The sequence below is a fragment of the Hakea prostrata genome, chromosome 6 (genome assembly GCF_041222555.1).
Source record: "Hakea prostrata isolate BN-2017 chromosome 6, UWA_Hpros_2, whole genome shotgun sequence".
NCBI lineage: Eukaryota > Viridiplantae > Streptophyta > Magnoliopsida > Proteales > Proteaceae > Hakea > Hakea prostrata.
The window spans coordinates 38583947-39062301 of NC_142605.1; the positions used below are offsets into that span (position 1 = coordinate 38583947).

A 478355-nucleotide genomic window follows, 5' to 3' on the forward strand; every position below is an offset into this window, starting at 1 on the left:
GGTATTGGTTTAGAAGGGTTTAAAAAAAAATGAAATTGGTTCGAATCAGTATGGGTTCAGCAGGGTCTGATAGAAGTTAGAAGTGTATTTTTGATGGGTTGGTTGGGTTTGAGATGAAACCGGGTCGGGTGATTGGTTTAATCGTTGTTGTAGCTTTGCTGCAGCTTTGCTATAGCAACGAACACAGAATGTAAGTTTCAACAGAGAATAGAATGTGTTAACAGAACATGCAAGACCCGTAGCTGAGGGTCAAAACTTTGTAGTAGCATTGTGGCCACATTGCTACTACAAAGATAATGAAATTTGCTGGATATTGAAACATGCTCTGTTCAGCAGTTGGATTTAATGATAAATTTGGAAAAACACCCAATCACTCTCTTTTTGTTCCCCACACTCCCTGCACATCAAAATATACATGTTAGCAAATTATCTATCATTCATTTTATTTATTTATTTTTATTTATTTATTTTTTTTTTTTAACAATAATGAACTAATAGCACACAATTAAACTAAAAATAATGAAATCTAAGTGACCTCCCTTCTTTTTAAGCCTCTTGAAGGTTGATTGAAGATTTGTCCCGCTCCAATGGTGCTCCCCAATAATGCTTGATTCTCTGCCCATTGACTAGAAATTTCCTGTTAGAGATGCCATCTTGCAACTCCACTGCTCCATGTGGAAATACTGTCATTATTGTAAAAGGACCCGACCATCTTGATTTCAGCTTTCCTGGAAATAATTTGAGTCTGGAGTTGAACAGCAGAACTTGCTGACCTGGTTCAAATACCCTCTCGCAAGATTTTCTTGTCATGCCATTTCTTCACTTTCTCCTTGTAGAGTTTGGCATTTTCATATGCTTGGAGCCTGAATTCATCAAGTTGATGGAGTTGTAGCATTCTCTTCTCACCAGCCAAAGTAGAGTCAAAATTGAATTTCTTAATTGCCCAGTATGCCTTATGCTCTAGTTCCAATGGTAGATGGCAAGCCTTTCCAAACACAAGTTGATATGGTGACATTCCAAAAGGTGTTTTGTAGGCAGTCCGGTAGGCCCAAAGGGAGTCATCTAACCTTATGGACCAATCCTTCCTTGTTGGGCATACTTGTTTTCTCCAAAATCAACTTGATTTGTCTATTAGAAACTTCAGCTTGTCCATTTGTTTGGGGGTGATAGCTTGAGGCAACTTTGTGACGAACTCCATATTTAAACAATAGAGCTCCAAGATATTTGTTGCAAAAATGTGAACCTTCATCACTGATTATGGCTCTTGGAGTACCAAATCTAGTGAAGATATTCTTTCTCATGAAGTCAATAACCACCTTTGCATCATTAGTTGAACAAGCAGCAGCCTCCACCCACTTGGATACATAGTCCACTCGCTACTAAAATGTAAAGATTGCCATATGAAGGAATAAAAGGCCCCATGAAATCAATTCCCCAAACATCAAACAATTCTACTTCCAAGATATTGGTTAAGGGCATTTCATTCCTTTTTGAGATGTTTCCCACTCTTTGACATCTATCACATTTTTGAATGAATTGATAGGCATCCTTGAACATACTTGGCCAATAAAACCCCGATTGCAAGACCTTTGCTGCTGTCCTATCTCCTTGATAATGTCCACCATATGGGGAGTCATGGCATTGCCTCAACACATCCTCTACTTCTACCTCGGGGATACAACGCCTCAATATTTGATCTGCACATAGCTTAAATAAGAATGGTTCATCCCGGAAATACCTTTTAACCTCATGTAAAAATTTCTTCCTTTGTTGAGTGGGCATCATAGGGGGTAGAAGTCCGCTGGCTAAATAATTAGCAAAATCAGCATACCAAGGTGTTGAGAGGGAAACAGCAAAGAGTTGTTCATCAGGGAAGACTTCTTTAATTTCAAATTCAGCTGCTTGGTTTGGATTTTCCAACCTAGACAGATGGTCACCACTTGATTCTCAGTCCCCTTCCTATCTTTTATCTCCAAATTGAACTCTTGAAGCAATAAGATCCATCTAATCAGCCTTGGTTTAGCATCCTTCTTGTGTATCAAATATTTGATGGCTGAATGATCTGTGAACACAATGACCTTTGCCCCCACTAGATAAGCTCTAAATTTGTCAAATGCAAACACAACCGCCAAGAGCTCTTTTTCGGTGACAGTGTAATTCAGGTTGTGCTCCGATAGGGTCCGACTAGCATAATAGATTGAATGGAATACCTTATTCTTACGCTGTCCCAAAACTGCTCCTACAGCCCAATCACTAGCATCACACATGACCTCAAAGGGAATAGACCAATCCGGTGCCACAATGATGGGTGTAGAGATCAGTTGCTTCTTCAACTCTAAAAATGCTTTGTCATACATGCTTCACTAAAGCTGAACCGACTTTCTTTTTCAAGCGAGGCTACACAATGGTTTAGATATTTGTGAAAAATCTTTTATGAACCTTCTATAAAACCCAGCATGTCCAAGAAAGCTTCTAATCCCTTTCACACTTGATGGTGGTGGTAATTTTTCTATAATGGCAACCTTGGCTTTATCCACTTCTAGACCCCTGTTTGGAAACCTTGTGTCCAAGAACAATCCCTTCTCTAACCATAAAATGGCATTTTTCCCAGTTGAGGACTAAATTGGTTTCTTCACATCTCTGTAGAACTTTTGCCAAGTGAGTGAGACATTCATCATAAGTTTCTCCAAAAACCGAAAAATCATCCATAAACACCTCTACAAATTGTTCCACCATATCAGTGAAAATGGCCATCATACATCTTTGGAAAGTGGTGGGGCATTACAAAGACCAAAAGGCATTCTTCTAAAGGCAAAGGTACCATATGGGCAAGTGAAAGTGGTCTTATGTTGATCTTCAGGAGCAATGGCTATTTGATTGTACCCTGAGTATCCATCTAAGAAGCAATAATACTCTTTTCCAGCCAATCTATCAAGCATTTGATCAATGAATGGTAGAGGGAAATGATCTTTCCTTGTAGCCTTGTTAAGCTTCCTATAGTCCATACATATTCTCCACCCACTCACTATTCTTGTAGGTATCAACTCCTTATTATCATTCTCCACAACTGTCATTCCTCCTTTCTTGGGGACACATTGTCTCTGGACTCACCCACTTGTCCGTCTCGAAATTGGATACACCACCCCAAACATCTAACCATTTAATGATTTCCTTTTTGACCACTTCCTTCATAATTGGATTCAGCCTCCTTTGATGCTCCACAGAATTATTACAGCAGTCTTCCAAAGCAGAATTTTGTGCATGCAAATTGATGGGCTGATTCCCTTGATATCCGATATGGTCCATCCTAATGCTTTGCTGTATTTCTTCAGCACTTTAATTAACATATCTTCTTGCTCTGCTGTTAGCACTGCTGAAATGATAACTGGAAGTGTCTTTCCTTCACCCAAATAGGCATACCTAAGGTGTCCTGGAAGAGGCTTCAATTCTAACACAGGAGGCTCTTCAATTGATGGCTTAGGAGATTGAGTTGCATGCTCAGATAATACAAGAGGATCAAATCCATTCTTTCTTAATGTCTCAGCTGGTCTTGCATCTAACCATTTAATGTAGCTACCGCTTCATCACCCACTTGTGAAATTTCAGATGTTAATGAAAGCTCTAATGGATCTTTACTACCCTTTGTCTCAACTTCTTCTAAAACCAGCTCCTCTATGATATCTACCATTGAGCATTGCTCTATCTCATCTGGAGATTTCATTGCCTGGAGAACATTGAAAGTGACTTGCTCTCCATTTACCCTCATAGTTAATTCTCCTTTATGCACATCAATCAAAGTCTTTCCAGTGGCCAAGAAGGGTCTTCCAAGAATGATGGGCACATCTCTATCAGCTTCAAAATCAAGAACAATGAAATCAGCAGGGAAGATGAACTTATCAACTCTTACCAAGACATCTTCAATTTTTCCTTCAGGATGAGCTAAGGATCTATCGGCCCACCTGAAGTGTTACCGTAGTTGGCCTTGCTTCTCCCACACCAAGCTTCTTGAAGATTGACATTGGCATAAGGTTAATGCTAGCTCCAAGGTCACAAAGGGCTCTCCCAATATAATTTTCTCCAATAGCACAAGGAATGGTGAAACTCCCAGGATCCTTTAATTTTTGAGGAAGCTTGTTCAGCAAGAAGGCACTACTCTCTTGTGTCATGGCTACTGTTTCAAACTCTCCAAATCTTTTTTTTTTAGAAAGGATGTCTTTCATGAATTTCACATAATTTGGCATTTGTTCAAGTGCTTCTACCAATGGTATATTGATGTGGAGCTCCTTCAAAACATCCAAGAATTTCTTGAACTGATGGTTTTGTTGCTGCCTTTGAAATCTTTGAGGAAAGGGGGGTGGTTTATAAGGCACTTTTTCTGGAGAACCCTGTTGCAATGGAGCTGTAGCTGGTGGTTCAACACTTTGGTGTTCAAAATCAGATTGGTCTTTTTGAACAGCCACTGGATCTTCCTTTTCCCTTTCTTCTTGGACAGGATTAGTTTCCTTCGGTTGATTGGACTTAACATGAGGTGGCTCTATATATTTCCCACTCCGTAATGAAATAACCTTGCAATGCTCTTTGCCTTCCCGCCTAGGATTTTCAGTATCACTTGGCAGTGATCCTTGAGGTCTGTTGCTTAAAGCATTAGCTAGCTGCCCAACTTGATTCTCCAAATTTCTCAATGAAGTCGCTTGGCTCTGAATAATTGCATCATTCTTTGCCATGTATTCTTTCAATAGGAGCTCAATTGATGAAGAAGGTTCTATAGGCTGAATCTTCACTTGCTGTTGAGCACTTGGAAGTTGGTAAGGTCTAGTTGGGGTAGATGATGGGCCTACATTCTGTCCTTGACCATTCCAAGAGAAGTTAGGGTGCTGCCTCCAACCAGGATTATAAGTGTTGGAATATGGGTTATTAGCTTTGCTGAAATTACCAACATAGTAGGCTGATTCTGGGTTAGATGGACAACTATCAAAGACATGCTCCCCACCACAATATGTACAAGAGACTGCTAGATTTTGTTGTGGTTGTACAGTTGCAGCCAAGTTTACAGATTTTAACACACTAGTGAGAGATGAAACTTGTGCAGTTAAGGCTGTCACTGCATCCAACTCATAAATTCCAGCCACCCTCTTACTTGCAGCAGTTCTTTCAGCTGGCCATTGGTAGTTGTTGTTGGCCATCCTTTCCAAAATTTCATAAGCCTCATTGTAAGACTTTGCCAATATAGCCCCATTGGCTGATGCATCAACTATGGATCGAGTTTGTCCACTTAAACCATTGTAGAAAGTCTCCATCTGAATCCAATGAGGAATGCCATGATGAGGACATTTACGCAAGAGCTCCTTAAACCTCTCCCATGCCTCATATAAAGACTCACTATCCAACTGTTGAAAACCAGTTATGTCATTTCCCGAGCTTGGCATTCTTTGTTGGAGGGAAGTACTTCATCAAGAACTTCTCTACCAAGTCATTCCATGTAGCTACTGATTGGGGAGGTAAGGAGTTCAACCACGCTCTTGCTCTATCCCGCAATGAATAAGGGAATAGCTTCAATCTCAAAGCCTCTTCAGTTGCTCCAGGTATCTTGAAAGAGTCACTTACTTCCATGAAGAGTCTAAGATGGAGATGAGGATCTTCTGTTGAAAGCCCACTGAATTGTCCCACAGTTTGAAGCATTTGGAACATCACCGGCTTAAGTTCAAAATGTAAGGCTTGAATATCTGGCCGTATTATGCTTGGATTCAGCTCATGCAACATGGGGACAGCGTATGCTCTGATGGCTCTATCTCTATCATCACCCTCAGCTGCCATATTAGTCTCATTATTATTCAATCCATTTCTCACTGCTTCAGCCATTGTTGGAACTGCTGCTAGGCCTCGTTGCTCCCTTCTTCTAGCTCGAAATGTCCTTTCTATTTCGATGTCAAAGGGTGCCAACTCTTGATCAGGCAGCGTGTTCATACAAGGGTAAAAACACCTGAGAATAAAAGGAAACTAATATCAAAGTAAAGAAATTTCAGTAGATAAAACAAAAACTTACTTCTACACTAATTATCAAAGACAAAATTCCCCGGCAACGGCACCAAAAACTTGTTGCTTGTATCTCAAGATATCACGCAAGTATACGTATCGCAATCAAGTAATAAATGATAAGTACAGTATCGATCCCACGGAGAATTATATCCTTAACTTTCAATGTAAAAATAAAATTGATTTAAATGAAATTAACAAGGTTGATTGGTGTTTGTCTAACTAATTAACCAATTGACAGGTAAAGAAAACTAAGGAACTAAAATGTAGATTTGAGCAATGGAAGAAACTTAATGAGTGACAAGTGTGTTAGGAATCAAGTTTCCCTTCCCTGAATTTTAAAACACAAATACTAAAGCAATACTACAACCCCAAGATAAATCAAGAACTTGGAATGAATGGCAATATGGTATTTTCCAATACACATAAGCTAGCATCCTAAATCAACATCAGCATATTCCTATGAAGAATTGACTTAAGAATGCAATTTAAACCCAATCCAATCAATGGTAATGTGAGGTAATTGGGTATTCCTACCCAACCTACTAATTAACACAACCTAATTAAAGATGATGCTAACTCACACAATTCAACAAACACCTAGACTTCATTAATTTTCCAATTAATGAAATCATAACATTCATTCAAGAAAGATCATTCAAGAACTGAAATTAGTCAATATAACATGCTGAATTCATTAACAATAAAGTGGATTGCAATAAAACTAAAGAACACATGATTAATTACATATCAAAATTCAGGTTTAGGTACTATTATCATCCCAACACAGCTAAGATTTAGCCCATAACAGAATTTGAATGCATAAAATCAAGTATAGTTGACATGAGACTAGAAAATAAGAAGATAGAGTTATATAAACAAGAATAAACTAAGGCTTCAATGCTTCCACATGAGCTCCAGCTTTCTTCTTCAGCAAATCAGCAACTCCAGCAGCTCCTTGCTTCCACAAGAGCTACAGCATTCGTTCTCTACCTCCTTCCTCTCAGCCAAGTCTATTTTTTCACCCCTTGGTCGAATGTCCCCCTCTTCTCCTCCTTGCCTCTCTTCTCTTTCTTCCATAAATGTCTTCAATCATTAGGTTAGATTCTGGCCATAGGATTAGAACCTTCCTCCTGAGATCAAGGGCTGAAAACCATCATGTATTTACAAGAATTTAGTCCACTTAAGTTAGCCCTTTTTGGTCAATTCCATTTGAATTGGATCTGAGAATATTCTGCTCCGTTGTTGTAGCAATGCAGCAACAACTCTACAACAAAGTTAGAGGACATGTTCTTCTATTATGAATCTTCACCTACATGTTCAAGAGAAAGAGAAACAGTCAAATTCATCCATAAAAAGAAGGGAAATTCATGCAATGTGACAAAAATGAACTAAACAAAATGCAACATGTTGAGACTAAATAAAACAACACCTAATGAATACTATCACTAAAACAAAGACAAAATACTCCTAAATCAAGCCATCTCAAGTATAAAAGTTATAAATCTTAACTCTATTTCATGGGGTTAGGGGTGGGGGGGGGGGGGGGGGGGGGGGGGGGGGCAATGGGGGGGAAAGGGAAGGAAGGAACCCCCCCCAAAGGGGGGGGGGGGAAAAAGAGAAGCCCCCCCCCCCCCCGGGGGGGGGGGGCCCCCCCTTTTTTGGTGGGGGGGGGGGGGGGGGGGGGGGGGGGGGGGGGGGGGGGGGGGCCGCCCCCCCCCGGGGGGGGGGGGGGGGGGGGGGGGGGCCCCCCCCCCTCCCCCCCCTGTGTGGGGGGGGGGGGGGGGGGGGGGGGGGGGCCCCCTTTCCCTAAAAAAAAAAAAAAAAAAAAACTTCGTTTAGGTTTTTTTCCCCCCCCCCCCCCCCTCTCTGGTTTTTTTCTTTTTTTTTTGTGGTCGGGGGGGTTTGGGGGCGTTTGGGGAACCAACTCAGACTATGCCTTCTCTTATCCCTATTGGTCATCCACATATAATAGACAGAAAGTTCTCATGGGTTGGTTACTGGTCTTGAGCACCCATGAACCCAAGTCTATTATATGCAACCCTATCAATGAATGGCCCTCACAATGTGGTTGTGTTCTCTCATGAGTTGTGTCACATCCCCCCAGCTAGTACCCTAACCACGACACTTGGAGGTGTAATCCACAAGTCCCATAGTCAAGTTTAGGGAAAACACATATCCACATTACACAATAACACAATCATGAGCGAGGAATAATCAATGTTCAACTTTATTAAGAAATCAATCAAGAAGTAACCTTGAAACATAATCAGAATATAATCAGAGTGCGGAATAAAATGATACCAATCAAAAGATCAACCATAGAGTATAGTGGAAATAACTCCATAGATCATAAGGCGGAAGAGTAGATCAAACTCTAAAGTAGCTCTAAAGTATTACAAATTGAAATAAAATATAGAAGAATAAATGATAAAACTATTCTAAATCTTCCATGGGCTCTTCTTCTTCTTTGCATGGGGTTTATGCTCCTACAACTTTGGATCAACATCTAATTCACGATCCCACCTGTAAATGAGATGATGTCTGCTACTATCAATAAGAGCCATCAGTGTGGTCCACACCGATGTAATGGTCGTACCACTGGTCAGTATATTCTCCTATGACCCATAGCTGTACCATATCAGGAAGGGTCCTCCGTACTGGTGCACAGAATCTCTTCAAAACATGCAAGGTCATCTAAAAACATATCCTCGGAAGGGTGAGCTCAAAAGAACTTAGCAAGCAGTTCAATCACAGTAAACAACTACAAGAAGTTTAAAGCAAACACGATGCAATGATATGAGACAATGAATGCAAATATGCTTTTAACTCTAAGTATGATGGTCTTTATTGGCAAATATGCATTAAGATAAAACACCATACTCCTCTGGGTAGGTCTCAAATCACTCTCCCTCATGGCTATGATGCACGTCTTTTGAATTCTCTTTTGGTAGTTGGGGTCCTTTTTGGACATTCCATGGCTGGGGTTTAGGGCAACACTATTGCTCACCATCATATGTCTGAGTACTGGCGCATGTCAACGTTATACCTAGCCCAATGCAAGTCATCTACTGAGTCACATATACTCAGAGTCGAATACCTCCCTTCGGTGCACTAGACAGTCCGTTCAGGTATGATAGCCTCCCTTCTGTGCCTAGGTAGTCCGTTCTGGTATCTCCCTCCCTAGAGTCACCGTCTCCCTCTCGGATACGTAGACTCTCAAACCTATTGGTCATTCACATATAATAAACGGAAAGCTCTCATGTCTTCTCACATATTGGTTATCGGTCTTGAGCGCCCATGAGCCCAGGTTTATTATGTGCAACCCTACCAATGAATGACCCCTATAGTGTGAATTATGTCCTCTCATGGCTCTGATGCACATCTTTTGAGAAATCACCATTGCTGCCACGGGTCACTGTTTTAATTCCCCTTCTGATAACTGATAGGGTTTCTCTAGCCAAACTCATCTAGACATGCCCTAGTTATGTCAACCAGTAATCAGGGAAAACGCCAAGGGGCACCATAGGAAAGTGTCCCATACCACCTTCACTGATGTCCAACGACAGAAATGCCAAAAGGGCATTCCCCGTTCCCTTTTGGCATCACATCATGATTTCATAGATATCACAGTCCAACTCACAATCACATCATTCATATTTCATAACAATTTGTAAATCATGTCATGAATAACCTATTATAATTACAAAAGTATGACAATATAAAAAAAGTATAACTACAGTAGCTAACACGCCATATAAGTCCTAACATATCAAAGCATGTATTCGTGCATATTGTGAGTGAACGTACTCACCTTATAGTCAACTTCGCAAACTCCAAATAAGAGATCAAAGAGCAAGTCCAAAATCAGCAAAATAACCCTAAACACACATGTAGAGAGTATAAGGAACAAACTCTCATGATCGGAGACGAAACGGAGCAAAGTTGTTGTTAGGCACACCTTTGGTCAATTGGCTTGGTCGATTGAATTGACCAAGGGGATTGACCAAAGCTACTGTGTAGGGACAATAACTTCCAACTTTGGCCAGAAACTCTTCGAAAGACATCGGAACACTCTTAAATTAATAGGAAAAATTATAAAATAACATATGGAGACTATCTATGATGATCTAAACATCAAACAAGGCATTTGGAATAGAAATCTAATAAATCACCTAATAGGCTTGACCTGCGGATTCTCATAGAAAGGCTAGAATGAATAGGGATTTATTCAAAAGATAGGAAAACAGTAGTTCATGCATAGAAAACAACCTAGACAGGTCTAACATAGTTTATAATCAAATAACTACACCAGGAGTAAATCATGGTCTCATGCTAGATCAAAACAATGAAATCACACCGTATTGTCTACGAAAAGAGTATAGTGAATAGGAATTCACTCTAAGACTATGAGAATTTGAGACTAGGCCATTACAGTATTGTAATACCTTTCTCATAATCAAAACAAATAGAAGATATAGTCGAGAGAATAAATCAATGAAGTATAGGATTGAATACTAACATTTTAAAAGAAGAATCAATGGAGGAACTTCTCTTAGGTGATTGGAATCAACCTTGGGCTTGAAGAGGAGGCTCTAGGGTTCTTCTCACGTTCTCCAAAAGTTAAGAGGCAAGGTGGTTAGGTTTAGTCCGAAGTTACATACAAATAGAGCTTCAAAACCTAAAACTTCCAAAAATAAACAATTCTTTCTGAGGCATGCTTTGGTCGATTGCCTTGGTTGATTGGATCGACCAAGGTAGGGCCTTAAGTCAAAATTGATGAATTTGGTTCCCAAAAGCCAAATTCACCACTTAGGTCCCCAACCAACTTAAGGAAAAGTCTTACCTGATTTCATAGGACCTTCTAAAGGTGTCAACACTGTACTCAAGGTCCATCTTCCAAGTCCATCATCATTTAGGTTACATCTTCTCTCAAAATCATAAAGGTTTCCAAAATGGGATCTTCACTATTAATCTTCATTGGGTTCTAGGTTAGAGCCAATGGGTTCAACAGAGGGGGTCCACAACTGTCTTCTACCTTGACTTTGGGTCTTCGGACCTACAACATAGATTTTCGAATTAGAGTTGGTGCTGGATTTCACAGGTTGGTTACTGGTCTTGAGCGCCCACCACCCCACATTGCTGCCACACATCACTTGACATCAATACCCACGTCGAGAGGGTGTGATATGACGGGGTTCCTAACCAAACTCCAATAGACTTCCTAGTCATGGCATCCAGTAATCATGAAAAGTGCCGAGGAGCATCATAGGATTGTGTCCCATACCACCTCCACTGATGTCCCAATACAGAAACACCCAAATAGGTATTCGCCAATTCACAATCACAACTCACATTCACGTAGCAAGAAGGTTCAATCACATCCTCAATGCATAAATCAATCTAAGTCCATAAAGTCACTTATTGAATCCATATATCAAGAGCATCATTAATCACTTATATACTATAATTTCAGAGTCATAATCATCATTCCTAAACCCTAATAAGAACATGTAAACATATTAGCAAGTTTCATAACAATCAAGAAAGTAACAATGGTTATGTGCAAGTGAATGTCCTCACCTTACTATTGATTTGCAACCTTGTAAAATAAGTCAAAGAGTAAGTTCATGCTTCCCAAAAAGTCCTATTAACATGTTGGTTTAAAGTTAGAAATAACCCTAAAGATATACATTGAAAAGAGAAACAAATGACTAACATTGCAGGGTGTGGTTGGTCTGGCTGGTTGCCTGGGGCAACCAGGGAAATCGACTAGGGTAGGGGTTGGTTGCTCGGGTGGGTCGCCCGAGGCAACTAGGGCATTCAACCACCCTATGAGTGCGGACATCATCTACTCAATTTGACAGAAGGCTTTCTGAAAGGGTTCTAAACTACTTAGAAAAATACGTAGAAAATTTTGAAATCATACTAGAACATGATCTATCATTTTAGACATTAAACAAAGCAAAAATAATGAAAACCTAATGAATCCTATATTAGGTCTTCTCTGAAATTGATCCGAAAGATTCATAGATGAGCTAGAATGAATGGGGATTCACTATAGAGTAAAGAGGGTAGAAGAAGAAGGTTGATACAACAACTAGAAGCCTTCAACTATGTAGGAGGAATCAATGATAGAAGAGAACTAGAACGAAGAAGATGAATACTAACCTGAAGAAAGCAAAATGTCGTTCAGAAACCTTGATGGATGATCTCCACATTGTCTTTCACCTTGAGGAGTGTTTTCTGATGAGTTTTGATGGCTTTAGATCATAATGAACATTTTAGAACAAAAACACATTAAATAGGGCTTCAAAAATCAAAATTTCAAAATTGCTCTTTTCTCCCAGAACTAGGCTGGTCGCCCCAGGCGACCAGGGCAGGCAACCAGCTCCTGGAACTTTTGTTCCAAGAGTAAAGCCAAGGCCTTGAATGTCTAAGCTCTGCCCTAGTTTCTATTTGATGCTATATAAGAATCATACCTGATTTTTCAGGACCTTCTACATGTGTCATCATAGTATACTTGATCCATCTGCCAAGTTTGTCAACGTTTGAGTTAGATCTCCTTCCAAACTTTGATAGAACTCCCAACTCAACATCATCTCCATCTAATTCCATTGGTTTGGAATCCAATTCAATGGTCTCGATCAGGATGGTCCGTAGTTGCCTTCTTCTCACACTTCGGATTTTTGGACCTACAATATGAATTTTCAGGTTAGGATTTTGGGGGATTTCATAGTATCCTCAGCATACAAAACTTTATGCACAGAGAGAGAGAGAGAGAGAGAGAGAGAGAGAGAGAGAGAGAGAGAGAGAGAGAGAGAGAGAGAGAGAGAGAGAGAGAGAGAGAGAGAGAGAGAGAGAGAGAGAGAGAGAGAGAGAGAGAGAGAGAGAGAGGCACACAAAACTTTCATAAGAGCTCCAACTTGTGATAAAATTAAAAAATATGGTTACATTGCCGGCATTTTCCAGCTCCAGTTAGGTTATGTGTATTCTAAATTGATTAGTTGGAACATATTTGTTATCAATTGTTAACAATTTGCATATTAGGGTTGCTGTCTGTTAACATTGTTAGATTTAACCAATGTTTAGTTGCTTTGAATCTTTCCAAATTATTTCAAAATGTATTCATAGGCTTTAGATTTAATTCTTGACATATTTAGGTGGATTTACCTCTTGTTTTGTTCGGTCTTTCATGATTTGAATCGGTTAGGTTTTGATTCAAGGCTTAGATGTTATTCTTGGTTGTGTTTCTTTACTCGGTTATTATTGTGATTTTTTTTCTTTACCTTAAATGTGAATTGATCATGTGTATCTGGTTTTTCATATTAAAGCTCTATCAATTTTGGTATTATTTTACCTTTGTTTCTTAGATTGTTCAAGGTTTCTCTTATTATGGTATACATGTGTGGAGCTGGTTCTCCCAGTTCAGTTCTTGTCATTTCTTGTCAATAAATTGATGTAATGTGACATCTAGTTATCTATCTAGTAGGTGTATATTTGATTCACGTTTCTACAGCTTTATTGAATAATCTCAGTTTGCAATCTTGTTCGGTCAGGTTGGGTTTAACACTGTAATTAACAAATGATTTTTTAGTCATCATATTTTGTTAGCGAAGTGTATTTTTGAGAGTGGCTATTATTGCTTACATCTTGTTTTGATTCAAATATATTCTTTGGATGCAATTTGAATATGTCACATTGAGATTTTACATATTGTTAACAATTTACGCTTTATGTTAATAAGTTGTTAACTATATGATTATTATTATTTAAATTTGAATTTGTTTCCTATGATCGTTAGGATTTATCTATTTTTTTTTTACTAGATTGAGTTTTTCTCTTTCAGTTAATAATTATGTGCTTGTTTAGACCAAATTATTGAATGATTGTATGATGTGTTTTTACTCTAGGTTTAGCTTATGTTGTTGAGGCAATATACATGTTTCCTTTCAGTTTGGTTCGGTTAGACTGGCTTTGGCACTGTTAACACAATGATTTCATTATTTATATTATTAGCAATGTTATATTACTTTGATAATTTTTTTGTTAACAATTGTACATTATTTTACTGATTTAAATTGTTTGTGCAATCCTGGTATTAGGTTGCTTAAGTTATTTAAGAATCAGAGTTATTTATGTACTTTTGAGCACTATTGTTGCTAACTTTGTGCCATATTTATTTTATCTAATACTTTGGATTAATCTGATATAACACTATAGAATTAATTTGTTATGTTATCAACATGTTAAGATTTGTACTATTATTTTTTTATATAATGTACATGGTGTTTTGAATTCAAGTTTCTTTTATATAAGAGTTATCTTCTGTTGGTGATTTGGAAATTGTAAATTGCTTAGGCTATGGTGGACACTGGTTCTACCATTGTTGGGAGCTAAAAAGTGATATCATTTTGTTTATTTGCAAAAAATATTACATATTTTGTCTAGTATGATATTTGTGAGTTATTGATGTTATTTTGGTCAACATTCTTGAGACTAGTACTATCACTTGATTGATGTACTTGTTGTTTTGAACTCATATCTGTTTTGTCTTGAATAAACCTTGTATTTTATAGTATTTAGTTTATGAATTATTACTGTTAGTGAACTGTTTCATACTTGTATTGTTGCCTTTGTGCCATACTTGATGTTTTAAATTCAGACTTTATCATATCAAAATTTTTTGGGTGTTTTGATAGCTTGTTTAGACCCAAGTGGAGACTTTTGAGAGATTTGTGCTGTTTGGAGAGGATTGTTCTCCTAGTGTGTTAACCCCTTGCCCTAGTGTGATTGTAGGCACATCAAGATAGAGCTTGAGATTACATACCTGTTTCAACTGCAACTCAAAGAAAAACAGACTATCATCTGCAAATTGTAAGTGAGATTCGAGGAGCTCTACCTGTAACTCGAGTTCCACTTACAAGATCTTGACTCTCCACTTGATGAACAATGAAATCAAGCCTTGCAAACACAAAATAAATAATGCAGGTGAGAGGGGATCCCCTTGCCGAATGCCTCGTGAAGGATGAATAGCATGACTAATCGACCCATTAATCAGCAAATTATAAGACGCAGATGTAATTGTTTGCATAACCCAGGCCATCCACCTCTCAGAGAAGCCAGCTTCAACAAGATAGCCTCCACCAAAAACCACTCAATTCTATATCTTCCTCATATCAAGTTTTAAGTGCAATAAACTACTGCTTACCCTTCTTTTTCTTTCTAATATAATGAAACAACTCTCGAACCATATAAACATTATCAGAGATAAAACGAGAGGTAATGAAGGCGGACTAGAATAGAGTCGCAATGTCATCTAAAAAACAATTGAAGCATCGTAGCCATAATCTTAAACAGCAGCTTATCAACTAACGCCCCCTAAAGAAATAGGTCTACATTGATCAGCAGACTACCGTGCATCAGTTTTTGGCTCGTCTAACAACTCAACTCCCTTAAAATTACGACCCTGTGATTACACAGCACAAGACCCTGTATCACAGCAGTAAAAATGGAAACAATTGAGGGGTTGCTGTCCCACTAGAGGTCAAATGTTCTCCATGCAACTACCTGAAAAATAAATTTCTTATCAAGTCAACATCTAGCATCAAAAGCCCAAAAAATTAAAAATCAGCCGCAATAAAAGGATTCAATCCCCACTCAATCTGTAATATGCTTCCAAGACAAAATTTGGAGAGCTTTAGCATGGTATAAAATAGCTTAACATTTGCATCGCATATTTTGTCATTATAATCTCTTTATGTAAAAGCTGAAATTACAAACTGAATGGCAAAATTTTTACAATTAGATCTCAGTTTCAATGCTGCATGACATCCATAAACTGCGAGCAGAGCCAGCCTAATAGAGAGGGCTGACTGCTACTGATAGAGATCATCAATCAAGATTTTCCTCGTTCTCAATTCATAATTCTGTCATTCATAATCACAATAGCAGATTACCCCAACCACATTGCTCACAGAGAATTCTCTGGATAATGTTTAAAATTACAACTAGTATCAGACTCCATCAAGGGACACATTATAAAGGGCAGCTGCTGCTCCAGGGATCCCGCCACTGCAAGCTACAGCTAAATAACCTAAGAGCTGCTCCAAGGGGAAGAAACAGGAAAAAACATAACATGAGAAAATTTTTTTGGACACTCCATTTAAGGAGGATATTTTAACAAAGCAAATTATAGCAGCAGCAACAACAACAAAAATCAAATTTAAAACTGCAATAAGATATTTTTCAGGCCTTCTGGATCTTATAGGCCTCCCAAAAAAGTTCAAGATCTTCATCAACACATGCAGATGCAACAGCCCCCACTGAAGCCAGGTAACTCAATTTTACAGTGAAGCATGGGGTGGGATCCAAACATTAAAAAAGAAAAAAAGAAGGAAAAAAACCGTCCATCAACCAGCATGAAAACTAAGATAAGTAAATAAGTGTTGGTGAGAGAACTAATTAGAAACATTGCTACCAGATAAGATAACAACCATTGCCCCTTTGCTTGAACTAGAGCAAGAGGTTAACAACTCTTTTCAACAAACAAATTTAATTTTTTTTTTGTTGGGTAGTGTTGGATTCTACTAGGAGTTCAATTAGAGTTTGTATAGCAGTTAAATTAGAGTTTGTATTCATGTAGAATTTTATTCCTTGTAATAGTGTACTTTCCACTTAATTATAAATAGAGGGCTTGAGATCATTGATCCATAAGCCATTCCACAACAATCACAACATGGCATCAGAGCCTAAGTTCGATTGATCTTCTTCAATTGTTTTTTCCTTCTGCAAAACTCATCGCAGAATTTTCGCAGATTTTCTCTTTCTTCTGCTACCGTACAACCCATCGCAGTTGCAGAATTTTCTGCAACCCGATTGATCTTCTTCAAATCTTTTTTCCTTCTGCAAAACCCATCGCAGATTTTCTTTCTTCTACTACCGTAAAACCCATTGCAGTTGAAGAATTTTCTGCAATCATCACATGAATTTCCTACAACCGTAAAACCATCGTAGAGTTCTCTTTCTTCTACAACAATTGCAGAATTTTTTTCTACAACCATCGCAGGAATTTTCTGCAACCATCGCAGAAATTCAAATTCCTCTTTTTTTCTGCAACTATCAGAGAAATTCAAATTCGAAAATTTTCTGCACCTATCGATTCTTCAGTTTAGGACAGAAATCTGCCACTGCAAGAACAAGAAAAAGGAGGGAAAGAAGAAGAGAAGAGGAACCTTGCTGCTACCACCACTACTACCGCCACTGCTATTGTCATGAACCCTGCTGCTACAGCCGCTACTATCGTCGCTGCTACTGGTGCTGCTATCATCGTTGCTTCCTGTGCCATCAAGAGAAGAACTGAAGAAAGAAAGCAAACAATGATTTTTTTCCCTAAATCTAAAACCGATGCTTGAGGGGTTTAATTGGTAAATTTACATTCTTCAAGGGACTTAATCGTAATTTTACAGTTTTTAGGGACTTATTTGCAAATTTACTAAGTATAGGGGCTTATGTACAATTGTAGCATATTTTTAGGGACATTATTGTAATTTTGCAATTTTCAGGGGCTTATTTGTAATTTTTCTTTAAAAAAAAAAGAAGAAAATAAAGAGGGGGGGGTAATTTATAACCTTTTTTAGGTGGTTTGGCTGTTACATTTTGCGACATTTCAGTTACTTTGAAGGGGTGAAGAATGAAGAATTGCAGACAATTTTGTCAACATGGCAACCACCGATGGTACTACTGCTCCCACTGGATCCGAACATTATCCCACTCTTTATCCTCTTTCGGTAAGATTTGATGGCACAAAATTATTTGATCTGGTCTCAATCTGCTTACCTAATTATTGCTGGAAGAGGACTAGTTGGACACATTATTGGCACCACTATCATACCTACTATCGTAGGTGTTTTACAGGATAAATGGATATCAAATGACTCTCTTATTATGTCATTCCTTTTGAATTCCATGCATCCAAATATTGCCCAAGGTTACCTATTACTTGATACTGCAGCCCAAATCTAGAAGGCTACTACTGAAACCTATGGACAGTTGGGGAATGATGCACATGTTTATGAGTTACGGAAGAAGCTTCATGAGACAACCCAAAAGGAACTGACTGTGGCCCAATATTATGCTGAGTTGCGTTCTCTTTGGCAGGAGTTGGGATCATTATGGGGATTATCACCCCACTAATCCAGATGATGTGACTACTTATAGGAAGCACATTGATAAGATTTGGGTATATGACTTCTTAGCAGGTTTGAATATAGAGTATGATCAGATCAGAATGCAAGTATTAAGTCGTTCTCCCTTTCCTACACTAGAACAGTCTTATGCACTTATTCAGTGTGAGGAAAGCCGGCGGTTAACCATGCTTCATGCTCCTATTGTGGAGAAATCAGCCTTACAGTCTGTTCGCACTAAATCTGATCCGACTAAGGAGATTGTCAAGTGTGAGAACTGTCACAAACCATATCATACCAAGGCCAATTGTTGGAAACTCCATGCGAAGCCTGCTGATTTAGAGCAAAAAAGAGCACAAAAAAGAGGAAAACCGAAAGCTCATATTTCTGAGACAGTTTCCACAACACCCTCTGTAGATGTTGGTCTTTCACAGGAGTTAGCTACTCCGCAACGTATTCTGCAATCTTCTACTGCCAATACAGCCTCTACCACTGCTTCCTCTATTAACCAAACCAACTCCTACCTTGCTACTTCGGGTAAAACTTTTATAAGCTTCCAAGTTTCTTCAGTTTCTACTCGGATTATTGATACAGGAGCCACAGATCATATGACAGGTTTATCCTCTTTTTTCTTACAATATTCTCTAACTTCTGGAATGGATAAAGTTCGAATTGTTGATAGCTTCTATTCTTCCATTGCTGGAAAAATGACCATTCAACATTCTCCATCCCTTTGTTTGTCTAAAGTTTTACATGTTCCCTCTTTCTCTACTAACTTGCTCTCTATCAGTAGTCTTACACATGACTTGAATTGTACAGTGACATTTTTCCCATCTTCTTACGTGTCGTCCAGGATCTGGTCACGGGGAAGGAGATTGGACGTGGTAAATTAGACAATGGACTTTATTTGCTAGAGCCAATTGAAGGATCTACTTCTGCTCTGACTACATCTTCTAATCATGGTAATATCAGACCTTCATCAGTGGCACCGTAGGCTAGGTCACCCCCTGTAGGAACTCTTAAGAAAATATTTCCTAATTTAGTTTCTTCTTGTAATGAGGATGATTTTTTTTGTGAAGCTTGCATTTTTACGAAGCAGACTCGTTCTACTTATTTACCTTTTCTTCATAATAGAAAAACTATTCCTTTTATGTTAATTCATACTGATGTGTGGGGTCCCTACCGATGTGTGTCTATTATTGTCTATAGGTACTTTGTTACTTTTATTGATTATCACACTCGTTCTACATGGATTTATCTTTTAAAACAAAAAAAAATGAGGTTTTCTGATGTTTTCGTGATTTTCATAATATGATTAAAATTCAATTCAATGCCACTGTGAAGATCCTTCGCAGTGACGATGGCACAGAGTATATTGATGGTGAATTTCAGAGATATCTCTCTTAGAGATAACCCGTTCTATTATGATTGCTATGAATGTACTTGACCAATATTAGAGTGATGCTATACTCATTGCTTCTTACCTTATGAATAGGATGCCCATTAGGATACTTGGTTTTAAATGTCCTAATGAGATTCTTTATGGAGCCTCTTCTTTTGTTATTTCCCCAAAGGTTTTTGGATGCATGTGTTATGCCAGAATCACAGCCCACCAGAGTAAGCTGGCTCCCGCGGCCTACACTGCATATTTTTGGGATATTCTACTACTCAGAAAGGGTACAAATGTTATCATTCTCCTTCCAAGAAAACCATTGTATCCATAGATGTAATTTTTAATGAGTATTGCCCTTACTATACACCTCTCTAGGGGGAGAGTCCTAGAGGAGAAGTGTTCTTTCCGACTCTAGATCTTCCTATCACACACCAACACAACTTAAGAGTCCCAGAAGAGTTTCCTGACCATGGGGAGACTTCGGCCAGGATAACTGAGGACTCTAATCCTCCCCCTTCGTTTTCTGAACCATGTGAAGAACCTAGCCAGGGGGAGACCACTCCTGTGAGACACACTATTGGGGTCTTTCAAAACCAAATTGACCAAAATAAGGAGGTGCATACTTATTAGAGGAAGAATTACAACCGATTAAAGCAGGTGGAAAAAGGTGATACGTTACCACTTCAGTCTCCTGCTTCAGAATCAGATTCTACTGCTCCCCTTAAAGTATATTCTTCTGATCATCCTATTGCTGTTAGAAAAGGGGTTAGATCTTGTATTCAACATCCCATAGCTAAATATGTTTCTTATAACTCTTTGTCTGACTCCTACAGTGCTTTTATATCCTCTCTATCATCTGTATCTGTTCCTAAAAGTTGACAGGAAGCCTATACTGATAAAAGATGGAAGACAGCTATGGTAGAGGAAATGCAGGCAATGAAGAAAAATGACACTTGGGAGCCGACTACACTTCCTCCAGGAAAAAAATTAGTGGGCTGCAAATGAGTATTTGTGGTTAAACAAATTATGGATGGATCAGTCAACAAGTTGAAAGCTAGACTAGTTGCAAAGGGGTTTACCCAGACTTATGGGATTGATTATTAGGAGACCTTTTCCCCTGCTGCGAAACTAAACGCTGTCAGAGTTCTGTTGTCTATAGCTGTGAACAAAGACTGGAACTTGGACCAATTAGATGTAAAGAATGCCTTCTTACATGGGGAGTTAACAGAAGAAGTCTATATGGAAATCCCACATGGTTTCTCCGATGACAATACTGCAGGGAAAGTTTGTCGATTGAAGAGGCCAATTTATGGGTTAAAACAGTCTCCTAGATGCTGGTTTGGACGCCTCCTGAAGGCAATGACTTCTATTGGGTACAAGTAAAGCAATGCTGATCATACTCTATTTTTCAAGAAGCCAGGTACTAACATCACACTTCTCATTGTCTATGTTGACGATATTGTCATCACAGGGAATGATGGTGAAGAAATTCAAAAGTTGAAGGACTTTCTGGCAGAGAGTTTGAAATTAAAGATCTAGGGAAGTTACAGTATTTCTTAGGGATTGAGGTGGCTCGATCAAAGAAAGGTATATTCCTATCCCAAGGAAAGTATGTCCTAGATCTATTATCAGAAGTGGGAATGTTGGGGTGTAAAGCAGTTGATACCCCTATTGAAGCTAAAGCTTAACTTAAAGAAAAAGAGGAAGAACCAGTGGACAAAGGAAGATATCGAAGGCTGGTAGGGAAGCTTATTTATTTGTCCCAAACCAGGCCATACATCGCTTATGCTGTGGGGATAGTGAACCAGTTCATGCATGATCCATATTTAGCTCATATGAAGGCTTTTACCAGAATACTACAGTATTTGAAGGGAACTCCTGAAAAAGGAATACTTTTGTCACCCACTGATAATATAAAAGTAAAAGCATATATTGATGCAGATTGGGCTGGATCTCCAAACAGGAAGTCAATTTTAGGTTACTGTACCTTTGTTGGAGGTAATCTAGTTACTTGGAGAAGTAAGAAACAGAATGTGGTAGCTTTATCTAGTACCGAAGCTAAATATAGAGCTATGGTTCGTGGAGTTTGTGAGCTACTACGGTTGAAAGGCTTGCTGCAGGATATTGAAGTCCAAGTTCCAAACCTTATGATGTTATATTGTGACAACAAGGTCGCTATTAGTATTGTTAATAATCCGGTGCAACATGATCGAACTAAGCAAATTGAAATTGATAGGTTTTTTGTCAAAGGAAAGTTGGAACAAGGGCTTATCTGCATGCCTTTTGTAAGACTTGGAGACCAAGTAGCAGAAGTTTTCACTAAGGGTTTGAAAGAAAGAGATTTCCTTCCTATTGTAGGCAAGTTGGGCATGACTAATATCTATGCCTCAACTTGAGGGGGAGTGTTGAATTCTACTACGAGTTCAATTAGAGTTTGTATAGGAGTTAAATTAGAGTTTGTATTCGAGTTAAATTAAAGTTTGTATTCATGTAGAATTCTATTCCTTGTAATAGTGGACTTTCCACTTAATTATAAATAGAGGGCCTAAGATCATTGATCCATAAGTCATTCCACAACAATCACAACAGGTAGTTTATGTACAAATATGTTCATGCAGCCAAATATGCAATTGCAACACAAAAGATGATCACAGATTGGAGCAACAAGAATAGGGTCGCAAGTAAATAATCAAAATTAGAAAATTACATGTGAGAAAACTAAATATCTAACTCACTGCAGGTGCAAGATGCAAGATTATAACAAAAGAATGGGCACACCAAACGAAGTACAAGCCAAAGGAAGGAGTTATCTTAGGTCTGCCCCTAATTCTCATAGTTCCTTCAATTTGGATTATATCACTTCTCTGTACAGGGGCATTATAGGCCTCCATTGAACATGGGCGTGCCACCTCAAACAACTTTCTCGTAGTTTATCACTTATGGGAGCAACTCCCATACCAACTCTAATATAATAATTTCTTATCTTATCCTTTTTAGTTTTGCCACTCATCCATCTTAACATCCTCATTGTAGGCCTCAAGATTAATTGCTTTATCAAGTCAAACATCAAGCATAAAAAGCCCAAAATCTCAAAAACAGCTGTAGTCAAATCCCACTACAATTTTTATGTAAAAGCTGAAATTACAACCCCTATAGAATAATTTCTACCACTGAATCTCAGTTTAAGTGCTGCATAATATCTGTGGAACAGGGAACAGTACCTGATGGAGACGACTGGCTGGTAGTGAAGGAGATCATCAACCAAGGTCCTCCATCAATCCATGATATTGCAGTAGCGGATTACCCCAACTACATTGCTTACAGACAATTCTCTGGAATATCTGTCTACATTACACTCATAGCAGAACCCATTAAAAGAAAAGGATTAGAAACGGCAAGCAGCTGCTAGTCCTGGGATCCCCAGGGCAAGCTACAACTGAACAAACTAAGAGCTGCTGCAAGGAGAAAGAGATGAAACATTATATAAGAAAAATGACCCAGAAACTTCATTTCAGGAGATATCTTAATAAAGCAAGTAAATTATAGCAAACAACACCAAAAGTAAAAAAGAATAATAGCGGTAATCAGATTTAATTACAATAACATATTTTTGGCAATTCTGGATCTTATAGGCCGCCTGTAAAATTAACAAGATCTTCAGCAACACGCTCAGATACCAACAACAACTTAAGCAAGGTAGATCATTTTTACCAAAGAAGGATGGGGTGGGATCTGGGAAGAAACAACATACCCTTTGTCTCATCAACCTGCACCTAAACTATGATAGACAAACCAGATAAGTGAGAGAACTATTTAGAAAGATATCTGCCAGATAAGGGAACAACCAATACCCCTTTGCTTGAATTAAAGCAAGAGATCCACCGCTCTCCTTTCAGTCAGGTTTTAATAGGACAAGTGCATGTGAGTTCATCCAACCTTAAGTCATTAACAAATCATGCTATGTACACCAAATATGCAGTTGCAATTCAAAATAATGACAAAATCAAGGTAAAGAAAAGGTATTCAGTAATCAGCATTGGGATATTACATAGAAAAGAAAACTAAATATGCCACAGGTTCAAAGCACGTACAAGATGCAAGTTTATCTTTCATAACAAAAGAATGGTCTAATGGAAGGCTTAGAAAACTAACAAGCAGAAATCAATTCATCCAAGAAAGAGGCAAAAGAAAAGCAGAAATCAAACATTCACCAAAATACAAACATCACAAGCGATAGAAATAAATTATTTTACTTTTGTAGGGACTTTGTGTCTCGTCAGGCCCTATAGTAGGCCTCCAAATAACATACAAGAAGTTTGATGATTAGAAATATCTCCAAGTAATAAGCAACTTACACAGCAGAACTAAATTCCATATAAAATAAGCTAAATGTATCTATATATTAGAAGCTGTTCCTACAGACAGCAAAACACTTTCGTCCCCATTTGAGGTCCCATAGCAAGTCCTCTTCTCTATGTTTGCCCATGGAGAACATTTGAAAGGTTAAAAAGAGAGAGAAAAACGAGGAAAGAGGGGGGGGGGGGGGGGGGGGAAGGTGAGTTGTCGGTAGGGATAAGAAAAAGAACTCCGGAATGTCTCAATCATTTAGCTCATATCCATGCCTTCTCCAATTTGACCGCAGATTGGGGAGACTGCCGAGAAAGACCTCTCGAAAGGAGAAGGATGAAGCTGAGCATCACGCCTGCGCTTAGAAGCACAGCCATCAAGTGAGGAGTTCTCCACTTCAATCTTCCTCCGGGCTCCCCTCACCGCCTGCTGCTCCGTTGAAGTTAGAGGGAAAACGTGGCCGCTCACTCTGCAAAGAGAGCTATGATTATCGTACAGAATTCTTTGGTTACAGTTTTTGTCACAGATGTGCGTGATACCGGTTAACTTGCAGCGATACATATTTCCGCAGATATGCTCATTCTCACATCTCCAGTCACATTTATGGAAAGGGGTTGCCCCGTCACGGCCAAGAATACTCGACAGGAAAATAACATTGGTAGGCCCGGCAACCATGGATTGACCATATACCTCCATCGCTAGCTTCCTGAAGCCGATGCGTTACGTCTGTTTAGAATCCTATGCACCCCAAGGCTTCGACCCCTTTGTTCTGCAGATCTCAACAAAAGGACAAGAGGAAGCTAGTTAATAACGTTATTATTGGCCTTCAAAAATATAACCTGATACACCAGAAAACAGAAACTCGATTTCTCTAGGGAGTTTTCCATTTAAGTCGTAGATCTATTATCAGCCTTTCCGTACTTAGCCAAGAAAATATGAATTCCATCGATATCCTTCACTAGCTAGCTAAAGAGGCTTATCTTCTACAGAATTCAGAAACAGTTGTAAGCACTAGGTTAACCTGAATGCAGAAAAAACGAGCTGATCCACTCTAAATCCATCCTCCTCCAAACAACAAAACAAAAGTTTTATGTTCGTCGAATCTCTCGGCGTATTGGATTTTCTCGTTCAATTTGTTGTGTGGGTGGGGGAAGAAGTTTACAGATGAAGACAATAAGTTACGCGGCACAAAAATCACTGAGATACAGACTAATATTTGTTTGAAAATTAAAAATTAAAAATTAAAAATTAAAAAGAGCGAATAGGGGGAAACTAACTTTTCTTGCTAGAGCGACAAAACCAGCTTCCGATAACCCACGAGGAAAATCGAATGATAATTCCGTCTGTCGTTTCGTCGATCCTCAACGGGACTAGATCGCTGTGAGCCTTCAACAAACAAAAATGGAAGGAAGCGTGTATAAACGGAAAAGACGACTTGTGTTTATGCTTATTTATAGAGACACGAAACTCGCAAACGGTGGGGCTAAAAGTAGCGAAATGCAAGTGAAATTACGGTAAGATGAGGCTGATTTCGATAGGGTAACAACTAACAAGCAGCATACGAATGATATCAGGGGCATTGGCCTTTCGGAAAAGGTTTAGAAAAGAAAAAAAAATCGCGATGAACCGGTGCAGATGGGGTCTCTCGGTCTTATCTTCGGGTTTGCGACTGGGACATCAACATTTCCAGAATCGAGGGGTCAGACGACGAACTTTTTTTTTTTTTTTGGTATTATCAGACGATGAACATCTTTCGTTTCCGCATCCCCGTTTTTCGTATTTTCATTATTGGTATCTTTTGAAGAGTAATATTCGGAGAGCGCAGAAGACTTGGCACCGACCTAGCGAACGCCCAAATTTGGGTATACACAACTGTTCCTGCGGTACACCTTATTTTTGGGAAGTTGAGGTTGGGCCAGCTTGTGCGCACCTTGATTACATCCTCATGGGGAGACGTTGTCTGCAAGGGTCGAGAGAACCCACGACTTATCCATTGAGAAATATGGATTTCTACCACTTTGATGTGTCTCAGTTATTATTCAGATGTCGACTAAGCCGCTTTTAGTTCCTGAGACGATGAGTCTTGCAAGAAAGGTTAGACACAAATCGATTTGTATGCCGGGCAGCCGCATCCGATTGCTAAGTCAAATAGTGAACAGACTAAGATCCCATGCAAGAGCTACACATGGGTTATGTTCAGAATGTATTGGGTGCTTACCTGAGGGGTGAGTCTTTGTTTAAATAGTGTTTGTGTTACCTTTTCCGAATTGGGCAGGTTTCCCGGCGAGAGCCGTTATTTCTCCCTGGACTAGGCTTCCTTGTCGTCTGTGCCGCTTAATCATCCTCGTAGTTGACCTTCTATCTAGGGCGTTGTTGCCATACAGGTCCAGCGTAAATGCGCTCTTCTTTGGGTAGTTGGTAAATATCCCAACTAAGTGTCTAGTTTAGCCCCACTTGGGTGCGGAGCTGGTCGGGTATAAAACCTCACGTATCACACTCTACCTACCCTGCATTTGCAGTACATCTCATTTGAATCATGTGACAAGAGACTTGGTTCCAAATGCCACGACACCCTCCCGGCCGTGGGGGTGTCTAAACTTGTGTTGGTTATCTTAAGTGGCAAACTTAGAACTAAATTACGTTTAGTTTACAACTAACATAATCAGTTAGTTTCCAGATCCCCTTGGACGCCTACCATTGCTGCCACCTTTGCCATAAATCACCTAGTGATCCATGAGCCTTAGAGTGGGGGGAGGGAAGCAACATTTAACGGGAAGAAGTCTAGGCCTCTTTAATGTCTCTAGGTTTTTCCATTTTGGTTTTTGAAGATTTCTCAAGTGTTGCCAATTAATTTCTTCTTCTTTGGAAATGTTATATCTTTTTATCTTCTCGTTCTCGATGCTTTTCTATGCTATTATATATGTAGATCTTTATTGACACGCAAAATAGTATGTCTATGTTTTTAATCTTTGCTTAAAATCTTTGCTTAAAAGGGAGAACGCAACGCATCATAGTGTAGCTTGCCTTGTCGTTCTATTCACTTTCTTGTACCGTTTTACTAGTTAGATGAAATTGTATGTCACTATCCTCTGCAACACCGAATGCCTCTAAATCAAGAAACTCATAAAAGGAGTGTTTTTTTGCCTCAACCTCCAAACAGCTACGGGACTTCTTGGACACTGCCGATGGTGGATGACTTCTGGCAGGGGGAAAGTGGGGGCGGTGGTGGCTGGCATGGGGGTGTGTATTGGTTTTGGCGGTGGTGGGTTAGTTCAAGCAAAGGGTAAGAAAAAGACCTAAGGATTGGGTATTGGGGTGAGATATAAGGTTCAACAATTTTAAGTTGGGAGGGTATTTTCATTTCGGGATTTGACTAAGTACAAACTGAAGCTGTTAGTTGTTGGCTAGAAATAGTTTAAGCTACTTAAGGGGCCAACACGGGTTTTAGCCCAACACGGGTGTGGTATTTTTGTTTCATATAAAATAGCAAAAAAAAGAGAAGATAAATATCATGTGATGAATCCCCTTGGGGCCAGGGTGAACGCTTGTACCATGACAGATCGCACTTAAGAGGCTGCCACTAAGTAGGAGAATTCAATTAATTGATGGAAAAACAATTAATGTACTTAGTGGCAGCCTCTTAAGTGCAAGATCTTATATGATCATGGGAAAATGTAATTAAGTAGGACAAAGTAGGAGGTTTCAATCAATGAAACTACGAAAAAGAATACCATTATGAAGTTTGGGTGTTAGTTTTCTACAAATAGATTTATTCAGTCGTGGAAAGATAGGCACGATGGCCTTCATCTTATATGATTTCTAACCTTGGCTGTGGATGTCATAGCCGTTGTTTTCACAGAAATGAGTGAAAAAGTAATTTTTGGATTTCATCACTATCGAGCCCAGAATATGGAGATACAAGCGTGTTAAGATTGTGCTTTCCAAGGAGAACCTTTCAAACATCTTTAATATCATGTGGGGTGAAATCAATTTGGAAATGATGGATTAATTGAATAAACAAATGCAAAGTACAGAATGTCTGCAGAACACTGGAGTCTACAAATGCTTACTGTATTACCCAAAAAAAAATAATAATAATAAAAATAATAATAATAAAAAAATACAAATGCTTACTTCCTGAGACTGATCATAGATCTCAAGTCTACTAGCTTTGAGATTGAAATAGCGATACACAAACCATTTCTCTCTAGCAACCTAAAGCCAAAAAATTGCATGAGAGAAAATGAGCGCCAGTTGGATACGTTGCTGCGGACTAAGGTGAGACAGGCAGTGCTATATACCACCACTACTGTCTCAATAAGGTCAAACGAGACTCCTCCGGGGTAACTGGCCCAATTGCAATTGCTTTTGGGTGCAACTGTAAAACCCAGCGAGGATGTGACAGCAACGGTAGCTACAAAGAGTAGGTTTGTGAGTATATATTTTAAACATCAATTCTGATATGCTATTACTTTGCTTTGGTCTGAACAACCTCCAATTAAGAAGCCAAGACTGCATTAATCAAGATGGAATGAAGTTAGTAGAAGCACACAGAAACATGCATTAAATAATCATCTAAATAAGAAGTGCACTGTGCCCTGGGAAAAATACAACAATAATCCAAAATTGGAACCAGACCACGTTAACCTTCTTTGACTTTGCTGGAAATACGATAGAACCCAACTCTCTAGTGCTAAAGCAGTATGCATTGTCTCTTCAAGTAGCGGTTGCTATGCAACACATGCTCCTCAACTTTAACTGAGTACCCATATGTTTGAAACGGGGAATACCTCCATGTTGGATTCAATAAATATTGTGGAAAGGGGTTAGGTATGATGAGGAGAACAGGTGGAATCGTGGGCTAGTGCGATGTTTTCAATTGGTGTGTTCCGTGACGGGAGGGTATGTTGGTTGCAAATAAGGATACTTATTTTGGTAGAGTTCTTAAGAGGTCCTTTGTTTCCAAAAGGTGCAAGTTGCATTGAAGGAGGTTATGTCCCTTTGGGAGAAGGGCATTTTGGGCAAATGAAAGATCGTCCATAACTGATATAAGTTTTACTTTTATACGATATGATATGACTATGACAGTATGATTAGAGATAAAACTTTCGAGAAGGAAGTAAAGGCTAAATAGAGACTTACTAGAAGGTGGGGTTGAAAAATTTTGAGAAAATTACATGATTAGCCACTTTTAGGTTTTCTTTTACAAAAATAACCACTCAATGTTTCACTTAACAAAATTGGTTAAAACTAAATTTGGGTTTACAAAACTAGTCAAAATATTAATTTTTCATTCCTTTAACATTTTAAACCCTAAAATTAACCACATTAAAAAGGGAAAATCACTATTTTGTTCAAAAGGAAAAAATCACTAATTTTTCATTCCCTTTGGACATTTTACTCCTATATTGGTATGATTAATTTTAGAGGTAAAAATGTCCAAAGAAAAATCACTATTTTGACTAGTTTTGTAAATCCAAACTTAGTTTTAGCTAGTTTTGTTAAGTGAAACTTTGAGTGGTTACTTTTGTAAATGAAAACTTAAAACTAGCTAATCAAGTAATTTTCCCCAAAATTTTCCTTTTTTCTTTTTAGTTAAAAAGAGGTTTTAAGAACCAATGAATCCAAGTTTTTGAAATTTCAAATCTTGTTTCTAATATAAAATAAAAATTAAGAAAAACGAAAGTCTTGTTTCTACATTAAAAAAGAAAAGACAAGAAAAGACTAACCTATTTCTTTGACACATAAACACGTGGTGGTAGGGTGGTAAGCTCCATACTTCTCAGTGGAGAAGTCATGGGTTTGACCTTTTGCAGACGACAAAGCTCCTTCTAAGGATGTAATCGAGGTGCGCGCAAGCTGGCCCAAATAAACATAATAAAAAAAAAATTAAAAAAAGAGGTTAAAAGTTCAAATCTCCTTCGAGCAAGAATAAAGCCTTGTATATACGAAAAGTTATATTCCTTGTCCTATCAAAAAAAGAGCAACAATGGAAGTGCAAGAAACCGACCCAAGTGAGCCGCGCTTCCAGGAAAAGGAAAAAAGAAACTCATATACCTAGATGTAAATATTTTCTTTTTTTTTTGGTCCCACTAAAAAAAAAGGCCAACAAGGATGCTGCCAAAGAACCCTAATATGTGCTACCTCTAAGGCCCTAGAGCTACCATAGTTCTTCGATTCACACTTTACTTTGTGTCCCTTTTTTATTTTTTATTTTTTATGTGTGTGTGTTTGTGGAAGTCCCTATCACAGGAGTTACCTGATACGGAAGATTTCTACCTGATCGGGTCTGACCCGGATGGGGCTTCACATGCTAGTTAATCGGGAAATATGCCGATCATCCATGACCGAAAGCGTAACATACGCCACATATATAGCAATCATCCTTGATATAGAAGGTCAACTCAGCAGCTGATTGAATGGGACCAACGACAAGGAAGCTTGATCCTAGGAGAAACAATAGCCCTTGTTGGTCTAACTTACCAAATACATAAAAGGTAACACTTACAATATAAAAGCATAGACATACCCCTCCGGTAAGCAAACCAATACACTCTAAGTATAATCTTGTGTAGCTTTTGCACGAGACCTCACTCTGTTCATTATCCTGACTTTGCCATCGGAGGCGGCTGCCCGGCACACAAGCCGGCCCGCATCTAACCTTTCTTGTAGGACTCATCCTCCCAGATACGAGAGGAGGCTCAGTCGGATCCAGAAGTATAATTGATCCGCATCATTACCCAACCAAACTCAAAACAAGCTACAACTACACCGTCTCGCAATCCTAGATAGGAATTACAAGGGGTGGAAATTGTAAAGGATGTGAACCTCAACTACACCTAACCCTGCTTCCCAACCAAAATATTGCCCCTTTTTTCCTTACCTTCAGCCATCTTGGTGACCTGGCACTGTGTGGTCTCTTTTTTAATTTTTTATTTTAAAAAAAGGAATGCAGTAGCAACGCCCTTACGCCCCTGCTAGACAATTTTCGGACTTTTGAATTCGACCTATGCTGGCATTAGCCCTGTGAACTACTAGCTCAAGCACTGACCCCGTCAGGATAACCCCACCGGAAGCATAACATAATTCACAAAAACCAATAGTGACCCCATACCCAGGTTGAAGAACACACAACTACCCAATGTGAGAAATAAAAGAGCAAAGATGATTCGAACCTGAGACAAAAACTACCAAACCACTTGGGAGTGAACCTTGGACCACTAGACCATCACCTCCAGTGGTGGCACTGTGTGGTCACATCACTTGAAAGCAAGTCTACTTATTAAGTAGAACCCTAACCCCGCTAAACGAAAACCCCAACTTCTGCCGTTTGAGGCGGAGAGACTTGCCTTTGTAGTCTCTTAGCCTCCGTTTCTACCTCTTTTACTCCTCTCCTCCTCTTTCCGCTTTCTTCACCTCCCTCATCTGCTTGGAATTTATTTTTTTCTCTTTTGTCTTCCCCGCATTTGGTTCGAACAACAGATCTGGTGTTCTTCCTATCGATCTCTCTCATCGCCTCATCTTCTTGTCTTCACTCTTACCTTTTCTCTCCATCTTTTCGTTTTCTCTTTCCTCTCCATCTCTCCCATCTCTTCGTCGCCCACTTCTCTATTCTCCATTTTTTTGTTAAAGTAAACAAAAAAATCTGGTTGCAGCGAGCTTTGGTGCATACCGCAAAACAACTTCAGCTCTGGAAGTATAAGTTTCTTCTATGGCGAGCTCTGCAGGTACACCTCTACGATAGTGACGGATGGCAGGTCAAAACCTTCTCCGCAATGTTGGTGCTACCAACGCGATAACAAAAATTCCGCCCTTGGGGCATGTTTTATCTCCGAACTTGTGGCGTGTTTTGTCTCCGCCCTTGTGGCGTGTCCGTTTCCGCCCTTGTGGCGTGTCTCCCCCTATGTGGATGTTGGTGCTTAACTGTTGTTGTATTTGGTACAGCTTTCGTTCTAAAGGTTTATTTGGCTTGACCCATCCTTTAGCCTGGATGACCCTGTCTATTGCATGTACGACAATTTAGTCAATTTCCGCTTCTTGGTTCGGTCCGAACCTTGTGTTTTAATGCATATTTCTGTTGTAATTTTCCTTTCTTTTGTGCATCTGTATTTTTTTTTTAATGAATGAAGTGTTTACCTTCTTACCCCCAAAAAAAAAAAAAAACAGAGTCTAATTATTTAAACCCCCTTGATAATTTCTTCTACGTTTTATTATCGTTTCATTTTGCGCAACTGTACCACTTAAAAGTTTTAGTTTGCCATCGGGAACCAAGTTGCCTAGCTTTTTTGATTTTGGTAAATGTGTTTCATACTTTCAAAACTCAGAAAAAGTCAACAGATGGTAGACCGAGGATTGATTTGGGACTCCAAAGGTTGATAAACACAAGAAAATGGGCTGGATAAATTTCCCAGTTCAGCCATCACTAGTGGCTCGAACAGGGAGGCTGTCACCATCCTATGAACCATCAAGCCACAGGTGAACTGCCCAACTTCCATGTCATATAGGATCGACAACCCTACCGCACATTTTCATCACTGATGCGTGTCTACGTCTACACTCAGCAGAACGAAACCGAAGTGGGGTAATTAGATGTATATGCAGAAACAAAGCATGCCTTAGTTCATGGAAACCCAAGAATGTTCACGTGAATGTCTACATCACCTATAAAGTTTCAACATCACTTAATCTCAATTTCAATCTCATATTACCGTTTCGAACTACAATCTCTTCTTTGGATGGCTCAACTTTTAACACCATCGCATTCTTGCACAGGGAAGGAACACGTACCATTGCACCAACCTTTGGAACTTCAATCTTCTTGTTTGCCACATATTCTGGTTAAAAAATAATAATAAAAAAAAAAAAAATCCAGCTCCTTCGTCAGCGAGGAGAAATATGCCATGGGTAAGGTCATAAACTAAGAGTGCACAACCGAGCATAGGTTTACTCATTGATGAATTAGATTAAAAAATTCTCAACAGTGATAAAGCAATGGCCTCCATGTGTCTGGTGGAAAGGAAAGTTGCAGAACCCCCCACATATACAGGAAAGTACCTGATAGAGACTGCTTCTTGTATTCAACAGAGTCTGCACCAGCATCAGCTTGAAGATGTTGATCATAATCAGCTTTTGCGGGATGGGATTCAGTGACTAATTTTAGTTGACTTCTAATTACTGTAGCCTTCTTGAAATGCTGTACTGAAGACATGCAATGCTCTTGCAACTTGTTATAAAGGACCGAGCGTGCGACAGTTGCAGCCTCTGAAATTTCTTGCATCTTCCGCTGTTTCTGAGAAATGCCATGTTCCATGATCTTCCTTTCAGCCGCCAGTAGATCCGCATTAAGTTTTCTTGAAAAACTTGGGTTAAAAGAAGCACAAAACACCGTTAATTACTGCTTTAAAAAATTGAATACTGAGTAGCAGGAAAAAACAGGGTAGGGAAACTGCCAAATAAGAAATAGAACTCTTCACATCTTCATAGAAGACTCGTCTCAAAACATAATGTAAACTCCATTATACTCTAAATAAACTTATGAAGAGTGAGGAGCAAAATTTTTTCACCATATTGTTTGGAAAGGATGCAAACATCTGACATATGCACTGTGGTCTCCATGAACGACAGTGACATTAGCTTTGAAGCACCAGCCTTACAGTGCAGCAGTACATAGAGTATTTAGCGAGGCCAATTTTGGCCTTACAAATAATGCCTCCATTCCTCTGTTAGTCAAATGACCTAACTGCCTTGATGAAGGTTTTAATGATCACAACAAGCACATATAACGAAGACCTAATAATCTATTCTTGTGATTAAAGAAAGAACAAATAGAATACAAGAAGATACACTTGAGCAGTGAGCATATGTTGCACTGAAGCAGTCCAAGTGGCACATAAAGACCAAAATTAAGGGACTCAGGATATGAGGACCTAGATTGGACTTATCTACATGCAAGTACACTCCAAGGACTCAAGAATGAAGAAAAGACAAGCTTGAAGATCATGCATCTAAAATAGGAAAGTGGCAAAACGTAAAAGCATGCAATTTTCAAGTCTGAATATTAATAAAACAAATCACATGAGCAAAAGGGTCTACTAGGTCAGTCCTAGGGGGTATAAAGGGAATTTAAAATTATTTTTGGAAAGCCCTAGAAAAGTCTTTGAACTGAAGCGCGTTCAACTGTGAGCCAAAATGGGCTACTCAACCGTCACTGTCCTAAAGACCTCACAGTATCAATTGTAGTAGCTTCTTGGTAAAAAGTCGACCCACGGTCAATGAAATGGTGGATTGTGAATCGAATGCCACGCCAGTTGGCTTACAACTACTATTTTTAAATGGCTACACTGAAAAAGTCGACCATGAGAGTGCATAGGTGATGTAAACCCAGATTTAGGGTTAAGGGTATTTTGGGAATTTTCCTAAATCTAAGGACTGCCCAGAAATTCCAGCAGACTGGAAGGCTGATTCAGGGTGTTTAGGGTAGCCTATAGCTCTGAAGAACCCTGCTGTAACAGTAATTCAGGTCTGAACTTCAATTAAAATTCAAAATTAGGGTCTGGAGGGAATTTCGCGTAGGAAAGGGAAACTGTCTTGCTATTCTGCTGTTTCAGAACTGGTTTTCATGCAATTGTGCAACTTGATTGGTGTCACCGATCTAGACTGTAGGATATGATGAGAATTTTAAACAGATTCAGATTTCAGAATTTTATTACCGGCATAAGTTTTTGAAGAAAGAAGAGGATAAGCAGAATTCTTTCTAGACCAAAGAAACTAGGCTTAATTGCGGAAAAAAACAATAGAACTAAAAGCTATGGGCTAGGTGCGATCCTAGGGGAAGGGGTAAAGGAAGCTCGAGGGGCTGAGAAGAGAGGTTAACAGGGGGGGGGGGGTGTGCTGCTATTGCAGGGAATAAGGGGCTGGGAGGGGCCTACTGATGCAGGGGAAGGGGTGGGGCTTTACTGGAACAGAAGGGGAAGGAAGAGGGAGAGGGTGCGACGGAGTGTGGAGGTCCTTATGGCACTGCACAATGCAGGGCAGGGTGGGGAAGGGTTTTTGTGAGAGGAAGGAAGAGGGGAATGGGGCTGGGGGTGTTACTTGTAGGTAACTTCTGAAGATGGTTAATGGTTACTGTGAATCTGGAATAGCTGCTGGTTGTGAATGAAGAACTCCTTGAAATTCGCTGTGGACCTCCCAAACATGGTAGAAGATCTCGCTCTCGAGAGAGATCTCGCCACCTTGAAAAAGAGAGATCTCGATCATCTCGGTCGAGATATACAACTTTTTGGCGTCAACTCGGTGGCCCATCTCGGTGGGTTTTAGGGTCCCAATTGGGTTGAAACTTGGTATTTAGCTTATTTAAGGTCTTTTGAACATGTTGGTGGCCTTGTATTTGTTAGAAACAACCCTATGCATGATTTCTAAGTCTACCCATAGTGTGAAACCGAAATGTAGTAGGATTAGGGAATGCAATGTTATATAGCATGTAATATAGAACCTTTAAGGCATATAAATGAAAAGCAAGTATATCAAATGCATCAACTAACTTAAATGTTATAAAATTCCATCCATATGAGTATCAGTGTATCACAATCTCAATTTTCAAGAATAAAATAATTATACAACCATTAGAAGTTCTATATAAGTCATTAAATCATAAATTCATAAGACAAGTAGAGAATGATTGATCTTCCTTGTTGTAGATGTGCTAAGAGTAGTTACAAGTGAAAATTCAGCCAAAATCCACAAAAAAAGGTAAAAATTGAGAGTTCCAGCGAGATCCAGGGCGAGATATGGTGAGATATGGCGAGATCTCGAGCGAGATATCCCAACTCGCTGCTCTCGCCCTCCATCTCGTCTCGCCAAGCTAAAAAAACGAGATATCTCGCGAGATCTCCCACCATGCTCCCAAAGAGAACCACGATCCTGTGTTCCACAACACTCAAAACTTTATTTGGCTCAATCTGTTTGATCCCTTCTTTTGGATCAAAGATTGTGGGCTAATCCAAAACTGAAGATTTACAGAGAATACTCAGCTATTTATAGCCTTCATACTCAAACTCAACTAAGACTTGGAGACCAACTTAAGAACCACCTTATCTATGAGTCCTCTTTAGGAAAAGACGCCTAACCAAAGTAACTCACAACCAGCAATAAAGACAAAACTTAATCAAAAGCAAACTCCTAAAAGATAAGAAACCTCTTTGTTAAAGAGCCTTTATTTTATCCACAACTCACTCTCACTCCAACACAACTCAAACTAAGAAATTATTATGGATTGGGACTCTTTCATAACTAACAAAATACTAAACCAAATAAAAAAAAATTAGATCCATAATCCTTGGATCGAGGGGGTTCCAACCATATCCATCTTGAGCGCCATTGCGCCAGAAGGGCTGAAAAAATGACCAAAATACCCCTGAAGTATTTGGCCAGCTCTGGATTGGGCCCTTTGGGCCTAAGTTTTGGGCCCAATTATGGAGGAGGGGGTCAACCTTGGTCACATCAATAGGTCGATTGTGAGTTCAAAAATGTCTTTTTTTTATCCGTGAGGACCCATTCAAACCCAATCATTTGGCTATAAATAGGGGTCTTAATGACTCTCAGAAGCACACATTTCAAAGCTATTATTATTCTCATAATTGTGCTTTAGCTCTAGCCATTTGGTGTCCCTAAATCCAAAATTCGTTTGGAGGCTCATCCTCTTTATCAAGAAGGCTGAGGTGTTGATCTTAAGGTTGAAATATTGGAGTTTGGAGACCAATCAAGTACATACATTCTACATCCATACAAAGGGTTTGTGCCCCACCCTAGAGGTGTTTATTGTTTATATTTGTTTAATTCTTCATTTGTAATTGGGTACTCTTGCCCTGAATCAAGGATTGTTGTAAGAGGTGCTCTTGCCTAGACAAAGATTTTATAAATGTGTTGTGTCCCCACCCACTGTACTGAAAGGGACATACTAGTAGGGCATTCCTTTGCTTCTTATTGTCATTCTCAATTTAGTATGGTGTATCAGATCCTCATTTGTCATGAAGATGCTCTCCTACCCTGCACACAATACATGCTCTCAGCGGCTCCATATGATTCGTATGATGGTGGATCAATGAGTACTAGTGCTACTACGTCACGGTTTGGTGACCCATATCCTAGGATGGGTTAGTTCAAAATGTTGATAATGTGACATACATGTCTATGGTGTTAGATTATGTTAGATTTTTCGTGAAATCTATGACAAGGGATTCATATGTGCCACAATCAGAGGACAATGCACATCAACTTCGTTATACTTACAATGGGATTGAGTGAAGTCGACATAGTAGCTTCTAAGTCTATACTCTACAGAAATTTCTTTGGTTTTCTATCCCCAAGGAACCAAATTTGCTATTTAAGCTCTAACACTTGCGCAATTTGCACGAGTTGTATTTGATATTGACTAGTGATGATGTATATGCCTATGTTTTAACTATGTGTTATGCATATTTTAATGCATATCCAGAAGACCATTTGTTTCTACTGCTGATCAACTGGGTGATGTCTCTACCAAACTTTGGTTTGAACCTGCAGAAAGTGCATTGCAATTCGGGCATTGGTGCCTTGAATACATCAGCTTGAGGAAGAGCATTAACACTACGATAAGGTACTGTGAGGTACAGTCCGCCACAATAGATGGACGTGCCCTGATCATGGCTGGTTACTTTGGTTAAGTGTTGGTTTAGTTCTTTCCTAGTTAGAAAAAATCAAAAAAATAGTGTAGCTATATGTAGATAGACAAATAAGATTCTCACATCAGATAATGCTGAGCTTCATGAATATGCTCTTCAAAATCTTTCTTATGCCTCTCCATATCAATAATGACCTGCATTCAGTGAAATCATGTCTTAGTACTTCAGGTATTAATTAAAGCACTAACGACTATGCTAATTAACGAACTATTGATAACTCTATGAAATAGAATTAAGATTGGTAACTTTATACTTGAGATGGCTTTATTTAAGAGCATTTTGTCTTTGTTTTAGTGATAGTATTCATTAGATGTTGTCTTATTTAGTCTTAACATGTTGAATCTTGTTTAGCTCATTATTGTCACCTTTACATGAATTTCTCTTCAGATTTGTGGATGAATTTGACTGATTCTCTTTCTCTTGAAAAATGTAGGTAAAGAGCCATAATAGGAGAAGAAGCTTTCCTCTAACTTTGTTGTAGAGTTGCTGCAGTATTGCTACAGCAACGGAGCAGAATATTCTCAGATCCAATTCAAATGGAAATGACCAAAAATGGCTAACTTAAGTGGACAATATTCTTGTAAATACATGATGGTTCTCAGCCGTTGATATTAAAGGAAAATGTTCTAATCCTACAAGCCAATTTTAACCTAGCACTTTTGGGGGAAAATAAGGGTACAAAGGAGGCAAAAACGTGGAAGGCAAAGGAGAAGAGGAAAAGAGGAGAAAAGAGGAGACTCGGCTAAGGCAAGGAGAGGTAGAGAACGAATGCTGGAGCTCTTGTGAAAGCAAGGAGCTGCTGGAGTTGCTGATTTGCTGGAGAAGAAGGCTGGAGCTCGTGTGGAAGCATTGAAGCTTTAGTTTCTTCTTGTTTATATAACTCTATCTTCTTACTTTCTATTCTCATGTCAACTATACTTGGTTTTATGCATTTGAATTCTGTTATGGGCTAAATCTTTGCTGTGTTGGGATGATAGTAGTACCTAAACCTGAATTTTGATATGTAACTAATCATGTGTTCTTTAGTTTTATTGCAATCCACTTTATTGTTAATGAATTCAGCATATTATATTGACTAATTTCAGTTCTTGAATGATCTTTCTTGAATGAATGTTATGATTTCATTAATTGGAAAATTAATGGAGTCTAGGTGTTTGTTGAATTGTGTGAGTTAGCATAATCTTTAATTAGGTTGTGTTAATTAGTAGGTTGGGTAGGAATACCCAATTACCTCACATTACCATTGATTGGATTGGGTTTAAATTGCATTCTTAATTCAATTCTTCATAGGAATATGCAGATGTTGATTTAGGATGCTAGCTTATGTGTATTGGAAAATACCATATTGCCATTCATTCCAAGTTCTTGAATTATCTCGGGGTTGTAGTATTGCTTTAGTATTTGCATTATAAAATTCAGGGGAAGGGAAACTTGATTCCTAACACACTGGTCACTCACTAAGTTTCTTCCATTGCTTAATCTACATTTTAGTTCCTTAGTTTTCTTTACCTATCATTTGGTTATTTAGTTAGTCAATCACCAATCAACCTTGTTAATTTCATTTAAATCAATTTTACTTTTACATTGAAAGTTAAGGATATAATTCTCCGTGGGATCAATACTCTACTTATCATTTATTACTTGATTGCGATACGTATACTTGCGTAATATCTTGAGATACAAGCAACAACTATCCAACTTATATTTGTTAGAACCCCAGAGCTCTGTAACCAAACAAGCTGTTGAGAAGAAGAAACAGAGAGAGAAGGGAGAAAGCAGTGTCGCAAGCAAAAGTCTGCGAGTGGAGGTTTTCTCTTAATCGCAGGCCCTTCTATTTATATCTAAAATAAAGTAATATGACAATTATGCCCCTATCAATAATATAGCAGACTTACAATACAAATCCAAAAGAATTAAGTCTATTAACCACCTAAAACACAAGGACCAAAAAGCCCAAGCTACAGGTGCTAGGACTAAAAACTCCTAGCTATCACAGAGTCAGACACTCCCCCTCAAGTGGAGCATACAAGTCACGCATGCTCAGCTTGGTGCAGTTAATGTGAAAGCTAGGAGCAAACAGCCCCTTGGTAAAAATGTCTGCCAACTGACTAGAAAAAGGACACAAGGGGAGTGACGATTAACTTCTTCATCAATACATCTTGGACGAGGTGGCAATCCACCTCTATATGTTTGCTTGGCTCATGGAACACAAGATTACTTGCAATATAAGTAGCGGATTGATTGTTGCAGAACATCTTCATTAGAGAGGCTATAGAAAAACCCAACTCTAGAAGTAATGATCTAAGCTGCATAAGTTTGGCAGCAGTATGGGCCATAACTTTGTATTCAGCTTTGGCACTGGAGCTCACAATGGGACTTTTTTTTTTTTTTTTTTTACTCAGCCATGTGACTAGGTTACCCCTGACAAAAGTATAATATCTATTAGTAAACCACTACTCACAATGAAGGTCCTACCCAACCTGCATCAGAAAAAGCTACCAAATCCATTTGTCTGTTGGGGCGATAAATCAAGCCCTAGCTTGGAGAACCCTTAAGATATCGAAGCACATGAATAACAACATCCTAGTGAGCCTCATTAATAGATTGCATGATAAGTGATAACTCTATGAAATAGAGTTAAGCTTGGTAATTTTATACTTGAGAATGCTTGATTTAAGAGTATTTTATCTTTGCTTTAGTGTTAGTAGTCAGTAGACGTTGTTTTAGTGAGTCTTAACATGTTGCATCTTGTAAAGGTCATTATTGTCACTCTTGCATGAATTTTTCTTCAGATTAATGGATGAATATCATTAACCCTCTCTCTCTTGGCAATGTAGGTGAAGATCCATAATAGAAGAAGAACTTGTCCTCTAATTTTGCTGTAAGGATTGTTGCAGCATTACGGAGCAGAATATTCCCAGAATTAATTCATGTGGAAATGACCAGAAGGAGCTAACTTAAGGGGACGTTATTCTTGCAAATACACGATTGTTCTCAGCCCTGGATCTCAGGAGGAATGTTCTAATCCTACGGCCAGGTTCTACCCTAATGATTGAATGCATTTATAGAAGAAGGGAGAGAGGGCTGCGTGAGAAGAGGAGGAGAGGAGAGATCAGAATACGATAGAAGAGGAGGAGAGGAGAGATAAGAATACGAGAGAAGAGGAGAGGCAGAACAGAATACGATAGAAAGAGAGCTGAACTTGTGCTGGAGGAAGAGAGAGCGGCTGGAGAAAGAGAATTGTGAAGAGAAGGTTGGAGTTCGTGTGGAAGCATTGCAGCTCCTAGTTTCTTTTCAGTTTTATAACTCTATCTTCTTATACTCTAGTTGAATGATGATTATATATATATTTCTGTGTATTTGATTTCTGCTATGGGCTAAATTCGTGCTGTGTTGGGATGATAATATTACCTAAACCTGAATTTTGAGATGTAACTATCAAGTGTTCTTTAGTTTTACTGCAATACAATTTAGTGTCAATGAATTCAGCATGTTACATATTGATTAATTTCATTTCTTGATTGATCTTTCATGAATGATTGCTATGATTTTAGTTAACTGGAAAGTTAATTGAATCTAGATGCTTGCTGAATGGTGTGAGTTAGCTTAATCTTTAATTAGATTTAGTTAATTAGTAGGTTGGGTAGGAATACTCACTTACCTTACATTGCCATGATTGGGATTGGGTATAAATTGCATTCGTATTTCATTTCTTCATAGGAATATGCAGATTTTGAATTAGGGTGCTAATGCATGTGTATTGGAAAATACCATTATGCCATTTCATTCCAGGTTCTTGATATATTTTGGTTTGTAGTATTACTATAGTATTTGCATTATAAATTCAGGGGAAGGGAAATTGATTCCCAACACTCGTTTCACTCATTAAGTTCCTTCTATTGCTCATTCTCCATTTCGGTTCTTTAGTTTAATTACCTGTCATTTGGTTATTTAGTTCGTTAATCACAAATCAATCTTGTTAATTTTGTTTAAATCAGTTTTACTTTTACATTGAAAGTTAAAGATAAAATTCTCCGAGGGATCGATACTTTACTTATTATTTACTACTTGATTGCGACACGTGCACTTGCGTAGCATCTTAAGACACAAACAACAATAAGATCCCTCAATTTGCATGTGAAATTCAATAATAAAACAGAGGAATGAACAAGAAGATCTGGTTTTAACGGGGCCAGTCACCCCCTACACCTCATGGTGCCCTTAGCTAGAGGCTACCCCAACACTAATATCAAATGCCCCGTCCCTCTCCTATCAATTCCTCCCTATCTAAAATCCCCTCAATCACCCCTAACCCCCTCTCTTTCACCCCCGTGGTTACCTCTCAGGGTCCTATCATTCCCGCCCCCTTAAATTTCACCTTGTCCTCGAGGTGTAGGAGAATCCCCAATCTCCAAACTGAACAACTGACTTCCTTTTAAAAAAAAATAAAAAATGAAACCCCAGAATCTACAGATCATCTACCAAAAATGGACAGATTAGAAGCAGTGCCAACCACATCAATAGCACTAGGGAACCATTCCTGGATTGCAGCGACGAAACGGCAGATCAGATGATGCCATACTGTTGGCAGCTAAAAGTTGAAGACCCACTGATACACAAAAAAAGCCTTTATTGCAAAGCAAGTATAACCTCTTTGGACTTTACAAACTGCCGGAATACAACCGGAAACCATGGTGAAGTTGTCGTCGCCATTTAGAGCACGTTTTGTTGTCGCCGTCGATTGTGGGTTTACAACCATTGTCATTGAGCTCCGCAGGTGGCCTTGGTATGCGGATCTAGTTTGCCGTTCGCCATCGAGCATGGACTGACCCTAATCTAGAACCTCGGCAGGGAGAGAAAACCCTTTGCACCTGCGTTTGATGAGTGATTTGGGCCTCTGCTTTCGGCACAGCCTAGTGCGTGGGTTTGGTTGAAGGAACAAAGGAAGGAGATGGATGAATAATGTTTCCCCAGAATTGCCCTTGCTTCTTTCTTTGTCAATTGGTTGTATACTTGCTAGGCCACTATTGACAAAATAAAAGACAAACCTTCCAGGCTGGGCCTAAAAATAGAACCCACAACGGGATCATGATTTAATTCTTGGGTAAATCCATGAGACAAGTGAGTGGGCTGTTGGGGGCATGCTATAAGTGTGCCAATTAAGGCCCATTTTGCTGGGTTATTTCCCTGGGCTAACTGCCCCAACCGAACTAGTCCCATCGGTCCAACCGCCGCTCGAACCACCTTCTTCTTCCTCACGTCTCCTGCAATGCATACCTTAATTGTCGCAGAAAACTTCGTTGCCGGACCTGGAAAAATTGATTGAGCTCTTCCTAAAATCTCGCCGCCAATCGGGATGTAACTGACTCCTTTTGGATGGAACAATGGCGGAAACCATACACGGATTGGCCTCATGCTGCCGCCGAGTAATCCTCCTTCACTTTCGCCCTACACTATGGTGGTGTTGCTGGAGGTCGCACTGCCCAACCAAACTCTCTTTGAATTGGTGAAATTTCCTTGATTTGAGACTCAAATTAAGAGCAATCCAACATCAAACTGGTGATTGACAGAACCTGCGAGATTTTCGCAACAAGGAATCTCTTCGACTGCTTGCGCAAAATGAACGAACTAAGTAGAGATTCTTTTACTTGTCTCTGGATCCACCAACAAAATCCCTCCACCTATATTTGCCTCTTCTCCTTCTCATCGATCACCATTGCAACCCTCTTTCTGGAACCCCCATTTACATCCATCAGATCTAACTCGTTGGCTTTTTCTTCACCGAAATCCATTTTCAGAGCTTCTTTGAAGCATGACCAATTGAATTCTAACCAGTTTCTCCAGTAAGCCTAATCTAGAGCATCCCCTTCTAGGTGTTGGAGTGCCACTTGCAACCATTGCTCCTCAATCTGGTTTTCTAAGCAGGAACAGCAAGACTTCTGCTGACCATTGCTCCCCTTCTCCTTCACCAGAAAATGAAGACAGTGCCCTATTGCCTCCCTGGGATTATCGCTGCTCTGGTACTAGTTTATAAGATCCCTCAAATTGAATGTGAAATTCAATAACAAAACAAAGGAATGAACAAGAAGGTCCGGTTTTAATGCTGCCAGTCACCCCCTACACCTTGCGGTGCCCTCTGTCAGAGGCTGCCCCAACGCTAATATCAAATGCCCCATCCCTCTCCTATCATTGCATAAATTGACTTAGAACTCCAATAGCAAAGGTGATATCAGATCTCATAACAATGATAAAAATCAAGTTCCCAATTAGGCTCATGTAACGATGGACATCATCTAATAACTCACCATCATCAACTCTGAACTTCTTGTTAGGATTGAATGGGATGTCCAATGGTTTCAAAACAAGCATTCTAGTGTTATCAAAAAGGTCCAACACATAATTGCGTTGGGATATGCTAGACCTTTTCTTGGTGTGAATCACCTCAATCACAAGATAATACTGAAGATCCCTTAGGTCCTTGGTTTGGAAATGTGTTTGTAGTTTAGGCTTCACCTTCTCAATGCCAACCTTGTCATTTCTTGAGATAATTATATCGTCCACAATACAACCACAAAGACAACCTCATTACCTTAACGGCAGACAAATATAGAGTGATTTGAGCAACACTGATGGAATCCATAGGTGGTGACAATAGTACTGAACTACTCAAACCATGTCCTCAATGATTGTTTGAGTGCCATATATAGCTTTATGGCTTAATACAATTTTGAAGGCTTGGAGTCGTGGGAAGAGAGTAATTTCTGAAATTCCAGCATTGTTCTTGGTGATCACCTTCTTCAACTCAAGTGCAACAGCAGCCTCCTGACCATTAAGTGCATCCCAGCCCGTCTTCCATTTAGAGTTGGCTTGGCTACTCAGAAAGAGTCATCTGGACCATTTAGTACTGTGGTCCACAAAATTTTGTTACATTGGGATTTTATTTCATTCTAAGTGTAGATTAGGAAAGTACTATATTTCAACATTAAGATTTTATTTTATTGTAAGGGTAGTTTAGGAAAGTTCTTTACTTCAGTTGGGATATTTGGGATATTTCCTTTTATTTCATAAGGTTATTTTGGGAAAGTCCTTTATATTTTAATAACCAAGCACAAAACATCAATGGATGAAAATTCAGAAACAAAAATCGAGACTTGAAAGTGACGCAGCCTTCTGAGAAGCCAGTGACAGCCTTCTCTTCCTCCTCTTCGGTGAGTCTTCTTCTACTCCTTTGGTTCAGTTTCTTGTCTAGAAAATTCCCCCATTCCATCCTCTATCTAGATTTATTTATTTTTTCCTCAGAAAAAAGCCTTCTTACCTCTCCAGTAATTTTTTCTTTTCTTCTCTCCTGTGCTTCCTTTTCTCCCAAATACCTCACGACGGCCCCTGTTTCAGCAGAAAGTTTCTTCCCTCTTGTTTCTTGATTTATCTTCTTCTCCAACCCTTATGGCCGCCTCCGTTTTCTGCTGAAAAGTTTTCTTTCCTCTTCTCCGTATCCTTATGGTGGGCTCTATTCTTTCTGTTTATAGTTTCTTTCCCCTTCTTTCTTATTTCTCTCTTCTTCTCCTTATCCCTACGGCAGTACCCTCTCTGCCAGAATTTTGCTTCATTCTTCCATCCCTTAACAGCTAGTTCTATTGCTGAAGTTACTTTCTTAGAATGCTAGTTTATTTATTCTCTATTCTTTAAATCCTCTTCGATGCTTGGTTAGATGTTAGTCTAGGTTTAACATTGGGATTAACCATTGTTTATGTACGTCATTTCTATACTGAATGAAAGATTGATCATTATGATTTTGCCTCGATTCCTGTCTAGACTCTGCACTGAGATCCAGTTACACACCCTCATGGTGCGTGATGTTTCCAAGCCTTTATGGTAGCCTTGGAGGTTGAGAAAGCCTTGAAACTCTCCTTCCAAAGGAGGAACACCTGAATAGGGGATGCAAGCTGCAAGAGGCCTCAATCTTCCACAAGCACCCCAAAACCACCTAGTAACCTACCCAAGCCACTTGACAATAAGGGTAAGGCTATCTTGGGATCTAGTCCAGTGAGGTAACTCAAGTGTCAAGGTATGAGACACATTGTGAGAGAGTGCCCCAATTGAAATCTTTAGATGGCGGATCATGAGGATTGTGGACATAATGATGATGAAAATGACCAGTATGAGGATTATTGTCCCTAGGAGGATATCTCTGATGAGGAGGTTCATGGAGAGGTCACTATCTCTAGATTAGGATTAATGAGACATATAGCCCCACATTCCACATCCGACGACGAGCTTGAGGCTACTGACATTTCTTGCTCGAGTGTAGTGCGTTGCATGATATCGCAACCTAAGGGCAGAGGAGAAGACTAGCAGCAGATTAATATTTTCATCACCTACACTTGCCACGAGGGAAAGAATTGTGTACTTGCCACTGACAGTGGGAGTTGTATGAAAGTTGTGGCAGAACATACTGTGTTCCACATGGGGATTAAACCTGAGGCTCACCCAAAGCCTTACAAGGTTGCCTGGGTCTATTGGTCCACCATTCCTGTTGGTTGAGATGTTTAGTCCCCCTACACTTTGCAAGGTATGAGGATAGAGTTTGGTGTGACGTCTTAGACATGGGTGTCGCCCACATCATTTTAGGGAGACCTTGGATCTATGATTTAGATGTCACTAATTATGGCAGATCCAACAGATGTGTGTTTGAGTTAGATAACTCTAGACCAAAACACTCAAAACAAAATCAAATTACTACAAGACCACAACCCTAGGATTGGAATCTTGCTACACACTTTATCTTTTAAGCACAGGCTAATTAGATAACTTAAGACTCAAACTATAGCTCTTTAACAAACCAAACTTGACTCAAAATGGAAACTAAAAATACAGTCAAACTCGCAGACTAGAGATGGAAGTGATTCCAACTCTCAAAAAGGGCGCAAGATGCCTAAAATAACCCTCAAAAGGGGTTCAGCCAGATTAGGGTGGTTTCTTGGAACCATCTTGGGGCCCAACTTAGAGTTTCCGCCAGCAGGTCTTTGTGTTCACATCAACCAGTTCCTAATATAGGATGGAAGTGTCATCGGCAAAATTGATAGATGAGGGATGGTTAGATGCAGAAAATGAAGTAAACAATGATGACTTACTGTTATACGAGTGGAACAACAACAACAACAACAACAACAACAACAACAACAACAACAACAAGCCTTGTCCCAACTAAATGGGGTCGGCTACATGGATTTTTGCCCTCCAATCAGTTTTGTTAGAGGCCATGCTAGATACAAGGCCTAAGCTATACATATCCTTTCTCACCACTTCTCCTAAAGTTATCTTAGGTCTACCCTTAGCTCTTCTAATTCCTTCAATATGGATTATATCACTTCTCCGTACAGGAGCATTTATAGGTCTCCGTTGAACGTGGCCGTGCCACCTCAAATGACTTTCTCTAAGTTTATCACTTATGGGAGCAACTCCCAGACCAACTCTAATATGATCGTTTCTTATCTTATCCATCCTAGTTTTGCCACTCATACATCTTAGCATCCTCATTTTTGCTACACTGAGTTTATCTATATGATTCTTTTTAACATCCCAACACTCTGCACCGTATATCATAGCTGGTCGAACAACGGTCCTATAAAATTTTCCTTTAAGCTTTAATGGAATAAGCCAATCACATAAGACCCTGGACGCACCTCTCCACTTCATCCACCCTATTTTAATTCTTTGGGAAACCTCATTTTCTAAATCACCTCTTTTACTTATGATTGAACCTAGGTACCTAAAACAATCACTTTGAGGAATCTCTTTATCGTCAAGTATCACCACCTCATCATCTGCCCGATCATGACTAAAGTTACAACCTAAATATTTTGTCTTTGATCTACTAAGTTTAAAGCCTTTTGATTCTAATTTGGTATTAATCCCCACTTGGTTCTCATCAATCAACACAATATCATCCGCAAAAAGCATACACCAGGGGACCTCATCTTGAATGTCTTTGGTTAATTCATCCATTACCATTGCAAATAGATATGTGCTTAAAGTTGACCCTTGATGTAGCCCAACTGTTATCGGGAATTCATTACTTTGTCCCCCCACTGTTCTAACACTAGTCACCGAACCATCATACATATCCTTAACTATATCTATATATTTACTGTTATACGAGTGGAAGTGCCAGAATAAAAGATCCAAGGTGATGATGTGGAAGCCCCATGGGAAGTGGAAGTAGATGCCTCAAGGCTTTCGAAGTGGAGCATAAGCTGGCTCACATCATCAGGTAGACTTTTGGGTTGATCTCTTGAAGAGATAATGGCTTAGGTAGGACGAATCGCATTAGAAGCACCATCAAACACCACATGACTGGCTAATTGCCCATTCTAGTTTACCATGCTTAGCCCAATAAGTATCCAGCAAATGTCCAGATTTACTACAGAAAGTACACTAGCGGGAAGCATGATCTGTAGGCTGACCAACAGAACCACTAGATAGACGACCTCCCACTGACCATGACCATGACCATGGCCATGGGAAGACGTAAAGGCAGAAGTTCTGCCCCTAGAAGAGCTGATGAAGTGGAAGCACTGGAAGAAAAAATGGTCGGAGATGAGCAAAGACTTCACTCAGACTGGGCACACTTTCTGCAGCTAATAAATGCCCTTGTATCTGCTTAAGTTCAGGAACCAGTCGGTGAGAAATTTTGAGACAAAATTCATCGTGTTGTGTTTTAGGTATCTCAAGGTCTGTATTAATGTTCAACACTTGCATCATTCCTTTAAACGAACTATTATAGTCTTGTAGAGATTTCCAGGTTTGCTGGAACCAGAAAATTTTTTCATAGAGTTTGTAGATACAACTCATATTTTTATCCTGGGAATGTCTCCTTCAAACCATCCCATATTCCCTTAGCAGTTGAATAAAATATAATATTAGCCACAATACTGTAGCATAACAAATCATAATTTGCATTATCTTTAGAATAACTATCATAATCCTTGTCCTTCGTAGAGAGTGCTGAAGTCTCAATAATGGATAATTTTCCTTACGCCAGTATTTAAGCACAGACAGCTAGTGCCCACAAAAGATAATTGGAACTACCCTGAAGTTTAATTTTGGCAATCTGAATGTTCAGATGTTCCAAAGAAGGGGTAGGGGTATTTGCTGCAGAGGCAGCAGTGGTCTCAGTGGCCACAATGATAAATTCAACAAACGCCAACTAAAACCAAGTCAAAAGAGCAAGACTACAGTAGGGCAGCAACCAAACCCCAAAAAAACCCTAAATATCAAAAGAAAAATTAAAATGTTGGAGTCGATTCTGATAATTAGGCTATTAGTAATATTCCAAGGATGCGTAGCACTCAAAACTATTACTGGAGTCATCAAGGATACAATATGGCACCTAAAATAGATTCACAACAAGAAGTCATACCAAAGCAGGGGCAGCAGCAGTTCAGAGTACCATAAAACAGCAAAACATGTCCATTGATAGCTTATATTGAATAATTAAGAGAAGAGCAGTCTGGATTTTAACAATAAGAAGATTGAACCTTCAACCAAATCCCCCCCCCAAAAAAAAAAAAAAAAAAACTGCGCACGACACCATCACAGGAAGAGAGTTGGATCAGAGATAACAATCTTGTTATCAACTTGATCCTTGGTTAATAATAACATCAATTTAAGTCCTGAGTTGCTGAAGAAGGAACCAATATTAGATACTTGCAGCAGAAGGTGGCTGCACAACCAGAAGAGAGATTTCCAAGTCTTTTAACCAGCAGAGAGGATTTGGGAACAACTTGTGCTAGTTAAAGTGGCTCTGATGCCATGTTAGAACCCAATATTTCTGTAACTAAACAAGCTGTTGAGAAGAAAGAAGAAACTGAGAGAGAAGAACGGAGAAAGTAGGGTCGCAAGGAAGAAGAGGCCTGTGATTAGAGGTTAACTTTTCTCCTAATTGCAGCCCTGCCCCTATCAATAATTAGGCTGAGCTACAATACAAATCCAAAAGAATAAACCCTGCTAACTGCCTAAACCACAAGGACTAAAAAAGCCCATGCAACTGCCACTAGGACTAAGAGTCCTAGCTATTGCAGGGTCTGTATTAATGTAAATGACCAGGTATGTGTGGTAGTTACAAATTGCAAACAGGTCAAATCATGTAGCTTGCAACATAACATAAATAATGATAATCAGTTTTCTATAAAACATAATTTCCCTCACATAATCTATTCCCAAATAAATAAGTGTCCATTTGATGACTGATTGTAGAAAGCATCGGGAAGTGGAGATAAAAGACGAATTTTTGTTCATCCCATACAACAACAATAACAACAACAACAACAACAAGTCTTAACCCAACTACTTGGCGTCAATGTCATGAATCGTTACCTTCGGGTCCATACTAGATACAAGGCCTAAGCCATGTATATCCTTTCTCACCACTTCTCCAAAGTGTCATCCCATACGATAGAGTAAAACATATAAATAGACAGCAAATAACCAAACATTTCATTATTATAGACCCAACCAAATTAAGAGGACTGTAGGATGGGCTCCCTTACATTTATGGTAAAAAAAAGATTGAGTCCTCTATAGGAGAACTAGTAGCATACATATGTAGACCAAATACATAAAAACTTTTAAGGAAAAGAAAAGCATATGTACAGGTATCAATAGCATAGTAAGATTCATGTCTATGAGCTGATGATTGTTACCCCATTGATTTTTTCACTAGATGTTCCATACAGTTCACGAGCACTATCTATAACTGCTTTTGGTAGTCCTAATCTTTCAGAAACATCGATTGCATTTGAGCGCCCTGTATTTAAGAAAGTAAGACAGAGTAATATGAAAAAATGACAGAAATACAACCACTACTAGCTTAGACAAAAGAAGACAAGTGATACACTTAGCAGCAACTAAGTGTGGAAAGCTGAGATCTTATGTGCTATTGCCTACCCTCCCCAAGCATTAGACCTTCCAAAGCCAATGGAATTTGAAAGGTCAAATGTTGAATAATCATATGCAATTAACTTGTCGAACATGTCCAATACTTTTGAAATATAGACAAAGTCAAAATGATGAGGCAACAAGTGAAGCTTGGAGCTAACATCAAAGTACATGTCTTTACATATCAAGTTGAAGGATGAAGCTGGATTCTGATCCATATTTAGGAAACTGTAGCACCAAACAAAAGCTTGCCTGCAGTCAAGGTTCAAACTTCAAAGTATCATGTATCATCATATCTGTTGTAATGTGATCTTTGGGGGCATTTAGGGTATATTTGTAATTGAGTTTTTTTTTTACTGGTGGCTTGTCTTAAGTGGGGGTGAAACTGAAGGCACCTCCCTTAATTGCAAATATTACTGGTTACTCAACACTTAACAAAGTGAGTCACCACTCTATAAAGTAATTCATATTGTTAACTTCAAATGACCAAAATACCCTTATGTAAGGTGTTATGAGTTATGACCATACTACCCACCCATACCCAACCCTTAAGCAGAAGAAGGCTTCTTCCTACCCCTTGCTGGAAATCACCCAGCACCAACGCCCCCACCTTCCCCCTGCTCAAAATTACCTACCAACCACCAGTGGTTTCCCGATGTAACCTGGCTGAAATCCTCTTTTGAATATTTCCGATGCCAACATTGGCGTCTACAGCTACAGCTGGGGAATCTTCGTCATAATTGGAAGGGTTTGCGGCACTGATGGAACTACTGTTGTTACGACCTAATTTGTTCATTGAATTCCAGACTCCTGTTTTGGTAAACTTTTGAAAATTTTCTTTCTTGCATTTGCTAAATCAAATCAAGGGGTTTTCTGCTGCCCGTTTTGAGAATGTGTTTCGGAAAAAAACCTTTCCTTAGAGGTTTGTGAAGGTTTCAAGTAAAGCAACTGCTCATTGTCTTTAAGGTTTCACTTATTCTCTATCTTTTGTGTTTATATTTTATCTTACTTCCTCTGCCAAGCTTTACTCTTTGGAAGCCATGAACGCCATTTTCTAACTTTACTCCACCACTTATGGGTTTAAAGAAAACAGTGAATTTAAAGAGAGCTTCTCTCCTTATAGGATTAGAGGCGTGAGTGTTTCTATGCTTAGTGGAAATCAATGGATTTGAAGGCAAAGGACCTTATGGAGCATTTTTATGGGCTTCATCGATTGAATCCATAAGAAAATCCAGAATCCAGACTCCTAAGGTGGATCGATGAAAGAAACAAATTTCGTCACTGCGCAAGACTCACGATCTTTGCTCCCCATCCCTTCTGCTTTAAATAGTTAGGGTTTCAGTCTCTTGTTTCTTGTCTGTATTTGCAGTGATGAAAAGGAGAGTAGTTCAGCATGCAGTTGGTTCCTGGAAAGGGCTGGTGATGGTGATTTCCGGTAGGGAAAGGTGGGGACGCCATAGGATCTCAATAGGAATTTGCATTTGAGATCTTAAGCATGGGTTAGTTGCAACATAGGAATCTGGTTCTCAACTACAAGGATGATGTCGCAAGAGAGGCGATTTTTTTCTTGTAAGCTTGGATAAATACCTCTTTGATCAGCCAAAATCGATGCTGAGCTAGAAGCAGAGGTTCAAGATTATCAAAGGTGTTGCTTTGGGTTTGCTATAGCTGCACTAAGTCAGAAAATTGTAAAGATTTCAGAAAATTCTTGAATGAAGGGGCTGCCATTGATCGGAATTTGGGGGTGGGGATGGTAATTTTCAGAGAGAGAGAGAGAGAGAGAGAGAATGGCTTGTAATGGTGGATGGTGGGTGATTTCCAGTAGGGGATGGTGGTGGGTTATTTTTGGCAGGGGTAAGGTGGCGGGGGTCAGTGGTTTCCTACAATGAGCAGGTAGAACAGGGGTGAATGCGGAATCCTAAGGGTTGGGTATCGGAGGGTAGTTCGGTCATGACACCCTACATTAGGGTATTTGGTTATTTGAAGTAAAAAATTTGAATTACTTAATAGAGTGGTGACTCACTCTTTTATGTGTGGGTAAACATTAATAAAAGAGTGAGCCTCCAGTAATATTTGCACTTAACGGAGGTGCCTTCAGCTTCACCCCCGTTCAAGGGAGCCACCAACAAAAAACTCTTTGTAATTTTATTTTGTCCTGGTGGTCTACTAGTAGTTATTCACTTTCTCTTGTTCTAAATGAAACATGACAGTGCTTCTTAGAGACATAAATCATTATCATCCAAAAGTCCCCCACTCATCATTGTATCAGAGCGGGAACCATTCTTAGGAATCTTGCCTAGACCTAAAACCTGGCCTCTGCCACCTATTAGCTTTCACCGATCAGGCTCTCACCTCCTCCTCTTCATCTATGACCTTTTTTCATTTTTTCATTTCCCTCTCTATCCCTGAACCCCTAAGGGTTCTTCCTTTCCTCATTGTGTTCATATATCTCCCCAAATAATGATTTTACAGACCTTCATGAAAAGTTAGACTTTTGTTAGGGTTTGAGAGCGATTCTTTTAGTGTTTTACGGTAGATCAACTTTTTCATGGTTTTGAGACTTGCATAGACTTTTTCAAGGCTCTGTTTCCTCTTCTGACCTTTTATTGGTCCAAATTCTTTTGTTTCTTCAATCTCTTCAAGCCTCTCTCCTAGATTTCCAACCTTATTCAATTTGAAAGCATGATAATGAAGATAGTACCATGATTGATATATTGGAATAAGTCACGTGTCACGATCATCACAACGAGTTCTCCGTATTCCCAGCTAGATTCTTCATATTAAATGGGAGCAACTATCTACTGTGATATTGCCGTTGTTATGTCCCGATTAATTCTAGTGCTCTCATCTGATATATTATAGGTACAATTACAGATCTAAGGCTGCTGTCCCCTTGGAGAAGTGATTTTTTGAGATTGAAAATCTTATTTTGCTGAAATTTTATCCGCAAACAAATAGATTCTAAAGACAACAGGATCGTGGACCATTTGGAGCAGACAGATGGCCACCAGACTTCCAACAAATAGGTAATAACACCATAATGTCCCACTTAGTCACATTTTAAAAGACATTTAAATAATTCCTTAATTCTAGAGCACAATAATTGATTTTAATAAAGACGACTTTTGATTACCTCGGAGAATGTTGACCATACAATCTAACTTAAAGCAATGGTGATTGTTAGCAGGTAAATACAATTAAGAATCAAGAGAATAAAGACCACCCAACAACATGATATGACATTCGCTCTATTCTCTAATCATCCTATCTTTACTGGTGTGTAATCTTCTTTATTCCAAAATCTACCATCCACGTTATGGAGTCCCTTTTTGTTGTTTTCCTTTGGAAAGGCCAGGAAGCCTCCCACTTCCTTCCCCTGTAAGTTGGTCGACCATATGTTGCCCTACCTTTGAAGGAGGCTTCGGTATTCATAGGATCCGTGATGTGAACATGGCTTGTCTTCTCGAGCTAATTTGTAAAATCACCTCCAAGCATGACTCCATTTGGGTTCACTGGGTCTACTCCTATCTGGCTCCGCTCGACTCCTTTTGGACCGTCCGTATGCGCTCCAACCCTTCTTGGGTCTGGAGAAAGCTTCTCCTCCTGAGACCTAGGGCCCTAACCGCTATCTCTTCTGGCTTCGCCATCTCCTTTCGGCTAGACCCGTGGCATCCGATGGGTATTCTCTTCACCTTGTCAGGTCCTCGTACTGTTTATGATACTGGCATTTCTAAATCTACCCTTGTGTCTGCCTTCATCCTTAATGGCTCTTGGCCCCCGCCCCTACCCCAATCTCACACAGGTTTGGAATCCCTCCCCCCCTCTCTCCACCTCCCCCACTAACACCACTATTTGGCTCCCTTCCCCCTCTAAAACCTTCTCCTCTTCTTCCACCTAGAACCTTTTCCGTGCCCCTTGGCCTCCATTAGCTTGGTTCAAAGGTCATATCCCCCACCACTCTGTAACCGTTTGGAGAACCCTCCACCTTGCCCTTCCTACCCAATCCTTTCTCATTAGCCGGCACATCCCAGCTAACCCCAATTGTATCCTTTGTTGGAATGGTTCAAAGGACATCGAGCACCTTTTCTTTTCATGCCTTTTCACTAGTTCCCTCTAGAGAAAAGCCCTTGATACCATTTAGCCCTGATTAAGACGTTCTCTTGGTTTTGCTTGAGATTAGCCCTGGGTGATGAGAAACTTCTCTGGTGCCTCCCTTTGTGACCGTATAGGTAGGCTAGGCTTCAGTGCCGTTGTCCACTGTTAAAGTATACATAAATTTGGAAGTTTACTGTTCACGTTACTGTTCACGTAAACAGTGTTTTTACTATTCACGTGAACAGTAAAAACAACTTTTACTATTCACGTGAACAGTATTTTGTTGTTGTTTTGATTATATTTTCTATTTCTAATATGAGAATCTTGCTACATAAGTTTTGGGAGTTTTTTAGAAAGCATAGTTTATATTTTGGTGGTAGTTTCTATTTTCAGAATTTTCTATTTTAGGAGTTAAGGAAGTTACTAAAGCTGTAATATTTTGTTTCCTTCTTCTAGAGGACAATTACTTGTCTCTCAAGTTGTATTATATTTATTAGAAGCTATAAATAAAAGTGCTCTATGATTCTAGACTCTTTAGCTAAGAATCACAGGTCTTTTCTACTAGTTCTTCATCTCTCTTCTCTTCTTCTTCTTCTCTCTTTTCTTTGTTCAAGTTCAACTGCTACTTTGATTGTTTAAAGCTTGTTTTTTTTCTAACATGGCATCAGAGCTTTATTGAATCAAAATAGTGTTGTTTTCAATATTCTCTTCTGAAATTCTTGTTTTCTTTTCTGTTTCCTTGGTGTGCAGCCACCTAATGCTGTATATTATGGATTGTTAGATCAGATATTCATGTGAATTGATCTTCTCTACCTATTACCTTACTCTTACACGTTCCAGAACTTGGATACCTTTGTTACCTCTCTCTTTTTTTTCTCCTATTCTGTCCTAAGGTTGGAGAAATTTTTTTTTCTGCTCATTCTACTTCAAGTTTTGGAAAACTGATTTGAGTGCTATCTACCTCAGTTTAATGTCTTCACTTACACGTGACTCAATCATGAGTACAGCTGAATCAAAAGGATCTCAAGGAGATCATGTAAACGTTCAAATTACATCTATCAAGCTCAAAGGTAGTTCTAATTACTTGTTGTGGTCACAAGCGGTTCGGGTGTACATACTTGCAAAAGGTAAGCTTAAGTTCATTGAGGATGAACCTCCTGTTGAGACTGACAAATCCTATTTTAGTTGGATCCAAGATGATGCAATCATCAAAATTTGGATGTGGAATAGTATGGCACCTGATATTGCAGCGAATGTTATGTTCCATAAGACTGCAAAGGGAATATAGGATGATTTGCAAGAGACTTATTCCCAAGCTAAAAATATGACTCGGATTTTTAGTATTTATGAAAAGCTATTTCAATTTCAGCAAGCTAATAAGTCTCTGCAGGATTATTACAACTCCTTTAAAGCCATGATGGAGGAGTTGAATGTCTTTCAACCTCTCACCACTGATATAGAGAAGCTAAAGGCCCAATGGAATGAATTTTTTGTGTCTAAGTTTCTTGCAGGATTGAACCCTGAACTGAAATCTGTCAAAGGACATCTTCTTGCTGGTGAGCATGTCCCTAATCTTAGTGAAGCATATTCTAGACTTCAACGTATTGCTTTGCCTGAAGGGAGTTCTCCAAACAAAAGTTCTAAAGGAGAAAATTCAGCCTTCACTACCTCTTATGGAAGGGGACGTGGTCGTGGTTCAGGGGGAGTTAGTAGGTCTTTTGGAGGTCGTGGTGTTCAACTGTCTGATAAGACATCTCGACTTTGTACTCATTGCGGTAAAACAGGGCACTTAGTGGAAGCTTGTTGGGCCAAACATGGAAACCAGAGTGGGCCAAGCACCTTGCCAATCATGCCGTTTCTGATGGTGGTACTCATACTGTAGCAAATAACGATAGTGGTTCTGGATCTTCTTCAGGGGACTTGTCTAAGACTCTAAGAGATGATGTAAGCCGAATCCTTCGCCGATTGCAAAATATTGAAACTGGCGCTTCCACATCCACTAGTACTTCTGCTGCCACACTTTCTCATGCAGGTAACACAACACTTCTCACTTCTACTCCCACCCCTTGGATCATTGATTCAGGGGCCTCTTCCCATATGACTGGTAAGTCATCACTTTTTAGCTCTTTTTTTAAATCTACCACTAAAAATTCTGTTGTCATAGCTAATGGGACTTCCACACCTATTCTAGGCTCTGGAAGTGTTTCTCCTACACCTTCTCTTACTTTATCATCCGTACTTCATGTTGCTAACTTTCCTTTTAACTTATTATATGTTAGTCAATTAACTAAAGCACTAAACTGCTCTGTGACTTTTACTCCCACTTATTGTGTTTTCCAGGACCTTCACACGAGGAAGACGATTGGTGGAGGGTGTGAAAGGAACGGACTCTACTATCTGGATTATGCTACCCCTATTGCTGCTCTTTCTGATGATTGTGTAGATGCTCTCCAGTGGCACTGTCGTTTAGGCCATCTGTCTTTACCTAGATTAAAAATTTTATTTCCTTCTTTTAAATCAGTGTCTAGATTAAATTGTGAAGCGTGTGAGTTAGGGAAGCATCATCGTGCCACCTATCCTCCATGCTCTATCTCTCGTAGTGAGTCCTTATTTTCTCTTGTTCATTCCGATATTTGGGGCCCTTGTAGAATTAGTAAGAGGCATGGTTTTCGATATTTTGTTAATTTTGTGGACGATTTCTCCCGTTTTACATGGTTGTATCTTTTACAGGATCAGACAGAGTTCTTAACTACATTTAAAAGTTTTATTCATGAAATTCGGACTCAATTTTCTCTTCCTATTAAAATTTTTCGGTCTGATAATGCTTTAGAATATGTGCAACATGATATATCTAACTTGTGTGATTCCCTTGGAATGATTCATCAAACCAGTTGTTCATTCACTCCCCAACAAAATGGAGTGGCTGAAAGCAAAAATCTTCACCTCTTGGAGGTTGCACGCGCTATTTTGATTCAGAATAATGTTCCAAAGAGTTACTGGTGTGATGCAATTTTGACTACTGGTCATTTAATTAACCGCATGCCTATGCCTTTGCTTTCTGAAAAATCTCCCTTTTCAATTGTTTTACCCAATAGAGAACCATTTTCAGTTCCACCCAAAATTTTTGGTTGTGTGTTTTGTTCACATACCACATCCTTTGGATAAACTTTCCCCCCGTTCTATTTAGTGTATTTTTCTTGGGTACTCATGCACTCAAAAAGGTTTTCGTTGTTATGATCCGGTTCTTCGCAAACAATTTACAAGTGCGGATGTGACCTTTTTTGAAGACACTCCTTATTATCTAAGTCAATCTGTGTCTATTGAAAATGTTTTGGATGATACTCCTCTTATTCCCTCTTTAGTTCCTTCCACTAGCAATGTTCCTCTACAGGTTTATCAGCGAAGACATAAGTTGCCAGAACATATTGTGGATAGTAGAGTTCCTCCTAACAATATTAGCGGCTCTCCTTTAGTGGAGCCTGAAGCTGGCCCTACGGATGTTCCTTCTTCATCCTCTCCACCGGCGGATTCTTCTAGTGGAGATCCCACTCTGCCTTCAGATGACTTACCAATTGCTTTAAGGAAAGGTACTCGTACTTGCACTTTACACTCTAACATTGTTTATCCTGTTTCCAATTTTGTTTCTACCTCTCATCTCCCTCCTAGCTTTTGTTGCCTTGCTTTGTCTATGTTTGCCGTTCATATTCCAACCCATCATACCGAAGCTCTTAAAATTCCTGGCTGGAAAGCCGCTATGGATGTGGAAATGGATGCTTTACATTCTCGTCATACATGGTCTTTAGTCAACTTACCTCCTGGGAAAGACGTGGTCCGCTGTCGATGGGTGTATACAATTAAGTACCATTCTGATGGTACGGTTGAAAGGCTTAAGGCCCGCTTGGTGGCTAAGGGCTATACACAAACATATGGTGTAGATTATTTTGAGACTTTTTCTCCTGTGGCAAGACTTAATTCTGTCCGTGTCTTGATATCTTTGGCTGTGAATTATGATTGGACTCTTTTTCAGCTTGACATAAAAAATGCATTCTTATATGGTGATCTTCATGAAGAAGTTTACATGGAGCAACCTCCAGGGTATGTTGCTCGTGGGGGAGGACAATGTTCGTGTTTGCAGGAGCTTCATAAAGCGATTTATGGACTCAAACAGTCTCCACGGGCTTGGTTTGAGAAATTTAGCAAGACTGTGGAATCTTTTGGTTTTGTACAGTGTTATTCTGATCACTCTATGTTTGTTAGACGGCAGGGTGATTGTGTTATCATTATGGCAGTTTATGTTGATGATATTGTCCTTTCAGGCAATGATGTTGATGCAATCCATACAGTTAAGGCACACTTACAAAAATCTTTCCAAACCAAAGATTTAGGTGATCTACAATATTTCTTGGGGATTGAAGTGATCCGCAGTAAAAAAGGAGTAAGTTTGTCACAAAGAAAGTATGTGTTAGATCTTTTGACTGAGACTGGCATGCTTGCTTCTAAACCTAGTGACATTCCCATGGATCCTCAGTTGAAGTTAGGACGTGATGATGGTGACTTGTTAGATGATGTCCATCGTTACAGGAGTCATATTGGGAAACTTATTTATCTTACTGTTACTCGTCCTGATATTTCTTATTCTGTTGGTGTGTTGAGTCAATTTATGCAGTCTCCTAGGAAGGCTCATTGGGATGCAGTGATGAGAGTGCTTCGGTACCTCAAGAGTGCGCCCGGAAAAGGGCTCATCTATCGACCAAATCGGAGTATGGACTTGGTTGCCTTTTCTGATGCAGATTGGGCTGGATCCGTCATTGATCGCCGGTCAACCACAGGTTATTGTACTTTTCTTGGTGGAAATCTTGTGACTTGGAAGAGTAAGAAATAGTCCACCATTGCTCGATTTAGTGCTGAAGCTGAGTATAGGGCTATAGCCCACACCGTTGCTGAATTGATGTGGCTTCGTTCATTGTTAGAGGAAATAGGATTTCTAGTTTCTGCCCCTATGAAAATGTTTTGTGATAATCAGGCAGCCACTTACATTGCTAGTAATTCAGTGTTCCATGAGAGAATGAAGCATATACTGGTAGATTGTCATTTTGTGCGTGATGCAGTGAAGAAGAAGCTTATAGCAACTCCTTTTGTGAGCTCTACTGACCAACTAGCTGATTTGTTCACCAAAGCTCTGTTCGGACCAAGTTTTCGGTCTATCTCATTGCAAGTCGGGCATGGGAGATTTGTATGCTCCAGCTTGAGGGGGAGTGTTAAAGTATACGTAAATTTGGAAGTTTACTGTTCACGTTACCGTTCACGTGGACAGTAAAAACAGCTTTTACTATTCACGTGAACAGTATTTTGTTGTTGTTTTGATTATATTTTCTATTTCTAATGTGGGAATCTTGCTACATAAGTTTTGGGAGTTTTTTAGAAAGCATAGTTTATATTTTGGTGGTAGTTTCTATTTTCAGAACTTTCTATTTTAGGAGTTAGGAAGTTACTAAAGCTGTAATATTTTGTTTCCTTCTTCTAGAGGACAATTACTTGTCTCTCAAGTTGTATTAGATTCATTAGAAGCTATAAATAAAAGTGCTCTGTGATTCTAGACTCTTTAGCTAAGAATCACAGGTCTTTTCTACTAGTTCTTCATCTCTCTTCTCTTCTTCTTCTTCTCGCTTTTCTTTGTTCAAGTTCAACTGCTATTTTGATTGTTTAAAGCTTGTTTTCTAACATCCACCATCTTTGGTGGGAGAGCAATCTTAGGCGATGGACTTCCAAATCCCCATCTCTAGAAGTGATTTGGAAGGCCATCCATTTTGATGTTTCAGCTAGGATTTCTTCTCTCCCCCACCCCTCGGTTGTTGATTCCCCAAGGAACGGGCTTATTGTTGTTTCTTAGGGTCTTAGTTCTTCTTTTCTCCCTTCCCCCCTGAAGGTTGTTCCCATTATTCTTTCCTTTGTCTTTAATATAATTATTTCTTCATCCAAAAAAAATTTCTCTTTACATACGTCTTAACCATTTAAGGAGCAATTCAAATTCAAAATCGTTCCGAAAGGGAAGATAAGGTCCTGAACCTAAGCGAGTATTAACATGGAAGATGATTCCACCAACAATGTCACTATCTTAGAGGTAATTTTATGTTTACATCCTATGATTCTATATTGCTAGAGAGGAAGAAAAAAAAAACTAACAATCCAGGAATATCCTATTAAGAACACATCCATTAAATTAAACAAAAAAGCAATAAGCTTTGCCCAAATAATTGTCGTCACATACATAAACCATGTACCATTACTACACACTATCGAGGGTTATTTATTAAAAAATGGCATCAACACAGTATTGACCACACAATCCCTCCCTTCCCATTTATGTAAAGAATGCCTTCATATATTAACAAATACAGTTCAATTGCCATAGATTTCAAGATTCAATCTGCAATCAGTTATGCAGCTGAAATTTATTTTATTTACAGATACAATCATCTGAAGAATAAAACGCCAGTCCAGACACCTTACATTGCATGCCAATAGAATTACAAAGTTATATGTGCATGCATGTGTATGGCTGGGCTTCTTCTTTTTTTTTTTTTTTTTTTTTTTTTGGGGGGGGGGGGGGGGTAGAGAGAGAGAAAGAGAACCTGGCACACCCCAGAGTATCTTATAAGTTGGCTTTAGATTGACTTCATCAAATTCCACACTCGCATTCTCAAAAGCTTCATTACTGCAAAATGTTGTTGAAACTTGATGACATCAATTGAACAGATGGAGGAAACAGCAGTTTAGCCTTCATATCTAAAAATGACATAATCCAATTATACCTATCTGTTGAGCAATATAATAGCCAATGGAACTGACAGTTACTTTCTGGGATGAATAATGCAGGAACCATCATTAACATTGTCAAATGGACGAATCCATCAGTAACACCAAAATATTTATACCTGTATTTGAGAGTTTTGAGTTCAGCATGATGGGTTGTTGCTACTGTCAATAAAGCCCCAGAATATGCAAAAGATTCCAGAAGTGAAATTCCCAGTGCAGCTCCTTCCAGGGGGTTAGTCCCAGCACCAACCTAAAATGCACCAATGGATATGATGTAGCTCAACCACACAAGTAGAAAAGATCCCTCAATAAAAAAATTCTCAAAGAACTTGAGTAAAAAAGGGGGAGGGGGAATGACCATCCTGCCTTTCTTAGCCCAAGTTGGATTCTGATCAACAAATGATGAGATATGCATAAATCATAAAAAGCCAAAAGTGTAGGCCCAGGGTTTGGTCCAAAGCTGAAGAATAATACAGATACAAATTCACATTAGCCTCGGGCCCTACTATTAAGTCCACGACAATAAGCAGATTGCTGGCCATTTAAATGAGTAGAACACCTAAATTTACTTCCCCATAAAATTTGCTAACAAAATTTAATTTCCTCTACATTTAAGGCATTGATTTTGAGAAACCTGAAACAGTTTCAAGAAGTTTACCCGGATTTTGGATTAGATCTTGATGCTATCATGTATTTACTTCAAGAACTCACGGCTTTTGTTTTTAAGCAAGTTAGGTTGTTGCTGATTGTAAATTCTGCTTCGAGTCTCTGGTGATTCTACATTGCATCTGCACCTATTTGCCCTACTGGTGCTCACAAACTGCTATTTCCTACTGCTGATGTTGCATTCCAGACTTGCTTGGTACTTTATAATGGAGGGGAGAGAAGGAGAAGAAGAAGGGGAAAAGCCTGAGGATCTATATAATGTTGATGGGTTGCTATGGGTAGGATGTCAAGATAAGGTATCTCAATTGGGGTTCTGGCCCTTCTGGGTGCTCAAATGAACTGAAGAATTAATGGAGTGTCTGTAAGATTAGGCAATACAAGGCTGTTTTCAAAATGAAACAAATTAGGCAAGAAGTTTTAACAGGATGGACTTCCAGCTTTGAAGGGACAACCATAAATAGGGTTTGAGTGGTCTGATTGACCAGAAACTTGGATCAAACCTAGAGGATTATGTATAGGGATGAGTCCTCCAAGTTCTAGGCAAATTTGACAGTTAGATTAATGTAGGTCTAACTTCGAAATTTGTATTTCTTGGAGAATCCAAAAATTCAAGAAAGGGGTAAAAACTTGGACTTAGTATGTTAAATTGATGTGCACTGTTAATAGGATGAAGGGGACGATGTGTTTAGGCCGTGCGATGGATTTAGGTGGATTCAAATGGTGTATATGGGCTGTAGGTGAAACCCTATGAATGGAGTCACCGAAAACAAAACTAGAAATAAAAGCGAAAGAAAAGATGGTCGGAGATAGTTAATTAAATATGACTAAACAGGTTTCAGGTTTAGTACAAGTATATGACTCACCTAGAACTCTCTCGGATACCACGAACCAAGACAACTGATTTAACTCGCTAGCACAGTTTCCCACAATGGAGTAGATCACAAAAGCAGCAATTTAATTCCATAGTCAAATAGGTGATCTCCTCCTTTATTCCTTTCTCCAAATGCATGGCAAAAAGAAGTTTAGGACCTTCCTTAGTTGCACAAGCTGCCGGGATCATACATGGCACGGTTTCCTCCATGATGCTCACCATGCTAATGAAGGGCATTTATATGGCCTTAACTCGCCTAAGGAACTCCACACCCAATACCACTTGAAAATTGCCCATGTGCACCACTGCGACTCCTCGAGCAACACCATTGTGGGGTGAGCTTGTGAGTTAATAGCCTTGTGCCATCCTCCTCCTTTGGACATTGTTACTCGAAGTCCCTTTGCCTCCTCTGTCGCAACAAAATTGTTGGTAGCACCCATGTCAACTATGACTTGAGTCAACATGCCATTGACACACGCTTCCACGTACATCAAACTCTTTTGTGAGGTAGGGACCTTTGACCTCCACTACTTTTGGCCTTAAAGGCACCTAGTTGTTATAGGGACCCCATGTGCACCTCGTCACACCTTCTCTTCGAGCAATGCATTGAGAGCCTTCTTCTTTGGGCAATCCCTAGCCCAATGTGGACCATCACAAAGGAAGCAAGTGTCCTTGGGTGTGAACATGTTCTTCTTGTCCTGTTGAGGCTTGCCTTCCTTACTTGAAGAGGCCTTGCTCATGCCTTCCTTGGAGTGATTGGTCTTGGATCATTTTTCCCTGATAAGCACATTTATGTGTGAAATCTTAGGGAATAAAGCATGCATTTTACAAACTTAAGAGCAGATTTCTAGAACCTAGATATTCAAAAAGGGCTAGATTTTATAGTCTTCCACCTAAGTGTAGGATCTTCTAGATAATGGGTTAAGCTTAGAAAACTAGGAATTTTTCTAGACGAGACAATGTAGGCCTCACAAGTTAGGCTTGTGGGCCTACCATGTTGAGCTAGCGGGCCAATATTTGGGTAGGTTGTGACAACTAGCACAGGATTAAGAGATGGTGAAGTGAACGCGAATTTGCTCCTTGGTCAAAACCCTAAGTGGGGTCCCATAAAATGCCGCTAAGAAACCTCCCTAGGCTGGCCAAATCCTCTCGGAGGGGTATTTTGGGCATTTTCAGCCATATTTAGTTGTTGGAATTTAATTCCAGTTTAATTCTCGAGTCTTATTTGGTTAAGAAGTCTTGATTTGAGTTAGTAGTTGAGTCCTTAGTTCTTTTAAACTCAAGCACGTGTCAATTAGAGTTTCAATTAAATAGAATTTAGCATGCGCTTTTCAGAGTTTTAAGTTATTTAAACTTTTATTTCAGCATGTGTCCATTAAGGACCCCTAGATCTCTTAATTTTCAGTTCAATGGTTGTGATTATTGTGGTGGGATCCTAATTTATGAAGCAACCTCATGTAGTGTCGAGTTCTTTTAGTAGGCCATAAATTAAGGCCTACTCTTTATTTGTAAGTGAAGTCTGATTATATGAATAAGAAAATTGAGTTTGGAGGACCATGGGAGGGGGCCACGGCAGATTTAGAGAAAAGCTTTCGTTTTCAATGATCAGCAACCTTGACTAGCATTCTTCTTCAATAACTCCAGCAACATCTTCAAACTCCAGCAGCCATTAACAGCCAAAAGCAGCCCTAAACAATGCAGCATCCAAGAGCCCCTCCCTAAGCTGCGATCCAAGAACTCTCCCCCTACTTCCCTCTTTCTTATGCAAGCTTCCCCAACCCCTCCCACATCCCTGCAGCAGCCAAGAAACCCTCCCCCATTGCTGTCTCAGTTGGACAGAAACATCCCTAGCCCCTCTATGACTCCTAGGTCCCTTCCCCAACCCCTGCAATACCCCTAGGCAGCAACCCCACCCTTCCCTACACCATGCAGCACCCCTTCCCCGTCTCTTTCTTCTTCAGCCTCTCTCTCTCTCTGTCTCTTATTCCTTGCAGCAGAACAGAAAAGAAAACAATCAGGAAAACAGAAAATGAAAGAAAGAAAAAAGAAGAAAAAAGAAAAGAAGAAAGACAGAAAGGAAAGAAAAGAAGATTTGAAAAGATTGCCTAAGGTTCAAGGTTCTTTTTCCAAGATCTCTAATAACTAACCATCTTGATCCAAATTATATCATTCTTCTTTTTCCATCAACCCTAGGATAAATTTTAGTTTCCCAAGTTTTTTTCATAAGGAATTTGATAAAACACTAACTTACCCCCTATCACCTGTTCAGTTTTGTTAAACCAAATCTTGCCCAACCCCGACCCATTTAGATCCCAATTTTATCTCCTTGTTCATCCCACAATATTTTCTTTTCCACCTAGTTTCGATCATTACTTTGCTGGAAGATTCTGCACGAACCCTTAATATTAGGGAAACTATTTTAGAATCCCTAACCCTAGAATAGGGTATACATCAGCTGGTCCCTCTAGAGCTACAGGAGCTAAACCATCTGCGCTAGGTGGCTTTTTTGGCATGTTCAGGTCATAGAGTTAGAGAGATACTCCTCCATCAGTAGTGCCTCCATGACAAGATCCCATATTACAGCAACATCTAGATGTGTTTAGGAAGAAGAGGGCAAAGCAGCCCAAGATCAGAGAAGCACGGAAGACTATGAAGGGTAAAGCCAAAGCAGCAGTTGCCAAGTGGATGCTCTTCAGCACCATTCCAGCCAAAACAGAAAGGGGCCATGACTATTAGACGATGATTGACAAAACCGTAAAGGCTGGTCCAGGTTACCAAGGCCCCACCCCTATAAGATAATGAATGTGTATCTTCCACAGTAGAAGGAGCTTGAGGACTGCATTGCACGTATGAGGTCTTTCTGGGAGAGTTATGGGTCACCATAATGTGTATGGATGGACCAGTACAATGAGAAACTCCATCATCAACTATATGGTATACTATGACTGGAGGACAGTCTTCCCAAGATCTGTAGATGCATCAAGGCAAGTAAAAGATCACAAGCACATTTATGGGCTCCTCCTGAAAGTGGTGGAAGAGGTGGGGTTGAGGAATGCTGTGTAGATTGGGAGAGACAATGGTAGCAACTTCAAAAAGGCTGGGGAGATGATGATACATTCCAGCAGTTACAACCTGTTTTGGTTTCTGTGTGTGGCCCACTGCATCATTTAAAGCCAAAGGTCATCGGTAAAATCAAGATTGGTCAGGGCATAATGGAGATGGCAAGACAAGTGACTAACTTCATCTATAACCACAGCTACACTTTGAAAATCTTGAGGGAGAGATGCAGTGGTGACCTAGTGCTACCAGTATCACTAGATTCGCCACAAACTATAGATGAAGTTCATAAGGCTCTACGGAGAAGTGAGGGCAAGAAATATGTGCTGAGATCCATGTTTTCATCTAAGGATTGGTTTCAGTGGAGTGGGTCCAACACTTAAAGCAGCTGCATGGCATAAAAAATCATTTTACCAGATGACTTCTGGAGACAGTTGGGCATGTGGTGAAGCTCATATACTGCATTATAAAGGTCCCATGTGTGGCGGGCTCCGTTGAAGCAATGAGGGATGCTTTGTATACAACAAATCCAAGAGGCGATTGGACTTTCCTAAAGATCATCGATGAGAAATGGACTGCATATCTTATGCATCCATTACATAAGGCGGGTAACTAATTGTTATTTATGCAATTTGTTAGTAATAGCAATTTGATCATAAATTCATAAGCTTGGTAATAGTGATTTGATCATAAATTCATAAGCAATATCTAATTGTTAGATTTTAAATTGTGCAGCTTACTATCTTAACCCCAAATACCAATATAGCAAACGTTGGGGGTCAGATACAAAGACTATTAAAGTGGTGAAGACTGTGGTGGTGAAATTGGAATAGAACCCAATGCTGTAGCCCATTAGTAACATTGAGGTGAGATAGTTAGGACATAGAAGTTCCATTTAAATTTTGAAATAAGTAAGTAATCTCAATAACTCCTAGTAGTTAACCATTATTACGAATGATTGTAGATCAAGACTGTTGAAGTATATACACTTGGGCTATTTAATGTTCACGACACTATTCACGTGAACAGTAAAAAATCTGTTTTTACTGTTCAAGGTATTGTTCACGTGAACAGTAAAATCTGTGCTACTGTTCACGTGAACAGTATATGCGAGTGATGCTGCCGTACTTTCTATTTCTGATGTAGGAGTCTTGCTACATAAGTTTGGGAGTTTTTAGAAAGCATAGTTTCTATTTTGGTGTTAGTTTCTATTTTCAGAACTTTCTATTTTAGGAGCTAGGAAGTTACTAAAGCTGTAATTTTTTGTTTCCTTTTTCTAGAGGACAATTAATTGTCTCTCAATTTGTATTAGATTCATTAGAAGCTATAAATAAAAGGGCAATGTGATTCTAGACTTTTAAGCAAGAATCATGAGCTTCTTCTACTAGTTCTTCATCTCTCTTCTCTTCTTCTTCTTCTTCTTCTTCTTCTTCTTCTTCTTCTTCTCTCTTTTCTTTGTTCAAGTTCAGCTGTTGTTTTGATTATTTAATGCTTGTTTTCTAACATGGCATTAGAGCAAGTTTAATAAACCTAGGGACTGTTTTCTCTCTCTTGGCTGCCCAGTTTTTTTTCCTTTTTCTTATCTAGGGTAGCCCCAACCTTCGCTGCAGTAATTGTGAATGATTGTCCTTCTTTGACTTTTGAAGCACCAAGTATCTATGTATTAATACTACAAAGAGGCCCCAAGCTTTCTGGGGATATGTCTACCTATTTGATTCAACTGAGGCTGCTACTACCCTTTTTTTGTGTGCAAATCTGAAGTTCAATCTGCACTATACTGATGTCTTGGGATTCCTCTTGATTCTTGCAAAGATATGCCCATAATTCGGATTGCAAGACCTAAGTATTGTCTTCCATTGTTTGTGCTATAAGTTTAGTTGCACGTCGTATACTAGTACCCCTGTTTCATTGAATTTCTCTCTTCTGAAAAATTCTGCTGCTACCTTCTTGCTTTACTACTTCTTCCGTTTATTTCAGAATCAAGTTTAGCCTTCTTTTTATCTAATACTTCTACAAAGACCTAGAGGACTATTTTTCCTTCATATCGAGATCTGTTAGAGTTTCAAATCTAGTAGAAGTTTGCTGCTATGGTCCGAGATCTGATATTATCCGCTACTGCAGCAACTGTTATTGCACTTCTTCCTAGTGGATTGCTGCAACGACTACTGCAATTTTGAGATTCCAAGCTGGTTCAATATATTTTTTTTCCTGATAATTTGCTCCTGCCTAAGGGTTAGCGGTGGTCCAAAATTTTTTTTCCCCCTTGGTGCACAAGACTTTGTCCTATGAGACGATTTTCTGCTACTTGATCAACTTTATTGGTGAATAATACACTGCTCTGTGACTGCTACTTTTCCTTCTTGGGTTTCTTTTGTGTTCATCCTTTAAGATGCTTGTCACTAATCATCATTAATTGTCCACGTGTAATGCTACACGTGAGGGGGAGAATGGTACCTTATTCTATATCTACTTAAGATGTGCTGATGGATATTATTTGTGAAGATCTTTGCCCTCAACTTATGGCATTCTACAACAATATCATTACCTATCTTTACCTATATTGCCCTTTTACCTACCTATCTACTTGATTTGTAGTAACCCATATTACCTTACCTACTTGGTCTGCAGTAACCTATACTGTCTTTTACCTTGCCTACTTGGTCCGCAATAACCCATATTGTCTTTTACCTTACCTACTTGATCCGTAGTAACCCATACTGTATTTTACCTACCTACTTGGTCCGTAGTAACACATACTACCTTACCTACTTGGACCGCAGTAACCCATACTGTCTTTTACCTTACCTACTTGATCCACAAGAACCCATACTGTCTTTTACCTTACTTGGTTCGCAGTAACCTATACTGTCTTTTACTTTACCTACTTGGTTCACAGTTAACTCGTACTGTCCTTTACCTACCTACTTGGTCTATAGTATCCCATACTACCTTATCAACTTGGTCCACAATAATCAATATTGTCTTTTACCTACCCATACTTTGCCTATTACTTGCCTTCTTGTGAAGCATTTATATGGACATTGGAGTTGTGATTTTGAAGATTTAGTATGGATATTTCTCCCTACTACCAGCATTATGTGGATGGTGTCTTTGATCCTGCTATACTTATGGACATTGGAGTTGCAATTTCGAAGATTTAGTGTGGATACTTCTCCCTACTACCGGCATTATATGGATAATGTCTTTGATCCTGCTATACTTATGGACTTTGTCTGGCTTCAACATCGTCGATTGTTCTCAAAATTGGATGGTTCTATTGACATGAAGAATTAAAGTTTTTTTTAAGTTGGTGTTGATTATCTCCTGGGTGAAGTTTTCTCAATGTTTATCGACATCTGCCATTGCTACACGATTCAAGATTGGTGCTACTTTTCAAGTTTATTCTTATTGTGCAAGCTGAAGTTTTCTTTGTGTACACTCCAGCTTGAGGGGGAGTGTTGAAGTATATACACTTGGGCTATTTAATGTTCACGACACTATTCACGTGAACAGTAAAAAATCTGTTTTTACTGTTCACGTGAACAGTAAAATCTGTGTTACTGTTCACGGAACAGTATATGCTAGTGATGCTACTGTACTTTCTATTTCTGATGTAGGAGTCTTGCTACATAAGTTTGGGAGTTTTTAGAAAGCATAGTTTCTATTTTGGTGTTAGTTTCTATTTTCAGAACTTTCTATTTTAGGAGCTAGGAAGTTACTAAAGCTGTAATTTTTTGTTTCCTTTTTCTAGAGGACAATTAATTGTCTCTCAATTTGTATTAGATTCATTAGAAGCTATAAATAAAAGGGCAATGTGATTCTAGACTTTTAAGCAAGAATCATGAGCCTCTTCTACTAGTTCTTCATATCTCTTCTCTTCTTCTTCTTCTTCTTCTGTCTTTTCTTTGTTCAAGTTCAGCTGTTGTTTTGATTATTTAATGCTTGTTTTCTAACAAAGACCTTTAAGGATGCATTTGGGTCCTTTGGTACAAAAGTTGTGGTGCAGGGACGGGCACATGGTGGTCCTGGCCAGATCAATAACTCCTAACCAATATTACATTTTACAAATCATTAGATTATCTATTAAGCAAGGACTTACTGTTTTTGTTATAATGCAGCTGAGTGGTGGGTTTTATATGGCCGGAGTGCAGAGAATCTCTTGCCTCAGGAGGGTGGCGATCATAGTCCTCATGCTCATGTAGACTTGCTCTGCCTCTAAATGTGAAAAGAACTAGAGCACCTTTTCCTTGATCCATTTGAAGAGGCGGAACAGATTGGGTTCCTAATGCCTCAATGACCTTACCTTCGTGTACTATAACATGAGGTTGAGGCTCCACAACATATGCATGGGTGTAAAGGGTATTGGGTAGAGGGATATCATCAATCTCGTCGATGTCTTTCAAGTGGAGTTAGATGATGAAGACCATATTGTTGATTAGGTCAGGGACATGGTTGGACCAGCTTGCAGGGAGAATTGACCCACTTATTGCTTAGGAGGCCGACATTGATATTGATGAGTTTATGGCTGACGAGGGTTAAGTACATGATCCAAAGGTAGTTGGTGCTCTTTTCGAGGGATCAACTGGTGAAGGTAGTATTGTAGATGAGCATGGGTCCATGGGCCAGGGCAACAATGATGGGACTGTGCCTCCTAGCTATGGTTAGGATCCAGCCAAAACCCAACCTCCTAGTTAGGTTGGAACTAGAAGTAAGGATGATGGTGGGGATTCCTACTACAGGAGCTGCGACTGCTGGAGCTAAGACTAGCAATGCAGAGCGCTACAAGCACTTATGGTGGTGGTGATGATGGTGGACTTTTAGAGCATTATGTGGTACTATTACTAGAGACATTGAGTCCCATCAGATTCACCAAGGAGGTACAATGCACACATTTCACCAAGGATCCACACCATGGTGGCAGACCTTCTCATAGAAGTCGGCCCTCCTCATCCACTTGGACTAAGGGTTACTCTGGAGGGCCCCGTGGCAAATTCCACCCATTGGGGCAGACCGATGCAAACATTGACATCAACTTGGACTAAGGGTTACTCTGGACGACATTATACCATCTGTATGAGAGCTATGGTGGTGGTGGAGAATCGGTTGGCAGTACATCCTAGAGTTCACCTTATGATGGTGACCCATATCCTAGGATTGGTTAACTACGTTATGTTGATGATGCCACATATAAGGAGGTGGTGTCTAATCATGCTCAATTCTTCTCAACTTCAACATCTCAGGATGACTATGTGGTACAAAGTGACCGTCGGGTATGACGGACACACAATGGTGGGATGGAGCCAAGCTGACACAACAACTTTTATTAGACTAGGTCGCATTCTTCCTATGATACCTCTCTTGCATAATATCCATATTTACATTTGTGAAAATGCATGTTCCAAACTTCCAAGATTGCTGCATACAACTGGGCATGTGATCACCACTTTGTGTTAGGTTTTAGTCAAAAGCAACAATCCCATTGTGTTTATTGGCTTCAAATTAGGTTGCATGGCGAAAATCACGCCCAAAAAACACTTAAAACCCCCCCGAAACATACTGTCCAAACATGGAAAAAAGTTGCACCATGTTTCGCAATCTTAGTATCTCGGGTTTCTCGAGAGTCGAGACACCGAGACAAAATGAGATTTTGAATTGTAAGCAGCACTACCAACGTCAACCAGTTAATTCATTAGAATCTAACATAACTACTTAGAACAAAAGTAGGTTATAATGTGAGTTATGAGACAAACCAGAAATTAAAGTTGTCCTACAGGGCCAAGATCAAGAATAATGCAAGATAAACCTTGTCTTAGCCATGGAATGAGGTCTCACCAAGATAGCCAAGATATCTTGGTTTTTTGGAAGTTTGAGATGAGACAAAGGACGAGTTACAAAAACAGCATTGACTCAAGATCATGGTATTGTCTTGGCAATACTTTGGTATCATCTCAGTATTTTGCACCAATTGTATCCTTTCTACTACTAAACTATGAGTAGACTAGGTCCTATTAGTATGCCAGAGCCTACCAACCTCGGATCTGAAGTCAAACTCCTATTTGGACTTTGAAATTTCACAGTTTAATAGTGCCATTGTGTTTAAGTTGCCCAAGATAGGCTGTATATCAAGCTTCTTGGCCAAACTAGGTAAGAAAACTGAAAACCCATCAAAATCTGGCTTCGAGTTCCCCTGAGAAAATGCGTCAAACCAGCTGAAATCTTGGTCCCACTTGGTTTTCTGCTTAGTAAAATCACGCCTAAAACTAAGACATCGAAACATAGTCCAAGATAAATGGGATTTGCTACATCATTCCTGTCTAACCATTCCCATCTGTTTAAAGCCCATCAACAGTCAAGACCAATGGAGCTACCATGAAATAACAGAACTCCATAGGAAATGAAAAAACATATTAAGAAAACCTAAGATGATGCCATCATGCCTCTGCTAATTCAACGAACCTCTACAGAGACTCAATTAAGACTTAAACAAGGCTTAAATTTCCAAGCAGGCCATCATTACAATTTTGACATCTCTATAGTAGAAGAGGAAAACTAGCACAATTGTCCCAAGAGGCCTAGTTTGGATTGACAACTTAGTGGTGTCGCCTAAACTCTTCACCAGATCGACCACCTTGGTTTGCCTAGGTGCCATAACAACTATGGAAACTAGTGAAGCCAAAAAATTAACAAATCTCTCCATGATCTTGGTCATATCTCATATATCTAGGTAATATCTTGGATATCTCACAATATCTGGTTTACCTTGGTCATACCTTGGATATATCTCGGATGAATCCTGGAAAGATCTTGAATATCTGAGTGAGATCTTTGTATATCAAGGAATTCCATTGTATTTTTATGCTTCCCACTCAAATCTGGCTTTGATTTCAGTGAAAGAAAAATCATCAAAGCTTGCTTATTTGAGGCAGTGAGTCGGGGCCTCGAGATCAAGATCTTGATCCATGCCCTGATCTCGTGAGAAATGTTACTTATCAACATTTTAAATTGCAGCAAACTGTGAGTTCTGACCTCCAAAAACTTTTCAAGAAAGATTGATAACTGTTTTAAGACTCCTGATGGTATGCACCACTCATAGTTGAGGTGGCTAAATGTTAAAACACATTTTACATATCTGACCTTCATAAACAATGCTATGCAGTAGGATGTCTGATTGGATTCTCCCAAGTCACACCATTCAAAAAGGCAAATAAAATGAAGAAAAAATTAAACAGACGAAGGAGAACATGACTGAGGATCACAAGGTTTTCTTAAAATTTTGTAAAGAATGACACCAAGATTGTATCCATAAAATAGCTCTTCAGCGGAGTTTATAAACCATAATCTCAGTCATGTGATACAAAGACAGATAAAAAAAAGAAAAAAAAAAAGGGAAGAAATACTTGCTTCGTCTAATAGAACCAATGAGTTACTTGTTGACTCTGTTTGAATTGCCTGCAATCATGATAAAGAGCTAATTAGGGGGCAAAAATTGATGGATACTGCAATATCAGAGATCTTTTTGATAATTCAAAGGTTGAGAAACCAAGAGATATTCGTGCTGGTGATATTCTTCAGCAGGCGGCTAATCACTCCACAGAGGCTTGATGCAAATGTACAAAATTTTTTAACATATTTTCGATCTGACCAAGAACGTAATGAAAATTTTAATTAAGTAATTATGATATTTGGGTGGGATACATGTAATAGATCACTCATATCGACTGCAATTTTACTTCCTTACGTGACAAGTTCACTATTTCAGTCAATATATGGACATTTGTTAAACATCTGAAATCGTCCAACCCACCATATATTATGGAAAAAATTATTGAGAATATCAAGAGGTCGGTATTTGGAGCAATGGTGAAGTTGCCCCATCATGGCCTAGCTGATTCAGTTTGAGCCAGGAAATAGCTTCTCCATAAAATGGGGATAAGCTGCATATGTATAACATATTGACCCTCTGCAGATCCCGGATTGGCAGAACCTCATGCACAAGGTACCTGCTTCTAGAGACAACAACAACAACAACAACAATAAGCCTTTTCCCAACTAAATGGGGTCGGCTACATGGATTCTTGCCCTCCAATCGGTTCTGTTCAAGGCCATGCTAGATACAAGGCCTAAGCTATACATATCCTTTCTCACCACTTCTCCTAAGGTTATCTTAGGTCTACCCCTAGCTCTTCTAGTTCCTTCAATATGGATTATATCACTTCTCCGAACAGGAGCATTTATAGGTCTCCGTTGAACGTGGCCGTGCCACCTCAAACGACTTTCTCTAAGCTTATCACTTATGGGAGCAACTCCCAGACCAACTCTAATATGATCGTTTCTTATCTTATCCATCCTAGTTTTGCCAGTCATCCATCTTAGCATCCTCATTTCTGCTACACTGAGTTTATCTATATGATTCTTTTTAACAGCCCAACACTCTGCACCGTACATCATAGCTGGTCGAACAATGGTCCTATAAAATTTTCCTTTAAGCTTTAATGGAATACGCCGATCACATAAGACCCCGGATGCACCTCTCCACTTCATCCACCCTATTTTAATTCTTTGGGAAACCTCATCTTCTAAATCACCTCTTTTACTTATGATTGAACCTAGGTACCTAAAACAATCACTCTGGGGAATCTCTTTATCGTCAAGTATCACCACTTCATCATCTGCCCGATCATGACTAAAGTTACAAACTAGATATTCTGTCTTCGATCTACTAAGTTTAAAGCCTTTTGATTCCAAAGCTACTCTCCATGATTCTAATTTGGTATTAATCCCCACTTGGGTCTCATCAATCAACACAATATCATCCGCAAAAAGCATACACCAGGGGACCTCATCTTGAATGTCTTTGGTTAATTCATCCATTACCAGTGCAAATAGATATGGGCTTAAAGTTGACCCTTGATGTAGCCCAACTGTTATCGGGAATTCATTACTTTGTCCCCCCACTGTTCTAACACTAGTCACCGAACCATCATACATATCCTTAACTATATCTACATATTTACTTGCAACACTTCTTTTCTCTAGTACTTGCCAAATTAACGCTCTAGGGACTCTATCATAAGCTTTTTCTAGGTCAATAAATACCATATGAAGGTCTTTCCTACATTCTCTATACCTTCTAGAGAATATCATATAATACAAAAATACTTCTGTGACAAGTACAAGTCAGAGAAACCAAAAATGCAAAGGGAGGAGGAAGAAGAGGAAGAGACGAAGAGAGAGTCAAAGAAGAGGAGGTGGTAGCATGGTTGTCAAAGCAACCAAAGCAGCGGCTGGGTAACTGCCTAGGCGATTAGGTGACAAAGCAGTGCCAAGGTGGCAATACGGCGACCAAAGCAGTTGGGGCAAATTTTTCAATACAACTACTTTTAAACTAATAAATTTCTATTATGAGCTAAACAAACATTCACAATCAAAATTATGAAAGATTATCCCAACTAAGTTCATCTCATCAAGCATCATAACATATGACTATGAGCATAATCATAATTATTAATGGATCGTATTATTCCGAGTAATTCTCCATCCAATGATTCCCAAATCAGTAATAAATAACAATTATATTCGTATATGGTTTTGTGAAATTATTTGACCGAACTGTTTTTTACCCAACATTTTATTAAGTAAACAAATAACTCTCGAATCCAAAATCAGAATTTGATATGTCCATTTTTTTACCACACCCCCCCCCCAAAAAAAAAAAAGAAGATAAATTAATAGATCACATTATTCCAATTTTCAAATCATTCATCATTTAATGATTTATTAACTCTTGAATCCGAAATGAATAATTATTAAATTCATATAAGGCTTTGTAGGATAAAATTTGATGTTGAAAAAAAAATTATGTGCAAAATGTCACAGGTATCTTTGGTTGTCATAGTGTCAATTCGACTAATCCCTCATGGATAATTGACTCTGGCTCTTCATCTTTGTTTTATTCTTATTCTTTTGTTCCCTTGACTCAAGTTGTTCAAACCGCTAATGGGTCTCTTTCTCCTATCTTTGGAAACGGATCTATTAAATATTCACCTTCCCTTGCATTATCTTCTGGTTCGCATGTTCCCAAATTTTCTGCTAATCTTTTGTCCATTAGTAGCCTTGTTCATGATATGAACTGCAAAATAACATTTTTCCTTCTCACAAAGTGTCTCAGGATCCAGAAACGGTGCATACAGATGGCAGTGGTTGACAGCAAAGGGGGCTCAATTTACTGGACGGGTCTTTCTATGGCTTTCGGCTCTGCTTCTCCTACATGTTTTACTCTATTACAGTAGCATCCTCGTTTAGGCCACCTTCCCTAACCTATAATATCTAGGTGATGAAACCCCAATTCTAAGGTTAGGCATAATTCGGTAAATTCCCCAAATTCTTAAGGCTGCCCCGGATTTCCAGCAAAAGGGGAACGATGTTTAGGGTTTTTAGGGGACTCTTGAGGTTCTAAAACTCTGCTGTTGGTGGGGATTCAGATCTGCATTTAAGAACTTAGGGTTTTTGGAAGTTAAAATTCTGCAGAATTTCTTAGTGAAGAAGAGAAGAAGACAAAGTGCAGAATTCTTCATGGGGAAGAGAGGAAAGGGAAACTGTAGGGCAGGGGGAGGTGGGGGATGGACTAATGGGGTTGTGGGAAGGTTAGGGAGGTACAGGAGAAGTCTTGGAGGCTTATGAGTGCTGCTGTACAGGTGCAGCAGCAGGTCAGGGGCTGAGGAACAGTGCCAAGGTCAGGGGAGGGGCTGGGGTAAGGGTGTGATGACCTCAGGGAGGTGGGAAACGGGTGGGCAGCTTCTATACTTATACACTAACAAAGCTCGCTGGAACAGCTGTTTGAATGCTTGAAGTAGAAGATAAAGAATTAGAATTGCAGAATCAATAACCCAAACCTAGCCGTAGGTTACCCCAAGGGATCCCACGACTTATCTCAAGTCTTTCTTCAAATCATAATTTTATTCATCAATCAAAACTGACAATTACAATGCAAGAAGAGGCTATTTATAGACTAAGGTTGGGAATCCGAAATAGATAAGGTTCCCAATGCTTGCCCGAAACACTTATAGAATCAAATTACCACAAGGCCTCAACCCTCAGATTGGAATCTTGTTAAGACACTGAACTAAACAACTTCCAAATGAACACAAACTCTAAAAAGAAAAGAACCCCTTTCAAAAAGGAATCAAATCTTATCCGTGGAACAAAATTCGGTCAAAATTTTGCATTTTTGGACGGTCAAAACGAAAAACTAGTGGACTGATAAAAAGTCCCATGTTATGGTCGATACTGTCAAAATATCAACCTTGGGTCGAAACTTGCTTGAGCCGGTTGGACCAATTGGGGAAATTTCGACAATTTCAATCGAAACTTGAAACTTGGATTAAATAGTAAATCGAACAGGCTGAACCAGCCGGTTCACTTTTATAAAAAGTAATCTCTTTCGATCGAATCTTTAGGAAACCAGAGTCTTGATAGTGAAAAGCGGGCAGCAACAAGGGGTTTTGACTCCATTTTTCGATCTGTTTTTCATGGTTTTGGATCATTTTGACCACTTTTGAGCACTCCTTTGTTGATTTCGGCCCTTAGTGGATTATTTCACTGTTTACAAGCTTTGTTGCAAGGTTACCTAAGTTCCCCTATTTTTTTAATTTTTTTTTCATTTCTTTAATGGTCACATGGTGTTGGAATGTTTTGAATTTTTTTTCCATGGTCTCTAGTAGGTAGATTAAAAGGTGGTTGTTGTTGGATTTGATCTTTGTAATGTTCTACTATGTTTTTATTTTTCTGATTTTAAAAAATACCTAAAAAAGTACATTTGTTTATTTGCTTATGTTCAAAGCATATTGGATTGAGTTGAAATTATTATGGGTTGTCTCTAATAAGTAGATTTACATATGTAATTGATTGAATCTGATTTTTGAAGTGTTTTACAATGTTTTCTGATTTTTCTAGTATATAATAATTATTATAAAAAATATGTTAATTATAAAGATTTATTTTTAATTAGGAACAAAAATTTCAAAATGTTTATGAATACCTTAGTTTACATATGTAATTGATTGAATCTGATTTTTGGAGTGTTTTACTATGTTTTCTGATTTTTCTTGTATTTAATAATTATTATAGAAAATTATTTTAGTTATAAAAAATTATTTTTAATTAGGAACAAAATTTTCAAAATGTTTATGAATACCTTAGTTTACATTTTACAAGTAATGTGTGTTAGTGTTGGGTTTCTATTTTAACGGTGATTATTATGTAAGTGCGTATCAGACACAAACTTTTGAGTTAGAGACTCATAAACACGACGTCAGACATAGCTTAACAGCATGGTAGGCCTCTAACAGATGATAGGAAGAAGTCAGAGTGTAAATATTGTTTAAAAAAGATTGGATCAAGTGGGGCCACTAGACTTAAGATCCATCTAGTGGGAGGGGACCTCAAAGTGGTTGGATGCCCCAATGTCCCTTATGCAGTTAAAGTGGCAATCGCAAAATATGTGACAGAAGCGCAAGAGAAGAGGGCACAGAAGAAAGCAAAAAGGGATGAGCTCCAGATAGCATGGTTAGAGGAGGTGGGATAGCAAAATGTGGATTCAGATGAAGCATTATCCCTAGAGGCAAAGATGGAGAGAGTACTCAGGATGAGTAGGGGATCTCCTAGTTTCGATGAGATCATAAGGACATAGAGGGCCATGGGTGCAGGGTCATCTAGAGATCCGGATTTTGAGAGGGCAAGTGGAGGCAGCTCTAGTATGAGGAGGAGCTGGAGTGTTAGAGAGTCAGCTCCATAACCACGGGCCACATGACCAAGACCTAGTGCCACATCTACTGCTTCTAGACCCATTGCAATAGATCCTGATGTGCAGATACTACGCATTGATCTTGACTTGTTTGCGAGGCCATAGACAAAACAAAAGAAATTAAAGCATATGTGGAGTAATGTGAAGGAGAAGGTGGGGATGACCTTTTCTAAGTGGACATTATATCACAGTGTTCCTGCAAATACTGCACAGGGGCCTTATTATAAGGCGATTGTGGATGAGATCAGTGGTGTTGGACAAGGGGTGGTTGGGCCAACCCCATATGAGATACATAATGTATATCTCCATATCATAAGGAAGACTTGAAGACCTACATTGATGGTCTTAAGCCGACGTGTAGGCACTATGGGGTGACAATTATGTGTGATGGTTGGACTTGTCCCACCAGACAGTCTATCATCAATCTTATACTGAATTGTGATGCGAGGACGGTGTTCCTCAAGTCTATTGATGCATCTGGTTACAAGAAGGATGCAAAATACATATATGGGTTGCTGAAGAGTGTGGTAAAAGAGGTTGGAGTCGAGCACGTGGTGTAGATTGTGACTGATAATGGCTCAAATTTCAAGAAGGCTGGGACAAAGTTGATGAGAATCCTAGGTATAGGCTCTTTTGGACTACTTGTGCAGCACATTGTAATAATTTGATGCTGAAAGAAATGGGGCAAATCAAATTAGTGAAGAACGTTGTTCAGCGGGCTCGACATGTGACCACATTCGTATATAATCATGGATATACATTGGATAGGTTGAGGAGGATATGTGGTGGTGACTTGGTGAGGCCTTGGGTCACAAGATTTGCTACAAATTGAATTGCCTTAAAGAGTTTTAAGAAGAAGAAAACCCAACTACGTGTGATGTTCGCATCTGAAGAGTGGTTCAGTTGGTCCCAGATAGATCCACTAGCAGGGAGAGCAACACGGGCTACCATATCCAATGATACCTTCTAAGGAAATCTAAAAGTTGTTGTGAAGCTTCTAGACCCTGTGGTGACAGTCTTGAAGTTGGTAGATCAACAAAGAAAACCAACTTTACCACACATATGGGCTGTAGTGGAGATGATGAAGGAGATGGTTAGGAAAGTATATCCTAAAAGCAATAAGAAATTCCTTGAAATCATCCAGGAGAGGTGGGAGAGGCAAGTGAAACATCCATTGCATTTGGTTGGTGAGTTGAAAGTTACTAAAATTTTCAAGTTATTACTTAATAGTTAATACTTATTATGTTGTTGTGTAGTTTCTTACCATCTCATTTGTTGGTTTGTTTGATAGCCTATTATTTGAATCCCATCTACCACTACAGTAGAGAAGTAGGGATGAGGGCAGATTTGATCCGGGCAGTCCATCAAGTAGTGGAAAGGTTGGAATCGGATCCGGCAAAACAAGCATTAATTAATAAAGATGTAAGATTGTGAGTTGTGACTTGTGACTTGTGACATGTGAGATGACTAGCAGTCTAGTACTTAAGATAACTAGTTTTTTATACTAATGTTGTAAATTATTTATTATAGTTAAAGGCTTTTAGAGATGCTACTAGTAGTTTCGGTCGCTCAGTGGCTATTTAGGCTTGGGAGAATACCACTCCTTGTTAGTCACTTAGTCTAAGTCTTAGATACTCAATTTGAGTTTTTGACAATTTATTTTTACCGTTATTAATTTGGTTGGTTATGTTTCTTGTAGCTGAGTGATGGCTGCAATCCGGGTTAGATTCAGAGTAGTTGATTAATATTGCAGTTAAAGTGCTCTCCCAAACATCTTTTGCCACCGGCTGCGAGCGTAACTGGAGCACATTCAATTTGATACATTCTAAGAGGCCGAACCGATTGGGGGTGAAGTAGCTAGAGGATCTTGTATATGTTCACCATAATATGAGGTTGAGAGAGAAGCACATTAAGTTAGGTCAGAAGCGAGGTAATGGGGACAAGATTGAGTTGGCTGACATCTTTGCCATTGATGATGGTGAGGAGGACCCCCTATTTGAGTGGCTCCGAGAGCCATTGTTGGATTAGGGGGGAGATTTACCCAACAATCAAATTGCACGAGAGATAGGAGCTAATGTGGATGAGTTCTTGGCCACAGATGGGAGAGTGCACACCGAGCCTAATCGTCCCTTTGTACCACACCCTGACGCATCCAGTGTAAGTGAGGCCAATACTGTGTGGTCAGATGATGATGATGATGTTACTCAACCACCCGCTAGTCAAGCACAGGATGATGATGATGATGATGTTGGACTTGGTAAGGAGATTACAATGGGAGTGATGATGATGATGATGAAGATTGTTAGAAAACAAGCATTAAATAATCAAAACAGCAGCTGAACTTGAACAAAGAAAAGAGAGATGAAGAACTAGTAGAAGAGGCTTATGATTCTTGCTTAAAAGTCTAGAATCACAGAGCCCTTTTATTTATAGCTTCTAATGAATCTAATACAAATTGAGAGACAACTAATTGTCCTCTAGAAAAAGGAAACAAAAAATTACAGCTTTAGTAACTTCCTAGCTCCTAAAATAGAAAGTTCCGAAAATAAAAACTAACACCAAAATAGAAACTATGCTTTCTAAAAACTCCCAAATTTATGTAGCAAGACTCCTACATCAGAAATAGAAAGCACGGTAGCATCACTAGCATATACTGTTCACGTGAACAGTAACACAGATTTTACTGTTCACGTGAACAGTAAAAACATATTTTTTTACTGTTCACGTGAATAGTGTCGTGAATAGTAAATAGCCCAAGTGTATATACTTCAACACTCCCCCTCAAACTGGAGTGTACACAAAAAAAACTTCAGCTTGCACAATAAGAATAAACTTGAAAAGTAGCACCAATCTTGAATCGTGTAGCCATGGTAGAAGATCTCGCTCTCTCGAGAGATCTCGCCACCTTGAAAAAGAGAGATCTCGACCATCTCGGTGAGATCTCGGTTGAGATATACAATTTTTTGGCGTCAACTCGGTGGCCCATCTCGGTGGGTTTTAGGGTCCCAATTGGGTTGAAACTTGGTATTTAACTTATTTAAGGCCTTTTGAACATGTTGGTGGCCTTGGATTTGTCAGAAACAACCCTATGTATGATTTCTAAGTCTACCCATAGTGTGAAACCGAAATGTAGTAGGATTAGGGAATGCAATGTTATACAACATGTAATATAGAACCTTTAAAGCATATAAATGAAAAGCAAGTATATCAAATGCATCAACTAACTTAAATGTTCTCAAAATTCCATCCATATGAGTATCACAATCTCAATTTTCAAGAATAAAATAATTATACAACCATTAGAAGTTCTATATAAGTCATTAAATCATAAATTCATAAGACAAGTAGAGAATGATTGATCTTCCTTGTTGTAGATGTGCTAAGAAGTGTTGTAAGTGAAAATTCAGCCAAAATCTACAAAAAAAAAGGGCAAAAATTGAGACTTCCAGCGAGATATGGCGAGATCTCGAGCGAGATATCTCAACTCGCAAATCTATACCTCCATCTCGTCTCGTAAAGGTGAAAAAACGAGATATCTCGCGAGATCTCGCCGAGATCTCCCTCCATGCGTGTAACAATGACAGATGTCGATAAACACTGAGAAAACTTCACCCAGGAGATAACCAACACCAACTTAAAAAAAAACTTTAATTCTTCATGTCAGTAGAACCATCCAATATTGAGAACAATCGACGATGTTGAAGACGAACAAAGTCCATAAGTATAGCAGGATCAAAGACACTATCCATATAATGCCGGTAGTAGGGAGAAATATCCACACTAGATCTTCAAAATTGTAACTCCAAAGTCCATATAAATGCTTCACAAGAACGCAAGTAGTAGGTAGGCAAAAAACATTATCCACGTAATGCCGGTAGTAGGGAGAAATATCCACGCTAAATCTTCAAAATTGCAACTCCAATGTCCATATAAATGCTTCACAAGAAAGCAAGTAACAGGTAAAGTATGGGTAGGTAAAAGACAATATTGATTATTGTGGACCAAGTTGGTAAGGTAGTATGGGATACTATAGACCAAGTAGGTAGGTAAAGGACAATACGAGTTACTGTGAACCAAGTAGGTAAAGTAAAAGACAGTATAGGTTATTGTGAACCAAATAGGTAAGGTAAAAGACAATATGGGTTATTGCGGACCAAGGTAAGGTAAAAGACAGTATGTGTTACTGCAGACCAAGTAGGTAAGGTAGTATGGGTTATTATGGACCAAGTGGGAAGGTAAAATACAGTATGGGTTACTGCGGATCAAGTAGGTAAGGTAAAAGACAATATGGGTTATTGCGGACCAAGTAGGCAAGGTAAAAGACAGTATAGGTTACTGCAGACCAAGTAGGTAAGGTAGTATAGGTTACTATAAATCAAGTAGGTAGGTAAAAGGGCAATATAGGTAAAGATAGGTAATGATATTGTTGTAGAATGCATAAGTTGAGGGCAAAGATCTTCACAAATAATATCCATCAGCACATCTTGAGTAGATATAGAATAAGGTACCATTCTCCCCCTCACGTGTAGCATTACACGTGGACAATTAATGATGACCAATGACAAGCATCTTAAAGTATGAGCACAAAAGAAACCCAAGAAGGAATAGTAGCAGCCACAGAGCAGTGTATTATTCACCAATAAAGCTGATCAAGTAGCAGAAAATCGTCTCACAGGACAAAGTCTTGTGCACCAAAGGGGAAAAAAAATTCTGGACCACCGCTAACCCTTAGGCAGGAGCAAATAAGATCAGGAAAAAAAATATATTGAACCAGCTTGGAATCTCAAAATTGCAGTAGTCGCTGCAGCAATCCACTCAGAAGAAGTGTAATAACAGTAGTTGCAATAGCAAATAATATAAGATCTCGGACCATAGCAACAAACTTCTGCTAGATTTGAAACTCCAACAGATCTTGATATGAAGGAAAAGTAGTCCTCTAGCTCTTTGTAGAAGTTTTAGATAAAAAGAAGGCTAAACTTGATTTTGAAAGAAACGGAAGCAGTAGTAAAGAAAGACGATAGCAGCAGAATTTTTTTAGAACAGAGAAATTCATTGAAACAGGGTACTAGTATACGACTTGCAACTAAACTTATAACACAAACAATGGAAGACAATACTTAGGTCTTGCAATCCGAATTATGGGCATATCTTTGCAAGAATCAAGAGGAATCCCAAGACATCAGTATAGTGCAGATTGAACTTCAGATTTGCACACAAAAAAAAGGGTAGCAGCAGCCTCAGTTGAATCAAATAGGTAGACATATCCTCAGAAAGCTTAGGGCCTTTTTGTAGTATTAATATATAGATACTTGGTGCTTCAAAAGTTAAAAGAAGAAGGACCACCATGCACAATTACTGCAGCGAAGGTTGGGGTTGCCCTAGATAAGAAAAAGGAAAAAAAAAGAAGAAAAAAACTGGGCAGCCAAGAGAGAGAAAACGGTCCCTAAGTTTATTAAACTTGCTCTGATGCCATGTTAGAAAACAAACATTAAATAATTAGAACAGCAGCTGAACTTGAACAAAGAAAAGAGAGAAGAAGAAGAAGAAAAGAGAGATGAAGAACTAGTAGAAGAGGCTTGTGATTCTTGCTTAAAAGTCTAGAATCACAGAGCCCTTTTATTTATAGCTTCTAATGAATCTAATACAAATTGAGAGACAACTAATTGTCCTCTAGAAAAAGGAAACAAAAAATTACAGCTTTAGTAACTTCCTAGCTCCTAAAATAGAAAGTTCCGAAAATAGAAACTAACACCAAAATAGAAACTATGCTTTCTAAAAACTCCCAAACTTATGTAGCAAGACTCCTACATCAGAAATAGAAAGTTCGGTAGCATCACTAGCATATATTGTTCACGTGAACAGTACCGTGAACAGTAAAAACAGATTTTTTTACTGTTCACGTGAATAGTAAATAGCCCAAGTGTATATACTTCAACAATGACGATGATGTATATACTTCAACAATGACGATGATGGAACTGCTGATTAGGATTCAGCTGATCCACGGGAGAGACCACCACCACCAGAGCCAGCAGTGACCTCGGATGAGAGTCAGGGACAGGGAAGGCCATTAAGGTTCACGGGGGAGACTCAGTTCACCCACGCAACCCAAAATGTCGACTACAGTCTAGGTCGTACTTCCACCTACAGCCAAAAGGGGAAAGGGAAGCAGCAGAGACATGGGTATAAGGATCATGGTGGGAGATCTCGCGAGATCTCGCCGAGATCTCGTGAGATATCTCGCCTTTTTAGAAAGGCGAGACGAGATCTTTGGCGAGATCTGCGAGATTGCAGATCTCACCCATCTCGCGAGATCTCGCCAATATCTCGGCGAGATCTCGCCAACGGTAGGATTTTGGCTGCTTTAGGGGCTTTTTAAAGCCCCTGTCTCGCTCGAGAGAGGCATCTCTCGCCTCTCTCTCTCCTCTATCTCGCTGGAAGCCCATATTTGGCCGGAAAACTTCATTTTTGGCTGGAATTTGGCCGGAATTTGTTGGGGATTCAACATAGCAACATCATCAACAACAAATTGAAGCATATTTGTAGTGATTCAAGCATATTTCAAGGGATCTTCAAGAAATGTAAGATTTTCCCCCAAATTTGATTTTTTTCAAATACAAGGTTCTACAATGATTGTATGAGTGTGACATAAATATATGTTGATGTTCAAGCTTAGATCTACACTTTCATGGAAAAAAATTTAATTTTCTGTTATTCATTTTTTTTTTTGAATTTTCGTATTTAAAAAATATATTATCTAAAAAATTAAAATTAAAGTTTATAAATAAATACTTATGATATGAATGTGATTATTATTTATGTTAAACTACATTTAGAGGGCTACAATCTCATGTATTAATATTTTGATTATCATGCTTATTGTATTTTTTTATTTAAATAATTAAATAAAATAATTATGAAAAATAATATTTTATTAAAAAATTATCTGTTTTTTTTTTTAAATGATGCTTATATTATGTAGTTTATTTTAAAAATACAAACATGTCTTATTGAGCATTGTATATATGTTATCTTAGAACAAAGTGTGTGTTTTGTTGTTTTATAAATTATTTTTACATAAAATAATTATAAAAAATAATATGTTATTAAAAATTTATCTTTTTTTTTTTTTTTAAATGATGCTCATATTATGTAGTTTATTTTAAAAATAATAACATGTTTGTTTGAGCAGTGTATATATGTTATCTTAGAACAAAGTGTGTGTTTTGTTGTTTTATAAATTGTTTTTACATGTTTTTATGTATCTAAAAATTATTCTAACGATTATTTGGGAATATTCATGATTCATGTATGTATTTCAGACTTTCAGTGCTGTACATTTGAATCTTAAATGGCAACTAGTGGGAGTGGCGGCACTGGTAGTGGGACTCAGGACATTGCTTGGCAACATGGGGATCCACTGACTGCTGACAAGAAGAAATCCCGATGCAAGTATTGCCTCAAGACTTTGAATTCTGGTGGTTCAACCAGATTAAAGCAACATTTGGCTGGTGGTTATAAAGATGTTGCCAAGTATCCCAGGGTTCCTTATGAAGTCCAAAAAACAATTGCAGCAACTTTAAGGGGAGGGAAACAAAAAAAGGAAGAGATGGCACAAAAGCAAAGGGAATTTGAGGATATAGTGCTATCTAGACCTACTCTTGATGTTGATGAGGAATCAAGCGATGATGAAGAGAGGAGGAGGGTTATGGGTGTTGAGTCACGAGCCGAATGGAGACAGATGAAGGCTGCAATGGAAGCTAGCAGACAGTCCTTACATGCTAATAGTGTGAGGCAATATGAACAAACAAGGGGAGCAGGTGGTTCGGGGTCAGGGGCATCCATGCCACCTAGACATAGTTTTCGAGGAACCGAGAGGCGAGAGGACCGAAAGGAGGAGGAGGAAGACTACACATTATGATTCCACATTTGACCAAGACCCCTCCCTCTTCAACCAACAAGACATCTATCAAAGAAGCATTCCCTATATGTTTGCTGGAGGTAGAGAAGACAGTAGAGAGGAGGAAGCTAGGTTATCAATCAGCAAATTCATGCTCTATAACAACATTGCACCCAATGTAGCCAAAACACCATACTATCAGGGGATGATCAATGCAGTTGCTAGGGCAGGTGTAGGGGTTAAAGGCCCAACAGCTTGGGAAGTAATGAATAAATATTCACCCAAGGTAAAGCAGGAGGTGGATGAATACATTGAATCATTAAAAGAACAATGGAGTACATATGGTGTTACTGTGATGGCTGATGGATGGACTGGTCCTACTAAACAGTCCATCATTAATTTCATGGTGAGCTGCAATGGAAAGACATCCTTCCTCAAGTCAGTGGATGCCTCAGATAAGATCAAAGATGCTGACTACCTTTACAAGCTTCTTAGGGAGGTGGTACTCGAGGTAGGGCCAAAGAATGTTGTCCAAATTGTCACAGATAATGGTGCAAACTTCAAAAAAGCTGGTGAAATGTTGATGAGGAAGAAGAGCAGCATGATCCACCTCTTTTGGACACCATGTGCTGCTCATTCGATTGACCTTATGTTGAAGGACTTGGGGAAAAGAAAGTCAATCAGTACTGTGATTAAGAGGGCTAGAAGGGTAAGTAATTTTATTTATAACCATGGTTATGTGCTGAAGATGATGAGGAACCACTGTAAGGGTGATCTAGTCAGACCTGGATTGACTAGATTCGCCACCAACTATGTAGCTCTGAAAAGCTTCCAAAAGAAAGTGGTGCTTCGGCACATGTTTGCAAGTGAGGAGTGGTTTGGTTGGCGTGGATCTAGCCATCCTGATGCAGTACTAGCCCAACAAACCATTGCTGATGATTCCTTTTGGAGGCAGCTGAATAGGACACTGGGCATTATAGAGCCTATTGTGTTTGTTTTAAGGATGGTGGATTCGGAGAAGAAGCCCACAATGCCCCACATATATGCTGCCCTCCAGCAAATGAAAGAGTTGGTTAGAGCTGCTGCCCCTAGCACCTTCAAATCCTACGAGAGGATCGTCGATAATAGATGGGAGATGCACTTGATGCATCCTTTGCACTTGGCTGGTGAGTCACTTTTAAGTCTTTAAGTTTTTGTTGTATACTTTAATTTAAATTCTTTATTTGTTATAACTTATAACTTATAATTTATAAACAAGTAAGTTGGTAAACAACCAAATCACTAAGTCACGAACCAAATTTTTTATTTCCACAATGCAAGCTTACTACCTCAACCCAAAGTACCATTACAAGAATGATCTGGGGCTTGATGTAAAGTTGATGACTGCGGTGCAAGAGGTGGTGGAGAAGCTTGTGTCAAATCCCATCATGCAAGGGACAATTAATGGAGAGGTGAGAACTTATTCAATTGTTTCTTCAACTTCTTGCATTAGTGCATTAGCCATTAAGCATATACATAATACAATAATTGAAGAATTGGTGTACGAGATCGGGGAGTTCGGGGATGCCTCGCGGGAGTTTTGGAAAGCCTTCTGCAGTTGCAACTAGGAAAAAAACTGATCCTGGTAAATAGTTCACTACTCTATAAGTCATTAAGTCTATAAGTCTATAGACTATAAGTCTAGAACTTTATAAATGATAACTGATAAGTTATATAAATATAAAGATTTGCTTGCCTAATGCATTCTTATTTTTGGTTATGCAGCTGACTGGTGGTTTCTATATGGAATTAGTGCGCCAAAGCTCGGGGACATAGCAATTAAAGTACTCTCACGAGACTTGCTCATCCTCCGGTTGCGAGAGGAACCGGAGCACCTTCTCGCTCATCCATAGTAAGGTACGGAGCAGTTGGGGAGTAAGAGGCTCGAGAACTTGGTGTATGTGCATTACAACATGAGATTGAGAGTAGGGCACATACAAGATAATATAGATGACGACAATTGTGAACCGATTAAGTTGGTGATATATTCCACGAGCCCCCAGAAGATGAGGAAGATGATGTCATATATCGGTGGGTTAGGGATCGAGGTGGCCCAGTCTTTGGATGGGCCGGAAGGGCAGCTCGATCCTACCATTGCTTGCTCTTTGTGGGCCCGGATCTTGTGGGTGAGTACCTATCTTCGATGAGGGTCGGTGCTTTGTAGCGGCATCGAAGTATCACTGTACCATTTGTGGAGCCACCCGGTCGACTTCAAACAACCGAGGTGACAACTAGTAGTGGGGATTCGGATGATGATGCCGATGATACCACTCATACCGGACAGCCAAGTGGCCCAAATCGGACATCGAGTTCGAGTCATGGAGGCGATCGGGCTGGTCGTGTTCTCCGGTGGAAGTCGGCGTCAACAAAGGGAGTCACCCGACTCACCTTCACCAGGTCCGAGTCATCCGACACATGTGAGCCACGGTTCCCTATCTCTCGGACTTATAGTAGGAGTCGGAAGAGCGAGATCAAAGCAAGGGCGGGGGCAACCGAATGATGATGCGAGCATGCATGATCTTGAATTGAACATGGGAAGCATGAGCCTAGATCGAGTGATTCACAACAGCAGAGCCTGTCATCGGGGTACCAATACGGGGATCACAAAGACCGGGTCGGGATTACGGTGGGTATTCTTCTTATGGAGGTCATACTATTCCTCAAGACCCTTCACCTGGAGAGTATGCATATGGGAGTGAAGGTGGGTTGTTAAATGAGTGGTTTAGAAACCCGTACCCAAATACTCAACAACTATATAAACAACAACAACAATGGCTCTTTCACCCACCCACGATTGACGGTTATCCTGCATCGCTATTCCTCCAGTATTCTGACATGCAAACATATAATGATCATATAAACCGATATGTGACATACTTCAGTGATCAATTGACTTGGGAGTCATATGTGGCCACCGTTTAGAATCAATTGATGCGGAATGTTCAGTGATACTCTTAGTCTTGTAACTTGTAAGTTGTAACTTGTAAGTTTTAAGTTGTAATGTTCTTAATTCTTATGGAGTTATGGTTGTAAAATTTTGAAGACATTTAAGTGTTTAACAATTTATTACTTTGAATCTTTGATAGTTTGAAGTTTGAACTTTGATCACTTGTTGACTTGATTCTTGAATACTTGATGTGTAATGTTATTGTATATTTGTATTTGATACTTGATGGTTGATAAATGATAACTCATTAACTTGAAGTCTTGAATTACTTGATATCTTTACATAATTACATTACATGTTGTCTCTAACTCTCTAAGACTCTAACTCTATATCTATAATCTCTATTCTCTAAGACTCTAACTTTGCATTTCACAGAATTTCGGTTTTACACATAGGGTCGACGTAGGAGACATAGTTAGGGTTATTTTCTCACAAATCTAAGGCCACCAATGTGTTCAAAAGGCCTTAAATAGGCTAAATACCAAGTTTCAGCCCAACCAGAGCCCTAAAATTCACCGAGATGGGCTACCGAGACTATCAGTGCTAGATCTGATCCATCACTGAGCACCACCATTGATAACATCACATTTCATGCAGGAGATTTGGGGTGATTATTTGGTCGATTGTGATGTTTTATAGCTATTTCAGTTTAAAAGTTGATAAAAATGCGTAATAATTGTGCTTACTTTGAGATTGTATCATGATAATTAATTTAAATACAATTTGACATGTACCTACTCTAAATATATCATTTTTTTGTCTGAATTTACAGGGAGCATGAACCTTAGCCAAATTAGAAACAGGTGGAGGCCCAATGAACAAAATTGGTAACAAGATCTGAAAACTTGCAAACAGACTTACCTCAGGTATTTTGGCAAGAACTCTCTCGTCTGAACTCAGATTGAGGTTATTCAAGATGTTCTGGAAAGATGATGAAAAAATCTACGACTTTCTAGTTTTGAGTTTCCCATAATCGGAAAGAATAGGGGCCAGATTAATGGGTAAATGAGCACGAATTGGAAGGAGCCGAAAACAGAAAATGGGAAATGGAATAAAGGATATTTTTGGAGAGAAAGAAGATTTTATTGCCATGTGACGGCACTGCCTTGCGGTTTTTGACCGAATCATACATTAGGGATAACCCTAATTCATAGCCTGCGGTGGAGATAAAAAGGAGGAAACAACCACGGATAGAGTAATTTCTCTCATTTCTTAATTTCTTTTTCCATGTCTCGATTTCTCTTTTATAATTTCTATTTGCTTGCAACCATGTGTGGCTAGAATTCTTGTCTAGGGTAATGATGAAACTAGTTCTGACATATTGATGTAATCTTTGCTATGTTGTGATTAAATACAATTTGTGGTGACTTTTTCATCTACGTTTATTCTTGCATATTGAGCATCACGAGCTTAAATTTCATATTACATGTATGATGGTTGTTCGCTACATGTCATGAGATCTAGTAGATAAATTCTTCTAATAATTCAAAATCACAGCTGTGAGAATTGTTAGACGTGAGGATTCAATAGCATGAGTTATAACATGTTATGAATTATGTGATATGAACGCAAGAAACAGCTAAATTTAGGTAATGGTATCACATAAGTTGCTGGCACCCATATGATACAAAGAGAGTAGTGTAAGTTGCTTCACTATTTAGTCCACTCATATCTGCTCTAGTCACCAAGGAAATTGTGTAGGCACTTGTTAGTTAAAGGAAACATAAATATTGATCACTAGTGGATTCAAAAACCTAGCTCTTATTCTCAATAAATTTTCTAATTTTCTCCAAATTCATTAAACTATCAGTAGTAACAATTCACTCCATCATATTTCTGAACAACAAGTTTCTCATTCTAGCTTAAGTAATTTTAGATTTATCTTGTTAACTCCTTCCTTGTGGATTCAGTCCCTACTAACCCTGCTAGTACTAGTAGAAAAAGTTGTGGTATTTTTTAGGGCATACTGACAGCTCGTCAACCTTCCCTTTGTTCTAACCACAAAAAAGGGGGGAAGGAGGAACAATCGCAGGAACCTACAACTATTGCCTATGCTTCTTCATCTATCGCTTGCAACTATTAACTCCGGCCATCGCCTAAATTTTTTATTGCCTCTGCTCCTTTTTCCCATCGCATCACACAGCAAAGCCATCACCTGCAACCTACAAGCTCTTCTGCGACACTTTCTTCTTCTTTTTCCTCGTCACCATCACCATCACTGCAACCTAAAATCCATCACCAGAACAACCGCATGTTACCTTCTTCTTCTCCTTTTTCCTCACCTTTTTTTCTTCTTCTTCTTCTTCTTCTTTTTTTTATTTTTTTATTTAAATACCATTGCAACTTCAAACACCTCCATCGACCCTTGTTTTCCCTGATGAAAGAACAAAAATTGACTAGAACTAAACCCAACCAAAACCCAACTGACCCAACCTAAACGTAAACCGAACCAATCCAAACAACCCCATTAACCCTATGTCATAAAAAATAAAAAATAAAAAAATTTAAAATAAAATAACCATTTTTGGTAGTGAGTTTTTTTCTCCAACTAAAATTTTTTTATTCCATAGTCTGTGATCTGATTAGTTCTTGTGATGGCTGATCCAATTACCCCTGCCTCTTCCGGTACATTTAGTATTGAGAATCCTCTTGCTTCATTTGTTTCTCGGGACCATGATTTTTTTCCTTTCATTTGACCACTGTTAAGCTTAATGGGACCAAATTACCTTCGCTGGTCACATTCTGTTTCTAGTGCGGTTGATGCTCGTGGTCTGATTTGCCATCTTCATGAAACCTCTATCAAGCCTTCTTCACTTGGTACGAATAGAGAAAAGTTGGAGAAGATGAATGCTTAGTTGTGCGGTTCTTCTAAATTCCATTAAACCCAGTATTGTAGAAAATTATCTTCTTCTACCCGATGCTGCAACGATTTGAAATGTTTTTTTTTTATGAATAATTAATCAATTAAAGGAACAAAGGAACAAGAAAACAAAAACAAGGGAGCCAGGAGCTCACATCAAGAAGAAGGAATGAATTGGGAGTTAAGACCCCAGGTAACAACAATGAGCTTGTTCCTTGGGGAGTCAACTACCGAGGGGAGGGAGAGAGAGGAGATCCTAGAAGAAACATCGAAATATATAGCATTCCACATAGCGTCAATGGAGCAGGATTTGGAATTCCAGCGCCTGAGATTACGTTCCCACCAGAGATGATGAACAGTGGCACCAAACACAAGCTTACCAATCCGATCACAGATAGAGGAGCCTGGGAACTTGCTCAAAATCCAAGACCAGTCACGGGCAAACCCAAAGGAGCGACGGGTGCGGGGCCAAATGTAACTAAGGGCTTTCCTCCAAAGGGCACTAGATAAAGGGCAAGTAAAAAATAGATGCTCAATGTCCTCAGTACCATTCCAGCAAAGGATACATTTTGGGTTAACAGGGATGTGCCGGGAAATAAGGAAAGATTGGGTTGGCAGGGCTAGATTTAGGGCTCTCCAAAGGGTGAGAGAGTGACGGGGAATATGGTCTTTAAACCAAACCAGGGCGGGCCTTGGAGGGGAAGGTGAGGGGGAGCGAACGAGGTTCCAAGCAGAGGACATGGTGAATGTTTTGGTGATGGAGGGGGTCCATATTATAGTATCATGGAGGTGAGGGTAAATAGGGGGGAGAGAATTCCAGACAAGTGTGAGACTATGATGCGGGGTAGGGATCCAAGTGCCACTAGAGATGAATTCCGAGAGAAGGGTAGATTTGGGGATTCGAGACTCATATACAGTGCGGGGAGGAAAGAGCGAGAGGAGAATGCCCATCGGATGCCACGGATCCTGCCAGAAAGAAGTAGAGGATCCAGAAGAGATGTGGGTGGTAATAACAGTTAGAGCACGGGGCCGAAGTAGGAGAAGCTTCCTCCAAGTCCAAGAGGGATTAGGAGGGATGGAGACAGTCCAAAAGGAGTTAGATTTGAGAAGGTAAGAGTGGACCCATTTGACCCAGATAGAGTCATTTTTGGTGACAATTTTCCAGATGAGCTTGAGTAAGGCAGCGGAATTAACTTCTTGGATCCGACGAATTCCAAGACCCCCCTCAGATTTGGGCCAACAAACATTGGACCAACTTATGGGGCGTAGGAATCGAGTAGAATCCTGACCTTTCCAAAGAAAAGCACAGAAGAGAGATTCCATGGCAGACGAGATGGCTTTAGTTATCGGGAAGATGCCACACCAATACAGGTATGAAGATTGGAGTACCGATCGAATGAGTTCTACCCTACCTGCGAAGGAGAGGAATCGGCTTTTCCAAAGCTGGAGACACTTACGGATGTGATCTAACATAGGGGAACAATGATGGCAAGAGAGCCTACCCAAAATGAGAGGGAGCCCTAGATAGGTAACAGGGAAGGATCCAGGCTTGAACCCCGAAAGATTCAGGAGATTGGAGCGAAGAGGCTCAGAAACTCCAGAGAGGAAAAGAGTAGATTTGTCTAGATTGATCCTAAGGCCAGAGATAGACTCGAAGAAAGAAAGGACAGAAGTGATGGAGGAGATGGAGTTGAGGTCGGCTTTAGAGAAAATCATGAGATCATCAGCAAAGGCGAGATGGGTGAGATTGAGGGCTTTACACTTAGGAATGGGGGAGATTAGGAGTTGATCAGTCTTGGCTTGAAGGAGACGGGATAGGACCTCCAAAGCCAGGGAAAAAAGGTAGGGAGAGAGAGGGCAACCTTGCCGAATGCCGACGCTAGAGGGAAAGAAGCCCGCCGGCGAACCATTAGTAATGACTGAAAAGTAAAGGGAGGAGATACAAATTTCGATCCAATGGATGGAGGGAGGGAATCTTATGGCAAATAGAACATCACTAATAAAATCCCAACAGATAGAGTCGAAAGCTTTGTGGAGATCCACTTTGAGAGAGCAGCAGGGGAGTGGGATGCTCTATCGAACCCCCTGACAATCTTTGCACAAAGGAGAATATTATCCGCAATACTACGACCCGAAATGAAAGCAGATTGGTTAGCACTAACCAAGTTAGGCATAACCTTTTTTAGCCAAGTCGCAAGGATTTTGGAGATGAACTTGTAAAGGAGATTACAAAGGGAGATAGGGCGAAAATCAGTAAGAGAAGAGGCCCCAGCCTTTTTGGGGATGAGACAAAGGAAAGTTTGGTTGATGGAAGAGAGCTGAGAGGGATTGAGGAAGAAACTGCGGACGGCTTTGATGAGATCATCCTCAATAATGCTCCAGGCATTTGAGTAAAAACCCATACTAAAATCGTCAGGGCCGGGAGCACGATTAGATTTTTGAGATCGAATGGTATGAATGATCTCATCATGGGAAGGGATAGAAAAGAGAGAGGGGCAAGATTGAGGGCTGACAAATTTATTAATCAGGCCCGGGGGGAGAGGGGGACGCGGCGGGAGAGAAGATCGAGGGGGAGAGAGAAGATTTGAGAAATAGGAGACAACCTCGGCTTTGATGCCCGGAGGGTCGAAGATCCACACTCCGTTGCTAGATAGGGAGAGCAGAAAGGAGTTAAAATTGAAATGCTCTTTAAGGGAGCGGTGAAAGAAAGCGGAATTGGAGTCCCCAAGCTGGAGCCATTTGATCCTGGCTTTTTGGCGAAGGAAACTCTCTTCTAAAGGGACAAGGGAAGAAAGCTTAGAAGAGAGATTCCTCTCATTTTCCGCGAGCATGGGGTTGAGAGGGTCGTTTTGGAGAAAAACTTGAGTTCGCAAGAGATTTGAACGGCAGTCAGAGACCCTGGAGGAAATATTTCCAAAGGTGGAATGGTTCCAGCTACGGAGAGCTTCCTTTGTGTTCCTAAGCCGGCGAGCAAAACTGATAAGGGGAAGGGAATGACAATGAACAGGTTTCTCCCAAGCATCCTTAACAGTGGGCAAGAAAGAAGAGTTGGAGGTCCACATATCAAAGAACTTGAAAGGCTTAGGGCCGAAGGAGGAGAGAGGGAAGATATGGACAAGGCAAGGGGAGTGATCTGAGAGGCAAGGAGGGGAGAAAGAAGCATGGGAATTCGGGAAATAGGAGAGCCAATGGTGATTTACAAGAAAACAATCAAGCTTCGATGCAATCCTGTCCTCACCAATACGAGGTTATGCCAGGAGAGAGAGTGACCTGACCATCTTAGATCAGTGATACAAGAGTCATCGAGACAGGAGTTGAAATCTTCGACCGCACTAGGATTGGGCGGGCGCCCACCCACCCTCTCATGGGAGAAACGAACAATGTTAAAATCCCCTCCCACACCCCAGGGCTGATTTGCATGGGCAGAGGAAAGGATGGAGTCCCAAAGAGGGGCACGATCGACAGCCAGGTTAAAACCATAAACAATGGTGAGATAAAAATCAGAGTTGGCATTAGAAGGGGAAATAGAGAGATGCATGAATTGGGGGAAGCATCGATGAGAGAGACTTTGAGAGAGGAGGGGTTCCAAAGAATCCAAATCCTACCATTAGGCCTTTGAGAATAGTTGGAGAGAAAAGACCAGGAAGGGGCTAAGAAATTGGAAATTCGATGGGAACTCTCAACTTGAACATGAGTCTCAAGGAGGGCACAAAAGTTGGCTTTGGAATCCAATAGAAATTTATTAACTTCACTCTGTTTTGCAATTGCATTCAGGCCTCTAACATTCCATACAATAAAATCTGACATAAGAAACAGGGGGGGCAAACTTAGCAAATAAAATTGGGGTCGGGAAAAGCATTTTGGGTCAGGCTAGGGAACATAGTCTCACACAGCTGAGATTCACCAGGGGAGGGGGTTTCAAAGATGTTTGGGTCAATGGAGGAGTCTGAGTTGGGAGATGAAGGCTCGGTTGAAGGATATGAAGGATTGGTAACAGAAAGCGGGTTGGGAGTATGGTTTGGGATGGCTGGGTGGTTTAAGGATTCAGAACTGTGGGTCCTTGAACTGGAATGGACCGAGGACGTTGGTAGGAGTTGCCCAATAGGCGAAGTGGGCTTAGCTTTAGGGTGCGAAGATCTAATGGATCGAGGCTTACGGTTCAAAGGTCCAAAGTTAAAAGGCGCGATGGGCCTCGGCCCATTAGATGGAAGACTGAGGGTATTAGGGGAAAGGTGGTGAGGTTTTGAAATTGACTCTCGCTGGAAGATGGTGGGCCCCAGTTGGAGAGAAGGCGTGGGTAAAAGCGATACAGAGGGAGAGAGGGGATTTGGGTTTATGGACTTCGACGAGGGTTTACAGAAGGCTCTGGGTGAGGAAGCTTTTGAGGTTAGGTTGCTTAGAGTTGCATCATTTGGGAAAGCCTGTGACGTGAGGTCAATGGAACTAGAACCAGAACCAACTACCTCAACCAATCGGTCTAGGGCTTTGATGGTAGCAGCAACTTCGAAGGTAGGAGCCGACATCTCGGGAGCTTCAGAATCCTTATCCGGAAAGTAACGATCTGGAACTGCAGGCTTTAACGAATGGTCATCGTCAAGAGGGTTGACGAAAACCGAGGAAGGGAGCAGTGAATCAGGTATGTTTGCAGCTTTACTTCTTCTTCTTCTTCTTCTACGGTACATATTTGTTGCCGGAGTTGAGTGTCCGGCAACCGGCGGGAGACTTGTAGCGACGGAAGGAGCAGCAGTAGCAGGAACAGCATCAACAGAATGAGCAGCAGCAGCAGGTACGGCATCGACGGAATGAGCAGCAACAGTAGGAACGGCGATTGATATCTTCTCTAGAGCATCAATTGTATTCATATTTAGAAGGGCTTCGACAGAGAACCTTGGGTCATCAGACGGCAGAGAACAGCCAGGGGCGGTGGACATAGCTTGTTGAATAGGTGCAAAGGAGCACTCGGCTGAGCCATGACCGAAAGAGGAACATAGGTCACAGCGGGAAGGAATCCAGTCATACACAATGATTTGATTATACTTGAGGCCAAGATCATCCGCAATAGTGACATTAGAGGGTAGGTCCTTTGAAGCCGAGAATTCAACACAGATCCTCGCGTAAGAGAGGCGAGACATATTCAGCGTCTTTGCATCAGCATACGAATGGGCTTACCTAGGGCAGAGCCGATTCTACTCAGACAATCGGAGTTCCAAAACTCGAGCGGCAAACCCGGTAAATTGATCCACAGGGGAAGGGAGCTGAAGTCGACCCTGCGAAGCGGGAGAGAAGGGGTCCAGGGTTTGAGGAATACAGGGGTTTTCCCTACAAACCAAGGGGAGCCTTCGAGGGCGCGAGAACGACAGTCAGGGGAGTCAAATTTGAACAAAAAAATGCCAGAGTCAATAAGTCAGATATCCAGTATACCCTGGGCTTTCCATTGTTTGGAGAGTGAAGCTTTCAAGATACCGAAAGGGGGAGGGGGGCCAATAAATTGGCCGATGATAGCAGAGGACCATCACTGAATGCAACCAGCAGTGGATGCAGAGGGGCAATGAGCGACAGGGCTAGGGCCATTTGAAGAGGAAGGGATTAAAGAAAGGTCAAGGTCAGTGCAGTTAGGTTGATGTTGGTGGTTGAAAAGGGAGTTCCAAGGCTTGACGTTGGAGGTGGTGGAATGATGGATAGGGGTAGAGGAGAGGGAAAGAGGGTCATCAGGAATAACATGGGTGGCCATGTGAGGGTTATCAGAGGAAGGAAATGGAGGTTCGCCGGTGGAAGCAGGGGTGGCCATTGTGACTGATCTATCTGCTACTTTATGTGTAGTGAACATGACATCAACATGCTGGATTGTATAGAGTTGCATAGGAAACATACTCCAAAGTTGGTAATGATGCACAATGCTTGGAGATCCGAAGGAAGATTCATCAGTTGCAACAAAAGGGGGCTTACCCTGTGTCAATACTACAACACTCTTCGAGTCTATTATCAGACCCTTGACTTCTACAGCCGTTTTACACAAGCTTAAAGTTTATGACATTTTGGCAGGGCTGATTATTGGGTATGATCATATTCGAGCACATATCCTTTCCCGAGAGCCTTTTTCCATCTCAGGAGCAAGCATATGCTATGGTTAATACGGAGTACAATCAGAAGGCAGCTATGTGGGTATACGCACACATCTTACAAATCTGTTTTGGTGGCTGGTTCAGGTAGCAACAAATATAGTTCCAAATTGACTGTTGCACTAGGACAACATGGGTTTACTTCACCAAAAGAGTGATGTTTTCTCATGTTCCAAATTTTCATAATATGGTTAGCACTATAGTTCGGGGCTATAGTCAAAATCCTACGTACGGATAATGGAACTAAGTACTTGGGTGGTGCATTCCCTTCTTGCCTAGCTGACCATGGCATCATACATCAGACCAGTTGCGTCGACATTCTCCAACTCAAAATGGGGTTGCCGAATGCAAGAATGGACACCTGCTTGAGGTAGCACATTCCCTTATGTTTATTATGCATATGACTCCTTGATGTTGGGGTGATGCGGTTCTTATTGCAGCTTATCTAATTAACCGAATGCCTTCTAAAGTCTTAGACTAGCGCTGCCCTCATGAGATTCATTTCAAGGACAATAGCATTTATAGTAGCACCTAAGGCTTTTGGTTGTGTTGCCTTTGTCCGAAACCACCATGTTCATGGTAAGTTGGATCATCGTGAGTTACGGTGCATTTTTGAGGTTATCCTTCTACACAGAAGGGGTGAAAGCGTTACCATCTTGGTTCTCGTCATTTCTTTGTCTCTACGGATGTTGTGTTCCAGGAACAAGTTCCTTTCTTCTCCAATTATGTGCACTGAGGAAGTAGCCTTAGACTTACACCAAACATCCTATTTCCATTATGTTTTATATCAGTCCTTATCGTAAGAGTTTCAAAGTTTCATTTCCTCTTTGTCTTCTACTCTAGTTCATAACACTTAGTAAGAAGCATTATCTCACTAAAACTGGAAGGAAGCTATAAATAAGGAAATGCGGACTCTAGAAAAAAACAAAAAGTGGGAATCGGTGACTTTGCCTGCAGGAAAGCAGATTATTGGTGCAAATGGGTGGTTATGATCAAGCATGAGGCACAGGGGACTATTGAGAGGCACAAGGCAAGATTGGTGGCCAAAGGCTACACTTAGACTTATGGCATTGACTCCCTGAAGACATTTGCCCCAATTGCCAAGATGAACACAGTTCAGACTGTTATTTCATGTGTAGTAAATAAAAAGTGGAGTCTACAACAATTAGATGCTTCTATGCATGGGGAACTCCAAAAGGAGGTGTATCTGGATGTGCCACCTGAGTATTCCACTGCAGAGACTCATGGAAAAGTGTGCAAGTTGAAGAGGGCATTACATGGGCTCAAGTAATCTCCAAGAGCGTGGTTTGGAAGGTTTAACAAAGCCATGATCTCTAACAGCTAAAAGCATAGCAATGTTGACCACACTTTGTAAATCAAAAGAGATGGTCCGCACACTGCTATACTTCTAGTATATGTAGAGGATATTATCATCATAGGTAGAACCGAGGATGAAATTTCAGCATTAAAGACCATTTAGGGAACTAAGTTTGACATATTCCGCTAGTGGTGTGTCTCTTCTCAGAGGAAGTATAAATTGGATCTTCTCAAGGAAACTGGGATGCCAAGGTGTAAGTCTGTTAAGACTCCTATTGAGCCTAACCTACACTTGAAGGCGAAAGAGGGAGAACCAATTGACAAGACAAGGTATCAAAATTTGGGGAGAAAGTTGATATTTGTCTCATAGCACGCCAAACATCACATTTGCAGTTGGTTTTGTTAGCTACATAATCCCTACTCCTCTTGCTTGGATGTAGCTATCGTATCTTGAGGTACTTGAAGCCCACCCCAGGAAAAGGGATTTTGATTTCAACTTATGGACACTTGAAGATGGAGGCACATACAGATGCAGACTAGGCAGGATGTCCAACTGATAGGAGATCTACTGATGGATATTCTGTGCATGTGGGAGGTAACTTGGTACCTTGGAGAATCAAGAAACAAGTTGTTCTAATAAGGTCCAGTGTCAAGGCCGAGTTTAGGGCAATTACTCTGGGCATTTGTGAGGTACTATGGTTGAAAGGGCCTTATCAAAAGATCGGGTCACATTTGGAGGTTCATATGTAGTTGTACTATGATAGTAAGTCAACAATCAGTATAGCTCACAACCTAGTACAGCAGACCAAGCATGTGGAGATTGACAAACATTTCATCAAAGAAAATATCAAGGTTGGGTTTATTTGTATCACTTTTGTTACTTCAGACAATCAACGGGCTGATGTGCTTACAAAGAGCTTAAGCACCAAGGTGGTTAATGGTATTATTAACAAGTTAGGCATGATAATCATCTATGCTCCAACTTAAGGTGGAGTGTTGTAACTTGTAAGACATAATCATTTGTGGCAGATGCATTTTCTAGATTTACTTTCTATTTTGTGTTTTCCTTATTAAGGGTAGATTTACTAAAATCTTTAGGATCTCTTATTTTTCTTGTAAGATTCCCACATTGGAAGTTTAGCTTGTTTTGTATTTGGCAAGTTTTGAATATAAATAGAGCTCATATTGTATCCTTCAGAAACAATTCACGATTCATTCAGTTCTTTCAACAAGATCATACGTTGTTCATTAAAAAAGAAAAATCTTGTACTACGATACTTTTAGCGTATGTGGCTGACATTGTGACCACAAGAATCGGTGAGGAGGTGACTTCAGCCTTAAAGACCTTTCTGGGAACCGAATTTTAGATCAAGGACATAGGGAAGCTTAGATACTTCTATGACTGGAATTGGCATATTCGGCCAATGGTATTTCCCTCTCACAAAGGAAGTATACTCTAAACCTACTGAAAGAAATTGGAATGTTAAGGTGTAAGCCAACATAGACTCCTGGTGAACCCAACCTACAACTGAAGGCAAAAGAAACAGAACCAGTTGCCAAGAAAGTTATTAGAAGTTGGCGGGAAAATTGATCCATCTGTCTCATACTAAACCAAATATCACATTTGCAATTAGTCTTGTTAGCCACCTATACATAATCCCTACTCCTAAGTCCTAACACTTAGACGTAGCATATTGGATCTTGAGACACTTGAAGGCTACGCTTGGAAAAGGAAACGAGTTTCAGCTCATGGACAAATGTAGATTGGGCAGGGTGTCTAGATGATAGAAGATCTACCTCAGGTTATTGTATGCATGTAGGAGGTAACTTTGGTTGCTTGGAGGAGCAAAAAGCAGGCAATGGTTGCAAGGTCCAATGCAGAAGCTGAATTTAGGGCAATTGCTCAAGGTATTTGTGAGGTGTTGTGGCTTCAAAAGCTTGGGTCAGATTCAAATACACCTATACAACTATGCTCAGATAGCAATCAGTAACCAACATAGCTCACAATCTAGTACAGAATCATAGGACCAAGCATGTGGAGATTGATAGACACATTATCCAAGAAAAGATTGAGGCTGCAATGATTTGTATTACTTTTTGTTAACTTTGAAAATCAAAGGGTTGATTTTCTTACAAAAAACGTGAGTACCAAAGTATTCTGTAATATTATTAGCAAATTGGGCATAATAAACATCTATAAATTGGGCATAATAAACATCTACGCTCCAACTTGAGGGAGAGTATTAAAAAGCAGCATCAATGGTAGTTATTTTATTACAATGGGTAGAATTGTCTCACTAGGTCATTTTCATTGTAATTGTCACAGATTAGAAAGATTTGTTCCAGTTTTGTTAAGTTATTAATATAAATAAAGGCCCTACTATGTCACTCAGACACAAGATTTTCTCAAACCTTAGTACAATGCGCCTAAATGACCTTGTCTTCGTCCACTACAACATAAGATTAAAGCTCCAACACCATATAAACCCAGGTAGAGGGTAACAAGCAGTGGGACACCATCAATCTCACAAATTTCTTCTAAGAGGATGCAAATGACAAGGACCTCCTCATAGATTGGGTGAGGGACAAGGGTGAGCCAGTATTGAACTAGGCTAGAGGGAGGATTGACCCGCATTTTGCTCAATAGGTAGGCACTGATGACAATGAGTGCATGACTAACAAGGGTCAGGTACGTGCCCCATGTGACGATGAGGTTGTGCCTTCCACAAGTGCAAGATCTAGACAAGACCCAACCTCCTAGTCAGACTCAGGTTAGGGATCATGGTTATTAAAGCGACAAAGCGGCCAAAGCGATTGGGACTTCGTCTTGGCAATTAGGCGGCAATAAAGCGACCAAAGCGGTTAAGTCAATATTTTTAATATAACTACTTTTAAACAATTTTTTAATACAAATACTTTTTATAATAAACTAAAGTACTAAACAAACATTCAACAATCACATTAATTCCGCTGCTCTAATCAAGCTCATCTGGAAAATTGTCACCAAACACGACTGTATCTGGGTTAATTGGGTGCACTCCTATCTTCTCAAATCTAACTTGTTCTGGACTATCTCTATCCCCTCTAATCCTTCATGGACCCTGGAGGAAACTTCGCTTCTCCGTCCCAGAGCTCTCCTTGCCATTACCACCCATATCTCTATTGGTTCCACTACTTCTTTTTGGCAAATCCATGGCATCCGATGGGTATCCTCCTCTCGCTTTTACCTCCCACACAGTCTATGAAACCCGCATACCCAAATCTACCCTTCTCTCGGAGTTTATCTCTAGAGGTATCTAGGTTCCATCCCCTCACCATAGTCTCACGCATGTCTGGAACTCCCTCCCCCCCCCCCCATTTTCCCCCATCTCCATGATATTGTTACTTGGACCCCCTCATCTACCAAATCATTCACTCCCTCCTTTGCTTGGAACCTTTTCTGACTCCCCTCCCCTCCCCTCCCCCTCCTTGGCCCACATTGGTCTGGTTTAAAGATCACATTCCCCGTCACTCCCTAACCCTCTGGAGAGCCCTGAACCTAGCCCTTCCTACCCAGACTTTCCTCCTTTCCCGCCATATTCCCGTGAGCCAAAATTGTATCTTATGCTGGAATGGTACTGAGGACATTGAGCATTTGTTCTTTTCTTGCCCTTTATCTAGCGCTCTTTAGAGAAAAGCCCTTAGCTATATTTGGCCCCGGTCCTGCCGCTCATTTGGGTTTGTTCGTGGCTGGTCTTGGATTTTGAGTAAATTTTCAGGTACCTCTATTTGTGATCGGATTGGTAAGCTTGTCTTTGGTGCAATAGTCCACCATTTGTGGTGGGAGCGAAATCTCAGGCGTTGGACCTCCAAATCTTGCTCTATAGACTCTATTTGGAATGCTATTTATTTTGAGGTTTCTTCTAAGATCTCCTTTACTCCCCATCCCTCGGTTGTTGATTCCCCAAGGAACAGGCTCACTGTTGTTTCCTAGGGTCTCAACTCCCAAATCCATCTTGGTTGTTTGATCCGCTTTTGGATCCTTTGTTGTTTGCTTCTTCATCTTTATTTAATTATTTATTCATCCAAAAAAAAAATTTTTAATTCAAGAATCACAATTATGAAAAATTATCCAAAAAAAGAATAAAAACATAACTTCATCTCATCAAGCATCATAAGATTCATAACAATAATTATGTAGATGATAAATTAATAGATCTCATTATTTTGATTTCCAAGTCATTGTTTATTTAATGATTCATTGATTATCAATGTTGAATATGGCTCATGCTTCACATTCTGTTGCCGACAGGCACTTTGGGCCTTGGAGTTCATTTGCAAATTGGGCCTCGATTCCAAAATGGCTCACATATTTAAATTTATATACGGCATCGTAAAATAAATTATGATTTCAAAAAAAGAAAAAATAATATGCACAAATTACAAAATGTAAAAAAAGTTGTTGCTTTAGCATCTAGGCGGCAAAATGGCGCAAAAGGCAGCAAAGCGGTAGTGCCTAAGCAAAAAAGCGGCAAGAAATCAGCCCGTTAGTTAAGCAATCACAATTTAAACGGTTCAAAAACCGCTTTGCAGCCTAGGCGAACACTTTGATAACCATGCTAGGGATGATGATGACAAGGATGATGATGATGATGATTATGGTGGAGTTCTAGAGTGTATGGTGGTTCCCCTACCGGAGACACAGTTGAGCCCCCATGAGATTCACCAGGGAGTCACAGTTCAAGCATGTCACCTAAGATGAGCACCATGGTGGCATACCTCGTCATAAAACCATCTAAAGATTACTCTAGAGGGCTCTGTGGCCAGTTCCACCTACCGCACAAATAGACGCAAATGTGGCTACCTTGGCAAACTTGATAGGATCCATAAGCTCAGATGGCAGTGAGAGTGTGCGGTTTGCACTAAAAGGGTATTATGTGCTTGGAGACAGATATGGATATGAATATGGGGAAGCATATTGTGGAGCATATCGTCGAGCTCATGGTGTCTCATCTGCTGATTCAAGTGGCAGTTGCAACATTTGTGGAGTCCATCTTTAGATATCCATCAAAGCCAGTAGTAACAGTACCAAATTAGTACCACAACCAAAGTCAGAGTATAGTTCTCTAGTACCGAGCACAGGTTATAGAGTTATATCCCTTATGACACATTCCCTAAGATAGGATACCTATTTTATGTGAATGAACCAACCAGTAGAAGGGCAATGTCAGACTTTATGGATAACTATAAGCATGGCATGAGATGACCTGAGTATGTGCAGTATTTAGAGTGCTCCTTAGCTTAAGGGATGGATCCAGCTTGCCGCAGCAGTTATTATCAGGTTAGAGTAGGTCTTATGTGTACTGTGATTGTGAACTTCTTAGTTCTTATATGTATCTTCCTCATCTTTGTAAATTGTAATTCATTCATCTAGTATTATGTTATACTGTTTTAACTGTGTACTGACTATAGAATTCTACACTACACTTCTACTTGTATATTGAATTTTATTTGTATTTTTTGTAGCAATGTAATGAAAATCTTAGAGAATTTTAGTTGTATATTTTGTTGCAAATGTAATGAAAATCTTAGTGTTCTCTTACATAATATCCAAATTTACATTTGTCAAAATTCATTTTCTATAGACTTCCAGTTTCGCCCGCATACAGTCGGGTATGTGCGGATCAAGAACACCACTTTGGGTCAGGTTTTAGGTGAAAATAACACTTATATTTTATTTATTGGTCTCAAAATTAGGTTGGACACCAAAAATCAGGCCAAAAAAACCCCAAAAACCCACCGAAACATGGCATTGAAATAAATAAATAAATAAAAGTTTGTTTCACCCATTACGCCCAAGGGCGAAACGGCAACACAGTTAGAAATTTTGAACCATGGTTACAACACAACATATAAGAAGCACATATCCTACAAATTCACCAAAGATGAAAAATACAAATATGGTTTTTTTTAATGAATAAATAAAATATAGGTTGAAAAACAAAAGTCAATATTTGAGGAGCACTTGGCCAAATTTAATGATAGTCATTAAGTAACAAAAAAAGTCCACATGACTCACACTAATCTGCTTCAAGTGGCTAGAGAAGGTAGATAAACATTGGCGTAAGGACTGTTCATCACCAATATCAGCAAATATGAAGTCAAACCATGGGATGCGAACAGGTTCAGAAGCTAAAACATAAAGACCTGCAATATAAGAAAAAAGAAAGAATGGATCAAGCAACAAGATTATGATTTTTCTCAATGAAAATTTCTACCATTTCTGCTCCTATTTTTTACATTATTGGAGTTAATGGAAAAGGTAACATGCCACCTCATTGAGCAAGCAGGTCATAAGAGTTAGATGTGTGGAATGTAACACTGATGAGGGGTTCGGCCATCCCTACGAGCCCCAGCCCAAGGTACTTCAACTCCAGGAGGCACCATCTCAGGTGCAAGTCCAACCAGCACCGCAGCTGACCTTGCAGTTCAGTCCTAGCCAAGCCCACATCCAGCTGAGGTCTGGCAAGTGGCAAGGCTTCCCCAAGTCTGTGGTCAAATTGTTCAAGTGGATTTTTCTTTGGTTAGTTATTAACTTTGCTTGGATCTGACGCTAGTGAGTGCTAGCACCAGATCGAGAGGTTTCCTCGTGGGAAACAGACTCCTCTTTAAACTCCTATTGGAGTAGGACTTCCCTTTAAGATTCCTACTTTAATAATGTTTTTGTTTTCTTATCTTTTCTGTTTCAGTTTCCTATTCTGTGTCGGACTACTTTCCCAACCAGTCAAGGATTAGTTACTTCTATTCCTACTTGTTTCTGTATTTCTTTTCCTACTCAGAGTAGGACTTAGATTGTAAATATAAATACCCCCTTAAGGGCTGAGGCCTTGAAAGTCTTGCTGTACTCCTAGGAAGAATCTATGAAGCTTTTCATGATCCTAAGCTATAATTATTAGGAATTATTAATCTTTTCATAATCCCAAAATTTTTGGTTATGTCTAATGTTGTACTGCCTTTATTTTCTAGGTGTCGAAAGTTCAAAGGTCAATAAAACGTAATTGCATGTAAACAAAAGCCATTCAGCCTCATCTTGTGGCTGTATGATACAAACCATGGGAAGACATCAGGAAGTGAAGTTTGAGGTCTGAGCCCCCCCCCCCCCCCACAAAAAAAAAAAAAAACACCACAAAGTCTGAAAACATTGAGCTGGTGCAACCACCACCAGGTCTCCCTATCCAACCCTCAGCATCCTAGTGTTTCACCATCCGGGTATCACCTCTTTGACCCATAAAACCAGATAATGGCTTTTTCATCTTCAAATTCCATGCTTCAGACATAAGCCGAGTACTTGAACGTTGTCCTTCATTGTTGGAAGCATGATTGTCAAAGCGTCCGCCTAGGCCCATTTTTGGGTTAAGGCAAATTGGTTTCGCTGCCCTCTATAGCCTAACCTCGCCTTGTCGCCTTGACAACCATGGTTGGAAGAAAGCCTCTACCTCTCTAACAACGTAATCAGCATCTCCAACTTAATCACCTTCATCTCAGCCCCCTCTCACTCTTAGTCTCCCAGCTGTGCCTCTCTATGCATTTCTGGTGAGCAGGAATTGAGCATACTAACATCAGCTCTTGAACAGCCACTACTCTGATGGCAGACCAAAATCACAGGATTGACAAGCTTTTGTTCGAATATTTATGGATTTTTCGAACGATGCACCTCACCCAACCACAATACTGGTTGAAGAGAACGAGAAATTTTCCTCGTAGTACAAGAACCCATGAAAATCTAGGTTTAATGAAGTCTCAAGATGAGATAGTAGGCAATACAAGAATTTTACAATATCTCAGTCAACATCTCTGTATCTCACAAAGATCCAGGTTGTATCTCAATCTCAGTTTGACATAGACTATACCAAGGAAATAAGAAGTCGCTAACTAAATCAGATTTCAACCCCAGCACAAAATCTTGCCTGTTTCTTGCCTCTCGCTTAGCTGTGAAAGAAAATAACCTCCAAGGTGAGCTTCCGTGCCTGTTTTAGCAAATCTCAACTGAAGATTGAAGCTTGGATATTCAAAATTGAGGCTCCAACATGATGGAGGTCAAACATAAAATCTTCGAGCTCAAAGAAACCGCTTTTTTTTTTTTTTTTAATGACACCAAAGAAAAAAATATCAAACAGCTTACAGAAGGGAGTTAAGGAGGTGATTGACCAGGTCCTCCTCTACCTTGAACCTAACATCATCAGAGTAAGAAAGGAAAGTTCTAGTTATATACAACATACTCAGCACTTAGTACAAACTCAAAGAAATTTGAGGTACAGATAGTTGTTACACACTTAAAGTTGACTATGTTTAATCTATATTTTTTCCAAGATTTTAACAATACGAAACCGTCAAACCATCACACAGTATTATAATGACTATTGTGCCTAATGCTTAAATGGTCTATGGTCTCATTATTTAATTCATAATGGTCGATGTTCTTCACTCAGTGTATGCATCCTGCATTCCCAAAACTAAGCCCCCTTGGTTTGGTTCAAAGGCCACATCCCTCGCCACTCTCTCACCCTTACGAGAGCCCTAAACCACAGCCTCCCCACTCATGTTTTCATCATTAGCTGTCAAATCCCTATCAATCCCAACTGCATTCTTTGTTGGAATGGTTCAAAGGGCATTGGACACCTCATCTTTACTTACCCCTTTTTAGCTTTGGATGAAAGCCCTTGCCTGCATTTGGCCTCGTTCGAGGCATTTGTATGGGTTTGCTCGAGATTTGTCTCGGATTTTGAAAACCTATTAAGGGTCGACCATTTGTGATCGAGTTGGTAAACTAGTTTTTTGTGCCGCCATCCACCATTTGTGGTGGGAGCAGAACCTTAAGAGAAGGATTTAAAAATCACATTCGCTTGACATGATTTGGAAGGCCATCTGCTTTCATGTCTCTTCCAGACTGCAGTCTATTCCCCATCCCCTTGTTGTAGATAACCCAAGGAATAGGTTCATTGCTGTTGCTTGGGAACTTTCCTACTCCTGCCAGTCTCCCTTTTGAAGGCAGGTTGCTCCCCCCTTCTTCCATCCCTTCTACATTTTCTCTTCTCTTACATTTTAGTAAAGTTATTTATTCAGCCAAAAAAAAAAAAAATTCTTTTACACCTCTATTTTAATTGTGTTCTAAATATTGTATGGAATTACAGTAGAGCTCACCCACATCATGAGCTACACACCCACAAGCCAAAGTCAAAGTCCCACTTTGGGTTTGGATTTGTATAAACTAATGTTTCAAGTGCATTTAGAAGGCATATAATAAGAAAGATACTTAGATGCCAAGTTCTAGGACCTTAGTTGCCCATACGGCCACCGAAACCCACCACCAAGTCAAGACAGAAACGAGTATGCCAAATAACTGAGATCTCACCAGAATGTGCCATAATATGGTGTAACCAGGGGCAAAACTTTATGCAAATCCCAAGCAATGTGCCTTGAGACCCGCAACAATAATGCGGAATATTGCCCAGGAAAGTTAAAAATACAGAATTGAGATTGACACAGACTTGATAAGTTCAACAACAACAACAATAAGCCTTGTCCCAACTAAATGGGGTCAGCTACATGGATTCTTGCCTTCCAATCAGTTCTGTTTGAGGCCATGCTAGATACTAGGCCTAAGCTATTCATATCCTTTCTCACCACTTCTCTTCAGGTTATCTTAGGTCTACCCCTAGCTCTTCTAGTTCCTTCAATTTGGAATATATCGCTTCTCCGTACAGGGGCATTTATAGGTCTCTGTTGAACGTGGCAATGCCACCTCAAACGACTTTCTCGAAACTTATCACTTATGGGAGCAACTCTCAAACCAACTCTTATAAGATCATTCCTTATCTTATCCATCATAGTTTTGCCACTCATCCATCTTAGCATCCTCATTTCTGCCACATTGAGTTTATCTATATGATTCTTTTTAACAAACCAACACTCTGCACTGTACATCATAGCTGGTCGAACAATGGTCCTATAAAATTTTCCTTTAAGCTTTAATGGAATACGCCGATCACACAAGACCCCGGACGCACCTCTCCACTTCATCCACCCTATTTTAATTCTTTGGGAAACATCATCCTTTAAATCACCTCTTTTACTTATGATTGAACCTAGGTACCTAAAACATTCCCTCTGAGGAATCTCCTTATTATTAAGTATCACCGCCTCATCGTCTACCCGAACATGACTAAAGTTACAAACTAGATATTCTATCTTCGTTCTACTTAGTTTAAAGCCTTTTGATTTCAAATTTGCTCTCCATGATTCTAATTTGGTATTAATCCCCACTTGAGTCTCATCAATCAACACAATATCATCAACAAAAAGCATACACCAAGGGACCTCATCTTGAATGTCTTTGGTTAATTCATCCATTACAAGTGCAAAACGATATGAACTTAAAGTTGATCCTTGATGTAGCCCAACTGTAATTGGGAATTCATTACTTTGTCCCCCCCCCCCCCTGTTCTTACACTTGTCACCGAACCATCATACATATCCTTAACTATCTCTACATATTTATTTGCAACACTTCTTTTCTATAGTACTTGCCAAATTAACGCTCTAAGGACTCTATCAGAAGCTTTTTCTAGGTCAATAAATACCATATGAAGGTCTTTCCTACATTCTTTATACCTTTCCATAAGTCTCCTAATTAGGTAATTAGATATCCTGACATAAACCCAAACTGGTTCTCCGTAATTGTAGTTAAGTAACTCAAACGGGTTTCAATTATTCTCTCCCATAATTTATGGCTCATCAATTTAATGCCCTTATAGTTATTACAGCTTTGAATATCTCCTTTATTTTTGTAAATTGGAAACACGATGCTTCTCCTCCATTCATCTGGCATTTTCCTTGTGCTCATAATCTTATTAAACAACTTAGTCAACCAAACTAGTCCATGGGTTCCTAAGCTCTTCCATACTTCTATTGAGATTTCATCAGGACCTTGTGTCTTGCCGAGTTTCATCCTCCTTAGGGCTTCTTTTACTTCAGACATTGAAATTCTACGTATATAAGTTTGAAAATTGGTGCCTTGGTAAAAAGTGTGATCTTCCGAATAATAAGTGCTTGAAGTATGCTCATTTAGTAGACTAAAGAAATAGATTTCCCATATTTTCTTAATGTCCTCATCACATATTAATACTTTACCATCTCCATTTTTAATACATCTAACACGGTCAAGATCTCTACTCTTCCTATCCCTCATCTTAGCTATCTTATATATAGATTTTCCCCCTTCTTTCGTGCCCAACATAATGTATAACTCTTCATACTTCTTTTCCCTTGCTTTTCATGTAATTTTCTTAGCTTCATATCCAACCTATACCTTTGAAGATCTTCAATATCCTTAGTTTTTTGCCATGTCTTAAAACTAGCTTTCTTATTCCTAATGGCAGCTTGAACCTCACTATCCCACCACCAAGTCTCTCTATAAGAGTGGAGCTTTCCTTTTGATTCACCTAGGACATCTTTAGCCACTTTCTTGATACACATAGTCATCTCATTCCACATCGCATTAGTATCCCCCTTAAAATCCCACTTTCCTTGTTTGACTACTTCATTAACGAAGGATTTCAAGCACTCTCCTTTCAAATTCCACCATCTTATCCTGGGATAATTAACCTTGGACCTTTTATGAGTTTTTGGGGTTAAGCACATATCCAAGACCACAAGTCTATGTTGTGCAGTTAAGCTTTCCCCGGTATCACCTTGCAATCCTTGCACAACAATCTATCAGTACTTCTAGTTAGGAAGAAATCTATTTGGCTCTATGATGTCCACTTTTGCAGGTAATTAAATGCTCATCTCTCTTCTTGAAGTAAGTATTTATAATAGATAGATCAAAAGCAATAGCAAAATCTAAATTGAAATCTCTTACTCATTCCTCTCTCCAAAACCATATCCTCCATGTACACTCTCATAGCCTCTTTAATCTTTTCCAATATGTCCATTTAGATCACCTCCTATGATAATTTTTTCTCCTTGATGAATTCCTTGCATTAATCCATCCATATTTTCCCAAAATTATAGCTTTACCCGGGCTTGGGACCGGCAGCAAAACACTGGCGGAGTAAACGAGCCTATGAATCGTTTCTTTAAATTTCTTTGCGCGTGCTCTTGTAATCACTCAAAACCCTTTTTCTTTTCTTTTTTTTTTTTTTTTTTTTTTTTTTTTGGGGGGGGGTTGGGGTTGGGTTTCTTTGAAGCAATTCACTTTGACCGAATGCTGCCTCTAACCTCTCTTTCATGGTCTTTGGCTGCTCCACTATGAATTGCTCAACCCACTAGTCACCAAAAACGGAATTGTGGACCTATCGTCACTATAAACAATTTTTAGCAACAGACACGGTTAGTACTAAAACACTTGAGAAGAAGAAATGGAAGAAAAATAATTGTAGGGTTGTTCATCTCATATGACTAGAAGAAGGTGGCCCAAATATTGATGCTCTAACACCAATCAATTAAATCCTACATCCTTAGTTTACATCATGCTATTTCACATGTCAAGGAGGAGCTCAAACTCAAACAATGGACTACCAAATCTTGTTCTCTTAACCAAATTTAGAAGGCCACCTTTAACCATGATAGTTCCAAACTCTCTCTTTCCTGCCAACAAGGATTACTAGACTCCCCAAGTAGCAAGCACTTAATTGTTACCTAAGATCTAGATATATCTCTTTGCTTACCTCCTTGGCATATTCCTTAACCTTGGAGCCTTTTTTTCTCCATGTGCCCTCTTTTCACGTTCTTGGGGTTTTAAATGAATTATTTACTCACCGCATAAAAAAAGTCTGAAGTACACTATTCTAGACATAATCTAGTCATAAAAAGTAATCAAATTATATATTTCATGTAAAATAACTTCAATAAAATGGATGACTACTCTAGCCACCCTTGTTACCTCCGATGACCTCTAAAGCCCCACCATTGATGTCTCTTCCTCCCACCCCCTCCAGTAATAACAAAGGAGCTTAAGCCCCCCCCCCCAACCTATCTAGCCTCCCCTTCAACCTCTGATGACCTTTAAAACCCCACCCCCAATGTCCCTTCCTCCCCTCCTTGCCCCACTACTCACAGAACCTAGTAATCACTCCTTGCTCCCACCCCATCGCCTCTCTTGGATCTTTACTCTCAATTTCATTCCACCCCTCTCTGAGCTGTTTGCCCAACTACAACGTATTTGAAGCCACGCCCTCATAGGACAATTGCTTGGAAGCAACCCCCCCCCCCCTTCACCATGGTCAAGAACTCCCACTCCAAGCAATGGAAGATCCAAAGTTTGGATACTAAGCTCCTCAGTAGCATGGTTGTCAAGGCGACAAGGCGACCAAAGCGGTTGGGGCTACGACTAAGTGGTTAGGCGAAAAAGCGGCACCTAGGCAAAAATATAGCAACCAAAGCAGTTGGGTAAAAAAAATTTCAATACAACTACTTCTCAATATAATTACTTTCCATAATAAGTTAAACAAACATTCAATAATTACATTCATCCCAAAAAAAAAAAGCATTCAAGAATTAAAATTACGAAAAATTATCCAAAAAAGAACACAAATGTAAGTTCATCTGATATATGATATTCATATATGGTTTAGTGAAATTATTTGACCAAACTATTTTTAACATAATTTTTTTAAAAGTAAACGAATGATTTTCTTATCGGAATTGATGTCCCTTTTTCCACTTTTTTTACTCAACATGATAAATTAATAAATCACATTATTCCGATTTCCAAGTGATTGTCCATTAATAATTCATTGATTCTCGATTCCGATTTGTATACGACTCTGTAGAATAAATTTTGATTTAAAAAATAAAATCAAGAAAAAAAATGGTATGTATAAAATGTCAAAAAAAGTGATTGCTTTAGCGTCTAGGTAGCAATAAGTCACATAAGGCGACAAAGAGTGCCTAGGTGAAAAAGCGTTCAAAAAACAGCACGTCAGCCAAGCGGCTCAAAATAAGGCAATTGAAAAATCGCCTTGCCACCTAGGTGGCTAAGGACACTTTGACAACCATGCTCAGTACTAGTTTGTTCCTCTTTAAGTAACGTAGCTCCTCAATAGTTTAATTTCTCTTTTAAGTTTTCCTCCATGGCTGCAAAAGAAGCTACTCTTGACAGAGCCTCATGATACGTCGCTAACAAGCCTATTCTTTGTGGCCAATGGGAACCATCCTACATGTTGCAGAAGTCAAACGACAACTCCCTTCCTCTATGGATCCCCCTCCTTGGATGCCTTTGGAGTTCTAGAATAAAGAATGTCTTTGTAGAATCGGCTCGGTGATGTGTACCCTCTCCAATGAAATTCCAACATCATGTGATTAGAGAAGCTTTCCTACGCCAAGATCTATGTTGACTTCTCCGTGACAACTCCGCTCTCCACCTCGGTCTCCATTAAAGTTGAGACTGTGCATGTGTTCATGTAATTGACATACGATTGGCTCCCCCACATTGCTCTCAATGTAAACATTTCGGGCATTTGACGGATTCATATCTAGCAAAATGTCACTGGTGGTAACTCCAGCTACCACTGACCAAACCGCAATCGAGACGGTCCCTGTTCGTTATTGATTAACACATCCTTGAGTAGCGCCATTAACAATTGTACCACCGTCGCACTAGTGACATGCTGCTCCCGAACCTCATCGAGAGGACCAGTAAGGCAAAATTGTGTTGCTAGAACAGATTTGCCCTCCTGGCAGACAATGAAGACCCTTCAAAGTAACTGCTTGAAACCCATCAATGCACCCTACATTGAAACTGCTCTCTCTTTTTGTAAGCTACTTCCAGCGTCCTCTTCATTGTCGGCAATTCACATCAATGCCACCGTCGTTTCTTTGACTTTCAATGTACACACCCATCCCTCCGTTGTCATCTTTGACTTTCACAAAACTACGGTATGTCCCTTTGCTATTTCCCCTCAATCTAATTAACTCCTTTCCCCTTCCAGATATCCTCTTTCTTCCCTGTCTCAATAACAGCAACTAGCGACTAAGCCCTTGCCTTCCCATGCTTCCTCCTCTCTCTTTCCTCTCCCATATTCCTAACCTCCCTCTTGCACTAATTCTCACTCTCCTGTGGGCCTCGGCAGCTCCCCTTTTTACCCACTCCCATTGTCACATCCCCCCAGCCGGTACCCTAACTGGCATACCCGGGTGTGTGATCCACAGCCCTGAAGATCAAGTATCGAGGAAATCATCCTCCCACATATGTAATAACATAATTATGAACAGATAAAATCAAGTATAATATTACAAATAAAAGATCAAATCAGGAAATAAATAGGAGTATAATCAAAGTGCGGAAATGATACCAGATGTAAGCACATCAAAAAGAAGTAGAGTGAGGCAGATCTCACTCCACAGTTGCAGCGGAATGTAGCACGTAAGTCTAAACAGAATTACAACTGTTTCTACATAAAAGTAAGGAAAGAAATCAACTGGACTACGAGTTTTCTATCCTATAGATAACATCTTCAAAGTAATGGACTTCATCAATCCAACAGAGATGTTCCAACTCTACGTTACGTCTAATCGTAGTATGCAACTTGATCGCCCGATGAATCATCATGGTTATCTTCATAGTTGCCAATACCTTGCGTGTAGTACGTTTCATCGGTTTGCGCTTCATCGTACTGTCCTTCATAGTAGCCACTACCTTTAGAATAATCTAACAAAAAGATTGTACAAAAAGGAGTGAGTTCGAATGAACTCAGCAAGGCAAGTTAACTCATAACAACATAAATAACATACAATAGATCATAACAAGATGCAATGCAATATGAAACAGATAATGTATGTATGCATCTAAACTCTATGTATGCTGGTCTCTATTGGCAGACATGCTTTAAGTCATAGCACCGTACTTCTTTGGGAAGGTCTCAGTCACTCGGCTCCGGTTGGTAATGGGTCCGTCATCCCTCTCGGAAAATCCATGGCTGGGGGTTAAGTCACCGCTCTCTCACATCACCATTGGTCTAAGTATTGGCGCATGTCAGGGTTAAGCCTAGCCCAATGCAAGTCATCTACTCAGTTCCAGCCTTCCAGATACGTCCATTCCTCCCCTCTCGGGATCCTTTCCGGTATCCTTCACACTAGAGTCAGCGTATTCCCTCTCGGACTACGGACTCCTCAACCCTATAGATCATCCACATATAGTAAACGTGAAGCTCTCATGTCCTCTCACGGATATAACTCACCGGTCTTGAGCGCCCATGAGCCCAAGTCTATCCATATGCAACCCTACCCATAAATGGCCCCCACAATGTGATTCCTGTCCTCTAACGGGTTGGTTACCGGTCTTGAGCGCCCAAGAATCCGCATTGCTACCACGGATCGTTCGGTCTCAATACCCCTCCGACTAGGTCTGACATAACGGGGACATCCTAGCCAAACACTACTAGACAACCCTAAGTATGACAACCAATGGTTCAAGAAAGTGTCAATGGGCAACCCCGGAAACATCCCATTCTATTTCCGTTGATGTCCAAGGACAGAAGCGTCAAAAGGACACCTCTCAATCCCAAACCATACCTATTCAACCACATTCTCATATCAGTCATAACATACAAAATCAACAACTCGTCATACAGAGAGAATGTAAAAGCATAATCCCATCATTAAACCATATGCAATATAAGCATTTCATATAATCTTGAATAATGAAAAAGAAGACATAAATGAAGTGCTACTGTACTTACAGTAGTACATCAGAAGTATAAAATACAAGAACAGTAAGTAAACTCAGAGTTTCTTAAAGTAGAAACCAAAAAGTACGCAATCTATGTTATTATGAAATAACCGTCCTTACCTTGATTATCGTCGAAGATAATCCAAAGATCAAAGAAAGAGGCTCCAAACTTAGTAAGTAAACCCCTAACAATCATAGATACAACATTAGGAAAGATGCCTACAAGATCAGAGAGCAAACGAATCAAACTGAGAGAAAAACAAAGCTACTGCCTTCGTTGGTCGATTGATTGATCTACTAACCCAGTTCGACCAACGAGTCAGTACGAAGCAAGTACGGGAATTCTAATCCGAAACTCAATCTACAGGGTTCGGAACTTCACGAAACTTGGAGGAAAACTATATGATAATATTCTAACACTAAGGGAGTAAAGATCGGGCACTAATAATGATCAAAAACATTACCTTCAATTAAAATCATGGTTTTCCCCAATTAGGAGAAAAACCCTAGAATTCGATAAAAATAAACTATGGAACTCACAGAAGAGGCAAGGGATGATTTAGATCTCATCCAATAAAAGGTAATCAGAATCAAGTACAAGTATGTTATGAAAATTAGATCTAAATGGTTACGAAATCAGATCCATAAGAAGAACTAGGGTTTCAAATGGATCCTACAAGAATTAGGGTTGAGATCTCCATGCTGATCATAAACCCTAAAGAAAAGAATAAGATTATGGAAGAGATGGTTGCAAGAATGCAGCATTTTCTTCCCAATCTCAATCAAGAACAAGATCGAAGAAAGAATAATTTACAATACAGAAGAGATACTAACCTTAGACTGACAGATCGGAGATGAGAAACTTCAGATCTGGCAGAGGAATCTTCTAAATCACCAAATAGAGTTTCAAAGAGTTTTCTCAAGTTCTCAAAGTGTTTAGGAGGCAGAGGACACTATGAAACACGAAGTGTGTTTAAATAGAGAGTGAAAAACCCTAAAATTAGAGTTTCTCGGATTTAACACACCATTGGTCGATTGATTGGTCTACTGACCCAATCGACCAATCAGGTCAACAAAGTTCAAACAGGGAATTGAAGGATCAAATGGACACTAAACCTCAAGGGCTTTTGCACACACATCAAGTGACATACCTAGTGTGTAGAAATGCCTTCAAACCAAGTCAGATAATACTCCAAGTCCTTCAACTAATCTCATCTTCAAGACAGTGCAGCTTTCTTTCCAAATCTACACAGACTTCTAAGATTGGAACACCAACATCAACATCCATGGGTTCAGAGTCAAAACTCCATATTTCCTACTGGGATGGCTCATAGTTGGCTTCTTCCTTTACTCCGGGTCTTCGGACCTAAAAATAATCGGGTTTCCAGGTCAGGGTTAGGGTTAGGTTAGGGCTGGGTTTCACATCCATGGTACAAAATTCGGTCGAAATTTTGCATTTTGGAAAATGTAAAATGAAACTCATGAGGACCGAAAAAAAGTCCTCAGTTTCGATCTAAACTTGTCAAAACCTCGAAACCAGTCGAAACTTGGTTCAACCCAGTTGGACCAGCTGGTTCATGAGAAAGAAAAAAATCCCAAATTTCGTGGAAACCTGGGAAATTTCATGAAAACTTGGGACTTTTTCCTGTAAATTTTGTAGCTTTCCCAAATTTTCAATCTTTTGGTTTATTTCATATTTTCCCAAATACCACGACAAATACCCCCTCCGTCAGGACTTCCCTATCCAAAGTGTGTATTCCCTCAGGCTGGTTATCTTAAGCATGTTGATGACCAGACTCATAAAGTTACAGCTGTCGATTACCTTGACAACCATAGGCATAAAATGTCATGTGATGTCTATATTCGTTGGTTAGAGGAGAGGATGTTATAGGCATAGTACTACTCAGCTCACACGATCAATCCACTCTTGGCACTCCTCTTAGCGCTAAGTTGTATTTTCCTTTTATTGTCAACTATTTTGAAATTAGAAATTATATATTGAATGTTATGTGCTTAAGTAGTTAAGTTTATAATATACTTTTCGGACAACTCAACATTGATGTTATGTATATTGAATGACATATCTACATTGATTTTTTTAGCAAAATACAACCAATGTGTTCTTTATACTCTAATTAGCTTAAATACAGAATCCCACCCCAGAATACTCTTTAAAACCTGTCGAAACTTGAACGGAAAAGTCCTCGGTTTCCTCGAAATTTCCCAAGTTTTCACCTAAGTTTCCCATTTTCACCCGGTCGAAACTTGAGTTTCCCTCGAATTTTTTACCATGCCCACTCCCACTCTAAGCCTATCCCTCATCTCCCCCCTCTCGACCCACTCTTTTAAAACAACCCAACCCCAAGTCCTCTTTCGGCTCATCCCCTAGCCCAACCCACCCCCTTCCCTCCGAGGCAATCAATCTAAATCTATCCCATCTTAGAGATTAAACCCTAGTTTTCCCTAACCCTACCCATATTAGTTCTTTGTTTGCTAGTTCACTACTAGAGGATGATGAAGCAACCCTAATTTTAGGGATTTAATTTCACATCTCAAAACCCTAGAATTTGGATTACATAGGTTAGTAGATTTAGGCTAGATGTAGTAGCAATCATCTGCAATTGCCACTCAAATTAAATTTCTGGTGAAAGCTTACCAAAATGTACAGTTAGTTGACCAAAATCTACAGTTAGCAAAATCCACAAACTCCATCAAGTTGAGGGTAAATATCTTGTCTCAATCGAGTTTTGGGTCCTCTCATGTATCAAGTTGGTTTGAAATCTGGTATAACTAAGACGTAAGTTTACCAAAATACCTTGCAATTTAGGACTAGATTTTAAATTCACTACCTTGCCTTTTCAAATAGCAAGGTATCCCATAAAATTGGGTGAGTTCTCGATCTATGTGCCCAAGTGGGATTACAATAAGTATGAATTTGGCCATCAGATTATGAAATTTGAACACAGTTTGCATAGATCTCGACAAAATATTTAGTTTGTAACTTTAGTCATGATCGGCCAAATGATGAGGTGGTGATACTTGACAATAAAGAGATTCCTCAGAGTGATTGTTTTAGGTACCTAGGTTCAATCATAAGTAAAAGAAGTGATTTGGAAGATGAGGTTTCCCAATGAATTAAAATAGGGTGGATGAAGTGGAGAGGTGCGTCCGGGGTCTTATGTGATCGGCGTATTCCATTAAAGCTTAAAGGAAAATTTTATAGGACCGTTGTTCGACCAGCTATGATGTATGGTGCAGAGTGTTGGGCTGTTAAAAAGAATCATATAGATAAATTCAGTGTAGCAGAAATGAGGATGCTAAGATGGATGAGTAGCAAAACTAGGATGGATAAGATAATAAACGATCATATTAGAGTTGGGCTGCGAGTTGCTCCCATAAGTGATAAGCTTAAAGAAAGTCGTTTGAGGTGGCACGGCCACGTTCAACGGAGACCTATAAATGCTCCTGTACGGAGAAGTGATATAATCCATATTGAAGGAACTAGAAGAGCTAGGGGTAGACCTAAGATAACCTTAGGAGAAGTGGTGAGAAAGGATATGTATAGCTTAGGCCTTGCATCTAGCATGGCCTCGAACAGAACTGATTGGAGGGCAAGAATCCATGTAGCCGACCCCATTTAGTTGGGACAAGTCTTATTGTTGTTGTTGTTGTTGTTGTTGTTTTTGCATAGATCTCGACATTAAAATAAGGCCCCTTGAGATGATTATTGGACAAATCAAACCAACCCTCCTATTTTTTTTTTTTTTCTTTTTCTTTTTCTTTGGGGAGGTGGGGAGAGGAGGGGAGGGGTCAGGTGGGGCGTTGGGGGAATGGAAGTGGGAAGTGCTGTTACAAGGTATGGGCTTTATGGCAGTGCTAAACTGCTAATCAACAACAAAGTGAAATCCAGTGCATGATCAGCTTGCAAATAGCCTACTACTTGTCAACCCCTAATGGATTAGCAAACAAAATCATAAATATCTTAGGTATCAAAAAGCTCATCCAACCTAATTATTAATTGTGCAATGATGCTGTATGCTCTTTCAAACTGTGGCCCTGGGAATGAATTTTATGTCTATGGTTAACCAATCATGTATTAAATCTCAAAGAAATTTCAGCGAATTTGGTAACTTCAACCACACAGAAACAAGATGGTGGGTCAAAATGAAAATGGACCAATACACGACCGAGATTTCGGAAAATTTTGATATTTGAATCTTGAAATTTTGGAAATTCCAGATAAAAAATTTTCAGGAATTTTAGAATTAAGTGCGACTCCACTCAAAGAGACATGCTGAATAATGTTATTGGATGAAATCTTCTCCTATCTAACCACCAGTTTTACATGCTATGAATGGCATCATATGACTTATCACATTGGATCAAGGGATTTCTTCACAATTCGGTGATTCATATCCTATGTAAGTGTACTCAAAGAACAATGCACATCAGTTCCATCAAACTTTCACAAAGTATTAAACAATTGTATTAAGAGTTTAGGAGAGTACGACGTGATGATGTCTGTGAAAATTATATGATTAATTATTACGAATATTTGACAATATGTAATACTGTTTGATTCACTTCATCACCTGTTTAAAACTTTAAAGTGATTACTGTTTATGCTCTTGAGTTCATAACCCATGTATATATGTGCGATTAAAAGTGAGGATTCAACTGCATACTACCAATCAATGGTGAATACAAAACACCTATCTAGCCATCTAGGTACTATTTTTGCAATATGATCATTTAAATGTACTAATATAGCCTAAAGAAGGGTTTCTATAAGAATACATAGACGTGTGAAAAATACATTCAGATTCGAACATAGACAAGTAAGAAAGAGTGCAAACGCAAGGGAACATCGTAGGTTGTTTTTAACCAAAGCAACCAAGAAAGCAAGGATACGTAGTTGTCGGCCAAAACCTAGGCTGCCCATGAAAAATCAGAACCAAAAAAGTGGCTAAAAGCCACTGGAATATACCACAAATTTCAGCCAAAATCTCAGTATCTCAGCCATCTTGGTAGGGTCGAGATACCGAGACAAGACAAGATCTTGAAATATGCCAGCACCCAGCTCTAAAGAAAAAGTGAGTAAGAAGGTAACAATAACCTGACTTTGCCATCATAGCAGCTAATCCAATTGTCTTTAGACTGATAGTTTTGCCTCCTGTGTTGGGGCCAGTAATAACCAACACTCTAGTTTTATTAGCAATACAAATATCAACTGGAACAGGATCTGCTGCTTCAATTTTACCAACCTGAAAATATGAGAATGAAACACCATAAGAACCTTTAAGAACAGAGAATTAATTAATTTTAAATGTCTACGTAAAGAAGGCATATTGTAATTTCAGAGGGCTCCACTCATATTGCATTTATACAGATGCAAGATGTAAATCTGGTCTGTTTTTTCAAATTCCCGTTCTCCCTTGAAATTTTCTCCTGATTTCCTGGGGAGAAAGGACAAACCCATTGAACTTATGTGACCAATTAAGATATAAAGGAAAAAACATTTGGCATGACATAAAATCAGGTTCTAGAAAGAACAGAAGGATGCAGAAAATTAGAAGGCGCAACTAGTTAGACCAGGGAATTTGCTTACTCCAACTTGAGTAGAATTGACACAAAGTAACAAGACATCTACTCTTAGTCTTAATTTCTACCAAGAACTTACAGAAATAGCATCACTGACATCTGTTCTAGCCTTCAGCAACATTTGTCGATAATCCTGAAGTAATAGAGGGTGATAAGCTTTCAACAAATATACATTCCACTCAACCAGGCGAGGACATGATGAAGTGGTCTTCAAAAGATCAACTTCCAGGTTATTGGCTTCAGAACTGAAAGACCCATTTTTGTCCTTGGTTAAAAATAAATCAGGGCAAGTTCCTCCAAGTGAAAGACCAAATTTTGCTCGAGCAATGACCTACATCTCAACATCATGCAATATCACTGTAACACAACCTTAAAAACAGAGGCACAAAAAATCAGTGTTTATGCATATTTTATACATTCATAGCCATTTGATTCCTTACATCCCCTGCAATCTATGCATGGTGACAAGGTGTTTTATGAGCACAAAGGCAATAATCCACGCCTTAATCTTTAAGCAGTGCCAAGTTGCCACCTTGTACACCATATTGATGCCTTATGGACTGACCAATCACTTTTTTCACTTTTTGTACTTAGATTTCATTGTTCTGAATTTTTCTAAAGTTAGTACCTTATGAGAAGCATGAGATAATTTTAAGATTAAAAGGTCTAACAAAAAAGAGACCAAATCAATCAGTACATGTCAGAAATTAGATTAGAAGAAGGGGGGGGGGGGACATTATTCCATATTCACCAACAAAATCATTAACATTTTGACATTACAGAGGTAAGCATAATTCCTACTTTCATTTTCATATTTATATAAATCATAATCATATGCTATTATGCTATACGGCTGTTGTATTATGATGAAATGAACTTATGCTTTTTTCGATGATGATATTGCATTATTATGACTTTTTAATGCTTGTTTTGCTTATAACTAGAATTCTATAAGTTCAAGTATGTTATTTGTGCCACATAAAATGGTCATATTGAAAAAATGTACACTAAAACTCTTTGTTCACCAAGGCAACGCCTTGCAGTTGCCTAATTGCCATGGCATTTAGGAAGGACTCCAAATGCATTGGTCACCTTGCCGCCTTTTTTTTTGGATGAATAAATAATGATATTAAACAAACAACGAACCGAACTGGGAAGGATTAGGGAGAAGGGAGGATTTAGGAGTTGAGACCCCAGGAGACAACAATGAGCCTGTTACTTGGGGAATCCACAACCGGGGGATGGGGAAATACAAAGAGCCTCACCGATACATCAAAATAAATCACATTCCAAATTAAATCAAGAGAGCGTGATTTAGAAGTCCAACGCCTGAGATTCCGCTCCCACCAAAGATGGTGGATCATGGCGCCAAAGACAAGCTTACCTATCCGGTCACAAATTAAGGAACTTGGGTGGAGGGGATATTAGGAGGGAGGGAATTCCAGACTTGTGTGAGGCAAGGGTGGAGGCAGAGGTCCAAGAACCATTGGTGATGAAATCTGATAAGAGAGGTCTTGGGGACGCGGGTGTCATAGGCAGTGCGGGGGGAAAGAAGAGTGAGGAGAATTCCCATCGGATGCCACGGATCTAGCCAGAATTTCTTGGAGAGGCCCGACGAAATTTGGATTGTAATGGCAGGGAGGGCAAGGGGTCTGAGAAGAAGGAGCTTCCTCCAAATCCAAGAAGGATTGGAAGGGATAGGGACAATCCAGACAGAATCCGATTTGAGGAGATAGGAATAGACCCAATTGACCCAAATGGAATCTTGTTTAGAAACAATTTTCCATACGAGACGAAGAAAAGTAGTAGAATTGACATCTTTGATCCTACGGATTCCTAGGCCCCCCTCAGCCTTAGGCCGACAAACGTTGGACCAACTGATGGGCGGAGGAATCGTGAGGATTCCTGACCTTTTCAGAGAAAAGCACAAAAGATTGACTCCATTGCCGACGAGATAGACTTGGGAAGAGGGAAGATACCGCACCAATAGAGGTAGGAGGATCGGAGGACAAATCAAATCAGCTCAACCCGACCAGCAAAAGAGAGGAGCCGGCTTTTCCAGAGTTGAAGACTCATTCGGATGTAATCCAACATGGGAGAGCAGTGATGGCGGGAAAGCCTACCCGGGATAAGGGGAAGACCAAGATAGACAACAGGGAAGGAACCAGGCTTGAAACCAAAAAGATTTAGGAGATTGGAGCGCAGAGAATCAAAAACTCCAGAGAGGAAGATGGTGGACTTGTCGAGATTGACCTCAAGACCAGAGACGGACTCGAAGAAGCTAAGAGCAGATCCGATAGATAACTATGCTTACCTTAATATAATATCTATGGTTTGAGATCTCAGTCTCAAATTAGATCTCGGCCAGCAAAAAAACCAAGAACTAGCAAGATCTCAGCCGAGATCTGGTAAAAATTCCAAGCTCAACACCAGTGAACTTGAGGGCCCATCTTGGTTTAGTGGCCAGGTTGGGCTGGAATTTGGTACCTATCCTAATTTAGGAATTCTAAAAATGGTGGTGGCCTTAGATTTGTGAGAAACAAGTGTGTATATGAGTTCCACGTTCCAAGTTCAAACTCAACCCTAGCTTTGAAAACAAAATGCTGAAGGAATGAAATACAAATCATTTAATTGATATAAATGAAAACATAAAGGTTTAAAGTCGCATGTTCAATTGTTCACAATTCCACATCACGACATTACGACATTAATGTACTTATAAGTTACACCACAAGAGCACAAGTGTGAAATGAAGTCGATAACTAAGCAGTTCCTCCAACTCCTGCTCCACCAGCACCAGCACCACCTTGACCCGGCTCAGGTCCTGTCGGTCCTCTACATCGTTCAGCCAACTCCATCAAGTTTTCAAGAATAGCATCCCCCACCTCAAGTGGGGCAGTAGGACACATGGTTGTATCCATATAATATCCAACCAAGTGTCTCTTGAACCTTAATACCTAAAGATATTCAATATACATTTACTCCATATGAAGCACCTAATGTAGAACATAGTATTTGGAAGGGAAAAAAATGAATTTAAAGAGAAAAATCATCTTGCTTAATCACTAGATCCTTGTTGGTTACTTGTTGTAGAAGAGCTAGATGGAGTTGATGTAGTGCAGGGGAAGATCCAAGCAGTTTTCAACAAGACATCTGGCCAAAAGTGGAAGAGCAACAGCTGGGAAGAAAAGAGGTTGAGAGGAGGTCAAGATAGTCGAGACCAGCGCGATATCTCATCTCGACTCAACAAGACCAGGGATTTAAATGGAAGACTAGAAACCGAGATCCTGGTCAAACCAATATCTAGCTCCCCAAGATTTTTTTTTTTCTTTATAGAACCTAATCTTGACTCGAGGTCTCACGAATCCTCACGAGATATTTCAAGACCTCAAACCTTGTTTATGATAAATGATGCTACACTATTGTTTTCTTCTTCTTCTTTTCAATTTTTAAAGACACATGTACAGGCTACAAGCTGACTGCAGAACTGATGTTATTTCAATGGATTTGATGCAAATTCAGACACTAATCTACCCACAGGTCAACACACATATGATCAAGGGAAGGCTAGGAAAGAGTGTTACTCAACCACCAAAAGCATTGGAGGAATTTTCGCATTCAAAATTACAGATCAACCTAGATTGGGCAGCAACTAAACAATCAACGAAGAAGAATTGTGCAAGAAAGAGATACATGAAAAAAAAGGAAAGAGAATGATAAAAGCCATCTCATGCATCTCCTTCCCTATTTCCCTCTTTCCTCCCATCCATTATCTCCAATTTCTTGTTCTTCTTTCAATATTTATTTTACTTCTTTTTAAATCTTCTCTCACATTATAGCTACTACTCTAGACACAGTCTCGCTCTATCCTGCTTCCCCATAACATCTCTCACTTTACACATCTCTATTTTATTATTTATTTATTTTTATCTATTTATCTTTCTAAATCTTCTTCCTTATTCACATACTCACATTTCCTTTGAACTAACCATGTTCCTTTTATTTTTATTTTTTTGGTACCTACCTTCTCACTTCTCATTCACACAATCCCTCTTGCAAGCTTGAGAGATTCACCGCCCCAAATGGTTATTTATGTTTTACAATCAATGAGTAACCTACTCTGAGTAGGGAAAGGAATACATGGTCTGAGAAAACAGGAAAAATATTCTAAACTGAATAGGACTTCAAAGTACGAACCAAAACAACTCAAACATCAACTCAACTAGGGATTCTTAGGTGGAAATGGAATAGGAGAGGGAAGAACCAGCCAGATGATCTACAGCCTCAAAGAGGGTATATTGATGGAATTGAGTGCAAGACACCAATCATATAATAAGTCTCCCCAGAATATAATCCCAGAGTCAAATTCAATCCTAGCACAAGAAGGTAGGGTAGAAAAGCATGAGCAGGCATGATGATGACCAAGGTAGCAGAGGCAAATATAGAGGAAGCAGCCTAGGCACTGCTTTGTGGCCTGATCGCCTAGGCGGAGCCCCAGTCGCTTTGGTCGCCTTGCCGCCTTGACAACCTTGCATCGAATAGCTTGTAGTTCTTCAGTAGAGAGCTTAGAGACTCAGTAGAGCAGATCAGCTTCAGTTTTATTGGCCTGAGTCTACCCGCAATTCTTTCCATGACCAGCCTTTCATTTTACTTCAAAGTCTGCAAGCTTCTCCGTGTAATTTCCAACAGTTTGCTTTTACATGCAATGGTTCACCACAATGTCCATACTTGGTATCTTCTTCTGGTGCTTCTGTACTAGTTCCAGTTTGAGTCTTCAGGACTGACCTGCCAGGTGCAGAGGAAGGAACAATAGTTGTACAGCGACAATGTTCTGTGGGTACAAAGGCATATGATTCCTCTAAAGTAGGAAAAGGATCCCAACTGACAATTTGAAGCCAAATGGGGTCATATTCCACATGACTCCAGCTAGGAAATTGTACACTCAAGTTGCATCTACATGTTCACAACAGGCTGCAATATCATCTGCATTGTTGGGCTGAAAGGTATTATAGTGATCAGTCTTTTACCACAATGCGTTAAGACTCGTAATATTAAGAGAGTGATGACTCCCTTCTTTTGCTCATAATCTCGCTCGCGGAGTTCATAGATTTGAGTCATGCTTCCAACTTTACCATAGGTCTTTTGAGCAGCAGTCAAAATACTAGCAGCAGTGTCCATTCGGAGAAAGCATTGATGTAATATGGGCTTCATAAACCGACTTACAAAAGTTGCCACAAGCATGGTTTGAGATCTCGGCAAGATTTCGTTTTTCTCAGAAGGCGAGACAAAACTCTTACGAGATCTCACAATTCTCACAACTCGTGACATCTTGAGTTCTCGCCATGATATCTCGGTTGGACCGAAATCTGGTCCAACCAGACCCTTTTAAGGCCCTTATCTCGAATGAGAGATGTCATTTCTCGACCTCTCTTGCTCTCTCTCGCCAAATCTCATCAAAACTCTATTTTCACTGGATTTCTTGCAGATTTCAGCCGCATCTTTAGTTGCAACTATTCTTAGCACATCTACAACACCAAAGGAAGATCAATCAAGCCCATTTCAAGTAGAACTTCAACAAAGGTGACATTATTTTCCCCCCACAACAGCAATTCATGGGCTCAAGCGCGAACAGCAAAGACCTGAGGCCCAAAGTAATATAAGGGGGAAGGTCGTTGACAACAAAATGTGAAGCATCAGCCATATCCAACACTCCTGTTATGAACTTATAATTTATATTGAACTTTTGATGGTTGTATTATTGTATTCTCGAGAGATGAGAAAGTGATGTTCTATTGCACTCATAGATGGAATTTTGTTGCTATTCAAGTTGTTTGATGTATCTCATCACTGGCATTTCATTTATGTCCTAATAGTTCTATATTTCATGTTTTACAACCTCGCATATTCATTCCTGCATCATTTTGGTTAAAAAAACTTAGGGTCGAGTTAGAACTCATACTTGGGGTGGTTTTCTCACAAATCTAAGGCCATGAGCATCATCAAAAGGCCTAAAATAGGCTAAATACAAACTTTAAGCCTAAACTTACCCTTAAAACCCCGGAGACGGGCCCTCAAGTTCACTCCAGTTGACCGAGAAAAAATACTACATCTCAAAGAGAGATCTCGTCAACTCGAGCGAGATCGCTTTTTTGGCTTAGGGAGATGGATCTCGAGAGCGAGTTCTTGAACCATGGCCACCAGAGTGACGTGCAAGCTATCTATTAATGACTAAAATGGTCATTCTATATCTTCCGGTTTGAACCAGCGGTTGCACGATCCGACTAGGTTCGTTACCTAGCAAGGTTCGACCAAGCGGTTCATGGTAGGACCGACCACAGTGGTAAGCATATTCATCAAATAGGATGAGGAAACCCCACGAAGGTAGACTCCTATTATCCAACAACTGGAGAAGAGAGTTAACTAGGAAAAGGGACTCTTCATGGAGTTACATTCCGAGTACAACTCATATAAGAGTCATATTTCGAATATAAATCTATCAACATACAATATATAAGGACCTCAGGTAAACACTATGAGGTAGGTATTCATACTTTGTGTGATCAATTACTTGAATTCTCCATTGAGTAGTTGAGATCATATTATTGGTACTGACTTGTTTGTCGGAGACGTACCTCGACCCCCCAAGGTCGAGCTCGTATCTTGCAGGTTCGTGACAGGGAAGGACGAGCGAGATTCCGTATCAACAATTGGCGCCGTCTGTGGGAATTGCATCAAAAAGTCATGGTGCGATCAAAAGTGAAGATCGTAAACCAGAAGGAGGTTGATGATGATGCTTCGAAGCGAAATCCTCAACCTGAAAAATCGGTAATTCCCGATCTGGTGGAGATTAATCCCAACCAGGTGGAGAAAAATCCCAATCAAGGGGAGAAAAACCCCGAACACCCGAGTCAAGGAGCATTAGCAAATCAAGTTGAGACACTCCAGAAGGAACATACAAAGCTTCGAGATGAAATATCCTCCTTGAATGAACTAGTCAGGATGGCCATGGGTCATATAATTGCCCCGAATGCAGACCCTAAAAATACTCAGAAAGTATTTGAGGGAAGCAAGAATAACCACCTAGTCATTCCCGATCAAACGCCTCGACCGTCTCTAGAAAACGGACAAAAGTTAAAAGAGAAGGTAGGCGAGAAGTCTCGGGCGTCTAAGAAAGAAATTCCAAATAAAGACCCTCTGATCGACGAAGATAACGATCGAGGAAGTAGCAACAATCCTCTCAAAGTACCAAAAGACAAAAGAGTTGATCCCGGACTGAGCCAGCGAGAAGAGCGCATGAGCAAACAAATCAAAGAGTTAGACGAGAAGCTAAAGAAGTTAAACGATCCAAACAAAGATGAGCTATATGCTTTTCTGAAGGAAGACCTTTCATCCAAGCTATCTCTGAGGCGGAAATACCAAAAAGCTTCAAATGCCCTACTTTCACATTGTTCGACGGATCGCAATGTCCAAAACATCACATCACTCGCTACAACTCGACCATGTCAATCTATAAGCATAATGAGGCAGCCATGTGCCAAAGTTTTGCCGCCTCTTTAACCGGTTCCGCATTGGACTGGTTCTTAGCGCTACCAAGCGGCTCTATTAAGAGTTTCGACCAGCTAGGTCGAGTTTTTGTGCTGCGCTTCCAGGGAGGAGTCGGATTGAAGAAAAGAGAAGATAATTTGTTTGCTATAAAACAAGGTAGAACGGAATCTATCCAAAGTTTCCTTCAAAGATTCAATAATCTTACTATGCAAATTGAAAGCATGGACGAGAAAATTGCCTTTGATGCGTTGTACCAGGGAATTACTCATGACGGATTGCTAGAGCGACTACTCCAAGATATGCCAAAAACATATGCGGAACTGAACGAAAGATGTCATAAACAAGCAGAAATTTCGGAAACCATAGAATCTCGAAAGAGAGAACCAAGAGCCGAAAGAAGGAGCAGTCGAGAACGGGCACCACCGACCAGGATGCTAGGGATAAGCTCGACCAAGAAAGCTCGAGCAGAATCCCCAAAGAAGCAAGAGACCGGTAATCTCCCACTGAATACAAGAATATCTGAAATTTTGATGCAAATCAAAAATCAAGGACTTCTGAAGTGGCCAGATAAAATCCGAGCACCACCGGGAAAACGTGATAAACAAAAGTATTGTGAATATCATAAGGATCACGGTCATTGAATGGACGATTGCAAAAGTCTAAAGATGGAGATAGAAAATTTAATCTCTCGAGGACACTTGAAGAGGTACATCCAACCTAAGCAAGAAGGCCGACCACAGGACAAATCTGCTCCGAAGAGAGAAAGGTCGGACTACAGGGAAGAAAGAAGAAGTCCGGCCAAACGCCGACCTGAGGCGGGCGAAAATCAAGAAAAAAGGAGTCCAGTGTATACTGTGTTTGGTGGCCCGACGGAAGAATCAAACCGGCAGACAAAGAGAAAAGTAAGATATATTGGGAATACCGAAACCAATAAAAATATATCTACTGAGCCAATAACTTTTTCTTCTGAAGACCTACGGGACATCACTATCCCACATGATGATGCCCTAATAGTCAAGGTTCTCCTAGAAGGAACTGAGGTCCATAGAGTCCTAGTGGATACTGGATCCTCAGCAGACATATTAACATTAAAGGCATTCAAAAAGATGAAGTTGAAGGAGAATATGCTCGTTCCATGCGAAACCCAACTTTATGGTTTCACAAGATCGTCTACCCGAGCAGAAGGTACGATCCGATTAGAACTGCGGATCGGAGAACACCCAAGAGACAGAATCGTACAAACCAATTTCATGGTCGTACGAGACTTGTCGACATACAATGCTATTATAGGATGACCAACCCTTTGCGCACTCGAAGCAGTGGTCTCCTCGCTACACATAAAGATGAAATTCCTGACCACAGAGGGAATTGGAGAATGTGTAGCCGACCAGAAAAGTAACCGACAAAGTTACAACAACTACATCAGAAGAAGAGAAGGACAAACTCGACCATGACTATTGAAGTCAAGGCCGACCACGATGAAGAAACTTTACAATGAGCTGAACTAGAGGAAAAGCTAGAAAGAATCCACTTCAATCCCGATCAGAAGGAGCAAGGTACCATGATCGGTTCCGAGCAAGAACCAGATTTCAAATCAGAGCTCACTGAGATTTTAAAGAAAAATTTTGATGTTTTCGCTTGGTCGGCTGAAGACATGCCAAGGATCGACAGGGAGGTGGCTGAGCATAAACTCTGTATTGATCCACATGCAATTCCGATTGTTCAAAAAAGAAGAAATTTCGCCATTGAGAAGCATGAAGCCATTCGAACTAAAGTACAAAAGCTAAAACAGTCTGGCTTCATAAAGCGTACAGACCACCCGCAATGGCTGGCTAATGTAGTGATGGTCAAAAAAGCAAACGGGAAGTGGCGGATGTGTACTGATTACACAGACCTCAACAAAGCCTGCCCGAAGGACCACTATCCACATCCAAGAATCGATCTTCTCATTGATGCAACAGCTGGACATGAAATGCTCAGTTTCATAGATGTATATTCAAGATATAATCAGATCCTTATGCACCCTGAAGATGAAAAGCATACAGCATTCATGACTGACAGGGACAGCTATTACTACAAAGTAATGCCTTTCGGTCTAAAAAATGCGGGAGCAACATACCAAAGGGCGGTAAATAAAATCTTCACACATCAAATTGGCCGAAATATGGAGGTATATGTGGATGACATGCTGGTAAAAAGCATCTCAAAAGAAGATCATTTGACTGACTAGCAGAAGTATTCAAAGTACTCCGAAAATACAAGATGAAGCTCAATCCTGAAAAGTGCGCTTTCGGGGTGTCTTCGGGAAAATTCCTCGGGTTCATGGTATCACAAAGAGGAATCGAAGACAATCCTGAAAAAATCAAAGCAATTTTGGATATGAAAGCACCCAGAACCATCAGAGAAGTCCAATGCCTAACTGGTCGGGTGGCAGCACTGAATAGGTTTATTTCTAGATCGGGGGAGAAATGCCTGCCATTCTTTAAAGTTTTAAAGCATGTAGCAAGTCAAAAAGGAAACATCTGGAATGATGAATGTCAGGGAGCATTTGAAGAGCTAAAAGAAAAACTATCCCGACCACCTTTGCTCGTGAGACCTACCAGCAAGAAGGAGCTACAACTATATTTAGCCGCTTCGACAGTGGCGGTTAGTGCGGTTCTCGTGCAAGAAAAGGGTAATATACAACAACCTGTCTACTATGTCAGTCATGTCCTGAATGATGCCGAGACTCACTACCCGGAAGTGGACAAACAAGCCCTGGCACTGGCTATAGAAACCAGGAAACTCCGTCCATATTTCCAATCTCATCCCATTACAGTGATGACAAATTTACCACTCAAAAAGATCCTTCACCAACCAGACCTGGCAGGAAGAATGGCGACATGGGCGGTGGAATTGAGCGAACATCAAATAGAATTCAAACCCCGACCAAGCATCAAAGCTCAATCCCTGGCAGACTTCATTGTTGAAAAACAAGAAACAAGTCAAGAGGAGGACGGGCAAGGGGTAGAATCAAAGAAAAGATGGACTTTGTTCATGGACGGATCGAGCAATTCGCAAGGAAGCGGAGCAGGCTTATTGATGAAAAGTCCTGGGGGATTTGAAATAAAATATGCCCTTCGCTTCAAGTTTAAAGCATCCAACAATGAGGCTGAATATGAAGCCATGTTAGCAGGACTCGGAATGGCCAAAGCTCTAAGCATTCAACATCTAGAAATTAAAAGTGACTCACAGCTGATTGTGAGTCAGGTGAAGGGAGTTTATGGAGCCAAAGAAAGAAGAATGGAGAAATACCTAAACCTGGTTAACAATTACAAACAGTACTTTAAATAGCTAGAAATAACTCAAGTACCAAGGATTGAAAACAACCAGGCTGATTCATTATCTCGCTTGGCTACGGAAGGAATGGATGTCCAAGCACCGGTGATCTACCTTGAAGAGCTTGATAGCTCTAGCATAAACAAGGTCGACCACATACAAATTTCAACCGAGTTGGGGTGGATGGAGCCGATCATACATCATCTTGAGAATGACCATCTCCCAGAAGACCAAAAAATTGCTCGGGCAGTAAAGCAAAGAGCAGCCAAGTTCACGATCAAGGACGGACTATTATACAAAAGATCCTTCACCCGACCACTTCTAAGATGTTTGGGGCCATTAGAAGCTACAAATATTTTAAGAGAAGTACACGAAGGGACCTGCGGATCTCACGTAGGATCCCGAACACTCTCTAATACAATAATACGCCAAGGATTCTATTGGCCGACCTTAGAAGAAGATGCCAAAAACTTCGTTAAGAAGTGTGACAAGTGCCAGGCACACGCAAAGATCTCCCATATCCCCGCAGTTCCTTTGACATCAACTCTATCCCCAATACCTTTCGCAAGGTGGGGAATAGACTTGGTAGGGAAGTTACCTAAATCGTCAGGAGGGAGAGAATACTTGGAAGTGGCAGTGGACTACTTTACAAAGTGGGTAGAAGCTAAACCCCTTGCAACTATCAATACCGAGCAGATGAAGCGCTTTGTCAAGCATAACATATCGTACAGATATGGAGTTCCAAAAATATTAGTAACCGACCATGGAAAACAATTTGAGAATGCAGCATTCTCAACATTCTGCAAAGAACAAGGGATCGAACACAGATTTTCTTCAGTACCATATCCCCAAAGTAACGGCCAGGTCAAGGTTACCAATAGAACCATGCTCGACAGGCTCAAGAAGAGGCTCGACCAGCTCAAAGGAAGATGGGTAGATGAACTACCTTGTGTATTGTGGTCATACCGAACAACTCCCAGGACGACCACCGGAGAATCCCCATTCCGACTAGCATATGGAGTAGAGGCTAGAGTGCCAGTAGAAATCCAAATTGGATCACTTCGAGAAATAGAATTCAAAGAAGAGGCAAACATCGAAGGAATGCGAACCAATCTGGATCTGATTGACGAAGTAAGGGACAAAGCCCAGTTCCGACTTGAAGAATATCAACGAAGGATAGCGACATATTATAATGCCAAGGTTTGAAATGAACAATACTTACTCGGCGAACTGGTGCTTCGCCGAACAGCTGCTTCAGATCCAACCAATCAAGGGAAATTATCCCCAAATTGGGAAGGACCATACATAATCATACGACAAGTCGCCCCCGGAGCATATCATTTACAAGATCCGGAAACAAGCGATAAGATCCCTCGATCATGGAATTCAAACAATCTCAAGAAATACTATCAATAAGAACAGTACCTGAGAAAGTCGTGAACACGACAAATTTTGTTTTACCTGAGAAAGTCGTGAATACGACAAATTTTGTTTTCTTTTATTATTTCAGTCTTGCTATTTATTTCAGTGTGTAGACAACATGGGAGATTCATAATCCCAAGGATTCGGACTAGTTTTTATATATAAATAAAGACATCCGTACAAATTACTACTCAACTTCAACAAGACGCTAAAAAAAACCTGAAATTCTCAGGCAAAAAAAGACCTGAAATTCTCAGGCAAAAAAAACCTGAAATTCCCAAGCAGAAAAGACCTGAAATTCCCAGGCAAAAAAGACCTGAAATTCTCAGGCAAAAAAGACCTGAAACTCTCAGGCAGAAAAGACCTGAAACTCTCAGGTATAAAAGGCCTGAAACTCTCAGGTATAAAAGGCCTGAAACTCTCAGGCAGAAAAGACCTGAAATTCTCAGGCAGAAAAAGACCTAGGCAAAAAAGACCTGGGATTCCTAGGAAGGCCCTACGAATCTTAAGGCATAAAAGACCTAAGATATTACTTAGGCAGAAAAAGACCTACACTGAATAGGCAGTAAAGCCCTAACATTCCTTAGGCACGAAAACTTCATAATCATACCAAGTTATCATGCCCGAGAGGTAAGGGTTATGAACGAGCAGTTGTTGACGGACAACTACTTAATTCATGACAGAACAAACCTTAGTATATCGAACAGCATGGCTTGAAATGATACAAATGCATGGTATGAACGAACAGATCCTATCATACCGACCAGACAAGAATATGATACCAATAATCATACTTGAGAATAAAAATAACTCATCATCAGTATTGAACAAGAAGACTTGTCCAAAATAAAGAGTATCATTACAAAAAATTCTGTCATTGTTTTAAAGCTAGCATACGTAAAGTGGTCTACATATCAAAAAACCGACCAAAAGAAAAGGGACTACTCGGTCGCTACAGAAGACGAACACAACTGATCAACATTCACATGGTCGGTAGCCACAACTTCTGTGTTGGTTGAGAGACCGGCATCATCTTCCTCCTCAGGGGCCGGTTCCCAATCGGAGTTAAGAAAATCCCGAACATCCACCTTCTTCAGCAAAGAAAAGGCCTTTTTGCCTACCGCCTATGAAGGACGGGGAAGCTTCAACTCATCAAATATTCCAGGATCAACAAACCTTTGCAAAGGCTCAAGGTTGATTTCCGAGAACTTGTCAATTATTTTTGAATAAGCATCCCGCCGACCATACTTGAAACCAGGAGCTGCTACCTTGGCGACAAAGTCCATACATCCTTTCGTACGAACCCACCGACGAATCACATCATGCCTTAACTCTTCGGTAAGGTTCTCGAAGGAAGCAAGTCAAGTTTGAGAAATCTGGTTGGTCAGATCTCTTATGTACTGATCTTTTTCCAACTTCTCTTGCTCGAGCTTCGTAAAAGAGACATCTTTAGCCTCCAAGGATTGCTTAAGCTTTACATTCTCGAGCTCAAGGTCGGCTATTCTCTCCTCGGCATACTTCACCCGAGTATCAGAAACTGCTTTCTCTTCTTTCAAACTTACATTCTCAGCAGCTAGAAGATCGAACCGACCAGTCATATCCTTGATTTTTTCATCAAGATGATGAATGGTTGATTGGTCTCTCCGGGCAGTCTCCAAATTGCCTCGCCAAGCTTGGGTCAAGGCACATACCAATCTGGCAAGAGACAAGGATGATTATAAATCATTAAAGTAAAGAAATATTCGGGAAAGACAGTCTGTTAGAGCTTATACCTAGTCATTATATCTTGAGTCCGATCTGGACCAGCCGTCCGAAGAAATTGTTGATCAGTAGGCAACAAGGCCCCGGGCAACCATGCTTTGGCAACTTCGGCACCATCCACCTTATTATTTAACACATAAGAGCTCAGAGGGGGATCAGGAAGCTGAGTGCTCGGTGATTCTGTGGAAGGTGAAGGAGAGGCGTCCACGCCCGAACCAGCAATAAAAGACATTGACGCCTGTTTCTTGCTCGGCCGTGGAGGTAAGTCAGACACTCCAACTGAACTCTTCGGAGCAGAAGGGGAAAGTGTTTGTTTCTTTTTATCGGATCGCGCACGATCAGGCTTAGTAGGAATTCTGGCCTCCACTTCTTCCATATCTTCCTTAGCTGATCGGGAACAGGCTACTCGGCTAAGCAACATTAAAGCAAAAACGAACAGGTCAATCCCGATCAAAAGAAGATGGATAAGAACACGTACAAAAGTGTATAAATACATAAGAACACAAGTAGGACTCACCGGGCAGGAAACCCCAATGTCTTAACACATTGGGATATTCTGGGCAATAGCCATGAACAACAAACATGTTCCTGTCCCGGGATGGAAGCTGAACAATCCTCTCCCTAGCACGCTCCTCGGCTTCAGTTAAAACAGGATAATCATTTAACCCTTCGATTGGTCCTCGGACCCAGTGTATGGGAAAAGACGGGGCAGAAGGTGGTTTGACGAAGAAATATTTGGGACGCCATCCTCTGGTATTGGACCGAAGAGTACCAGTACCAACGAAATTCCCCGACTAACCACATTGGGAGGCAGTCCGTTTGGACAGATAGAACCACCCATCCTGTTCTTGTTTTTCTGTCATGAAAAAGTGGAGGAAGAGAGGAAGAGTTGCTCGGACACCTACATTTTTACCCTGACAGAAGCCCCAAAAACATATCACATTTCTCCAACTGTTAGGCACAAACATCCCCGGACACATTCGAAAGTGGTTCATTATTTCCCTAAACAAAGGGTGCACGGGAAGACGAAAGCCGCACTTTAGAGCATCCTCATAAAGAGAAAACTCCCCTGGTCGAGGAGAATTGGCCCGTTCAAAAGAGGCCGGAACTCGAAGAATATGGTCGGATGGTATGTCATACTTTTGACGAAGATAAACCAACCTATCTTCGGTCATCAAGTAGGGAAGAAAATCGGGACCATTTGAGTATGGATCATAATCAATATGGTCGGGAGTAAGTTCCTTATTCTTCTCTACAGTATACTCTTCTAAAGTCAAACTATCCTTCCACCTTTGCCTCTCAGCCTTAAAACGAGCCCGAACACTCCTACCTACTACTTCAGGTCGGGATTCTATCTCTATCTCCTCGTTACTAGTAGGTTCACGATCAAATACTGTTTCAAAGTGTCATCGGAACGACCACTAGAGCTATGCCCAAGATTTGCAGGGTGTTCGAACTTGTGGGTAGTAGAAACAGAAACAGAAGGATTTTCCTCTGATTTCCTTTTGGGTTTTGCACCTAAAGAACTTTTCTTCACTATAACCATGGTTTCTCTAAGAATATCATGGAAGTTTAAAGAAGAAAAATGAAAAGGAAACACAGAACAAAGACAAAACACCAGAAAGGAAAATATAAGACTGTACAAAAACCAAACCATGCTTGCAAACAAAATACAGAGATGCAAAAGAGCAAAGATAAGTTAAAGACACTTACTTGCTTGGAAACAAGTGAGGAGATGGAAGAAGATAAGGGAAAAGAGCTTCAAAGAGCTAAAACCCAGCTATCGTATCTCAACAGTTGCAGAGGAGAAGATGACACAGAGAGCAGAAACAGATGCAAATACGAAATGCAACAAAACAGAAACGGGAAGAAGAAGAAGCCTGAGGAGGATGTATATATACAGATTTAGATACTAATCTAAAGGCTGGCAAGCATACATCATCAACGCTAAAAATTCATCATTTCCAAATATCTACATCCAACGGCTACGGCAACGCCTAGGTGGACGGTGGGAGATGAAGAGTCTCTTCATCATAATGACGAGCATTTATTGCGAAGCGACAACAATGACACATGTCAAACACGTACGAGCCTCGAAGGACGTGCATTGATTTACGTGCGCAAAAATGATGGCTAGTCATGAGTGGGACGTTACAGATTTCGATAAAGGGGGTGTTGGTCGGTCCGACCATGCATCCCCTAAATGAGAAAAATATACTCCCTTGAGCCGAACACACAGTTCTCGACCACAATGGACTGGGGGGCTTATGTTAATGACTAAAATGGTCATTCTATATCTTCCGGTCTGAACCAGCGGTTGCACGATCCGACCAGGTTCGTTACCTAGCAAGGTTCGACCAAGCGGTTCATGGTAGGTCCGACCACAGTGGTAAGCATATTCATCAAATAGGATGAGGAAACCCCACGAAGGTAGACTCCTATCATCCAACAACTGGAGAAGAGAGTTAACTAGGAAAAGGGACTCTTCATGGAGTTACATTCCGAGTACAACTCATATTAGAGTCATATTTCGAATATAAATCTATCAACATACACTATATAAGGACCTAGGTAAACACTATGAGGTAGGTATTCATACTTTGTGTGATCAATTACTTGAATTCTCCATTGAGTAGTTGAGATCATATTATTGGTACTGACTTGTTCGTCGGAGACGTACCTCGACCCCCCAAGGTCGAGCTCGTATCTTGCAGGTTCGTGACAGGGAAGGACGAGCGAGATTCCGTATCAACACTATCGATTCCAAGATGGTCCAAGAGTTCTTGGTTTCACAGTAGCATCTGTACTATGTCCTAGAAATCCTCGGCCAGTGATGATAATAAAGGCAGATTTTGACCACATTAGGTAATTTATTGATCCAGGGTTTTAAGTGTGGGACCAAGGGGCTGGTATTTTTCTCAGGATTTTAAGCTGTAGTGAGTTCTGGTGTTGTAGTGATTCTGCTGTAGTCATCTTAAGCTTGGTAACAAACTTACTGAACCAAATTCAGGGATACAAACCAGTGGTATATCGGTAATACAGCAAAAATTACATCCAGATATAGGGTTTACAAACAAGTGTTGTATGGGTAACAATTGGGGCAACAATTACAATGTTAAGGATTTAAAAGAATCTGAACTGTTACTAAATTACAGATCAGAATACAGCCTCAAAAACATATTGTAAAGGGGTATTCCTGCTAGGAATATAGTACAAAAGGGGGGGGAGGAAGAAAGGTTCCAGATCTGCCGCAAGGTTAGGTCTCCAAAGAGCAACATTTCTCTCAAAAATTGAGTAAAAAAGTTCAGGTTCAGGGCAGAATCTGATTAGGAGGTATTTTTTTCTTTTATCAAGTCATGAAGAGCAAAGAAGAAGGGCAGCAGTTTGGTCCATCAAATTCCCTTATTGCTGTCCTCAAAACTAATATATAACCAGGGGCTGCGCCTAGGGTTTAGGATTATTTTTTTTCTTTTCCCCCAGGTAGAAAATAAGGAACTGCAGCTAACCTGGTTTATTCCATGCAATGGTGCCTCTGATCTTCAAAAGAATCTTGGGAAGGTCCAGTAAATTGTGAGGGCCCCGCGCAGACTTGGGGAAACAGCCCACGTGGTAGAAAATAAGGAACTGCAGCTAACCTGGTTTATTCCATGCAATGGTGCCTCTGATCTTCAAAAGAATCTTGGGAAGGTCCAGTAAATTGATGAGGAGATCCAGTCAGTAGCTAACTTGAGGAAACCAGCTGCAAAGACTTGGAGAGAAACAGCCTAGTCGATTAAGGGTTGTAGCAATGAAAGAGGCTTCACTACTTGTAAAGCACTGGGAGTATAAACAGTACCAAGTTTTTAAAGAAAAATTAAAAGAGGTTTCAGTTAAATTATGTAATTTGGAATGACTTTTCATTTTTTAATGGGAATTGATCTATAACAATTTTGTTTTCCATAGAATTTTGGCTCTTGTTGCAAGATGCTCAACTATTTCTTTTTGTTCTTTTTCTTGCATATCATAAATTGTTAGTCCAAACCATTAGTCAACCTGAGTATAGACCATTAGCCTAAACCATTAGTTAGCCCGAACCCAAACCGCACCAAACCGAAACAGGCCCAAAACCGTTATTTTGCTAACGGGCCGTGTTTGGGCTGGGTGTATTTGAGCCCGAAACCGCTCCAAACCGCGTTGACATCCAAAATTCTAGGCAACAAATTAGGGCCCTAACTTAGGTGTTTACCAATATTCCTATTTCTAGTTGATTAATCAATTACCATTCAGTTAAAGAGTGCACTTTGCCTAAGCTTTAACAGAGTTCAAAAGAACTCACCTGCCTAAGCGTTAACTGAGTTCAAATAAACTCACCTCTCTTTGGTCGCACTTACCGTAAATTCTATCACTTAGTTTTTACAAACGACCAGCAATGGTATTCATGCAACAGAAGTTGATGGAAGAATACAATCAAATTCCAGAACTTTTTTGTTCTTCAAAATATGGGAAAGAGAATTTTGCAGAGAACTTCACAATGCTAAGAAATTCATATTCAAAAACTAGAGCAAATTGCTCCGGCACCCCAAAATGGAGGCTTTAAAACACTGACCCCCACTTTATCTTTGAAAAACACCCAGGTCCAATTCCATTAGAATAGTTAGTAGCACAACCATAAAGACCATTATACCCTATTGTATAATGGGGTGAAAAGACTTCATCTAACCTTCCCTATAAGACTTATTCTCCAATACCTCTTCACCTGCTCCCCACTCCCCAAACCTTTCTCTAGTCGTCATCTGCAAGTTCCAGCCACCAGTTCCCTTCTTCTGGTGTTGGATCTTATTGACAACAGCCAAATACAAACATCCCTATCTCTGTAGTGGTGAACAAAATTCCCCTTGAACCCAGGAAGGTCATGATCGAAAGGATTAAAAACTTGCAGTACACTTCACAGGAGCCACAATGGTCAGCCTGAATTCATCATAGCTCTTAATACAAAAACAATATCTCGTAGCTCAAATGAAAACTATTTGGGGAATGCAACAGCTAACCTTATGGGATCAAAGTCATTTAGAGAGTGAAAGAGGTGTGACAGTGACTGGGACTCCAAGTTGCGAATTTAGGACTCGAGGTTCCATCTTCTGCACTTTGAAGAAGAGGAAGACTTGGGACCAGTCTTATGTGAGTCTCTTACTGAGAACTTTCTCCCAGTCTTCATTCACTTCTTTATCGTTTCTGAATTTTCTTTCAAAACCCTAATAAATTACAGTATCTGAATAAGTAAATTCTTCAGGTATCTGACAATCATATTCTTTTTCACAAAGCCAAGAGGAGCTATTACCTCTATTCGTAAAATCCATGGTCACTACATGTTCTTGTAACAGTAAGTTTCAAGTTTTTCAGTCATTGTCTGTTTTGACGCACGATTTCACTTCGGAGAGCTGTTATGGTCAATAAACCTTCAGCTTCAATACTCACCACAGGTTTTCCGACCAAATTAAACAAGTAGGGTTTGCAAATGAGGACAATGGTATGTAAGGTTTATAGATAAAGACGACGAAGACAAAAGGCAAGGTCGAGCTGAGAAAATTGTAGATCTCAGCAAGGTTTCTGTCACGCCGGTGAAGAGTGTCCAATGAAGACGACTGTGTTGCTTTTTTCCCCCATTAGATTTTGATAAGGTGTTGAAAGAAACGATTGTCATGAATGGCTTATTGATCAATGATCTCAAGCCCTCTATTTATAATTAACTGGAAAGTAGACTATTATAAGGAATAGAATTTTACATGAATATAAACTCTAATTTAACTCCTATACAAACTCTAATTGAACTCCTAGTGGAATCCAAGACTCCCCCTCAAGTTGAGGCATAGATATTAGTCATGCCCAACTTGCCTACAATAAGAAGGAAATCTCTTTCTTTCAAACCCTTAGTGAAAACATCTGCTACTTGGTCTCCAGATCTTACAAAAGGCACGCAGATAAGTCCTTGTTCCAACTTTCCTTTGACAAAAAACCTGTCAATTTCGATGTGCTTAGTTCAATCATGTTGCACCGGATTATTAGTAATACTAATAGCAGCCTTGCTGTACAATATAACATCAGAAGGTTTGAAACTTGGACTCCAATATCTTGCAGCAAACCTTTCAACCATAGTAGCTCACAAACTCCACGAACCATAGCTCTATATTCAGCTTCGATACTAGATAAAGCTTCCAGTTTTTTACTTCTCCAAGTAACCAGATTACCTCCAACAAAGGTACAGTAACCTGAAATTGACTTCCTGTCCGGAGATCTACATCAGTATGCTTCTACTTTTAGATTATCAGTGGGAGACAGAAGTATTCCTTTTCCAGGAGTTCCCTTCAAATATTGTAGTATTCTAGTAACAGCCTTCATATGAGCTAAATATGGATCATGCATGAATTGGCTACACTATCCTTATAGCATAAGCGATGTCTGGCCTAGTGTGGGACAAGTAAATAAGCTTCCCTATCAGCCTTCGGTATCTTCCTTTGTCCACTGGTTCTCCCTCTTTTTCTTTAAGTTCAGCTCCAGCTTCAGCTTCAATAGGGGTATCAACAACATTACACCCCAACATTCCCATTTCAGATAATAGATCTAGGACATACTTTCTTTGGGATAGGAATATACCTTTCTTTGTTCGAGCCACCTAAATCCCTAAGAAATACTGTAACTTCCCTAGATCTTTAATTTCAAACTCTCTGCCAATAAAGTCCTTCAACTTTTGAATTTCTTCACCATCATTCCCTGTGATGACAATATCGTCTACATAGACAATGAGAAGTGTGATGTTAGTACCTGATGATAGGTCATTTAATTGCATTAATATTATATCAAATCCTTTATATTTTAATGAGACTAATTGGTTGTTTTATTTGGATATGGACAGATTATAGCATTCGGATATCAAATCTATAAAAAAAATGGTTAGAACCATATTGGCACATTTTTAAATCAAATCAAAGAATCACACCCAAATTAAGATGGAAGATTTGATTATGTCCAAAACTAGAGGTATGATCTTGCCCAAATCAGAAGGATTTTCGTAAAAAGTCTTAATTCAGCAAGCAAATATTTCGTTCTCTATTGCGATCAGACATCTAAGGAAGAAGCTGAATTGGAAAGGGACTAAATTGGAAACCATTGCATTGGCAAAGATGAAGAAAGGAAACAACTGAATTGGGAAGAATTGCATTGCCAAAGCGAACAATGGAAATAACAGATTTGGAAAGAATGCAGAATTGGCAGGAATCCTCTGTAAGAAGGAACGCATTTTCAAAGATTGAAGAACACACTCAAGCTACAACAAGAGGAAGCCACAGTTCTGAGGAAGAATGGCATAATGTTTTCTATTTTCATTTCTTTGTTTTTCTTTTCCATGTCTAGCTAATTCTAGCTTTCGATCAAGATTAATGGAAGTTTGATTTTCACCAATTGTGAGACTTTGGATTATCAATTTTCTTTAATTCTCAGGTATTTATGCGTTTTCTATATTTATTATGTTATTGTATTAATCCTTAGACAAGAGGCCTGTTGTTTTATGATTAATACAATACTCAGTCAATTCTTATATAAATGACAAATAGCATTCTCGAATGGGTAATCAATGCCCTGGAGAGTTTGCTATGAGAATGTATATCCTAGTTTAAATAAACAAGGATTTTCCGGGTTTATTGACTAGGGATTGGGTCTTTCAATTTTTAATGCGATTAATAGACATAACTCAAAGGACAGATCCAAAGGTTATGTTTATTAATTAGGGAATAACTCAAAGGACAGATCCGAAGGTTATCAATAAAGTAGGGAAAGATTGGTTGTTAGAGGACTGATCCTCAATGACCATAACCAATCTACCCGAAATTAAAGTTTTTATTTTTTTAAGTCAATGATCAATTGAGAGAATCAATTCTGAAGTTGAATCTTGATCGAAAGTTTTTATTATTCTAATTTTCTTGTTAACTACTGCATTCGTTTTTTTTATTTAATTTGTTGATTCAAAACTCCCCAATTTTTATCAAAGAATAAATCTTCACCAATCTCTATGGATTCGACCCTACTCACTACTAATACAAATTCAGTTGAGATAAGGATTATCTTTGGTGGATTCGACACCCATCAAATTTTGGCGCCGTTGTCGGGGATTGGTTCTTTTAGATTTATTCCTTTTGCTTTGTTTTATTTTTATTTTTATTTTTATTTTTATTTTTATTTTTATTTTTTTCCTTTATCTCTTGGTTGTTTGTTTTATGCCTCGATCCATTCGTACGGGTGAACTTCAATTTGATCCTGAGATTGAGAAAACAGCCCGTAGATTGAGGAAGGAAACAAAACAACATTTTCAGGGAGTATCATCTTCGTCATCTTCTAGTATTGATTTAATTGGATTATTTGGGGTTGAAAAAGAAATCATGGATGCTAATAATATTAATGAGAGGACCTTAAAATATTAAGCCATGCCAGATTTGAACCAACAACCATTATGCATTGAATATCCAAATATTGAAGTTGCTTTTGAATTAAAATCTGGTTTGATTCATTTACTCCCCACTTTCCGTGGTCTTGCAGGTGAAGATCCTCATAAATATCTCAAGGAGTTCCATGTGGTGTGCTCCACAATGAGGCCACATGGTGTAACCGATGAACAAATCAAGTTACGAGCCTTTCCATTTTCTTTGTCTGAAAAAGCTAAAGATTGGTTATACTATTTACCTTCTGGTTCAATAACCACCTGGATTGAGATGAAAAGGCAGTTTCTTGAAAAGTTTTTTCCTGCCTCGCGGGCTACTACTATAAGGAAAGATATATGTGGGATCCGACAATATCATGGAGAAACTCTTCATGAATATTGGGAAAGATTTAAGCAATTGTGTGCTAGTTGTCCCCAACATCAAATTTCTGACCAACTTCTAATTCAATATTTTTATGAAGGTTTATCTAACATGGATAGCAATATGATTGATGCTGCTAGTGGAGGTGCGTTAGTACATAAAACCCCTACTAAGGCAAGAAATTTAATTTCTAATATGGCTGCCAACACTCAACAATTTGGGACTAGATGGGATGATCCACCAAGAAAAGTTAATGAGGTAAGTGTCTCTTCCATTGACCAACGTTTGGATAATCTAACTTCTCTTGTAGAAAAATTGGTTGTAGGAAATATCCAACAAGTGAAGGCTTGTGGTATTTGCTTCAAAACAAATCATGCCACAGATGCATGCCCAACACTTCAAGATGAGACTCATGACCATGCCAATATTGTTGGAGGATTCCCAGGTCCACCACAAAGAAGATATGATCCATACTCAAACACATACAATTCAGGATGGAAGGATCACCCAAATCTGAGTTATGGGCCTAGAGCTAACAATTTCCAACAACAATATCAGCCTAGGCAGTCTGATCAAGAATATCAACAAGTTCCGAAGCAAGGTAAGTCTCTCAAACAATTAGTTGAATCTCTTGCTGTTAGTTCTCATCAATTCCAACAGGATACAATAGCAAGTATTCAGAACTTGGAGAGTCAAATCAGTCAACTCGCATCTTCAGTAAGTAAGTTTGAGAATCAAGGAAAATTGCCCTCACAAACAATTATCAATCCAAAGCAAAATGTGAGTGCCATGACATTGAGAAGTGGCAAAGAGTTAGAAAGACCCATTGCTTATCATTCAAATTTAAGAGAGGAGACAGAAAAAGAAGTAACACCTCCTGTACAACATGTAAGCCCTAAGGTAACACCCCCTCCTTTTCCAACAAGACTTTCTCAATCAAAAAAACCTGAAGAGGAAAAAGAAATTCTTGAGACATTTCGCAAAGTTGAGGTAAATATTCCTTTAATTGATGCTATCAAACAAATTCCTCGCTATGCGAAATTTCTTAAGGAATTATGTACTAATAAGAGAAAGTTGCAAGGCAATGAGAAAATAAGTGTGGGGGAAAATGTCTCAGCTGTGTTACAAAAGAAATTACCTTCAAAGTGCAAAGATCCAAGTATGTTTGTCATTCCTTGTAAATAGGTAATGTGAAAGTTGAGAAGGCCATGTGTGATTTGGGTGCTTCTATTAATGTTATGCCTTTATCAGTTTATAAATCTTTGAATGTTGGACCTTTAAGGAATATTGGCGTAATAATTCAATTGGCTGATAGATCAAATGTTTATCCTGAAGGAGTGTTAGAAGATGTTTTAGTTCAAGTAAATGGATTAGTTTTTCCTGCAGATTTTTATGTACTTGATATGGAAGAAGACTATTCTCATAATTCAAGTTTGATTTATTGGGGAGACCTTTCTTGAAAACTGCTAGAACTAAAATCGATGTGCATGATGGAACATTAACAATGGAGTTTGATGGCGAGATCATTAAATTTAATATCTATGCTTCCATGAGATATCCTAATGATGTATATGTTGTTTATGCTTTTGATGCCATTGACACTCTAGCTCAAAAAACATTTAATTTTTGTGATGAAGACAAGTTAAAAATTGCACTTAGTAATGGTTTAACTCTTGAAGAAGTGCAGCTTGCAAAAGAAGAGTTTGCAATAGAGGATGAATTGCAAAATACTATTTTTGAATTAGAGTCACTTAGACCTATGAGGGTTGATGTTCCTTTTGCTATTCTTCCTATTTCTAACACAAAACTTTTACCCTCTATTGTGCAGGCCCCCAAGTTGGAACTCAAAACATTGCCAGATCATTTAAAATATGCATTCTTGGGTGATAATAAAAGTCTCCCCGTAATTATTTCAAGTAAGCTGAATGCATTAGAAGAAGAGAGATTGCTTAGAGTGCTTCGGGAATATAAGGAGGCTATGGGATGGACCATAGCGGACATAAAAGGTTTAAGTCCCTCAACATGTATGCACAAAATCCTGCTTGAAGAGAATTGTAAACCTTCTAGGCAACCTCAACGCCGTTTGAACCCACCTATGATGGAGGTAGTGAAAAAGGAAATTTTAAAACTCCTTAATGCATGTATGATCTATTCAATCTCAGATAGCAAATGGTTAAGTCCAGTTCAGGTAGTTCCAAAGAAAACTGACATCACTGTGATTCAAAATGAGAATGGTGAGTTGGTGCCCACCCGAATCCAGAACAGATGGAGAGTTTGTATAGATTATCGTAAATTGAATGCATCAACTAGGAAGGATCATTTTCCTCTCCCATTTATTGATCAAATGCTTGAACGGTTAGCGGGAAAATCTCATTATTGTTGTTTGGATGGCTTTTCAAGTTTTCATCAAGTTCTGGTTGCACCAGAGGATCAAGAGAAAACCACATTTACATTTCCTTTTGGTACTTTTGCTTACCGACGGATGCCATTTGGACTTTGCAATGCGCCTGCTACATTCTAGAGATGTATGGTTAGTATCTTTTCTGAGTATGTTGAGAACATCATAGAAGTGTTTATGGATGATTTTACAGTCTATGGTGATTCTTTTGATATATGTCTAACTAACCCAACAAAAGTGCTGCAGAGATGTATAGAAGCTAATCTTGTTTTGAATTATGAAAAATGTCACTTTATGGTAGATCAATGACTTATTCTTGGACATATCGTTTCTGCAAAAGGTATAGAGGTTGATAAGTCAAAAATTGATATTATAAAATCATTGCCTTATCCTGTAATTGTACGGGAGATTCGTTCTTTTTTGGGGCATGCAGGATTTTATCGTCGCTTTATCAAGAACTTCTCCAAAATCACACAACCTTTGTGCAGACTATTGCAAAAGGATGTAGCATTTGACTTTGATAAAGCGTGCAAGGAAGCTTTTGACATTTTAAAAGACAAGTTGACTTCAGCCCCCATCATCAGATCACCAGATTGGAACCACCCTTTTGAAATCATGTGTGACGCAAGTAACTATGCAATAGGAGCTGTTCTTGGACAAAAATTTGGAAGAGAGTCTCACGTCATTTATTATGCTTCAAGAACTCTTGACAGTGCACAATGCAATTATTCAACAACGGAAAAAGAACTTTTAGCTATTGTATTTGCTTTAGAAAAATTTCATTCTTATTTATTGGGTACTAAAATTGTTATTTACTCTGATCATGCAGCTCTGAAATATTTGTTTTCAAAGAAAGAAGCAAAACCGAGGCTGATCCGTTGGATACTCTTGTTACAAGAATTTGACTTGGACATCCGTGACAAGAAAGGTGCAGAAAATTTAGTTGCCGACCACTTGAGTAGATTGATTTCAAGTGAAGACTCATATCCACTACAAGACAATTTCCCAGATGAGCATCTCTTTTTCCTTAATGAGGTTCCTTGGTATGCAGATATAGTTAACTATTTAGTTACTAAAACTCTACCTAAGGATTTATCTAGAGCTCAAAAAGATAAAATAAAAAGTGATGCCAAATATTATGTGTGGGACGATCCTTACCTTTGGAAGCATTGTTCGGATTTAATTATTCGTAGATGTGTCCATCAACAAGAAATATCATCCATCTTACAATTCTGTCATTCATATGCTTGTGGTGGACATTTTGGTCCAAAAAGAACAGCTCGAAAAGTTCTAGAATGTGGGTTATATTGGCCAAATTTGTTTCATGATGCATATAGGTTTTGTAAATCATGTGAGCGTTGTCAAAAAACTAGGAACTTAGGACATAGAGATCAATTACCCCTTTGTGAAATTTTTGATGTCTGGGGTATAGATTTCATGGGTCCTTTTCCTAATTCTTTTGGTAATTTTTATATAATTCTTGTTGTGGATTATGTCTCTAAATGGGTGGAGGCTAAAGCTACCTGAACTAATGATTCTAAAGTGGTTGTGGATTTTGTCAAGTCACAGATTTTTGTCAGATTTGGCACACCCAAGGCAATGATTAGTGATAGAGGCACTCATTTCTGCAATAAAGTGATTGAAGCATTGTTCCGCAAGTATAATGTCACTCATCGTGTTTCCACTGCATACCATCCACAAACAAGTGAGCAAGCTGAGGTGTCAAACCGAGAAGTCAAGTCCAATCTTGAGAAAACGGTAAATCCAAATCGAAAAGATTGGAATTTAAGACTTAATGATGCATTGTGGGCCTATCGGACAGCCTACAAAACACCTATAAGTATGTCTCCTTACCGTTTAGTGTTTGGGAAAGCTTGTCATCTTCTTGTCGAAATGGAGCATAGGGAATTTTGGGTTGTAAAACAATGCAATATGGAAATGGACAAAGTTGGAGAACAACGAAAGCTTCAGTTACAAGAGTTGGAAGAAATTCGCAACGAAGCCTATGAGAGTTCAAGGATTTACAAAGATAAAACAAAGGCTTTCCATGATCAACAATTGCGAGGTAAGAATTTTACAATTGGTCAAAAAGTTTTGCTCTACCAATCTAGATTGAAATTGTTTCCAGGAAAACTGCGTTCTAGATGGTTAGGACCTTTTGTCGTTACTAATGTCTTCTCTCATGGTGCAGTTGAAATCCAAAGTTTTGAGACTAATAAAAATTTCAAGGTTAATGGTCATCGGTTAAAACCTTTTTATGAAGGGTTTCAAGTGCATAATGTTGAAATTGAGCTTGGTATTCCAGAATACAATGAATGAAAATGCACCAGGTCTAGCCAAAGACATTAAATGAAGGTGCTACTGGGAGGCAACCCAATTTTCTTTACTTTAATTATTTTCTCTTTTTTTTATTGATTTCATTAATTACTTTTTTTTTTTTTATTTATTGTTAGAAATCTTAATTTAATTTTTTTTCTTTTCTGGACAACCAGTTTTTTTTAACTCTTCGCCTTCCGCTTGATTGCTCAGCTTCAGTCCATTGTTCTATATATGAGGGGAGTATTCCTAGATTCTCTTATTTCTATGACAATGGGGACATCGTTAAATTTAAGTGTGGGGGAGGGGATCACATATTTATACTTTTTGTGGGTGAAATTTTCTGAAATTCTTTTTAATAATGTTTCATTTTCTATGAGTTCAATGGAATGCATGACCAATATTTACAGGTTGAATTCAATTTTGATGAATCATGATCAATTAAATTCTTTGAAATCACATGCTAATGAAAGATTGTTTTAATTTCTGATTTAGAGGAAAAGATGCTAAAGATTCATATACACAAACAATTTTTGTGAGATTTTGAGCCTAGGAGCATATATCATTAGTTTTGCTCTGATTTTCTTGATTGAGTGATAATCTTTTATGGTTGGATACTTCTAGAACTTGTTTAGTTTTGCATGCTGAAATCATATAATTGGATTAAATGCATACAAATGACAAGGAAACCTAGGATTTACCACTTTTTAGCTTTCTTTTGATAGCCTATCCTTAATTATTACCTCTAGGAGCCCACTTTGAGCCTTGACCTTTTCTTTTGATAATATACCACTGCATAAACCTCATTAACCTTTTTTGTTCTTTTCATTCTATTGAACCCAAATCGAAGGATGGTTGAGTTACTGATATGAAATATCAATTAATAGTGAGAAGGAAAGGCGAGTACTGTCAAACTTAATGCATCTTTTACTTAAAGTGCATAGAAAAAAAAAAAAAAAAAAGAGAGAGAGAGAAGAAGAAGAAGAAGAATCAGTTGTTTGGGAAATAATATCATTGAGAGAAATACTTTATTTTTTTTCAGTGCATACTGTTTTGCCTTTTTGCTTTATGGCTTCTATAAGTTTTTGAGAACCTAAAAGAAAAAAAAAATGATTATGACATATTATTGTGACTCAACTCATTCCTTTGGTTTCATTTTATCCCATTTTCCTTGTTTTTCCATACCCTACCTAAAGCCTCATTACAACCTATTAAAGACCTTTGGATGTATGTGTTTAATTCAATGCTTAGTGGTGGAGGTGTGATTCCTTTACAAGCATATGGTAATTATCCTTTTATGATTGATTTGAGTGACTTTGTTACCCTTAAACACTGAGTGTATAGAGTGAATTCAAATGAGAGGGTATTGGATCTTGATGCATCTTGAATCTGATGATTTATTGAAACTAGTTCATTCATGTCGATTGATGAAGTTTAGTTGAAATTGTTGAGTCTTAGTTGAAATTCAATCTATTTTTTAAATCTTAGAAGAAAAGAATTTTTAAAATAATGCTTGAGGACAAGCAATGGTTTAAGTGTGGGGGAATTTGATAGGTCATTTAATTGCATTAATATTATATCAAATCCTTTATATTTTAATGAGACTAATTGGTTGTTTTATTTGGATATGGACAGATTATAGCATTCGGATATCAAATCTATAAAAAGAATGGTTAGAACCATATTGGCACATTTTTAAATCAAATCAAAGAATCACACCCAAATTAAGATGGAAGATTTGATTATGTCCAAAGCTAGAGGTTTGATCTTGCCCAAATCAGAAGGATTTTCGTAAAAAATCTTAATTCAGCAAGCAAATATTTCGTTCTCTCTTGCGATCAGACATCTAAGGAAGAAGCTGAATTGAAAAGGGACTATATTGGAAACCATTGCATTGGCAAAGATGAAGAAAGGAACCAACTGAATTGGGAAGAATTGCATTGCTAAAGCGAAAGATGGAAATAACAGATTTGGAAAGAATGCAGAATTGGCAGGAATCCTCTATAAGAAGGAACGCATTTTCAGAGATTGAAGAACACGCTCAAGCTACAACAAGAGAAAGCCACAGTTCTGAGGAAAAACGGCATAATGTTTTCTATTTTCATTTCTTTGTTTTTCTTTTCCATGTTTAGCTAATTCTAGCTTTTGATCAAGATTAATGGAAGTTTGATTTTCACCAATTGTGAGACTTTGGATTATCAATTTTCTTTAATTCTCAGGTATTTATGCGTTTTCTATATTTATTATGTTATTGTATTAATCCTTAGACAAGAGGCCTGTTGTTTTATGATTAATACAATACTCAGTCAATTCTTATATAAGTGACAAATAGCATTCTCGAATGGGTAATCAATGCCCTGGAGAGTTTGCTATGAGAATTTATATCCTAGTTTAAATAAACAAGGCTTTTCCGAGTTTATTGACTAGGGATTGGGTCTTTCAATTTTTAATGCGATTAATAGACATAACTCAAAGGACAGATCCGAAGGTTATGTTTATTAATTAGGGAATAACTCAAAGGACAGATTCGAAGGTTATCAATAAAGTAGGGAAAAATTGGTTGTTAGAGGACTGATCCTCAATGACCATAACCAATCTACCCGAAATTAAAGTTTTTATTTTTTTAAGTCAATGATCAATTGAGAGAATCAATTCTGAAGTTGAATCTTGATCAAAAGTTTTTATTATTCTAATTTTCTTGTTAACTACTGCATTCGTTTATTTTTATTTAATTTGTTGATTCAAAACTCACCAATTTTTATCAAAGAATAAATCTTCACCAATCTCTGTGGATTCGACCCTACTCACTACTAATACAAATTCAGTTGAGATAAGGATTATCTTTGGTGGACTCGACACCCATCACCTGACTTCCTGACAAATAGTGTATGATCAGCATTGCTTTGCTTGTACCCAAAAGAAGTCATTGCCTTCACGAGGCGTCCAAACCAGCATCTAGGAGACTGTTTTAACCCATAAATTGACATCTTCAACCGACAAACTTTCCCCGCAGTATTGACATCGAAGAAACCATGTGGAGTTTCCATATAAACTTCTTCTGCAAACTCCCCATGTAAGAAAGCATTCTTTACGTCTAGTTGGTGCAAGTTTCAGTCTTTCTTCCAGCTACAAACAACTGAACTCTGACAGTGTTTAGTTTCGCAACAAAGGCAAAGGTCTCCTGATAATGAATCCCATAGGTCTAGGTAAACCCCTTTGCAACTAGTCTAGCTTTCAACTTGTTAACTGATCCATCCATATTTTGTTTAACCACAAATACCCATTTGCAGCCCACTGATTTTTTTCCTAGAGGAAGTGCAACCAACTCCCAAGTGTCATTTTTCTTCATTTCCTCTACCATAGTTGCCTTCCATCTTTTATCAACATAGCTTCCTGCCAACTTTTATGAACAGATACAGATGACAAAGAGGATATAAGAGCACGGTAGGAGTTAGACAAAGAGTTATAAGAAACATATTTAGCTATGAGATGTTGAGTACAAGATCTGACCCCTTTTCTAACAGCAATAGGAAGATCAGAAGAAGATAGAATCTGATTCTGGAGCAGGAGACTGAAGTGATAACGTATCACCTTTCTCCACCTGCTTTAGCCGGTTGTTATTCTTCCTCTGATAAGTCTGCACCTCCTTATTCTGGTCAATCAGGTTTTGAAAGACCCCAACAGTGTGTCTCACAGGAGTGGTCTCCCCCTGGCTAGGTTCTTCATATGGTTTTGAAAATAAAGGGGGAGGCGGGGAGGATTAGAGTCCTCAGGTATACTGGCCAAAGTCTCCCCCGGTCCAGGAAACTCTTCTGGGACTCTTAAGTTGTGTTGGTGTGTGATAGGAAGATCTAGAGTCGGAAAGAACACCTCTCCTCTAGGACTCTCCCCCTGGAGAGGTGTATAGTAAGGGCAAGACTCATGAAAAATTACATCCATGGATACAATGGTATTCTTAGAAGGAGGAGAGTAACATTTGTACCCTTTCTGAGTAGCAGAATACCCCAAAAATATGCAGCGTAGGCCGCGAGGAGCCAGTTTACTCTGGTGGGCTGTGATTCGGGCATAACACTTGCATCTAAAAACCTTTAGGGGAATAACAAAAGAAGAGGCTCCCTGAAGAATCTCATTAGCACATTTAAAACCAAGTATCCTACTGGGCACTCTATTCATAAGGTAAGAAGCAGTGAGTATAGCATCACTCCAGTATTTGTCAAGTACATTCATAGCAATCATAATGGAACGGGCTATCTTTAAGAGATGCCGATTCTTCCGTTCGCCAACCCCATTTTGGGCAGCTGTATCAACGCAACTGGTCTGGTGTATTATGCCAGAGTCAGAGAGATATCTCTGAAATTCACCATCAATATACTTTGTGCCATTGTCACTTCGAAGGATCTTCACAGTGGCATTGAACTGAGTTTTAATCATATTATGAAAATCACGAAAACATAGAAAAACCTCATTTTTTGTTTTAGAAGATAAATCCATGTAGAACGAGAATCACAATCAATAAAAGTAACAAAGTACCTATGGCCAGTGATAGACACATGTCGACAGGGACCCCACACATCAGTATAATTAGCATAAAAGGAATATTTTTTCTATTATGAAGAGAAGGCAAATAAGTAGAACTAGTCTGCTTCGCAAAAATGCAGGCTTCACAAAAAAAATCATCCTCAATATAAGAAGAAAATAAATCAGGAAATATTTTCTTAAGAGTTCCTAGAGGGGGGTGACCTAGCCTACGGTGCCACTGATGAAGGTCTGATATTACCGAATAGACCTGATTAGAAGATGTAGTCAGAGCAGAAGTAGATCCTTCAATCGGCTCAAGCAAATAAAGTCCATTGTCAAGTTTACCATGTCCAATCTCCTTCCCCGTGACCAGATCTTAGAAGACAAAATAAGATGGGAAAAATGTCATTGTACAATTCAAGTCATGTGCAAGACTACTGATAGAGAGCAAGTTAGTAGAGAAAGAGGGAATATGTAAAACTTTAGACAAAAAAAGTGATGGAGAATGTTGAATGGTACCCTTTCCAGCAATGGAAGGATAGGAGCTATCAGCATTTCGAACTTTATCTTTTCTAGAAGTTGGAGAATATTGTAAGAAAGAGGAGGATAAACCTGTCATATGATCTGTGGCTCCTGTATCAATGATCCAAGCAGTAGAAACTGAAGAAATTTGAAAACCTGTAAAAGTTTTACCTGAAGTAGCAAGGTAGGAGTTGGTATGGGTAGTAGAGGAAGCAATGGTCGAGGCTGTACCGGCAGAGAAGACTGCAGAATACGTCGCAGACGAACTCCTCTTGTGAAAACCCAATGTCTGCAGAGGGTGTGGTGGATACTGTCTCAGAAAGATTAGCCTTTGGTTTTTCCTTTCTTTGTGCTCGTTTTTGCTCAAAATCAATAGGCTTCCCATGCAATTTCCAACAATTTTCCTTGGTATGATATGGTTTGTGACAGTGCTCACACTTAACAATCTCCTTAGCAGGATCAAATTTAGTGCAAACAGACTGTAAGGCTGATTTCTCCATAATACGAGTATGAAACATGGCTAATCGATGACTTTCCTCACACTGAACAAGATTATAAGACTGTTCTAGTGTAGGAAAGGGAGAACGACTTAAGACTTGCACTCTGATCTGATCGTACTCTACATTCAGACCTGCCACGAAGTCATATACCCGAATCCTATCAATGTGCTTCCTATAAGTAGTACATCATCTGAGTTAGCGGGATGATAATCCCCATAATGATCCAACTCCTGCCAAAGAGATCGCAACGCGGCATAATATTGGGCCACAGTCAGTTCCTTTTGGGTAGCCTCATGAAGCTTCTTTCGTAGCTCATAAACCTGTGCATCATTCTCCAACTGTCCATATGTTTCAGTAGTAGTCTTCAAGATTGGGCTGCAGTATCTAAATATCCACGGGCAATAGTTGAAATCATGGAATTCAAAAGAAATGACATAATAAGAGAATCATTCGAGATCCATTTATCTTGTGAAACGCCTGTGGTAGTAGATTTGATAGTGGTGCCCGTAATGTGTCCAACAAGTCCTCTTCTGGCAATAGTTAGGTAAGTAGATCGGGAACAAATCAAATAATTTGTCCCATCAAAGCTTACTGAAAGAGGATGAAGAGTGGGGTAATGTTCGGAGCCAGTGGGAGCAGGAGTACCATCAATAGTTGTCATGTTGACAAAATTATCTGCAGTTCTTCAGTCTTCAACCTTTTGAAGTAACAGATATGTCGCAGAATGCAATAGCCAAACAACAACCCAAAACAATTCTTAGTAATGATAACACGTGAAAGTATCTCCTCACGTTACCTCCAATTATTGAACCAAAGTACACCAATAAAGTTTCCAAGAAAGACTGGAGGGACACAACCGGTCCGCTTAAATACCAAACTCCTTAGACAAAATTTTCCTAATGCACTTAATCACCCAATATACATTTCCAGGATACCCGAAAAGAAAACAAACACGTGAATAGAAAATTTTGTTTTAAATGACAAATACGTCGCTAACAAATCTGAATTTACAATTAAGTCCCTGAAATTATGCAAATTTACACATAAGTCCCTAAAATTGAGTAAATTTGCAAATAAGTCCCTGAAAACTTATAAATTTTCAATTAGGCCCCTAAAACTATGTGTATTTACACATAAGCCCGACGTTTGTTCCGTGGAAGAGAAGGGAGGAGGAGAAAAACCTGGTTTGATTCAAAGCAGAGCAGCTTCTTCTCTTCTACTTTCCTCTATTTTTCTGGTTCGATTCAAAGCAGGAGCAGCAATAGTTGCAGGTGTTGTTTGTCTTCTTATCTTTCTTCTCTTCTTTTTTCCTTTTCTTCTTGGTTTCCTAAACCCACTGTAGTACAGCGGAACTGAAGAACAGAGAAAAAAATTGAACTACCAGAAGAAAAAAAGAACCGATAGTTGCGACGAGTGCAGCGGAACTGAAGAACAGAAAAAAAGAAAGAAGAGAGAAGAAAAAAATCTCCTAATCGAACTTAGGCTATGATGCCATGTTGAAAGAAACGATTGTGGTGAATGGCTTATTGATCAATGATCTCAAGCCCTCTATTTATAATTAAGTGAAAAGTAGACAATTACAAGGAATAGAATTTTACATGAATACAAACTCTAATTTAACTCCTATACAAACTCTAATTGAACTCCTAGTAGAATCCAACATAAGGATATTTAGGTAATCTAGTATAATTAAAATGGATAGTTTTTTGACAAATTTTTTAAATGAAAATCCAACCTTGGGAGGCCTTTGCTTATGAAGGATAAAGTGGGGTGTCAGTGTTTTAAGACTTCCATTTTGGGGTGTCGAAGCAATTTGCTCATACTAGCTTGAGATCCAATTCCAAGCCAAGGAATCTTTGATCAAGAGATACAATCTAAACACAGACTGAAATCCATAATCATCATTTTATCAAGATGGTCCGGCAAAAATGCCAGGGATACATAGGCTGATTTTTCCAACAGTCCGAGATAATGCCTAAAGGGTTCTGCAAAAACATGCCAACAGATGCAACACAAGGGAGAAAGTAATTTTCAGATTATTACTCTGACCATTTCCTTGATAACTTCCTTCATAAATATAAAGGCACAAAAGATAAGTAGACTTATTACTGCACTGCAAAGAAAAAAGTACAAATTTGACATGATATGAGCTGAATATAGCCTGCAGATAGAAAACCTTGTACACTGTTAGATGATTATCCCCACTGAACTGCTAAAACAGAATGATACCTGAATACAAAAGAACTTATCATAGCATTCGCAAGGCTGGAATAAATCCATTTGAATTGGAAATTTGGAAGAGAAAATTAATTTAAAAAGCATCGACAATGAATGAATTATATGAACTGGTTCTCAAAAAATATTTGACAATACCTGGGACATCGTGTTTCTAACATTCCACACTGAACTAAATTCTAATCATATGAGTACCTTTGGATGCCTCAATGATCAAAATCAAGATCTCTCTCTCTCTCTCTCTCTCTTTGGGGGGAATAAAATATAATTAGTTTTATCACTAAAACCTAGACATTGAACCCTGTGCCCAGGGTCCGAGTATCAGTACTGTAAACCCAATCACCAAACTCGTTATCAACAATGCAACCACTTGACATAACCAGATATAGGAAATGAAGTTAACCATCGTAAGTTAAGCTACAATTCAGAGCTCTTATAAGCAAAAGATTAAAATAGCCCTACCACACTACCAAACCACCAACTTTTACGATTCATGTATTGCAAATGTCCCGTTTACCATCAAACAAAAATGTTAAGTTCATCTTTAAATCATATCATATGACAACTGGGGATGTGTATCAATAGAATCCTGAACCAAATTATTTCTACATTGAGTTTTAAAGTTCCTCCTATACGAGGTACGTCAGACGTCAGTTGTGACAAGGCTATGATGTTGTTGCGTTCCAGGTATGTCAGATATTATATGAAATGAAAAGCCAAGGGAAACCACTTACTGTATATGAGGATGGGGAAAGGCACTTACCACATCCATTAGAATTACACTGTTCAACAAATTATGAATATCAGCAAGCTCTGTTTTCATCTGTGAAGAAAGCAGCAAATGAAACAACAAGAAAAGGGAATGACTAGAGGAATAACAAAGAAAAATAATGGGATGCATCTATCTGAACCTTTTCAGTTAACCTCAAAAGGACTTCCTCCTCAGCCTTCTTCATTAATACCCTTGCTTGTTCCAACTCATCATTTAATGGAATAGCAGATAGTGGCTCAACAAAGCTCCCTACAACTGAACCACTGAAAAAACCAATACACTCCACTTCAGGAGTCAATTAATTAAAAGTTGAACCTCTTAATGTCAGAAAAAGCGAGAGAGAAAAGAGAGAGAAGGGTGACCCTTCTGAAATGTGGCACACACATGATTGGGGGGTGATTGATATCAATGGACCAACTTGAGGGGGAGTGTTGTAATTTGGATATATGGGAAGATTTGTCCCTAGGGTAATATTTGTAATATTCCTATTGGGTATTTCTATTTTACTTCCACTCATCCATTAATATAAATAAAGGTTGGTTGTGTCTCACTAAGTTGGATTCTCCAAATATCGATTGAGACCCACCAAGGTTTGCCCTAAGTATAGTGCAACCCCCTGTTATTCTATAATATACACCTACACCTGAATTTAAGGAACCTATTACACTCAGCCCCAAGAACTCCATTAATTAGGGGTTCAAGTTTCATCCTGGTGGCCCTGACCTACTCTGTCCCACCTTGATCCCAAACATGCCCTAGGCTCAAGATTTTGTCCATGAGGGCAGGTCAGGACCAAAATACTCCGACCATTAATTAGGGCCAAGCCTGGGCCTGGGATTGGTGTTAGACCCACCCGGCCTGTCCCAACCCATACCTAATTTTGACCCTGATCCTAACACTAATTCTATCCCCGACTTTGGCCATGATTTTTGTGGTCAAGGCAACAAGACGGATTTATAAATTGTTTTCTTGTTTTATGGACAAGGAAACAAAATCGAGTATAAGTTGTTTGAAACTTTAGTGCATTTTACTTTCAGTTTGCCTGAGATACCTTCTTTTACTTCTGAATTTTGATATCAAATTTAAAAGCAGTTTAGAAATTTTATTGCCTCTCTTTTTTACTTCTTTCTTTTTTTAAATATATGAAACGATTCAACTTTAACATGTTAGATTATGAGAGTCTTTTGCTTTCGTTATGTGTGCAATTGAGATATTACTGATATCAGATTTAACAAGGGAATAGAAAGTAACCGCAACTTAGAAGTTATTTTATTTCTTTATTTTGTTTTGTATCAAAAGATTTAGATTTAAGTCATTTAACAGAAGGTTAGGTTATGGAAGTTCTATTTTTCTGGTTTACACCTAGTTAAGCTATTGCCAACTTTATTTTTTTTATTTTTTTTTTGCTAAAAGGTCATTTGTATTAATATAACAAAATTACAAATTACAAATTACAATATTTACATCATGTCAGGGAACCATTGTCCCTCATCCCGCAGCAGCAGTGGCACCCAATATACCCAAACTCATCAGAATCCTGTAGAGGACACGGTGCACAGTTGCACGCTCAATAGAAGGAGCACTAGGGGCAAAACCAAAATCTGGAGTTACCTGCTCCTCCCTTCTTAGAGCAACCTAGATCAATGGTGGCCATGGAGAGCCTTTACACTAAACATCTCTCCCTTGCTGTTAATTTGCCAAATAATATGCTGATGGGTTATTCTCCCTATAGTGATAACTCTATGAAATAGATTTAAGATTTATAACTTTTATACTTGAGATGGCTTGATTTAGGAGTATTTTGTCTTTGTTTTAGTGATAGTATTCATTAGGTGTTGTCTTATTTAGTCTTAACATGTTGCATTTTGTTTAGTTCAATTTTGTCACCATTGCATCAATTTCCCTTCTTTTATGGATGAATTTGACTGTTTCTCTTTCTCTTGAACATGTAGGTGAAGATTCATAATAGAAGAACATGTCCTCTAACTTTGTTGTAGAGTTGTTGCTGCATTGCTACAACAACGGAGCAGAATATTCTCAGATCCAATTCAAATGGAATTGACCAAAAAGGGCTAACTTAAGTGGACAAAATTCTTGTAAATACATGATGGTTTTCAGCCCTTGATCTCAGGAGGAAAGTTCTAATCCTATGGCCAGAATCTAACCTAATGATTGAAGACATTTATGGAAGAAAGAGAAAAGAGGCAAGGAGGAGAAAGGAGAGACATTCGACCAAGGTGGAAAAATAGAGACTCGGCTGAGAGGAAGGCGGTAGAGAACGAATGCTGGAGCTCTTGTGGAAGCAAGGAGCTGCTGGAGTTGCTGATTTGCAGGAGAAGAAAGCTGGAGCTCATGTGGAAGCATTGAAGCCTTAGTTTATTCTTGTTTTTATAACTCTATCTTCTTACTTTCTAGTCTCATGTCAACTATACTTGGTTTTATGCATTTGAATTCTGTTATGGGCAAAATCTTAGCTGTGTTGGGATGATAGTAGTACCTAAACCTAGATTTTGATATATAATTAATCATGTGTTCTTTAGTTTTATTGCAATCCACTTTATTGTTAATGAATTCAGTATGTTATATTGACTAATTTCAGTTCTTGAATGATCTTTCTTGAATGAATGTTATGATTTCATTAATTGGAAAATTAATGAAGTCTAGGTGTTTGTTGAATTGTGTGAGTTAGCATCATCTTTAATTAGGTTGTGTTAATTAGTAGGTTGGGTAGGAATACCCAATTACCTCACATTACCATTGATTGGTTTGGGTTTAAATTGCATACTTAATTCAATTCTTCATAGGAATATGCAGATGTTGACTTAGGATGCTAACTTATGTGTATTGGAAAATACCATAGTGCCATTCATTCCAAGTTCTTGATTTATCTTGGGGTTGTAGTATTGCTTTAGTATTTGTGTTATAAAATTCAGGGGAAGGGAAACTTGATTCCTAACACACTTGTCACTCATTAAGTTTCTTCCATTGCTTAATCCATATTTTAGTTCCTTAGTTTTCTTTATCTGTCATTTGGTTATTTAGTTAGTCAATCACCAATCAACCTTGTTAATTTCATTTAAATCAATTTTACTTTTACATTGAAAGTTAAGGATATAATTCTCCGTGGGATCGATTTTGTACTTATCATTTATTACTTGATTGCGATACGTATACTTGCGTAATATCTTGAGATACAAGCAACAAGTTTTTGGCGCAATATATTATTTTCCAGGTCATGCCCTGAAAATATAGTAGAACACCTCTCAATCTTTGTTGTATCCACCATGGGAATTTTTTATTTTGGAGTAGTACCACTAGTGCCTTCGAATCACTTCCAATCCAAACCTTATCAAACTACCATTGCTTCACCCATTCTAAGCCATAGATGAAGGCTTCCATTTTAGCTTCAAAGTTAATACGCACCTCCAAATTAACATGGAACGAACCTGATATGTTAACTGCCTCATCACAAAAAATACCTCCAGCCCCTGCTTGCCTTGGGTTCCCCATAGAGCACCCATCTATGTTCAATTTTACCCATCCTCTGAATGCTAGCTTTAACAATAATAGTTTAGAAGTTAGCATTTTTTCTTTGATTTTTCTTTTCTAATTAATAAGAGTCCGGATATTAGGAAGTTTCATTGTTCAATCCAGAATCTCATTTTCAATTTAGCTAAGACATTTTTTAAATTAGAGTTGCTAGGCTAGGACTACAGACAGGGACAGGACCAATCAAGGACAAGGATAGGGCCAATCAAGGCAAGGGACAAGATCAACTCGTCCCCTCCTCACCTAATCAAGGACAAGAAAGGAACGAGCTTGGCCTATAAGGGTTCAAGGTCAGGGACAAGAATCTTAAGGCCTTGAATCAAGGTCAAGTTGGGAATTGAATTAGCTATAAGCATCCAGGGTTGGGATTGGGTCGGAAAACACCCAACCCTATTGGAGCCCTATCGCAAATTCCTAACATATTAGCAATTGATGCTTAAAAGTGACATATAAACCCCTAATAAGATGTGATCTTACCATTTTACCCCCCCCCCCAATTAAACTCAAGGGGGTCTAAGTGTATATTTTGGAAACATAGAGAAGTGTGTTACATTTAAGACAAGCCTCAATGGGATCACGTGTAATTTACCCTACTTTATTTCATAGAGCTGCCCTAACATCCACATATAGGGATTGCATCTCCTCATGTGTGAGTGGAATACTATCCTTCCTTGCCACAATGGCCACCACTCATAAACTACCTTCTCACTCGACAGTAAAAAATTAGAGAAGAAAGTGAAATCTGGATTACCTAGAGTCCAGGGCGCCCCAGCAGTAGACTGCTACCAAAGGCTGAAATTGTTCTTCCAGGACTCTTCCTACTCTCCCCTTCCCCCATGTTTGAGATGCATAACCGAATTGAGTAATACGCCCAACCATTGTTGTCCACGTGTTCTATTCTTATTCTCTTACTTATTTTGGAGAGCTGCTCTTTATTAGTGAAAATAACTGTAGGGTAGTTACCTAGCAGCAGGCTTGATCCCATGAATGTAGACTCGTGAAATCAGTGGACTAACAGCACCACCACCCCCACCCCCCAAATTAGTTTCACCTTGTCCTCAACGCGGGAAGTAGGAAATTATCGATTCAATTCAGGGTAATCTTACCATGTGTTTTTGCAAGTAGGCAAGTCCCTCCATTTGATCAATACCTCCAAAGTTCCTTGGGGTGAATATCAAAAATCTAGCAACTCATCAGGTGAGGTAAGCTCTTAATCCTTTCCTAGACAAAAGGGTAGAGGTTATGTCGGAGTGTTGCTCCCAATGGCTTTCTTGAGCTAACAGACATGGAAGACTGGATGGATTCTAGTGTTCTTTAGTATTTGGAGTTGATAGACAATTGGCCCTAATCGTTCCACAACTGGGTATGGACCATAGAAGTGTGGGCTGAGCTTCTCATTTGAGCTGTTGACAAGCCTTTTGAAGTGGCAAAAGGCTGCAAATTAAGGAAGATTTCATCCCCAACATTATGTAGAATGTCTCTTTGGTGGTGGTTTGCTGCATTGCACATCTTGTCTTGAGCCACAAGTAAATTCGCCTTCAGTTCATCTAGAACTTGGATGCGCTCCCTCAAATAAGAGTCTACTTCATCTACATTCTTAGGGTGCCAATCCCAACGAATCAAGGATGGAGATTCCCGTCCATATACAACTCGGAAAGGGGTCATCTTAGTGGAAGCATGGTATTTGGTATTGTACCAATGCCCAAGGAAGCCAACTTGTCCACTCTTTGGGCTGTCAGCACAGAAGCAGCACAAGTAGACCTCTAAACACCTGTTAACTACCTCCATCTACCTATCTGTTTGTGAATGGTAAGCACTGCTATACTTATCAGCTCTTTCTAGAGAAAAAGATGTTTAATACATTACTCTAACCGGATAATTTCCGATTCCTGATTTTTCGGTTACCAATTACCAATTTCAGAATCCGATTATCAGCCCTTTTTAGAAGAAAAAAATTGTTAATACTTTACTATAACCAGATAAAAAAATTTCTGGGTATTATCCAATCCAATAAGAAATTATCCAAATCCAGTTGCTTATCAGATGGAAACAGATATTTTTCGGTAAGAAAATTTTCAGATTCACACATCCTAAAACAAATACGAATGCAAACTCAGCAGAGTTGACTATCCATTTACGGGTCTGCTAAATACCTCGTTCATTAAAGCCTAAAAGGTCGCCGGAGCTGTTGTCAATCCTAAGGGCATGATGAGAAACTCATAATGTCCGTTGTGTGTTCTAAAAGTTGTCTTCTCAAATCTCAATGTCCTCTTCTTCCACTCAGATTTTATGGTAACCAGCCTTGATATTAAGTTTGTTAAATACCACTGCAACTCCTAGCTCGTTTAGCAACTCATCAATGGCAGGGAGGGGAAATTTAACAAGGATAGTGATTTCATTCAATACCCGGTAGTCTACACAAAACCTCCAACCCCCATCTTTCTTGTGAACTAGCAACACTGGGCTTGAGAAAGGACTTATGCTCGATCAGATTATTTCCGCTGTTAACATCTCATTTACTAGCCTATCTGCTTCATTTTCTAAGCATGGGGGTAGCAATAAGGCCTAATGTTAGGTAGGTCTTGTCCGTATTAATCTGACGAGATGGTCAACGGTTCATCGCGGTGGCAATCCCTTTGATTTATTGAATAAGTGCTCAAATTCAGTTAACAGTTGTTCGAGTGGCAAGTCAGTAGAGTTTTGCACTTCTAATTCCACAAGTGTCAATGGCTGCAACCAGTACCCTTCTCTAGCATTCTCCATAGTCCTCGTAGTGTGTGACATCCCTCACAGAATACTAACTCGGGTATGTTTATAGCATCAGACCCCAAGAGAGCTAGCGCAGCCATGATGTGGGCTGTGAGCATGGGTCCCACAATTCAAACCATAGACATGGAGGTGGATGGATCATGCGGGCGTGCAGGAAGAGGACTAGAGAAGGAATGAACATCCTGACAGGATGGGAAAGTGAGTAGTCTGATTTCAGGGACTACACCCATAAGGTGATTCACCAAGTAAATTCCACTCCTTTATGGTAGTATCTGATCCGTCACACACACTCAGACTTGTCATAGGGACGTCACGTCCAGCCCACTGATTCCACGTAGCATGATACTACTGTTTTCCACATTAATTCAGTTTAGGAATATTAACCCATATTTTACTAGCCGGGATTTTGCTAGGTATGCTTATTACCCTTAGCATACTCAAATTAAGGCGTCAGGTTTTATACTAGCTCATCTAGTTTACCCAGCATTTTACATGTTTGGTACTAGCATGGATCCTATTGTAGCCCGGATCAAAGGTTTAGGACAAGTAAGTAGTTTTACATGGTCGTCCTAAATACCATGTGTTCCTCTATTAAGTGGGCCAAAATCCTTGTGGTTTTGTTAAGGTCCACAAAAACCATCCATAAGTTTTACATCATTTGGGTGTGAGACAGATGGTAAGGGAACTATATCAAGGGACTTTTCTCCTTGTCTTTTCCTTTCTTCTTTCTTATGACTTCAAATTCTACATCTTTTGGAGGAGGTAAGAGGTATGATGTGTGGCTATGATGGGACCTATGGATTTATGGGCCCATTATAGCTTCTATGTGATTGTAGCATGGTACGGATTTCTCCTATGATTCCTTCTCTGAAATTCTGAAGGAACAGCGATGGTTCTGAAAGTGTTTCCGTTCTACAGCTTCCAGAAGTATTTTGCAGTTGATGCTTTAGTTTGTTGAGAGCTACATCATGTTCTTTAATTTGTTGGCGGAGCTCTAATTTCTCTTGGTGCATTTTGATTTAGGGTCCAAGGCTCCCCAGCAGTAGCCTGCTACCAAATGCCAAAATTGTTCTTCCTTGCCCTCCCTGGTCTCCCCTTCCCCCATATCTAAGTTGCATAACCGAATTGAGTAATCAGCCCAACCATTGCTGTCCAAGTGTCCTATACTTATTCTCTTATTTGTTATTGGAGAGCTGCTCCTTATTAGTGAAAATAACTTCTGGGTATTTACCTAGCAGCAGGAATGATCCCACAAGCATAGACTCGTGAAATCAGTGGCCTATCAGCCACCATAAAATCAGATTTTTAAAACAAAGAACATAAACACCTATGCAGCCAGTGCAACTTGATACCTTAACCGCTTCTATCCCCAATCCCAGCTGGAGTTTTAACCACAGAGCTGACCCCTATAATTGTTAGTAAACACACAATCTGGTTTAGTAATGACTAGGCAGTAGTTAGGGAAAAAGGAAGGGAACACACCCTCGGGGGGCTGAACATATGTAGTCCTATCTCCTCTCATTTTTTGAAAAGACCCCCTTCTCTTCCTCCGATGTCCAGTCATGAGATTGGTGTATTCCACTAACCGAAAGGTGGTTTCATGCCTGATCCTCTCTGTATTTTTTTATTTCTACAGTCTAATTAAAGAGATTACGAGGATACGGAGAACACCAGAAGATAAGAAGATTGCTTATTCAAAATGTTCACCAAATCAATCAAAGCTGCATCTAAGATCAAACATATTCAATGTACCTGGACAACAGTAGCCCCTTAAGATTTGTAAGCTCATCAGCCCCCACATTGATACACCATCTTCCATCAATATTACTCACTTCCTGATTCAATATGGAAAATTGGGAAAACAACCAACAAAAATACTATCAAAAACTACTAAGAAACAAGGTGTCTTACCAAAGATGATGTCTCATCTGATCCATTCCGAATCAAGCTCTCCATTAACTGATTTAGCTGGTTTAAAAAAGACAGCAATTATCAGCATTTAAGAATTGTAAGTATCAGTGTCACTGATAAGCCCCTAATAACTCGGGCGCACAAACGCAAGAATAGAGGGAGAAACGCAGGATCACCTCCACCAGCTACAGAGGATCAATCTCAAAAGACAAAAGGGACAGGTGGCCAACTTCTATTGGACAGCAACCACTACCCTGCTGCTGGCAGAGAAGCAGGGAAGATAATCCATGTGGCAAGAGAGGATTGGAGAGTGGTGTAAGAGGTTAGGAGTGTTCTGTTCTGTAAAGGGGGAAGGCAGGGAACTGGGGATAGGGGGAAAGTTATGGAGTAAGGAGCAAGCAGAGCTTGCTAGGGAGAGAGGGTCTCTCAGGTAAGGTTTTTGATAGGAGTTTGGTATTGTTTTTGTGATTGTTCTGTTTTTCATTTGGTTGTTAGTGAATCATTTAGTAGAGAAGGGTTGGAATCATCAGATATAAGTGTCAGTTCTTTCTTCAATGAAATCAGATATTGTTATGATGCTGTTTACTCATTTTTGGGATTGTATTGCGTTTGTGGAGATTGGTGGTGAGGCCTAAGGGTTTTTATCAGTCAAAAAACAGAATTATACCAAGATGCAGTGATCATAATGGCCTCTATATGTAACCCACCCCTATAATAAAAGAATACTCAGTAAGCTCTTTACAATTAAAAATTCAAACAAAAGAAAATTTTCTTTGCTCCTCGCTATAAAATACAACAAAAAGACAATTCAGCCAAAAAATGAGCCTGCTGCCACTCGAGTTAGTAAGTTTCTGACCACTCTTGACAATGAGGTATGCGGTGGCATAAAATAAGATAGAACAAAGAGATTTTCAATCTAAGGCTCCATTTAGTAGCATTCTGGAAGAGTAACCATTTTCTTGTTCTGAAGGAACAAAAAAAAACACTGGAGGGTCTTTGGTAAGGCCAGTTCATTTTATTGTCTGCCTAGAGTGACCTGGGCACATGCTGCTCATCAGATACCAAAGGAAACAGAACAAAACAAGCAAAAGCTTCTGGCCTTTTTCTCTCCCATAACAAATCACAAGCAACAAAATTCAAACCACTGAACCATCCGTCACAAACATCAGAGAGAGCAGAGACCACACACAGGTGTGATCTCTCTCTTATCAAGCTTTCTTCTTTCCCATTTAGCAGGTCACAGATTGGCATCATGTGCGGAACCCTTCCTTTCATCCTCTACCTCTCCACTCTCTCCCTCACCCCCTCTTTCCTTCTCTCCCTTCTCCCTCTCTGTCTTTGAAATCGTTCATCTCCTGCTCAGTCCCTCACTCTCCTCCTCCTCCAGCAACCTCCCTTCAATGATCCCTTGATTTCTGGCTTTTACAATCTCAATATGATGAGGTTGCAAGTCCACAAATCATCAACTCTCATGGGCCTTAATCCCCTCCTCAAATGGGCATGGATGTAATGGATTAGATTGGTATGAAAGGGTAACAGAACCAGAGAGGTCTATAATCGTCACCAGAAAGTGAAAGAGCAGGAGGAAGAACGGTAAAATCCCTCGTAGATAAAAACCACATTCCACCTAAATCAAATTCAGAGTTTTACTTTCTATCACTATCTTGTGATGTTTTCTCAAGAGACTAGAAAATATAGTAACACTCAGTCATCTTTCATATTTAAAAGACATCACCAGTAATGCCTAGCTCAATGGGACAGCATACAGGTTGTACATGCTTTTAATGCTGCTAGGATTGCTGCCTTAGATTTCAACAATATTAAGAAGTCACCCACGCTATTGCACACTACTCTACTCCTCACAATGAATTTGCAGTAATGCCAGGTGACTGTGTCCAGTTCATCCCGTTGTTTACAAGCAGTAATCCTCCCAACAATGGATTCGTGGGTTCCTTGGGCGGTTTGCCACAATATGCTGAGAGCAACCTGACCGAACCAATCACCACATTGTAGCTGTTTCCAGTGAAAGACTCCCTCAGTTCTCTCAGATTGCCTGATTGCTAAAGCATAGTGCCGGTCTACAATTTCATGATCACTGAGCATCTAGACATTTCATCATATGTTAGAGGACAATATCAGGCACAAAGGCCAGTTTTCCACCTATATGGTCCACTTACTTTTGTTGAGCTTACAAAGGCCAGTTTCCACCTATATGGTCCACATAGTTTTGTAGAGCTTGTGAAGGACAATAATCCTATATGACTCTAAGAAGAGAAAGTTTGGCATTGCCCATCATTACAATATTCAAAACTTTCACCGTGCTCATAACTTCAGTCTAAATTTACAAGTATCCAGCAGGCCTACTCTTTATCTTTGTGAGAAATGGCATTGCACACTCTGGCTAACACTTTATAATCTAGTACCATATTTATGACTTTTCAGTGAGCCAACCAATAGTGAAACAAGATCATCTGACAGAATGAATTCCAAATTTGGGAAGGTTATCACTTATCAGCAGCACAAGAATATATGGTAAATAGGACTCAAACCAAAGCTGATATATTAATGAGAATCTCAGAGAAATATTATGCCACTAGGGGCTGAATTGTGGTGGAGGGCAGGCCTGGCGCAATGGTGGAGTCTCTTGATAAGCATGCATTTACCATTATTTATTTGATTTAATTCCCCATACTTATTTAATTAAAGAGAGCTAATCGAGTATTTTTGTGTATTTTTCAGGAATAAGGTGATTTTGGTTATTATAGATAATATGGAGTAAAGTTGGCAAATATTTTAAATATTGGTGAATTTTAAATCATGGCATTCAATCTTGCTGCCCAAGAAATCATGAAAAGTGAGATCTTAGCCAAATTGAAAACAGGTGGAGGTCTAAGGAACAAAATTGGTAATATATCTGAAAATCGGGTAAACAGACAGACCTTTAGTATTTTGGGCATATCTCTCTCGTATGAGCTTGGATTTCGGTGATTCAAGATGCTATGGAACGATATTCAAAATATCTACAACTTTCCAGCTTTGAGTTTTTCCAAAATCTAAAAGAATAAAGGTCAAATCGACGGGTAAAGAGAAGGGATTCAGTGTGTGCGGGAGACATAAAAGCATGGTGGGAGATCTCGCGAGATATCTCATTTTTTCACCTTGGCGAGACGAGATGGAGGTCGAGATCTGCGAGTTGGGATATCTCGCTCGAGATCTCGCCATATCTCGCCATATCTCGCCATGTCTCGCCATATCTCGCCCTGGATCTCGCTGGAACTCTCAATTTTTGCCTTTTTTTTTGTAGATTTTGGCTGAATTTTCACTTACAACTACTCTTAGCACATCTACAACAAGGAAGATCAATCATTCTCTACTTGTCTTATGAATTTATGATTTAATGACTTATATAAAACTTCTAATGGTTGTATAATTATTTTATTCTTGAAAATTGAGATTGTGATACTCATATGGATGGAATTTTGATAACATTTAAGTTAGTTGATGCATTTGATATACTTGCTTTTCATTTATATGCTTTAAAGGTTCTATATTACATGTTGTATAACATTGCATTCCCTAATCCTACTACATTTCAGTTTCACACTATGGGTAGACTTAGAAATCATACATAGGGTTGTTTCTGACAAATCCAAGGCCACCAACGTGTTCAAAAGGCCTTAAATAAGCTAAACACCAAGTTTCAACCCAATTGGGACCCTAAAACCCACCGAGATGGGCCACCGAGTTGACGCCAAAAAATTGTATATCTCGACCGAGATCTCACCGAGATGGTCGAGATCTCTCTTTTTCAAGGTGGCGAGATCTCGAGAGAGAGAGCGAGATCTTCTACCATGCATAAAAGAGAAGCCAACCACAGAGAAGAGGAAGAAGATGGCGAATGCGGCTCTCATCTCTCTCATTGCTAAAGAAGAAGACCACATCTCTCTCTCTCTCTCCCCCTATGTTTCATCTTTATTTTGCTTATGAACTTTGTGATAATGAGTAGCTAGTTCCTTTTCTTTGGGATGTAAATGAACCATGCTTATTTCATTAATTTGATTATTCTCTCTTCTAGTTGATTGTGTTTGAGTTTGGCCAAAGATGTTCTATAGCTCAGCGAACTAAGCGTGCCAAGCTTCCGCAAAGGACAATAGTCTTGCGAAGATAGGGCATATCTAGGAAGACCATCCCTAATTTGCTTTGAAGTGTAGAGTTATATCGATTAGGGAAAAGCATTGAGGATTCAAAATCCCAAAGATCTTCACATATTCATAGTTAACGTTTTTGCATTAATTAGTAGATTTAATTTAAATTTAGTTTTGTTGAATTCAATCTTAGTGACTTAGCCTTTTAGTTCCCCATAGTTCGACCCCGTACTTTATGCTTGCTAGATTAGTATAAGATTTTATTTTTGATTGGTTAGCGACACAATCATCTCTCCATTGTGCGCTAGAGGTCGCGGGTTCGAATCAGCCTCTCAGCAAAAAGTAGGGGTAAGGCTGCCTAGAAAGTCTCTTCCCCAGACCCCACAATGTGGGAGATTCGGCACTGGGTACGCTCTTTAGGGGCTGAATTGTATGTTGACAACAACAGCAGGCCTGCAAGTCAGAATTGGACCAAGCTGAACTCAAGGTCATAAGGTATATTGATTGGACATCATACTCACACTCTGAAGAGCAGATTTTTCCACTATCGGGTGATGTAACATAGTCAGACAACAACTCTCCTCACATTGAACAACTGCATAGGATTGTTCCAATGTAGGAAAAGGAGAGCGACTCAAAACCCGTACTCGAATCGGATCATACTCCACATTTAAGCCAGCCAAAAAATCATACACTCGAATTTTGTCAACATATTTCCTGTAGACAACCACATCATTAGGATTAGTCAGTTGGTAGTCACCATATTGGTCTAACTCTTGCCAGAGAGAGCGTAAGTCAGCATAGTACTGGGCAACTGTCAGCTCTTTCTGTGTGGTCTCATGAAGTTTCTTTCGTAGCTCATAGATCTACACATCATTCCCTAGTTGGCCATAAGTCTCTTTAGTAGCCTTCCAAATCTGCGATGCTGTATCCAACAATAAATATCCCCTGGCTAGATTCGGATGCATGGAATTCAAGAGAAATGACATGATAAGAAAGTCGTGTGAAATCCACTTATCTTGAAGAATGTCAGCAGTCAAAGGTTTGGTTGTAGTGCCCATAATATGACTGACTAGACCTCTTCCAATAATAGTCAAATAGGTGGAACGAGACCAGATCAAGTAATTGGTTCCATCGAACCTAACAGAGAGTCATGGAAGGCTGGGATAATTTTCATGACTTGTCGGAACTGCAGAAACATCCAGTGTAGTCATATCTTCAGTCCACTCACCAAAAACAAGTTTTATCAAACCCGCTGAAAATTCTGATCAAACCTTCTGAAAATGGCCAGAAAAATTTGCACAAAATATCATGACTTGCTGATCAAATCTTCTGGAGAAAAAACTGATAAAAACTGCTGTTCTACAGGCTGCAAACTGGTTCTGAAATATCCCAGGAAGGTGTAAGAGGTCAAAAAAATTATATTTCTCTAAGCAGTGGTATTTTTCAGATTCAATGTTGCAGGAATTTGCTGATCAATACTGCATAAAGCCTGCTGTTAGAAGAATCTGAAACATCATAGGAGGTGTAAAAACTCCAAAAAAAACTCTGCATTGCAGTAGAGGAGAATAGCAGAAACAAAGGAGAAAAGAGAGTAGGAAGAAGCTGTTTAATGGCAGAAACACAGCCAGAAAGAGAGCAGAGGCGGAAGAAGAAAGAAGAGAAACAAAAAATCGATACAGAGAGAGGCGGAAGAAAAAAAAGAAAAAAGAAGAAAGAGAGAAGCAGACAAAAAATTGACTTTGTTCTTGGTGTTGTAGAACACAAGAGGAAGAAGAAGAAACAAAGGAGAATAAGAGGAGATGGCTATGGCGGAAATAGAAGAAGAAAAAAAAATCTTGGAAGAAAGAAAGAAGGAAAAAAGAACACCTTAGTTTTTTCGATTCTAATTTAACTTGGCTTTGATACCATGTGGAAATAATGGAATCCTTAGGCAATCAATGTGACCCCTAAGCTTCCTATTTATAATAATGTGATATATACAAAGTTACATAATTACCCTCACTAACTAACTGAATAATAATAACGTGAACCACAACTTATAATTAAATCAACCCACAAATAAATTGTAACCAACCAACACCATGCATTGGTCCACAGCTCATAACCCACTTTTATTGTGCTTTAGTTGATAACTATTTCCTTTAAACAGAATAAAATAAAATAAAGAACTCATCATTCTACACTTATTAGTGACCAAAAAATATAGGTTATTAAGCTTGGATTCGTAAAGATATAACCTCCAATCAACAGCATCTACCTGGTAGAATAATCATGAATTTTTGAACTGGCAGAAGGAACTCACCTTCCTTTCAAGCATACGCATTCGATCACGTGCATGCTTAAGGTTTGAGCTCTGAAATAATAGACATGTACTTTTTTAGCATGTAAAATCAGATTATGGCATGTAGGGCCAAGAGGAATCACAAAATATTCTGCATGTTTGCACAAACAAAATATAAACCTAAGAATCAAAAATCACTGACCAACAATTTTCTCTTCAAATAAGAATCAACACCAGACAATGATACTAGAGTGACCATACAACCACACAAGTAAACAAAGAAATAACTAACAGAACTAGTAGTCAGACATGAACAAACCGCAGAATCTTTGACGCAGCCATTTTCATCTATTACTTGCTGTACTGACTTCACCAGCTGTTGATTTATGACCCATCCAGTTATCTACAGGGTCAATTACAGGTGGTGATACCATAAACCCATAAAGGGTAAAGTGGTTTATAACAAAGTACAAGCTCTGGTTTTAAAACAAAAGAATACCACTTCTGAGAGAGGCATGAAACGGTTGTACCAATCTCCATCTTCCTTGAGTGCACAGTTCAGATTACACTGCACCATCTTAGCAAATTGGAGAAGATTAGCAATGGCAGTTGCTTCATTCCCATAGACTGGCAAACCCCCCGAAACATGCCGGATAGCAGATTTCACCTTTGAGATCAATAAATGATTAGTTACCGACATCACATGCAATAAAAATTTGTAAATTCTGAATCATGATATCTACCAAAGCAAATGGATGTATATATGTCACAATTCAACAGGCAGCCTGTTAAAAATAAAAATAAAAAGATATTTTCATACTGATACATGGAAAAATAATGAAGAATGAGTTCATTGATAAAAGTAAGTCAATGGGAAAAGGCACTGAAAACTTTTTCATGTAGCCTTTTTTTTTGGGCTATCACGTAAGCACAAATTAAAAATGCAAAATAAGGTACAAAAAGGAGAGTTTTATAACCATTACCTGTAACCTACAGCACTGTGACCGACATCCTTATGGTATCTATTGTACTTTGTCTGGTCTTGTTCCCGACCTTCCAATATTTCAGATATCCGATGCTCAGAATTTCCTCTTTCCCATACTATTTTATTGTTGCTAGGTAAACATTTGGCCCTAACCTATAATCTGGCCGATTGAACCTAAATCTCTTATCTTGAAAATTCTTTCTCCATGGCGCCTTGTGAAATTCATTTCCAGAAATCTTCTTCCATACATTTGATCGAGGGGCCCTACGTCCCAATGAGCAGCGAGCACTTCTGCTCAGGAGATCTGCCATGTCCTTTGCAGGCATCAGGATTCAGGACAGTAGGACCAGAGATTTTGTTTAGTCCTCATTCGTAATCCCATTCTACAGAGCATGAGAAGCCTCCTTTTCATCTAGATCACGAATATCGATTGACTCCCTGATGTAAGCAACCCCACGCCCGGCCAAACCAGCAAATTGGCCCAAGAACCAAGTCCATTGGCAAAGTGGGCTGGCCAAACCCAACCAGGGTTAGTTTGATCATTTTCTCACTTTTTTTTGGTTACTAATTTAGTCCAGTAGTTTTCTTTATATTTTTGTGAGTCCATATCTCAATTTTTTCTTTAACTGAGTTAGTCTTTGGAGTCTTAGAGATGGAGTCCCAATTGGAATCAATTTTAAAGTGAGATTCCTTTTGGATAATTACTTGATAATTTTTCAAGTTGTTGTTCTTCAAGATTCTTTTTTTTTTTGTGCGTATGGTTGTTATTTTTTGAGTTGTCAAGGGGATCCTAGTCCAAAGGATTCCCAAGTAAAGTCAAATAAGGTTTCCAAGTTTAAGTCTGTCTAAGTCATTCCCTCCAAATGTAAGGCTATTTAAGGCCCCCACCTCTTTGTAAACAGACAAGTTGATTTGAATAAACAAAATCAGAATCTTTAGGGAAATCAAGTCGTGGCTTTCTTGGGAGGGCCACGGCGGTTATTGAAGCTCATCTTCTTTAAATTTCAGCTAGGTTCTTCCATCTCCAACAGAAATTCAACACTCACTGTAGCCTCTCTCCTTCAATCAAGTACAGTCCCTCCCTTCCCCATTCGAGCCCCTCCTCCCCCTACCCCACTCTTCGTCCTTCCATAACAGACCACCCAACCCCCTCCCACACCCTGCAGTATCACCAAGAACCCTCCCCCACCCCTCCCAGACCCTGCGGCAACCCTCCAAAACCCTTTCTCTACCTTCCACCCCTATATTTTTCCCGTTTCTTGATCTTGCAGCAGTTCTGATATTTCAGAACAGAAAAGAAAGAAAGAGAAGAAAATAAAGATCAAGAAAGAAAAAAAGAACCTAAGATCCTAAAGCTAACCAAGATCAACCCAAAACCCTATAACAACCCAAATCTTTTCCTAACCCAGTTTGAGCCTTCGCTAGACGCAAGCTCAGGCTTCCCTTTCCATCCCAGGGTAAGCCTGTGTGTCTTTAACTCACCCCATCTTTCTTTGTTAAAACCCTAATTTTACTTTCTTCCCAATTGCTTTCAGCCCATCTAGGTTTTGTTAACCCTAACCCCCCAACCTTTCAAAATTTGACAATCAGACCCGTCACCCATCCCATCTAGATTTGTTCAAACCTTAAATTCCCAAATATTATCTCATTTTGGTTAAGGTAAGACTCAAACATTGATTCTTTATTATTTGGTTCACAAAGGAAAGGATCCTGGAGAAACCCTAATTTTAGGGAAACATTACACGTCTCAAACCCCTAAAATCCAGGTTACATCAATCCCTAGTGAATCTGGTGGCAAAATCTCTAGGTGACTCCCCTCTTCTCCACCTCAATGCCTACAGGTTCGCTACTGTCTTTTACAACTTAATGCTGCTCTGAGAACAGCTTACAAAGATTTTACATAGTTTCAAATAATTCCGGATGGCCTCTTGCGATAGTCATGCAAACCAAGTCAACGCTGCTCCTTTCAGCGAGACCAAAAACACTCTGCCGAAGGCTGCATCATTCCCTTGGAAGGGATGCCTCCCGTCATATTACACAAGTGTCGATATCTTAATTCCGCTAAGCAATGGTGAGGCCATAATTTCCTCCATGAAAGGATGCCTGCTTGGTATATTTGATCATTCAGATCAGTCCCTCAACCCAGACCTCTTATTTTGTCATTGAGTTCATTGATTTTTTTTCTTGGGGGGCCCAATCTTTCTTCTCCTAAGATCTATTGTTTTGACGATCTCTTGCTTGTTGTTTTCACCATTCCTATGTATTCACGCTTGCATCTTCCAATGACTAGTAACTGAATATTCCCAAGAGTTGGATCTGGAAAATGAATGAATTCCTGTCTCACACCTGTGCGTACTGCTCACTTCTGCTTCCTAATCTTCAAAATTTTACCTAGATCTGATAGCTTGGAGGAATCGCTTCTTGCTGAACTTCTCTCTAAGGAGGAATGATTTGTGTTGCTAAAGTTTGCAGTAACGAAGATAACTGAGCTGCAGTAACCAAAGCATTTGGATTGAATGTGGGAGCAATCACTCTGGGCCAATCTGCTGCTCACAAGTTCTCGTGCAATGAAGGTGGGACATGTTTCTCGAAACATTACGCTCGTCATGTTCTGGGAATCTGCTAGTTTGTCCAGCAAACTGCTTTGCCTTTAATCTGGTTAAAGGTCAAGAAACTGCCTGAGAATTGTTAGTATAATTTGATAGAAATGCAGCTTCCATTATCATCTTCTTCTTGCTTTTTGGTAGAGAGAGGAATTTCAACAGTGTTCCCATAGACGGAACCAAAAGAAGATGCCTTGGATGACTCCTTCAGTTTAGAATTTCTTCTGGATGCCTTTGGAATATAATGTGGGCCTTCATATAGCCTTTGCTTGATCCATAAGCTTTGGTCCAGCCCAGCAATCAGGGTGATCTGGTTCCTACACATTTCTATTCTCAAAGGTTTTGAGGCCATGTCACTGGGATTTAGCACGACTATCATTGAGCTGTCTCACTTACGTATCATACTTATCAACAGGCTTCAAAGAGAATAGGACAGAAGAATGAGAAGAAAGCAGAAAGGGAACTACATAAGAAAGAGGGGGAAGAAGCGTGCGCACGCACACAGCCACATAGGCTCTCAAATTCATTAACTCAATTGATATCTCTAATGTGATATTTTATTCTAATACAAGCTATTTAAAAATAAAAATATAAAAAATCTAACTAAAAAAGGAAATCCAGTGAACTACAAAACAAACTTAAATAAGGAAATAATCTCTTAAATTGATGTTAATTGTTTCTAGGGGTTACATAGGGCCTAGTGTTACTTCCGAATACCCTACAGCCCCTATTTCGATCTAGGGGTATTTTGGTCAGTTTGCAATTTCATGGTTTCCCATGTAAGGGTCCCATCAAATCAATTAATTGTCAGGACCCAAGATCTATTTATATTTTCTTACTTGAATCATATTTTGTGTTTTACCGAAGAGTCCTTGCCCCAGTGTGATTCCCAGTTGTGTCGGAATCCCCTAACAACTTTCTATCAGGACTACATGTCTATTCTCAGAATCCTAATTCGATCTCTCTAGAGTATGTTATGATAGAGCCCTTGTTTAAGTGAAAAGTTTAGTCAAGTCAAAGTCATAATTAGAATTAAAGAGTCAGCTTGAAGTCAGTTAGGTTGATTGAGTCATAGTTTGTTCTTTTAAAGGCTATAAATAAAGCCTCCATTCTCTATAATCACAAGTTGAATTGATCAGTGAAAATGAGAGTTTGGAGGAAACAAGTCAAGGGCTTCCTTGGGAGGTTTGCGGTCACTTTATGAGGTGTTCTTGGACTATTGTCTTTTACTAGGCAAACGAAATGCACACCGAAATTGAGAAGTCCAAACCGTTGGGCGAAATTTCACAAGAAGTTTCAAATATAGCAAGATTTCCGAAGAAATCTAGATCGTAAAAGCAACCTTTCAGTCGAAATTTCACTCATTTACGCTAAATTTTGACCTTCAGTGCTCTGAGTTCTCTCTCATTTCTTGCTCGATTTTGGCACTTTTTTAGTCGATCTTCGACATCTAGCACTTGTTCTTGCATGATTCTTGCCAGCAAACGCATGCATCGCATTGATTCAGCAGTTTTTAACCCAAATCTAAGAATTTTTTTTATCTCAAAGGTAACAATTCTTCTCCAAACTAGATTTTTACAAAAATGTATGACAGAATGTTGTCGGATGGATATGGATTTATTGTTGAACACCATGGGCCAAATCTACGAACTCACAGTATCGGGAAAAAAAAATTTCACAAAGTGGATTATTTATTATTTTCAGGTGTCAAAAAAATTATTTTCCTACATAAAAAAAATGTAAAGATATACATGATAGATGCCTTGTATGGTGATGGAATAAATATATGTTGAATTCCAAGGGCCGATCTACGGTCTCACTGAGTCAAAATACTTTTCCACCCAATAAATAACTATTTTATTTTTTGAAAATTATTCAAATATTTATAAGAAAAATATAATAATTATGAAAATAAGGAAAAAGAGGAAAAGAGGAAAAGGTTTTAAAAAATATAGAAAAACGTGGAATGGTTGTCTATGTGTTTTAGAAGTTTTGTTCATATGGTTTCACCCGTTTTGGTTATTCTTATTCATAGCTACAATATGATTGTAATTTGTTATATATAATTCATTCAGCTATTGTTATGCTATACATTTATATTGTTTTACTACAATTGTACTAACTACTGACTTCTACACTTGTATAGTTGTACTTGACTACTTGCATAGTTGTATATTTTTTTTGGATGAATAAATAATTATATTAAAGAAAGGAAAAGGAACAAGGTCTTAAGCAAAAGACCGAAAAGAAGAACTAAGACCCCAAGCGACAACAATAAGCCTGTTCCTTGGAGTATTATCAACAGGGGTATGGGGAATAGCTAACAGCCTAGAAGAAACATCAAAATATATGGCAATCCAAATCATGTCTATAGAGCGAGATTTGGAGGTTCATCTTCGAAGATTGCGCTCCCACCAAAGTTGATGGATCAAGACACAAAACACTAGCTTACTGATCTGATTGCAGATGGAAGAACCTGAAAATTTTCTCAAAATCCAAGACCAATCTCGACCAAACCCGTAGGAACGCCTTGAACGGGGCCATATGGAGGCAATGCTTTTTCCCCAAATAGATCTGGATAAAGGGCAAGAAAAGAAAAGGTGCTCAAGGTTCTCCAAACCGGACCAACAGAGGATGCAATTGGGGTTAACAGGGATGTGGCGGTCGGTAAGAAAGGATTGGGTGGGGAGGGCGTGATATAGGGCTCTCCAAAGGGTTAGAGATTGACGAAGGATGTGGCCTTTGAACCACACCAAAGGAGGCCAAGGGGGTTTGGGGTTGTGGGATCTAAGAAGGTTCCAGGCCGAAGAGGTGGTGAAGATTTTGAAGGGGGAAGGGAGCCAAATGGTGAGGTTGCAAGAGGGGATGGAGAGAGGAGGGAGAAATTCCCAAACCTGTGTGAGAATGGGCAGGGGGTAGGGATCCAGGATCCATTTGAGATGAAGGCTGACAAGGGGGTGGATTTGGGGATACGAGTGTCACAAACAGTGCAGGGGCCTAAGTGGTTAAAGAGAATGCCCATCGGAAGCCACGGGTCAAGCCAAAAGGAAGTAGAAGAGCCAAAAGAGATAGTGACAAAAATAGTGGAGATGGCGCAGAGCGCAGCAAAAGAAATTTCCTCCAAACCCATGAGGGGTTGGAGGGCATATAAACAGTCTAGAAGGAATCCGACCGTACCCATCTAACCCAAATAGAATCATACTTTGAGACAATTTTCCAGATAAGTTTGAGAAGGTATGTTAAGTTAACATCAGAGATCCGGCAGATTCCCAGGCCATCTTCAGAGGTAGGGAGACAGATGGAAGACCAACTGACCGGGTGGATGAAGCACAAGGCGTTCTGTCCTTTCTAGAGGAAGGTACAAAATAAAGATTCCATCGCATAGATCATGGACTTGGGAATGGAAGATTCCACACTAGTAGAGATAGGTGGACTGGAGCACAAAGCGGATGAGAACCACTCGTCCGGCAAAGGACAGAAGCTTACCCTTCCAAAGCTGCAATTTCTTAAGAATATTGTCGAGCATTGGGAGGCAGTGGTGACAAGTGACCCTGACGGGAATGAGCGGGAGGCCAAGATAGACCACGATAAAGGAGCCAGGCAAGAAACCCGAGAGCTGGAGCAAAGAGGCTCGAAGTTGATCAGGGATACCGGAGGGGAAGATTGTGGACTTGCCGAGATTAACCTGAAGGCCAAAGAGGGATTCAAACTGTGAGAGAGCCGAGAGAATGGAGGAGATGGAAAGGTGGTCTGCTTTAGAGAAAATCATGAGATCGTCTGCAAAAGCAAGATGGGTGAGGTTTAGGGACTTGCACTTGGGAATGGGGGATATGAGGAGCTGGTTGGTTTTGGATTGAAGGATGCGGGAGAGGACTTCCAAGGCTAGAGAGAAGAGGTAAGGAGAGGGGGCAACCTTGGCGGATGCCAACATGGGAATGGAAGAATCCAACTGGGGATCCATTGGCTATGACGAAGAATTGGGAAGAAGAGATACAGGTTTCGATCCAGTGGATGAAAGGGGGAGGGGAACCCATAAAAGAGACGACATCACTAATGAAGTCCCAGCAAATGGAATCAAAAGCTTTATGGAGATCTACCTTAAGGAGCACAGACGGGGAGTAGGCAGATCTATCAAAGCCGTAGACAATCCCAGCGAATACATAGTTGTATATTGAATTGTAGTTGTTGTCCTTTTTCTTGCATTTTAATTAAGATCTTAGTGTTCTCTTGCATCATATGCATATCCAAATTAGTTAAGATTCATGTTCCCAACTTCCAAATTCGCCCGCATACAGTCGAGCATGTGCTGATCAAAAACACCACTTTGAATTAAGTTTTAGCCAAAAATAACTCCTAGTGCGTTTATTAGCCTCAGATTAGGCTACACACCAAAAATCATGCCAGAATGACCCCAAATACCCCCCGAGATGAAGGGTCAAAATTTCGGAATTTCAGTCATCTCGGATACCAGCGAAATTTGGCATTATCCGTCTACCCCCAAGTAAGTACAGCCCCTCCCCACACTTTTCCAGCCCCCTTTTCCCTCTCCCCTAACCCACGCAAGCATTCCCCCTAGCGAAATTTGGCATTATGCTTCTACCTCAAGTAAGTACAGCCCCTCCCATCGCTTTTCCAGCCCCCTTTTCCCTTCCCCTAGCCCATGCAAGCATCCCCCCATCCTTCTCCTTCGTTGCGGCAGCACCTATCACCCTCCCTGTCAAACTCTTAAATTCCCACCCCTAACCACCCCTCTCCCATCTAGTTGGATCACACCCTTCCCCTTACCCTATCCTACCCCTAGATCCTCCATACCTTCCTCCATTAGGTGTCAGAACTTTCTGCAATAAATCTTGAACCACTAGAAACCCTAAACCCTAACTTCACTAAAAACCTAATGACTCCCAAATTCCTCAACCAAACTTCAAACCCTTTAAGGATTGGCATCTCCCACTCTCATTCTACCTTTCTCAATTTCCCTTAACCCTAGTTGAATTTTTAAGATTCCTAACCCAGGTAGGATACTCAATCAAACGCAAACCACCTGGGATTAGGTTTGGAATTATAAAACCTCAACCACAGCCCCTTCGCCTAGCCCAACTGAAACCTCATACCCTCTTTCCTAAGCCCTATTGATGTAACTAGGATCAGCAGGCCAGAGACAGCCCGAAAATTGGGCCCAAAACAGTCTCCAGGCCAAGTGGCAGCCAGGGCTTGCCAAAGGCCCTAAGGGGTGTTTAGATCATTTTTCACACCCCTCCTTGGGGTCTCATAGGTCAAGTTAGTTTCATTGTGGTGTCAGGAGTTAGAATCTAGTTTTAGTTTTTAAGTTGATTATGTCATGGTCAAGTTATTCAAGAGTCTTAGTCTATGTGGGAATCCCAGTTGGAATCAATTATAAAGTAAGATTCTTTTGGATGATTGTTATTTGAAAATTTTACATGTAGATCCCTTCAGTGAAGGCTAAACTTTGTTGGATCCCATTCTTGGGAAAGCTTACGTCTAGGTCTAGAGCCAATTAACACCATGTAAGAGGTGTTTAGTTCATTCATGAAATGACCAAATTACCCCGTCCACCCACTCCCAGCCACCCTGCCGGAAATCACCCACCCAACAAAAAAAAAGCCCTACTGCATTCAGTTGGACGTGATCAACACTTAAGGACTCTGTCAGTTCATTTGTGAACTCCCATTAGTGAAGGGTTGAAGTTCCTATTATTAATTTATTCTCTGCTTAGATATGTTATGCAGCCAATAAGGAAGGCTTGTTTAGTTTTTGATGCTTGTTCTCTTAAAAGAAGGGAACACGAAAAGCCAGAAAAGTTTAGGGATCCAAGTGGATGGATGACGCAACAAATGCCTTTATTACTTGGGGCATTTATAATGTAAATTATGCAATTGAAATTAAGAAGTTTAATTGTTGTATAGAAACCCATGCCTGACAAACTGCGTATTGACAATATTGTTGTCAAACCAGATTGTGGTGTAGATGAACCAATCAAAACCTAACAAGAACTTTAATAAGGCTGGTAACGAGGGAATGTTCAATATCAAGATTCGCCCAAAGTGTCAAAACTGGTATTTGATTGAAATTCATGGTTTTGATATAATCTCAAGTGAAGGTTCCCGATGAGAACACTTATGTCATTGACTCGCCTGCCGCCGCCATAAAGAAGATCATCGAACGCGATTTCTTCCCTGATATTCCAAAGCTCCATTACTCCTTCATTCCACCCCTCATCAACCCTAATCATGTTGGGGTAGGAAGACCGAAGAAAAAGGGGAGAAAAATATTGCCATGAGAAGACAACAAGGAGAAAGAGCTGAGAATAAGGAAGGGTAGTGGTGATTTCCAGCAAGGTGAAGGTGGAGGTGGTGGTGGTGGTTCTTTTTTTTTCTTTTTTAATTTTCGTGATGGGTGATTTCCTGCAGCGCGGGTCCGGTGGTGGGTGATTTCCAGCAGGGTGGCTAGGTGTCGAAGAGTGTGGGAGGCAAGGTGTGGGCATGGGAGGGTGTGGGGGCCAGGTGTGGGCGTGGGAGGGTGCAATTTGGTTATTTAACAAGCGAACTTAACACCTCTCGAATGGTGCTCCGGGCCCAAACGTAAGCTTTCCCACAAAAGGGAACCAATACGATTTTAGCCTTCACTAAAGGGACCTAGACATAAAATTTTCTTGTTATTTTATTTTGGTTATTTCTATAGTCCTTAAGAGAGCCCTTTTTCAAGTTGTTATTTAGTTTCTAAGTTGTAAGGGGATTCCCAATCCAAATTGGATTCCCTAATTAGAGTCCAAGTTTGCTATTTAGAGTTCAAGTCCAAGGGTCTTTCATTCATTGTAAGAGGCTATACAAAGGCCCCCACACCTTGTATGAGAATTTGACAAGATTAATAAAAATTGAAGAGAACTGAAGGAGAATGGGAGTCGTGGGTTCCAAAGAGGCCCCAAGGCGGAGAGTGAGTTTTCTGAAAGTTTTCTTCAATCTTCCTCAACCTCATGAACCTGCGTCAGCCAAGCAACCTTCCCTACAGCAGCAAAGTGAACCAGTGCACTTCCCATCAAGTAACCATAACCCATTCCCTTCCCTAATCCCTGCACAACCCACCCCCACCCCCTCTCTTTCCCTTGCAGCAGCAGCCCTCAACCCTCCCCCCTTCTTCTCTTCCACTCACAAGCTTTCTCCCCCCCCCCCCTAAAAGTCCCCTCTTCTTTCTCCCTTTCTTGATCTTCCAGCAGCACAGTAAGAAAGAAAGAGAAAAAGGGAAAAAGAATAGAAAGAAAGCGTTCAAGAATCAAGAACCCCAAGAAAGATTCAAGAGCCAATCAAGATTGGTACAAGAACCTAAGAATTACCTCCCAAACCCTTCCCAAGGCCCACCACAAACATACCACCCCATTTACCCAACTGCAAGCCACCCCAACCCTCCTTCCCTTATCCCATCCCATATTGAAGTTTGTTTAAAACCCTAAGTTCCCCTAATTCTTCCCATAACCAAAAAACAATTTTCTTAAGTTAACCCAACCTTAGGGATTTTGTTAACCTAAAAAATTCCAATTTTTTTCTCCAAGACCATCCCGTCTTGGGTGTTGTTAAAACCCTAATTTCCCAATCCTATCCCATAACCTATTTTTCTCAATTCCTTTTCCCTGTGGGTTATCAACATTTGAAATAAACTTCTAGGGATTGTTTAGTTGTTAGCTGGTTCAATTTGAGAGGATCCTGAAGATTGGCCCAGAAACTAGGTTACATCAACTAACCTATAATAAAACCCCTGAAACTCAAACCTAAACTAAATTTCAGACCTGTAACTGCAATCACAGCATAGTGTTCAGTCTAAAATCCAAGTTCCTTGAACCTTAGGCCTGGCCAAAACCTTCTAGGCTTAACCCTAACCTTTGCAAACCCTAATTCTTTCAAAAATCCTTCAATTAAATGCACTGGCAGCCCTAGAAGACTGCTAGTTCCCTGAGAGAGGATCCTGGAGTGAGCCCAATTCTAGGATGACGTCCCTAAAAGCTAAACCCTAGAATTTGGTTCACATGAAAGATTCCTACTCCAACTCTTACAAACGTATTCCACCTTCCAAATTGGAATGATATATATAGTGTGCCAGAAATCCTAATATTCTACTAAACCACGAATCGAGCCGGAATCTAATCATCTTGATCTAGGACCCCAATTTTCTTTGGGTTGGTCTAAGGTGGTGGTTCTCCATTGCATATCAAAGTATTTCATTATATGAAAGATAGATCTTAATTGGAGGCTGCTGTGTTTTACTGATCCAAAGCCCTGAACATGTTTGATCCTTTAATTGTTCAGAACTCAACAAGCCTCCTTGGCAAGGTTCAAAAACACACTCTCGACACCCATCTTGCCAGGCCAGAAAAGAGAGATCTTGCTCGAGTTTGCGAGATCTCGCTCAAGATGTGGTATTTTTTTCCCGACCAACTCGAGTGAACTTGAGTGCCCATCTTAGCTCAAAGTTGGTATTTAGCCTATTTTAGACCTTCTGAACGCATTGTGGCCTTAGATTTGTGAGAAAACAACCCTTAGTACTAGTTCTAACTCGACCCTAAGTTTGAAACTGAAATGATGCAGGAATGAATAAGCTAAGTCATATAAATGAAATATAGAACCATTAGGACATACAAATGAAAAGTAAGTGATGAGATACATCAAATAACTTAAATAGCGACAGAATGCCATCCATACGAGTACAATAGAACATCACATTCTCAACTCTTAAGAATACAATAATACAATCATCACAAATTCAATATAAGTCATCAGTTCATAAAAGAAGTGTTAGTACGGCTCATGCTTCACATTTTGTTGCCGACGACCTTCCTCCTGATGCTTATAGGAGCCCAGGAGTGCGGGGCCGCCCGGTGGGGATTGAAGGGGGCAATGCCCCCCCTGCTTGTAGAGGACTTATATTACTTTTTGGGCCTCAAGATTTCCTTTACAGTTTGGGCTTGGGCCCATGATCAGCTGTTGTGGGGGAAAATGTCACCTTGGTTGAAGATTAGGCTTGATTCAGCTTCCTTTGCTATTGTAGATGTGCTAAAAGTAGTTGCAACTGAAGATCCAGCTGAAATCTACAAGAACAAGCGAGAGAGGAAGACAGTCGCAAGAGAAATCAAGAAATGACCTCCCTCATTCAAAATAAGGGTCTTAAAAAGGTTGGGTTGGACCAGATCTCGACCCAACCAAGATATTGTGATAAGGACTCAAGATCTCAAGCAAGATGTGAGAACTCTCAGATCTCAAACCATGCTCCTTGGTAAGCTCCACAGTTTGCTTCTTTACTTTATTTACTCCCACACTGGATAACTTCTAAAGAACATTCACATGCATTGGGGGATCTTCCTAGGTTCAAACCCAGAAGGGAGGGCTGCTAACATGCAGATGTCACCTTAGATACATGCACATCCCAAAACAAAACAAACTGAATCAGGATATAATGAGGCTTACATTGTTAAATCTGCAAATCCAATCATCCAGAGTCCAAACCACATGTTTTACCTAATTTTTCTTTTCTATGTTAAGTTGCTTCATGAACTCCATGTGGGTCATTTTGGTTGGTTTTCATGTAAAGACCTTAATTATGATCAGCCAGTCCTCAGCCATCATTTGGCATGATGGTCGATGATTCATTGAGTTATGAAGTATTGTGCATGGCATAGTCCATTCACGTAGAGCTTTCCTCTTTTCCATTGAAATGACAAGGTGAACATCGATGGAGGAAAAACTATAATAGAACACTACTGCACCACAGCCCCCTCTGCAGGAGGCAGAGTCAATGCACAAAGCATGCATGTCACACAGTTCACAGGTTTCTTATATCGGTCTTCACTGATACAGACCTCTATTACAGAATAGGGGATGAAGAAGAACAGCTGCTTCAAGGGCAACAAACCTCCTAGAATTGAAGAGGTAGAGGGGAAAGATTGTTGTGTTTTTCATTATCTTCCGATGCCTTACCCTTTCACATTTATAGACTAGGACTTCTTCCCAATTATTATAACCATCCCTGACTCTAACAGAGTTCCAAAATGACACTACAATCCAAACACTTTCATACAATTAACCTTCATATAGCCCATACCATAGACCATACTCATAACATTGCATACACCTTAAGAGAACCTTGTCTTCAAGGTTCAGATGCAACTTACAACAATTTCTTGTAGAGAAACCTACCTTTTTAGACTCTCCAGCAATGGTGTTATGAATTAATTGCAATACAAGCCTTCCTACAACCCCAAGCCCCTCCTGGATTTGCATTGAATTCATCCTTACCAGGAGATCTACAGCAGCCCCTGCTGTCAACATAAATGGATGAGCACAGATTGGTTTTAAATTCAGCAATGTAGCCCATGTAATGGTCTCCAGTAGCAGAGTATTTGCACCCAACACAAGAAGCACAATGACATAAGCTCTCTTCCAACTGTGAATGGGGTGCAATACACACAGATCCTTATGCACATGGATTAGATGAGAGATGATAACGAAGTAGCCAATACACTGGTGCTAGTCGTTCCCCTCTTGTCGTGCTTGTGATTTTCTTTAGTCTCAGGATCCATGCAAAAAGTGGCACAATTGCCACACAAAAGAAGACCCTTCTAGGTTGTCACACTTGGGAACCAGAAGTGAAGGCACCCATTGTTTCTTTTAAAGTTGGCTTCTCTGATGCAAAGGTGAACATGGCAGTAGGACCAAGAGTGATATCCATCACCTTCCCATACTTGCTCAAATTTGGCTCAAAGGTAGACCATGGGACACCTGTTGTACAATCGATTACAGCATTCATATGTCTGACACGATGGACACTTAAAGGGTCTTCTAGTCGAGCACCTCTCCTGCTCCTAAGCTCTAAATGGACTCTAAATTCCAAGCCTCACCAGTCACAGTTTCATGTGTGCTCCCAAGATTTGCAAGTCGAACAGCATAGTGACCCACACCACCTGAATGCCCATATATGATGAAGAAAACTTGCAGCAGTACCAAGCGGTGGGAGGCCTCAGTTTCAAGCCTGAGCCGACTCCCTAGAATCTTTGTCTTACCGAGCACCAACATCCATGAGAGGAAACTAGAGTGGGGTCGCTTACAGTTCACCTCCGGCAAAGCTTGCTCCCCCTTGGTTGCCCCGCATCCCCACAAAGGCTGCCGGTGTAGGGTGTGATGCCTCGCATCCTTTTATATTATTACTTTACCATTTTGTTGGAATGTTTCAATCTTTAAGATTATTAAAGGATCATAGTGGTTGGATCATGTGTCAAAAGGGTTGAATTGATGGTTCAACTAAATGGTTCAAGTGTAATTAAATGATAGCTTAAATGGAGCTGGATTCCAATTAATATTTTGGTCAAATCCAACATCACTTGTAGGTCCCATAACGGTGGAATTAGACTGAACTGAAAACAAGGAAATGATCAGCATAATTTTCTGAACTCGGAGGTATTAATATTTGCATCTCTATGTGGGCTCTACGTAAGGAAATATAGTGGGCCCAAAAGCCCACTAAACTATCTAGTTAAATATAGACACATATATGTTATGATATTTATTATATAAAATATAAAAGTTAAGGAGAGGGAGGAGGAGGAAGTGACACCTCCCTCTCCGTCTCACCTAATGTGGTGAATTTTCATGAAGGTAACACAAGGTGTTATATCATATATATAATATATTATGTATTAAGATAAAACGGAGAGAGAATTAAGTTGAGAAGAGCAGTTTCTACGTGCAAAGAGAAGACAGAAGAAGAATTAAGGAGGAGAGAGAAGAGAAAGAACAGAGAGAGAGAAGAGAGAAATTAAGAGAAAGAGGGAGTTAAAAGAGACAGGAAGAGAGAGAGAGTTGACAAGGACAAGAGGAGACAGAGCGCAGAGAGAAGTGGAGAAGAGAAAGAACATAGAGAGGAGAAGTGGAGAGGAGAGAGAGAACGGAGAGAAAAAGACAAAGGGGAGAGGAAAGAGAAAGAGAGGGAAAGCCTGTTTGGTTTCCGCATACTCGGAAATAGTCGATAATCATCCTAAATACAGGAGAAAGGGTGGGGTTTCACTAAGTCAAGATCAAGAGATGTACATGGAACAGGAACAAGTAAGTGATATTAACTAACCTATGTATGTTATAAGTGGGTGATTCCACTTAGTAAATAGGTAGCATTCACATGTTAATATAAAATCTATCTTATTTATTCACTTATGCAATTTATGGAAATGCATGATATATAGCTTAGTGAATAAAACAGAAGAGCATGAAACCAAATGACAGCTTAAGAACTTGATGGAAATGTTTGAATTGAAATACTAATAATATGCTTGAACAGTTAAATTATGAATTTGAAATGATGCTTATGCTTGTCAAATTTAGAATTATCATGTTTTCTTATTTGAATGATTGAATTGTATGAATTGTGTCAAGTCTTATTCAGATAGGGCTAAGTGATGATTGAAATGCAAGAGGTACATTGAAATGGATAGGGTATAGTAATGCAATACTGAAATTGAATATAAAAAGAAATAAATAAATAAAATGTTAATGGCTTCTATAAGTCCTGGTACTTAGTGTACCCAAATGGGATGGCATGAAGCAAGACTGAAAAGTGGAAAGAAAAAGGAGGAAATAATAAGAATAAAGAAATAAATAAAATGCTAATGGCTTCTGCAAGTCATGGTACTTAATATACCCAAATGGGAGGGCATGAAATAAGACTAAAAAGTGGAAAGAAAAGGGAGGAAATAATAAGAGTAAAGAAATAAATAAAATGTTAATGGCTTCTTTAAGTCTTGGTACTTAGTATACCCAAATGGGAGGGCATGAAACAAAACTGAAAAAGTGGAAAGAAAATGGAGGAAATAATAAGAATAAAGAAAGAAATAAAATGTTAATGGCTTCTATAAGTCCTGGTACTTAATGAACCCAAATGGGAGGGCATGAAGCAAGACTGAAAAGTGGAAAGATGGACTAAACCGATGATGGCCTCCTATGGAGAACACCTAGCCTTATGCCAAAAGACTGAAAAGAGAATCTCTTAATGAGAACCTCTAAGACTGAAATTGAGACCGATGCCACTTGTGTGGTTTAGACTAAACGTGTCCTCTCTACGGGTAGCGCTTAGGCTTGGTTTAAAAATGAAAAATAAAAAGGAAAATGAAAAGAAAATTGAAATGCATAATGATATATGACTTTGATGTGATAATGGATGCATGATGAATTGCTCGACTTACTTACATGGTTGTCTATATTGCTTACTAGGCCGCAAAGCGCACTATTGTAAATGTTGACAGGTCCCCAAATACATGACAATGGCAAGGGTGCTACCAACCAACAACGCCTTTAAAGTAGAAGATGGAAAACCTTTTTCTTTTTGTTGCAACTGATGTTTGCTTAACTGGATTGTAAATGTATATATTTCTTTTAAAGTTGTATGTACTTAACTAGATACTTTTGAAAACTCAAATGTAAACATAACAAGACATAGACTGTATACATATGTTTATGAGTCAAACTGTCAAACAGGTTATCTATTTTCCTCCTTGGAAATGTTTAGCTTAGCATTGTTTTTAGTGGCTATAAACAAGTTGATACTGAAAGGAATTGTCACGTGCCCTAGTTGGATGTCTGTAATGTGGGCCCCACCAAGCCTGTGAAAACAGGGGTCATGACATAGGGAGAGACAATTGATTGGCAGCCATAATTCTGGCATCATTCCGGCAATGGCACGAGGTACTTCCTGCCAATGAAGGGCGCCAAGTCCTCACGTCTGCCTCCTGCGCCACTTGGAGCGACAACCTGGTCTTTAAATTAAAATAAGGTGAAAAGAGAGAAGTCTTTTTCCCGTAATGTCCTTGCTTATAACTTTTTAACCTAGGCCCATCGACTTTATGGTTGGCTACTTACATCCTGGCCCACCTGTTGGATTGGGCCCATGAGACAATTTGAAGACCTATTTGTGAGTTTGTAAGGAACAGGCCTAACATGGTCTCCTTGCTGAGTCGGCCTTAGTTGAATGCCTTAAGGCCCTGTGAGCTGGTTCAATACCCTAGGCCATCTTCTAGTTCAGTCCAAGCCAAGGATAACCATCAACCCGAAACCAACAGATCTACCCTTCTCTTCTTCCTTTCTTCTCCTACATTTCTAACTTCTTCACGATAAACCCTAATCGTTGCCGCTATGCCTAAAACATGCCTTACTCCGTTGGGAGATGGTCGAGGGTCACAGTGGAGCATTTCGTGGGTGGGGCACACCACGGAGCCCCATCGCAGCCTCTTCCATTTTTTATGTTGTTGGCCCGCCCCAACTCGCAGTTGCTCCCACTCGCGACCAAGGAGGTTTTGCTACCGCTCACAGCCTTCTCAGCGTGTGATGCCCCCTCCATCGAACTAGCAATAGGTAGCAACTGGCCAAAATCTTGTTGTCAAAGTGACCCTGGCAAGCACACACTTCGGAAGAAATTCTTCAACAAAGAGGTCTTTACGAAGAGGGTCTTCATTTTTGTGAACCAAATACTCAGCGATTTCCTTACTTGCCTTAGGATCATAGAAGAAATTTCAGTCGAAATGCCTGCACTTTTGAAAACTAAAACAAAATTCCAATTACTTCAGAAAAGTCATAAGTTTCGACCGAAATTTCAGAGATTTCAACCATTTCAGAGGTTTCGACTAAAATTTCGACCATTTCAACATTCCAACTTGTTTTTCCTCATTTTTTGTTGATTCTATCCCATTTACACTTGATCTCCACGACTCCTTTACCTTCAAGCACCTCTTTTGCCTCCAAACACCTCCTCCTAAGCCACAACAGCTACAAAAGAAAGTCCGGCAGCAATAAAAAGAGACACATGAACCATACCCAGCAATTCCAAACTTCCCTTTTTTTATTTTTGTTTTGCTTATGCCTTAAATGATCTTGTATTGCCTTGGAATTAATACATGTTTAGCCTAAGACTATGATCTATGATTGTGTTTTGGTAAACTTATTTTTCCATTATTTGCTACCATTTTTTTCATTTTCTAATTTTAATAATTATTTTCTAAATTATGTATTTTGAAGAAGAAAAAAAAACATATGTATATATGATATATGAGATATGAGCTTCAGCTTAATATATGTGAGACTCCATCATTTGACGTAATTGGTCATTTTATTTTGTTGACTTGTTGTATATGTAACCATTATTTCAAACAATTCATACATATTGATGATTGCTTGTATGCAATACAGTTTGTACTTGTCGGAACCAACCATTTGTTATTACTTGAATGATGAATTTTCACTGGTTTTTTTGGCAAATTACTAGTTTTAATGTGCTTATTATGCTTTAAATAGGTAGCAGGCAAGAACTCAGATGAAATAGACGTCACATAAGTCTCGAAACCTAGGTATAAATTTTTTTTAAAAAATCATATGTTTCAACTAAAATTTCAGTCAAAACCTACAAAATTCGCCCTTTTGTTGGGTCGAAATTAGGATTTCGACCGAAATTTGTTCCTTGCTTAGGATCCTCTGGTACAGTAGCCCTGATTTGGTGGTGCTAGAAACCGTGCTGCAAAAGTGGTTGAGCAAGGAAAGAAGCAAAACCAACTTGCGGAATAGCCTCAGGAGTAACTTTAGATTCAATCTCCCATGTCATCTCCACGCGATTCCACCCCAATGTCCAAGTGGGTCTGCCTGCATCCCGATTGGGCACATTTGATGGGAAACGACAGAATAAGAGGGGTCGGTTGGTGACAATGGGCACTGATCAGGGAAGGTTAGAAGGAAATAGGGAGAATGCGTTGATGGAACTATTCCAATCGTTCTTCCATAAACGTTAGCCGACGAGCTACCTCAGAGATGGACCCTTGCTGACTAGAGATGGGCTGTAGAGAGTCCAGGCAGGGAGTGCGCCTCGCTATCGCCTCAATCAAGAGTATGATACTTTGGTAGATTCCTCCAGTTGCAGAGGGAGTTCCGTCATCCATGGACCTCTATTACATTATAGAGGATGAAGAAGAAGAGCTGTTTCAAAGCAAGCAAACCTCCTAGACTTGAAGAGATAGAGGGGAAAACTTTTTGTGTTTTTCATTACCTTCCCTTACCCCTTCACATTTATAGACTAGGACTACTTCCCCATTCTTCCTAACAGACTTCCAAAATGACATTACGATCCATACACTCTCTTACAATTAACTTCATATAGCCCATACCATAGACCATACTCATGACATTCACGTTCACGATGGAATTGATAGATTTTATACTGAGCTTTTGTATTTAGCTAATAACCGTGTAGTTTGCGAATATGTATTAAGGATTAGGGGTAACAGTTCCTTAATCTTAATAGCTTGTAGAAGCCAGGCAACACCTAAGCAAAAGACCAGAGACGACACGCTAAACTATCTACACCACATTTAGACAACTACCCAAAAAATCTGTGGACTAATATCGGCGTATAAGATGCTCACCTTAAGGATATTGATGCCACTGAAGTCCATGATAAGACCCCCATACTTGAGCATTTGGACAGCGGCATTGGTTTCGGCCAAAAGTGTCATGCTGTCTTCGTAACTTTGATTCAGTGACCATAATTGTGCCTGGGATGATGGGAGGGAAGACGAATAAAATCGAACCATCAGAAACCATAAGCACTGCGAGAAAACAAAAACAGCAGCGGCAGCCCGAAATCGATTGAGTGACCTTTGTTGCTTCACGACCCAAGGATGTTCCAGCGAACGATGCAACGGAATCGCATACCTTCTCCCATTCCAGTGCCCGGAGACTGTTGTGCAGAATAGCTGATTTCCGAGCAAGGTCGTTCAAGTTCGAGTCCGACTGGAACTGCCTGATAAAAGCTCGCGTTCTGAAACGAACGGGACGACGTGTAGCTGAGAAGGCATCAGAGAAGACGGCAGTAGAATTGCCCAATTGAGTTGTTGACACTGAAATCATCTTTGATCTTCGGGAAGCGTCTAATGCAATGGGCTCGTCATCTTCTTCGAGGTCAATGATTCGGATGGAGTATAACTCCGTAGCCGGTAGCTGCGTTTGTGTTTGTGTCTGCGTCTTACTCCACCTTCGTCGTTCTTGAAAATATCGTTTGCCCAACCTCTGTAGAGGTTTGGCTCGTGCCCAGGAAGAATAACTCCGGCCGTGCCCAGTGAACACTAGAAGTGAACTTTGGAAAACTTGGCTGAAAAACTGCCACGTGTGATATTCTCAAAGCTAAGGTTGTGTTTGGTTCTGTAATTCCCTGGAATCGGTTTCTAGGGAATCAAGATTCCACTCAAAAAAAAATCATTTGATTGCATAATGATTCCAAATCCGGTGATTTGTGAGAATCGGTTGGTTCATGTTTTAGTGTAAAGTTGGGATTATGTAGAAATTAAACCTGTAAACAGATCGGATTCAGCTCGGATACACCAGTATCCGAATCCGAACCCGATTAGCAAAACCGCTATCCAGAATCCGGCATAAATTTCGAATCCGGAACTTTATTGAATATCTAATAACAATCTGATTCGATAAACTATCCGAATGTTGATTGGTAATTGTCATTTCTTTTTATTTTCGAATTACAATTTCCGGTTACCGATTACCATAATCCGAATCCAATTACAACCATTTTTGTGAAAAATGTTTGATACTTTACTCTAATCGGATAATTTTTTATTTTCGATTATTCGATTATCGGTTTCCGAATCCGAATACCGGTTTCTAAATCCGATCATCATCCATTCTCATAATATATATATATATAATACTTTACCCTATCAATAATTTTTTATATCCGATCCGAAAAGCAATTATCCGAATCTGGTTGCTTAATAGACGGATACGGACATTTTTTAGTAAGAACATTTTTTGATACGGACACCCTTAAACGTGAACTCGAGGTGGTGAGCATCAAACCATAAGTTCCTCCAAACCCTACTCGCATAAGCTTCTCTTCAACATGGTGAACTTGAGGCGGTGAGACCATCAAACCAGAATCTCCTCCAAACCCTATTCGCATAAGCTTCTCTTTAGCATCATGAACTTGAGGCAGTGAGACCATCGAACCAGAAGCTCCTCCAAACCAAATTCGCAAAAGCTTCTCTTCAAACACTAGTGGCTGCAGGTCTTCTAACTCTTAAGACTGATCTCCTCGAACGTTGTGCAAGACAAATTTTCTTATATCACTTTTAGGAAGTACTTTCATCATCATGTTTTTGTCGTCACTAAGGAGCATCCTGTTAGATTCAAAATTAGGAATAAATATGACTTGAGTGTGAACCTTAACCGTAGTAATTTCAAAGTAAAGAAGGCTCCGTAGAGCTAATGAAAAAACATGCTAATTCAATAAATTGATTAAACAAAAGAAGCATTAAAATATAAAAAGCTTAAGGCAAATTGAAATTTCTCGCTTCACGCCCTTATGACTCATAAAAGAATCAGTAAGTCCAACACGAAGGGAAGACGATTTGTGGATCCATGATATTTCATGAAGACGAACCATATATGATATGGTGTATGTAGGATTTTAAAATTATTTGGCTTAGCTACAGAGGGCACGACCAGCCGCTAAATGGACAATTTCTACAAAGAAAGTAACTTGGCCAAAGATATCTCAATTTAAAATTGCATTTTGAATTAAAAATAATTTGGGTTTTAAGTTTTAACTATGGTATTTTGTCTTTTAACAATTATTTTAATTGATAAAAATTTAGAATTTTGACTGCTAGGGTGATTACAGTAATTTAGAGTTTATATTAAAATATGTTTTTAGCCAATGGTAGTCTGGGGCAAGGAACAAACTTTCGGCGAAATTTTGCCAAATTTCGCCCATTTCGGTAAACAGCGAACCGAGAATGATGTCGAAAACGAAATTTTCCAACAATCGCCGAAAAATCGGCGATTTCCGGCGAATTAGCGAAATATAGCGAAAAATACCACCGATGTCACTCGTTTTCATTCAAATCCTCAAGTCAAACTGAAACACTTGCCATATTGCAGAAAAACAGTGATGGAGAGAAAAGGAGTGAGTGATTAAGCAAACAGGCTTGAAGAAGAAAAAAAAAAAAGACGCTATTTCAGACTTCGCAGTTGCCGGAGATGGTGGCCGTCATCATCCAGATGGCTTCAAGCCTTAAATAGTATTACGTGTTCATGTTCTTTGACGCAAAACCCTAACCGTGAGAATCGTCCACGATGCTTGAGGAGCTCTTATCTAAAACCTCCGTCGTTGCAACCCCGCATATGTGAGAAGAAATGAGAGAGAAATGAACCCGAAAGGTGAAAAGTGAAACTCTACAAAGTTCGAATGAATAGTTAAAACTTAAAAAAAAAAGAAGCAGGCATCACGTTGAAGTTTCCTGACCACACACGTGGTTGTGTCATGTGTGTGGTAATTGGTAAAAGAAGGTGACGTGCTAGACAAGCAATTAATGCACATTAAGTTTAAAAAATGGATTGGAAAATATCTCTCACAACACTGTCACACATCACTTTTTTTAAAAGAAAAGGTGGCGTGACATGTGAATAGGTTGGGATTTTCGGCGATATTCGGCGAAATTTCGCTGGATATCGTCGGTTCGCTGGGTAGCGATACCCAGCGAAATCTCGTTCCTTGGTCTGGGGTTTCAGAAAAAATATTTAACAGTAAAAGTTAAATTTAATTGAAAAAATTAGTAGACAATGATGTGTTTGATATATTTGCTAGGTAAGAGGGGAGGTAAGTGATATCATCCAGCTTATACAACAACAACAACAACAATAAGCCTTGTTCCAACTAAATGAGGTCGGCTACATGGATTATTGCCCTCCAATCAGTTCTGTTCGAGGACATGCTAGATACAAGGCCTACGCTATACATATCATTTCTCACCACTTCTCCTAAGGTTATCTTAGATCTACCCCTAGCTCTTCTAGTTCCTTCAATATGGATTATATCACTTCTCCGAATAGGAGCATTTATAGGTCTCTGTTGAATGTGCACGTGCCACCTCAAACGACTTTCTCTAAGCTTATCACTTATGGGAGCAACTCCCAGGCCAACTCTAATATGATCGTTTCTTATCTCATCCATCATAGTCTTGCCACTCATCCATCTTAACATCATCATTTCTGCTACATTGAGTTTATCTATATGATTATTTTTAACAGCCCAACACTCTGCACCGTACATCATAGCTAGTCGAATAACGATTCTATAAAATTTTCCTTTAAGCTTTAATGGAATACGCCGATCACATAAGACCCCGGACTCACCTCTCCACTTCATCCACCCTATTTTAATTATTTGGGAAACCTCATCCTCTAAATCACCTCTTTTACTCATGATTGAACTTAGGTACCTAAAACAATCACTCTGTGGAATCTCTTTATCGTCAAGTATCACCACTTCATCATCTGCCCGATCATGACTAAAGTTACAAACTAGATATTCTGCATTCGATCTACTAAGTTTAAAGCCTTTTGATTCCAAAGCTACTCTCCATGATTATAATTTGGTATTAATTCCCACTTGGGTTTCATCAACTAACACAATATCATCCGCATAAAGCATACACCAGGGGACCTCATCTTGAATGTCTTTGGTTAATTCATCCATTACCAGTGCAAATAGATATGGGTTTAAAGTTGACCCTTGATGTAGCCCAACTGTTATCGGGAATTCATTACTTTGTCCCCCCACTGTTTTAACACTAGTCACTGAACCATCACACATATCCTTAACTATATTTACATATTTATTTGCAACACTTCTTTTCTCTAGTACTTGCCAAATTAACGCTCTAAGGACTCTATCATAAGCTTTTTCTATGTCAATAAATGCCATATGAAGGTCTTTCCTACATTTTCTATACCTTTCCATAAGTCTCCTAATTAAGTAAATAGCTTCCGTTGTAGATCTTCCCGGCATAAACCCAAATTGGTTATTCGTAACTGTAGTTACGTGTCTCAAACGGGTTTCAATTATTCTCTCCCATAATTTCATCGTATGGCTCATCAATTTAATGCCTCTATAGTTATTACAACTTTGAATATCTCATTTATTTTTGTAAATTGGAACCACAACACTTCTCCTCCAATCATCTGGCATTTTCCCTGTGCTCATGTTATCATATAAGGTCGAATCCATGAAAAAAGGTTTGACTAGATTTTTTCCGGTGTCGGCTGCCGACCTGACGCACCAACCCTCCTCCTCTACCCGGGCTTGGGACCGGCAGCAACGCACTGGCGGAGTTGATATCATCCAACTTATAGAGTTTATAAATACTATTTGCTCTGCTAAGAGAGAAGTAAGTGATATTTATTATTTGCTGCTAAGACAGAAGTAAATGATATTTATCTAATATTATTTTAGTAACAATGCCCCTTTCTATATACATAAGAAAATTGGGATGGAATATTACATAGGCGCAACTTCTTTTCACAACCGTCTGATTTATGGCCATATCGTGACCATCGGCAGGAGCTGCTGGCCGCTGCAAATAAAAATCCCCCTCGTTGTCGCCAGCAACTTCTTTAGATGTTTGAGGTCTGATCGTATTGGACGTTCAGGTTAACCATGAGTGCCCAAAGTAAGGAGGAATGTAGAGGATGGGCGGCAAGAGATCCATCTGGAGTTTTATCACCATATACATTCAGCCGCAGGTACGAAAATGGGACACCCAGCTTGTATCTTTGGTGCTTGATAATCCTTGTCTGCAATGTTCTGTTTTTATTCCATTATTTGCGTTGATAACAGGAACTGAATTTTATAAAATCATGGATGCAACTGGGGAATTTTGTGTCCTTCTACATGGTTCTTCGTGCTTTCATCACCTAGTTAGGTGTCTGTGAAAGGAACTCCATGGAAACAATTGATTATGAATTAGATCGAAAGAGCCAAAAGTAACAGAACAGAAGGTCAAGAATCGAAAAATTGGAAAGTAATGAAAGAACCATGGAATTATTGATTATACATCCTGATGGAATACTGTTTAACGGGCCAGCTGCTAAACAAAACGAAAAAAATTCGGACTCTTCTTCATCTAAATCATATAGATATGTACGATATAAGAATCCTAACCTTACTAAGCAAATCCTTCTGGAAATTACAAGTATTTAGTTGAAAAATGAATTGTATTACTAATGGGAAAACTTGAATAGCTAACTGACTAAGCCTAACCTCGCATGCCTATCTTCTACGCATATTTTATGCCGATTACATTGGGAACAGATGGGATACATAACCCACCCGAGGCGGTGTTTTATCACCTCCCGTAGATTTCCAAACTTGCCTTTTTGCTGGTATTGTTGTTTTCCTTGTGGGCATGGAGAATCTTTTGTTCAGTGATGAAGAGCTGGTTCTGTCCAAAACTTGGCATTGAAATTTGAAATTTATGGATCTTATTCAGATTTCTTTGAAAGCAAAATTCCAATAAAAACTATTAAGGCAAGTTTCAGGGATACCCCAAGATAATTAGCCAAAATCACAAATACCTGAAAACTATGCCAAATTGGCAATGATCTCCCAAAATGCCTCTTAAATTTGCACAATAGCACACTCATCTCTAAATTTTGCTAAGTCATGATTAGATTGTTCCATAATTCTTAAATTGCCCTTAATCTTTTGTGACTACATAATGTTGTCTTTAACCTTTTGTGATTTACAGTGTCACCTTTAGTAACATAGAATCATAAACTTAGCCTTCTTTCTTCATCCATGAGTTTGTTATTTCTCCTCCCATTCGTAAGCCATGGTGCAGGCTTCAAAGTGAAATACCTTAGCGTGCTCCTCAATTCAATCATCTTCTCAGAACACTTAATGATTTTTTTTTCAACTGAGAAATAAGAATGTTACTTGGTTAAAATATATTATTGATACTTCGAAACTCGAATTTTGTTTCACTCGACGTAGTAATGAATGAGTGTGTGTTTGTGAGAGAAGGGTGAATCATTGAAATTGATTACTTTTTTTAACCAAAATAAAAAGAAATCGACTTCGTTTGTGCTTTGTCTGGTTATGCTTTGAATCATTTTAAAAGTAACAAAACTACATTGATAGTAGCTGACCCCATTTAGTTGGGGCAAGGCTTATTCTTGTTGTTGTTGTTGTTTTTGTATTTCTGTGATAATCTGCATTATGTCTCAAAATGTCTATATAATATTCCATTTGCTCTTCTTGTACCTACGCAAGTGTCCTCGTGATTTTAGATTCTTGTTTGCCTCATTTTGGGTGTCCAAGATCCATAAAAAATGCATCAATGATATTGTTTCAATTTTACCAGGTTTAATTTCTTGATGTATTGATGTAAATCATTTCCAAGATTTCCCACAGGTCCTATGGTTGATCCCAAAACTTAGGGCCCCTAACTCGATACAGGGCTATTTTGGTAAGTTTCTCAAAAGTTTGACATTAGGTGTTGTCTGGACCTTGGACATATTTTGATTTTATTCTATTTTTTTTATTATTGTTTTGCAAGTTATTTAAGAGTCCTTATTTAGTTGAGATTCCCAATTAGGTTGGGATCCTAGAATTCAAGTCCACCTTAATTTCCTTCAGGACTTCATATCTACTCTTAGCATTTTTCTTATTGGAGTCCTCTAGAGTTAGTTATTGACTTTTCTTGTTTGAATCAAAGTCTTAGTCAAGAGTACTTGAGTTAGTTTTGGACGATCCAGTTGGAGTTCTAGTTGGTTTTCCAACTTAAAGTCTTTATACATTTCTCTATTTGAGGCCATAAATAAAGCCTTCTAGCCATGTAATCTTCCAAGTCGAAATTGATAAATAAAATTTTGTTTTAAAGGCAAAGGTTGTGGTCTTCTTGGGAGGGCCACGGCGAATTTAGGAAGCTTTCTTCTTCAATGTCAACAAGAGTTCTTGAATTCAAGTAAGCCTTCTTCAACCTCTAGCAACAACTCAGTATTCACAGCAACTTCTCACTATTAACCAAGTAAGTACAATCCATCCCCCCCCCCCCCCCCTTTCAGCCACCACCCCTCTCTTCCCTGGCTCACGCAAGACCTCCCCTCCCTGTCCATTGCAGACATCCCAGCCCCTTCCCAAACATTGCAGTAACTATAGGACCCTTCTCTTACAAACCCCAGTTCATCCCCTACCCACCCCTAACCCTTTACCCCTAGTACAACGCTCCTCCCTTCCCTTTCTTCCTTCTTTGACCTGCGGCAGCTTTGGAATTCAAGAAAACCCTATTTGCAAAACTTTCCAACCCAAGAAAGATCAAGATTGCATGAATGAACAAAAAAAAGGGGTGGGGGGAGGGAGAGAGAGAAGAAGAAGAAGAAAAGAAAAGAAAAAATAAAAAGAAGGCAAGATTCCATCAAGAACTTCAAGGAAGAGAAGAGAGATTCAAGAATCATTGAAGAACCGTAGGATCCATGTATCATCGCCCAATTCATCGTCAAACCCATCCAAGACCCAACAGCAAGTTTCCAAATCCTTTCTCCCTTTGCTGCAAGACCCTACCCCCTCCCTCCCCTTGCTGCAAGGCTCTACATGCTCCCCTCCCTTTGCAGCAAGACCCTAAACTTTCCCCTCGTTGGTTTGATTCTTTGGCTAAATTACTAGCTTCTCATTTTGACCCAACCCATCCAGACTACTGTTGACCCCTAATTTTTCCCAATTCCATCCACTGTTGACCCCTAATTTTTCCCAATTCCATCCCCACAAGCCTAATTTTTCCCCAATCCCATCCCACAAAACCCTAGAACTATTACTGTGGGTTACAATTATTGAAGCAAACTTTCCAAGGACTGCCTATTAGGCTGATGGTTCATTGGGGGAGGATCCTGGAGTGAACCCCATTTTTGGGCATTATTTGCATCTTTTGCCTTTCAGATTTTGCTCGAAGTGAAGTAAGTTACTTTTGTTTCACTAGATTCCTGTACCATTTTCCTCCTTCTATTTAATCCCTTTGGCATAATTTTATTATTATTTTTTTTGGGGGGGGGGGGAATGCAATTTTTTTATATATTGGGGATGGGGGGGTATTACATAATATACCATCAAGCAAGATTGAACCCACGACCTCTCCACTAAGACTTGTTGGTTTTACCAACCGACCAACCCTACAATGTTTCTATCAGTCAACTTGAGTTATGTTTCTTGTTCAGCACTTAAGACATTAGCACAATAGGTGTATTTTTCTTACCCCTCTAAAGGTTTGAGGTGTCTATCTGGTGGCAGAGAGTGAACTTTTTAGGACTAATCATGATGGGGTTAATAACTGTGAATGACACACCTTCAATTGAGCTTCAATGGTGTGACCGCTGACCTCAAAAGAGCTTCACTGATGGCGGAGAATCTAAAACAATGAAATGGAAGAGAAGAGCAATGGGAGAGGGATATCGTGGTTTGGTCATTTAGGATGCATTCGTCATTTCAAGAAAGATATGGCTAGTAGGATACATTAGTCATCTTATATCATAAGATATAAAATAGTACAACTAAGGGTATATCTGTCATTTTCTCTAACCAACTAATCATTCTAATGGAAAAGGGACAACTGCCAATTTTTAGCATAGTTGGGGTGTTTGTGCTTTTTGTTGATTATCTTGGGGTGTCCCTGAAATTTAATGATTTTTTTCTTCAATTTTTCGAGCCTAACAGAAGAATTTTTAGATGTCCTTTTTTTGGTAATGCCTTAGATACCCATGGTTGCTCATAATCAATCCTTTATAAGTATCATGTAGCCATCAAAGTAGTTAAATCTGTTGGTCAGCAATGATAGTTTTTTATCCTAGTACCAAGACGATCAATTATGCGTTAGTTTTCATGCAACCCAAAACGTGCTGTAAACCCAGTTTTAGAGTTAGGGTATGAAGTGGAATTTCCCTCAAACTAAGGGCTGCCCAGGATTTCCAGCAAAGAGAACCTACTTCTAGGCTGTGTAGAGAGGGCTTTAGCACCTGAAACCTTGTTGTATCACAATTTCCAGATCTGATTTTTAACGAGGGGCGGAACTTGGGGTTAAGGGTTCGGCTATGGTGGGAAAAAAGGTCTGGAGTTGCTGTCTTGTAGTTTCAGAGCTTCTTCCAAGGGGGTTTTGGAAGGTAGGGAAGGGCCTAATTTGAAATAGGGTTAGGTTTCAGAAGTTGAGGATTAGTTGCAGAAAATTAGGGAAAACTGAAGTTCTTGGGAAACTTTTGGAATCTTTTCCTTTCTTCCTATCCTGTTTCTCTTCTCTCTTCCTTTATTTCTTTTTCTTTTTTTTCTGCTACTGTTGCCACAAGTCAGAGAGAGGAGAGGGGAGAGTGCATTGAAGCGAAGAGAGGGAAGAAGGGGCAGCAGGGTGGGGGGAGGTGGGGGAAGGACCAGGAAGGGTCGTAGGGGCCTGGGCCTTGGGTTTACTGGCTCTCGAGGGTAGGGGCCTAGGGGGCTGCTGTTAGGAGTGCGACAGCAGGAGTTGGGGGATTATGGGCTTGTGCAGGTGGGGGAGGGGCTGCGCAGGGTGGTTTGATCAGTGTAGGTAGGGTAGGAAGGGGATGGGGGTCTATTGTACTTGTAGACTGTTGTACTTCTTGAAGAAGAGGATGAAGGCTTGAAGAAGATGCTGGAATTTGCAGGACAGAAGTTAAAAGCTTGAAGAAACTTGCTGGAATTTGAATGGTGTTGAATATTGAAGAAAGATTTCTAAAATCCCCCGAGGCCCTCTCAATAGGAACCCGGTCCACAAACTCAATCAATTTTCATTCAATAACTAGACTTTTTGGTACTAGGCTCTTATAGCTTATTTATAGCCTACTAATAGACTGTTAAGACTTAGTGGGATTCCTTAACAGACTAGGATCTCACCAAATAATTTGGACTCTTGAATTAGAATCTAAAAAAGAGACATGCTGAAAATAAGACTGAGTTATCTCAAACTCTAACAAGCATATGCCTGAATTCTATTTTAATTAAACTTTGGCATCTGTGCTAAAGTTTAAGATAACCAAGGACTCAATAAACTAACTCAAAACAAGTTCTAATCAAAAGAGAACTCCTAAAAGATAGGAACCCTCTTTGTACAAAAAGTCTTGTCTTATCCACAACTTAACCAATTCAAATTCAAATCAAATGAAGAAGTAAAACCCAAATTAAACTCTTAAGAATAAATCTGGAAATAATTCCAGCAATAAAAGATGGCTGAAAATCCCCTAAATACCCCTACTAGGGGGTTCGGCCAGCTCAAGGGGGCTTCTTGGAGCCGTCTAGTGGGCCCCACTTAGGGTTTGGTCCAAGGGAGGTCACCGTGTTCACATCAAAGCACCATCATCATCTTGTGAATAGCAAGCTGAAAAATTGCATTTGTGATTCCTGACTAATTTATCCGAGAAATTCATACAGGATTGTTGAATATGATGATGTGAAACTGAAAATCACACACTGTGGAATCTGTTATGCTGATGTCATATGGACCAGGAATAAGCACGGAGACTCCAAGTATCCTTTGGTTCCGGGGTATGTGCATCATTATATTATTTATGCTTATAATATCAATATGTTTTATTTAGATCTAATTTCTTGATTTGATTCATGATTCTGCATTTAAAATTTTGGTGAACAGACATGAGATTGTTGGAATTGTTAGTGAGGTTGGTAACAAAGTCCACAGCTTCAAAGTGGGTGACCACGTTGGAGTGGGAACATATGTCAACTCATGCAGAGATTGTGAGTATTGTAATGATGGTCTAGAAGTTCATTGTTCAAAGGGAGCAATTTTCACTTTTGATAGCGTTGACGTGGATGGAACAATCACAAAAGGTGGATATTCCAGTGATATTGTGGTCCATGAAAGGTTAGCTGTTGTATAAATGCTAAACTAAGCATCTTTGTCTATTTGTTATGTTTTCTGGATTTAGCATCGATTTAATTACTTGCATGTTCATACCAACTGTCAAATGGATTACAGTATCTGAGTCCTATTCTTCCATCTTTGCTGAATGAATCAGTAATCTAAATACTCGTGTTCTGCAATGCATTTTCAAATGTGTTTTGAACATGTTTCAAGATTACAAGATCAATATCGCGTGACTCATTTTGGGTTCTACTTGAAATGAAACATAGATCAATTCACCAGGTATATAGAGTTTTGATCAGGATTTCAGCTTTTTGGCCAAAATTTTGGTCAGCTCTGAGTTTTGATTTAAAAGATACAAGCAATGATTATATGATGCAGCACAACCAGAAGCTACTGTTCATGCTACAGTAAAGTGAATAGTAACCTAGGAGAGAATTCTTTGGTGGGCTCTAAGTCCAGCTTGCAAGGAGATAAAATAGGAACTATTTTTCGTGGGATTTTTAGAGAACTTTGGAATTTGTTATTTATTTATTGGGATAATTATGTAATTAGATTTTTAATTTAGGTAGGATATCTAGGATCAATTTTTTAGTTAGTTTTAAATTCCTAAGAGTCCTAGTATGATGAATGTTTTTGCTAGTTTTAAGTTACTATAGTTTTTTTTGGAAGAATAAATAAATATATTAAACAAAAGGAAACAAGAGAACAAGGTCTTTAAGCAGAAGACCGAAAAGATGAACTAAGACCCCAAGAGACAACAATAAGCTTGTTCCTTGGGGTATCATCAACAAGGGGATGGGGCATGGCTAATAGTTTAGAAGATACATCAAAATAGATGGCATTCCAAATCCTGTCTATAGAGCGGGATTTGGAAGTCCATTTCGAAGATGCGCTCCTACCAAAGGTGATGGATCAAGGCACAATACACTAGCTTACCAATCCGATCACAAATGGAAGAACTTGAAAAGTTTCTCAAAATCCAAGACCAATATTGAAAAAATCCATATGATCGCCTCGAGTGGGGCCAAATGGAAGCAAGGGCTATTCCCCAGATAGATTTGGAGAAGGGACAAGAAAAGAAAAGGTGCTCAAGGTTTTGTAAACCGCTCCAACAGAGGATGCATTTGGGGTTAGCGGGGATGTGGTGGTTAATGAGGAAGGATTGGGTGGGAAGGGCATGGTTGAGGGCTTTGCAGAGGGTAAGGGAGTGATGGGGGATAACCCCTTTGAACCAAACCAATGAGGGCCAGGGGGGCTTAGGATTATGGGCTCTGAGAAGGTTCCAAGCTGATGAAGTGGTGAAGGTTTTGGAGGTGGAGGGGAGCCAAATGGTGAGGTCTCTAGTGGAGCTAGAGGGGGGTTTGAGTCTAAGACCCATTTGAGATGAACTTTAACAAGAGGGTGGATTTGGGGATACAAATTCCATAAGCAGTGCGAGGACCAAAGTGGTTATAGAGAATGCCTAATGGATGTCACGAATCAAGCCAGAAGGAAGTAGAGGTGACAGTGGAGATGGAGGTCGAAATAGTTGAGATGGCTCGGGGCACAACAAGAGGATTTTCCTCCAGACCCAAGAAGGGTTGTAGGTTTTGTTGAATTCAATCTTAGTAACTTAGCCTTTTAGTTCCCCATAGTTTGACCCCGTACTTTCTGCTAGTTAGATTAGTTTATGATTTTATTTTTTATTGGTTAGCGACACAATCAAATTTTGGTGCCGTTGCGGAGGAACCGAAGCACTGTTGCTATTATTGATTTCTGTCAATTAGGCATAATTCTTAGAGTAATTTTAGTGTTTTTAATTTCTAAGTTTTTCTTTGATTATTTAACTAATCTCTTTTTCTTTTGTTTTGTAGGTGACTACAAGAGTAGCGATTTGATAATTAGTTTAGGTTGTTATCTTTTATTTCTTAGATATAATTGTATTTAGGACAAACTGAAACATTGTATGTTATTATTTCTTCTGATCTATCACCTAGGCAAAAGGACCAACTTTTACGAGTGCTTTCTGAATTCAAGGCAGCCATTGGCTGGTCCTTACTCCTTAGCTAATCTTAAGGGTATAGACCCTTCTATATGTATGCATAGGATATATATTGTGAGGATGGAGCGAAATCCTATAAGGATCCTTAGCATCATCTGAATCCTAACATGAGAGCGGTAGCGACCAATGAGGTGATTAAGTGGTTAGATGTCGGACTTATCTTCTCAATCTCTGATAATAAAGGAGTTAGTCCTACCCAGGTTGTCCATAAGCAATCTGGCATCAATATGGTTCCAAATGTCAATAATGATCTTGTTCCAACTTGTACCGCTATGGGTTGGGGTGTCTGCCTCAATTACCGAAAGTTAAACAAAGTTACCAAGAATGATCATTTCCCCTTGCCATTTATTGACCAAATTTGGAACTCACAGATTGGACATATATTAGAGGTTACTGGTCAGCGACTGAAGCTTTATGTAGATGGCCTTGCTGATGGCCAACGTATTGAGGAGTTGGACCAAGAAGATTAACCTCAAGACTCTTTATGAGTCTCTCACTGAGTTTGGCTGAAGATTTAAACTTAGCGCTTTATGGGAGGCAACCCATTTGTTTAGATGTTATTTCTTGTTCTTTTCTTTGTTTGTTTTTTAGGTTTTAATATTGTGTGCTCTATCACAATTTCAAGCATAAGGTACACTTTTTCCTTTATTTGCTTCTATTATGTTCTTCTTTTCCTTTATATCTTGCATGTACTGAGGTCACTGCATAATTTAAGTGTGGGGGGCTATCAACTTGAGTAGGACTCGTTGATAGTTGGTAAAGCATTGTCACAAAGATTAAAAGTGCCGAAATTTTTTTCTGGCTTTGGTAAGAATTACGTTTTAATTTCTTGCTTAGATACAAAATGAGAGTTTAAGGGTTTTAGAAATTCCATCTAATGTGATGAGCACCCTCTTGAGAGAATAGTAATGAGTTTTACATTTTAAGACTGAGGTTGAATTAGAAAATAGGAACTCCAGGTAGTCCGAAAGGTCTAACCGGGTCTCGGTGTCATCAACATTGTGCCTCGCATTAAACAGTTGGGGTGTCTTTGGTCCAGTCTTGGCCTGTAGCTTAGTTGGCTTGAGTAAGTAAGTTTGAGAGGTATTCTACACCTAGTCCCTTAAGGCCATTTGGCTTGAGAGCGGCTGACCCAACACTCGTTACATAGGCCATCTAGAAAGCTTAAGAGGCAAGACATTGCACGGACTAGAATTGTGTGCATTAAAGAAATAAGTGAATTAAACAACTCGTCCACTAGGGTAACCTAGGGGTTTAAAGGCTTGTTGCACACGCTAAGTGCAACCGTGATTCCTACGAAAGTGAGTTAGGTTTTTTTTCTTTTTCCCAGTATTGCTTTTATTGTTTCATTTTGCTCGAGGACTAGCAAACACTTAAGTGTGGGGGTATTTAATAAGCATGCATATATCATTATTTATTTTATTTAATTTCCCATACTTAGTTAATTAAAGAGAGTTAATTGAGTAATTTTGTGTCTTTTTCAGGAATAAGGTGATTTTGGTTGTTACAGATAATGTGGAGCAAAGTCGGCAAATATATTAGAAGATCTTACTTAAAATAAAATCATAGGATTCAATCTTGCTACCCAAGAAATCATAAATAGTGAGATCCAACTTAGTTAATGCAAAAAGAGCATGAATCTTAGCCAAATTAAAAACAGGTGGAGGTCCAAGGAACAAGATTGGTAATAAGATCTGAAAATCATGTAAACTGACCCACCTTGAGTATTTTGGGCATATCTCTCTCGTATGAACTCCGATTACGGTGATTCAAGATGCTATGGAAAGATAACGAAAATATCTACAACTTTTGAGTTTTTTCCAGAATCTGAACGAATAAAGGTCGAATGGATGGGTAAAGAGGACGAATTTCATTGTGTGCGGGATACATAAAAGAGAAGCCAACCACAGAGAAGAGAAGGAGATGGCGAACACGGATCTTGGCTCTCATCTCTCTCTCATTGCTCAAGAAGAAGACCACAACTCTCTCTTTAAATTTCATCTTTATTTGTTTTATGAACTTCGTTATAATGAGTAACTAGTTCACTTTCTTTTGGATGTAGATGAACCATTGCTTATTTCATTAATTTGATTGTTCTATATTTTCTAGTTGATTGTGTTTGAGTCTGGCCAAAGACGTTCTATAACTAAGCAAACTAAGCGAGCCAAGCTCCTGCGAAGGACGATAGTCTTGCGAAGATAGGGCATATCTAGGAAAAACCATCCGTTGTTTTGAAGCGTAGAGTTATATCGGTTGGTGAAAAGCATTGGGGATTCGAAATCCCAAAGATCTTCATGTATTTATAGTTAAAGTTTTTGCATTGATTAATAGATTTAATTTAAATTAGGTTCTGTTGAATTAAATTTTAGTAACTTAGCCTTTTAGTTCCCCATAGTTCGACCCCGTACTTTTTGCTAGCTAGATTAGTATAGGATTTTATTTTTGATTAGTTAGCAACACCATCATGCACCAATAGAGGTAGGAGGATTGAAGCACAGAACGGATGAGGACCACTCTCCTGGCAAATGATAAAAGCTTACCCTTCCAGAGGTGCAGCTTCTTACAGATATTATCCAGCATAGGGAGGCAGTGGTGACGAGTGAGTCTACCTGGAATGAAGGGGAGACCAAGATAGGTCACAGGAAAGGATCCGGGTTTGAAGCCCGAGAGGAGGAGAGAGGCTCGGAGATGGTCAGGGACGCCAGAGAGGAATAAGGTGGACTTGTCAAGATTGACCCGAAGACTAGAGAGGGACTCAAACTGCAAGAGGGCTAAGAGGATGGAGGATATTGAGAGATGATTCGCTTTAGAGAAGATCATAAGATTGTCGACAAAAGCAAGATGGGAGAGATTAAAGGACCTGCACTTGGGGATGGGGGAGATGAGGAGCTGATCAGTCTTGGATTGAAGGATGCGGGAAAGAACTTCTAAGGCTAAGGAGAAGAGGTAGGGAGAAAGTAGGCAGCCTTGGCGGATGCCAACGCGTGCAGGGAAAAAACCTGTCGGGGAACCATTGGCGATAATGGAGAATCGGGGAGAGGAGATATAGTTTTTGATTCAGTGGATGAAAGGGAGGGGGAAACCCATAGAAGAGAGGACATCACTAATGAAGCCCCAACGAATTGAATCGAAGGAGAACAATCTCCGCAAAAAGGAGAATGTTGTCCGTGATGCTATGGCCTGAGATAAAAGCTGATTGATTTGGGATCACAAGGGAAGGAAGCGCTTTTTTTAGCCTATTCACTAGGATTTAGAGATGAATTTGTAGACAAGGTTCCAGAGGGAAATGGGGCGAAAATCAGAGAGGGAGGAGGCTCCCTGTTTCTTGGGAATGAGACAAAGGAATGTTTGATTAATGTAGGAGAGCTGAGAGGGGTTAAAGAAGAAGCTACGGATGGCATTGACAAGGTCATTCTCAATGAAATCCCAGGATGCCAGGAAAAAACCCATACTGAAGGCATCAAGGCCAGGGGTTTTATTGGGCTTGTGAGAACAGATGGCAAGGAGGATTTCTTTCGAAGAGGGGATAGCGCAGAGAGAGTAGTAGTTGGAAGGGTCAATGAATTTGTTAATAAGGTTGGGTGGAGGGGGGGGGGGGGGGAGGAAGCGAGGGAGGGGAAAGAAGATTGGAGAAGAAGGAGACAATCTCAGCCTTGTTTTCGTATTGAAGAATGTCTCTTTTATTATTTAAGCACCTGTAATCAGCTTATTGAGGATGGAATAGAAAAATATGAATTGAAGCTTTAGCTTTGTGCATTTGCCCCCTCCCCCCCTCTTTCCTTCTCCTCTTCTCTTCTTCTTCTTATAAGTGTTCTTATCCTTCTTCCCCTTCTTCTTAAGTGTTCTTCTCGTTCTTCCCCTTCTTCTTCTTATGAGTGTTCTTCTCCCTCTTCCCCTTCTTTCAAATCTAATTCTTCTAAGATTTTCCCTTTCCCTCCCTATCTTCTTGATCCTTCTTTCTTCTTTGTTTTGTCCCCCATTCTTATAACAACAATACTTTGGTTGAATTGAGTTCGCCCATTACATGTTTTTCAAGATGTTCCTATGATAAGAGAAGGGTGTTTTTTTTTTTTTGGGGGGGGGGGGGGGGGGGGGGGGGGGAGAATGTGATGTAACCAGCCAGAATCACCTGACGAAGAATCACAAAAGAGCCTAAGGCAGCAACCCTCTTGCAGCATCTCCTAGAAAGGCCAAAATCTATCAAGGGCATTTATTCATTTTACCTACTTATTTTGAGTCCTAGTGAGTTCAGTTGAGTCTTTGAATATTTTAAACGTTCATATCTACTTTTGTTTTGTTATTTGGAGTCTTATTTGTCAAGTTATGATAGAGGCCCATTCTAAGTAGAATTCCTTAAGTTGTTAGCTTGGTTTAATAAGGACTGTGTCAAGTTATGATAGAGGCTCATTCTAAGTAGAATCCCTTAAGTTGTTAGCTTGGTTTAATAAGGACTCCCTAGTTTGTTGAGTCCTAGAAGAGTTTCTTTGTTGTAGTCTATAAATTCAGAGTCTAGGCTTGTAAACAATCATATTGATGATTAATAAAATTCAGAAGAGAGAGTTGCAGCCAGAGAAGTGTGATGGATGTGCTTCAGGGGTTCCAAGCTTGAGGAAAGCCTGCGGCGCCTATTGAGGGTGATTTTCTTCAACTTCTTTCAACCACCGGCGGTAAATCAGCAAGTATAACCCCTACACCTCCCCAACTGCTATTCCCCTTTTCTACCTCATCATTCTTCTACTGTTTTTGTTGAAGTATATGCAAGTCTGGACTATTTTACTATTCACGTGAACAGTAAAAAACTGTGTTACTATTCACGTGAACAGTAAAAACTGCATAGTTTCTATTTCTAATGTAGGAATCTTGCTACATAAGTTTTGGGAGTTTTTAGAAAGCATAGTTTTTATTTTGGTGGTAGCTTCTATTTTCAGAATTTTATATTTTAGGAGCTAGGAAGTTACTAAAGTTGTAATTTTTTGTTTCCTTTTTGTAGAGGACAATTACTTGTCTCTCAAGTTGTATTAGATTCATTAGAAGCTATAAATAAAAGGGCTCTGTGATTCTAGACTCTTAAGCAAGAATCACGAGCCTCTTCTACTAGTTCTTCATCTCTCCTCTTCTTCTTCATCTCTCTTTTCTTTGTTCAAGTTCAGCTGCTGTTTTGATTATTTAATGCTTGTTTTCTAACAATTTTTCCATTTTTCCTTTTTCATTTCCCTTCTATGTTTTGTCCTCTGCTTTCCCTTTTGAGTTTTTTGTTGTTATCAAGTGAGGAAAAGAATCCGGTAATATGATGAGTTATTTTGGGAACACAATATCTCAATCTCAATTTCTGAAACGGATGTTGTTTTCCAAGTTTCTTTGTGTATCGTTAGTTTCTTCCTTTTGAATCTATATACATTTTTTATTATTTTCTATAAATACCATTAATGTGAAACAAACTGTACTGAGTGTATTGTTACAGTCTTCAGAAAAGTGGTTATTGTGTTGACATTATTTATCAAGCTTGTTAAAGATATGCTTCACTTGTGCAAATATTGTTGAACTAATTCTTGCTGCTGAGTTTTCTTTCCCCCCATTTTGACACGAGCTTGCCAGGATAAATGAGTGTTCTTGTTGCTGCTTCAACAGGTACTGCTATAGGATACCTGAAAGCTACCCATTAGCTTCAGCAGCACCCTTACTTTGTGCTGGAATTACAGTGTACACTCCCATGATGCGCCATAAGATGAACCAACCTGGCAAATCTCTTGGTGTGGTTGGCCTTGGCGGCCTTGGGCATATGGCCGTGAAGTTTGGAAAGGCTTTTGGGTTAAATGTAACAGTTTTCAGTACAAGCGTTTCCAAGAAGGAAGAGGCTATGAATCTACTTGGTGCTGACAAATTTGTGGTATCGTCTGATCAAGTGCAAATGGAGGTAATGTTCTTAATGTTTCTGGTTCACTACTTGTTTGAGGTTTCTTGATATAAATCTATTTCATGTCTATTGTTTACTAGGAACAAAAAAAAAAGGTTGAATAAAAAGAGTGAGGATCTTTTTTTTTGGATGAATAAAAAGAGAGAGACAGAGAAAGGGGGAAGGGGTGTGTGGAGATGATTTTTTATTTGCATCTATTCTCAAATAAATGCTAAATCTTTAGAACAGCTACAAGTTGGACATACTTCTTGATTGATGACTAAATTTTTTCTGTTTGGTTGGAAGTGGGGAATGCTTGTGACAATTTCTGCTTGTATTTCCAATAATTATATCTTTCCCCTTACAGGCCTTGGCAAAATCCCTTGACTTCATAGTTGACACCGCTTCGGGGGATCACTCGTTTGATGTCTACTTGTCGCTTTTGAAGACTGCTGGAGTTTTTGTGATAGTGGGCTTTCCAAGTGAGATCAAATTTCATCCTGGAAGCCTTATTCTTGGTAATTCTCTCTTGCGTGCTCCAAAAACGAACTCTTTTAGTATATTGCATATATGTTTGGTTTCAGGTCTCATTTTCCTTGATAATGGAATATGGGCAATTGTTGGCCAATTAACTATCATATACTTGTATCATATACTTGAACATGACTTGGCAGGAATGAGAACTATTTCGGGAAGTGTCACAGGTGGTACAAAACAAACACAGGAAATGATAGATTTTTGTGCTGCCAACAAAATATATCCAGAGATTGAAGTAATTCCAATTCAGTATGCAAATGAAGCAATTGAGAGAGTAATAAAAAGGGATGTGAAGTATCGGTTCGTGATTGATATTGAGAACTCCTTGAAATGAGACCATTTACGGATATAACTTTGGATTGTGGTACGTGTCCCAGTGGCTAGCAAAGCATACAGTGGTGCTTTTCAGTGTATTTTGGCTGCTTAGGGCGACGAGCATAACGATCTGTTAAATAAGGGGTGGGTGTGTATTTGATGATTTGATCATATCATCCAAGGTTGGAGATTACCGTTGTGCATGTAAATTTGAGTCTTCTTAACCTGGGGCAAATAAATGTTAATCGGGTAGGTAGCCCCTGAGCTTAGACTTGTTTCTGTGATGTGGCTATGCATACTCATTGATTGTGCAGGCCAAGAAGATCTGAGTAGCTTTTCATGTTGACTCTCATAATAACCTTTATGTGCAAACCCTAAAGGCCTTACTGGTGCTCCTTTTTTTTCTAATTTTTATATGTATTTTTCTGTTGAGGTCCTCAATTTTGTGGTATATAATCGAAGCGATGTAATTGGTATTCCTCATCAGTTGATCCTGCTTCTGTGATAACAGTCATACATCGATCATGCGTCAGTGTCTTCATTTCATTGGTCTTGTTATTGGCATTTTGCTTCAATGCTGTGTAATAAATGCGCACAGTGAATGTTCCAAATGTAGTCACGTCAACTATTGAAATCGTGGCTGTTGAAGGTCACATGTGCCACTTCAGCTCATTAAGTGAAGCCAAACTGTATTAAGGGTTCGGTTTAACAATTCGTACCCAACCCAGTCTAACTCAACTGGACTGAATACATCCTCTAAAGTTTCAATTTCAAAATCCCAAAACACAGGAAAAACGAATATTTCGTTTGTCTGAGCAGAAACTTCGTCTTCAGACTTCTAAGTTTTGAGTAGGGGTGCTAGTTTAGTCTTGATGGCCCTGACCGTCCTGAGCCCGATTAGGACTTGGATTCTAGATTTTGGCCCTAAGGGTGGTCTAGGGCCAAAATATTCTGGCCCTAACAAGGGCTATGGGTGGGCCTGGGTTTACTATTAGGTTTGCTGGGCTTGTCTCCACCCATCCCTGATTTTTAGCCCTATCCTTGGCCCTGATTTTGACCATAATTTTGTCTTTGATGCTTGATCTCAATGAATTAGGAAAATGGACAAGGATAGGATCAATCAAGGCTAAGCCAAGTATAGAGTCAATCAGGGCTAAGGCCAAGGCTAGGGAAGGGCTAAGTATAGGGCTAATCAAAGCTAGGGTCAGGTACAGAGCCAATCAAGGCTAGGGACAAGGCCAATCAGGGTGAAAATGGGCTTGGCTTAGCCTTGTAGAGCTTAGGGTCATGGACAATAATCTTTGGTCCTGAATTAGGGTCAGGATGAGAATGGGCTTAAATTAGAATATATAGGGTTGGACTTAGCATTGCAAAAGACTGACCCTAGTTCTGAGAAGAAACATATAGAGAGAGAGGGAATCAGACTTGCTGCTTCTAGCGGTAGCGCCAGACTTCATTGCTGAATCGTTACCATAGCGTCAGTGGTCTTTCATGTAACTGGTCTGTGATAAATGGGCCAGATTTCCACTGTAAGGGCTCGTGCTCCGGCCCATTGTCTGCGCTCTTTTTTTTTCATCTCTTTTTTTTTAGGTCAAATCCTCAGTCCTTCTGTAAGTCGTAACAGGGTATGCGGAACTCACTCTTCTTATAAATATGAAAGGATTCATATTAGGGTTTTTTGCTGTCTTGCCCCTAGCGCCCACACCACTATCCCATCCCTTGAGCGAGGAGAAGAGGGAACTTGTGGAAGGTAGAAAATGAAGACAATCCTGTCGTCCGAGACCATGGACATTCCTGAGGGGGTGAGCATCAAGGTGAAGGCTAAGATGATTGAGGTGCAAGGTCCTCGAGGGACCCTCACCAAGAACTTCAAGCATCTCAACTTGGACTTCCAACTCATTAAGGATGAATCAGGCAAGCAGAAGCTGAAAATTGAATCTTGGTTCGGGGAAAGGAAGACTACCGCAGCGATCCGGACGGCCATTAGCCATGTGGAGAACCTCATCAAGGGAGTCACAAAGGGATACCGCTACAAGATGAGGTTCGTATATGCTCACTTCCCGATCAACGCCAGCATCACCAACGGGAACAAGAGTATTGAGATTCGTAACTTCCTCGGTGAGAAGAAGGTATACTTCTCAAGTACTATATTCGTCTATTCATCGTATTTCATCTCAAGCAATTTCCCCCGTCTGGTTGTTACTTATTTGTTTTGGTTCCTGGATGAGTTTCAGATTTTCTTCTCTTTGGTGCTTGTGGTATATACTGAAACCAGTGTCGTGCATAACCAGTTCTGTTTTAAGTCTTTTTTCCTGCCACGAAATTATCTATGAAGCTCAGTTAAGCCTGGACGTTGGTTTCCCCTGATACGTGTTCTATTCCTATTCGTTTCTATCTGAAGGAATTGAATCAGTTTCTTGAATGGTGGGATTTTGTTTTTCTCAGTGTCATTATTGGTCGTTAACGAAATCGGTCCAAACGCGTTTCTTGGAAAAGAATTGTTTCGTGAGTTTACGATTCGACTGCTCAAGTGATGGTCTTGTCTATTTTCATGTCATCATTTTGATAATTGTGAATTAGGAGAAATTGTATATAACTTGGTTACTCTGGAACCGTCAATTGTGTGTTGTTCACCAAGATAACAATCAAATATATAATTAAATGGCTTGAGAGAAGCAAATGCCTTTTGGCCTCTGATTCACCTCCGTCCACCATAGATTACTTTAAACAAATGACCTCAATTTCTATTGCTTGGATAACCAAGTAAGCTACCTTGTTGACTTGATTAAATTGGCACAAGCACTGCCTCAGCCTAAACTAGGCTCAAAGATGAGCAACACGAACTAAACGCTCCAGTGTGTGGCATGCAGGATCCAGATAGTAGGAACCTATTTTAAAGATCAAACCAGCAAAAAAAAAATTTAGTATAATATTAGCAGGCCAAAACTATACAATGTTTGTAAATAGTTCTAAGTTTATTATTTGCTAGATTTGATTAATAAAAAAATTGTTCCTTTGCTTCTTGAAGTGTAATCCAACTGTGAGTCAAATAGGGTGGTCAATTGAAGGTTGTGTGGTTAAGTGTTCTGTGATGAATGTTGCTAGTGCTCTTCGGGGCCATGCCAAGCTGAAACGCATCAGTTTCCACCGATGCAAATAAGTCACCTGAAAGACCTATTTACAGGAAATAAGCCTCTAGTTGTGTTATGCATGTGATGGGCCTTTGATCCAATGGGTCTTCTCTCTAACTGGCCACTTTAATGGACCTGAAATATGGGAAATATGGGAAATATGTAGGAATACAGGGATTCACTTTGTTATTTTAGATAAATTCCTGTTTTCATTTTTTTATTTTGCGAGTAAGTTCATTTTACTTTTACTAGTTAAGAATTAGTTTAGGCTTTTCATTTCAGTATTTTGAGTCGTACTCTTTTTCATATAAGTTTGTAAGGTGCCACAGTCTTCTATACAAATTTAATAAATGAGGTTGAGGGGGAAATAAATAGTTTAGTGGTGGACCAAAGTATGGTAAGAGGCTGTGGTGAAGACTTACCTTATGTGTCCCTCTCCTCACCCTCTCTTTCTCTTTTCTTTGATTTCTCTCTGCTTCTTTTTCTTAAATTTTACTTTTTTTTTGTTCTGTGATTTTCTACACACCTAAGAACTGATCACGGTTGCTGGACTTGAAGTACCCAATCCTCTTGTAGACTGGCTTACATTGGAAAGGGCAGCCAAATTTAAAGGCTGCTCTCACAATTGACTAGAGGGTGGTACATGGGGAGTGCCTAATGATTATTGCACACAGTCAAAAGGCTGTATTCCCCTTCAGATAACTTGCACCATAAAAAGGAGGAAAGAGAGGGGGGGGGGACCGTGGGGGAGGCAGACTAGACAGGTGCAGGTAGCTTTACCATATTACTCATCCTTAGTCATGTGTATACCATTCCCTCTCCTTGCAAGTTAAGAAATGATTGTCTAAACTGTCATCACAGACCTCTTCCAGTTCTTCCTGAGTCTCTACATCCCACAGAAGTGCCCAAAAACCACACTCACAAACATGAAGAAATGTACAAGTGGCAGTGCCTGGTGATCTATAGCTCATGCCATGAGTAGACTTCCCAAAAGCCCAAATTAGATTCACCATAGTTTGAAAGGGTCAAACTATTATCAACTTTGACAGTCAGTGAACTTAGTTAAAATAGTGGTTCTGCCATCATTGTCAGATGAATGCATCAGGGATTATGTTACTGAGTTTTTTCATGTGTTATTCTATAAGCTTGATCTGTTGAATTTCTCGTGAGTACTGTGTTTTCTTGTCTTAGTTATTATTTCAGGGGATTAATGAGGTACTGATACTATATGACTATGAGTATCGCATTCTCTTGTTTCCGTGTTGTTATTCTTTCTGACCAGATGTTTGCCTTAAATGGTGTTTGTTGTGTACACATTTGTCCTTTTAAGGTTTTTTTGTCTTAAAATAGAATGTGGATTTGTTAGGTGCCTTTTTTCCCCCCCTTATCTTTTCTTTTTGAGTGCGGGGTGTTGGTATTCCAAACTAGATGCATTCATAAAATTTCATCTGCTAGCTTTATGAAGACCCATGGTTTTGATCAGTTTCGACAATGGTGTGGGTATTTGTTTCACTTCTATTTTGTTTTGGGGTATCTGTTTTCTTGGAAGATGCTACACGGTAAGTAAATACATGTGGTGGTTAAGGTTCAGCGCAGCTTATGGTTTTGTCTCTTGGATATCTTTTTGATGATGCATTAGGAGGAGCATGATGGGAGGATATTGTTTAATTAACAATGGTTTGGACTGGAAAATCATATTTGGTGGTTGTGGTTTCCTCTCTTATGTGATGTAAATTGTTTGGTTGTACTAGGTGCGGAAGGTGGACATGCTTGAAGGGGTGAGCATTGTTCGCTCTGAGAAAGTGAAAGATGAACTCGTACTGGATGGGAATGATGTAGAACTTGTCTCCCGATCGGCAGCTTTAATAAATCAGGTACTGCATCCCTCTTCTTCTCCGTCTTGCTTAGTGAATCCTCTTGCCTAAGGAATCTTTCTTGTTTTCTGTGCAACAGAAATGCCATGTTAAGAACAAAGATATAAGAAAATTCCTGGATGGTATTTATGTGAGCGAGAAGGGGACAATGGCTGATGAAGAGTGATTTTGGTATTAGGCATACAATGGCTGATGAAGAGTGATATTGGAATAGGCGTATCTCACCTTTTGTTTATTTTGACCTCCATTTTATTTTTTACGCATTCTCTGGTGCTTCTTCTGTTTCCAGGCATTTCTTGGAGACATTTTATTAGAAGTTTGCATTTCTGAATTTATTAGTTTTTTGGTTTTGGAACTGAATGATGATGTGGTTGGAGATTACGATGGTTTATGTTTCTGACCTAGCATTAGAACAGGAATTGAGTTTTTCTACTTTCTGAAGTGCTGTCTCTAACGTGCACTCTATGGTTGTCGCCTGTCCGTGTGTCAGCTTAACAAGTATACCAGTCAAGTGGTCATTCTCCTGCAATTTTGGAAGCTAAAATTTGATTTTCGGAATGGAGGTTGGTAGTAGCGACCACAAAATCAGAAATATTTGCTGAGTTAGACACCCTGCAGCTGTGCCGCACTATTTGAGGGAGCAGCAAAGTCCGCACTCTCTTTTGTGTTCCGTCAATTCTTGGATTTGCGCAAAATTTAAAATATTCAAACCACACTTTGAAAATGTGGACTCTAAATTCCATCTATTTCAAAAAGTCACCATTGAAAATCTTTGTTGCTCAAAATTAAAAAATTTGATAATTATGAAAAATAACTGATCGTGAAATGAGCAATAGGGTTGATAATATTTTTTCGAGATTTTTTTTGGGGGGGGGGGGGAGATGTACTGGTATCTATTGGTTGGGAATTAGGATTTCATTCTATTAAGGGTAATATCAGAAGATCTGAAAAACTTAAGAGGCAAGGTAATTTACGATTTATAAATTATTTAATGATGACTCATTGACTCTAGGGCTTTTTTGGTTATATGAATTCAGAGAATTGAAATATTTGAATTGACAAATAGAAGATTTAAACTTGTTTGGTTGTATGAATTTTTTTGATTCATTAAATTTATGGATTCAGTTTTTTACACTAAAAACGGATTTATGGGTATGAGGTGAAACCAGGGATTTCATATTTACTATAAAAGTGCTAAACATTTAAACCATGACATCATAGATGTTTTTTTCTAATGAATTTACAAATTTCATTCCAAAGATTAGGCTAACTAAATAGTTAATTTTTTTTTTTGTAGAAACTAAATAAGTTAATTTTATGAACCATAACTTCATACATTTGAATTCTTTAGATTTTTTAAATCTTTCGACTCAAGTAACCAAAAAGGCCTTTACAAAGTCCTGAGTATACGTTGTGCCATTGGGCAAGTTAGAGCCAGAATATTTTGGCCTTGAATCAAGGCCAAGGGCAAGCTTGAGATTATCATTTATCTCATTTTGGCATTAATTTTGTTATTGATTTTGGCAATGATTATAACCTTAATTTAATTTTGTCCTTAATCTTGATTTAATTTTGGCCCTTGTTTTATCCCTGATCTTAATATTAATTTTGGCCTTGATCCTAATATTAAGAGTTATACAAACCTTGATCCAAGCCTTGAATATGACCCTAAGTCATTCTAATCCAATGAGTCAATGTAGATTTATATTATTTTTTCTTTTATTTTTGTCTTTTAATAAAAGTAAATGATTTATTATTGTTATTTTTTTGGTAATATGTTATGATAAAAATAGACTATGTCATTTATTACATCTTACATTCCAAATACATTTATGTAAATAATTTGTTGACTTATTTAGAATTTTTATTTCTCTTGCAGTTGTCATTTGGAAAAAGTAAATGATATATATTTTTATTTTTAATATGTTCCAATAAAAACAGACTAAGTCATTTATTATATCCTACATCCTATTAGATACACTAATGTAAATAATTGTTAACTTACTTTGAATTAAAATTCTAATTTAATTTAATTAGGATTTTTAGAATCAAAATTCAAATTAAATTAAGGTACATTTTAAATGATGTAAATTCAATGTCACATATCATTTCCCTTAACCTAGGCATTCTACTATCAAAATTTCAATTAAACTATTCCAGGTGTTTTTTAACTATCATTACACAAAAAAGTTTAATACTGTGTAATTATGTATATTAGCCTTATACTTTAAATAATAATTCAAATTAATTCAAAATTATTTATGCCCGTAGGTGTAATTTTATAAATTGACAATCCTAATAAGTGTCAATTCGCTAGGTACCGTACTGAATTTCAAAACTTAATATCAAAATCGTATCGTACGTTATGAAAACGGTATTTCTTTTAAAACGATACCATATGTTTCAGTATAAAAAAATGTAAGATTTGGTATATGGTATGATATATGAAAAATGCATTCTTTTAATCTTCTAATTTGTAATGCTGCGACAAATTTTTTTTATTTCATTCTACCTTCAGTTAAACTGAAGTTCTAGCCATCAAAATCGTTCCTAATTTGCAGCTTCGTCTCACCTCCATTTGATCCAAGTGTGAACCAATTACCTGGCTGATTTGTTGCAAACAATAATTACTTTGGATGAATTGTTTCGGACATTTAATGATGTTTCTCCCTATTTAAATACTCTGACTCTTATGTAAATGGAGCTAAGTCATTGAGTGTGGATCATCTCCCCTGAAAGGTAGCGCTCTGTACTCCCTCAACGGCCTTACAACCACAAATTATGTAGAGCTCATGAGTAAAAATTAATAAAATATTAAAATATAAACTCCATCACCCTAGTCTAGTGGGTCCCTTGATAATTCGTGGTCAACAGCAGTCAGAATAGCATAGAGACTTCCCGTTGGGAAAGACAATCCGGACTCCTAGGTCATCCTTAACTTGGCTTTACATTGGTAAGCGTAAGCTACACATACTAATTATTTTCACAAAACACCAAAGATGCGCACTTAATGAACCAAAGACAAATAAGATGCCGAACAAAAGTTGTTCAAATTTCTACCAAAAAAAAAAAGAACAAAAGTTGTTCAAATAAGAAGCCAAAGAGAATAATAATAAAAAATATAAAAATCCTCTTGAGAAGAATTCAACAAGAATAAAAAGAACTTCCTTACCATTGCATTAACATTTCCATGGTAATTAAATAAAGGGTAATTTTCATCTAGACCCCTGAGGTTTGGTCCATGTCATTTTTAATCCAAATAAATTGACACTTTGCATCTGCCTCTCCTAAGGTATTCAATAAGATCAATTAAAGACAATTTGTGATTTTTATTACTAAAATACCCTCACATTTATTCTACCGTAAGATTTTAGACACACGAATCATTCCAATCGGATGAACAAAAATCCATATGAAAAATACACATTTCTAAGTCCCCAGTTCTCTTTCATCTCCTTCATCTTCTTCATCTTCGGTCTGGCGTCGTCGACATCTCTTGCTTTTTTCCTCTTCAACTCCAGCAACAGTTCAACTCCATGGAAGTTCATCCAAGCTTCTTAGGTTTCTGAAGATAGCAAGGATTAGCTGCCATCCTACCGGTTAATTTTCTTCTTTTTTAACTTTATTTCGTCTGCTTTGAGATCTTCGGCAGCATAAACTAACTTGATTTTTTTTCTCTGTTCGCGGAACAGTTCAAATTCTCTCAAACAGAACTCTAAATATAGACCAAACCGATTCCAGAGATCGCCAATCAAACACCAACTGATTACAGTCAGCCTAAAAGAGATTGCCAGATCAAATCCTAAAATGAACCGTGTAAGAGAATCCATAAAACACTGAACTAGAACTATGTAAAAACCCTAATAAAAAAAAGTCTGTCAAAATCCAACAAATCTACTCGTGCTGTCAAATGCTTTTAATTTTAGAAAAAGGAAAAGTCGATTACTGTTGGGGTAATTGTATTACAAATTCTATAAAATACAAAAAATGAAACTACAACACAATTGAAAGATGAAGATCTTTAGCAAATCCGGAGAGCTTGAAGTTGCAACCCAACGAACCATCGATCGATGAGGTTAAGTCACACCTTGAGTGTTGTCTTTAAGGTAATTGATGCACCCTACTACCAAGGGTTCTTCGCACCACCACCTCCAAGATAAAGCAACCTCCAACTAGAAGATGAGGTAGTTCTTCTAGTCCCTTCAAGGAGCCAAAAGATAGAGCACAACACTTAGACAACACAATAAATAAATGAACTTTGTAAAACAAATAATGTGAATGAGAAGTGTCTCTATTTGCACATCACATGCAAGGAAAGTTTGGGTTTATATAGGCCCAAACCTCACCTTATATCCCTTAGGATTCTTAAAGCAATGAATTGGAGAATCAATGGCTTGTCCCTCCTCCACTAATGAAAATAAACCAAATTGACCTAACCTCCCCACTACTAGGAGAAGTAACTCTCATATTCACTTCTTTGGAATGAATTGGATTTAATCCATTCAAAGACCTTAACCCCACTCATGGTAATGACCATGAATGGTCAAGAATTTGAAATGAGAAATTCCATCATTCAACTCTCTATAGTCGAAACACATCCTCATACTTCTATCCTTCTTCTTCACGAACAACACCGGAGCTCCTCTAGGAGATACACTAGGTTGGATGAAATCTCTCCCTAGTAACTCTTTTAGTTGGCCTTAAAGTTCTTTCAACTCCATCAGTGCCATCCTGTATGGTGCTTTGGATACAGGTGCAGCTCCGGGTACCAGTTCAATGATAACCTTTAACTCCCTTCCTGGGGTGTTCCAGGTAATTTGCCAGGAAAACATCCTTGAAGTTCTTCACCACTTCAATGTCTTCAATGTCTTCAATGGACTTCACTTCCTTCTTTTCTTATGGAAGCCCGTAGTTTAGCACCCCCACTAGTTCCTTTATCTAGAGTGCCACCACTATAGTCTTCTCCACGATGTTTTCCCACATCACCAGGAACTCGAAAACAAGGCCATCAACGGAATGAAATCGAACTTTCCCCATCAAGACATGAGATGGCTGCTTTGTGAGCTGCCAGCCAATCCATGCCAAATATTACACTAAAATCTTTCATATCCAACTTCACAAGTGCATGAGTCCAATACATCCATCTCTAGTATTTAACCTCAAGCCAACCATCCATTTGAGCTTAAGGCAAACATAAATACCAATTGAAGTGCTTTAAAGGTCCCCCCCAAAAAAAATATTTTATTTATTTATTTTTTTTTTCTTCTACTTCAAGGGGTCTCTGGAATAAGGGGCCAAGGAAAAAGAAACTTCAAAATTTTTTTTACTTAATTAAATTTTTTTTTTTTAAAGGGGACTAGGGGTTTTTGAAATTAGATGCCCCAAAAAAGAATTTCAATTCAAAAATTTTTTTTTTTAAAAGGAGACCGGGAGGGTCAATGAAATCAGGGGCCCAAAAGGAAAAGAAAAGAAATTTTTTTTTTTTAAATCCCGGGCAAGGGGTCGGGCCGGTCGCACGTCAGACTGCCCGTCTGACCGGGGGTTCCCTGTTTCTGGTAAACATTTTGTTTACCAGAGACAAGGGCCACGCAATCCAACCTGACCTTCCACAGAGAGATGGATGGAGAGCACGACACTAGGCTAGTGATTGAGAGCCGGGTGAAGACCACAGACATACGCTTCACCACAGAGGAGCTGGCTCACATCCTAGACGTGCCGTGCCATACATCCACGGCGATAAGAGATGGTTCGAGCCGGGGGCTGAGTCAGACGATGTCATACACTGGGAGGAGAGAGCTCTCGTCTTCTCGAGCATTTGCCCACAGGAGTGCAGCGGGGTAGAGTCAGTGACTGAGCTGTATCCCTCATGCAGGATCATCTCCAGGATCATAGCACGGAACTTGCTGCCTAAGGCAGGTCATCAGAGTGAGATTTCACTCATGCAGGCTATGATGACCTTTTTAGTGTACACCCGCTACCAGGTAGACTTGGCTTACATAATCCAAAATGCCATGATCTACCGAGTGACACATCCGGGGGGAGCAAACCTTGGATACGGGCGGCTTCTGACACGGATCTTGAGCACTTCGGGGTCGACTTCGAGGGAGAGGAGGCTATCCCAGTTGGGCATGGCGGTATGATAGGGTACAGATTGGTCGCTCAGATGCACTTAACGGGCGGACCAAACTCACCAGAGATGCCAGCCGAGCAGGAGGACATGGATGTAGAGACTGATGATGAGGATCATGCAGACTCGCCACCACCTTCCCAGTTCGAGACAGGAGGCACATCCGAGACTCAGGATACTTCGGAGATCGCACCACCTTGGGCTAGGGGTCTGTTCACTCGGATGGACCAGTTCGAGTAGGGGCAGGTAGAGATGAGGGGCCAGGATAGCGAGTGCCTTGACATACTCCGCCATATGAGACTAGCTCCACCACCACAGCAGTAGATAGGTCTAGGTTTTGATTCACTTTGATTCAGTACTGACCTTGGGGTTTAGATATGTTTATTGTAGTTTTTATTCAGCACATGTTCATTCCCTAACATTTTGTAAAGCGTAGAGTACGCTCCAAGTTATGTAAAGCTTTATCTTATTAATGAAACACAGTTATGTTTATTGCACTTGTATTATTGTCTCTTATGCATTTTCTTGATAATTACAATGTGAGAATGTATTTCACTTGACTTATTGTAAGTTATTCAAAATAAGATCCACTTACTTTATCAATTTGTTTCTAACAAAAGATGTTTTATTACTCACTCTAATTCTTTTGAGTCACTTCTGAATCTATGACTCAGATTGCTCATCTAACACTTGTATTAATTATTATTGACTTCGTAAAACCAACGCTCTGATACCACTCTGTCACACCCCACCCGTCGGTCTCGGTTACCCGCCCGACAACCTGTGGGTGCGATCCGTCACAAAATCCAAGGTTTTAGTCTATCAACAATATTTAAGACAAATACAGATAATCATGAGCAAAGAATATTCAATAACTGAATTAAATGAATTACGGAAGCCCAAAATGCTCCAATATCAAAGGAAAGAAATAAAGAATAAAACAAAAATGATGGCAGTGGAATAAAAGTATTTATATCAGTTTCTTTCCAGTTTGTTTCTCTAAGTCAATGAACTTAGACTACAGTTTAATAAGGTGAGGGATTCTCCAATTCTTTTCCAGTCTCAGTGCGAACTGCCTGACCACCTTTCGCCTCTGACCATCAACCGGTGCGATAAGCGCACTCCATGCACCCGCAGAACTCCCGCACATGCTATTTCCATCTCCCATTTGGCGGTGCCACATCTTCTTCAAACGGGATGGTTCCTTCATAGGGAACCAGCCCATCTTCAGATACAAATCCTTCTTCTGTATAGGCTAAAAACATACAAAGAATAAAGGAATGAGTTCTAAAGAACTCCGTAAGGAACAATCATATATCTCATCCATCATCCAAAAATGCCATGATACAACAGTAATATGAATGAATGCAAAACATGAATGATGCTATGATTTCTAACTATGCAAGTCTCTAATAGCTGACATGCTTTAAGATAAACACCAGCCCTCCTCTGGGTAAGTCTCATCACTCTGATCCGGCAATGACTGGTTACCTCTGTAGGGATCCAGGGAAAAAGGGAAAGTCCACACCTGGCTCACAAACCATGGTTAGGGGGTTAAGTCCACACTCTCTCACCACGACCATTGGTAATGAGTACTGGTGCATGTCTGGGTTTCTAATCCAACGCAAGGTCATAATGGTTACATGTCTACATGAAGTCTAGATACATCCCCTATGGCACCAACCAACTCGGTTCAGTATCTTTCGCAACCTAGGAGTAAGAATCCTCACGGACTGGCTACCTTTGTTGGACTCTACTCTTTAACCCTATGGTCATCCACATATCATTGGGGCGGATGCTCTCATGATTCCTCACGACACCCGGTCTGGTCCTTGGACATCCATGAGCCCAACCCTAACATATGCAACCCTACCATTTCATGACCAACAGTGGACCACCAAGTCTTATCACTGTCATCACGAGTCACTCGGTTTCAATCCCCCTACCGAAAGGGTAGTAGCATGTGGGGTACCTAGCCATGCAATCTAGACTCATCCTAACAATGTCATCAATTAGTCATGATAGTGCTGAAGGTATCAGCAGGCATGTGTCCCATTCCACAGCCTCCTGATAACATCAGCCAAGATATCCCAAAAGGAACACCTCAACTATCATAATCATATACCAATTACCATAATCATATAACATTCACAATTCACCAGGTAATTATGAAATCAAAGCAAACAGCAGCAGTATATTAGAAATAAATACAACTACAGCAGCATATAACAATAGGAATTAAGACTAACAACTAACAGATTAACATGTTCAAGTATATGTAGATAGATAAGATAGACTGTTCTTACTTGCATATAACTGAAACGTCTGTAAAATGGAATCCAGTAACTATTAGTAGACTTTTCTTTTAAACAAGTAATCACCTAAACACAGGGGTTATTAGAATATATAAGTCACATAAATCAATTTGAATCGGAACCGAAATCCAATTGGTCATTTGTTTACACCGGTCGTTTTGCCGCCGGTCGCTTAGGTTAAGCGACCGCCACTAGTGACCGCCCCAAAAACAGTGAGTTTCAAATCCGAAACTCAGGCTTCTGATTACTCGATTTCAATCCGGTTTTCGAGTAATCTCATCCTAAGTCTCGAATTAAACACTCCCTAAGCCAAAAGGGTAAGAGAGAATAATCCACTATCATCAATAGATTACCCCTAACCCTCTCCTTGATTGGATTTACCATCTCACGGAAGTAGGGTTCCATTTACGGTTATTCCATCTCAAGTAGATTAATAAAGAGGGTAAAGAATATCCAAGGGGTAATCACAAAGACGAGGGAAAAAGGGTAAAACCAATCTAACGGAGAAAAGAGAGTAGAGAACAAAGGGTTAGTTCAATACCTCGCACCAGAAAGCTAGAGAAGAAGAGAACTGATCTTCCAAGCCACTGTCAGTACTCCAGAGACTCTTTCGGATCTTCCCCATAGCCGTCTAAACTCCCAAATAAGCAACCACGAATAAAGTAATCGTTAATGAGACGGAGGTTGCCTTTTATAGAAGTCTGGGGGCAAAGTAGGGCAAAATCTCCAAAAACAGACCGGGCGGTCGCTTGGGCCGGTCGCTTAGGTTAAGCGACCGCCACTAGTAACCGCCCCCATGTAATTTGCCATACAAGGGTGCTTTTACTAGGGGCTGATACCCAAGGCCAACCTAGCCCTAAACAAGAGATGGGGGAGATCTTACCTTCATTCCGGACATCTCTGAACAACATCTGACTTCCGGAAATCCCCGCTCCAGCCAAGACAGACTCTTCAGATAAAGGATCCAGATCCATGGGTCCTGGGTATGGATCATGGGCTTCAATCTGGATACTCCACAAGTTCACCCGACTAGACCTTCGGGTTCTCGGACCTGGAATACGGATCTCGGGTTAGAAATACGGGGGGTATTACAGGAACGACCATATCCATTTAGCACAATAATTTAATCAAAATTTTCAAATAACTTAATAACAAAAGTCAAGGAAGAATCTCAGAAAAATCACAAAGAGCATCAGAGTGCAGAAAGATACTAATAAAATAATTAATCAAAATTGAAATGAGGCGGAAACCCATTCTACAATAACAACGGAAGGTAGATCGAGATAAGGTGTAGGTTACAACCAGTTCTAAAAAGAACGGAAAGGAAAGATAAATAACTAAATTACAGATTCTTCTACCTTATACAATATTTCCTAAATAACAAAATTATAAGAAACTAAGCCAGGCCACATTTGCTCATGACAAAATCAGTCTTGGACTGCTAATCTTTATCAATGTATTCACCGCCACCAGTGTGGTACAAGTCACCAACTTGGTCTTCAGAGTGTTGACTGTCACAGTCAACAGTAGTAGTACCTACAGAAAAGTCTAACAAAATATGTTGCAAAAAGGAGTGAGTTCAAAAGAACTCAGCAAGGTAGTCATTCCATAAAACATAAGCCATATGATACAAGCCATAACATGATGCAATATGATATGAAACACATGATGCAAGTATGGTTCTAACTCTATGAATGCTGGTCTCTAAGACATGCTTTAGGTCATAGCACCATACTTCTTTGGGTAGGTCTCAATCACTCAAGCTGGTGGGAATTGGGTCCTGAAACCTTCTGGACAACCTTGGCTGGGGTTTCGGTCACCGCTCTCTCACATCACCATTTGGTCTAAGTATTGGCGCATGTCAAGGTAAAGCCTATCTCAATGCAAGTAATCTACTCAGTCATATCATGTCAGATCCAGATACGTCCATTCCTCGCCCCCACCGATCCTTTCCGGTATCCTTCACACTAGAGTCAGCGTAATCTCGGATTACGGACTCAACCCTATTGGTCATCCACAAATAGTAAACGGGAAGCTCTCACGTCCTCTCACGGGTTGGTTACCGGTCTTGAGCTCCCGTGAGCCCAAGTCTAGCTATTTGCAACCCTACTAATAAATGGCCTCTTTCAGGTATCCGCAATATGGTTTATGTTCTCTCACGAGGTGGTTACCGGTCTTGAGCGCCCATCAAACCATACCCTACCACGAGTCGTTCGGTCTCAATGCCCTTCCGATTCGGGTCTGATATGACAAGGATAATCCTAGCCATACAACTAGACAATCCTATGTATGTCATCCAATAACCCGGGAAAGTGTCGATGGGCACCTTCGGAGAACATCCCATACTATTCCCTTCGATGCCCAAGGACAGAAGGGTCAATAGAACACTCCCCAATCCCAAGTTATACCTAAGCAACCACATACTCAAGTCCAACATCTCACATACATTTGATACATCATCATAATAGAAGTTCAGTCATAACATTGAAATGATATCATAAGTATAAGTGGCAATAATAATCAATGATTATAACAAGAGTATATGAAATCACATTGCTACTATTCTAAAGCAAGTATAACAGTCCTATGATATTCAAAAGTAATAAAGAGACCATGTTCACTAAGTTATGAAAATCAAGGCTTAAGCACATAGCCTATGTATTTATGGTGATAACCATCCTTACCTTAATCGAGTCGAAACTAATCCCAAAGATCACTTAGAATAGCCCAAAAGTCAGTGTTTGTACCCTAGACAACACACAAGTAACATCAGAGAAGAAAGCAATCGAATCGGGAGTCAAAAGGATCAATTCGGCTGAGTACAGAGGTGATCTCATGTCTTGGTTGACTGGCTGGTCGACTGTCAGTCGACCAAGACTTGTTATCCTCAGGGCAGAATTGAAACTTGGTCCGAAACTAACCTTCCGGTGCTCCGATCGACACGAAATTTGGAGGGCATGTTTATAACAGTAAGAGGATACTACACACTAATTTTCATGATGATCCAACGGTCCAATCAGAAATGCCCAATTTGAAATCTTAAGTTCTATATGTTACTTATCAAGAATTAAATTGGAATTGATAGAAATTGTAAAGGATGATGGGAATCAATCAAATGAATGTTAAGAATCAAGTTAGAAGCTTAATTTCATTATAGTCTAAGCTTAACATGCATCTACATATCAGATTTGAATCAAAATAGGTTAAATTGAAGAGAATCAAAGTGATGGAGTGCAATTAATCTCAATTGAATCATAACATAGCATGAGTGGGGAAGGATCAAGGAATTGAAAGGGGGAAACTCATGGTTAAGTGTTTGCAATGTTGCAGCACTTCAGCCATGGTTTTAAGATCATCAATTGATAGAAAAAATGAATAGATTAGAAGAAGAATAGAAGAAATCATACATTGAGTTGATGATTAAGGTGCAACACAAATGATTGGAGTCAAAGATCTTCAAAGACACCAAGAAAAGCCCAAGAGAGTGTCCAACCTCGTTCTCTGGAGTGCCAAAGCTTAGTTTAGGTCCTCATTCATGAGTTCCAAAAAAGGTAGGGGCAAAATGGGAAGTGATTTAGTGAATATTAGAATTCCATTACTCTTGGTCGACTGGCTGGTTGATTGTCAGTCGACCAAGCAGTCGACCAAGACATGAACAACAACTTCGGACAGGGATTCGGAGGGCTATACTGGGTCAAATTGAGTGAGGTTTTCTCCTACAAGTCAATCAAGAAGTCTAGTTTCCATAAATACCTTTGGATCAAGCATTGGAGCTCATTAGTTGCTTCAACTAATTCAATCTTCTTCGATGCGCAGGCAGGTGGTGGTTATGTTTATCATATCCATTATGTTTTTTTGGTTCTGGGGTTGTCACAACTAGGTTTCTGAGGGTTTATTGGGCTCGGCCCATCCCTTAGTTCTTGTTTTTTTCTTTTTGTTCGGTGTTTGTGTATGTGTTTTATTTCAATTATGAGTGAAATGTTTGAACTTTTGACCAAAAAAATAGAGCTTATTCCACTAGAGTGCTCATTCTCTCCAAATATGCAGAGTAAAATAAAATGACAGCTTGAAGACCAGAGGGCCCGACGCTTAACCAAAAGGAAGAAAAAAAAACAGGGCACAACGGGAAAGACAAAGCTTTTCCTTCATCCACCTATATAGTTTTTAAGAATATGGTGTAGGGGTATAAATTTCAATAGTATGGGTGACAATAGACTGGTAATTTAATTTGTGTTATTTCAATTGAAAATACTATAGTCATTTCATCTTACACCTTTGGAACAATGCTAATTTCAATGATGCCTAGACATAATAGTTAGGAAAATTTTGAAGGATAATCAAAATAAATAGTGACACCCCAAATGTCTTTAAATTTGCAATACAATCTATTAGGGCCTGTTTGGTTACATGAATTCAGAGATTTCAAATCTCTGGATTCATGAATCTGAGAATTATACCCGTTTGGTTGTAAAAATCTCTAGATTCATGAAATCTAGAGATTCACATTTTTACACTAAAAATGTGAATCTGTAGATTTATGGGTAAGGGGTGAAATCCAGAGATTTCAAAAAAGCTATACATTTGCACATTCACAAAAATCACGTCGATCAAATAGTTTTTTAGGATGAATCCACTGATTTCATTCCACAACCAAACACCTAATTTTACAAATTATAACTCCATAGATTTGAAATCTATAGATTTGAAATTTCTAAATATTTGAAATCTTCAAACTTATGTTACCAAACAGGCCCTTAGCAAATTCCATTAAGTCAGGGTTAGACAATTTCATGATTTCTAAATTACCCTTGGTATCTTGAGACTTTACAGTTAGGTGTTTACCAATCTTCTTCATCAAATTTTAAAAAGCTCCAACCTTGGAGGCACTAAGATCCGTCAACAACTCTAAATATTTCTCTGGTCTAAATGTTTAAGAGACCTTGAAGACCCCAACGTGTTAACTAATTGTGGGTGTTTGGGAAAATGTCAACCTGGATTTGTTATAGTTGATATTATTGCTTGAAACTCGACAGAATAAATTTAGCAAAACCTTGATCGAGTAAATCTTCTCCACATGCATCTCTAAAAAAAAAATCAATGAGTCATCCAAAAAAAAAAGTGAAATAGAATGACTTCGATTCTTCATCCCTGGTATTCACCCTGTTGAAGTAGAAAATGAGAGCATGCAAACGATGACAAATAAAGTTGAAGATGTGGGATCAATGATGATACCCCTACCCAACATGATACTATGATAGTTCCGTGAGTAGCACCATTAATCAATATTTCACAAGTGCTTAAATGTTAAGTATTTTGGTAAATAAGAGTAATAAGGTTATTCAAATGAAAGTGACTTTTTTCCCTCCCCATTTTTTTGCTGAAAAATTAAATTACTTAAAACGAAAATGAAATTACACAATCTATGTAAATTTTTCTTTTTCGTTGTTGTTGGTAACCATTTGCGTTTTTCTTGAAAATGTTATTTTTAATAATAAAAAAACAAAATCCAGCTCAGAGGAAAAATTCGTATCTGAACTCTGAAGTCGGCCATACTGAAATGCAAAAAGAAAGGTTACCCAAAAAAAAAAAAAAAAAAAAAAAAAAAAAAAAGGGGGCCAAAACCTTGGAGGGAAGAGAAGGGTTTTTATCTTCCTCCCCACGCAAGTCGAGGGGACTCCGTCTCGCCAACGGCCGAATTCCCTGAGAAGTAAATTAGAAGAGGAGACTGAAGTCATTGCGAGCTTAGGTTGAATAGGTTCCATCGTTCCAAAAACTGGAGTAAACGGAAGGAGTAGACGCATAGAATAGAGGTGCAGAAAGAAAGAGGAAATGTGGAAACTGAATTTTACGAACACTTTGAAACTGAGATCTTTGAATGACTTCCGCGAAGCGGCTGCGACAGGCATAAGAGAGTTTTCATCGGCATCTTCGTCTTCACTACTTGTCAGAAGATTGCCGGTACTCTCGAGCCGATCCTCACTATACCAATCCCAATCTGAAATATCGATCCCTTTCGGCATCTCCATCCGAAACTTCCGAAGCGGTCGACATCATCAGGACGATCTTAGTTCCAGGTTAGCTGCTTTGTTTCCTAAAACTCCTTTTTTCGCATCTCAAGTGGTATTCTTTCTTGTCGTTCAAAATAGCTTCGCTTTTACTGTATAATAATTAACAAAGACCCATCTCCGCGGCGCTATCTTGTCTTTCTTAATTTCACGGAATTCAAAAGAGCAGATATGAAGTGTCTCCACCAACCAATTGGGGCATCCGAATCGTCCCCGAGAAGAAGGCTTACGTTATTGAACGGTTCGGGAAGTATCTGAAGACCCTTGATTCAGGAATTCACCTGCTGATACCGTTTGTTGATCGAATCGCATATGTGCATTCCCTCAAGGAAGAAGCCATTGCAATACCGGACCAGTCTGCTATTACAAAGGATAATGTCAGCATATTAATAGATGGGGTTCTTTATGTCAAGGTGCCTTTCTTCTCTGTTCTGTCTGCCGCTTCTTCAATTTATTAGTCATGGCTTATCTCTGAGACGCCATTTTGTCTTGTTTGCAGATTATGGACCCATTTCTGGCATCCTATGGTGTCGAAAACCCGCTTTTTGCTGTAATTCAGCTCGCTCAGACGACCATGCGAAGTGAGCTGGGTAAGATTACGTTGGACAAAACTTTTGAGGAGAGGGATACCCTGAATGAGAACATCGTGGTGAGTTCCAGTACTATCTACCTGATTTTTCCATTCTCCGTCCCTCATCCTGTTTAACGGAACAGTTTGATATTTGATGGCTGTCTTTAGTCTATATAAGCTGTTGTAAATAGGATAATGATAATATGAGAAGAATCAGATTTCATGTTAATGAATTTCTCTCTATCTCTCTCGCTTCCGAACCTCATTCAAAATTGACCAAGTTTCTTATGGGAGCAACCCTTCCCTAAGCGGCTCTCAACGGTAAAAGGGAGGCCTTGGCCTATAGTGCACCCCATTTTATTCTGTTGGCTCGCCCAAACCTTGAGATGGTGCGTTTCAATAGTAACTAGGGGAGCAAGACAATGTGCGTTGGAAAATTCTCATTTGCTGTCCTATTAGCATGTCAACATGACTTGGCTTGGTTCAGTTCAGCTTGGCTTAGACCGCTTGGCACGCCCACTTACGTGTGTGTGAAAATGGACCCAAACTATATGGAGAAGTCAGGGTAGTGAGCATTTCTGTCTGGTACCCTATCCTTGTCGTTCAACCCTCACTTCTCTCCCAAACCAATGTGGGATGAAAGTTCCCACTTCTTTGCATTGCTAGAAGTGACATTGAGAAGTCTTGTTGTGAGAGAAAAACATAGTAAAACATTTTGAAAGGGGCATGTTGGAACTTACTTAGTCCATGAAAATTTTTTTGGCCGAAACATGCCGGAATTTTGCAGGAATCTTGGTTTCCTGCAGAACCAAGACAAAATTTGTGGATAAAAAAAGAGAGTGATGAACTCGGATTGAGTTGGTCAAAATTTAAACTGAAACGGAAAAGCCGCATCTTTTTATCATAAGTTCCTTTTTTTTTTTTTAATTATATTATGAGTTTTGCAAATTATCAATTGTTTCTACATTGGTTCTTGCTCATGGCTTGGGTACAGCGCCGTTGGCATGGAGATTCAGAGAAGTGTTGTTCCCTACTTTACCCTTTGACCTCTCAAGCCTTACTTATTCTCTGTCTTTCACCCCTCGACCTTCATCTGCTGCCCCGAATTCTTTAGTGTCATCTCCAAACTTATTCTCATCAGTACTTCTCCCAGGTGAGTACATCAGAAAGAAAGACTTGTGGGCTTTTACAAATTGAAAATTGAAATTTTGCAGGTTCTTGTCTTCTTGAATGACAGAGATTATCCTGGGGGATTTGAAACGAGGAGATAGAGAAGGTTTTCATGGTGATGGAAGGCATGTAGTCTTTTACAAAGAAGATTCAGTCTAAAAAATCAGAGGCAACCTAAAAGAGGGTAAGTAGATTGACCAGACCGCCAAGAACTTAGGCTAGTGTGTACGCAAATAGTGTCGAAATCTGTCAAAATTGACTACAGAAATACCTGGTTTTGGCCCTTCTCGCCAAAATACTGGCCATCTCTTGGTTACGAGGCTGATAAGCCGGCCTCAAAGTCAAGATTTCGAACCTTGGTTATTTCATAGATTAATTTTTTTCAAAAGTTTCTAACACATCGATTAACCAAAACAGAGTAATTGAGTGCATTAGATCAATGGGACCTCTTGTTGCAGACGTCTTTGGACGTGAATCCATACTAGATCCCGTAATTGCACTATGAAGTTGGGTAAAGTCAAATTTATTGCACCTTTAGCTAATTAACTCACCATCTACACCCCATCATCCAACTTATTAATTATTATGCCCCTTTTCTTAGTAAGGAGTAAGGACATTGTGGCCTTGTCGTCATCTCAGTTTCGTGTATGTTCAGAGAATAGCCATAACAACCTTAAAAATTCTCATGGGAGGCAATTTCACCTGGTGCAGAACAGGTTTGTGGACTCAAATATGAGTCCATAGATTGAGAAATTAGTTTAGGAAGGTATAGTAGTGATAAATTCCCAACATACATGCACAAAGTTAGGTCTAGCAACAGCTATGAATAAGGAGAATGGACTGCAGGACTTCACAGTTCTTGGCCATACTCGCAAATGTGCTGATATGTAGCAATGATAAGCTTTTTCCAGGCGCTACTTGCTGGAGATCAGCCTGGTGTCTCTGGTAAAACTGCCCTTGCCTCCTTCCTTTTGGAACCCTTTTAAACATGTGATCTCTATTGCTAGCCTTTGTATGTGGCCTTCTGCCTTCCTTATACCTTGTGGGCATGCTAGTGTATGCCGTGCCCCCTTATTGTGCCATTGCTTGAACCCAGCTGCTAATTAATTCAATGTGTTTGCTCTCCTCTACTTTTGGTAGACCCTGCATGAGGTTAAGTTTTCCCTGTTTGCTTACATGAGATATGAGACATCCTCTTACTGTTAGACCTTGCTATGTGCCCTTTTTTCTTGTGTTGAGATTGTCTGTTTATTGCATTAGATACCCCTCTTTTCATTCCATCCTATAAGGGGGGAAAAAAAGAAGAAGAAGAAAGGTTCTACCCAGTGGAAAAGGCTCTTGCATTTACAGTGTCTGGAGAAAGTTGCGAGTGGCGCACTAGTCAAGTGCTCACATATTTTGATAGTTTTCTTAGTGTGTCAGGTAGGCTATGGAAACCACTTATTTTATCCAGCCAATTATCTTGTGTGTATCCTATTTTATGAGTGCTTTACTATTACAGAGTCATGTCCTACAGACATTTCCTAGGTATCCTTTATACGTGTAGCACTGTATTGCTGCCTGGATGTGGTAGCAAATAGCTAAAAGGTCCTCTCATATAGTGGACAAGTGCAAGCTAGGAATCTTATAAAAAACTGTAGGTTTAGACTAGCTTCTTGGAACATAGGATCTTTAATTGGTAAGAGTCTTGAGTTGGTACGCATCATGAGGAGAAGAAGGACATATTACCTATATTCAAGAGGCTTGATGAAAGGGTTAAAAGCTAAGACATTGGTTGAACTCTGATTATGGGCATAATTGTCATGGCGTTTAGGCAATTCAAGACAGTTGAGGGAGGGAAAAAGTGAGGTGCACCAGGCACGTAGCTGCAGCAAAGCACTTTGATGCCAAGGTGTCGCCTAGGTGATGCCCACATTTATGATTGTGCGAGACCAAATTAATAGAGTTTGAGTGGGTGTAATAGTGAATAAAGATCTGAAGCATCATGTGGTAGGTATTGAAAGATTGGAGGTTGGATTATCGCTATCAAGCTTGTGTTGGAGAAAGATGATGTAATGTGAACACAAAAAGGAGGCCCACCAAAAGCCGCAGGGGGGCTTAGTACTTCGTGGGCTACGTGCACCCCTCTAGGAGTAACTTTGACCTTTCGAGGTTTTTTTTCTTTTATTTGGTTGTTTGTTTCAGATTGGGATTCTAATTTGATTTAAGAGTCCCAATTAAAGTGTCTTGGTTGGCAGGATAAGTTTCTTATCTTGATAGAGTTAGTTGGATTAGGAGGTTTCTTACTTTAGTTTCCTCAATCAGTGAGGATTAGAGTTCGATTTTGTTTCAAAGTTTGTAAAGGCTATAAATTCTCAAGCCTCACACAGAAATTTTCAGTTCTGAATGAATAAAGATATTGAGAGTTTGCACCCGAGGAGGTTATGGTGGCGTTCCTTTGAAGGGGACCATGTGGTTGTCTATTTTGCTATTCTTCATCAACTTCTATAGTTTCCTCACTCAGTCCCAGCAATTCAGCATCGATTCCAGCTAGCTACAGCAACATACAGTCTGCAAAGTTCATCCCATAACTCTCTCCATGTAATCCCAGCCTTCCCAAACCCATTGCAGCTCCCTCTCCCGTGCTCTATTTTCTCTGCAAGTCCCAATATTCCTCCCCGGGCCATTACACACCTCTAGACCCCCTTCCCCTCCCCTGTAGAGAGACCTCTTACCTCTCCCCCACCCTCCTGCGACCCCTCTGGATTCAATTCCCCATGCCCCCAACTCTTTGATGTCCCCTAAAACCCTCTCCCTCCTCTTGGGTGCTCTGTTTTGGCGGCAAAAAAGAAAACATAAAAAAAAATACAAAAAGAGAAGGAAAAAGAAGAAAAACAGAAAAGAAAGAATGAGAGGAGGAAACTAATGAAAAAAAACAGAAAATAAAGAATTCAAGGAAAGGGAGAGTTTTGGAAAAACCCCAAACACTTCCCTAGAATTTGACCCAACCCTGTAATTATTTCCTTCTCATCCCATAGGAGTTTTCGAATGCTCCCACAATCCCATGGATTTTCCTTAGATCAACAAAATTTCACCCTTTTGGATGTTCCCATGGCCTTTCAAAATTACCCAATTCGAACCCAAAACCCTAGATTTACCCAAAATAAAGAAATTCTGAAGTTTCAGGGATTCCATCCTCCTTAGTTTACATCATGTTGTCAACATTATTGGCACTTATAAACCCCGGGTAAATCCAGCAAATGGAGAAGTAGGCTGTGCTGTAAAAGTACCTTCACCTTACCCTAATTCCCTTTTCCCTGGTTAATACTCTACCATCCTTAAGAGTCAAGACATCTAACATGGTCAAAACCTCAACTCCTCCTTTCCCTTACTTTAGCTATCCTATAGGTAGATTTTCTCCCTTTGTAATCAAATTTAAAAGCTTTATATTTCTTCACCCTTGCTTTCTGACGCAATCTTTTGGCTCTACCGTTTTTAAGTCCTCTACATCCTTTAATCCCTTGCCATGTCTTAAAACTAGCCTTTTCAGCCCTAAGTACTACTCTCACCTCTTCATCCCACTGCTAGGTCTCCCTAGAGTCATGGTGTTTGCCCTTCAGTTGCCCTAGAACCTCTACAGCAAACTTCTAAATGCCAGCCGCCATCTTGTTCCACATAATGTTCGAGTTGCACGTAGCATTCTTCATTTTTGTCCATGTTTCCATATTTGAATTCAGGTTGTCATCTTTAAGTTCCTGCGTCTTATCTTAGGGAAAATGGGCTTTCTTCTCTTACAATTTTTCTTATTGAGACAGAAATCTAGAACTACGAATCTATTTGAGTGGTGAGGACCTCCCAGTTATATACTTTGCAGACATTACGAAGAAAGCACATTACATTTATACCCCCGTTTTTTCAAACAATTACGTTTACTCCCCCTTGGAATTACAAACGTCCCTCTGTTCGGTTGTTATATACTTCAAAATATAAGTGGTGTAAACATAACAGAATGAATTCTAGGGGGTGTAAATGTAATTTGCTCTTAGGAATAAATATACCCGACCTTCTTGCAAGGAAGAAACATATTTGGCTGGTTTTGGTGGCCACATTGTTAGGTAATTATAATTGCTCCTCTCTTTGTGAAAAAGGTGTTCAGTCCTACAATGATACTCTTGCATCATTCCCTGTTTCCTACTTCATAGGCCCCATGTACCCTTCATATCCTCTTACAATCTGCCCTTACATGACCATTCATATCACACTTCCATAAGCCTTACATTAATTCATCCATGTGTTCCCAAAATTGTAATTTAGGCTAAGGAAAGGTCTCGTGCTGCACTACTAGCAGCAAGTTAGTCAATCCATCTACATGTGACTGATGGTCTACCCAGGGTGAATAAGTGCAATGTTGATTGTTGACAACGTCTTTCTCCAACACAAGCTTTTTTTTGGTTTTTTTTTTGGGGGGGGGGGGGGGGATGGATGGAATTATTTACAATAAATGACTTGATGTGCTTTTAGGGATGAATGATGGACCTAGATGGACAAAATTGCTCATATTTTGAATTTTTATGTTACTTGTTTCTTATTCAAGTACATTTAATGATTGATTATGTTAAATTGATATAATAAATATTAAAAATCATGTCCCAATTATTTGACCAAATCCTTTTGAAATGATCAAGATACATGTGAAAATAGTCCAATTTAAACAAAAAACAATAGACAGCAAATAAATAATCATTATATCATGCACCTATTACTTAAAGACTACCAACTTTGTGTAATGCTAACAGCAACAGGAATATAAGATGACGACCAGAGGATGGGCTAATAAGATGACAAAACCACAGGATGGGCTAATAAGATGACAGACCCACAGGTTGGGCTAATAAGATCTGTGACGGCAAAGAAAGAAAAGAAAATTTCCAATAGCTGTTACACTAAGAGCATATAAAACACCTCTGCGTCCCTTTTAAGAAAGAAATATTTTGAAGTGCTTCTGAAGCTTGATTTTGAAGTTCAACAGCTTCAGGTTAGCTGCAGATCAAAATCGGCAACAGACTTTTGCAATTCAGTGGTCAAAAATTCAAGAACCATCTGAATCAGTTATGTTTTTTGAATCATGGAAATCAGAATCGTTCATTGCTAATTCCAGTTTTCAGAACCTAGAGACCTGTCCTTAACCCAATCCAAATTCCATTATTTCCTTGGTTATCTTTGAATTGGAAAGAGGAGAGGACAAACAAGTAATTTTCAATTTGATTCCTCCCTATATCTTAAATTATTATATATTTGTAATGAATTCAGAAATGTCAATTATATAAACAAGGGAAATCCTTCAAATCTCGGTTGTTTTGTTGGCTTGTTCCTTCAAATACCAGAAAAACCAGCAACAGACACAGAGGGAAAGAGTCGCGTGCAGAGGAAATTTTCCAATAGATGGTACACTAAGAGCATATAAAACACCTCAGCATTCCCTTTAAGAAAGAAATATTTTTAAGTGATTCTGAAGCTTGATTTTGAAGTTCAACAGCTTCAAGCTTCTGTAGTGTACTTGAAGAAATCAGTGTGAGCATAGCATAGCAGACCTGGGCTTGACCTTGAGAATCTGAGATTGATACGACCTTTCTTCCCACTTCTGCAACTCATCACGAAATATGAAGAAACCCCTTTCTCCCCTCTTTTTGAAGTGGTTTCGATACGCATTGATTGTACAATGGGTATCGGTTCATATTGCTTTATATTGGTTAACCAAATGTATTTTTTTTCCTTCCCTAAGTTAAAAAATTAAAAAATCGACATATATCATGGTATCCTATCAATCCGTATCGTCCGGTACATATTGATATGTGTTGTTCGATTTTAATTTATTTAAAATTACTATACGAAACAATATGGGCTGTTACTTTATACCTTGGGGGGTGGTGCTGTTTTAAAGATAAGATTAGTCGTTTAAAGCTTAAAGGACATTCTATAGGACAGTCATGCATCTTGATCTCATTGTGGAGCAGTGTGTTGAGCAGTTAATGGGCATCATATGGATAAACTACTAGGAGGGATAAACTGGAAATGGCCATGTTAGGGTGGATTTGGGAGTCGCACCTATACAGGATAAGCTTTATGGAAATTGTTTGAGGTGGGATGGACATGTTAACGGGAGGCGTTGGCCTAGTTTTTTTTTTTTTTTTGGGGGGGGGGGATTCAGATTGAGGATCTAAAAGAGTTACTACCATGTTGGTGGTCAGGTTGATTCCTTTAAGAACCTCAAAAATAGTCTGGTGTACGTTGTGAACAACTTTAGTATTTTTACTTTTTGGTCGAACTTGGGTCTTTGAGTCATGGCTAATTGACAAGCAGGTTCCACAGGTCTTCATACAGTTTCTTTAAAATCCAAATTTGCCTTTCGGATGTAAAATCTGTTGGGTGGTGAAGCTCGATTTTCCACACTTGCCAATTTGATGTATCATCAATTTGATGAGGCCTTGCATCCAGAAATAATTTTAAAAAAATAAGAAGTAATGAGGCCAGTCTTCCATGATCTGTAAGGCAAAGTCAACTCCAGGCTCAAACTAGTTGGAATAGATGGGTAATGTTGGGGGTATATGAGTTAACTTTGGAAAAGTTTCTTGAGATAACTTATGGGGGCTTAAAGATGAGAGAATCGGATGAAATTTGGATCTAGTCTAATACTAATTGCGTAGTAGTTGTTCAACAAGTTTTATCAAGTTTGGATGGTGGAATTCCATGTTATGATGAATCTTGATTTTGATGCTGTCAATTCAAAAACTGGGCAGATCTGGGTTATGGTAGGTTTTTTGGAGCTGTAATGTGGATTGGAGGTTAGTGGTATGATGGTAGTATGATGGCTGGAGTTTGGTTGGAAAGTGAAGGCTGGTGACAGAGTTGTGATGTTTCTTGATATAGATTGAAGCAGGGGTTGGGGATCTCAAACCGAAAATAAAGGGGGAAGAGAAAGTGGATGGGGTAGGCTGCCGGGATATCTGGTGATGCAGTTTCAGACCGGTTCAATTCCTTTTGGTCCAACCCCAAAAGAACCTTTCCAATGGGTTTGGCCCACTTAAATAAGTATTTTATTTCAGGTATAATTCTTGTTAATTGTTTAGTATTCCTACATGAGGTTTTAGACCTTGTCTTGGGCTCTATTTTGGATTTTGATTTCAATTAGGATTAGCATTGTTTCCTTTACAGATTGTATTAGGCTACAATTTTCAAGATAGAATAGAATGAATGGAGTTGTGTTTATGAGAGCCTACGTGGCTGGTGTTTGAGTGTGAACACTCCCTCCCCTCTTCCTCTTCTAATTCTCCCTCCATTACATTCCACCACTGCAGCCCTATACCAGGCCTGCATCACCTTGATGAGAGCCTTGTAGATGATTGATTCAGGAGGATATGGTGATGTAGAAGGCTGTTCTTTCAGCCACGGCAAAGATCTAGGCTTGACACCGCTGTAGAACCTTAAGAGTCTTTTTTAATCTTGGACCTTCACTGACCACGGCTAAACCAGTATTAGAGCAGCAAAACACAAGAATACTTGGATTGAGAAGCTTTATTGATCATATCAAAGTTGGGTGCCTTCCCATTGAGTGGAGGTGATGCAGTATCAAACCAGTTCAAATGGTTCTGCTCCAATCCCAAAAAGAACCAGTCCAACAAGTGATGTAAACCAAGGAGGAGAAAGAATGATCTTACTGCTGAAGATGATTTGCAGCAGTTTTCGAGGGTTTTTGAGGCTTGAAGCAAACATAATCTAGGGTTTTAGGCTTGCAGCTACGGTTTAGGGTGTTAAGACTGGCTAGGATTGATGGGGAGTGAAAGAGGATTGCTGTCCAGGGTTTTCTAATTGATTTTCTTTTCTTTCAGTTGAATTTTCACAATTTTCTGTTATTCAATATTTTCAGGGTAGGGTCAGGGTTGCGCAAGGTTCAGGATGAAGTTCTAGGTTATCCAGGGATGGGGAGGGGCTGCTTTTCCCAACCGAAGGGTATGGGGGTGTTGGGGAGGCTATTACTATAGTGATTTAGGGCAATAGAAGAATCCAGAAAATTGCCTCAGGGTTTTAGGGAACAAGAGGAGGATTAGTGCTGGGTTTGGGGATGGGATTGGTCACTCGCTGTTCTTCAAGGAGAATGTGAAGGAGAGTTGCTGCTGCTGCTGTCAGGGAAGAATTAATGAAGAAGACAGTGACCAAAGCTACCACAGGGCTTCCCTCCTTGGGAACCCTACACCGACCTAACCAAACCTCATTGGTTTAGCTATTCTTTGTTTGCATGGGTATTGGGAGAAGATAAATGAACCCTGCTTGCTGTGCTATTTGGAATCCACTATGGCAGAACACATACTGCTATGAGTAAAACAGAATGGCTTTGGCTTGTGTCTGTGCAGCCCATATTTGTGGCATAGTTCTTTCACGTGTAGAATTTTTCTATATCTCAACCCTTGTGCATTTGTATACCTTTTTACTCCTTAATTATGTCTTGGATTGTTTCAACTACTTATATTGAAATCACAATTTTGCAGAAGTCAATCAACGAGGCTGCCATGGATTGGGGCCTGAAGTGTTTACGATATGAGATACGTAAGTGCATCATGCTAACTTATACTTATCTACGTTTTAATTTTGTCTGGCGGGTCATTTCATTGCTCATCTGTCTTTGTAGGGGATATATCTCCTCCTCCTGGGGTGAGGGCCGCTATGGAGATGCAAGCAGAAGCAGAACGTCGAAAACGAGCTCAAGTTCTTGATTCGGAAGGTTTTTCCTTTCGATCCTTTTTCTTTTGGCAAAACTACTTTTTCATTCATTTAGTATAGTTATTGAGTTCTTTTTGAAATAATGTGCAAAACCTTAGACTGTAGCAGTGGTTTTTTTTTGTGTGTGTGTGTGTAATGTCCATTTTCTGCAATAGCTGGTGAATTACTTCATCTGACAGATTATACTTGTGGTTATCTCTTACTTTCAATCACATGTGCTTTCTATAATCATTTAAAGTAATTTCCTTTTGAACTTTACAGGAGAAAGGCAGGCAAACATTAATATCTCAGATGGGAAGAAAAGTTCAGTAATTCTTGAGTCTGAAGCTGCCATGATGGATCAGGTCAACAGAGCTAAAGGTAGTTTTACTATTTCCCTTCTATATATCCTGATTTTATTTCTCTTTTTTTATATTTTAGGTGAGGGTTGGCTTTGCAACTGTGGTAATTTAGCTTAATTTTATTAACTCATTGGGACACATCACTTGTGTTACCCCAGCTACTATATCATCTCCAGATATGATGATATCATACATAAACAAAGTAACAAATACAGCTGCCCTAGATCCATGGTGGGGCATACTAATACTGAATGATCTGAATAGCTTGCATAGACCTACACTCAGTAATTATAGAGTTGAATCAGGTGTGCGTGATTGTTTTAAACCATGGATAGTCTTAGGTACTTGCAAACTCTGGCTGAATTCTTCTCATGAATTGCTCTATATACACATTGTAACCTCCTCAGCTAGATTACCATAGATAAAGGCACTTTTTTATATCCTATGATAAAGACACCAATCTAAGTACACATTCAAAGAAAGAAGTGCTTGATAGAATTTCAGCTAGTACGGGGAAAACAGTCTCAAAAGGAATCAGCACCTGGGGGGGATGGAATTGGGAGAAGGGGGCATTGGGTATTTTGTACGAGTGTTGGGCGGCCTCTGGCTGAGGGCATCGTGAGGTGTTGGTGGTGACTGGCACCATTAAAACCAGAAGATCTTGTCTAATTCCTCTGTTTTGCTATTGAATTCCATAGTGGTTTGGATCTTATCAACCTTGTGGTATTGAGCAAGAGATGGTTCTTTACTTTTCCATAACCACGTCTTGATGGTAGTATTCTCATGCATCCAGTCTTCATGGCAATAAATGAGGCTGGATGTTTAGACTTAGTAGTAGGAGGATCACTGGTAATGTGTTTCAGCTTTCCATTGGCATGAATACGTGCTAGTACAGACTACCCACAGCTTTCCTTTGGCTTGAATAGTAGTTGTCTGAACCTGAACATTGTTGTGGCTTGTGAGATAGTTTTGGATCAGCCTTTGAGACAAGTTAGCAATGCCGAGTGGAAGACCTAAGTTGATGCCCAACCAACAAGTCTGGTTAATGATAGGAGTCACAATTATATAAGCAGCAGCAGCAGCATATTTTGATGATAACCAGTAGCTGATATTGTATATATGCCAAGATAGAAGTAATCATCCAGATTGGGGTGATTTCAAGACCACATACTAACAGTAGGTCTTAATCATCTGATTGATCTGAAACAATTGCAGTATGAAGGGGTCTGAAAAATAGATTTAAAAATAGAGCATCTGTAGTTGATTTGGGGAACACAGATTATAGAGCATCAAGTTAAAAAGATATTCTCAAACTTGAATTAAGCACCATAGTGTAAACCTGTATGTGAACAATCAAATAATCCTTGAAGGATTAGGAACATCAGACGCTGATAAGAAAGTGACTCGGATTCTGAGAAGTGAACAAATTTCCAAATTTCCAAATTTCCAGAAATTGGACCTGCAGCCATTTTGGAGATCAATTTGATGATTGATTCCACAAATCTTCGTATGCCACAAGTACATAAGTAGTATTGATAACTAGGGTTTGTATTAGCAGAAAGGCAACATAAGGTGTGCTGTAAGCCTGTAACCAGTATTGAGTTGTATTCTTTAAACATCATGATTGGAGGACCAGTAACTATCTTATTGTATGCACTGTTACCATGTAACAATATCCAGATTAGTGAACCAGTGTTAAATCAGAAGATGTGTAGGTGACTAATGGATGAAGAGGAGAACCCTGCTGTAGAAGAGAGGCCTGGGAAATCCTAGATTCCACCTATTAATTACATATAATAAATAAGATGCGAGATTAGGATCTTTTCAATCCTACATGCTCTTGGAAAGTCAAATAGACATGATATAGGAAAACAGGAAACTATGATAACCATCAAGGAAATTAGATTGGTCAACCTGCAATCTACTGCCAATATATGACTAATTTGTAGTGCCCATGGTACAGATTAGTCTCCTACTCTTTGCACCCATATTGGTAGCTTTAACACCTAGTTATGAAAAACCACAAAAAGTCGATAGGCCAGCTTCCAAGCATCCAAACCCCTCTGACAGTGCCTGGATGAAGAGTTGATGCTTTTGGAGATGCATAATTTGGGCGATTAGACAGTACATGAGAGAAAATATTACATAGGTAACTAAAATCATTGAATAGGGATTCTTCAGGAACATGATTCCTGGCTTTGTTAACTGTTTGACTAGCATATTTACATGTTTATTAGTTATGACCTTTCTTGGGACTATATAGCTTGAGGGCTTTATTAGCTGCTCTTATATGATCTTTATAGTCCTTAACTTTGTATATTATAAGCAGTTTCTGTTAAGATTTTAATTTGGGGAAAAATCTACTTTGTTATATCTTATGACAATAGCACAAAGAATTGCTGTAGTTCTTTGTACAACACCCCCCCCCCAATGCCCCCGCTGGGTGCCATTTGGATTTCTCAACTTTGCCAAAAGATTGAGTACTATTGGAACATTGTTATGTTGTTTAAACATTTTACTTTGAACTTTGAGAAATTGTTTTGCTGTAGTTTCCATCTTTTGGTTTCTACTTCTATTACCAAAATGAGGTTATTATTGAGGAGACTTATAAATTGATGAAGCCACATTTAGGAGTCATCCATACTTCAAGGGAAGGGGAATTGGGCATGTGCGCGGGCTTGGGGGGGTGTTGTTGGAGAGTGGAAGAACCTCCTTGTTGGTTCAAATGCGACATTTCTAATCCTCCCAGGACTGATTCCTTACTTTGATTCCCTTCCTAGCAAAACCCAATTAGTGGGAAATGTGTTGGATGATGATTTTCTATGTTAAGCTTATATCTCCTTGTGGTTGATGTACTTTATTCTTCTTGAATGATCTTATGTGAAATCATGTATCTATCAGGAGAAGCAGAAGCTATCCTTGCTAGAGCACAAGCAACTGCAAAAGGGATATCTGTGCTGTCAGATGCTATAAAATCAACTGGAGGTGTTGAGGTCAGATACCCCCTTTTCCTGAGGTTTAACTTGTTGCTAAGCGTTAGCTTAATATCCTTTTTATTGTCAACTAGAAACTCTTCATTAAGTGCCGCTGAAATTTGAGATATTTTTCCTACAACCATCTATAATGCTATTGATTCCTGTTTGAGCTGATTTACTTTCAAAGGGATATGAGTCTGCCACGCCATGCCTGAACCCCTATTTTCAGATTGTAATAATTATATTGCTCTTAAATTTGGTGGACGTGTTACATTCTTTATGATCTAACCTTGAATTAATGTTCAAACAAATGTGTCCATGTATTATTATGGTGGACCTGAAAAAAATTGCATGAAAAGCTGAGTTCATTAAAATAAATCCACACACAATGTTGGCTATATTGTCAATGTACGGTATAAACTGTAAAGAGCCTTTAGGGGTTTTGCCATTTAGTCATTGATCAAGTTGCCCAATTGTTAGTTCACATCAGTGTTCAAGTTTTACTGAGATTTTGGCAAAATTTTGCTGAAATCTTGGCTTTCTAGAAATACAAGACAAAACAGCAAGTTTGAGAAAAGTACTTTGTTTTCAACTTGTTTTGGTTGAAATTGATCGACACAAGCATAGTTGTCACGGCGACGTGGCGATGCGAGGCGGTTTTAGCTAGTTGGGGCGATGAGTCGACGAGGTGCCCTCCGAGGCGCTTTTGAGGCCGTCAAGGCGTTTTAAGTGAAATTTTTAGTATACATCTCATACACTCTAATTCTCTAATTCATTATAAATGTATCATATCTTTTATAACCAGTAGACTATAAGCTAATAAACTGGTCTCGGTTATACTTAATAAGTTATAAGTTACAACATGGTTAAAACATAGAAAATAAAGAAGAAAAAAAAAACAATGCCCGGCGACATACCGTTGCCTGAGGATGGTGAACAAAATCACCGGAGTTTACTGCTGTTAGTGTTTACAAAATCTGTTAACAGAGAATAAAAAGAAAAGCAGAAGAAAGAAGAAAAACAATATCGCAAAGTTGAAGTTGCCAACCTTTGCTTGAGATGCTGCGATGCAAGAACTGCCGGAGTGCCGCTGCCGCTGCAACTTCAGATTTGAGGGTCGCTACAACTGCAAAAGCATTTGTAGACTTTTTAGGAAAAGAAAAAAAAAGCAGAAGAAAGAAGAAGAAAGTAAGAAACAACAGTGTAACCTTCGCCTGAGATGCTGCTGCTGGAGTGCTGCTCCCACCGCCTGAGATGCTGCTGCCGCTGCAAATTGTACCAGACTTTTTAGGAAATGAAAAAAAAAAGCAGAAGAAAGAAGAAGAAATTAAGAAACAACAGTGGAACCTTCGCCTCAGATGCTGCTCCCACCGCCTGAGATGCTGCTGCCGCTGCAACTTTGTACCAGACGGAAGAAAAAGAAAAGAAAAGAAAAGAAAACAGCAGAAGAAGTTGCTGGAGATCAAAGGGAATGGTTGCTGCAACAAATCGTCGCCGTTGTCACTGTCGCCATCGTCGTTCATCGTCGTCTCCTTCGCCGTCGTCATCGCTGTCGTCGCCATCGTCAATCAAGAGGAAGAGGAGGCCAAGAGATTTAGGGCTTTAGTGATTTACGGTGGAAGTTTTGGTTTAGACACGATTTCGAGTTTAAATCTCCTACTTTTGTTTTTTTGTTTTTTTTTTGGTTAATAATAATGTAACAATGATCCCATGTTACACTAACCATTATCCCATGTTACACCTTAAGTATTCAACCATTAGTTAATTCTCAATCGGAATCTAATTTTCAATTCCTTTTCTACCTTAGATTTGGAATCATAAATGTTGTTATTTTTTAAATACACAAAGGCGGTCGTCCAGGGGTCTAAGGCGTCCGAGGCGCCTGAGGCATCGCCTAGGCGACCGCCTTATGGGTAACAAGTGAGGCGACACTCGCCTCAGGGGCTCCACAAGCGCCTGGACGCCAAGGCGACGCCTTGACAACTATGGACACAAGTTGATACCATGGTTCAACCATTTTGGTCCAACATGAAGATTAAAAATACCTCATTTTGGAGCAAGATCTGTGAAATACTGCGTGTGGCATTTTGCCGGTTTCGAGCTTCCAATCTCTCTTTTTTTTTTTTTGGTTTTAATTTTAAGCCTTTGTTTCTCATTCAAATCCCTTTTTTGTGATCAAACCTCTATTTTGTTGGATTGTTGTGGATTAAACATCAGTTGAAGTTAGGTATGTGTGTCTTCCCTAAATTTTGATTTCTTGATAGTTAGATGCACCATTACACGTTTGTTATTGTTTAGATCGATATATGTTTAGTTTAGGAGCATGATCTATGATTATATGAATCCATGTTGCATGATTGTCAAGGCAGCAAAGCGACCAAAGAGGTTGGGGCTCCGCCTAGGTGATTAGTTGACAAAGCGGCGCCTAGGCGGCAATAAGGCGACCAAAGTGGTTAGGTCAAAATTTTTCAATACAACTACTTTTAAACTACTTTTTAATACAACTACTTTTTATAATAAGCTAAACAAATATTCAATAATCACATTCATCCAAAAAAATTGATTTCATTATTCTGATTTCTAAGTCATTGTCCATTTAATGATTCATTGATTCTCGATGTTGTGTATGGCTCATGCTTCACATATTGTTGCCGACGGACTCGGAGGTCGTGGGGGTGTGGGGGCAACGCCCCCGGAGCCTGTAGAGGTCCCATGTCACTTTGGGCCTCGGAGTTCCTTTACAGTTTGGGCCTCAATTCCAAAATTAATAACTATTAAGTTTATATACAACTTTGTAGAATAAATTTTGATTTTAAAAAATAATATTAAGAAAAAAATGTTATGTACAAAATGTAAAAAAAAGGGCTTCTTTAGCGTCTAGGTAGTAATAAGGCACACAAGGCGAAAAACCATTAAAAAAAATGCACGTTAATTAAACAATTCAAAACAAGGCGGTTTCCCAACCCCCCCCCCCCCCGGGGGGCCCCACAACAAAACCACCCCTTTTTTGCCATTTATAAAAATTATTAAAAAAGTCCTAGTGCTTTATGTACATTTTTTTTCTGGTTTTAAAAATTATTTTCTGTATAATGTAATTTGAAAAAAGAGAGCAAATTGCACGGCACCCACTAAATTTTGGGGTGAAACCAAGGTTCGATATGTCGACCCATGTCGCCGTGTCGGACCTTGGCGACACGGCGACATGGGCGACATATCGCCGAAAGTCGACCGACTTTTGGTAGGGGTTCGATGAAAAATCGAACCCCTGTTTCGATGGGTATTTTATGAAATTTGATGTGTAGCCTAATTTGAGGCCAATAAACACATTGGGAGTGTTAATTTGACCTAAAACATTACCTAAACTAATGTTCTTAATCGACCCATGTCCTACTGTACGCGGACGAAAGCCCCAAAACTAAAAACCTAAAAACTCATAAAAACCAAATCATATAAAGTCTACAATTCATTGTACAAATACTGAAATACATAGAGTCATCCAACCATATAAAATCTGGAACTCTCAGTACCAAGTACTGTGCCTAGGTGGATCGAACTCCTGTGACTCAGACTGTCTCCAATGATGCCCCCCCAACAAATTCACATACTCATCCCATCTCATACGATATTGAAAATTGTCTAAGTAATCATTAACTGCAGTTCTATAGCGGTCATCTTCCGCCGCCATGAGAACTCCAATTTGAGGGAAGTGAGAATAGGGCCAAGGAACGTTCCGCATGCCATCAAATGCCCTTGTTGGTACGAATGACTCTGATTGTGAAGGAGGGAGAGGGACACCATAGCTCCCATGATACGAAGAACTAGAGGGGACACCATAGCTCCCATGATACGAAGAACTAGAGGTGTTACTAATTCCCATATCATACTGTCCATGTGAAGGAGGGAGAGGGACAACATAATTACCCGTAGGCCAATAACCTGCTGTGGAGCCTACGGACTCATCCAAGCTCATGGACCCCATTGACGCAATCGCCGCATCCCAAGGATTACCATAATCATAACCACCTCCGTGCTGTTGCTGGCCATCATGGCCAGCCCCCCTCTGATGGTGGCTCGGCCTCGTATCAGGATATTGACGACCACGCTGATAATCACCACCATGATCATAATCCTGGGTGGCATGATCAAAATGACTCTCCCCAGTGTATCTGGGTGGGGGCTGCTGTGTCTCTGGTAATGGAACATGTAGACGCTCTCCAATGCCTCCACCACAAGCACCACTACCACTACCACCACCACCATCATCATCATCATCATCTCGACCAATCTGACTAGGCGGGAGTGTGTCATCGGGATCGTCATCCTGCCACTCCTCCGTGCCTGGTGCCATCATCCAATCCTCATCAGTAGTTGCAGCTGCCTCTGCATGTGCCTGACCCTCTTGAGTGGCCGTATACTCATCCACATTAACCCCTGCAGCTTGAGCTAGTTCTGGGTCAGGCCTCCCTCCAGGTTGGTCCAATACTGGCTCACCCCTGTCCAACATCCACTGAATGAGGGGATCTTGCTCATCTTCGGCCACATCAAATATATCATCGAGATTGATGTATTGCCTATCATTCGAGCCTCGCTCCCTGGCATATTGCAGCTTCAACCTCATATTATAGTGAATAAATACGAGGTCATTTAGACGTTGGCTTCCCAACCGGTTCCTCCTCTTGGAGTGGATCATGCTGAATGTACTCCAATTCCTCTCACATCTAGAGGCAGAGCAAGTCTGAGACAAGATCCTGATTGCCAACCTTCGCAAGTTTGATGCACTGTTGCCATAGAGATACCACCATTCAGCTGCATTATCACAAAAACATTAAGTTAGAAACTCAAAAGTCAAAAGACTCCAAACATTTATGCATCTAAGGATCTAACTATATAAGTATCTAACCTGGATCACTGGTTTCTCTGCCCCGTACAGCAGCAGCTCCACTAAAAGACCCAAATGCATCCCTAAACAATTTGATCTGCAATAATACAATCATTAGTATTGATTGGTTATCTAAATTATTTAAACAATAAATACAACTCACTAATCATTTGAAATTCCCAATGTCTCACCTCATTGTGGCAAAATGATTGGAGCATCTCATCTGGCTCCATCTTCGTTATCACTTGTAGCAGGGCATCCAATAGGTTTGTGTCCAACCCTAAATGTTGACTATATTGATACTTAGGGTTTAGAAAATATGCTGCATAATTAAAAAAGCTTAAAATTAGTACCAACTACCAATACCTACAATGCTACAAGCCCACAAGTCTACAACTACAAATCAACAACCCAGAATATTTACTTACCGACCCTATGCAGCGGATGCATCAGATGAGCTCTCCATCGTGCATCAACAATATCTAAGAAAGCCCGATGTCCTCTAGGGTTTGCTGCCTTTATAGCATCCTTCATACGCTTAAGGGATGCATACAAGTGGGGCATAGTGGGTCCCCTCAAGGAAGAGTCCACCATACGCAAGACCTTTACTATAGGATCTATAGTCTGTAACACCACAGTAACACATCTCCAGAAATCATCAGATGATATTGTGTACTGTGCGGTGCGCCCATTGGTCGTGCTGAATTATCACAAATTCATTAAGTCAATAAACAATAGATATCATACAAGATAATCATAAACTCATAATATAGATATAATAATTTATAAGATGAAATAGTAGATAGTTATCTTAGTTGGCTCCAGCCCAATCAAACCACTCCTGCGATGCAAACATGGACCTGAGGCCCGACTTCTTATCTTGCATGCTGCTCAAGGCGACGAAATTCGTCGCAAATCGTGTCGGACCAGGTTGCACCAACTCACCTCCACATGATCTCCTCATCATTGCCAAAGCAGTGTTATGATTGTAGATGAAGTTGGTTACCTGTCTTGCACTCTCAACGGTGTTGTGGACAATGCTGATTTTTCCAATGTCCTTCAGCATTAGTCAATTGAATGTGCAGCACAAGGTGTCCACAAAAGGTTATAATCAGGTGAAGCCATCAACACTTCACCGGCCTTCTTATAGTTGGAGCCATTGTCAGTGACAATCTGCACCACATTTTTCCTACCAACCTCCTCGATCACATCCTGCAAAAGACCCATGATATATCTGTGGTCTTTCATATGACCAGTAGCATCCACTGATTTCAAGAAGACAGCTCTCCAATCACAGTATACTATGAAGTTGATGATGGACTTTCTCGTCGGGCCGGTCCATCCATCAGACATGATGGTGCATCTATAAGTATCCCAAAAGGGTTTCATACTATCAATATACTCCTGCAGCTCATGCTTCTCTTGAAGGAGGGTGGTCATCAACTCGTAGGGTTGGGACCATCATATCCGTGGCCCCGCCGCTGCAATAGTATCAATCATATTCGTATAGTATGGACCTTGTCTTGTGTTTGCTCGGGATGTGATTGTAATAAATCCACTTTGACATTGCTTTCTTTACCTTCTTTGCCATACCTTTCCATGCACCAGATATCTTGGGCTGCTTGGCCCCTTTTCTCCTGAATGTATCAGGATCCTGCTCCATGATCGGGTCTTGACGGCATGGATAATCAGATGGTTGCCGTGGCAGTGGCACTGAACGGTCTGAACCTAATGTATGAGGGGCCCGCTGACTCTGTGATCCGCCAAACATGCCAAATACACCACCCCTCCCCCGTAATCGAAGGTCTAGCCCCCGTAGGCCTAGAGGGACCAGCTCCCGTAGCTCTAGCTCCGGCCATATCCCGCTCCCCGATGGTGCAATCGTCCGCTCTCGCCATGGCCCGCCGCATATCCCTCTCCTCCCGATCTCTCGTCCACATCAACGGGATCAACATCCCTATCATCATCCGAATCATCCACATATGATGACGGACCCCGCACCGCATCATCTAGTGCTCGTTGACTTTCCTCCGATCATCTTTCTTCTTCCCCTTCTCGTTTTTGTAAATCCCCGAGTAACTTGATTACATCCGGATGGGCCTCTCGTGCATGTAGTCACATCTTTTGAACTCCCAAGTGATGTGACCCTTGAACCTACTGATGCCACCTGAGTATATTCTTTTGTGACAAAAATTACACTCCTTTTTATTTTTGTCTCCATTAATAGCCGTACAATATTGCCATGCTGGGTTAGTCCTCCCTCCTCTTGCTGATCTCTTAGGCTGTCCCTGTCCCTGTCCCCGTCCCCGTCCCCGTCCCCGTCCACTCTGGGAAGACTCAGTTCCCCCTCTGACTCCCACCAGCAGACATGATGACTGTTGCATTCAAATAACATTAACAAATAACAATTAACAACATCATTATAATTGTTTATACACTAATAAAAAATCATATAATTGTTTATACACTAATAAAATACTTACATAATTATTCCATAATTTTCAAAACATTTCCCACCATTTTCCCCTAATTTTTCCATTTTTCATAATTATTGATATTGATATTAATATTTTAATATTTTTTTAAAAATAAAATAATTAATTTTTGGGTCAAAAAATATTTCGACTCTGAGTCCGTAGATCGGCTCACGGAGTTCCACATATGTTTTTTCTATCATCATACAACCACTGTATCACTTAAAAAGTAATCATACAAGATAATCAAAATATCATTTTTTATCCACAAAAATAAAAAAATAAAATACTTTGCGGAAAAAAATTCCGACTCCGTGAAATCGTAGATCGGCACATGGTATTCAACATATATTAATTTCAAAATCATCCAACATCATATAGCATGCATTTTGTGAAAAATTACTTGGAGAAGAATGGTTACCTGTTTGACGAAAAAACTCCCAGATCTGTGCGAAACGGCTACTGATCGACAGAAACAACGTGATATCTGGCAACAAGGAAGCAAGATGTACTCGAAGATTGGATGAAAATATGGTGAAAAGTGCGAAAAATGAGAGAGAGAAGCTCTGGAGAAGAGAGAGAAAATGCAAAGAAATCGAATGGAAATTTCCCCATTTTATCGCCAGAAGTCGGCAATATATCGCTGAGAAGTCGACGACTTCTGGCAATATCGGTGTCGCTGGGGGGTGTCGTGTCTCCCCCCAGCGACATAAAGACATTTCGCCTTGTGTCGGCGATATATCGCCGACACAAGGAACCATGGGTGAATCTAGTGACCACCCACTATTGTCTCAAAAATTACATGGCACATATGCATAATTACAAATTATCACGGTTAAATTTGTTGTCAGAATGGGTTATAAAATTACCCAATGCCCGTACTTTTATTTAAATCATTTAAAATTCAAAATTCAAATATTTAAATGCCTTCCCTATCCTTTGGGAAGTAAAATTTCTTTAATACCCTTGCTCCTTCACTCTCATTCACCGGGTTGACTCCCCTTACACATCACCGACTTTAACAACGGCTCCCTCTCTCCACCACCGTTAGTCTTCGTCAACCACAAGCCTCCCTTTGCAACCCTTCGTTTATAGCCGCTTCGATGTCGTATATCAATTTGATGATTCTTTCATCTACAAACACGGGAGGCCATTATGCAAATCATGGGTATCTGTTTTTCAACGACTAAGGTCAGTGGTGCAAATTCTAATAGCAATCCCAACATAAACGATTACATTCAGAAGGAGAACACCAGACCTTCTTCAAGAGTGCCACAATCGAAGGGTAAAAGCCAATTGGAGGCATACTAATGGGGTTATCCTTATGGGAAACAAACGGATTTTGGGTATGCCAAGGATTTTGATAAGACTTGTACGTTTGGGAAGTTGTTGGGTCATAGGCAGTGATGAGCATAGTTGTTAAGGCGTCACCTAAGCGTCCGGGCGCCTAAAATGTTATTTCCAGGCAATAACGCGACCGCCTTGAGGTATGAGGCATTGGCTCAGGCGCCTCGGACACCTTATACCCCAAGGCATCCGCTTTTTTTTCTTCTTATTTTTTAAATCACATGAAAGATGCCAAATTGAAGGGATATATTGAATTACTTATTAGATTCTGATTGTAAAGTATCTATTGTTTGAACCTATATGCATATTTATAATGACGCTACATGTGATCAAATGTTAAAATAAAAAAACAAACAAAATCTAAAGAGAAGAAGTTCTTGATTCGAGTCTCCCACTCTCACTCTAATCCCTAATCTCTTTCTCTCTTCCTCTGTTCTTCTCTTCCATTCCTGCGACGACACTTTGGCAAGCAGCGGCTAGCGACAGGCGACTTCTTCTCTTCCTTTCTTCCTGCGACTTTTTATTTAGGACCTACTTTGTGTGGTTTGTAGTATGTTGGATGACTTGAGGTAGGCTAATACTAGTCTTTTTATCATATAAGATATGATAGATTTGTAATGAATTAGAGTGAATGAGATGTACACTAAAAATTTCACTTAAAACGCCTCGGAGGGTGCCTCGCCGACTCATTGACTCAACTAGCCAAAACCGCCTCGCATCACCTCGTCGCTGTGACAACTATGATGATGAGCACATTTATGTGTGAAATCTTAGGGCATAAAGCATGCATTTTACACACTTAGAGTGGAGCTACCTTGATTTTTATGTTGTTTTTGTAGATTTTAGGATTTTTCAAGAGTTGAGGAAATATTGGAGTTTTGGGTATAAAACATGCAATTTTACACGTCTAGAGGTCTGTTCAAATTCTCAAGTGCGAAAACGGCCTGATCTGGAGCATGACGGGCTAGAGATGTGATTATGGGCCAACTCCAAGAATGTCTTAGATATAAAGAAGCCAATTTTGATCTACGGCTGAGATTAGTTAGGATTTTTATTTTACTTTACTTTATTGTAATTGAAAAATGTATGGGCCCCACTAGTAGTCAAAGATCAAGATTTTCTATTTTTTCTATAGATTTTTTAGAATATTTTATTTTATTAGATTTTATTTATTTTCCTAATTATTTTTTTCTCTCCCCACTTTCTATTTCTTTTACTTTATTATTTCCTTAATAAACCCTTTTTTTGTTAATAAATTATATTTATATATATTTTTCTCTTTCCTCCACTTTCTTCTCCACGTCTAACTCAAAATATATTTTTCTCTCCACTTATTCTCTCTGTCTCTCTCTCTCTCTCTCTCTCTCTCTCTCTCTCTCTCTCTCCATTACAGACGATTTTCTTTATTATTATTATTATTTCCTATTCTTATTATCTCCATGTTCTCTATTTATTTATTATTTGATTTAATTTTTCATAATTATTATTCTTATTTATTATTATTTCTTTCCTTATTTGTACCCCAATTCACCATCTCCTATAAATATCCCCTCCCCTCTTAGACCTAGGTTACACTTTTTTCTCTTTAGTTTGTTTAGGCTTTCGACACTTCTTTTCTCTTTAGCTTGTTTAGGTTCTCTCTAGTTCTTTGATTGTTTGGTGGAGTTCTAATTTTTTTAGATTCAATGTTTAGGTTCAATTTTTCTATGTAATGCAATGAATATTCAAGTTATTTAGTTTATTTTATGCAAGTGTATTTTCTTTATTTTGATTAATGCAATTTCAATTTCAATTTCGAGTTCAAGCTTCAAGTTTCAATTTTCAGAAGGATTTGTTTTGCTCTGGGTCTAGCAATCGTAGATTTGGAAGTTGTTAGGGTTGGTTGAGATTTGAATCAATCATTCAAGGTTTTTTTGGGTTATTCAAGATTTGAGGATACAAGTAAGTAGTCTTCATCAGTAATCTTTCTCCCCCCTGCATTCCCGCTTCTGTCTACCCCTTTATATTCTTAATTTAGGATTTACTTTTTAGTATTTATTTATTGTTTTCCTTGCCCCTTGGGTCCTCGATTAAAGATGCTTACAGTTGTGCCTCTCTTAGGTTAAGGTTTCCCTTTTCCATTTCTTGCTTTGTTATTTGTTCTATTATATACTTTATACATTTTCTTTTTCTTTAATATATGTTCCCCATATCGGTGGACTGTAAGCTATGACAAAGGGTCCACGATCAAAGTCATCCTAGTTGTACTCCCCTTCCCTTGATCCAGAGCTGACACTCGGATCACATCCCTTTTATTTGTTTATTTATTTATTGTTCGCATCTTTTATTCTTGCTTTTTATATATGCATTTTATTTATTTATTAGATGATGAATGATTAGGTTATGTCTGTTTTATTTTTAGTCTCAATTCGATCACATTAGATGTATGTGTTAGGACTGCTCATTTAGATCTGCTAATATAGTTTAATTAATTAGTTAAAATTTTTGAATCCTTGCACTCTCGCGTTACCATTAAGAGGTTAAATTCTAAAGTGGTATATCTCCCTGAGATCGACCCGTTAGCTACGCGTTACCGTATGCTTGCGGTTACTTTTATTTCATGAACATGCAGTTTTTTTTTTGGATGAATAAATAAGTAAATTAGTGAAAGCAAACAAGAGCACATGTATAGAGGGGAAAAGAGGGGGGGGGGGGAGAAATCTAGTCAAGGAGGGGACTGGATAGGAGATGAGAGCTCCAAGAATAACAATCAGCCTATTTCTTGGAGAGTCAATAACAGGGGGATGGGAAAGAGAACAAAGCCTCGAAGAAACATCAAATTCTAAATCATATCTAAAGATCGGGATTTGGAAGTCTATCTTCTCAAGTTACGCACCCACCAAAGATGGTGGATGGTGGCGGCAAAGACAAGCTTACCCACTTGGTCACAGATAGTGGCACCAACAAAGTTTCTTAGGATCCATTTCCAATCTTGAGCAAAGCCCAATGAATGTCGTGATCTGGGCCAAATAGAGGCAAGGGCTAGGGACCAAACAGAGCGGGAGAGCGGGCAATAGAAAAAAAGATGGTCGTGGTCCTCTAAACTATTGCAACATATGGTACACTTAGGGTTGGTGGGATGTGGCGGCTAATGAGAAAAGCTTGGGTAGGGAGGGCAAGGTTATGGGCTCTCGAAAGAGTTAGAGAGTGGCGGGGGATATGGCCTTTAAACCAAACAAGGTGGGTCCAAGGGACAGGGGGGAGGGGCTTCTTAGGAGGTTCCAAGCATAGGCAGTGGAAAAGGAAGTAGAATGGGAATGAAGCCATGTAATGTGGTCATCAGTTTGGGAGAAGAAGAAGAGGGGGGGGGGGGGAGGGAGTTCCAAACCTGTGTGAGACTTGGGTGGGGGATGGGGGACCAAGTACCAAAGGAAATAAAAGTGGAGAGGGGTATGGATTTTGGGAGACGAGAGTTGTACACTGTTTTGGGGCCAAGCAGAGTGAACATAATACCCATCGGATGCCAAGGGTCAAGCCAAAAAGAAGTGTAGACACCAATTGAAACCTGGATAGAAATGGCTGAAAGAGCACGGCCTCGGAGAAGTAGAAGCTTTCTCTAGATATAGGAGGGGTTGGAGGGGAGCGAGACAGTCCAAATGAGATAGAAGTATACCCAGGAAGCCCAAATGGAATCATGTTTGGAAGCAATCTTCCAAATGAGTTTCAAGAGACAAGCCATATTCATATCGTGAATACGGCGGATTCCAAGATCTCCTTCAGATTTGGGACGGCAAATGGACTTCTAGCTAATAAGATGAAGGAAGTGGGAAGGTTCTTTGCCCTTCCAAAGGAATGCACAGAAGATGGATTCCAGGGAGTGGATGGTAGATTTGGGAAGGGTGAAGATACCACACCAGTGGAGATAGGAGGTTTGGAGGACAGAATGGATTAGCACCACTCTCCTAGCAAACGAAGGCAGCTTACTCTTCTAGAGTTGAAGTTTTTTCCGAATATGATCAAGCATAGGGGAGCAATGGTGGCGAGTGAGCCTAACTGGGGTAAGGGGAAGACCAAGATAGGTCACAGGGAAGGAGCCTTGGTTAAACCCCTAAAGCAAAAGGAGGGAAGCTCTAGAAGATTTAGAGATACCAAAGAGAAAGATGGTAGATTTCTCAAAATTGACTCTTAAGACCGGAGAAAGATTCAAAAATGGTGAGGATAGAGAGGATGGAAGAGATAAAGGAGTGGTCGGCCTTAGAGAAAATCATAAGGTCATTCGCAAAAGCAAGATGGGAGAGCTTAAGGGATCTACACTTGGGAATGGGAGAAATGAGCATCTGATCAGTTTTGGATTGGATGAGGCAGGAGTGAACTTCTAGAGCTAAGGCAAAGAGGTAGGGGGAGAGAAGACATCCTTGGCGGATACTGACTCGAGAAGAGAAAAAACCAGTCGGGAAGCCATTGGTGATGACAGAGAAGTGAGGAGTGGAGATGCAAGTCTCAATCCAGTGAACAAAGGAAGGGGGGAGCCGATAGCTTAAAGGACTTCGCTAATAAAATCCCACCGAATAGAGTTGAAAGCTTTATGAAGATCAACCTTCATGAGAGCAGCAGGGGAATGGCTAGATCTATCAAAACCACGGACAATCTCAGCACAGAGGAGGATATTGTCCGAAATGCTCTTGCCGGCAATGAAGGCCGATTGATTGGGGCTCACTAGAGAGGAGAGAGAAGGGGGGGGGGGAAAGAAGATTTGAAAAGAAGGAGACAACTTCCTCCTTGATACTAGGGGGTCTAAGATCCAGATACTACCACTAGTAAGAAGGCAAGGAAGGGAATTGAAGTTGTGGTGAGCTTTAAGAGAGCAGTGGAAGAAAGCGGTGTTAGCATGTCCGAGCTTAAGCTACTTGATCTGGATTTTTGGCGGAGGAAACTTTCCTCTTGGGTCACCAGAGAGGAAAGGAGCAAGTAGAGGGACTTTTCCTCCTCAACCATAGACTGGCTAAGAGGGTCAAGTTGAAGAAGGGATTGGATTCTAGAGAGATCCACACGACACGAGGGGACCCTAGAGGAGATATTACCAAAAGTAGCTGAGTTCCAGGAATGGAGAGCAATTTTGGTATTATGAAGCTTTCGAGCAAAAACCACAAGAGGGAGAGAATGGCAGTGGACAGGCTAGGACCAGGCAGTAGTGATAGTGGGAAGAAAAGATGGATTGGAAACCCACATATCAAAGAATTTGAATGGCTTAGGACCAAAGGAAGGATGGTCGAGGAGATTAAAATGGCAAGGGGAGTGATCAGAGAGAAGGGGGGGGGGAAATGGGCATGAGAGGAGGGGAAGTGAGTGATCCAAGGGAATAATCAAGCTTGGAGGCAATACGTGCATAATCAGATCTACGATTTTGCCAAGTGAACTGATGGCCAAACCAACGAAGATAAAAAACACCCGCATCGTCAATCCAGGAATTGAAAGTGTCAACAGCCACACGATGAGGGCGGTTGCCTCCAATACGTTCATTCTAGAAACAGACTATATTGAAATCACCCCCAATACCCCAAGGTTGACCCATCAAGGAAGCGGAGACAGAGTGAAGGTCAATCCAAAGAGGAGTCTTGTCAATCCGGCGATTAAAGCCATAAACAATTGAAAGGTAGAAAGAGGGGGAAGAGGTAGATGATAAATGAAAGTGTAAGAGTTGAGAAGAGGAGAAAAGAAGAGTGGGCTGAAATATTGATGGGTCCCAAAGGATCCAAATGCGACCATTAGGAGAAAGAGAGGAATTGGAAAGGAAAGTTCAAGAAGGGGCAATGGAGTTGGCAATTTGACGGGCATTGTCACAATGAACATGGGTTTCTAGCAAGGCATAAAAAGAAGCCTTAGACTCACGGATGGATTGTTTTAACTCAGCTTGTTTGGCTAGAGTATTGAGGCCCCTAACATTCCATTATGATGTCAGTCATTTAAAAACAATGGGGTTGGGCAGTAATAAAGCTACTAGGGGATGGGGATTCATCTAGCCTATTAAGCATGCGCAATTGGTCATCCAAACATAGTTGAGGGGAAGTCTCACACATGGATGAATCAATGGGGGAGGGGAATTCAAACAAGTTGGGGTCAATAGTTGATCCATAGCCAGGGGAGTAAGGGACAGGGGTGAAGTTTGGTTGGGTAGTGGTGGGGGAGCAACAATAGAAAGCTCAGGGGTGTGGGAAAAATTCAGTGAGTGGGGGTTTAAACATTTGATGAGAGGCGGATGGGATAAATGGATGGGAGATGGATTGGGGTTAATGGGGTTATTAGAAGGGTTGGGGTTAAAAAGGTTTAAACTTTGGGGTTTAGTTTAAGGGTGAGTCGGGTAGGAGAGTTAAAAGGGTTGGGTTTTAAAAGTGGGTTTAAGTTAGGATAGTTCAGAGGATAAAAGGGATGAGGGGGTATGGGCTTTGGGCCTAGAGTGTTAGGCCCAGGAGCCCGAAGAGGGTTAATAGCTAAAAAAGGGTGAGTCGGTGGAGCGATGGTATTAGAGAGGGGAGATAAACGGGTAGTAGCGTGAGGAAGGGGAGGAAGGTTGAGGGAATTCAAAGGTGAGAGGGGTTGGCTCAGAGGGGAAGGCTTCAGGATTCACGATAGGTTCAGAGCTAGCAAGAGAAGGGGAACTTACTAGGGAGAGGGTGGCCGGATGTACCAGGAATATCGTTGACCCAGAGGCAGGAAGCTTGAGGATGCCAGTACCGTTAGATGCACCATTGAACTTGGTTGGAGCAGGCACAACAAACTCAAAACACGACGTTAGGCTAACAGCACATCGAAGGCGATCGGAATCAAGAACCAAGAGATAAGCAGCGGCAAAGACAGAGCATGAATAGAGTTACGGAGGCTCTGTTTTTTCTTTCTTTTTCTGTAAGTTTTACCGAAAAGAGGGGCAGTCGGCGGTGGAGTAGCAGCGGTAGCAGAAACAGTCAAGAGATCCAGTCGATCGAGCAGTTTGCAAGGGATTTTTGAAGCCATAGGCGACATTAGTTCAACCAAAGGAGGCGGCGACAAAATAGCTTGCATCAAAGGTGAGGGACCATCAACTTCAGGGACAATCGGCAGAACTATTGGAGGGATAGTAGAACCAGCATAAACCCTCAATGTCGGGACAAGAAACAGTAGAGAAGTTCTGGCCGATGAGGTTGCAGGGGAAGCAGGAGCAACACCAGCAGAGCACCGGGGGGCTTCATGACCAAACGTCAGGCAATTGGAGCACTAAGAAGGAATCCAATCGTACACAATTATTTGATTGGTGTGAATACCCGAGTCGTTGACGATGGAGATGCAAGGAGGCAAGGGCTTGGAAGCAGGAACATCCACACAAATACGAGCATAGGAAAGTTTTTCAAGCCTGGAGGTTTTCAGATCAAATCGAAGCGGGCGACCCAAAGCAGAGCCGATGCAACTAAGGCACTCATGGTTCCAAAATTCCAGGGAAGACTAGGCAGATTGATCCACGGGGAAGGGAGTTGAAGTCGACCTTGTGGAGGGGCATGGAGTGTTCCTAAGGTTTTATGAAAATTGGGGATTTCCGTACATACCAAGGAGAGCCATCAATGGCCTTAGATTGACAGGCAGGAGAGGAGAACTTGAAAAGTAGAATTCCATTTTCAATGACAAGTATCCAGGGAATCCAACGATTTCCATTGTTTAGCAAACGAGGTTTTAATGATACCCAGGGGGGGCAGGGGCCAAGGAATTGACCCAAGACATCATTCTTCCAATGGAGAATATCAGGACCAGTTGCAGAAGAGGGACACCGAACCAGAGGGATAGGTGATTCAGAAGAAAGGGGGATGAAAGAAAGGTTGCAAGATGAGGTAGGGGGTTTGAAGAGAGGGTTCCAGGCAGCCGGCAATGACGGCGAATGAACGATGGGGGTTGGCGATGGAGGGTTGGAGAGATAGATGGGATTGGTAATGGTGGGTGGAGGAGGAGAAAGAGGGGTGGAGGGATAAGAGGAGTACAACGGAGGGGAGGAGTTCATTGGAGAAGAGGTGGAGTTTACCGGAGAGGAAAAGTTATCAAATTTCTTGTGCTGGCTAATCATTAGAGTGGGTAAAGACTCAAGGGTTAGGTTCCCAGGCAGTTTTGTTCTTTCTTCACATTTGGCTTTTTTTTTTTTGCAATTCAGCTTTTATTCGAGCTAATAGATTTGATTTAATTTTTTTAACAAGGTTTGATTCTAAAAGAATATAGAGAGTCGATAAAATACAATATGAACATAGAGATGTTGAAGAGGGAAATTAGGCAAACCAATAGTAGGTAAGCGTTTCGAGAGTTCTTCGGTAACCACCGAATCGACCACTTTCTGTTTGGTTTTTCTGATCGTTGGGTTTATGGCTTCGGCCTTGACCACAACGCAATGCCCTTGCTTCTGATTTTTCCTCGTCGAAGGAGGAGAGTGAGTTTCGAATTCAATTGTTTTTTATGTGATCATGAACCATGGGAGAAAATGGCAAAACAGAGGCATATAATCTGCAGATTGATATTTCCTTCATTTATGGCATCTTTGGCTTTCATGATGTAGGTTATAACCATAAGGAAACATCTCCGCTGGTTTTGCTTAGGGAGGGAAGGAGGGAGGGGGAGCGAGAGAGAGAGAAATGGGGTGTGCTGTGGTCGCCGGCGGGGAGGGGGTCTGGTCGTCGGCGGTGCTGGGTGGATACCGGTGGTGGTGAGTAATTTCAGGTGAGGGACAGGAAGAAGATGGGTGCTCCTAGGGTTTGGACATTGTCATTTTCCTACCTAGAGGGCATTTAAGTAATTTGAAATTAAATTTTAAATGATTTAAATAAAAGTAAGGGCATTTTGGTAGTTTTATAACCCATTTTAACAGCAAATTTAACTGTGAGTAACTTGTAATTATGCATGTGGGTGCCATGTAATTTTTGACACAAGAGTGGGTGGTCACTAGTTTCACCCCAAATATAGTGGGTGCCGTGTAATTTGCTCAAAAAAATAGTATGTACACGATAGTTGACGTTGAATCTAATATAAGTGAGACACCATTACTTGATCTACGCTATGACAGCGTGAAATTTACTTTTCTTCGTTTTATTATTTATTTAAATTATTTGAATATTATTCAATAATTGCTGTTATTATATTTAAAAATTGATAAAAATATTATATAATTACTATTGCCCCCCTGTAGTTTGATTTTATTACTAATAAAACCCTGTTCTTTATGAAATTATTGTTGCCCCCCTTCCTTATAACGGTGTTAAGTAGCCATTAAGTTTGAATATGTAATGTCTACTTTGTCCTTCATTAAAATTAAGAAATCAAAAGACGATGCTACCCCATTTATAAAAACCAGATTAAATATCAATTTTACCCTATACTTTATTTATTTTGAATTAAAGAAATGGGCAAAATCCAAATCCGATTTGGTTTCCCACCTTCACTAAACTTCATTTATTTTAAATTAAAGAAATGGGCAAAATCCAAATCTGATTTGGTTTCCCACCTTCACTAAGCTTCATTTATTTTGAATTAAAGAAATGGGCAAAATCCAAATCCGATTTGGTTTCCCACCTTCACTAAACTTCATTTATTTTGAAAATACTTTAGGTGATATTCAGTTTCCAATTTGAGTTAGAATTTGATTTTCCTTCCTCTTCGGTTTCTATTTGAGTTTTATTCAATCATTCTTTCTTTATTTGGTGGTTTCTTTTTTTAGAATAAAATGGATTATGGTTATTTTTTTCTCCACAGTTGATTAAGGGTACTACTGTAACTTGATAAAAGGATAAATAAGTAAAGAGATAAGTATAATGGTATTTTGGGTATTTTTGAAAAAATATAAAGATGCCACATCATCAATAAACTAACGGAACTTTAAGGTAGGGGGCATTAGTAATTGTACACAAAGTTAAAGGTTGGGTTAGTAATTTTGAAAAGTACAGGGGGGCAATAGTAATTATCCTTACTAATTACTTCTTGTTTTATAGTTAAAAATAGTGGAATATTAGTACAAGTATCAACAACAAGAAGAAGCCTTGTCCCAAATAAATGTGAGTATTAGTACAAGTATGTATGTAATTATTGGTGTTCTTGGTGTTCTTTATGATGAGTATTAGTACAAGTATGTATGTAATTATTGGTGTTCTTGGTATTCTTTATGATGATAATTATTTTTTAATTAAATTTGTAATAATGTAATTAATAAATAATATAATAACTATAGAAGATAGTTTAAGAAAGCCAAAATTCTAAACTTTTGGGAGTAATTTAGTATATGCTTTCTTTTTGTTTAGGGCTTATTACTAGAGTATTAATAATGTTTTTAAGATACTTAGTGTGTACTATATGTATCAGGTTACTCAGTTGCTCCTATATGTAAGATGGGTGATATTGTTTGGTTGCACAGGAGGTTATTGATTGCAGATAAGAAAAAGCCAGGGTGTAACCGTATACTCGATCCATGCTGTGACAATTTCAAATTTACTTTTTTTCGTTTTATTATTTAGTTAAATTATTTGAGTATTATCAAATAATTTCGGTTATTATATTTAAAAGTTGATAAAAAATACTAATTACTTTTTGTTTTACAGTTAAAAGTAGTGGAATATTAGGACAAGTATCAACAACAAGAAGCCTTGTCCGAACTAAATGGAGTGTTAGTGCAAGTATGTATATAATTTTATTTATGATGATAATTATGTTTTAATTAAATTTATAATAATGTAATTAGTAAATAATATAATTTATAAATGTAATTAGTAAATAATATAATAACTGTAGAAGATAGTTTTAAAAAGCCAAAAATTTCTGTACTTTTGGGAGTAATTTATTATATGCTTTCTTTTTATTTAGGGCTTATTGGTATTAATAATGTCTTTTGAAGATAATGTGTAGTTGTGTACTAGTATCAGGTTACTCGGTTGCTCCTATTTGTAAGATGGGTGCTATTGTTTGGTTGCACAGGAGGCAACAGATTGCAGATAAGAAAAAGCTAGGGTGTAACTATTACAAGAAACGAATTTGAGGTGGGGCTGCTAGATTAAAGGGTCATCTAACTAGAGGGGACAACAATGTCATTAGTTACTTAAAAGTTCTAGCTGAGATAAAGGTAGCCGTGGCATCTCATTTTTGGGGTGGTAAAGCAAAGAGGAGGGTGAAAAGGGCACACAAAAGTAGTTTGAAGATATCTCGATGAGCTGTTGGACTTAAAAAAGTAGGACTGTGATGAGGACTAACCATATGAGTTAGGGTTTCACGATCTAGAGCAGATGAGAAGAGCCATGACGGCAAGTAGAGAGAAACAAAGGATGGATGGGATGAGTATAGATGTCAAAAAGAGTAGGTTCATCTAGACAACCTGCATACAATCAAGCTTGAGAGGAGAAGAAGAGTGGGAACATTCCATTGAAGAGGACCTAAAACATGAGCGGCCCAGAGCCAGATCCCATTCGAGTCCCACGGCCTCGATCCCATCTGAGTCCCACGGCCCCCATGTATTGAGGCCAAGTTGAAGCATCCCCAGTATATGATCCAAATGCTAGTTTCTTTGCGCAAATCCTTCACTTTCAGGAAGCCGTAGAGCAAAATGTAAGAAGTTAAATCATATGTTTACAAGTGTGAAGGAAAAGATGGGGATTGCTTTCTCCCAATGGGAGGAAAAAATGTGGATTGCTTTCTCCCAATGGGCTTTCTACCATAGCATTCCTGCTAATGCAGCCCAATGGGCATGCTACAATGCCAAGTTTGATGAGACTAGTAAGGTAGGGACTAGAGTGAAGGGGCCAACCAAATTATGAGATTTACAATGTGTATCTTCCATATTACGAGGAAGATTTGAAGATGTATTGATGTAAACCAGTTCTAGAGGCATCATAGGGCCTAAGGTTGCTTCCCAAATCCCACGGCCTCCAATTCCACCACATTTTTGAATTTTTCATGGAGTTCAAGTTAGGGTGACATTGGGTCCATCATATTAGTACCCTAGATCTACTTTTATTTTTAAAATTGAGTCCTTACTTAGTAAGTTATTGAAGAGTCCTGACTAGGGTTGGATTCCTAGTTTGTGAAGGAGTCCATTAGGGTTGTCCACTTGTCCTACTTGCAAGAAACCAACATCTACTCTCAGAATTTAAATTGGAACACTCTAGAGTAAGCTATGAAGGTTCCTTCTGTGAGTTAAAGTATTAATAGTTGAAGTAGAATTGGATTGCAAGTCCACATTGATTAGTTGAGTCCTATTATGTTCTCTTTCTTAGAGGCGCTATAAATAAGCCTTCATACCTATGTGATCAGCAAGTTGAATTGAATTAACAAAATTGATTGAATGTTGAAGGCAAGAGAAGTTGTGGGTTTCCTAAGGAAGCCTGCAGCAGCTTCAAGAGATCAAAATCTCTAGTTTTATTCAAGTCCAGCAGCCATATTCCATCTTCAAGTAAGTATAGATCATTCCCAGCTCCATCCCAGCCCTTATCTTCTTCTGCTCTAACACCTGGAACTCTCTGTTGTCCCCTTAAACCCTAGTTTTTAGAATCCCAGCCCTTATATTAGCTTCCCATCCTTTTACTCACTCTCGATCCCAAACCCCAGCCGCTTTCCTTCGCCAAAGCCCTAAGGAATTCTGCAGACTGCATCTCCTTCATTAGAAACTGTAACCCAAGAATTTTCAAACTCCTAAATCTCTTTGACCATTCATCCGAACCTTAAAATCCTTTTAGAATTAGATTCATTCAGCCCTATTTGATACTTGATCTTAACCCTAAAACGTAAAACCCTAATTCCTATCAAACCCTAGACTTAAAAAACATAAACTATAAAATTCAGAGCTGAAACTGCAACTACAGCAAGGTTTATTAATTGGAAACCTTAAACCCCTAAGCCGAGCCAAAACTACCCTAAACCTAGCCTAAACCTTACAAACCCTAAATCTATCCAACTCATTCACGAAAGGTATTTTGAGCCTTAGAAGCCCGTTGATTCTCAGGGAAGAGGATCCTGGAGTGAGCTTGGTTCTAGGGCAACATTCAAACAATTAAACCCTAGATCTTGGTTCACATCACATATATTGATGGGTTTGAAGCCCATGTAGAGCACTGTGGGGTGACAGTGATGTGTGATGGTTGGGCTGGTCCCACTAAGCAGTCCATCATCAACTTTATATTGAATTGTAATGGCTAATGGGAGGACAATGTTCATCAAGTTTGTTGATGCATCCAAGGAGAAGAATGCCTAACATTTTTACAAGCTGTTAAAGGATGTGGTGAAAGAGGTTGGAGTGGATAATGTGGTATGGATTGTCACTAATAATGGCTCCAACTTGAAGAAGGTTGGGTTGAAAATGATGGAAATCCTAGGTACAAGTTCCTTTGGACTCCTTATACTGCACATTGTGTTTGACCTGATGTTGAAGGAAAAGGGGGAAGGGGGGATTGGAGGGGGGGGGGGAGGGGGGGGGAAAAAAAAAACACCATTTTTTTTTTTTTTTTTTGATCATAAAACTGAAAATGCATTACTAATAAGTTACCAAAGGGTTACAGTTACACTCCTGGTAGGAGTTATCTAAACTGTTATGGTGGTTAGACTCTAAAGCTCTAATGGCCTTAGTATTAAAAGTTTGCATTAGGGTAGGGGATTTAAAGTTACAAAATGATGAATGATCTGTTTGTAGCATGATTTTCGCCAAAAGAGAAGTGTATTGTATTGGCCAAGCATGTTGTTTTGGTTCAGATAGTAATTGGATTACTCTTGGCTGATTGCACCAAATTTCTTTGATCCGCAGATGTGACTGTTTAGTGTCTTGTAATCCCTTCCAAATTGCTAGTAGTGTAGCCAGTATTTCATCTTCCTCCTTCAAAACTCCATCAGCTATTATTCTAACTTTGTCATTCATGCCAATCCCCACCGTCCATCCTGCGCCTCCTAGTTGTTGAGCCCGAGCCCCTGCACATATTAAGATTGGTAAGTGAAAGAAATAATGATCAATGGAATTAGTACTTACTTGTGCAGTGTGGAAGAGTAATGAATTGTCCGGTTCCCCTTGTGTGTATACTGGTTTCAGATTTAAGTCTACAATCCATCTGTTAATTTGGCTGAGGAGAGAGTACGGGTTTGGCTTTTGGTTTGTGAAACAACAGTTGTTTCTTTGTTCCCAAATGAAATAGCATGTTATGATGAAAATGGAGAAGAACCACTGTATTGTATGGTTCTCAAGGTGTGCCTGGTTGAGGAAACTATTACACCAATGTAATATTGTTGAATGGGTTATGTTTTCCGTTCTCAGGCCCAACTGTCCTGCGGCCCATATCCTTTTTGTCCAATCGCACGAGATGAAGACGTGCCATAGTGTTTCACTTTCCCTTTCACATAGGGCACATTTGTTCTCTATTCCCGTCCATTTTGCTATTGCTGCTTTAACTGGTAATCCTGCATTCAGTAGACGCCAAAAGAATGATTTAAACTTTGGGTGAATTGGCAATTTCCAGAAGAACATCCACCATCTTGAGAATTCTGATTGATAGTTGTGGTCCTCTTGTTTTTTAAGTGCTTTCCCGGCCAATTTTGCTGAGAATTCACCAGATGTAGATATCGTGGAGATCCACCTATCATCATCAGAAGAGATTGTGAGATTATGAAAAGTGGCAGTATAGTTGGTAAGAGAGTGTAGATACTCCCTATTTAGTTGTACTATTTGTGCCATTTCGCCAACAGTGACTTGTGAATTCCAAATTATTTCACTCGGGTTTTGTTCTGCAATTGTTGGTGCGTTATTCGGCCAGGGATCAAACCAGAATGAAGACTTTCTTCCATTCCCAATTTCTCGTCTCACCATTTGTTGTAGAGGTGGAAGGATGCTACATATACTTCTCCATGGCCAAGATCCTCCCTTTTTCATAACCTTCGGGTGGAAGATGCTTGTCTTTGGAAAGTATCTTGCTTTTAAAGTTGACGCCCATAATGAATGAGGTTCTGAAAGCAGTCTCCACCCTTGCTTGAGCAGTAGCGCACAATTGACATCTTCCATTTTTTTAAAGCCAAGCCCTCCTTGTGCTTTTGGCAGACAACATTTGTTCCATGCCACAAGTGTCATTTGTTTTCTTTTGTTGGGATGCCCCAACCAGAATTTTTGGCATTGTGAATCAATTTGTTGGCAGATGCTTTTGGGAAACCTGAAACACTGCATGTGATAAACAGATAACGGTTGTAGGACAGATTTTATAAGTACCTCTCGACCTGCAAACGACAGGGTGCAAGCTTTCCAAGAAGCAAATCTTTTTCTAATTTTTTGTAAAATGAAGCTCAGGGTCTTGGTCTTCGTTTTCTCCTACAAAAGATGGGTTCCGAGATATAGTGAATCTTTTTTTAATTCACTAATTCCCAAAGTATTAATCAGTTTTGCACGCTCCTCCTGTCTGACATTCCTACTAAAGAAAGCCCCACTTTTTTCAAAATTGATCTGTTGTCCCGTGACATCAGAAAACAGCTCAAGCGCCGCTTTGAGTGTTAAGATGTCCTCAGTTTCTGCTCTACAAAATAGAAAGGTATCATCTGCAAAGAAAAGATGGGAGATTTCGGGAGCATGCCTTGCCACTTTGATACCCCTAAAGAGATCCAGATCTCTGTATTCCTTTAGGAGTCTGGATAAGATTTCCATGATTAATAGAAAGAGGTACGGGCTTAGCGGGCATCCTTGCCTAAGGCCTCTAGATCCGGAGAACCATAAATGGGGTGAGCCATTCAGTTTGATGGAAAAAGAGGCAGAAGTTATTAGTTTATTTACCAAGCGGCACCAGTGTTGATCAAAGCCTAGAAAGGTAAAAAGGTTATCAATGACCTGCCATTCCACACGGTCGTAGGCTTTGGACATATCCAACTTTAGCGCTACATAACCTGTTTTACCTTTCGTATGAGACATGAAATGAAAGATTTCCTGTGCCAGAAAGATATTGTCAGAAATCTGCCTATTTGGGACAAAAGCCCCTTGAAGTGGAGAGATAAAGAGCGGGAGCAGGGGTTTCAGCCTTAATGCCAGAAGTTTGGCAAGGATTTTGTAACTGACATTACAAAGACTGATTGGTCGAAAGTCTGAAACTTCCTTGGCATTGTCTTTTTTAGGGATAAAACAGAGCAAAGTGTGGTTGATACCCCAAGGCATGGAGGTTTGAGTGAAGAAAGAATTTACTAATTGAAACACATCATTTGAAATCAGGTCCTAGTGTTTTTGATAAAAATAAGCATTAAACCCGTCCATCCCAGGGGCTTTGTAGGGTCCAAGAGAAAACACCACTTGTTTAACTTCCTCCCTAGTCGGTGTGTTCGCAATTTGGGACATCCCCGGGCTAACCTCTATTGGTGGAAAAAGGCTTGCAACAAAATTGGAATCTAGTGGATTGGATGATGTGAGCAGGTCCTTCATAAAATCAGCAAAAACCTGGGCTATCTCAGTTGGTTTAAAGAAAGTGTGGCCATTAGAATCAATTTGGTTTAATTGACTCTTGAAAGTACGAATTTTGGTGGTCATGTGGTAAAACCTGGTATTCCGATCACCATCAACAACATAGGCCGTTTTTGATTTTTGAAACCAAAACAATTCTTCCGCTCGTAGGGCCCAAGAGATTACATTTTTCTTCTTCTCAATTTCCAACCAGTCAGGGTTAGGTCCTTGCTCCATCCGATCAATTTCCTCAGAAAGATTCCAAAACAACTGCGTTATATTCCCAAAATCCGATTTGTTCCACTTTTGAAGAAAACGGGAGAGATTTCCCAGCTTCCCTTCGAAAGAACAACCGTTATATTCATTCCAGGTTCTACTAACCACATCGAAGAAATTGGGGTGGAGATGCCAAGCAATCTGGTAGTGGAAGAGTTTTCTAAAGCGGGAAGGTGTATTTTTGATGGTGGACAAGAGAATAGGGTTGTGGTCGGAACAAGTAGCAGGCAATTTGCAGACCCGAGCAAGAGGGAATAAGGAGATCCAACTGGGATTTCCAAAGACATAATCCAGCTTTTCCTTCACTAGATTAGGAGGTTTTTGTTTGTTACTCCAGGTGAAGTAAGTCCCGACATCGGAAACTTCTAATAAAGAAGAGCATGAAATTAAGTCTAGTAAAGAAGAAAGAGAGGGTTGGGGTTTGTATTGGTTTCCTAGCTTCCCATTGGCCGACAAAACTTCATTGAAGTCCCCAAGCAAAGCAAAGGGAAGATAAAGGTTGAGCAGAAAGGTGGACAAAGTATTCCAAAAAGGTTTTCTCTCAGCATAGGTGGGTGGGGCATAAATAAAAACAATGATCCAGGGCGATGCCTCATCGCACCGAATAACCATCATGTGATTATCCACAAAAATTACCGAAAGGTTTACATGGTCTTGGGCCAGCACCCATAATCCACCTTTAAGACCCTTGCTGCCCCTGCTATTAGAAGAGCAAATAGGACTGTAATATTTGAAACAGCTCCTTTTATTTTCAAAGAGTTTAGGATGATCCGAGCACTTGGTTTCACAGAAAAAAACAATTTCAGGTTTGTGCTTCTTCAGTAATTTTTCAATACACTGAAGAGAGAATCTTCCATTGATTCCCCTAATATTCCAGGTAATTATCTTCATTTGAGAAAAATGTAAGATTTACAATCTAATTAGGCTACCGTCCCTTCCACCCCAACAGAGGATACAGATGGGATAATATCTTAATAAAAGAGAAGGAAAGTGAACTAAAGAAATAGAGATATTCAAGGACGAGCTTATGCAAAAGATATAAATATAGATTCAACAGAAAGAGGGTGCTGATAACTAATGAGTAATAAACAGTAATAAAAGAAGAGCACCGTTTAACCAAATTTGCTAATTAGATAAAACATCACATATAACCATGAATTAAAAAACATGACATATAGCCAGAAATTAAAACTTGACATATACCCAGAAAAATAAGAACGCAGCAACGTAGTTAAAAACAGGCAATAACACCAAAAGGTTCATATAGTTCATGAAATTGGTGTGAAAAAGACTGTTAATGAACCTAACCAGAAAAACGGTTACTTGGTTTTTTCACCACCTTTTTATACCAGCAGAATAAAATGGCTAAAATAGAAATGAAGTAGACGATGCACAGGTCAAAAAATTCACTGTAACGATGGTAAGGAAAGACCTGGGGGGCTGTGGCTGTGTTTCCCATAAAGTTAGCTTGAACAGATGGGGCAAACATCGGTTCCGCTGAAGTGTAACCGAAGAAGTTGGCGTGTCGCGCCTTCATATCTTCCCAGAAAATATGTAGCTGGGCACCAGGATTAGGGGAAGATGCTAGAAGTGAGTTGACTGCAAACTGATAAGACTCAAGAGGGGTGGGGAAGTCCTGTGGTGGTGCCATTCGCTGGCGTTTGCGGCCATGGGCGTCACCTTCTTCCATACCCGAGACGAAGAAACCCGAGACGAAGAAACCCGAGACAGCACCATCACCCTTATTCTCCACGGGGACTGCTTCCGATACAGTAGACGTACTCGAGGTTCCCGAATTATTCACCGTAATCGACTGGATATTGAATATGTGTACAGCTCCATTTCCATTTCCGCCCCCTTCTTTATTTTTGAGCATGTTTAACAACTTCGAGAGTGCAGGATCAGAAATGATTTCATTCTTGATTTTTTCATTGTTGAACTCACTTGTATTCAAAAGGTCTGGGTTGCCATCACCAGTTGCAGTTGCATGAACAGGTTCAACAAGTTCATCCGTAGAGGAGGGAGGCAGAGTCATATTTAGATGCCCTTTGCCAGCTTGAAGAACCAGCTTGTCATTCTCAACAAGCACATCATGCATACCATGCATACCTTGAGAAATGCCATGAGAATTAAGTTTCAGAATATTTTCAGCTTCAAAATCATCAGATTCCACAACTTGTTTTCCTTTCAGCTTTCTAGAGTCTTCCTGTTCTCCCGTAGGAAAACCCGAAAGCACCACATGGGAAGCACTATTACCTTCCAATTGGTCTGCATTCACCATAATATTATTATTTCCAACACTATTTTGAGCAATGAAGCCGATGCTACCAGTGGTGTTACCTCCCTGTTCATTCTTTATAGAATCAGAGGAGAAAGAATCAACAGTCGCCGGGGATGTTCTGAGGAAAGCATCGACAAACTCCATGTCAGAGACGTGAACTGGACCTTTCATTGGTTGCATCACTCCACAGTAGTTTGGCACAGAAACAAGCATAGGCTCCAGCACAGAACGTCCACTCGAAAAGGAAGCACCCCTACGCATTGGGTTCGTGATGACCTTTTTGTAGACCTCATCAGCATCAAGACACAGGATTGGTGACACTCCACGCTCATATATTTTGCAGAACTCAGCTTCATGGGATATTTTCCCACAGTTGGTACAAATGAACAGCAGTTCATAAAGAACATTAAGAAAGAACCATTCCCCTTTGACATTTTTAATTGGGATGGTAAACTTAACAGGTTTGTTGATATTGATCAGAACTTTCATACGAGCACAGTTGATGGGAAGACCCAGGTCATGGAAGTTGAGTTGTACATCGAGTACATTGCCAATATCCGACGCAGCGTTGAAGCATTGTTCAAATGCGAAGCAGTCCTGACGAACATCACGGAGCTGGATCCAGACTGCGATCGGGGGAAGCATCTCCTTCTTTCTATTCTCCGGAAAAGGCTCGACAGAGAGATGCATTAGGTGATTGCCAACCCACCATGGAGAGAGAGAAAGTACTTTGCTTCTTAGTTCAGTAGAAGAAAAAGTGGCTCTCACATTGTCACGACCTCCGCAAGCAACCGTTAGAGCTCCCATGTCCTTCCAAAATTCTGCCAAACTACCACAGAGGAGGGCCATAGGGATCGGAGGGAAACCCAGAGCATAACCAAACAGGGTTCTGTCAGCTGGTCCCTCAACCCGTGACTTACGCGAGAGTTTCCAGGATGCAGCTTGCCTTCGTTCGTTCATTCTGGGCGATAATCTGACACTTGTGGGGGAGGATGTTACAGTAAAGGGTTGTCTCGGAGTTTTCGATCTCGGTGAGGAAGAGAGTTGACGCTCCATGCTGTAACACCAATGAAAAGCAAGAAAACGACAGTAGATAGCCGCAAAGAAATCAAGCAGGTAACAACAAACAGTAAGAAAACAGAAACGATGCACTTCCCAACTGGATAGATTTAAAAAGTAAAGTTAAACAAAAAAGGTAAGTGACCGACAGGGTCACAAAAGAGAGTTGCAGAGCTTCAAACAGAGCTCAAAGACAAAAGAACCGTAAGCAAAACAAGTGAGGCAAAAAGAATAACAGGTGTAGAAGTAGGAAACCATTAATGCTACTTGGCAGGAATTCAAGCAGTTAGGTGGCTATCATAAAGGGAACACCTGTGCCCATAACTACACATATCTGAAAATTTCAAAAACACGTCTTCTTAGATTTCCTTCGAATTCCTTCGGGTACCCGAATGCCCCATTGTTCAAACCGTTTTTAGGTTGACAACATCCTGCCCCCCAGGAAGGGAACTAGCACTGCCTGTGAAAAAAGAGGTAGAACAAAGCAAAGACGGGTAGAGAAAATGAGGAGTAGAAGTGGATGAGTGTCATTTCAAGGAGTAAAAAAAAAGTGGCGTTGAAATCAATTTCGTGGGTCCTCAGACTAATCTAGATCCTAGCACTTGTCCCTAGCTCTCTTAGTTCATTCAATTTGGATTAGCCAACACTTCATCTACAACCATGGTTACACATTGCATATGTTGAGAACAAAGTGTGGTGGTTCTTTACTTAGGCTGGCAATTACAAGGTTTACGACTAATTGGGTTGCATTAAAAAGCTTTGAGGCTAAGAAAATCGGCCTTATGTCCATGTTTGCCTTAGAAGAGTGGTTCAACTAGGAGGGTTTTGCAACCCCAAGAGGAAGAGTACCCCAAGCCACCATTTCTAGTGATAGCTTATAGGAGAGTTTGAAGAAAGTGGTAAAGGCTCTTGACCCTATAGTGATGGTGCTAAAGTTGGTATACCAATAAAGGAAGCCAACTTTACCACATATATGGGCTGCAATGGATATGATGAACCTGCAAGTTGAACAAGTCTTCCCAAGGGGTAACAAGAAATTCCTTCAGATAATCTAGGAACAATTGCAGAGGCAGTTGCAACACCCACTACATAAGGCTGGCGAGTTTTTACTTGGTACTTGGTAGCTTATTGTTTTCAACTAAACTAATTATCTTTGTTAGAAAACAAGCATTAAATAATCAAAACAGTAGCTGAACTTGAACAAAGAAAAGAGAGAAGAAGAAGAAGAAGAGAAGAGAGATGAAGAACTAGTAGAAGAGGCTTATGATTCTTGCTTAGGAGTCTAGAATCATAGAGCCCTTTTATTTATAGCTTCTAATGAATCTAATACTACTTGAGAGACAAGTAATTGTCCTCTAGAAAAAGGAAACAAAAAATTACAACTTTAGTAACTTCCTAGCTCCTAAAATAGAAAATTTTGAAAATAGAAATTACCACCAAAATAGAAACTATGCTTTCTAAAAACTCCCAAAACTTATGTAGCAATACTCCAACATTAGAAATAGAAAGTAGAGTAGCATCACTAACATATACTGTTCACGTGAACAGTAAACAATATGATTTTACTGTTCACGTGAACAGTAAAAACATATTGTTTACTATTCACGTGAATAGTGTCGTGAACAATAAATAGCCCAAGTGTATATACTTCAACACTCCCCCTTAAGCTGGAGTGTACACAAAGAAAACTTCGACTTGCACAATAAGAATAAACTTGAAAAGTAGCACCAATCTTGAATCGTGTAGCAATGGCAGATGTTGATAAACACGAGAAAAGTTCACCAGGAGATAATCAACACCAACTTAAAAAAAACTTTAATTCTTCATGTCAATAGAACCACCCAATATTGAGAACAATCGACGATGTTAAAGACGAACAAAGTCCATAAGTATAGCAGGATCAAAGACACTATCCATATAATGCCGGTAGTAGGGAGAAATATCCACACTAAATCTTCAAAATTGCAACTCCAATGTCCATATAAATGCTTCACAAGAAGGCAAGTAATAGGTAAAGCATGGGTAGGTAAAAGGCAATATTGATTATTGTGGACCAAGTTGGTAAGGTAGTATGGGATACTACGGACTAAGTAAGTAAGGTAAAATACAGTATGGGTTACTGCGGACCAAGTAGTCAGGTAAAGGACAATATAAGTAAATATAGGTAATGATATTGTTGTAGAATGCCATAAGTTGAGGACAAAGATCTTCACAAATAATATCCATCAACACATCTTTAGTAGATATAGAATAATGTACCATTCTCCCCCACGTGTAGATTACACGTGGACAATTAAAGATGACCAGTGACAAGCATCTTAAAGTATGAGCACAAAAGAAACCAAGAAGGAAAAGTAGCAACCACAGAGCAGTGTATTATTCATCAATAAAGCTGATCAAGTAGCAGAAAATCGTCTCATAGGACAAAGTCTTGTTCACCAAGGGGGAAAAAAATAATTCTGGACCACCACTAACCCTTAGGCAGGAGCAAATTAGATCAGGAAAAAAAAAATTGAACCAGCTTGGAATCTCAAAATTGCAGTAGTCGTTGCAGCAATCCACTCAGAATAAGTGCAATAATAGTAGTTGCAGTAGCAAATAATATTAGATCTCGGACCATAGCAACAAACTTCTGCAAGTTTTGAAACTCTAACAGATCTTGATATGAAGGAAAAGTAGTCCTCTAGGTCTTTGTAGAAGTTGTAGATAAAAAGAAGGGCTAAACTTGATTCTGAAATAAACAACGGAAGCAGTAGTAAAGCAAGACGGTAGCAGTATAATTTTTTAGAACAGAGAAATTCATTGAAACAGGGGTACTAGTATACGACTTGTAGCAGAACTTATAGCACAAACAATGGAAGACAATACTTAGGTCTTGCAATCCAATTTTTCAGAACAGAGAAATTCATTGAAACAAGGGTACTAGTATACGACTTGTAGCAGAACTTATAGCACAAACAATGGAAGACAATACTGAGGTCTTGCAATCCGAATTATAGGGATATCTTCGCAAGAATCAAGAGGAATCCCAGGACATTAGGATAGTGCAGATCGAACTTCAGATGTGCACCAAAAAAAAGAAGGTAGTAGCAGCCTCAGTTGAATCAAATAGGTAGACATATCCCCAGAAAGCTTGGGGCCTTTTTGTAGTATTAATACATAGATATTCGGTGCTTCAAAAGTCAAAGAGGAAGGATAGCCATTCACAATTACTGCAGCAAAGGTTGGGGCTACCCTAGATGAGAAAAATTAAAAAAAAAAAAAAAAAAAAATAAAAAAAAAAAAAAAAAAAAAAAAAAAAAAAAAAAAGAAGAAGAAGAAAAAAAACAGGGCAGCCAAGATAGAGAAAACAGTCCCTAGGTTGATTAAACTTGCTCTGATGCCATGTTAGAAAACAAGCATTAAATAATCAAAACAACAGCTGAACTTGAAAAAAGAAAAGAGAGAAGAAGAAGAAGAGAAGAGAGACGAAGAACTAGTAGAAGAGGCTTGTGATTCTTGCTTAAGAGTCTAGAATCACAAAGCCCTTTTATTTATAGCTTCTAATGAATCTAATACAACTTGAGAGATAAGTAATTGTCCTTTAGAAAAAGGAAACAAAAAATTACAACTTTAGTAACTTCCTAGCTCCTAAAATAGAAAATTTTGAAAATAGAAACTACCACCAAAATAGAAACTATGCTTTCTAAAAACTCCCAAAACTTATGTAGCAATACTCCAACATTAGAAATAGAAAGTAGAGTAGCATCACTAGCATATATTGTTCACGTGAACAGTACCGTGAACAGTAAAAACAGATTTTTTTACTGTTCACGTGAATAGTGTCGTGAACAGTAAATAGCCCAAGTGTACATACTTCAACAATCTTGTTGAGTTTCTTTCTATTCCCTCTTATTCTTTTTAGCATATTATCTAAATCCTAGCACCACTACAAGCATCAACTTGGGATGGGGCAAGATTTGATCAATGCAGTCCAAAATGTTATGGAGAGGATAGAACCATGTCCATTCGAACAAGCAATTATCAATTTCAAGGTGGAATTAGTTGGTATTATGTATTGTGTAGTAGTTTAGTAAGGGTAATTTTATACTAACCTAGTTATTGTTAATTTTAGATGAAGGCTTTTAGGGATGCCAAGGGTTTTGGCCGATCAGTGGCAATGTTGGCTCGTGAAAGCACTATTGTCTATTAGTCCAAAGCTTCAGATAGTCTCTTTTAGTTTTATATTTTAGTCTATAAGGCTATTAATTGAATTCCATATATTTGTTGCAGTTGAGTGGTTGCTGCAATATGGGGATGACTCACCCAACTTGGCAATATATGCATGTAAAGTGCTCTCACATACATGTTTTGCCACTATGAGTGTAGCTGCAACATTCAACCTCATTCACTTTATGAGGTGGAACCAAATAGGTGTGAAGCGGTAGATTACCTAGTTTATGTACATTATAGTATGAGATTTAGAGAGAAGCATATTAAACTAGGGATGGAACGTGATAATAGCCCGATCAAGTTAGATGGGATATTTGAGGTGGACCATGATGATTATAATACCCTCTATGATGGTGAAAGAGATGGGGGAAAGCTCAATTAACAGTCCTAAATGGGTTGGGATAAATTGGAAGGATGATGTTAGGGTTTTAACAAAGAAATATGGGATGTGTTGGAGATACCCAGACTTACCTAGGATGGAAAGGAAAGCCTATGGTTAAGCCTAGGAAAGTTTAGGAAAATATGCTGTTATAGGATTTGGGTTCTTTCTTTCTTTCTTTCTTTCTTTTCTGTTCTGAAAAATTTCAGAACTGCTGCAAAATCAAGAAAGGGGGGAAAATAGGGGAGGAAAGGGGCTGGGGAGAGGTGCTGCAGAGTTTGGGAGGGGTGGGGAATGGTTTCTAGGGTTTCCGCAGGGTAGGGGAGGGTGCTGGGTGGCTTGCGCTGGAAGGATGGGGTGGGGGAGGGAGTCGTGGGGTAGGGAAGAGAGAGGAAGGGCTTGAAGGGGGATGCGGGGGGCTGTACTTGATTGAAGGAGAGAGGCTGCTGTGAGTGTTGAAGTGCTGTTGGAGATGGAAAAATCTTGCTGAAATTTGAAGAAGATGAGCTTTAATACCCGCCATGGCCCTCATAAGAAGACCAAGACTTGATTTCCTTCAAGACTCTGATTTTGTTTATTCAATTCAACTTGTCTGTTTACAGAGAGGAGGGGGCTTTAAATAACCTTACACTTAGAGGAAACCTAACTTGACTCAGCTTGAGGATCCCTTATAGACTAGGATCCCCTCTACAACTAAATAGATAACAACTATAAAAATCTAAAAGAAAAAGAACTTGTAGCTTAATATCTATTTATCCAAAAGGAGTCTCACTTTAAAATTGCTTCCAATTTGGACTCCATCTCTGACTCAGATTCTCAATACTAACTCAACTAAAAAAATAATAATAATAAGATATGGACTCACAAAAATATAAAGAAAACTACTAGACTAATTTAGTGTCCAACTGAAGTGGGAAAAAGGCCAAATAACCCATTGTAAAATTCGGCCAGGCCAGTTGATGGGCCAGTGGACTTGGTTCTTGGGCCCAACTTACTGGTTCGAGGGGGGGGGGGGGGGGGGGAGGTAAGCTTGCTTACATCAGTTCCAAGGGCAATAAGCTGGGTTTGGGAGTCAGCAAGGCCGGTGTGGTTCACAAGAGAGTCTCAGTTCACTCATGCAACATAAGATGTGAATCATGGTGGATGTACCTTCAGCTAACCTCATCACAACCTTTGAGCTGAGGATGAGAGATATGGATATCCAATGCATATAGCCACCTTGTCAGGCACCAAGGAATCCATGAGCTTAAGGGAGCCTTGAGAATTTGGACACTGGCGAGCACCATTGTTCACTGATACCTAGGACAGCGCTATGGAGAGACCATTAGATCAGCACCATATGGTGGTTATGGAGCATATGGTGGATTTGCTGGTGGCCCTTCCTTTGAGAACACTGCAGCATATGGACATAGGAGTGGATATGGGGAGTCATTTGCTACTAGTAATGTCTTCATATGGATATGGGGTAAGGATTGGGATCATCATTTCTGGATAAGCAACAATTTTTGTTAAAGAAAAGAGAAATTGAATTGTAATCAGCTTAGAGGGCTTGTGGACTAGCAACAATTTTGTCAAAATGGGCGTTGGATCGATCCATGGGTTCTAATCAGCTTATAGGTTGGTTCATTTAAGTGTATTTTATGGGGATTTACAATTTTAACCTTAAAATTAGAATATTAGTGGGAAGACTAATTAGGTTTTTGAATTTTGGGACTTCTCTTACAAAAACAAGTGCATTCACAATGATTGCAATGGTGGAAATATTTTTTTTCCTGCACATGAAACCTTCTCTCTCCTGGCATCATTCCTGTCTCACATTCTTGGTGAGCACTCTTCTTCCTCCTTTTATCTCTCTTCATAACCCTACCCCCTCTCCGCTTCTGTCCCCGAGGCGACGCCTTGAGGGCCAAGGTCGCCTTATGCACATCATATAAGGCAAAGCTTGCCTTACACCCTTGAGGACCGCCTGGACTCCTAGGCGCCGCCTTGACAACTATGATTCTTGCTGCTCCCACCCCTCCCTTTTTTCATTTTTTTTTAATTGTCATTCTTCTCCCTGTCGACTGTCACCTGCTGTCCCTCTTCTTTTCTTTTTTTGCCTCCCCCATTCTTTTCCCGGCAGGGGTCGTCCTTCCCCTGCATTCCTTATGGCAGCTCCTTATTGCCTCCTTTCCCATTATTTCCCTCGTTTCTTTTCTGTTCAACAAACCTGCTGCATTTTTTCTTTTTGATTTCTACCTCTCTTATTCTCACAGCCAAAACCCCATCCTGCTTATTGTAGTTCCTTTAACTGTACCCTGTGTTTCTTTTTTTAGTTATCTAACTACTGTTTTGTACCATACCCAGGACCAGCAGGTACTTTATTTCTCTATTTTATTTACTAATCACTGCCCCTGTTTGCACCTGATACTGTTTACAATATTTAATTTTTCTACCTAGAGCCAGCTTGTTTATTTCTCTTCCTGCAGTAGGTTTATGTGCATTAAATTCTAGGATCCTTCACATTATTTTTTGCTGATATTTTCTGATAGTTGTTGGATCTTCTGACTGGCAGAGCAACTGTACTTTTGGCACTTCTGATAAATTTGCATTCAACTAATTATATGTTGTAATTCCCACCCCATGTGCTCTAAATGAGTTTTGGCTTAGTCTTGCAAGCTAATTCAGGCTGTTATATTGCTCTATTCATTTTGTCTAAGTTGCATGTTGATCATTTATTTGCTGCTGCAATCCCCTATGTTTGATATTTTCTCATTAGAACTTGTACCCACCTAGAGTACACATTACCAGCCCTTGTAGGATCTCTAGTCTCGAGGGTACCCCTACATCAGTTCCCTGTCATCTGCAAAATTATGATACCATACCATATTGGAGATTATTTCTGTGATTCTCACTTCCTCATGATCCATAAATGATTGGAATTTGCTTGCTTGTTTCTTACTGTTTCACGAGGTATTGTACCTTTGAGAAACCAAATAGTGTTGGTTTTGGTGTCAATTTTAGGATTCACAATCTAAGTATGCTATGACTGGAAGACCACAGTATAAAGCCTGGATCTTATGCATTTAAGCTTTGACAGTGTCTTGGGCTTTTTGGCAGGCAGCAAGCTTGAGAATTGCAGAACAGTATATCCAAGCCTTTGGTAACATTGCTAAGGAGGTAAATAAGGGATCAAAAGACACTGAATGTGTGGAGAATGATATGTTACAGAGTTAATTCTTTCATTTTCTAATTGGCTGCATACATTTACTGTGGGGGGGAAAAATTGTCTGCATACAGGGCACAACTATGCTTCTCCCTAGCACAGCTTCCAATCCTGCCAGCATGATGGCTCAGGCTATGGCTATCTACAGAAGTCTGCTAGGAAATGGTTCTGGTGGTGGGCTGCAGCAGTTATCTCATTCCAAGTCCCCAGGCAACAACGAAGGTGATTTTCCATCTGAAGAAGCTGGACAAGGGAGGAGCTCTTCACCTGATGTTATGAACGTCAAGGATCCTGAGACCATTTCGTCTGCTTTAGGTTTTTCATTGCAGAGTCCCAAGAAGGGAGAAAACTGAAGGCATCAAATCTTTGATCATATTGGGGGCAAAGCTGTCTCATGTCATTCAATTTTGTCATCTTGGTAGGAGTTTAGGTTTAAGTTTCGTACCAGACTTTTCCAAATTTTTCTTCCCTTTTAGACGTTTTCCTTTCCATTGGATTTAAAATGGAATGAAATTGACATAATGTGATGAGACAGGTGTTTCATTGGCCAAGCATCACCAGATGTTCTCAACATTATTGGTCTGCTTATGACTGGTTGATGTGATGATTTCCGTTGAAACCGCCTGTGCTACCATGGAAGAATTGACTAAATACGCTTTCTGTGATTAGCGAAGTTACTACTACTACTTAAAATACCAGGTCTCAAGTATTCATTTTTTTCTGATAAATTTGTTAGCCTGTTTCATTTTTCTTTGAGCAAATTACGATGATACCTCAAAATAGAGGCATTATTGAACTAATACCCCATTTTATGTTTAATAAGCACATATATTCAATATATATTATTATTATTATTATTTTTAAAGTTCAAGGGTAATGAGGCAAACCCCAATCCAATTATATATATATATATATATCCAATAGGTAGGTTCTGCCGCATCTCCAGTGAAATGAAGGAAATGAATGCTTTCTTTTTCCTATCTCTTCTTGTGGAAGAAAAAAGAACCCAAAAACCCATGCACCCAAAGAGGAACAGGATTGTCACGCAAAAGTAGCAGAATTCTGGTCAATGGGAACTCGAGACAAAGAGAGAAGAGAATAGCAGTGCTTTGAGATTGCTGTGGGCATTGCTTAGGTCATTCCTTGAAAGGAAAAGAAGAAAAGGGGAACAAAACAGAGGAGAAAGAAAGGAGTAGAGAAGAAGAGGGGACAGGAGAGAGAAATCAAGAATGATTTTCTTTGTTTGCTTTGAGATAGGTCGTGAAGATTTCCTAATGATGACTATCACCTTGTCTAAAATGGTGAGGAGTTAATTTTTAGGCCAATCATATTCACTAGTTGTGAGATTTAAAATGAAAATTTTGAAATCTAACTCATTTACTAGCCATGGGGATTCTTTCTTGGTGGAAATTAAAAGAGGCTTAAAGGGCGAACACCAAGTCAAAATCCACTTCAAGTCTGAACCCCATGGAGCAATCAAGAACTGTGGGAATGAATGCAACGATGGAGGTTCCTTGACTGTCGGATGTCATTGTCTTCGAATTTATTCCATCCGATTTCTCGTTCAAATTTTGAACTTCTTCTTGACAACTAAAAAGATTTAAACAAGTTCCAACTTCTTCTTGATTCTCTTGAAAGGAAAATTTTCACCCTTCTTTATTAACCCAGTCTTAGACTAAATGTTGCATTCAGATATAAATATTATTTTTATATTAAGATTTTTTTATATTTTATTATTATTTTTTTTTTTTGGGGGGTGAGAGGAAATGTTGATTCCCTTCAGATAAAATACGATTGCTCCGACAGAGGGTATTACATTCCAAAGTCCAGGGATTAATTCCGTCTGCGAAGCTGAGAGGAAAGCATCTCTTCTAAACCCTCTTACGAACGGAAAAAAGAACTTTTCTAAGACTCAAAGTAGGAGAGACCGTTCACTGGCCACTGGTGCATGTGCTAATTAATCAAAAAGGAGAAAAATTCATTAACTTGATTATTAGTTCCATTAGTTACAAATGGTTATAATGTCGGTGCATGCATGGATGGGGCTGTGAACAGCAATAACCATGCACCAATGGTGATGATGATGATGATGATGATGATGATGATGATGATAATAATAATAATAATAATAATAATAATAATAATAACAAATTGCATTTACACCCAAAATAGAGATCTTAAAGCATTGACACCGCACTTTATGTTTGAAAAACACAAATGCCCTATTCTGTTAGAATGGTTAGTTATATTATCACGAAGACTATTATATTCTTCTCTATCAGATTTATTCTCTAATAAATCTTATTCTCATTTATCAAAAATAAAATAAAATTTCATGAAAGAATAAAATGACCAAAATATCCTTATATTTAGAGCATTTAAAATGATTCACCCAACCATAGGTGGCTGAAGGGAGAATCCCTTCACTCATCTTCTTTCCATCCCACACCGGAAAATAGTCACCACCACTGAAAATCGCCCACTGCCGGCAACGATCAGATCCCCTCCCCGTCGGTGACCACAGCCCGCCCCTATTTCTCTCACTGTTCGACACCCTAGATCTCTTACTATACGACCCAACAATGAAATCAATGCAATTTCTGGATTTTCTCTTTAGAGATTCATTTTTCTCTTCTATTTGATATATTATATATGTTTTTCATTTTGAATCCCTTCTTGAGGTCGAGAGTTCCCCATAGAAATAAGCGAGTGGGTTGTCGTTGAAATCACAGGTGCCACCGGCGATAAGGATGCTAGACCTGAGGCATACGATGATGGGGTTTTCGTGCCACACAAATAGGGCTCTAATATGGTGCCAAATCAGGTGAAGTGGATCGAAGTAGGAGGAGAATCCGATGTTGGAGAGTGAGTAGAGAAGGTGAGTCAGACAAGCGGAGTGTGCCGTTGACAGAGGAGGAGGTGGTGGTGGTGAAATGGGTATTTTGGATGTGAAGCCAAACGCGAGAGAAAGGGTTGAAAGCGAAAGTAGAGGTGAGGGAACGGTTGCGATGGTGAAGGGCGTAAACGATGAACCAGGGTTTGAGACGAGGAGAGATGCGGAGGGAGGTGGAGTCTACAGTATCTCGTTTTGAAGGACAAGCCCGCCGATCTCCACTCTACACAACATGGAATGAAATCTACAATATCTATCAAACAGAGATTAGACCAGATCAAAGCAACATGAGATCGATTCGTAAATTTGGAGAAACATGGATTTACTTGAATGAGATCGTGAGAACCAAGGGAATAGAATAACCCGGAATTTAGTTCGGTGGTGGAGATGGAGCTTCTCCGTTACTTGGAGACACGAGAAGCTGCCACCAAATCCAGTAGTGTCCATCTGCGGTGCCAAATTTGCCGGTGAAAACTTCATCAAGAAGCACACTGGACCTGGCATCCTCTCCATGGCCGACATTAGACCCTAACACCAACAGGCAAAGAGAGGGGTAGAGGTAGAAGATGGGCGAAGGGATTCTTCACCCACCTGTTTGAATCATTCTAAATACTTTTCTAAGGATTTTCTAAGGATGTTTGTTTAGATTTTTTTCTAAGATTTTAGTAAGGGTATTTTTGAAATTAAAGAAAAACAAACAATGGATTAACTAACAGTTTCACTAACAGGATGGACTAGTGTGTTTAATGAATTGGGGTGTTTGTCTTTTTTAAACATAAAGTGAGATGTCAGTGCTTTAAAACCTCAATTTTGGGGTGCATTAACAATAATAATGATACAATATAATGAGATGCTACATGCATGCAATCATCGTTTGTTCAATCGTATCTGTTGGCATATGATCATAGATCATGACAGAAGAGAATATAAATTCTTTTATGGGTAAAGACAGAAGAGAATATAATTGAAGAAAGAGAGAAGGATGGATGTGGATTAAATATGCATATGGTCTTATATATACCTTCCACCTGGGCCCTTCCAATCGATTCTGCAGAGATGCTGATCGGGAGTGTTCTTCTTTTCAAAAACAGTAATAAGGTATGGTGGACGGTTCTACCAAAAGAAAAAAAGGGGTTTTAATGGAAGGACGACATCGGCCGGTGACAACTTTTGTCTGATCAGGATCAACCACAGTCACAGTCAGTCACAGCCACAGCCACAACCACAACTACAACCACAGCCCGCAGCATCCACATGAAGAACAAGAAGAATAGCCAACCAATACTGGGGCCCTGGCTGGCAGCAGATCTAGAGAGAAGGAGAGAGAGCTCATGTCGAATCTCATCTCGAGTCCCATCCCAAGTGCTATCCCATCTGGGAACTGCAGTGGTCTGTTGTAGTCCACTAATGATGTATACATGATGCTGTATACCTAACCTGGACAGCCGTAGTTTGGGAAGATTTAGAGATCAAACGATACGTACATTAGGCAGATAGATAGATGGATATGGATAGACATTATAAAGAAAGAAAGAAAGAAAGAAAGAAAGAAAGAGAGAAAGATCGATGATGGAAATCCTAAGGGCCTGTAGAGCAACTAGCTAGATCGAGGATCGGCTGGCTATTGATGATGAGAGTCCATTCAGTCATTCCAGTGACCTGGTGCTGGTGGTAGCAGTACCTAGCACTATAGTGACTATACTATATTATATATATACGTGTATCGGTGTATGTATATATATAATGCATGTTGAGAACTGAGATTCCCTAGCTATATATATAGGCTATTATTATAGCTACCACCCAGGCATCCATTAATTGCCAACGGTTGGTTAAGTTTCAACAAAATAATTAAATAGCTCTCCAGCTTCCAGGATAGAATAATATATAATGACGTCGACGCTCGCATTGGCTGGCTGCATATGGGAAGAAAGGATCCGCTAAAAAGGAGTCAAAAGCAAAAGACGAGGACAGCGTAATATATATATTATATAAAGAATTCCCAACTTGATTCGTAAAGTGATGAGATCTTGCATGCAATTTGCTTTGCCTGGAACCCCCAGAATTTTTTATATTATATTTTTCTTTTCAAATCAAAAGGCCGGCCCTGCTTTATTCCTACTTACTCTGATCGAGTTTTGCTTGTTAGCTAACTTTCTTTCTCTGATGCATTATAAGCTTCTGCCTTGTAGTTCTATCGTAAATAAATTCGATCTGGATATATATAGTAGACCATTAATATGCCAATCTGCTAGCTGCAGATCGATCGATCGATTGATTACAACTAGCTACTTACGCATGCACGCGCGCGCGTATATGTATATATATCCATCCGGCAGCCCTGCATTTGCATTGAATTGACTCATCGATCCGCTAGCGAGCAAGCGAGCAAGCGAGCAAGCGAGCACGCGAGCACGCGAGCACGGAGCACCTCCCCGTGAAACCCCATCAAATCCTTGACTAGAAATTGCTTTGCAGATCATAATCGGAACATGTGGTGCGAGGAATGGCAGCCGGTGCTGGCAATGGTGGGCATAGATATTGCCTTAGCGGTTGTAAATGTGCTTCTCAAGAAGGTGCTTCAGGAGGGAATGAACCACCTGGTCCTGGTCACCTACCGCCAGTCCATCTCCACCGTTTTCTTAGCCCCCATTGCCTATTTTTGGGAAAGGTACGTACCTACCTACCTACCTTACCTTACCTACGTACTTAAATTTAATTCTAAATTTTAATTGAATTGAAGAAACCCTTTCTTCATTCATTCATTCATTCGTCCCCGTCATCAGGCCATATATATATAATTGGTTGATTATTACAGCACCAGTACTATACATATATTTATATTAGCTTGCTTGCTTGCAACTGAGGGTTTCTTCTTCTCCTTCCTTTAATTTGATAATTTGATAATTTGATAGTTTGATATTTGGGTGATTTTCTAATCTGGCATATATATATATATCGCTTAATTGTGCAGGAAAACCAGACCAAAACTCACAGCTCCCACCTTGTGTCGCCTTTTCTTCAGTGCAATAGTCGGGTTGGTGAAGCGTGCTTGATTTCCCTCACTCCACTCCCCGACGCCATCACAATTCCACACATCGATCATGATTCATGACCCAATTAAGCATGCATGCATTATGATCTCCCGTGACAGTGATAATCACAATATATATATTAATAATATATCAATTAACGATGGATTAATGATAATTCATATATAATAATAAATAGCTTCCTGCGCGCACCCATTGATCCTTGAGATCGATCGATAGAGCAGTTAATTCTACGGCAACCAAACCGACAGATTTTGTTCTTAATAATTAGTAATTAATGCCGACAACGGCGATAGCTGTTTAATTATATATTGATAGTCTGTCGGGGGGTTATGCTATAGAATAAAAAAAACTGCAGCGGGAACTTAAAAATTTCTATATATTAATTATTTATCCAATATGTATATATATATATATATATATATATATATATACTCTGAGACTGAGAGTATATCATCATATATGCTAGCTTTAATTAATTTCCTGTACGCGCGTTTCCAGGGCAACCATCACTCAGAACCTGTTCCTTTATGGGATTGACTTCACTTCGGCAACCTTCGCCTGCGCCTTCATCAACATGGTGCCTGCCATCACATTCCTACTGGCTCTACCATTCAAGTGCGGATTAATTTAATATAACACATATACAAATTTAGTATATAATTAATACATGTTGAGCAGATCAATTGATTGCATGCATGCATGCAAATCGACTTGCTCTCCTCGATCCCTCTAATGTATGAATTAACGCGTATTAAAAAAACTCCATGATCGAGCAGGTTAGAGAGTTTGAACTTAAGGAGCAAGAGCGGGAAAGCGAAAGCGTTGGGTACGGTGGTGTGTGTTGGTGGAGCCATGGTGCTGACACTGTACAAAGGAACGGCATTGACGAACCTGAACCCCAATTACCAGAATTACTCAGAGCCGGGTGGCGCTGGTAGTTCAGTAATCACGACGACGATGACGACGAGGAGCACACAACAACAACAACAACAACAAGAATAGTAGTAGTAGTACTACTACTACTACTAGGGCGGAGCGTTGGACGATGGGGTCATTAGCCTTGGTTGCTGGGAGCATCTGCTGGTCGTCGTGGTTCCTTATTCAAGCCAAGATAGCCAAGCAATACCCATGCCAGTATTCCAGCACCGCCATCATGTTACTCTTCAGCGCTCTTCAGTCGGCCGTGCTCACCCTCCTCATTTACAGGGACAATATCATTTCCATCTGGATCCTCAGAGGCAAAACTCAGATCTTGACCGTCTTGTATGCCGTAAGTAGTATATTAATTATTCCTAATTTCTCGATCGATTCGATCGATCATTATTAATTAATTCTTCCATATATGATATACGGATATACCTACCTACACGTACGGCTACGTACACTACAGGGAATGGTGGGATCCGGCTTATGCTTTGTGGGCATGGCATGGTGCGTCAAGAAAAGGGGTCCACTCTTCACTGCAGCATTCAGTCCCCTCATTCAAATCATCGTGGCTGCCTTTGATTTCTCCATCCTACATGAACAACTTCATATAGGAAGGTGAGTGAGGATCGATCGATAGTTAATTATTGATTATTGATTATTGATTATTGATTATTGATTATTGATTATTGATTATTTCTTAATTCTTGTCTATTAATTAATTAATTAATTAATCCCTTGCATCCATGCATCATACTATGGTTTAATTGGTTTCGATTTCGAACAGCATTTTGGGATCTTTTCTCGTAATTGTTGGTCTCTACATTCTTTTGTGGGGCAAGAGCAAAGAGGTCAAAGACGATGATCAGCAAGTGGAAGGTCAAACAACACATGTCTATGTAGCAAATGAGAGCATCCCTCCTCCTCGAGGCTCAACATCCCAATGCTAGCTGCGCTGCTTTTTTATTTCATTTTCTTGAAAAATTTCTAAACATATATAAAAATATAAAGACTAAATTAAATAAGAGACCTTTCTGCTTCAATATCATTATTGTTCAAACTCTGCTGAGCTGATCATGATTCAAATTGAACCTGAAAGAAAGCATGTACTACTTAATTTATTTTCAACAATACATTCTCTGAATCTTAATTACTTTCACTTTCTGTCTTCTTCTTCTTCTTCTTCCGTTTTTCTGTCTCTCTTTGGGGAGGGTAGGGATAATATATATATATATATCTATCCACATGCTCTATTTCTTGACATTGTACTACTCTCCTCGTAATTGTCCCATGCTCTTAACCAAATATCTATTTGCTGGTCACTGGATCAACATATATACTCATGAGGTGACTCAAAAAAGTAAAATAAAAAAAATAGAGGATAGATAGGTATAGATAATGAGTCTGTATCACTACCATTTTATATACAGAGAACATGGATCAACCATCTTATAATGGGCGGGGGCCCATCTGCTTATAAGCCCACATGTCAATATATATATATATAGTAGTAATATAGGCTTTAAGATGTTTACCAAAAAAAAAAAAAAAAATATAGGCTTTAAGATTGTTAACTGGAAAACTCATTTCACATTAAAGGGATCAATTCCAATATTTGGTGGGTAGCGTGCCTTCCAAACCAAACCCATTAATTGATTTTTTTTCCATGTTGACCATTTAAGTTGGGCTCAAACTCTGGGTTGTCCACTTATATGATGTTCTCCACCAACCCATGCTAGTGAACTTGAAATATTAAAAAATATCCAATCTTATTTTTTGACCATTTTCTATTAAGTCCTTAAATTTTGAAATGTGTCCAAACTTAAAATACCTTCACCCATGTGAATGACCAAAATGTCCTTCTTTCTCATTGTCCCCAAAACCTAACTCAAAATTCTACCCCTACAGCAACCACCACCCCTTCCCTTGCCCATGACTATTTTCCCACCTCCACCCGTTCAAAACAGCTCCTCCACCCCCACTAGAAAAAATAAAAATAAAATAAAACAAACTCTTATCATGAAAACAATGAACCTCATTTGTCTTTTCTAATCGCCAAGGGCGGAAAGAAATTTTCAATCATTATAATTCTATTATTAGAAGATAAAAATCGGATGTGGAAGTTAGACTTAACAGATCAATCATCCACATTTCACTTATTGGAAGTTTATTTGTAAATTTTACCCAAAAAAATAAAAGTACATTTCTATAGCAAAGTAGCCAATGATGGGTTACTCAAGCGGTTAAAGACCCGCCCTCCCACGGGGAGGTCCTGTGTTCGCACCCATTTGGGGGCGTATATTACTAATTTAATTCCCACCCCATAATAACAAGCTCAATGTGTGAATAAAATGCTTTTCCACCTCCTCCCGTCTCCGTTTAGGGTTTACCGCTAAAGCGAAGAAGCAGAAGGTCGCCGTGCTTTCTCTCCGCTTCCTCTCTCCCTCTCTCTGCTTTCTCCCCGCTGGTTTTTTTACTCTTGCCTTCTCCGTCTGCTTCACGCCTCTCTCTGTTATTTTCCTTTCTTCACTTCATTCATTTTTACCTCTTTCTCTCCAATCCTCTCCTCTCTCAGTTTCTCTCTCTCTCATCTCTCTCTATTTTATGTGAAGAGCCGGTTGAGAAAAGAAAGAGAAAAAAAACTCTGTTCTCAGTTTCTCATTCTCTCCGTCTATCTCTATTGTCTCTTCTTCCACAGCTGTGGAAGTTTCGTCTCTCTCTGTTGTCTCTTTTTCCACAACCGTGGAAAGTTTCAGGTTATCTGAAAGGGAAAAAGAAGAAAAAAAATGTGAGGTTTACTGTTGAAATTCCATTTCTTTTGCTTTTATCTTTACGTGGGTGGAAGGAAGGTGGGATTGAATTCTCAGTTTCTCATTCTCTCCGCCTATCTTTGTTCTCTCTTTTTCCACAAACGGTGGACGTTTCAGGTTATCTGAAGAAAAGAAGAAAAAAAAAGAGAAGAGAGTAGAAAAAAGCAGACCGGTGGTTGATGCAAGTTTGGTCATATATTCTGCGGATTTGGTGTTTTTTATGCCAGTTTTTGTTTGTCTTCTGCTACTGGTGGTATCCTTGTTTGCGATTTCAAGATGGGAGTTTAGAAACAAGATCAGGTGCTTTTGGCTTCAACAACTGAGTTGGCGCTTTTGTGGCGTGTTCTGTTTTCGCCTTTGTGGCGTGTTCTGTTGTCGCCTTTAAGGCGTGTGGTTTGTAAGCCCTTGTGGTGTGTAGTATGTCAGCCCTTGTGGCATGTTCTGTCTTTGCCTATGAGGCGGCGTGTTCTATATCTGCCATTGTGGCGTACTCTGTTTTCGCCCTTGAGGCGTGTGGTATGTAAGCCCTTGTGACGTGGTTATGTCTGCGTTGGTGTCCGCCTTTGTGGTGTGGAGGCAAGCGGTGGTGGTTATGTTTATCATACCCATTATGTTTTTCTGGCTCTGTGGTTGTCACAACCAGTATTCTGAGGGTTTATTGGGCTCGGCCCATCCCTTAGTCTTTGTTTTTTTCCTTTTGTTTGGTGTTTGTGTATGTTGTTTCTTTCAAGTATGAATGAAATGTTAAACTTTTGACCCAAAAAAAAAGTAACAAGCTACCTTTCCAAAAAAAAAAAACTTCACCTTATTTCTTGCCTCCCACTCCCCCTCCTTGTATTTCATTTTCTTAAAAGAGCATTGCCACGATAACAATTTCAATTTTATACGTAAAAAAAAAAAATAAAAGGAAAGCATTTTAGTACTTTTTTTAATTAATTATTGTATTCCTCCATATTAACTTAAATTGAATTTTAGGTAACATCTAACTAGGTGTGTGTTTCATGCTGAAATGACTGGTGAGACCTAAGTGTGGGTGTAGCCAATGGCATGCATCATGCATCCACTCATGCTTTCATCTAAATTAAGTCAAACACCATGTACCGGCCTCTACCCTCCCTCCTAATGCTAAGCAGGCCATTATATTAATAAGATTTTTTTTTTTATCAATTATTGGTAATTCATTAAAAAAATGTAATAAGTTTATTTAAAACTCACATGAATATATTTTTGTTTTTAGTTATATAAAATTTTTAGAGAAAATTACAACGACACCTCAAAATAGGATCCTAATAGCCTCATTTTATGTTTCATGAGAACAGACACTCCAAAGTTAGTGACTACATTAGTTTTACCTAAAAAAAATTTGAACACATTACTCCAATCCATTACTAATTTCTGTTAAACCACTCGACCCTCGTTTCATTTGTTTTAATTCCAAAATTACCCTCAAATTAAAACAAATCCATGTTTTCATCTCGTTCAGGAGCAACAATTGGGTTCTTTGCCTTCTTCCTTAATTACTTGTCTTCGTTGGAATATATATTGTTTCGATTATAGGGTACCGTTGCCATTCAAAGACGATTTACCTGTAACAATTAAACTCAATTAGGACAACCATCAAGAAAACCTATTGCTTTTGACAAAAACATTGATGAAATGCAAGTCACTGCAGCCATCAAGAGCTGAGTGAAGCTCAAGCAACCTCTGACTCTGAGGAACCTCAAGGTGACCTTCTTTGACTAAGCGGCGAAGTTCGCGAACTAACTGATCAACTAATGGTAGCATAAAAGTCCAGTTCATTAACAAGATCTGCACGGCTTTCTTATTTTTCACTGGTTGATCATCAATTGGGTTCGAGCCTTCTAAATGACAAGTACCTCTCTTTTCACTTTTCACCTAAAGAATCAAGAATGAAGGTATACCGTATACATCGGTACCTCTCATTTATTTAATAATGATGAATACAAATTATTCTTCAATCCCTGGTTCTAGAAATGTTTCTTCTTGGATACGTGATCATAATTACAGAAGAATTTACAACTTTCTCCAAACTCTTTTTATCTTTTCCGGTAGAAAACGATGACCATCATGATCTGGAGGCAGGGATGACGGTGGGAGACATTAGGGGTAAATAGTCTATTTATCTTTGGCTTCAGTTCCATCATAGGGTACACTAGTCTTTTCATCTTTAATAATAATAATAATAATAATAATAATAATAATAATAATAATAATAATAATAATAATAATAATAATAATAATAATAATAATAATAATAATAATAATAATAATAATAATAATAATAATAATAATAATAATAATAATAATAATAATAATAATAATAATAATAATAATAATAATAATAATAATAATAATAATAATAATAATAATAATAATAATAATAATAATAATAATAATAATAATAATAATAATAATAATAATAATAATAATAATAATAATAATTTTAAGAAAATTGGAATTGTATGTTTGTTAAACATAAAATGGGTTATCAGTGTATTAAGGCTTTATTTTGAGGGTGTCCGTATAATTTGCTCAATATTTTAAAACTTACTTTAAATACCTCTCTATCAGAATAGTGTAATACCTACACCAAAATTTTTTTTTCTTTCTTTTTTTCTTTTTCTGTTTGATAAAAAACTCAAGGACCAATTGAAATGTGCACGAAAGCTTCAATCACCTCCCATTTGGGATCTAGATGATGATTTTACCTTAGGATATACCTGTGTGTTTAGGTAGAAGAATATTGCTCGAGACATATTCACCAAAAATGTTTTATTGAAAGGGATTCTTTCCAAAACTAATTGTGTTCTTATTTTTATTTTTATTTTTTATTCTTCAAAGATTGAATACTTATTGATATCTTTTGTTCTGATGTGACTCGTCTAATAGATCGAATGTGCAAGTTTCATGGGTAAGAGAAGTAAGTTTATCTCATGTTCCTCTTATTTTACTTCTATTAATTGCTTCTTCTCTCACCAATTGATCCTCTAGTCACTTTAGAACTTCATTGTTTTTTTCCTTGTGTTCATTATGATCATATGCTGCTCATCTATTTTCATTGGCCTCTTTAGAATGCAATTACTAATTACTGTGCGAAGAGATCAAAGTTGAGTGATTAACATTAATTTGGCATATTCAAGGTAAAAGGAACTCCTATGATCAAGGATCCATCCAGTAAGATCGAGGAATCCCTTTCAATATCTACCTGTCTTAAAACCATATCCTTGAAAACAGGAGAAACATAAATGATATAATTTTATACATGGGATTCTCTTTTTCTTTTGTACCTTGAGGAACCTTGAGGACAAGGGAGGAAGAGTTTTTGGTTCATAGAGAAGTTTCCATGTATGCTTTGCTAAAGGCATGGGCGGATCCAGGATTCAACATTGGAGGGGGTGCCGAAGAATGAGAGTCCGGATCCTCTCATTGGAATGTAATCCTTGACAACCTTACTTAAGAGAATTAAAACATTCATTTAATAAGTTGGAATAGAAGATAACACCAATTTCATTAGCACTTCAATAAATAAATAAATAAATAAATAATAATAATAATAATAATAATAATAATAATAAAAAAACTCAAACAATTAGTTTGCCAGGTATCTAATTTAGAGGAGGCTCTATGGTTGAGGAAATCAAAATCATGTATCCAAGTTTATTTATGTAAAAAAAGTCATGGTTCGTTGACTTATTCTGTTTTTCTGTTTCAAATAATTATAGGTTTTCATTTTTCTTTTTTACATATACACCCATTAATTTTGTGAACTATTAGACTTAGACTTTTTTCTTTTCTTCTTCTCTTCCCTTTTTTGATGTTTGTTTTAAATTGTGTATCAATCATCTTATTGTAAGAGTAATGCCCTTAAGTGATCATTTAACATTTATTCTTTGCTGCCCTCCTTTTAACTTTAAACTTGTCTCCAGTTTGACGTTTGAGAGAAGAAATAAAAAAGAAGGAAAAAAGGAAAATTGTTTCATCTTTCATTGGTGGATTGCTGAAGTACTCCCTTCCGAAAAGCCATTTGGGCGATTCAAAACTACAATTTTGTACTCTAAGGGGTCAGAAGATGGTGGGGGAAGGAGGGGAAATGAGTTTTCGCTACTCTGGGTGAAGTCTTCCAGAGTAACGAACATAGGGGCATTTCGGCAATTGATTGGTCTAGTTGGAGACTTTCCAACCGAGGATCTAGAAAAATCATTCTCTATGATTGCTCTCTTGATGACTTTTATATTCTTTCTAACTTATGAATCAATTCAACACGAGTTATTTATTTTTTAATTTAAATTAAAGGGTTGTAGGTAAAATTTCCCTTCTTTTTTTTTAAATTAACAATCTATATCACATGTGTGATCTTCTTGTGGTTTTTTCCCCCTAACATTCTCGAAAGGAACCAATGTTTTTGGCACAATTTTGAGCATGTTTTGAAACATTCATGTTTAATCGATGTTTCTCACCCAAAAAATAAAAAGTTATTTTTAAAATGCAAAGAAATACAGTCTTTCAACTAGGCATTCATGTTTTTTTTAATATCAAAACATAACCTCCTAATTTAAAACCCTAAAAATGTAAAGTTTCTTCCATGGTTTATTTTTATTTTTTTTTTAGAAAATTTTTCAATACCACCCCATAAATTAACCCATAATATCACTGTCATTTCCTTAACTATCTAATTATCAACCAGACCCCTATAACTAACACTAATAGTTTTAGTTAGTTCTTAATTATTTATTTTCAATATTACCTTCACATCCTAAGTTAAAAAACACTACTTCTGACCCATATATTCAAACTTTGTGAGTATCTACCATTAAGTGACGAAGAAGTCACGGTAAAATAAGATGAAGAAACAATTTGAATATAGGTTTTTCATTCAAGGTTGTTTTTTTATCTTTTTAAAACGATTAACTTGTCTACATCAACATTTAATTGTGATTTAATATTGATAGGGGGTTTAATTGACAAATTGAACATCTTAAGAGGCGACATTAATTTTAAGGGATAACTCAAGGGGTTGTCCTGAAAATTTTCCTTTTTGTAAGATCGAGCTTTAGTCTTGTGTAGTAAATGCATATGACGGCCTTGCAATTGTTGGATGGTCGAAACGCAATCGAGACTTCAATTTTGACCACTTGTTGCATCTATTGGTTTAAAGCAACGAGTGTTTAGGTCGAAATCTTGGCCACGTTGTTTTAACAATCCAACAACAATGTTGTAGGACCGTTCTGTGCATGATTGAAGCAAAATAATTTTTCGTATGTGTAATAGAAATGCTCTTTATCTCTCTATGTAATTATACATGATTTCAGCACTCAAAGACAATGAAGAAAAAACTATTTCTTATTATTTATTTTAAGCAAAATTGTTTCTTATTTAACAACAGCATAGTTGAAATAAAAGTTATGTCAATTCAATTGGTAAGACCAAACACCTCTAAGAGGTTATCATGGTATGGTTTCAAAACTTGCTGATGGTATGTGTATATAAAAAAAGAAAGAAAAAAATATTGGGAGTATAAATATAATAGGTTTAATATAAAGAGTTTATGTGTAATTTCTTAAATAAATTAAAAATTGAAACTGCTCCAAGCAACATTTTCAAAACTTTCAACCGTACGCACGCAATCCATATCCCCATTCCCCGATGGCTTATACTCTCAGTCCGAGTATTTCGTCAGAAATAAGGTGGAAGCCAAGCGTCTCAGTAGTGTCACTGTGAATCGCATTTTCTCTTCTTGTTCTTCAATAAACATCTTTCATCTTGTCGCGAGTATTCTTGACTCGAAGACTTCAGTCCTCGAGTTTGCAGGTACAGGATTCCGATCCATTTCGTTTGGATTCAAGTGTAGAAGGAGATCTGCACATTACAATTATAATCTTGCGGTCTCTCTGTCTCTCAGCGACTTCAGCCTTCATCGCCCTTTATGACGATTCTTTAACTTCTCCTTGATTATTTATATTTTCCTTACAGGTTACGAATTTGGTACTGCTCCTGCCAAATTCTTGGTTCCCAAGTGCAGGTTTCACCGTCGGATACTGAAAGCTACCAGACTTCCTGCCAATTTTGTTTTCTTCATACGATTCGCCTTTGTTTCTGCACACCTCTTTGCAGGTAGGTACTGGTTTTTCTTCCTGTTCGTTCCTAGATCGTGGGTGTTGGACACAAAGAAGGGAGTTTTTTAATTTATTTTTTTCCCTTTTGAACTTCCACTCCATTCAATCAATCTCAACTCCACAACTCCACGAAGAGTTGTATATTTTGGGGGTCTAGGTGATGGGTTCTCCTTCCCCTCTGAAAAAATTGAAAGTTTGTCGACTTTGCAGTTGCGGTTTCGTGACAACGGAAAAGACCCAAAGGGTTGTGACCACATCAATTTAGCAAATGCAAAGTGATGGTTTGGATGGAGGTGGTATCGCACTTGGCGCTCACCCAACTCCAACTGGTCCAGCTCACCCCGACAAACAAGAGAACAAGCAGAAGAATACAGCTCAAGCTCAGCAGGTGGAAGCAGGTGCCCGGAGTTCACTGGGAGCGTCTGTGGGTAACGGTGATCCGGCGTTGCTTGCCCTTGTAATCTCCGTTGAGGAATCCCATGCTCGGGTCCCGATGATTCCGGAACTCAATACCCATCGCTTGAAGGCTACGGGCGCCGACATGGATGAAATAATTGATGTGGCAGCTTCTAGGAAAGGTTGCTTGACAAGAAGCGAAAGTTCTCACGAACAATGCAGGTATTGTTCTGTTGCTAAGACACATGAGTGTTATTTGATGAAATTCTGGTGTATTGATTGCAAAGCTATCATTCAAAGATATCATTCCTCTCCAATCCTACCTCAGCTTTTTCTTCCCCCTCATGCTCACTTTATCTCACGTGGGGATTTATGTCGCTGTTGCAATTTTTTTTAATACTTGTCAATGAATTAATTAGTTTACTTCTCTTGGGTTTAGGGGGTTTAAATCATACCACCAGTTTTTGGCACCCATTTGTTAGTAATCAGCAGTTTCACTTGAACTATTCTTTTCTTCTATTATAAAATGTTTTGAAGCCGAATTTGATCTTAAAGCCTTCCGCTTCTTCTATTACTTTGGTCATTCGAAACCTCTAGTGTCAATTAAGTGATGCGTAGTCTATTTGGAGGTCGTTTTGGAGCTGTGAGCTGGGTTGCACCCTTGACTCAGAGTCCAGTGTGTCATCTAACCAAAGCAGAAGAAGAAGTATATTTGATACCTTGCTTATGCTGACTAAATGCTTAAGGACTCTTGCACAAACACTCTCCTATCTCGTGAGTGATCCATACCAAAAGGAATATTCACTCTGATCTCTTAGCAATCAGAAAATACTTTTGAAGACAATCTATATCATTTCTTTGAGACTTGGGATCTTTAATTGCGCAAGAGGTCCGTTGGACTTTATTTTTCCTATTAAATCCAAATCTTCTTATCTTTCTTTGCATTTTTCTCTCTTTATATTTTGTTGCCTTCTTCCTCACATACATCTAGTTCGAGGTTTCACAGCCTTTTAGAAGCGAAGTTTCCCAGCCACCTGCCTCCTTGTATGGAATTGCTTTTCATATCTCCAGCTCATTCTCCACTAGGTATCTAGGCCAACCTGCCGGCTGTACTAACATGAAGAAAGTGGTGAGTGCTTACTAGTAGCAAGAAGGTGCATCTGGTCAAATATTGGTGAAACTGATTGTTTGTTCAGCTCTCAGTCAACCTTTTAGCTGAGGCAAGCATTTAGACTGCTATCTTTCATTATTAGGCAACAATATGTTAAACAGCACTCCCTAAGCTCATATGCTTAGGCTATTGCAAAGCATTTGAGATAACCCATATGGTCCCTTGTGAGTTGGATGCACAGAGATCCCATAGCAACACCGTAGCTTCTGAGCTTTCATTAGCACATATTGTATTAGCACCATTCCACCATTCCACATCATAGATCAGGGGCTAGTCTGATCCTCTTTTTAGAGAACCAGCAGTGGTAAGGGTTTAAACCTTGCTGTTGTAGGCCTGATCTCATCAAGTTTTAATGAACAGCAACTAGGTATGCTCCAATTTACGCCTGCAGCTAGGGGCTCTTAGCTCAATTAGGGTTTAAAATTCTCTAATGAAGGTTCTGATGTGGACAGCAACTGTACTTAACCAAGTATGACCTGCGGATTTAGCTTTTTTGACTTCCAACCTTGGAGATATGAATACGGAAGTCTAGGGTTAAGTGGGGGAAGGTCTTAGGGTTTGGCCAGGGTAGGATTGAGTCTGAAAATTGAAGAAACAAATCTGTTTTAACCATGGTAAAAAATTCGAGGGAAACTCAAGTTTCGACCGGGTGAAAATGGGAAACTTAGGTGGAAACTTGGGAAATTTCGAGGAAACCGAGGACTTTTCCGTACAAGTTTCGACATCAAGTTTCGACAAGTTTTAGAGAGTATTTTAGGGTAGGATCCTGTATTTAAGCTAATTAGAGTATAAAGAATACATTTGTTGTATTTTGCTAAAAAAATCAATATAGATATGTCATTCAATGTACATAACATCAATGTAGAGTTGTCCAAAAAGTACATTATAAACCTAACTACTTAAGCACATAATATTCAATATATAATATATAACTTCAAAATAGTTGACAATAAAAGGAAAATACAACTTAGTGTTAAGAGGAGTGCCAAGAGTGGATTCATCCTGTGAGCTGAGTAGTACTATGCCTGGAACATCCTCTCCTCCAACCAACGAACATAGACATCCCATGACATTTTATGCCTATGGTTGTCAAGTAAATCGACAGCTGTAACTTTATGAGTCTGGTCGTCAATATGCTTAAGATAATCAACCTAAGGGAATATGCACTTTGGATAGGGAAGTCCTGATGGAGGGGGTATTTATCATGGGTATTTGGGGAAACATGAAATAAACAAAAAAAAAAAAAATTGGGAAAGCTACAAAATACGAAAAGCCCAGTCAAAAATGGTCACGAAATCCTAGGTTCCCGAAATTTCCAAGTTGAAATCAGTTCCCACGAAATTGGGATTCCCAGAACGCCACGGGTGAACCAAGTTTCGGGTCGAGGTTTCGATAAGTTCGATGAAAAGGGCGATCGAACGATGATTCGGTCCTCATGAGTTCCGTTGCATTTTCCAAAATGGGAAATTTCGGTGGAAATTTAGCAAGTTTCGATGGAATTTTGTTCTATGGTTTTAACAGCATCTTAATTGCAGAATTGTTCCTTAATGTTAGGGATCCTAAATTAGGGTTTTGTATTGTCTAGGGTTTCTAAGATAGGGTTAGGGTTAGGGTTAAGGTCAAAGGTAGAGAGGGGGTAGGTGAAGGTTATCCTAGAAGGGTTTGGGTTTTGGATGAATAGTTAGGGTAATAGGGGGATTTGAATTAATTAGGGTTTCTTGGATTTAAGGGAAGAAGATGAATTGCAGGTTGGGTGGGACTGTGATGAGTCTGGAAGAATGATTAGAGGGAGAGAAGGGATGCGATCCAAGGGGGAGGGGAATATGATAAAGGGGAACGGGGGATACTAGGGTTTTAGGTTGGGGAGGGGACTACTGCTGCCACAAGGAAGAAACAGGGGCAGGGAGGTCTGTTGAAGGGATGGGAAAGGGGATTAGGGTAGAGAAAGGGTTGGGGATTGGACTTACTTGTTCATGAATGGACTCGACACTCGATGATTGCTGGAAATTGAATGTATCTAGGCTGCTGCAAGCTGGAAGATGAGAGGGAATGCTGTGAAATTGCAGAATCTTAGCACAACTCAGCTTCGGGGTTCCTCCTTAGAACCCACAACCAAGGTTTAAAGTATCCCATGATACAATACGATACTAGCCAGTACACATTCGTTCATATTGAATACAACCAACACAATACATATCGATACGTCACTCTATTAGATTGCACCAAAATGCATTGGCCAGTGAGATATAATACTCAATTCAAGGTGGTATGTCTCTTAAGTTTCCTTCTTGTAAGAGGCTATTAATAAAGCACCACTCAGCTGTAACAGAATAGACTTCATGATTAATTGAATGAATTGAAATTTGAAGGAAGAGTTGTGGGCAAGGTTTAAAGTATCGGTATTGAATATCGTCCTATTCTAATAAGGAATTCAATTGAGAATAGAATTCCAACTAGGACTGTTTAACTAATAACTCAAATAAAAAACAAAAAGTAGATTTTGGGTACTAATAAAATATTAAACTTTTCTGGGCCAGTTAGGACTCCTAAGGACTATCAAAATGTTAATTTCCACTTAATAGGGTTTGGCCACCCTTTAGGGCCACAAGGAGGGGGCTCACTTGGGCCTCCTTTTTGCATTGCCTCATGGGAGCGAATCCTAGTTACATCAAGGATACAAAGCATTAGGCAATAATGAACTAAAATATGAGGCCAAGAGACCAAGCTTAAGTAAGCCAAACCTAGAAACCTCACTGTTTCTTTTTCTTCTTGACTCAACAAAGATGGCAAAGCATCGAATTAGTGTTGCCGCCCTAATATTAGCAATCTCAAAATGCATAGGTTAGTGGAAGTAGCACGACAAAGGTGGTGGGGGCAGTGGAGGAGGGCTTAAGCCGGCTTCCAACATGGTTAGAAAGAAACAAGAATAAAAGAAGATAGAGGAAGAGTACGTAAAAGCTAAGAGGGAGAGAGAATGAGAGAATAAGAGAGATAGAATAGGCAGAATCCCTTCTCTTAGAAGGATCCCCTTGCTTTGGATCCCAGATATTCTCACATAAAAGAGAGAAAATGAAGAGAGGGAGAAAGAGAGAGAACAAAAGAGAGAGAAAGGGTGTGAGCCTGTGAGGGAAGGAAGAGAGAGAGAGAGAGAGAGAGAGAGAGAGGAGAATGTAGAGAGGGAAGAGAGAGACTAAGAGGCAGAGCACATACCACTTCTCCTAGTGGCCGTCTTAGGTAGGTGAAAGAGAGAGAGAGAGTAGATCTCTTCTCCGGATGGCCATCTTAGACAAATTAAGGGAGAAGGAAGAGAGAGTGTGAGAGAGAGAACGAGAAAGACAGAGAGAGTGACACAAGGAAGAGAGAGGAGATGGTGGAGGAGGAAGAGAGATAGATTGAGGTGGATCAGTAACCTGCTTTGGCTCTCAGCCATCTCAAGCATATTAGAGAGGAAAAGAAGAGGGGGTTACAGAGAGAGACAAAGAGACAAAATGAAAGAGAATGAGGGAAGGAAGAGAACAAACAAACTGAGGAGAGGAAAGAGAGGGCAGAGGGAGATAGAGAGAAGCAGAAGAAGTAGTTCTCACCCTCAGCTGCCAGAGGCCAGCCTAAAATCACTTGGGAACGGCGATGGAGAAGAAGGGGAGTAAGGGTCTAGGGTTGGGACCAGCATTGGCTGACCCTCCCCCCTCCAGATTAAGTCTCCTTAGGGTTCTCTCTCTCTCTCTCTCTCTCTCTCTTCCTATGGTTTTTGCCAGCTCCTCATTCTTTATTGTTTTTGTTTTGAAATTCCCTACAAATATGAGTAATTTAAGCATTTTCTGTTCTTGGATCGAAGGTAGTGATCCTTTTATGAACTAGATATTAGCTGTGATTGGTTTATATTACTTTGAATGCCCAAGTATAGAGAAATGGTATATTTCAAATTGAAGGACCAAAAGGAGCTAGAGATATGCCTGAAACAGCCATAGTAGTGAGAAAAGACATGTTTAGCTTAGGTCTAGAATCTTGTATGTCTTCGAATAGATTTGATTGTAGGAATAGTATCCATGTAGCTTGTTGAGAATTGCAGTAGCTTTGGTGCACAAGTTGCATAAGTTTCTATTTTGGAGAAGCAGTCTTAGTGCATAAGTTTTGAAAAATCAGGGTTTCTATTTTAGTTACTTTCTATTTTGGTTACTTTTTAATTTTCTTATTGCTTGGTTGACAAGTAGTCTCCCTAGGATAGTTTCCTTTTTAGTAGAGTTGGGAGATTCAATGCAATATGTAATTTTTCTTATTTGCTGTAACTCAGTTTTGGAAAGTTTCCTAAACTAAGATTTGATTTTACATTATAAATAAAGTACCAGGGGAGAGCTAAACATACATGCAAGTTCTCTCCCTTCTTCTATTCTTCTTCTTTCTGAATTTTCTTTTAGTCCCTAGGCTGATTACAGTTGTTGAAATTCTGACATAGTATTAGAGCAGGTTTAATCAACCTAGGGATTGCTTCTTCTCTCTCAATATTCTCTGTTTTTTTCTTTCTTTCTTCCCTTTTACTTAGTGCACAACCACCCCCTTACTGCATTATGATATGTTAGATCTTTCTTCACAATTCATGAAGTGATCTACGTACTTGCTATTACCAATATTGCAAAATCCAGAATTTAGTAAAGTTTTTGGATATAGGAGGACCTGTTAACCTAATACAGCTCTTCACCAGCCTAGACATCTATTTTGCTTCCAATTGACTTTGTTTTGCTTCTCTGTACTAAATCTATTGCTTGGATGAAATTTGTGTGATGTGTTTTCTTCAATTGATACTGCTCTTCAATTGGTTTTATATTCTAAAAAAATATTGTCGATGTTGTATTTGATTCTGCTGTAAGACATACTAATGATTCCCCTGTTTTATTGAATTTTTCTACTATGAAAAATTCTATTGATGCTGTATTACCTTCCTATTGCTTCTATTACTGGTTTCAAGTTGTTGCAACTGATTTTTTCATTAGATGCAGACTTTTATGCAAACTTAGTATCTTGTTAACGGCTAGATCCACTCATACTAAACTCCCTTATGGATTTGAAAATACTTGTTTTATCTGGTCTTCTATTAGTACTGTTGGAAATTTACTGCATTGCTTGGCATGATTGGTTACACTATTAGTTTTCATGTTTTTGTATTTACAAAATACTCGGTAAGTTTTAGCCTCTTATCTTATGGTAAATAGGGGTTTTGATTGGGTATTGATTGGCTGTTGTTTTGTTATTTATTTACCATAATCGATCTTAGATTCTTATCTTCTGGTTAATAGAAAGCATACTACTTCTACTATTTTTTACTACTAGTCTACTACTGCTACTGCCCTTATAAAGTGATTTGTATTTACTACTACAATTATTGAAGATTGAGAGATTTCGTTAGACTTCAGATCCAGATCTTATGGATTTTAATGAAGATTCATATTTAAGGCAACAGTAGGGTTTAATAAAGATTCATATGCTCTGTTGTGGATCTCTAGGAATGCATCATTAACCTTCACCATATTCTGGGTTCATTTGGATTATGTTTTACACTTTTGCTTCCTCTTTGTGGTAATGTCAGGGTCATCTTTTGCTTGCGTTACTGCTATTGTTATGACAGCTATTCTGTCCACTTGTTTCTGTTGCTTTGGTTAGTGTTTTGGTACAAAAGGGACCTAGTCTGTTGGGTTTGATTTATTACTGTTCTGTTCGGCTTATTTGTTGAATAATAACTTGTTATGTTGGTGTGATTTACTATGCTATTGACTTACATTATTGGGTTCTAAAGTATACCTTAATGGCTACCGATGCTACTGCAGTCGTATTTATCAGAATCAACTACAGTTGTTGCCTACCGATGCTACTGACTTATAGTATTGGTAGTCATTATTCGTCCCCGTGTAATGCTACACATAAGGGGGAGATTCTGTCTACTTACTTGGTTTGTAGTAACCTATGCTACCTTTATCTACCTACTTGGTCCGCAATAACCTATATTGCATTTTATCTACGTGCTTGGTTTGTAGTAACCTGTACTATCTTTATCTACGTACTTGATTTGTAGTAATCTCTACTACTTTACCTACCTACTTGGTCTAGAATAACCTATACAACCTTAATCTACCTACTTGGTCTGTAGTAACCCATATTACCTTACCTACTCGGTCCACAACAACCTGTACTACTTTTTTCCTATCTACTTGGTCCACAGTAACCAATATTGTCTTGTACCTATCTATTTGGTCTATAGTAACCAATATTGCCTTTTGCCTACCCATACTTTACCTACTACTTGCCTTCTTGCAAAGAGCTTATATGGACATTGGAGCTGCACCTTGCCTACTTGTGTAAACATTGGAGCTGCACCTTGTCTACATGTGCGGACATTAGAGCTGCACCTTACCTACGTGTGATATGCGACTTTTGGCACAAATATCTTCATGTGTGGAAATTCCTCCTTACTACTGGCATTATTTGGATAGTGCCCTTAATGTAATTGTTGTTCCTATACTTATGGACATGGTTCATCTTCACCGTGCTTATTATTCTCATTGTTGGATGGTTCGTTCAACGTGAAGATTGTGTACTTAGGGTGCTGTTGATTATCTCTTAAGCGAAGTACTATCGGTATTAGCTATTGCTAATGGTTCAAGATTGGTGCTGCCTTTCAAGTTTATTATTATTGTTTGAGATGGAGTTTTCTTGATGTATAATCCAGCTTGAGGGGGAGTGTTGAGAATTGCAGCAGCATTGGTGCACAAGTTTCTATTTTGGAGAAGCTATCTTGGTGCACAACTTTTGAAAAATCAGGATTTCTATTTTAGTTGCATTCTACTTTGGTTACTTCCTAATTTTCTTATTGCTTAATTGACAAGTAATCTCCCTAGGATAGTTTCCTTTTTAGCAGCCTTGGTGCTGCCTCTTTAGTCCCCAACCTATCCACGATCACTCCTAAGAGTGTCATTTGCTTCTTGCGACTCTCCTAGGATGATCTGAACTCCATAATCTAAAATAAAAAATATTCTTTGTTTGTTCTTCAACTTGCAATAATGTTTAACAACTTTTTTTTTCACCCAAATAGACTTCTAAGCTTATTGCCTATCACATTCAAACCCTCCAGGTGTCTTTCTAGCCTTCAACGATTATAAGAATGGTTATAGGTGCATCGAAGGCAGCACCTAACATTTTTTAAGTTCTAGGGGCTGTTTTGTAAGTTCAAATAGTTCTAGGGGCTGTTTTGTAAATTCGAATAGTTACATGGAGCTATTTGTGAATTCAGATATTATCTAGGTTTTGTGTAAATTTGATTAGTTTAAGGAAGCTGTTAGTAAATTCAGATGTTTTTAGGGAGCTGTTTGTAAATTTGAGTGATTTCTTCATGCGATGGCTGATCCCACATCTCCCTTGTCTGGTACATCTGAAGAGTCTCCCATGTCTTCCATTTATAGGGATCATGAGTTTTCTCCGCTTTAGATGACCACTGTGAAACTTAATGGAACAAATTATCTTAAATGGTTTTGTTCAATTTCCCTTCTTGTTGGTGCTCGTGGTCTTATTGGCCATCTTGATGAAACTTCTACCAAACCTTCCATACCTGGTCTACAATTTTCAAGTGGCAAACAGATGAATGCTTGGTCATGGGTTTTCTCATTAACTCCAATGAATCAAGCATAGCAGAGAGTTATCTCCTCCTTCCTGATGCAATAACTATTTGAAAAGTGGTTAGGATACATATTCAAGAGTAAGCAATGATGCACAGTGCTTTGAAATTAGACAAAAGATCAATCAGTTGTAGCAGAAGGATCTTACTCTTTCTTAGTATTACAACACTCTTCGGGGGTATTAATAGACTTTGGATTTTTATGGGAAGTTTACATTGAAGAATGCTGAAGATGCTATTGCTTATCAACAATGGGAAGACAAACAGAAAGTTCATGAATGTTTTGCAAGATTGAATATAGAATTTGATCAAATTTGTGCACAAATCCTTTCTAGAGAGCCTTTCCCTTCTCTGGCTCAAGCCTATGCTATAGTAGATATAAAGGATAGTCGACTGACAACTATGGTACACACTCAGACATCTTATAGATTTGCATTAGTGGCTGGTTCTGGCAATAACAAATCTGGTTCTAGTGATTCGGCCTCTAGTAAAGTGCGAGTATTGTGGAAAAGAGCATCATATAAAGGACAAGTTTGAAAGTTGCACGGACGTCCAACAAATTCCCGTGGGGGTAGGAATTGAAATAGGGGCAGCAATCAAACATCGGCAAATCAAGCTAGTTCTAACTCCCTAAGTACTCTAGCATTTGTTTCCTTAGATGAGTTCCAGCACCTTCGCCAGTTGATGTCCAGACTTGACTCTTCTTCTCTAATAGTGACTTCCAGTGCTAGTGTGGCTTCTACCACCTCTGCTGATCCACAATTCCCTACATGTATTTTTGGTTGTCACAATGTCAATTTGACTTATCCCTCTTGGATAATCAACTTTGGGGCAATCGACCATATGATAGGCTCGTTTACTTTGTTCCATACTTATTCACCCGTTCCTTTTGCTCAGGATGTTCAAACAACTGATGGGTCTTTCTCCCCTATCTTTGGGAAGAGGTCCATTATCTGTTTGGCTTATCTTACCCTATCTAATGTCTTGCATATTCCTAAGTTTTCGGTTAATCTTTTATCTGTTCGTAGCCTTACTCATGATATGAACTATAAAATACATTTTCTCCTTTTTATTGTGTGTTTCAAGACCTGGAAATGGGGCGTATGATTGGCAGTGGTAAACAAAAGGGGGGGGAGATCTACTTATTGGATGGGTGTCCATTAACTCTTTCTATAGCCTCTAGTTCCACCTCTTCTGCACTTTTTATCTTAATGTAGTGGCATCATCGTCTTGGTCACGTTCTTTAACCTATTTTGTCTAGGTTATATCCTGATCTAATTAAAAGATGTAATTTGAATGATTTTTATTGTGAGGCATGTATTTTAGCCAAACAGACCCATTATGTTTATTCTATTTTAGATCATCGTAGTAAAATTCATTTTTCAGTTATTCACTCTAATGTGTGGGGTCCTTCTCGGATCGTGTCTTTATTTGGTCAAAAATGGTTGGTTACCTTTATTAACTATTGCACTAGGAGCACATAGGTTTACTTCACAAAAAAAGTGACGTTTTCTCGTGTTTTCAAAATTTTCATAATATAGTTAGGACTTAGGTTGCGGTGAAGTCTATCCTTCGTATGGATAAAGGAATTGAGTACTTGGGTGGAGCATTCCCTTAATACATAGCAAACTATGACATCATACACCAGCCTAGTTGCTTCGACACTCCACCTCAAAATGCAATTGCGGAAAATAGACATATACTTGAGGTAGCACATTCCCTTATGTTTACTATGCATGTGCCTCCTCATTTTTGGGGTGACGCAGTTCTTACTGCAGCATATCTAATTAACCGAGTGCATTCCCGAGTCTTAGACCAACGTGGTCCCTTTGAGGTTCTTCTAGAGACAACAACCTTTACTGTGACACCTAAGGTTTTTGGATGTGTTGTCTTTGTCTGAAACCACCATATTCATGGTAAGTTGGATCTTCGCAGGTTAAAGTACATTTTGTTAGGTTATCCTCCTACACATAAGGGGTATAAGTGTTATCATCTTAGTTCTCGTCGTTTCTTCGTCTCTATAGATGTTGTGTTCTAGGAACAGATTCCTTATTTTTCCCTTACACCTCTTCAAAGGGAGAGTTTTAGTGAAGAGGTTCCATTGTTGATCCCTCCTTTTGATATTTCTCTTGAGATTCCTGTAGATGATACTCCTTTGAAAGATGGAGTGAATGAACAGGAACAATTGGTGGATGATGTATAAGGGGAGACTAAACCTTTGAAGACTTATCAAAGGAAGCAACGAGTGAACCCTTCTAAACCAAGCCAATTAAAAGCTTCGGTTCTTGGCCTTGAACAATCAGTTCCTTTAGGTGAGTCTATCTTTGATCCTTCTTTTGATCCTACTTTGGACTTACCAATTACATTAAGAAAGCAACCTTGAACTTGCACCAAGCATTCTATTTTCAATTATATTTCATATCAGTCCCTATCCTCAGAATTTCAAAGTTTTCATTTCCTTTTTGTCCTCTACTTCTGTTCCTAATACTTGGCAAGAGGCATTATCTCACTCAAACTGGAAGGAAGCTATGGATGAGGAAATGCAAGCTCTAGAGAAAAACAAAACATGGGACTTGGTGACTTTGCCTAAAGAAAAGTGAACTATTGGATGCAAATGGGTGTTTGTGATCAAGCACAAGGCAGACGGGACCGTTGAAAGGTATAAGGCAAGATTGGTGGCCAAAGGCTTCACTCAGACTTATGGCATTGACAGGAGACATTTGCTTATGTTGCCAAGATGAAGTTGCCAAGATGAACACAATTCGTACTATTCTTTCATGTAGTTAATAAAGGGTGGAGTTCAAAATATTTAGATGTGAAGAATGCTTTTTTGTATGGAGAACTCCAAAAAGAGGTATACATGGATGTAACACCAGGGTATTCTACTATCAAGACTCGTGTAAAAGTGTGCAAGTTAAAGAGGGCTTTATATGGCTTGAAGCAATCTCCAAGAGCATGGTTTGGAAGGTTCTATACGGCAATGATATCTAATGGCTATAAGCAGAGCAATGCAAACCACACTTTGCTCATTAAAAGAGATGGTTCCCACACTACTATACTTTTAGTATATGTGGATAATATTGGGATCACAAGCAGTAGCGAGGATGAGATTTCAGCATTGAAGATTTTTTTAGGAGCCGAATTTGAGATCAAAGAGATGGGAAAACTCAGATATTTCCTAGATTTGGAGTTGGCATATTCTGCCAGTGGTGTATCTATTTCTTAGAGGAAGTATACATTGGATTTTCTTAAGGAAATTGAGATTCTAGGATGTAAGCTTGCTGAGACTCATATTGAGCCTAACCTACACTTGAAAGCAAAGGAAGGAGAACCAATTGACAAGACAAGGTATCAAAAATTAGTGGGAAAGTTGATCTATCTATCTCACACCAGGCCTGACATCACATTTGCAGTTAGTCTTGTTAGCCGGTGTATGCATGATCCCTACTCTTCACACTTGGATGCAATATATCGGATCTTGAAGTATTTGAAGGCCACTCCAGGAAAAGGGATTTTAATTTCAGCTCATGGACATTTGAAGATTGAAGCATATATAGATGTAGACTGGACAAGATGTCCAGACGATAGGAGGTCTACCTCTAGGTATTGTGTGTATGTGAGAGGAAACCTTATGACTTGGAGAAGCAAGGAATAGGTAGTGGTTGCGAGGTCTAGTGTTGAGGCTGAGTTTAGGGCGATTGCTCAAGGCATTTGTGAGGTACTATGGTTGAAAGGACTGCTTTAGGAGGTTGGGACAAATATGGAGGTTCCTATACAGTTGTACTCAGATAGTGAGTCAGCGATCAACGTAGCTCACAACCCAGTATAACATGACAAGACTAAACATGTGGAGATTGACAGACATTTCATTAAAGAAAAGGTTGAGGCTGGGTTGATCCATATCATTTTTGTTACTTCAAACGAGCAGCGGGCTGATGTGATCATAAAGAGTTTAAACACGTAGGTATTCAATAGTATTATTGGCAAGTTAGGCATGATAAATATCTATGCTCAACTTGAAGGGGAGTGTTGAAATCATGGACTAAGGTTTTCTAATTAGAATAGGATTCCATTTCCTAATAAGTCTAGACTTAGTTTTTTATTTATTTATTTCCTTTTCCTTTCCTTTTCCTTCTCAAAGTGGGACTTAACTAGATTGTAACTGTAAATGCCCTATTGGGGCCTATGAATCAATTACTTTTGAGCAATATCTCTCCAAATTACTACAGAATGAGATTGCTGAAGAATTGTTGGATCATTTGTCATATGAGATGTTGCACCTATATCTATTATCCAGTGAACATCATTGGATAAGGTTTAGGTGTAGGGTAAAGGTTGGTTTGTATGTAGGCCAGCATAAGGAGGAGGGGTTGGTTGGCTATTTTGACTTTGAGAATATCGAAAGTAGCATCTATTGGTAGTGTGCCCAATTTTTGCACATATTTGACACTTGAGAGGTTGTTGGGTTGAGGTATTAAAAGGAGGTTAATAAAAATTCTGATTTGGTTTTCAGTGATCAATATTTTGGTTTCGGTAATCAGGTTTTTGAGAAAATTGGGTGTCCTTTGGTTGAGGGTTCAGTGTGGGAAAACATTGCTTATTTGGCTTCATATTCTCAGATGTGTAAAAATGCAGATTGGGAGTGAGGACGAGGGAGAAGGGGCTGGTTGTTCCCATAACCACGGTGGAGCCGTTGTTCATGGGTTAGTAGTTTGGCACGTAGGTTATTAAAGGAAATAGGTGGTTTGATGTTCTCAACGGTAATGATGAAGGTAAGATAATCCGGACCAAGGCCATTAAAAGCGGATGCAACAAGATCTGAATCTTGCACTCAATCATTGATTGCTACCAACAAATCTGCAATAGTTTTAAATCTTCTGTAGGTATTCTTTGATGGTGGAATTTCCTTTGTTGATTGTTTGGAGCTCACTACGAAGATAGGTTCTTAGAGCTGTGCATTGTTGAAATAATTCAGCATGAGAATCCCAAACACCTGTCACGGTCTTCAATCCAAGGATATGAGGAGTGACTCAGTAAGAGTTGCGTTGATGCAGGCATGACAAAATGGTCAGACTTTCTACACGTTTAAGTATTGTGGAGTGGTAGTGATTGTGTTGTCAGTGATTATCGTACCTACTGGAATCTGAAGTGATCATCTACATGGCCCATAAGATCACTGCTGATAAAGATTGATTCTAGTTGTTCTGTCCAAAGAAGGTAGTTCGTTCCATCTAGTTTAATAGCAACTAAATTGTAAAGATGGGTAATTGGGTAGGGAGCGTTGTTGGAAGCAGCCATTATAATTTATTTATTTTTAGGGGGGGGGATTTCATAGGGTCTGGATCGGTGGCTCAAATACCATGAAAAGAATGATAGAGAAGAGTTTTGAATTTGGGTGAATAGCTTACAAATCGTGGTAAGTCATTTTTGAATTTATAGAATTTTTACACAGCAAGAAACATTGGATGAGAAGTTACAACTAGGGAGAGAATGTAAGGATAGGGTTTGTTACAATGGGGATTTCAAAATTACAAAATTTAAATTAAAAAAAAAATCCTAACCTATTATGTATGACTCGGTCTATCAAACATAAATGAAGATGTTGGATTCTATTAGGAGTTCAATTAGAGTTTGTATTCATGTAAAATTCTATTCCTTGTAATAGTGTACTTTCCACTTAATTATAAATAGAGGGCTTGAGATCATTGATCGATAAGCCATTCCACCCTAATCGTTTTTTCTCAACATGGCATCAGAGCCAAAAATCGATTAGAAAGGAATGATGTCTCTCGCGATTCTACGACTAGGCTTGCTACTGCTGCGACTACACCATCGCTGCTCTTTTAACTCTTCAGCATCCATTGCTTCTAGCAGTTGGCTGTTTTTTTTGTCCCATTCCATTGCCTTCCAGAAGCAGGGACCTGTTTGTGATTTCACATATTTTCAGGGGCCTGTTTGTGATTTTCCATAACTTCAGAATCTATATCGAATCTGAATCGGAATCAGAATCAAAAGGGAAAAAAAAGAAGAGAGCAAAATTGGCTCATATCATTACTCAAACTTGTCATTACTTAGACTTATTTGGGTTGTTCGGCTATTGCATTCTGCGACGTTTCTATTACTTCGAAAGGGTGAAGATTGAAGAACTGACAATTTTGTCAACATGAAAACTATTGATGGTTCTCCTGCTACCACTAGCTCCGACCATTACCCCACTCTTCATCCTATTTCAGTAAGATTTGATGGAACAAATTATTTGATCTGGTCTTTATCTGCTTACCTCACTATTGTTGGAAGAGGACTTGTTGGACATATTACGGGCACCACTATCAAACCTACTCCCATAGGTGTTTTACAAGATAAATGGATCTCGAATGACTCTCTTATTATATCATTTCTTTTGAATTCCATGAGTCCAAATATTGCCCGTGGATATTTATTACTTGATACTGCAGCCCAAATCTGGAAGGCTACTACTAAAACATATGGACAGTTGGGGAATGATGCCCAGATTTATGAGCTCCGAAAAAAGCTTCATGAGACTACCCAAAGGAACTGACTGTGGCCCACTATTATGCTGAGTTGCAATCTCTTTGGCAAGAGTTGGATCATTATAGGGATTATCACCCCACTAATCCAAATGATGTGGCTACTTATAGGAACTTAGGAAGCACATTGATAAGATTCGAGTATATGACTTCTTGGCAAGGTTTGAACGTGGAGTACGATCAGATCAGAGTGCAAGTATTAAGTCGTTCTCCCTTTCCTACACTTAAACAGTCTTATGCCCTTGTTTAGTGTGAGGAAAACCGTCGTTTAGCCATGCTTCATGCTCCTAATGTGGAGAAATCAGCCTTACAATTTGTTAACACTAAATCTGATTCAACTAAGGAGATTATCAAATGTGAGCACTGTCACAAACCATATCATACCAAGGCAAATTGTTGGAAGCTCCATGGGAAACCTGCTGATTTTGAGTAAAAAAGAGCACAAAAAAGAGAAAAATCGAAAGCTCATATTTTAAAGACATTTTCCACAACACCCTCTGCAGACGTTGGTCTTTCACAAGAGAAGTTAGCTACTCTGCGACGTATTTTGCAGTCTTCTACTGCCGATACAGCCTTTGCCATTGCTTCTTCTACTAACCAAACCAACTCCTACCTTGCTACTTCAGGTAAAACTTTTACAGGCTTCCAAGTTTTTTCAGTCTCTACTTCTTGGATCATTGGTATAGGAGTCACAGATCATACGACAGGTTTATCCTCCTTTTTCTTACAATATTCTCTAACTTCTAGAAAGGATAAAGTTCGAATTGTTGATGGCTCTTATTCTTCCATTGCTGGAAAAGGAACCATTCAACATTCTCCATCACTTTCTTTGTCTAAAGTTTTACATGTTCCCTCTTTCTCTACTAACTTGCTCTCTATCAGTAGTCTTACATATAACTTGAATTGTAAAGTGACATTTTTCCCATCTTACTGTGTCTTCCAGGATCTGGTCACTTGGAAGGAGATTGGACGTGGTGAACTAGACAATGGACTTTATTTGCTCAAGTCGAGCCGATTGAAGGATCTACTTCTGCTCTGACTACATCTTCTAATCAAGTCCATTCGATAATATCAGACCTTCATCAGTGGCATCGTAGGCTAGGTCACCCCCCTCTAAGAACTCTTAAGAAAATATTTTTTGATTTAGTTTCTTCTTGTAATGAGGATGATTTTTTTTGTGAAGTCTGCATTTTTGCGAAGCAGACTCGTTCTACTTATTTACCTTCTCTTCATAATAGAAAAATTATTCCTTTTATGCTAATTTATACTGATGTGTGGGGTCCCTGGCGACATGTTTATTACTGGCCATAGGTACTTTGTTACTTTTATTGATTGTCACTCTCGTTCTACATGGATTTATCTTTTAAAACAAAAAAAATGAGGTTTTCCGATGTTTTCGTGATTTTCATAATATGATTAAAACTCAGTTCAATGCCACTGTGAAGATCCTTCGCAGTGACAATGGCACAGAGTATATTGATGGTGAATTTCAGAGATCTCTCTGACTCTGGCATAATACACCAGACCAGTTGCGTTGATAAGACTGCCCAAAATGGGGTTGCTGAAAGAAAGAAATCGGCATCTCTTAGAGATAACCCGTTCCATTATGATTGCTATGAATGTACCTGACCAATACTGGAGTGATGCTATACTCACTGCTTCTTACCTTATGAATAGGATGCCTAGTAGGATACTTGGTTTTAAATGTCCTAATGAGATTTCCAGGTAGCTTCTTTTTTTATTATTCCTCAAAAGATTTTTGGATGTGTGTGTTATGCCAGAATCACCGCCCACCAAAGTAAGCTGGCTCCCCGCGGTCTACGTTGCATATTTTTGGGTTATTTTGCTACTTAGAAAGGATACAAATGTTATCATCCTCCTTTCAGGAAAACCATTGTATCTATGAATATAATTTTTAATGAGGCTTGCCCTTACTATACACCTCTCCAGGGGGAGAGTCCTAGAGGAGAGGTGTTCTTTCCGACTCTAGATCTTCCTATCACACACCAACACAACTTAAGAGTCCCAGAAGAGTTTCCTGACCAGGGGGAGACTTTGGCCAGTATACCTGAGGGCTCTAATCCTCCCCGCCTCCCCCTTTGTTTTCAAAACCATGTGAAGAACTTAGCCAAGGGGAGACCACTCCTGTGAGACAAACTGTTGAGGTCTTTCAAAACCATATTGACCTAGAATAAGGAGGTGCAGACTTATCAGAGAAAGAATTACGACAGGCTAAAGCAAGTGGAGAAAGGTGACACGTTACCACTTCAGTCTCCTACTCTAGAATCAGATTCTATTGTTCCCCTTAAGGTATCTTCTTCTGATCTTCCTATTGCTGTTAGAAAAGGAGTCAGATCTTGTACTCAACATCCTATAGCTAAATATGGTTCTTATAACTCTTTGTCTGACTCCTACCGTGCTTTTATATCATCTCTATCATCTGTATCTGTTCCTAAAAGTTGGCAGGAGAGATGGAAGGCAGCTATGGTAGAGGAAATGCAGGCAATGAAGAAAAATGACACTTGGGAGCTAGTTACACTTCCTCCAGGAAAAAAAACCGGTGGGCGCAAATGGGTATTTATGGTTAAACAAAATATGGATGGATCAGTCAACAAGTTGAAAGCTAGACTAGTTGCAAAATGGTTTACCTAGACCTATGGGATTGATTATTAGGAGACTTTTGCCCTGTTGCGAAACTAAACATTGTCAGAGTTCTGTTGTCTGTAGCTGTGAACAAATCTATATGGAAATCCCACATGGTTTCTCCGATGACAATACTGCAGGGAAAGTTTGTCGGTTGAAGAGGTCACTTTATGGGTTAAAACTGTCTCCTAGATGTTAGTTTGGACGCATCCTGAAGGCAATGACTTTTATTGGGTATAAGCAAAGCAATGCTGATCATACACTATTTGTCAAGAAGTCAGGTACTAACATCACACTTCTCATTGTCTATGTAGATGATATTGTCATCACAGGGAATGATGGTGAAGAAATTCAAAAGTTGAAGGACTTTCTTCACAAAGAGTTTGAAATTAAAGATCTAGGAAAGTTATAGTATTTCTTAGGGATTGAGGTGGCTCAATCAAAGAAAGGTATATTCCTATCCCAAAGAAAGTATGTCCTAGATTTATTATCAGAAGTGGGAATGCTGGAGTGTAAAGCAGCTGATACCCCTATTGAAGTTGGAGTTAAACTTAAAGAAAAAGAGGGAGTACCAGTGGACAAAGGAAGATACCAAGGGCTGGTAGGTAAGCTTATTTACTTGTCCCACACCAAGGCAGACATCGCTTATGCTGTAGGGATAGTGAGCCAATTCATGCATGATCCATATTTAGCTCATATGAAGGCTGTTACCAGAATACTATAGTATTTGAAGGGAACTCCTGGAAAATGAATACTTTTGTCACCCATTGATAATCTAAAAGTATAAGCATACACTGATGTAGACTAGGCTGGATCTCCAGACAGGAAGTTAATTTAAGGTTATTGTACCTTTGTTGGAGGTAATCTAGTTACTTGGAGAAGTAAGAAATAAAATGTGGTAGCTTTATCTAGTACCGAAGTTGAATATAGATCTATGGTTCGTGGAGTTTGTGAGCTACTATGGTTGAAAGGCTTGCTGCAAGATATTGGAGTCTAAGTTTCAAACCCTATGATGTTATATTGTGACAACAAGGCTGCTATTAGTATTGCTAATAATACGGTGCAACATGATCTAACTAAGCACATTGAAATTGACAGGTTTTTTGTCAAAGGAAAGTTGGAACTAGGGCTTATCTGCATGCCTTTTGTAAGATCCAGCGACCAAGTAGCAGATATTTTCACTAAGGGTTTGAAAGAAAGAGATTTCCTTCCTATTGTAGGCAAATTGGGCATGACTAATATCTATGCCTCAACTTGAGGGGGAGTGTTGGATTCTATTAGGAGTTCAATTAGAGTTTGTATTCATGTAAAATTCTATTCCTTGTAATAGTGTACTTTCCACTTAATTATAAATAGAGGGCTTGAGATCATTGATTGATAAGCCATTCTACCCTAATCGTTTTTTCTCAACAGAAGAACAATTTCCTACAGCTGTTCCCTAGCAATTGGCTTTAGGCTTATTTGAATTCTAGTAAAATAGTAAGCATGCCAAGGAAGGATTCTATGTTCTTATCTGGTCTTTGTCATGCATTTCGGTCGGCACCCATTTTGTTACATTACCTGAGCCTAGAGTGACAGGATGATTAATATTTCATTCCCAATAAGAATACTAAGAGGTTAATGGTAAGAAATTCCCAGACTTCCTTACCCATATATCCATCCAGATTGGGCAAATTAGGTAATTTTACACACATCTAATCTTCCCAAATAAACTTGAGTCTTGAGCCTGTTGTAGCCCATGTGGAATCCTCAATTTTCAGTAGTTGAGAGAATTATTGAGGATTTTTTCTGTATCACCTGTTCACCAATCACATAAATGGATCTTTGAGGGTGAGGATAAAGAACCCCACACCTTTTGAATAGTGAGGGTAACTTTATGCTCCATTCTGCTGCCAGTATTTTTTTTTTTTTTTTTTAATCTTCCGTAGTTGCCTCTATTCTTTTTGGTTACCAGTCAGAACTCCAAAAAGTATGGCTTTGATGAGAATGACTAACTTGATTTCTGCTTGACAAACAGAGTCTGCCAGCAACAAACAGATGAAGTTTTGATAAATCTTGGATGCCGATGCCGAGGTGGACTTGCAAATGCACACCTGTCTTGCATTGAAATTTGGTTTCGCACTAAAGGTTCAAATAAATGCGAGATATGCCAGTAAGCCACTTTCACTATTAGTTACACAATTTCAATTCCAAACATCATACTTATTTGTTCTTTGACGTTTTCTGCAGGCAGGTAGCTGTGAATGTGCCACCTCCGGAGTCCCAGGCAAGTGTGGGCATTTTCCCAATCATTCTGAGCTGTGCATAGGAATTTGAATAAATCACTGTTCCCCATGTCAAATGCAATCTTTCACTATTTCAATAGCCATTTTAAATCTGAATCAACATGCTTATGGATATGAGTTGTGTCTGATTTATCTTATACATATTTTCCTCGGATCTCTGCTTGTGTGGAAGCCTTTGGCACTGGGTTAGCCTTTCTTTATAGCTCATGTAGTATTCTCATACATGTATACATTGCAAAATTTAGATACTGGAGAATTTTATTTTGTACCAGCAACCAATGGTTCACTATTGTTATGATCTATAATCTGGATCTAAGAAATTACGATTGCAAAGCCAGGAGAATCTATTACACCATGGAATAGAAGTAAAATGATTTTTCAATTTTCTATAGATTGTGATTTTAACCTTCTTGTTTTGTTTCAGCAGACAAATTATTGGGTCTGGAGGGTTGACCCAGCGCATAGGGGAGCAAGTACTGTTGCACAAGGACGTGAAAGGGTATTTATCCATGTTACAGTTTCAGAGCTATTGTAGCTCTTGTTGTCAGCTACTGTGTCTTGCTTTCTTCTTCTTCTTCTTTTTTTCCTGTGTCTCTGTGTATGGAATTCCTGAAATTTTCTATAAAATTTAGTTTAATCCAATTCATTCTTTTCTCCAATAGGGTTGCTTCAATCCATTGTGGGTGGCTTTCTCAATACTTATTGGCGGTCTCCTATTAGATGTGTTGATATCCATTTCCCTTGGCGTCTCTGCGCTGCCTGTGAATATCATAATCGGTAGTAGTTCCACCCTTAAGACGTTACTTGTGCATATCTTATAGACACAGAAAACAGATGGTATCTGATATAAAACCTTATTCTTTTCTCTTTTTTTGTTGGGTAAACGTATCTGATATATATAAAACTTGAGGGTACTTGCAGGTGTTCTCATCGTACTAGGACTCGGAACCGCACTTCGGCTTGCACTGGAGTGCTGCCATGAGTGGAGTTTGAGAAGAGTTGTGCAAAGGGTGGAAACAAATGTTGACGTCGGCCACCATCCTACAGTGTAACTGAATCTGTAAATAAATAGATGGGTAAAGGTCTCCCACAGTCAAGTGTACTGTTAGTCGTCATGGTTGCCTCAGTGCCTCCTGTGGGTCCATGTAAATGATATCGTTGCTCTTCTCTTTTTGTTTTTTTTTTTTTTTTCTTTTCTTTTTAGCAAATGCAAATTTTTTGCATACAAAGTTTAGAATTAAAAGTTATTCTTCCCTATGAAAAAATTGTTCAATTAGCAATGGCCAACACTTCACCTGTCTCTCTCTGTCTGTATGTATAGTAGTCCGCTTCTTTAATATAAAGTCCTGTCTCTGTCGGTATGTATGATAGTCCTCCCCTTTAATATAAAGTCCTGTCACTGTTGGTATGTATAATAGTCCTCCCCTTTAATATAAAGTAACGTATATTATTTGGGTCTTGTATCATTCTTCTTTTGCATTTGCATCTTAATGTAAGATGCTCCCTGAGCCTCCCTTCACCTGGGCAAAAGTAAATTTGCTAGGCGGTGATGCTAGAATGTATAATATTTTTACTGTAATGTAAAAGTCTTAAAATAGTGGATATAGCATCACTTTCGTCGTGAATGGCTATTGTGAATGTTTTTTCTTTAAGTGTATAAATGTACTATGGTAATCTCTGATTCCAGCAGTTTGTTTAAAATTCCGAGCGATGTAATTTGAAGAATAGCCTCAATCGGAATCAAGTTGTGGAACAATGACCGGATAGGCTTGTGCACCAGCTGCGCATTCCTTCTAGGTAGCTTTTGGCTGGATCGGTTGATCAATTTAATTTTTTCTTTTTCTTTTTATAAAAGAAAATATTGGAAGAAACGGTGATATACGCATTATAAATGCATCAAAGCTAAGAATTGGTAAAGGACCAAATTATAAAATAAAATAAAACTAGGCAATGAATCAAAGACAAAGTCCAAAAATTGTAAACCATTCCACAACTTAGTGTGGCGTCGAGCATTGTGGTGGCACATCAAAAGCAAGAAGAGTCCCCACTGCCTTCTCTCCTGAGTCCTGCCTGAGTCTCTTGACACTCGAGGGGTTGAATTCTAATCAAGTCCGATCCCTTATTCCCCATAGAATTACTCGATATTCAAGCATGAGACTCGTTCAGGGAGATGGGGGTTCTGAGAGTGGTTGCCCCTCTCTGCGATTTGGATTTTTCTCAAATCAAAGTCGATGATTCTGAAACTTAACAACCCTACTGTCTTCTACCCAAAAAAACCATAGAATTACTCAATAATATTGACACCAAGTTGGCCCTGCCCTAGGACGATTAAACATCTTCTTCCAGGAAGATTCTAGTGCCATCTCTGACTGCAATTGGAGTACTGTGACATCCTTATACGAAAGGATGACAGACTAAACTCAATTATGAGGTGTTTATATGGAAAAATAAAAAGGAAAAATTGAATTGTGATGGTAAACATATGAACCAACCTGACTCAAGTGAACACTTCAATCACTCCTTTTTTTGATGAAGAGAGGAAAAATGCTAGGGAAATCAATGACAAGGTTATGAGAAGGTTCAAACACCTTGTATCAAAGCACTCTGTAATGCTAGAAGATTTCTTGACTGACACTTTAGCAAACAAGGGTGTGCAAAGAAGAACGTGACGGTTGGCAAATCGACCAACCTTAATAAGGAAGACGTTATATTTTTCCGGTGATACGTGTGGTGGTCTCCAGGTGGCTGTGACATGCGGTGGTTTTCGGTGGTGGCAAGTGATTTTTCTCACCTACTTAAGAATTGGCTATAAAATGAGACACAATGGTAGTTTAGTAAATTGATATTTAAGAAGATACTTTGGTTAATTTATTTTGGGATTGTAGCAATTGATAACAGACTATCATTTTCTTGTTCTCTAGATCAATGCGATCCTTTGACAAGAAGTAGGGGCAACAAACAATGGAACTGTGGTTTTCTCGCTTCAGCTTCCCTTGACAGAAATGACAAAGACACTTACTTTTCTTTGACGGAAGAATGGGAGGAGGAGGTGAGACCATGAAAGAAAGGAAGAGCATCGCAGTTGATTCGGTTTTCTAACCGGTAGAAGACGAGATTCATTTAAACTTTACATTTAGAATAGAGTTTTAATTTGAATAATTACTTTGGTATATTACATTGGCACGATGCTTCTGGGCAAGAGAACAAATTGCAGGTCAATCTTCATAAATTTCATCATAAATGTAAAATACTTAATAAAAAAGATGCAGGGTCCTTTGTGCTAGTCAAACATGGGTTAGTTCATAGATCTTTGCACTTTGATTACCGAGGGATAGAGACTTTACAAATAAAGCCCGAGGATTGGCACTTCATTACTGTCATTTCATATGCGTATGGTCACAATTATCTACGTTCTTAATGTGCCTGTGATGTATCACCAGGCGGACCGTTTGTCCTTTTGTGAAGCTGTATTACCATGCACAAGCAGCAAAATATGCACAGTAAACAAAAAAAATTTCCGTGAATAACTAGCAATATTGTGGTGACTTGTAATTTTTCAAGCAAAAAAGGAAACACATTTTTCTCTAAAGTCCTAAAATTTGCAAAAACAACATAAAATTCAAGGTAGCTCCACTCTAAGTGTGTAAAATGTATGCTTTATGCCTTAAGATTTCATACATAAATGTGATCATCACATACCCACCAAGGTCTATTTCCACCACGCCATTAATCGGCTAGGGCATAGGAAAGAGGGATCAATATCATGTCCATTTCTCATCGTAGATTTCCATTTCCTTGTAGATGTGTGCAATGTGTATCAACATCACATCATATAATTGAAATCTACTTAAAAAGTTACATTAAAAAATTGATTGATGTAATGATAAATTGATTTAAATCATTTGAGATGATGTTGAGACATATGACACACATTTAAAGAGAATGGATAGTCATTTCTTGAGAATGAAATAGACCTGTTAAATTCCATAGGAAAGAATAGTCAGCTGTGTAAATTTGCTTCGGAACGACGTAAAAAACGCGTTTATTAAAAGAAAAAAAAAAAAAACCAAAGACGCGTTTTCAGAGAAGAAAAAGGAACGTTTTCGGAAGCTGACGGTCAAATCTTGTAATCCACTACTACTCCCTTTATTACATTACTTTACTTACATCCGGGGGGCGCCTTCGTCGAAACTTCACGATTCACACACGCGCCCACGGAGAGAGAGAGAGAGAGAGAGAGAGAAATAGGGAGGGAGGGAGGGGAGACTCGAAGATGATCGGCGAAGTGGTTGCTTTTTTCTTCTTCTTCTTCCTTGCTTGAGGTTGGGTAATTTTATGCGATTTAGAGGATATATTGGGAGGGAGCAATTTAGTGGTTGTTTATAGATAGAGAGATTTGTTTTACTTTTGGAGGGGAAGGAAGAGGTAGCAGCAGTATCAGACGGAAATGGCTGTCTTGTCACTGGAATCTCTGCCGTTAGGATTCCGTTTCCGTCCAACCGACGAAGAACTAGTGAATCATTATCTACGTCTGAAAATTAACGGGAGGGATTCCGATGTTGGAGTGATTCCTGAAATCGATGTATGTAAGTGGGAGCCTTGGGATTTACCTGGTGAGTCTCAACCCTCAATCCTCAATCCTCAATCCTCAACTTAGGGTTTATACATCCGTTCCCGGTTTGCTTAAGTTTCGTTGGTTTTGATTTATCCTACTACAACAACAATAGAACAATCCACTTCTCCTTTTCTATTATCTCTTAAATTTTGGATTTCGTTCGCTAGGGTTTGTTTGTTTCATCGGATTTTGATTTTGGTTGTCTTCCCCCATTTTCGGCGCTTCATCGTTTCATTTCTTTTTTTCTCTTTTGCAGATTTGTCGGTTATTAAGACGGATGATCCTGAATGGTTCTTCTTCTGTCCCCGTGATAGAAAGTATCCCAACGGTAGTCGTTCCAACAGAGCTACTGAAGCCGGCTACTGGAAGGCTACTGGTAAGGATCGCAATATCAAGTCTCGCTTGAACTTGATCGGTATGAAAAAGACCTTGGTTTTCTACAAGGGCCGTGCTCCTAAAGGTGAGAGGACCAACTGGATAATGCATGAGTATCGAGCCACTGAAAAGAACCTTGACGGCACTAACCCCGGCCAGGTGTGCTGCTTCTTTCCTTTTCTTTATTTTTTTAGGGCTTCAGTAGAAATATCTCATATTTGGCACAGGAACCTAGGGTTCTAGTTGAATTCGGCTTTAATAATGGATTAAGACGACTTGTGTTGCCTCTCTGTCTGCTTCTTCGTTCTCCTAGGTCTTGATTGATGCACGCTGTATCCTCATTATTAGATTAGATTGTGTTCGCATGGCTTCTTTCTTTTTCTTTTTCCTTTCTTGGGGGTTGGATTCTCATGAGCGGCTAATCATGAATTTGTGAGATAGAATCATGCCTAATTTCTCAATTCACATTACTCAATTCGTTCCGTCTTCCACGTTTGGCAGGCTGCTTTTGTCCTCTGTCGTCTATTCAGGAAGTCTGATGACAGGGTTGAAATTTCCAACTGTGATGAAATTGAACCTACTGGTTCATCTCCCACCGCAACCAAGTCTTCACCTGATGAAATACCATCATCACTAGCATTGGGTCAAGCAACTCCAGAGTCAGATGTACATGATGCAAAACAACCGGCAGGTATTGAGAGGTGGCTGGCTGATAATTCTGATAACATTACCTCTGATGCTTTGGTACCTGCTGAGAGCAATTGCACTAGTAATATGGCTTCTGATATGGAAGACCACGACCAAGATGGTGCCACTACGGAGGTGGGAGGAGATTTTTGATATTCTATTTCTTTTTCCCCCTTTTTTTCCTTCCCCCTCTAACATCCACTAACATCCACTGGAATGGGAGGATACTGAATGAATCTAGATTGTTGTTGTTGCTGATCTCATTAACAGGTGGATCTACAGTTTGAGGAGGATTTGCGGTTGTTTTGTGACCAAAACATTAATGAGCCATTAGATTGGAAAGTTTTCTCCCCGTTGCCGTCGGAGATGTATCCTGGCCTGGGACTCCCTTACATGAATTCGGCTTTTGCAGATGGAGTTGTCAATAATGGTAATGGTATGGTTTTTCAAGATGGCACTAGTGAGCAGGATGTCTCGATCTCAGATTTCTTGGATGCAGTAATCAATAACCAAGATGAGTACTCCTTTGAAGAATCAGCCGGTCTGAAGAGTTCAGCTGTGAAGAGTGAGGCTATTGTTGGCACTGTGACTCCGCAGCCTAAATATGATGATGGCTCTGGTAGAGTTTCTGTGTTTTTTGCTGGAGGATCGCAGAAGGAATGTGGATCGAGCAGTGACACGGATACTGAAGTAGCTCAAAACCAGGTGAGCATAAAAAAAATTTAAACGACAGTGTTTTTCATGCATTTGGGCACAGGCAACAAAAATGAACTTTTGTTTTGGCAGTCCACCCAGAATAGTGTGGTTTCAGTTACCATTTGCATTGGGAGGTTTGCCACCCATTATAAATGACGTGGAGTGGGTGCCAATGTCTGGCACTATGGTTGCTGTGGCTTCTGCCACAACACACAAAAATTTGTAGGCTGCCATTCGGAATAGAAGTGGATAGGTAGGTGCAATGGAGGTCATCTGAAGTAGATTCCAATCGTATAGTTGGAAAGCCGAACCGGCCCATGACTTTTCAAATTGTCTGTATAGATCTTCTTGTTAGTTAATCCTCTGTTGTTTTTTTTATTGAGTTTCAGAATTTTGACATTTTGAAGTTGGTCTGTGCATTGCTCTATGATCAACAGAAGCCACAGCAGGATGACTTTTCTGTGCTTCCCGACTCTGCCATGTATTGCGGCTTTCAAGGTTCTTCAGCTAACAGCATTCAGGGGCCTGCCATTCAGAGAAACCCTGTTGAAAATGATGGTGATCTTATTGGGGGGACTGGAATAAAATTGAGGACTCGTCAAGCACAGTATCAACAGGCCTCCCACAACTCCTCGACACAGGGCACCGCTCCAAGGAGAATCCATTTACAGACACAGTTTACCCGCAGAGCGACATCCTGCACCAAGCCAATGGTGTCGAGTAGCGAGGAGGAAAATGAAGCAAGTTCAGAAGTAGAGGTGAGTTCTTTTGAGCAAAGCTACTGTGGAAAATCTGATTATTATTATTATTATTAATTGCGGCTGGTGGAAGCTTTATGAAATCGATGAAAATTGTTTTGTGCAGGCTAGTGATTATGTGGACCATTCTGGCATTGCTGAAGAACTTAATGCAAAGATCTGTTTGAGGCCTCAACGCGACAGTGTAAAGGCTGGTAAACAATGGTGGTTGTTTCCTGTGCTTGGTCGTTCAAGTTCATCTGCTGTTTCTATTGTTTGTGTATTTATGCTAATATTAGTTACTGTAGTATGTGTTTCAGTATGGGGACGGCTCACACTATGATGTTTGCACTGACAACTTTTTTGTATATTGTCGGCATCTGTTTTGTATTTACATGAACATGTGATTGCGAGGACTGGTAGGTTGCTTTCTGTACATTTATGTAAACACAACTTTACCGATATTTAATTTGGCCATATGGTGTAGTATGTATTTAATTTTTTTTTTTTTTTTTTGGGGTGGATTTATATATTGTACGACAAGCTTCTTTCTGCGGTGTTTGTTGTATAGTAGGGAATTTCGTTTCTTGTTTTGGTTAACCTCTTGTTTCTCGAATTATATTCCCCAAACCATACATGGTGTCTGTGTAGGGAGAGAATTAATTAATATAGGGAGACAAAATTACGTCTCTCGATAATAGTGTCATAAGCTACATGCCGAAGGGGAGTCGTAGGGGGGGTTTTAATTGGCCAAATTGGAGGGCCGAATGGTACATGTTCCTCTGGCTTTAGCCCAGAGGGAGTCAGGGGTGGTAATAAACCTCTGGCTTTATGCTTGAAGTTCCTCTGGCTTCATGCTTGAAGTTCACCAGCCACGTCGCGGGGGTGGTGGGCTAGTGGTCCCATCCCAACCTATTTTTTTTAGGTTTGAAATTTTTTCAGTTTTTGCGAACCATATTGTGTAGTTTCCATATATTTGAATTTTATTTAAATTCTAGTTTATTTGGTAGGGTTACTTAAATGCTACATGGCACAATGGCACAATCCTATGAGGGAATTGCAGGAAATTGTAAGGAAAGGAATTACAGAAGAGGATGTGAATTTGCTTATGGGACTAGTAGTTCCCAAGTTAATGTTTGCATTGGTCGCATTCATTCAGTAGTTTGAACAGCGCGCAGTGGGAGGTGTAACATGACTATTATATCACTTTCTTTCTTTCTTTTACCGGGGAAAAGGAGAAGAAAAAGGGGGTAAAATCACCAGAAGCTGCACGATCCTAGGTGAAACTGTAAAGTATGCTTGATGAAGAGTGGACGTGCGATAGCCACATCTGGTTGTGTTGTATTTTTCTTCGTAACTTTTTTGATAGAGAGGTGGATTGTTAAATTATAGAGGTGCAAAGTTCAAGGTAAAGAAGAGAAGAGCATGATATTGCTGTATTCGTTACCTGAAATTTTACCCTTAGTGGTGATTCTGAAGGTAGGATGTTCGCATGGTACTTTATTTTGGTGTATGATTCTTGATTCCTACCATTCCTTGGGAACAATCTGTCCTTGAAATATATTGGGAATGTGGCAAATATTTCGGATGTTGTCAGAATAAATTTTGACCTTGTATCTTTAATGCTTCCTTTGAATTTTGTTTTTTGTTTCTATAATAGTAAGGCATAAATGTGACTGAACGGTCGTGAGATTTTCTTGGCTGAACGTTCATACAAATCCCGCTGTTAAGTTTATTGTAATAAATCTGAACCGTTTATTTAATAATTGGGATTTTTCATCACCAAAGGCATCAACTAAGAAATGATGGAATGGAGGAGGAGACAGAACAAAAATCAAGAACAGGGTGAAATTTGCAGGAAGGTAACAACACCAAAGAGGCCTCGATTCACAGAATAAATTAAAAACTTGAAAAATCCAGAAGAAAAGGAAGAGACAGAATTGAGGTTAAAACAGAAGACGGGAGCCATTTACTACTTCAAATTTCACAACTGCTGAACCTTTGAACCTTAACCCCATTTGACGACATTCTTGGTAAAGACGATTCGTAGGAGGAACAGCCTTATTGGATTCTGTTCAGATAATTCTTCAGTAAGAGGTTGGTTCAGTTTGTATTTTCTTATTCTACTCGGTTTCTGTTTTCTCTCGCTTTATCTTTTTCTTTCTATTTGGGTTAATCCTTATTATTTTTTCTCCTTTTTCCCTATTTCTGTTTTCGCTTATTCTTCTTCTTTGTTGTTTTCCCACCCCTGGTTGTGGGTTTTTGTTTTTGGACATGCTTTCTTCATTGGATCTACAATGAAAGAAAACCAAAACGAGAATCCAAGAACCTTTTCTTTCATCTCCTTCAAAGGTTGTTTTACTCTTTTCCGATTGTCCTCTAATCACAGGTCTGCAGGAAATGATTACCCTCCGTTCCTCTAAAACAAGAGAATCCTCCACAAATTACAGCTCACTTTCAAGTCGATCCAATTGATCTAGGGAATTCAAACTCTGTTTCAGTTTTTTTAACAGAGAAGTAACAATTATATTTCAATGGGAAAAAAACATAAAGATGAGAAGAAGACCAAATGACAGCAAGAACCCACCGGGGAAACCTCCATTAACGATGAAAGTTGTTTCTTTTCTTTCATTTAAAATTAAAAAAAAAAATTTCTTTTCGATGAATATGATTATAACTTATTAAAATGAACGGTTGAAAATGGGGACGTTCAGCCAACATAATAACGCGGCCGTCCTAATAATAATTGCTAGTCACACAATATTTCAAGAGATCGAGGAGGACCTTTGGTTTTGCACTTTTGCTCACTCACTAAATCAGGTAAATTCTCCACAGAACTGGTTGCAGCTGTTAAATATTCCTTGGATAATACGAAGGTATTAGTAATCCTAATATTGCTAAACGGTGGAAATTTTACAAGAAAATTCCCGTTCATCCCAGATTTAAATATTTTTTTTCTTTCTTTGTTTTGAGAAATGGCTTCCAACCAATGATTGGATTGGTACTTCAGGCTGCTTCAACACTTAAAACTTAGGTTGATGTTTAATGAATAAGAATTGTCGAGACACCTCAAACACTTTCCTAAAACAAATTAACAAATTTATCCCTTCTGATGTGTATCTGAGGATTTAATGGATATTTGTCTTTTAAGATATGACGACGAACACCAGTATATTTAGCACAAAATAGACCGCTGCGACGAACTTGAAATGTATCTTCTTTCTTTCACCATAAAATTCAAATTGACAAGATTCTCAAATCATTAACAAGACTCTCAAAATAAATTTAATACAATTCTTAAATCAAAAGAGAAAAAAATCTAATAAGACTTATCTTCATCAAAAGGATATCTCAATTTATATTGGAGGTTTTATGTTGATACAATGAACTTACCATATTACTATCAATGTCTCATTAACAAGATTGAGAAAACGAAAAGTCTTTGTCGTTTACAAAGAATTTCGGTTCTGAATTAATCAAATTTGGGAAGCGAAGAGCTTCGATCATTTATAACCAAGCTAGGAAAATGAAAGTCCCATACCTTCTGCTCTTGAACAATGATTAGGAAATAAAAAACCCAAACATTCACTAACATTTTGTGTGAATCCGCCTTGGAAAGCTCCACTATGATCTCTAATAACTTAAGGGTGTCAATTGCATACCAAAACCGTTTAACCGTACCAAATCGAGTCATACCACACCGTTCAAAATTTGGTACAGTACGTACCAAAACCAAATTTCTTCAGTACGGTTCCTATTTCAGGTACTCATATCGTCGGTAGGTACCAATTGGTACCGTACCAAATTTAGGGATATAAATATAATTTTACAATTAAAAGACTTTACCTTTATCCTATCCTTAATTAGATTTACTTGCTTTATCCTTCACTCATCTTTTTAGATTTATTTGTCTTGTTTCTATTAATTATATTTATTTGCTTTGTTTCTGTTAATATTAAATTATATTTGTTGTTTGATCGCAATTTCATTAGGATTTTAATGAACTAATAACAAAAGTGGCATGAGTTCGTTCGTACGAAAATTATGCCACACTAGATACCATGTTTAAACCTTTTTCTCACACCGATTTAATATCGAAATCATACCGAATTACCAAACCGTATTGATTGACACTCTTATAATAACTCCACCCACTTGAGCAATTTTACCTTGTTAAATAATGGAGATGTCAGTATTGCATTTAAACCAACCCTTTGATGGTTTAGATTAGTTATACTTCTTTCCTTCTTTATTTTTCCCAAAACACTAAACACCAACGTTTTTTTTTTTTATACCTCCAACTCCAACCTTCTTAAAAACGTGTTTTTGCGTTTTGTGTATGGATCTCCTCAGCTTGAAAGCTCAGATGTAATTGATTCATAGAAAGCTGCTGAAAGAACAACATCAGTCCTTTAGCATTAACAGGCTTTGCAACTCTCACTCAATAGACTAGAGGCGGAACTACGCCCTCTTTATTTTTTAAAAGTTTTTTCTTATTTTGTTCAATTTTTCTCTCCTTGTTCTTCTTCTTTTTTTTTTTTTTGTTCTTCCCTCTATTTCTATATGTGAAATATCATTATTTGGCCTCTATTCAAATTGAAAATAATTTTTAAAAGGCAAAAATAATGGATATAAATATCATTCTCAATAATTATCTACAGATTAAAATTAAAATCCTATAATTAAAGAAGAAACAGTCAAATCTTAATTAAAAACTAACTCTTCAATCCCCAATTTCATCTTAGCGATAGACAATGTTTTCAAGGTGTGGGTGAGCTGAAAAAAAATAAAAAAGAAATAACGATAATTTTGGCATAAAAATAAATATTTGTCGTTAATTGGCTTATTTAGATATAATATAGAGGCAAATGAAATTTTCTCTCTTTTATCACTTAGACTAAAATTAACTGGGGACAAACCTCAAGGGTCCAAATGAAATTAACCAAACATAAAATCTCAAATGCTAATTGTTGGTGCATGAAATATGATCTTAGCTTCATAGTTCGCTTTTGATCCAGCTCTTGCTCTTGAGACCAAAACAAGGTGAAAGTGAGCTGCCTCTAAGGATGGAAAGCCACCTCCGACGATTAAGGAGCTAAAAGCCCCAAGAGATTATGAAGATCATGCTCTTAAGAGTTGGATAGCAAAAGAATGATGGCTAGAATGTGTAGAGTTTACCTCATTCAAGCATGGTGAGAGATTATGTAATTGAGCCATACCTCAAAAGATTATGTAGTTGGATGTTGATTTCATGAAATGGAAAGTGGAAATAGCTTTTTGAAATGGCTTGCTCAACACGATTTTGCTTCAGTCCAGCGCTTTAAATGCGCTGGACGATTCAGCCAGCCATTGGATTAAAAAGAAGCAGATCGCAGCCATTCATCTATTTGGAAGTGGAAAAAAGTGGTTTTGCTGTGAAACCGAGCGGTTCACTCCTACTAACCGCTGGACCGTATACGAACCGCTCGGTTTATACGTTTTCAAAATCAAATGGGGAAAATATACACTTTCAAAATCAATTGAAAAGCGCTCCAAAACGACGTTGTTCATTTCGTCATTGCAGAAGATTTCAAAACGCTCTGAAACCGAAGAAGAAGAAGAAGCTTGAAGGCACAAGATCGAGATTCGACATAATCAAAACCAAGCTCTCTAATCTCTGATTTCAGTTTCACCCTAATCTCCCATGAGTCTCTCTTCGATTTGAACAGGACGTCTTCTACTCAAATCGAAGCGCATGATGATTCTCCTCCACGATCAACAAAATAGACGTCCTCTACTGCGTTTTGTAAGTTCCAATCTCTTGTTTTTCATTTTCCCCTCCTTTTAAGAGAGGATCTGCGGTTGTGAAAACAGATTTCCTTTTTAATCGATTATCTCTATATGTAGCAGCTGAGACTGGCGAATGGTTTCATTTTTCTGCGAATATTTTGAACTCTTCCATCTCTGCTTTCGTTTTCTTTACCGTCTGCTTACCGTTCCAACGCTTGTGAAGAAAAAAGAATGGCCTTCTGTAGCAAAGACTGTAGGAAGAAGAAAACCGTCTTTCATTAAAACATGATTAGGAGACGATCTTAACTGAAAATTTTCGGCCAACATCAAGCCTGTATGGGTGAATCATCTACATATTTGATGAACAAACTCCCAGTACACATAGAATAGAATCCATTCTTTTCGTGTACCCTAGAACCTGGGAATTTGCTTCTCTCTCGTTATTCTGCAATTATTCACAAACATTATCAAGACAAGTCGAGAAGGCAATTGACTACAAACTTGATTTTCGGGTTTTAAACCGAGCGGTTCGGTATACGGTCCACGGTTCGTAGGAGTGAACCGCTCGGTTTCACAGCAAAACCACTTTTTTCCACTTCAAAATAGATGAACGGCTGTGATCTGCTGCTTTTTGATCCAATGGCTGGCTGAATCGTCCAGCGCATTTAAAGCGCTGGACTGAAGCAAAATCGTGCTCAACAAGTTAAGTTATGTGACCAACTGGAGACTTTATTGGAGAGTTGAGATGTCAACATCAGATTTGGCCTTGATGTGACACGTGCCCATAATTGTGGGGACAAGAAAATAGATGCAATCTCCAAGACAAACTTGGGCCACATGAAGAACACATTTGTCAACAAGAGCATTTAATGCTTCTTAGGGACCTTCAATGCTAAGCTGAGAGCTTCTCCAGGCCATTTAATGCTGAGTGGACAACTAATGACAGAAAGATGCTGAGTATTATATTTGTCATATTCTCTATTGAGAAGTCATATTTAGCCAACTGTAGTGGCCAGTCCGAGAAGTGCCTAATGGATCCTCTTTGGTCCGGATTTCAGCCCTTGGACCTAGCCCAATTATCTGGTCTGGTTCATTAACTTAAACCATAATGTTTTACCACAACACTAATTTATTCTACTATATTTCTGAGTACAGTTTTTATCAAACAGTTAAAGGAGTGTTTAAACCATTGTTCATTGATGAGGTAGAAATTACGAAAGGTATACTTAAACTTTCGAAAATCCTTTATCATTGGAAATATAAAATTTTAAAAAAAAAATCATTTTTTATTTTATTTTATCCACTTAAGTAGCGAATATTATATGCTATCTGGTGAACTTGGAATATTAAGTTACCCACAGTTGCTTTTGTAGTATCTTTGAGATTGAAATGATCATTACAAAAAAAATCCCCGTGAAATTCGTTACATAGAAGAGTATTGATAAAGAAATTTTCAAAGTTGGAACTTGACAGAAGAAATTAGATTTCAGGGGGAAAATCAGAGAAAATGGAGAAATCAACGATGAGGCACCTTCTGGACAGGTAAGGAGTAGAAGAGAAGTCATAGAAACCACAGCGCACACAGTCAGATAGAGACAAAGAGAAGAAGAAATCAAAGATTTTGGCGAGAATACAACAAATCTGCAGGCGAACAGCAGGAAGAAAAAGACCAATTGTGTAAGAACACAAAATCCAAACTCTCTACGGAGCAGGAGTGGTGGAGAAAACCAACCATAAGAGCGCAAAATCCTTAAAAGTTCAGTTTCTCTGCAATCTAATAACTCTAGAAAACCTACAGTTTCTGATAGATTGGGTACCAGAACTCTCGAAAACTTGAAACCAGAAAGAACAACTTTAAAAAACTAAAGAAAGCAAAACTTAGCACAAACAAATTGTCAAAATAACATAAAACAAAGCCATATCAAGATTTTCTTGAACAAAAACACAGAAGTGAAGACAGATTTGATATTCTTGGTCGACTAATTTCTCAAATTAACAATAGAACGATCACAAAAGGGATAAAATCCTGATCTAAGAAACAGAGCAGCAAGTTCCTTGAAACTAAAGATAAAATGTGGAGGAAAAACAAAGAAATCGTATGAAACGAATATTACCTCAAAGCAGAAGCCTGAGGGGAAGAAATGCAAGCGGAATCACGGCTTTTGGCAGAGATCTAGCTTATGAATCTCTTCCTTGTGTTTGGCGGATTTCTAGGTTCTACTAATTGGCAGTCATACAATAACAAGTAGAGATCAAGAGATGGAAAATTTCAGTTTAAGCTTTGAAAGAGAAGGAAAACTCAGAGAGCTCAAAGACACTGAGTTTTCTCTCTACTTCCCTGAGCATAAAGATCGATGTAAACCCTCTCCGAAATATTTGCAAGGCTGGTTGAGATTGAATTAAAAATTATGACAGCAAGGCCAAACTCCAAAGCAGGTTTTTTGTGAATTTGAAAAATGAAGTGAGATTTTATAAAATTTTATATTTTCCATCACTCCTGACGGTCAAGATGGTTATTTACTTATTTCAATCTCAAAGTTAATATATAGATGGGTAACTTTTAATATTTCAAGTTCATCGGATTGAAAGCAGGTAATATTGGCCATTATTTAATTAAGTGGGTAATGAATATAATGAAAACAAGGTCTAAAAAACCATCAATTATTGGACTTTGCTTCAATAGGACCGGACCGGACCGGACCGTCCGGCACATTAATGAAGCTTTTTTTTGTTGATATTCCCTCTTTAACCCTCCTCAATATTCCTCTTCCTCTCAAATCTATAAATCAGCGTAACATTCCACCGTTGGTTCTTCCCCCTTTGCATGTGCTTTGGATGCAAAGAGCTAATACTTTGTTGGGACTTGGGAGTGCTAGCTCTTTCACTTGTGTATATATATATATATATATATATATATATATATATATATAAAAACAACACTCGTTTTAACTCTTCGTTTCTTTCCTTGCTTTGCCTTTGCCTTTGCCTCCTTCTCCTTCTCCTTCTCCTTCTCTATAACGCGAATTAACTCGCGTTAGTTTCTCTTTTCTCTCACACGAGCGTGGGGCTTGATTGGGCCAATGGGTGAAGACGCTAAGCAGGTATTAGCATTTCGTTCTCCCGCAGCGCTTTTTCTGTCTTATTATCCTCCCGTCTACGTCATAGAGCGGGTCCCACACCCTCAGCTCTTCAGCGATGAGAATCCCAACCAACGCTTGTTGCACTTGCATCTAGTCTTGATCACTCTGCTCCAGATCCGACATTTGCGATCCCGCTGTAAAATCCCGTTACTGGGTTAATAAAATGCATGTGTAATGTCCCGTTCCAATTTCCCTATATATAAAAAAACCGTGTTTGTTAAAAAAAAAATATATATATATATATATATATATATATATATATATATAAATAAAAACTGCATGTGTAAATTTCAAAATTACAATTATCTGTATTTGAGGTTAGAATTAATTTTTTACAGCAAAAAATTATGAGAAACCCTTCGCCCATCTTCTACCTACACCTGGTCGAAAACCGCCTAGCTACGTTATCGGAAATTAACCACCCCTACCGGTGATTGTTGCCCCGACCTTCCCCTACAGAAAATCACCCCCTCTCTCTCTCTCTACAAATCTAGGAAAAATTATAACTTTTCGCTTACACATCCTCTAAGCAACATTTCTTGCTGAGTAACCATGACTTCAACAATAGCCTTTTGGATAACCTTCATGAGGTTTGATTGCTGAACCCTACTATCCACAACAATCGGTGGATCCCTCTCCAAGTCCTAAGAGAGGTAAACTTGAAACCTTGGCAAGAGATGCAATCTCTAAACAAATAAGCTTGTGGACACTAGCAGTGGAAAAGAAGAGAAGAGATGAGCTTGTGGATGCCAATAGTGAAAACGTTGCCTATATCATGCACAACTAAAAAATTGTAATTTTCCCTGGATTTGCAGAGAGAGAGAGAGAGAGAGAGAAGAGGGGGTGAAGAGATTTTCCAGCAGGGGTGGGTAGTTTCTGGCGAGGTATAGGTAGAAGATGGGTCACCTACCTAAAGGATTGGATATAGGAAGGTTCAAAAGAGTATTTATGTCATTTGAGTTTAATGAAAGCAATATAAACATGAGTTAACACTAATGGATGGAATGCTAGAAGTATGAAACTTGTAATTTTGAAAGTGTACAATCTAAAATTTAGGACACTAAAGCGTGCAACCAAAATTTAGACCCCATTAAAGCGTGTAATCTATAATTTTCTTTAAAATAATTAATATTAACATCTTTTTTTTTCTTTCTTTTCATATTAATAAGTTGAGGTAGATGTTGCTTCCGTATATTTTAAAAGAAAGAAAATAAATAAAAATGGGACAGCAAGCAAATTAGATCCGACGCTGGTAATTAAATATTTATTATTATTATTTGTTTTTTTTGTGAAACACTGAATTCATTATTAGACTACATTGAAGAACTTTCTAGTAGTAATACAACAATTTGTTAGGATCGAAAATGAAAGGGACCATTCAATCGTCCGTATACGGGTTAAATATCTAAATTATTGTTATAACAAACACCACAAAATAACGAATCGAAAAATAAATGAAAACAAAGAGATTTAACATTGTTCATATACCGATATGATATGTTACGTCCATTGGCAAAAAAAAATAGTTTTTCACTATATAAAAGAAGAACAAAAGGAGATCTTACAACTAATCGCCAATAATGACATTACAAGAACTCACCCAAAAATTGAAAATCTCAAGTCTCTCAAATATGTCGTAATTAAACATAAGATACATATATAGTATATAGAAATTCCAATCGAGTAAACAGGTTGACCCATCGGGTCGGGTCGTACTACATCGCGGGGGTTTTGCCCCCCACACCTCCTCCACAAGCCAAAATTAGTGGTGGGCCATGGGCTTGGGCCGCCTTCGCTTCAACCACAAATCTCCGAAAATTAGTCATTTAGGTCACCCACCAAAATATGTCAATATGGATCCATCTCCCAAATTAGATACAAAAATTTAGGTTAAAACATAACAATTATTAGTAGAATGAATATTTGAGGGTACGATATAGTTGGTTAGCAATAGCTGAAGGAGAAAGGTAATCAAATCTGGATTCTAATTCTCTGCAATCCCCAAGTGAGTGGTCATCCAGCAACCAACTCTCAATGAGCGCCACATGTCCCTTATCTATTTTCAACACTAGATTATATATAAGTTGGTTTGACTCATGAACCAAAGTAGTTAGGCCAATTTAAAAATATCATGAAATAAAGGTTGAAAATAGATAAGGACACGTGATACTCATTAAGAATTGGTTGGTGGATAGACATTCATGTTGAGCACTGCAAAAGGATTTAGGATTTGAATCCATCAAATATCCATCTTCCATGTCATTTGGGAGAGGGAGAAAATTAATTAAAGCTTTTAAAACGAAAACCTTCCTATTAGTTTTTCAAAAAATCCATGGCATGTTATCGCGGTGTCACATTGTCATTTTTTTGAGAGTTTGGATTAGTTTTTCGAATTACTACCACTACCATAGCAGAAGCAGCACACCTTTGATGATAATATATTTTATTTATATATATATATATATATATAGGGGGTATGAGACTATGAGAGTATATATTATATTATTTCGTAATGAATTAAATGCTGTCGGTACGGTTTGAACCCGCACCCTCTCCAGTCTCTACTGAGAGATGGGACCACCGGATCCTAACCATCCTATTAAGCCTTTATTTATTTATTTAATTTCTTTCGCTGAAGAAAATGAAAATGGAAATCGTTTCCTCGAACGCAATAATCTTCATCTCCAAGTTAGAGATTAGAGATTAGAGAGAGGGAACGTGGGTTGCACTTGCACATGGTGGACCCTGACGATCCCAAGATATCTGATTCAGCCTCGGGAGTCGGGACACGGCAGCAGCAGATCCTGTTGGTAGTACCGTAGTGGATGGTGGTGGGGCTTAGTGGCTGCTCAAAACTGGTTGATCCCACGTGTTAACATGGGCATGGCGGCGTGGAGTGGCGTGTCACGCTGCCTTTTAACGGACCTGAGAAGTACTCAATAACTCAAATCAAAAGAAACCTCCTTTTGGAATTTACAATGAACAGGAAGAATAATGTGTCAGCTAGCTACGAGGCTTTTCTTTTCTCTTTTCCCTCCTAGGAAGGAACAGGAACAAAGCTCCGTCGTCATACGTAGTCTTAATTCGTAAATTCTCATTAATGTAATGAATAGATGTATCATGTATGTATAGATAGATATAATATATAGGTAAAAGGAAAAAAAAAAAAAAGGGTCCACCCAAATTCGGTACAAAGTTACAAACACCGGCCTATAAGACTTATTTACACGATTGACGATGATCACTTTAGAATTTTGAGGTTAAAGTTATGAAAATTAAAGTTGTAATAGCTGGGTTGGTAGTTGGTACGTGGGCCACATGGTGCCACGCATTTACATCGGTACCACTCGGGATCCACTCCACTCCACTCCACTCCACTCAGGCTCACTCTTCGACTTCGACTCAGTCCATCCTTCTCCGCAATATATTCTCTATATGATTTATTTTATTCATATATATTTAGAAATGTTTGCTTAATTACGAAGAATGCAGAGAACCCTCCCCAAAATCATGGTCTCCTCAGTCGGCCACGAACGGTTTGAAAAAAGAAAGAAAGAAAAAAAAAAAACAAAAAGCGCAAAAGTGGGTCGGTGGTGAAAGTGAAAGTGAAAGTGAAAAGAAGATTGATGACAGAGTCACTCACTCATGCAAGGAGGATAGGAGATTTTTCTTTCTGTGGTTGCCTTTTCATTTTCTTGTTCTACCGGTGAAACTAATTAATTACAAACAGCATAATTAAAGAAGGAAATTAAGGCTGGCTACTCGTAAGTATTAGATATATATGTATCGTCGATCATCGAGGGAAGGGTCAATCGATCTCTTGGTAAGGGGTTTAGCAATACATGGCATATATGCATGCGTTAAGCTAGACGTACGTAACTTTGCTTTGATCTCCAAGTCAGAAAAACAGACAGCTGATCGACCGACCGACCGATCGATCGAATGACGAACCTGCAAATTATTCCCGGTTCCGTGAGTGTGGAGCCACAGCACGTAGAAATGATGGTTCCTTTATACTCTTACGGTTGCGGGAAGAAAATAAAGAAGGCCCTCTCCCACTTCAGAGGTACGTACGTACGTACGTACGAGATCGAGAAAGTAGCATAGGCCATAGAAGAAGAGAATGCATGGTTAATTTGCCTTGGTCAGGTTTAGATATTACTTGACTTTTTATATATATATAGTACGTAAAGATTAATGTTGTCTGGTCTGGTCTGGTCTGGTCTAATGGACTGGTGGTCTGGTGGTCTAGTGGTCTAGTGGTCTAGGACGAAGTAATTAAATTAAATTAAATTGAATTGACATATCTGCAGATTAATTAACAGGGATATACTCAGTAACGGTGGATTACAAACTACAGAAGGTGACCGTGTGGGGTATCTGCAACAGATACGATGTGCTGGCCACCATCAGGAGAAAGAGAAGGGAAGCTCGTTTCTGGGACATAGACCACGACCTCCTCCTCGGCCATCGCCAACCCGATTTTCCTTCGTCTCCACCTCCTGCTGCCACGTACACAACCGTGATGAGCGTCGTTCCCCACAAGCTCCGGTCTCTCAGTCTCCACTGGAAGACATGGAAGAATCACAAGGCTGACTTGCTAAGATCCTATCGTCGCAAGCATTAATTAGTGCTTGCTTAAAATTAGATTCCATGTAGTGAGACTGGATTCCCAACTGCAAGGCAGGCAGAGTAATTAGTAACTAAGTACTAGTGAGGAATTTAAGAATGAGTCCGGAAATTAACACAAGAATACTAGTGTGTAGTGTGTAGTGTGCATGTACAGCTTTGCTTTGAATCAAAACTATTTAGAATGGGCCGGCCTGCAACCTGCAACCTTCTTGTTTTTTGGGTAAAACAAAATGGGCCAATTAACCGATAACAACTGAATTAGATTCCTGTAGTCCTGTCTCGGCCTCGACCTTGATCCTTATATTCGAGCTCTAGGCTCTGGGCTCTAGCCCACCCAAAGGGAATCAAGATTATATATACGTAATTAGTTGCCCCGATTCAACGACAATCTCTCTATCCGTCCTCTACATCATCTCCCTCCCTAGTCCCTCCCTCCCTCTAAGAACTAACAAGTAAGAACCATGCATCAACCATGCATATATCCGGATAAGTTTGAGCCTTTAGCCGGCTGTGACCATATCTTCATCAAATCTAAAAAGTAATTTCTCTCTCATTTCTGTCCATGGAGACGGCATAATTAGCATTATTCCAACTTCCACTCTAGGTGGAGTGTGGCAAAAAGTAAAACTACCGAGCACGTCAGCTGACTAAGACGTCTCAGGCCATGGCTAGCTAGGGATTTCGATTTCGATTTCGATTTTCTCCATTCATTTTTCACCCTTCATCTAACTTTATATTTCACAATCCATCTAAACAGGTTTATGACAAAAATTTAAGTGGATGGTGCACCGTGCACCTGATCTGAGTGGAGAAAATGACTTGGGCTGTGAGAAGGGAAAGTTAGGTGCACCGTACACTTGAATGAAGGAAATCCAAGTCTAATGGCTAATTACTCACTCGACATAAATGTATAATGATGCCATCTGGAACCATATCATAGCACGAAACTATCACATCGTAAGTAGTAACTTGCTTGTGCTTTGGATTGTTGACTTTGGCACTTTGTTGGAATTTTTTTTTTTTTTTATTTTTTGGTAAAAAGGTTAATTTAAGAATTTTTTTTTTTCTCTCTTTTTTAAGGGTAATGTTACCTTTATTGAAAAGCAAATGGTTACTAAGTTCCACAATCCAAATGAGAGGAATGTAAACAAATTGTCCGACCTAACATGGATTGGGCCTCCGAACTAAGGAGTGTGCAATAGCATTGAACTCCCTGAGGACAAACATAACAAAAACCCGATTTAATTGTGGTGACAAAGTTGTAAATTCCATTTAAGGTACTTATTCATTCGACTATAAAATGAGAAATTTTGTTGGTGTTTAATTTCTTTTTAATCTCAAAATTCCAGTACTGTCCCTTGAACTAAAGAGTGTTTTTCTTAAATGCTTCTGTGGATGATATAAGCTAGCATGGCCCATGGGTATATGCACCCATTGGTAGTTAACCTCAAAATAAATAAATAAATAAATAAACAAAACAAAACCAATTGGTTCCATCCATATATACTTGTATGGGTTCAATCATATTGAGAAATTTTGATGAAGAGATTGAGGAGGTCAGGCTGGAATCGGTTGCTTGTTGATGCTCATTAATTGAGGATTTTCTGACTTTTGAGTTGTGAAGAATTCTTTGTACGTAGTAGTATCTCTGTGTTGTGTTCTTATATGGAAGAAGCAGGCGATTGCATGGGTTAGGGATGCAAAAATTCTGGCGCGCGCGGCTAGGGACATCCCTTGATATGAGGATGAAGCTCATCATGAATCATGATGCTGAGGCTGAGGCTGAGGCTGAGGAGTGCTGCTAATTAAGTTGCAATTTTGAGAGGCATCAAAGTCATGGTCAGAATTTTAAAAACGAAAAAATGTAATAAGCTTTCCCGTGAGTATGTTTGAAGATTACATATCACAACTTGTGTGGTGCACTGGTGCGTGGAATGGTATATTAATTATATATCGGAATAGCCCCCCAAACGTGGGAAAAGTATGTGGGTAGGAGGAGTAAATTAAGGGTCAAGGGAAGGGATGGTATGAACACAAAGGACGACAGAAGTGACGTACGGGTGTAATTAATACAGTGAGTGAGTGCAGTGCAGTGAGTGCAGTGAGGCATGCACTCGCACTTGGTACGTACTGCTGCAACATCGATCTATTTTTCAAAGACAGCATCTATCCCCATACAAGGAAGGAACCTTATACCCACCCGTATATATATATACGATGATCTGTCGTAATTGCCTAGCTGCAACTGGTGCAGGGGAATTTTATAGAAAGGTCAATCTGGAGGTTCTCCCTTTTATCTCTAATTTATCAAAAGCATAATAAATTAGATGATCAGATACTAAGCCTATCTCAATATATAGTATAGTATCACAACGTGGGAATACAACTTTGTAAGCCTTATGAGCCTAACAGCTAGCTAGGAGGGGCTTATAGCAAAAGATGGAACGAGAAGATAAAAAGAAAGAGATATTTTTTGGAATATTTGCCCCCTTTGCATCCAATTCAATCCTCTTTTTTTCTGAGGGTTCAAAGTGCTACCTGGCTGCTTATTAATAATGAATTCATCAGACCCCCCCCCCCTCAATGGCATCACACCGTGATGCCATGTATGTATATATTATATATACTGGCTTCTTTTTTTTTTTTTTTATCAAGACCCACATAAATATTTTCAATTAACTTAGCCTTGTTAATTGGCATGCGTGACATGACAGATCCTCCTCTCCATATAATATTTTCAATTTTCAAGTATTAATTAAGGTGATGATCATCGATGTGGTACGTTTTGGATACCATTCCCTTCCCTGGCCCAAATGCCAAATGCTTCATCGATCTTCTAGTTCTAGCAGGCATGCAGCAGCTATTTATGTATTAAATTTTCTGGACGGACGATCCACGTCATGACCACCGGATCATCATCATCAAACTCCAAAACTCTAATTCATCTCTATTAACGGGATACGTAACACTCGAGCACAAACAAAGGTTGCCCTACTCCTGGAATTACAATATTTAAGTTTGTTTACAGAGAGAACATTGGAATATATTTCTTTCCGAGAGATTGCAACTTAAGGAAGCGATGCCTTATCGAAGGAATATTATCTCGAAGATAGATAGGATCAGTTCGTCTTCAGTCTTACTTCACCGGCCCACAATAACGACCGACCACCTTCTTGTTTTCCCTTTTAAATTGTGAACTTGCCTTATTACCCATGGCTTCAACGTCGTTGCAGAGGACATTACTCTCGTTCGTCTCCACCATCCAATACTATTCTTACTTTCTCTATCGAAGCAACCACCACAAATCATACCCAACCACCAGAACCCACTTCCATCGAAACGAAATGCCTAAGGCTCGTCCGCTGTCGTTGCAGGTTTGTTAATTTGAATTCTTCCATGATCGAGATGATTAATTAGCTTCTGCAGTTTCTTTTTACCATCACGTATGCTTAATTTCTGCACTTCTTTCTAAATATGCAGTTAAGTTATATTTAAATCACATATGGTTTGAGCTTCAATAAGGATTTCGTCGATCTCTTATTAGTTCCAACCTACCCATGGTCCAAACCCCCCACCCCACCCCCCTCCCCTCCCCTCCCCAACAAAAACAAAGAAAAAGAAAAAGAAAAAGAAATTCCACTAATTAACATAGTTATATATGGGATGTAAGTAATTAACACTGATCCTTGGATGCATGAGTTTTAGTGACTCCCAGGCGAAATCTATCATACATGCATGCCTATTGCCTATTGCCTAACCCCCTTTACCATCAGGATTTTTCATCATGTCTATATATATATCCGGCCAAGTTAAAAGCTTATATTATAAGTATAGGTTATTACAGCATCTGATCATCTTAATCACCACCCTTGCAACAACGAGAAAGCTTACAACTACGGTGATTGAATCTGTGTAGTTTAATGCAATTTATCTATTTGAATGGTCTTTAACTTGTTCTCTCTTCTTTCTCCCAACCCCAAATTTTTTATTAAAAAAATAATAATAATAATATAAAATAAATTCAAGACCGTGGAGCTCAAGGTGAGGATGTGTTGCGACGGTTGCGCCAGGGTTGTCAAAAATGCCATACACAAGCTTAGAGGTATGTATGTATACATTGTTTCAATTCTGTAGCTGAAATTAGTTCATAGTCGCTCCATCCATGGAGACGATCGAGAAATGAGAATATGAAATGATGAAATGGTTGGATCCGTGCGCAGGGGTTGATTCGGTGGAGGTGGACCTAGAGATGGAGAAGGTGACGGTGATAGGGTACGTGGACCGTAATAAGGTGTTGAAGGCAGTGAGAAGGAGCGGGAAGAGGGCAGAATTCTGGCCCTTCCCAGACCCACCTTTGTATTTCACGTCCGCCAACTATTACTTTAAGGACACCACCCACGACTACAAAGAGAGCTACAACTACTGGAGACATGGTTATAACATTGCAGACAGGCACGGTGTCATTCCTGCTACTTCCAGAGGCGACGACAAGGTCAGCAACATGTTCAACGACGACAACGTCAACGCTTGCTGTCTCATGTGAATGTGATCCTACGCTGCTGCTATATATATATATATATATATATATATCCCCTTCCCTTGCTCTCTCTCATGTAATTTTAGTCTCTTCACCGTGGTTGTCGTCTTCTAGTTCCTTCTTCTTCTTCGATCTTCTTCTTCTTCTTCTTCTTCTTCAATTCCCTGTAAATTGTCGTTAACTAGCTAGCTAGCTAGATCCTCGCATGTATGGCATGTTTAATTAATTAGAGATCGATCCACGAGTACTTCTGTCGTAATTAAGGTCCTGCAGTAACAAAAGACATTATCTAAGAACAACCAATCTCTAATTATTCTTCAACATATATGGTTAATGGCGGAAGAAGGGTTCTCAAGATAAGGATAGCTTTATCGGCTTTTAATTAGAAAATAAAAAATAAAAAATAAAAAAATATATATATAAAGACAAAACTACTAAAAGATACCAAGGTATCTGAGAAATTCGGTCTTCAAACATTGGGATTGTTCTTCTCCATCCAAAAGGCACAACTTGCATGCAGTACAATTCCTATATTCCTACAAGCACTCATGCACCCTTGTTTATTCAACCTGGCCAGTTGCGCGCTCTCCATGATGAGATAAGCAGGGACTGAGAAAGTAACCTCAAGAACCTCATCCTTAAAAGATGACCATATTTCGCATTTGCATATTACGCGACTATGAAAGCAGGAGGGGAATTTATCAGAATTTGGAATCTATTCTCAACTCCTTCGGTATGGGGTTTAGGTGTTGGTTCGTGTCTTTCTTAATTATTTCACTGAATTAACTCTCTTGTACATGAAGGAAACATCAAAGCATCGCTAGCTTATGCACAAGGATACGCAAACACGGTACTTCACATTTTCACGGCATACCTTTTAGCACTATATGGAACCAAGTATATATGGCGGTGTAGTTAAGGATGCATGCATGCATGCATGCAACCGGGGGATCTTGCTGGCCGCCCTGGTAAATCTAACGTGCATGGTGGTGGAGCCTGTGGTGCCCAGTGTTAAGATGGATGCCATGCGGACTCCATTAAATCTCTCCCATACAAAAGAATGATTCGGCTCAGATCAAGGAAAGATAGGTGGGCAGCAGCGACTTAATTCCTCACATAGAGGGGGTATTTCTATAATTCCGAAATCGGTGTGGAAGACCATTTGGTCATGCCAAACCTTGCCCAAAATTAACAAATTGCTGTGGAGATGTTGTGGATGCTATCGCAACTAGAGACACCTTGCAAAAGCGACGAGTCCCATTAGATCCACAAAATTAACAAATTGCTGTGGAGTGTTAATGATCTACCTGTGTGTTCCAAGACAGGCATATGCATGCACAAAGATATATACATGTAGAGAGCTGATAAGCATATTTATGTGTGAAACCTTAGGACATAAAACATGCATTTTACACACTTAGAGTATAGCTACTTTGGGTTTATGTTATTTTTACATATTTTAGGATTTTTTAAGATTTGAGCAAATATTTAGAGTTTTGCCCATTAAACATGCAATTTTACACTTCAAGAGGTCCGTTCAAATTCTCAAGTACAAAAGGGCTTGATCTGGAGCATGATAGGCTAAAGATGCGCAGATGGACCAACTCCAAAATATCTTAGAAATAAATAAGCCATTTTGATCTATGGCGGAGATTAGTTAGGATTTTTATTTTATTTTATTTTATTTTATTGTAATTGAAAAATATATGAGGCCCACAATTAGACAAATATTAGAATTTTATATTTTCTAGATTTTTTTCCTTAATTATTTTTCTCTCTCTCCCTACTTTCTATTCCTTTTACTTTACTATTTTATTTTTATTTTTTTCTGAAATTAAGTCACATTGCTTGTCTTATAAGATTTTTTTTTCTTTTTTTTTTTTTTTTTGGTGGGAAAATAAAAAGTTTTATTTATTTAATTGAAATCCACTAGGGATCTTATCCATTAAAGAGTCAAAGAGTAAAACCCAAGCTAAAAAGAGGGGTAGGGAGAAACGATACATGAACCAATCATGTATGCGGGCCGCTAATTTAGCAAGTTCATCGGCTGCAAAATTGGCTTCACGAGGAATGTAGGAGAAGGAACATTCAGTAAAGGACGCTGTCAGCCTACGGATGTCGGAAATGAGGTGCGAGATTTTCCAACTCCCACTAGATTCTGAATGTGTAAGGGAAAGAATACAAGCGACTGACTGGTTATCACTTTCCACTTGGATATAAGTGATCTGGAAGTCGAGAGCAAGGCAAAGACCTCGACGAACTGCTTGTGCCTCGGCTGTAAGAGAATCCTGAGAGCTCATTCCTTGTCTAAAAGTAAACACCACCTGATGACAAGAGTCACGAGCTAGACCAATAATCCCTGAGCATGTTGGATTAATAAATGAAGAGCCGTCCACATTTAATTTGATCCTGCCCAGAGGTGGAGGTTCCCACCTAATGAGAGAGATAGGTTTACCAGGGAGGTGAAGAGGGGTTCGGGGGAAAACGCATGAATCGCATGTTGTAAACGCAATTAACATGGCTTCAAGAATCTTTGGGGGGGTAGAAGAGTGGATAATCGTGTTATAGTATCCCCAAAGAGCAGAAAGGGCGATAAGGGTGTGAAAGGGCTACTGTTTGTGAGGGGAAGAGCTGGCAGGTTGGGTGGTAAGGGCTTGAATTTGAAGTTCGAATGGATATGTGGGATTCCATGATGAAGATTAAGTATGCGTTTGGTAACGTTTCTATTCTGAGAAACCAGTTCTTATGCAAAACCGTTTTTTAATGTTTTTGTGCTAAAAGACCGTTCTTTGCTTGAAAATGGTGTTTGATAAATCCGTTCTAAAAATATTTTCAAAACACTAATAATAGAATAAGTTGGGTTTTTTTTTTTTCCTTTTTTGGGTTGAAAAATAAAGTTGGTGTCTGATAAACTCGTTTTAAAACTTCAATTTGAACCAATTTTATCACTTTCGTTTCTGTTCTTTGGTAAAAACATCTTTTTTATGTTCTGCAAAAAACATTATTTAGAACATTTTTCTGACCGGTTCGTTCTTAAAGAACAGAAGAACGAACCGTTTTATCAAACGCCTCTAACCCGTTCTTCGGTTCCCAAAGATCAAAAGAACACCAAAAACGTTTTTTAAGAACGTTATCAAACGCGCCCTAAGAGAATGTCATAAGTGGGTGGTGAAAGGGCACATGATAAAGAGGTAATGTGCCGAAAAGGGGTGATGGCCACAGAAGTGACAACGGATCTCTACACGACAATCTCTCAGATGGAGCATATCTGCCGTAGGTAGTTTCCCCATAATAGTTTTCCACAAGAAGAAGAGAATTTTAGGAGGAAGGGAAAGGTGCCAAATATTTTTTTCTCTTTCTTTTGCACTTTATTCTCCACGTTTGTACACTACTATATTTTTTTTTACCCACACTCATTCTCTCTCTTTTTATTCCCTAGATTTTCCAATGAAATTAGGTTATTCTTTATTTATTTTTTATTTCACTTTTATTCTTTATTCTTATTAATACTATTTCTTTATTTGTATATCATTCATCATCTCCTATAAATATACCCTCCGCTCTTAGACTTAAGTTTTAATCCTTCTATTCTCTTTAGATTGTTTAGGTTTTTTTTAGTTCTTTGATTACTTTGTGGGGTTCTAGTTTCTAGATTGAATGCTTAGATTCAATTTTTCTATATAATACAATTAATATTCAAGTTATTTAGTTTTTTTATGCAAATGTATTTTCTTTATTTTTGATCAGTGCAATTTCAATTTCGAGTCAAGCTTCAAGTTTCAAGTTTCAAGTTTCAAGTTTTAAGTTTCAATTGGGTCTAGCAATTGCAGATTTGGATCATTACAGATCTGGTTATTAAGGTTGACTGAGATTCATATCGATTGTTCAAGTTTTTTTTTTTTGTCATTCGAAAGTCGTCAATGCAAGTAAGTAGTCTTCGTTAGTAATCTTCTCTCCCCCATCCATTCCTTTTTTTTCTACCCCTCCATATTCTTAACTTAGAATTTAGTTTTCAGAATTTATTTATTGTTTTCCTTTCCCCTTGGGTCCTTGATCAAAAATGTTCACAGTCGAGCCCAGGGGCAAAACCAGGATTCAACATTGGAGGGGCCAAAAAATGAAAGTCTAAATAACATTTCCGTTGGGGAACACTAATGCTTTTTGCAGTGTGGGCCCTTATAAGACCCATTGGGGGTCCCATTTCTAGATTATTTTATTATATTAAAAAAATAAGCCCACATGTTTTGTGGGGCCCACACATATTTGAAAAAATATATAAATTATTAATAATGATTTTTATTTTTTGGACAATATATAGGTAAATTAAAGCAACAATACAAAAATATATATATATATATATATATATATATATATATATATATATATATATATGACTTTAACCCTAAAAACTTAGATGCAAAACAAAATTTTCTTTGGTAGAAGATTCAAATCATTTTTTTTTAGATAAGAGATGCAAACCAATGGTAGTTGGTTACCTTACTAACTACAAACATTTTATTTATAATATAAAATTAAATAAAAAGAATAATATAAAAAATGAGAAAAAGAGAAACGATAAATTGTGAAAGAAAAAGAATACCTAATTGCAAAGGTGTCAATTGTGTAACGAAACCGTTAAACCGTGCCGTCTAAAACCGTGCCGTACTGTACCGTTCAAAAATCGGTATGGTACGTACCGAAACCGAATTTCTTCGGTACGGTTCCGGTTTTAGGTACTCATACCGTACCAAATTAAGGGATATAAATTGTAATTTTACAATTAAAACACTTTACCTTTACCCTATCCCTAATTCTCTATTTAAGTTTTTTCGTTTCATCATTCACTCATCTTCTTAAATTTACTTGTTTTGTCTCTATTAATTAGATTTACTTGCTTTATATATGTTAATTTCAAATTCTATCGATTGGTTGATCACAGTTTCATTAGGATCTTAATGAACTAATAACAAAAGTGGCGTAAGTTTATTCATACCAAATTATACCCCACTAGATACCGTGTTTAAACCGTTTTCTCGTACTGATTTAATACCAAAACCGTACCGAACCGTTTTTATAAATACCGAAACCATACCATACCATTTAAATTCGGTATGGTACGATTCTGGTTTTTTATATTCAAAGTTGGAACCATACCGATTGACACTATTACCTAATTGTGGAGAAGATTTTTTCCCAAATTTTGCTTAACCCACATTTATAGAAAAGAAAGAGAATAAATAGGAAGAAAATAGGAGAGAGGAGAGAAGAGATATGAGAAAATAAATAGGGATTAAGGAGTTAGTTTCTAATTAGAAATGACATTTTAAATACCTAATAAGATTTTTGTTCAAAATTTTCATTTAACCCACGTTTATTGAAAGAAAAGAACATAAATATGAAAAAAATATGAAAGAGAAGAGAGGGGAGAATAAATAGGGATTGAAGAATTAGTTTTTAATTCGGAAGTTAGTTTTTTAATTATGAATGATATTTATACCCATTATTTTACCTTTAAAACTTTTTTCAATATTGAGGAGTTCAAAATAATGATATTTCACATGTGAGAAGATAAAAAATGGAAAACTAAGGAAATTAATATAAAAATGGAAAACTAAGTGAATTAAATTTTTTTTTAAATGAGGGGGGAGATCATGGCTCCCGGCCCCATTGTGGTTATGCCCCTAGTCGTGCTTCTCTTTAGTTAAAGTTTCCATTTTCCACATATTGCTTTGTTACTTGCTTTGTTATTTATTTTATGTATTTTTTTTTAATATCCGTTCCCCAGATCAGTGGACTATAAGCTACGATAAAGAGTCTACGGTCAAAGTCATTATAATTATACTCCCCTTCCCTCGATCCAGAAATTGAACTGGCACTCGAATCACTTCACTTTTATTTTATTTATTGTTTGCTTGCATATTTTATTCCTATTTTTTATTTATTTATTAGATGATGAATGGTTAAGTTATGTATAGTCTCAATTTGATCGCATTAGATGTATATATTATGACTACTCATTTAGTTTAATTAATTAGTTAGAAATTTTGAATCATTGCATTCTCACGTTACAATTAAGAAGTTCAATTTTAAATTGGTATATGTCCATGAGATTGATCCGTTAACTACACGATACCATGCACTTGCAGTTATTTTTATTTCATGAACAATAGCGTTTACGCAGAAGCGTCCAAAAGGCTATGAAAAGAAGATTTCAATGACTCAAAGGTGTGGAAGACCGATGATTGGACATCTCCATTTGCAAAGACAAGCTTGAGGCTCAATATCGACATGAAGACCCTTTGTTAAAAATCATGCATATAGTTTAGAAAAGTGGAACATGGGCAAAGCGGACTATTGAGTCATCTTTGGGGGTATAAGTGGAATTGCACGATTATTTTTGGAAAGTCAAAAAATGCAACTGGTCTGTATGTCAGTCAACCTGGTTGTTAAGAATGATTTGACCACCACAATTCTAGAATATTGAGAGCTCACGATACATATCCGAGAAGGGCTCTTGTTGATCAATAAAGTTATTATGCTTGAGGATCCACAGATCCGGTCGACCAGTTATGACAATTGTACTCCAATGGTATTATCGACCGAAACCTTTGAACCAGAAAATCATCGCTTAAACTGGAACTTGAGGACCGCAATCGAACCAAGACGGTTTGGTGAATGCTTTTCGAAAAATGCACTTCTCAGGAAATTTATCCATAGAGAAGCCTAACGAAGAGTAGCGTGGTAATAAGGTACTTCTACTCCAGAGGACTTCTCGGCTGAAGAATAAAAGTAAGAGGTCCCTCAATGTCCCTTCCAGCATTAAATGTGCGCAGAAGATCTTGATATCCCGCTACAAATATGGAAGCTTCTAATCAGCTCATACCCTCCCTCTAGCCCAGAGATGGCAACTTATTGTCCTTTCAGCCGTGAGCCACTGTCATGTCATCATCAAAACGACACTGACCACTGATTCATTAACGACCGCATGACGGCAAGATTGCCTGGTCATCAAGCCTGTCTCTCAAGCCCCTTTGACGAAGTCATCTCCACCTTCCATTGGACGATATACACATCTAAGGGTTGTAACACGTCCTCCATCGCAATAGGTACAAATCAATTATATATTCCAATAAAAAGCATGGACAAGTAAGAGATTTTTTATCCCTTGACAATATTGGATGAATTCTCTCTTCATTCTCCATAAGGTTCCGTTCCTTGGGAGAGATCTCTGCTTCCATTATTTGGGTTGACTTAATCTTTGAATGTGACTTCCTATCCTCAGAGGTGGCCCACTCTTATTTTTGGCTTTGTCTCAAGAGTCAAGACTGGATCAGGAACGAGCTGGATCAAAAGCCAGTTGAACGAGCTAATAATACATTTTTCACACCAACAAATAGTTAGAATGAAAACATGGATCGAGAGATGCCTAAGGTCCAATAGTTCAAAAATATGGTGATTTCATATTCATTTTCATATTTGCACGTACATTTCTTAATTTTATTCGTACATACATTGGATACAGTGAGATGTATTTTTCTAATCTTAGTCTTTTAATTTATTTTTTATTCAAAATTTCCATTGTAAAATCTTTTTCAAAACCAAAGAGCTTTTGCATGGTTTACCAATAAAAAGAAAAAGGGTTTTACATGATTTTCTATAATATATCATTCTTAAAATCATGATTTTAAAAAATAGGAATAATTACTATTGTATCCCTATATTTTAGTTTTATTACTAATCAAACCTCATTTTTTATGAAATTACTACTGGCCCCTTACTTCTAACGATGTTAAGTGTCTGTTAATATTGAATATGTAATATATATTTTGCCCTTCTTTAAATTAAGAAGTAAAAAAAATGACATTATCCTTGTTTAGGCAACCTAGAGAGGGGGTGAATACTAGTGGACTTGCCTAATTTTTTGGTTTAATTGCAAATACAAGATAAATTATAAATTATAATGATAATAAAGTAATGCAATCAATCCATAAGACAAGTATTTTACAGTGGTTTGACTTTACAAATCTACGTCAACTCCTCTATTGAGTCTCTTAGCCTCAATAGATTATTCCACTAGTAATTTTCTTTCAATATAATAGGTAGATATCAAACCTTTTACAATCTATGTTCAATAGAACAAGAATATTATTTACAATATTTGTTCAAAGTAGGGCAAGAGCACATTTTATAATCTTTGTTTTAAATAAGGCAATAGCACAATCTACCAATTATAATCAACCTATACTATAATGGAACAACAATACAATTTGAATATATTACCTAACATAGGTGTAACCTTCAAACACTCCAAGCTTTACTCCAATGAGCTTGCTTTACAATTTTGGAATATTCTTCAAAGTTTAGTGAAGTTGAAAGGTAAGTAATTAATGTTTGTTCACCACTTTGAGAGTTTTAAGAGTTGTGAGATAGTAAATGCTCAATAGGCAATGTAGAGCATCTCAAATGGGAGTGGTTGGACTTATAAATATGTCATTCAATTGTTTGGCCTAACCTCCAAATGGATAGAAATTTCTATGAAATTTCAGTTCAGACGAAAAATTGTATAAAAAAATAGCCGTTGGGCTTAAGTCAAGACTAGACGAACGTTCGTCTCATAAGACGGAAATTCCGTCTGGTTCTCTGTGACCAAATTAACAACCGTCTGGGTCAGACGAACATTCGTTTGCAACATAGAATGCATAGTCAGTGCAAAATAGGGATTTGATTGGGTTATTTATTTATAGCCAACCCTAAGCCTCATACACTCTCCTAATATGTCATAGGTCAGTCTAGTGACATGATATGCATATAATTTAATGTTAGTACATATAAGTGCACGTGGAGGTGTCTTAAGTCCCTAATTTATCTTAGTTTTAAATTTGACTTGATTTTTGTATCATCTTGTTTTTTGATATTGATGTTCATCTTGACATTGGTTCATTGTCCAAGTTTACTTGATATTGACTTGGACTTGAGCATCCGGTGAGTTTGGTCCAATGAGTTGGATTTGGTCTAATGGCTTTAGTAATGAGCTGGACAATCACAACTTAATGTAGATATTAATAATTCATGTTTGTTATTATCAAAACTAATAGAGGTTGATTTGACAATGCTAACATGACATTTCTCAATAACCCTCATTTGTAGAAACTATGTTGAATGCCAATTATATTCTTAAAATCTTATATTTTAGAATCAATTTTGGATTTGAAAGAGTATCGGCTGTCTCAAGACCCGAATCAAGAGAGTTTGTGAATGAATTGCCTATTGAGATCTTGCTTCTCCGTCCCTAATTTCATTAAAATGTGCATAATGGTAAAGACAAACTATTTTGCAATGTAAATTTAAATTCTAACAGCAAGAACAATGATCTGAAATAAAAGAAATGAATCTCCATATGCGTTGTAATTCTTATAATTTGCACAATAGAACAAAACAACAATGATCTTTGTGGGTTGGGATGATGGTTGTTCTCTTCCCCCATAAAAAATAAAAAACAAAAAATTTGGGTGGGGGGGCCCCCCCGGAAAGAAATTTTAAAAAAAAAAAACAACCCCCCCCCCCCCCCCCCCCCGGCCCCGCCCCCCCCCCCCCCCCCCCCCCCCTCAACACAACCCCCCACCCCCCACCCCCACAACCCCACCCCCCCAATGAAACCATTAATTCATTGTTTTTTTTTTTTAAAAAAAAAAACCCCCCCAAAAAAAAAGAGAATACCAGGACCGGGTCCCCCGCTCTCCCACCTTTGGCCCTCCCATTTTCTCCCCCCCCCCCCCCCCCCCCCCCCCCCCCCCCCCCCCCCCCCCCCCCCCCCCCCCCCCCCCTGGATAATGATAGTTTTACTATTGCACTAATAAAATTTAAATCATATAGATTTTTAGGCTTAGTTCATCTTCAATGGAAACATTGTATTAAAATTAATTTTGCTTTTATTTTATTATGAGAATTTAATTCGGGATTAGTGGGACCACACGTATGATTGTTGAAACTCTCAAACTCCATTTAAATCTTTCATAATCAAAATGATAGAAGTTTTACAAACAAATTAGCACATAAGACGTTAATTGATAGGAAATTTGGTAATATACACAATAATTAGCATATATTAGGTGATTTTCAATTGATGACTTTGAATTAAATTTGATATTTCCTTGCAGACAACGTCTCCCCCCTAAGGATGTAATCAAGGTGCGCGCAAGCTGGGCCGGATGAACATCACTTCCAAAAAGAAAAAGAGAAAAAAACAAAAAAGAAAATTGATTGAAGGTTAATTTATTTTCATAGTTAATTAGGGATAATATTATTACTTGATAGAAAGGTAAACAAGTAAAGAGATAACTCTAGAGTTATTTTTAGAATTTTGAAAAAATATATAAATGCTACATTGTAACTAAGGGAGGAGCACTAGTAATTATAGATAAAATTAAATGAATTAATAATTTAAAAATAAAAGAGATAAAAGTAATAATAAAATAAAAATAAAAGTAATTATTATCCTAAAATTAATATTACTTGGCAATACAAAAAGTTGGTTGATTCCAAGAGGTATATCAGGGGTTGCGTTGAAATTTCCCCGTAATTTATGGTAGACGACTTAACATTAGCGAGTCATATTTTACCCTCAAAAATGGAAAGGCTGATATAGTCTATCAAATTAAATCACTCGACTGTCGTCGTCTTCTTGTTTGGTGCTGTTGGTGCCGATTCACTCACTGTTCTCGTCGTCGTTCGTCGAGTCCCGGGAAACGGAAAGGGAGACGAGAATCTGGGGCGATTACGAGTGTAGAGAGCGAGCACCTCCGAACCCATTCTCTTCCCGTTCGATTCCTAGTTTTCCCTGGCAGGGTGAGAGGCAGACGCTTACGCGAACGATTAGTTTCTCCTCGTCTCATCTTTACTGATGGTATCTTTTCATTTTTGTCCTGAAATATTTCAATCTTTAAGCTTTGTGCATTTATCATTTCTCCCGTTTTTATGTTTTATTGCAGGAATACGTTTCTGGTTACGCTGTTTGATAGTTTTACGTTTTTGATCAGTTGGGTGTTTTCGAACGACATATTGCGGCAACATATAAAGAAGAATGATGGGTTTTGGTTCTTACGGTCAAGGGAGTTCGGCATCATCGTCAAACTTGTCGCCTTTAGCACAGCCTTTCACTGTTGATCGATCCCTTCCGAAGCCCAACCTAAACCCACTTGTACCTTCAGTTGAGGACCCTTACTCATATTCCTATCGGCCTGCTTTTGACAATTGGCTCCATTTGCATCCTTCTGCTTCGCTACCGGATTCATTTGCCGGTCCTAATTCCCATTCTGAACCAGACTCAACCCATGTCCCCAATTTTTCCAGTGCAGGCAATTATGCGCACTACGGTTCTCGGTCTATCCCTTCATTTGGCACACATATGAAGCCCAAGACTGTGACTTCTTCTGTTGGTCCTTTCCCTTATGACCAGCAGCAGTCAGAGAGCATAAGAACTTCTTATGTTGAAGCAAAGCCATATTATCCCCAGAATACATCAGCATCGATCCATGATAACACTTCCCCTGTGGTACCCAATGAGTCTGCTTCTGACATGTTCTCAGTTTCTAATTTCTCTCCTTTAGATAGGACCTATCATACCGGTTACACCAAAAATTTTCCTGTGGGCATGGATCAGTGGGGTGGCTTTTGTGATGGTCTGTCTGATAAGGATCAGGGTAGAAGGAAGGCCCTTGATGGAAAATTGTTCATTGGTGGGAACGATGGAACCGTTCCAATGACTCTGGATAGTTTACTTAATCAAGGTATATTTTATCTACCCTACCAATTTAGGACCCCAACAAGACAAAGCTTCCATTTAATTCTGCTGCTATATCATTCTTGATTTGCTGTATTAATCTTAATTCTGCTAAATATCTCGTTATCAGTTGTTTGTTTCCTCTGAATTTTTGAGTGGGGCCTGTTTTCACATTATCCATGTTAATAATTTACTTATGGTAGGAGCAACTTGCTGAATATTTTTGGTGGTTTCTTGATGTAACCCTAGATTGAAGAGGTACAACTAGGGCCCACTTTCTAGGTTCTCTACTCAAAAAGTAAGGGTTTGGGGTTTGTAGATTTTCGGGCAGTCAATTGGATACATAAGAAGCCAGGTTATGGTGGTTGGACAGTTTTGAAGGAATGTAGAGTAATGTCATGTATAGATGGACGGGGCAGGTTATTGAGATATGGGATGAAAAGTTGATTGGACTGTTGTGGAACTTGGAGACAAGTTAAGTAGCGGTATATGGGTATAATCCCTAAAGTTTGGGATGATTCTAAGAGTCAGATTGATGCGGCTCTAAATTTGAAATTTGAATTTTTTTGGGAGTGCGAAAGTAGAAAAGAAAAAAAGAAAAAAGAAATTTAGGGTTGGGTGATTTAGAAGATTAGAAGAATAATTGAGGATGGGGATAATTCAACTTACTTTTGTTGAAGATATTGTTGAATTTTAGCTTGATTGAGAAGAAACTATTCTTATGAGAAGAAAAGAGAAAGAGAAGATATGAAATGATAAAAAATATATTCTTAGGAGTTAGGAGAAGAGTAGAGTAAAAGAGATGATAAGAACTCACATAAGGTGATGCAACACATGGTCTGGGTTAACTTTTGAGGATCTTCTTTAGTTGGAACCATCAAATAATGGGCTGTCCAAGGGTTAGGATATAGTCTGTGGGTTGATAAAGAGATGTTTTTGGGACCTGGGAGCCTATGTGTATCCTATGGGAGGGTTTGGGTATGCTATGCGATAACTAAAAACTATTGGTGAACCTATGGGGATATTTGGATGAACTAGGTAGGAAAAGGGATGGGATGCTTGAGGGAGTTGGGTTTTAATTTGGGAAATTTTCAGCGCTTCCCCTTGAGGTATCCCCTAAAATTAATGCCACCTCCTGAGGTATCCAATTTATCAGTCAGACCCCCTGTTATTAACACTGTTAACCTTCAGTTAGTTTTTATTTATAGATTTCCAATATTGCCCCCACATGTAACCATGTAATGACTAAATAACCCCCACCCACAGCAGCCACTCACCCAAGAAAAAGGAACCACTTCCCCCACCTTCAACCTGCTGTGAAGAAGTAAATTTCTGGCGATTTTCTTGGTTGCCACTAGGGTGGTTGAGTGAGGTGCTGCTGGGATTAATATTGGATTAGGAGCACGATGCTAGCCAGAAGAATCCAAGGCAGGGATTAAAGGGACGGTAAGAAGAAGCCAAGCCAGGAATTAAAGGGATGAACTTTGAGGTTTTTCATTCTCATTTGAGTTCATCTGTCCTGTTCATACTTCATTGTTAGGGCTCAGGCCAATTTCCGGCTGATTCCGACAAAATGACGACTCGTTAAACCATTAAAGAAAAGATAATGCTTTCTTTATAAAAAATACTGAAAATTTTGAAAAATCAATGGTTTTATTTTTTTACCCTCTGATTCAGATAAAGTGAAATTTATTGATCGAGTGAGCTTCTCTGACCTCAAAGGTTGCTAAATGCCTCACGAAATTGTTTACCACTAGAATTGGAACCAAATTAAAAGAAAAATGGAAATAAGAATTATTTTTGATTCACATAATCCATGAGTATGAGAATCCAAAATGTAATATGCTTTCAACTCCCTCTCAATAGTTCTATTTACATGCGATAGAAGAAAAAGAAGAGCAAAAACAGAAAGCAAATTTTTTTTCTTTATAAATATTTTCCGGCTACAGGTTGCTGTGGAGTTCTCCAGGAGAGGGCTGCTGCAAGTGCTGCCGTGAAAGTTGGATCTTTGGACAAAGAAGAAGCCATCTGTTCAATCAAAAACTGCTGGAAAGTTGGAGACTTTGATGTCTGGGCTTGAAGTTGAATTCTTCACTTCGTTAACTGTGGGCTGGGTTAGATCAAGAGTTATCATTGGACTACCTAAACTAGATGAGTTGATGGAGGCTGAGAAGGGGATTGAGCTTAGGTGGTTCACCATGATTTTGACGTAATGTTGTCTTGGTTCTCCTTCCAATCATGAAATCTACTTCTTCATGTCAGGTTGAAGAGGTGGGGGCAGTGGTGCTTTATTGTATTTTATTTATTTATTATTTGTGGTGGGTGATTTTCGACAGTGTGGGGCTGGTGTTGGGTGATTCCCAGCCGGGTGGTTGGGTTGGGGGGTTATTTTAGTCATTATAGGGTTTAGTGTGGGGGTAATATTGAAAATCTATAAAGAAAAACTAACTGAAGACAAACAGTGTTAGTAATAGGGGCTTTGACTGATAAATTGGATGCCTCGGGGGGTGGCATTAATTTTAGGGGATAACTCAGGGGGTGGATATGGTGGCAGAGCTGCTGCTTTCTTCGTTGCAGTTCTAGCATAAGCTGATGTCCACTAGTACCACTTCCTCCAGGATCTTGTGAGCTAGATATTGGTTAGTTTTCAAGAAATTTTGGAGATTAGAGAATTTCAAGAGATTGGAGGGATATTTGGTTTTCGGTGGTTTGGATGATTACGAGAAGCATGGGTATTTATGAGATGGTTCAAACATAATGTAATCTTGGGCAGCAGCTGAATTGGTTGGAAGACAGTGAATAAAGATTGAATCTTGAACTTGAAAGGAAAAACAAAGAGTAAAATCCTCAAACTAATTGAAGGATAGCTTTAATTTGAACTTCACAGGCTTCCCAACATTAGTGTGTCGACTGGATGCACAAACCAATCCCACAATTTGAACCCCCGGGGCACTTTCCTACCACAAGGAATCAATTGGTTCCATACTAGAATTTAGATCACATATGAAACTAAGCTCTTACGATGAAGGAAGAAGGCAACAATAACATGCAAAAAAACAATTTCAGTAATCAAACAACCCAAACTTCCTCATGTAAAAGAGAGTCATTCGTCCCTTTCCTCTCAATTTGTAGATCAACGCCATCTAAGGGATGATTTAACTTTCTTCATGAGCCACTCCAAAATTTGGAAACTTCGGTCTTGCCCAAGGTTCAAGAAAGAAGGGACAGTCTGATGGTTTTAGGATTGCATGAGAGATAGTAAGCAGGAGCATGGTCAAAGGTTACGTGGTGAAGCACCAATTGGGGCAACTTAGATCACCATCCATCCTTTTCATAAGATTCCATTGCCCCATGTGTGTTAAATTGTCTTGAACCATGCTTTTCATGAGATCCCAATGTGGCATTAAAATCACCATGTGCCAATGAAGGGAGGAAGAGAAGACCATGACACTTGAGTCATTTGAGTCACATCTGAAGTATGTTCACTCAGTAGCCTAGAAAAATAATGATGTGAACATGGATTGACCCCCCTGGCCAAAACCTAAAGTGGGCCCCAAGTCCAACCCAAGCAAGCTGGCTGAACCCTATTTCAGGGGTATTTTGATTTGAGGACCCTTTTCACTGCTGGAATCTAAATTCAGAATTTTAGTAAGAGTCCTAATCCATTTTAATTTCTTTTTTTGTGTTGTGATTGAGTTGGTTTCCCTTAGTTAAGTCGTAGATAAGATAGACTCTAAGGGTCCCTATCTTTTAGGAGTTTGTTTTGATTGGAATTTGTCTTTATTAGTGGTTGTGGTTTACTTAAGTAAAGAGTCTTTTTCTAAAGAGGAGTCTTACAGATAAGATTAGTCTTTTTTCTCAAGAAGAATTCCTTTAATTTGGGTGGTTGTCAAAGAGTATCCTAACTTTGAAAGGAAACCCTAGTTAAGTTGGTCTCAAGTCTTAGTTGAGTCTCCCAGTTTGAGTTGAGTTCTTTCTTTGTCTTGTAGAGGCTATAAATAAGCCTCATTACTCATTATAATTCTTAAGTCTGGATGAATAAAAATTACTGATATTTGCAGCCAAGGAAGGTGCAGCAGGGTCCTATTTGGGTAGGACCTTGCAGTTGTTTAGTTCTCTCTGTTCACTCTCTTCTTCCTGCGCTCTAGCAAGCAATCCAGCAGCACTTCAGCAAACAACCTTTAATTCCAGCAGCAGTTCAACCCTCACAGCAGCTTACCTTCAACTCGAAGAAGTAAACAACAACTATTATTCATCCCCCCCCCCCCCCAAAAAAAAAAAAAAAAAAAAAAAAGAACAAGAAGTAGACAGCAACCCCAGCCCCTTCCTTACCCCGTCCCTCTTCTTCTAGACCACCCGCATGCTTCTCCTCACTTCCCCATATACTTCTTTTGTTTTCCAGAAATTTTCTGGAATTTTTGGACTTTTTCTTAAACCTAAAGTTCAAGGTCAATCTACGGCAATCTAACTGTTAGATCTGTCCCAAACTATAGGACTATCACCCCCCTATGCCTGATGACCCTCCATCCTAGTTGCGACCCAATCGGACCAAGCCCTCTGATCAAGAGTCCTAAGCCAAGTAAGAAACCTAGTCTGAACCGTAGCCTTAATGGATTAATTCTGAAATTGTAAAAAACAACAGAATCAGAGTTAGTTCTAGCCTAGCCAAACCCTTGATTCCATACTCTTAACTTGTGAAAATTCTGCACTTACACCTCTGTTAAAACACAATACTTTTCATTTGTTAAGCTCTTGACCTAACCTGACCGTACCCTAAAACCCCTTCCAGATTAACCCTAGGCTACCCTAATCTTATCCCTAAGACTTCGGCTGCCAAATAGCCTTATCCACAGGGTATTTTGTGTTAAAACAACTGCTGTCCACTGAGGTTTCAACCTAAATGGCAAGGGTTTAGACCCTAATTTGTGCTAATTCTTACTAAAGAGGGTCTTGGAAGGTCAAACACAGACCCTGGGTTACATCAAATAAATTTCCTATCTCTTAGTCTTCTTGTCCCTAATTTTAGCTATCTTATAACTAGTCTTTACGTCTTCCTTTATGCTAGCTTATTGTATAATCTTGGTACTTCCTCTCCCTTGCTTTTCTCACAATTTTCTTAGCTTCATTTTTAACCAGCTTATACCTTATAGATCCTCTACATCCTTAGTTCTTTGCCATGTGTGAAAGCTTAGATTTCTTATTCTTAATGGCTACTTGAACCTTGTTATCCCACCACCAAGTCTTTATATAAGAATGATGGATGTATCCTGGGTTGGGATCCCCAAAAATTGGGCCCAAAGCCAAACCCAACAAGGCATTCAAGGCTGGTTGAATACCCCAGGGGTATTTTGGTCATTCTTCAAGCCCCCCGGGGCTAAATAGGGGTCTTGATAGAATCCCCTTGATCCAAGGGTCTGAGATCTATCTTTATTTTTTTGTTTGAGTTAGTAGTTTGAGAGTTACAGTCTATTTCAGCTAGGGTTGAGTTGTTAGGATCATAGTACCTTGTGTCGGCGATATATCGCCGACACGGGGCGAAATGTCGAGGTGTCGCCAGGGGCGACACGACACCCCCTGGCGATATCGACTTTACAATACGTCGACGATATATTGCCGATTATATCGCTTTTCCGGCGATATATCGCCGACAGTCGAAAAAGTCGACACCCCTGCGTTTGCAGTCTGCTCCTTCAACCATCAACAACCAGAAGCAAGCCGTGATGAACGGTTCAGCGTGATGATTAAGGCCGCCTAGTCGAGATCCAAAAGGAAGTTAAGGAACACGGAACACCAGCTAGATTGAGAGGTTTTACATGCGTAACAGCAAGAGAAGACGAAGAAGAGAACCAAGAACAGGTAGGGTTTGTGTTTGCCTAATTTGCCTTCTATTAAGTCCGATCATGGGAGCTTCCCGTGTCTCAAACCGGCCGACCAGACTCAGACTCAGAGTCACCAACCGGATTTGTTCACAGAGCCTCTAAACGAAACCCTAGGCCACAGCTTCTGCAGTTCTACTACTTTCCTTCTTCCTCTGCTCGGTTTCTCTCTTCTCCGTCTCTCCCCTTCTAACTTATCTCCTCCGGTGCTTCTTGAGGAACCACAAGTTGGGCGAGAGTCACCAACCGGATTTGTTCACAGAGCCTCTAGACGAAACCCTAGGCCACAGCCTTCGTAGTTCTACTACTTTCCTTCTTCCTCTGCTCGGTTTCTCCCTTCTCCGTCTCTCCCTCCCCTTCTAACTTATCTCCTCCGGCGCTTCTTGAGGAACCACAAGTCGGGCGACATCCACAAGTCGAGCGACATGTTCGACATGTCGCCGGTGTCGCCAGGCGCCGACACGGCGACACCAGGCGACATGGGCATCCTTGGTTAGGATTGAGTTCCTTAATTTTAGGAACCTTATCTTAAAGTAGTTCTGTTTTTAGTTAAGTCCTAGATTTGGTTTAAAAGTTGCTTGTTAAGTCACAAATAAGTGTTTGTAAGAGTTTCCAATCTAGGGGCTAGAATCTCGTAGTAATTTGATTTTTTTTTTAAGTGTTGATAGTCCAGTTTGAGTTGTAATTGGATCTCATCTATAAGGAGGAGATCCCTGTTTGAGTCAGAGTCTTTAATTTTAGGCTATAAATAACCTATTTCTGCAATGTAATTCTCAGTCTTGAGTTAATGATATGAGTTGAAGAAAGACGTGAGAGAAGTCATGATGAATTGAGCTTGAAGAAAAGACTTGGGAAGTCGTGGGATATCTGGGAGGGTGACTTGTGGCTGGAAATTGCTTTTGTTTCTGCACTTTAAATCCTTCTCCTTCTCATTCAAGCTTCAGCACACGGTGATTCAAGACATCCCTGTGCATAGAGCACCTCTTCAGCCCCTTCTCAAGAAAGTACAAGCTTCCCTGCCCCAATTCCCCTTTGTTTGACCTAGATTACTACCCTAACCCCATCGCAGACCCTTGCTGCTTCTTCCCCTATTAAATTCTCCAAACTCCAGCCCCTTTCCAAGCCCTAGGAACCTTCTTCTTTCTTCCCACGTTTGCAATCTTAACCCTATTAGGAAACCTATATTCCCAGCCCAATTGGACCCTTTTTACTTCCATTTAGGTCGCCCTTAAGCCTAGAATACAGTCCTACTCTTATTTTCCCCAATTCAGCCCTAGTTCTGGAGTTTAAACAAAAACCTGCAATCCTTCCCTTTTGCTGAGTGGTTTAGAAGGCGCTTTCGGATCTACGGTCCCTCGGAGCGAAGGGTTAGGCAGGTAGTACGGGCCCTCTGACTTCCAGCTATGTGCTGTGCGGCTCCCGCGAAGCGAATGAAGGGAACCTCGAAGCTTTCCAAACTGATTACCGCGGTGGCTTGTTTAGTGGTCGGCCAACTAAAGCTCGCCTTGCTTCGCTTCCCTCCCCCTTACTGAACTAAAGTAGTCGTCGGCCTTCTAGTTGCGACTTGTCAAGTCCCATTCAAGCTAGTGGGGGCTTTGCTGGTTCTGATGAATGAAACTGGAATTTGCATAAAGAAAGTCTCACTCCAAGAATTCTCAGCTTTGAACCTTTGATTCGGGGGCCCCCGTTCTATCCACTAACCATGTAAAAAAATGATGGGTGGAATGGCGCTGTAGGAACTGGTCGGATTTGAACCGACGAATAGAAGTTTTGCAGACTCATGCCTTAGCCACTTGGCTACGGTTCCCTATCAATTCCATGTCTTTCCCCCTTGTCCGACTTTGCTTCACAGGGTGATACCAGTACGTATATCAGATGGAATGCTTTGGGAAAGGTTCTATTCATCTGCCGTTTCTCAACGCATTTCTTTAGACAAAGACTCTGTTTTTTCCTCTTTTCGGATGGTAAATATTTCTCAGAACATAAGAGTGTGAATCAAACCCATGGCTATCCTATGAATACTTTTAGGAAGCCCTCTGTTCTTAGACATCGAAATTGAAAGCAAGAGAGGAACTCTTCTGGTCCCTGAAAGGCTTGGTCTGCGCTTGTGGTGGCGCGCCTTAGAAAGCACGCAGTGCATAGTTGGCCTTTGAAGGTCCAACTATTACGCATCTCTGGTTGCCTCACATCGAGCACTAGTAATTATTTGTTTACTTGTTTTCGGTGAGAGAATCTTTCCTTTATCCGTCTCGGCCAGGTGCATGACTTTCCCCAAGGCATATTAATGATTGCCCGCTGTACCCTCTCCTTAAAAGTCTCCGCTCCCCTTGTTTCCTTATATCTTATGAAGCTAGTTCTGGGGGCGGCTAGGTCCGGCAAGCTTAAGGAAAAGAGTATTGAAAGAGTCGCCCTACCACTCTCTTTTTCATTGGTTTGCAGATTTCTTTAATCCTTCCAAAACCCTAGTTTCCCTGACTTTGGACTCCCAAATTCTATCCCTAGAATCACAATTACCTTAGGAACACCTCCCCACAACCCCTGTTTGAAAATTTTCTGCAATTCATCTTCTCCATTGAAGTTGCAGAAAATTTCTTATTTTTCCAGATTTTCTGAAAACCTAATTGCTTCAGCCCCAACTTTCCAGATCTGTCCTAAGTCTTCTAAACCCTTGACCCTAAGTCTGAAACTATCAAACCAGCAAACCCACTGTCCACAACCAGCCCATCCGAAACTCTAAACCTAGTCCTAAACTCCTAATTAGTCTAGGACTTGATCTCAAGTCTGAATTCTAAATTCCCTTATCAATTTTGGTTCTGAAATTAAACTCCAGCGCCTTTGAAATCCCTTTCAAACCTTGGCCGAAACATTAGACTCCCTATTTGCTGCTGCAACTTGAATTAGAAGATCCTGAAGATAACCCAAAACCTGGGTTTACATCGTGTTGAGTTGTAAGGGAGTCCAATTCCAAAGTTGATTTCCCAGTTTGAGTACAACTAAGTTTCCTAGGTTGAGTCTTACCCTACACTCAAGTGTAAGGCTATATAAAGCCCCCACCTCATTCTAAGCAAATTAGCTGAGAATTAATAAAAGAAATCAGAGACTTGGACTTGTGGGAAGTTATACCACATGATGTGAACAAGGATGCACCCCTTGGTCAAAACCCTGGTGTGGGCCTTAAGACACCACTTGGGTTGGGCACCTAGGGCTGGCTGAACCCCAAAAAGGAGCATTTTTGGCATTTCCTAGCACTAATTAGCTGCTGATTTTAATTTCAGAATTTTAGTTTTAATTTTCAGATCCATTCATGTCTTGAAGTCTTAGTTTGAGTTAGTAGATGAGTTCTTGTGTCATATAGTCTTTCTTTTAAGTAGGACTCTTTATAGATAATTATGTCTTTTATTTCAAGATGAGTTCTTTATTTTATGTGGTTGTTATTTAATTGCAAAGGCTATCCTAACTTATGAAGGAAAACCTAGTTGAGTTAGTTTCTAAGTCCTAGTTGAGTCTAATTCAAGTATCCCTATTAGAGTTAGACTCTTTTGATGTAAGGCTATAAATAAGCCATTCTTTTCATTGTAAAGACAGTCTGCATTGAATAAAGAATTGAAGATCTCTTGGTCGTGGCCTTCTAGGAGGGCCATGGTGGACTTCACAGTTTTTAGTATTCAAGTGCAGCAACCATCTTCAAAGATCAACAACCTTCTTCATCTCCAGCAGCATACCAAGTAAGTCGCAGCACCCCCAGCCGCTTCCCCTACTTCCAGCCCCCATCTCAGACCTTCCCTTCCCTTCTCTCTCTTGCGCTAGCTAGGAATCCCCACCTCCCTAACCCCCTCCCCCACCCCTGGCAGCACCCTAGAACCTTTCACCCCTCCATTCCCTCTCGGCTCTCTCTCTCTCTCTCTCTCTTCTGACTTTCGCCAACCAAAAGCAGAAAATAAGAGAAGGAAAAGAAAGAAAGTGAAGAAAGAAAAGAAAGAGAAAAGAAAGAAAGAGAGATCGGAAAGGTTGCCCAAGAATTTTCAAAACCCTAACAGGATCCTTTAAGATCCCTATAACGGCCCACATCTTTTCTAGACGTGCCTAAACCCTCTCTAGACCCAATCATAGGCTTCCTTTTCTCGTCCCATCTTACCTTGGGTAAGTTTGGATACCTTATTACCAAGTAAACCATCCCACTATGGGTTTTGATAAAACCCTTATTTTACCCTTTTCCAAAATTATTCCAACCCATTTATGTTTTAGTTTTTTTGGGTGAATAAATAATATATTAAAATACTAAAAAAGGAAACAAAAAGAGGAATAGGGGGGGGTAACCAATCAAAAAGATGATCAAAATGTAGCGAAGAGCCCCTAGGAGCTAACAATAAGCCTAGTCCCTAGGGAATCAGCCACAGGGGGTGGCGGAGAGACGAGAACCTAGGAGAGACATCAAAACAGATGGCCTTCAAAATCAAGTCTAACGGGCGAGATTTGGAGGTCCATCTCCTAAGGTTGCGCTCCCACCATAAGTGGTGAGTGGTAGCTCAAAAGACTAGCTTACCTACTTGGTTGCAAATAGAGGAACCCAAAAAGATTCTCAAGATCCAATTCCAATTGCTAACAAAACCACGAGGACGCCTTGACCAAGGCCAAATAAAGGAGACGGTAAAGACCAAAGCGAGCGGGAGAAAGGGCAATAGAAAAAAAGGTGATCTATGTTCTCTGAATCTTTCCTATAGAAAATGCAGGTAGGGTCAACCAGGATGTGGTGGCTAATGAGGAAGGTTTGGGTGGGGAGAGCTAAGTTGAGGGCTTTCCAAAGGGTAAGGAAGTGGCGAGGGATGTAGCCTTTGAACTAGACTAGAGGGCCCAAGGGGACACGAGGGGATGGGGATTGGGTGAGGTTCCATGCAGAAGAGGTAGTGAAGGATTTAGTGGGGGAAGGAAGCCCAATGGTGAGGTCAGAAATAGAGGGCAAGAGGGGAGGGAGGGAATCCCAGAGATGCATGAGATTTGGGTGGGGGGAGGGGGACCAGGAACCATGGGAGATGAAAGAAGAAAGGAGAGTGACTCTAGGGATATGAGTATCATAGATTGAGCGAGGACCGAGAAAAGGGTGCAAAATGCCCATCATATGCCACAGATCAAGCCAGAAAGAGGTGGAGGATCCTGAAGATAGTTGAACAGAGATAGCAGGCAAGGCCTTAGGACGGTGGAGGAGGAGCTTTCTCCAGACCCAGGAGGGGTTAGAGGGGGTGGGAGCAGTCCAGATGGAGTCTGATTTGAGAAGGTAGGAGTAGACCCAGGAAACCCAGATGGAGTTTTGCTTTGAGGCAATTTTCCAAATGAATTTCGAAGCAGACTATGTGCCCCCCGGACCCCAGGAAACCCGGGAGGACCAGGACCAGACGAGGCCAGCCCCCACAACACGGAACACAACAGAACAAAATAACAATGGTAAAAACAGAAACAAAACAGAATAAGATAAGACAAAAAACGAGGGGAAGGCAAACAAAAGCAAACAAGGGGAGAGAAGGAGAAACCACCCCGAACGGGAAAGAAGGGAAACGCAAAACAGCAAGTGCAAAGAAAACCAAAGAAAGGACAAGACCAAGGCCACAAAACACCGGGGAAGGGGCACAGCGGGCCAACAAAGAGCCCCAACAGACGGAGAAACGCCGCCCCGCACCGGGGCAACCCGGGGAAAAAACCCCGGCCAAAACGAACCACCGACGCCACCCGGAGGGAGAGGGAACAAGCCACCCAGGAGGGCCACGAACCGACGGAATGTAACAAACAGCACAAAGGAAGAGTCGAAGAACCGAAGGAAGACCAAAAGAAATCAACACAGAACAAAATAAGCAAGGATATGGAACAAGAGCGGAAGAGCCAACCAGAGGGCCAAGGTAGACAGCAAGCAAGCACCGACCCGGAGCACCCCACCAACGGGAAGCCGGGAAGACGGAAGCAAAAAAACCAGGAGGGGAACGGCACCGCCCACACACCAGGTCAAGCAGCGCGAAGCCAGCCCAAGCAAGCATCACCGCGGTCGTCGAGAAGCCACCGCCGGCGACCCGACCCACACGAGCCGAAACGGACGGACTCACAACCCAGGCATCCACAATAGTAAACGGGAAGCCCACGCCCCACGGAGGACCGGCGAGCGCGGAGCCCAAGATCCAAGCAACTCACCAAAAAGGCCCCCGGCCGAGCATGGTATGTCCCCCGGATTGGCTACCAGCCTAGAGGCCCACCAACCAACACACCACGGGGCGGCCAGCCCCGACGGGCCGACACGACAAGGATGAACCAGCCACACAACAGACACCAGTATGTCACCAAAACCGGGAGAGTGCGAAGGCACCACGGAGAATACCCAACACCCCCGAGCCCAGGACGAAGGAGGACACCCCAACCCAGCAACGAAGCAACACACACGACTCATCACTCAGCATCAAGCAACAAAAGACCAATCAGATATGAAACGAATCAATAAACAAAGCAAATCAAAATGATAGAGTAACACAACAAGATAAAGAAAAACGCCAACACAAGTATCACATAATGAGAAAGAAAAGGGACTACGAATAAAGAAGCAATAGGATGACAAGAGGATATAACCACCACCGGATGAGGAGAGAAGAGAATACCAAGAATAGCAAAGAAGGAAGGCCCAAACAAACACAAAAAAGAGAAAAGAAGGGAAGAGGATGCAGAGAAAGGACAAGGGCGAACAACGGGAGGGGCGAGGATCGAAAAAGAGACAAAAAGCCGCGGAAAGGGAGGGGAGGCAAAGAGGGAGGACAACGGAACGGAGGCAACAACAACAGAGTAGGACACAAAACAAGGAAAACCCAACAAGGAAAAAAGCCCCAAGAGCACAAGAAGTGAAAACACAGGCAGAGGGAAGAGCAGATGAGGAAAGCAAAAGCGAGGAACAAAGAAAGAGGAACAAGGCAAGAAACAGAAGGAAACAAAGGAGAGAAAGGAAAGCAGGAAACAAGCAGGAGAGAAAAGAAGACAAGAAGGCAAGGGAAAGGAGAGAGGGGCGGAGGGGGGAAGGCAGCACCAAAGCCACAGCAAGAGACAAAGAAAGGGAGAAAAGGAGGGGAGAGGGAAGAAGAGCACCAGGAGAAGAAAGGAAGAAAAGAAAAAAGGCGAGAGAACAAACAAGGGCGCGGAGCCCCCACCGGAAAAACAAAGGGGGAGGAAAAAGAAAAGGAAACCAGGAACAAACGGGGGACAGGGAGCGGCGAGGGAAAAGAGAAAAAGAGGAAAAGGTAGACAACGAGGGGAACAGGCAAAGGGGGTTCCCAAACAAGAGGGAAACGAGGCAGGAGGTCATTGGACACAACCAAACCCGGTTCCCCGCAAGCAAGGGGGTCTGAGCGGGGGCCGCAAGCATCAACGGGTCATTCCCCGCGGTCCGGGTCCGGTCCGGTCGGGTCAAGTTTAGAATAGGGCTGGATATTACAATGTTAACATCCATGATGTAACGAATGCCAAGGCCTCCTTCAGATTTTGGGTGGCAAGTATCGGACGAGCTGATAGGGTGGAGGAAACGGGAGGACTCTTGGCCTTTCTAGAGGAAGGCGCATAAGAGAGATTCCATATAATGGATAGAGAATTTAGGGAAGGAGAAAATTCCACACCAGTAGAGATAAGATGATTGGAAAACCGATCGAACAAGCACCACCCTACCGACAAAGCTGAGGAGTTTTCCTTTCCAGAGTTGGAGCTTTTTTTCGGATGTGGTCTAGCATTGGGGAGTAGTGGTGGCGGGTAAGTCTACCAAGGATGAGAGGAGACCAAGATAGGTGACGGGGAAGGATCCTGGTTTGAAGCTAGAGAGAAAGAGGAGAGAGGATCGAATAGGATCTGAGACACTCGAGAGAAAGATGGTGGATTTCTCAAGGTTGACTCGAAGGCCAGAGAATGACTTGAAGGAGGAGGAGGAGGAGAGGATAGAGAAGATGGAAGAGTGATCCAATGGGTGAACGTGGGGGAAAGCCAATGGCGGAGAGAACCTCACTGATGAAGTCCCAACGGATAGAATACACGGCTTTGTGGAGATCAACCTTTAAGACAGCTGCAAGGGAATGGGAAGCACGGTCGAAACCTCTAACAATCTTCGCATAGAGGAGAATGTTATCCTAGATACTACGACTAGAGATGAAAGCAGATTGGTTAGCACTAATCAGTGAGGGCATGATCGGCTTGATCTGGTAAGCGAGGATTTTGGGGATGAATTTGTAGAGGAGGTTACACAGGGAGATGTGGCAAAAATTAGAGAGGGAAGAGGCTCCAGGCTTCTTGGGGATTAGGCAAATGAAAGTTTGGTTGATGGAAAAGAGTTGGGATAGATTAAAGAAAAAGATGCAAATGGCCCTAACCAAATCCTCCTCGATGAAATCCTAAGTGGCTAGGAAGAAGCCCATACTAAATCCATCAAGGCTAGGGGCACGGTTGGCTTTGTGAGATCGAATGGCCGAAATGATTTCCTCAGAAGAAGGGATGGAACAGAGGGATCCAAAGAGAGATGGTCAACAAATTTATTGAGGATAAAGGGAGGAAGGGGGGCGACGTGGGAGAGGAGAGGGGGGAGAGAAAAGATTAGAGAAGAAAGAGATGACTTTGGCTTTGATACTAGGAGGGTCACAAATCCAAGAGCCACTACTAGTAAGCAGACAGGGAAAGGAGTTGAAATTGCGGCGAGCTTTGAAGAATTGGTGAAGGTAGGCCGTATTGGAGTCACTTATCTCAAGCCACTTGATGTGGGATTTTTGCCGAAAGGAGCTCTCCTCTTGCGAGAGAATGGATGAGAGTTCTAAAGAGAGGGAACTATCCTCCTTAGCCAGCGAAGGGTTAAGAGTGTCACTTTGGAGAAGGGATTGAATCCTAGAGAGCTCGGAGCGATAGCTAGAGACTATTGAGGAAATATTCCCAATAAAGGAGGAGTTCCATGAACTAAGGGCAGATTTGGTGTTTCTCAGCTTGCGAGCGAAGGCTACAAAGGGGAGAGAATGGCAGTGGACTGGCTGGAGCCAAGCAGATTGGACAATAGTGAGGAAGGAGGCTTCAGAGGTCCACGTACCAAAGAATCTAAATGGATTAGGGCCAAAAGAAGGAGAATCTAGAATATGGAGGTGGCAAGGGGAATGGTCCAAGAGAGTCGGGGGAGTGAAGAAAGCATGCGAAGAGGGGAAGCGGGTAAGCCAGGAATCATTGGCCATGAAGGAATCCAACTTAAAGGTGATAGGGGCATCGCTAGTCCTGCTGTTTTGCCAAGTGAGGAGATGGCCAAACCAACAAGATCGGACAGGCCCGCATCGTCAATATAAGAGTTGAGAAGCTTCAATGGCCATTGGATCTGGGACTCGACCTCCAACTCTCTTATGCGAGAAACGGACGGAGTTGAAATCACTGCCAATGCCCCAGGGGAGCCCAATAGTAGAGGAGGAGATGGATCGAATAGCGTGCCAAAGAGGGCCATGGTTTGAGGCACGGTTAAAACCGTAGATGATGGTAAGTAAAAAAGGGGGGCCCGTAGGAGGAGAAAGGCTAAGGTGCATGAATGGGGGGGGGGAGAAGATAAGAGAGTGGCGAGGAATTTGGACGGTCCCAAAGGATCCAAATACGGCCATTAGGGGAGAGGTTGGAGTTTCAGAGGAAGGACTAAGAGGGGGCAATCTGGTGGGCATTATCACTCTGAACATGGGTCTCAAGGATGGCACAAAAAGAGGCTTTAGAAGTGCGGAGAGTATTTTTGACTTCGGTTTGTTTTGCAAGGGAGTTGAGACCCCTAACATTTCAAATAAAGAGATTAGTCATTTAAATAACTCGAGGTGGGTGCAACGAGAGGAGCTGCAAGGGGGAGGGTATCATCATGGAGAGCTAAATTAACCATATTAACATCAATAAGGGGGGGGGGGGAGGGGAAGATTGATGCATGGAGGGGTTCCAAGGGGAGGGGGTTTCAAAGATGCTGGGGTCTATAGTGGATCCAGAGCCAGGTGAAAGGGGTTCGATGGCAGTGGGCAGGTTAGGAGAAGCTTCATCATTCGGGGTTGGGATACTAAAGTGGGAGTGGTTTGAAGTGGTGTGGCAATTGGGCATGGGTGGTTTAGTGTGGGTGTGGGAAATATTCAGAGAACTAGAATGGGTTGGGTTAATGGAGTATAAAGGGTGTGAAATTGGGCCTAAAAGGAAAGTAGGCCTAATAGGGAGTAAAGGGTCGAGAGGTCCAGGTCTAAGTGATGGATACGATGGGGAAGTGGAAAGGGTGCCAAGGTTCTTTTGCTGATTTGAGGGGGTAGTGTCGCTGTGTCGGTGGGCCCACCAGATAGGACAAAAAGGGAAATGGGATTTTTATAGGATGAAGATGCCGTAGGCTTTAAGGAAGGTGAAGGGGGATAAGCATGGTGAGAGGGATACAGGGTTTGGTAAGCTACATGCTTGTAGGGGTCTCGGCGACGAGGGGTTTAGCATGGGAAAGGAATTTTTCATGGGGTTCTTGTTGGTGACCAAGAGGAGGAAATCGTACCTATGGAGCCATCAGAGAAGGCACCACTGTGGAGGCCTATTTTGCCGGTGGTGTCAGAGGTGCAAATGAGGCAGCAACAACAGCATTCCGAGGTGCAATAGGAGGTGCCAGAGAGGCAAGACCAGGACTAGGAGTCAGGAGAGGTACGGCCCTTCTTCTTCTTGTTGCATCGGTAAGTTTTGGCCGGTGGTGGTTTTGCCGGAGGGGCAATCAGATTCTGCAGTTGACTGAGATCCTCTCTAATCTGTCCAAGAGAGGTATGGGGATAGGATTGGAGGGGATATCATTCATCTCACGGTTCTCAACTTGAAGCACAAAGAACGGATTTGCAGAAGGATGAATAGACAGACAAGCAGTAGGCTACAGTGGCGAGATTCTTCGATCAGTTGCAAGCGAGGGCACTAGAGAGACATCAGGCGAAGGAAGCAGACCTTCATCAAGGTGAAGACTTGGATGCAAACAATCATTGTGCCGTAGACATGTAGGAAGTAGTGAAGGAGAAAAGGGATCGTTGTTTCTCTGATTTGCAGGCTTCAAGGATGGAGAGTAGTTCTCAGCGGCTGCGGGAATGGCATGATCATGAGGAGATTTGGTACATGCGCTTGATACATGACCAAAACAAAAGCAATTATCACATCTATTAGGAATCCAGTCATACGCTATAATTTGGTTGTGGCGCCGGCCCTTATCATCTTCAATACAAATGCAAAGAGTTAGTGGCTGTGATGTAGGGATATCCACGCAATGGCGAGCATAGGAGAGGCGCTCCAAGGAGAGGGTCTTTAGATTTGTTCGAAGGGGTTGACCTACAACAGAGCTACATGGCTGAGACATTCACGGTTCCAGATTCCAGAGGAAGACCAGGCAAATTGATCCAAATAGTGAGGGAGCCAAAATTAGTTCTACGAAGAGGAGTGGAGGGTTCCCAAGATTTAAGGAAAATAGGGGACCTACCAACGAACCAAGGATAACCTTCAAGGGCTTTACATTTACTTGCAGGAGAGTTGAAATGGAAAAGGAAGGTTCCAGAGTCTAATAGGTAAGTTTTCAAAGAATCCTTAGCTTTCCATTGTTTGGAGAGAGAGCTCTTGATGATACCAAGGGGGGTGGGGCAAAGGCCCAGGAATTGTCCAAGAACAGTTAGTTGCCAGTGGGAGATGAAAGACTCAGTGGCGGAAGAGGGGCAGCGAACCAAGGGTATAGAGTCTATAGAAAAAACCCAGAGTTTAAAAGAAAAAACAGCCGAAACTACTGACAAGTCAAGCAGCCATAAAAACCAATCTCCTTATTGGATCCATGATATCTTCCGTCAATCGGCATCATCGAATAAGTACACAAATCGGCTTTAATTGTTGAGAGCAGACTGACACTGTTAGAAAGAGTATTAGAAAGGATTTTGAGTTTTCCTTATTGGTGTAAAGCATAGTTTCCTTTTTTTATTGTTTGGTTTCCTTGCTAGTTGTAACCTCTAGAGTGGTCTGTAAATAAAGTCTTTGGCTGTAGGAGGCTTACACAATGAGTAAGGCCTCCTAGCCTTCCTCTAGCCATTCTGGTTTTTCCTCTTCATCTATTCTTCAACATACACGGTATCAGAGCAGTAGATGCTCTGGACTACCTTTGTTTCACAGCTAACAAGGTTCACAAACATACCTGCAACTTGTGAAGATCTATTGCTGTTGTTTTGAAGGAGATTTAGGGCTTTGTTTGAGGGGGAGACAACACCTACCGCTGCAATTTTTAGATTTGGTGGAATCGATGGAGTAAAGGAGTTTGATCTCTTATTTTGACGTTGTACTATTAAGATTTTCTGCAATAGATGGAGTAATGGAATTTGATCTCCTGGTTTGGTTGAAAATTTGCTCGATTCTGCATGCACAACTTCTGGATTTGATCTCCTAAAAGGTTAGTGCCTGCTTCCTCTTGTTTTGAAGAGGTTCTTGGAAATAGATGATAATCTGAGCTTTGTGACTATCGATTTCTCTGATTCAGACATTGTGTCTATTTGAACTTGCTATTTTGCAAACATGGTTGGATTTATGTTTCTGATTCAGTTCTATTCTGGTTCAACTGGTTTGCTTCTGTTGGTTTTTAATTGATGTTTCAAGCATGGTGGGAGATCTCGCCACTAAGAAAAGGCGAGATCTCGGTCGAGATCTACCAAAAAATGGGCATAATCTCGGTGGCCCATCTCGGTGGGTTTTATGGCTCCGGTTGGGCTGAAACTTGGTATTTAGCCTATTTAAGGCCTTTTGAACACATTGGTGGCCTTATATTTGTGAGAAAACAACCCTAACTATGTCTTCTAAGTCGACCCTATGTGTAAAACCGAAATTCTGTGAAATGCAAGGTTAGACAACATTTAATGAAGAACGTAATCAGTTCAACATCAATATCAAATACAATACATTCACATCAAATATTCAAGTCAACAAGTGATCAAAGTTCAAACTATCAAAGTAATAAATTGTTAAATGTCTTCAAAATTTTACAACCATAAGAATTAAGAAGTTTTAGACTTTTAGACTTTTAGTAAGTCATAAATCATAATCCATAAGTTCACAATCACAAGTCACAAGACTGACAAGATCACAAGAGTACAAGAGTAACAAGATTAGAAGATTACAACTTACAAGACTAAGAGTATCACTCAGCATTCTGCATCAATTGATTCTGAACGGTGGCCACATATGACTCCCAAGTCAACCCATCACTGTAGTATGTCACATATCGGTTTATATGGAACTGATATGTCTCCATGTCAGAATACTGGAGGAATAGCACTCTGGGATAACCGTCAATCGTGGGTGGGTGAAAGTGCCATTCTTCTTGTTGTTGTTCATATTGTTTTGAGTATGTGGGTAGGGGTTTCTAGACCACTCAGTTAACAACCCACCTTCACTCCCATATGTGTACTCTCAGGTGCAGGGTATTGAGGAATAGCATGACCTCCATAAGAAGAATACCCACTGTAATCTGACCCGGTGCTGTGATCCTCGTATTGGTACCCTGATGACTGCCAGCTGTCCAAACTCTGCTGTTGTGAATCATTGTGACCATGATCTAGGCTCATGCTTCCCATGTTGAATTCAAGATCATGCATGCTCGCATCATCATTCATTTGCCCCTGTCCCTGGTTTGATATGCTCTTCCTACTCTTAGTATAAGTTCGAGAGATAGGGGAACTGTGGCTCGCATGTGTCGGATGACTCGGACCTGGTGGAGGTGACTCCCTTTGTTGATGCTGACTTCCACCGGAAACACTACCAGCCTGACTGCCTCCATGACTCGAACTCAATGGTTGAAGTGGGCCACTTGGCCCTCTGGTATCATCGGCATCATCAAAATCCCCACTACTAGTTGTCACCTCAGTTGTTTCAAGTCGACCAGGTGGCTCCACAAATGGTGCAGTTGGTCCTTTTGATGCTGCTACAGCAGCCTGACCCTCATCAGAAGACACGTGCTCAACCACAACATCTGGGCCCATAGCAGCAGCAATGGTAGGATCCGGCTGCCCTCCTGGCCCATCCAAGCACTGGGCCACTTCAATCCCTTACCCACTGATATATGACATCATCTTCCTCATCTTCTGCGGGGGGCTTGTGGAATATATCAGTCAACTCAATCGGTTCACGATTGTCGTCATTTATATCATCTTGTATTTGCCCTACTCTCAATCTCATGTTGTAATGCACATACACTAAGTCCTCGAGCCTCTTACAGTCTTACTCCCCAATCTGTTCCGTACCTTACTATGGATGAGCGAGAAGGTGCTCCAGTTTCTCTCGCAACCAGAGGATGAGCAAGTCTGTGAGAGTACTTTAATTGCTATGTCCCTGAAATTTGGCGCACTAGTTCTATATAGCACCCACTAGTCAACTGCATAACCAAAAATAAGAATGCATTAGGCAAGTAAATCTTTATATTTATAAAACTTATCAGTTATTATTTATAGAGTTATAGACTTAATGACTTATAATAATGGACTATTTACCAGGATCATTTTTTTGCCTAGTTACAACTGGAGAAGGCTTTCCAAAACTCCCAGAGGCATCCTTGAACTCCCTGATCTGTACACCAATTCTTCAATTATTGTATTATATATATGCTTAATGCACTAATGCAAGAAGTTGAAGAAACAATTGAATAATTTCTCACTTTTCCATTAATTGTCCCTTGCATGACGGGATTTGACACAAGCTTCTCCACCACGTCTTGCACCGCATTCATCAACTTTACATCAAGCCCCAGATCATTCTTGTAATGTTACTTTGGGTTGAGGTAGTAAGCTTGCATTGTGGAAATAAAAAATTTGGTTAGTGACTAAGTGATTTGGTTGTTTACTTGCATGGTGGGAGCTCTCGAGCGAGATCTCGCCACTCAGAAATACCGAGATCTCGACTGAGATGGCGAGATATGCCAAAAAATTGGCGGTAGTCTCGGTAGCCCATCTCGGTGAGTTTTAGGGCTCTGGTTGGGCTGAAACTTGGTATTTAGCCTATTTAAGGCCTTTTGAACACATTGGTGGCCTTAGATTTGTGAGAAAATAACCCTAACTATGTCTCCTACGTCGACCCTATGTGTAAAACCGAAATTCTGTGAAATGCAAAGTTAGAGTCTTAGAGAATAGAGATTATAGATATAGAGTTGATATCTTTACATAATTACATTACATGTTGTCTCTAACTCTCTAATGAGTTAATGAGTTATCATTTATCAACCATCAAGTATCAAATACAAATATACAATAACATTACACATCAAGTATTAGTCAACAAGTGATCAAAGTTCAAACTTCAAACTATCAAAGATTCAAAGTAATAAATTGTTAAACACTTAAATGTCTTCAAAATTTTACAACCATAACCATAACTCCATAAGAATTAAGAAGATTACAACTTACAACGTACAAGTTACAAGACTAAGAGTATCACTCAACATTCCGCATCAATTGATTCTGAACGGTGGCCACATATGACTCCCAAGTCAATTGATCACTGAAGTATGTCACATATCGGTTTATATGATCATTATATGTTTGCATGTCAAAATACTGGAGGAATAGCAGTCTGGGATAACCATCAATCGTGGGTGGGTGAAAGAGCCATTGTTATTGTTGTTCATATAGTTGTTGAGTATTTGGGTACGGGTTTCTAAACCATTCATTTAACAACCCACCTTCACTCCCATATGCATACTCTCCAGGTGAAGGGTTTTGAGGAATAGTATGACCTCCATAAGAAGAATACCCACTGTAATCTGACCTGATGCTGTGATCCCCGTATTGGTACCCCGATGACAGGCTCTGCTGTTGTGAATCACTCTGATCTAGGTTCATGCTTCCCATGTTCAATTCAAGATCATGCATGCTCGCATCATCATTCGGTTGCCCCTACCCTTGCTTTGATCTGCTCTTTCGACTCCTACTATAAGTCCGAGAGATAGGGGAACTATGGCTCATATGTGTCGGATGACTCGGACCTGGTGGAGGTGAGTCAGGTGACTCCCTTTGTTGACGCTGACTTCCACCAGAAACACGACCAGCCTGACTGCCTCCATGACTCGAACTCGATGTCTGATTTGGGCCACTTGGCCGTTTGGTATGAGTGGTATCATCGGCATCATCATCTGAATCCCCACTACTAGTTGTCACCTCAGTTGTTTGAAGTCGACCAGGTGGCTCCACAAATGGTACAACTAATCCTTCTGATGCCGCTACAGCAGCCTGACCCTCATCAGAAGATGGGTGCTCAGCCACAGCATCTGGGCCCATAGCAGCAGCAATGGTAGGATCAGGCTGCCCTTCTGGCCCATCCAAGACCTGGGCCACCTCGATCCCTAACCCACCGATATATGACATCATCTTCCTCATCTTCTCGCGGGGGCTCGTGGAATATATCGATCAACTCAATCGGTTCACGATTGTCGTCATTTATATTATCTTGTATGTGCCCTACTCTCAATCTCATGTTGTAATGCACATACACCAAGTTCTCGAGCCTCTTACTCCCCAATCTGTTTCCTACCTTACTATGGATGAGCAAGAAGGTGCTCCAGTTCCTCTCGCAACCAGAGGATGAGCAAGTCTGTGAGAGTACTTTAATTGCTATGTCCCCGAGATTTGGCGCACTAATTCCATATAGAAACCACCAGTCATTGCATAACCAAAAATAAGAATGCATTAGGCAAGCAAATCTTTATATTTATATAACTTATCAGTTATCATTTATAAAGTTATAGTCTATAGACTTATAGACTTAATGAGTTATAGAGTAGTGAACTATTTACCAGGATCAGTTTTTTTCCTAGTTGCAACTGTAGAAGGCTTTCCAAAACTCCCGAGAGGCATCCCTAAACTCCCTGATCTGAACACCAATTCTTCAATTATTGTATTATGTATATGCTTAATGCACTAATGCAAGAAGTTGAAGAAACAATTGAATAAGTTCTCACCTCTCCATTAATTGTCCCTTGCATGATGGGATTTGACACAAGCTTCTCCACCACCTCTTGCACCGCAGTCATCAACTTTACATCAACCCCAGATCATTCTTGTAATGGTACTTTGGGTTGAGGTAGTAAGCTTGCATTGTGGAAATAAAAAATTTGGTTAGTGACTTAGTGATTTGGTTGTTTACTAACTTACTTGTTTATAAATTATAAGTTATAAGTTATAATAAATAAAGAATTTAAATTAAAGTATACAACAAAAACTTAAAGACTTAAAAGTGACTCACCAGCCAAGTGCAAAGGATGCATCAAGGGCATCTCCCATCTATTATCGATGATCCTCTCGTAGGATTTGAAGGTGCTAGGGGCAGCAGCTCTAACCAACTCTTTCATTTGCTGGAGGGTAGCATATATGTGGGGCATTGTGGGCTTCTTCTCCGAATCCACCATCCTTAAAACAAACACAATAGGCTCTATAATGCCCAGTGTCCTATTCAGCTGCCTGCAAAAGGAATCATTAGCAATGGTTTGTTGGGCTAGTACTGCATCAGGATGGCTAGATCCACGCCAACCAAACCACTCCTCACTTGCAAACATGTGCCGAAGACCCACCACTTTCTTCCGGGAAGCTTTTCGAGCTACATAGTTGGTGGCGAATCTAGTCAATCCAGTCCGACTAGATCATCCTTACAGTGGTTCCTCATCATCTTCAGCACATAACCATGGTTATAAATAAAATTACTTACCCTTCTAGCCCTCTCAACCACAGTACTGATTGACTTTCTTTTCCCCAAGTCCTTCAACATAAGATCAATCGAATGAGCAGCACATGGTGTCCAAAAGAGGTGGATCCTGCTGCTCTTCTTCCTCATCAACATTTCACCAGCTTTTTTGAAGTTTGCACCATTATCTGTGACAATTTGGACAACATTCTTTGGCCCTACCTCGAGGACCACCTACCTAAGAAGCTTGTAAAGGTAGTCAGCATCTTTGATCTTATCTGAGGCATCCATTGACTTGAGGAAGGATGTCTTTCCATTGCAGCTCACCATGAAATTAATGATGGACTGTCTAGTAGGACCAGTCCATCCATCAGCCATCACAGTAGCACCATATGTACTCCATTTTTCTTTTAATGATTCAATGTATTCATCCACCTCCTGCTTTACCTTGGGTAAATATTTATTCATTACTTCCCAAGTTGTTGGGCCTTTAACCCCTACACCTGCCCTAGCAACTGCATTGATCATCCCCTGATAGTATGGTGTTTTGGTTACATTGGGTGCAATGTTGTTATAGAGCATGAATTTGCTGATTGCTAACCTAGCTTCCTCCTTCCTATTGCCTTCTCTACCTCCAGCAAACATATAGGGAATGCTTCTTTGATAGATGTCTTGTTGGTTGAAGAGGGAGGGGTCTTGGTCAAATGTGGAATCATAATGTGTAGTCTTCCTCCTCCTCCTTTCGGTCCTCTCAGTCTCAGTTCCCTGAAAACTATGTCTAGGTGGCATGGATGCCCCTGACCCCGAACCACCTGCTCCCCTTGTTTGTTCATATTGCCTCACACTATCAGCATGAAAGGACTGTCTGCTAGCTTCCATTGCAACCTTCATCTGTCTCCATTCGAATCGTGACTCAACACCCATAACCCTCCTCCTCTCTTCATCATCGCTTGATTCCTCATCAACATCAAGAGTAGGTCTAGATAGCACTATATCCTCAAATTCCCTTTGCTTTTGTGCCATCTCTTCCTTTTTTGTTTCCCTCCCCTTAAAGTTGCTGCAATTGTTTTTTGGACTTCATAAGGAACCCTGGGACACTTGGCAACATCTTTATAACCACCAGCCAAATGTTGCTTTAATCTAGTTGAACCACCAGAATTCAAAGTCTTGAGGCAATACTTGCATCGGGATTTCTTCTTGTTTGCAGTCAGTGGATCCCCATGTTGCCAAGCAATGTCCTGAGTCCCACTACCAGTGCCGCCACTCCCACTAGTTGCCATTTAAGATTCAAATGTACAGCACTGAAAGTCTGAAATACATACATGAATCATGAATATTCCCAAATAATCATTAGAATAATTTTTAGATACATAAAAACATGTAAAAATAATTTATAAAACAACAAAACACACACTTTGTTCTAAGATAACATATATACAATGCTCAAACAAACATGTTAGTATTTTTAAAATAAACTACATAATATGAGCATCATTTAAAAAAAAAAAAACAGATAAATTTTTAATAACATATTATTTTTTATAATTATTTTATGTAAAAATAATTTATAAAACAACAAAACACACACTTTGTTCTAAGATAACATATATACAATGCTCAATAAGATATGTTTGTATTTTTAAAATAAACTACATAATATAAGCATCATTTAAAAAAAAAAGATAAATTTTTAATAAAATATTATTTTTCATAATTATTTTATTTAATTATTTGAATAAAAAAAATAAAAAAAATACAGCAAGCATGATAATCAAAATATTAATACATGAGATTGTAGCCCTCTAAATGTAGTTTAACATAAATAATAATCACATTCATATCATAAGTATTTATTTATAATCTTTAATTTTAATTTTTTAGATAATATATTTTTTAAATACGAAAATTAAAAAAAAAATTAATAACAGAAAATTAAATTTTTTTCCATGAAAGTGATCTAAGCTTGAACATCAACATATATTTATATCACACTTATACAATCATTGTAGAACCTTGTATTTGAAAAAAATCAAATTTGGGGGAAAATCTTACATTTCTTGAAGATCCCTTGAAATATGCTTGAATCACTACAAATATGCTTCAATTTGTTGTTGTAGATGAGTTGATGATGTTGCTATGTTGAATCCCCAACAAATTCCAGCCAAAAATGAAGTTTTCCGGGCAAATATGGGCTTCCAGCGAGATAGAGGAGAGAGAGAGGCTCGAGAGAGGCGAGAGATGCCTCTCTCGAGCGAGATAGGGGCTTTAAAAAGCCCCTAAAGTGTGGAAAATGGGACCGTTGGCGAGATCTCGCGAGATGGGCAAGATCTCGCGAGATTGGCGAGATCTCGAGCGAGATCTGCGAGATTGCAGATCTCGCCAGAGATCTCATCTCGCCTTTCTAAAAAGGCGAGATATCTCACCATGTTTACTTGTTTATAAATATATGTTTACTTGCATTCTTAATTTACTTGCACTTATAACAAATTAAGAATGTAAATTAAAGTATGCAACAAAAACTTAAAACTTAAAAGTGACTCACTAGCCAAGTGCAAAGGATGCATCAGGTGCATCTCCCATCTATTATCGATGATCCTCGTAGGATTTGAAGGAGCTAGGGGCAGCAGCTCTAACTAACTCTTTCATTTGCTCGAGGACAGCATATATGTGGGGCATTTTGGGCTTCTTCTTCGAATCCACCATCCTTAAAACAAACACAATAGGCTCTATAAATCCCAATGTCCTATTCAGTTGCCTCCAAAAGGAATCATCAGCAATGGTTTGTTGGGCTAGTACTGCATCAAGATGGTTAGATCCACGCCAACCAAGCCACTCACTTGCAAACATGTGCCGTAAACCCACCACTTTCTTCTTGGAAGCTTTTCGAGCTACATAATTGGTGGCGAATCTAGTCAATCCAGGACTGACTAGATCACCCTTACATTGGTTCCTCATCATCTTCAGCACATAGCTAGGCCTGTAAACGGATATAATTCGGTTTGGATATACCACTATCCGAATTCGATCCGATAAGAAAATCCGCTATCCGAATTCGATCCGATATCCGTGATATTTTCAAAACGTATCCGAATTCGAATCCTAAACTTTACCGGATATCCGATTATTATCCGATCCGATAAGCTATCCGATTATTAATTTTTAATTGTGATTATCTGATTTTCAATTTCCGGTTTACAATATCCGATTTATGCTTTCTGAATCCAATTGGTGAAAAAACTTTATTCTAATAATATTATTTCATAGATTGACCTTGAAGGCCACCGGAAAACCACCGGAAAACCACCGGAAAAGCATAGAATACTAACAGAAGCTTCTCTCTCAAACACAACTTTTCCATTATTAGCAGCAACAACACAATAACATATAAGAAATTTCTTCGTGCAATGCTTAGCAACCGACACCGGCGAACCAATTTTGTGATGGTTCCTATCTCCACAAGCTTTCACTTCTCGCTTCGATTTGAAGACCCTCTGCAAATCTTGAGTTTGAGATCCACCTTCACGATTACAACCAAAACCCCTTAGTTCAAACACCCAAAAAACAATAACTAATAGTAAAATGATAAAAGGGTTATGTATAAACCTGTTTCAAATGGCAGAAGAGAAAACGAAGAAGAACAACAGAACCCAAATACCATTGTCAACAACAGACACAACCCAGAACCCATAAATTCAAAAAGTGACTCTACAAAAGCACAAATTCTCACCTGCTTCACTAAGTACATGAAGAGCAAGAACACGATCCCCTGGTTGAACGACTTTAAAGAGCCCATAACCGTTGATCCATCATCGTAACTCTCTGCCCCTGCATCTATGTTCACTCCTACCATAACCGTCGATCCATCACTAATGGCATTTTAAAAGAAATCCAGTTGCAAAAATCAGAAAACAGCAGCACAAACACATAATAAGAGGCGAGAAGCCATGGGAAAGCTTGAAGAAACCAGAAGTCGTTTGCGACTTCTCGAGGTTGAAGAATGCTGACGGCTGGATGAGAGATTTGGAGATTTAGAATTAGGGTTGTGAGTTAAGTGGCTTACATGATATAGATTTACCGATTTAGCCCTTTTGGTTGATTTCAAAATCAAGTTTTACGGTTCACGATTAAAAAAAGCATACATTCTAATAGGATAAAATCCTAACCGGATATTAACCCATCCGATTTGCTATTATCCGAATCCGTATCCGATTACTTATCGGACGGATGCAGATATTTTCCGGGAAGAAAATTTTCGGATTCGAATACCCTTAAACGAATACGAATGCGAATTCGAAGCCGGATTTCGGATGTCCATTTACAGGTCTACACATAACCATGGTTATAAATAAAATTACTTACCCTTTTAGCCCTCTCAACCACAATATTGATTGACTTTCTTTTCCCCAAGTCCTTCAACATAAGATCAATCGAATGTGCTGCACATGGTGTCCAAAAGAGGTGGATCCTACTGCTCTTCTTCCTTATCAACATTTCACCAGCTTTTTTGAAGTTAGCACCATTATCTGTGATAAGTTGGTTAACATTATTTGGCCCTACCTCGAGAACCACCTCCTTAAGAAGCTTGTAAAGGTAGTCAGCATCTTTGATTTTATCTGAGGCATCCACTGACTTAAGGAAGGATGTTTTTCCATTGCAGCTTGCCATGAAATTATGATGGACTATCTAGTTGGACCAGTCCATCCATCAACCATCACAGTAACATCATATGTACTCCATTTTTCCTTTAATGAACCAATGTATTCATCCACCTCCTGCTTTACCTTTGGTAAATATTTTTTCATTACTTCTCAAGTTGTTGGGCCTTTAACCCTTACACCTGCTCTAGCAACTGCATTGATCATCCCCTGATAGTATGGTGTTTTGGCTACATTGGCTGCAATGTTGTTGTAGAGCATGAATTTGTTGATTGCCAACCTAGCTTCCTTCTCCCTACTGCCTTCTTTACCTCCAGCAAACATATATGGAATGCTTTTTTGATAGATGTCTTGTTGCTTGAAGAGGGAAGGGTCTTTATGTATAGGTGGCATGGATGCCCCTGACCTTGAGCCACCTGCTCCCCTTGTCTGTACATATTGCCTCACATTCTCAACATGTAAGGATTGTCTGCTAGCTTCCATTGCAGCCTTCATCTGTCTCCACTCGGCCCGTGACTCAACACCCATAACCCCCCTCCTCTCTTCATCGTCGCTTGACTCCTCATCAACATCAAGAAAAGGTCTAGATAGCACTGTATCCTCAAATTCCCTTTGCTTTTGTGCCATCTCGTCCTTTTTTGTCTCCCTTTCCTTATAAAGTTGCTACAATTGCTTTTTGCACTTCATAAGAAACCTTGGGACACTTGGAAACATCTTTGTAACCACCAGCCAAATGTTGCTTTAATCTGATTGAACCACTGGAATTCAAAGTCTTGAGGCAATACTTGCATCGGGATTTTTTTGTCAGCAGCAGTCAGTGGATCCCCATGTTGCCAAGCAATGTCCTAAGTCCCACTACCAGTGCCGCCACTCCCGCTAGTTGCCATTTAAGATACAAATGTACAGCACTGAAAGTCTGAAATACATACATAAATGTTCCCAAATTATCATTAGAATATTTTTAGATACATAAAAACATGTAAAAACAATTTATAAAACAACAAAACACACACTTTGTTCTAAGATAACATATATACAATGCTCAAACAAACATGTTTGTATTTTTAAAATAAACTACATAATATGAGCATCATTTAAAAAAAAAAAAAGATAAATATTTAATAACATATTATTTTATGTAACATCAATTTATAAAACAACAAAACACACACTTTGTTCTAAGATAACATATATACAATGCTCAAACAGACATGTTTGTACTTTTTAAATAAACTACATAATATAAACATCATTAAAAAAAAAAGATAATTTTTAAGAAAATATTATTTTTCATAATTTATTTATATAATTGTTTTAAAAAAAATAAATACAGCAAGCATGATAATCAAAATATTAATACATGAGATTGTAGCTCTCTAAATGTAGTTTAACATAAGTAATAATCACATTCATATCATAAGTATTTATTTATAATTTATAATTGTAACTTTTTAGATAATATATTTTTTAAATACGAAAATTCACAAAAAAAAAATAATAATAACAGAAAATTAAAATATTTTCCATGAAAGTGTAGATCAAAGCTTGATCATCAACATATATTTAGATCACACTCATACACCCATTGTAGAATCTTCTATTTAAAAAAATTCATAATTTGGGGGAGAATCTTACATTTTTTGAAGATCACTTGAAATAGGTTTGAATCACTTGAAATATGCTTGAATCTACTGTTGTAGATGAGTTGATGATGGTGCTATGTTGAATCCCCAACAAATTCCGGCCAAAATTTGAGTTTTTCGGCAAAAAATGGCCTTGCAGCGAGAGAGAGGCTCGAGAGAGGCGAGATATGCTTCTCTCGAGCGAGACAAGGGCTTTTTAAAGCCCCCTAAAGAAGTGAAAAAAGTCCCATTAGCGAGATTTCGAGTCGAGATCTCCCATCTCTCTGGTCTCGCTATCTCACGAGATCTCCCACCATGGTTTCAAGTCTAATTTAATTTATGGCTTTAATTTCTGGTTTGGTTCAAAGTTTTATTCTGTTGTTTTGAATCATATTGAATGGTTTAAATTCTGGTTCAGTCTTTGGTTCAATTTCTGGCTCCAACTCGAAATATTCTTGAATCTACTGTTGTAGATGAGTTGATGATGGTGCTATGTTGAATCTCCAACAAATTTCGGGCAAAATTTGAGTTTTTCGGCAAAAAATGGCCTTGCAGCGAGAGAGAGGCGAGATATACCTCTCTCGAGCGAGACAAGGGCTTTTTAAAGCCCCCTAAAGAAGTGAAAAAAGTCATGTTAGCGAGATTTCGAGTCAAGATCTCCCATCTCTCTCGTCTCGCTATCTCACGAGATCTCCCACCATGGTTTCAAGTCTAATTTAATTTATGGCTTTAATTTCTGGTTTGGTTCAAAGTTTTATTCTGACCAAAAAGCCAGACACTACAGACCTTAATTGGGAGATGATGGATGCCCGTATTTTAAGATAAATGTTGAATTATATGGATAAACATATTGTGGACCTTGTTTACCCACATTTAAAGTTTCAAGGATCTATGGGAATATTTGAATGTCCTGTATTCTTGTCAGAACAACCTTTCTCACTTATATGAATTATCCTCAGAATTCTACTGAGTTGATAAGAAGGGTTGGCCTTCGACCCAATATTTTGCAGATTTTAGAAGGATGTATGTAGAGTTAAATTCCACACTTCCCGTCACTTCTAATGTTACTAAGATGCAGAATCAGCAAGAGCAACTTGTTGTGGTGAGTTTTTTAGGGACACTTGGGAAGGAGTTTGATTCAGTAAGATCTCAAGTCCTAGGCAATGATTAATTGGCACCTTATCTGACACCTTCTACGGGGTTTTCTTGAGTTTCTAGAGAGAACTTCTATGATATTATATCTAGTGATACATCTACACTTGCTTCATTGGCTAATAAACGTTGATCAAATTCTGGAAATACTTATGGCCATGGGGCTACTACTGGAAAAAAAAAATCCTACCACTTCTTAGGAGTCTATAGATACATCAGTTAGAACTTGTCACCATTGTGGTTGGCCGGGTCACGTTTAGAGATTTTGTTGGAAATTGCACGACAAACCCCCTCAGGTTGCCAATAATACTATGGCTACAGAGACCAGGTCTACACCCCCATAGTCTAAAGATAAAACCATAAAGATGTTTGTAGAAGACTTGATTCGCTATAAATAGTTATAGGCAGTCTAATCTTAGCCATCTGCAACTGCATTTGTACAAACAGGCAACACAATAACCTGCCTCTCATCTTTTTTTTAGGCCCTGGATAATTGATTTATGGTGCCATTGATCACATGACTACACCCCAGGTATTTTTTCTTCTTTCTATTCATCCACTTCTATGGTCACCCTGGTGAATGGTTTCTGCGTTGTAGTTAAAGGCACTAAAATTATTTCTTTTACCCTATCCCTAACCTTATCCTTAGTTTTGTCACCTTTTTCCTTGGCTTTTGTTTCTTTTAGGATCTTACGACAAAGAAGACACTTGATAAGGGTTGTGAGTTTGGGGGGCTATATCTGTTTGACATTCCGGTTGCCTGTTCAAGCCTCTCTTTACCACAACAAATTTTATTCTCTACTGGGTCATCATTCTTTGCAAAGTTTGAAATTATTAGATAGTCGTTTTCAACATATTTTTTAGTTAAGAATGTGCCTCTCTTTACCACAACAAATTTTATTGTCTAGTCATCATTCTTTGCAAATTTTGAAATTATTAGATAGTCGTTTTCAACATATTTTTTAGTTAAGAATGTGGGTCATGTTAGTTTGGGAAGCTTCACCGTGTGACCTATCCACCTTGGGTTGTTAACCGGTCTTTCCATCCTTCTCCTTTGGTTCATTCTGATGTCTGGTGTCCGTGTCCTACAGTTTTTACTTTGGTTTTTAGTTATTTTGTTACTTTTGTGGATGATTTTTCTAGAGTTACCTGGATATATTTAATAAAAAAACCATTCTGAATTATTTGATATATTTTGTAATTTTATTGCAATTCAGACTCAGTTTGACATTATGGTTAAGATTCTTTGTAGTGATAATGTGAAGGAGTACTTTTCAAACCCTTTCACCTCCTTTATGAATTGTAATGGCATCCTTCATGAATGCTCTACTGCCTACACCCCACAACAAAATGGTGTTGTAGGGAGGAAGAACCATCACCTAATGGAAGTAGTGTGTTCTTTGTTGTTTGAAATGAAGGTGCCTAAACCATTTTGGGTTGACGCTGTCTTGACTTCCTGTTTTCTCATTAGTTGTAATGTTGTATGCCATCTTCTGTTTTGAAAGGGGAATTCTGTTTTCTACTTTGATTCCAATATTTTCCCCTATTTGCCTTATTGCCACAGTTTTTGGGTGTGTCTGCTTTGTTTGTGGTCTTTGTCCTGGGCTATCTAAATTGGATCCTAGAGCTCTAATGTGTATGTTTGTTGGTTACTCTTGCACTCAAAAAGGGTAACAGTGTTATACGTTTGATTTAGGGAAGTATTCTATTTCTACTGATGTTTCTTTTTTGAGTCCATGCCTTATTCTGATGTTTTTCTTTCCACCCTTGATGATGATGATGATGTCCCTATCACCATTATTTAGACTGCTGTGTCATAGGAAAGTGCTTGTCCATGAATTCCTGCTGATCAAACAGATAGCTCAATAGTGTGCCTGTGATGTTGCCAACTAGATGCTGCCCCTTCTACTCCCGCATCTCCTCCACTGGCGCCTTATTCTCTAGATCCGGTGGTAAGTCCTCCCCCTCCTTTGTCTGACCTTGATGTTCCAATTGCCCTTCGTAAGGGGACATGGAGTTATGTTTGGTGTCCTGTTTCTAATTTTGCGCCTTATGCTAACCTATCCTTTCCATTCTGCACTTGTTTATCTACAATGAAAATTACCCTCTCCCTAAGCTTGTTGCAGAAGCCTTGTTAGTACAGGATGGACAACTGCTATGATGGAAAACTTATCCGCCTTACATGTCAATCATACTTAGGATTTGGTGCCTTTGCCTCATGGGAATAAAGCTATCGAATGTCAGTGGGTGTTTGCTGTCAAAGTTAACCCTTATGGGAGTCCTGCTCATTTGAAAGCTAGATTTGTTGGTATCCTCAGGTGTATGGTGTGGATTGTGGACTACTTGGAGACTTTTTCTCTTGTTGCCAAGATGACATCGGTTTGAATTTTGATCTCTTTGGCTACCATGCGTCAATGGCCTCTTTTTTAGCTTGATGTTAAGAATGCTTTCCTATGGTGATCTTCATGAGGAAGTTTTATATGGAGCAGTCTCCAAGATTTACTGCTCAAAGGAGAGTGGCATCCTGTGCAGTCTTAAGAAGTCTTTGTATAGGTTGAAACAATCGCCTTGGACAAGGCTTGGTCGGTTCACTTCCATGGTATTAGATTTTGGATTTACTCGTTGTGATAGTGACATTCAATATTTTACCGTCGCTTTAGGATGTGGAGTCTATTTATCATTGTTTATGTTGATGACATTATTATCGCTGGAGATGATTCCACACGGATTGATAAGTTGAAGTTATATTTCCAAAACAATTCAGACCAAGGAATAGGGAAGATTGAAATATTTTTTGTGTATAGAAGTTGCTTAATCTAAGAAAGGAATTTTCTTGTTACAACGAAAGTATGTACTTGATTTGTTAACGGAGACTGGGTTGCTTGGCTCTCAGCCCTTTAGATATTCCTATGGATCTTAATGTGAAGCTTATGCCATAAGATGGAGATGTTGTCAATCATCTTGAAAAACATCAAAGGCTAGTTGGAAAATTGAATTATCTCACTGTGACTCAGCTTGATATTACCTTTCTAGTCAATGTTGTGAGTCAATTTCGGTCTGCCCCTAGAACATCTCATTGGGATGCTGTTCTCTGAATATTGAGGTACCTTAAGAAGACTCCTAGTTGTGTACTACTATACCGAGAATAATGGCCTTAGAAGAGTTGAAGGCTTTTCTAATGTAGATTGGGCTGGATCACGCTATTGCACTTCAATTGGTGATAATCTTGTATCTTGGAAGGGTAAGAAATAGACTGTTGTGGCTGGGTTAATTGTAGAGTCTGGGTATAGAGCTATGGCACATGTCACTTGTGAGTTGATCTAGACCAAACACATTTTGAAAGAGCTAGGCTTTCGTGATGATTCTTTTATGATAGTGTGGTGCGATAATCAGGTTTCTATCCACATTGCTACTAATCCGATGTTTCTTGAGTGTACAAAATATCTCAAAGTTGATTGCCACTTCATTCATGAAAAGCTGCATAAAGGTTTGGTTTCTCTAAAACATGTTCGTACAGGAGAACCATTGGTAGATTTACTAACAAAGTCCTTGGAGGCTGCTAGAGTTTACATATGTAACGAGCGGGACATGTTTGATCTTGATGCTCCAACTTGAGGCGGAGTGTTAGAAAGAGTATTAGAAATATCGCTAACTCGAGAATCTCTACTTTCCTAACTGGTGTAAAGCATGGTTTCTTTTTTTTTTTTTTTTTTGGTTTCCTTGCTGGTTGTAATCTCTAGAGTGGTCTATAAATAATTTGGCTGTAAGAGGCTTACACGATTAGTACAACCTCCTAGCCCTTTCCTAAATCTTCTTCTTCCTCTTGCCATTCTGGTTTTTCTCCTTCATCTATTCTCTGATTTACAAACATCATCGTGCACACAGCAACAAATCACTGACAAGGGCCTGGGGGTGAAAAATCACCTCTGCTGAAGTTGTGCCTTATGATAGGTAGATAGGGACCTAGGCTTGGCCAGCTGAAGGATGGCAATGAAAAGAAGGCTGGAAAAATAGAAATTGGCTTAGGGAATAACCAGTATCAAGAGGGCTTTGATACCATGTCAATTGAATGGTAGAAAATAGAAATAGGAAGAAGAGAGGAAGATAAGAATAGAAGCAGCAGCCAGAAGAGAGGCTATATTGTATTTCATTAAGGTAGATACAAGGCATCTGTATGTAGGCTAAGAAATACCAAAAATAAAATACATAATAAAGGCAAGGGGAGGTCCCGAGGGATCTTGAGCTGGTGCTAGTGAGTGCCAGCACAATCCTGAGATCCCAAGGAATCTTTTTGGGAATATTCTCTACCATTCACCATTGTTCATGTTGGATTGGTATAGAGACACTTCATGAGCTGTCTATGACAATGATACACTTCTCTTTGTTAACAAATCTATGTTAAAATACTCCCCACCTAGGGTGAGAGTTGACAATTGTAGCTACTAGAGATCAGTAGGAAGAGATTATCTGTTTTGGACAGGTGACCATCCCCTTTTAGCCAGAATCGTGCTGCAGTTTTCATCTTTACTTGTGATACCACAGCAGGAATAGTTGAACATATCAGCTTAAAATGTAATTCTATTTTCTTCTATGAAACTGAAAATCTATCTGTATGTATTCCAGTATTACCTTGTGTTCATCTCCTTTGGTGCGGGAATTCAACATTCAGTGTCAGGGGAAAGAGAATTCCTGTTTGCATACATAACCACCTGTTTTTTGCTTGACAGCTACTAAAGATTTGTCTTTGCTTACTTGTGATTTCTCTGCTGGGACTCTGGCTGCTGAAGGCTTGACTGCAGAAAGCGTTGATATTTCTGCGTGGAAAAATTCCAGTGGATTGGGAGGTAAAGGAAGGATGGATGATAGTCATTCACTACTATCAGAAGGTACTTCTAGATTCTCTCTTAACTTTTCAAGACCTGGAGTTCGTGGTTCTGTTTCGAGGCTACAAGAAGCCCATTTCCCTCAAGAGCCATCTTCCGTAGAAGCCCATTTCCCTAAAGAGCCATCTTCAGATACAGACATGAAAACCTGGAGTAGCCTTTTTCCTGATACTGCTTCATATGAAAGGTGCTTCACACAATTTGATTCATGTTCTACTGATCCAATGGTTTCATATTCGCCTATAACTAATTCTAGCCGACCCCTACCCTTGGGAGCAAGGGCCAATGGAACAAATGCTCCTGCTTCATTGATGAGTCCATCAAGAAGCATGAATTTCAGTCAGTACCCTGGGAGTGCATCTGGCAATAATGAATCTGCTGGGGGTATTACTTCCAACATAAAAGAGCCTTTCATTCAGACGAGTTCCAAATGTGAAGAAGCTTCCGGTTGTACGTTTGCAGGTATAAATAATTATGTTGTTGATTCTTTTCCATTGAAAAAAGATGTGCCATCTGAACAGAAGCCTCCTGTTGTTGATTCCATAGATCTTTTAAGGAGGAAATCTGAGCTCCAATCCAGTCATTTAACACCTCTCACTGTTAATTCCATGGATCTACTGAACGAAAAATCTGAACAAGCTAATAATTCCAAACCCTCTGATGCTTGCAATATAGTATCTGGAGGTGCCGGAGGTGCCGGATCAGCAGATATTGCTAAGAGGATTTCAGAAATATGTGATCAGTTTAACCCTGCTGTGGATTCCCCCTGTTGGAAAGGTGCTCTATCATCCCGTCAGTCTCCATTTGGGTTTGCTGAAGTAAGTTCTTCATATCTTCCTGTAAAGGAGTTTGAAGGATGTGACAGATCAATCCTTGAAGGGCCTCAAACTCTTGGTTTCAAAGCTGATGGAGTTGTAGCTGTTTCCTTGCAAAAGGAAGAAGGGAACCTGGTACCCAATGATAAAGCATGCGGTAAAGATTGTTTATCATCCTTGTCTAAGGGATTGTCATCGGTGGGTAGTTTTCTATATGTGGAAGATGGACTGAAAGATTCTGTCAATGTGGCACCTTATCATTCAAAAGTGAACACTGAAAGTAAGATACCAGGTTCTGATGGTATTCAAGAACAACCTCAACAAAGAAAAGAACATGAACCATCAGTCTGCTCAAAAAGAATCTCTGAACTTAAACCTTCTCACTTGATGCAAACCAGTCATCAGAATAGCATTACAACAACAGAGCTTTCTACCTCAATGGTCAAGGATTTGGCACTGGATGGATCATCTTGTGTGCAGTTCCCTGCTGTGGAGCATGCTTCAGGTTTACCTTTTCCTGCAGCTAGTGTTCCTGTTGGGCTTGCTAAACTAGTTGGTGGAGCATCTGACATTGAAACTGAGTATCCAGTTGCAAAAAGCAATATTGGGCTGCTGGTTAGTGCTATGTATAACTTGTCAGAATTGCTTCTTTCTAGTTGTTATAGAGACACAGAGGCATTGAAGGAACAGGATCATCAGGTTCTTCGACATGTAATCAATAATCTTGATAGATGTATCTCAATGGAGGCTGGGTTGCCCCAATTACAATTTCCGGAGTCAAGCACTTGCAGCCTTACAAAACTAATGGATCCTCACCAGGTATATTTCCTTGCTTTGTTCAGTTGTGTTGCTGAAATTGGTAATAGTTCTTGTTCTTCGAGAAAACGCCCAGGGGTGGGGGGTGGGGGAGGGGTTGAAGGATTGATGAAATGTTGGATGGTAAAAGTATTTTTTCAATCATGAGACCTTGTGACCATGACCAATATTTACTGGGGCAGCAACTCAGAAACCAAACGGGTTTTGAGCCTATTTTTGAGAAAAACCCCTTCACAGGAAATGGTGACAGCGCATCAGGGCGATGAAGCGAGCGGAAATAGGGAACACCGCATGCCACCGAGTATCAAGGGGCGGGGATCAAGGCATGGGGCCCCGGGCGCGGGGCGCGCTTTAGCGAACAAAGCGTTTTAGTATACATTATTTTAATACAACCATTTTATGCGGTACAAATAAGATCGAGAACTTACATAATTATACTTATTGAGCTAGACATGCATTAACGAGTTCTAGTCATGTAAGATTATTATAAAAATAAAATATGAAAATACAAACATAAGTTCATCTCGTCAGAATACAGTAGCAAGATAGCATAATAGCATATGATTATGTTTTATATAATTTTGAAAATGAAAGTAGTAATCATGCTTACCTCTTACCTCTGTAGTGTCAAACTAGGAAGGATGTTGATGGTGTATGGAACAGAGTTTTCTTTTTCCCCCTGCTAATCTGATTTCTGATGAGTCGTAATTGATTGTTACTTTTATGATTAGGTTTTTATTTTTATTTTTACCCTTTTAACCTTAAAATGATCCCATGCTTCTTATTACATTGCGATCATTTAAAATCATAAAAGAAAAAGATTAGCAGACAGTTATGGAATAAATTTTGATCATGTAGAAGAATTCCCAAAAAAAATGACATCCAGGTACAAAATGTCAAACAAGCAATGACTCAGCCCATAAGGCGTCAGTATTGTGTACAAAGCTTCACCTTGGTGTTTCCTAGAAAATAAAGCGTAGATTCTTTTTGCATGTACTAAAGACGGACCATTGCCTCGTTGCCTTGGCAGACAGTTTGATAAGTATGGACTTTACAGTGTGGATGTGTTGTCGTTTTGTTCGAGTGATAATCACTCATTGCTTAAGCATCAAGTTGCTGACTGAGAAATCCCATAGTCCTATTGTTAATGATAGTCGTCTATCTTTCTAGACTCTGTTCTGGTTAGCCTTCAGACTGTAATAGATCCTAAAGTTTTTGAGAACAAACAGATTAGAATCTTGTATATCCCTTATTGGCTGAAGTGAAAATTGCTCCAATTTAGGTGTGATTGCATTGACATGTTTTATTCTCATCCACATTTGTAGACATCTTCAATATTATTTAGTAATACATCTGCTTCAATTTAGGTGATTGCATTAACATCACTTATTCTCATCCGCATATCTAGACATCCTCAATATTTTTCTAATAATATATTTCTGTTTCTAGAATTTCTTGGAATATATTTATCAGAAATGTAAAATTGCTTTAAAGTGAAAGCATCATTGGTCCTCATTTTTAGTTTCAATAAATATGAAATTTTAGGTTCAACTGAGTGATCTATATGTTGTATAGGCTACAGACGATCAAAGGGGTTCTAGGTATTCTAGATGGGAAATTTTGTGATTTTATTATTTTAATTTTTTAAACTTTTTGAGGTTTGGAGTGTTGTGATGGCTGGGATTTTGTGGAGTGGTAGTTTTCTCTTTCTCGTGTGTAATGCATTTGACTTTTGTCAATTCTTTTATAAAGCTGATTGATATTCTCCTCAGGTCTCTGGGACTTGCAGGTCCCAGGTTAATAGTGTAGAGGCTGTTAATGAACTCGATCAACATGACCTCAAGGGGAAAATGCATTCTACCGTTTCTAGTGGGCAAGGTAATAAATTGGAGGATATTGTTTCCATGCGGGATGAGACAGGCATTGAGATAGATAATGGTACGACCCAGGTATGCTCTTGTTTCTGGTTACTATCTAAATTTCAGTGCTAATGCTCCAGATATTTCTACTGATGTAGGGGGGAAGAAGGTCATTTTTCTTTATTTGTCGTGATCTGTAGGCTATAAAGAAAATTATGGAGGAGAAATTGGGCAATGAAGAAACACATCCACAAACGATATTATTTAAGAATCTATGGCTTGAGGCGGAAGCTGCATTATGTTCCATCAAATATAAAGCCCACTCTGCCAAATTGAAAACAGAGATGGAGAAATGGAACAGAGAACAAGAGAAAAGTGGGTTGCTGGACCTTAAACTTGATTTTCCTATGCCATTTACAAGTAGGTCACGTGGTATAACTCGCTTGTTTTGTCTGTGGCAGGGAAGCCTAATGATACTGGGGTACATTTGAACCTCAAGGTTTCTCAAGATCGAAGGGATGATGACGTGTTGATACAGGAGATGGAGAGTGCGGTTTCAGATAAATCTACCCAAAAGACTCCAATAGATATTGATGTCCAGGTTGAGGATGTTGAGGCTTCTGTCAATGGTAGTAATGCTGAGGACATTGAAGCTTCTATTGTCAATAAGGCTGAGGATATCGAATCTTCTGTTGTCACTAACTCTGAGGAGAGTGAAGCTTCTGTGTTGACCAGATTTCGTATTCTGAAGTGCCGGGCTGGTGGCTTTAATTCCATGGATAAAAGGCATCTGGCGAACTCAAATGACATTGGGCCCCATGAAGAACAAGTGGAGTCAATGGTGAGCCAAAATGATGATGGAATAGGAAATGTTAGGATGCTTTCCCGACCGATAAAGTTAATTGATGTGGGGTCCTCAGAGAGGAGAAAGCCTTGGCCATTTATAAGAAACTCATCAGAAGATGGATGTGTGAAAGTGACTAGTAGACCAGACATGCGGCATGACGAAACAAGTTGCAATGCACGGATAATTGGATTGGATTTAGATGTTTGTCAGCAGCAAGAGACGATGAAAGAGTTAGGGGCTTGGGTTTGTGATGAGCAGGTCAATGCTGTTATGCCAAACAGGGATTGGGATCAGTGCCCAGGTGGTGGATTTGATAGTCCATCATCAGATTGGGAGCATGTACTGAATGAGGAGCTGAAGTGGCAGAACTGACGGCTTAACTGAGGTGTTTAAGCTAGCAGGATGTGGTTGAGAAGTCGTGTGATGGCAGTGGTGACAGGCAAAGTATGTATAGATTGCCGTCTGTGGTGGGAACTTTGTGATGTGAATAACGAATATGATAGTGTAAATCTGTATGAAGCCTTATAAAACCAGTATGCATTTAAGACTTGTGGATGATGTTGCCGCCGCTGGCATTGAGTAGTGTGAATTTTGATGGTGATCTAAATGAACTGAGCGGGCTTTGATTTCTGCATCTGCTGCTGCTCGTTTGCTTGCTGTGCTCCATCTGAGATTCTTCATTCATGCATGATTCTTCATTTTAGCAGTGTGTTATTCTATGGGAGGATGATTTCCCAGACCCAAGTGAGGCGAATGTCTGGCTTATTAGAGCCGCCGCACATATTCCAGGATGGGTGGCGGTAGTGACGAATGGGCGGTGGTGCTAGTGGAATGTTCATTCGAGAGATAGATGATGATTTTGGACACACTTCCAAGGACCTTAAGTAGTTTCCTCCCTTTTCAGGGTTTGTAGAAAGGTAGATGGCCTACCCAATAGACAATAGTGACCGCTATTCAATTAAGCAATTTAAGGAGTGGTGTTGACCACTAAAAAAAGGAGGGAAAAAAAAGAAGAAAAAGAAGGCTTATATTAGGTTTCCTTGCCAGGTTCTAGACTCCGGAGTCTGCGGAGGAAGAGGAAGTAAAAACCATTTAGGTTTTTAATTAATCGAGTTTCATTGGATTTTATATTATTTTAAAATTAAAAATCGATAATGGAGCTAAGAGGGTTAGATTGTCGATGTCGGTCGGGGCAAAGCCAATGTCTGCCTGCTGGTTTGGTGGTAACGGGACAAGTAGAAGTTAGGTGCCCCCCTCAGCCCTGCGCCACCCGGATTTTCGCCGACTCCAACCCAAACCCGTACGGAATCTCCTTTCCCCGGGATTGTCCGTTTAAACTACTCATTTGGGAGTCCGGATCTGCAACCCCCGGCCGGGATGCTTCCGAACCACAAAAATACCCAGGGAGGCCGGCATAGGGTATTGGTGTGGGTCCCACCCCTCTGATTTTTTATTTATTTTTTAGTCTATAGATTCCACTTAATTTTGTGGTTGAAAAGTGGAAAGGAAAACATTTTATGCACATAAAGTATTGTATTAAAAACTTGATGGGTACTTTAGTCTTTTCTCGTTCGAATTTGAATATACTTAACTGCGGTAGTCTGCTTGAGACCCACACATAATATATTGTACTAAAGAGACCCAACATTAGTTTATGATCCACTGAAAGGATTCACATATTAAAATCTCTTTTTTTTTTTTTTTTCTTTTTGTGCATTCTAGCAAGAGATAAAGGAGATTATTGGATTGAAATATCGATCTCAGACCTTAAAGAATTAAATGGAAACCTTGATCAAAATCTCATGGCTGAAGAATGTTTTGTTATTCTTATTTTCTTTTCAAACAAATTAAGAAAACAATAACACGCACGTGCATACATATGGGATTTTATTTAAACTCTAGTTTGTTGGGTAACCGCTGGATTACTTTTACCGAAATAAAAAAAAAAAAAAAAAACTATTGAATTACTTAAATACCACATTACACAATCTTATGAGGGAATTGTAGGGTAAGAAATCCATACATGGTACTTGAATGATGTATCGATCTGTTTAATTCACAGCATGCAGCTGGCGAAGTGTCTACTCCTTACTTTGGCAGCTCTACTAGCGAAGTGTCTATTCCTGACTCCTGACTCCTCCTTCTGAAGAAGAAGAAGAGGCAAGAAGAGAGACGACACGAGAGGAGGAGAGGAGAGGAGACGAGACGGGTGCAAAGTGCAAAGTAACTGAACTACAAAGGGATTTATCATTCAAGGAAGCAGAACCCTAGCTAGCTAGCTGGCTGGCTGAGATTATTAACGTACCTGCTAATTAGTTAATAATGATCTTTGATTTGCCTGGCCTGGTTGCGCCCATGATCGAAGTTAGTGATTGACGGATCGAGGTGCATGGAATCGTCTTCATAAAGGATCTGGCAGAGACCCTTAAAAGAAAGCTAGCTAGCCAGCCAGCCCAGAATCTAGATAGAGGTTATTAATTAATTTTTCAATTAACTCTTGCTCGATCGGGAATTGGGGGATCTGGATTCTCTGGAGGAGGCCGCCCAGGGATATCCAGCTAGTTAGGACTTCAAGGTCTGTCTGATGAGATGAGATGAGATGAGGACAGAAAGAAATAAAGGGACTGACTGATCGACAACAAAATTACGTCTTTTAACGGTTTTTTCTCAGGCGGCGTCCCTCCTCTTCCATGGCTCCATGCATCGATCGGTTTATCATCTGCTGCTGCTGCTGCTGCTGCTGCTGTATATATATACTTCCTTTATTAGGTACTGGTTATAGCAGGCCAGCAGGGAGGAGGGGTAGTTTCCAATTGGAGATGGAGATACGTTTGGATCGATCATCTAAATAAGGTGGCCTACAAATTAAGTTGCCATGCATAAATCGACGTAACTGTCCCTGCAGCAAGATAGTCGCAATTTTTTCACCCTCCACCTACATGATACATCAACCCAACCCCATTAGTTATATACTTTTAAATATATATATCCTTTTCGGTTCACCGGCCCTCTTGGTTCTGTGACCTCGAAAAATAAATGTTACTGGATCGGCTGACATGATAATTAAATAACAGATTACCAGCATTAGTTAGCTAGTCAGTCAAGGCGGAGGCCTGGAGGCCTAGCTAGGACACCATTAAAAACGATATTTCCCTGGCCCGGCCTGGCCTAGCTAGCTCGGCCAGGCCAAGGCAAGGCAAGGCAAGGCAAGGCAATTAATGTAGCAGGAGACAGAGTGTACAACTGTACATGTTGTGTGAGTGGCCGGGTGATATATATAGATCGAGATCTAGATCAAGATCATACATAGATGGAGGAGGCCGGAGCTCCTCCTCCTCCTCCTCCTCCTCCTTAATTTCTCAGCCTTGCCTAGCTATTTGTATACATGCAGGGAACTTTTAATTTCTTTACCGTCCAAGCCTCCATGGGAATGTTCTGTCGACATAATTATTAACGGGAATTATGCTGCTGCTGCTGCTGCTTCTGCTGTTGCTACGACTTAGCTATTCGATCTATTAGCCGTAGCGTAGCTGCTAGGACACGCCAGGATTCGTATTCTATAATCTAACCCCATCCGCTCATCCTCAATTCCCCACTACCAAAAGCAAAACATTTCGCTGCTGCTCACATGATTGTAAATGGAATGCTTCCCTGAATATACAAGATCAACTAAACATTTCCTTGCCAAAAAAGATTCTTATTTGTCCAATTTCGGCTTTAAAATGAGCGACTAGATTGACAAAAGATCGGCACGCACCATTTTTACACATTTTTATGCAAATGCAAATGCAAATGCAATGAACTATTCTACTTAATTATTCATGTAAACCGGCCCCTTCTACCCGAACAAGAAAAAAAATAAATAAAGGCATGTAAACCCTAGGACTCTCTCTCTCTCTCTCTCATTGTAAGGTAAGGTCGGTTAACTTTATTTGAGACCACATTCGATATAAGATTGCATTTGTTTCCTTGTCACTCAGCGTCGTCGTCGACCTCTTCATTAAAATGTGTTGGTCTTGCCAATTGGGCAACCCTAACTACATTAAAATGTGTTGGTCTTGCCAATTGGGTAACCCTAACTACTTTGGTGATAATACTGCATATATTATATAAGAACTATCAGTTGATAAGCTACTCAGTTGAAAAGGGGAGAGTTGTTTTTTTGGGTTTTCAATTTGGAAACATAACTCTTTTATATAAACACATAGATCGATCAAGGAGACTGCATGGAGATGCATCAGTTCGATCAGTATATATGAATGATAAAAGCATGAAAGTCAGTGAGAGTGCATCAAAACACATCAATATGAATCAAATTTCTATTAATTCTACTCTTCAAAAGTGGAAGACGATCATTTTAGCTGATCGACTATACTCTTATCTCCCCGCAAGAGTTTCTTTTCCTTAAAAAACACAAAAATTTAGTATTGAATTGATATCACAGAAAGATCTCGATCTCCTCGCTGGCCATGGATGGTCTCGTGGGTTATAAATATGGTTATGCGTATGGGGCTAATGATATCTTAAAAAGGTGGGCGTTGTGTACTGATAGTATGATTTCGCACATATCCAAATTAAGACTAATTTGATGGAGGGCGGAGAACCAAAGAAGGATTAATTAGTAGATGATGCATGTACATGTACTAGCAGAATTTTATTACAACTGAGAGCCTGAAAAAGGAAAAGTCTATCCGACCTATCTAGCTTTGATTATTACGACCACTTACATGATTGATAAATTGACAAATCCAGGGAGGATCTTTTTTATATCTATACGATCGAAGAACCTTTGATTAAAGATCTCTAATAGTCACCAGTACTTTTAATTTTTCTTTTAAATTTATAAAGAAAAAGTCTCTTCTGATTCTGAACTAAAGTGTATCTTACGCCCCCCCATAAACCTTGATTTGTTTCCCTAATCCATTATTAGCAGGAGAAATGAATATATAAAAGAAAATTATGTCTCAACTGTTCAGACTTCAGAGAACCCTGACCGCTCATTCTTATTTATTTATTTATTTATTTTTTCTTTCATGGACTAGATTAAGTAAAGAGTTTGGCCCAGCAACTATATGGAGTATGGAGACTAGGAAAAACTAGAATATCTCTGTCTCTCATATACACAGTTGGGATGACCTTTAGATCCTCATTGATTCTTTCCAAAAATTAATTAATGGGTGTTGCCTTATTTATATTAATTCACAAGTAAAGCCAAGAAAAGAAGAAGAAAAAAAAAAAGATTTCTCAATTCCTCGTTTCCAAAAGATATTTGAATACATCAAAAGAAAAATTAATTGAAAAAACAAAACCCAAATATAAGAAAGGGCTCAGGCCGGCAGAGTAGTTGATCATCGACTGCTGAGAACAAGAGCAAATTATTAGAAATTGTGTGTTAAAAGAGAATTTAAAAAAACTGTAAATGCAAAAAAGTAAAAAGAAAGGAAAAGAAAAGGAAAGAAAAGGTGGCAAACAAAAGTATTTCTTGGCACCACAAATCTGAAATCCGGCCCACACGTACGTTGTCCCAATAAATTGTAAATGCCCTTTCTTTGAGTGAGTTATACATGTACTTGTTTTCCTCGCTGGTAGGAAATTAAGCATTGTAATTATCCCTACTCTCCCACTGCCTAAGTCAGGTGAACTCCCAAGGCCCAAACCGAGGTTTGGACGGACGTTTAGAATTTAATATTGGACCATCATCTTCATCAACATTAAGAAAGACGACCAAAGCTGCAGGAAGTCACAGGCAATTGGAAAAGAATATTCAAGAGGAGGCGGTGCATGGGCATATATTGTTAGTTAGGTTTGAGTTAAGGCATAAGACGGGGTTGGGTTTTTATTTTTATCAGAGGCGGTGGGGTTGTGGGCATTTGGGGGGGGGGAGATGGAGTGTCAACAGAGAGAGAGAGAGAGAGAGAGAGAGTCACCAAGTGGATGCTAGTGAAGATTGGGTGTCTAGTGTCTACACTGTTTTGGAGTTTGGGGTTGGGAGAGTGGTCCTACATCTACATCTACATCTATGTAATCTTTTTTTTCTTCTTCTCCATAATCTGTACTCGATCCATGCTCTCTCTTTTGGAGAAAGTTACACTTTTATGCACATTAATTGAAGAGAAAAAGGAAACGGGTTGCTATTCCTTTTTCATCATTCATTATTGTGTATAACTGTGCATTCATCTATTCAAACAAAATAAATTATTACTGGAAGGCTAGAGTGTCTCTGGATCATCTGAATAAATGATGGGGGAAGAGAGAGAGAGAGAGAGAGAATTAAAGGGGGTGGTTTCATACTTTCATGTAAGGTGATTATAAATCTATCTCTAATAGGGTACCACCCACCCGTCTTCCACTGCCTTATGACCCCTCCCCCCCAACTCCAAAAAAAAAAAAAAAGAAAAGAAAGAAGAGGATATCTGGTCTCGCTGCCTTTGTTGGGAGTTGTGATGTGAGCCTTGTACGTGATGTTTTTCTTGGCAATTTATCAGGGTTGGTAACACGTCTCGATTCCATTTTCAACAGGTGTGGGTTATGTATTGTCGTGATTCAAAGTCACACACACACACACCAATTAGCTCTCTTCTTTTTGCAGCCTCTCCTCTCCGGCCAGTGTGCGCTAACTAGCTATTATTTTCTGTTAATACCAAGTGGAATTCCACATATGTTAATGCATGCACGACATTGGGAAAAAAGAGGCAACATATATCTAGGGTTGAACGGTATATATATATATATATATATATATATATATATATATATAAGAAGGGTGGTAGATAATTAGGGGAGCTAGAGGGAGATGGCTGGCTGGCTGGCTGATTTAGAAGAGATGGCTAGCTAGCTGGGGGAGCATGGTGGCCGGTTTCTTGGGGGATGGATGCTGCTGTGGCCTGTGGGATATAATCGTTAACATGTCTATCTAGCTGGTCCCAAATTTCTACAAGACGAAGTAGACACATGCATCCCGTGCATTACTTGGCATCCCGTGCACCAGCTTAGAGATGATCAAGTAATACCACAAATTTAAATCTGGACTAATGGTCCCCGCATGCACGACCTTAATTTGGATACTCGCGCGCGCGGGCCTCAAAGCTTGGGGACAGCCCAGCTTCTTCCATCTTGTTACTGATGATCGATCATCAGGATATTTATACTAATCTTCGGCCGTTCATTCATTCCTAAAAGAGTAAAAGGCTAGGAGACAAGCACCAATGTTGAAATGCATAATAAGCAAAATCAGAATAAGCATAAGATAAGTAAGGCAGGATTGGCTACGCTCGATCGTCGTACATCTAAAGGGAGGGGGGGCCGGGGGGGAGAAATGGGAAGGAAAAGGGAGGGGGGGGGGGGGGCGGGGGGGGACCTGGGAGGGAGACCAAGCTAGTGGGTTTGTGTACGTTGTGTTTTCCAAATATTCCTTCCCCTCCAACTGGTCTGGGTCTTCCATTGTAGGGGCTGAGACATGCGTTATGCTTATAAGCTACAAGGTTGGACTTGGACACCAGACACGAGATGAGATAGAGAGTAGTTTTTAGTTTTCTATATACACTTCAAATCTGTATACTTTCTTCCGAAATTTGTGGCATTGTGTCTGTGCCTCCTCTTCTGCGTCTGCGTCTGCGTCTCAGCGTCTGCGTCTGCGTCTGCGTCTGAGCCTGAGGGCGTGTACGTACATGTAGCCATGTAGGTGTGGGAATAATTAGTACGTAATACGCCAATTAATTATAAGACAGGGAAGATCGGATCGGATCGGATCCATATCCTGATATCCACAAGTGAAATAGGCAAAAGCTAGCTAGCTAGCTAGACCAGGCTAGGGAGTGGGGTACAAGGCTTTGCATGAAGAGGGATTATCTCTATCTCTATATACAATGGATACAATAACCAATCCTTAATTTACACATGGGTAATGGAAAATTTCTCTCTCTCTCTCTCTCTCTCTCTTTCTTTGCAGGGGATTAATTAAAGGAAATTAAGGGTTTTGCCTATATCTCTATGCCTTTTCGGCTCACAAAATTATCTTTTTGCTTCTTTCTTTCAAATTAATTTATATTTATGTAATAACATGGACACAAAATATTTTTTAGGTCTCTTAAAGGTTTAGGAAATCAAGTGTGGGGAGGTCATATCCGATCAATTCGCCTCATTATCGTAGTAGAGCCAAAGCGATGCCAATCTGTACTCAAATTAAGCAATTTTGATAAGTTATTTTTTCGATCTCCTTTCTTCAATTCAATATATAAAGTATATGCATGCATACATACATACATACATACATACATACATACATATGAGAATAGATATGGATGGCGGTAGATCAGTCAGCTTTCTGCCTGAGAATGCAACCCTTGATGGCATATGAAGTTTTTTCTGCATAGTTGGAGGTAGGTTGGATCTACTTTTTGTTCCAATCTAACGGTCCACAAATCGAGTCCACCGCCCACTTCTCAACACTAATAAAATAAACCATCCCCAAGGTTCGAGAGATAACGTCAAGAATATTGACTAAGAACCATGGCATGACAGAAGCGGAAATTGTAGAGCACAACCCCTGCTTAACCTCTTGGATCTCTTAAACCTGGTAGTTAGTTTCCTCAAAAAAGATATAAGACTATTAGTTTGGTTGATCTATTATTTTTTATTACGATACTTTAACTAATCGGGTGATTGTTTAATTATATTGATATACTGAATACTTAAAAACATTAAAAAGTTTTTTTGAATAAAAAATAAAAATAATAGCAGTTTTTAAATAATCAAGAATAACATAAAAGTAGTAGGGGCCGGGGGCCGGGGGCCGGGTTGGTTAATTAATAAAATTATTAAAAGACGGTTGGTGTTGAAGACAAGTGGGGCTGTCGTGGTATTGGGACGCGAGTTGCAACTTGTGTTCGAAATTGAAGGGACACTTGCCTAGTTGCCTTGGCCTTGCTTGATCAATATTATTGAAAGTCAAAAATTAAGGCATATTTTTATATGTGCAGTAGTAGTAGACCAGTAGTACTGGTACACACCATAACACACTGTATAATAAAATAAAGTAAGTATTAATGTTAATTTGTCATACATCTTCGTTGGTATTGGTTTCTGGCAACAAAGATGACGTCACCTTAATTTGCTTGGCCCAGCCGCATGACATGACAGGGACTTCCTCGATCATCCCTCACCTCTCACGGTCTCGGTGTCTCACACTCTCAACTCACCCCCTAGCTAAGTAATTAATTATTTATATATATATATATATATATATATATATATTATATAAGCACCCATTCACACGTATGTGTATACTTTTATTTTTTATATATAATATATAATATATACATATATATATATATATATATATATATATATATATATATATATATTTATATTTTTTTTTTTTTTTTTTTTTATATATATATATATATTTATATATATATATATATATATATATATATATATATTTTATATATATATATAGAGCTAGGGCAAGATCTTTTCTTGTGTTGGCACTTGGCAGTTGGCACACTCACGTACCATGTAACTCACTCACCTATTCTACACCTTAATTTTATGCCACGTGTCCAGTTGGTCCGATGAGATTCACCGTTTTCCTATTTGCCTATTTCTTTCCCCTCAAAACAAGCACGAGTGGATGGACAAGGTTAAGAATCCCATACATACGGTGCTAAATAATGGTCCGATGAGATTCACCGTTTTCCTATTTGGCTATTTCTTTCCCCTCAAAACAAGCACGAGTGGATGGACATGAGAGTGTCCTTTTCATGCCATGGGAAGACAGATTTCTCTGTGTTGTAGCACCATCTGTTATAGAATGAATGTCTTAATTACTTTTCTGTTTTCCCATTACAATATATATTGTATACATGCATGCATGCTAAAAGGATAGCTTATAGCAAGCTAGTCGAATTTGAACAAGTCAAAATCATGTCCTAAATATCCATCTGTGAATCCCAAATTAGATCTGCAGAATATTAATGCTGAATCTGTTAATCAAATAAGTAGCTACCAATACCATTTTTCTCTATTCGTTTGTATCAGTAATCACTCAACTAATTATGCTAGCCCACAGAGGCAAACAGCCGACAAAAAGCACCCCCGGCCCCAAGGCCACAGCATCATAGCATAATTTTCATGTTACATAGCAAAAACAGAAAGCACATACGTGTTGACTTAAATTTTATGTTTGATAATGTTATATTTATCATTAGAATGGGAATGGGAAGATGCTTCTTCGAATGCTGATGATAAACGTACATAAGGATACAATAGATAGAATCATATATGATTTGTGGGCTTTTTAGTATCAATTCTTATTTTTTATTTTGCCTATTTTTAGGGGGAAAAAAGAAAGAAGAAGAAAAAGAGAGAATGTAAGAATCCATTCTTTGTCAAAAATGAAAAATTGTTTGATAACTTTTGTCTGAAATTGGTTGTAAAATGAAAAATCAGTTTGCTATATAAATATATATAATATATTCCCATACCTGCACTCCTTAATTTCAAAACTGAATTCACTCAAGACTTTAAACAAACAAATAACTAACATACAGTTAACAGTCTCCCTTTCACTTTCCCTACCATATTTCTTTGCAAATAACTGGAATTGGTAGTTCTTTGATCCAGCTTTATGCTGAGAAAGGCTTTATAAAGGATGCACAACATTTGTTTGATAGAATGCTTGAGAAGGACTGTGTTATGTGGAGTGTGATGCTTAATATGTATGTGTAGTGGTGGATAACTAGCCCGAGTACCCAATGTCAAGATGGCCTATACCCCCCTCCCCCCGAGGAAAGGCATGGAGAACCTCCTCTCTCGGGGGAAAGGCATGGAGAATCTCCCTTGCAGGGAAGGTAGGAAGAACCCCTAGCAAGGTAAGCATGAAAGATCCCTATTGTGATTAACGTGAAGAAGCCGCAATCGGAAAGGACTCGAATTGGGAAGCAAGCACTCCAAATTTGAAGAGCCATGTTCGTAGAAGTCTTCAAAGAAAGACTAAGTCGAAGGGGCCAGTTATAGAAGTAATCGTCCCATAATAAAACATAGGGAAATGACTCTCTGAGTAACGACTCCATTAAAGTCCATCAAGGGAACCGCTAAGGAAAGGGAATATGCTTCCTTAGGATACTCACCCCACTCTTCACTGAGTTAGTTAAATCTATGGAGAAGCCGCTTCAAGGTAATCTCTATATAGACTCAACTCAAGAGACTCGCAAGGGATGAAAAACTATCTACTACTATTGCTTAAGCTCTTAGAACCCTCTTAGAGCCTTCAACTATTGTGCCTAGACTAACTTGAGCATTGGAGGCGGTTCCCCAACTTTCATTAGGTCAGACCACTCTAACTTCCTTTGTGAGTGCAGATCTTATACCTACTTGAGTAATGTTGAAGAAGGCCTTAAGTTGTCGTCCAACCACTCGAGTGGAGTGAAGGAGATCTAGACGCAACAGATTGACACCGTCTGTGATAAACTAACGAAACCAACAACAACTAATCACATAACTCAAAATGTCAATCGATTTACCATTTGAGTAGGAGGAAGGGAGGCCGAGAAATGGCGCAATCAATAAGGCGTGCAAGAGCAGGTCCTCGTTCCTCAAAGTTCGCAAAACCAAGACCAATTGAGAAATCAAGAGGGGGTTCCAAAAAACCTCCCAGGAACCATACCAACTCCATTTGGAGAAGGAGGTTTGAAACAACCATTAGTACTAGCAATAGCAACCGATCTACAAAATGTGCGAAGAGAAGTGCAACAAAAAATATTGAAACTTTAAGGAGTGGTAAGAGGCTTGGTCCACTAAGTCGGTGTACCACAACGACTCCTTCAGAATACTCGAGAGGGAAGGTTACAAGAGGCCATTTGGCGTGTACTTGCAAGGCGATGTTCGGAGAATGAGGTTCAAGAAGGGTAGGACCAACAAAGTAAGTCTAGGTAGCCAAATGAACATGTTGGAGAAATGAACCATGGGGTCCAAATTTAAAAGCAACCACATTGGGGTAATTAGGTTCAAGAGAGAGAATTCAATCAATTGTTTAGGATAAGGCAAATCCAAGATCTTCCAAGAAGACACCATGAAGAAAGGGTTTGAGAACGAGAAGGAGAAAGCCGTGGAGAAAGCCAAGACTTATTTGGGTTGGGAAACCCAAGGGGGTCAGCCAATAGAGCCTAATTTTCAACCCTACCACTTTCTCATTATTCTAATAGTCAGAGCATCGGATCCCCTCAAGAAGGACACCATGATGCAAATGGGCTTGGGAGAAGGTTGGACGAGTTGGAGAAGAAGCTTGACGATTGAGACCAAGATGATGACTATGATGTGGTCTATCAAGAACCCTTTTTCGAAGAAATTATGAGAGTGCTACTCCCACCTAATTTCATTATGCCATCTTTCATTCCTTTTGAGGGTAAGTCAAATCCTCAAGAACACATTAATTACTTCAAGCTTCTTCTTGGTTCGTCCCACCACTTGCTCTATGCCCTCTTCTCCTTCTGAGAACAACACTGTTGTAAAAGGAGAAATCAATAGAGGAGGAGTGAATAGGGAAAGATTTTGTGGAGAGGAACTTGTTTGAGTAAATATGTGTACAGTTAAATGATTCTTAGAGGACATGAATAGTAAATCAATAATTAAGGGAGAAATCTGTGAGCAAAGAAGAAGCCACGAACAACAATTGAGGAGTCTTGAGCAAGAGAAGAAGCCATGAAAATAGAGAAGAAAAGGTAGGGTAGTTTTATAAAAAAGAATGTATATTTCCTATTGTACCCTTGATTTACAGTAAGATTTTAAGTCATTATGGCAAAAATGAATAGGATGTATTTTGACGAATAATTAATAATTGACAAATAAGTCTATTGTAAACAAAAATAGGGTTTAGAATAGATACCAAACACATAAAAAAAATGTCATAAATTGAGAATGAAAGTTGATAAAAAAAATAGTGTGCACATCCTCTACAACTCCTAACCAACCCCCTGCAACCAAAAAGGCCTTTAGTTCTCAACTATTTCTATAAAAGAAGTTTGAAGATTTAATTCCACCACTCTAATTTGAGGTTGGATCTGATCATCTTCAATGTGCAAATTACAAGGCCAGCGATGATCAATTAATCCCATTGAAGCATACATTGTGTGAAATAAATTCGCTTTATTTATATATTTAAGAAAAAAAAGGAGAGAGAAGCCTCAGTTTCACTTCCTTCATCAAAGCCGTTCCGATCAATTTTCATGCCTTAAGTCCATCGACCATCGACCATCGACCATCGAGCTGTTCAATCTTTTATTCTTTATTTTTTGTTAAGAAGCTGTTTAAATTTAAAGCTAAGAAAGAATTCTTAATTAATAAATAGCATAAATGTTCAGTCAGTTACAAGTTGATTAATGATAAATAGTATTCTATTCTATTGGAAGGGATAGATAGAGATAGTCCCACCCCCACCCCCCACCCCCCACCCCCGGCAGGGATATCACACAATGGGATCGAGCGACCAACCAACCAACAAGTTAAGATTTCAGATGTGCCCTGATTGTCTGGTCGATGGTGCATTTGATGGGGTCACTTGGCAATGATTGGACGGATAGGATCATTAATATATATATATATATATATATATATATATCAAAGGTACGTACGTACCTAATAGAAACTGAAAAGAAAAACACCCGGTCCCAATACTCTGTGGGGGCGCCCTCCTATATATTTAATTTATTATTGCCAACTGGCAAACAACAAGATCTTAATCTGTGATGATATTCCATGGGTTGATCGGTCATCCACCCACCTATTATTATCATAATATCATCTCACCCATCATCGCCAATGTATGGTGATGTTCCACACTTGTTGCATCAACAAGCTCTTAATTAAGAGTTAATTAGACCCCGACAGATAGATCCTAGCTAGCTCCTCTCTCTTTGCGGTACTGATACATATATATAGGGAAACCAACGACATGTAATACATATATATATATATATATATATACAAGGTAGGTAGGTAGGTAGATCGGTATGTAGAGAAGCAAGCAGTGTCGACGGACGCTGAGGATAGCATAGCGCGTGCCTGAAACTGAAAGGCCCCTCAAGGCTCAAACACCCGCCCCCTCAGGCCTCAGGCCTCCACACCACACCACACCGCCACTGGGAAAGTTGGGAAAGTTGGGAAAGTTGGGAAAGTTTCCCCGGCCCCCAGAAACAGAAAGAATAAGGGGATTTTGTTAAAAAGGTAATGGTAAAATAATACGAGGGAGGGGAGGGGCACGAGGAGGTACGTATAAGTTATAACCCTAAAGGCTAAAACGTGAAACTCTGGCTGCGAGTGATCATCGCTTGTTAATTTTGTTATTATAATGAAACAGTTCCAATTATTGTTACAATACCCACCAATATCTTATTTACACCAGAGAGAAGAGAGAACCAGAGAACCAGAGATATGGCGAAAGCGAACCCAAGCCCAAGAGTAAATAATATTATTAGGTAGCAGCAAGCAATTAAAGACAATATCGATCGTTTAGAGGTGGGCACGTTTCCTTTGCGTTGTTGCTTTTAGTGTCTCGGAGCTCCTCCATCCAGCAGGCAAGATGCTCTCTCTCTCTCTCTCTCTCTCTCTCTCTCTTATTAATGTATTAATGTATTAATGTATTGGTATACATAGATGGTGTTTCCCTATGTGTGTACGCAAGTGAATGACATAGGCCTACCTAGAATCTCTGGATGGTTTCCCCAATGAGCAAGTGTGAGGCGTCAGGTGGGTGTGCTTCACACCGCTTTTGCCTTTTTTTCTCCCACCACCAGGCACCAGGCACCAGGCACCAGCAGCCACCAGGCACCAACACCCACTGTCTTCCAGGCCAGTTAATTCGTAATCTATTTGCATTTCATTTTTATCTATCATCACATCAACGACACTCTTTTTTAGTAAGTCTTAACAGCCAAATCCACTCCCCCCAAGACACATCATACACGGAAAGTCAAAACTGATCAAACCCTAATTGCTACTGCTTTCTTCTTCTCCTCATCTCACGTCCACGTCAATTTTCTTATTATATTCAAATTATATTTAAACAATTCCAAAAACTATTTTTATAAAATAAAATAACCAGGCAATTGTATCTTCAGGACAATAAGAAACAAATATCTATGGATTTTTTTTGGTAAAAGAAATATCATCGTTTTGGGGTGGTAATTAGGAAGAATTCAGATGATTGGACAGATTAATTAAATCTAATAAACAGCAACAAAACAAATAGAGATAGATACTTGATAGGATGAGCAATGGGTACCTTGGCCCCTTGAAACGCCTGAGCAAACTCCTTTTTTTTGGACCATTTCAATAAAAGGAAGTAAGGTTAGCGATAGTTTTTGATAATCCAATCCAATTCAACGAAGAAAATGATGAAAGACACAAGCTCACATGAGAGCCCTACTGAAAAATTTCATGGGCCCCTACGTATAATTATAGAACCCCTCTCTCTCTCTCTCTCTCTCTCTGGGTTTCTAAATTTTAGTTTTTAGTCTCTAATCTATTAAATTTACATTCAATATACATATTACAGGTATATACAAGGAATAAATAAAAAGAAAAAAAGAAAAATTAATGCCTAACTCCCACTGAGAAGCTTCCTTCCAGCAGGGATCTAGCCAGTCACACACATATTTATACCCTATCTCCCTCCCCCTCCTTTTCTCTCTCTCTCTCTCTCTCTCTCTCTCTCTCTCTCTCTCTTTAAGGTAGTAAGGTCAACAAGAAGAATAACGGGAAGAAGGCACCGACCCTCATTGTAGTGAGAGCCTACCTATCTTTTGGTTCTTCTTTCTGGGCTCTCAGAGATGTTGCAGAACAAACGACCCACTATTTAGAAAACAAAAAGTAATTATTCGCATTTTTATTCTCAAGGGTATGTGAGGGTTTCTTATAATTTCCTTTCTTTTCATTTCTCCTCCTTTCTGATTCCTGAGTCCTGAACTCCTGATAGCATGAATCTAATTCTAATTTCTACCCTGGTTTCCTTTTTATTTTTCTGATTGCAGATCCCTACCTTCGAGCCCACAAGCACGGGATCAGAACATTTGACATTTTTTGAGAGCCGTGTGTAGTAAGGCTTGATACGACGACTACTTAGATGGAGTATGCGGCGCTGGGAAGAGATGGGATCCAACACTACGAAGAAGAAGAAGATCAGGAGGAGGTGATTGGAGATATAGCAAAGAACCCAATGTTCTCGTCTTGCTCCTCTTCTTCATCTTCTCCATCCCCTTCTTCTAATTATTCTCAGTATCACAGAAGCGCCGTCATCCCACAGCAAAACACAAACACGCGGTGGGGATCACAGACTTACGACAGGCAGCTGCAGCAGCAGCAGCATCAGGAGCAGGAGCAGCAGCAACACCAACAACACCAACAACAACATCGGGTGTGGTTGGGAAGGTTTGAGAGAGAGGGTTTGAGATCGAGCGAGATGGAGATGGAGGCAGAGGCAGAGGCAGCCCATGAGGACCAGCGTCACAGTTTCAACCAAGGGCTCGACCTGATGGACTTATCATCTTCCCATCACACTCAGAGCAGCAACTCGGATGCCGATGCTGGCGATGCTGCTGCATCTGCATCTGCATCTGCATCTGCTTCTGCTGCTGGCTGGTTGTGGTGATGGTAGCAGTGGACCCAGTACTGGACCAGGAGGCGTCAGATGCTTCATCGAGAAAGAACACATGTTCGATAAGGTGGTCACGCCCAGCGACGTCGGCAAGCTCAACCGCCTCGTTATACCAAAACAGCACGCCGAGAAGTACTTTCCCCTGGACTCCACCATCAACGAGAAGGGACTTCTCTTGAGCTTCGAAGATCGTAATGGCAAGCCCTGGCGCTTCCGATACTCCTACTGGAACAGCAGCCAGAGCTATGTCATGACCAAAGGCTGGAGCCGTTTCGTAAAGGAGAAGAAGCTCGATGCCGGAGACATCGTCTCCTTCGAGCGTGGTGTGGGGGACTTGGGGAAGGACCATCTCTACATTGACTGGCGGCACCGCCCTGACGCCCACCACTCTTCATTATCGTTATCATCGTCATCGCCATCATCAGCCTCACTGCAACCTTTAGGTCTACCACTCCGCCACCCATTCTCCTTGGGCCCTCCGCCACCCGTCCCACTTCCATGGAGCCGATTCTTCATCTCCAACCCAACCCCAAATCCGACCCTCCCCAATCACATGCATTTCCACCATAATCATCTCAATTACGATCGTACTACTACCCACGATCATCATCATAATCATCCTTATTATCATCATCATCATCAGCAGCAGCAGCAGCAGCAACAGCTGCTTCAACCCCATCCTAACCCATCCAATTACGGTAGTTACAGGTACAGTTACTATGGTAGTACGGCTGATGGTGGTGGTGGTGGTGTTGCTACTAGTAATAGTAGTAGGAGCTACGGGGGTTACAACTACAACGTGGTAAACCCAGGTCCAGGCTCAGGCTCAGGTTCGGTTTTCTACCTCAGATCATCACCGCCAGCAGTCCCACAACACGTAGGAGTTGGGGCTGGGGCTGGAGCTGGAGTAATGCAAGAGAGTGGCCTGGACGCTCCCATGGTTATCGAGTCGGTGCCAGTGGTCCATGGAAGGGCGGCTGCAGCTAAGCATGTTAGGCTGTTTGGTGTGAACCTGGAATATCCAATGCCGGAGGACGACCCTGAAGGCTCAGAGTGTGACATGTTGTCCTCCACCCCAGTACTTCCCATTACAACCACAATAATGCCGCCTTCTCTCTCCCCTCGTCACCACTTTCCTCTTTCTTCTTCTTCTTCTTCTTCTTCTTCTTCTCTCCCTCATCCTCTTGAATTAAGGGTCTATAGTGGCGCCCCACTACCCCCCGCACCGCCTGAGCTTCCAAGGAATTCTAAGGAGTCCCTGTCCTTCAATTTGGACATTTGAGGGGGAGAAAGGGTGAGAAAGTTTCTGAGTATGCCTAAGTGTGTGCAGGTGTGTCTGTGCGTGGGAACAATTTAGACGATTTTGAGGGAGGACATGATCAAAATTTGTTGCAAAACATAAGAGCTAGGCCGACTAAGATTCCAACTCAGGTGGCCGCGCGGACACTGAATTCAAACAAAAGCTGTTGATTTGAATTGGATGAAATGTTGCTGCAATGTTGATGACTATAATCTGTTTCGCAACCAATTAAGAGGTTGTGGGGTTTGTGAGCAAATAGCTGGAGCATTGAGAGGCGCCACCATCTCCAACTGTCTATCTTTTAATTGTGTATAATACATTTATAGATGGATATTATCAACATAGATGCTCTTCATTTGTAGAGCTTGGTTTGCCGAGATGTAGCCATTCCATGGACTTCACTTAACACTACTGTGGGAAACTTCCATCTTCTTAGTTTCCGGATCTCTCTCTCTCTCTCTCTCTCTCTCTCTTTCTCCATCTATTGGCTGACAAACACTTTCTCTTTTCTATGTCCAATGTCCAGTGCTAAATGGGTAGAGGTAATTGGTGGAACTGCATTTTCTTCTTCTCCCACACCCCCAACCCAACTCCACAAAATATTGCTTTACCCTTCTCTCTCTCTCTCTCTCTCTCTCTCTCGCCTTTATTGCCGTGCTAGGTTCTTGTGGTTGCGCAGTTGTTCTCGCTGCTATTGATGCTTCATTGGACAGGATCTCAGGTGTTTCTCAGGAAGTTACAGAAACTTGAAAAGGTAGGATCCATATTCCACTTCTTAAATCCTTTTTATTTCTCCCACCTAACATAGCTCATTAGCTTCTTTTTTTTCTCTTCTATATATCTTCATTTTATAGATTCTCCGTATCTCTGAAAAAAAAAAAAAAAAAAAAAAAAAAAAAAGGTCACCTTCCACCAAACTGAATTGAATGGCATGCAAAGAAAATTCATCATGTGCTGCTAACTGCTTCTCTCTTTAATGGTCAAGTTTCCTATAACAGGACTCAGAATGAAATTGGTCATGATCCTTTTGAAATTAAGGCTTCTATGTGCTAAACTACATGTGTAATAGTGGCATCTATATGTATACCAACATGGTATTCTCTTTATATATTGAATATTCAACCCAAAAACCAAGAAGATGAAGAGATATGTATCTGTTGCTGTTTTAGATTTTCACGTATTTCAAAAGCCATGTGATGATGCATTAATTAAACCTGCTCATTCTGCAGAATGATGTTTAAGAATATAAAATTCTTAGTTCCATGCTTAAGATAACAACATGAATTCATTAACTGTTTTCTTTTTGGTGGTTTCTCTACCTCTAGACTCTAGACTCTAGACTCAAAAGTTTTACATCTGCCGATACAATCAGAAAATTAAATTGAAAAACAAAACTGCCCACATGGTGAATGAATCAGCCGCTACCACTACTCTCAAAACAAGAATTTTGAGCTGCACTTCACAATTCTACTTATCTTCATTGCAACTTCTCTAAAATGCTAGAATATTTTATTAATGTATATACATCTCCCTCTGTGTGTCTGAGTGTTTGTCTTGTGAACTGTATTGTAAGGACAAAACTGAAGAAGCAGACGAGTAATTATTACCTTCTTAATCAATAAAGTTCCCTTTAGTGAGGCTCTATATGGAACATGTACAACTAGCTAGCTAACACCAGACAGTCCATCTGCATTTGTAACTATTACTTCAGGAAGTTATGTTCATCAAACCTGATACTTGATTCTAATCTTAATAGTCGAAAACCTTAATTTTGTTGTGTTTGATCCACAAATGTGTACATTATGAGAGTGTTGACTCATTCACCATATTCATGTCTTCGCATGATGGCTTGATTAGGTTTTTCATCTCTTTAGTTTTAACTACTTGCACAACAAAATTACAGATACTTGTGTCTCACATTGTCTTACCCCAAAAGCACTATGGAGTGCTCCACACGCGCGCTGATGGAACAATTGTAAATTTTGCACTTTTATCTTTTTCTCTGTGTGAGCATGTGTCTTTCAAATGTGACGACAATTTGCTAGGATGTTCTACTGTTCTGAGATTGAAAGTCTCCAGCTGAGCATTATGGTTCTATGTACTTTGCTTGTTGATAGGATCTGTAGTTGTACTTCATTTTCTGTCTGTAAGACTTATTGCCGCGCGCGTAAACCATTACCATTCTGGAATTACATTAATTGTCATATATTTTTTTCTTTATCAATATAATCTGCAATCTTTATTTCTCTTTGTCTGTGCTGGAGCTTCTCAAACCTTTGAAGTACTGCTGTAGTCTACCTCATGTTATACCATTGATGTTCTCTAGGAAATGTGAAATGGGAGGAGGGAGGGGTTTGGTGTAGGTTAATAACCTAAACAAAATGGGCTCGTTTCTGATTCTTGCTGCTTTTTTCCTTTCTTTTTTTCATTAGTTGCACCATCCAGTTTATGAAGATAATAGCGAAGCTAATTCTTAGACCAGTGATGACAATCTGGGTTTTCTTCATTCACCCATAATTCAATAGTTATATATAGGCTTTGCATAAAGGATCCTTGAGGGTTTGAATCCGAAAAATCATGTATTAGTTGGACAATGTAGGATTCTATATAGCTGTATTTTTTTTCCTTTTCTTTTCTTCTTTAATTTCTTATATATATTGTTATTGACTGAGAAGTAGGGGAAAGGAAAGATTGCATTAATCAACCTCAGTGATTCAATGGCAACGAGTGGGAGGGCGCCATCCCTCAACCGATAAAAGTTGCTCAAGTTATTTCTGGCTCAGAACATTAATTATTATTTTTTTACTTTTCAACTGCATTTATAGAGATATTCATACATGATCAATGGACTTTAAAAATTAACCAAGCATGTTGTTTGTAATCATTATAGGCTCCTTATTGATTGTTAGAACAAGAAGCCTTTATTTATTTAGGTGGATGCTATGACGTGAGGATCTTTAGGATCTTCATCTGCATTATCCACCATACTACATTGTTAGTGTAAATAATGCACACACAAACCTCCATACTACATTGTTAGTGTAAATAATGCACACACAAACCTCCAATCAGAAGAGCATAAGAGAGAAAGAAATATGTGATATTGGTTGCAGGAATGCACCATTGTAATTAGCTTTAATCTGAGTTGAATGACGATTGAAATTTTCAATGTGAAGCAAGTCTTTGATGAGAGGTTTGGAAGCTCTAAATAATCTTATATGGAGAAAAGTAGTATTTCCTTCCCACCCTCTTCCCTGTAACTACAATCAAAACATATTGCTGAAGAACAACGGCACCAGGATAGAATAGAAAGAATTGGACACTCTGCTATTATGAAATGGTTTGTAATTATATGTAATCCTACTTTGAAAATGTATGCAGTGTTTAAAATCCAAAGAAGGGTGTTGTTTGATCATGCGAATGGAAGAAAAAAATTGCATTTTGTTCAAGACATAGTAAGTTCTCATTGATTCAAAGGCAGCAATCATGGTACTGCCAAAATCTTAATAAACGCTGTACGTGTCCCTGTATAATCTGATCTATACTATGTTTTAAATTATTTATTTTTGGGTTTCATTTCTGTGGGAGGGGATTGTCTTTTTATATCCTTGTTAATTTTCTTGCTAGTTGGATCATATGATAATCTGTGTGTGCTTTTTTCTTCCCCGCGGGGGGAACATAAATCTGAAAGCATAACATGATAATTTGGTCCAAATTAACTATTAATTCCTTATGGTCATGAATTTATATAATTTTCCCTTGCTTCATTTCTAGCTGTTGCCAGAATGAATTCTAGGAATTCATGTTCTAGCTTTGAACATCAGTACTTGTACTGAAATCCTCATATTTCACAGGAGGCAACGGACTTAAGTGATGCCAGCATTTTTGTAAGTGAAAACTGAATCTAGGTAGATGCAATATCTCAAGTGATATATTAGGTGCCAAAAATAATATATGGTTCAATTCCTCTTGAAGGGATCAAAGACAATAATCCTATCTATATTGGTTTGTTGGGGGGAAATAAGAGCCACATGTAATTAGATCCTCTTGGGATAATACCATGGGTTTGGAACCTAAGAGCTATCTGCTTTTCTTTTTTGGTGAAATCTAGCTATCTATCTATCTATCTATCTTGTTTTCATGTATTTTTGCAGCCTTGACCTTGTCTGAGATTAAACCCATGCAGTACTAGTAGCAAGTTATTAATTAATGAATCACCTGCCAAGGGAAAACTATACCTAGCTAGCCTTGATCCTATGTGCATATGCATATATAGGAATATCAAGCTAGCATGCATGCATGGTCCCTAGCTAGCTCTCTCCTTCCCAGCCTCAGGCACAAACTTTGCCTCCTTCCTCACCCTCTCTACCTTACATGGCTCATTCCCATTTGAATTCAATCCCAAGAAGGGGAAACAATTTTAATTGTAAATTATGTAAGACCTCTAGTAACATAAATTTAACTCTTGTTCTTTTTTTTTTTTTTGTCTAATTATAGATTGATTTTTCTTTTTCTTTTTTTTTTTTGTCATTTTTTTATGAATAATCTTATATTCCCCATAAACTCTTCCCTTACATAATGTCCCCTTTTGCCTTCACGAGAATGGATAAAATCCTCAAACAACAAGCATTAGTTTGTACAAGAATGATAATAATAATAGAACCTCTTGTTTTTTTTTTTTTTTTTTTTGGGTTCAATAGAACCTTGTTGTTATGAAACATAAGAATGCAATATTGGAAAAATGCTTTGTTAAGTCAAAACTAAAATGCAAGTATCAAATAATATACAGAAAAAAATAAGTGTAAGCTTGTACAGTTTGGTTTGCATATGCCAATTAGCATTGCATGCATGGTATCCTGGTATTGCACACAGTTAAACTATCATCACATATGTATAACACCTAAAGGGGAAGGGGGGTATTGTTGGGTGATGTAGTATATATAGCAGTTGTAGGTTGCGAGGTAGAATTAATTAGTTGATGCAGAAATGGATTGGCAGCTTTGATAAGCTGACATTGTCTACTAGAGGATGCACGGGGATGGCTATCACCAGGTATGCAGGCTATGACTATGGATGTTTTTTGTATTTTTTTTTTTTTTTTTTTTTTCGTTTTTCGTTTTTGCTCGTTTCTTCCTTTTGGGGGGAGTGGAACCTATGCAAATGGCGTGGTGCACGCTAAAACCTAGAACCTAAAAGTCTAGAGACTGGGTGTGACTGTTAAATAAGTAAGACGATTAAATTAAGAAGAGGGAACTATGATTCTATGAGGAGGAGGAGGAGCAAAACTAAGAACCCAGCGATCTCTCTCTCTCGGCCTCTGAGTCTTGGGCGCTGTGCCGTCTGGTCTATCCAATGCTGCGTGTGCGGGAGCCGTGTGTCTCTCTCTGAGTGTTGACTGCGGTTGGTTCCTCCTCGGAGAGAGAGAGAGAGAGAATGAGAGCATTTGAGATATGAATTAAGATGGGCGCGCGCGCGGATGAACATTGAATATTTATCAACTATATATGGGTGGCTACCCAGTTTCCAGCATGGCCTCTCCCCAGCCCCCTCGCTCCTAATCATTGCAGATTTTTATCATTTTTGGTTTGCTCTATTTTCTTTCTTTGGAGTGGAGATCGTGGGCGTGAAATAGAGTCATGGGGGCAGCAGTATATAGTCGGTACTACAATTGCTGATAAGGCATCTTCGGAGGCAGGCGCCAGGCGCCAGGCGGAGAAGAATCATCCAAGGAGGACCAGGGGGAGAAAAAGAATTGAAACATTAATTATGTAGCTAGAAGAAAAGAAAGAGATCGATGAACAGATGTAGCGAATAGTCGATCTGTGTTAGGACTAAAGACGGACGAGGTGGCCTAGCTAGAACAGTAGCTCTATATATATTAATTAATCTCTCTCTCTCTCTTCTCTCTGTGTCTCTCTGTGTCTCTCTCGTGCCAGCCAGTTTGCCACCCATGCATATGCATCATCCCCATTCTATCCGACCTGTAGCTTTCCAATTCCAGTCCCCAGTCCCCAGTCCCCAGTCCCCACACACACACCCTTTATCTCGCCTTGCAGGCCTCTTATCCTTTCTCTGCCTCAGACACGATGCATGAGGTGCGGCAGTAACAAAACGGCCAGTAATCGCCCCCAGCAGCTAGCTAGGTCGGTCCTACTCTGCTAGCTATTGGGAGTTCTTGACAGCAAATTAAACTAATAAGATGGAGAGTGAACATCTGTTGTACTTGTACCCTCCCCCTGCAGGTGTGCAGACTGTTCTCTTAATTAAGAGACGAAGGAGTGCAGAGAGAGATCACAGGCGGCTTTCATCCTCTTAGTGTTGACTTCCGAGGATCAGAGAGAATATGACATTTACTAGTTACTTACTATACAGCTATTTGGTGCTCTCGTCTGGCCGGCCCCCATAAACACTGCAATTAACTAATAATGTTACGAGACGAGACTGTCTTTTCCTTCTCCTTCTCCTTCTGGGTCACATATATTTCATTTTATTATAACCATTTCATTTCCACATGCTCATTAGTTTCACTTTCACCTAACCTTAATTCTAACCTTCCCTTCCCCCTTCCCTTCCCTTCCCTTCCTCCCCTCCCTCCCCTCCCCAAACCCGGCCCAGTAGTCTTTCTCTCTCCCCTCTCGCTCACTTCACCCAATAGTCGGGTCACGTCTAACATTATTTTGCAGGTTATTCCTCAAAGATCTAGAGGTGAGCAAATTTTGGATGCATCACACGGATATCATGTGTTGAACCAAGTTAGGTCAGGTATATGCACATGGTAATTATTCCTAGTATGGGATTGGGATGTTAAAGAAAGAAACATTGAAACCTGTGAAACCCTGTGGGTTTAATTAATTTCCCTACATTCCTCCATCCATTCAAACTTGGTTCTCACAACTATTGCTCCAATCCCAACTACTATTACTAACATCATCTTGGAAACACCCTTTCTCTTCCCCAAGGGCAAGCCCCCCACCCTATATATAAAAAGTCGAGAGAGATAGCAATACCACCCACTTTTAGGGTTCACACCACTACTTGATTTTTGCCGTATATGTCAGCCCCAAGTCCTCCTGGCACTTAGAAGAGAAGAGGGGAAGTCCAACGCCTACTTTAAACCATCCCCACCCCCTCCCTTCAACCCCCCCATACCGAGAGCACCCCCCCCCCCCCAACCCCCAAAAATGCTTGGGCACTGCTCCAAACAATCCACGACACAAATTTAAACAATCCAGATTAAGTGAATAATGAATGTTAAATGGCCCGGACGTGGACTGCTGGGAGCAGCGCTTGCTCCTAAGGAAAGTTCCCCCCACCTCCCAAACACCCCCATCCACTCCAATCCTGAGTTTGTTAATCCTAGATGAGAAACCAGCTTGGTCCATCCGAAGAATGTACATATATAATCATGAAATGCACTTAATGCACTAAATTCCCATATATTCTGTCGTATGGGAATTGTTTCCTTTCGTTTTTATGGGTACTGGCCTGTAGTTTTAGGTAGGGTAGGGTTCTCTTTCCCTCGTCTCCAAAGTCCAAAGCTGGTAAAAGCAACAGAAGAGATGATCAAGAAAGAGAAAAAGAACAAGCAGCAGTGGAAGCAGCAGGATGAAGTACAGATCAGATGGAGCAGTGATTGAAGAAATAAAAAAGAAAGAAAACAAAAGCATACGGAAACAAAGCAATGGAAAGAAAGAAAGAAAAAAAAAAAAAAAGGGGGGGGGGGGGGGGGGGAAGATACAGAAAGAAGCAAGAAAGTGAAATGTTGCAATAAGTAACAGTGTTGTCATCATCTTCATGAACGGCAGCCAACCAAGTTCAATTCACTCGAGCTCAGACGTCTTTTATACCCCCTACCTCTCATCGGTCCATCCTAAACGAACAAGAGAATCGACTCGACTCGACTCGACTCGATTCATGATTGATCAACGGGGCAGGTGGCTACCTAGAGTGATTGAACTGTTTTCAAAATCTGCGTCTAGCTAGGATAACCGGACACCGGAGCCGGTGGGAACAAAGGATCGTCGAGGAAGGGAGGAGATCGAAGGGCACAGTATGCCATGTAAACGAAGAAAAGACAAAGAAATCAAAAGTGGGGCTCTAAATTTTTATGGGCATTAAGCATAACAGCGACAGTTCAGTGGCAGAGGAGAGTACTGACTTGCAGCCGATCCCAGAAGCAACTTGCGATAATGATTTATCGATCTCAGCTCATCAGCTCGCAGTGGGAACTGGGAACTATGATTAAAAGTTGTGGGCGCAGAGATCACTCACTCAGATCCACCAGAGACTGAGAGGAAGGAAAGTCGATGGAGTGGCGTACTTGTGCTAGTGCACTGGACTGCACACTCCCTGCCCCACTGTGTGCTCAATCATCAACCGCAGCCCTCTAGCCCTAAAAACTTCTTCATAATAAGAATTTGAAATCCTTAATTCAAGGGGAAAAAAAAAGTTGGCTGCTGCTCCTCTGCAGTCTCCAGTCTCCAGTCTCCAGTCACTTGAAAATTGAAATGAAAAGATCGACTTGCAGGGGAATGAATTGTAACTGATAAGTATCCCATCAAGGATGATCAATCACACAGAGGATTGGGATCCACCAGAAACGGGATTCTTGATACCGTGATCGGTTCCTTTCCTTTCCTTTTGGGTTCGTACTGTAATGTAATTGGTGTCTCTTTTCGAGGTCCCTTCAGTCATGTTGTCAGGACTGATCAGTTCTCTCTTCCTCTCTATCTAGGTGCTGCCAAGTGCAAAATATCCCTATGGCCAAGATGGGCCTTTCTTTTGATTTTGATTTTGAGTCATTTTCAACCCAGTCAGTCGCAACTCGCAAGGACTATGGATCTCTCTCGTCTTTTTGGAACTTTAAATCCTTCCAGTATGATGTTGGTGTTGTTTTCCAAAACCGTGAGGACTGAGGATGTATTTAACAACTTTTCTTCTTCGTACCCTTTGGGGGGGAGGCGGGGAATTTGAGTTAAGTCGCGCCCAAACTCCGCCTAATCTTTTCTCACACCGTTAAATTGAAATGTTTCTGACAAAAATGCCCTTACTTATTTTGTCAAATTTCACCTAAAAAAAACAGCTCTCTTCAATAATGGAATTCCATTATAGTAAGTTAACTTCTGTGTCCTCTCTCTCTCTCTCTCTCTCTCTCTCTCTCTCTCTCTCTCTCTCTCTCTTTCTCTGGAGTTAATGAGTTATAGACACCGTTCCAAATGTCACAACAATCCCACGTCAAGATGTTGAAATATCGACACCTCACTATTGCTATTGAATAACGCACGGTAGATAACAGAAACTACAGCTTGAACTAGGTAATGGCAGGTCTGGATTAAACTCGATCCTGTTCATGACCTTTTGTGTATATAGATATTGTACTGTCGTCTGCTAAACTTCTTACAACTCAAAACCCCTGCCAACAACAAACCTGTAAATGGTATCAAAACCTCTGACGTCACCGTCGGTCGACGCAACTCGAGACTTCTAGTTTTGCCTCTTCACCCCCAACGGAAACTGACTCCGATTAATTCCCTGCTTCCAGTCATCATCTTCTTCCACGGCGGAGGGCGGAGGGCGGAGGATTCTCTCTCCTCATTGTCGATTCAAGAGGCTACGAGTCTACGATAAAAAAAAGTCTGTCGTCTATTCGTCATCGAATTTCCCACGCCACTGTCATTGTACCGGAACACCGATTTCTTTCACAATACGACGACACAGACACATATTCCAAAGAACAATCCAACAAAATGCATAATGCTTCGAATTCTCATTCTCTATGAATTCGGCAATACCAACCTCTTGATCTTTTTCTTATCAGAAAAGCCTCCAGCTAAAGCTTCAAGAATTTCGCTGCTGGGAATTGAGAATCATCTCGGTCCTCTTCAACCACATGTCCATCCGCCTTCTCTCGAGATCTCTGGTTGAATCGATCTTCCTCTGTCCATCTTCGTCTTTGATAAGAAGCTCAGAAATTTCAAATTTCCTAGAATCTGAAGATCAAATGTGGAGGGAGGGAGTTCTATTGTAAATTTGAAAAAGTTAAACGAAGTTTTGTTAAAAAAAAAAATATTTATATTACCCCACCCTTTCACCCGATGAACAAAATGGTAATTTTAAAGTAAAAGTTAAGAGAAAACTTACATTATAATATTTCAAGTTGACAAAATTGGACAAATTAAAATTTTGATCTTTAAGTGGGCAAACAAAAGTTTGGGCCTAACCTAAATGTAAATGAGCAAAATAAAAAACTCTCAAAATTTTTTATTTAAAGGCATGTTTGGTTACATGAGTATGAAGATTTCAAATATTTAGAGACTTCAATCTACGGAGTCATAATTCATAAAATTAATTGTTTAGTTAACCTAAATTTGTGAAAATTTCATTATGAAAAACTGTTTAGACGATGTGATTTTTGTGAATGCGCAAATGTTTAGTGCTCTTTTAGTAGGAATTTCAACCTCATACTCATAAATCTACAAATTCACGTTTTAATCTTTTGTCAAGCATAATCAAGTTTCGACATGCTCGACTCGTGTCGCCGTGTCGGACCCTGGCAACACGGCAACACGGGCGACATGTCGCCAAAAGTCGCCCGACTTTTGGCAAGGGTTCGATGAAAAATCGAACCCCTGTTTCGAAGGGTATTTAAGGTCATTTTGACCTGAAATTTGACATGTAACCTAATTTGAGGCCAATAAACACATTGGGAGTATTATTTTGACCTAAAACATCACCTAACCTAAAGTTTATAATTGACACATATTCAGCTATATGCGGGCAAAACTGAAAGTTTGGAAAATTCATATAAACTAATGTAAATATGCAAAGAGAACACAAATACACAAGTAGTAAAGAGATGTACTAAAGTTTACAATTCATTATACAATTATGTTGAGTATGGCTCATGCTTCACATATTGTTGCCGACGGACACGGGGTCCCGCTCACCTTGGCAAAAAGCGAATGAAAAATCGGCGAAAAACAAATGAAAGGCTGTTATATATGGCAAATTTGACTTGCCGGCAATATATCGCCGACACAGGGTGATATTTCGTCGACTTAGTGTATAAGTTGTGTCGTTGGGGGGGTGTCGTGTGGCCCCCCACGACACATCGAAATGTCGCCCCGTGTCAACGATATATCGCCGACACAAGGAACCATGGTTATAATACTACCCTTAATTAATTATGGAAAAAAATTAACTTAAAATTAACTTTTATTTTCTAAAAAGAAACCACCCAATAAAGAAAAGATTTGATTAGATAAAACTTAAAATAGAAACTAAAATATTAGGAAATATCAAATATAATTCAAAGTTGGAAATTGAAAGTCACCTAATATATGCTGACCATTATGCATGTTACCAAATTTCCTAAATTAACATCTTATATGCTAATTTGTTTGTAAAACTTCCATCATTGTGATTGTGAAAAATTTAAGTGGAACATGAGAGTTTCAACAACTATAAGTGTGTGATCCCACCAAATCCAAAATTGACTCTAAAATATAAGATTTTAAGGATATAATTGACATTCAATATAGTTTCTATAAATGAGGGTAATTTCATATTTTTGACTTCTTAATTTTAATGAAAGCAAAATAGACATTACATATTTGAGGTCAACAGCCATTTAACACTGTTAGAAGTGAGGGGGCAATAGTAATCTCATAAAGAAAGAAAATTGATTAGTAATAAAATTAAAGTACAAGGGGCAATAGTAATTATCCATTTTCACAACCAAACATGTATAAATCTCACATTCATCAATTCAAGATCAATATTTAGAGATTCAAATATGACTCAAATTTGGAGTCATTTAAGGGGTGGAATGATCTGAAAACTATTTAATTTACATGCTTTTCTTTTCCCACTTTGAAAAATATGCAAAAATGGCTTAACCATTGCAGCTCACAAGTTCTTTAGTTTTACATAAACCCCTTCCATTTCCATAGAAAATAGGGAGAACCACCTCCAAAATTAAAAATCTTACAGACACTCATTTCACCTCCAACACCATTGTTTAGGACAGCTAAAATTTAAAACTATAATTTTAATATAACCATATTACAATCAAATATGGTAAAATGACCATAAATGCCCACATTTAAATTTTCTATTTTCAAAGCCATATATACCACTTTTAATAACTGGCCCTCATTCCTCACATGTACTCATGACACCTATTGTAGAATCTCATAATCAACCATCACCACTGTCCATTAACACCTGCAATTACCACCAATGGAACATTACCATGATAAGCAGTGCGTAGGAGCCTCACCTGCAATTTCCCTTCTTCTTCTTCCTTTTCATTTGCAATTCAATAAGGAAAGCTCTGGTTTTGATCTTAGTTAGGTTCGCACTCCATTTGATATTGATCTAATGTTGTTTGGGATGATGTAGAATTATTTGCCAAGTCAGTGGAAATTGCATATGAATAGTTTCAATATAAGGTAGCTTTTTCAAGACCAATGGGAGTATGTTTAGACATATATCTTGAAGTTATAGTGTTTCTTTGCTTTGATCATTTCAGAGGAACGTGGTCATTATAGTCATTTTATCATATTTGATGGTAATATGGTCATATTAAAATTCAGTCCCAAGTAATAGTGTTAGAGATGGAGGGGATGTTTGTCAGGTTTTGATTTTGGAGGGGGACGCGTTCTATTTCCAATGGAAACAGTAATTGCTCATGTGAATAAAGGCATTTAACAAAAAGAGAGCTAGCTATGTGCCAAAACCTGACAAACATTATCATCGGTGAGTTTCTAGAGTTACAATTTAAATAAAGGCATTTAAAAACAAGTAGTCTGAGTTGTTATTTCATTATTTGTCCATTCAGGTTTTTTGGTATTAATTTTTAAATCCCTAATCCATCTATTTACATTTTCAATTATTTGAGAAGGATTTGGAGTTTGATTGTTATATATTTTTGCATTCCTTGCTAGCCAAATAAAATAGCAAGTAATAATGAAATTAGAAAAACCAGATTTTAGTATGTTTTTTAAAATGATATTCATTTAGAAAGGAATTGTATAAGTTTAATAAAGAGGTGCTTCTGATGAATTCCAATCTTAGTCCCTATGCTCCTGCTGCTCAAATTCTCTTTGTCCAGTCGCACGAGATGTATATGACAAATTGATTTTCTTTGTTGTTGCATAGTTCACATATTGGATTTGTTCCTATTCATCTGGATAGAGTCAACTTTGTTGGTAATCCTGCATTTAACAGACGTTAAAAGAATATTTTAAACTTTGAATGTATTGGTAGCTTCAAATGAAACCTCCACCAAAGTGAAAATGTTGGTAACGAGTCATAGTTATTTGTATTTGACAACACAATTTCTGTTAGTTTTGCAAGGAATTCCCCTATTGGCGATAATAGAGATAACCATGAGTCCTATATTGGTGATGGGTTAAAACTTAAAAGAAAGAATTAGCTAAGAAAGAGAAGAGTTTAGATGGTGAGTATTGTTCTGGTTGTTCAAGTCTCTACTCTTTTGTTGGCAGTTGCTATGAACTTCTTGCAACGTAGATTGCCTTTGCCAGAGTTGGAAGTTTTGTTCTCCTATCACATGGTCTGTTGTTATTTGTACCCAGGGATCGAACTAGTAATATGTGTTTTTTCCATCACCAACTTTCCTTTTTACCATTGTTTGTAAAGTGAGAAGAATAGAAGTAATATTTTTCTATATCCAAGATCATTTTTTGTTTAGGATAAAAAATAGAATAGTTGGAGAAGTATCTTGCTTTGAGAATTTCTCCCCAAAGAGAGTTCGGGTTATTGAGGAATCTCTGTCCTTGCTTAAATAGCAAGGCACAATTGATCTGATCCATTCTTTTAAAACCTACTCCTCTATGTATTTAGGTTTGCAGCATTGCTTCCTAGAGATGAATGTAAATTGTTTAGTTTTGTTATGTTTATCCAACCAAAACCATTGACAAATTGTATCTAATGTCCTGCACACAGTTTTGGAAAAGCAGAAACACTGCATTAGATAAACCGTTGACAGTTTAAGTCATAGTCTAACATGGATGTAGATCGAGCGGATTCAACTTGAATGTTGGAATTTTCATATTCGTACTTGATTATATTTAGGCAAAATCAAATATTATCCTATAGGATTTCAATGTTAACTGGATAATAATTTTTTTGAATTTAGATTCTTTTAAATAGCTATGAATGTAGATTATTTATTTATTATATATATATATATATATATATATATATATTTTGGAGGTAAGGCTATGACTGTAGATCAATCTGAATTTTTGACTATCGTAAGTAGAGTTACCTACGAAAAACCAACCCATGACATGGTAAAACTTTATCTAGTAAGAGACAAAATGGCTCCTCACCATTCTACCAAGAAAGGCTCCTAGCTTATTACCAAAGAGAAAAAGATGAAGATAAAATGGCCACTGCAAATAACATATGCAGCCCAATGTTCTGATCCAGAAGACCACTTTGAGAAAACCACAGGCAGCCTGCGCCTTGCGATCAGAAAATACGGTGATACTCTCAAGTTTGAGTGTCTGACCCAATAGAGAGGCCCATTAATTGTGGCCACCAATCCGAACTCGAAGAGAGCTTAGAGCCTTAGATTGGTTATGCAAGAAAAGTGGTTTCTAATTAGTCCAAAGTACCAACTCACACTACCCAGCCCAGCCCAGCCCAGCCCTACCCAACCCAACCCAACCCGACGATGGCCCAAAGATGGTACAAGTCATATGTTGATGTTGATATCCTCAAGGCCAAGGAATTAGGGCATTTTGATTTCCGTTTGGCGGCCAAAGAAGAAGAAGAAGAAGAAGCAGCAGCAGCCGGGAGAGACACAGGGGGAGAGTACGGGAAAACATGGATGTATTTTCATCTCCTTCGGGCGGGTCGTCGTCGCCGTCTCAGCCGTCTACGGAGGCTTTGATGGACCAGTTGAAGGTTCAGCTTGCTCAGGCTCATGCGGAGGAGTTCCTTGAGGTAACCATGCCTTTCTTTGCTGCCGATCTTTTTTTTAACGAGGCGGTCATGCTTATATACATAATCATGCGGGACTGTTTTGCGATTTTACGCCAGTCTCACACTATTGGGCTCTGTGCTTCTATCGCCTACCAGAGCCTTTGATGTTTGAGACATTGTGGATCTATTATGATAGTTTCGCCCCCTTTAATTCATTACTGTGTTGTAGTTTTTTCAAAATACCGTCCTGTCCACAACATCCCCTTCTCTTGTTCTTCTTCTTCTTCTTCTTCTTTTTTATCCTTCTTACTTGTTATTCAATCTTTTCTTTACCATAACCCCTTTTAAATGAGAACTACGATCAATATCTGGCAAATTCTTTTTGGAATAGAGTTTTGGGGCGTTCTATGGCTCGCTTTTGGAGGTTTGTGTTATTAGATTCGACTATCCTGAACACATCCCTACCGTGTATAACTTTCTTAATGAATCAAACTTGGGTTGGTTCATGGTTGGAGTTATTATTCTTGCAACCAAATCGCTACCCTGTCGTGTAATTCGTTTTCATTCTAGTTTCATAGCCAATTGCGGATTTCTTAACTCTACCAGTCTCTGCTCAGACCTATAGAAGAAAACCAAGATATCTTTGTGTTATGACCAATTCTGTTCAGCTCCTCCCAGGGGTCCGATCTGATCACCTGCAAGTAAAAGAACAACATCAAAGGAGTGCTGCTGCTCCTGGGCCAGTGGAAGAAATCTGGCTCTCAAATTAGAGCCCAATTAATTATAAAGCCATTGAAATGCAGGATATGATGAGGGTGCACAGTATTACAGATACTCCAATTTTAGTTTCCATGGTTTCTAGTTTGCACAAATTTCAGCATTTAGATGTTTGTGTCATATTGATGATAGGGTTTTAATGTCATGCGTGATGAATGCTATACTGGAACTATTCACAGCGAATGCTCTTTTTTTTTTTTTTCTTTTCATATTTGAGTTATTCTACTCTTTAACTATTATTTTCCTTTAGGGGAGAGGGTTGGGGATGCTGCTGGCACCTGTGCTCAATTGAGAGCATGGGGAAGGTAGGGCAGGGAGGGTCATTTATCCTTTGCAATTCTCATCCTTCAAATTCCCCTGAAATTCCCTTTAGGAAGTTGACACTGATCCCTATTATTTCATCCCTAACTTTCTTTTCTCTACTTTTTCCTGCACTTTCCCTTGTCTCTCCACTCCACTCCTCCCTTGTCCTTGCTGCAAACATCTCGCTGCTTTCTTTCCCAAAACACCAAGCAGAAATGGCAACAAAGAAACATTCCTTTTTCGGATGTGTGTCATGTATTGATGATTACAGTATGTTGATTTAACATACTCCAAATCCTGTGCAAGAAATATGGACCTGGCAACTCAACCTGCTCTTTTTGATTTAAGCTCTCCTCTTCTGCTCAGTTCACTTACTACACATGATTAATTCTTTTCTCTTCTCTTCATTTGCTGTTTCTGAGCTTTTCTAATTTATTCAGTAGCTACAGTTACGGTGGTATTAGTTCCAGTGCTGCACTTTGAACCTCGTTGTGGGGAGAAGCTAAAGGTTCATAAGTACAATGTTATTTATTTATTTTTTGACATCTTATGCAATTTCATTGAATGTAGCAACACACCTGTGGTGTTGGCAACGGGTTTCCATTGAAATATTACCAGCATGCATATATGAAGTACAACTGTTTGAAGACTACATTTTGGATTCTGTTTTATTTTTCTTCAATCTAATGTCATTTTATTTTCTTTCTCCTCATCTATACGAGTAGAAATATTAATGCGGTAATTATGCTGATTCTGTTTTGCTTGATTGCATACAAGACAATCAGAGGCAAGTGCTTTGATAAGTGCATTACAAAGCCAGGGACAAGCCTGAGTGGGAGTGAAAGTAGTTGCATTTCAAGATGTGTGGAGCGCTACATTGAAGCCACAGGTATTATCAGCCGAGCTCTTTTTAGCTCACCGCACTAGAGTTTTGACGATCTTTGCCGCTGGCATATCCCCAGGAAATTGCATGATTATGGAGGATTCTTGTTACTTGTGCTTCCCGCCCCCAACAAACACCCCAAAAGCTCTTGTTTAACTTAAAATTTTTCTTGGGTTTTTCAATTAAGTCAGGAATTCATATGGTTTGCTTTTGGCCTTCGTTGTTTTTTTTTTTTTTTTTTTTTTGGGTCGAATGTTTTGGGACACAACATATGTTCGAGGTCTGGAAAGTTCTAATTTTAGTTTCTTTTGGGATTTTTATTTCCATAACGATTTGATAAGAATCATGCAAGTCTTAGGTTTGATGAGCAAGCAACGTTGGGGCATTTTGCCACTTTTTGTATTTGTATAAGAATGCAACCATCAAGCAGTAGGCTACCCAATAGCCAGGATTCTTTGACCATCAAGTAGAATGATTCAAATGGGAGGAGGGACATGTCAAAAATCCATTAACATAGATGTGTTGATGGTGTTATTGCCTGAGGAACAGGCACGGTGATAATATGAGGCTGTTCCAACAGTCTTGTGTAAACTATCACTCAAATCGAAGGAATGGAGAGTATTATTTAACCGAAGATCGAAATCAGTGAAGTCATTCTTTTTTGGGTACAAAGGGGCTTTATTAAACCGGGGGATGTGATATTAATATGCCTGAGTCGAACCCACAACTTCTTCACTAAGAGGTGTTGGCTTTAACTTTCAACCACTAGAACAGCTCTGCGTTGGCAGAAACGTCATTCTTTACCCAAAATAGAATTTGGTAATGTCGAAAAGAAAATATGATATCCACTGGTAATGATCTCCTTAATCATAATCATCATGCCTTGCCCCAAGTAATGGTGTGGTAATTTTGTATGGTATTGTAAATTGAAATTATATTATATTGAATTTAAACGGTATGGTTTTGGTATTTGCAAAAATGATATTGTGTGGTTTCGGTATGAAATTAGGGCAAAAAAACGGTTTTAACACGATTCCAAAGAACTCATTTCATTTAGTTGGAAAAAAATGATCTATGCTCAAACTGATTCATGCTCTGAAAGAAAGTTTTTATTGTCTAAAGTGTGAATATTTATGCTTATGACTATAGGATCATGAAATATAATTCAATGTTTTTTATTATTGTCCAAAGTGAGAATATTTATGCTTATGACCATATGATCATGAAATATAATTCAATGTTTTATATCCGTATCATCAAATGTCCGTAGCATCAATCAAAATATTTTTTTTCCAGCTACAGAATCTATACATCTTAAGCCTAGCTCAATCAGAATCTTCTGGAAAATCTTCAAGATCACAGAGAGACTAAGGATCTTCAACAGAATGGGGATCAACTGTTACTTATCTTCCATTATCTTCTTGAATTCCACTCCAGGATTCCACTAAGAAAGACCACTATATTTCCGTACTTCTCAATAATTACTTTATACTTTCATTAATGAAAGTTTTTTTTGGCTTGGCAAGGCACCCACTCGTTAAATTATAAATTACCCACTATCATGCTTTTAACCTAAATTCTATGCATCTATTAGATGAGGTGGGAAATGATAATAATGTCCTCTAGGTTGTAAAATAAAATAACTACCACCATTGATATCTTACCATACCCAATCCTTAGGTGGGCGAAGGGATTCCATCCACCATTGCCACCAGAAAACAACTCACCCCTTTTCCCTACCAACAACCACTGCCCTCACCTTCCCTTGCTAGAAATCACCCACCCAAAATCCTAGACAAGGCATTGGTAGAAGATTCCTTCACCCACCGAAGGATTGGGTATGGGAGGATATTATATGGGAGTGGTTATATCATTTTAGAACCCAGAGGCCATGATAGTCATTTCATAGCTCACTTAACAAAATCTAAGTTAAAAGCCTAACAGTAGGTAACTTGTAATTTAACAAATGAATGCTATGTAATTTAAAACCACTATAATAGAGAATCCAGAGTTTCACCACCATTATAGTGATGATATGTAAAAAGTGTTTTTATTTATTTTCCTAATAAATCGCGAATTTTGTTGCAAACTCACTATCAAAAGAGCATTCTCCAATACGAGAGAACAGTTTAGTCCAAGTTAGATCACTACATACTCTATCTCAATTTATATATCGTCAAGGCTCAGTTCAATAGATGATTTTTCTTTAAGTATAACCTTTTGTGTCAAAAGAGGGGTGGGAAGGAAGCAGAAGGATTGTGGTTACCTAGTAGAAGTTAAGAACTGCTTTCATCGTTTTGTTTTGTTTTGCGAGGGGAAGTAATGATCAAGAGAAGCCAGGGGTAGTGAGTTGCTGTAAGGCTTCATGGCATAGAAGGCTTGAATTTCCAATTCAAGAGCTATAATTGTTGGGTAATTGTATTACAAATTCTAAAAACACAATAATAAAATTGCAATACAATTGAAAAATGAAGATCCTTAGCTAATTCGAAAAATTTGATTTTGCAATTGAAAGAACCATCAACGAACGAGGTTGAGTCACACCTTGAATGTTGTCTTTAAGGTAATTGATGCACCTTACTACCAAGAGTTCTTCGCACCACCACTTCCAACTAGAAGATGAAATAGTTCTTCTAGTCCATTCAAGGAGCCAAAGCTACAACACAACACTAAAACAACTCAAAGGAATAAAAAAACTTTGTAAATTAATAAAAAACAAATAATGCAAGTGTGAGGAGTGTATCTATTTCATACCATATAGAAGGAAGGGGTTCAAAAGGGTCAATCAAGAGCAAGATCCTCGCCGCTTCTTCTCTCTCCTTTGCTTCTCTCTACCTAAAGCGAAAAAGCCCAAAACCTAGCGCTGCTTCAGGAGGCGGAGAGCTCTATCTCCACCTCTCTCCGTCCGGGTTACAGATCTCCGCTTTTCCCTTTATCTCTCCGATCTTAGCCCCTCTCTCCGCCTCTCTCTCCACCTCACTCCGTCCAGGTTTCGATCTTAGGCTCTCCGCCTCTCTCTCTTTTTCTTTCTGCCTCTCTTTGCCTGAGGCTATCAGCCTTTCTCCACCTCTATCTTTCTCTCCTTTCACTTTTTGCGTTTTCCTCTGCATCGTCCTCAAAACTCCTCTGTTTTTGTCTCTGCATTTTTTCCATCTCTCTTTTGTGTTTTTTTGTATCTGTTTCACTGTTTGCAGATTTCGGTTATATTAAAAAAAAAAAAAAAAGAGAGAGAGACGTTGGTTGCTACGAGCTTTGGTCCTTTTTTCTGGTTTTTTTCGTCTACTACTGGTGGTGGTTCCATGTTTGCAGTTTCGAGATGGGAGTTCAGAAACAAGATCCGGCTATTTTCGCTTCAACAGCTGAGTTGGTGCCCTTGTGGTGTGTTCTGTTTTCGCCTATGAGGCGTGTCTTGTATCCGCCCTTGTGGCGTGTGGTTTGTAAGCCTTTGTAGCTTGTTCTGTCTTCACCCATGGGCGTGTTCTGTATCCGCCCTTGTGGCGTGTTTCGCCCTTAAGGCGAGTGCTATGTACCACTTGAAATTCTCAAGGTAATGGATTAGATCATTGAATTATAATGACTCACCTTCTCATAAAGGGGAAAATCAATTCCCTACTCATAGAGAATCAATGGACTTGTCATTTCTTCACTAATGAGAATAAACCACCTTGACCTAACATTCCCAGTAAATGGAGAATTAAATCTCATATTCTCCTTTTTTGCATGAATTGGATTTAACCCATTCAATAATCTTAACCCCACTCATGGTAATGGCCATGAATGATCATGAATGTACAATAAAAATTTAAGGTCAATGGCTAGAATTTGAGTAAATTCCAGTCTACAAGTATGTCCACATCATCACTATGATCAAGGCCTTTAAGATTCACAAATCAATTGCAATTGATATTCATAACCACTTCACACTTCATGAACAATGTCATGAAGAGCCTCATAATCAAGATCATGAAGTGTCTCATTTACCCAAGGGTTTCTCATTACCATCTTTCACTTATGGGTCTTACACACAAACAAAATAATTAAAATAAGAGTGATACAAAAACTTATTTTGAATCTTAATTTAAAATAAATTTTAATAAAAATCTAACAATAATGTCAAGAAATGACTTTCCTGCATGCACTCCATGTTGAGGTTGAAGATGAGGAAATGTGAGCTTCCAATTATGATCTCGTTGACATGAGCAAAACAACATCGAGGAGATGCTGCACAATCACGTCTAGTCTTCTTTTTTTTTTAAATAAAAACCATCTTAAGCAGGTAATGAAAGTTGGCAGGATATTGCCGGAATATCGCTGAAAGTTCACCCAAAATTAGATAAAATTTGAAGTTCAAACTCTGCTTCTCATTTTCCCTGGTCTTCAATTAAAAACCCTCCTCTGGCGGAAATCCTTTGTTCGCTGAACTGGCTGAAATACTTTGGTTTGTCATCTGTGCTTTAATCCACCAGAACCCACATCACAAAGCTCCTTTTAGTAATTACTTTGGTCTATGCGTTTCTTTTTCTTTACATTTACTTGTTCTGTGTTTCAGGTTGAAGAAGATCGAAGGTTGAAGATGACGTCTTTGTTTCCTTTTTCCTTCTTCTTCTTTTTTTTTTTTTTTTTTTTTTTTTTTTTTTCACACAAAGAGGGTTAGGCAGTTAGGCTTCTGTTACGGCTGAACCTGAAAACCATCGCTGAAAACATCAAGGGTTGACAGTGACGAGCTAGATTGCAGAAATTTTGGCTGATTTTTGCTGGTTCGCCAGAAAATCGGCGACTTTCTGGCGACTTGTGGAAAAGTTTGTTTCGCCCCCATGGTTTCGGTTCGCCGGGGAGCGATATCAAAATTCGGCAAAATATCACCGATTTTCGGCGATATGTTCTTCCATTATCTTAAAGACATCTTCCATGTGCTACTAACCTACTACTATTTCTCATTTTCTATAACTGAATCATACCGTTTCTTTGCATGCGTGGCTATTTTATTGCTATGCTTGTGATTGAGAGGTTGGTAGAGTTCATAAGGGTAGTGTCATTAGAAAAGAACAATTTCTTCGCAGTTCTTCAATACATTACTCACATTTGGCAACACTACTTCTATAATTAATTTTTCTTAAATTTAGTTTCTTCAACCACACATAAAATCCCAAAGATATTCGCTTCTCTAATCTCTATTGTCTCTACGGATTATACTCCTACTTTAAATTTCTTTAATATTTAGTTAACTTAAACATTCGAATTTCTTACCCGAATTTTCTTTTAGCAAACAATTCTCAAATTCGAATCTGAATTGTTTGTAATTTGTACTCTGTTTTGACTACTTTATTGACTAAACCATAAAATTGGTTGATCGAATTATTCTGAATAATTGTCAAATCTAAAAATGATAACTATGACCATGATTTAAGGACCTATTTAGTTACATGAATCTAGAAATTTCAAATCTCTGAATTCATAAATAAAAAATTTATACCCTATTGGTTGTGTGAATCCTTGGATTCATGAAATCTAAAGTTTTACCTTTTTACCCTAAAAACATAAATCTGTAGATTTATGTGTATGAGGTGAAATCTTTGGTGAAATTCAAAAATTTCACCCCTACCATAAAAGTATTAAATGTTTGCACATTCACAAAATCACCTTAATGGAACTCTTCAAACCACATATTTAGGTTAACCAAACAATTAATTTTATGCACCATGACTCCATAGATTTGAAATTTCCATACTCAAGTAACCAAACAAGCATAACATAATCTGCTAATAGAATGTATCATTGTATCATTTTAAGAGACATTTTGAGATGTATCGTGTCAACGAAATTTTACCTTTCTTTTTTCTCCTCTTAAGACATTCTACACGTAAAGCATTCGACAACGCTTCAAAACGATTAGGAACCAAGTCCCAATTTAAGATATCTAATGGTCCATGCCTTCTCACGCATTAACCAAACCGTCACTGTGAACTTCCCCTTGACAAATCATATGAATACCAAGCATATAAAAGATATCAGAAATCTAAGGTAACGCTGCAAACTGAATTGTTGGGAGAGTTTATTTACTCTATATGCCTAGTGGCTGCTTCTATCATGCATGTCCCTGTCCCTAACATCACATTCATCAAAAGAATTTCTTTGGTCGCTCAAAAAAAGAGAACGACTTCTACCAAAAGAAAAAAAGAGAACAACTTGTCTTGAAAACAAAAACAAAACATATATGGAGGGGGGAAATTATTGAAACGCTACCACTCTACTGATAACTTGCTCAAAATCTTATAGAAAGCTAATGATTTACCAACTTCATCAAATTAATGATCTGACAGCAATGTTGACTGGTACTTTCATAGGTTCACAAAACCCATCAATAGAGCAAAATATCATGACATGAACTGCAACCTACCTATGTGGTGAGCTCCATAATAGCACTCACTATGTCTCCAGTGTGGGTCTTCAAAGCCTTTACAGCCTTGGCCCTTGACACCCCCGCCTGTGTCATCACCAAGTCAATATCACGGGGCTCCACCCCTGTTTCGTCAATCTCCTCCTCTTCTTCATCAGCTTGTGCAGCATCAGCTGCAGCAGAGTCGGGTTTTGCCATTACCGACCCCATATCAGGCATCCTGAACTGTTGGGCAGCCTGTGTCTGCAGCTGAGAGCTAAAATCCTCAATCTTTGCCTCCCCAAATATGACATATGTTTCAGAATTTGGGCTCTTGAATACATCAGGTTCGGAGATCACAAACAATATCTGAAGGTTTCAGAGCAACACCATTCCCCAATCAACCCCCACCCCAAAAAAATAGTTAACATTAATAAAAATTCTTTATCAAAATTCTAGAAAGACATCCATCTTTAAAACTAGGAAGATTGCAGACTGGAAAATCAACCAAGACTTACATTTTTGGTCCTCTTAATCGTAATCCTACTAACACCCATAACAAGTTTCATCCCCAGCTTTAGCATTGCCTTGCGACTCTTTTTCTCACTTCTGCTCTGCTTTGAGCTCTCATTTGTCACTGCATCCTGTTCACCTATTGATACAATTTCATGGGCAATAAGTAAGACTTCCTTTTAAATAAGGCCAGGAACAAAATATTTACAAGTTGAAACCTATATGGAAAGGGAAAGAAAAAGAAAAATAAGATCACAGAATGGTGACTTGGAAGGTTAGATAATTTCAAAGACTACCTCACACATCATTCGAACTCAAACCCACAATAACTTTCACAGGAAAATGTTTTCTTGCAGGGTGGACAGAATATGATTATGATATATCATCATGCTGTAACATGACATGTATAGAGTACATTGGAGTCTACTTGTTCACAGATTTTCACTGGAAAGAGGTTGATAAGCTATGGATTTAGGATCTAGGCAGACTCAAGTATAAAGCAAATATTGTAGAGTTTAAGCTTGAAAACAGACGAAAAGTTGGTTTTTTCCATTACATTTTTTAATTAGAAATTAGATTAGAAAAACACAATAAGCTTTGACAACAACCGTGGAGATGACCAACAGCCACAACTATAATTCTTTCTCTCTCTCTCTCTCCCTCTCTCTTTCCCTTTCTTTTCTCTTTTTTTTTTTTTTTTTTTTTTTTTTTTTTTTTTTTGGGGGGGGGGGGGACAGTACCTAGTATGGCCTAGTCATTAGTCTCTGTTGGCTTCCATTCAAAAGAAATCTTTGCATGAGCAGCCACTTGAGTATACCTCTTAGGTGATTCTAATGAAAGAATGATTATGCAGTGAAATGGCCACTGGGAATGGTACAGCTACTAGAATAAAGCCAACGTGTCCCCACAGCCTCATAACTGCCATTCATGCTTTGGTTCTCTCCATAATATATCAAACTTATAGTGTGAATTTCCTTTAAATTGGATTCTTCAAGTTGTGCTATCTTTATGGTGGCTGACCAACTGAAATTTTCTGCTGATAATGCGATCTCCATACCCTTGTTTTAGTTTTCCTGTGCATTTTCCATCTTGGAGCTCCCCAATAGATGTCCTCATTCCAGCTATGCAATCTAAAATATTTATAACCATGGCTGCCTATGCCAAACCCGAAGGGAATAGGTATTGAGAATCACAAATTGCACATTAGGAAAGGGAAAAACATACTCATTTTATTGAAATACAACAAGTGGTATGTCTTGACCACAGATACCCTTTGTACCCGTGAAGGACTCCAACCCCATAATGATTGGATTGTTCTCCTCATCCAACCATTCCCAAGAGCTCTTGACATCAAGACCAACTAAAAAGCGAGAAATGGCGGGAAAATATACAACTAAACTAAAGAAAACTTTTTGTTTTTCCAGGAAAATATTGTAAGGTGGCACAAACGGCTTCAGCAGCAAACTGAGAGGTAAACCACAATCCAAAAGACTGCATGAGAGAAAAAGTTCCAAGATACTCAAAAAATGTTCTCCAATTTTGTTTCAAAATAAAGATATAGATAACGATTCAGATGAGAAAACAAACAAAGAACTTGACTAGGATGACTGCATCATCAGTGGAGAATCTTAAGTCAGTCGGTCACCACAAAGATAACACAACATACAGAATCCAAGTTTAGGAAATTCCTACTCAAAATTTGACACAATATGGAGAGAGCCAAAACGTGAATACCGGTCAGAGCACTATTAGGCTAAAGCACAGGAATTACAGCCTTACAGGAGTAAGTAGGATTCACAACCATAGGATGCCTCATTATTCGGACCAAAGATCTCAAATACGTAAGCAGCTCCCAGCATTCTAAGTATGTCAACTAATCATCAAACTCTACGCTCAAATCATTCATATAAGTTAGCACAAAAAAGGAAAAAGAAAATTGTACACGCTCCGTTAAGCGAACGGTCGGAAGACTTATCAGGTTCGATAATCGGGAATTAGATCCCACAGGCATCAAAGGTAGATAGACACTCATACGCAAAACAGAGTTTGAGTTCATATAGAAAGGTTTCGTCAACCAAAAGTGAGAACACTAATAGGGAAACATTCGAGAAACCCTAGGAAAAATAAACTGGATCAGTCTAAGTGATATTGTAGAGGTAGAAGACGTAGAAACGATTAGTGTTATTGAGGAAGGCGTGATAGAACTGGTGAGGAGTGAGAAAGGAAAGAACCTTCGGCTTCGGCTTCGGCTTCGGCTTCGTCGTCATCCTCGTCGTAATCTTCGTCGCCTTCGTCCTTAACATCCTCAACTACGGGCTCTTCGTCCTGTCAAACGGTAAAGAGAGTAATAAAGAATCGATTAAGAAAGGGCAAAGCATTAGAAGACAAATTAACAAGTGCTACAGTACTAGAATCTTCCAAAACCTCAAGTTTACGCTGCTCCTTCACGGAGGTTATCTGTTCCTCATCTTCGACGAGGGGACCTGGCATCGCGCAGAATCACCACGACTCGCTCGTCTGCAACCTCTCCAAGTTTCCAATTCAATTCAATTCAATTCAATTCCTCATTCCTCAATCCTCAATCCTCAATCCTCATCGAAGAGATGACTTTTTAACCCTTTAGCCTCCTCTTACGGTGTTTTTTATCTTTGCCTATGAGGCGTGTGGTATGTGGCGCATATGTTTTGTAAGCCCTTGTGGCGTGCTCAGGTTTAGCCTTTGAGGCGTTTGGTAGGTAAGCCCTTGTGGCGTGGTTATATCTACGGGGTCCGCCTTTGCGGTGTGGCTCCGCAGACGGTAGTGATGGTTATGTTTATCATACCCATTATGTTTTTCTGGCTCTATGGTTGTCACACCCAGTATTCTGAGGGTTTATCGGGCTCACCCATCCCTTAGTTCTTGTTATTTTACTTTTGTTCGGTGTTTGTGTCTATGTTTTATTTCAATTATGAATGAAATGTTTGACCTTTTGACAAAAAAAAAAAAAAAACCTTTTCTTACTGTTACAATATCCTTCTCTTAAAGCGCAGCTTAGTTGTAAAGATGGATTGGAAAAAAAAACATATGGGTGAAAAAAATAGACATGTACGACCGTAACGGAAAAAAAAAATGACATGATTTTTTGAAAAAAAATTTTAAAGTCAGTTATAGTTTTGATTTATTTTATATTTTTCACTAAAGTCCATCTATTTTGTAAAAGTTTTGAAAACGAAAAATTGAGATGCTATCTCACCAAATGAAAGAAAGTTTGTTTGTTTACTTCCCCATTCCATAAATCAAACAAGCCACTTTACCGGGAAAAAAAAAATAATCACACAAGCCACAATTTGAGATTTGATGAAAAATATCTTTCCCATCCCTTTTTTTTAAGCCCAGTTTAGATCTAGCAACAAACGGTGCTAAGGGTTTAAGGGGTGGGGATGGGGTCCAGCTCCTTGCGTGATAATCGTCCGGAACACTTCACTCCTTCAGTTGGACGAGACCGTCAAAATCCTCACAGAAGGCATTCACTACTTTATTCTTGGAACATAGCACAGTCATGGAAGCTTTGCAGAAGGATTCAGCAGGATAGAAAACAACCATTACTGAGATAATAACCCAGTTAATGACCATGAATGAAGATTTGATCAATCGGCGAGGACAACGTCACCCACTTCAAAATCCAGTGAGCGAGTTGAGGGATTAGTGGGTCTTCTTCCCACATCACTCTCTGCCAATCCAATCCAAGCACGATCAGTGAAGCTAGACTTTCCACGATTCGACGGAACTGATCCTATAAACTGGATTTTCAAGGTAGTTTCATGGCACACCGGAGGACCATCAATTGCACATCACCGCATTTCATATGGACGGTAAGGCTATATGCCGATTCCAAGGAATGCATAAGGTGGTGTGAAATTTCCGATATTCCTAGTCCAAAAATCAGTATGTATTGTAGGCGGTTCTAGAAGACAATTGTGAAGTGTTTAATTCTTGCTTTTGATTATGGAATTGTATTGTGTTGTATTTATTATTATTAGATGTTATAGTTTTAGATCCCACCCAGGATTGATCCATACCATTGGGTGGGTGGGATGTGACACTCACCCCGAATTTCATTAGAGCTTAAGGAATCGTAGTTCTTCGCCCAAGAAATAGTCTCCACGGCGTACCTCGCTCAATGGTAAGTGACTGCGACCCAATGCTCGTAAGTTTATTTCGGAGGGAGCTCTTTCGCTTGCAGGGCACACGTTTACCAGGAAGCACTGCCTACCATCCTTAGTCGGATGGGCAACAAACAGAGAACCTCAACAACTGAACCCTCGAGATGTAATTATGCCTATTTGATGATGCCGAACGGTAGAAATGGTCGAAGTCTTATGCTAGTAGGCAAAAACAACTCTTCATACCGATCCAAACAACTCCCTTCTGAGCTCTCAATGGCCGAAAACCCCCAACCCTTATCTAGTATATACCAGAAACGACCAAGAATACAGCTGTTGAACAAGAACTCAAAGGACCGTGGGACCCTGACACTGCACAACTCTAGCAACACTCAAGAAAAACTTTGCCAAGGCTCAGGCGCGAATGAAACAACAGAGTGACAAGGATTGAAGAGAGAAGGAATTTCAAGTGGGAGAAGGGTTCTAGTCAGGTTTCTATACCTCGTCAAATGCATCACATGCTAACCGAGATCGAGGTTCTATCTTCTATGGACCATTCAGGATTGTGGAGCGGATTGGGAAAGTGGCATACTGATTGGAGCTTCCCTCAGACTCCCAGATTCACCCAGTCTTCCATGTTTCGATACTCAAGCCCCGAACAACATCACAAGTCCCCTTCCAGGCATACCTTTTGAAAACCCCCCAGCCTGTTGCAATATTGCAGCATCGAATAATTCGCAGGGCAAGGAAGACAATCACACAGGTGTTGGCCAACCGGGTGGATTTTTCAGACCTACAATAGCAATTCCCCGTCTAAACCTTAGAGGACAAGGTTTGTTTTCCAGCGCTCGGTGATGATACCACCACTTGGGGATGACTTGGATGCCACAACAATCACAGCGGTGCCACTTAGAAAAGATATGCCAGCCAGAAAGCAAGGGAAGGTGCAGTGGGAAATATCACAAGGCAATCTACTAGAAGCATGCGCATGCCAACCCACCTAAAAGGACTATCAGACAAATTAGTTAGGAACTTAGGATGGGAAAAATATAATTGGGTGTTCAGGATATTTACTGATTTGCATTCTACAATTTTCTCTTTTGTTGACTTCGTTTTTTAACGAAGCTGTCACTATATAAGAGGACAGAAAGTAATAGAAAGTTTAACTAGAAATTAAATACAAAACTCAAGATTTAAAATATTTTACGATACTAGTTAATACGTGTCTATATTTGATCCAATAGATACGAGATAAATTTCTCTATTGAATTACACTAAAATATATTAGCCAAAAGCGATACAATACTCGATACGATACAGGATGATACGTCTCTTAAAATCACCTAATCGATACGATACGATACTTTAAACCTTAACAAAACTGCTCTCTTTCGTCTCTATCTCATCCCTTTCTTCTTCTTCTCTCTCCAAAGTCTCCCTCTGTTTCTATCAATATCAGAATGACCCTTCCCAAGTTAGTGCAATGCAGAGGCCATTCATTACTCTTTACCCAAGGAAAAATAAATATAAACTCAGTAGTTACCCGATTAAAATCTCAATCGTGTCTCCTTTTCTTCTATCTTTTTAATTTCTTCCAAATCATTTCTGATCCTACAAGGGATACATACACAACTGCATAGCTCTTTGATCAGTTTTGGGGAACCAGAGTTTCATCAGACCGCAGTATGTTTCTTTTATAAATTGCCTGTCAAGAAAGGGATCAATGAGCCCCTGCCTCCCAGTTCCAGATTATGTATGCTTCCGCAGTAGGAAGAAGATAAAAAAAAAGGAGATAGCCCTTGAAGAAACACTTTTTTTGGGTAAGCAAGAAACACCTGGTCTCAATGTTAGAATGATTAGGAAGCCCTCAGGGTCAAACATTTTAAAGCGATTTTATCATTTTAAAGAGTTGTTGATTTGCCACCGAATGTCAATTCAATCATACCTGATAGCCGCCGATGAATGAGGATCGCATGGCAATATGCACGTGGACCACAGGTAGCTCTTCACTCTAATATTTTCTAATATTTTGAATGCATAGAGTACACATATATAATGATAAGACAAGTTTTGTTTATTTCACAACTTGAATATAAACTAAGAACTGCGGGGCAAACCAAGAACTACATGCAACAAGCAAAGGTTCCTTTGCTGTGTCATCGCGTCCACTATCAAGTTGAAGCTTCCCCTCCCAAACATATCCTCTTGGGACCTTTCTCTTCTCCTTGGCCACTACCACTAGCCACCTTCTCTTCCTTGGCTTCAACTGAACACCTTTTATATGGTTTAAATCCCGCTCGACGAGCTTTGAGCCTTGTGTGTCCAAGCCCCGTCATAAGCAGTCCCACTTCAGGGTTGTTTCTGCTTCTTGCTGGTTCATCTTTCTCCACTCCTGGATGATCTAGATGAGTACCCCATGTTTTACTGCTTAGGTCTAGTTGCAATCTGTCTTCTTCGCCTTTCTCATTTCCGTCTATGGAACTCCACCTTAGATGCTCATTACTCCTCAGAGCATTATATTGAGTTGTAAAGCTCTGTGGCAGTACTTCTCTAGAGAAGAGTGCTTGAAAGGCAAGCCGACCCTGACAAAAGTTGAGATCAATTTGACTATAACATTCAAGACAATATAAATCAGGAATCAGTGTCTAAAGGAAATTGTCTAATTACCTCTTCTGAGACCTCCTTCCAAGACTCATTCAAGTTACTGGCACTTCTATTACGACGATTATTTAGTTCAACAGATGGACTTAAATCCATTTCTTTTGATTCTTCATCACCCTTCTCATTCTCATTCTTCTCTAATGCATCTGTCTCTACTTCACTGCTGGAAGCTGTGTTGGACCCACATGAGGAACGGTCAACCTGTTTTCTTGCATTAGCCTTGTTGGAGTCGTGGAAGCCAGGAGCCTGCACAGGCTTCTGCATCTGACCCTTCATCAGTTCATTGCTGTTTGACCTCGTACCTCCACTCTCAGAATCTGATAATGAGGCAGGTGGAGATTTGAATGCTGAGTCTCTTTTCACGGACTCAGAAAATTCAGGATCCAGTTGTTGATCTTCCCAAGGTGGATCCTGAGAAGGGATCTCCTTTTTATCGTTGTTAAGTACTGTGGGTTGACCAGTATCTGTTGAGTAAATTTCAGTGGGAACAGAAGAAACACAATTAAAGCCATTGTGAAGAGGAGGGCAGAATGGCAACAGCCCATGGGCTGCCCACCATGCAGATGCAGCTGCAACAGTGGCAGCAGCAACTGCTGCCATACTAGGAGGTGCGCTGATATGTCCGAACGGAAGACTTCCGAGAGTACCAGGTGAAGAATCTGCCCGAGCTTCCATATTAGTGCAGGGCCAGACTGAAGCAGCCACGCTTGCTGCAGCATGGGCAGCCGGGTTTTGCAGTAGAGTAGATACAATAAGACTAGAAAAAGTAGCAGAAAAGTTAAGAAAGGTTCCATAAGTTTCTTGACTGTTGCACACAGGAGTGAAAGGAGGAAGAAAAGTTGGCAATGGTTGGTGAACAGAAGGCCTTGACATGTTTGTATGGTGTTCACTACTTGTAGAAGTGGTAGAATTTGTGAACAGACTTGGGTTTCCATGAGCTCCCCCAACTTGGTGCATGACAGATGTAGGGCATGCCATATCAGGACCCAGAGTCTGCATGTTCGTTCCTGAGATTCCACCCACAAATTGCAGAGTATCATGTCTTGGGAAATTCTGATTTGTCTCAATCTCCTCTGTAGAGAATGGGCCAAGCATTTCAGGGTTCTTTGGTTCGTCTGTTGTTGCTTCTTGGAACAGTTCATCATGAGAACTTGGGCTGGATGGCCCCAAGTTCAGAGTTTCAATTACACCATTATTCGTTTCTGTATAGTTGGCATTGGTTCTGTCCAATTTCTTATTCACTTTGGTCTTGACAGTGAGATGGGATACATCCGGTGTACCCTGGTCATTTTTATCTTTAACTGAGGGTACAAATCCTCTTGAGTGAGACGAACTTTTAAGTGCAGCTGATTCTAGAATGCAGTTTTTGCTTACAGAAGAGTAGGAAGTGCAGGGAACTTCATGGAACAGAGTGAGGACTTCTGAACAATTGTCCTCATTTAGAGTTTCTTTTTCTCTAGCAGATTTCTGACAGCATAAAAGAAAAGAACAAGAAATTAACAGAAGGAAACTTGGAGCATAATCACAATGTTCAACGATTAGACGGATACCTCCAATGGTAGGTCATTCTCTGACTCCAGTGGTGGTTTACCGGCATGCAGATGTGAAGCTGGTGTTAACAGTTTCCCATCCTTGACAAAAGAAGACTGAGGAGCCCCTGTGCTGGTCTTTCGAGGATATGGATTGCTTGGCTTCCTTTTAGGTCGTGGAGGTGGTATCTCTATGTTAAGAGCTTGTCCGACTGGTATGCCTTTGACAAGAGACTCTTTTTCCACCTGAAATAAAACAAGCACCTGTTAAAACGGGAGGCCTGTATTTGATTTTGGAAGGGTATTTAGTTCAAAAGGCAGCAAGTTAAAATAATAATAATCTGCTAAGAACCACAAGCGCAGGTCATTTGTTGGCTGGGAGAATGCAGATGTGAAAAGTCCACACCATTTCAGACTGCTTACTTATACTGACATGTCCTAAACAAATCCAATGAATTTACTAAAACTTCCTCGCAGCGCCTCCCTTCATATTACAGTAAATTTATGTTCAAGTGCTTAAAGACATTTGAATAGGACTCTTTCAGTTATCTTACATAATAATTTGGTAAATGTACTAGAGTTTTTTTGGGTGAATTAAAGTATATCTTAAGCAGCCCAAAAGGGAGAGATACGTGGGGAGAGAAAAAGAGAAAATGAAAAAAAGGGGGGGGGAGATCCAAGCTATGCTGGATTTGCTTAGAGGAGTCAACAAAATGTATCTGTTCTTTGAGGTTAGGAACAACAAGAGAGAGTGTGGAGCATACGTCCCTGCAGATGGCCTTCCAAATCTGGTCTTGAGATATGGATTTGGTAGTTCATCTACAAAGGTTTCACTCCATCCAGATATGAGTAAATCACGCACCAAACGGTAAATTCTCCATTGTGCAGCAATAGAGGAACCTCAAAAGGAAGAGGTGTGCCAACAGCTCTTAGTCTCAAAGGCTTGGGGACGTCTACACCTGTGCCAGATTGACGCAAGAGCACGGATCCAAATGGTGTTTGGAGACGGGACACACACAAAAAAGGTGGGAAGAGTCTTTTGGTTCAGGGCAAATCTGGAAAAAGGCTGTGTAAGCCAGCACACACCATGAATCTCTCTCTTCCTCCCTTTGATGGGTAGGGAAATCATTTCAAAGGGCAGAAGAGAGAGATCGATATATGGGGTGCTAGCATACATGTAGCCTCCCAGAAACATCTTTGAAGTGAAATTTTCTGGAATCAAATAGAGTCTAAACTAACAAAGAAGCGTAACTGTAACTTGCAGTGTGAAATTAACAAAAGTTAATAGAATAAGAAGGATCTAGACAAAATTAGGAAATATAATATTACTCTATATATTCAAGATTTGACTGCTTTGCAGTATTTTATGACAATCCTAGTTTGTAGTTGATGCTACGTGTGTATCTAGATAATAAGGTGCCCAATACTTTACTTATAAAAATAACAAAAATAACTCTAGAATTCCTTACTGTAGTTCCTGATTAAGGGTTAAACCAATAGCAAAATCAGAGCGACAAACAGCCAGATTTTGAAAAAAAAACACATGCAGCAGAATCAAATGCTCAGATCTGGCTACAAGTCTGATAGAGTTACTTTTATAGGGGCACTAAATATAGCAGAAAAGTTCAGCTTAATCCAAAGGACAAATCTGATTTTATTGAGGAATTATTGTACTACGGCACTACTAGGACTTGCATACTGCAAAGCTGACAAAATAGTACTCAAATTATGATCAGATACCAAATACTATAGACAAGTAACATATCAGTAGATGCTATCAAAGGAAAACAGACCTAATCATTTCCAAATTCTGGTCTTCAATGGTAATCCTACTTGAGGTGGGAGTGTAGGTTAAATACTCAACAGATTCACAAATTGAAAACGGAATGGGGAAGGATGCAGTTTCAATAGAAGGTATATGAAATCAGAATTGGAATCAATAAATGCTGTCAAATTCAGGTTCAACAGATCAGAAATAACTTATCTAATTATTTCCACATACAGGTCTTTAACAGTAATCCCAGTTGAAGTACGACTCTGTCAAATACTCAACAGATTGACCAATTGAACACTGGACCAGAAGAGTGCAGTATCAATACAAGGTTTAAAATCAGAAGCGAAATTAGCACTTCAGAAAATATTCATACTAAACAGAATAGGATTGATGAGTGGAAAGAACAAATCTGGACAGAATATCAGAAAAAAGAACTTAGGTTGAAAGAATATCAAAAAATTGAATCACCAAAAAATAAACAGGCAGAACAGCATCTTAACAAGGAGAATAATGGCACCCAGGCTTCCCACCAAAAGGTATTGACTGAATCCCAATCACACTTGATTCACATATGGAAGAGCATACCATGATTGACGGCAAAGACAAAGCCTCTCATAAATCAAAATGTGTGTGCAATGCTGGACACCCTTCCAAATTTGTATAGAAATCTCAGAAACAGATTGACACACTGAATAGGAAAGGCCAAACTTGCTTTTGGCAGATTGTCTTCTGTTTTCACTTCCTTCGTACACGATTAGCTACTTCTGATTACCGGAACCACCATCCAATTGATCTCCAATATCAACTGTATCTACTTCTTTGTGTTTATCAATGGCAAGCAAAAGAGGAAAACAGGGAATATCACCAAACTTTTCGCTCCTACTATTCTCCCCTTGAAGAGGATTCGTTTCAGAGCAAAGAAGTGCACAGATTCAAGAAATGTTACAACTACGCAGAAAAGATGCCAGGAGGAAGGATGGTAGCATTTAAAGCCTTTTGTAGCAGAGGAATACCCAACAGAGAGGCATTTGAGAACCTTGGGATAAAACTCATTCTGAAAGGATTTGTTAACATGGAACATAACAAACACACAAAGATGTTGGAGGAAGACAAGAGGCAAAAGCCTCAGACAAGCTTTCCAAAGAAATTTTGAAACGAAGGAGTTCAATAAACATGCAGTTGATGGGGCAGCTAAAGCATCCTAAAAGAGGCAAAAGCAATATAAATAATGGGGGTGGGGCATAAAACACAATATACTAGAACACCAGTCATAATGTCAACCACTTGTAACATTCCGACATCATGCTCTGGTCTCAAATAGGAGTGTGAAACAGAGAGTCACATCACATCATCAAAGTCCAATCAAAAGGAGTTGAACATATTTATCTTTGACCTCATTCAGCTCTATTCAAAAGCAAGAAGAAACCTTGTCCCAATTAAATGGAGGTGGTACATGGATCCTTGCCTTCAATCTGCTCTATTTGAGGTCATACTAGATACAAGGCCTAAGCCATGCATATCCTTTCTCACCACTTCTCCTAAGGTTATCTTAGGTCTGCCCTAGTAATTTGAATTCCTTCTATCTGGTAGATAACTTCTCTGTACAGAGGCATTTAAAAGTTTCCATTGAACGTGGCCATGCCACTTTAATCAATTTTCTCGAAGCTCCACTAGAGGTCATAATTGGATCACTCCTCCCAACTAGTACATCCTGGGCAGTCATTGGACATGACTGAAACACCTCAAATGACTCTCTAAGGACTAGAAAGCCAATAAACAAGATGTTCAAGGAGCAGCTAGCCAAACCGGTCAAGAGCTTTTAGGCCAAAATTAGGTTAGAGTTGTTAAGGCCTGGGGCATGATGGTAGGTTATGTCAACTAACAGTAGGAGAATCTATCAGTTAAGACTTCGGGTTTAAAATACTTAGGAAAGTATTGGAAGTAATTGGTTAAAATTGACGTCAATTTAGGTGGTTTGTTCAGACTGGGTAAACTTCAAGGTTTTCTTATGAGAATCTGAGATGGGGAAATTAGGGATTTCTGTAGTTAAACTGGATAGCAGTGAAGGGGGTCAAGTTCTGTTAGGTAATAATGTGGTCAATTACCAATTCTGAAACTTGTCTGCTTTTGTTTGATTTGAGGTCCCAGTTTATGTTTCTTCAGGTGAGATCTTCTCTTAATGTCTCCATGGTCTTCATATATGCTCCTTGGAAGATGCCTTCAACAATTCACATAATAGCCCTTTCCTTGGAGTCCCTTTTGTTAAATAGAGTTCCATGAAAACGATAAAAATGAAAACAAGTAACTCAATTCTCAAACCACTGAAGTATGCTTGGATAACAAGTTGGAAGTTATAGATTGTAAGAGACTAAGAATAGAGTTAGGAGTAGAAACGAAAAAGAAGAAGCAGCGAGATTATGGTTGACTGTTGTGTGATGGGGAAAATGATCTCTACCATGCATATATTACTTCACTAACATAATAAATGGAACTACATGTAACTCCCAAGAGAAGTGAAAAGTAAAATGCAATAATACATCGTAAGACAATAAGTAAATAAGCTAGTCCCAAAGTATCATTAATACATAACTAACATCGTGGTGCTATCTGCCCTACCGTGTCCCTTCATAAATTACGCCGAAATCCTTATCAATTTTAAGTGTATCTGCTTAGAAAGCATCAAGAGTAAGTACTTTTTGGCTCAGTGCATCAGCCACAGTGTTCTCCTTTCCGGCCTCCTACTTCATGGGGAACATAAATTCATGTAAGCAAGCAAGCCGTTTTGCATGGTGGCTGCTGATTGATTTCTGTGAGTGAAATTCCTTGAGTACTTCAGGAACAATGTAAAGAATGAAGTCTTTACCTGTAAGGTAGTGTGTCCAGTGTCATAACACTTCAAGAACAGCATGGATCTTAAGGTCACAGAATCGAGCAGCTTTTGTTTGGCATCACTAGCTTCTCGCTGTAGAAAGCAATATGATGCACACTTTGCATAAGTATTCCTCAAACATGCGGTCAAAGTCCGGAAAGCATGAACAGCATAGCGTTGGCGCCTCTATAATATTTCCTCTTTTAAATATCAAAAGCCTCGCTGCGGCTGTCCATTCAAACTTTCTGCATTGATAGAGTTTAAAGATAGACTCTGACCAGATGATCTTCATATTCTTCTGAGTTTTCCTATTCTGCCCCCACTCCCAGTTCTAATGTGCTTAAAGCCATTATAGCTTGATGCCAATCCTGGTTCCTTCCTGCTAACTTGCTGCAATCAGATTAAATCTCTGAAATCGGTAACTTCCTACTATCAACTTTAATTTCAGTACCTTATTTAGCAAATACCCTCACTAGTACAAGTCATACCCCCAACAGGGAACAACCCACACTCCCCCTCCCCTCCCCCCCCCCCAAAAAAAAAAATAATAATAACAATAATAATTTTCTGCCCCTTTACTAGGCTGCAAGTTTAGCTGGCTTCTTATCACCCTACCCCATATTTCAACTCCATTATGGCCTCCCTTATTACTATATTTGTCTGTTACGTAGTTCCCAAAGTTTGAAACCAAGCTTTCAGTGAAAGATCTCGCTTGGCTACTGGATTCAGCAATCAACTTCAGTACAATATTACTGATAGAACCCTGGGGCTATTTATGCATGCAACAAATTTGTGTCCTTCTGGTACTCCCTGAACCAACTTGGGTCAGAACCAACTCTAACACCTAGCTCATAAAATGCCTCTTCAACTGTTATAGATGTAAACCCCCAAATTCACCAAATAAAAAACAGGAAAAAAAATAAGATGCAACAACCGGAAAGGGGGAGGGGGGTTTGTGGAACAATAACCTATTGCCTTCCTAATTGTGCATAGATGTCCATTCCAGTAAGTTACCAGTACTTCTAACTAGAATGCAACTGATTTGTCTTCTAATGCAATGTGCTTATTTGTTTCTATTTTTTTTTCCGGTTGCTGAATGAAGTAAATTCATTTAAAAAGTATTCATTTTCTTACCACAAAAGTATAACCTCAGAATACAGAACTGGCTGAGCGAATTCAATTGATTTGCCTTGTTATGCAGTGCATTTGTTTTGGTTGGTAAATGGATAAGTTTCCTTACCACAAAAATTTAACCTCCGAATATAGAATTGAATAAATTTGTTATGATTCCACTCCCAGCCTATTTCATCAGAGTATTGAAAATGAAACCACTCACTGTAATAAAATAAGATTATAGTTGTCAGTGTCTAGACCACCCAAGCATCAAAAGAAGCCTGGACATAAGGCAACCAAATGTCTGCTTAGATGACCAAAATCCCTGCATGGGTGACTGAGGCTACCAAAACACTCACCTAGGCACAACGGGGCACTAGAAATCAAGGCAGTCACCCAGGTGACACCTTGACAACTATGGTTACATGATATGGCGACATCAAATCATGCTACTCCAAATCTTCTAGAGATGCATTTTAAAACTTTTCTTAACTAAACCCATATCTAGCTTTCTTTGTGTCCTAAGTTTCATGTATTTGATGCGAACATCATAAACTGAAAAAAGGCATTGGTTCATGCAGCTATGATGTATCACCAGTCTGAATTCTCTAAGTGTATTGTTATAGTCCGTTAACTGAAATGAAAACCATTCACAGTGAGTCAGATCTTGGCACAATAGTAAGGTTGCTCAGTGACCTGTCAATCATGGATTCGATTTGGGATCAGTCTCTCTGCAAAATGGGTGCAAGACTGCAAAGGTTGACTCTCCTTGCAGTTTCTGGGAGCCTTGTAAACTGGATACAACCCCTCCCCCCCAAACCCCAAAAAAAATCCGTCTTTTAGTTGTTATATCCCTAAAACTGAAAATGAAAACCACTAACAGAAAGAGAGAAAATTGTTCTAGAAATGAGAACCATGGGTAGAAAAGCAAGCAAATATCTTGTGCAGAACCAAAGAAATCATTATAAGAAAAGAATTCTGATATCAACTAAAAAAACAAGTCAACAAAAACATGCAGTCAAACTTTGCTGGCAACTTTCTTGGTTGCCAGTTATTGTGCAGAACTAAGTTAGATGCTGAAGCTTACAATTTATAAGTTAGTGGAATAATCCTATAAGATGAAAACAATATTGTCAATGGCCCTGCAAAGCCCCTAAGAATGTCTAAAAGTTCTATCAGACCAACGTATCTATTAAAGAGAAAGGGACAAAAAATTCTATTGAAGATATCAAAAACATACAAACACCACAAAAGAACTTAAGTAGTGAAAAAAATCCATAAATGTAGCATTTTCTACTAATTCTAAATATGAGTTGGATTGGTCACATCAAGCAGAATAATGAATAAAGGAGGTTGCCTAAGAATAACGAGAAAGGTCAAGATTTAGGTAAGATAGGAAAGAATATAGGAATAGGATCAAATGATTAGAGAGAACACAGAAAAGAAAAGTTACCTTCAATTTATCTCAGAAACAAATTGGAATATGGAAACTCTAAATAAATTTTGATCTAGAGCAAGGTAAAATTGGTTTAAACAAAGTTTGGAACCAAGACTTGACACATTGGTCCCAGGAAATAAACTGGACCAATTACGCACATTCTGGCAGTTCACAATCTTATGACATGTATGCAAGTGTGAGATTTATCTCCTAATCCATTTATTTACCCAGGACCCCTCATATTCAGAATTAAGTTAGGGTAGTGAGCTACTGTAAGGTTATTTGGAGGAGATTTGCAAACAAAAGGCTAAACAACACTGAGTCAAGTTCATTGTAATTAAATTGTCCAAAACTTTGTTCAATGAATTTATCAACTGAATATAATCAAGCAAAAACTACTCAAAAATCCAGCACTTATCAAAGGATGCACATTGAAGCAACAATTTTGGACCACTAGGTTGGTAATTAGTAAATCTAGTTAACTTGAAGCAGAGAGATAATATTCCTATACAAACATAATTGTGGGACCTATAAACAGACCTTTGAGAAGAACTTTTGTGCATGACTTCGAATCTGCACGGCAGTCTTTGTTCCAATGTGCTCTGCACAACACATAAATAAAAAGAGAAGAGAAGGAACATATCTCTAAGTAAGATAAATATGAAAACAACCAGTATTCACTGAGTCATTCCCAACCAAACAGAAAGCAGACAACTATTGAAATCTGAAGCTTAAAACAACAGAAAGAAAAACAAATAGACATATAAAACAATTGAATAAGTAAGAAGGATCATAGTCACATCATTACAACACACAACTAAGCGTTCCGTAGCTATATGCAGGGTTAATCTGAACAAAACTTTCAACATCATACCCAACTAAGTAGAAGTGGAACATAAAGTTGAGCAAATTTAACCTTCTATGCGCTGCCAAGCTCGGCCATACAACTTCAGAGCTTCTAAAAATCTGTCATGTTCCTCCTCTGTCCATCTTTCACGTTGCTTAGTTATAGTATATGGTTTTCTGGTCTGCTCAGAAAAAATAAGAAGTTAATTTTCATGGTGGATGGTAATTAAGGCGAGTCAGGTGAAAAGGCAAGATACGGCAATCACCCTTATTATCAATTCTTCGCCGGAAGAGTCTGCATCCATTAGTGGACGTTGGCAGCGTGTTGCTGCTTCAAATACTCAATAGGAAAAAGGAAGTAATCATGGTACAGTCTCCTCCGCCCATCTCTCTCGAAAGAAGGAAATCGCTTGAACGTCAGAAAACATCATTACTTAATCCTACTGCAAAAACGGAGAGAGAGACGAAGAAAAGACCCCGATAGGGTACCATGTCTACGCCTAAGAAGAGTAAGTACAATAAGAAAAACGACACCAATAGCAATCCATTGAAAGAAGCGAAACCAGAAAAGAAATCCCTTTCTTCTTCTTTTTTTTTTTTTTTTCAATTGTTTTCAGAGTCCACAGTGGTAGAGAAGCTTCTCTGAATTTGAAACAACTGTAACCAATCCTCTAAAAGAAAATTCCTTTGTGAGGATCCTCATCAAAACGAACCGGGAGAACGCCGAAAAGAAACTGAATCAGAAATCAAAAGGGCGATCCTTAGAAGAAGGCAGTATCAGTCGATGAATTGAACTCCGTTTAAGAATCTCGAGGAGAAAATTACAAGTAGCTAATTAGAATCAGATACCTTACCTTGGGAAGCCGCCATCGCAATCTGAAACAGCCGTTTCTCAGACCTCTTGGACTACTCAAGTCATTGGAGACGAGAGCCAAAAAGAGCTTGTGGTTAATGTTACGAAATCAGAATAACATAGACATATTTGTGGAAAAGATGCAAGTGAAGCGAGCAGAAGCGGAGTGCAGAGTGCAGAGTGCAGAGTGAGAGAAACAGAGAAGAGAAGAGGAGAGCTTCGCGTATTGGGGAGACCTAATAGGCTAATACCAGAGAGACTTCCAGAGAAGCAAGAGGAGAGGACCGAGAAGCATTATGAGCCACAAAATTTTTCCCTTTCCCCTTTTTGTTGAAATTTAAAAATTTTGTAAGAGAAAACGAGGTTGGGGCCTAAATTTGAGGCTGGTAACGAAGGAAAGGTACCTGCGCTGGACAGAGATGGGGATGGTGCATCAGTGGGTGGTGCCAAATGGCAGCTCTGTAGTGGCTGATTTTTGGTTAGGCAGTTAGCGCAAATGGATCATGCGCTTTTTTGCCTTTGGACGAGTGTCGGCCTCTTGCTCTTCTTTTCTCTTGCCCTTTGTAACTTTGTAAGCTCTTCGGACTAAGCGTCCTGGCTGGCGCGGCCCGGCCCCACAAAGACAAAGTGCGTGCCTTTCTGTGCGCACGTGCGCATGGGAGGTTTTCATTCTCCACCACAAACTCAATTCTCCACCACAAAGGCTCTTTTTTTTATTTCTTTTTCTTTTTTCGGATGAAAGAGTGATCGTTAAAAGGCGCATCCAAATTCTAAATTTCTGGTGCAATGGTATTCCCTTAAATTCAGATGGTTTCCGACCACACAAAACAGTGGAGCCCACAGTAAAAAAACATTTTTTGGAAAAAACAAAAGCAAAAAGTTTAACATTTCATCCGTGGGCCCCACTGTTTTGTGTGGTTGGGAACCCGTCGGGGAGCACTCTGTGCTTACCCCGACGGGGTGAGGATCCAGATTCTATGGGCTATGGCCTTGGGCGGGGCTATACATAAAGAAGAACTTCAGTCCAATGCAGTGATTGACTCTCAATTTTGTGTATTAAAAGTTTGAATTTCAAATTTAAGATTGACCACCAACCACTAAAGTAGTATAGAGGTGGGATCCACATGATGTATTCAATCTAGACGCTTCATCAACTTGATTATTTAGTATGGAAGATCCAGGACCCCCACGTGGGGTCATCCACTCTCTGTTTGTTAAAGATCTCATGAATTCAAGCTTCCCAAAGCTCCCAAACACACAAACGACCTAGTGTTGAAATATCATCTAGTGCCTAAGTAATACTTGGATAGACTATATTGTAATTATCTTTATGCCTAATTATTTCTCCTGAATCTGCACTAGTCCTGAATTGGTTCAAAGATTATCTGAACTATAAGATTGAAATGAACTGTAAGAATAGGCCGCCTCTGTGGATGTGAAATTACCTCAAACGATCTAGTCAGATTCCGGTTAACAGAATTTATCGTAGTAAAGAGTTAAAACTCAAAGAGCAATCAATACTAGGAGTTATTGCATGAGATTAATTGTCGTTGTTTTCTCACCTACTCTTTTTTTTTTTTTTTCATCATATACCTTTATCCTTAGGATCCATAATGTCTTCATGGAGAAGATTATTCTACTCCCTCAAATTAGCATTTGTCAAATGAAGAGCCAAGATTGACTTTAATGCCTAATTTGTTGAAGAAGCCACAACTCAAATATTCTTGAAGAAGCTAAAAGTGCAATACACCTAGCCTCCATTGATTTGACGTGTAATTAATAGGGATAAATATCTTGGTGATTGACGTTAAGTACTCAAGGTAGTGGAGCAAAACATTAAATGCCAAATTTAATGCTTTGACGCATATTGATCCAGGCTCCAACTGTCTTCCAATTGTCTCTCGAGAAGTAACATCTCCGATGCAAGGTTTGACATGTAGGCAAAATGTTGTGTGTCAATACCTGTCGACACCAGCGACACGACGACATTTTGTCAACATGTCGGCGACTTTTGGTAGGGTATTGATGAAAATTCGACTACCGGTTTCATGAGGTATTTAAAGTCGTTTTGGCTTCAATTTTGTTATGTAGCCTAATTTGAAGCCAATAAACACACTTAGAGCATTAGTTTAGCCTAAAACATCACTTAATCTAAAGTTCCTGATTGCGATATACTCGACTATATGCTGGCAAAACTGGAAGTCTATAGAACTCATATAAAATAATGTAAACATGCTAAGAGAACACAAGTACACAACTAGCGAAGAGAAGTATTAAAGTCTACAATTCATTACACAATTATGTTGAGTATGGCTCATGCTTCACATTCTATTGTCGATGGACACAGGGTCCCACTCCTACGTCACTTTTGGCAAAAATATAATGAAAAATTAATGAAAAACTAAACGAAATTCTGCTAAATATAGTGAATTTAGCGATATATCGCCGATAAATTGACTATTGACGAAATATCCGCCGACGGCGATATATCGTCGATTTATTGCTTATGTCATTTCGGGTGGGGGATTCATGTCACCCATCAGCGATATGGTGATATATTGCCCTATGTCGGTTATATATCGCGAACACATTGAACCATGCTCCGATGGCATCTTTTGGATGTTCATTCTGTCACACCCCACCCAGCCGGATCCGGTCATACCCGAATGCCCGTGGGGGTGATACACCGCAAGATCTAGGTTCAGTGACAGATCCATACAAAACATGATATAGCATAATTAAATGGACAAGAATAAATCAAGTTTATCATACTAAGTTATCAAAACCGAAATAATGGTTACAATCATCCATTACTTCAAAATAAAAATATAACATCAGAGTTTTGAAAAGAAAAGAGAGTAATTTTCAACGCAGCGGAAAACTAAACTAGACTAGTTCTCTAATGGAATCCCACCCAAAAGAATAATCTTGATACTGGCATGAAGCTCCAGGTGCATCCACTTCTTCTTCGGTCACTCCTTCAAGAAGATATACTAGCAACGAATCCTCCATTTGGAATAAGTCCTCATAACCTGCAGTATAATCTAATAGAAAAAGACATATAAAAGGAATGAGTTCAACAGAACTCAGTGAGGTCAACTCAACATCATATCACACATTCATTCTTAATATTCCACACCACACATATAACATAAATATCGATAATGAAATTAATGACAATGATATGATATATGAATGATTATGCTCCTAACTCTATCATGAAGTCTCTATGGTAGACACGCATTAAGTCATACACCAGTCTTCTTTGGGCAATCTCATCACTCTTCCCTCACGACTCTGATGCACATCTGTTGGGTTCTCCGCGGTTGTTGTGTAAAGTCTTGTCAAGCCATGGTTGGGGATTAGGTCACCACTCTCTCACATCACCATTGGTATAAGATCTGGTGCGTGTCAAGGATAATCTTAGGCCAATGCAAAGTCATACGGTCTCGTACTACATGTGGTATAGATACTTCCCCTATGGCACCAACCAACTCGATTCAGTATCCAATATCTCCCCTCATGCCTAGTGCCATGTTGGTTCGATACTTTCCCACCTAGAGTCAACGTATCCTATGGCACCAACCAACTCGGACTACGTTGACCCCTCACCCTATGGTCATCCACATATAATGGACAGGATACTCTCCATGTCCTCTCACGGGTCATTTCACCGGTCTTGAACTCCATGAGCCCTTGTCTATTATATGCAACCCTACCATCTCATGATGACAGTGGGCCTGCTTGACACACAGGACCCAGCCACTAACATCACGGGTTAACTGGCTTCAATACCCCTGCCGAAAGGATAGTAGTACTCATGAGGTCACCTAACCAAACACTTCTAGACATGCCTTAAATATATAAATCAGTAATCGGGAAAGAGCCAAGGGCACCATAGGAATGCGTCCCATACCGCCTCCTCTAGTATCCTATGGCAGAAATGTCAAAATGGCATTCCCCATTCCCAACCACAATATAAGCAATCATATAATGTCACTAGGGCAATGGGTGAACCCACAACCCTAGTAGAAAATACAAGGTAGAAAAAATAATAATATTTCTCCTCTCATACAATCACATTCCATTTCATAACAACAATAATAGATTTCAAAGCAAGGAGCAACATCAGAAGTAATAATAAACATAAATTATAGCAATTCATGTTTAACAAAAGACATAAAATAACCACAAAATAATACTAAAGCAATACAAGATATCAATAATGAAAAGTAACTAACATCATTACATATGTAATATAAAGTTAAGTATATTCCTCACCTTTTACTTTGTTCTTCCTCCAAATCCAAGAATCCACTCCCACAAATTAGTGATTAAGGATATATTAACCTATTTATGCAAAAGAAATAATTATCACAAATTAGTGCCAATTTGAATTTCAAAGGATATCCTAAAATCTTCCCACGAAAACCCAAATCTGAAAACTAGGTTAAAAAGGGTCACTAGTGAATGGTCACTAATTTGCCACCAATTCGAATTTTATAATGAAGCAAAACTTTGGGAAAGTCTAATTGGAAACAAAAGGATCCTACGGGTACCTTCAATTTTATTAACTTTGACCCCTCTCAAAAAGCCCCAAATTTGGCTCTCATAAATCACCCGTGGGTGACCCAGGGAGTCAAATTCTAAAATCGTTTGCAAGGGAATAAACCATTACTCCCAAACTCAAGGGAAACATTAATATAAGAAAAGATAAGCTTGTATGATACCTATGATTATTCCTTTCCATAGATCCCTCAAAAAAAGAGAAGAAAAATTACTCCCACAAACTAAGAAGGGACATTAACACAAGAAAGGAAAGCATCCAAGATACCTAACAACCTTCCCTTTCAAGATCTCCACGAAAAAGACAAGATAAACTCTCGCCAACTATGATTAAAGAGAAGGGTTAAAGAAAACTAACATTTCCTAGTGATTTTGCGAAGATTCGGATCACAGACACCTTCGGAAGAATGGAAATCGCTCCTCTATTTCGTTTTTCCTTTTCTCCAAAGCCTCCGCCTCTTTCTAGCCTCCAAAAATGCGTTTACGGATGAGATAAAACATAAATAGGGTTTAAAAATCCGAATTTCCAATTTTGCCCCTAATCAGAAAATGGGATGGGGGTTGGTTCACCCAAACGGCCCAAACTTCTGGTCCATGGTTGGACCCTCAAACGAACTCCGATTTTGATGAATTTTGGCTCGTTGGAAAGTTCTCTCGACAATATTCGATTTGATATCTTATTCGCATCAATCAGATTCTCCATCGCCAATCTACAAACGTTCCAAAATCACCCTTTTTACACCATTGGGATTAATCTTCTCTCTTCACTTAAACTCTAGGAGAGTTTTTGAGTCATTACAAGGGTCATCTACCAACATTGGCTCAATTTCCAATCCTTCGGGCTCGAATTGAATGGTCCACGATTGTTGCCGAATCAAGGCCCAGGTTCTTGGTCTTAAAACCATGGGTTAAAGGGGTAGAAATCTGGGGGATTTCACATTCCTCCCCCCTTAAAAGAAATTTTGTCCTCGAAATTGAGGTACCTGAGGTGCCAAAGAGGATAGGATACTTCACCTGCATTTCATTTTTTTTTCTCCCATGAGGCTTCTTCTACTTTGTGATTCTTCCACCTACCCTTCACCAAATGAATGGTTCGATTTCAAAATTGCTTGCCCTTTCTGTGAAATCCCCCGGATTTCTACCCCTTTAACCCGTGGCTTCAAAATAGAGAAAATCGGGCCTCGAGTTGACGGCAAATGTGGGCCATTCAAGTGGAGCCTGAAGGGTTGGAAATGGAACCAATGTTGGTGGATGACCCTTGTGATGACTCATCAACTCTCCTAAAGTTTAAGTGAAGAAAAAGATTAATCTCGATGGTGTAAAAAGGGTGATTTTGGAAGGTCCGTAGATTGGCGATGGAGAATCCGATTGATAAAAATAAGGTATCAAATCGAAGATCGTCGAAAGACCTTTCCAACAAGACAAAAAATGCCAAAATCGGAGTCCATTTGATGGGTCAACTTGGGACCGGTTGAACGGCAGGTCGACCGCCCCAACCCCCAGCCATTTTCCAGCTCGGGGCCAGAATCGGGTTTTTCATGTTTAAAACCCTATTTTGAGTTTCTAACCTCTCATACTCGCATTTTAGAAGGCTAGTACGAAGATGAGGCTAAAGGAGGAAAAGAAACCAAGGGAAAGTAAGGTTTCTAACCATTTGGACGCGTGCTAACACTCGGATCATTGCGGAAACGTTAGAAAAGGTAAGAATCATCAAACCCTCTTCTTTAAGCTTAGTTTTTGGAGTAGTTCTTCGCAATAAATGATAGATTTGAGTAGTTGTTTCTTGATAGGTGTTTTGAATGTTTGCAAATAGTTTCATTTATGTTTCCCTTTGGTTTGTAAGTGATTTGTGCGAGTCATTGCAAACGATTTTGCATTTTGGCTCTCAGACCCAGCCAAGAGCACTCGCGAGAGCCCAAAATTGGGGCTTTTTGATTGAGATGGAATTAGATCAAATTGAAGGTATACTTAGGACCATATTGCTTCCAATTAGACATTCACAAAGTTTCATTTTGATTCGACTTCGAATTGATGGTGAAATTTGATTTTTGCCGAAACTAGGTTGAGAAATGTGGGTTCGAAACTAGTTGGCAGATTAGGCTTTTGTTGGGTGATTTTGGGAACTTTATTAAAACCCAATTGACTTCTAATTTATGTCTAATGATCCTCTTACATGATTAGGTTTATTTTGATTATAATCACTAACTTGTAAGTGTGACTTTGTGGAACCTTGGAGAGCTTATGCTAACTAAAAAGGTGAGGAATATACTCAACCTTATCTTGCATGTTTAATTATGTAATTAAATTTCATTATTGATAATATTGCCTTGTTTTAATATTTATTATCTTGTGATTATGTGTGGGACTTTGCACGAATGAAAGGTAAGCAAGTATATTTGCTTCTATTTTCAATATTCTTTGAAAACAATATGAGAATGTATGGGATGGATTGAGTGTTTCTTTTACTTTCAAATTCTAAATCATTGATATGAAGATATATGGATGATGTTGAATTAAATTACTCTTTTTATTTTATATTTCAAACTAGGGTTGTGGGTTCGCCCATTACCCTAGTGAACTTACATGAGTATGCATCTAGACTTAAGTACATGAATGCTAAGTGTCTAGAAGTGTTTGGCTAGGTAACCTCACGAGTACTACTACCCTTCCGGCAGGGTTATTGAAGCCGGTTAACCCGTGATGTTAGTAGCTGGGTCCTGAGCGTCAAGCAGGCCCACTATCATCATAGAGAGGTAGGGTTGCATATAATAGATAAAGGCTCCTGGGTGCTCAAAACCGGTGAAATGATCCGTGAGAGGACATGGAGAGCATCCTGTCCATTATATGTGGACGACCATTGGGTTAAGGAATGGGATCCAACAGATGCCTCCCGTTGAGGATTCCGTTCATAGGTGGAAAGGTATTGAACCAAAAGGGCACTAGGCATGAGGGCAGATATCCGGACCATATGTAGTATGAGACTATATGACTTTACACTGGGCTAAGATTATCCTTGACATGCACCAATCTCATACCAAACGGTGATGTGAGAGAGTGGTGACCTATACACCAACTATGGCTTCACAAGACTTTACCCAACAACCGCTGAGAACCCAATAGAGGTCTCTTGTTGAGGGAGAGTGACTAAGACCGCCCAAAGGAGATTGGTGTACAAACTTAATGCGTGTCTACCATAGAGACTTCATGATAGAGTTATGAGCATAATATCATAATCATTCATACATCATATCACTATCATTAATTACATTATCGATACTCAAACTATATGTGTGGTGTGGGATCTTGTGTAAGAATGCACGATATGATGTGGAATATTGTGGACGAATGTATGATAAGATGTTGAGTTGACCTCACTGAGTTCTGTTGAACTCATTCCTTTTTGTATGTTTTTTTCTATTAAAATATTCTGCAAGTTATGAGAATTCCTTCCAAGTTGAGGATTCGTCGTCGGCAGGCTTTCTTGAAGGAGTGACTGAAGAATATGTAGACTTGCATGGAGCTCCATGCCTGTGCAAAGACTATTCTTATGAGGTTGGATTCCATTAGGGAATCAGTTTAGTTTAATTTCCGCTGCAACAAACTATGTTTCATTCAAACTCTGATGTCCATTTTGATTAACTTTAGATATATGGATGACTATAACCTTTTGATCAATCAAGTTTGATAACTTTATACTCGAACTTGATTTATTCTTGTCCTTTTAATTATGCTATATCTTGTGTTGTATGGAATTGTCACTGAACCTAGGTCCTGCGGTGTATCACCCCCACGGGTATTCGGGTATAGCCGGATCTGACTGGGTGGGGTGTGACAGAGGTGGTATCAGAGCCTTGGTTCATACAAGTCTTAACTTCATGTGATATAGTAGGGGCATCCTTGAGTCATAGATCCAGAAGTGATTTAAATATTTCTTAGTAGTGAATAATAGAAACTTGGATTAGAAACTTAAATAAATGAAGCATAAAATACCAAGTTTGAATAATGCACAATAATTAAAGTTTACGACTTGTACTTGGGTTGTAGTCATGGTTTAAGTTAAGTTGTCAGTTTTATGTTATTGTGTATGTGTGTTGAGTTGTGAGTTGAGTCTTGAGTTGAAAGTTGTCGTTGTGAGTCGTCTTTGTTAGTGAGTCTTTGTTGTGAGGTATTGTCGAGAGTAAGCTCTCATGAGTCTGAGTCGTCTTGTCATCGTGTTTTGTCGTATGAGTCTGAGTCAATAGTCGTTGTTGGGAGTAATGGTTGTGAGTGGTCATTATGAGTTATAAGTCATAACTAAACATTTACAATTACTAATACAACAAAAGAAATGCATAATGTACAATAACATAAGTGAGACAAACTGAATTTCATTAATCATATAAGAGGTTTTTACAAGTCTGAAAGGAAATACATCTGTGAAAGCATAAAAGGAAACTCCTAGCACTATCAATTTAAGTGATTGACCCCAGTGATCTGTCTGGTCCCTCCTGGATCTGAACTTCTTCTCCAGTCATGCAAATTTTCTCCCAATGTATACATATAAGACCATATCCTCTCTTGTCGATCCTTTATCCTCTTAAGCTTGGAAAAAATTGATGACTAATGAGAAGCCACACCTAGAGTCTCAGAAGTCGTATGGAATGGAGAGCATCCAGCCGAATTGTGTCGAAATCTCACAAATGGTGTGTCAAGAGAGCCTACCTTTGGTTCAATGGGAGAGATGCCTGTACCCAAGGTTGCATACCTCGGAGTGCTGCACGTAGAATGGTATGTGTGAGATCAATGAAATACCCCGTATATAAAGCAAGATTGTGTGTGGAGAAAGATACATTTAATTTTGCAAAGAAGATGTCGTCAAATCTCACGTTAGAGCATTGCACGTGGTTAGATTTGAGTTAGAAGTGTAGAAGAACCACCCCAAGATAAGAGAGAAGGTGAAAAGATAGAAAAATGGGTGAAAAACATGTTTTTTGGGGCTGTAGGCAAACTGTGCGCGCAGCAGGCGCGCCAGCGCGCGCGCCGCGAGGGTTGGCAGCGCAACGCGCGCGCCGCGAGGGCTGGCAGCGCAACGCGCGCGCCGCGAGGGCTAGCAGCGCAGGCGCGCGCGCCGCGAGGGATGGCAGCGCAGCGCTCGCGCCGCGTGGGCTGGCAGTGCAACGCGCGCGCCGCGAGGGATGGCAGCGCAGCGCGCGCGCCGCGAGGGATGGCAGCGCAGCGCGCGCGCGACGCTCAGGCTGGCAGCGCAGCGCGCGCGCCGCGAGGGCTGGCAGCGCAGCGCGCGCGCCGCGAGGGCTGGCAGCGCAGCGTTCGCGGGATGGCAGCGCAGCGCGCGCGCGACGCTCAGGCTGGCAGCGCAGCGCGCGCGCGCAGCGCAGGTTGGCCTGTGTCGCCCTTGTTTCTGGTAAACATTTACCTGGAACCCCCGGTCAGATGAGCGGTCTGACGTGCGACCGGCCCGACCCCCCTGCCCCAGGAAAAAAAAAATTTTAAAAAAAGAAAGAAAAATTTCCCTTTCTTTCTTTTCTTTTCCTTTTGGGCCCTGATTTCATAGAACCTCCCGGTCTCTTTTAAAAAAAATTAAAAAAAAATTGAAAATTTCTTCTTCTCTGATTTCAAAAACCCCCAAGTCCCCTTGAGAAAAAAAAAAAAAAGAAAGAAAATTTTGAAATTTCCTTTTCCTTGGCCCCTTATTCCAAAGACCCCTTGAAGTAGAAAAAAAAAATATAATAATAATAATAAAAATAAAAATAAAAATAAAGTTTTGGGGGGACCTTTTAAGCACTTCAATTGGTATTTATGTTTGCCTTAAGCTCAAATGGATGGTTGGCTTGAGGTTAAATACAAGAGATGGATGTATTGGACTCATGCACTTGTGAAGTTGGATATGAAAGATTTTAGTGCAATCTTTGGCATGGATTGGCTGGTAGCTCACAAAGTAGCCATCTCATGTCTTGATGGGGAAAGTTCGATTTCATTCCATTGATGACCTTGTTTTCGAGTTCCTGGTGATGTGGGAAAACATCGTGGAGAAGACTATAGTGGTGGAACTCCAAACAAAGGAACCAGTGGGGGTGCTAAACTATGGGCTTCCATAAGAGAAGAAGCTATATGCGAAGTTTTCCAAGAGTAAATTTTGGTTTTCACAAGAAATGTTCTTGGGTTATGTTATAACTACGGATGGACTCAAAGTGGATCTAGATAAGGTCAAGGCAATGGCGGATTGGGATCGACCTATGTCGGTTACCTAAATTAGAGGTTTCTTGGGACTTGCCGGATACTATAGGAGGTTACGGGAAAGTGGTAGCTTATGCATCACAACAACCCAAGGTTTATTAACACAATTATCCCACTCATGATCTTGGGTTGGTTGCGGTGGTCGTTGCTTTGAAATTGTGGAGCCACTATCTTTTTGGAGAAAAGATAGCCATTGTTCACCGAGCATAAGAGCCGAAAATTCAGAAGGAGTTGAATGTGAGATAATGCCGGTGGTTGAAGCTAGTAACAGACTACTATTGCGATATCTACACAAGACTTCTGCCTAAATTAAGCTACCTTGATTCTTTCTCTAATCAAGTCAACCATAGCTCTAGTGGCTTCTCTCAATTCAGGGCCCAAAAACTCTTCATCCTCTAGCTTCATCCCACTTCCACTCATGCCTACTACACAAGCACGAAGCTTTTCTTCTCTAGCTTCTCTTGCAACAATGGATCCGAAGGCTGCAAGGTAACGATCCTGCCTCTTAGGATAGTCCTTGCTATCAAAGCAGCAAAAATTACCTCAAAACCTTCTAGCACAATCTCCAACTCCAACTTAATAATACAGTTCAACAAAGACTTACTAAGAACATTAAGATCAATCACCCCTCGAGTGCTTTTCCTACTCAAGACATCAGCCACTACATTTGCTTTACCCGGATGATACTGGATATCGTAATTGTAGTCCTTTACTAACTCCAACCACCGACGTTATCTCATATTCAACTCCTTCTAAATTTCCAGCTCTTATGATCGGTGAACAATGGCTATCTTTTCTCCAAAAAGATAGTGGCGCCATAATTTCAAAGCAAGGACCACAACAACCAATTCAAGATCATGAGTGGGATAATTGTATTCATAATCCTTGAGTTGCCGTGATGCATAGGCTACCACTTTCCCATGTTGCATTAACACACAACAAGACCGATCTTCGATGCATCCGAGTAGACCGTCAATCCTCCAAAGTTATCAGGTACAGTGAAAACCGGTGCATTGATCAATCTCTTCTTCAACTCTTGGAGTTCTTCACTACTTCAACGTCTTCAATGGACTTCACTTCCTTCTTTTCTTTTATGGAAGCCCATAAGTTTAGCACCCACTAATTCCTTTGTCTAGAGTGCCATCACTATAGTCTTCTCCACAATGCTTTCCCAAATCACTTTGGAACTCAAAAACAAGGCCATCAACGGGATAAAATTCAACTTTCTCCTCAGAACATGAGATGACTGCCTTATGAGTTGTCAATCAATTCATGCCTAAGATTGCTAAAATCCTTAATATCCAACTTCACAAATGCACAAGTCCAATACATCCATCTCTTGTATTAATCACTAGCAAATCAACCAACCATTTGAGCTTAACACAATAATAAATACCAATTGAAGTGCTTAAAAGGTCCCCAAAAAAAAAATTTGTAATTAAATTTTTTTTTATGTATTGGAAACCAATAGAAGTGCTCAGAAGCTTTTCAAAATTTTCTTTTTAATAAATACCATGGGGGTCTTTGGAATAAGAGGGCCAAGAGAAAGAAAAAAAATGATAATAATTTCAAAATTTTTTTTTCCCAAGGGGACTAGGTGTTTTCGAAATCAAGCGTCCAAAAAAAAAAAAAAAAAAAGAAGTTTTTGTTTTATTTTATTTTACTTTATTTTATATTTATATATTTATTTTTTTAATTTTGTTTATATACATCTATAAATATATATATTTTTTAATTTTTTAAAAACTCAGGGTCTCTAAAAACAGCGTCCCGGAAAAAAAAAATTTATTAAAAACCATGTGGGGGTTGGGCCGGTGGCTTCAAGCGCCCGGCCACCGGCTGGTAGGTCCCTGGAATCAGAGACTTGCCAAAACAGAAAAAAAAAAAAAAGTTTCTTTTTTTTTTTTAATTTTATTTTATGAAAACCTCCTTGCGCGCGGCGCGCGCACGCGGGGCACTGCGCGCTGGCGCAGCCGTCTGCGCTGCGCGCGCGGACGTGCCTGCTGCGCGCGCGCGTGCGCCCACAGCCCCAATTTTTTTTCTTCCCATTCTTTACCTTTTTCACCTTCTCTCACCCTCACTCTTGCTTTGGGGGTGGTTCTACTACAGTTCTAGGTTAGATCTAACCCCATGCGACACTCGAACACGAGATTTAACGACATCTCCTTCACAAAATCAAATGTAAACTTTCTCCACACCATCCTTGCTTATATGTGAGATATCCTCATTGATCTCACATATACCATTCAACGTGCAGCACTCCAAGGTATCCAACTTTGGGTACGGGTGTCTCTTGACCCTTATTTTAAGACACTTCGGAGTGGATTTCACTAACACGGAGAAATTGAGGGAGAAAAATTCGGAGAACTTTCTTCGTCCAAAATGCCTCAACCTCCACCCAAGCGTTAACAACCTTGACTCTACCTTCTACTATCACAGATGTACCGGGTAACTTCACTCGGCTTTATTATGTTTCAAATACATGTTTTATTATACGTGTTTGTCCACGCTCTTTCGCTTAATATTGGGTTGCAATATTTTAGAACCTAAATATTTTATGAATTATGCACTTTAGTGTTTCATATGCTTTATTGTGTTTTATGCTTTTGTTTAATTAATGACATTCATGACTTTGTGTTTGATATACTTATTGTATCTTATTCAAGTTGGTTCATTATGCAACAATTATGATAATTTTTTTTTTAAGTTCATGTTGAGTCTATTATTCATTCCTATTAGGTAGAGTCATTTATGAATCGATGACTCAAGATGCCCCTACTGTATCATATAATGTTAGGATTTGTATGAACCTGGGCTCTGATACCACTTCTGTCACACCCCACCCAGCCGGATCCGGTCATACCCGAATGCCCGTGGGGGTGATACACCGCAACATCTAGGTTCAGTGACAAATCCATACAAAACATGATATAACATAATTAAATGGACAAGAATAAATCAAGTTTATCATACTAAGTTATCCAAACCGAAATAATGGTTACAATCATCCATTACTTCAAAATAAAAATATAACATCAGAGTTTTGAAAAGAAAAGAGAGTAATTTTCAACGCAGTGGAAAACTAAACTAGACTAGTTCTCTAATGGAATCCCACAAAAAAGAATAGTCTTGATACTGGCATGAAGCTCCATGTGCGTCCACTTATTCTTCGGTCACTCCTTCAAGAAGATATACTAGCAACGAATCCTCCATTTGGAATAAATCCTTATAACCTGCAGTATAATCTAATAGAAAAAGACATATAAAAGGAATGAGTTCAACAAAACTCAGTGATGTCAACTCAACATCATATCACACATTCATTCTTAATATTCCACACCACAAATATAACATAAATATCAATAATGAAATTAATGACAATGATATGATATATGAATGATTATGCTTCTAACTCTATCATGAACTCTCTATGGTAGACACGCATTAAGTCATACACCAGTCTTTTTTGGGCGGTCTCATCACTCTTCCCTCACGGCTCTGATGCAGGTCTGTTGGGTTCTCCGCGGTTGTTGTGTAAAGTCTTGCCAAGCCATGGTTGGGGATTAGGTCACCACTCTCTCACATCACCATTGGTATAAGATCTGGTGTGTGTCAAGGATAATCTTAGGCCAATGCAAAGTCATACGGTCTCATACTACATGTGGTATAGATACTTCCCCTATGGCACCAATCAACTTCAATATCCAATATCTCCCCTCATGCCTAGTGCCCTGTTGGTTCGATACTTTCCCACCTAGATTCAACATATCCTATGGCACCAACCAACTCGGACTACGTTGACCCCTAACCCTATGGTCATCCACATATAATGGACAGGATGCTCTCCATGTCCTCTCACGGGTCATTTCACCGGTCTTGAGCGCCCATGAGCCCTTGTCTATTATATGCAACCCTACCATCTCATGATGACAGTGGGCCTGCTTGACACACAGGACCCAGCCACTAACATCACGGGTTAACCGGCTTCAATACCCCTGCCGAAAGGGTAGTAGTACTATAAATAATTATAAAAAATTAGAGCCAATTTGAGTTTCAAAGGATATCCTAAAATCTTCCCACGAAAACTCAAATCTGAAAACTAAGTTAAAAAGGGTCACTAGTGAATGGTCACTAATTTGCCACCAATTTGAAGTTTATAATGAAACAAAACTTTGGGAAAGTCTAATTGGAAACAAAAGGATCCTACGGGTACCTTCAATTTTATTAAATTTGACCTCTCTCAAAAAGCCCCAAATTTGGCTCTCATAAATCACCATTATAAATTTGAACCCGTGGGTGACCTGGGGAGTCAAATTCTAAAATCTTTTGCAAGGGAATAAACCATTACTCCCAAATTCAAGGGAAACATTAATATAAGAAAAGATAAGCTTGTATGATACCTATGATTATTCCTTTCCATAGATCCCTCAAAAAAAGAGAAGAGAAATTACTCCCACAAACTAGGAATGGACATTAACACAAGAAAGGAAAGCATCCAAGGTACCTAACAACCTTCCCTTTCAAGATCTCCATGAAAAAAGAGAAGATAAACTCTCGCCAACTATGATTAAAGAGAAGGGTTAAAGAAAACTAACATTTCCTAGTGATTTTGCGAAGATTCGGATCACAGACACCTTCGGAAGAATGGAAATCGCTCATCTCTTTCGTTTTTCCTTTTCTCCAAAGCCTCCGCCTCTTTCTAGCCTCCAAAAATGCGTTTACGGATGAGATAAAATATAAATAGGGTTTAAAAATCCAAATTTCCAATTTTTCCCCTAAACAGAAAATGGGATGGAGGTTGGTTCACCCAAACGGCCCAAACTTCTGGTCCATGGTTGGACCCTCAAACGAACTCTGATTTTGATGAATTTTGGCTCGTTGGAAAGGTCTCTCGGCAATCTTCGATTTGATATCTTATTCGCATCAATCGGATTTTCTATCGCCAATCTACAAACGTTCCAAAATCACCATTTTTACACCATTGGGATTAATCTTCTCTCTTCACTTAAACTCTAGGAGAGTTTTTGAGTCATTACAAGGATCATCTACCAACATTGATTTAATTTCCAATCCTTCGGGCTCGAACTGAATGGTCCACGATTGTCGCTGAATCAAGGCCCAGGTTCTCGGTCTTAAAACCATGGGTTAAAGGGGTAGAAATTTGGGGGATTTTACAAATTCCGTTATATGCTAATACATACATGGCACTTATTGTAAAGTTGCACTCCTTGAAGTGTCACTTTTAGGAATGTATCAAGTGGTTCAGTGGTGGACTTATGAAGGGGCCAAGGGGGGCCATCCCCCCCTCGGATTTTTACAAAATTTATGCATATTCCCTTAATTCCTTTAATTTTTTCAGTTTTTTCTTTTTCCACATGTGAAATGTCACTATGTGCCCCCCCCCAATATTGAGAACAATTTTAGAGGTAAAATGATGGGTATAAATGTCATTCCTAATAAAAAACTAATTCATCAATCCCTATTTATTCTCTTCTCTCCTCTCTCCTCTCTCCTCTCTCCTCTTTTTTTCCTATTTATTCTCTTCCTTTCTATAAGCGTGGGTTAAGAAAATTTGGAAAAAAAATCTACTCCACAATTAGGTCTCTTTCTTTTTCTCTTTCTCAATTTATTTATCGTTTTTGTTTTTTTGTTTTTTTGTTTTTTGTTATTTGATTTTGTATTGTGAATAAAATGTCCATAGTTAGTAGGTAACTAACTACTATTGATTTGCTTCTTACCTTAAAAAAAATGGTTTACGTTTCCTACCAAAGAAAATTTTTGCTTGCATCTAACTTTTTAGGGTTGAACTCATGTGTGTATTTTTCTTAATATTGTTGCTTTAATTTTACCTATATTTTGTTGAAAAAAAAATATCATTATCAATAATTTACCATTTTTTTCAAATATGTGTGGGCCTCAAAAAATATATGTGGGTTTATTCTTTAATTTAATAAATAGTTTAGAGGTGAGACCCCAAAGTGGCCTTATAAGGACCCACACAATATGTGTGACAAAAAAATATTAGTTTTTCTTCAACAGGAAGATTATCTGGCTTTCATTCTTCGGCCCCCCACTATTGCATCCTGGGTCCGCCCTTGCAGTGGTTCACATAAACCATTCATACTGAATTGTACAGTCCACTCCGATTCGTTAGCATGAGAAATTATGCATAACACTAATGAATAAAACATTGGGTTGGTTGACAACCGATTTCAGGTACACATTGCAAGTAGCTTCTACGCGTCATTTCCTGTTCTGTGTTAAGAGTTATGGCCCAATTAATAATTCAATGCCACATGGTTGAAAGAGCTTCGCAAACCCTTGATAGGATCAATAAATGGGATTACGTTTTATGCCCTTATTAAAAATAGAGGAAAACAAACAGACAAGTGCATCTTCACATTCTTTTTTGGAAAATAAGAAGAAAAAAAATGTTCCGAGGGAAGAGGAGAGTAGAAGAAGCAAAGACGGGTGTGACACAAGGAAATCCCACAAAAGAAGTTTATTAATTGTACGTGCTTCCTTTTACTTTTGACAATGTTTCGTAGTGTAGAATCCAATGGAACGGACCCTCTAATTGCTCTTGAATTCCATTTTTCTTTCAAAACCCTAAACTTGTAGAATTTTGGTTTCTACTTCAAGTAAAATTTAATTATTTTTCTTCATTCAATTTACTTTCTTAATTCCATTCCTAGGTCATATTCCTTATGTATTAAGGCATGAGAATATAAAGTAAGATGTTGCGGATGAAACAACATTGTCTTATACCATAACTGGGAACAAATGGATCTCTTTGACCATCATTCACCCAAATATGATAAGAGACAATTCGCAAACTACCCATAATAAAAGCACTAAGGCACTAGGTGTGCAGAAAAAGCCAAATTAAAGGCTGGAACGAGTTTTTATTTAAGTGAGTGTTGGTTAGAGAAATGAAATGCAATATCTGTGTTTATAGGCATCCATGGAAAGACTGTTAACAATATTTCCCGTTGTAATATGATTATGTATCACCGTACATAGTGGACCATTGTACCCTAGTCCCTTATTTATGTTAAGTAATGTATTATAGGTAGGACAGACGGACACTCGACCTACCAAAAAATAGGCAGCTATGCGGAGGCATATACTTCCAATTTAGAGTCCATGTGCCTAACCGTGATACTTGTTGGGTTAGGTCACCCTAATTATGATATAGTTGCTTCTAGATTAATATCAAATGTGTATGTTTGCTGGAAAAGAAAGAAGGATTGCAATTAAATCAATACTTATCATCTAAACACCTTAAATTAAGAATAAATTACGTATACATCCCCTAGATTTGAAACATATTATATTTATACTCCTTAGAATTTATTTCATTACAAACATTGTTAATTGTAAATAGCAAAAGATATATTTATCCTTATTGTACCTTCTTAATAGTGGAGAAAAATACTTCAAAATTAGTTCGCGGGTGCACTTCACCCTCCCCCCTCTTCTTTTTCTATTGAAAACCAAAACATGCTTTTTGAAGGTAAAAAAGGGCATATGAATATTTTGAAAATACAGTAGATGTTGTTTGACTTAATCCATTATTCTAACAATAAGGACAAAGTTAGTATATAACATTAAGAGAGTAAAAATAATAAAATAAATTATTTAAGGAGTGTAAAGGTAATAAAATAAATATTATCCTTTTTCTGTCATTTGTTAATTGAATTGCGAAGTTTTTTACATTAAGGATTTGTGCGGCTTTGTGTTATTTCAAGGTATGTATCCGTTGCTCAGGTATATTGTCCCCTCCTCTAACCCAAAGTAAGGGCATTCAGTCTCCATGACACAAAGATTCACAACCAACAACAACTCTAAATGAACAATTAAATAAAAAAAGAAAAGAAAAAATCAACATTATATTTTTTTTAGCGCAAAAACAAGTTGCTTGAATGAAAAAAGAAAAGGAATTTGACGAGGACTAATGTGTTGTGTGGATTTGTTATTTGTTTTCTCTTTCTTATCTCCTAGACCAACCATTAAATAAGGAAGTAACTCTTAGTTTGAAAGCATGCTTCCAGACCAACACTCTTATATGGGCTTATGAGTTCATCCTTCTCCAAGGATAGTAATGCATTTTCATTTAGGATGAGACAGCTAGGTAATGAGAGAAGGGCTTATTGTTGTCGATTCATTTGTATCATGATGTTATTTCAGGTTGACACTGAGAGGGGGTGAATCAGTATCTTCTAAGAATCTCTTTAATGTGACGCTTCTTTAAGCTCAAGACAAGATTGGTCAAGATAATCTTATAGTTATCAATTACACAAGGGCACGTCTATCACACACTACAATGTAGCTGGGTCTACGAGACAGTGTACCACCACTCTGCAATCAAAGCACTTCAATATATGCAATGAAAAATAAATTAGAAACACAAGACATCAAATTTACGTGGTTCGGACAAATTGTCTACATCCACGGAGTAATGCCCTAAAGAACTTCATATTTACTCAATACTTTCCAACTAAAATTTTGATCAATAAAATGATCAAAGAACACCCACTCTTAATGCATTCAAAAACATAAAGCACCCACTCTAGTGTGAACTCTTGTACCAACAAAAATATAAAGCCACAATCTCAAACAAATCAACCTTAACAAGCATTTATTTGAAAAGTGAAACTTTTCAAATGGGAGAGATTACAATAGATTACTCCCCTTCTTTTTCAATGTTTTCACCAAAATATATATCCGAGTTTGTTCTCCATACCCATCTTACTTCTTGGCTTCTCCTCCTTGTTTTCTCAATCTCCAAAAGTCAAAACCTCAAAAACCCATTTTTATTTCGCTCAAATTCGGGCTTTTAAAAAGGATGAACGTTAATATATAGAAACCGTTGGTTTTGAATGAGTCCCAAAGAGAATCTAATCACACAACTGTTTGTTTATTTATTTATTATTTTTTTTCGAAGCTGGCTAGTTGATATTATCAGGGTGAGGGGATATTACTAATATATGCCGTTGGATGGGTGAGAACCCAAGACCTCCCCATGGGAGTTTGGGTTGTTAAACGCTCAACTATCCTACCATTGGCTATTCACTTTAAAAGGGCGAATGAGATCTAAGCCATCAGATCCTTTAAATGATATAAGATTTTAGAGTACCCTTCACCAGATTATTTCAAATGGAAAATTTTCTAATATTACCTTTAATTTGCGACACACAATATCATGTTGATCATTATACTTTGCAGTGCACCACATTTTCATGCTCCCAACCAACCAAAAAGCACGTGATGGAATCTTTTTCGTTTTGGATACTTGAAAACCAAGGCATCAATCTTAACCCTCAAAATTGGATATTCATCCATATCCTTCTAATGACAATTAGATTGCTATTATTCAATCTTTTAAAATTACACGTTTCTTCCTAAGATGTAAAACTTCTGTCACAAAGACCCCCAAACTTTTTCAAAATTAATTTTGAATCCTTGATTATAGATTACATCATAGAAACCGAATTTCATCACAGAGGCTAAATTTCATCTTATTTCTACACTGCTCAGATTTGCTTCCATATCCCACACTCACATGAAAAATTTTATAATTTCCTTGTTTGATATCGGAAGCACAATCCAAAAAGTGCGTTGAAAAGAAGACTTCATGAACTACGTTTTTACAGTTGAAGTCGAACCCAGAAAACAACTGGATGACTATCAAAAAATTCATCCAACATGACCATTGTGAAATCCATTATTCTAAAAAAATCTTCATTTCATCGAAAACACTTAAATCTTCTCACAAACACTTAAAACTATTGTAATAATGTTAATCACCCTCTAAAAACATAACAAATGTCTAAAGCCTTTTATGGGACCTTCACTTCAGTACAAGCTATGTACTCTTACAACACACTATATTTTAGTTGCCAACAATGACAAAACATGCAATCTCAATCAATAGAACAACATAGGATTTTGAATTACTAATATAATTTTAAGTCTTTTATACAGAAAAGATTAACTTTTTGACTTATTTTAATTTTATACAAATTAAATAAAAGCCCCAAAGATAACATATCAGATAAACTAATCAACTAAAACTGGCCTGGACCAGGCCAAATTGATGGCAGATTCTCTTCTTCCCAAATTCGATCGTGCCTAATCCTGCCTACCTACCACATAATTTGAAGTTAGCAACATTTTTAAATATATATCATTATGATATTACATAAATTTTGGTGGCGTAAGGTAAATCAAGACTGTATGACAAACATTTTTTTTTTGCCAATGCAAGGTTGGTTTAATGGTAAAGACCCATATTTCTCAGTGGAGAGGTCTTGGGTTTGACCCTTGCGAACGGCATTACATTCTCCCAGCCAACCTGGAGACGTCACTTGCGGCCAAGGCCGAAATCCAAATGGACATCCTCATGCAGTCATGCTGGGACACTGCCCTGGTGGAAAAGAGAGGACCAAGCGGGAGTTCCAGGCCCTGGCCAAAGGGGCTAGCTTCCGAGTTGCCTGCTACGCTTTCAACACTTACGTCATGGAGTTCCTGAAGAGCTAGCTAGGTGGCGTTGGTGTGGTCTAAAGACTCTGTCGAAACCACCATTTCATTTTCATTTGAAGTCTTTGAAGGGATTAATTACTTGTTCCTTGGCAATGTCTTAATTTCCGTTCCCGCTCTACGTTTTAGAATAAATTGGCCTTCCCGCTGCTGCTGTGCATAAATTACTAACAGGTTTAAGTCCAGGATCCATTTTATGTCTCAGCTGCTTCATGTTTCAATCATCCATGTATATGGATTATTCTACATTATTTTGGTCTTACAATCTTTTTAATTTTTTTTATTGTTATAATAAATATAAAATAAAATATGTATTTTACCTTTTGGTCTTATCAATTTTTTTCTTTTTCTTTTTCTTTTTATGAGACTAAATATTATCAAAAGATCTCAAGGCAATCCTAAGATTTTATTAAAAAAAAAAAAGAGAGGGATACCACTTAACATTAAAGGGTTGCTTAGTTGAAAATTATCGGCACCTTTTAGTGAAGAGATCACAACTTCGCACTTTCCTATGGTGTACCTCTTAATATAAAGCTACCATTCCCAAAAGAAAAAGAAAAGAAAAGAAAGAAAAAAAAAAGTGAAAAGGAAAATATACCACTTAAAATAGGAGGTGAAAAGGAAAAGATACCACTTCCAGATAGGTATATGATCCATAAATAACTTAAAAAAAGAAGAAGTGATAAAATAAAATAAAAAAAAGGCATGAATTCTTGAATCTTGATATGCTAGTCAACCAAGTATTGGCAAATTTTGGTCCTTCATATGACTTCAAAACATGCCACAAAGTTGTTGAGTTCAAGAGATGATCACCGTAGACAGAGAGCTTCTTCGAATTCTTAATTATCAGAGTGTTATAGTCCGTCCCCCTAGTGTGTATAACAGAAAAAAAGGTGTTCATGGCCTGAATATTATGCATTTCTAAGTGTTCACACATAATACTTAAAAGATTCTTTAGCCCCTCTAGAGAGAAACTTCTTCTCTTTTTTTGATAGCTATTGCTTCCTGTTCAGATCTATTATGCCATAATTTCTCAGGCCAACGAACTGAGATGGACCATTCAATTTGGAACTAGTGGTTTAGGTTTTGGTCCAGTGTGAGGAACAGTGGAGAACCACTAGAAATATTCTGGAAAGTGACATTTCAAGGAGGT

At 39.3% G+C, this 478355-nt stretch overlaps 16 protein-coding genes and 1 non-coding gene across 31 annotated transcripts; 12 read left to right on the plus strand and 5 right to left on the minus strand.

Annotated features, from left to right (window-relative positions):
* Positions 1 to 3556: 3556 nt before the first annotated feature.
* LOC149013966 (uncharacterized) lies at positions 3557 to 4166 on the minus strand. Its single transcript, XM_089157764.1, has 2 exons — positions 3998 to 4166; positions 3557 to 3852 (listed from the first exon to the last, which is right to left on the minus strand). Exons 1-2 carry the CDS (start codon positions 4164 to 4166, stop codon positions 3557 to 3559), a joined length of 465 nt encoding a protein of 154 aa, XP_089013890.1.
* A 1147-nt stretch (positions 4167 to 5313) lies between these two features.
* Positions 5314 to 5421, plus strand: LOC149013967 (small nucleolar RNA R71). The gene has a single exon (XR_016174187.1). It is a non-coding gene; the product is annotated as a small nucleolar RNA R71 (small nucleolar RNA).
* An 8923-nt stretch (positions 5422 to 14344) lies between these two features.
* Positions 14345 to 25668, minus strand: LOC149013968 (uncharacterized). 3 transcript variants are annotated; one of them, XM_089158339.1, is made up of 4 exons: positions 25236 to 25668; positions 22833 to 24727; positions 17268 to 17371; positions 15050 to 16136 (listed from the first exon to the last, which is right to left on the minus strand). In XM_089158339.1, the coding sequence occupies exon 2, from the start codon at positions 24652 to 24654 to the stop codon at positions 24217 to 24219; it is 438 nt and encodes a 145-aa protein (XP_089014465.1). In that variant the 5' UTR covers positions 24655 to 24727; positions 25236 to 25668; the 3' UTR covers positions 15050 to 16136; positions 17268 to 17371; positions 22833 to 24216. The 3 variants fall into 3 exon arrangements, with proteins under 3 accessions (XP_089014464.1, XP_089014465.1, XP_089014463.1); XM_089158338.1 differs by having other exon boundaries at positions 14345 to 16136; positions 17268 to 24727; XM_089158337.1 differs by lacking the exon at positions 17268 to 17371 and having other exon boundaries at positions 15053 to 16136.
* Positions 25669 to 31855: 6187 nt separating this feature from the next.
* On the minus strand, positions 31856 to 193941 carry LOC149013969 (DNA mismatch repair protein MutS, type 2). Of its 4 annotated transcripts, XM_089158265.1 has the most exons (19): positions 193474 to 193940; positions 193242 to 193370; positions 173703 to 173870; positions 173523 to 173606; positions 173225 to 173275; positions 166775 to 166831; positions 166616 to 166698; positions 158685 to 158808; positions 158537 to 158596; positions 122490 to 122741; positions 121926 to 122073; positions 106160 to 106287; positions 73519 to 73566; positions 61643 to 61773; positions 61340 to 61422; positions 50378 to 50481; positions 37740 to 37810; positions 33013 to 33317; positions 31861 to 32792 (listed from the first exon to the last, which is right to left on the minus strand). In XM_089158265.1, the coding sequence occupies exons 1-19, from the start codon at positions 193723 to 193725 to the stop codon at positions 32620 to 32622; spliced, it is 2451 nt and encodes an 816-aa protein (XP_089014391.1). In that variant the 5' UTR covers positions 193726 to 193940; the 3' UTR covers positions 31861 to 32619. The 4 variants fall into 4 exon arrangements, with proteins under 4 accessions (XP_089014395.1, XP_089014392.1, XP_089014391.1 ...); XM_089158266.1 differs by lacking the exon at positions 73519 to 73566 and having other exon boundaries at positions 31860 to 32792; positions 193474 to 193941; XM_089158267.1 differs by lacking the exons at positions 31861 to 32792; positions 37740 to 37810 and having other exon boundaries at positions 33204 to 33317.
* Positions 193942 to 198186: 4245 nt separating this feature from the next.
* Positions 198187 to 213919, plus strand: LOC149013970 (putative cinnamyl alcohol dehydrogenase 1). Its single transcript, XM_089158322.1, has 6 exons — positions 198187 to 198411; positions 204092 to 204205; positions 204312 to 204542; positions 212215 to 212500; positions 212847 to 212997; positions 213154 to 213919. Exons 1-6 carry the CDS (start codon positions 198326 to 198328, stop codon positions 213348 to 213350), a joined length of 1065 nt encoding a protein of 354 aa, XP_089014448.1. The 5' UTR covers positions 198187 to 198325; the 3' UTR covers positions 213351 to 213919.
* A 1077-nt stretch (positions 213920 to 214996) lies between these two features.
* Positions 214997 to 218768, plus strand: LOC149013971 (large ribosomal subunit protein uL6-like). Its single transcript, XM_089159543.1, has 3 exons — positions 214997 to 215460; positions 218214 to 218336; positions 218416 to 218768. Exons 1-3 carry the CDS (start codon positions 215089 to 215091, stop codon positions 218500 to 218502), a joined length of 582 nt encoding a protein of 193 aa, XP_089015669.1. The 5' UTR covers positions 214997 to 215088; the 3' UTR covers positions 218503 to 218768.
* Positions 218769 to 232387: 13619 nt separating this feature from the next.
* Positions 232388 to 284021, plus strand: LOC149013972 (uncharacterized). 2 transcript variants are annotated; one of them, XR_016173906.1, is made up of 10 exons: positions 232388 to 232852; positions 233013 to 233256; positions 233343 to 233492; positions 243107 to 243164; positions 243247 to 243339; positions 243600 to 243698; positions 246581 to 246672; positions 283069 to 283128; positions 283249 to 283592; positions 283710 to 284021. XR_016173906.1 is itself a non-coding variant. In XM_089158097.1 (9 exons), the coding sequence occupies exons 1-9, from the start codon at positions 232608 to 232610 to the stop codon at positions 283525 to 283527; spliced, it is 1320 nt and encodes a 439-aa protein (XP_089014223.1). In that variant the 5' UTR covers positions 232388 to 232607; the 3' UTR covers positions 283528 to 284021. The 2 variants fall into 2 exon arrangements, 1 of the variants encoding a protein (XP_089014223.1); XM_089158097.1 differs by having other exon boundaries at positions 283249 to 284021.
* A 4213-nt stretch (positions 284022 to 288234) lies between these two features.
* LOC149013973 (WAT1-related protein At3g30340-like) lies at positions 288235 to 291199 on the plus strand. Its single transcript, XM_089159379.1, has 7 exons — positions 288235 to 288738; positions 289042 to 289104; positions 289622 to 289738; positions 289900 to 290057; positions 290095 to 290393; positions 290514 to 290665; positions 290835 to 291199. The coding sequence occupies exons 1-7, from the start codon at positions 288560 to 288562 to the stop codon at positions 290995 to 290997; spliced, it is 1131 nt and encodes a 376-aa protein (XP_089015505.1). The 5' UTR covers positions 288235 to 288559; the 3' UTR covers positions 290998 to 291199.
* A 7285-nt stretch (positions 291200 to 298484) lies between these two features.
* On the plus strand, positions 298485 to 321662 carry LOC149013974 (RING/U-box superfamily protein). 2 transcript variants are annotated; one of them, XM_089159299.1, is made up of 8 exons: positions 298485 to 298686; positions 298849 to 298989; positions 299202 to 299609; positions 319427 to 319561; positions 319639 to 319675; positions 320122 to 320193; positions 320357 to 320471; positions 320616 to 321662. In XM_089159299.1, exons 3-8 carry the CDS (start codon positions 299260 to 299262, stop codon positions 320744 to 320746), a joined length of 840 nt encoding a protein of 279 aa, XP_089015425.1. In that variant the 5' UTR covers positions 298485 to 298686; positions 298849 to 298989; positions 299202 to 299259; the 3' UTR covers positions 320747 to 321662. The 2 variants fall into 2 exon arrangements, with proteins under 2 accessions (XP_089015425.1, XP_089015426.1); XM_089159300.1 differs by having other exon boundaries at positions 320357 to 320531; positions 320616 to 320702.
* Positions 321663 to 324125: 2463 nt separating this feature from the next.
* LOC149013975 (protein NTM1-like 9) lies at positions 324126 to 327547 on the plus strand. Its single transcript, XM_089159354.1, has 6 exons — positions 324126 to 324307; positions 324566 to 324843; positions 325186 to 325506; positions 325642 to 326076; positions 326505 to 326825; positions 326932 to 327547. The coding sequence occupies exons 1-6, from the start codon at positions 324142 to 324144 to the stop codon at positions 327145 to 327147; spliced, it is 1737 nt and encodes a 578-aa protein (XP_089015480.1). The 5' UTR covers positions 324126 to 324141; the 3' UTR covers positions 327148 to 327547.
* Positions 327548 to 339539: 11992 nt separating this feature from the next.
* On the plus strand, positions 339540 to 340574 carry LOC149013976 (Heavy metal transport/detoxification superfamily protein). The gene is made up of 2 exons (XM_089159990.1): positions 339540 to 339779; positions 340039 to 340574. Exons 1-2 carry the CDS (start codon positions 339656 to 339658, stop codon positions 340338 to 340340), a joined length of 426 nt encoding a protein of 141 aa, XP_089016116.1. The 5' UTR covers positions 339540 to 339655; the 3' UTR covers positions 340341 to 340574.
* A 2844-nt stretch (positions 340575 to 343418) lies between these two features.
* Positions 343419 to 345153, plus strand: LOC149013977 (heavy metal-associated isoprenylated plant protein 30-like). Its single transcript, XM_089159208.1, has 3 exons — positions 343419 to 343719; positions 344372 to 344447; positions 344566 to 345153. The coding sequence occupies exons 1-3, from the start codon at positions 343558 to 343560 to the stop codon at positions 344886 to 344888; spliced, it is 561 nt and encodes a 186-aa protein (XP_089015334.1). The 5' UTR covers positions 343419 to 343557; the 3' UTR covers positions 344889 to 345153.
* Positions 345154 to 355487: 10334 nt separating this feature from the next.
* Positions 355488 to 398317, plus strand: LOC149013978 (uncharacterized). Of its 5 annotated transcripts, XM_089159460.1 has the most exons (7): positions 355488 to 355785; positions 355871 to 356668; positions 392388 to 393005; positions 393090 to 394177; positions 395947 to 396123; positions 396234 to 396408; positions 396495 to 398314. In XM_089159460.1, the coding sequence occupies exons 2-7, from the start codon at positions 355963 to 355965 to the stop codon at positions 397250 to 397252; spliced, it is 3522 nt and encodes a 1173-aa protein (XP_089015586.1). In that variant the 5' UTR covers positions 355488 to 355785; positions 355871 to 355962; the 3' UTR covers positions 397253 to 398314. The 5 variants fall into 5 exon arrangements, with proteins under 5 accessions (XP_089015586.1, XP_089015585.1, XP_089015584.1 ...); XM_089159459.1 differs by having other exon boundaries at positions 392448 to 394177; positions 396495 to 398317; XM_089159458.1 differs by having other exon boundaries at positions 355919 to 356668; positions 392388 to 394177; positions 396495 to 398317.
* Positions 398318 to 412608: 14291 nt separating this feature from the next.
* NGA1 (AP2/B3-like transcriptional factor family protein) lies at positions 412609 to 414991 on the plus strand. Its single transcript, XM_089159127.1, has 2 exons — positions 412609 to 412772; positions 412906 to 414991. The coding sequence occupies exon 2, from the start codon at positions 413449 to 413451 to the stop codon at positions 414808 to 414810; it is 1362 nt and encodes a 453-aa protein (XP_089015253.1). The 5' UTR covers positions 412609 to 412772; positions 412906 to 413448; the 3' UTR covers positions 414811 to 414991.
* Positions 414992 to 429599: 14608 nt separating this feature from the next.
* On the plus strand, positions 429600 to 431951 carry TIM13 (translocase of the inner mitochondrial membrane 13). The gene is made up of 2 exons (XM_089159961.1): positions 429600 to 429804; positions 431641 to 431951. Exons 1-2 carry the CDS (start codon positions 429685 to 429687, stop codon positions 431788 to 431790), a joined length of 270 nt encoding a protein of 89 aa, XP_089016087.1. The 5' UTR covers positions 429600 to 429684; the 3' UTR covers positions 431791 to 431951.
* A 5549-nt stretch (positions 431952 to 437500) lies between these two features.
* On the minus strand, positions 437501 to 441316 carry LOC149013981 (nascent polypeptide-associated complex subunit alpha-like protein 4). Of its 2 annotated transcripts, none has more exons than XM_089160042.1 (4): positions 441060 to 441316; positions 440873 to 440960; positions 438641 to 438774; positions 437501 to 438491 (listed from the first exon to the last, which is right to left on the minus strand). In XM_089160042.1, the coding sequence occupies exons 1-4, from the start codon at positions 441123 to 441125 to the stop codon at positions 438144 to 438146; spliced, it is 636 nt and encodes a 211-aa protein (XP_089016168.1). In that variant the 5' UTR covers positions 441126 to 441316; the 3' UTR covers positions 437501 to 438143. The 2 variants fall into 2 exon arrangements, with proteins under 2 accessions (XP_089016168.1, XP_089016167.1); XM_089160041.1 differs by having other exon boundaries at positions 437503 to 438491; positions 440867 to 440960; positions 441060 to 441313.
* Positions 441317 to 444782: 3466 nt separating this feature from the next.
* Positions 444783 to 456171, minus strand: LOC149013982 (protein LATE ELONGATED HYPOCOTYL-like). 3 transcript variants are annotated; one of them, XM_089158041.1, is made up of 7 exons: positions 455862 to 456171; positions 455274 to 455507; positions 455078 to 455189; positions 454702 to 454763; positions 446989 to 447213; positions 445445 to 446905; positions 444783 to 445359 (listed from the first exon to the last, which is right to left on the minus strand). In XM_089158041.1, the coding sequence occupies exons 2-7, from the start codon at positions 455310 to 455312 to the stop codon at positions 444949 to 444951; spliced, it is 2310 nt and encodes a 769-aa protein (XP_089014167.1). In that variant the 5' UTR covers positions 455313 to 455507; positions 455862 to 456171; the 3' UTR covers positions 444783 to 444948. The 3 variants fall into 3 exon arrangements, with proteins under 3 accessions (XP_089014167.1, XP_089014165.1, XP_089014166.1); XM_089158039.1 differs by having other exon boundaries at positions 455274 to 455741; XM_089158040.1 differs by having other exon boundaries at positions 455274 to 455741; positions 455857 to 456171.
* Positions 456172 to 478355: the final 22184 nt, after the last annotated feature.

Bases quoted from the DNA above. Each gene is read 5' to 3' on its own strand.
- LOC149013981 (XM_089160041.1), bottom strand. From the start codon at position 441,125: ATGCCAGGTCCCCTCGTCGAAGATGAGGAACAGATAACCTCCGTGAAG. The intron at 438,775-440,866 runs GTTCTTTCCTTT...TTGTATCAATAG, and splicing joins AGCCGAAGCCGAAGCCGAAG to GTGAACAGGATGCAGTGACA. The intron at 438,492-438,640 runs GTAAGTCTTGGT...TGAAACCTTCAG, and splicing joins CGATTAAGAGGACCAAAAAT to ATATTGTTTGTGATCTCCGA.
- LOC149013974 (XM_089159299.1), top strand. From the start codon at position 299,260: ATGCAAAGTGATGGTTTGGATGGAGGTGGTATCGCACTTGGCGCTCAC. The intron at 319,676-320,121 runs GCAAGTGTGGGC...TTGTTTCAGCAG, and splicing joins TGCCACCTCCGGAGTCCCAG to ACAAATTATTGGGTCTGGAG. The intron at 320,194-320,356 runs GTATTTATCCAT...TTTCTCCAATAG, and splicing joins TTGCACAAGGACGTGAAAGG to GGTTGCTTCAATCCATTGTG.
- LOC149013975 (XM_089159354.1), top strand. From the start codon at position 324,142: ATGGCTGTCTTGTCACTGGAATCTCTGCCGTTAGGATTCCGTTTCCGT. The intron at 324,844-325,185 runs GTGTGCTGCTTC...CACGTTTGGCAG, and splicing joins ACGGCACTAACCCCGGCCAG to GCTGCTTTTGTCCTCTGTCG. The intron at 326,077-326,504 runs GTGAGCATAAAA...TATGATCAACAG, and splicing joins CTGAAGTAGCTCAAAACCAG to AAGCCACAGCAGGATGACTT.
- LOC149013971 (XM_089159543.1), top strand. From the start codon at position 215,089: ATGAAGACAATCCTGTCGTCCGAGACCATGGACATTCCTGAGGGGGTG. The intron at 215,461-218,213 runs GTATACTTCTCA...TGGTTGTACTAG, and splicing joins ACTTCCTCGGTGAGAAGAAG to GTGCGGAAGGTGGACATGCT. The intron at 218,337-218,415 runs GTACTGCATCCC...TCTGTGCAACAG, and splicing joins CGGCAGCTTTAATAAATCAG to AAATGCCATGTTAAGAACAA.
- LOC149013977 (XM_089159208.1), top strand. From the start codon at position 343,558: ATGGCTTCAACGTCGTTGCAGAGGACATTACTCTCGTTCGTCTCCACC. The intron at 343,720-344,371 runs GTTTGTTAATTT...AATAAATTCAAG, and splicing joins CTCGTCCGCTGTCGTTGCAG to ACCGTGGAGCTCAAGGTGAG. The intron at 344,448-344,565 runs GTATGTATGTAT...ATCCGTGCGCAG, and splicing joins TGCCATACACAAGCTTAGAG to GGGTTGATTCGGTGGAGGTG.
- LOC149013978 (XM_089159458.1), top strand. From the start codon at position 355,963: ATGATGGGTTTTGGTTCTTACGGTCAAGGGAGTTCGGCATCATCGTCA. The intron at 396,124-396,233 runs GTATGCTCTTGT...CGTGATCTGTAG, and splicing joins TAGATAATGGTACGACCCAG to GCTATAAAGAAAATTATGGA. The intron at 396,409-396,494 runs GTGGGTTGCTGG...TGTCTGTGGCAG, and splicing joins GAACAGAGAACAAGAGAAAA to GGAAGCCTAATGATACTGGG.
- LOC149013966 (XM_089157764.1), bottom strand. From the start codon at position 4,166: ATGACACAAGAGAGTAGTGCCTTCTTGCTGAACAAGCTTCCTCAAAAA. The intron at 3,853-3,997 runs GTGTGGGAGAAG...TTGATTTTGAAG, and splicing joins GTCAATCTTCAAGAAGCTTG to CTGATAGAGATGTGCCCATC.
- LOC149013972 (XM_089158097.1), top strand. From the start codon at position 232,608: ATGTGGAAACTGAATTTTACGAACACTTTGAAACTGAGATCTTTGAAT. The intron at 246,673-283,068 runs GTCAGATACCCC...GCTTTTTGGCAG, and splicing joins AATCAACTGGAGGTGTTGAG to GCAGCAAGCTTGAGAATTGC. The intron at 283,129-283,248 runs GTAAATAAGGGA...GTCTGCATACAG, and splicing joins TTGGTAACATTGCTAAGGAG to GGCACAACTATGCTTCTCCC.
- NGA1 (XM_089159127.1), top strand. From the start codon at position 413,449: ATGCCGATGCTGGCGATGCTGCTGCATCTGCATCTGCATCTGCATCTG.
- LOC149013970 (XM_089158322.1), top strand. From the start codon at position 198,326: ATGAGTGCCCAAAGTAAGGAGGAATGTAGAGGATGGGCGGCAAGAGAT. The intron at 204,543-212,214 runs GTTAGCTGTTGT...CTGCTTCAACAG, and splicing joins GATATTGTGGTCCATGAAAG to GTACTGCTATAGGATACCTG. The intron at 212,501-212,846 runs GTAATGTTCTTA...TTCCCCTTACAG, and splicing joins CTGATCAAGTGCAAATGGAG to GCCTTGGCAAAATCCCTTGA.
- LOC149013973 (XM_089159379.1), top strand. From the start codon at position 288,560: ATGTGGTGCGAGGAATGGCAGCCGGTGCTGGCAATGGTGGGCATAGAT. The intron at 288,739-289,041 runs GTACGTACCTAC...TTAATTGTGCAG, and splicing joins ATTGCCTATTTTTGGGAAAG to GAAAACCAGACCAAAACTCA. The intron at 290,394-290,513 runs GTAAGTAGTATA...CGTACACTACAG, and splicing joins TCTTGACCGTCTTGTATGCC to GGAATGGTGGGATCCGGCTT.
- LOC149013976 (XM_089159990.1), top strand. From the start codon at position 339,656: ATGACGAACCTGCAAATTATTCCCGGTTCCGTGAGTGTGGAGCCACAG. The intron at 339,780-340,038 runs GTACGTACGTAC...ATTAATTAACAG, and splicing joins GGCCCTCTCCCACTTCAGAG to GGATATACTCAGTAACGGTG.
- LOC149013969 (XM_089158265.1), bottom strand. From the start codon at position 193,725: ATGATTTCAGTGTCAACAACTCAATTGGGCAATTCTACTGCCGTCTTC. The intron at 166,832-173,224 runs GTGAGTTCCTTC...TTTTTAAACCAG, and splicing joins TGCGTATGCTTGAAAGGAAG to CTAAATCAGTTAATGGAGAG. The intron at 37,811-50,377 runs GTAACAATCATC...CACTGAATGCAG, and splicing joins CTAGTGAAAAAATCAATGGG to GTCATTATTGATATGGAGAG.
- TIM13 (XM_089159961.1), top strand. From the start codon at position 429,685: ATGGATGTATTTTCATCTCCTTCGGGCGGGTCGTCGTCGCCGTCTCAG. The intron at 429,805-431,640 runs GTAACCATGCCT...ATTGCATACAAG, and splicing joins ATGCGGAGGAGTTCCTTGAG to ACAATCAGAGGCAAGTGCTT.
- LOC149013982 (XM_089158041.1), bottom strand. From the start codon at position 455,312: ATGGATGCAGACTCTTCCGGCGAAGAATTGATAATAAGG. The intron at 455,190-455,273 runs GTGATTGCCGTA...TTTTCTGAGCAG, and splicing joins GCGAAGAATTGATAATAAGG to ACCAGAAAACCATATACTAT. The intron at 454,764-455,077 runs GTTAAATTTGCT...TGTGTTGTGCAG, and splicing joins AGCTTGGCAGCGCATAGAAG to AGCACATTGGAACAAAGACT.
- LOC149013968 (XM_089158338.1), bottom strand. From the start codon at position 24,654: ATGGAGGTATATGGTCAATCCATGGTTGCCGGGCCTACCAATGTTATT.